This window comes from Actinia tenebrosa, unplaced genomic scaffold, assembly GCF_029948245.1.
Source record: "Actinia tenebrosa isolate PJP-AT-01 unplaced genomic scaffold, QUT_ActTen_1.0 PGA_scaffold6__47_contigs__length_16458017, whole genome shotgun sequence".
NCBI classification, from domain to species: Eukaryota; Metazoa; Cnidaria; class Anthozoa; order Actiniaria; family Actiniidae; genus Actinia; species Actinia tenebrosa.
In genome coordinates this window covers 14,992,574-15,413,378 of record NW_028292583.1, presented here as the reverse complement: position 1 = coordinate 15,413,378, position 420,805 = coordinate 14,992,574, and the positions used below count along the sequence as shown (strand labels likewise).

Below are 420,805 nucleotides of genomic sequence, written 5' to 3'. Positions count from 1 at the left end.
TCTTGCAATCGTCTTCGCTTGTGCAAAGTTCAGCCAGTACATCACACGGAGAGAGCTGATAACAGTAGAATCAGACCACAAACCTTTGCAAGCGATCTTCAAGAAATCCTTGTTAGCAGCACCCAGCAGGTTACAGAGGATGATATTACGCCTACAGCGATACAACCTGAACGTAACTTACAAGCCAGGACAACAAATGTACGTGGCAGATCACCTCTCACGAGCCTTCCTCGCAGACCAAGGAGAACCTGGAGACGAGTTCCAAGTGTTTGCGCTAGAACTAGAAGGAATCAACCCCCTCGACAATGTAAAGGTCACAAGTGAAAGGTTAGCGCAACTACAAAAAGCCACAGAGCAAGACCCTACAATGCAGTCACTTAAGAATACTATACTAATAGGATGGCCTGACGTACGTGACAAAGTACCAGTAGCTATCAGAGACTACTGGCATTTCCGAGAGGAACTGACACTCCACAACGGCATCTTATTCAAGAATCAACGCATCATCATACCTCGAGCCCTCAGATCTGAAGTAGTCGCAAGGTTACACTCAAGTCATCAAGGAATCGAGGCGTGTGCAAGGAAAGCACGAGATCGCGTTTACTGGCCAGCAATGAACCACGACATCGAAAATGCAGTAAAGGCTTGTCATGTGTGCTCAGAATATCAACCAAGTAACCCCAGCATGCCAATGCAGTCGCACGAAATACCCGACAGACCTTGGAGCAGACTAGGCACAGATCTTTTCACGCTGCAGAACAGAGACTATATAGTCTTGGTAGATTACTACTCAGACTACATAGAAATAAGTCCTCTGAAAGATACAACCTCAGCATCCATTACCAAGTTTCTGAAGGAACAGTTCAGTCGACATGGGATACCCGATGTGCTGGTATCCGACAACGGGCCTCAATACGTCAGCAACGAGTTTGCTGAATTCGCAAGAGACTGGGAGTTCAAACATGTCACCTCATCGCCATACCACCCAAAGTCAAATGGAAAGGCGGAATCAGCAGTGAAAGTAGCCAAGAGCCTGCTCAAGAAAGCCATGCAAGACCGTAAAGATCCGTGGTTAGCCTTGCTAGATTATCGGAATACCCCCACTCAAGGAATGCAGAGCAGCCCAGTACAGCGCTTGATGTCTAGGAGAACAAAGACACTAGTCCCCATAGCAACTAACCTTCTGTATCCCAAAGTAGCGGAAGGTGTGACAACCAAAATCCACCTTAAGCGCCAGAAAGCCAAAAGTCACTACGACAGACATGTAAAGGTCCTACCAGACCTAGAAATAGGCCAAGAGGTAAGAGTAGCGCCAAACCAGAGAGGCAAGCCCTGGGAAGTAGGGAACTGTAAAGAGAAACTCTCAGACAGGTCATACCTAGTTGAGTCGAACGGAGAGTTACTTCGCCGAAACAGACAGCTTTTAAAGCCCGTCGACGAAGCACCGAAGGAACCAGCTAGTGACACACAAGCATCACCAGAGGCAGACAGTGCAAGGACACCTCAAGTTCTACCTGCGTCAGAACCCACGGTCAATCCACCTGTACTGCGAAGAAGTCAGAGAGTGGTTAAGAAACCTGATCGGTTTACTTGACTACCGAACATTTATAGGACATTGATTTTGTTACAGTTGAACTTTAATATCCATATAATCATTTCGTAGTTTAGTCAGCCATTTTGTTTGGTCATTTATTTTTTAAATCTTTAAAATCTTTCTATATCATCCCAGCCATGTATTTCAAACATTATAAAAGGGGAGATGTTACAATATTAGCTTACGCAGTTGTAATTAGATACTTAGAGAAGTGATTGTTTGATTAAAGACGCATAACTATTTCCCCACCAACACGAACACGTCTTGAAACAATAGCCCATGGTTTTGATCGATTTTGGACCATTTTCACACCTTTTATAAAGATATGCATTATTCATGAAGGATGCAAAATAGCTCATTTTTAGCCATTTTTGAGCAAAAAGCATGGACTATAGTCCATGGTTTTAATCGATTTTGGACCATTTTCACACCTTTTATAAAGATATGCATTATTCATGAAGGATGCAAAATAGCTCATTTTTGGCCATTTTTGAGCAAAAAGCATGGACTATAGCCCATGGTTTTAATCGATTTTGGACCATTTTCACACCTTTTATAAAGATATGCATTAGTCATGAAGGATGCAAAATAGCTCATTTTTGGCCATTTTTGGCCAAAAAGCATGGACTATAGTCCATGGTTTTGATCGCTTTTAGACCATTTTCACACCTTTTCAAAAGATATGCATTATTCATGAAGGATGCAAAATAGGTCATTTTTAGCCATTTTTGAGCAAAAAGCATGGACTATAGTCCATCGTTTTGATTGATTTTGGACCATTTTCACACCTTTTATAAAGATATGCATTATTCATGAAGGATGCAAAATAGCTCATTTTTGGCCATTTTTGAGCAAAAAGCATGGACTATAGCCCATGGTTTTAATCGATTTTAGACCATTTTCACACCTTTTATAAAGATATGCATTATTCATGAAGGATGCAAAATAGCTCATTTTTAGCCATTTTTGAGCAAAAAGCATGGACTATAGTCCATGGTTTTGATCGATTTTGGACCATTTTCACACCTTTTCAAAAGATATGCATTATTCATGAAGGATGCAAAATAGGTCATTTTTAGCCATTTTTGAGCAAAAAGCATGGACTATAGCCCATGGTTTTAATCGATTTTGGACCATTTTCACACCTTTTATAAAGATATGCATTATTCATGAAGGATGCAAAATAGCTCATTTTTGGCCATTTTTGGCCAAAAAGCATGGACTATAGTCCATGGTTTTGATCGATTTTAGACCATTTTCACACCTTTTCAAAAGATATGCATTATTCATGAAGGATGCAAAATAGGTCATTTTTAGCCATTTTTGAGCAAAAAGCATGGACTATAGTCCATCGTTTTGATTGATTTTGGACCATTTTCACACCTTTTATAAAGATATGCATTATTCATGAAGGATGCAAAATAGCTCATTTTTGGCCATTTTTGAGCAAAAAGCATGGACTATAGCCCATGGTTTTAATCGATTTTGGACCATTTTCACACCTTTTCAAAAGATATGCATTATTCATGAAGGATGCAAAATAGGTCATTTTTAGCCATTTTTGAGCAAAAAGCATGGACTATAGCCTTGTAGTGTGAGCTGCGGTGTACCACAAGGCAGTAATTTAGGCCCACTTTTATTTCTCCTGTATATTAATGACTTACCAAATTGTTTGGCGCAAGCCATAACAAGAATGTTTGCTGATGATACCAGCATCAGCGTTCATGGTAAAAATGTAGGAGACTTGGAACCAAGCATCAACACTGAACTCACTAATATACATCAGTGGTTGTTAGCAAATAAGCTAAGCTTGAATGTAGCGAAAACGGAATTTATGATTATTGGGTCCCGCCAAAAGTTCACAGCGCAATGCGATTCCACTATTAATATTGCGATTAATGGAGCTAGCGTTAAACAAGTTGATCACACCAAATCTTTGGGTGTCACTATCGATAAAAACCTTAATTGGTCAGAACATGTTAACAACATTTCGAAGAAAATCTCTTCAAGTATAGGGGCTCTAAAACGTGTTCGCCCATTTATTTCGACCGATAGTGCCATCCAAATCTACGAAGCCTTAATTCTACCCAAACTGGACTATTGTAGTGCAGTTTGGGATGGATTAAGTGATAAACTATGCGTTCAACTACAAAAGCGTCAAAATCGAGCGGCTAGAGTTATCACAAGATCTAACTATGACATAAGATCTAGCCATCTCCTTGACCAATTAAACTGGGATACACTTGCAGTTCGTCGTAAAAAACTAAAAGCCCTACTAATGTTTAAGACGATGCAGGGACGTACACCAGTTTACTTACAAAACCTTTTCTCCGACTACCATACTAAATACAACCTTCGAAATCATGATCATAAACTGTCAATACCTAAGCCACACACTGAATATCTAAAACGATCATTCAGCTATAGTGGGGCAAAATTGTGGAATGACCTACCGTTAAATATAAAAGAGGTCAAGTCAGTACGAAAATTTAAAACGGAAATTGATAGTTTGTACAGTAAGAAAAGTTGTAACTAAGGGCTCCACGGCAAACATGTAAAACAGTAACTAGCTTTTTAATCGTAAATCTTTACTTTTAAATATTTTTAGGCAATCGACTGATGTTTTTACCGTGGCAAAATAAAGAAGCTTCCTTCCTTCCTTCCTTCCTTCCTTCCTTACCATGGTTTTGATCGATTTTGGACCATTTTCACACCTTTTCAAAATATATCCATTATTCATGAAGGATGCAAAATAGCTCATTTTTGGCCATTTTTTGCCAAAAAGCACTGACTATAGCCCATGGTTTTAATCGATTTTGGACCACTTTCACACCTTTTATAGAGATATGCATTATTCATGAAGAATGCAGAATACGTCATTTTTAGCCATTTTTGGCCAAAAAGGATGGACTATAGCCCATGGTTTTGATCGATTTTGGGCCATTTTCACGCCTTTTCAAAATATATCCATTATTCATGAAGGATGCAAAATAGGTCATTTTTGGCCATTTTTGAGCAAAAACCATGGACTATAGCCCATGGTTTTGATCGATTTTAGACCATTTTCACACCTTTTCAAAAGTTATGCATTTTTCATGAAGAATGCAAAATAGGCCATTTTTGAGCAAAAAGCATGGACTATAGCCCATGGTTTTGATCGATTTTGGACCATTTTCACACCTTTTCAAAAGTTATGCATTTTTCATGAAGAATGCAAAATAGGCCATTTTTGAGCAAAAAGCATGGACTATGGCCCATGGTTTTGATCGATTTTGGACCATTTTCATACCTTTTCAAAATATATTCATTATTTATGAAGGATACAAAATAGGTCATTTTTTGGCATTTTTGAGCAAAAAGCACTGACTATAGCCCATGGTTTTGATCGATTTTGGACCATTTTCACACCTTTTATAAAGATATGCATTATTCATGAAGGATGCAAAATAGCTCATTTTTGGCCATTTTTGAGCAAAAAGCATGGACTTATAGACCATGGTTTTGATCGATTTTGGACCATTTTCACACCTTTTATAAAGATATGCATTATTCATGAAGGATGCAAAATAGGTCATTTTTAGCCATTTTTGGCCAAAAAGGATGGACTGTAGCCCATGGTTTTGATCGCTTTTGGACCATTTTCACACCTTTTCAAAATATATCCATTATCCATGAAGGATGCAAAATAGGTCATTTTTGGCCATATTTGGACAAAAAGGATGGACTATAGCCCTTGGTTTTGATCGATTTTGGACCATTTTCACACCTTTTATAAAGATATGCATTATTCATGAAGGATGCAAAATAGGTCATTTTTAGCCATTTTTGAGCAAAAAGCATGGACTATAGCCCATGGTTTTGATCGATTTTGGACCATTTTCAAACCTTTTCAAAAGTTATGCATTATTCATGAAGGATGCAAAATACGTCATCATTAGCCATTTTTGGCCAAAAAGGATGGACTATAGCTCATGGTTTTGATCGATTTTGGACCATTTTCACACCTTTTCAAAATATATCCATTATTTATGAAGGATACCAAATAGGTCATTATGGCCATTTTGGCCATTTTTGGCCAAAAAGCACTGACTATAGCCCATGGTTTTGATCGATTTTGGACCACTTTCACACCTTTTCAAAAGATATGCATTATTCATGAAGGATGCAAAATAAGTCATTTTTGGCCATTTTCGAGCAAAAAGCACTGACTATAGCCCATGGTTTTGATCGATTTTGGACCATTTTCAAACCTTTTCAAAAGTTATGCATTATTCATGAAGGATGCAAAATAGGTCATTGTTAGCCATTTTTGGCCAAAAAGGATGGACTATAGCCCTTGGTTTTGATCGATTTTGTGCCATTTTCACACCTTTTCAAAATATTTCCATTAGTCATGAAGGATGCAAAATAGGTCATTTTTAGCCATTTTTGAGCAAAAAGCATGGACTATAGCCCATGGTTTTGATCGATTTTGGACCATTTTCACACCTTTTCAAAAGATATGCATTATTTATGAAGGATGCAAAATAGCTCATTTTTGGCCATTTTTGAGCAAAAAGGATGGACTATAGCTCATGGTTTTGATCGATTTTAGACCATTTTCACACCTTTTATAAAGATATGCATTATTCATGAAGGATGCAAAATAGGTCATTTTTAGCCATTTTTGAGGAAAAAGCATGGACTATAGCCCATGGTTTTGATCGATTTTGGACCATTTTCACACCTTTTCAAAAGATATGCATTATTCATGAAGGATGCAAAATAGCTCATTTTTGGACATTTTTGAGCAAAAAGGGATGGAGTATAGCCCATGGTTTTGATCGATTTTGGACCATTTTCACACCTTTTCAAAAGATATGCATTATTCATGAAGGATGCAAAATAGGTCATTTTTAGCCATTTTTGAGCAAAAAGCATGGACTATAGCCCATGGTTTTGATCGATTTTGGACCATTTTCACACCTTTTATAAAGATATGCATTATTCATGAAGGATGCAAAATAGGTCATTTTTGGCCATTTTTGAGCAAAAAGCATGGACTATAGCCCATGGTTTTAATCGATTTTGGACCATTTTCACACCTTTTATAAAGATATGCATTATTCATGAAGGATGCAAAATAGCTCATTTTTGGACATTTTTGAGCAAAAAGCACTTACTATAGCACATGGTTTTGATCGATTTTGGACCATTTTCACACCTTTTCAAAAGATATGCATTATTCATGAAGGATGCAAAATAGCTCATTTTTAGCCATTTTTGGCCAAAAGGGATGGAGTATAGCCCATGGTTTTGATCGATTTTTGGTCATTTTCACACCTTTTCAAAATATATCCATTATTCATGAAGGATGCAAAATAGTCAATTTTGGCCATTTTTGAGCAAAAAGCATGGACTATAGCCCATGGTTTTGATCGATTTTAGACCATTTTCACACCTTTTCAAAAGTTATGCATTTTTCATGAAGAATGCAAAATAGGCCATTTTTTGCCAAAAAGTATGGACTATAGCCCATGGTTTTGATCGATTTTGGACCATTTTCACACCTTTTATAAAGATATGCATTATTCATGAAGGATACAAAATAGGTCATTTTTGGCCATTTTTGAGCAAAAAGCACTGACTATAGCCCATGGTTTTAATCGATTTTGGACCATTTTCACACCTTTTATAAAGATATGCATTATTCATGAAGGATGCAAAATAGCTCATTTTTGGACATTTTTGAGCAAAAAGCACTTACTATAGCACATGGTTTTGATCGATTTTGGACCATTTTCACACCTTTTCAAAAGATATGCATTATTCATGAAGGATGCAAAATAGGCTCATTTTTAGCCATTTTTGGCCAAAAGGGATGGAGTATAGCCCATGGTTTTGATCGATTTTTGGTCATTTTCACACCTTTTCAAAAGTTATGCATTATTCATGAAGGATGCAAAATAGGTCATTTTTAGCCATTTTTGAGCAAAAAGCATGGACTATAGCCCATGGTTTTGATCGATTTTGGACCATTTTCACACCTTTTATAAAGATATGCATTATTCATGAAGGATGCAAAATAGCTCATTTTTGGCCATTTTTGAGCAAAAAGCACTGACTATAGCCCATGGTTTTAATCGATTTTGGACCATTTTCACACCTTTTATAAAGATATGCATTATTCATGAAGGATGCAAAATAGCTCATTTTTGGACATTTTTGAGCAAAAAGCACTTACTATAGCACATGGTTTTGATCGATTTTGGACCATTTTCACACCTTTTCAAAAGATATGCATTATTCATGAAGGATGCAAAATAGCTCATTTTTAGCCATTTTTGGCCAAAAGGGATGGAGTATAGCCCATGGTTTTGATCGATTTTTGGTCATTTTCACACCTTTTCAAAATATATCCATTATTCATGAAGGATGCAAAATAGTCAATTTTGGCCATTTTTGAGCAAAAAGCATGGACTATAGCCCATGGTTTTGATCGATTTTAGACCATTTTCACACCTTTTCAAAAGTTATGCATTTTTCATGAAGAATGCAAAATAGGCCATTTTTTGCCAAAAAGTATGGACTATAGCCCATGGTTTTGATCGATTTTGGACCATTTTCACACCTTTTCAAAATATATCCATTATTTATGAAGGATACAAAATAGGTCATCTTTGGCCATTTTTGAGCAAAAAGCACTGACTATAGCCCATGGTTTTTATCGATTTTAGACCATTTTCACACCTTTTATAAAGATATGCATTATTCATGAAGGATGCAAAATAGGTCATTTTTGGCCATTTTTGAGCAAAAAGGATGGACTATAGCCAATGGTTTTGATCGATTTTGGACCATTTTTACACCTTTTCAAAATATATCCATTATTTATGAAGGATACAAAATAGGTCATTTTTGGCCATTTTTGAGCAAAAAGCACTGACTATAGCCTATGGTTTTGATTTATTTTCAGTTATGATATGTTTAAGAGGGGAGAATAAATAGAGTCTGATGAAGTAGCTATTTGATATATTTTATTATACTGCAGAGATAAGTTGATAGGAAGCATGTATTCCATTAAAGTTTTTAAACTGAGAATAAGTTTTTGACAGACGATTTATACTACCTATGTGTTAATCTTGTTTTGGAAGCAAAGTTACTGGGCTATGAATAGAAGTGTTTAAGAAAGGAAACTGTAATGTAATAATGATTTGACTACATTTCTATGTAAAAATACGAGGTTGTCTTCGAAGAGAAAATATTGCTTGGCTGCTTAGCACCCGTATTCAAAGTGGTTTCTTAGAATCGAAGTCTGGCAACTGGAACGCCAAAATGGTTTTCAATAAAGTCACGATGAATTCTGTTGATTTTACTTGTGCTTGTTATTTATGACATGGACACTAGGAGTGCATTCAATATATTCGTGAAAACGTTGTACAAAGCCACACAAATTAGTAAGTTCAGTAGACCTCAGTAGATTGTATACCTTTAAAACTTTGCACTAATTTGTACGTAATTTTGTTAACTTTTTCACACGGATATATGGTTTGCAGTCTACCTGTACAGAGTAAAATTAACTATATTTTGATACATGCATAGATAGTCTTGCCATGTAGATGTAGAACTTCTCCACTGAGAACTGAAAAAATAAAATAATACATGGTTTTTAGGTAACTTTAATGGTTGGAAATTATGATGATCTTGGAGGCAAGTAGAGGAGATTTTTAGAATACAGCACATGATCTAACATCGGTAACGGCAATCTTATAGGGAAATAATAAACGTATAGGGAAATAACAAACGAGAAAAGAGGTGTAGAGAAGGAGATAAAGTGAAATCACTATATCTGTAACTGTGGATGGCAATGATGTATAAATAGGCTAACCTTCATCACATGCTGAAGAAGAGCACAGCGCTAGCTTCCTATCACGAAGCCCAAACACAGATTTAACCTGATTTAACAAAAAAGGTTGAATACCAAGTTGTTAAACGTCTATTAAGCAAAAGATAAAGTGCGAAACACATACGAATATACACTAACCTGATCAACTAACTGATGTTGAGTAAGAATAAACTCTCCCTTAGGATTCTCCAGTAGTATTGTAGCAATTTGTCCTTTGGCTCCACAAGCTGGTTTTGTCCCTACTAGCTGAACATTGACGTATCTACATACAGGGGTCACAAGAGGAGTTGTGTCTGCGGCCAGAGGAGTCTTGTCAACATCGTTTGCAATGCCATTTGTCTGAAAAAACGACACAAAGATAAAGCATAGGAAAACAATTTGAGAAACATTGCTCCATTTAATCTCTTTATTGGACGCCTGTAACCACTCCTTGTAAATGAATTAATGGCCATCACTAGACAGTGCCATTAAGGTAAAATCTTTTGTTTAAGACCCGCGTTACCTCGTCCTGAAACGCCTGACTGGGAAAACCTACAGCCGAATGCACGGCTTGGTGGGGAGAATCTATTGTTCAAGTCAACATAGTTGCTGCATGAATAAAGTTCATGTATCATTCATGAAGACTATTTTTCTTTCTACTTTTCTCAACTTACCAAACCTTCTTGAGTCGTGAACACTGTAATTGGTTTCCCAGGAGCTGAATCTTCTTGGATTTTTGCATCTGCTTCACTGGATGATTTGATTTCAACACGTGACAGCTGCAAGAAAGAAAACAAGAAGCACTTGGTGAATAACAAGTATGGAAAGCCCTGGTGGTAGTAGCAATATAAATCATTACTTACCCCTAGGGATTTTTCAAGGTATTGTTGATTATCAAGCAGAACTTGTTTCTCGTCAAATGGCAGAGTTGTGTCCATGGCTGACAATCCATCTTTTTCCACACTGCCCTAAAAAACACATGAAAGAAAGATGAAGTGAAGTGAAGTGGACTTGGTATCATTGGATTTGTTCTGAATAAATAAAAAACCAAGTAATTGTTCCCTATCTAATCACACGACAGTGCTACATTCAAGTTACATTATCAACTAAATCATTCTTTTCGAATTGGAAATTTAGAAGTTGATGATGAAGATGATGGTGATGATTACAAAAAATGTACGTATGAGGTTTAGCCTCGTTCACTTACCCTCACAAACTGCACAAAAGACATCAGCTTCTTCATGTATTTCTTAACCTCTGGTTTATCTTTCAGAGCGGTCATAATCTCTCGATTGTCTGGGAACGATCCATTGTTAGCATTGTACAGATTCTTCATGATCGTGAGTGTAGTGTGCTGCCAGGCAGGGAATGAACTAGCCACGTAGATGACACCATGGTTTGGCTTGGGTGGTGGTGAGCCTCCCTTGTGCTGTGAATAAGAAAACATGACATTAAAGGACTACTTCAACAATACGACGGCCATCTTGCCAGGAGGCAAAACAAAACAAAGATGACGGAAAATATCTAGAGTTTCGTGTGTTTGTCTTTCTTTTATGGTTAAAGCTGATCGATGTGTCGTCTTAATTCATCTTTTGTTGTATTCTCTTGTGGTGAGCTGTTAATACCAATCGACGTCATTACTGTAACAAAGCTTTATTATTATTAAGCTGTCAGCTAACGGAACATGTTCATTTTAAGCGCTGTTGGCCGGGTCATGTGATGTTTTACGATGCATGATTTGTCGGAGTGACATTCTAAAACTCCTTGCAACATCCATCAGAACTAACCCTGTTACCAATGACGCCACGCGCGGCAATTGCACAGTTTTCGCTGTGGAATACGAGATAGTATATATATTTTACCTTCTTGGCCTGTTGTGCTATTAAGTTCTTAATCCTCAGTCGCATATCGTGAGTAATATTCTCTAAGTATGCAGATGCTTGTAAGAGAACTTCGTCTTCTTTTCCGATAACAGGCCATGACGCGTCCACGATGCTTCCACTCTACAATACAACAAAACGAAGAACAGGTGTGAAGATTAGAGAAGTCGTTAAATATTAAAATATATACTAACCAGCACAACCTATCTAGGTTAAGCTGCATTGGTTTATCTGCAAGAATCCTAAAATTGATTCCAATAGTCCACTACCGAGATATGATTCGCATGTCAAGCACAAATGTTTAAATGCGAGGCATAATGCTAAGTGATTCATGAAAAATGAAAAAAAAAACAACTTAATTTCGTACGTAGCCTCGTACTAAAATCTTTTCTGTGTGACAAGCGTAGCATATATCGGAAGTGGACTATTGATTTACATGGATTTATAAATAAAAAGAAAGAGCAGAAGTAAGGATATTTTTAAATTTTCTAACAACCTAAAACTTTGATAAATTTTTTTTTATTCAAAGGTTATTTGAGGATAGGTTTTAAAACAAACTCGTGATGGCAGTAAAAAGCATGATCAACGCATCCAATCGAGCCGGTCATTGTATCAATACTTCTTACTCAGTCATCGCTTTTAAAATATATATATATTAAACTCACTTTGTCTATCTTTCGCCAGATGTGGTCACAAAGGTGGGGACAAATGGGAGAGAGCAGGAGTGTCTGGACCTGAATATCATGAAGAAACAACATCAGACTTACATACGTGAACCATCTGAGATTTCGTATCTATGTCAAACGGCACGGCACGTAATTGAAGGCATCCTTTGGACCAATGACAGTGCGATATCACTGCTTATCGAATCAGTTTACGCAAAACCAAAACTCTACATTTTATTTCTATGCCCTGACTTAAGGGAATCACAGGTAGTGTGCGTTGCTAATGCCCCACCTCTTAACGTTGTGATGGTACTGATCGTGACTTAAGGGAATCACAGGTAGTGTGCGTTGCTAATGCCCCACCTCTTAACGCTGTGATGGTACTGATCATGACTTAAGGGAATCATAGGTAGTGTGCGTTGCTAATGCCCCACCTCTTAACGTTGTGATGGTACTGATCGTGACTTAAGGGAATCACAGGTAGTGTGCGTTGCTAATGCGCCACCTCTTAACGCTGTGATGGTACTGATCGTGACTTAAGGGAATCACAGGTAGTGTGCGTTGCTAATGCCCCACCTTAACGCTGTGATGGTACTGATCGTGACTTAAGGGAATCATAGGTAGTGTGCGTTGCTAATGCCCCACCTCTTAACGTTGTGATGGTACTGATCATGACTTAAGGGAATCATAGGTAGTGTGCGTTGCTAATGCGCCACCTCTTAACGCTGTGATGGTACTGATCGCTTTCACATTTCAGTAAAGTACCTTGTTGGCTTTCTCTCGTAATTTGAGCGCATTTCTCCGGGTTCTCTGGCCATTTTCTAAATTCCAATTTGATAAGGGAATGAGGGCACAGGTTTGCTAGCCACTGGTTCCCTCGGAAATCAGGTCAACCCAGAGGTTGTTTCAGGATTCCATCTGTGAGTTTGCTATGCCCAGACTTAGATCAGCCCAGAGGCTGTTTCGGGGTTCGATCTGTGAGTTAGCGGTGCCCTGACTTCGGTATTCTAGTCCGATGTGTTAACCACTACACTACAAGGACCAACCACGCTGGTAACGCAGCCAGAATATGAAATGTAGGGTAATCGTGAGGATCCCAGAGCGATATTTTTTCTCTATAGATAAGTTGAACACCGTAAATATGTACGCAAAGATTAGACATAGTATAGTAGTAATAAGTTATGCGTTATAAGTTATTACGTGGGTTCGAATCCTGCCAAGGGCATTTGATATTTTTCTCTTATTCTCTCTACTTCATAATATACACACCGAACGCATAACTTATTACTACTATACGGTGCCCTGACTTAGATCTGTCCAGGGTTTTTAAGGATTTGATAACATTGAATTATTCTCAGTGAAAAAATAAGCAGGTGATTTTCTACCTCGATGAATCTGAACACAAGATCTCTGTGCATGCCTTTAGTGCACACTTCTCTGTACTTGTCACGTGCTGCTTGGAGCTCGTAAAACCCGGTCTTCAAGGCCTCACGGTACATCATGTTTTCGTAGTTCGCCTCCGTCATACGAATAGCTCGGTTGATTTCACTAAAAATATTATGTATGCTGTTAGATGTTTGAAAACTGTGATAAAAAGGGAGTGGCTTTAGTAAGAAGCATTTTTAAATATCATTGCCACCATCACCACCATCAACATCACCAACACCACCATCAGTACCACCACCATCAACATCACCAAGATAACCACCATCACCACCACCACCATCAACATCAACACCACCGCCATCATCACCACACTACCACCACCGCCAAGATCACCACCATCATCACCATCATTATCAACACCACCGCCATCATCACCACACTACCACCACCGCCAAGATCACCACCATCATCACCATCATTATCAACATTACCACCATCACCAGAATCAACTACAACTTCAGTAAATCATTTTCTTTATCATAGTTATCATCATCATTAGTGTCCCCGATCAGTGCTAGAAGACTGACACATTAAAACATTTATGTATGTATATATCACCATCACCTTCATTATCACAGGTGCCATCATTTTCATCGCCATCATCATCATGTTGTCAATAAAACAAATAACCGCAACACCCACAACAACCACGACACACCACCACCACCACTAACGAACGCGAACAACAAAATATACAGTTTTGGAGCACAATGTAATATTACCAATAATAAAGTTTCACAAGGAATGTGTGGTTTACACGATAACTGTGAGTGTTTTAATGATATTAATATGCAACATGTAAAACATGATTCTGTTTCACAAGGAATGTGTGGTATACACGTCAACTGTGAGTGTTTTAATTAATATGCAACGTGTAAATATGATTCTGTTTCACAAGGAATGTGTGGTTTACACGATAACTGTAAGTGTTTTAATGATATTAATATGCAACGTGTAAACGTGATTCTGTTTCACAAGGAATGTGTGGTTTACACGATAACTGTAAGTGTTTTAATGATATTAATATGCAACATGTAAAACGTGATTCTGTTTCACAAGGAATGTGTGGTATACACGTCAACTGTAAGTGTTTTAATGATATTAATATGCAACGTGTAAACGTGATTCTGTTTCACAAGGAATGTGTGGTTTACACGATAACTGTAAGTGTTTTAATGATATTATATGCAACGTGTGAAACGTGATTCTGTTTCACAAGGACCGTGTGGTTTACACGATAACTGTAAGTGTTTTAATGATATTATATGCAACATGTAAAACGTGATTCTGTTTCACAAGGAATGTGTGGTTTACACGTCAACTGTAAGTGTTTTAATTAATATGCAACGTGTGAACGTGATTCTGTTTCACAAGGAATGTGTGGTTTACACGATAACTGTAAGTGTTTAATGATATTATATGCAACGTGTGAAACGTGATTCTGTTTCACAAGGATCGTGTGGTTTACACGATAACTGTAAGTGTTTTAATGATATTATATGCAACATGTAAAACGTGATTCTGTTTCACAAGGACTGTGTGGTTTACACGATAACTGAAAGTATTTTAATGATATTAGTGTGCAACGTGTAAACGTGATTCTGTTTCACAAGGAATGTGTGGTTTACACGTGAACTGTAAGTGTTTTAATTAATATGCAACGTGTGAACGTGATTCTGTTTCACAAGGACTGTGTGGTTTACACGATAACTGTAATTATTTTAATGATATTATATGCAACATGTAAAACGTGATTCTGTTTCACAAGGAATGTGTGGTTTACACGTCAACTGTGAGTGTTTTAATTAATATGCAACGTGTGAAACGTGATTCTGTTTCACAAGGAATGTGTGGTTTACACGTCAACTGTGAGTGTTTTAATGATATTAATATGCAACGTGTGAAACGTGATTCTGTTTCACAAGGAATGTGTGGTTTACACGATAACTGTGAGTGTTTTAATGATATTAATATGCGACGTGTGAAACGTGATTCTGTTTCACAAGGAATGTGTGGTTTACACGTCAACTGTGAGTGTTTTAATTAATATGCAACGTGTGAAACGTGATTCTGTTTCACAAGGAATGTGTCGTTTACACGATCACTGAAAGTATTTTAATGATATTAGTGTGCAACGTGTGAACGTGATTCTGTTTCACAAGGAATGTGTGGTTTACACGATAACTGAAAGTATTTTAATGATATTAGTGTGCAACGTGTGAAACGTGATTCTGTTTCACAAGGAATATGTGGTTTACACGATAACTGAAAGTATTTTAATGATATTATATGCAACATGTAAAACGTGATTCTGTTTCACAAGGACTGTGTGGTTTACACGATAACTGAAAGTATTTTAATGATATTAGTGTGCAACGTGTAAACGTGATTCTGTTTCACAAGGAATGTGTGGTTTACACGTCAACTGTAAGTGTTTTAATTAATATGCAACGTGTGAACGTGATTCTGTTTCACAAGGAATGTGTGGTTTACACGATAACTGTAAGTGTTTTAATGATATTAATATGCAACGTGTGAAACGTGATTCTGTTTCACAAGGAATGTGTGGTTTACACGATAACTGTGAGTGTTTTAATGATATTAATATGCGACGTGTGAAACGTGATTCTGTTTCACAAGGAATGTGTGGTTTACACGTCAACTGTGAGTGTTTTAATTAATATGCAACGTGTGAAACGTGATTCTGTTTCACAAGGAATGTGTGGTTTACACGATCACTGAAAGTATTTTAATGATATTAGTGTCCAACGTGTGAACGTGATTCTGTTTCACAAGGAATGTGTGGTTTACACGATAACTGAAAGTATTTTAATGATATTAGTGTGCAACGTGTGAAACGTGATTCTGTTTCACAAGGAATGTGTGGTTTACACGATAACTGAAAGTATTTTAATGATATTATATGCAACATGTAAAACGTGATTCTGTTTCACAAGGACTGTGTGGTTTACACGATAACTGAAAGTATTTTAATGATATTAGTGTGCAACGTGTAAACGTGATTCTGTTTCACAAGGAATGTGTGGTTTACACGTCAACTGTAAGTGTTTTAATTAATATGCAACGTGTGAACGTGATTCTGTTTCACAAGGACTGTGTGGTTTACACGATAACTGTAATTATTTTAATGATATTATATGCAACATGTAAAACGTGATTCTGTTTCACAAGGAATGTGTGGTTTACACGTCAACTGTGAGTGTTTTAATTAATATGCAACGTGATTCTGTTTCACAAGGAATGTGTGGTTTACACGATAACTGTGAGTGTTTTAATGATATTAATATGCAACGTGTGAAACGTGATTCTGTTTCACAAGGAATGTGTGGTTTACACGATAACTGTGAGTGTTTTAATGATATTATATGCAACATGTAAAACGTGATTCTGTTTCACAAGGAATGTGTGGTTTACACGATAACTGTAAGTGTTTTAATTAATATGCAACGTGTGAACGTGATTCTGTTTCACAAGGAATGTGTGGTTTACACGATAACTGTAAGTGTTTTAATGATATTATATGCAACGTGTGAAACGTGATTCTGTTTCACAAGGACCGTGTGGTTTACACGATAACTGTAATTGTTTTAATGATATTATATGCAACATGTAAAACGTGATTCTGTTTCACAAGGAATGTGTGGTTTACACGTCAACTGTAAGTGTTTTAATTAATATGCAACGTGTGAACGTGATTCTGTTTCACAAGGAATGTGTGGTTTACACGTCAACTGTAAGTGTTTTAATTAATATGCAACGTGTGAACGTGATTCTGTTTCACAAGGAATGTGTGGTTTACACGATAACTGTAAGTGTTTTAATGATATTAGTATGCACCGGTGAAACGTGATTCTGTTTCACAAGGAATGTGTGGTTTACACGTCAACTGTGAGTGTTTTAATTAATATGCAACGTGTGAACGTGATTGTTAAATCATATGGGATCCATCATGTGTTGTTATTCCATTTGCCCTCGACCACCGACGACCATAAAAACACCCCATCTGATAGGCTCCAGGGATCTGCTATTTACCGATTCATTACCAGACGGCTCTTGGGGCCATTCGGATTGATTGTTCTTATAACATATCGGTAATTTGTTATTACAGATTCATCCGGGTAGTCGGTCGATGGCAGACGTAAAGTCTAAGGCAGCTGCACCAATTGCTTTCTATTTCAATCTTCGTTTTGAAATCTGCATTCCTGATTTATTGTCCGACTGAAAGTCCAGCGCTATGATCGTAAACAGACAAAAACAGACACGAACGAAGAACGATCACTCGTACCTATCAAACACGCGATCGTTGAATGAACTAGCATCTCCTGTCCGCAGGGAGTCTTTGGCCTCGAGGATTTCCTGCAAATATGCCAGAAAATCGTCAGATAATGTATGTTTTGAATGATCATAATCTCAGATCAATTAAAAGGAGAATCAGAGAATCAATCTCATCGTGTTGTTTGAATTTACGGCGACATTTAGGGACCACGTTTTCCGTTTTATCTGCTTGTATCCTGTAACGTTTTCTCACAATATAACATTCAAGTTCCTAAAGTTCAATTTAATTTGAAAACGTCGCCTTATGAATACTGAATAGCGACCGTGGTTCGTACTGTTATTGATCTTTAAAGACTCAAACCGGCTGCTTCCAAATTGGATGATTTGCGCTTGCGTGCGTTTTGATTGGTTTAAAATCGGAGCCATTGAAGAGTCTCAAACCAATCAGAAAGCTTGAATAAAACACAGGGTTCCCACGAAGTGTCAATCGAGGGAGGAAAATCACCTTAATCCACTCGTGGAAAGTATAGAGACGTAGAATTCCAGCGTCAGCCATTTTCTCAACAAAGTTTGCATCCTCAATTGTATCTCCGGCATCAGCGAGCGTCAGTCTCATGCCTGAAATGGCAAGATGTAGACAGAACTGTATTTTGCGCATGTTCAAAAAATTGAAAAATCATACTTAACTGCGCATGTCCAGAAAATTGGCGGGTAAATGGCAGACGCGTGGAGATACTTTAAGATTCAAGAGCGGTTTGATTCAGCATTTGTTTGTAGAAATAGAAATTAGTTTTATTCTTTTTTATTTAGTTTTAAGTTGAAGGTTTCAAATTAATTTCTTCACAGCGTTTGTATTTTTTGGGAGTTTTTCAGGTAGTGTCGACTCGGTAAGACACAGTTTTGTTTTCATAAAAAGATAAACTTTAAAAGCGCGGAGCCCAAGCTTCTTGTGTAGCTCGTTGTCTCCACGAATCATCTACCTACCATCAGCAGAGAACTTGTCGAGGGCTTGACGCAACGTCAGGAAATTCCCAGTAGATTTAGACATCTGTAAAATAAAAGATAAACTAAATCATATATTTAGACTTTGCTTCAAACGTACTTTATTCTGCGTATCTGTGTGTTTTTCTTAATAAAAGGTAACATCAAGAGTAAATAAACTAACAGAAGGAATCTCTGATATCCATTCTTGTAACCATCATAGGCGACGTTTGATGTTATTTTTAGAATCACATTTGCCATCGCTTGTTTTTGTGCACGCGCGCTACTGCGCGAGCTCTACGCTGTCTGCTCATGTTTTTTTGAAAGACAGAAAAGCATGAGCAAACAGGGTAGAGTGCGCGCAGTACACGCGTGCAGAAAAACAAACGATCAACTAAATGATTCTAAAAATAGCACCAAAGATTCTAAAAATAGCATCAAAGAGAGCTCATGATGGGGCGCGGGGATTCCTTCTCTTGGTTCATCATATTCTCTTGATAACATCTTTAACATCAAACGAACTTCATGAAATTCTCACAGTGAAGGGAAACCCGGCTCCTCATACTCAACTATCCCTTTCACTTCTCGTTACAAACTTGCCATTAACCTGGCAGGAAATCCATGTCAGTAAAGTACTGACGTCACTTTACCTTTTCTGAATTAAGCAGCAGATGTCCATTGGCGCGAACTCCTCTCGGCCACCTGAAGAAAAACAAGAAATGGACAGGCGAGTTTTATTTAACAGATATAGCAGGTACAATAATTCAATTCAATGGATAGGAACCCCTAAAAGGCTAGGTAAAATGATGTAAGCTAAGTTAAGTACGGATCTGGAGCTTATTTATTTGCGAGTTGGCGGCAATATAAGTACAGATACTCTAAAATTCAGCGGCGAAAAAAAATCCCCCAAATACTGTGTCGTCAAAGTGTCGTCACATTGGCGTTTGAGAGCACAATAAAATGACGTCACTCTAGCGAGAGTATGGGTTCTAGTCTCACGAATATAAATGACAACAACTTTTTATTCAATTCCCAGATGGAGCGAAGAAATATATAAAAGTGTTCTAACTAATCTCACTACAGCGTGGTAAGTAAAGAATTAAAATCTTCTTGCTTTAAGTTTTTTTTTTCATACTTAAAACTCTAGCCTTCTTTGCAACTAGCCTTCTTTGCAACTACTATTAGTAGGATCGACACTAAAAACGACTGAGACCAGCTATTTTTCTTGAAAATCTTACCATATGGTAAAAATTGCCAAAATTAATTTTACAGCGAGTATTTATAGAAGTAATTTTGTCTCTAGCGCTGAGTCAAATTATAACATCATATGACGAAAAGGTAAGCAAAATAATTCGGCTCGCATTTGATGCCGAACGATTTGGCGAAAAAAATTATTTATAAATATAAACAAAAGTATATTTTTTTATTGATTTAAGGAATGCGAGCCCCGCTGAGTTTAAGTCAAAAAGTAACCTTTTTACCAATAAATGTGTAATGTACATAGTATTCACGAAAATGTCAGTTTTTCTGCTGATCAAAATATCACCTCTCCCAAAGTACACGGCTCTATATCTCAAATACGCATTCAATAAATTTTGGTCGCATTTGATATTTTGCTATTTGGCTCCAAAAGAACTCGTTTCCAAAATATTGAGCTTAAATACGTAAAGCTGTCCTTATAGCAAAAAGGCCAAAAACCGTTTTTCTGCCCTGTCCTTACGAACAGATAAAGAAGATATTTGTGTCAGTTTTATCAAAGTTGTCACTGACTTTGGTAGGTTTAAAGTTTGTTTACTTTGATAGGTGAAGAAAGTAGGTGTTCGTAAATGTATCAGAGAATGAGTGCTTATTACCACCTGTGGTAAAATAACGAGGTGTCTCGCGAACGACTATTACAGCGGCCCACACAATATATATCTATTAACCAAACGTGATTCAAGCGCATTTGGAATGTAATTCTCAATTGAAAATAAGCAATTGATCTTAAAGTCAGTGGAAACAAAGATTGCATTAAATAAATAACATAAACGATTAGAACATTGACGAACTTTGTTTTGAGTAAACGAAGAATAGTTTCCAATGAAAGAAAAAAACAAATATAATTAAAAAATTTTTTTTATGAAAGAAAATATGAAGTTAAATGAATTAAGATGGATTACTGGTTAATGCCTTTGGGCGGGTTTGTTTGTATAAGCACCTGTTTATTTTATCACCATTCCTTACAAATATCTTATGCTAACCATCGAAATACCAGTAAAAAATAACTTGAAGTTTTCAGTATAATTCTAGTCTAGACCTAATTATAATCCAAAGAAAAACTCTATATGAAATAGTGTATGTTACAGCAGTAGAGTTAAATTTTGTTGTAAGAGGAAAACCAGAGAACCTTGAGAAAAACCCTCGAAGCACAGAAGAGAACCTATGATTTCTATCCTTCCTACATTTGCTTCCTATATTTTTTGTATCAATCTTTGCTCTTAAGTCCCTCTTAGTTTATTTTAGGGATTTGAATTTATCAATTCTGCACAGAAGAGAACCTATGATTTCTACAGCATCTTTGGCCTACATTTGCTTCCCATATTTTTTGTATCAATCTTTGCTCTTAAGTCCCTCTTAGTTTATTTTAGGGATTTGAATTTATCAATTCTGCACAGAAGAGAACCTATGATTTCTACAGCATCTTTGGCCTACATTTGCTTCCCATATTTTTTGTATCAATCTTTGCTCTTAAGTCCTTCACAGTTTATTTAAAGGGATTTGAATTTATCAATTCTGAGACACAATTAGCAGTGACTTCTGCACCAGGGTACGGTAGTTTCGTGTAGTAAAATGAGGGATTTTTAACGTTATGTTTTTAAAAAAGTCTCAAAACAGGACAGGATTTACAGTTTATCTACTATCTCTCATTAAGTTACCGAGTTTATCCTGTGAGGTAATCGGATTAGCAAATGTGCGGTGAGAATGGTAAGTGTAAGCGTAGAGGGATGGATTAGTAATGGAGATAATGATTTCCAGAAAATACCACCTCGTCGAACGAAAGAACAATCGTATAGAGAGAAAAAAGAGAAATATACAAAAATTGAAAGAATGGGAAAGGGGAAGGGGAAGAAAATAAAGCTGAGAATACAAGAAGACAAGAAAAAAGGAATGGAGTAAGTAAGGAAAGAGGATGCAAAGAAATGAAAGGAAATTGAGGGGGGGGGGGGGGGGGGGATGAAGCGAAGGAAAAGAAAATAAAGAAAAAAGAAACGAGAGGAAGTAAAAAATGGAATTTAAAATAAACCAGTCGGCTAGCTAAGAAAATTAATCGGCTTTTACTACCACTGTTGGCGAATGAACTAACTTTTTCAATACCAAAATATCACGGAGTCATTCTCCACGACACTCAATATAGACATTTTAGCCTTAAGCAATTCAACATTTTAAAAAGTGAATTCGACTTTTGAATCGACGGGCAATCAAAACGAAGCATTTATAATGGCTTAGCGACTGCCGAATATATGTCAATATCTAACACATTTCGGAAGCTCTTCGATACAGAAACGGTAAACAACTTTGTAGCGAAAAAGCCTCTCTCTTCTTCCACTCTCACATTCGCGTATTTATCGTAACATTTCATCTCTTTTAAGTGGTTTCCTGGCTTTTGGTGTACAGCTTTATATTATAACTGAGATAAGAAGATAGCAAATTGAAAAAGAACTTGAGATGAGACGGAAATCTAGATTAACGTAACATCTTCACTTCCCCAGCGAGTAAATTGGTAAAAAAAAAGATAAACGACAAGAAAGCCGGAACTTATTTCATAAACGTTCAAATTCCGGCTTAAAATTGATGGAAAAACGACGAATTGAAAATATTCCAGGAAATATTTTGTGTCGTTATCTTATATATATTCCGATATAGTTGACAGTGCCTGTGTAATTTTCCGGCTATTTTTCCGAGCATGCGCAGTAAGGTTTTAATCCGAAATGTGCCGTAATCAACAATCGCCACAGATGTGTACAGACATAGTCCTTTGAGGTTAAACAACAGCAATGTTACAGTAATGGTTAAATCGTTTTTAAAAGGCAAAAAGAGTTTTCCAGAATGTCTTTTTGTAGCAACAAATAAAAGTAAAACCAACCACCAAATGATTCTAAAAGTTTGACCGCTTAATTAGGATACCGAAACCGCAGGCACGACACAACGTGTTTTCAGTTCCCGGCAGAAGTATATATAAAAAAAGAAAACTATATAGATATATCGGCATTAGAAAAGAAAGCACCATAAAAAATACTTTAAAAGAAAAACAAAACAAAAATATTAAATAAGAAAAATTGAATAAAAAAAAAACCAGCTAAAAACTAACAAAACAAACAACAACGACAACAACAACAAAAAACAAACCAAAAACATATTTACATACAAAATTCGAAAGCTTATCAGAGTTGTTTGAGTTCATAAAAACTGTTGTGTGTAATGGTCTATTTTTAGCAGTAAAAGTATCGTATAGCGCAGACGACTAGTCGTATATTTTTAACCACAGCCTAACAGCCAGAACGATATGCCTAAGTTTTATTTGCTTTATCACCTGGTTCGATTGGCTTGACTCGAGTTTATCTTAGTTTATAGAAAAGTCTTTGAAAGTCTGTAAACACCGGCTGTTATGATGCACATGCGTAGTCAAAGCTTGCGGAAAATAGATGCGTGCTGTTAACCAATCAGAAAGAGAATGCGAGACAATATAAAGCAGAAAGTTAGAGTGGCCTGAGGAAAATTCGATAGCTTAAGTGAATGGTGTTCGTTTGAATTGTTCCAAGACCCAAGAATGTCACTTATTCTACCTAAGTACAAAGGTAATATACTATTCTTTTGGTGCCTCTGAGCGCTGTTCACTTTAAATCACCTCTTTGTAGTTACTGTCACAAGAGAGTTCATTTACATTCTGTAAGATTATCCATTATTTAAGCCACGAAGAAATGTTCATAGCATTAACACTGACTCATGTACTTGTAAGGTTTAAGCGGTACTTGCAAAAATATGGAGTTTTTAGAGACTTTAAGATTAGCATCACTTGGATAGGGTCGTTATTTCAGTGTGTTAATGAACTAGGATTATAATAAAATACGGTACTTAAATTAAGAAACACTTCGGAAATGAGGCATTGGCTTTCTATATCTAGACATGAAGATATATCAGGTTTAAGGATGCTTGAAAAATACAAAGTTTGGCACGACATCAAAAGCAGTAGTTATAAGTCTTACAATTTTCTTATACATGCGAACTCTGTGTCTGCGAGCTGTACGCTGAAACTTGGTTTTTCGCTGCCGTCAATCAAACCTAATCAGTCAGTACCTTTCATATTTTCGACTGGCGGCAGCGAAAAAATAAATTTCTGTATGCAGCTCGTAGACGCAGAGTTCGCACGTTTATGAAAATTGCCGTAAACTATGTACGAAAAAAGAAAGGAGAGTAAGAAGAAAGAAAGGAGAGAAAAATAAATAAAGGCGAGAAAGGACGAAAAAAAAAAAAAAGGAAAGGAAGGAAAGAAAGAAAGAAGAGCTTGCCAAATAACACATCCTTATAAAATACTTTATTATATGACCGTGAATCTTAGAGCCTGGACACTAGCAAATCGAGCAATCTGATTGGATAGATCGCATCGCGGACTGGTCTAGATTCTCCGGCATTAACCGGTCCGATCGCATATTAATCTTACGGCAAAACCATTTTGTCCTTTTCAATGAAAAGTGGTCATATAATAAAACTCTTATCAACTGAGCTTGGTCGGTCTGTACAGGATAATCTTGACCTCGGTCTGTACATTCCGACCTCGGTCAAGATTATCCCGTACAGACCTCCCGCTCGGTTAATAAGATCTAATTATTTCATATGTAATGTTATTTCTCCGATACTTGACATTCTGAGCTGAAAGTCCACCTTATTATCATTATTATTACAATTAATGCAAACATTATTATTATTATTATCATTATTATTATTATTATCTTATTGATATCGAGGTGTTCTTTTCATTTCTAGTGTTCATTTTGACACACTTCATCGATTTAAGGGACGGGGGCCTTTTAGTGCAAGTTGGTCCATTACTGCGCATTAGCGGAGAAGAGTTTCGTCTAAAAAATATGTTATCGTAGAGACCCTAGCAAGGGCCATAAAATTGTAACAGATAAAATAATGGTTCAAGAATTCACTCTCTATTGGAGCCCTGAGATTGCTTTACGATAAAAGATAGCAATCAATGATGCTCTGGGTGAGGCTACAACTATACTAGCAACATTATCAAGAGAATGACACGTGGTCTGAAATGAGAAAACATTATCCCCCCCCCCCCCCCCCTGTAAAAAAATGTGTATTTCAACGCATCACAGAAGAACGTAGATGTAAGGGAACTGAGAAAGATTCCAGGAAAAGATACGAGAATGCAAAGTGCTTGATTCTTGTCATTAAGAGATTATTTTGAAATCTATAAAATGGTTCGAATAGAGTGTAGTTACTACGATGAATTCAAATTCAAATCATCTTATCATTGGCCAATCATTTGTGAAAGAAACGAGTAGAGATTCAGTAACTAGGGCTTAAGCTCGTCTTACGATAACAAATGATAATTTTACTTATTGAAATGAAGACTAGAAAACATTTAACGAGAGATTCGAAAGTTTCGTTTTCACGTGACTGCTTTTTGTGCTACAATATTCTAGTCTATAAGGGCTATTCTTATCTTGGCAGATCTTGTAAAATGAATGAAGAAAGACAACGTTCGGAGACTTTGAGGCTGAAACGATAAACTTTTGAGACCCAGTATAACTTATCTTTGAAAGCAATTTATTGAGGTTTCAACTTAACTTGATCTTAATCAAAATTAGTGCATTCACGATGTGAATGCTAACTTAGAAGGAAACGATTAGTGAATAATCGGATAAGAAAACAGAAACGAAAACAGAAAGAAAGAAAGAAAGAAAGAAAGAAAGAAAGAAAGAAAGAAAGAAAGAAAGAAAGAAAGAAAGAAAGAAAGAAAGAAAGGAAGAAAGAAAGAAAGAAAGGAAGAAAGGAAGAAAGGAAGAAAGAAAGAAAGAAAGAAAGGAAGAAAGAAAGAAAGAAAGAAAGGAAGAAAGAAAGGAAGGAAGAAAGAAAGGAAGAGTGAGTGATACTTTATTTATACTCGAAAAAAAAATTCTATCAATATAAAACTTGCTTTACAAGAATGTCGAGTTAAATAAGAATACAATTTAGACAGCTAAAAAAGTTTATGAGAGTCCAACAGAAGAAAGCTTTCTTTTAAATTCCCTTATACTTCTAGCTGACTTAATATCTGAAGGCAAAGAGTTCCATGCTTTTGCACCTTCATAGGAGAACGCAAGAAAGAAAGAAAGAAAGAAAGAAAGAAAGAAAGAAAAACATAAACACTTTACAGCAGCGACCCCCTAAAGGGTCACCTCATATTTATAGGAAGATGTTTTTAAATCACGTAAGTTATAACATGAATACATTGTTCTCCCAATTAAATTACATTAGGGTTACTCTGGAGATACATAAGTGTGATTTTATCTAAAAATATGCTCAAAAGTGCCAAGATTTTCGGCTTTTGATTTTCAAATACGTGCCTTTTTAAAGGACGTATCAGAAGCCTCCACCCTTTATCAGCTGAAGTACATCAAACTATAAATAAGCTGTATGAAGAACTGAAGAATTCTGTGAATGCCTAATATTAGTATGGTTCTAAGGTTTAAGGAGTGAAGAGTAAATCTTATTACAAGCGACAAATATTAGCACATGTTATGACAGAATAGACAAGAGAAACAAGAATGTAATGGATTGATGTTGCTATCATTAAGGTAAGAGACAGCAAAAGACAGCAAAATATAGCGATGAATGCATTTAAGGGAGAGGTTTAAAATGTACCAAGAAGAACCAAAAACAAAACAAAAACAAAAACAAAAAAAAGAAAAAAGAAAAAACAAAACAAAAAACAAAAAACAAAAAAAAAGAAAAAAACAAAAGAAAGAAAGAAAGAAAGAAAGAAAGAAAGAAAGAAAGAAAAAAAAAAACCAACAAAAAAACAATCCGTGTGAATTATTTTAAGAGTTATGGCTTTGTTGATCATTATTCAACATCGTTATCATTCATGTAGGCGATAAAGACCACAGGCGAAAACTGTATATTAAGTAAGCAAAGTAAACATGTGGAGCAATTATTCCACCCATAGGCATACCATGGACGATTAAAGGTAACAAATTATAAATGGGAACATGAAAAACCAATTTCTCTTTATATTCAATAATTTTATCTTTAATTTATAACATTAGTAATCCTATTGTGTCGTAATTTTCTGGAATTATAGTATCTTAATCACTTGGAAAAGGTCCACGTAAACTCGCCAATTCAACTGACGCCTTTTTTCGAGTTTATTAAATTATCTAACACCTTGCTCGAAGGAACTGACACTTCGGCACTTTTTAATAACGAGACTTTCAATTACGGCTACTCACAGTTGGGAAATTTAATTTCTTGCCAACAAATTGGTTGTTTTTTTACCATTTGAAGTGTCTTAGACGGTTGATTGATTGGTTGGTAAGATAGGCAATATCTATATGTCAAGCCATAAGGCGTTTGACAAGAACATGTTGGGCAATAGAAAAGATTTTCGTACAAGCTGCATTTCACCTCAACCCACCAACTGATAGGATTCCTTTCTGCATGAGGTAAATCGATAATTTATGAATTATTTTTTTCTAAAGTTTCTATCATTAGTCTGTTTGCGGTTATTAGCACATCTTTGGGTTATAATTTAGAACGGTTTCAGCTAAGAATTTTTCCTCATTTCTTCGTTTATTCCCGTTTTAATTCGTTTCGATTTTCCCTGTTGAAAATCAACACGCGAACTCAGTAGGATATGCATGCATGTATAGAATAGTGAATATAGTAGTGTTAGAAATAGTGTTTACAAATCTTGCATGAGTCATAAAACTACGAGCTCCACATAATTAGCGTTAGCTCGTTTGTCCTTATATCCAGTCATTTACCCTCGTTTAATGCGTTTGCTAGTTTCGTTTTTATTGTTCCGTATTTCGCGTACGTTCGATGATTTCGTTCGTCCCTCGTCATTTTCTCGCCTGTTTTCGTCCTTTTTGCTCGTTTCGTTTGTTCGTTCGGTTCCACGTCCGTTCGCTAATTCCGTTCTCCGTCTGTCAGTACGTTTCCTACATTGATATATCGACATCCCTCGTTTTCTTGTCTGCTTTCTTAGTATGAGGACTACCCACTGTTTATACACACTACACTTTCGAGAAAAAAAACGAATATTTATATCGCGGCGTTCTAATATACATTAAGCAATTGAATCGACATCTAGATTTTTTATCAATTCTTCCGAGGTTTAACGTTTTCCGTACAATTCAATTTGTAATCATAAGGAATACAGGCGAATAAGAGACAATTTCTTTCGATTATTGTATTTAATAAAAGTGGGCTTCCTCACTGGCTTCCCATGATCCTCACTGGCCTCATTCTTGTACCTTTGCCGACATTTCTGTTTACTTTTTTTTTTTTTTTTAATCTTACTAAGGTTTCAATATAAACGCAAATTACTTCCGTAACTTGTCATGAACTTCGACTATTGCTTTGTTTAAAAATCATTCCAGGATATCTTGACCGATAGGACGATTATTCTTGTAAGATTCACACACAGCAAGTGACAACGCTAAGTGAACTCTCGTTTCAATTCCGAGAGCAAGTCTTCAAACTCAAAATATACTCTTATCCTCTTGGAGAATAAATCATACATTGTGTTATGACTTGAGTTAACTGACTGTAATCTTTATTCCGATTACATATATCTGCCGCTCTGCTCCAAGTAGTGTGCTGTATTGGCTGATGAACTTTGGACCCCAAAAAGAGAGGAGGACAGCTTAGAATTAAGTAAGCTAAAAATGATTTGGAAAATACTTGGTTTATTTTAAATAGTTTTGGTTGTAGTGTGTCGACTGGGAGGCGTGTTTGTGCATAAGGCGCGACCGAAATACATCAGTAGCGAGCTGTTTTTTTCCCTAAACGTCGATATGCAAACAATAGGCTCACTCAACAGCTAAAACCTAGAAAAATCAAAGTTAGTTATATATAGTACTGGTGGGTTATTCCTAGATAGATAAATGTGCAAATGTCTCAAGTTTATCTGTGGACTTCTTTTATGAATTTGAATTCTTGAGCTTTGCATTTATTACATGTTAAAGCAGCAGCTACCTTCACTGACTGACGTGTCTTAACTAACTACTAAACAAGAAAAGGTGTTCAGGCTTAAACATTTGGTTCAAGAAACGTTTCTTTTGGAACGAGTTGGGATTTAATCCCACATTTTCAGAACCTAGATAGCCAATTCAATCTATGCAAGGAACAAAACTTATTCTACTACAGAATTATCTATTCTGTCTGAGAAATTGAGAGAGTTTCAATAGATTTTTTTTGTCTGTAAAACGTGTTGTGTTTTCACGGTCAATGTAGGTTGTATATTTCCCTAATACCAAATGCAATAGCAAACGCAATAATGAAATAACGTGTCTAGAGGAAGCCCTCGGACCTGCAATTATTACGGCCATCATGAATAACCCCAGCTCAAAAGCCTCCCTTTTGAGTAGAGCGAAAGAAATCCATAAGAACATTACTTAAACTGCAGGTCACTCTCTAACTTTAATCTTAAAAACCCTTAACACCATCTTCTTACACCCCAAAATTCAGATCCTCAAATTCAATAACGATTCTTAGTCAAAATTGTGTAAAACAAAAAGCGAAAAAAGTTGGAAATATTTTGGTTTTTGTTCGAAATTGATGTGATAAAGAAAGGTGATTAAGATTATTTATTTCCCAAACAAAAATTCAATACGATATAATGAGACAATTGTTTCGGCTTTATCAGTCAATCTTTCTTGTTTTTTGTTTTCTTCTTCTTTTTTTTCTTTTAAAAAGGTATTAGAAAAAAAATTAGTGTGAACGGAAAGTAGACCATAATAATCTTTTATTTTCTTTGGAAATTTTGGACAGTTTACGTTATATAGTTTTTCATTTAAATAAGAGTCGAAAAATAGAAACCTCATGTCAGTAAACAAAATATTTTTGTTTAGGCAAATTTTAGGCTTTTCTCGGTGAAATGGTTTTAAATTCTGCTAGCTTCAGCTACTATTTTTAACCCGATTACTCTTTGGACGCGAAGGATTTGGAAAGAAATAGGATGTAAAATTCTTACCATTCTCCTCCCCCAAAAGCCTAGCTACCAAGTGAGCAGTTTTACATTACATAGTTCCCATGGTTACCAAAATCAATAGACTTACTTGTCTTTCTCATTGGACCAGACTGCAGTGTGGTTGTACAGGTAATAGGTCAGGTGATTAGGCACCAAGTCCTTGCCGGACACTCGGAGGTCAACTGGGTACCAGTATTGAAATTCTTGACGAAGTTTACTGTTTGAAAGAAAAAGAAGGAATAAAGAAAATAAATTAATAAAAAAAAAACATCTATCTTAGTTTATAGCAAATTGGTTGTCATCGAAATTTCTCTCTCCTTTTTTACCGTGTTTTTCAAACTAAAAAACCTTTTCACTGCTTTTCATAGCTTTTTCTATATCTTTATTTCCTCTAAATATCATTAATTTATAGTTTTTTATATGTTTTTTATCTTCAAGTCAAGAAAAGCACGAAAAATTATGTTAGCCGGAGAAAAAACAACTTCAATTAGATGCATTAGTTTTCGAATTATCAGAAATTAATGCAAAAATAAGGAACTAAAGCCATTATTCTGGTCTCATTTTAACGCTACTATTTTATTGATTAATCATAAAGATTTCTGATATATTGGTTAGGACAAAATTGCGGTTGTAATTTTCGTGCTTAATCATTAGACAGCAATTTTTCATTCAAATTTTGAACACTAAAACACTTTTTTTTACCCATGTGTGTGTGTTGTTAAGCGGTTGAAATTTTTTTTTTTTTTTTTCGATTTACTGGATTCTTGAAAGTCTATATTGTGGTATTTTCAGGTGTTTGTGATTCGAATTATTTTTTTAGACTTCGATGTTAGTCCGAACGTCTATCTAAATTACTTTCTGTAAAACCATTACTGAGGTGATTTATCAGTTGACCTAACAACTTAGACTAGATTTCCTGGACACCATGCTGTCTTCAAAAACCTAAAAGGAACAAATTACTACTAGGGAACCATTTTGAATGAGATTTTCAATGAGTAGTGTTAAGTGTCTTCCGCTTAATCCTTGGCATTAATGACCCAAGAAAGCACTAAAAACCATCATACTTTTTCTAGATAAAATATGAAGGGGAAATTGTTTTCAATAATGAGCAATAATGGCAAAAAGCGCCAAAAACTAGACTTTCGTATGAGTTTTGATCCCAATTTTCGTTTTGGGTTAACACTCAAAACCTTTTTTAAACAGTTAGAAACTGGTGTACTATGATAAAATGGCTGTTTGAAGCGGTATTTTCAATTGCACAAAGATGTTTTGTTGCATTTGTGTTAGAATGTTGCTTTGTTAGGCTGTTTTATAGAAAATATATGGGAAATAAGCAAATGAAGGCCTAAACCTCATTTTCGAATAAAACCCTTGCCTCGGGTTAACACTTTGATTCCACTTTCATCGGTCATCTCCACTTCCAAACAAGTTAATCTTTCTGAATAAAAAGATTTTAACCTTGTACAACAGCTTTTCTTCAAGAAAATAGTTTTTTGGCGCTCACTGCTTGAATACGAAAAGAATTCTCTCTTAATGTCAAACGACAATCCCTCGCATGCGCAGCAATAATAAGAACTTTTTTCTAAAGTACAAAATATAAGAAGTTGTTTTATTATATAATTACCAATGAAATATCTATTTTTCTCTATTTCGAAAAATTGATATCTTCACACGTGAAAATAACATGTTATTTTCACGTGTGAAGATAACACCATTGCGATGGCTATTCAAAAATAATCGGAAAGAATTGCCTGAAAAAGCCAAAACATACTTCATTGATAATTATATAATAAACAGAATATTACATGGGCGCTTGGAGATACGAAATTTATCTTCTCGTGTTGAAAATCTCTCACTCGTTCGCTGCGCTCACTCGTGAGAGATCTTTTCAACACTCGAAGATAAATTTCGTATCTCCAAGCGCCCATGTAATATCCTCTATATATTTAATCGTATACCTTGTTGTTTTGTCATTGGGTGATTTGGAAGCAAAACCATTTCAATGTTCCAAAATTCTCGTATCATGTACATAAGGATCTCTATTTTGATAGCCTAGTAAGTAGAATAACTAGCACATTTTTCGAGCAACAAACCTTCGCGTGTCTAATTTGAAAGAATTCATAAACTATTGCTTTTATTGATTCAATTAAATTATCAAGAAGGTACCAAGCTCAAAAAAAAAAAAAAAAAAGACGTGTAAAAACGTGCTTGAATGATTTTCGCAATTATTGTCTGATAAAAGTGTTGGGACGTGTTTTGAATTATTCATATGATTAGAGTTTGGTATTGCTAAGTTTAAAAAACGTTTTTCGGTCATTCATATATTTATATATATATTCTTTGCGCATAAATCTTGATTTCGTGTTTGGAAAGTGAAACAATTTAACGATTTTCTAAAAAATTAAACACATCAATAACTAATGATATATCAATCAAAGTAATAAAAAAACTTTCAAATCCAAAAGAGTGAGTCACTAATTTATCCTAGAAAATGGGAGTGAAAAGCTACGAACTGCGTTTCCCTGTTCGTTTTAATCTTATCCTCTCATTAATCCGAAATTTCAAATTTAGAAAACTAGTAAAAACCCTTAATATTTCGATAAATTCGACTTTCTTAAAAGAAAGTTCGTTACTATAAAATTACCCTAAAATTTTTTACTTGATTGGTATGGTAGTAAAGCTACAGAGATCTAAATTTATCGCAGGAAACCAATTTAGGATATAACTATTTAATTCTAATCCGAAGCTTTAAATCCAATTTAAGTTAGGAACAATCGGATGTTAATATTCTCTTGATTAACAATAGAATCTTTTTTGTTCTGTTTTTGATTGGTCAAGGTTATAGCATAATTTCTGAAACCATGCCAAAATGAATATTTCTTATATGAATGGTATAATCGTGCAACTTTCCAAAAAGTGTCTGTTCAAAGACCACTTCAGTAGTCTACGGAAATATATTTTTAAATATTTGGTAAGTCTTTAGTCCTATTTTCACTATATTTCAAAATATGTACGACTTTAGTTTTTCTTTCCGGAACATTTTAACAAATATTTTTTATCATTTTACAATTTTTTGTGTGTGCAATTTTAGTAAATTAGTATTATTTGTTTTGTCAATCGATTTAAAGAAAGAAAATCCTAAAACATTCATCTAAAAAAATGTATTCTTAAAATATCACTTTAGATTAACTGGTGTAAATCCTTCAAGATGGAAGGCACAAAAGGTTTTTAAGTATTTTTTTCTCATTTCTTGAATTTTAATTTGTATTTCTCGGGCAGAACGTTGTCCGTTTTGCGACTCAAACTCGCTACTTTTTTCTTTCCTAGCTATTTTTCGCGTTTTGAAGTATTGAATTTAAGGATTGCGGATTAAACGCGTAGATTTGATAAAACATGACATATATCAGCTATAACTAAGCATTCTCTATAATCCCTCAAGTAAATAAATGTTTTTTTCAAGGCCTGAAGGAGATATTTCAAACCAAATTTTCGTTAAAAAACGAGGCAAATAAGAGGCTTGTAAAGTTTTTTAATGAAATGATCTGGAATTTATCCACAATTCCTGGAAATTTGAGGACTTACCTAAAAGATTTAATCTTTCGAATAAATATGCATTAGTTTTGAAAATTCCAGTTTTATTCTAACAAGAAAAGTAAATCTAAATTTATAAAGATAATCCATCTAATAGTTACCAAGTTCGGCACGTTTTCCACGTTTCACTCAAGGCGTCGAACTTTCAACAAACAAAGCCTTTTTTATTTATACGATTCTTTTAGTCTGTAATTACCCCTTGTTATCCATAGTTGTTTTGTTTTTATCACTTTTTGAATATATTAGTATATATTCAGACGACGTTTAATAAAGATCTCCTTAGTAAAGTATTTCTCCACTGCAGTAACATTTGAAAACAATTTTGTTTTTGTATTTTTAACTAAACGGAACTTAGTTCTTTCTACCCTACACAGTTGTTTATTATAATTATTATCTTAATGTTGAAATTGTTGTCTTTGTTTTAAGAAAAGACGTGAAGAAGGAGAAAAAGAAAGAGACACACGACATACAAAATCCTGCTTTTAATGATTATGTTTACTCCTTTTGCAAGTGTTAGTTTTCCAACTCTTGTTTTGGTTTTAAAGAAATAACGACATAAAAACAAAAAGCACAGAATAAGTAATTTGGCTTATTGCATTTATTAACACATTGAATACAAAACAAGCGATAAATGTTTGGCGTGTGTAGGGACTCGAATGTGAAGTCAAAGTAACCAAGCGGTAGCTTCAAAAAGGCAATGTCCAAAGTCCAAAGAAAAAATATGATTCAAACCACTCAAAGGCTTACCGTATTTACTTCGTCACATCGTATAGATGTATGTTATTTACCGGCCAGAAGGTCCGGATAGAGAAAAACTGTACCCATTTATTTTTTCCCGTATTGTTTTTATACTTGTTTTTGTAATCTTTTTGTTTTGTTGTTTAGCGCGAAAGGATAACAGACCACGAGTGCGCGCGGGCAGATACCGCCCGCTCAAACAGCCAATCAGAAGGCACGATTTTTTAGAATACCGGACCGGAAAAAAATAAAAACTTTTATCTATCTTTGTTCTGTTCAATACGATAGACTTTATGCAATTTCTATGCTAGCTGTTGCATAATTACTTCTCAAATATCTTGTAAGAAAAGGAAAAACTGAATAAATCAAATCCGTAAATCTTTCTTTTTTCGATGAATATTTAGACATTGTACCAAGAATATTTTATAGATTTTTCGATTCATCTTTCTTTGAACTTATAGAAAAAAAAAATGTAAAAGGTTTTCGGGTTATTTTTGAACAAAAATCTTTGAGAAAAATCTCGAAGAAATAGGCTGATCACGTCTTTTAAATTTCGGTTTGTAAAATTATTATTATTATATTATATTAATATTATTATTATTATTAGTCGCACAATAGGCCTTTTCTGAGTTCGATAAAAAGGACTAATGCATATTGTTGTGTAGCTTTGGTACAAACATCATGATAAGCAAAAGATGTTGGTCCCGAAGCTAGACCAGAATGCACCATGTTCGCCATCTCAGAAAAGGTTTTTACAATTATTATTTTAAAATCTATCAGAAAAGGTGTTTTGAAAACCAGAGCCGCCATTGGTCAACGCACAATCGTGAACCTCTCTCTCTACATACAGCTATTTTTAAAAAGGTTGAATACGAATACTGCATACTGAATAGTGCATTCCAAGACGGAAGGGTTTTGTGGGTCATAGTGACATTGTCTAAAGAAGGATTAATAATAATTATTATTCTATTTTTAGTGTATTCCATCTGAGTTAATTGCTGTATAATTACTTTTTATTTCAAATAAACGAGACCTATGCAAAATGCCCTTTGGTCTAGGAATGCAATATTCAGAATTCAAATGCGCACCTACCAAGCAGATCGTTTATCTATGAGATCAAGAATAATAAAACAATCTGCAAATCAGTTCTCTAGCAGAAAAATGTAAAGTCGCAAACAGCTGTTGGCTCGGCCTATCCCAGTGTGAAAACATCGAATTGTTATGCAGATAATGCTAGAAAATTCAGACGTTATCAAGGCGCAGACAAGTGAAAGATGTCTAATGAATGTGGAAAGCCGATAGGAATATAATGAAGCGACACCACAGATCTTTGAAATTTAATTATTTTTATCTTAAAAAAACAACAACAGATAATCATGTTTCTAAAGCCTGATGTTCGACAAGCGTTCAGTCATCCTCCTCTTCCAAATTTGGCGCGTTTTTCCCCCTTCTTCTTGTTTTTAATATGATTATAAGTTAGATCCCTCTCCCTTTTCCCCGCTCATCTGAAATCCAAGAACGAAGAAGGTAACTCTTTAATACCTATCTATTGTAGCAAAATATGCTGCAAGTTTGATTTACGTGTAAAACATATGAAAATCTGAAAACGTCCTCGCGCTCCCGACCTAGCTTAATTACTAAATCAGTAATCTTTTTCGTCTACTAAACAAACTTTATTGTTCTATTTAGAGACTTCAAAATAGAAAAATATGAGCTAGGTATTCAACTTAATAAGATTTAATCTAGAAGAATAGATATATTAAACTTTAGAATCAGACGATTTAAATTATCGTATTCTTTTAACCCTTCATTAACTCGAGGACAAAAAGCAGATGAAGAAATAAGAAGAAAAGTTATAGTGAAGTACGATAAGAATGGCTTCAAAAGGGATAAAGAGAGCTACCCGTAATATATGATTAAAAAAATAGGGAGCTAAGTCAAAGAAAGAGAGGCTTTTTTAGATGCTTAATTAATCAAATGAATCATCTTCCAGCTGTTAGAAACAAGAGCCAAGTTTGCTTGCTAATGTATTACAAAGAATCCCATACTGAGGAAAATATAAACGGGGCACGAAAGGCATGAGAAAAGGTTGAATTGAATTTGAAGTAGTCAAAGAGTCCTTGAAAGCTCTTCCTCATAGCAAAAATAAAAAATATTAAAATTCAATTTAAAACTAAAAATTTGAAATTAATTTTGAAATGAAAGATAATTTTTTCCTTCGATTAACAAGGCCCACATTTGATAATAAAACGGTGTCAATATAGCTTAGTTTACACAACGATTAAAGCTCAAGCCAATATTTATTTACTCTTTCACTTTTTTCCTTCGTCAGGATTCACAGATTAACAAACAGTTGTTTGATTTTGCGGAAAAACGGCCAATCTGACAAGTGTTTTTTATAAATAGAACCAGTCTCATGGAGCGAGCGATTGATAATATCGTACGCAGGAAAAATTTTCCGCAAAAAGCGATAATACCACCCGTAGAAAAAGTCGAGGAGTGCTTCCGGCTTTATAAACCCAGAGAAAAAGAATATGAAAATAAATAAAAGTCGAGGAGTTACTGGCTTGTTCTTTGAGACACTCGAATTGAGCTGGGAAATTTTTAAAAAGTCTGATTAAACACAACCTAAACCGTAAGTAGATACTATATATTTTTTTTAAATCAAAAAATCACGATTATAACGAAGAGTTATTCCGCCAGAGGTGTTATGTTTGACCGAAGTGACAGAAACCATAAAACCGGGGGGAAAATTCAAAAAATAAAGGTAGCTTGCTTCGTTTGTTTTTCTTTTCAAAATTTTTTTTGTAGTAAGGAAACGATTAGGGAATTATTCGGATAACAAACAGAAATGAAAACAGAAAAGAGAAAGAAAAAAAGAGAAAGAAAGAAAAAAGAAGAAGAAAAGGGCAAAGGACAGAAAGAAAAACAGGAAAGAAAGAGAAAAAAATTAGAGAGGAAGTAGGAAGATTTGTTCACCTTCCGAAATTTTTCGCTCACTAATTTATACGAACGAGCAATATCATTCTCTGATTCAACACTTGAATGGCTTCGTTCCTCTCTGATTATATCTTGATTATATCTTGATTATATCTTGAAATATCTTGATTAGTGATACAGGCCGGGTTATGAAAGAAAGAGTGACGTCAGTAGGAGCTTATGCTTGGCTATTTGTAACGGATGATCTTATTAGAGTAGCTAGAGGATGGGCATCGGTGTCGCGCAGTCGAGTGGATGGCTTGTCTACAGCGACGAGAGGCTAGTATTTAAGCTTTATGTACACACTTACAGCAAGTAAGTCCAACTTTCTTTTAATTCTCTCAATAACTCTTAATAACCGTTAAAAGAAAACTTGCGCACTTATTCACCGAATACCGAATATCAGACATTTTCAATTCGTTATAATCTCCTTTGAATATAAAAAATAAAAGAATCGATCTAAGAATGCCGCCGTTAAGTTTAATGTTTTTGTGATCCAAAAAGAGCAAATATCAAGTTTTTATCTCGGCACTTTTATATTTCGGAACAAACGGCTATAATGAAGGTTAGATTAAACATTTGTGCTAAGAGTTACAATTGATTTAAATTTATAAATGATGGGTATAATTGATTATAGATGTCATAATGAAAACTGGTACGTTTCGAAATCACATACTGCGTCGTTTAAGGTCTTTTCTTTCTTTTCCATATTGGCTGACGCTGGTAACCATCAATGAAATCACCTTTTGTCAAAGAGTTTTCTTAATCGCCTTAGGAATATCTACAATCTTGAGTCAGGGTCGATAGGCTGCTATTCGTGCACACACAAGAGTCGTTCCTTTGTGATAGAAACGTCAGTCGGACGCTTTTAAAAATTCTTAAATCGAAAACTCTTTTTAGCGCTTTTAATCTCAAAAGATGGCTTTCCTGCTTCATACGTTGATTCGATAAATCTCAGCTATTGTGCATTTTATGGCGAGTTAAATCAAGGCCGCCAGCAAGATGGAAATAAAGCGAAGGGTGGATGATAAATTTGCAGCCGGTAAGATGCGCACTTACCGCGCCTATTACCAGCGCAAAACCATCCTCACTCCACTCCTACTTGAGTGGTTTTTGTTCGCATGAAACGAGCGATTCATCTGTATATAACTCTAGATTCAACTCCTGTTGATTTTCGTCATGAATGCATGCGCTTTTTAATGAGCAGCGAGGGGGGATACGACTGGGCATTCGAAGTCGTTTTCGAAAACATCTGTCCACAGATGCGCGCTTTCGCGAGGCTAAATATAAGCCATTTGTCTATTTACCTTCCTCAATCATTGCTTGATCTTAAGAACAACTGGAGCTGAATCTACAGATTATAGAAAAGCCGACCAAAATATTAAGCTGCGGGGAATCTATGATCTAAATTTTAACCTCCTGGGTTGCCATCAAACTTTTTATAAACAATTTACTTACCCCTAGCACCCCCCCCCCCCCCCCCTAACCACCTGCTATCAAGAGATTCAGTTTAGTTACTCGCTCATTCCCTCTTCGTTATTAGAAATTTTTCATCACTCAAAAATTCAAACATTTAACACCTGAGTAAATGATTAACATAAAGGAGCTTGCTTCGTTAAATTTACAGACCTACATATTGTAAATGATTTTCCATTTAACAAAAAATTCAGCATTTTAGTATCAACTTTGTTCATAAACACATATAGCTTAATTTTTTTTCTTGGGAATATAGAATGCAAGGGTGGCACTAATTTCGCCATTGTGGTCTCTATTTTAGTCGCAATGTCCTATATACGCTATTTTTTTTTAGCATGATCTATAAAAATACTTAATTGTAGACTTGGTAACATGATTTCTGCTATTGATTCTACAGAAGACTTCCTTAGATACTCCCTTTTCAAAATATTATCTTGTTATCTTCCTGTGCTTTCATTTCTCGTCAATTTATTATTTTTTAAGTATATTCAAAAGATCGTTCAATATTTGGTGTTTAACAAATGAATAATCATGTTTGCCTTATTTATTATTATTTATTTATTTTATTGTAGGATATCATTATAGCTCTTTTTTTCTTTATATATATATATATATACGTTTAACAAAACCCCCTAACACTATATATCGTTTTAAAGGTCGTATAACAAAGATTTCGAAAATAATATTCTTTGAAAGCGATTTTCTAATTTGAAACAATGCCGAGCCTTAAACACAAATCGGGCACGTTCCGTAGAGGTAAATTAATGGAAATAGCGTTATTGCGTATAGCCAGAAGAACTTCACTATGTGAAGAAGGAAAACATAATCTACAAAAGAGTGTGAGCGGTTTTTGATATTTTGAGTATTTTGTCTTTTATGCGTAAAACATCAACCGACATTGAAATTTTTCGAGGTTCCAATTTTGAAATTCAATAACTTTTTAAAGAAGCAAAATTTCAAAAAACGTTCACACTCTTTTGTTGTTTAATTTATCTTTTGCTTATTCACATAGTGAAAGTAATTACACTATTATTATTATACTATTATCAATTCATTTTCTTTAATTATTATTTGAATTTCTACGGCACTAAAACAATATGACTTTAAAGACATATATTTTTCAAGAGGTATAGTGTTAGGGACTCGAACGATAACGCAAAGCAAACAAACCACTTAAAGCGATAGACAAGGTGAAACCAAAAGTGCCGATTCTTATCCTACACTTGATGGCGACCGCGCTAAAAAAAAAATATGAAAAATCCAAAATTTCAAACATTTAGCGGAAAATCTAAATAAAGAAAACTCAAAGTTGGGGTTCCTGTGTCCTAGTACGTGATGAAAGACCAATTTTCCTACGCATGCTCAAGCTCTACTAATGAATGGTATTATTTTTTTGTTCCGAACAGGATGTTAGAGATAATAGTCATTGTGGTCTTTGAGACTTAAACGAAGAACTTGACCGCAGTTTCAGTGCTCCAAGAAAATCGAGGACCGGCCAAAAGTGTTTACATTAGCGCATCATTAGAACCGACGACTCAAGAGCCGAGTTTAAAAACGTCAGGGCTAGTACTAACACAGTAGTACTTCGGCCGGGTGAAAATCAAGTAGGCATTAAAAAACGATCAGCGAAGAGCAAGCAGTATCTATTCGATTGGTGCAGCTGTATTTTCGCGGCAAATTTTTTTTAGTCAAAGTGGTTTAGAAGGATGGAGAATAATACGAGCAAAATTGAAGAGACAGACGAAATGGAAGAAGACCATGACGAGTCTGCTAAAGGATTTGAGGCAGTTGTTGATACTTTTCCAATCATTCTTGCCGTCTTTATTATCATCGCTAACAGTTTGGGTCTAGTTTTGTTCGCGAGAAATCGACGGTTAAGAACCATCACCAACACATTCCTGGTGAGTTTGGCGATTTCCGACTTGCTGACGGGTTTGTTTGGCATCCCTTTTTATCTGATCTGCTCTGCCGTTACTCAGCAAGACTATTGCCGTACAGCTATGCTCTGTTGGCGATTTACAAGTACATCAACTGTGTTACACCTGTTAGCAGTGACGCTGGATCGTTACGCCGCCATTGTCCATGCAATACGGTACCATACGATAGTCACTCGCACCGTGGCCAAAACAACCATCTTGATGATCTGGCTTACTTCGTTCTTCGTCTCGCTTATTCAACTTTCCTGGCAGCCTAACGACGAAGAGCTTTCAGAGATGTCAGATGAAGAAATGGAACAAGCCTGGGAAACATATAAGCGCAAAACATCTATCTACCTCGTCAGCACGTTGCTAATATTCTTCCTTCTACCGCTGATGGTCATGGTATATTCGTACGTTCGTATTATAATCATCGTGCGATACCACGAAAAACAGATGAAGAAACACAACATGCCTTCTACACGTGGCGTCGGTGAACCACTGCAGAAAAAGAACAGCTCCTTCAACATTCAGGCCCAATGGAAATCAGCCATCGTTTTCTTGGTCATGATCTTGGTTTATGTTATTTGCTGGCTGCCATTTTTTCTTTATAGTCTGCGAGAACAACTAGATCTGTTCCGTTTGCCACACTGGGCTGAGTACGTCTTCTTCTACTACCCAAGATTTGTGACGTCCTTGTCCAATCCACTGTTCTATATCATTGGCAAGCACGACTTCCGAAAAGCTCTCTGCCCGAAGAAACAGAACCACAACGGGACACAGATGACATCTTTGATTGGTCGTGGGGAGCAAAGGTGATAAAAGATGCCCGCCTTTGGTTGTAATGATCCGTAATTCAACCCTAAAGTAATACACTAACAAAAACTGAAGACCGAAATATTTCTAGCTTATCCGCTAACCTTTATCTCGTGGAAATGAAGAAAATAATAGGAAAAAAGGGAAGAATAAAACATACAAGAGAGCAAAACATCGGAATAGATTAGATGGAACTAAAAGAAACAAAAATTACAATCGTACTTATACATATGTACTCAAATGTATGATCGAAATTAACTCGGTTATAGTCTTAGTAACACTCATCAATCGAAACAGGATACAAACGCTGAAAATTGTAAATAACATTTGGAATTAAAGTGAACATCAACACAAAACGGTTTTACACAAACTCGTTCACGCCAAAATATGTACATATAAAATTAGCGTTGTGTATACCACAACCACAGCAATGACTACAGCTTTGCGTTGTTTGAAAGGGAAAACGACAAAAGAATTTATTGTAGTTGATTAAAGTTATCATCGCTACTAAGAAACGATTTCACTGAAACTATACAAAAAAATGTAAATAAGATAAATGAATAAAGTCTCGAATAAAAAGGGCTAATAACCAGCTGACTGCTTGAAGCTATTTGACGCATTTATTATTCACATCAAAGTCTAGTTTTTTTAAGAATTTTGGATGCTTAACAACCGTGGTAAATAGTTAGACTATTTTTAACTTCAGCACAGCACTTATACATCACTTGAAGATTAAAGACCGCGTAAATTCGGAGACCGAAATTTGTTGCGCTCGTTAATTTGGTCGAATTTGAGGTGATTTTACTGCACGATAGCAACGACACTTGCAATTTAAAAATCGCATTATATTGTGTATTTATGATTAAAATAAAGAACTCTTGCTTGACGTCTATTGGTAGAGCGCTTTCTGTTTCCTCCGGGGTCAACGAGCCTAAATGGTGTGTTTTTATCCATGACTTAGTACTTAATAACAAAGCATCTTCTATCTTTGACGTAGATAAGAAAAAAGAGAATTTCATAAATCAAAAAATTTGAATCACGGACCAAAATCACCCCCCCTCGAGTTTTTTATGCCTACTAGAATTAAGACCAATTAAAGGGTTTTTTTAGGCGTATGCGGAGAAAATACTCAAAGATCGCGGACTTAAAGGGCAGTATAAATACCCAAATACATGCAAATACAAACCAAATAGAACTACAAAATGGTTTCCTTATTTTGAAATAATTTTGAACAAATGTTACATATTTTAACAAACATATTTTTTCTAAAAACCGGGATATTTTGGGCGAATATTTAAAGAAAATGCCAGTTGGCGAAAAAGGCGTAATTATCGTAGTCTAATGACTGTAATATTACAATTAAAATCAAGAAGAATTCATTTTACAGATATTTATACAAATACAATATATTTTTCGGAAGCCTATTCAATGTTGAATGAAAATATTTTCAACAACAACAAAAAAATTTCAATCGCTGATTTCTTCTGTAAAATCTGGGATTAAAAAGAAGTTGGAGTTTGAAGAAATGAATTATAGGTTATATGCAATATTTCCGATAAACGGCCGTCGGAAATACTAAATCATCATTGTAAGTGAAATGGTCCTCAAGAAATTTGAAACAACGATGGAAATCTTTAACAGATGGCCTAAATAAATAGGTAAAAAATTAATTATAGAAGTAGGAAAAATTGTCATTGCTAAAAATTTTACAAAAGAAGCTTGCAAAGATATTTTTAATCCTATAGAATCCCAGATGTTGCCAGCACAAGCCGGTTTATACTGCAGCAGCTGTTAGGCCATTTAAATTTTAGAGATCTCGTAGTTTTACAGTATAAAGGTCTTAAGACTAGAAATATATCCTGGCCTTTTATGTCTAATCATGGTAGAATGATGCAGCGTCCAACTTTGTGAGAAAGAACGTTATTAAAATTTAGATTCAACATTCTTGTTATTATATAATTTAAAGCTCGTTTATCTGTGTCAGTATACCTTGTGAATAAGTTTCAAAATACAGGTGCAAGAAAATTATTTAAATTAATGGCTCCCCTTTCAAGGGTTTTATTCTTTTTATTTACACTTTTTATATTCAAAAAAATATTTTTAAACTTTAAGACAAATACCATCATGATTTGACTGCGCTGTGTTAATTTCCTACTCAATTCTTGATTATTTTACGCTTTTTTCTTCTCTATTAAATGCTTTTCTGAATTAAATTATTGCTCTTGTTCTTAATTTCTTCATATTCTTTAATCTTCTTTATTGCTAAATTTTTTTGATTATTTTTCCTAACATTTTTCATCTTTCCTGTATTCCTTTTTTCTTCCCTAATTTCGTTTTTTTAATGTATATTTTCGACTCTTTGGAATAAATTTTTGTTCTCTTTTATTGTTACTCCTTTTTTCTACATTACTCATTTCCCTCGCCTTTTTTACATATATTTCTTATGATCATATTTTTTCTCTCTCATCTCCATCTTTACCCCAGTTTTTTTTTCTTTTTGCTTCTTTTACTTGACAGCCCCATTTATTTTCAAGCTTCTACAAAGAAATGAAAATCCCTATTGCGAAAACTGAAATGTATACTCATAGAAATACCTCTCCGACCCTCTGTGAGCAACATTAAATCAACGAATACATAGCTGGAGGTGAGATGCTTCCCTAAACATCGACATTAATCAAAAACTTGGAGAGTGTTAACGCTTCCATCTACATCAGTCAAAACACTGTGAAATTCCCACGCAAAAAAAAAGAAGTTGTTATTCTACCTACCTAAAGCAGAATTAAATACTATAGGGAAATGACAATGAGTTCTTAAAAACGGCTAAACATTTTCCTAAAATCCATTTTTGTTTGCCATATGTTATGTAATGAATTCTAGAGGTAAGCGTTGGCAATTCGTAATTAATTGACACATAAGGAAATTTTTTTTTTAAAACTTGAAAAGCACAACCGCTTACATTAGACGTCTAATGATGCTCCTCTCATTCACTAGGCAAAATTTAGCACGTATATTCAAAATTAGTGGAAAAAGTTGAAATAAAAACGAAAAAAACAAATATTTGACTTAGCACTCGAATGGTTTTCTGTTGACGATTTAATGGGTTCACACTTCAGTTTTGGCCCTTAAAATTAAATCACACCAAAGGCTTTAACTTGATTTGTGAATATCAAAGAAATGAATATAAAAAATATAATTTCTGACGAAACCGCAGCAAAACATTCTCGATAACAATTTTATCAACTGCATTAAAATGTCTTTTAGTGAAATAAACACAAGGCTAGGGAGGTTTGGGACAATTGTGCATATTGTTGGCTCCCCCCCCCCCCCCCCCAAAAGCAGTTAAATAGGCTTTCCGCATTTAATTCTAACAAAAATAAATAGCCTTATCGCCGCCAATCAATATTTACGTGGGTCACTTCTTTTGGATTATAGCCCCACACCTAACTTTATTAGCTTTCGATTTGAATAACAAAATCAACGTTAACTCTTTTTGGGGCGTTGGATAACCAATCACTGCAGTGCATGCTACTGCTCAAATTCCATTCATAAACTATAGCTTTGTATTCCTAACATTTGACTGGGTTTTGAACCAAAAACATGGCGAATAATACGCACTCTACTGCACTTTATAGGCTTTCCATTCATAGCCTGAACACTTTACTGGGTTGCGATTAAAAAACGCGCACTTTTTACTGGCTTTAGAATTTATTAAAAAGCTCTAGCAAAAAGGTCAAAGAAAATTTGATGTGTTGAAGGGTCGGGTGTTTTTTAATAATCTTAAGCATGTTTAATTACCGATATCTTGATGATTCCAGTTTAAAGGTCAATATTAAAAGCGGGAAAAACTGGCTTAAGACTGACCTCATTGAAATGGAAAATATTGTGTGTTACTCGACACAAGGAAAACGAGGAATCATTCTTGGAGAAAACACTGGTGTTTGACAACAGCAGCAAAAATAGTAGCAACAACAACAGTAAAACACCAGCAAAAACAACAATAACAGCAGCAACAATAACAACAATAACAGCAGCAACACTAGCAACAATAGCAGCAGCAACGACAGCAACAATAACAACAATAACAACAATAGCAGCAGGAACAACAACAACAGCAGCAACAATAACAACAATAACAGCAGCAACAATAACAACAATAACAGCAGCAACAATAACAACAATAACAGCATCAACAAAAACAGACAGCAGCAACAATAACAACAATAGCAGCAGCAACAACAATAACAGCAGCAACAATAACAACAATAACAGCAGCAACAATAACAACAATAACAGCAGCAACAATAACAACAATAACAGCAGGAACAACAACAACAGCAGCAACAATAACAACAATAACAGCAGCAACAATAACAACAATAACAGCAGCAACAATAACAACAATAGCAGCAGGAACAACAACAGCAGCAACAACAACAACAATAACAACAGCAACAAAAACAACAATAACAGCAGCAACAATAACAACAATATCACCAGGAACAACAACAACAGCAGCAACAATAACAACAATAACAGCAGCAACAATAACAACAATAGCCGCAGCAACAACAACAGCAGCAGCAACAATAACAACAATAGCAGCAGCAACAATAACAACAATAACAACAGCAACAATAACAACAATAACAGCAGCAACAATAACAACAATAACAGCAGCAACAATAACAACAATAACAGCAGGAACAACAACAACAGCAGCAACAATAACAACAATAACAGCAGCAACAATAACAACAATAGCAGCAGCAACAACAACAGCAGCAGCAACAATAACAACAATAGCAGCAGCAACAATAACAGCAGCAACAATAACAACAATAGCAGCAGGAACAACAACAACATCAGCAACAATAACAACAATAGCAGCAGCAACAACAACAACAGCAGCAACAATAACAACAATATCAGCAGCAACAATAACAACAATAACAGCAGCAACAATAACAACAATAACAGCAGCAACAATAACAACAATAGCAGCAGCAACAATAACAACAATAGCAGCAGCAACAATAACAGCAGCAACAATAACAGCAGCAGCAACAATAACAACAATAGCAGCAGGAACAACAACAACAGCAGCAACAATAACAACAATAGCAGCAGCAACAATAACAGCAGCAACAATAACAACAATAGCAGCAGGAACAACAACAACAGCAGCAACAATAGCAACAATAGAAGCAGCAACAATAACAGCAGCAACAATAGCAACAATAGCAGCAGGAACAACAACAACAGCAGCAACAATAGCAACAATAGCAGCAGCAACAATAACAGCAGCAACAATAGCAACAATAGCAGCAGGAACAACAACAACAGCAGCAACAATAGCAACAATAGAAGCAGCAACAATAACAGCAGCAACAATAGCAACAATAGCAGCAGGAACAACAACAACAGCAGCAACAATAACAACAATAGCAGCAGCAACAATAACAGCAGCAACAATAACAACAATAGCAGCAGGAACAACAACAACAGCAGCAACAATAGCAACAATAGAAGCAGCAACAATAACAGCAGCAACAATAGCAACAATAGCAGCAGGAACAACAACAACAGCAGCAACAATAGCAACAATAGCAGCAGGAACAACAATAACAGCAGCAACAATAACAACAATAGCAGCAGGAACAACAACAACAGCAGCAACAATAGCAACAATAGCAGCAGGAACAACAATAACAGCAGCAACAATAGCAACAATAGCAGCAGGAACAACAACAGCAGCAACAATAGCAACAATAGCAGCAGGAACAACAATAACAGCAGCAACAATAGCAACAATAGCAGCAGGAACAACAACAACAGCAGCAACAATAGCAACAATAGCAGCAGGAACAACAATAACAGCAGCAACACTAGCAACAATAGCAGCAGGAACAACAGCAACAGCAGAAACAGCAGCAGCAGCAACAACAATAATAACAATACAGCAACAACAACAGCAACAACAGCGACAACAACAGCAATAACGACAGCAGCTACAGCAATAACAATATTAACAGTGGTAACAACATTATCAGTAACAACAACTGCACTTACATGACAATATATTGATGATGATGATTGTGATCAGGATGATGCATGATATTGATGACGACGACAACGACGACGACCCAACGACCACGACAAAACCACAGCCACAATAAAATCGATTAAAAACAGCGATATATTTAAGAGAAGTCGTAGAAAATTGCCAAGAAACTCTTAAAACGTGATTAGAAATCCTTTTTTAAGCTTATAAGCCGAGTACCTTTCGGTGCGTTTGTCCTTCCGTTGAAACGTTCAATAATCCATATACACACAGGTAGAGCGATAAGAAATCAAGTTCCATTATATAGAGCAAGCATTCTTTGACGATGGATGAACAAAATGCCCCAAGATCGACGATTATCCTTACGATAAGGAAGAGCCTTGTATGCTCGCATGATTTCACTTTTAAGGTTTTTATTTTATGAAATAAGTAATAGGCAATATCATATATGTATATCTTATCAAATGTCTGCGTGATAATGGTTAAATCAGGAAATCTAAAGCTCGCCTTGTGGCGTCGATAGGCCTTTTGCCATTTCGATTACATATTTTTCTTTTAAGTTATTTTCTATTTTTTAATTTTTTTTTGGTTGAGGCTTGAATATTTTCGTATATGTAGACATAACATGACTCGCAAAGCAAATCGCCTTCTTTTCAGAAAGAGAAGAAAAGAAAAGAAATGGAAGGGAAGGGAAGGGAGGAGAAGGGAAGAGAAGGGAAAGAAAGAGAAGAGAAGGGAAAAGAAGAGAAGAGAAGAGAAGGGAAAGGAAGGGAAGAGAAGGGAGGAGAAGGGAAGAGAAGGGAAGAGAAGGGAAGGAAGGGAAGGGAAGGAAAGGGAAGGAGAAGGAAGGAAGAGAGGAGAGAGGAAGGAGGAGAGGAAGGAAGGAGAGGAGAGGAGAGGAGAGGAGAGGAAAGGAAAGCAAAAAATTTTGACTCGGTTAGACATGCAGAGAGAGAAAGCAGTCAAATCAAAGGGCTGTATTTGTCTGATCTACCGCGTTAAAATTCCAGAAATGAAATCTCATCTCGATCAACGACAAAAAAACTTAATTTCCAAATTCGCTTTTAGAAAGAAACAATTCCTTGCGATTTCAGAGTAAACAGAAAAGCACTTTTCCTATGTTTTCGTAAAACAAATGAACAAACGATAGATATATGTAATCTCTAATAATCTGCTTGTGATTTATGGCGCCCTTTTGGAGTTATCAGCATACTATGTAGCCAAAAGTGATCCGGAAAACGTAAGGGGGTATCTCTCTTCGTCTGATTGCATTGATAACGAAAGCATGCTAAAGTGAGTTCTAGATTTGATGTTTCGAAACAAACACGCCGAAATAGTGATTCTCCAACAAGCCAAGAAAGAACGTGGTCGAGAATGTGTAGTTGAAGACAAACATACATTAAAGCCGGCTAATCAGTAAATGGAAAGAAAGAACTCGACTTTTTTCATGTACAGAGAAAATAAATGCATGGCGATTCATTTTATTGACATTTTCGCCTTTTCTTCGTGCTTTTTTCAGAGATTTAATTCTAGAACAATTTCCTACAAACTTTTTAACTTCTTCAAAACTCAGTGTCTTAAAAGTTTTAATAATATAACGTTTTTGCGGACTTGGGCAGTTTTCCCGCCTTTTCTGTTTTCATGCGTTTTCCCGCTTTGAAAAAATCTCACGCGTTCTCCAGCGCTAAAAAAAACCCCGCGCTTTTCAATAATATTATAACTAACAAAACTAATATAAAAAGGCATCATAAATCAAACTCGTCAAAATATTAACCAATAATCTACAGATTTCTCAGTATCTTAATTCTATAGCTTCGAGCAGTGGAAAATTACTCTGGATTAAGTTGTTATTATTTTCCCCCAAAACACCAAAGAGAAACATCTTTCGCAATTTTCGAACATCTAAGAGACTCGTCTACTTAAAACATCAAACAACCAGGCATAAATCACAGTAATTTATCGGGTAGCGGCGGATCAATAAGCTCCAAACGGATATTCAAGCTCAACTAAAGGATAAACAACACGGGTATCAATGTCGGTTCTTCATCGCTTCTCGAACAAATGAGCTAACATTTTTTTTCTTTTATTTGGTTTTAAATGAGTCGTTTCGGATTTGCTGCAGGAAGTGGACGACTTCCGAAGCTATTTGGGTCATGCTTTTTAAGAGGCGTATTACAATGCCTTAACGTCCGCACGCGGGTGGCGGATGGTGTTCAGATTGATATTGAAAAATTCTTCATCGCTTCTTGAACAAATGAGATAACGTTTTTTTTCTTTTCCTTGGTTTTAAATCCGAGTTTTTGTAGAAAATATTTCCCGAGTATATTTTAAATCACAAGGTGCATTACAATGCTTTAACGTCCCCACGCGGATGGCGGATGGTGTTCAGATTGATGTTGAAAAATTAGGCGCATCTCGCGATCTTTCTGCTGCAATTATACCAATTCATCGGCAAAGTTAACCATCAGTGATTTCCACGACTATTAATTAAGACTGAACCATGCAAGCAAGAGAGAGAGAAAGAGAACGAGAGAGAGAGAAGCTAAAAAGAAGAAGCGCTTCAAAGATATTTCATATTTCAAAATGGGTGCAAACATTACTATAACCTGTATCGGAGGTTAAAGCTTCTTGCTCAGTAAAAATGTTGACTTTTTAAAAACTCTTTAGAGAAGATGAACCTTCTGTTCATTTATTATAACGCAACTCTTGACTGGGCTCTAAAGGGACCGGACTACAATGACCATCATGCTTCACGGTCGTTCGATAAATATATACATCTTTTTCAGCTTAATCGATAATTTTCACGCTCAATGTTTGCTGAAATAATGCGTTTTCCTCACCTAGCCTCGCATTCAAGCGATTCAGAACGAGGTTCCGCGGGTTTCATAAACAAAAGATCTTTTTTTCTCATAGGAAAAAACATGGCGCCGTAAGATCAAAGATCACAATCTACCATGATGCTCTGCGCTTACGATTCCGAACCACCTTGTCCTTGTGCGCATATTATTATTAGCTAATACTGATAACTAATAATAAAGTATTGTACTCACTCTAAGGCGTCTCTTTTGATGTCCGTCTTGGGGAATGGAGCGTCTTTAAAAAATACATAGTCCCAGACCTCCCGCGTCATTTGCTCGGCTCTAAAAATTTTTTAAAAATCTATATTTTAAAAATCCAACTAGTCTCCTTTTTGGTGTCAATTTATAGACCCTCCTTTCTTTGTACGCTCCCCCCTCCCAAGAAAATACGATAACTTCAATATTGCTATTGTTTATGTGGGTTGTGCTGAGGCACAGTAATCTCGAGAGGGTAGACCTCCTCGGCTCTGACGTAATGTTTTCCCAATTCAGACCACGTGTCATTCCCTAGAATATCATCTCTTTGTTTAACGGTTGCACATGAGAAGACACATGAATAAGATTACAACTCAAAAAAAGAATATTATTCTCAAGGGAATGACACGTGGTCTGAAATGGGACAACATTACGCTCGAGCGCTCCAGAGCCGAGGAGGTCTGTTGCGCAAAGGAAGACACTCCGCTCAACACCCAAATAATAGGTTTACAATCACGTGTTCCCCAATGCCCTGAAGGTTGGGTGACGCAAACTTACTCAAAGAAGAGTTGCGCAAAGGAATTTTCATTATACCAACCTTACAAGACAAAATAAACTACTAGAATTGTCTTTACCCCGCCATTTGTACTTCTTTACTGCGACCATAGTAAATAGTTAACTATGCTCCGTCGAAGAACTAGTTAAGCACATACCACTTGCAGCACATTCCCAATGCAGTTCAACTTGGAGGATAAAATAGAAGAATCCTACTCTCTTGAAAATTTAAATTTGTTGTTTGTCCTCTGAATTGAGCTGCTTTGGGAATTGCTGAAAGTGGTCTACACTCAATTGAAGAATCGTTGTCGGGTTCAGAAACATAGAACATAGAAGCTGAGACCGAAATGGCACATGGGAAATGACATAGTTATATTATAATTTATTCATTTACGCCATCCATGCAGTCGGTTTAGAATGCCAAACGTGTATTAAAAACAGTGGATGATGCCACGGGTCGCCAGTCACAGCATGCATCTAATTAACATACTTCACATTTGCCATTTCGGTCTCAGCTTCTATGTTCTATGTTTCTGAACCCGGCAACGATTCTTCAATTGAGTGTATACTATTTTAATAACATGCTGTTCAACTCCCTCATCACATTCCCATACCGATGCGGCTCATATTAGAATACTCGTTAGTTTTCTTTTGCGCAAATCATAAATCAATTCGTTAAACAAGGCTCACTTTATTCCCAACGGACTTCCAGCTGATCCATCAAAAACTCCTCCTTGTAGCAGATGAGCTACGGTGTAGTATGCGTTATAGATAGTAGAATCAGATAGGGATTCTACAAGGTATTGTTCATCCCAGGGCAAACGCGTTCCTATACAAACAAGTAACAAAGTGATCATTTCAAAACCAAGTCTCTAGTGGAAATCAAGGGGTCTGGGATTGGACTCTTGGACTTAACATCAAATCTGAGTAAAGTTTGTTAGGACTATCCCTTGGTTCGAGGGTTTTTCTCCGGGTTCTCCGATTTTCGTCCCTCTGCCAAACCTAGCCAGCTAAATTCCAATTCAGTCTGCGAGTTAGCAGTACCCTGACTTCGATCAGCCCAGATTGTTTCATGGTACCGATAAAATTTGTAGGCTTCTTTCTTAAGGTTTCGACTATTCCTAGAATTAAGACAGTAGCATATGAAAGGATGCTGGTATTTGGCAATCCATTTTTATTCAGTCAAGCTCTCTTACCTAGACCGTATGACCTTGAACACGCATGCTCGTGCAACCAGTCTAAGGTAGCGATGAAATTTTTGCGCGTGTCTTCAGAATACCTTGCGGAAGAATAAAAAAATCAATCCATGTCATTCGTTAATACATACATACTATAGAGAGCCGATTTCGTATGAGTAGGAAACATACGGTAGTGATTTACAGGACGTACACGGTACGACATGTCGTTACACTGAAATGGCTTCCCATAAGAATGGTTTTCGTATAAATGGGAAACATATGGTACTGACTTACAGCACGGACACTCTACGACATACTGGAACACTGAAATGGCTTTCCATAAGTTATACTATACGTTTTTAACATTTCTTTAACAAGGTGATTACTTATGCTTATGCGCAGTGTTTAAGGTAGCGGGCGTTTTTGGTCGACTAACAGTACTGGGGACATCCTTGCAAATACTGGCGCTGCTTTGCGCAACTTCATTGCACTTCTCAACTTACGTATTACAGTTGGACAAGGCCTCTGCTGTTTGCGCTTTCCATGACGGCTCGCCGTACTCTAGATACCTGGTAAAAGTAAATGAAAACAGACTCCTCAGCAACAGATAATAAGCAAGGATTGATGAAAAAGAGGCATCATTCTACTCACCATTGATCACAGAGAGAGACAACACATTCGTCTCCTGAACGAGAAATAACCAGTTTCTCTGGCTCCATGTAAATACGAGCATTGCCCTGTGTGGTCAACATTAAAAGTATTCAATGACTTGTAGAATTTTTATGAAGCTATGCAGACTATTCAAACTTGTAAATGCATACTGGAAGGTAGGGCAATAACAGCAACAGCAACAGCAACAACAGCAGCAAAACCAGCAACAGCAACAGCAACTACAACAGCAACAACAGCAACAACAGCAGCAGCAAAACCAGCAACAGCAACAGCAACAACAACAGCAACAACAACAGCAACAACAACAGCAACAACAACAACAGCAACAACAGCAACAACAACAGCAACAGCAACAACAACAGCAACAACAGCAACAACAACAGCAACAACAGCAACAACAACAGCAACAACAACAGCAGTAACAACAGCAACATCAACAACAACAACAACAACACCAGCAACAGCAACAGCAACAACAACAACAGCAACAACAACAGCAACAGCAACAACAGCAACAACAACAGCAACAACAACAACAACAACAACAGCAACAACAGCAACAACAACAGCAACAACAACAACAGCAGCAACAACAGCAGTAACAACAACAGCAACAACAACAGCAGTAACAACAACAGCAGCAACAACAGCAGTAACAACAACAGCAACAACAACAGCAGCAACAACAACAGCAGCAACAACAGCAGTAACAACAACAGCAACAACAACAGCAGTAACAACAACAGCAACAGCAACAGCAACAACAACAGCAGTAACAACAGCAGCAACAACAACAGCAACAACAACAGCAGTAACAACAGCAGTAACAACAACAGCAACAGCAACAGCAACAACAACAGCAGTAACAACAACAGCAACAGCAACAACAACAGCAGTAACAACAACAACAACAACAACAGCAACAACAACAGCAGTAACAACAGCAGCAACAACAGCAGCAACAACAACAAAAACAAAAATAGTAGCAATGTAACCAGAAACAGCAACAACAACAGCAACAGCAACGACAACATCAACAGCAAAACCAGCAACAACAACAGCAACAACAACAGCAACAGCAAAAACAAAAATAGTAGCAATGTAACCAGAAACAGCAACAACAACAGCAACAGCAAAACCAGCAACAACAACAGCAACAACAACAGCAACAGCAAAACCAGCAACAACAACAGCAACAGCAACAGCAACAGCAAAAACAAAAATAGCAGCAATGTAACCAGAAACAGCAACAAGAACAGCAAAAATCACTGAAAAATAAATAGAATCGCACACCTCATCCAGCATCTTCTTCTGCACAAGTTTCTTAACATCCTGGACCTTCTGCCCTTTGAAGTCACCCACAATCAAAGTCCCCTCGTAAAATCCTTTCTTGTAGGTAATCTCCTTGGCCTCCGTCAGCTGATCGCGGTCATTTTGACTCTTGATTTTAAGGTCATCACAGGCCTTGACTGCGCACAGGTTGCCATATCCTGGAACCTCAATGATCGGGATGGGATCATATGGAAGCACCATCTCATTCGTTATGCCAAACTTCTTGCGCAAATCCTGAAGGGCAAAATAGTCATGCGTTACGATATAACCTTCATATTTTATCAATACTCTCGTGGCTCGGATGACCACGTTAAATGACGGTGCCGTCTCCAATTTGGGGACGTGAAAGAACCACTGACGACGCAACAAACCCTGGGAATGACCACCCTCAGTGCCAGCGATGAGGTCGGATTAGCGCAGTGTTTCAAAGAGATTACTAGTGAATGAGACCTCCACACATTACCCACATTAATAACTACAGAAATATTTATCATAACCACAGCTAGTATACCAAAGGAATGTTGCCAGGTGTTGGATGGAAAACAAAAAATACCCTGAAACAACCTCTCGGCTGATCAAAGTCTGGGCACGAACGTAGCGCGTTATGTTTATTAAGAAGAACGAAGAACCTGGAGAAAAAATCCTCGAATCAAGGGAGAGACCTAACAAACTCTACTCACATGTGATGCTGAGTCTAGGAGTCAAACTCAATTTAGACCCAGGAGAAAAACCCTTGAATCAAGGGAGAGACCTAACAAACTCTACTAACATGTGATGCTGAGTCCAGAAATCAAACCCAATTTAGACCCAAGAGAAACCCACGAATCAAGGGAGAGACCTAACAAACTCTACTCACATGTAATACGGAGTACAAGAGTCAAACCCAAGGCCCTAAAGGTGAGAGGTGACACCGTGGGTTTCAAACCGACATTACCTCTTTCTTCTTCAAGTCACGAAGAGCTGCATAATCATCTGGAGCATCAGAAGGAACGGACGTTACAACACCAGTACCTGGAGAAGACGAGAAATTACTACGATGGGAAATATTTTACGACACGTGGCTGAAAAATATACGGCATATCTCGATTCTTGTTTAACTGTTTCTAGCACTTTATAAAAGACATACTTCTTTGTCACTGTCAATATTAATCGTGTGAGGACCTTTCAATAGAACATGCTTTTGGTGTTAGAGCTGCTTTCGCATGAGCGGGAAAAGATGTGGTAAATTCGTATTTGTACTGTAGCCATGCTTTACATCTTACCGTAGCCGTAACAACACGTTGTAATTGGATGGAGATTTCTGGGAAGCAATGGGAAGCCATTTTAATGTCATGGCATGTCGTACAATTAAGGAACGCTGTAAGTCAGTACCGTATGTTTCCCACTCATACGATAACCATTCTTATGGGAAGACATTTCAATGTTACGGCATGTCGTACCGTGTACGTGCTGTAAGTCAGTACCGTATGTTTCCCACTCATACGATAACCATTCTTATGGGAAGCCATTTCAATGTTACGGCATGTCGTACCGCGTACGTGCTGTAAGTCAGTACCGTATGTTTTTCAATCATACAAAAACCGGTTTATAATTGTAGATATGCGGCTTTGAGATGATGGCAAGCATTGGCGACGTTAGTCTCCTAAGCAGCCGCTATCAGTGTCATCACGCCACGCTCACTCCCCTAAATAGCTACTTAGGGGAGTGAGCGTGGCGTGACGACACTAATTGCGGCTGTGTAAGAGACTATGGCGACGTGTGCGTCGAACAGAAATACGTTTGCACCTTTATTGCTGAAGCCATCTCGTTCTTAGTTTATCTCAAATGATTGATCGATCGATCTTCTAGTCTTTCACATAAACATGGTTCTTACCCTTATCTTCTTTGATAGTCAGCATTGGTAGGGTGTAGATAACCTTATTAGATGTGAGAGGCGCATTGAGAGCCAGACCCATGATATCCTACGAAAGAGAACAATAGATGAAAAGAACTGACGCATACCATTTGAGAACTGCCCGCTCGGACTGATCGGTTAGACCTGACCCTTACGACAGCAGTGGCATAAATTCAAACTGGTTTGAATTCTTGTGTCTGATGGCCGTGCAACTTTGATCTCGTGTTTTATTTCTGTACGCGATTCATTGCTTCATGCAAACAAACCTAAAGAATCGACTTCTTCACAGGAATGAATATATCAATTATGCGAAGACTTACCTGGCCAGTAAACTCTACCAACACAACAACTTCGGTCTCTTTGGAAGTAAACCCTTGATATGACATGTTTCTTGCCGCACGATAAGAACAGATGTAGACCTCGTTTGGGATGTTTGTCTCAAATGCAATGTACTGGAAGTAAAGAACAAAATGTATTGTACTACGCTTTTCTATAACTCCAGCATTCTACAGTAGGTATCTGATGGACTTTGCTTGCTTATTCTATTGTTCGTTCGTTTTCTTGTTCGTTATTTCTTTGTTGTTGTTTTTTGTTTGTTTGCTTGCTTGTTTGTTTACCTATTTGCTTGCTTGCTTGCTTGCTTGCTTGCTTGCTTGCTTGCTTGCTTGCTTGCTTGCTTGCTTGCTTGCTTGCTTGCTTGCTTGCTTGCTCGTTTACCTATTTGCTTGTTTGTTTGTTCACTCGTTCGTTTGTTTTCTTGTTGGTTTGTTTAATTTCTCTTGTTCATTTACGTTACCCGGTTATATTACAGTACATACCTTCATGTTTGGTCTGACCCAACAGTTGGTCTGTCCATACATGGTCTCTGGACGAAGTGTTGCTGCCAAAAGATACACATTCTTGCCATTCAGCACACTGTAAACAAATATACAATAAATAAAAACTATATTATCCAATATGATAGATTTATTACCTGCAGAATAGTAAGTTGTACACTAACTTCAATTTTATCAATACCCTGAAACAACCTCTGAGCTGATCAAAATCAGCGCATGGATACCTCACGGATCGAAATGGAATTAAGCATGTAAGGTTTCGCGGAAGGACAACAACCAAATGACCATGAGAAAAACCCTCAAATCAAGAGAGAGTCCTAATAAGCTTTACTCACATGTGAGGCAGAGTCTAGGAATCACACTCAAGATTCCAGAGGTGAAAGACGAATGCACTACCGATACACCACTCTTGATTCACTATGAACATTTACAAACCTTAATTTGCCCTGGAGTGGCCCAGCAACTTTCATCTTGACAACAGTGTATTCCTGTGGTCCAACACCCTAAGGAAATACAGGAAGGTATGTTGTGTAGTTCCGGAAAATAACCATACTTCTCCCATAGAGGGGATAGGGGGGGGGGGGGGGGGGGAAGGTTGGAATTTCCAAGGGGTGGGGAGGGTCTGACTAGGGCATATTTAGTGGGTCTTTATGAAACTTTCCGTAGGGGTATGGAGTATGGCTAACATCTGGACTACATATTGTATGGGGGAAAAAAGGATTGAAGCTATGTGCTTATACCTCTCCACTTTGCCTGTCATGATCCATACATGGCTGTCCATCTTTAGGTGAGTATATAGTGTACCTAAACAAATAGATTCATCACATCTAGTGAGCTGATCATTTACTGGAAAAGACAAAACACTCAGGATAGACCAAGAATTAATGGGCAATGTCCATACACCTTTTCCAGATTCCCTTGAAAGACTATAAAACTATGGATAAATTTGAGGTTGAGCTAGGCATCTCAATTTGGAGCCTTTCTTTACGTCACACCTCTAACCTCTTTGTGCTCATTGCAAATAAGGCCTAAGAGCCTTTCCTTTAAGCCACTTGTAATTTGAGCTTCTGATCAGGTTATTGCTGGTTTTCACATGACGTCATCAAAACATCAAAATCTAAACTGTAGATCGTATAAAGACATTTCTCAAGTATGTTTTAGAAGTCAGTGTTATAAGACACAAGAAAAAATCTCGAGTCATTTCGATGTTTGGTTCCCGAGTTATGAAGGTTGAGTTTGTGTCACGCAATACCGTCACGTCTTTCTAAATAGCGATGAAAATATTAAAATAATTTACTTTAGTTGAAAGATTTTCCCTTAGACACGTTTAAAATATTTATTTAAAGTATGTGTAAGTGAAAAATAGTCAAACATATTAAATATTCCATCATTTTAAGCCTTTAGAATTTCGTCCGCCATGATAGTGTACCAACTTGGAACACCAAGATGGCCGCTCCATACATTTTAACCAAAAATTGCGTCATGTTTACTCGCCTATAGTTCCGCAACGAAATGCTTTACAGCCTTAAAATTTAACCAGTATATGTAGTTTGGAACGCTTTACAAGAATATAAGACTTTTATTTCATTGTAATGCGAATTTACGCTTTTGAAATTCATGATGACATAGGTGAAAACCAAGAATAGTGGTTGAGTTGACCCCATTGTTCATCTGGGCACAGTCACATCAATACTTTTAGCATAAAATTACTGTGCTCTGTTTGTCACTACCAACCTCTTTCCAAACTTGACCTTGCCTTTCTCCTTAAGAGTCCAAAAGTGCCATCTCACAAATGAATCATAATAGGGATTAACATCAGTTGTGATGAAAGAACGCCTCCAGTCAACCTACAATATTAAAAGAGGAAATTGCTTCAGTTGGTATCAATCTGATGAACACTATTCACAAGGGTGCAGGGTTCAAACACTGCACTTTATGCACAATCTTCAATGGACACTTCTACTCAATACTCTGCATTCAGCTGGTAAAATTTCCAAAAGAGAAAGGAAAAGATATCAACTGAGAGCAACCTCTCTGATTCAGCTCACACATACAGTAGTACTAACTGCTATTTAAAAAAAGCTCCTCTCACAATCATTATCCCACTATATAAAGGGGAAAACTAATATCCAGTTGTTGGTCTCAATACATGTGACATTCAAGACATCTAGCTCATGTTTACAATGTACCAATACAAGTAACTCTTGAAAGAAAAGACTGAAATATCTCTCTGCTAAAGGGTTTTTTACTTGAAAAGCTAGAAATGTTTTAGAGTAGAACATTTTTTGAGAGCTCTTACCTTCAAGCCCATAGACTGCAGGTCAGACTTTGCAAGTGGTGGAAAATACTCTAGCCAATGGTCTGTGTTAGCAAACCTAACAAAATAGAAAATACACTTGTGAGCAAGTTACTCAAGATGCTGCCTTTAGGGACATTTTCTGTTTGTAATTCAGGCTTTATTTTGATTTAAAATAGACTTAAAAATTAAAAACTTTGGTCAGAAAATTTAGGATTTTTAAGAACTGCACAATACAGTGATATCTCTATAAAGTGGACCCCCTATTTAATAGAAAGCTGCATGTGCCGAATTTTTTTTTCTTCACAATATTTTACAGTCTGTAAATCAAACCTCTATTCAGCATGCACCTCATTAATTAGACACCAGTCAAGGTCCTGAAGGTGTCCACTTAATACAGGTATTACGCTGTACAGTACTTGTGTGTGATGCATACTTAGGGATCTCACTGTCTGTTAGTCCAAGTGATTTCATGATTTGCCATTGATAAACAGCACCACCAGTCTTAGCAGCCACTTTACTCTTTAACTACAAAAAATAAATAACACAAGAATAATTATGTGAGATGGAATGATATGTATTGAATGTGCCTTCCACTAGAGTTCAGTCCATTCCCAAACTCATGCTGATGCTGTAAAAGCACCAGGTCATAAGTTCACTAGTCTGTCAATAACCTTTCAGACATAAGCTAACACACCTCTGGGAAACGCATCTTATGTTCATAGTGTTGTTTCTTAGAAAATGAGAAAATGAACTCATGACTTATTGTCACTGTACCTGTACAGAACTTGTTTCACTCTTGTCCACCTCAGGAAATTTAGGAGGGTTTCCAAATTCCTGTATTTCTCTCTTTAACTTGTCAGCACAAGCCTATGAGACACAATTAGGAAAATAATTCTTAGTCAACAATGGTGACAGCATATAACATAATGTGAGAGTCATATCATACCTTGATTGGCATTCCAGTACAGTGAAAAGCAAATGGAAACAAGGTCTTCTTTCCTTTCAACCCGTTGTAGCCAGATGCAAACTAAAAATGATAATAGCATTATTAATAGAGTCAGCACAAACATCTTTACTTGAAAAACAAAATCTTGTACAATAAAGAAACAAGATAGAAGACTCACCTCAGCCTAAATTGTGATTTATCATGTGGAGAAATGAAAGAAAACTTTATAATTACACAAATTAAATATATGTGGTAAATATTTATGGTAGACTTGCTAAAATGCTAAATCCATTCTATCCCATCCTATACCATACAAACCTATCTGTTCATGCAATCCCATCCCATTCATTCATTCATCACTTTATCTATCCTTTCAACTACCAAACAGCAATGCATTATTCCATCCATCTATTCATCCACCAACCAGACATCCATCTGATCAATTCATCCATTGTTTCCATCTGTTCATCCACTTACCACCCCATGCACCCATCCATCCATCCTATCCAATGATCCATCTATCCCATCTACTTACCTACCCATCCATTCATTCATCCCATCCATCTCACCCACCCCTCCATCCATCCCATCCAACAATCCATCTACTTACCCACCCACCCCTCCATCCATCCCATCCATTCCATCCAACAATCCATCTACTTACCCACCCACCACTCCATCCATTCCATCCAACAATCCATCTACTTACCTACCCACCCACCCCTCCATCCATCCCATCCAACAATCCATTCCCTCCATACACTTTCCATCCAACAGCTTCCACCCCACAATCTATACCACCCATCCATCAATCCACTAATCCAATGATCCATGTACCCCCTCAGTACTATTCTAAACATCTATTTCCTTCCATCAAGTCAATCAATTAAATTATCCTTAATCCTCAAAATATAACAGAATGATTGAACTTCATACACACCTTGGATAAGGAAAATGTATGACCAAGATGCAATTTTCCATTCATATATGGGTAAGGAAATGTGCAAAAGAACTTGTCTTTCCTAAACAAATATAATATATATCATTAAATTTACTCATAGTTAATATTAACTATGATTTACTGCACTGTTGAAGAAACAGAAAAACACACGTATTGGCTGCAGCTATTAAAGCATGCAGGTGTCGATGGCAGAACACGAGAAAAGTACTTTTGCAAAGAGCTTTATATGTGCACAGAACAGCAAGCAAACTCTTATTTAATTTATAAAATACCAATTTGAAAAGCTGTGTTCTTGATATAAAATTGCCTGCATTATTCATCCATACTGTACATGTAGTTAGACTCAGAAGCTAGAAGATAAGCTTGGAATCAGGACCTGGTTAAAAAAAAGGGTTCTAATGACCCTCCAAGCACAGCAAGGAGGTAACCATGGTAACCACTCACAGTCCACCATCTAGTACCACACTGATAAGACCCTCAGTGGTGAACTTACTGTGACCATTTACTAACGAGGAAGGAGATGATAGAGTGAGCAAACGCACGGCAAAGCAAGCACACAAGCATCAAGCATGGAGTAGATATTTACAACCACACCTCATTCATATGGCCCATTTATACTATAAATTGTCAAGTTCATTGGACAGCTGGCAACTCACTTTGCATCTGCTGAGCCAGGAGCAGGAGCATCATTTTCAAATGTTTTCTCTTCTTCCCATCTCTTTTGTACCTCAGCCTCAATGCCCTTCAAGAAGTCAACCTTGACAGTACTCTTCCTCTCAATCTAACAAAATATGACAAATGAATAACAGCACTGTAAACTACTAGAAACAAACAAATATATCAAAATATGAGTAGCCCCCTCCCCCCTCCCCCCCAACAAAAACGTCAGCCTACCACAGGGATCCCGCACATAACAAACTTTATGATACGTTGTAGTGTTTATTATTAAACCTTTGCCAATATCATTAGGATTTTAAAATCATACTAAGCGATTACAACAGCACCTTAGTATCTAACAGACAAAATATATCCTTAATATTTCAAAATAATCCAAATGATTGCATCATTCGACTTCAAGAAACAAAATTTGTACCGGCAAACTTTGATGAGTGATAAATAAAATAAATTTAACGATATGGTATCTTTTTTAAAGGCAAATCAACAAAGTGGCTCATCCTAATTCGTGGCAATTTGTGAGATTGAGGATCAAATGTTTCCATACGGAAGAATCAAGGAATATTGTAGAGGTCAGCTTAAAAACCTTGATTTCATTCACGATTCACTGAACAAAATGGTGGTCGAAACTAGATTATTAACGCTGCTCTCAAGCAGAGAATAGCACTTACCGACATGTTGTTAGTATCCTGACACAATCCTCTCAAAATCAAACAATTCTGGGAAAATCGAGAGGAAAAAATACGATATTTTTTTACAGAAAACCAAGTCACACGTGCGCTGACCAAGCGCATAACCCTGAGCCTGCGGTTGAACTTCTCAGCTGAGTATCAACAAAAGATACACGCCCGCGATACTGTGTCCAGTGGGTAATACCCATTAGAAGAGGCAAATATTGAAAGAGGATTAAAGGGAATGGCTGATCACTTTGATGAGAAAAGTGGAGTTGTTAAGTCTAGAACCCCTTGGGGAACTTGGGCACAGACAATAGAGGAGGTGTTTATTGAAGTAGAAGTTCCCCAAGGGACCAGAGGAAAAGACGTTCAATGCGATATCAAGACAAAAAGTATTTCATGTGTGGTGCATGGGAAGGAAATATTTAAAGTAGGCATTTTCCTTTCTTTTGATTGTACTGCAAAATCACCCACTCTGCAAAATTATTCAATTAGCTCTCTTGCCCCAAGTGGATATATTGCTTAGGTATTTTATATAGAAATGTTGAACTCCAGTCGAGCAATTAGTAACCACAGGTATCCCAATTATGCACAGATACTAAGCCTGTTAAGTCTGTTTTACTTGCCGCAGGGAGAACTCTATGGTAAAGTATTACAAGATGACAGTATTTGGACAGTAGGTAAGGAAGGAAAGATTATTTTGCAAAAAAAAAAAACATATTGTGTTAAATGTGGCTGGTTATGCTAGTAAGTATATATCTTTATCCCTGCATAAATCCGTTGCCATGGAGAAGGAGCATATATCATATAGCAGTAGGGACCAGTTATTAGAGAGGGGAGGGTTGGGTGTTAACTTTTCTAATCATGACATGTATACTGTATAATATCAAATGGATATACACACTAATATTTCTCAATTCTAAAATTTCTTATATTTTTGCCAGAGGACAAGAAGTTGGTTCATATCGTATTAGTCAAGTCTGAAAGAGATGCATCAAAAGGCTGGAAGTCACTCCTAAAAGATCAATACCTCACAGACCCACTGACTTACGATGAGATGGAGAAAAAACTAACACTAGAAAGATTTCAGAATGAGGTTTGTGTATCATACATACATGTCTGTCACAAACTGGGGTTCTAAGTTGTGAACCCCCCCCTCTCTTTCCCTCTTTTCGACGTTACTTCAACCATGAAATGGTAAATATGAACACCCCTTTTAAAGACTAATAATAGATAAAAGACTAGCGAAAGTCCTTGCAGTGTCACAGCTACATGCGGCCAAAAGTTCATACATTGCATAAGGATTTCTAAGGAATCAAAATGGTCTGAGATTAACCTGCGTATTACATATTGTAGCACTGGGGTTACCTCTATTGAAATTAAGGCATCATTTAGGACCTTGCCAGTGCCTGTTTAATGAAGGTTGTCCACTTAATCAAGGACCACAGAGCATAGCTTAAAATGGAGGGGCTAATCTTCAGGGGAATGCTCCATTCCCAAGACTCTGCATTTCATTTCGTATAATCACTTAAGTAAATATTATTCTTTTCTTCTTTGCAGAACCCTGGTTTTGATTTCAGTGGTGCAGAAGTGACAGGAAACTATACAGGTGGTGGTCCCAAACTACCATCTCAAAACTAAGAATAATACTTTTATATTTATGGAATATAAGCAAAGCTCAAATTAACAGCCAGCCAGTCACTAGTCATAATTACTGGCAAAAATACTTTTACCTCAGCCATACCTTGTTTCTGGAATGTTACTGGTTGACTGTTTAAGGATCACCAGCAAGGCAAAGTTTGACTGGACTAGTCCCTACTAATTTTTTAACTCTCACCATTATTTTAAGCCCTGATAAGAAGACATACAGGGTATGCTGTGCCAATAGAGTAGGTTTCATGCAAAATAGCATTGTTGCAGTATGAAATTCCCAACATCTATTGAACCAATCACATGCAGCAGACACAATCACTGCTCAGGCAATGAAAGTTCTTAGGCTGAAATGAATTCTATTTATGTCCTAATTTAGTTCATTTATGTGTGAACATCCATATATTTTGTATAAAATTAATTAGGCTTTTACTGAAAATTATATTACATGTTACAGAGACACCAGAAATAGATGTAATGATTAATGTTAAATTTTTCTAAGTAAATAAGTTTTCAAATATAAATCTCTGATATCTCATTACTGAGACATAAAAAGTTAACATATTTTACTGACCTTTTTAATGAAAAATAGATAAACTAGCTCTATAACTATGCCGTAATAGAGCTGGTAACTTTGGCCATAAATACTTTTCGCTAATATTTGAATCCTTTTACTAACAGTTCCACTTCACTGGTTTGGATATTTAAAAAGACTATATTTGAAGAATATAATCCTCCCAGTTAAATTTCCTAATAGACTAGTAATGTAAAATATAAAATTCTTATTCTGGGAAATAAAAAAAAACCTTGAAACCTTGAATAATGGACTGATTGAGAACTTCAGAACGGTTAGAAAAAAACAAATAACCATTTAAACATATTTCAAAAAGAGTTTATGTCGCTTATTTGACCATGTATCTTGAAATAGATATAATTATTTCATCAGCTCTTTAGGTCAATTTTAGTTGCCATCAGTGTAATTTTAGATGGAACCTATTAATACTTAGTGGCGTCAGTAATACTGTTTTCTCCAGTTTCAAAACCACATCTGCATAGTTTTACTAATTGAGTGTCATTCCACTTCACTGGTTAAAATATGTACAAAAGTGGTACATTTTTATTAAAATAAAACACATTCAAAAGGTGTACACTTTTGAATAAATTTGATGTGAAAAAAAAGTGTTCGCAAATTCTGAAAGGAAAAATACATCTAAAATGTTCCAAAGAACCCGCTCCCAAATAGCAATACATAACAAATATTAGGTGTTAAATAAGCTCCAGCATACCAGCACATTGGGCAACCTAGTGCACACTCCAAGAGCGTCTTGTTGCATTTTTTGCAAAATTTCTTAATAGAATCACTAGTTATTTATAATAAAATAAAAATCATAGGATAAAAGCTGCAAATTCGGCGTAAAAGAATGTCTACGTTCCGTACGATCCAGCCAACCAAAGTCCAGTCCATTCCATCTATGCACGGTTCCTAATTTTCCAAAATTAAAAAACAGTCAAAATTCGGGCATTTAGATGCGGAAAAAGAGTTTTAGAAGTTGGGCATGTTTTTGCTATACATTAAGAGTATCCATGGCCATTCAAAAGGTGAAAATTAAAAACTTTTTTGTGATTCAAGTTCCAGTCACTCTGAGGCCCAGTCACTTCCAATCCATTTCAGTCACAACCAATCCATTCCAGTCACATCCAAATAACTTCAATTTATCTTAATAGCATCTTAATGAAGGAAACTTAGTTGTAAAGCCTGTAAAGATCCACAGAGTCACCTATAGACACATGAATTATACAGTCCTTTGAAAACCCTTGGCCGCTGACCGTCTTCACAGGACTTCATCCAGTGCCACGACCCAAAGCATTTTTTAAAAATGCATTTTTTGTGTGCAAAATTTTGGATTAGAACCACTAGAAAAAGAAAAATACACCTAAAATGTTCCAACGTACCCGCTCCTCCCTAATAGCGGTACATAATAAAGATTAGGTGTTAAATAAGCTCCAGCATACCAGCACATTAGGCAACCCAGTGTACGCTCCAAGAGCTTCTTGTTTTTTGAAAGTGGTAAAGCTTTTTTTAAATCATAGGAAAATGAAAAGTCCTGAACTCAAAACATACATCGCAAAAAATTAAGCGAAAATACCAATGCATGATAATAGACATTTCTCTGTTTTAAGATTCGTCCCCTCCCTCGCTTCGTTTCCGGTATTTCCGGTTCTAAGGATCAATATATACAGTCACGTGGCTGACTTATCCAATCGATTGCTGATCTAGTCGATTACAAATAAGCTAAATATAGAACAATGAAGAACCTGGCATATAGTGAACATGCCGGCCGGTGGAGGTAAAGCAAAAGTTCCCTAAAATTTTGAGAAATTTGAAAGAAAATGTGGAGAACTCTTCGCAAAGGTAAGTACGGATCCTAACTTTGCTGAAATATGCAATCGCCGAAGAGAATTTTCGATTTTTTATGTTGTATTCCCATCATTGCATTTGCCGTTGTTCGCGCTCGTGCTCGACTCACAAGCCTTCTTCTTGGATTTTATCTTTACAGTCTTTTGGAACCGATCTGGAAATCCAGCAAACCTTCGTCTTGGACAAGTACAGGTCGCCGAGAAGAATGATGAAGTGAATCCACTTCCATTGAGTCTTGAAAAAGAACGAATACCTCGACATGGAAAAGCTCTGCTCCAAGAACACGACCTCGCACAGCTCGAGGAAGGTTTCAACCTTGTACGAAGCATTCTCATTCGTGCCAGGAGAGAAGAAAAGAGAAAAATAGCGAGGCTTATGTTTTTTGTTGGCGAAGAGAAAGAAGAAGAACAAGCTGGTTGTGGAACAATTATTGATGAAATTAAATTGGTAAGTGTTTCGTACATTCAAAACTAATATGTATAGAAGCTATTTCTCTTGGATATTCTCTATTTTCATCCTATTTCCCCCCTCCTCCCAAAAGAAGGCAAACAGCACTAGTTTTTTGTATATATTTTGCTTGTGAAGGTATATCAATTGTTTACCACGTGTTAAAAACAAAAATCCCGAAACACTTTGATTGTGTTGCGTCATTCTTGTCATCAGCTGTCCAGCCAGACTCGTATTAAAATATACAAATACCTATAGTCTGAATGTAGTTTTTATCGTTTTTCAGTGGTTTACAGGTGTCCTGGCACTGACTAGTATATTGAGCTGTCGACATTTTATTTTTGATGAAGACCACAAGATAGACATCAGAAGGATTCCCCAGGCATTATACTATTTAACCATTCACAACCCAAGGTCTGCTTTGGCTGTTCTACCAGTGGTACATAGTGATCAAGCATCTTTAGAAGATTCAAACAGCAAAAGCCTGTCATTAAATGAAGCTGCATCATCTTTTCAAACAACCTCTGATGAATGCACAGCACAATGCCAGAATAAACTAGGTGTCAAGTATGCTGCAAGACGACAATACCAAGAGGCATTTGCACTGTTTCAGCAAGCTAGTGTACATGGACATTCCCTTGCACAGTTTAACCTTGGTTTGTGCTATGAGAATGGCAAAGGAATAGACAGAGACCTTGAAAAAGCTGCTGAGTGCTACAAAAAGGCAGCAGCTCTTAACCACAGTGGGGCTCTTTATAACCTTGCTCTGTTTCACATGGACGGCATTGGCACATTACCCAAAGATCAAACCAGAGCATTGGAGCTATTAGAACTTGCAGCAAAAGCTGGCATGAAGAAAGCACAGTCCTATTTAGGTATTTACTATGCAAATGAATCATCCAAACATGTTGACTATGCAAAAGCTGTGTCCTACCTGGAAAAGGCTGCACATAAGAAAGATGCTGCAGCAGAATATCATTTAGGAATCTGCTACGAACGTGGTCTTGGGGTCGAACGAGATCTCAAAAAAGCTGGTCAGTTGTACGAATCTGCAGCAAATCACGGCAGTGTTTCAGCTCAACATAACCTTGGTGTGTTCTACCAGCATGGCTTGGGAGGTCTTCCAGTTGATCATAAAGAAGCACTAAGATATTACAGAATGGCGGCAGAGGCTGGTGATGAAGATGCTCATCATAACTGTCTACAGCTCATGGAAGAGACATCTTCAGAGAAAAGAGTGAACAGCTTGGTACCATTTGTTGGGAATGATATCTTATTAGCTTTTTTTCAACAAATGACATTCAAGCAAAATAATGAAGGAATTTTACGTTGTTCTTCTAGTCCTGAACTGATAGATCAACAAGTGAATTCACAAGACATTCAACCAAAAAAACATGACTCTGGAAGACATTTAGTTGCATTTTGATGTTTTCATATACCGTTTACTGTAGTAAAAACTCCAGTCCCACAGACATAAGGTTTTTTATTGTCAAATGTTTGTCAATTTATCTATCTTAATGAGTTAAAAGTAGTTTGATTGAAAGATTTATGGAGTCCCTGCCTAGCTCAACTCGTCACATAGTGTTACATTTATATAAAAAAGGTTTAAAAACATAAAAATTGAACTAATTTATTAAAATCATGAATATTTTTATTATATTTGTAAATAGGTTCTGTAACATTTTGAACAGAAATAAAATTAATTTGAATTTACAATTTTTAGTGTCATAATTACAACATTTCACTTGGCAATTTTTAGCTGGTGTGAATATTAACAGATGTTAGTGACAGTACAATGACATTGGTTTATCATATTTTTACAGTTTAGTAGGTAAAAAAATTATCTTTATGGTGTTGAATAAAAAACATGAGATTGAATGGCTGCTTCCAGTTTTCCTTCGAATATAACCTTCAAATATAAATGATGACAAAACAACAGTCCCAAACTGGTTGCACATCTTGGAACAAATTTGCATACACTTTACTGCATTTATCTAACAGGATTACACTAAATCCTTTCTTATGGAATTTCGTTTGCTGTAAGTCTAAAGCGCAACCACCCTATAGCTCTTAGACTTTTAACTGACAGCTTTGAATAAACAAAGCAAGTTGAGACAACAGTTGAAGTGCATGCCATATATCTGTGAAACAAAACTAAAGATGTATGGTCTAATTTCTATTTTGTATAAAATATACACTAGTAGATTTTACTGAATAGAGCAGAACATTGGATGCAAAAGCAAATACCTACATATATATACATGTGCTTTTGTTTAGTTCATACCTGGGTGACAGGGTCGTAACCAGGGTGGAGCACTGGGTGCACGTGCACCCCCCCATAAAAGCTTAAGGTCCGCTAATCCATCTCTCTTTTTTTTTTGGTTCTGCTTTCTTTTGGTTACCTTTTCCTTTTTTTTTTTTTTTCTTTTTTTTTGGTTACCCTTTTTTTAGGTTTTATTCGATGTGCACCCTCCCTGTACAAGTTCTGGTTACGGCCCTGGGTAAATTATTACTGTTAATTAGCAGCTAAATAGTGAGAACTAAATGCTTTTATGCTATACCTGTAGCTAGTAATTGCTTCACGGATATATGGAGTGCACTTTAAAATAACCCAAGTTTACATGATCAGTTTATAATAATATTAAATTTTGTTGTGAAATGTAATAATAATAATAATAATATTATTATTACATGATGTTCAAAATCACCATAAAATGTAAAACTTCCACCATCAAAAACTACTGAGGAATTGTTTCCTGCTATCCACTGCTTTCTGTCCTCTTTTGTCAACTATCTTCTTGATTGCCACAGCATCACCTGAACTGATTGCCAAGTCCTCTTCCCTTTTCCAGATCTCCTGCCCTACCATGTTCACAAAAAAATGATATTCTAAAATATATGTTTCATATAATTTGTATTATTTACATCAAGATTTGCAGAGCACCTTAAAAAGAGGGGAGCTTATGGTTAGAGTAGAGAATATGTAGCAGACTAGTCCAGAAGAGTGGTGAACACAGCGCACAAAGCATGGGTGGACAAAATGACCAGCCCCAAGCATTTTTGGAGCTTCCTCAAAGGGAATTTGTTTTTATTCTTCCTTTCCAAATTTCTGCTCCTTGTAGGCACTTATATTATATTTTAGTCAAAAGAAAACAGAAAGATATGCAAACGTTGGGCTACAGTAGCCCGGGAATGGGGGCCAGCGGCAAAACAGCTTAACGCGTTGTGATTGGCTGAAGCAAAATTCACAGCTCAGCTGGGTATGCATCTGTATGACTAAGAGTGGGAAGCACTGACCTAAATATATAGGTTTTCTCTTTCTACAGTCCCTGTCATTTCTTTGCATTCCAATAGTCAAGTAGATTAATATCAATATGATAGTACTGTAAATATGAAAATTTCTCTTACCATTCAGAAGCAAACCTGTCTGCAAGTAATGAGAAGCACATTTCAAGCAACCACAAGACACATACAATGCATGTAAAACCTGTACTGGGGTTGGAGTTTGCGTCTTACATGGTGACTTCTGACTGATCATCTGAAATAGCCCAAAATGATTCAAAGCATTGGGTGAGAAAACTTCTACTTTCAGCTGACAAAGGAGATTAGGGTCAAACTTTTAGGAGATGATTTCAAACCAGGGGAAAAAAACTACTTAAGCTATAGTACGTTTTGCTGCAACGATACCAACTACTTAAATACTAAATATAATACATATGCCAGCACATAGGTTGATGTCATGTATACGTCAGCCCCTAATATGTGGTGACTGCAGGGCTCAAACCATTGGACTCACAGTGGATGTAGGATGGCTTAGCAGCGTTACCACCCATGCTTTTCAGGAAATTTGTATAACTTACCTCTATTTGTTTAAAATTTTCAAAAAGCTGATGGCATCTCAAAACTGGAGAGCAATCATCAGTACTGTTCTCATTGTCATGGTTACAAAGCATATCGTACTGTGGTACATCGAAATGTTCTTTCCCAGATTCAACTTTACGACTTGAAATGTCTTTTGGCTGTGCCTTTAATTTTCTTATTTCACTGTTGCATGAATTTATAGTTCCTTCAATGCTGTTTCTTTTTGGGGAATTATTTTTCCTACATGTAGCACAGAATCCTGTGTCATCTGTTTGCAGCCTTTTATTGCAACATGCATTTGAAGACTTGTCCACAAATGAAGATGTACAAGTACATGTAACATGCAGATCTTCTGCTTCAACATCTTGAGATTCTGACTTATCCAGTGTGTTTACAACTTTGTTCTTTTGGATAGATGATGTTTTATATGTTTGTTGAATAATTTCATCACAATTACTTTCAAAACAAGTCTTTTGCTCTTTAGGCAAAGAAGCACGTACATTTTCTTTGTCTTTTCTCTTTTCATTCACTGTAACATCCTTTTGAAAGAAATGACAACTAGTTTTGATTTTCTTGTTAGGTAAAGCATTCTCAGCTGAGTTGTCATCTATTGTAATCTGGCTTTTTGAAATGTTCTTACTTTCTAGAAAAAAGAAATAGCAAAATCTTTATTAATTTCAATATCTTTCCCAGCAGCAAGATAACACCTTATACTACCAATAGCCTACCAACAACCTACCGACACCAAACTATGGACGACAATTTGAGGTTCATATTCAATGTTAAGGCATAAATGATACAAGTGATATAACTTGCCTATAAACTCCAGTTTTCCTTTATGGGAAGTTGAACAAGTACTCTGCCTCAAGAAAGATAAATAACGTGACCTCATTGACTGCCATCTACGACAAGTCACCTGAAACAATGTCAATATAAGTTACAAATGTGTCATAACTTCTGAAATTTAAAGGCTTACAGGTACATGCATGTGTATGCAAAGTAGGCTATTTTAGCAGCTGAGTATCAACTGATCAATAATGTGGTCAAGTTGTATTGATCATTACATCCAAACAAAAAAAATTGGATCATTCTTGACGGTAATCAATGCTAGAATCAATGCTTTCATGTATGATTGTCTACATGTGACAGTTTAATCAATTAAACTAAGATTATCAAGGTATACTGACACAAGTTATGCATTACAACTGTACATAACTTTATATACAGTACTGGTAGACTCCCAATGATCCATGCTTGAGTTGCAGGAGATTGACAAGTCATTAGAAGAGACTGAGCTACTAACAAAGGACAAGGATGGATGGAAGGCCCTGGTCTCGGCCCCATACATGACATTTCGGCATTATGGGAGGAAGATACTTGCTTTTTTATTTTCCATCTCTTGCCATATTTTGTTTCCTGAGAGTTTTACGTCTTGACCTTCAAACTTTCTGATATAATCAAGAATAGCTTGATCTTCTTCAGGGCTGTACTTCATTCTCCTGGAAAAACCAAATCTCTTTAGTATTCACTAGCAGACCATCCTAAAGTGGCAGAAGTAGTGTTTGCTGTCTCTCCACCCAGGTTCGATTCTCAAGCTTGTTGCCATAAGTGAGTACAGTAGAGTTGTTGATTGATTCCCCCCCGTGCTTTGAGAATTTTTCTCAAATTTTCCTTCCTCCACAAAAATCAACTTCTAATCGAATCTGGATTGAGTGCTTTAGTCATGAATCTCTGGCTTGGGTAACTGAGCAACCACTCCCTAATGTTTGATGTTTAAAAATAATAAATATTTTACATAATTATTAGATTGATCAAACTCCACAATTAAATTATAGCACCCATAATAGTAAAAATAATAATAATAATTTAAATAATAAGTGCTACTACGACGAAAATTGCTCAAACTTGGATTCAGCTGAAACTTCCTAAAAATACTCTTTAAAGGTCCAATAATCACTGTATGAAGTGTTTTCTCGATATTCAGTACGAAAGTATGATATTTTTACGATTATTTTTTAGTGTCTGTGACGTCATACACTCAACATCAAACATTGCTACATATATTTCTTTGTATATAAATCCTTAATTCATTTTATTCCTATGAAGCCCAAAGGGTGGGTAATGTGCTTATTTCACATTACTTGTGACTATAATTTATATTTTGGGGTGTTTGGGTATTTCTTTCTCCCTTTACTACTGATATTTTGATCATAAACTACAAAGAAATGTATGGAGCGATGTTTGATGTTGAGTGTATGACGTCACAGACTCCAAAAAATAATCGTAAAAATATCATACTTTCGTCCTGAATATCGAGAAAACACTTCATACAGTGATTATTGGACCTTTAAAGAGTATTCTTAGGAAGTTTCAGCTGAATCCAAGTTTGAGCGATTTTCGTCGTAGTAGCACTCTAATGAATTTCTATAGCGTTATACATTACTCTATAACACTTTACAATGAATTTTTTAATAGCCAACTACTGTAGCTAGCATCTTCTGACTAAAGGAATGATTATAATTATACTTTATAACTACTGCGTTATATAGTATATAAACAGTTCATGCACTATCCATCATATACCTACCCATTCTGTGCCGCTTCTGTTTTGACAGTAATATGAATCTTGCCAGGACTAGCTATGATATCTGGCTTTGTTTCTATCCTTTAGGGTAAAATTACAAAATGATTTATTACCAAAAACTTTACATTAAATGGAGCAAAATTAATATCTAAAAAAATTTTGTACTCAAAATTTTCAAAACTACAAGTCTAATGGATATGTATTCTCACCTGTAATCTTCAATATTGCATAATGTTCCACGTTTGTAGCTGTCAAAAACAAAGTCACTGGAAACTAACTGTTTCCCTGTTTTGTAATTGGGCTCAACCAATCTAATAGTTCAACAAAAAATAAAAGAATATGTTGTAGCCAATTGCTGGTTTTCAATAAATTATTCCCAAGGGAATGAAATAACAAAGACAGTTGGCAGCCATGCATTTTGGTTGATATAATGACTAAACGTCATGTGCAAACTAAGAATGATAGCCCTGCATAACACAGCTGTTGCAACATGCATGGGGTGAATATATATATACTAATAAACAATATCTTATACACCAAATGGAAATATGGTGACCAACTTAAATGACTATATCGTTTGGGAGTGACAAGCCTCTCATATGTAAATTTAAAATACTTTATTTTCCATTTACAACACGAAGCTAGTCAGTCCAGAACAATACTGTACTTATTCAAATTGGTTGTCATATTTTGATTTGGTGTAATATTTGGGTATTCATGTACTTTATTATAACCAGGCAACATGTGTTGGTTGATAGTCAGCTGACTTTCTTTTGTAAATACGAGAGAAAGTGAGCATTGGTGAAGTGTTGGTAATGTTTCAGCTAAGTGTTGATCAAGTGTCAACCCATGATTGTCCAACAGTCAGCCAACTGTCGATCAACACATGTCAGCTGGTCACAAAATGCACGATTACCAAGAATATGTATCATTATAATAATTTCCAAGATAAACATTAACACATTAACACACTTAAGGGATAACTGAGTTTGTATCAGCATGGTTTTTTTAACAGCAGTAAAATACAAAGAGTAAATGCTGATCATATTTTTGGTACCTAACATCCTTATTTATTCAAGATTACCTGATTGCTCCTGGTGTTTCTTTGCTGGTAATAACACCACCACCATTCTGGTAAAACATAGAATATACTTTCATGTAAGGCTGAAAAATACAGCAAGCGTACATGCATTGCAATGCATATCACATGCACAAATATTTAAATACTTGCAATGTCTATAATCAAACACTGGATCCTCATATTGCAAGTTTTGTTTTTGTGCAAAAAGCATTGGGCCTACTGGAGTAACTTGATATTTTGGCACTGATTATCATTTTGCAGATTGTAGAGGTTCCAAAATTTCAAGAACATTTTGGTGAGTGGTGGGGCTGGAGGGAGGGGAAGGAGGGGGGGGGGGGGGGTAAAAATTAGAAGTTAACCAATAATTTTTTTAGTCACTATCCACTTCGTAAGACATATGGTCCCTGATAATAACGAAATATTTACTGCTATATTTTTATTGAATTATGCAATCGAAAGAGATCACGATTACAATCCTCGTGTTGGAGGCTGATGCGCAGTCAGTCTCAGCACACACCCAAAAAAAATACTAAAAATATACGCCTCATTTCCAAAATAACACTACCCTCACCTCAACAACTGGCCGAAGTCTTTTTTTCGTATCTCCAGGTATAATGACAAACACCATAGGGCTTCCATCTTCATGGGTAAACAAGAACGAGTTAGATGCATTTTTTGCCGCCATTTTCAAACAAACAACAAACTCATGCATGCTGGGAACACAGGGAGCCCAATTTAGATAACGTGAAAAGTTCAAATAAAACTAATAAAAATACCCTTTATTATTTGTTTTTGTATTTGAGGCTAAGACAGATTTCCATAGCATAATTGAATAAAGAAACCAAGAAAAATAAAATACGATATTTCCTTTTTTTGCGCACAGAAATACTACTACATTGGGTTTCCTGTGACGGGGGAAAACTGGACAAGCCAAACAACACCTTTATTCTTCCGTGCGTCTATCTATTCCCAAGGGTTTGCTCTAATTTTCTTATTATTTTGTCCCCTTACAGTAAATTTACCTCGAGATGAGCGATTCTGGGGTAAATACTTAACTTATGGCATGAGTTTGTAAGACGCTAGAGCGTCGTGTAATCATACCTTAATTTATTTTCTGCAGGACTCAAAACCTCCCTCAACAAGCACAGAACATATCAACTTGAAAGTAGGAGGTCAGGTATGTGCTTTACGACATAATCAGTCATTGTGTTCTCCGTGGCTAGTTGTGTTTTGATATAATATGCACTTGCAGTCTTTAGTTATTTATTGAATTTGTGATTTCAAAGGATGGTGCGGTTGTACACTTCAAGATCAAGAAGAAAACTCCGCTTAGAAAACTAATGAATGCTTATTGTGATCGCCAGGTAAAAATTGAATGGGATTAAAAAATATTGAACGCTTCAAAAATCTCATTATTTACTTCCAATTTTCACGCAGGGGCTAGTGAAGGGCCAGTTGCGATTCCAGTTTGATGGGAATCCAATCAATGATGATGATACTCCAGAAACTGTAAGTACCCTTCCAATTCCTCTTTTACCTTTCCTTTCGCTAAAACTGCTAAGCTTATATGTTGGTGTGTAACGAGTCATGTTTCCCATTTACCATGTTATAGTAGAGCATAATAGAGAGTATCCAATAATATTTAGCATACTTGAGTGGTTTTAATTTCATTAGTAAATCATGGATGCATTGTGCATGGACACAAACACACACATGCATACAGCGCACACATGCATACAAGTGCACACATGCATACAGCGCACACATGCACACTCATGCGCACTTGACTTTTTGACTTTAATATGCTGTAATTTCCAATTTCATCTGCAACTTAGCCATTTCTAAGTTCCATGACTTTGATTAGCCAAGATGACAGTTGTTTCAGAGTTTGATCTGCATTTTGGCTTGTGGATTGAAGTACTGGGTTTCAGCATGTTGGTTGGCAAAGCTCCCTTCCATGCTATGGTCTGGCCCCAACTTAATTTTTCACACTTGTATAAATATACTCAACATTTTGATCTTATCCAATAGCTGATATCAGGTATATTCTCTTTGATAGCTTGAGATGGAAGAGGATGATTGCATTGATGTATTTCAGCAACAAACTGGAGGAGTATGGGTATTATGAAGATATTATATATGTACTCTATCACATTTGATTTTATAGTATCTTTATTCAAAAGACTCTAAAGAGGAAGACCATAGTACTATGGATATCAGTAGAGTGGTAAAACAGAGCCCACAAATCTGTGCCACATGATTGAATTTTTCTGTACCACGTGATCTGACATTTTTGAATGAAATGATTGGCCAGAAACCATTCTCATACCCAGAGCCTCCTCATAGCAAAAATCGGAAGCTCTGGCAAACCCTGAAATTCTATGGAATTTCATTGGCTGTTGAGAATACTATAGCAATGAACTCTGATTGGTCAAGGGTATAAACAAACAAACCAATGGAAACCAAACAAGACAAATCAACAAAAACGATTATACATTTTTGAACTTTCAATCAAATCAAATGAATCCTATATCCAATTTCAAACATAAACTTTTGCAAATAGAAAACTTAAACAAGCCGTCAGAAAAGTTGAGCTGGAATTTTAAAGTCAGCAATCCTGAGATAGAGCATGCACTCTGACGACCTGGTTGCGAGATTCTTGCTTCCGGTCAGTAGGGTTTCACAGAGCCTAAAATGTGGCTAATGAGTAGGGTCTGGGAACGAGAAAGTCCAGAAATGATCATGTGGTACAAAACTGAAAACATTCAAGTGCGAGGGAATTCTGAACAAAAATAATTACTACTCTAGGGGTTGCCATAGTAATCCTTAAACCAATTTTATTCTAGCATAAACAGGCTTTTTGGAACACATATACATAGAAGAAAAAGAGTTCTTATAGATATATATATAATAGTTTAGCTATTATATATACAGTGTAGCAGTGCACACTATAAAAATTTAGTCTTTAAAAAAATTAGATAGTCATAAAATATCAAACAACTTTACAAATACTAATCTTAGGATATATAATATCTAACATAAAAGCATTTTTACATTTATGAGATGCTAGTCTGTCCAGAACAATAGTTATTCAAATTATTTTAATTAGATATAATATAGAGTTCTGTAGTTGTTGTAATTACAGTAAGCTAGAATAAAAGAATTCAAAAATAAGTTTTATGTTTTTTAGAAAGGCTTAGCCAGGATTAATAAGAAATTTTAGAATAGTAACTTCATGACAAAATATGTTAATTTTTTGAAACAAATTGAATGCTTTTGAACTTAGTAATTATAAAATAAATTCCAATAATGACTTTGGTGTTATCATAGTGCTTCTTAGTTATGAGAAGGTCTTAGTAACATCTATTTGTTTTAGTTTTTTCATAGTTAATGGAGCGCAATGGTTTGGAAACTCCTTAGAACAAAGCTATTGTTTTGTGTTTGAGGTTGAACCGTACCATCATGTGATACTAACCGTGCACAGTGAACCTAAGAAAGTATGGCTGATTTCCTTATTATTTTCATGTATGAACATTTAGAAAGTGAAAACTTCCATTTGATGACCAAAAACCATGTGGATTAATATTTTTAGATGATAAATAAGAAAGCATGAAAAAAGACAATTTCCGTTTCAATAAACAATTAATATTTAAGGATAAGTAACAAATGATAAGCATTTTACAACGTTTTTTAAGGGGGGGGGGGGGGGACTTCTGTATTCTCTAATACTGTGAATAAACAGAACAACTTGTCCTTCTCTGTGCACGGTCAACCTTTTATAACAATGGATAAAGTTGAACAAAAACCTAGAACCTTTGGTTTACCAACCATTCCGCTCCATTAACTATGGTGTTTACTAAAAATTGTGATAATATCATCAAAAAGAATGAAATACAAGAGAACAAATTTATGCATTAGTCAGTGTAAGGTACAAAGGTTTTTTTTCCTCATTGTTATGAAGAATGCTCTCAAATTTACCTCAAGAGATAAAAAATCTTATCCTAAGAACATCGATATCACATGTAAATAATCATGTAAATAGGCTAGTTGTGGTCTGAAATGGAAAAGCATTTTACTCAAAGCAACTTTGTTCATTAATAATGAAATGTTCAGTGATGATACGGAGGATAGCCAGGATACGGGTAGCCAGGGGCACCAGGAGGTTGATGTCCGTGATGTGGAGGCCCAAAGGGTCTAGTCAGACCATCGACGGCAGCATGAGCAGCAGCATTGACCAAGCCAGCTGGACCTGTTGGTCCCATGGGGGGAGGTGCTCCTGGATAAGGAGAATACCCTGGCGCAGGAGGATAGTGTGGGTTGCATGGAGGTGGTACCTGACCAGCCGGGTAGTTTCCAGGGTATGGTGAATGATGTTGATGCGGCGGTTGTGGGTGGTGAGGATGAGGATGATGATGATGATGATGAGGTGGAGGAGCCCCCATTGGCTGACGAGCAAGAATGGCGTTCCTGGCTTTTTCACGATCAGAATTAAAAGTGATTGCTCTGTCCAGTTCATGGTGGTTGGCAGGATCGACAATGATATGTGCGATTGATTCAACCACCTTCACTTTACTCTTATCGAAGCTAAACGAACTAAGGAGCGGAACCACTTGCCCACAAGTCGCTTGTGACATTTTTGGAACACATATTTGCACCGCTTCAAGTTTCTCATCGTCAAAAGAAAATTCCCTCACTAGCTCGGCAACTTGGTCGGCGGAAATATAACCATACGAGATCGAAATACTGGATCTCAAGACATCAAATTTCTCGCTTTTAAAATGCTGTTGTTGTAATTCTCCCTTAATTCTATTGAACGTCATAGGATCCATCGTAAATCGAATTGGTTCGGTCACTTTTCGTTGAACGTTTCACGGCGTTTGATAACGGCTGGTCCGTAGCGAGCCAGAAGCAGGGAGACAATTATTTTCCGTTTCGGAATTGCTATGCTTTCGCAAGATTCACTTGTGTCAGCAGGTAATCTCGCTGTCGATGGATCGGATCACTGTGTGTCACACAACTGACCATATCACATGTACTCTTTGGTCACTTCCTGTTCTTATTTACTTGCCTTTTTCTTTTCTTTATTTTTCTTTTGTCACACTTTTTTATTAATTTTTTAGGGGAGACTTGATGCTAAAGGTTCCTTTGAGTACTGTATTATGCTTCATTAACTAGAATAGTTTCCTATTTTTCTCAACTCTTTTTCAATATCAATTTACCATAGTCATGAGTATGTGTAACTAGTTACAGCTTTGAATGAAAATATCACAGTGAATACTGATCGATCATGCATTGGATAATAAAAGAGATCAAGTATCGCTTTAAAATTCGTAAATTAAAAAACAATCGAAAAATAAAAGTAAAATTAAGCTAATAAATGTACGTGTGTGCAAGCTGTTCCAAAATGGCCCAGTCACGGATGACATTATTGGCCGTGCCCTTTGCTTGCTCAATAATCTATTTACGGACTTTAAATAAGGAATCTTGAACGTTAAGATTCCTGTTGCGTCAAGGAGAAAATAAAAGCATAATGCAAAGGTCAAAGTTACGAAATATTACTCGATGAAAACTACCGAAGATGATGAACATACTCTCTTGATGTTACAGTGGTAAACTATTGGCACTTACCAACCCATGTAACTGGAAGGGCTTCACTGTGAAACAGTATCAACTAAAGGTCCTTAAAGCGTGACTCACTTATTCTTTGGATAGTCAATCCAAACCCAAATATCGATGGGAAAACAAATCTGAACTCACGACATGCACTTGCATGACACCCTAGCCGCACAAGTTATTGCTTGTTGGCAGCCTGCCCGCTAGACTCCGACTGAACTATCTGCTTACCGATAGAAAAATAGCCAGGCCAAAAAAAAAAGGGTTTTTTAAAATAATTTTGTTTCTATATACTGATTTCCCACCGACATTGACAAAAAAGCATTAACTCATAAAAAAATGAAAATAAAACCTGTTATGACGAATAATATCATTGTATTCCCTGAAGATGGGCACTAATGCCCGAAAGCTCGGAAATAAATTGTTTTTGGTTAAAGAAACATCGATTTAACCATTATAAAATCAACTTACAAAACAACACTTGACATAGTTTCAGCCGTCATTCACTTTTTCAATTTCTTCAAATTAAAATTCGTTGTTAGCGCCAGTTGTGCTTAAGCTCGCTGAAAGATTAAATTAAAGCTGGTTGAAAATTAAGAACCTTAAAGAGCAATAGTTTTTCCTTCATCGATGAACACACAGTGCGAATAAATTCTCTCAACCAATCAAATCACTTCGTTTAAAACCAAATCTATTCGAAATTTTTTCTCGTGAGCACTAGTTTCCATGGTCTCTTCGTTCAGGAGGAAGACTCTGGAGTTTAAGCTACTGCTGTTTCGGAGCATTTTGAGCTTTGAATTTTGATAATTTCAATACTTAAGTACGGTACTTTGGTATGCTATTGTATAACGATTTGATTCAAAGATGTTAGAGTTCTTGGGCTTCGTTTTGGTCGCGTCCATCTCGGTCACTATTTCAGGTTTGTAACATAAGGTCTTTTTAATCTAGCATCTTTTAGTGTAAAAGAGTCAGTTGTCCAGTATTTACCGATTATATCAGAACGACTTCGTGTGGGAAATGAGAAAATATTTTCAAAAGGTTAGCTTATAATGTACCACAAAACCTCGAGAATTAAAGCATGGGTTATAATAACCTCTTTTTGAAAATTTGCTCGCAAGAACAATTTTTTGATGATTTGATGTCTGCGGCAAAAAGTGGTCTTTATCTTTGGGCCCGTTCCCCCAATTTAGGTCTATCTCCTTACAAAGCTTTAAAATCCTCTAGTCTTTATCACAGGGCATTGTCCTGATGCAACGCGTGTGCGCAGGTCATCAAATAACAAATCTTTCACTTCGATAGGACCTGTGTATTCAGATAATCCCATCAAACCAGGCTGCCTCGTTGAAGATAAATTCCACAATGTCGGGGATAACTTTACAGATCAATACTGCAGTGAACAATGCCAGTGTTTGGGATCTAATGGTCTTTACATGCCAGTATGTTGGCCGCTGTGTCTGATGTACCCTAGTGATTGTCCCGAGGGTCAGTTGGTTCGTGTAAATATTATACCCGTAGGACCACCGGGCAGCAAGTGTACGCGTAAAGAAGCCGAGTGTACGATGATTAATGGACGGGAGAGTATTCAATACTAATATTAACACTTTTGTAGAAAACACGAAGCTAATAACCAGCATAGGGGGGCGGGTTTACGTAGAACCGAACCGGAAGTAGAAAGATAGTTTATGAAAACCAGAAGTGAAAAGATTGCGTTACGGGAATGAAAGTGCATAGAAACTTTGCTAAAAAGTTGTAGTTGCAAATGGCCAATGAGAAAGCAATGACAACGAAAAACTGTGACTTTACAAAGCATCGAATTGTATTTCTTAAGGCTTTAATGCAGTTTATCATTTTCATGAGATAACAAATAAGTGCAACGAAAATAAATTGTAAGAGTTTGGTAGATGAAAATCAGTGTCAATTTAATGATGGATTTGTTTGATCAACACTAGTTATTTTAGCTAACCGCGTATGATCGCATCAGAAGCCATAGCTATAGAGAAATTGAGGTGAAACTGGATCGCTATGAAGATCCGCGACAAAATAACTAGAAATAACAGTTGGAAACAAGCAGAATTATACAAGACTGTCAAAACCGACCTAATCTGATTCAGAACACCGAGACGCACGTCAGCATCACAGACGCAATTTTTACCCGCCAATTTCTAAAATTTTTGCGCGACCTCTCCAGCTTGCTCACAAGGATGTATTTTACAATTTGAAATAAGGGAGCCGACAGCAACAACTGACCATATCTTGTCTGCGCATCGAACACTGTATTTCTTTTTTACTTCGTGTCTATAAAAACAGAACTAATTCCTGCGAGAACGCTAACGAAAGTAACCCCTGGTTCTGGAGAGCTTTCCGCTCTGACTTGCCGTTAGACATACCCTTAATAGAGCTTATTTGTTTTAACCAAGTGTTAAATGGTGTTAAATATTGGCAGTGATCTCCGAGACGTAGCTTGCGGTGAGATCTCTTAGCTCGGCCAACGCGCAGTCTTCTGGTAAGGGGAGTTTACTGATGTGTGGTACGATTACGTGGGATGGAAGAGGAGTTTCTTCTTCGAGCGACAGATCACCCTAATAGTATAGAAAATGATACCATTAAAATCCCAACAGTCGTAATTCTTTCGTGATTTATACCCACAGGAAACTAATCATTTTTGGGTCACTAGGGGTGAGTTTATGAAAGGGGAGGTTGTTCCAAATGTGCAATAAAAAGTAGAGAGAGTCTTGCCCCCCCCCCCCCCCCCCCCGGATGTGCTGACGGTCTCTCATCTACCATTTCGGAGATGGAAAGCGAAGTGCATTGTGGTTTTGCTTGGGTACAAACATCTTTTGTTCTCCGTGCTTTGTATGGCGTTGCTCGTACCTAAGCTAGACCAAAATGGATTCTGTATGTCTAAATCAGAAAAGGTATTATCCAAAGAGTTTTGCATCAGCTAACATAAAAAGGTATCTTTGATAATTATTAAGAAATTTGATGAATATTTCTTGCTGAAACAAGTGAGGTTACAAGAAGAGGATCTAAATGGTAGAATAACTGTGATATTCACCAGTTCGCTTGTAGCCACCTTCAGATAGTTAGCACACTGCTTGGCCAACTCATATTGGCACAATCTAGAAATAAAATATCAAAGTAAGCATTCATTCATTTATCACAAACCAAGCACTCTCGACTAACTAGCTCACCTGTCTTTAGCAGACGTTGATGGTAAGTGATTTATTCGAATGCAGAGTGATGACACTTGCATGTGGATCTCCTCGAAGTTATATTTTGTTGGTTCAAGAGAACCCTGTGAAACAGAAAGAAAGTAAAAAACATAAATAAAACCTTGTAACGTGACTCTAATATTACAATCTGAGAGAGTTCTCCTAGTAGTTATAAATAGGCGTACACGTCGTAATCCTCTTACCTCAGTAATTGCCTTGAATTTTTCTGTGACTTTCAGGAAATCTAAAAGTACCTTTAAAAAATGGTGAGATAAACTATAAGTCACCAAGGAATTGCTATCATACCTGAGGTATTCTAGCACCAGTACCCCAAGAGATGAGGACGAAAATCAATGACCGAGAAGCACGGGAGCGACATATCTTCTGAAGCTCAGAGTATTGCTATGTATAGTATATTAAAGGTTTGTTATGCATACCTGTCCTCCACTGGCCCAGTCCTTGACGGTGGAGCTTCTTTCTCTTGGTTCGAGTTCTGATAGAAGTGTGTGTAGGCTATCGAATTCCTCTATAAATGACGATGAATAATTTAATAAAAAACGGATGAAATAATAGAAAGGAAAAGTAAATAAATATGCATAGTGAGGTACCAGACATTGAGGAAAGAAAGGAAGAGAAGCAATAAATAATGGGAAGGAGAAAACTATGGAAGGGTGGTGGATTGTAAGAGGGATGGGTGGATAATGGGAAAATGGTTTGCAAAATGAAAAAAATCTGAAATAATAGAATGGAAAGAAGGTAAGTGACCATGATGAGATACCAAGCATTGAGGAAAGAAAGGGAAGAGAAGGAACGAAGGATGAAAGGGAGAAAACCGTGGATGGAAAGAAGGATTGGTGGAGAATGGGAAAACGGTTTGCAAAATGAAAATTGGATAAAATAACACAATGAAAAGGTAAGTGACCATGATGAGGTGCCTAGCAAAGGAGGGAAGGAAAGAAGGAATGAATGGGAAGAAAGGACGAATGGGAGGGAAAGGAGGAAGGAAGAAAAATATGGGAGATGAAAAGATGGATTGGTGGAAATTTGGAAAAGGGAATCATGAAGAAAAAGAAAAAGGAAAAAGGAAATCAGAATCAATGCATTATGGCCTGAAAGCCAAAGCAACTAACCATTAATGATTGCATCGCTTGCTATCTTGGTAAGAATCACTTGATGACCACGATTCCACTGCTGAGACTTGAGGAGATGAATAGCCTCTTCATGTGGAAGATCGAGATAAAATGCTCGAATAGCCTAGAACAATCACCACAGATACATGTTACTATTAAATACCAGTATTAATAGTGGTGTTGGGTCAGGAACGATAACGAAAGGGGGAGGGGGAGGGTATTAAAGAACAACGGGTGACGGTGGAGAGTGACAGTAGTTACCTTAGCCTCGTGTATCCACTCATCAGGGATGAGAAGTTTTTCTTTTAAAAACTGTTCCTTTCTCATGTAATCCTCTGTGGTTGATAACTGGCAGTGACGACACAGGAGCGAACGAACTGCATGCTCACGTCTATAGTCGATTTTAAAAAAAGGATGTTATTACATGGCCATGAGTTAGACATTATTCATTTTGGTGCAATAACAGTTGCTTAACAGTTGCGCAAAAGAAGACACATGAATATGTACATTAAAGTACATCATCCTTCTCTCTTGACTTAGTCAACTAGGAGACAGAGTGAACCGTTAATGGATGGCATCCTGTTGAACTCATGTTTGAACTGCGTCAGTCTCTCCGCTTGGTCAACTGACGTTCCAAGCAACTGTACAATCGTTACGCAACTTTACAAAAACATGTAAATCTGTAAGAGTAATCACTTACTTTAGCCTGTCTGCCATGTGGAGAAGCACAAAGGCAGCCCACTCCCACAGTCCAAGTGCTTCCAGCTGAGCAGCAAAACTACTGTGTAATACTCCGCCATGGTACGGGGACAGGTGTGAGTAACCAATTGATTCGAGGGCTTGAGACAGATGCCAGCTAAACGTAAAGAAAGGCATACTTCTAAAGAAAATATTTTTTGCTCTCTACAGATAGGCAAAGAGTAAACGACAATCTCGTCTACAGAGGGTAGATTCCTCTTTGTCAGAACCAAGGTCGTAAGGGGCTTAAAATACACAATCTCGTTCCCAGAGCCCTTATTTCTTACTGCGCATGCTTGACGAAATATGCGCAGTACGAAATAAGCGCAGTAAAAAATAAGCGCGCTCTGGAACAGCTCGTATACACCTGTTTTCAATTTTCGGTCGGAGATCTAACTAAAATACGAAAAATCGCAATTCTAAATCAAATGTTATGCTTCATATTCCAATCTAAAAGGAAACTACATTGCTCGGCTGTGAATATATTGCGATTTGCAGCATGCTACTCGGTCTCAGATTGCAGATTTCAGATCACTGACCGACAACACTCTTTGGAAATAGGTGTATTCACTTTTATTAACCACTCGCATGCAAGGTGAATTACTATCTCTTACCTCTGTCTGTAGTCTAGTTGATGAGATGTATAAGTAGCTGGTGCTATCGCTCGCTCCAGTCTGTGTGACCTTTTACAATATAGTTTTAGGAGATGATAGCACGTATCACGCACATTGCCTGCCTTTTCGTTATCCTCCTCATCGTCTTCTTCACGATAGGGAGGGTTAGGGGGTGCACCGTATTGACCGTAGCTTGTTCTTCCCTAGAATTAAATAAATATAAAGAGACAATCAAAAGTGTGTGCGATAATAACATATATATTACAAAAATATCCCACAAAAAATATTATACGACGATACGTTTCAAAACGACATTTTTGCTGACCAATTAATTGGCTGAACACCTAGCCAATTTACAGAGGTCTAAGATTGGAAATATAGAAGTAAATGAAGTCGCCGAAACATGGAAAGCACTCGAATAAATGTCTCGAGGGCACAAAGATATAGACCGACTTAAATCTGGCTAAAATACTCGCTTCACACCACACCAACCTTAAAGGAGTCCTCGTAGCTGGCCAGGACATCTGAAATTCTTGTAGTTGGCATGTTTTGATACCTGGAAAAATCAAACAAGTTTTAAATTAGTGCTACCAAGTTTACATGACTAAAATAGTATGAAGAATGCTTTCCTGAAAGAGACGAAACGCTTTCAAACCTTCGTTCTCGAAATCTTCCGAAACTTCCGCATGCAATTTTCCCGCCATTTTTTTCGAGTATTGGCAGAAGTATTAGAAGGAAGGCCTTTCATGTTTTTGAAACAAGTCTACCATTTTGCCGCCATTTTTTCGAGCATGCGCAGAAGTCTTAGAAACGCGTCTGCGGCCATTATCATTTTTGGTGCATGCGCAGTAGGTGTGCGCTAGTGCTGACTTACCACATATGAACAGCAAGGGTTCTCTTCCAGTCCAGTCCCTCACAGGCATTCACAGTCTCGCTCGATGTTCGCCATACCATACAACCGGCCAGTAATGCCAGTATTTTAATTCTCTGTTCTGCAATGTAATCATCAGCCTTCATTTGCTCCCAGACACTCAGTTGTTTCTGTAGCAGATACCTGACAGTTGCGTTACCAGTCGCTTGTGATAACAGTAACGCCAGTCTATGATCTCGATGCTGCTGTGCAACGTGACAAGCTTGGCTTATCTGTCGACCTGTCACGTGACTCCATATAGCAGCAAGATAATCGCTTTCCTAGTAATATACACCAAAACAATACTGTTAGCCGGCTTGACCCGTTATCACCTAGTGAATATATAAAAAATGAATATAACATATTTTCACGTAAGTCACTTTCCTCAACATTTTTACCTCAAAGTTTGCTCTATCCACTTCTGTTTTTACCCTGTCTTTAGCAGCATTGAACAGCCATCTTGACAAAGCTTCTCTTCGAGCCAAGTGATATTGATATGAGTCCCTATCTTCTGATACCTTCTCGTCTTTATCTTCATCGTCTTCTCTTAGGTGTCCCCACAGAGCGACAGCAAGATCCCAGACAAGGCTCATGTGCTGGGCAGACTCGTGGAGCGGACCAGAAGCTGTAAGGATAAGAATTAAATTCTAAAGTTTCAATCATTGTAGCTGTTGTTGTTGTTGTTTTCGTTGCTGTTGTTGTTATTGTTGTCGTTGCTGTTGTAATAGTTCGCTACTGATGCTGTTACTGAAGTTGGGATATCTCACTGTTACTGATGTTTTTGATTTATTTATTGTTGTTGTTGTTATAACGGTTAGCTACCGTTGTCGCTACTGCTGTTGTTTTATTTCCAGTGGCGCTTTTACTGCGGTAAGCTGTTGCTGCTGCTGTTAGTTTTGTTCCATGAGCTTTTGCCATTCTGTTGTATCTTTTGTCGTTGTTCCAGTTGTTTTTGTTGCTGTTGTTGCTGTTTCTGCCGTTGTTGTTGTTGCTGTCACTGTTGTCTTTGCTCCTTTTTTGTTGTCGCTCTTCAATAAGTAATCTCAAATGAACCATGTACTTTTAATAATGCAATTATCTTACCCAAAGATTCCGTGTTTTTTCTGGCAATTCTCGCATGATGATGAAGGGCCTTGGTACTCCCAGAAGGCTCAAAGAAAGGACATCCATCTTTACTTGTTGATGATTTGCTGTGTTCTAGTTCGACTTCTAGTGACGACACATGCTGTAACTATAAGACAAAGACATGTTATCACTTTTAATAGCCCTTTATAATTCATAAAGCATAGATTGGAGGTGTCACAAGTTTTCAAGTAATTTGAAAGGCGTGAATCATTGGTGTTTCGCATATTGTTCCAACTACCAGCAAATTTAATTTTTTTGAATGTTCTTTTTATAAAGTTCATAAGAAAAAGTTTCCATAAGAAAAGCATAAAATTATTTATAGGTTGTTCCAGGGAACACCAAAGATTGCCATAGTGACCTTACCAAAGCACTTTCATTATCCTGTCTCAAGTGTTCAGCAATGTTCAGTCTCTCAATGACCACTCCAAATGGAGAACGCCCTTCTTGTGCTTCTGACACCAATCTTGACTTAGAAAACAAAGTATCTCCAGTGTGAGATGACTGTACTAGAGCCGATGTCTTTTCAGTCTTCGACCCAAGAGGTTTCCCACTGTGGACTAGAGAAAAGCCAGGTCCCCATCCAACACGGAAGGATCTTCCCATTACCAGCCCGAAGTCTGCTAACTGCTCCTCTTTGCCATCTGTGACAGACATTTCTTTAGGGACCAAATCCCTTTGTTTAGCCCTGGCCCCTACTAGTTTGGTTCCTCTATCAAATGCACTTCCGATAGCACTTGGTAGCATTATCTTGGCTTGTGGGGTGTCTGATGCAACTGCATGTGGGATGGGGTACTTCTGTGATAAAAATCCTGAAGAAAAATAAATTTATCTCAGCTAACGACTAATGGTTTTAGTCCTGATTTCTGCACAAAAATTACCCTGTTTTTCTAGATCGTTATTTTCCCAAGTAACTCTGTATACTCCTATCTCAAAAAATGCTGGTCTGGGATCTGAGATGGGCGATCTGAGACTAAGCGGAATTTTTGTGCTTTTATCTTTTCTGGCTGAAATACGAAAAATCACTTTTCTAACTCAAGTTCATGTGTTTCATAAATTCCTGAGAATTCATTTAGCAATTGATAGCAAATTATTAGTCAAACCTAATTAAAGCTCCATAGTTCAACTCGTGCAAATATTAATACTATTTAAAAAAGTGAATGATACTAGGTCGAAGACTACAGTACCTATCTTTGGACTCCTAAACAGCACAGACGAAGACTGTAAAGTTTGTCCAGCAAGATCAGTATGCTTGGTAACCTTTGGTGACAACATTGGGCCAAGCGGAAGGGAACTTCTCTGACTTCTCTCGTCAAACGATCCACTTAATAAGGACTTGACCATGGATGTTTTCTCCTTAGGCAGTGGTGAGAGGACAGATGGTTCAGATTCACCAAAGAAGGAAGCTTTCATGACCTGCATTCGATGCGCGCTCACACCAAGTGCTGTGGCCAGTTGATGGCTGGCTGGTGATTCGTTCATGTCCTCATCATCCTCTAACACCTCATCTATAGAACACAACAATAGTTTATTCTCAAAAATTCTTGAAAAAATACAACCTACTTTACTCTGCTTACATTTGGTTGAGAGGAAAACATTTGAGGATACTTAAAATCAAAATATTTTGAAAACTTTTTAACGATGTACAAAAAAATGTAGACATCTGTAGAAACTGAATCTCGAGAGAATATTTTTATTTTTCAAGTAATTAATCTTAATACTTAATGAAATGTAACTTTAGGATATGTATGTACTTTAGGATACTACTTTTAAAAGCAGTCCGCCTTAAACCTGGATGCTGTTTATTTATACTTTTTCAAAAAGATATGATAATATTTCTATATTAATTATATTTTATCTCTGCTTGGTGAAACATGGCAATAACAATAATCAACTTTTTTATTTAAGCTAAGAAGATTTACCAGGAAAAGCCTGGTTTTCCAGATCATCTTCATCACTATCCTGGTCTTGCATGCTTTCTGCAGATCTCTCCTTCTCTTGTTCATATGCCTCTAGCTTGGCCTGCTGTTCTTTCAACTTCTGTAGCATGGCTAACTTTTCCTGGGCTATTGCCTCTTGAGATTCCTTCAGGACAAGACAAGAATTTCAAAACTGTTATTCCCAAACAACAAAGAATCAATCTAACAACACCCTACAAATAACTACCACATCTACAAGTACTAACAACTCAATATTATATTGTACCATTAAGGACCAAGCAGTGTGTTACCAATGTCCTGACAGTACTCATCACCTACCAACTACTCAATAATTATTCTACCACCAGACAACCAACCAATGCTCTACAACCATCCTATCTATAACGACCACCTACCAACAACTCAACATTCTACCAACATCCTACCAATAACAACCATCTACCAACAACTTGACATTCTACCACCAACAACCAATGCATTATGCTCTACCAACATGCTATCTATAACCACAATCTACCAACAACTCAACATTCTACCACCAACAACCAACCAATGTTCTACCAAAACCCTATCTATAACCACCATCTATCAACAACTCAACATTCTACCACCAACAACCAACCAATGCTCTACCAACATCCTACCAGTAACAACCATCTACCAACAACTTGACATTCTACCACCAACAACCAACCAATGCTCTACCAACATCCTACAGTAACAACCATCTGCCAACAACTTGACATTCTACCACCAACAACCAACCAATGCATTATGCCAACAGCCAATCAATGCTCTACCAACACCCTACCCCTAACTAACTACAATATCTGACTTGTAATGATATTGATTAATCCATACTTTAGTCTTGGTGGTTTCCATGTCAACAGGTGGTCTCTTTAGTTTCTTGATTGTGCTCTCGTCATCCAAGAATTCATGGATTCCATACTTAGTGAAATGTTCAACCTGTGGAGAAGATGAACCCATTCAACAAATGAATACAGCAGCACTGGAAAATAAACAATAGACAGACAGACAGACAGGCGGACAGACAGACAGAAACATGGACAGACATACAAACTATCATAAAGACAGATAACCATTCAAATATGGAGAAACAGACAGACAGGCAAGCAGAAAAACGAAGTCAATTAGACAGAAAGAAGGACAGCCAAAAATATGACAGACAGATGAACACATGTATAACAGATTGGCAGGCTGAGACACAGATGCTTGCACTGATGGACCGACAGGTAGACAGACAGACATATAGTCCTGACTAGTGCAAAATGGTGTATATATTTAAAAAAATATGTAAAAAATTTTTCAATCTACAAGTAAACCGACTCCAGAAATCGAAAGAGAATGTCTTATTTAGTAACTACTGAAAATTTGAAAGTAATATGTTTAATATTTTGGGAGTAAAATTTTTTAAAAACACTATAAATTACAAAGGAATGCATGGTTGAGTGGTAAGCCTTGCCACGCGACCATACATTTCTTTGTAAATCATACCGCTTTCAAAAAAAAGATATAGATCAGCCTATACATGTAGCATGTGCTGATGCTACTCCTTAACAATTGTATCTAAGCTCGGTGGTCTATTGAATACTTACAGTAAAGACCCAGGTACCAGACTCTGGTCTGTAGTCAACAAAACAAGCATCTAGTTTAGCTGTAGCAGCTTCAACTTTCTCCAGCCATCCTTGAAGTCTGAGTCTTTCTGGTGTCTAGGGGAAAATGGAAAGAGAAATTAATTCAAGGGGGAAAATTTACAAAAGAAGTCTGCTCTGACTGGAATCAGGGCTAAAACCAATTACCTTGATTGGCTGGTGTGTGGTCTTGTCATTTGGCCAAACTTTCAGTAAGGTGATTTCAGCTTTCTTGTTCAATTCCTGTCCAACAGGAGGTTTGTTTGGGTAGCTGTCTGGGTAGACTTCAATCTCTCGACGTCGGAAGAAAACTGAAAAACAAGCAGGAATAAGGAGTGAGGTTTGTTCTTTATGCCAGCTGCGATGAACATATGATCAATGAAAATATAATGAAAAACAAAAAAATGGATTAATAGGTAGATGGTGGCTGGATGGGATGGAAAGGATGGATGAACAACATCAGATAGACAGATGCATGGGGGGGAGGGGGGGGGGCAGATGAGTCAATGGACCAATCAGTTGGTGGATGGGACAGAACAGGATAGATGGATGGATGGACGGATGGATGGATGGATGGATGGATGGGATGAACGGATAGATGGAACGATGGATCGATGAATAGTTGGGCGGCAGAATAAGGTGAGAGAAAGAACATTATTAGATGCAATACTCACCTATCTCATCAAGGTTGAGATCAGCAACATTAGTTTTACCCAGAAACTTTACCTCTCCATAACCGTCCCGGCCCACAACAAAATCCGTCACCCATATTTCACCATTGTCATCAATCATTTCATTCAACTCAGGTATTGATGGCTTCGTGTAATACTCAGGCCTGTCAATGAAATCATCTATCATCAGTATTCATTTTATAATTATTGTTAACTCCAGTGTAATGTTTTCCCATTACAGACTATGTCACTTTCTTGGGAATAAGATTTTTTGTTTAAGTTATATCCACATTCATAAATCTAACTTTCCATGCACAACCATTAAACAAAACAACTATGACACTATAGAGAATGACAAATGGTCTGAAATGGGAAAACATTACACTCAATACATACAATATATGTCAAAGTTAGCCATTGTAAAGAGAGAGTAGCCCAAAAAGATGGGACGCAAATATTTTTTAACTCTATATCTTATCGAATGTTTGGGAGTAAAATTTCATGTTCTACCAAAAATTTTAAGCTTGAGTTTGACTGAGAAATTCCATGTTAAAGTTGAATGCCAAAGAGATTAATTCTCTATCTAGATAACAGAATACTACTGGGGTTACTGATTTCTAACATCAGTTTTTCCTGTAATTATAAATATAACATATCAAAATAATACCTTGTTAGTATAATACCACAGGGCTCCAGCCTTAGCCCATCATCTTCTCCTTCAATCTCATCTGTTTCTGTGTCCCTCTCGGTTACCGCAGAATGATTTTGCCTCACATTGAGATCATCAAGAGTATCGTCAAGTCTCTTCTCTCCAGCTCTAGAGAAACGGACACCCATAGGACTAGAACTGTCTTTGTTTGGGTCACTCATCATGGCTGAGCTAGCAGGTGTTTGTGGAGTGTCGGCAGAAAATGTTGACGGCCTTTGTGAGGAGAAGTGATAAGGTGATGCTGCTGATCTTATTTCTGATTCGTCGTTGTCTGAAGGGCGCAGCTGCAAACCACCTGAGGTAAGGGGAGAATCCTGTATAAAGAAAACAAAAGTTTTTTAGCCAAATTATCTTAAGAGGCCATTTATTGTACCAGAAGAGAATAAAACAAAATGGTAATGAGAAAGGGAAAGGAGGGGAAGTGAAAAAAGGAAAGAGATAATAAGAGGGAAAAGAAAGTAGAAAAAAGGAATAGGAAAGAAAGAGAAGGAGATGGGAAAGCAGGAAAAAATGAAAAGTGAAAGAAAGAGATGGTGAGGATAAACACTATCTTTTCTTACTTGTTCAAGACCATTTCTGTTTCTTATGACCAGTTTCTTAACGCTTTTTCGGGGAACAAAAGTATCAGGGCTGAGGCCCACTTCATCATCCAAACCCTCAAAGAGCTTCAGCTACAAGAATACAAAATATTTTGACATCAATCTGATTAATGTAATGACTTGTATGCAGTCCGAACTGATTCTTATACCCCATTCACACCTAAACATTTAGTTAAACTATGTTTTCATTAGGAAAAAATTGAGAAACTAGAAATCTACTGACAATATAATGAAACTTTCTAAAATATTATCAGAGCAAGACAAAGGATAGCTTACATGCATTATTTCACCAAATATTGTGCAGTGTTCGTAGATAGTTTTCGAAACCTTTTTAGTTAAACCACTTTAAAACATGTTTAAGCCTTGGTGTGAATGGGGTATCAAATTAAGTAATGAAAAAGGGCCAACCTTGTTCATAGTATGGCTGTTTATGGGTCTTGGCTTGATTTTAGCTGTAAGCTTAGAAGAAACCTTTGTAAGAAAATAAAGGAAAATCATTATGAAAAACAAGAAATTCATTCTGGATGGCTATGGATAATTTTCTAATTGCATGTTATGTCATCACAGCCATGTTAGTGGTATTTAACAAAAGATTGATTAAAAGCTTTCATTGGTAATACCAAGATGGCTGCCATGTGTTTGTCATCTGACTCAATCTCTTGGGAATACTTCTAATAATGTACCCATCAATTAAGAGAACGCAATGGTAGCACAAGAGTAGCTCAAAATGCTGCATGCCTGCACCATTATATAAAATATTCTTTTTCTTTCTTCCCATAATGCAGCCAATCATAGCATGTTAAATATAGCTATCCTATCAAATAAATATTCATAAGATAAACCATTACCTTATAATGTGAAGGGGATGAGACCTTTGATGAAGCTGTAGTATTTGTCACTGCCTTTTCACTTTTAGCTTTTTCCTTTAGAAAACAAATTGAGCAAAGAGCATCAGAAACTGGAGTATTCCAACACATGCCACATCCAGAAAGATTTCAAGTGCTTGTTGTACTTACTGTCAATGAATTTCTGAACAGCTTGGAGTCTCCAAAGGGAGAGTTGTTGAGCGCAAGAATCTGTTGGTGCATTTGTAACTGTTGCTGTTGTAGGAGAGCATTGTTCTGATTTCTAAAAGACAGAAATAAACTTTAGTATACATACATACACGTAAGTACTTGGATTCTGTACCGGGAACATTAACATTACCTTCCTTTTAACTCTGAAAAGTGGAAATACCCTAGCAGTGAACTGTTTCCTCCAAAGTTTAAGCCAGACCCTTGGCCTAATGCTGTGGAGCCAAAACCTGTCAAAAAAATGAACGTAAAATTTTATATTTTCCTTGGCTTGCCAATACCTCAAGAACCAATGATAGTGATAATTATATTTTTCTTGCACTTTGAGTTAAGTTTGTGATCATTAAAAACATGAAGAAAAACATGCAACAGATCAGCAAGATTTGCAGCCAAGATTCTAGGATAACATCATTTATATTTTAAGATTCCACAAGGGGGCAGTATGCATTTTGTGCATTAAAGTGTGGTACAAAGCACAAATAGCCGGATTCTTCCTACTTTTTCTTCACATATTTCAAACAGAGTTTGTAAAATATAATCCATGACTTACCTGTCTGTGCCAGTCCCCCAGTAAGTCCGGTACCCAGGCCTGTGGTCCCACTACCAAATAGTCCAGTACCTGTTGCACCAGTACCAAAGCCAGTACCTAGAGTACTAGTCGTACCAAATCCTGACTTCCCAAACAGGGATGTATCGGTAGCACCAGTACCAAATCCTGTGGTAGACCCAAGACCCCCAAATCCTGTTGCTGGCTTGTTTAGCTGATTAGCACCTCCAAAGAGACCACCACTCGTGGATGTGCCAAATCCTGTGCTTGTGGCACCAAGTTTACTGTTGAACAGTCCAGTCTTGAATGAAGATAATACAATATTCTGTGAGTATGATATATTACATCTCGTCACATTGTACAATAATTATTGTATACTCATATCACAACCATCACCATGTCATTGTTAACAATAATATCCAATCACAATGATTACTACCACCACCATGCAAATTCATTAACAATAAATAAATTCAATGGGTGGCGTAGTGGTTTACCTCTTGCCTCTCACAACTATGGTACAGGTTGGTTCCCCAGCATGAACTGAATCATATGTGATTTGAGTTTGTTTTAAGTGAAATTATCCTCTCACTTGCCACAATGGCCATCTTAGACATCTTTGAATACTTTCATACAAGGGTTTACAAATATGTCTGTCTAACAAACAAATTCCAATATGTGTGGAAAATGCATCTAGGTTTTGCAGCTTATGCCTCCTGGCTTAGTGCACAAAAGGTCAACTCTACCTACACCTATTTGTATACTGTGATATTATTGAAATTATCAAACAGTAAAAAAGAAAGCATGAACTACCTGTGCTGTGTTTCCAAATCCGGTTTGCCCAAAGAGACCAGTCGCGGCAGAAGAAGCAGGCTGGCCAAAACCAGTTGTCCCAGAACCAAACAGTCCACCAGACTGAGTTGTTGTGGTTGTACCAAACAACCCAGGCTAAAGATATATACATATAATTTATACTTATTGAAATACATCCATTAATACACTCCAAAGCTATAGTCAATAAATCTTTTTAGCTTGGATATACATAGAGTATAAGTAGAGAATAAGTTTCTTTGTTGAGGTATGTTATTATGTTTCTTTTCAAACATTACCACTAAACAATAGCGTTGCGCGCTGATTCTAAAAATAGCTTAAAGATTCGGACAAGCATTGCATTCTGTTTAACCGCTACGAGGATTAGACGAACCGATTTTATTATTTGTACTTAAAGTTACAATAATAACCCATGTAAACTAAGATCAACTGCGATGGGCTGTGAAAATTATCTGCTGAAAGTAAACTTGTAAGTTTGTTTGTCCAAATTTCGCCTTTGTCTTCGTTTTTATGACATCACGGCTGTGCTGCGCTATTGAATACTTCAAAGGTTTTCCTTCTTTCCTTCCTTCCATTTTTCTTCCCTTTTCCCCTCCATTCTCCACTCCCTTTTTTCTTCCTTCCTTCTATTTTTTTACTATAGTTAGCTTCCTAATACTTACAGTCTGTCCAGTACTGGATGTTTGTCCAAACAGGCTACCAGAAGCAGGGGTACCAAAAGCACCGGTACCAAACCCTGAAGTAGCAGTTGAGGTTGTATTTGTTCCAAATAGCCCTCCTCCTGACTTACTGCCAAACAACCCTCCTGTTGAAGTTTGGGCTTGTTGACCAAATAAACTTGTTCCTCCTAAAAAGGGTTGAACAGTAACAACAAGAAATACTCTATGGTCAATGGTTATGCAGTATAATTATTATCAATATGGCAGAACTGTAGAATGCAAACATCAAATTGGTAGAGGCAAAGAAAACAGCAGAGCACTCTGAGTGAGGTGGAGGACAATGATGAAGGGCCCATGTTCCCAAGGGAACCAACAGGACTATATTATTAATATCAATAATTTTGGATTCCCAGGGGAATGAACTTAACAAACCAACTACTGCAAATCAATGGATTCAAACTTGGTGGTAATTTACTCACCTCTCACCTCTCGGGTCTCAGGTTTGATTTCTGGACTCAAAATCACAAGTGCACATGTGAGTAGAGTTTGTTAGGTCTCACCCTTGACCCAAGTGTTTTTCTCCTGGGTCTAAATTGGGTTGGATTCCTGGACTCAGCATCACATGTGAGTAGAGTTTGTTAGGTCTCACTAAGTTCTCTGTTTTTCCCTTCATAAAACCCAACATGGGAAATTCCTCGGCCATTTCCTGACTTAGATATGCCAAGAGGTTGTTTCAGGGTTAGATAAGGTTACATTTCTTTACAGTTTATTACGTAACCAAATGACCCACACTTCCTTATCAAATTATCCTGATTCAGGATCAACCCACCTGTATTTCCAAATCCAGTTTTAGGCTGACCAAAAGCAGAGAAGTTGGTGGCACCTCCACCAAACAGTCCTCCAGAGGAAGCGGTTGTCGTTGTCGCTGTTGACCCTGGAAATAAGCCTCCCGTAGCACTGGCTCCTGTTTTGCGACCCAGAGAGTAATCTTCAAAACGCAGTTCCTGAAAGAAAAAATAAGGTAAATATTTCAGGAATATTCTAGTTTTCTTCTAGAAATCATTTTAATGTCATGTTTACTCAAGGTATTAATGGCAATCAAAATATTTCTATTTAACAAGCAGAATTAAATTTCTATTCTCAGTATTAAGAAATATGAATTTGAATCATGAATCATATCCCTATATCATCAAGACCTCAGCCGTCAGGGCTTTCAGAATATGCCAGCGGCCGGCAGAGCTCCAGCGATTGTTTTGAAGTTAACAACCTGCTATTTTCTTTTTCCTTTAAAATAGTTTCTGTTTCTTGTAGCAGATCACAGCCAGCTACTTTAGAATTGTTCTTAATTCTTAATTAGCTGGCTGTGATCATGATCACCTACTCCAAAACATTCTGAAAGCCCTGCAGCCTGTGACTTTGGCAAATAACATGTAATTTATGATATTCATAGTATATTTTTATTATTTTATTATCATTACCTCAAAACTCTTGCCTTCATACTCTTTCATAACAGTGATACTCTGATGTCTTGTGTTGACTGTAGTGGTGATACCATTTTTGACCATCTGATCTGTGCCATTTACAACCTATAGTGCAAGCGATAAAATTGCTATCAAATGGCGAACGACAATACAGAAAGGTGCAAACAAATTGCGAGCAGATTGCAAGAATTTGGTGTGATCAAAAATTGCAGTAATTGTACATGTTTCTGGGCTGTACTGTAACAACAAACAAGCCCAGTCACAATACAGAATACTAAATACTTGAAAACACAATTTTGGCTTTTCAATTACATGTCCCCCAGGACATTTCTATGTGTTGAAACATGTGGGCTATTGTTTTTGGATCATTAACCAATCATATTCTATCAACTGCTTTAATGTGTTATAAGGCCTCAATATCTACTAAGCATATGTTTTTCATTTTGATATTGAGAAATGAAAAACACCCTAATTATGTTCCAGGAAGAGCATGTGTTGGACCCTTTTAGCTTCTAGTAGTGAAAGGGATAACTTGATCATTGACATGTTGTGTAATATTATAAATCTTACATTAAACTTTAATGGTGTTCCTGCCTGGGCTGTTGATTGTGATCCAAACCCTAAAAGAAACAAGAAATCAAAGGTACTGTACATGTAAGGTACTGTTGATGCTATTGCTGTTATTCTCATTGCACTTGCAATATTATTATTGCAGTTTTACTGTTGTAGCTATTGATGATGCAGACGGTAATGATGATGATGATGTTATCATTGCTTTTGTTGTCAATAATATTGTTGCTGTTGTCAGTGTTGCATCTATCAATGAAGGTGTCATTGTTGTTGTTAACTCATTGTTGTTGTTGTGGTTATATACAATCAACCCTACCTGCACTTTGGAATCCAGTTGTTCCAGCACTAAAGAGAGAGCTCTGTTGTGTACCAGTAGTACCTCCCCCAAATAACCCACTTGTAGTGGTATTAGTAGATGGTGTACCAAATAGAGAACTACCTATTAAACAAAACAGCAGTAACAGTATTTATATTTATAAAACTCATGAATAATTCATGAGGAAGACACAATAGAAATCATTGTTCGTGGAGAAGGTTGTATATCTGATACAAAATTGTCCTGATTTGGATAAACTTTAACTTCAATTTTCTTAGTCAAATTCAATTTTATCTTTAAAATTATAGTAGAACATGAATGTATACACCTAGACGTTTCATAAATAATATACAATATAAGTGGCCGTGTTGTATCAGATATACAATCACTTGCCTTTGGCTTGTGGTTGATACAACAGGGCCACTCATACTGTATATATTACATATAACATGGATCAAACAACTGTCTGTTTCAGTGAAGGCAATTCATTAAATCCTTGTTCAATTCTGCCCTGAGTAGACATTCATATAGGAAATGGAACGGGTTTGAGTGCAGCTTGGAAAAAATATCCCGAGTGCAGTTTAAAATCAAGATTTTTAAACTGCACGAGCTAGAGGCAAGGACTGATATTTATAAAACTGCACTTTTAAAAAATATGAATAAAAAAATAAATTTAAGATCAATGCTTTAAGCGTTTTTTCCTACCTGTTCCTCCAAAACTGCCTGTGGTACCAGGACGCTGTCCAGCATTGAAGGTCGATGACTGGCCAAAAAGAGTTGAACCAGTTGAGGAGGGGTTGCCTCCAAAGAGACTCCCACTTGTCCCAGTAGTTCCAAAGCCTTTTTGAATAAATAAATAAATAAATGAATAAAAGAGTTTATCATCTGTGAAATAATGATCATTTACCTCACAGCTCAAAGACTCACATCCCGGTAAATATTCCTTGATATTCACTTCGCCTTCGAAAAATATTTGTGAATTACCATGTTTTTCAAAAGTGGTCAAGTTAATAGTCTTTGGAGTCAAATATTTTATCAGCAATTTCCCATTTTTGCTCGCCATCAGTGGCATATGAATTTACCTAGTGACAGGTCTATAAATACATAACCCATAACCTTCGAAAACTATTTTATCCATACTATACCTGTACTTGTGCCAGTTGGCTGCCCAAACAAACTTCCTGTCGTAGTTCCTCCTCCCCGGAAGAGGCTTGTTCCTGTACCGGTATTAGTACTGCCACCAAACAGTCCTGTGCCTGTTGGTTGTGTCTGTCCAAATGTTCCAAAGCCTGTCGTCTGGGTGTTGGAACTGCCGAATAGACCTCCTCCACTCGTTCCTGCGGCTGAAAAAAAAATTATATTTATATTTTCATACTGACATGGTTGGTACACACTTTTATCGCTGTATAGTTCAAGCCTGAGGTGGTGAGTCTGATTCTCAACTGAACTAATTATATCTTTTCCTCCGACGAAGGACTAGCGTCCGAAATGTCAGTAAGAAATTTCAGTTTTTTTCAGTAAATCTTTTCACAGTGTATAATTTACCCTTTTATCATTACTGTAATAATAATAATCTTTATTTCCGTTTCCATATTTCAAAATATTTACATATATATACATATATATATATATATATATTAGTGCATTTTTTCTTTCTGATTTATTTTTATTTCACATTATATCTTATGAAAAAAATGCTTTACATTCAAGGAAATGACTAGAGGCTAAAGGAACCGTAAGGTTTTCGAAGTTGGACCCTAGGCAATGTAAGTTATAATTTTATTCAGTAGCTTCAGACACACACACACACACAAATAGCAGCAGAAAAGCGAAGGTGACAACTGTTTCATTAGAAACACCAACACAGCTCACGCTAGTTTTTAGTTAGTTAGTCAGTTAGTTTAGTTATTTCTACTTATATCAAAGTTTCTTGTTCTTAAATCAAATTTCCAGCTCTCGGAGCTAGCATTTTTGTTGATCAACCATGTTTTTTTAGGAAATGAATCTGGCTAGATTGATACCTGAAGTTTGGCCAAAAGGCGATGCCGTTGCTTGAGGCCCAAATGCAGCTGGCAAAAGAGTATCACAGTAAAAGGAATTAATTTCAATATGTACAAAAATAAATTTAAAAATTGTTACATTACAGAATTTATCAAAACAGGTGAATGTGGGGAAATTTGTGTTGACTGCAACTACTTCCTGAAACCAATATTCAAAGCCTTATATTTGGTTTCACTTTCATTTTGACATCTGGTCGAATCTAAAATACATTTCCAATGTATGTACAATAGTTATAACAACTTCACATTACAAAAACTAAAATAACAAACACCTATATCAAGGACTTTTCTTGATTTTTACTTCATAATAAATACGAGAAAATCACAGATAAGTAAAGTATTTACGACAAGATTCGAGTATTTGAAGTTTTCTTGAGAAGTACAGTAAAAAGATTCGTTAGGATTTTCAACTTACTTGTTCCGGTACCAAACGTGGATCCTCCGCCAAATGGCGTCTTGGCAGTGCTTGCAAACATGACTTTACCTCAAAAACTTGCGATCAGTGAAAATCCATCATATGGGAGACAAATAATCGTAAAATAAATCGAGAAATAACGAATATAACTTCACTCAACACGTTAGGATCTATCTGCCAAACTTGAAGAAGATTTCACACCAATATTGCTTGAAATAACGCTTTTAAAGGCTTGTCAAACAAATCTTCGATAAAGTAGAGTCCACTCTAGTTTTTATTGTGCTTATAAAGGCCAATAGTAGGAATAAATAGAATATTACGTGATCAAATTGAACCACTTTCGACCAGTTTTATTCCAGTGCGCGCCATTAAAAAATACCTCTAATATTAGCACTACGCATGCCTCATGCTATAAAACCGCTGAACTCGACCCTTTAGTTTGATTAATTAAATATCGATTGAAAATTGCAGGTAATCCAAGGCTTGATTTAGGACATTAATTTCAAAATTAAAAGATCTAGAATTGCTAGATTCTCTAAGAATCATGTTTTAAATTATCAAAAAATCATATCGAATAAAAAAATAAGTCATGAATTAAATATCGATTAAATATACTCGTGCCCAGGACCTTACGGTTTGTCTGGGTTTCAACATGGCGGACAAACCAGATAAAAGTAAAGCAAAAGAAATAGCTTCACAGAAGAGACGGCGTCGAAAGGAGCTAAGACACAGGGCACAGAGCCTTATTGAAGGAGCAACAGATCCTTGGGAGAACACGGAAGAATACGAAACTGTGATTCCCGAGGAAGAAGATGTGGAATTCGTGGATGAAGAGACAGCTGAGCTCGCAGAGGATGTGATTCAGTATACCAATATGGGAAGGGAACTGCTATGTGAGACGATATTAGGTCAGTACTTTATCATGTATCTACAGTATGATATCGTACGTGAATTGAAGATATTAAGATCCTTGTCTGATGCGATGTTTTGGAATTTCGGTTTTAGTATAAAGCCACAGTCCTTTTATAATAATGTCAAAGTTCTCCAAAATGATATACCTTCATTGTAATCCAGTTATCTATTTTTTCACCTTCTTTTCTGCTGTCGAGTCAGAAATATCCCTGTAAATGCTGCTTCCTTGACCATTCTTTACCCCTTCCCCCCCCCCCCCCCCCCCCCCCCCCCCCCCCCCCCTCCCATCAGTAATTTATGTATTCTTGGCTGGGGTACAATCTTCTGGCTCAAAATTCATTGAGATGTGTAAATAACAATGAAATAGCCGGCATTTCGGCTGATCTAACAAAAGAAGCTAACAGGGAATGCTTTGTTGTTGTTAACCAACATGGCGGTTATGACGTAACATCCACATCAAGTATGGTCTATCAATTTTTTTCCTTTTTCCCACTGGACTAGGTTATCTTTGGTGGTCCTTAATCCATGGTATTGCACCCATGATTTGGTTTTATCCACTAAATGAGCTGGAAATATCAGGATATGAGGCCTTTGTCGCAACTATTTTATCACCTATTGTTACCGGCATTGGTTCTGTGATGGGGTTTTGCCAAAGTCTTCATGGATTAGCTGTACTTCGTTCTTTATCAATGATTGGTATTGCATCCTTCCAAGCCCCATCAACTCTTATTAGACTTATATTGCTTGCGTTTGGGTGTGGTGCGGCAATGCTGTGGTTCTGTGGAGTGATTTGGAATAAGAGCTCAAGTGAAAGGTACTGTATACTCCAGCTCAGAGTTAGCCCAGATTTTGCGTAGAATATTCACACATTACAGTGAGGGTCCATGGAATTCCAAAATGGTTGTATTGCTGAATTTGTGCATTCTTTACTTACCATCAGTGGGTCTAAACCTCAAAATCACACAAAGACTTATAAAGACTCAATAAAAAACCTACATTACATACCATTTTTTCAGAATTTAAAACTTTTTGACGAAAATTTTGTTTCAGATCACTGTCATTCTGGGGCTTAATTCTTGGTTTCTTTCTCATGCTGGCATCAAGAGCATGGTATGTCTCCATCAACCCTGTCTGGGCAGATCCAACCTCCAACAGGTGTCTCCTTCTTCTCGGTATCATAGCTCTTCTAGACAGGGTTTATACAGGTCATATAGCAAATGCTGAGTTGGATGGAAAGCCAGCATTACGAAAAAACAAAGACTCCAAGATTTCTGGTCCTGGTTGGGTTTTGGTTGCCCTCGGGTTTGGTGCTCTGATGTTCCTGACGCATGCAGTATTTGGTGAAGTGTCATTGGTGTGCCGATGGGCTGTTTCTCCTTATCCTGACACAGGGCCACCTCCAAATCCATGGGGGTAAGCCAGCAGTTACATTTACAGTGGAGTCCTGTTATGTCAAACTGGAGGCCACATCCTATAGATTTTCTTCACTACAACCTTACAATACTCTTATTTCAAACCTTTTGAATGGTACCTAGGGGGTTTGAGATAATGGGACTCCATTGCATTTCTTTCAAAAATATATTTGTATTGATTATTTTAAATTGTAATTGTTCTTTAGAGCTGCAGTAGCTATAGCCTTGGTAACTGGTGTCCTCCTGTCTCCCTTCAAATTTACCTCGTCAATTTTGTGGTGGATTGTGGGATCATCTGGAGCTGCTGCATTATACTATGCTCCTCGTTATGGTTCACTAGCTGGTGGGCTGGTACTTGCTGTGTATGTCATGTCAATTTGGCCATCCATGATAGACAGACTATTTTGTCGCCCTTCAGCCAGAACACTTACCCTAGCCAATGTAATATACATTGTTCTTACTCTTGGATCTGTCTGGGTGGTGGCCTTTAATTTTGTCCCTGGCGGTGAATACACCCGAGAGAGGACAGACATATTAGTAGGCATAACTATGGTGTTCATTGGTGAGTAAAGGCCCCGTTACACGTTGAATCTTTTACTTTGAACTTGTGCCAACTGCGTTGCGAGACAAGTTTCACGGGTCTTACATGGCACAATTTAGGCTTTGTGAAACTTTTGTCGTGAGAAAGTTTCATAAAAAAGTGGAACCGCTTTCTACTGTTCTTAAGGGTTTAATATTCCCAAGTTTTCCTCCCTAGAAAAATCCCAATATCTCAATATTTAAGTTCAATTTGTGAGTTAGCCCTGCCCTGACTCTAATCAGCCCAGAGGTTGTTTTGGAGTTGAAAAATAATAAAAAATAATGGCCAGTTTAGCTTGGCTTTGATGAATGGCTTTGACTTTACACAAACCTAAGCTAACTTTAAATATCACCTTTAACATGACTCTCTAGGTCTTGGCATGTTGACCCAAACTACCCCAGATACAAAGGAACTCTATGGGAAGGCAAAAAAAGAAGATGCGCCCTTGGAAGAGAAGCCATCTCAACAGTCTGAGTCTAGAAACCCTTTCGCATTTGATAATGTTGCCTTCCCCGAAGACAATGGTGACAAGTATCAATTCTTTAATACTCATGTTAAACCAGGTACAGCATGGCTGTTGTTAATTGCTTCCCATGACAATTACCACTGTTTAAATTGCTACACACTGATTGAGACAACAGGAAACAGGCTGTAGACTAACATCGATCGAATACATTTTTTCTTGCAGTTTTATGGCTTCTCTTAATGACAATCATAGGAATTATGCTCATAAGACATAGAAAGCTGAAATATCATACCCCAGTTAAGGTTAGTTATATAGCCGAGCCATCTTTTGGAAAACTTACTTGAAATGTTACCATCAAATTATTTGTTTCATTCTCTAAATGTTGCTTTTTTTAAATAAAAATTTTAGGAGGATCCTCAAGTATTTTCAGCCATGATATGGACTGTACACTTTGGATATGACAACAGGGGTTGGCCAAGCTTTGAAAGAGGTGCCCGACTCATCAACGACACAGGTATACGACAAGAATTGGTTCTTAGGGGGAGGGGTGGGGAGAGGTATGAGGTATGAATCTGTCCCACAGAAACACCAAATCAGATACTTCTCTTTATAACTTATAAGGTACAAACTAGTTTGTAGTGAAGTGTGATTGTCTGGGTGAGGATAGCCTTGAGAAAAACTGTTGTTGGTGGCGACTGACATTTTGGCAACCTGAGCGGAAGTCAGCTTCAGAGTCCAGTGAGGAAACAGTGGTACAAACTAACTTACCTATATTTACCTAATTATTTGTACAGGAGCTGATATCCTGGGTTTTCTAGAGAGTGACACTTCTAAACCATACCTTGGTAATCATGACTTAGCTGGATGGTTTGAAGAACGACTAGGAATGCATGCAGACTTTGGACCATCAACGAGAGATCATACATGGGGGTAAGTCTATCTTAACAGTCATATATATATAACTGATATTTTAGGGGCAGCGACAAGGAAGAGGGCTAGGGGTTGCCGCCCTCCCCTCAGCCATTGCTCTGGTTGAGGTAAAAATGGTGCCCACTAAATTCAAGATTGCAAAAAACTTATTTAATATCTTCTGGATTTGGTTTCAGAGCAACACTTTTTTCCAAGTATCCTTTTATCAAGTCACAGCACCATCTTTTACCATCACCAGAAGGTAAGCATATCTCTTAACAATACCTTGATGATCAGAAATATTACATATAGATCCTCTCTCTTTCCTTCCTTGATGATTTGTTCCTTGGTATGTGCTTGTGCTTGTGCTGGTGGGAGGAAAGGACAAAGGAGTCTACTTCCCCAATGAGAAGTTACAGTAGTTTTAAAGGATGGCGTAGTCTATTTTAAAAGACAATATTTAATTTCTCAAAACAAATAAACTACATGTACGCCTGGGGAATGGTTGAACAGTGGTACACCCCTACATGGATCCACCCCATTCTCCAACTCTGTCCCATGTTGTTTATCATCATTATTAAGTAATTGTGTCATTGTGACTTTAGGTGAGCTGGCTCCAGCTCTTAGTGCCACAGTCAACATATCTGGCAGTCTTGTTGATGTTATACTTGTTCACATGGGAAACGACAGGTAATTTTCTCATTCTCATAAACAGGACACTTATAGGAACCATCTCTAGTTCTACAACAACTACTCTTCTTTCTCAGGTTCCAATTTTTTAGAGTTTTTTTGGTAACATGTTGATTGGGTATAACATTATGATATATTTTCTACACTTAGGGATGATTTAGATCGAAAGCTACAAGCACAAGAACTAGCACGAATAGCAGATGAAAGGTACGACCTCTAACCTTTAACATATTCTCCTCTGCAGCTGAGGATCTGGGACTGAAACTGATGACAGCTGCAATGGAAACCATGTTTTACCTCAACCCTCGCTTCTAGTCTCGATACATCTACCCTCCTATTTACAATAAATATAATGACCCCCCCCCCCCCCCCATACCTGAATTGTGTCCCTTCCCCTTTTGACCATGTCCTTTTTTCATTCCCATTTTTCTTTCCGTCTTACTTCTAGTCTGAAAAATTGTCCCCTTTACCTACAACAGATACAATGACATCCCCTTATTTAATAGCCTGAATCCCTGCCCTTGACGATGTCTCTGATTACATGACTTCCCCCAACAATAAAACTGGAATGGTCCCTAATATTTGGAGCTTTTCTTTGATGTATAGTCCAAACCCAGTGGTGTTCCTTGGCTATGTAACGTCTGCACCAGGGAGCCGTGATTACTACACTTTGTTGAAAAAAGGACGAATGAAGGTACAAAAAAAGAAAAAAAAAACAAATAGAGCTTACATTTGTGAATTAATTTGTGTTTAGTGGCAATTAAAGAAGTTTAAACTTTCGAGTTGGGTGTACATGTAATGTCATTTTTTGAGAATAATTTCTTTGTTTTCTGGAAACACTTAAGAAGCTTTATTTTGAGAATTTATGCGTTTTTATAATTCATGTTTTGATATTTACGAAAGGACATAGACGAATCAGACAGTCAAAGATGGTGTGAGTACATCATGTACCGTGGTTTAACACGGCTCGGTTACGCGAGGATCTCACACGGAGGTCTGAGTGACACGGAAGTACAGATGGCAAAGTTTCGCATCCCTGCTGCAGGAGAAAAGTACAAAGATAATCCCACCCTCGTTACGTCGTCTGTAAAAGTACCAAAGCACTTACAGTTCACGGATAGGTAAGATACTCATACTCGTCAATATAGGACGTTTGCATGATGGCGTCATTGACCTCTACTACCAGACTCCCTTGCGCACTTTCTTTTGTTCAGTTAATTAGCACCAATTGTCTTACTCTTCTCATGAGGGAATACAAATTTGAATAAGAAAGAAAATTCGCGAAGCATTATGGTAGTGGGAGTCAAATGACGCCCGCACCTTTCTAACGTCATATTTCAATAATAAATTGTGATGTCAAAATACGTACATGTAAACGTGAAGTCACCTTACATTGTTTCAGACATACCTCTACGTTTTCCAATAAAACAAATATTGTGCGCTGGGGGGGAAAAATCTATATTGTTCCTGTCCAGTAATATTGAGGTCCAGTTGTGTGTCATAAACATCTAACATTGTTTTTACTGAAATAACTCTAAACTCTGCTGCAATCTTGACAGGTTTGGTTCATATTTCGTTGGACATTACACAGGAGAACACCACTATCACATGTCGACGCCTAAATACTTCCTACCATAGTAACAGTTGCCTTGGTAATGGAGATGTCGCCATAGCAACGCAGATCATTCTGGGAATTGACTAAAGGCAATCACCTAAAGTGGCTGGTATTTCTAAGTGAAGTGATGAAGAGACATAAATCCGAGGTCGAAAGAAGAAAGAGTGTTTTCGAAAAACGCCAAGCTCGACTGAGGAACAACGCTGTCATAACAGACTGATATCTTGGAAGAATATGCTGTCAATTCCATGGAAAAGAAAAAGGTTTTTCTTCGCGAAAACACTTAAGTCTCGTCCAGTAGTTTCTCCATTATTTTGTAGACATTATTACACGAGCAATATTCATAGTTTATAGTATTATATCTGCTTGCTTTTTTCTGATTAAAAATTAATAACGAAATAAAGCTTATTTTGATCAAGTGCTAGACATTCAGTTTTGTCCTTCCCCATCTAATGGCTGCTATAGATAAATTAGTGGGCGGTTAGCTCAACCTCATTCTTGGGGTACAAATAAACTATTTAGATAAAGAACAAGCCATCGTCTTCCTTTCAAGTTAGTTACCTTTAAATTTTCCAACCATGGCGGTTGTGACGTCATAAGACCTTATAGTGCGCAGCTTCAGTAAGAAAATTTTCCGATTTTTTTTTTTTTGGGGGGGGGGGGTTATTTTCGTGCTGAAGACAAATTAGAGTAGTTAGATTTTCTTCTAATTTGAAGTCTGCAAATGATAAGATTTATCTTAGCTGGATGGATCTTTTCATTACAAAAGGTCCCACATGGAAAGGACTGGCCACGTGCCCTAACTAATCAGTAACAGATACGACATATTAGGTTTGCTGGTCATAGCAAGGGGTTAATCATCTACGGTCTAGGGGCCGACTAACCTCTCCCTTAGGCTTTTGCCGAGCTTCCTGATCAGTCTGTAAGTCCTCCCGGGATAGCGGTGTCGGGGTCGAAATCTCTGGCGTAGCCGTAAATGCTTCGCGCTGCCATACGACGCTTCAGCATTCGGGTCTGGGAGTATGGTCTCCGGTTATTCGTAATGAATAATGATAATAAAAATCTCTTCCAGTTAGTGGACTAAATAAAAAACTTTTGGAAACTTTGTTTTCTGCAAATGTCATTGAAACACTGATTGAAGCTAGTAATTTCCTAGTGTGGATTTGTCCGAGAAAAGAAAAGATGTCGTTTCACGTTATCCCTGTTGAATGTCCTCAACAGTCAACTCACTTGGACTGACTTTTGATATTCTGCCAAGTGCCAACGGCTGCAGCTTTGACTGATGGGTTGGCGCACTATCTTGGCTACCTCGTCTGTTGTGGCCCACAAGAATGACAAACAAACTCATTAATAGCTCTAACATTCGTAAACTTGTTTGCGTTCCATACCACGACCAGCCATCAACCCTTCCTCCCATCTCACTGAGGACACCAAGCTGACTAGCAGCAATAAAAATATTGAGAGCAAAGTTAGAAGCACCGAGCAGTGATGCCGCTTGCATTAATAACCGCAGACGCGATAGTCGCTTTGTTTCCGCATCGAAAAATTGGTTGGTGGGATTGTTTGAAGCAATCAAGTTGCTGTGCATTCGTTTACAGGCTAGAACGTACCCGATGCACACTAAGAGACCCCAGGCAGCGGATGTTACTTGACAGATTAGTACCAGAACCTTTGCGGAGGGATAGAAAAGAACTACAGAATCTGACACGACCAGATACCCAATGTTGACCAAACCCACTGCTAGCAAAAATGGCAAGTTTTGGAATCGGGGAGGGGCGAGATTAATTCTTGTAGTTTCAAGAAATATCAACAGTATTATAGAGAAAGCTGATGTGAGGCAAGCTTTTGCGATGCCCCAAATTGAGACGCATGCAAAAACTAAAGGTTTGGAGTCATTACCACTAGAGAGATATGGTTCCCAAAATAGGATGATTCCTCGAAATGTTCCGAGAAGAAATAATAGGAAACTCGTTACTATAAAATGAGTTTTCTTCCTTTTACGACCACTGCGACGCCGGAAAAGAGCGATAATTGATGCCAAACTGCAAAGTGCTAAGACAAGAAACGAAGCTCCGAACCCATAAATGTGTGCATACCACATCCATTGCAGTTCTTGCAGCGTTTCAACCCAATTTGGTGATGGTTCGACCCAAGCTGGAGGAACTGAAGGCTTACTCGAGAAATTGGTTGTTTTTGACATCTGGCTCGAGTCTTCGTCTTCGACTGCCTCGTTTTCAACTCTGTCTCGGCTTTTTGGTCAAACTTGCCTCTGAAATAATGAGCTGTATTCAGTTGAAAATGTCTTGTTGAGCAGCTTTGTTTTTCTGTCTCTTAATTTTATATATCTTGTAATAATGTATTTAAACCTCTTTCTTTTCTTTTCTTTTCTTTTTTTTTTTTTTTTTTTTTTTTTTTTTTTTTTCTTTTCATTTTCATTTTATTATATCTCTTTTATTGTAGGGCATATATCTATTATTTATCATGGTAAAAGTTATTAAATAAATAAATAAATAAATCGGTTTGCAGCTGGCCGAAATGGTTTGTTCTAGCAATATCGTTTTATTTTGCCAACAAAATTTTGATTAAGTTTTCACAGCAAAACCTCGAAAATTCGACGTATTATTTCCGTTTCTTACTTCGGAGGTTTAGGTTTTGATGAACTGGAAAAAAATTAAGTAAATTTGTACTAATTTGAATATGAGTTGTTCCTGTAAACGTGCCGCAATAGATGCTATTATCGTCGATCGTAAATTGCAATTATTACGAAAAAATAAGTGAATCCTATTTTAAAAGAGTTCCTCGTACGTATGAAGATCATTAATTTAATAAAAAAATTTTTTGCTTCTCATTAAGCCATTTGAATTTTCACACTAGATGTAAACAAGGCCTTAGAACTTGAAGAGTGTTTAAAAAATACATACCGCTTCAACTGGTTTAAGATTTACCCAAAAAACTAAAAATGTCAGTTTCAAAAGATGCCCAGTTCCTTTGCCCAGATTTTTTTTCCGAAAGGAAACGAAAATACTAAGGCTTTTTTACAAAAACTCTAAGAATAAATGGGAACGAATTTTTCGATTTTTGATTTTGTCGGGTTTTTTTTCTTTTTTTTTTTCGTTTTGATTCAACTTTCATTTGCTACGTTTTCAACAGTTATTTTCTTGATATTCATTAGTTGGTTTAACGCCATAGCTCTAGCTAATAGCAGTTACTTTTGTTCATTAAAAAAACCCTCCTCAAATAAGGTTTTTTGTGTTTCTTTTGTTCTTGTTGTTATTGTTTTGTTTTTGAGTTCTTACCTTAATTTGATGTTATCGAAGAAGCATTCAGTTAAATGTAAAGTCAGATCAGGCGATTAGCTCTTGTCTGTGCCGAATGTCTGGTTTATAAATACTGTGCAGATGTTTGCCTCTACTGGTTGATTAAAATAATGTATTAATCTTACGACTCGCCACGAGAATGTATACCTCCAGCCCCCCACACACATCCTCCTAAATCAGCCAATAAAATGTAAGCAAAAATAAATTCATCACTGTCGACATAGTCACTCTTTCTAGAAAAAGATTTCATCCAATGAATAACTTTAAGGTGTAAAATATAATGTAATTTGAACCCACATACACCGATAGAAATTAAAGAAACTAAAGTTGAATTGCATTCACTGTGCCATACCCTTGAGACATCCGCAAAACGGAAGCTGAGGCGTCGTATGGACTTCAGTTGAGATCGATCAGTCCTTACTGTACTTTTGTTTACATTTTTTCTATATATGATGAATTATTTATAAGCTAGGAAGTAGTACATTTTTGTTTACTTGGGGTTTTTTTTTCTTTCTTTTTTTTTTAATAATTGAATTAGATATAAAACTAAATGTTTTTGCTCGCATTCACCATGGCGTAAGCGATTCCTGTCTCAACCCAAAAGCTTGGTCTTCAAGTGGGAGATTAGTATTCCCAATTGCTTTTGTCCAATTATAATGACTTTCTAAGTTTTGGGCTTATTGTTTCAAGCTTCGATATTCTAATATCCGGCAAAATTAACAAAAATAGATCATTCTGGCGCTGTGCCCGACTGTGAATTGTATACTGGCTTGTTATCAAGAGTCACTTAAGCTGTTAAAAATATCGAGTGTTTGGATGGCATTGTCACGGAAAAAGCTGGCAAGATGAAGTGCACTTCACACAAGTAAAGCCAGCAAGAAGTCCTATACCATACTTTTTAGCTCCACTTGAACAGTGTTATGCCATGCTCGTGCCCCGCCTTTCTTTCAGGCGAAAAAATGAAAATAGCCTGGGGACAAAAATGTACGATAGAATAGACCTATCCCGAATTCGCTTGGATGACCACGAAACAATGGTTTCAAGTCGAGACTGAACTTGATTCTTTTATTCATCAAGTAAGTCTATTGAAGCTAAAAATTGTAAATTGAGCCACTCGCATTAATTAAATGTCCTTTTTTGTTTTGAAATCCCAAAAACAACAACAACAACAAAAAAACAACAACAACAACAAAACAAAAAAACAAAAACAAAAACAAAAAAACAACAACAAAAAAACAAAACGAGAAACAAAACAAAACGAACAAAGAGAAAAACACAAAGAAGACACATTATTAATCTTATAATCCCTATATCATGTCGACTTCCGGTCACGAACAAATCAGCAGCACTTCCGGTTCATGAGCACTCGAATCCAATATGAAATTGTTTTAACATTATTCATCTATTCATCGACACGCTTGGATCAGACTCTGTTATTCCACAGTATTTTTTTCTATCATTGAAGCGTTTGCTTTCTTTAAAGGTTAGTGATTGTCAAGGTCAGTTTGTAAAGGTTTCATTTTTTGAAAAACATTTGTAATTTTATCAATTAATTTCCTGGTTACGAAGCAGACACTAATCATGACGTCATTAACACAAACGGAAAAAACATCTTTGCAAATTTTAAATTTGCTGAAAGTGACTGATATTGGTGCGTATGTCAAATCCTTTCTTAAATAATATAATTCTCAAGTGGTATATTTTTTTGCTTCCAATACTCTAGCCTAGACCAGAGGAGCCTAGACTTCCAAAATCGAAATGAAAAGGACTTTCACGAAGTTAAGACCACGACAGGCACGAAAGTGCATAGTATCGATCCTCGTTATTAGTGTGTTGATTATAGTCTTGGACTTGGTATTTTTTGCACTGACCATCGCAAGAAGCGCTTCTGACTTGAAACATGCCGATCTGCAGACGCTTTACTCTGTCTATTGGCTTGGTTTACCTGTAAGTAGTTGATGTTCTAATAATACAATTGGTTTAGTTCGGTTGAAATACGTTTTGTCAAATCTTTCATAAATAATTTAATTCCAAGCTTTCGGGTCTCTGACCCATTAATTCCAAAACCAAAGATATTGCGTTGATGAAACACATTTAAACCGAATAAAACCAACATACAACAATCATATCTCGTATTTGTTTAATATTATGCTACAGAAGTGGTATTTAAATTGATTATTTTGCATATTGGAACCAACGTTCAGAATATATTAATTTGTCTACGTGATCCAGACATCTAGGGAAAAACACGGGCGAAAATGGGGAAAAATTATTCACATTTGCATTGCTGTTTTCTATCCATGTGGACTTCAGTTTCCACTTCAAAAGACTTAATGATTTCAAAATGGCCGCCATATATGTCAGTGACGTCACTGCTTTCGGTCAAGACGCCTTGTTCTTTCTTACAAAAGCAGGAAGAATTTAGTCAAAGTGAGGTATGATTTCTTCGAATTTCCGGCAGGTGCTCTTCACAGCTATCATTGGAATCATCGCAGGAGTACGAAAACAAAAAGCTTTGGTAAGGTTCATCATTTTCATTGGAGACGTTAAGAACAACTGAGGACGTAATGAAACCCTGGCAGTGACCATCCTCAGTACCTACATCTCATTACTAACCACCTCTCAGTCATAGCTCATTGGAAAGCGCCTTTGATCACATCCATATGGAAAAGAGCGCTATATAAATATCATAAATTATAAACAATTTCCTACCATCATCATCACGGTCTTTATGCCAGAATGCGCGTTAGGTCGTCACATTGTTTACCAAACCCGTTCTGTTCTGAAGGGGTTGATCAAAGTCACATGACCAACTCACACATAGAATTGGAAACATGCTAAATTTTGCGGAGGGAGGAAAACCAGAGAACCCGGAGTAAGCCCTTCGAATCAAAAGAGAGACCTAACAAACTCTATTCACATGTGATGCCAATTCCAGGGATCGAACCGGAGACCCCAGAGGTGAGGACACCACCCCTACACCACCCCTCACCACCGCGGACTCTCTCTTTATCTCGAATCAGTCATGACACTTCAAAAATTTTCTACTTTCGAATAACTTTTCAGACTTTTTCAGAATATATAAAATCCCTAAATATTCGAATTTCATTTATAGGTGATAGGATACATGATTTTATCGATCATCACTTGTGTGCTGGCTGCTTCAATGGCAATTCTGTTCGTGTTGGTTGTGTATATCGTATGTGGATCATGTAAGTAATGATTGATAAAATACCAACTTCATATTAATGAATCGTATTTTACAACCGTTAATCCCTGTGTTCGCTGGTCGCTGGAGGTTCAAATAGCACCCAGCAAATACCATCAAGAAAATACCATTACATTCTCTATATATACAACTGAAATATTGTACAACACTCAACTCACATGTTGATTTTTACGGAGGAAGAAAAAGAACCGTAGAATAACTCTCATGGCAAGGGGAACAATACAACAAACAAACTCAACTCTCATATGTGGTTTAGTCAAGAATCGAAACCACACCGCGGTGAGAAGACACTACCCCAACATATCAGAGCACTTGTTCAGTGATTTGAAATTTTCAAGGTGTAAAATTTGTTAAAATATTGTTTTTCCAAATTTGCAGTTGGTGAAAATGAACGCGTAGGACGAGACGGCAAGTCATGTGGCTTAAAAGATCCAAACAGATTTATGTACATCACTATGGTAACCGATGCCGTATTGATTTTTATCTGCTGTCTGATTGGCTCGATATTTGCTTGCTGTCATACATGTTCGTGTTGTTCTCCAAGGGTAAGTATACTGGAATCGATTGTACTACTAGAGAAATTCAAATGATATATCATCCTAAATGCAAAGGAATTTGGTGAAGCTACTGCTTCTAATAACTTTACAGCGCTTCTCAATCACAGCGCGAAATCGTACAATTAGCCATGGTGACGAATGCGTTTCCATGACATTCCATAGGCACGTTCTCTTAAGGCCGTTTTAGACGGTACGATTTTCGCCTACAACTATCGTATACAACACGCTCGCGTCTGTCGTGGCGTGTTGTAGGCTTGATTTACACGCTACGACTCGAGTTGTAGGATGGCGTGAGCGTGTCGTATACGATAGCTGTAGGCGAAAATCGTACCGTCTAAACCGGCCTTTAAAAGCTTTGCGTTTTCCGACCATTTCCGAATAAATGCGCGCGCGTGGAAAAAATATTCTTACGCCGTGTCTGATGCTGATGACAACGAAATCCATGAATGTAATGGCGCTTGCGCGCATGAATCGAAAGTCCTACTCGTTTGCTGGCTGGTAGCCGTCAGGTGGCGGGCAGGTTTTATTGGTATAAATCTACTGATTGAAACACTATTTTGTTGCTTTACAGTCCAGAGATGAACCAGAAGTCATCACTCTTACTCCGCTCAAAACCAAACCTACAGATGATCCGTTCGTTTAAAACAGTAATTACTTAGCAGCACAGTTGTCTCGTCATCTCAACAACAAGATAACCCAGATTGAATTGCGTTTCTAATATGGTTCCAAAATATTTATAGCTATTTAAATTTACATATCCTTAATCACATCATACAAACGAGGCTGGTGGTGACAGCTTCGAGTCCTATTTAGTTTATAATGCCGATAGGGAACGATAAGTGATCGAGGAGGAAGCGGATTCCTAATCTCATCGAAGCGCCTCTTTGTTTCGTCGAATGACAGACTTTCGACTTCGTTACGGTACTTTTCATTGATAGAAGGTCTTAAATCATCCAGTACTCTCTTCCAGTTTGCATGCCAATGGATCTTTCTTGGGTAAGGTCGGTGGAGAGTTCCGTGTGCTGTTGTGAGTAAATTATAAAGAACCTGTCCCTGGAATTTGATATCCGTCTTCAAAATCAAATATTTCTGGCTCTCCTGCCAATTGACTGCTTCGTAGGTCACGTGATAGGGTAACAAATGTGGTATTGCATCGCGGTGGAAAGCGTTGAATGCGCCGTCGAAGTTTGAATACGAAATAAAAGGAAATGGAAAGGGTCCTTCCTTGCTGCAAAACGCTTCCCAGACGTCGGGGACATACTCTGAAATACAGTACTGTCGTTGCTCGAAGCAAAAGTTCAACAACCCAACCGCCGGCTCAAACTCCAGCAAAAACCTCTCGAACTCTCGATAAGGGTTGTCTTCTCTCTGCAACCGCTTCCCACGAAATTTCAAATACTTGTGAACCACATCGCGTGACAGCCTGTCGTTATGCAACGACGAATGACGATGAAAGACTTGATAGGGCTCGGTATGGTATAACATGACATCATCGTCCATGAATATATAATAGAGATATTTATCTACCTTCGGTAAAATATGCGAGAAAAGAAGATTTCTCCCTGTTGACCACGTGGTGTTGTACTCTGTAAAGATGTATTTTACATTCGGGTACATTCTGCCTGGATCTTCACAACGGTGTTTCCAGCTAAGGATCAAAATATCGAATGTGTGTCCCCGCTGTCCAAGTTGATCAGGGCGCAGAAAATGTGGTGGAAGACAGCTTTCTGTTTGCGTAACGTAGAGAAATTGTTTTCTCGTTGCTTCGCTCTGCTGTTCTTGGAGATTGCTTATTATGGATGCATCATACTGGTCATTTGAGATTGCATCCGGGAACTTTGATAAAAGATGCTCGTTTCCATGGCGATTGTTGTTTTCATACGGGATATCTGCTGCTTTATCACATAGTGAACACCAAAAAAGTTTGAGATTAAAAATGAAAAATAATGCTGTTGCAAAAAGGGTTATTGAACACAGAAACGCTCGATAAAGCATGGTGATATCTGGCCGTACTTTGAACTTCAAGCCATCTGAAATGAAATAGAAAAACATCAAATTATAGTAATAATAAATATCTATGCCATGTGCCGTGACTAACAAAGCGTTTCGTCCGATACATTGAAGTCGAGTTTTGGTGGACGTCAATCAAAGTTACACAACCAATAAAGATAAGCCTGCTGGTTCTGAATGACATCTAGGTCAAAACAGAGTTTAAACCAGTTAGATATTTAAAATCCAATGCAAGAGTCATATTATTATGACTTGTATATTAAATTTTAATAGCAATAGTCTTACTTTTTGTAACTTTGTTTGTAGTGAGGGCCGTATAAGTTAGTTAGATAACTCATTGGGTTATTACCCTACCCTCTTTAATATATGTCATTGTATTGTATTGTAGGAAAGTATTGGGAAGTAATAAGCAGGAAAAAATATATGAATAACCGCAGTAAGTTTATTTTGGCATAAAAAACGGAGGTTTCGTTGCCAGATATATCCAGCTCTCTCATAAAATGAATAAAAATTCTTTTCCCTCAGAAGTGGAAATAGAAATAGAAAGGCTTGAAATAAAGTAACGACTTAAGCTATGGTATAATTCGTACTAAATAGATTTAATGATTTTACTTACCGTCCCTTGTCTTAGTTCCTTTGTGCTTTCACGCTATGATAATATGATAATGAGCTGGTATACCACTTGATAGGTACCTGACTGGACATTGTGTGCGAACTAAAAGAACTGTCTACTACCGGTAGCTTTACCGTAAACACTGACAGTAGACACAGGGATCCCGAAAACGGGTTTTGTTTAAAAAAACTAAATTGAGGAAATTATTAATAATGGATCCAATCTTTTTTTTGTCAAGTACACAGACCTCTCAACCTTAGTCACATAATAAAGCTATCTACAGGGATCCCAAAACCGGGTTTTTAAAATAAGGTAGCTCTTCTTAATCGTTTCCTTGGCAACGCGTAAACACTTGTCCTATGAAGGTCTATCGAAAAACAAAATCAAATTTGGGCAAGATGCGTGAGGTTGTTTTATATAAAACCCTTCAAAATAACGCAAGAATCAAAGTTTTTTTTTTTTTTGAAGAATAAATGGCGTGACAACGTAGTTATTTGGTTATGGAATAATTGGGTTTGTTTACACTGTCAATATTGTAGTAAATAAAGCACTCGTTGAAAATTAGAAAAAATTAAGAATGACACAATACTGGCTAAAAAACTTTCAAAATCTAAAGGAACTCAAACAGATTTGTATCAGAATTCGAAGATATCAGGACTCCAAATATGCTCCTTAGTTATTTTAAACGCAAACATTGCATTCCAGTGGGGTTTTTACGATACTCGAGGCATTTTACAGAGTTTGTGCTTCGATAAACCTGTGAAAGGGTCTTTTCTTTGAAGAACAATTGTGAATTCCCTTGGGACGTAAAGAGAACCTATCAAAATTCATAATTGATTAGCTTAAGTGTCTGAAGTGTGCACGATTCTCCTATCATATTTCATCTCTGTTGGGAAGCTCTGTTGACGAGTTGCTGCGTAGATACTCTCCAGTTTTATTAATCACCGAATAACAAGGCCTTCGTCGCTTTTTTTGAGAATTAAGAAGTATAAAATACAGGCAAGATTTTTAGATCCTCGAAGGATTACTCTCAAAGCCCGGCATCCGACGTAAACTGAAGAATCTGTTTACGTTTCTTTGACAGAACGAGCAAGACAACGTCAAACCATATGAACAGTTAAGTCGTTCTCAATCATTTAATTGGTTCTGAACTGTCTAACTAAGATATTCCTGGAAGGGTCGACTCAAGGCTGATGAACTAATTATCGAAGTTAGGAGTGTCCTTTACAAGACGACGCAAAGAAATTGCAGCATCGGACGTAACCATGGCCTCCAGATGGAACCCGACACGAGATGCCGATGGTCTTAAGTATACTGTTTCAATCAATGATAAAAACTCCTAAATCCTTAACAGTAAAACCTTGGATTCTTACTCCGTAAAAGCTATTTGTTCCACTGTTGTTGTTGGGCTAACAAGTTCTAAGATTCTTCCATCGAACCGGTAGGTGTCTTTGTACTAATTAAAACGTGTCTTGGATAATTAATCATTAATATTAAAGATTATGAAGCCTTCATTAACGACTTGGGTTAGAAATCTTGGTGTATCAAACATGAATTTTTGTGTGATTTGTGATTTTAAGAATGTTTTCTTTGCGAGTGATTGGTTTGTGGTTGCGTATGGCCTTTCGTATAAAACCTTACTTGCCTCATCTCCAAATTCCATGATTTTCACCATTTCAAGTAACAGTCTTTCATACTGAAGTTTTCCACCATCGATCCTTATACCAGCTCTAAAAAATTCAATCTATTGAATCAGATAGCGTTACTGGTCTTCCACTGCACCTTTTTATTCAATGCTAGCAACAGTTTTCATATTTTACCATTAGGACTGTCACGTTCGCAGTTACGTGAAGGAATTTGATCAAGTTACCACTACATCTAGTAAGCACTACAGAAAATCATGGCGTACGAGAAGTCTGTTATAAATATCGATATCAACTTTGAAAATGAACCTTTCATGGCAAGTAAGCCTCAGAGACCAATAGTACAGAAAAAAGTCCCTAAAGATCGGATCACGGCTATACAGCCCAGTACTGATGCTGAGAGGACTTCTTATGAAATCGAGAAAAGAGTTTCTGAGGTGCAGAAGTTTCGGCGAGAGAGCCAGAGTGCTGTGTTGGCGCCTTTGTTGGTCAAGGCGTTGATCAAGAAGACTTACGACAGGCTTGATAGAATACAGGTAATATAACATGTTTTATCATTACCATAAGCATCATCATCATCATCATCATCATCATCATCATCACTATCGGTAACATTATCATCGCTGATCACCACCATACATCAACACCAGCAATAGCAGCAGCAGCATCAACGCCATTACAGTATCAGCCAACATCATCATCACTGATTATCACCATCAGCAGTAACAGCAGCATCAGCAGCAGCATTATTAAGGTGACATCACACCATCATCAGTATCGACAGTATCAATAAGGGGTTTTGGTGGACGTCAATCAATTTGTTTTCATTTTCAAGGGCACGTATACGGAAGGCCTAGTTTATTGACGTCCACAAAAACCTTCTGTTAAGGTTTCTGTACATGCAACAAGAAAGTAAGAAATTAAATGAAAATTTTATTGTTTTTGTAGGAACGAAGCGTAAGCGCTCTCGGGGTAAGTAAGTTGATAAAATCAGTAATCATTGATCGCTTTTCTAAGACAAAAAAAAGTTGCGGTCCGAGAATGAAACCTTGTGGCACACCTTGATTTTGTTTTCCTAGCAAAAAGAGAGATAGAGAGAAAGGAAACGATATAGGATTTACGAATTTCTTGTTAGGTTTCGATGTTGTTATCAAAAGGTTGTGGCCGGGTCTGAGAGTGGAACCTTGTGTGGCAATACCTTTTTAATTTATGCATGAAAAGAATAAAAACAATTACTAATTTTATTTGAAAAAGGAAAGTCATCTATCAGCTTCTGACGGACATCTAAACATTCATATATCATCAGCTTCGTCTTTGCCGATATTTCGTTAATTGACGTTGCGGTCCGAGAATGGAACTGTGTGGAACACCTCAGTCTTTTTAATGCAACTAGCATGAGAGGAAATACGAAATACGTTTAGTTAGTTAATTTCTGAAAGACAAAAAGTCTTCAGCATAAGCTTCTTCTTTGGAGATATTTGTTTTATCATAACGTTGTGGTCCGAAAGTGGAACCTTGGGGAACACCAAAAGATGATAACAAAAGAGATTGCGCTCAATTTCAGTACAGAAGTTTTACGAGATCCTAAGCATTGCTGTTTTTCACGTTATCAGTACCGCTTAATACTAAGTCTTAGATATTTCGTTGAATTAAGCATTCAGCTCACTTGTTATCAGTGCACACCATAACAAACAAGAACACCAGGTCATGAAGGCCGTCAGTGTCTCTGTCTTACATCTAGCTATATATTGATTCAGTAATGACTTCAAAGCAATAATTAAAAGGTATATATACTCGTGGCTATACTCTATGTACACTAAAGGTCTGATGCGTTTATATTAAAACGTTAATGTGACATCGGAACATCTCGCGTTCTAGTCCGGAAAGAAACGACAGCAAGCTAAAAGGCCAATGCATCATGTTCTGTTGTCTCGTCAACCAATCATCGTAAAGTTCCCAATCTATCTGTCAACAGTTCTAGCCTAAATGCCGTAGCGGTTTTACTTTGGGGTCGTCTTCGCAGACAGGTGAATGGCAAACGTTAATAATGTCGGTCGTTAGGCAATACTAACATGCACTAATGACTCTTAAAGACCTTAAATACTTTGCAAATCTGAAAAGCGATTCAATTTTTTCTCAGTTTCAAAAACATTTGATAGTTCTATGCTGAACTTGATAACGCAGTTGATATAAATGTTCTTTTGTTTGATAGTTCCTTTTCGAAAGAATTATCCAGAGTATCATTTCAAATTTAGGTTATCTGACTTTGAAAAGAAAAAAATAATACGAAATAGTTTCCATCCGGTCGAGTTAAACGTTCGTGATTGGAGACCTCATCATTTGTCACGTAGACCATTCTCCAATCTTCTAGCTATTAGGACTTTGAATTGAATATTTACAATGAGATTAAACGGGGTCTTAAAACCGACTGTAGTCAAGTAATCATTTAGAAAAAGATTGCTTGAAGAGCTAGTTTGACAAGAAATAATTTAGTCGATTGAAAGATGTACAGTGAACATGAAAATTATTTTCTACAAAGGCGGAAAGTTAGTCAGTTTGATTCAGTTAGGCGAGAAATGAGACAAAGAAGAAGAGCGGCTGTTTGCTTCGAGAAAAGTAAGATAAGATACAGAAAGGTAAGAATTTGAAAAAATATATGAAAGAATGATTTAAAATCTACTGATTACTAGAACTTATATATACTTTTTGGAGCTTTGCTCTTTTGTCGCAAAGATATATAGCCGGTTCATGAGTAGAAAAATCAAAATTATAAGTAGTAAAAGGATATCAATGTGCCTAGCTTGCAAAGCAATTTAAAACGTTCAAAATGTTGCTTCGTAAACTTTGATTTTTTTTCTTTCTAAACTTGAAACTTTTTCAAGAAATAAAATTGGAAGCCTATATTTTTGAGGAAAGAAATTTCTAAAAAACTTATACTGGTGAGTTAGTTGTCACTAACCGTGAATCGTGATTAGAAGTTTGACTTCTCTAACTCGTCTTTAATCCTTAAGAAAATATCGAGTGATATAGAGAACACGTTTGAGAAGCCATTTGTATGACAACATGAAAACTGACCCATGTTTGTTTGCGACTACGCGGTTTAGCTAAAACTTGTCGAAAATTTCGGTCATATTAACTACAATTTGTTATATAAAAAAGAAACCTTTTTGCCTTTTTTAGAAAGTTAAAATCAAAGGAGTGAAGGGATTCTTTACTTTTCAACATGTTTTTTTTAGAAAGCAAGAAAAATGCTATAAAGAGGGAAGTTTTTTATAGATTCTTGTCGAAAGTTCTAGAATTACTGTGGGAAGTTGCACAAGTTGTTCTACAATCCATTAGTTCACTTGTTTTTTTCAAGCAGCCGGAGACAGCCAGCGTTTTACCAACTAAGCTGAATCGCTAGTCATAGACCTCAATATATATACATGCTGTTCTGAATTCTGTTCATTAGTGAGACCTATTATCCTTCGCAGTCGGTGACTTTCTCTCTATTTCATTAAAGATTTTTTTCATTCATTTTCCTTGAGTTCAGCTGTGTAAACTTTAGCTCCTAAAAGTTATTTACTTTACAAAATTCATTTCTCAGTCAAAAACCAAGGTCGTTATCCAAGAAGATTTTTATCAACTTCAAAACGTCAAGACTCGACATTTTCTTGGCTTTTTTTCTGATGAAAATGACTTCACGACTCTGACTCCACCCAAGCTGCTAAAAGATAAAGAACTCAAAAACGAACTCCATGCAATAAAATAAGATAAAATATAAAATGTGTTAATTGTGTGTTTAAGTGTGAAAACTTCTAAAGCCCTTGAAATTTGGTGTGAAATTATTAAATCATTGCATAAATGAAATCTAATTTGTATTGTTTACTAATTACTATTCGATAATTATTGAGAAAATGCAAATTTTAACTGTGTAAAGCCCCACGACTCTTAGTGATTATTGTGTCATTTTTTGGCTTGTATATATATCCTGCCTCTAGTTTATTCTCTTGTCTGTTTAGTCAAATTACCCTGTTTCCAAGTTCTTTAGGAGATATTTTCTATGGACAAACGTTATTTAAAGAAAGCAAACTTTCGTTACATTTCTCGACAGCCTTATGAGAAGTTCCAGTGGGCAACAAAAGTCGTTCATGTTCTTGTTTCATCCTGCATGAGATGGCGAAGGTAAGAAAATTTTTAACATTTTCAATATATCCGGAAGCATACACTAATTTACTCAAAGATATTGTAACAAAAAACAAGATTCGTATTATTCTCATAAAATGCTTTCAATTTCCGGCAGTCCCGTGTATTTTTTGAGCCGTTTATTTGTCAGTAAAGTCTGGTCTTACAATCTCCGTACAAATATGTAAGGATATGTGATCCAGAATGCAGGAATATTTGACAAGGTTTTGATACTTTAAAGCTAAAATATATGGATAATATGGCAGTGGGGAATTATTTTCCCTTGATACGATTAACATTTTCGAGGCTTATCCAGAAATTTGGGTTTATTTTCATTGGCAAGAAGGCTCGAAAAGTAAACCCTATAGTCTTAAAAAAGACACTTTTGTACTGCTTTATATTTTATTAAGTAAACAGTTCAGCTAAATTGTCAAGTGTATTGATTCTCAGTTGATATTCGCGGTAGCAGAATAAACAGAAAGCGCTATGAACCAAAACCGATTTCTTTTTAAAAGAAAATAAAGAAAATGATATCGTATGATAAAATTATTGAAGAGTAATCTAAATACTGTAAAGTCGATAAAAAAAAGAGATGATGAAAAATTTCGAAATCTCCGGAAGGAAACATTAATTTACTCAAAGATATTGTAACGAAAAACAACTTTGTGTTTTTCGCCTGGAGCTCGGAATTTTTATCCGAGAAAAATATGCTTGGAGAAACACATCTTTAATAACTATACAAGCAGCGAAATAACACTTTTAAACTTTGTGTATCTCGCGAAAGGTAAGTCGTAGGAAAACTGCAAAAAAATATAAAGATAAACATGTTTTTGACGAAAAAGGAAATGGTTTCTGATTCCTAAATGAATATAATGTTATTTTCCGGAGTATTTTAAATGATAGGTTTTGTTATTACCATGGTAATGCGTAAAAAAATATGCGGTATTTTCAGAAACTGAAACTATATGAGATAATTAAGTGGAAATTACCTCGAGGGGGGAAATTAAGAAAATCATCTGGAAACAGCTTTATAATATGGATTATAATATGGATTATTCATTGTATGTTCAGTCTTCGGTTTATAGCAAACATTTGTTATTTAAGTTTTTTCCCGATATCTACAATTTTTAACAAAGTCCAGTACTTCTCAGTAAACCAACCACAGGGATCCCGTCCTGATCATGGCCCATATTTGTCTCAAATACGATTAAATAAAAAAATTTAAAAAAAGAAAGAAATCCATCTATGTAACCCAAGTAAAAAAAGACATAAATAAGAATAATACCTTGAAAAATTATGTAAAAAAGCTATAAAAGAGTGTTATCCCAGAACGGAGAGATTGCTACATCGGTCTTCCTGTGGTAAAGCTAGTAAATAAATTTTCTAACAGCAACGTTTAGTTTTGGGTTTTACAAACATGATTATAATGCTAAATTCAAAGCAAAACTAACTGTTAAAATACTACCGGCACTTGAAGAAAGGGTTATATTTTCTTTCTTCAGGTACAAGGCAACTGAGAATTCAAAGAAAAATCCAGAACGTGGAAGTCATGGCACCCCAAAGAGAAAACACAGTGGTATTGGCTTTGAATCCAAGACATTTAAAGAAAAAAGCAAGGTAGACTTAATAGTTATTCAATAATTTCATACCTGAAGACCAAGAACCTGATGTTGTCAATCGCAAACTTACAAATGTTCGGCGCCATTGGAGCTGTCGAGCTGTCGGCTGAACATAAAGTCTTCTGGACCGTTATCATGCAGGTTTTGTACCTTCGGAAGGCTTTATTATGCAGTAAAAAGTCTTCCTGATAAAGTCACCATAAAAATCCAACTTTGAATGAACCAAATCGTTGCAAAAGCAGGTTTTTCGATCAATGAAAAGACTAGCATTCGCGATTCTTGTTGTAACTATGTTCGACCAAGTTTTATTCCACAGGTATCTCATTTGGTGTTTGGATGGGATGGGATGTGCTGACAAAGGTGACCCAAATTCCTTTTTTTTTTTTTTTTTTTTTTTCCTTTTCTCTCTAATTTAAGATTTCCGAAGAACTGAGAGAAATTTTAACGTCAGTTCCAAGAGTACGATCCACGGAACAGCTCAAGAAGGTACGATTGAATGAAAAATGGAAGAAATCGATAGATGGACGGGGGAAAATCAGATTTTTCTCATGAGGTTTTTCTTTGTTCGTTTAGGTTCAAAGGCTATGCCGCAGTACTCGAGCCTTTATGATTTTCCCTCTAGAACGTGAAATGGATCTGGCACGCAATGTAGGATACGAAAGGTACTGACGTAAAACTCTTATCAGTCTTTTTTAGTGGCTTCGTCACTGAAACCCTATTTCCTAAGATTGTTTACTATTGATAACTGAACACTTTTTCACGTGACTATTGTGTTGCACGAATGCGCAGGTATGATAACGGTAGAGTCATCGCATGTCAAGGGCGTCCACCAGAACGGTTCTACTACGTGCTGTCTGGAAGAAGTAAGTCTATATACTCACTAGATACTTTTGACAAAAATAGTCTTGGGGGGGGGGGGGGGAGGGGTTAGGTTCTCCTCGTTATGTTGGGTCAGTTAGCATGGTAACATCCCATTCTCGATCCCTCACTAAATCAGAGTGTAACGACCACCTTATAGATGTCATTGGGAACCCTGTGACATTAGTACCGAGAGAAGTCTGGACTCGCACTCGTTCCAGGATCATCAGATGGAGGAAAAAGATATGCATTTTTTTACTTTTGTTTTTAGTATTCCTCTTTCCAAGCTACGTTTTTTCATGTTTTAAAGAGTAGTTCTTTTGCGTTTGCGCATTAAGGGTTTGTTTTGTTCTTTCTCGTGTCTTAGTCAGTAAGATATGCACGTACGAATTGGCAGCCGGAGTAACGAAGATGTCGTATGGCGAACTGATGCAAGGAACCACCACAGATGTAAGTATAAATATTGCACCCATATTATATAAACATGGTTATATTAAAGGTATTCTAAGGTATATGCTGTTATTAATCGTTGTATTGAAGGCTAGATTCATAGGTGACTCTCTTCTATCTCAACGTCATCTGCATCATCATCATCATCATCATCAACAACAACAACAACAACAACTTCTTCACCACCACATCATCACCATCATTATCAACATCACCACCGCCATCATCATCACCACCATCATCACTATCACCACCACCGTCACAATCACTACCATCATTATCATCATCATCATCATCGCCTTCATCATCACCATCACCACCATCATCACTATCACCACCACCGTCACAATCACCACCATCATTATCACCACAATCATCGTCATCATCACCAGCCACTCTCCTCTCGCTATATACAAATTACAGAGTCATCATCAAAAATCCACAGACTAGTAGTATTCAGTATCACAGTATTACCATGCCACGTGATACCATTTGAAACTGATCAACATTTATTTTCTCCCCCAGCCTCACGAGTTATATGAAGGCACCTTAAGGAATTACTCGTTGACGTGTAAAGGATCTGTAGAAGTCTTAGTCCTTGACAGAGAGGTAATTACCTTGACCTAAATTATTAGTAAACTATTATCAATAGTCATTAATAACGTCTAATAATAAATTCCAGGATTTTGTTGATCTCATGACCACCAATCCAGACCAGGGTCTTCCTATAGACTTCTTGAGGTAAGTTATCGTCAGACGAGGTAAAAATGAATTGTCTGGGGGGGGGGGGGGGGGGAGGGCTTAGGAGAGGGGTTGGGAGGGAAGGGTTGATTTTGGAAATCAAATACAGTACAACTTAGAAATGAGTCCTGATCTTGTGAAAGTAGTGAACGAATTTTTATAAACTGTCTGTTGCTCATCTGTTTAGAGATCAAAAATATATATTCTTTAATTTAAATTACACTTTTTCTTTTTAATTTACAGATCTATCGAGTTGTTTCGATCTTTTCCTGTAGAAAAATTCAAGGAAGATAAAGATTCCATAACAACAAAAGTACTTCGCGTAAGTAGTTATCTGCGTCACGTGATGTACTGCCCGTCAAGTGCGTTGCGCAAACCCTCCACATACAAAGTGTTATTGCTACAAACGGTTCGTTTTCTTTTTCTTCAGGCGAGATTCTGTAATTGTGAAGGACAGCAGTGAAAGCCCTTATTTTTACATTATAAAATCAGTAAGTGATTCCTAAAATACGAGTGTATTTTTTTATGTTTTTTATATGATGATGATACATGGTAATGTGGATGATGATGATGTTGATATTGATATTTAATGATGAGGTTGATCATGTGATGATGCATGATGCATGATGCTGGTGTCGTTGATGGGATTGATGATGGTGGTGATTAAGATTGATATGATTATTGTTGATTGAACAGGGTCGTTGTAAAGTGGTCCGACAGCAAGAAGTATTAGATGTAACGAAATCCTCCAAGTTACCGAGCATAATAAAAGTCATCAAACCACCGTCACGTAAGTCAAGTTTACCCTAAAACTCCCAAGATGATTGGTCACAGCACATCATTATTATCATTGTTTTCATTACTACGCGCTAGTCGAGATAGCATGAGTTGCGAAAGTGACTCAGCTGATGAAAATCTTTGAATCTCATTATTTGCTCCAAATGGTGCTCAAACACTGACCACCATTTGCTGTCAGCCAAAAAGAATTATATTGAAAACCTGTGATTCAGCTGATGAACATTCCGCACGAGACAGGAAATGACGTCAAGTGAAACCCAGTAATAGACTATTATTAGCGCAAAACAAACAAATTGTTCGACCCGTACTCTAACGTAGTCTCCTAAGCAGCCGCTATTAGTGTCGTCACGCAACGCTCACTCCCCTAAGGAAGTGAGCGTTGTGTGACGACACCAATAGCGGCTGTGTAGGAGACCAACTCTAACGGTGCTCTAAATAATCGCCTTCAAATTCCCCATCTCACCTGGTTTATTCTTTTTCATTTTACGACCATGCAATACAGGGACATCTCCAGGAAAGAATCCAACAAGCCTCTTAGAGGTTAGTACGGTTCATTTCAACAGATATTTGCAAATAATTCCTGATGATTAATATTAAAGTTTATTCGTCGTTTCTTTAGCTGACCAAAACCATATCTGGATCCAAGGATGCTATTCTCGAAGAAGCGAAGATGCGACAACGCAGTAAGTATTTTTATTTGGCTTCATTCAATCTTGTATTTCTTGCGTAATTCCAACATAAGGGACATGGTTTACCTTCAAATCTTATCGGATACCCTATGGGCTGATCCAGTCAAAGACAGGACACGGCTAACTTATAAATCGAACCCTGATACAATCTCTGGGCTGATCAAAGACAAGGCATGCTTACTCACAGATCGTAGGGCACGGCTAACTCAGTTACAATTTGAAATTAGCATGTTAGATTTTTCGGGGGGAGGAAAACCGGAGAACCTGGAGAAAAACCCTAGAATCAAGGGATAGAGACCTATACAAACTCTACTCACATGTATGATGCTGAGTCTAGGAATCGAATCTAAGAAACCAGAGGTGAGAGGCGAGTTCACTACTACAGCTACATTCAGTCTACCAATACAATAATGATTTCGTTCATTTTGAAAATCTCGCACTATTTGATTGCTATTATTTTTTCAGAAAAACGAAGCAAATCCCAACCAAGAGTAGACGAGGATGGAATAATTACAGAAAACGACGAACAGAAAATACACAGAAATCCAGACGATTACTACACGCAGCTACTCGGGCCAGCATGTGAGACAGATCTCTTCAAGAGAACTTCAGAATTGGATCTTATTAGACGAGCAGCGGAAAATGACAAGACTAAAATGACTAAATGTTCAGATCCGATGAATGTTACACCGACAAGAAGAGCGTTGTTACAGATCGCTGTCCTCAAACCTGGAGATTTGTTTGTAAGTATAGCTATTTCGAAAAAAATTGAAGGTTTCGTTGCATGTTGTATGTCGTGTTGCATAGCAAGCCCGAATTGCTCTATGGAAGATGTGAAAGCCATCAACCATGATTTGCCAGTCTATAGCTTAACACTTATCTACTCTCTGATTTTATTCCAGGGTCTGGAGTCAATGATGCCCAAAGTTGCAAACAAAATAAGTTCTGAGGTAAGGATACATTCAACTTATGGTCTGCAAAGCATTCCCAAGAGCGGTGATTTTGGTGATATTAACAATAGAAGCTGAGAAATATATTGTTAAATACCATCAATGGCTGCGGTGACGTAACGCGCAAACGAAGTATAGAACGAAAGAGAGGAGAGAGGGAATGAAGTTGCGCGCGCGAAGCAAAAACGTTTTTAAATGCAATCGAATTTGTTTTCGTTATAGATTATCCAAGAAAAAGCTGATCCTTCGGCAAAAAATATTATACTGGTATGTAGAATAGTCCAGTTATAATGGTATTCTGAGTAAATGTGTTTTGTTCATGTGTTTGAACGATTATTATGGCATCAAAACAGCGCTATATGCGGCTGGCACTCAATGTTGCCGCAGGCTTCCCATTTTTAAATTCTAAATCAACAAAGCACTGATTATAGCATAATATGGCTTGATATGGGGTTCCGCATTCAATGTCGCTGCAGATAGCCCGAGCACGCGCAGATGCAGTTTTTTTCATTTTTTTCCTTTCTCATTCCAGATAAGCGAAGGAGCTGAATGCGTGATGATTAACAAAAGGTTCTTTCTTCTGAACGCTAGCATTACGACTCTCGTCCAGCTAAAAGCATTGGTACGTAAGTTTACATGTATTGGATGGAGGGAAATAAAGGCACAATATCATAATGTTGCAGTTAAATTTAAGTGGACAAACTATTTCTCAAGGTTGCACACTTTGGGCACTTATTCAAGTTCATGCGTAATCCAGCAAATTTTGATGATTTTCATTGATATTGTTTTCATAGCGAGAAGAGTACATCTCAGTAGAGCAAGCCCGGCACCAAATTCAAAGTCAACAAGCATGGAACATGTACAAAACTGATATCATCAAAACTCTGGCTTACAAACCCAAGCGAGAAAGAAGATGACATTCAGCTTTCATTCTCTATATTCACGTCCAGGTAAGGAACTATACAATCTCCCTCCAGAGCCGTTACGTTATTTCTATATTGGACTCTATAATGATGCATACGAAAAATGCGCATGTGCACTTTGCCTTCTTATTGGGCAGCCTCACTCTCGAGCCCTACTGCGCATGCTCAACAAAGCAACATTTCTTTGAACATGCGCAGTAAAATGATAAGGCTCTGGGATTGAGGGCGGGGCAGCCTAGTTCAGAGCTCAAACCCACTTTTATCTCCAACGACGAAGGAAAAAATGTTTTCAGTTTTTTGACCAGTAATTTTCCACCGAAGCATTTCGCCTATACTTCTATTATCTTGAGTATGTTTTTATTCATCAAATGCAGCTTTGATCTACCTAAGTTGTTTTATTTAACATACATAATCGTCATGACAACATTGAGCTCCATTAAAGGTATCTTTTGTATTATATGATTTACTTTGGTTGGGCTTCCTGTGCCAGTTATTCTCCTACCACAGGGGGCCCACTCTCAAAAGGTCTTAACTCTTTAAAGATAAATGAGGTTACGATATTTTATACAAAATTGACAGTCGTCATAGTAACATCCATAGATCTATACCAAGGTACCTTTACTTTGTGGTGTACTCACGCTATCTGTGTTTGTTTCAACAGGCAGTTCCCGTCGGTTCTTTCGCTTGTATAACGTCCATACAACCACAAGAGCGACGAGAAGAACCACGCATACTACCGCGATACCAATAACCAGCGGGTTCACAAGACCCTGATTGTCTTTATTCAAAGAATCGTTCGTTTTGGCCAGGCGGCCCGTCGACTTCGTTTCGTCCATCGATTCGTAAATCAATCGTATCATCTTCATATTTGTTCCTGTTCCAACTCCTAACGAGGCACCATCGCTCTCTTGCCTGCGCACGCGCATACCTTTTCTATATGACTGATGACTACTACCAACGTGTTGCGCAGGCTCAGAACCATGGAGATCGAAATCCGTTTGATCAATCACGTGATAAGTAAGCGGGGAATCAAGAGTATCACGTGGGATTCTTTGTTTCTTGCGAGGATGAGAGCTGACTGAATACACCGCGTGCATGAACCACTTCTGTGGTCGTGGGACCTTGAAAATCAATAATTATCAATAAATAAGGTGGAAAGGAAGAAATATTCTTCAGTTGTTTCTGAGACGTTTTCTCGAGAGTTTTGAATACAAATTGGACCGTTTGAATAACGGAGGCCAAAACACTGAACTATTAGCCATATTCTGAGGTGGATGGAAAACTGGATCGAGTTGGCAGTGCAGTGCATTGCGGAGCTTTTTTAGAAGACATATTTCCAAGATGGCGTGTAACAGCCCCACAATGCACTGCAGTGCCGACTCGACCCAGTCTTACTCCTAATCTCAGAATGGCTAATAGTTTATTCAGACTAACGTTAAAAAAATGTTGGAAATTCTAAAAATACAAATACATTTTTTTTTTCAATAAAAGAAAACATTTTAACGAGAGATTTCCTAGTATTTTATATTTACCTCAAAGAGCGGAGCAGAATTCAATGTGAAGCCATCTGCATCTGATCGTTGTGCTAGTTCAATAGCTTCAGCATCGTCTGACACAAATTTGGCGTTAAAAGCTGCTTTACCGAGTTTACTGGACACTGAGCTTGGTGACTCTCTGTCCTGTAGGAATAAGAGAGAAATATACTGTAATCTGTAGGATAATGCGTTTTCAAGTGACGTCAAAGCGACCATGTCCGGGAATTAAATTTTTTATGCAAAAACTGTGCAGAAAGTTTTTATTGTTTGGTACACCAAATATATGACTGCCATGTCGCGTAATGAAAACGCTCTATTGATCAGACTCGTACCTAGTCTTCACTTAGGTTTTTTCCTTGTATCTGCAATGGATTATGGGAAGTCACTAAGACCTAGATATACGTACCAAGACTTTAATACGATGTACTAGATAATGTGAGTCTTCAAGGCACCCAAACTGTTTTTTCACCGGGTCGTAAGAAGGTGTGTATTCCCCCTCACTACTGCAGAGGAACACCTTCTCTGTGAAGACTTGATACCCAGACTCCACACCACTATTCCTTCTTCCTTGATCCAGCATGATACGACCATAGATCTTAGAGTCTTGAACAAAAAAATCTTTATTCAATCAACATGAAAGTCTTTATATTTAGGAAAGCCCCCAATAAATCCCATGATGCATCACATAACAGACAGTTATGACACCACTGAGCTGAAGCCCCCAATATATCCCATGATGCATCACATAACAGACAGTTATTATGACACTACTGAACGAACATTAAGATATGTATAGTAGATATATATACCTCGAGAGAAAGCAGTATCCAGTTCCCTCTCGCTGGCATTCAGTACTTTGCCGGTCAGCCATAAGCTTTTCTCACTCATCAGATCGAAGTTGACGGAGAGGGTGAAGCGCGCAGGGACTGGGTCGGGAATCTGCTGGAACCTGATTGGTAGATTGAAAGTGATTGGTTCCTTGGGATTGCAGACCAATGGCTTCGAGTAAACTGTGTCCTGTGAAAAGGGAAATGTTTACTAACCTAAACTACTTTGCCTCTCGATAATTGGTTAGATTTTAATACGTCACAGAACAATAACCAATATGACTTCACTTACTATGCTAGCAACGCATGGTATTAGTTTAATGTAGTATGACCCAGTGTAGTCCTTTGCAGAGTAGTCTGACGTAAACTGCCATCGCTGGACTGGGTTATCGTATGACTGCTGACTCGACAGAAGTGTGAGGGTAAAGGTCAGCTGGGGGTGATCACGTGATATGATCATGGCCGTGAAATCTACAAAAAAAGATTGAAAAATTAAAACTCATAAATTACAGCAACTTTAAATTAATTTTTTTATGAAACATGGAAATTCGTCTCACCTTCTTTCTGTAGTAAAAATGTTCCTCGGAATTTTGTTTTAGTCTTAAATTTCACTACCAAATTTTTATCAGATTCTCTTATCCCAATGCTCGTTGGCCAAAGACTTCCGCTTACGATCGAGCCTTCAGGAGTCTGCACACCATCTTTAAGAAGTACAGCGGTATCATACACCAAAGTCAGGCGCAAGAACATAGCATGGTCGTAGTGCAGCCAATCGGTGTGTGATGTTCGTGAGCGGTAAACGTAAGACACGTAGAGTGGAACTCGTAAAGACAGCTGTGACTGTGTTAAGCCTTTTACTTGACGGCCAGTGATTAGGCTTGCACCACACAGCTGAATCAATTCAGAAATGTCGAAAAAACTTTCAAAACTCCAAACACATGACTCAAGGTTGAGGTTCTTGTAAAATTGCACCGTGGTGTTCCCTCGCAGTTGTGAACTAAACTGGTAAGGTTCTGCTTCTGTGATGACCCCTGCATCTTTGATGCCGTTATGAAGAAAACCAAAGGAGGTGGTAATTTCATCCTTGTCAAGGACATTTGAGCACTTATGCTGCGCAACTCGTAGAGCCCCGGGGGAAATCATTTCCCGTATATCCGGCATTTGTGTCGATATGATAGGAATAAGCCCGTCAGTATGGGGGATTTGTATCTTGATATGCACCATGTTGTCTTTCCCATCATTCCTTGCGCCAGTGAATGCAATACTCGCTGTAAAAGGTTCAGATCCCACGTGACTCGAATCACGTGATTGACATAACCCTTTCTTTGTTTGTGCAGTAACTGCCACACTCGTAGATTCCAGCCCAGGCTCCCCATTTGCTGTCACCGCACGAGCAACGCATCGCACGCGAGATCCCGGTATCAAGTATATACTGTCCAGGGTGACTTGGTCAGTGTAGGTGAAGAAAGTGTCAGCGGTTACATCCATAAACGCATGCTCAGTTGACCTAGCGATCTGCCAACGGTATTGCGTTAACGTGTTGTCGATGTTCTGTGATGCGCACATCGACCCTGTCTCTGAGTAGCGAGAGAATTTCGGGTCACAAGCCTGAAAAACAAAAATGCTAACATGACTAAATGAAAATTCATTGCTTCATAGCGAGATCATCTATATAGCTCTCTTACCGTTACGCAAACCACAGGATACCCAAGCGGGATCTCTTCAACAAATCCATTAACTTTATCATAATGACGAAGCGACACGACTTTGGGCATCAAAGGGAAGGTAGCTGATGACGTCATGACTGTTTTGTCGATGAATACTATTGTCTTCTTTCGTCCCAGGCTGCTAGACCGTGTCAGGTCTGACGATATGTACACGTGGAAGGCACGGCGCATTTGGCGGTTTTTGTTGAACAGTATTTCTATTTGCTCTTCGTGGCTCGTTTCGTTACCAGAAAACGACAAAACCTGTAAGTACAAAATAAATTTCACTACCTTGGTGGTGTTGGGGGGAAGGGTTTGGAATGGGGGAGGGGTGGGGGACTGATAAATACAGAGCGTTCAAAACGTTAAAGAAATCATGAAGTGAGTGAAGGCTCAAATTACAAAACATTTCTATTGAACAACTTATTGATTGAGCCCCCAAAGGTGAGAAGTGAATGCACTTCCGCTGCCCTCTACCCGTGAGTTTCTACATCATTAAAATCTTGCACGTCCTGATGCCTACAAACTTGCCTTACCTTCGTAAATGGTTGATAATCTTGACCAGCTTTTCCTGTCCCGTCAACGGTGAAGATCCTTACGCGAGACCTTTGGCTCAGATCTCCTGTACGTTGCACAGCAACTGTCACGTGGGTATTCTGCCTCTTGCTCGCGGGCTCATCGACAAATATGCGGTCTTCTGTTAGCTGGATGAGTGGTTCTGTCAAATATGAGGATATCCACAAATAAGGTTAAGCACTCTTACACTCATGTACTTATCCACTTATATGGAGACCAATTAATTTATTATAAGATGGTCCATCATTGGGTAAAAAACAGATACGTGGCAAGTGGTAATGGGGTCCCACTCAGTTTCACAAGCGCAAAGGGATTTTATTGTTCTGCCATCTAACCACAGGCAGCCTAAGCAGTATTATGCGATAGGGCACATGATGGTGCGCAAAACCACTATTAGCTATAAACATTCAGTCACTCGAGTAACTCACCATCCTCAGGATCGTCAATAGTAATAATCGTAGTGTTCTTGCTTCCGACACGAGCATTGTGATTGGTCGATTCGACAACCAATCGGAATCGCTCCTCACCCTCATACACCAAGTCGTTAGTAACCATGACTTCACAATTCTTGGTGGCGTCCCCATGGTTAAACGTTACGAGGTAGAGATCTGTGTTAGTTCTTTCGGAGAAATCCTCGCCAGCTTTGGCGGTACCTTGTCGTGTATAGCATCTCACGCGAGAAGAGTACCTGAGGTCTCCAGTGCGAATCAACTCGACTTTCAACAGACCAACGTCTTCTTTAATTGAGACGCTTTGTTTTTTGAACTCTACAACTGGCACTGGAAAGACAAGATGGTAAAGTGTGAAAAGCCTTTCCCTCCTTAGGAATAAAATTTCAATACTCTAAATCTCTATCCCTACCCCACCTGCTACCGTAAACTTAAACTCCACCCTTCTTTAGGAACAAATCTCTATCTTTACCACACGTTTCAACGCAAACACTCAAACTCTCCCCCTCCCCCCCCCCCCCCCCCCCCCAACCTCCTCAGTAGGAATAAATCTCCATCCCTACTCAACCTCCACCATAAATACTAAAACTTCCTCATCCTACCCCCTTGGGAATAAATCTCTATTCCCACCCCACCCCCAACGGAAATTCCTCTTCAAATACTTACAGTCCGATAAAGTATCGTTAATCATAATAGTTGTTTTCTTTTTCTTTCCCAGTCTACCATTCACAGGGGTTCGTAAGACAAGCTGGAACTCTTCTATGCCTTCTACTATTGGGAGCCCTGTGTCGTCTTGGATTGTCACGTGGACTGTCTGTTTGTTGACGTAAGGCGCGAAGTAAACAATTTCGGCGATAGGAACGTAGTCTTTACCGGCTGTCACAACGAAGGAGTCGCAAGTTATTTTAAAGTTATTATGATAAATTTTACTTAAAACTCAACACTCATGTTGCTTTACCTTCAGCGGATACAGGATCCGTCTGCCTCGATCTGATGTAGACCGAGGAGGACTGCGACAAGTCTCTTCCAGTCCTCTTGATCGTGACTTGCACAGTCGAATCACTTTCATCAGTCGAGTACACAGCGTGTTCAAAACTGATTCTTGGCTCTAAATAAAAGAGAAGTTTGAGGGGAAAAAAGTTGCTAGAGAGGAAGTGAAGGAAATAAAAGATAAGATGTGGTGACCATGTTTCGTTACATGATGATGTTGATGATGTTGATGATAATGATGATGATGATGTTGATGATAATGATGATGATGATGATGATAATGACGTTGATGATGATGTTGATGATGTTGATGATAGATAATGATGATGATGATGACGATAATGACGTTGATGATGATGTTGATGATAATGATGATGTTGATGATAATGATGATGATGATGATAATGACGTTGATGATGATGTTGATGATGATGATGTTGATGATGATGATGATGATGATAAGCTTGATGATGATGATGATGATGATAAGGTTGATGATGATGATGATGAGGATGTTGATGAGGATGTTGATGATAATAATGTTGATGATGATGATGATGATGATGTTGATGATAATAATGTTGATGATGATGATGATGACGATGATGCTGATGATGATGTTGATGATGATGATGATGAGGATGTTGATGAGGATGTTGATGATAATAATGTTGATGATGGTGATGATGATGATGATGATTATGATGTTGATGATGATGTTGATGATGATGATGATTATTATTATTATTATTATTATTATCTTACCGTCTTGTCTATCAGGAGAGATAACCACTTCAGTAGTGTTATACTGACTGTTCACGTGACTACCCTTGTATGACATCAGCTCAACAATGAACTTTTCCTCTTCCTCGTATAACGTATCGTCTATGATCACAACCGGGCAGAGCTTTCGTACTTCTCCCTGTCAACATACAAAACATTCTAAGTTTACTTTGATTGATATGTTTGTGTCGGGTTTGGAAATCGCGTCTGCAAGTGGAGATGACTAGCAATACGCAGTAAAAAATGGTTCGTGGTCAAAGTCAGCCATTGTGTAAGCACGTACTCGTGGACGGAGGGCTGCGCTGTAACTGTGACGGTATTGTGTTGATGCTTATACCGGATTGGTTCAGTGGATGTGATCAGTTCCATACCGTGTCCATGTAATGCGTCTTAATATTTTCACAGTCGTAGGAGAACTACTCGTGTTTTTAAAAAAAAATCTATTGTACAATGAATATTGATTTACCTTTTCTAGAGTTATGAGACTGTCTTGTTCGTCTTCTCGGACGATGAAGTCAGAATAAGAAAGAACGCTGGTCGGGAAACTACCTATAGCCCAACCTAGAGAGAAATAAAACAGTTGAACTTAGTAAAAAGACCCCTATACCTTGGGTGTAATGTTTGCCCATTTCAGACCACGTGGCATTCTCTAGAGTATCTATTTTTAACGGTTGCGTAGGAGAAAACACATATTACTCTTCATCATATCATCTTATACTCAAGAGAATGACACGTGATCTGAAATAGGTAAACACTGCGCTAAAAGTAAATAGATCTATGAAATAATTTAGATTGGCTGCCTTCTGATATAAGCCTACCTGGTTCGTTCTTATAGCGAGTAACACACAAAACTTGAAGGCTTGTTGACGAGTCACCAGTCCTTCTCAACTCCACATTCATTCGTCCCACTCCTTCCTGGACCACGCGATGAGGAGTGACCATCTCAAGCATGGGTACTAAAATGAAATGAAACAGATGCAAATACATGGAACAGTCAGCCAAGGAAAGAGAAATAATAAAACAGAGAAAAGGAAATAAAGCAAGAGAAGGGAAGAGGAGAGGAAAGGAGAGGAGAGGAGAGGAGAGGAGAGAAATGAAGAGATAAACTTATTAAATATAACATAGTTATACTCACAGTCTTCAGGATCTTCTATAGTGACCAGTGTCGTATTCCTAGCTCCTATGACACATCCCCTTGGACTAGTAAGCTGCAAGCTTAGCGTCTCGTTAGCTTCATACTTCTTGTCGTCAATAATACGCAGCTTCCACATGACCTTATTTTGTCCCGGACTGAACTGCACATTCGTCGTCGAGGCAGAAAAATCTTCGCGCAGGTCAGCAGTGTTCCCTATCATTGCCATGCGCAAAAATGAGGAATCTCCGAGAAAGCCTTCGCGCTGTAAGGTGACAACGAGCGACTCTTCTGTCTCTTTGACTTTGTAGGAATCAATGGTGAAAGAAACTCGCGCCCAAACGATACTAAACTGTTGTCGTGGAAGAGTATTCCCGGCAGGGTCGATCACCGAAAATGTGAACACATCTGACGTGACGTTTAGGCACAAGACATATCTTATCCTCAAAGAATCAATATCGTGTTGAGTGAATGTATCTAAGCTTGTATTAGTCGAGAGCGAAGTAGTCAGGAATCCATTCAGAGGATGATCATCAATACTATAAATCAAAGCTGAATTGTTACTGTCGCGGTCCTCTGACTTTAAAATAGTGTTGTCCAAGACAAAACCCAGTGTACCTTGTTTAAGCACCTGTAGATCTGTGACGCCCCGGTTATGGATCAATAATGGCGGTCTATTATCCACTGCGGTGATTTCAATCTCCATTTCAAAGGGCTTACTGCGCGATAGCTTAGTATTTGGGGACAGGTAGAACTCTTTATGACTTCCATCGCTAAGAGACACAAAGAAACTATCCTTGGTAGTCTCAGTTCCATCGTGAAGATACGTGATAAATCCTTTATTCACGTCCGATTGTGAAAACTCCCTCACGCTAATACCACTTTTGTACAGTTTTCCGTGAAGTGGTACGCGCGTCACCGTGAAAACCAAAGACTCAGGTGTCGTGTCTCTATCCTCTGCGCGCAGTTCAAACGGACTAACAGCAACGCTGCTTCCTTCTTTGACTCTCAACGTATTACGAAATGCGACTGGTTTCTTGTTATTAACATCGATAATTGAAATCAAAAACCTTCTTGTTATGGTCGTACTAGATCCATCAGTGACTTCGAAATCAAAGCTGTCGCCAGCGCTCTCCTCATCACTGGTATGGACGTACAAGAGCTTGTTAGACGCGATGTCTTTCTGAGTAAACGACGTTACAGAGACTCCAGGTGCGTCGCTGAGCTCTAAATGCCCCTCCGAGGGAACTTTCGTCACCGTATAGCGCAACCGTGTGTTATCGCTCCCTATGTCATGCGCAGAAAGGAAATCTGTTGTTATGGTAACGCGAGTGCCTTGTCTTAGACGAGCTCCTTCGTTGATTACAGTCGGGGGTGTTCGATCATCGGCTTTGATGAAGACATAAAATACCTGATGAAGAAGATTATTCAGACCGTCAGTGACGTCGAAGTACATCTCATCTCTAGGAGTAGGTATGCCCTTAATATGCGTATAAATCACTAGACGTCTATTGATATCCAGTTGCGTGAAAACATCTCCTTGCGTCAGATTACGAATCGACCCATCTTCGCGCAACATCTGCAAGAACCCAGCTCCAGGAACAGCGCGCACGACAAAAGTAATATTTTCATCCGTAGAATCGATATCAGTGGCTTTTAGATTTTGTGAAGTGATGAGATAACTCTCCCCAACCGCCGCAAGTTGTAACCCCTTGTTCACCTCCAATCTCGGATGTTCATCATCAACTGGCACGATTTTTATCGGTACTGTCTGCGTCGTATTATGAACACCGTCCGACACAGCCAACGTCAAAGAATCCTCCAAAGTCTCGCTACCATCATGCTGGTAGACAACAGACGTCGATTTTCTTATTTGCGTCAGGGTGAACTTATCCACTGGAATGTTTCCTTCGATGCGCGTGTCTGTGATGATGCCATGTTTAGGAGCATTAATGACGTAGAACATGAGTTCATCGAGAGGTGCGTCGCCATCCATGGCGTTAAGTAACGTTACATCGATTACTAGTTCAGCACCTTCGTTGACTACGAAATCCCGGTAATATAGATGTGGAGCCTAGAATCGAAAACAGATTGATTGTAGGAGACGTTAGATGAGTAAAAAACTTGGCATTGAAATTTGTTTTTAAAAGCTGTGTGTTCGTTACCAAGATAGAGTGAAGTTATCAAACCCATGAAATAGATATTAGCCTAATACACTTTAGTAGACCCTAATTCCATTGTCTTCTTTTGTGTCTATTTGACTTTTACACGTTGACTAGTATTTTTTATTTCACGGGTTAAATACCTTCACTCCATCATTATGATTTTCTAAAATATCCTTTAAATTTTGAATAGAGAACATATTTTGATCTGTTAAGGAAATTAGTTTTTGAGTTTTTATAGATATTATTTAATGATTAAAAATAACCAGGGCCATACTTCCAGACATCGAGTGCTGAACCGTCGTATGGCATTACGGCTACGCCGGAGATTTCGACCCCGACACCGCAATCCCGGGAGGAATTACAGACTGACCAGGAAGTTTACGAATGTAAGAGCTATTAATGAGTTTGTTTGTCATTCTTGTGGGCCACAACAGACGAGGTAGCCAAGATAGTGCGCCACCCCATCAGTCAAACCTGCAGCCGTTGGGACTTATCAGAACATCAAAAGTCAGTCCAAGTTATCTGACTGTTGAGGACATTCAACAGGGATAACCTGAAACGACATCTTTTCTTTTCTTGGACAAATTACTAGCTTCAATCAGTGTTTCGATGATATTTGCAGAAAATAAAGTTTTCAAAAGTTTTTTATTTACTCCACTAACTGAAAGCGATTTTTATTATCATTATTTATTACAAATAACCGAAGACCATACTCCCAGACCCGAATGCTGAAGCGTCGTATGGCAGCGCGAAGCATTTACGGCTACGCCAGAGATTTCGACCCCGACACCGCTATCCCCGGGAGGACTTACAGACTGATCAGGAAGCTCAGCAAAAGCCTATGGGAGAGGTTAGTCGGCCTCTAGACCGTAAATGATGAACCCCTTGCTATGACCAGAATACCTAAACTGTACTTTGTGTCGCTGCTGACTATGTGCGCATGGTCACTTTATTCCATGTGGGATGCGTTTTGAACAAATAACTCAACATACCTCGTCATTCTTTGGTAAAATAATAATGTTCAACAGATATCGAGATGACGTGTTGTTGGTATCCATGCACGAGAACGCCATCCAATCAATACGTGGCTCGCTTCCCTCGTGTTTACTCTGTACATAATTAACATTCCCTTGCTTGATGTCTTGCGCAGTGAACGATGTTATTCTCTTACCAACGTTACTGATCTCAGACCCTGGTGACGGCAACACGTTCTCGAAAAACCCCGACGTTGGTTGCACATCAATCATACATATGACGTCAGTGTCACGTGTGTCGGCGTCGGTGATAGTCACGTGTTGTAGCGAGAGTCGTGTCTTTTCTCCTTCGCGTAACGTCATTGGTCGTTGGATTGTTACTTGTGGTGCCTGATTATCGACTGGGACGATCAGCGTCATCACCTCAAGTGCTGTGACCAGAAAATAAATAATAAATAAGCGTTAACCGTGTGTTGAAGCTCCAAGTCTCAAGTTGTTTTGACATGCGCGTTCAAAGTGTCTTTCTTCTGGGCAGCTGTACTCAAACAATTTACTCAATAATTATGATGTCAATACTCCAGTTTCGAGTCTCTAGTTGCTCAGGGTTAGCCTCGATTTTGCGCAGAATGTTAGGTATGTGTTCCAGAGAAAGTCCTTAGAATTTCAAAGTGTTCGTAAAGTGTTTGTTTTCTAAGTGCATTCTCTACTTTAGCGTTGGTATTTGTAATATTTAGAATCTGATACAAGTCTAAGCCTGAGTAATTGAGTCTGTAATCAAGGAACACAGCGGTAATTTGAAACTCAAAAATGGTCTATTACATACAAATGACGCTGAAATGTTTCTTAAGAAAACAGCGACTCAACAGCCAAGAGACGTATAATGAATAATTACTGACCTCGGTACAGCCTGCCTTCCATGACGAGCGACTTGTTAACAAAAGCAAGATCAAAATGATCCTCATCACCATCTATCCCAGTCTCCTGACCGATATGTTCATAGCTTACCAGTCCCTTCATCACATCCTGCACGCGAAATTCTTCACTTGTGACTTCATTGAGCAAAATCCTACCCACACGGGGAGGGTTGGTCACACGAAGTGACGAGTCGTTGTCCTTTGATGTGGCTACTTCTTCTAGACAGTGTGGAAGCTTGAGGATTTCTTTGGAACGCTCTTTGACTTTAATGGTGACATTCAGTACCACGGTGGACAGGTTTTGGGGTTTTGGGGTGATGACTAGGGAGCAAGAGAAAAAACTTTGGATTAGTTAAATATTAGGGGTTTTTTTACCGGAAAATAATAATAATAATAATAATAATAATAACAATAACAATAACAACAACAACAACAACAACAATAATAACAATAATAATAATAACAATAATAATAATAACAATAATAATAATAACAATAATAATAATAATAATAATTGGGTTTTTATATAGCGCATTTAGTAACGAACGCCTTCCGCATAGAACTCTGGGACGGTGAGGAGTTCGCAAGAGTAGTCTCTTGTGTGTGCCTAAGTTTTGCAATACAATTTGATGTAGGATAAATTTACCAAGATTCCTTTGAGTTTCGAAAATTGAAAATAAAATAGAATGGTGAACACTGGTCACCCCTGACCCGAGGGGGAAATAAGACCTTCCCCGAGGGGAGAAGAGTGTGGATATGTTAATAAGTCTACATCTCATAAATATTTAACGGAACAAGATTAAAACCGATTGTGTTTATAACTGGGCTTGGTATTGTTTTAAAACCACAATGAAAGAACACTCCAGCTAAGTCAAGTATGCAGCAAATTAAGTATACTATCTGATCCATACGTAACTGATACGCCAGTATCTTATCATTTCCCGCGCAGTTCTAAGAGAAAACCGCCTGATTTTATAAATTAATGACCAAAATTCTCTAAATTGGCAACATGGATAAAGGCAATGTTTTTTGCTTATCGAGATAGGATGCATTCAGACGTCATTTACTAAGATATGTTTGATTCAGTATCGTAATCTGTTGGCCTAATCCCAGACATGAATGCTAAATTATGTATAAGAATTCTGTAAGCATTTCTGGCGTACCGTATTTGAACGAAGCGGATACCATTCGATGCTGTGATTGGATGAAACAAAGTAGAATAACAGGAATCCATTTCAGTGCAACTGAATGCCGTGTATTACACATACTGAGTGTCAGTACTCGAATTATATAAACGATTCGTTTTGTACTTCGAGGTATGAAGAGATTGTATTTTCACCTCTCACACCAATCGACCCTTCGCTGGTGGTCAACATCACGCAGCAGAAAATAAAAGAACAAAAAGTATTTGTTTTGTAATCAATCAATTCTGGTTTTCGATCATTACCAAGAGAATGAAATAACAAAAGGTACGGCGGCCCATGTTGGATGTTGTTGTTGATATAACAAAAGAAACTAATGACCACTCTTTTGTTAAATTCATCCAACATGGCGGCTTTGAAGACCATCAACTTCAAGGGTTTAAAACTTAAAGTTACGCAATCTCGCATGCTGGAATGAGGCGCGCGCAGACATGGAAAGCAATTTCAGTGTTAGGATGGACTCCAATGAAGCCAGCTGAACTACGTATTAAGAACGGTCTTTCTTCTTTGTGCAGTAGTGAAGTGAAATTTTCTTCTCTGATACAGGTAAAGGTACGCAAAGGGCTTACTGATGACGCCCTTCATTGGTGGCCGCGTTAAATTATGATTTACTAGATTACCTTTGAGAAATTCCAAGTATTGGTGAATGGAATAGAGCGATTTTAAATTTCAAACAAGAGCCTTTCATTTTATAGCGCATGCTCAATGAAATGGCATTTTGGTGCCGGAGCATGCGTAGTAAGAATGTCAGGGCTCTGGAATATCTTGGTCGTGTAGAAATACAAATAAGTACGACTGTAGTGCACGTTTAACAAAGCCCACTTACCTATTTCTAGCACGGCCGCCTTCTTGTGGACCCCATCATCTACTAACAAACCAGCCTCATCGCTCACTTCGCCTGCTACAGTATGCTGATATGAGAGAGCTAACCCTCTGACGTCATCCATCGTGAACCAATCATGTCTCTTCATAGGAGTGAAGTCCCTTAGCAACACACCGTACCTTGGTAACACTGTCAAAGACATACGGATCTGCTCTATGGGCGTGTCTTGGTCCTTTAACATGAGTATTCCTTCATCGATAATGACTTCGTTCAGTTCCTGTACTCGTAGTTGATTGACAGTCACGCTCGGAACTTGGTTATTCACAGGGTTCAAAGTAATACTCACCACCTCTCCTGTAAGTTTATTACCCGCGGGATCCGATACGGAGAACTCGAACTGCGCATGTCTTGGAAGGACACCTATCTCAATATCAGGTGCGCGGTACCCAACCTTCCCATGATTCAATTCCATCTGGGTAAACTTGGATACTTCCACACCGCTGCCGACCAGGAAGAGACTCCCCGCTTTGAGAGTGGAGTTGGTTCGGTCGACAAAGTAGGGCGGCTTGGAAATGGTGTAAATCAGCTTGAAGTCATCAGAATCATTATCAGTGTACTGTATGACAGATTTGTTTAAAACTCTCCACCCATTCTCATTAACTGACATAACTAAAGTGCTACCGGGGATTAATCTAGGTGCCAGATCGTCAACCTTGGTGATAATGATGTTGAACGCCTGGATGGGAGAGATATTGGGTATTTTAGCGTCGTCAAAAACTACGAAGTTGATTTGGTCCTGAAACGCCTCTCCGCCAAGATGTCTATAGAACACTCGTCCTTCTATGAGATCCTCTTGAGTGAATAACGTGGTGTTTTTCTCGTAGAAACCATCTGCTTGAAGAACCCAGTCCCTTGTCTCACTACTCTCAAGAATTCTCCTTCGTAGGCAAAGCATACCAACCTGTTCATACGACTGGGTTGGCTTTGGGGTTGGTGACCGAGTTGAAACTGGTAACGACATGACCTTGAAACTTATCTTCATGTCATCAGAGTCGACGTCGATCGCGCTTAGCATATATTGGTCAATCCTTGCCATGTCTCCCTCGTCTAGCACTAGTCCAGTGTTGTATATCAACACCGGGGCTTGATCATCAACCGGAGCGATAGTGATTGGGAATACAAACTCCACAACATGTGTCTCATCTGTCATGCGAAAGATGACATTATCACTGTACGTTTCAGAGCCATCATGATGATACACAACATGATCCAAATCCGTCGCCATGAAAATAGTTATCCTAATACCCATAATCCTTAGGTCACCGTGCTTGCAGTCCCCCAACAACTTGGAGTCTCACGTCATTCATGTTGTCTTTATCAGCGATTTTAAGACTCTGCTGCGCTCGATAAAGGCCGTGATTGCCCCTCGAAGAGACTCAAGCCCGCATTCCTGGTAACAATCGGAGCGTTTATATCAGTCATCTTGACCATGATAAGAAGAAGGATGGGATCAGAGATCGCGCCCTCGCCATCTATGGCATTAAACACCACTTGAAACATGTGTGGCTTAGCGTCTTTGATCGCAGGTGGTCGATAAGCGATCTTGAAATCTCGAATATCTTTCTGGTAAAAAGCTGTGAGAGGACGATAAGGATCATCCAGACTTACCAACTCTCCTTCCTCTGCTCCTAGAGGCTTGCTTATATTCAGAATGATGTCAGTCTGGTCTTGTCTCCAGATCCACTGCCGCGAGAACACTGCTAGTGATCGCTCCAAGGTCGTGATCTTTGACTTCTAAGGTATTCGAGGCTTCGAAAGATGCAGTAGGCCTTTCAGTTAACGCGCGCACCAAGAATGCGGATAATAATTTGAAAGTACTCTCCTCTTGATTACTGATAAAGTTTTATCAGATATTTCCACAACCAGTGAAACATAGTCGCGGTTCGATGATTGAAGATTACGGTGATGGTAACGAATATCCGAGGTTAGAAAGTCGTTACACTCAAAACGATTCCTCGACGAACCGTCTGTCGTGACGTTCAGGAGATCCCCATATCTTGGAGCTGCTTGAACTACATGGAACCGAAGCAGTGAAACATGACAAATGTGACCCTCCGAAGCATAAACAAATCCAAGGACCTCATCATTGATAGCAGACGATACTCCACCGACTTCAGGAACCACGATGGGGAGATTTTTCTGCACTATTTCCATCGGAGTAAACTGTACAAAGATTTTCAGGACAAAAGGAACAATCTTTGTTCTTTCCTGGGTATCGACACGAGCTTGTAACTTGATGAAATCTCCTGTGTGAAATTTTGAACCCAGATGAGTATACCGTACATCTCCGAGCTTAAAATCACAAGGAAAGACATCAGGGAAGAGAAATCCATTACGTTGTGACAATGGATTATCCCTTAGAACTCTCACTCGACAGTGACCATTCGAGGGGTTCTTTATGACTAGTTTTGTGTTTGGGTTTATGAAGACAGATCGCCCATATGGCACTTGTATAGGTACGGTGTTGACTACGATCGTCTCATCAGCATATACAACACGTAAACATAACGCCAAAACCACAGTAGAAATTTTCACTGCTATCATTTCAGCTCCTGTCGAGTACTCACGCAAATCTCTGTGTACTCAATATCGTAGGGGAGTTATACAAACAGGTATTGGAACTTGAGTGACGCGGACGTCTTCTACGTTGGTACAAAGTGCCCGACTGACGACACGATTGCTTAAACACCAGTAACGCTGCAGTAGTTTATTATACTGCCCGGTATCTCCACATCAGCATACAATAGGTTCATTTACACCTCTATCGAGCCGAAGCTGGTTGACAGTACATTTCACACCAAATCTCAAAAACTTGTTTGACAAATATTATCATACGTCACCTTTGCACCTGGTCATTCAACATCAGCCAGAGCAACAGAGGACTGTATGGAAAAGAAAATTGGCCTTCAATTAAAATTGAATCTCACTGCCGGGGGTATCGGGTTTAAACAGTTGCTGAATGCTGTCATACATAAATACAAATGCTTCAGACGCCGCGCGCGCAAGTTGAGTACGACACGAATGGTTAGCATCAATCAATCTGCTAGTTGACTTGATGTGATTATAACGACAGATGACTTAAAAATCAAGACAGACGAAGTAATTTCACTAATTTGAGAAATTCTAGTTTATTTATTTTATCTGTTCGAATGGAATTTGACACAGTATCATAAAGGCCATGTAAACATTCTGCAAAGTTCAAGTCTTGGCCAGTCTTAACAGTTTTCTAGTGATAGAATCTACAAGATAATTTAGATAGTGAAGAAGTCACGAAAGCATACGTTTAGGCAAATATCGATCGCTTCTATCGTCGCTTCCACCGTCAGATTTCACACTTAATTTTGTACTTAGTTTAAAAATAAAATTTATAAACTCCACGTAATTATAATACAGTTTGCGTGAATTCCATCGTATCATACACGCCCATTCTAAGCTGTAAAATGAATCGTACAGGAAAGATAGAATGAATTGTTCATATACGATATGCCCGATTCTTGTTCTAGTCTATTCACAAGCGGAAAGGGCGAGACGGATAGGGAAAATAGATGCCGGATTAAAAACAAAAAGCGCCGAGCAAAAATAAGACCGCATAAACTAGAACAAAGAACATTTCTTTGTAATTAGAATAGGTAATAAAGCAATGTCCATTAGAATGTTTAAAAACACCAGATAATCTCGCAGCCAGCTGTCGCTTTGATGGTAGAACAATGGTTATGTAAATGCAAGATACCTGTACAATGACCACATGTTGGTATAAAAATTAAGCCATTTATTTCTCCTCGACAGACGATGTAAGCTGACGGCCGCCATTTAGACGCCTTGCTTATAATACTAAATCATAAATTTAGATTAAAATTTGCTGCATTTAGTACTCATTACCAGGTAATTTAGACATGTCATTGTAATTTCCCGTTGATTGATTACTCCTTTTAGGTGCGTACTTTAAACACTCAAATATTTAAGATAAACTTCTATGACAATGCTCTTTCTTCCGTCAGGGAAATTATTTGGAAGTTCCAGTGTAATGAGATATTTCAAGTATATGAAAAAGCCAGACATAAACTTCCTTATTTTGGCTTGAGTTTTGATGGTCGACTAGCACGCTATATGGCTAGGCTTGCGAGAAATCAAGAAGTTGGGCAAATAGAGGTCCAAGTTTCTACCCCTAGGGCTAATAGTCCGTGTATCCTAATTAGACCCATAGCACGCGCGCGCAAAAAAAGTGTTTTTAGCTAGGTTTTTTTAGTATTGAATGAGAAAGTCAAAATCTTTTTAAGCAAAATGCTTTAACTAAGAACGGCAACATCCATAGTAAAAAAAATCTCCAAAAAAGTTTTTTAAAAGGCGAGGAAAAAAAAGACATCTGGTAGATTTTCAGTGAGATTAAAATACCTTGACATTTTCTACCTAACTTTTCTACTTAATTTAACAAAATAGCAATAAAAATATGTTAAACTGAATCGGTGTTCTTCAGTAAAATTTGTTCAAGTTTAATTAATCCATATTAAATCAAAAAGGCTGTTGCAGTTAGGCATATAAATGAAAAATATAAAAATTCCAAACAGTGACAACTGTTATATATTTTTCATTAACTAGACATTGTTGTTTTTTTTTCAGTGCAGAGTGAAGGGTAAAGAACTCGAAATTTCAGGAACAAAGATGGTTAACTTTGTTAAGCCAAATGTCGTACAAAGGGCACAAAGGATGGCCACAGAAGTGTTTCTCAGACTATCATATTTCCGAAATATGTCCGTCAAAATAGATGTAAAAGATGTATGTAAAAGATGGCTAATGCTTTTTTTTTTTCAATTTCTTGACAGCAACAATTGAAAAATTGCAAACCGTGACAAATAGAAGAAAAACGAAGGCAAGAAGTAAAGAAAGAAAATAAAAGTGACGGAGGCAAGAAAGAAAACAAAACAAAAACAATGGAAATAAATGGACTTGAATGAATGAACTTGAAAAATGGAAGGAAAAGACAACAATATATATATATATATATATTTAAGCAATAGAAAACTTTTTCCGTGTTTACATAGCCTGATAGCAACACGAGGGGAGGTTGGGAGAATTCGAGACGGTTATACAAACCCGAGACGTAGTCGAGGGTTTGCATAACTGTCGAGAATTCTCCCAACCCCCCGAGTGTTGCTATCAGGCTATGTAAACACAGAGAAAAAAGTTTTCTATTGCTTTTATAAAATAAATACTAACGGAAAACATTACCACTTGCAAGAAAATAAATCTTTATTTGAATTTGATTCTCATTTCAAAATACAAATTCTCCATACATCACGAACTTCGATCGTTAGCCAATCAAATTTTGTGTAATAAACGACGAGGAGGCAAATGTGAAGCGAGAAAGAATCGCTAGCTATTTTAAACATTTATCATTCTAAAACTTTAAAACAAATACAAAGAAATGTCCAAAGATTGAATAGAAATCTTAATAAAAGATTTCAGAATTGATTATCTTTACGAAAGTGATCAAAAGTGGATAACAAGTGTCACTGTGAATGGAATTCTCGGTTGAAAGAAACGTGGTTTTGCTCAATTTGACAGCGAGAAAACATGGCAGCGAAGTTGATTGTTTCGTCTTGCCTCGAGAAGATATTTTGTGGAGCTGAAGAGCTATCGCTGGAAAACGTTTGAAGCTGCTGACTGTTTCCTTGAAATACTTGTATTCTTTATCGGGCGGTGCATTTAAATCATGAGAAAGCACGTCGCTGAACAACCGAAGCTGTCCTGACGGAGGACGTGTGTTGTAGCTCCTGAGGGAATTCTCTTTGCGGTGACCAACGAGAGATTGTCATGATATTACGATCAGAAAGACCTGCATGAGACCATAGGGTTATGCCTGTGGCCCTGACACAAGTCAAAATTTGGAACTTCGTCTTCAAAATACATTTTTGGGGGCGTTTTTTTCCTCGAAAGAAACTGTAAATTTTTAATTTTTGAACTTGTACCGGGAAAACACGAAAGTTGTGACGTCACAACTGTGTTTACATACCCTCATGCAAACATGGCTATCAACCAATCACAGCGTGCGTACTATTTAATTTATTTTATAAATATATATAATTAATATATCTAATTACATGCAGGGGTTTATTGACCATTTACATAGCTTCGCAATTAATGAATTCCTTAATTAAAGCTGAACTTGAAATGTTAAAGCTTACAGAATATTTTTCGGTATTTTATAAAGATGATTGATTGGCATGGAAGCATAAGGTGATATTTCAGCCATCCTTGTAGGTTAAACGATAAGGTTAATAGTACAGGTTGAAACGTGACAAGAAGATAGGTTTTTGCGAGTATAACTTCGCGCTTGATCGAGTGTTAAGCTGGTTAAATGGCACTGCAATTTAGCTGTTATTTTGCTATATGTAGTATTTTTTCGACATAGTAGACATAAGAAATGACGTGCAAGGGAGAAGCTACTCGTCATCTCAATAACTATGCTGAAAAACAATTTTTTTTCCACTCCAAAACCCCCAAACATCAATGCAGTCATCATGGCAGACAGCCTTTTTTGAGTAATCCTTGGAATTTTTTCTTTTATATACGTTTTCTTCTAATTTATCGTTCAAAGGAAGTCTTTTGTTTATGTGCTTTAGAAAAATGCATAGTTTGTATCTATTGCCTTAGGCTATGAATATATTACAGTATGGCAGGACTAAAAACAAGTTTAGATTTTTCAACATTTTTAATAAAAACTCTTTACAAATTTTTGAAATAAATACTTAACAATAACTTATTTTCTATAACTTCTTAAATCGACGTAACTTCTAGTGGTTTATCATGACTACTTCTACTGCAAATGAATCAATTTATGGGTGCACTGATAATGTTCTTGTGGTTTGCAAGGGAAGAAAAAAGAGGGCAATGAATAGGTAAAAAGGGGGGGTTTACATAATATCTTGGGATATATATGGATAAATAAATTATCAGTGCATCCATAATATTCCTAGCATTCCATTCATGTCAGAATGATTAAGACTATTACAATCAATCAACACTAGCTATCTTAGTAACAGAGAGTTGAGTATATAACACTCTGGGATACCTTGGCCACAACAGTTTCATGGACTAAATCCCTGATTTCAAACTGATGCTCCTAGTAATATTATAGGAGCAGAGGAAATCGAAGGGTAAGACCACTATGTTGCACCAAAGTAGGCTACCTGTTTAGCTACATAACTTATCATTGTGATATATTAACACTTGTTTTCAATGTCTTGTCTGAGCTAGTTTGTACATGTTTTCTGCGGATCTTACTAGTAACCTACAAACTACACGAATTACACTCTCTTTCTAGCAAATACCCTAGTTTTGTAGATAAACAATTTTTACAAGCAAATGTACAAGCTTGTTTACAAGAGACAGCCCTCTCCCCACAGCATCTATACATGTGTAAGAAAAGGATACCAGACTTGGAATCATTTGCCAATTGAAGTTTTTCTCTATTTTGTAAATGCTATGCAACACAGTGGACAACAGTCTTGTATACTTTTCTCCAAAATTATTTCAATTTTTTCAACTTTTTATTTTTGAGTATAAATATATAGCTATATATAATAATTATTACTATTTTTAGTTTCCAACTAATCCACTTAAATATTGTTTAAGCTTTGTCAAACGTTCTTCCTGTGTACCTGCATTATTTGCTGAGCGAAACGTTTGCAGAAGAAGCAAGTCTCTTCTCTGGATGAATACGCAAAGTTTCTGAAACAATAAAATAATAAAATAATATTATTACAATTTCAAGATTTTCATTATTGTATAGTTAGGATAGTACGTGCATGCTGATTGGTTGAAAACTGTGCTTTATTACTGAATGGAGCACAGTGCTGATGCTAGATCCAGGATGATAGATCCAGGAGCACTTTTTTTGTTAAATAATCTTAATCTTAACTTAATAACTACTACTGGTCAATATAAATAAAAAAATAAATAAACAAACAAACGAATAAATAATAAAAACAATAGAATTGCAATTATACTTGAAGTACAGTCTTACTCTTCTTAGCTTACCTTTATTTGTTCAGAGTTGAGTTCCCCATTTAACTGAAGCTTTTTTATTTGTACACAAAGCTTTTGCCAGTCTGCAATTAAAATGAAATACATTTAAGCACAATATTTTTAAGCTATTAGATTATTTTCCTGCAATGTTAGTACTCACCATTATCATCTGGTTGCTTTGATGCAACAGGTACGACAGTAGAAACAGGTGCCGGTGCGATAGGCTGGGCCATGGAAGAATTAAGAGTCTGTGGTGCTGTGATGGTTGTCCCTCCCTGGGTCTTGGTGTTAGTCCCTCCCAGAGTTGTAATGTTCTGTCCATTTGTTATAATAGAAGCCAATATCTCTTTGCGAGGTCTGTAAGTAAACTCTATGGGTTCACTGCACTTCCCACTCTTAACCTGATTTCCATTGACAATTTCAACATTGACTGTAACAGGTAAAAGGATATCCTGGTCGCAGTAAGGTGGTGTAATAATAACTGCGGCACCCTAAAAGAAAAGTTTAATTTGGTTAATTGTCAGCAGACTATACAGCTATCCTACATTCCTAGATGCCATTTTTCTTTCTTCTTCTTTCAAGTTGTTTTTTAATACTTTACCTCAAAAAAAACAATCTTATCCAAAGCATTAAAATTAAAACAAATTTTATAACATCTCATGACTCCTAGATAGTTCATATTTTCTTTAGTTCCAATCGCCCTCAATAGCTATATTACAGCTGAGCTTGCAATAAGATAATCTTTCATTTTAAGAATCATAGAAGTGAGGCTATCGGGGCAATACAATGCTCGTTGTCTTATTTGCATCTCATTTGCATGCATTCCATAATAGATAAATGTTTGAAAGTTTAACATACCTGATGGGATTTGCTCTTATCAACATCAGCAAATTTTTCCCATATTGCTCCTATAAGAAGTGAAATGCAAATACATTAGGCCACCACATTTCCGTGCATGCTAAAATACTACAGTAGTTTCCCATACCAAATGGCTCAACTTCCCGACAAAAACCCTCCCTTTAAGAGAATTGAGCCACTTGTGTGTGATCCAGACTAAAGCACATTACCTTTGATACTCTACGATAAAATCTGTCAGGGTAAAAGTGCAACAGCCAAGAATCACACACAATAGTTTCTAAATTGGGATGGCTACATATATAACGAGGTGTATGCAAGTAAGTACAAGTGATAAATTTTGGACCCATATATATGGAGATATGGGTGTAATTTTTATGTAGGTAAAACTTTTGATGTGACATCACAAACTGACAGACACATACTTTAAAGTAACACACTTGCACAACTTTCTCAACCACTTATGACTCACTAACAGGCTTAAAAATGATCAACCTCCTCAACTGTTTATTCTTTCTACCGAAAAAAAATTTGGTTGTCTATTAAAAAAACCATTCCATAATCTAAAAATTTGCTTTGGTTTAAAAATTCCAGCAACATGGCCTTCTTTGCCCAGCATATCAACATCTTTGCATTTTTAAAACGTTCAATAAACAATCCAATGCTCAACATAATGTTTCACATTAGGAATATAAAACGGTGCGCATGTCTGTATACTGTGATATAAACACGATGGGAGGTGTAGAGCAAGAGAGAAGTTGTAGAGAAACATGAGGCGTAGCTGAGTTTCTTTGATTTCTCGAGTGCTCTACAGCTCCCAGAGTGTTTATATCACAGTACATATACACAAGCAGACGTTTTATATCGCTTTTATAAAATATTTTTGAATTATTTCGCGCGAGCGTGTCTCTGTCCTCTGATATAAACACGGTAGCCAGCCAATCAGCACGCACGTTATATCTCAAATATTTTATAAAAACAATTGTGGGTTTTGCAAAGATGTCGTATGCCCTTACTTTGAAGGTTGATCATCATCTAATCTGTGGGGCTTAACGAAAGGTCACTCAACACCTGACAGCTCGTTTGATTATCATGCATGTTTATAAGTCACACTCCACTCCACTCCACTCCACTCTAAACAACAGACATTCAACGTGTGCCTAATGTTGATAGGTTAAATGACCAAGGGCATACTACATGAAAAGAAAACAGTACTTTGGTATGATTTGACTGATGATTTAAATGACAGTATGCCCTTGGTAGTCCATCCCAAGTTAGACAGCCCTCCCATCCTGCCCCCGTAACTTAACCCCCTTGCTCTCCCCATCCTCACTCAATTATAAATTCGAAACCTAAAATACAAGTACTGTATCAAAAAAAAAAAAAAAAAAAAAATCGGAATCATAGACATACATTCAACGAAAAAATTTCTCACATCCTCTGAACGTACAAGCAGTCTTTCTCACACCCATTAGTTATTAGTAAAAATATTTGCTCCATTACTTGTATTTTATTTTCAAAAGCTTAACAAATATTAGCATTAGCTAAGTAAATTCTTAGGTTGAGTGCCAAATAAACCAAGACTTGATAGGGAAAATTATACTTTTTTAAGTAATTTTTGACTAAGAAATTTACTTCAGCTCCCACTCAACAATTAGTATCAATGATGATAGCCTATTTAATAAAAAAATATGCAATACTTGCTGATCATCATTGACAAGTTGACATCTTAAAGTCTTAAATGGTAAGAACCTTGATAATGCCAGCACCAGACAGGAATTATATAAATACACTGAAAAACTCAAATTCTTATTATTGTATTTATGGGAGATGTCGTTCAATTTTTTCCAAAAATAATGTTATTGTTTTTTGAAAACATTTCAATGTTATTGACTTCCTTACTGTATGCTGACATTTTCACCGAGGTAAAAGCAAAAAAAGACAAAACTTTGTCTCACTGTTGTGATGTTAAAATTCATGCGGAATTTGCCTTCCACTGTAAAGAACTGTTGAATAATTTTCCTCAAGATGGCAGATAACCTCAAAGGGATTGCTCACACATTAAATCTTTTTTTATATAAATATGGTCTAGATTTTCAATAAAGCTTGCATTGTGTAGTTATTGGGTGAGTGGCATGATAATGCATTTGTGACATGTTTGATTGTTTGATTAAGACTGACTGATTTAGTGAATGTTTTTATTACTCTGTCAACGTTGTAAATGCAGCCTGCTTGAAAATATAAAACTGAAAAATACTAAATGAGAAAAAATATATTTAAAAATGGACTTTGCATTTTGCTAGCAATACTTTGATTTCTAAATTGCTTCATGATTATTGAAAAAGTTGGTATATGATTTAAGGACAATATGTCTAAAGCCTAAGCTCTTAGTTAATAAGAAATTCTTCGTACTGTTTGTTTTTCCTCTTATGCATCTAAGAACTAAAGCAGCAGAGACCTTGTCCTGACTGAAATTCAAATTCCTTCTCTGTTCTGACATTTTTTAATTTGTGAGCAATGTCCATTGTGGTCTCAATGCAGTGCCAACTCTGTAAGTGCAACTGCAAGGAATGTTAACAATTTGATCCCCCTCCCCCTCACCCACTCAATTAACTGTCTTCCAAAGCAAAACATCAAACATTACAGTCCCATCCAGATTGAAAGTGGTGCTTGAAGTCAAAATTCTCACTATTACACAGCAGCATTCAATAATGAAACAAATCATTTTATTAACGGTCATATAATGAATTTCTCACTCTCTTTTCTCTTGACATGTTTTGACAGCAAGCACCACTATTCCAAATGTTAAATAAACAATTCATTCAAACCAATATTTGTTCTAATATGCCTCAAACAATGGTCAAAATATTGGCAAGCCGAGCAAGCCGAAACTTTCGTTCTTCAGCCCAAACAGGAAAAAACAATTTTGTAACAATAGCTGTGACAGTACAAATCAAAATGTAATGTTATTTAACAAGATATTTTTATCTGATTGGCCAAAAGTTTGCTTTTTTATCTTTCTCAAATGAAAACATTTGCCTTATTATTTAAAATTTCAGACATCTCTGAATAAACATAATAATGGAAAGAATTTTTTAATGGTCAGAAATAACAAAACAACCTCTGACCTTCCTTTTGTCATCTGACGCTTTGTTTTTACTGATGAGATATGAGTTGAATACCTTTCAATTTTAGTTTTGCATGACTTTGCAAAATCCAATATTTGAAAAAAAAAACACTACTGAATGACAAATTTGGTTGAGGCATATTAGTGACAGTGTTAATGCATCAATTCCAAGCTTGAACCATAGCTAGAGAACCCATATTTTTTTCAAGTCTATCTCACTTTGTTCTGACATTCTTCAACACCACTCAAATTCCTCATGACAACTCAAGCACACACATGTTTAGCAATCATCCCATAGCACTCTGTTTTTCACTTACTACTTTTTAGTTCATGCTTTTCACCACTTCTTATCAGGCTCTCCCCACTCATCACACCATTACATATAAAGAAGCTATGGTTCTGCTTATACACAATAAAGCAAGTGTTTTATATGATTGGGTCCTTTCTCTCTCAACAATAGAAATTAGCCAAAAAAAAAATTACAAAAACTACAAAATTTACTTGTAGGGAATCCAAAAAGAAAGCACTTGGCTACTAATGTACTACTAAAAATAACTAGAGCTTTTGTTTGCTTTGAACATACGACCCAATCAGTAAAACAACTTTGACACAACACTGCATATTCATAGTATTATTTGAATCCATTAAAATCCAACTGAATATGGAAAACTCACCAGAAGGTAGATCCACTGAAAACCTTACTTTGCAGCCTATAAAAACAGAAGCAATCCATATAAGCAACAAGGATTAAAACTGCTTGATGTTTTCTAACTTATCAATAATTGTTACCATGGATTATCACTGAGGTGTGATCCACGAATTTTTGATGTCTCATTTGCCCACTAGCTTTTCAATGACCATCAAATAATTGCCATTTATAAAAACCACAATATCTTGAAGGAGAATTTAGACTGAATTAAAGATAATTTTTAATCCTCTTAAATCTCTAATTCAGCCTAAAATTTCCATCAAGATATTGTTTTTCAATTGCAGTTCTTTGATTAATGATCCTTGAAATGCTAGTCGGCATCGAGACTTTCAACTTCATAGGTCACACTGCAATGATAATAGTAGTAATGGGTACCTCTCTAACAGCAGGTTCAATTAAAAAACAATATTACCTGATGGAAACTTCTTTCCAATTAGGCCCATTTCTTCATTTCCTTCAACTGAACCCTCAGTTCTACTAGTCCACCAGATTTCAGGGTTGCCAGTCGGACCAGCTAAAACAAATTACAAAAAATATCTTAATTGATCATAAATTTCACAATATATATGATAATGCATGTACTTACATGAACTACACTGGAATATTCTGGACTTGCATGTTAGCTTAATTTCAGGTTGGCCATCACTTGCTGGGATTTCAGCCTGAAATAACAACCTTGCTTCTTTGCGTTCTCTTTTCCATGTTCTTGGGTCTATCCCTCTCTTTCGTAACTCTTTGTCTCCTTCCCAATTTCTGAGCCTTCTTATGCTCAACGAATCAAGTCTATGGGGATGAAAGCAAAGAAAATAAGCAAAGGTAATCATTAAAATTTGTCTAACCTAGGTGACTTTAATCTGTAAAGCAAGGACAGACGTTGTTACTTACACAGCAGTCATTTTAGAGTCAGGATCAACCAGCAACTGCACTGCTGGGATACCTCCTGGAAGCGTAACTTCTTTACAAGGGACCTTAGTTGACCCTGGTCCATGAATTGAATGGTAGTGTTGCTGACCTGAGCTTGTCACCAGATAAACTGTGATCCATACTGGCCCACTGTGACCAGTTACCTAATAATGAGATAAGAACAGTTCACATGATTGTGTTCTATGATTTGAAACTATTTTTAACACAATCCTTACCTTAATTGTTGGGTATGTGTTTTCACTTGAACCATGTATTGGTCCCCTGCACCCTTCACTTTCATATCGAGCTCTATAATTCTAAATATAATACCCAAGCATTAGCATCGTCATAATACAATAAAATTCTAAAACATTTACATATTTTAGGTAAAACAAAAAACAAACACACATATCAATACCTCTTCTGGCTCATCGAGGATTACAAGTTTAGGCTTTTCCCGTCCTTTTCTGGCTTTCTTGGTACACCTTGAAGCAGAGTTGGACTTGGCTTCTTCAAGAGAATTCAATGCACTTGTAAGATTCGCAGTATCTGCTATAGATGATACTATGTCTTGAATGGAGGGTTGAATAGTTGTACTTGAATTACAGCCAACTGTGGAGACGGGTGCATTTAGTATTCCAGAAATAGAGCTTGGGATGGACATGGGCATTGGTAGTGTTACTGGCAATGTTGTTGTTGTCAAGGTATTCCCTGTAGTCTCTGACATAATGGTTTTCAAGTCAGCAAAAGATGGAGAGGTCTGTGCTGATGATGAAGATGACACAAAAGTATAGAGGAGCTGTTTGAGCTCTTCACAAGCAGCTACCACACTCGTTTCTGACTTTTGCTGATCTGTTTGCACAGGCTGCATATTTATATCCATGGGAGTTGAAACTGGAACTTGGAATAAAGACTCTGTTGTTGTTGCAAGGAAATCAGTTGCATCTCTGGAAACATCCAGGCTCCCCATACTCTTTCCATCAAACTCCTCATCACCATCTTCAATGCCAGATTCAGAAGAAGGAGAATTTGAGAAATGAGATGAAAAAGGAGATGTTGCAAAACTCTCAAAGTCTGTGTCATTGGAAACTACAGTCTGCTCTTCACAAAACCCAGAATCTATGGACTGAAGCCTGTCATCATTTGGCAAGCTATCCATATTTATTGTATTGCCAAATAGTAAGCTGTCAAAATCCTCTTTGTCCATAGTCATCTCTGCAATAAAAGCAAATTCTAAATACAAAAGAGTATGAGGAAATAAAGAAAAGGGAAAACAGAAGTTAGTTTGTCTTTTCTTGCAAGCCTAGAGGCACAGTCTGCAAAAAACAGCAATATAGAAAACGGAAAAGTATAAAGAAAGCATTCAGAACTTAAGATAGGAATTTTCTAGTAAACTTCTTGCAAGACTTACCCTCATTTGTCAAAGGTGGTCCAAGGAGTGTCGCAAGGTTTGATTCATCACTTGTCATAATCGGCTCTGAACAAACAAATAAATAGTTTTTAAGTTTCCGTAATATGAAACCGGTCTACAGCCAAGCTACACCCTAAAATATTACAATAACTGTGGTCGATTTAAATGGCTATTGTTTTGTGAGCAATTTTATAATGGCTTGCATAATTTTAGTCATAAGATTTGTAACCGTGATCTTACTATTTGAATTCAAACAAATATATCAGTTCAAAGTACACGTCAAAATCTACAGAAATCACGCAAAGATATAGGCTATTTTAAATTCATAAATCTGATTTATCTATCTTGCTATAACACAATTCATTAATTCGCATCGAAACTACGCAAACTGCTTCAAGTATTAAAGCATACGATACAGATTGAAAGGTCTAAATTCTTTGTCGGCGATAGTTTGGAATTAGAAAGCAAACAAATGTCATTCCGGCTCGAGAAAGGACGTAATTTATGCAAGAGTTCGTCTACCAGGTGCCGTTTCAGCGACTGTGGTTTACGAATGCCTTACGAGAAAGTCTAACCTTAAACGCAAAAGAAAAACCTTAGCTTTAAGAGTAAACAACTGTAAAACATTTCTTTTTAATCAATTTTCTTGGTGAAGCACCATAAAATAGTTTAATTCAATTTGACCAAGCAACATGAAAGGCCGCCAAAACCTGCTGACACTCGAAGCACATACCTGAAAATTTCTGCATTTCGCTGTATTCCGTTGTCATTTTCAGTCAAAAGTACTGAATTCAATAATACAGTGTTGTATTTGCTTTACTTAAGCGAAAAACGTGTAATTCTAATGTCATAAATGAAAATTTTTGTCAAATTCTTTTGGGGTAAGACAATGACGAACGTAAGTTTACCCTACCAAAGTTGAAGGCTAACTGAATGACCGCGTGGCAACCCGGGATATTTCATACACACCCCCGCTCTTTGATTGGTCAGTTTTGACAGCTAGCTGTCATATATGCTAAATAAGGAAGAAATACCCAGAATTCATTTTTGTCTGTATTTACTTGCTGGGCCTGTTTTTGGAACACGTTAATGATTCATGGCATTCATTATGGACATAGATGTCAGGCCAAGACCTTTCAGATATTGATTTACTTGAAAAACGATCGTTTTTGTCGCTATATATGTCTTTGAGGTTGACATGCCATGCATTTTTTTAAAAAAAACAAGTAGCTTTTATACTGATAGATGGTCAAAAATATTGGTGAAAATAACATCTGTCGATGAGTCCGATGAAACAAAACCTGATAGTGACACGAGGCAACCGGTCAGTCTGGATGAGTAGGAGTGGAATTATTTACATCCTTTTTTGGTATCAAATTTAACACATTCCTCTCGTTTCCAAATTGATTTTAGTCACTTTCATTTCACGTTGCAAATTTTGTAATTTTTTATGTATTAGAAATTAGAATGCATTCTAGACGGCGGTAGACAACTGTCGTTTAAGTCCTTGACAGATGACTAAACAACTTAAATTAATTTTAAATGTCTTTTAGCTTAGCATATGGCATTATGAAAAACGTACAGGGCACATGCAAAACGAAAGATTTTAATGTAACTTGTACATCCCGAACAATCCAGTGGCATCCACCCATCAAAACACGTCTATTTATAGGCCAACTAACAGAAAACCATTATATATAAAAACCATTAAGAAAAATACGACATCAAGGATGCATCCCAGACTAATACATTGAAACCAAAATCGAAATATACATTAGACTGTGTCCATGACTAAAAGCCTGATAGAAATCAAAATATACAAAATATAATCTTCAGCATTATATTAATACATTGAAGAACTGATGAAAACATGGATCGAAACGCGAATTTAGTCAAGCAAATCATACTGTTTTTCAGTACGATCTGATCTCCAAGCTTCTGGAGACTGCTTCTGAGGTCAGGATTGACAAAAACCTTTGTCCAAAATCGCTATCGTGAAGCGGAAAGCTCGGCTCCAAACATTTATAACGACAAAGATAAAACAGTACTAAGCTATAATAGTCTAGAAGGTATTCCTTTTTTAATATCCCGGCGTAGAAAAATGACTAAAAAATAGACAATCGATTTAATCGATACTAACAAGAGAAAATTCTCTTGATACTAATTAATCGATTAGTATCGGAAATCGATGGCCAATCGATGCCACGAGCATCATTTTGTGACCTTCTATCAAATCTAATAACCAAATATCATATTGATCGATGATCAAACGATGATCGATATTCATCGATTGGCATTCCGTCTTGTGAGATATCGATTGGTCATCGATTGTCCGATACCAATCGATATCAATCAACTAATTATATCTATCGAGTCATCGATTGGGTTTTCGATGATCGATTTCCATCGATTGCCTACAAGGGGTAGTGCAGTTTTCGTATGACTGTGAAAAGCTCAGTGCCGTGCCGTGATAGTGATGTTTTCTAGAATTTTAATTGGCTGATTTTTTTCTCGCGCAAGTGCCGTGACTTTGGCATGACCGTGTCCGCGCCGTGTTTATGCCGTGTTCTGGGTATGTGATTGGATACTGGGAGAGTGAATTCTCGAGCAATGTGATTGGGCATATCCCTAGCCGTGTCAAGAACGTGTTTGTGTCGTGAGCTTTTCACAGTCATGCGAAAACTGCTCTTATAAATATCCGAGCTTTTGTGCAAGTAAAATTGACAGATGAAACGGCTCAAATAACACAGACAATATACAAGATTTTCAACGGCAGTTGTGTACACAACGAAAACATTCACATCCAAAATATAGTCAAACAAACCTTGGTAAAACGTGGAAAACATATTCTCGTCATTGTTAGTCATACTATCGTCCGTTCTGTTCGACCAGATAAACCAGTTTGACTGGTACTAGTACTCTTGATTCTTGTAGTCTCGAATGAACCTGACAAACTGGTTTCACGAGGCGTATATATAGACTCGACGCGCCACCGCAAAGCCCGACACTTTTGATTGGTCGATTATGATGTCATTTGACCTCATATTTATAATCTGACAAAATATCCCCTGTAAACTGTGACGTAAGAAATCAAAATATAGTTTTTAATTGACCTACGTATGCAAAAAGCGTACGTGCTCTTAATTTTCTATAGCACTCGATGCCTCTTAAACAACTTTTCGCCAAACTGAATGTATTTTTTAAACAATTTTCGCTTTTATTTTGCTTACCAAAAAAGGAGAAAACTGCAAAATATTAGGTTTTATGATTTTTGCAGAATTACTACCGTATGTGTACAAACTTCTCCACTACTTATAAAATGATGTATTTTATTTATCCACACAAATCCTGACCCCAAAAGGAATTTTATACCATACTCATTTTGTATTCAGTTTACAATCAAAGCGTACGTGCTCTTAATTTTCTATAACACTTGATGCCTTTTTTGAAACGTTTCGCTAATCTTAGGTAGTTTTAAATGATTTTCGCTAAAACTACAAAATATTATGGTTTTTGATTTTTTGCAGAATTACTATGTGTCACCTTCTCCACTCATATAAAATGATGTATTTTAATTTATCAACACGAATCCTGTCGACTGCAAAAGGAAATTTATACCATACTCAATACTCAATATTTGTATTCAATTCATAGTCAAAGCGTACGTGTTCTTAATTTTTTATAGCACTTCTTATAGTTATTTATAGTACTTGAAAAATAAAGAAATAAATGAATATCATATCGTCTTGAAAAGAAAAATATGTAATTCTGTCGTCAATATTCCAAAATAGAAAGACATATAGCAAACACTTGAGGCTGGCTTGTTATGATGTTGAATTCATTGCTGTCAAAAGTCTAAGGGATAACGGAAAAAGCTAAATTGAAACTCTAAAAATAACTCAGTGGCAGGCCAGGTGATTTTTCGAGCTAATACGATATTTTTCAGTTTCTAAGTAGCATGTTTTTTGTTTTGTTTCGTTTTGTTTTGCTGTTGTTTTTTTTTTTCTAGTTTTTTTTTTTTTTTTTTTTTTTTTTAATGGGGATAATTTAAAAACTATCATGGATAGCCTCGAATAAATTAAAATATTAATTCCTATGACTACATACCAGTTAATAATGAAGTCCCACAAAGCTAGTTCTGAGGTTTTTAGCCAGAAAATCATCGGGTTTTGAAAATGGCTGGGAGTCAGACTATAGACAATTTTCAGCATATTTTGCTCATTGATCTGCAGTTGACTGAAAAAATACCAATGTGCTTGTTTTGACTCATGCATCGAAACAATTAACAGGCGCATGCACCCAGAGGCTACCAATCTTCGATCGGCTCGTTCTAACAAGCGCCTCTGGAACCAGGGTATATCCAGAGGTTCGGCAACGGTAAATGCGCTCTTTCAAGCCTTATGTCATTAGTGCGCATTATATTATTGCAGATGTATTACATCTATTAGTTATATCTTCCATGTCTTGAAATTTGCCTATAATAGTAGTTACTTACTCAGTAACAGAAAACCCCTGTTAAAACATAAGATACTTCACCCCTTACATTGCTGACGTTCAACTGTGTTTGGTCAAGCTAATCGAGTTATTTCAGCCCTAACTAAGATGGTAAATCATAATAATCAAAATGCAGGGGGAATTACGTATGAGTCAATTCCAAAGGTTCCCACAGCCCCCCCCCCCCCCCCCCCGGGCAACCTTCCGGGCATTAAACTTTTTGAAAAAAAATTGGTCAAATTCCCCACCATGCGGGCTAACAAAATGATCAAATGCTCCACCATTCAGGCTCCACGAAGTGGTCGAATGCCCGCCCCTCCAGTCCGATGAATCTCTAATTTTGCCTAAAAAGTACAAAACTGAGCCTGTATACATCCAACAAGTTTCATGCTAAGTACCTGTTGAGATCGTTTTATCATTTATAGCTTTATAAGAATCTAGACTTGAAATCTTTGCTGACTTTGGAATTAGCGTAAACATATTTATTGTTTTGGACTCCAAAAACTTACGAAGTGTCTAAATGACCGGCAGCCGGTCACAGAACTCAAATGACTAAATGGCCGGCAGTCGAATTATTTAAAAAAAAATTAAGGTTATACAAACTAAATTCCAAACCTAATGCTCCTAGCTCGATAAAGAACCGTCAAGCGATTGCATTTCTGGTTCTAGAACGAAAAATTCGTGCTTATGGAGAAAAATATAGATATAAGTATATTTACAAAAGAATGGTAGAGGTTACCTAGAATAACTATGAGAGCTAAACGAGTTAGGTAACACGAATATCTGAAATTACAAAGAATAATGGGTGGAAAAGAAGACTAAAATATAAAGAATTATATATATATACTGTATTACTATTTACGTGATCTAAATCCTATGTATGCACACAAACACACACACGCATCATTAAAGAAAAGAAAAGAAAAACACACACTAAACATTCACATACAAAGAGAAAAAGATAATTAAACAGCTACAAATAAAAACTACGTTGCTTTGTATCTTCCATTCTTCACCCCCTCTGTACGATATCTATATCTGTGACGAAGACGAACGTTTTGTTTGTAAAGCATACTGCTGAGGCCATTGTTTTTGCCGGAGTAGCTAATCCTTATCGCCAAAGTCAGGTTTCGGTGAGGAGAAAGATGAAATGCCATAAACATTCCTACAAGTGAAATCGTCCATTACACTTGGTGTCCTTTCCATTTCTTGCTGCTTGCCCAGGATGGCATGTTGCTCACGTTTTGAATGATTTGACGTTTGTGGCACACAGTTTTTCACTGACAAGTTCGTTGGTCCATTTGGTATCATCGCTTGGGACATATCCATTCGATGAGATTGACATTTCTCAGGTCTATGGGACTCCTGATAGGGATGAATCCATTCTCTTTTCAATGATGCTGCTGCTGTTATGTCTGTTGGGGTGCTATTGAAGCTGTCTTGGATATGCGCGGTTTCTGTATGGATCATTTTCTTTGGGTTCTGTGGATACATGAAGAATTCCATGTTGCTGAAGTGAGGCTTTTACTGCTTGTTCTTGCTGCTTGTTCTTGCTGCTTGTTCTTGCTGCTTGTTCTTACTGCTTGTTCTTGCTGCTTGTTCTTGCTGCTTGTTCTTTCTGCTTGTTCTTTCTGCTTGTTCTTACTGCTTGTTCTTGCTGCTTGTTCTTGCTGCTTGTTCTTGCTGCTTGTTCTTGCTGCTTGTTCTTGCTGCTTGTTCTTGCTGCTTGTTCTTGCTGCTTGTTCTTGCTGCTTTTTCTTGCTGCTTGTTCTTGCTGCTTGTTCTTGCTGCTTTTTCTTGCTGCTTGTTCTTGCTTCTTGTTCTTGCTGCTTGTTCTTTCTGCTTGTTCTTGCTGCTTGTTCTTGCTGCTTGTTCTTGCTACTTGCTCTTGCTGTTTGTTCTTGCTGCTTGTTCTTGCTGCTTGTTCTTACTACTTGTTCTTGCTGCTTGTTCTTGCTGCCCGCAGAATTGCCGGATGACGTAAAACTCTTCAGGTTCGCTACGCAATTCAAATAGATCTTCTCGTGAAAATTTCTCGTATATGCGTCTTCTCTCATCTGCTGCTTCGTCCATGCCGTGAACGCTCCATTAATACAGTTGAATTACGTTAGATTACTAATTAACAAAACAGACTGTCTTCCGGTAAGTTTGTGAGAACGAAGGCCAATATCTCTTGCGGGTGGACTCATCATGCAGTGATGATGATAAAAATTTTAAATCATATATTAGGCAATTCAAAACAGATTTTCACGGATGTATTTCGATGAGATGTTTCAGAAAGAGATGAAGATTTTAGTTATTCTCTTAGCAGCAAACAGTAGCTATTTTTACAACATCAGGGTACGTTGCAACGCGTGCAACCGTTATTTCTATCTTTACTGACTCAGTATCAATATCGTCTCTGGTTAAGATTCCGATTCATAGCTATAATTTTATTGGCAGCTAAATAACTCAACAGCTGAGGTTGTTTTTTAGTGAAGAGTGCTAGGTCCTAAAGACAACTACGTCTCTAGTAGAACCAGTCTTCAGATTCCTTGTTAATCGGTTCCTAACCTGAGACAATGCAAATCGGTAGCGAGTTACAAAGTTCAAGCACAAAACAAACCAGATTTTTGTTTGCAGTCTTAGAATAGAAGTAGTATGCATGGAGTTTGGTTAACTGCGAATTGTCAAGTGGAGTAGCTGTAACTTTTAGGCCATGGAACTTATGTGTAAAGTTTTATGTATATCTATTACATTCCAATAAATAATCTCCCTGCTGTACGTGATATGAACCATTTTCAAGTTTTCACACACTTGTCACAGTTGTAAAAAGATATAACTAGCTAGAAACTAGTGTGAGCTGCGTCGGTGTTTCTAATGAAACAGTAATGATGAAAAGGTAAATTATACACCGTGAAAAGATGAAAAAACTTACTGACGTTTCGGACGCTAGTCCTTCGTCGGAGTAAAAGAGTCACAGTTGTAATCCACTGCCGCAATCCCGCACGCACGAATGACGGAACTGAAAAACGTACAGGATGTTTAAAGATATATGATATGGAGATCTTTTTTCCGCGTTGCTATATTCAGATATCAGACATGCATCGAACTTCATATATCTAATTATAATAACCAAGGGAGCATAAATAAGAGAGGGAAAGTTCTCAATAACGCGCGCGCCATGTTATTAAATTCACGGTTCGGCTGTTTTAAGTATCCGTGCGTCATCAACTTGCGCGCGTGCGCACTTTCGTTTTTGGTTTTTAGTGATCAAAACATAATTTTACCACAATTGTAAATTTTCTCGCGCGCTGATTGGTTAAAAAACGTCGTAAATAAGAGGCCATACCAACAAATGGCGTCATGCAAGATTTCGTGCAGTCTATTTCCTAGAGTTTTGTGAGTTTTGTAGTAAAAAACAAATTTACGATGGTTTAGCGTGGTATGTCCTCTTATTTACCACGATATGACGCCAAACGTTGGTCAAAATTAGTTATGGGCCCACTCGGCTTACGCCTCGTGAGTCCATAACATTTTGACCAACTTTTGACGTCATATCGTGTAAATAAGAGGACATACCACGCTCAACCATCGTAAATTTGTTAATTTTACAATAACTTACAAATTTCTCGCGCGCTGATTGGTTATTTTTTATCATCAATAAGAGGACAGACAGATAAAGCTGACGTCAACGAGCGCGCGCTCTTTCCGTTGGTTGTTTTGATCGCTAAAAATGAGAAGTTTTTATCGTTTTTGTTATTGTAAAAAACAAATAGACATCAGTTTTTTATGTGTCTGTCCTCTTATTGACGATAAATTTCGTCATCACGTTGTCAAAGTAGTATGCGGATCCACTCGGCTACGCCTCGTGAATCCACACTACTTTGACAATGTGATGACGCAATTTATCGTCAATAAGATGACAGACACATAAAAAACTGATGTCTATTTGTTAAACGGAAAATAGCCCAAGCAGAAACTCACGTGGCACGCGCGTTATTAAGAAGTTTCTCTCTCTTATTTATGCTCTCTTGAATTAACGCAGCTTTTGTCACTCCAACAGAAACATGGACTGATGCAGTCCTCTTTTATCAATGACTTTGAGCTATGCAAGCCTCATTATAGCTCAGCTATGCAGATAATATAGAACAACATAACTCGATGTTGAATGGTCGCTTGGTTTGCGCAATATTGGTTTATTTTTATTCATAAAATGCTGAGTACATTGCAACTAAAATTCCGATAGTTTAGTACTTCTGTAGTTTCCATCCAGTGGTAAACCAAAAAGATTAGGTCTTGGGGTCTGAGCTTGAAAATGAACGCATGAAACAGCTATTTTATGGGTATATTTTTTGCACCTATTCTCTTTTTAAGATGTGACGAAGATATATTAGAAGATAAACATCTATGCAGCGGAAGTCTTGTTTGGTGCAGCCATCTGGAAATTCAGTTACCAATGTCTGTTCAGTTTCCGTTGTTTTCTTCACACGGCTGGTAAATGTGCACGTATCTTTACTCTAAATATACATCAAGGACTAAAACTTGTATACCGACAATAATATGACACGACATAGCTCCAGCTTCATGAAATTGGCTGTTTAACTAACACAGCGTGCTTAGAGCTACAACATAGCTATTGTATAGACGAATAGCAAAAAGAAGAATCGGTATTTACTTCATTGCATGTTAGCTACTTAGTTATGTTATTAACAATATATATAAAAAATACATTCAAGATCTTTTTCACTTTCCAAATATTATATTGGCCTGGAATGCCACTCAAGAGAGTCTGTCATACTCTCTGTGGTGCTAACAATCCATGCGAAAAGTGCTATAAAAAGTGGCATATCGATGTGGGAATTTACTTTCCGCTCTAAAATTAACCTAGTTTTTATTAGATGTTTTTTAAGTCAAGGACGCAGGTTGTTTAGAAGATTAAGAGCAGCAAAACGGCTGGAGATACTTTAGTTCAGGAACGTGGTAGCGAGGAAAATGATGAAAGGGAATTAAGGAAATAGAGGGAACATAATGGAAAGACATACCTGATACAAGCCTTACAACAGTATCAAATGAAAAGAAGGTTTCTCATAAAGAAAAAATAAAATAAAATGAATAAATAAAATAAAAGCAAAAAAATAAAATCAGGAGACCTGGGCACTAGTGCCCATAAGCCCTTGCGCGCCCCAACCTTCTCTCTCTTTTACTTCTCGTCCAAGGTTTGTGTTAAGTCAAAATTATTATAGTTATAATCCAAGCCATCCAAGGCTTTTAATGAAATTTTCCTTCGATTTTATTTCGCAAAATGATAGCTTAGTTATTTATCTTTGTGTTTATCAGATGGTGAAGAAGACAGACAAAAAGAAGGGGCGCTCTGCCATCAACGAAGTCGTCACTCGTGAATACACAGTAAACATCCATAAGCGAATCCATGGAGTGTAAGTTTTGTTTCTAATTTCTGTTTTCCGCTTATAATAAGTTTGTTTTCTTATGATATAGTTAGATCAATGACAGATATGATGTCTATGATGTATAAAACCTTTGGAATAGACCTTAAGAGTTGGAAGATCGATGTAAAGTCTAGTGAACTGTTGTTTCAGGACTTTAGGTGGTTTCTATAATTCTACTACGATTTCTCGTATTTTTTGCCTCAAACTAATTATGCTTTTGATCAGAGAAGCCAGTCCAATCTGCTTTCTTAGATTAAGTAGTAATCTTAATCTTGCGAGGCTGTCATGGTTTAGTAACGATTAATGCAAGATATGTAGATTAACTATTAAAGTGTGTGTTTTTGTTACAGTGGTTTTAAGTACCGTGCCCCTCGTGCCATTAAGGAGATCCGCAAGTTTGCAGAAAAAATGATGGGCACCCCTGATGTTCGTATTGACACTCGATTGAACAAGCACGTCTGGTCTAAAGGAATCAAGTAAGTCTCAGCTGTTTTACCTCTTCCCTGCTAGCAGAGCCTATTTTCCTTTTGTTTTGGTTGAGAGAGATAAATAGACTCTGCCAATGTAGGACGTTATTTCTGTCGCGCATGCGTGGCGTAACTTAGCAACGCTGTCATGATTTTGACAGCCACTCTTGTCAAAAAATGTTTGGCGCAACGGTGTGTTACATTTGCTCATGCGCACTACATGTAATCGGTTAAAAACCGGTTTTAAAACTGGTTTTGTTCGTCCACAATCGTGGACGGCGGGTATCAAAGGAAACACTCTACATCGGCAGAGTCTCCTTCCTCTCCGCCTGAAAGAAGGGAGAGAAAGAGAAGAGAGACTCTGCTAGCAGGGAATTTTACCTCTAGATTAATTATAGCATTTAGAGGTAAACAGTGTGGTAGTTTACATGGCTATAATATAAAGACTAATTTCATAGAGTAGATCTCACATGACTATGAAATGGTACAACACCCTCTCACAGTGTTGAATTGATGTTACATGTATTGAATCAACGACAAGGTGTGAGAGCACTGCTTCTCCAACTAAAATACCCAGACATAATAGTAGTGTCATGGCACTACAATACCATTCTATGAGTATTTTATGCGGGCATGTATAATCTTCTATGAGATATATAGCAATGTTACGGCACACTTAACACTGTTCATTCCATTGTCTTATTCAGACTTTTCTTCTCTTTTCTTATCACTGTTGCTTGAGTTTTAAATACCTTAGGATGAAGACCAATGAAGTGATTAGTACCATTTACATGTCTGGCAGTGTTATATATAGTGATTATCACATGTTAAGAGCTTGATATTACTTTTATTCACCAGTTTCTATCTGATATTGCAAACAAGCGAGTCTGTGAGCAAGTGAGCGATATCATATGGAAAATAAGTGAATAAAAGCAATATCAGTCTCTTAGCAAGTAAAAATTTGTTTATTACACACTTAGGGTTGATAAAATGGCAAAAATTGCAATTTCCAGTTCACCGTGAAGTGATATCGTATCACTTCACTGATATGGTTTTTATTCACTACTTTATCACACTGATATTGACCCTAAATGTGTAATAAATAATCTAACTTGTCTTTGTATTTCATCAGGAATGTTCCATACCGAGTACGTGTTCGCTTAGCCCGCAAGAGAAATGAAGATGAGGATTCTGTTCATAAACTCTATACCCTAGTAACAGTAGTTCCTGTAACAGGCTTCAAAGGTAGGCATAAAGATCCTTTATAAAGCTTCAGTCAATCAAAACATTAATCAGACTGTTGCTAGAAGAGTCAAGCTAAACTGCTGTATTTTAGATTTATGGGATGAAAAAACAAACAAAAAATGTTTATACAATCTTGCTTTTGAAAATTAGGAAGGCTTGGATGATTTTAATCTGTAATATTGAAACTAAATATTGATTTTTCTTGCTTGTTTCAGGTCTTCAAACCCAAAAAGTTGAGAGCGAAGATTAATCTCCTTGATCTGTCAATAAAATATTTCCATCTGTATCTCATTTGTCTCATTTATTGGTTGTTTAATTCACTTTTAATTTTATTTTCCTTTTGAGGGGCATCTTGCTGTAATGAAAGGTTCATTTTTCTTTACTGCACATAGTTTAGTACAAAGAAAAAGGGAAAAAAAACATAGTTCATGCAATAAATGCCCCTCAAATTTGATGCTGATGCAAAAGCAAAACCTTTTTGAGATACAAATAAAATTTATTGGTTGACCACTTCATTAAAACTGGGAAATCAAAAGGCATGGTTTGTACGAGTTTGGCAAGAAAAAGTTCAAGGAAAATTTTATTGCAGTTTGATGCTATTCAAACTGGCCATTTAATCCCACAGGAGATGATTTAATGCTATGCAAAGTATATGACAAGTATCCTGCAACTAACCCATTGTTAGTTTCCCAAAACAGAGGATCGAGAATATCAAACCTGACAACTAACTGGTAGGGTGGGGGAGGGATCATGTATTGAGTAAGGAGAATAGAAAGAAGTTTTAAGGATCGGCCTATTTTTCTTTCCCCGCCCACCATTTCCCTTTTCCATCAAGTCTCACTAGTTCTGGCCTTTGTCTCTCCCATCTATTTCCATTGTTCTGCCACTGGAACAATGGATCTTCAACCTTCCCAATTCTTAGTCACTGATCTCTGGAACAATGATAAGTTTGGATATACTACTATAGATGTAGTTCATGTCTTACCCACTCTGGTTAATAAGTATGATCACATTTACACATTTTACTTGAACCTGTTATTACACTGCAGTGAAAAATTCGCCTAAAGTTTGGGACTAGAAACACTTGGGTATGCAGCCTCTGTAGAATGGAATTATTTATCAGATATTACTTCACTGCCCATTTTTATTAAGAACATTTAAAACTTACTTTTACAGAAAAGCCTTAAACTAGTATATGATTACTTTGCCATTTTATGCTAATTTGCACTTTATAAGTACACAATTATTATTGATCTGTGTTATGGCAGTCGCTTGATCTTTTAAATAGGCATTTACAATATTAAATCATAGCATAATGTTTATAAATCCATTGTAAGAAGATTTTTAAATCTGTAGTTCTTCGCGCAAATTATATTAAGGCTATTCATGTTAGATTACGTATACAAGAATTGCAAAATCATTGTTGGGTTAATAAAAGATAGAAGCTGAGTTCGAAATGATACATGGGGTGTACATTCATGTTTTTGCTTGTTCGAGCCATGCAGATGCCATATGAGAATTGAGATTCTTTGATGTTTTGTTCTCTCCCTAGCCTCCTTCGCAGCCGTTCTTAGGGTCGTCACGCAACGTTTGGAAACGTTGCGTGACGACCCTAAAAACGGCTGCGGAGGCTATTCTCTCCCTCACCATGAGGGTTTTTCTCTAGCTTCTTCAGTTTTCCTCCGTTTGTAAAAATCAACTTGCCACATACAGCAAAAGCTGCCAAAATAATCAGTCTGCTCTATCAACTGTCTCACAAATAAATATTTTTATTTATTTATTTATTCGGATATCAGAGGATAATATTATTTCATTTCCCCAGAATACCTTTCGGTCTCAGCTACTAGGTTTTGTCTTTTGGACAAGACAATTGTTTTGCAATTGTGTGTACAATTAATGAATAATTATTTTCATAGGCTGAGACATATCAATTCATGTTCCTGCCATACAATAATTTGGATAGTCTTTTAGATATTTTTTAGTTAGATATTCTACATATTTCTTAGAATGAAATGTGTCGAGTTTATAAACTTTCTTGGAATCTTTGTAATGATCAATCTGAATATAAACTCAACTATCAACATATATTATTTGGCTGTTTTCCTTCTCACAGGCTTCACCAATACATCAAAAATTTTCATTTAGTGCATTAAGACTGAGATAGCTATCAAATTGGGATGGGATAAAATATGAAGCAGTCTTGATGTACTACATTCATACAGAAATGAATAGCAACATATACCTTCTCTGAGATAAACAACATGGTGCATTGTGGTCTAGCTTGGGTAAACAAACTATTGTTCACTATGTCTTATAATTATTGTCATGGTGTATTTGCGCTGAAGCTAGAGCATAATGCATCCCGTTTATAAAATTCAGAAAAATGCCTATGATAAAGAAAATAAAATTTATTTTATGAATATAATACATTAACAGGAACTCTCCCACAATGCTACATGACTTGAAGCTGGAGGCTGACGAGAATCAATTCTTTATTTGGTAAGCATTCTGTTCTAATTAAAGAGGCATTGATATCTAATCAAGGCATATGTATAATATGTATATATAATGTTTATATATGAATCAGCTTTCAAGAAAGAATGCTGATACAGCAAATACCAAAAACACTACACCTCCAAGAATTGTAACTGCAATGAAAAAATATATAAATTAGTGAAATTACTTATAAGGGAATGGTCATAAAGTAAAAGGGGGTGGTGGGGTGGGGGAGGAGTGTTAAACTGGATTTGCAGGTTCTCTTTTTTTTTGGCTGGCTACAATACAATACAATACAATACAATTTTATTTGGCACCTTATACTAATAGTACATGAGTGTTTGATTCCAAATATATTATAGGTATATATATATATACTATGTATTAGATAATTTTCTTAATTCATTTTCACGTATCAGCATACATTGATGAATGTATGCTGATATGGCTCTTTGTAGAGACGCTGATTTTGAATTGATTAAGAACATAAAACGACTGTCAGCGCTCATATTGTTGAAATTAATGCTGGTGTTTTTTTCTATGAACTCTCTTAAGTCGTTTCTATGAGAGTTATATAGTGGACACCAAACTAGAAAGTGTTTTTCGTTTTCTACTCCCGACTTACACACTGGGCAAATCCTTTCATCGTAAATGAGATAAGGCCTCTTATACCTCCCCGTTTCTACTTCAAGCTTATGGTTACTAATTCTTAATTTTGTAAGCGCCACTCTGTGCTTAATATTGGTGACTTGACTTAAATATTCTTCAAAGTTATAATCCGTTTTGAACTGACGAAAGACTCTGAGTTTATTTTTATGTCTGTCGTCTTTCCTTTCATCATTGTGGAGATTACTCCATAAAATTTGCCTCTCAATGTCATGTATTCTTTGGGTTATTATTTTTCCATATTCATACCATCTTGGAGAAAGTTCATTTTGTTTCATCCAAATTATCCCCAATCCGAGTTGTTCTAAAGTAGTTTTAATTTTTATGCTCCAAAAGGCTTTTTTAGTTTCATTTTTAATATCTTGGTAGACTTCGGCTGAAAGTTTTTTTGGTTGTAGTTCCGACTTTATAATTTTATGCCAGAATTTAAAGCTTCTACTGCATGCTTTGCATTTTAGCGGAAACCTTCCTAACTCAGCTCTGCATGCAAGGTTACTAGCATTCTTTGTCACCTTGAGGAGCATTTTGCAAAATTTCAAATGAACAAGTTCCATGGGCTCTTGGTCTTTGGTGCTTAATGTTTCGATACCCCATATCTCACTTGCGTATAGAAGTATTGGTGTAACAAGCGAGTCAAACAGTTTTATAGTTAATTTGATATTGGATGTGAAAAATTCACCCATTTGTTTTTTCATCTGAAATAGTGCCTTTAATGCAGCTTTTTTTAATTCTTGTTTTGCAAACGTAAAGTTTCCAAAGGTTGTAAAATTTAATCCTAAATATTTATATGATTTAACGTTTTCTAGTTTAGATTTGTTCAAATAGAATTGGAAGTTATTCATTGTCTTCCCTGTATTATTGAAAACCATCACTTTTGTCTTTGTTATATTAACTGTTAAGCCTGATTGTTCACAAAATGCCTCTAGCTTGTCGAGATATTTCTGAAGCCCTTTAGCAGATTTAGAGAACAGAACCAGGTCATCTGCATATAAAAGAGTACTAATCGGTTTGCCATTCAACATTACATCATTGTTGTTACACGAATTTAATGAGTCAGGCAGATCGTGAAGATATAAATTAAATAACGTAGGGCTCAGCATACAGCCTTGTTTAACACCCATATAACATATGGCTATGAAATGATGTTGATAAATGATGCCCCCCCCCCCCCCCCCCAAGTTTCTATGCAGGAAATGAAAAATGACCCACCCCTAATGTACAGCTTTATATACAGCCCACCCTTTTTAAGAAGTTCAAAATTCTGTACCCTCACCCCCTACTTTATAGCCAGTCCCTATTACTGTATAATATACTTGGTTCTGATTAGAATTTTAAAAATGATTTGTTTTAAATGTATTTAAAGAGTTTAGAATGGAAATACTGAAAATTGGGCTTCTTCTTCAGGTACCAGACACAGTTTATGTAATTCAATAGAAACAACAAAAGACCCCAAGTTATACATCAGAATGATGCTAACAAAGATTACAATGGGTTTGCAGTCTATGTGTGTAATGTTAAAACAACAACTACAGTTCTTACCTGTTTTTACAGATATCTTTTGTGCAATCATTCTGCCACCAACTACAGCAAGTCCAGTGCATAAGGAATGCCCAATTGTTCCTCCAATAATAACACCTATAACATTCTAAAACAACAATGACAGTTCAGTAAGAAACCTCTAATGATAGTAATGGGGATGCAAAAACCACTTCAAACTGCTTCAACTGCAAACTTACTTCTCTTGAGCCAAGTAAGATTGTTGCCAGCTGAGATCTATCACCCCACTCTGCTAAGAATGTCAGAGTGAACGACTGTACTAAAATAGGAGATATAAATTTATACCACTTGTGCTGCTTTCCTCCTCGTATAATTCCTGTCTCTGGATCTTGAGTGACAGTTTCCTGCATTGAAAGCTGCCAAAAAGATATATGTACTTTTGTTAAGAAAAAATATATATATACATGTTCAATAGGAATCCTATACCATTACAGTCAAACTAGCTCATGCATTCCAAGTTTCAAAACAAACTTGAAATCATATTTCAAATGAACTGAATCTTCCAGCCTTGATAAGAAAGCATGAGCTGGTTTGACTGGAAATGTAACAGCTTACCTCTTCATCTTTCTTTTTTAATTCAGCTTGGACTTCCTCTAGCTCTTCTTGCCCTTCATTTGGGTCCATATCATATCCTTCTTTCAGCATTTTAAGACCAAAAAACAAAAACAGTCCACTGGAGATATAGAGTGTGATTTTTCTAGGAATGACAGTAGTTGCATAGCCAAGAACTGCTGATAAAATTGTCATGAGGCCCAATGCAAGCATTGCACCAGTAAAAATTACCAGCCTTGAATGGCGCATTGACATTATGGCAGCAATAAAGAAAGTTTTGTCTCCAAGTTCCGATACTACGATCACAGAAATTGAAGCAATGAATGCATGTACAAAGCCAAGTGAAGCTGAAAAAATTCCACCTTGATCTGTGGGTTGATCTCTTGATTGTGTCTTTCCTGCCTCAGTGTCACTCTTAAAAATCAAAATAAGCAGAAGTGGAGTCAACACTGTTTCATTGATAGGGTAAGAGGCAACTCTTACTCAAAGGGATATTTTTTAAATATGGGGACCCAATACTGTAGTCATTAAGGCATTTACATTACTTTTTGTTCCACATTTTATTGTCTAAACTTGCATGTTCCAAGGTAACTATCATACTATAAGTATCGTAAGTAATATATACAGTACGAGTGGCCGTGCTGTATCGGATATACAACCACGAGGTGTAGCCAAGCGATTGTATATCTGATACAACACGGACACGAATACTGTATATGACTTATCAAACGTCTAGGTTAGTTCCTTTGTGTTTCACTAAAATTTTCAAAATTAAAGTGAATTTGGCCAAGAAAATCAAACTTAAAGTTTATGCAGATGAACACAGTTTTGTATCAGATTTACAACACTCTTCACGGTCGTGATTTCTGTTGTGTTTTCCTCATGAATTATTAATGAGTTTGATATTTACAATTAATTATTCTGATTGACTGCTGCAATGTGTCTATCGAAACAAATTTAGCCAATCAGAGCCATTGTCATAGATAGTAAGCATGGCTGAGAAAGTGAATTTGAACTAATCAGAAACCAGGACAAATACAGTCTCAGCTAGTGGCCACAGCAGGACTCCAACTCAGCACCACCAGATTGCGAGACTGACGCTATGACCACTCGACCATGCTGCTGCTAGGTGATACATGAGATACTGAGTTTGTGTATGTTGATTCTGATACTAGTGTCAACCAGGCCTAAGTGATGTATTCAGGCTGAGACTTCCTCAGACCCTCCAATCTGCCTCCCTCCCCCCCCCCCCCCTATCGTCCCTCCCCCAAAAAAACAGCGGTTAAATTATTTAAAGCATTTCATTGAAGAGGATTATAACGTTAGTCTCATTCAATTATCAATCTATTTATCACAAGAAATCAAAAGAAAACATCTCTGAAAAAGTAATACAAAAATGAAAATAATTGGAAAGCGTGAAAGTGTTTCTGTAAGCTTAATTTTCAGGAAGGTATAAGCCTTATACATGTACGTGGAGTGAACTGTATTTGAAGTTTATATGTCAAGTTCCACGTACAGTTTTTTTAAATGGCTTCAAGCCTCCAAATTAACTGGTTTACTACTAACAAAAAATAAATACCTTTTCATCATTAAGAGGAAATATAAATGACTTGGACTGCGCGTTAGCAGAAGGCTGTCCAATTTCTTCGATTTTTTGTTGAGAAGCCAAAAGGAATCGACCAAGAAGCCCTTCACGTTCATCGGGAATCAAGGCGCAAGTCAACACTACTTGCACCATTAACGCGAATCCTACGACCCTCAGGACTCGAGCCATGTATCTTGAACATTTTGCCATTTTAAGAAGGTAATCTAGCTTTATATTTTATAATTAGAAGAGTTTTTCTCATGCCTGTTTAAAGCCTGAAAATCACATAAAAATGATCTTGAGCCCGCCGTGTTTATAATCAGCTGCTATTGACTTTCGCACATGCGTATGATGACTCATAGTTTGGGCTCCCTGACAGGGCCGATGCAAAGGGGGAGACAAAGACTAGATCCCTGCTGAGGTCTTCCTTTTCCTTTTCTTTTGCTGGCATTGGCGAGGAAAAAAGAAGCCTCTGCCAACAAGGAAAATCGTGGCGAATCTCTCGCACAAAGCATGATGGGAGACCAAGTAGTAATGTTTTTTTCAGCTCCTCTAAAAATCCCATCTGACAATTTTTCCTTCGACATTTTCTATCAAACTGTAAGTATTTCAACAGACCAAAGTAACAGAGTAATTTTTTCCTATGATTCTATTTATTTCCTTGTTCGTGGTCTAGTGAACCATGGCAAACTCACCCTTTTTTCGATCCCGATACTTATCTCATTTTGAAACTCATAAAGACTTTAAAAGCCATCAATGATTCCAGATCGAGTCAATATTGTTGATTGATAAAAAGCGCGCTTTGGGATCTTAATGAAAGGGATCGTATTTTCTTTGATCTTATTAGACTAAAACACCTGTTGTCGGACCGCTATGTACTGATACGAGACTTACTGCACGCACGGCACAGCGCGTGAACCATGCGTAAGAGATATGTAGAATACAAGTGAAGATCAATCATGTCAATAACAAGCACACTAAATACTGGGGTCACGAGTTGGTGACGTAAAAGGACACATTTATAAAGGTATTCATTTGGCAACCTTCATTTTCAAAAACAATTTATATACGTTACTGAAGTCTTGTAACGCGCGGAAAATTAATCTATCATTCCTATGAGTGAGAACAGAAAAGCAAGGCGCCGTGAACGTTTCCGAAGAGGTCGCTCGTGTCCACAGCCGTTCGATTTGGTGATACAATCCGTTTGCAATCAAGGGAGCTTGGAACATGAAGTACTCAAAGATGCGCAACGATTTATGTATCATATGCAGCAACAGGGCCATCCTATCGATCTTGATGCCATTACCGCATCGGGTATGACAGCATTGACGCAATGTGTGCTAGATGGAAGCCTTAGGAGTGTCAAAATCTTAGTCGAGCTTGGAGCAAATGTTAACAAGAAGGACGGCCGTGGTTGGACACCACTTCATTATGCGGCGAGTGAGGGGTATATAGAAATTGTGCGCTTTTTATTGAGATGCGAGGCTGATGTCCGAACCAAGAATAACGAGGGAGATTTGCCAGTTGATTTGGCTGAAGATGAAGCTGTCAAAGAGCTTCTGAGTCGAGTTACGCTGTTTTTGACTCCAACTGGTTCAGTGATAAGAAGACGACTTAGCCTCCCAACTGGCCATGGGTTTTAACATTATTTATAACTATCCCAAAAAAAAATTAGTCACAGCTAGAATAGCTTCATTGATCCTAGTAGCTTGTTTTACGTGGTCAAACATTTATTGACTATCATAAAAAAATTTAGTCACAGCTAGAATAGCTTCATTGATCCTAGTAGCTTGTTTTACGTGGTCAAACATTTATATTGACTCCACACTAAATCGTGATTGTTTTATCATTACTGATCTAAAAAGTCTCCTCGAAATCAATATTTTAAGTGCTAAAACAACACATTACTAATTGCGTTTGAAGAGTTTTAAAGCTCCATTCAAGGGAAAGACGTCATCATGTATGAGGCATCGTGCAGTGGACGATAGAACGATCGGAAACGCAAACTAGGTCTTAGATATTTAAGTGCTAAAACAACACATTTCTAATTGCTTTTGAAGAGTTTTAAAGTTCCATTCAAGGAAAAGACGTCATCATGTATGGGGCATCGTGCAGTGGACAATAGAACGATCGGAAACGCAAACTAGGTCTTTGAGTGGAAATTTAGTTTATCAGTACCCTGCGAGCAGAGGATTTTTTAAACCCTCTCCCAGGCTTCCAACGGTCGGGGAGAGGACCAGGGCTAGTTTATCAAATAATCGAGTGAACACGCATTACATCTCTTTTCGTTTATCCAAGCTTTGTGTATGTCACTGGCAGAATGTTTGTAAGGTCAAGTAAGTGGTTTTAGGAATTTTTGTTGGTATGGATTTGTCCTCTGATTTGACAGCAACCCTCGGAACTAACTCTTTAATTGTTGGTCAGATACCATGTCCAGCTTCGTGGATTAATACAACAGTAAAAACCCCGTGGTTTAAATCATATAAAGTGGTCCCTCTCAAGTGGGATGTCAAACAATGGGAGTCTCCAATATGTGACAGAAGCCAAGAAGCATCTGCAGAACGCATTAGGCGATGTCGTCTTGAAGTTATCTATAGCTAGATCTTCTTGAGTCCAAGCGATTAACTGACCTTTTATCTTGTTTATATATAAAAACCATATATACTACTCTCAAAATCCATGACTTATAGACATCAAAGTTTGACCACCTAAATTCTAGATGAAATAAAACTTAAAACTGACTATAACAAAAGATAACTAGTCGATTCGATAATCTCTTAATTAAGTACCGGAAAATGATCTTTCTCAGTGCAGCTATTTTGTACGAGATAGTGGAGTATCACTGGAACAGAAGTGGGAACAAAGGCAACTACTGACCTCTGCGTGTTTTTGTTTGGATCATGCCTAATCGAATTCGACAAATAAATTAATAGTTGTGATAACTAAATACCTTAACTAAGAAAGAGTGCATAACATGTATCTGTGAAAAAGTTAACTAACACAACTGTACAAATTAGTCCAACATTTTGAAGGTCTACTGAGTTTAATTACCAATTTGTGCAAATTGTGCAACTCCATACGAATGTTTTCACGTATATATGGTATGTACTCTACCTTTTAGCGCTACATAGGTCTAGCTAGTAAGTAATTTGTTTCACGGACGGACACATTGCGTGCACTCTATCAGACAGAAACTTACTTCAACCCACATTTGATTATGTTCATTGTTCAGGCTCGAACTTGTAAACTCTCAAATTATCACCAAGAGCTAGCTCGTATTGATTAATGAAAGAGTGAATGCCACAACAAGTATGCTGGTATTAATTGCGCAGTAACTTATGGGCAGGTAGGTGCCATACGGAAACGATAATAAATGCAGAGTTCTTAATATCAGCTGCGTATCAATTCTGATTGAAAAGGCTTTGCCTTATCGGTCGGACCCGCGGGCAATAAGAGGCGATTTATATGTACTAAATGACCTTTCATTCTAGTATGACATCTGTGTGAAATGGAACAGAGGACGTGATGGAAACACATCTAGCGGTTTGACTTCATTTCGACCTCATAGGGGGGCAGAAAATGCACCCTAGGACTGGATTCAGGATTACTTTAAGGAGGGGCTAGGTGCTAAAGAACTATGTAAAATGAGCCAGCTGTATTTATTTGGGTACACTTCTAAATGTGAATATATATAATATGACTGGTTATGGAAAGTGGGATATGCCATACGTACATGAGGAGGTTGGTCAGTACGTGTGTCGGAACTCGGTATTAGTCTTGACCCTAGCTTTCCATTCCTCTTTATGTTCATGTCAGAACCGAATGTCACGCATAAGAAATAGAGAGTTTTAGATTGACTTTTTTTTCTCCCCGCAAACGGCAAACGTGACCATGTTTTCATAGTTTTCCTTTATTTTACTTTACCTTTTACAAGCCTTCTCACCAAGCGCAAATACTCTTTTGTTTTTCTACTGCTTGGACTTTTTTGCGCTCCTTTTTTAGTAATTTAAAAGAATTTTTTACTGGTCAACTGACGTTTCACGTTTGCCGTGAACGTCAACTGCATGGTGAATAGATCCTATACAGGAAGGGCTAGACGGCGTTTTGGAAGAAATTACGAATGTACTTTTTAACATTTAATATGTAGATATCAGACAACTACCCCACCCTCTGTCCCAAGGGAGTGGTGTCCCCCCTCCGCTAACTTTTCCCCTAAGGACACGGATAACCTTTCGTTCAGATTAAGGAACATATTGAGGCTTTACTCAACACAAGCGGTTGTCTTTGTAACTGAATTGATATCGACAAAAACAATTGCATATATAAAACGCCAAACAACACGTGCACGAGGAAGCTATTTCGAAAATAATGATGGGATTCCTGTGTTAAAGCGTGTTGATGATATTGGGATGCCTGTGTTATTCATCACATGAAGCCATGACGTCACCACGAGGGATGCCTGAGTGGTTTTAGCGAGGGACGTCTGCTGTTTGGCGGGAAGTGTTTAATATGGCTGTATTTCTACCGATTTTAACCCCCAAAGAGAACAAGAAACGACAGATTTGTGATTGGCATTGAATCTTAAAGCCCTTGGCTGTCGTTCTGCTTGGATTTTAAGGATGGGTTTGAACTCTAAGAGTGGGAAAAGAAGCACTGATGTTTCGCTATTAGGTAAGACCTCGCCTCCACTTTGAATTGATTGTGATGGTTTTTGTGAGTGTAATTTATGCAAGAAGCGAAGAAGTGCTTGGGTAATAATTGCCCTCTCCTCTCGTTAAAGCTCACAATCATCGTATACGGTCAATATTATCTCATAGGACCTTTTCTAGACGTTGATATTTACCTTTTAGCGAGGTAAATAGTAATGTTTTTTGCGAGATGGCGCCGGTCGCTGGTCGCGAAGTGCGTGGAAAAACCGTAACGTAATACAACGATTTTTATGATTATCGTTCACGTTCAAGCTCCAAGACCTCCAAACCTCGACCTTTTGGTGCCAGAACACTTTATAATGTCTGATATTAGAATCCTATTATTAAAATAGGGGATAAATATTTTTTTCTAAGTATGAATGACACTGTTTCTAAGTGCTTCTTAAGCTGAATACTCGATGCATCGTGTTATGATCGATTTTCGAACCACATGATTTTAGTCGAATTAAACATTTATTATTGATAGAATACCGTCCACGCTCATCGAAAAGATTTATTCTCGCAAATTTAAAGTTTGCATTCTGTTTCTGTCATGTCGGACGATGAGATGTCGACTTTAATGGCGTTTGATATCCGAAAATAACCTAATTAGCATAATTTTGCATAATTTTGACTTTTAATATCGATCACGAATTGTTTATAAACAAATGATATATATCAGATAAAACCTGATCCATAAAGTACAGTCCTCTTAGATACCTTAGTTGTCATTCAAAGCCATTTTTCATGAAAATCATGGTTTATTCAATGCTTGAATGCTTCTTTAAGCATTCATTTGTCATATGATAAAGCATATCAGTTCAAAACAATCATTTTGTAAAAAAACGCTTTGTAGATATGTTCTACTTCAAAATAGATAGCCTCTCAATAAAGCTGATATACAAACTATATTTTAAAAAAATCAATATTTCTTATTGTACAGAAATATTGTACATAATTTACTTAATAACTTTTTGGCTTTCTGTTTTTTGTAGCATAAATTTGCATCATAATTATTTATGGAATATGTGAAAGTAGCATGTTGTTGATAATAGCTTTGCATTGTAATTATAAGATTTGAGGTTTCTTATGAGAGAAAAGTTTTGTTAAAAGTTCTAATCGTGAAATAATATTAGAGTATAATAGTGAAATTTTCAAAGATTTTTGCTTACATCTTTGTTTTGCTGTACTTATCTACATCACTGTTTTGTTTTGTTTTGTTTTGCTTAGAAGATGCAGAAAATGATGAAAGGCCGAGTAAGAGGTTGAAGCCAATGGATTGTAAGGGGTGAGTCTGCTATTTTTATATCTTTTGTTTAAAACTATACATTAAATTAAATTATATACCACATCCCTGTGCATAACAATAGTAGCTCTTTTCATTGGGGATAATAATTATATAATAATATAATCACTTTGCCAACATAATTCTGATATTGCGGAGTAATATTACAAGAGTAATATATATATATATAAAGAGAGTATTATTAAACTTATCAGCTAGAGTGACCAAGCATCATCCTTCCAGCCTGGGGGGCGTAAAGAGTAACAATCATTATTGTTTTGCTTCTCTGGAGTCTTGTATTCATTATCGCAGTCAGTAACCACTCATCCTAAACTTAAATTAAAGCGAAGCCAATGTGACTCTTGTTAAACTGTGGTTTTGAATTTCATATTTTTTGGGATACCTATGTGATGATGATTTAATAGTTACATAATTTATAGTTCATATTTCATAATAAGTAATGGCTGCTCAATAGCTAGAAAAGTTCACTTGTCAGTTCAGACAGATTAACATACCTGTATGTGTGCATGTCAAGAGGGCTGCCCTACAAGGCAATTGGTGACACATTATACATTGACCAGGCAGTATTTTTTAGCTCTGATTATCATTTTTTATTGTTATTATTTATATTTTGTTGTTTGTTTTTGTTATAGGGGGATAAATGCAATTATAGCTGATGAATGGAAATGTATGTATGAAAATCTGCTAATGTTCTTTATTTCATGTTTCCATAACAGATATTTTTGTGTATATTTGGTCTTTCATTGACACCCCAACAGAATATATATATATATATATATATTATAATTAATAATAACATTTAAAGGTGTTATATGATTTTGTGTTTGGAGGGAGGGTTCAAGGTAATCTTTATCAATTCATCTATTTACCTTTTATTATCAGATTTGCATAGTACACTCAAGTTAGAGTCATTGTGAATAATGCTGACATATTTGTCTAATTTGCATATATATCCTCTCTAGCTTCTTCAGGTCCACCTTCACCTGTTCCTTTCTTGTCTCCTGATGGCCGTATCACTAAGCCTGCTGAGGTAAGCAAAACATTTTGAAAATAAATCTAAATATATCTATATCTATATATCTATTTATATCTAAATATATCTTAACACAAAATACTTTTATCAAAAGTCCACCACAACATTCCACCCTGAATTGTTATGTTTATACCGATACAGGAAGATCCATTGCTGAAACATTAGTTGTGTTTTCTACCTTGAATAGTTCCATTAAATTCTTTCTGGGGAGTCAATTCTTATTAGCATCAAACAGGCTGATTTTATGATAGCTTTTCCTTTGAAATTAAAACCAAAAGAAGGCTGTTTTTTGTTGCTCAAAATTATAATGCCCATCAGAATAGATGTCTTACCTATGATAAAAGAAGATTGTTAATTTAAGTGACCCATAGCATAACCATTGCAGTTATTTTTATTTATTACATTTATATGATATCACTTCACAGCAGAGCATTGTTTTTATAAGGATGATAATAGAAGAAAAGATACTTGCTGTACTGATATCTTGATGTCTGTGCCTTTTGCTATATATAACAGAAGAGAATGATACTCGCTTGGTTGTCTAAGATATTGGAAATTACCAGAAACCAGCAAATGACCTTTGTCCCAATGGGAAAGAAAGCCTAGCCGGTATAAGTTTATTGCATTTTTTAAAAGCCATTTTGGTTAGGAGCAATTTATTTTCAAGATACGTCATAGATGATTATGATAAATTAGGTTTTCAAAACAAAATAATACATAGCTAGGTTTGCTGTTTTTTAAATAGATTTAAGAAACATTTATTGTCACATTTGATTGGGATCTTTATTTGATGACCTATAATTATTTATTAATGAAAAGCTAATAAAATATCCTTGAATCTCTAGAAAATGATCTTTATTATTCTATTGTAGGGCTTTTCGTACTAATCTTCTTTTTGTACTTTGATTTTGAACAATTGCAAAATATTTAAGACAAAAAATGAAAATTCTATCCTTTTGGCTTAAGGATATTTTAAAGTCTAATGCATGCTTTTGTTGCAAAAAATATTACAACTTTTGGCAGTATATTTTGCAAATAAATATTGTTAATAATTTTCAAATGATTATATATAAATTGCTGTAACAATTAACCACACCTCAGGATCAAAAGCTGTTTGCTCAAAATTCCATTTACGAATGTATGGCCTTGTGTCTCAGGTGTCAACACATAGCTAAGATCATTTGCATGTCTGGATCATAAGATCTAGACGGAATCCTAACCCAGTCATTTTACAAGAATACATTTATCACCATACAATCCAAGGGTTCACTGCAGAGATTATAAGGGAAGAAACTGGATGATATTTTTCTGATTATGGTAAAACCAAAATGTTTCTAGTCAATGTTATTTCTAGACATAAGTTTATGTGTGAACTGCATAAATCATTTTGGAAAGAAGTGAAAGTCATCATTTTGTAGCGTTCATCTTTAGACAGATAACACTTCCATACATATATTGGTCGTCTAAAATCTATTTTCTTAGTAAGGTGTTAAGTTTTATTGTCTAGATATATTCATTTTACTTATGTGCTAAGATTTTGCTGTATAAAGGAAGTATTTTTATGAGAATATATTGTAGACTTAGGCAGGTTTCTCTTTGGTGTGACTTCATATCTGCCTTAAACTTACTGTCAATGTATTTGAGTCTGATTTCAAAATTTAACGAAAGAATCCTTGCATTTAGCTTTCCATTTAAATTCTATTAAATGTTGTATTGTAGTCTTCACAAGTCATAAGGTGGATATAAGGAGAAAAGGGCTTGTGTGTCTATAGGTTAGTGTTTGTTAAAATGACAGAATAATGTACAAATTATTAAGTCAGTAATTTAAATAGGATTCATGAAGTGTTGTCAAATCATGCTTCCCTTTTGTCATCCAATACTTTCTTATTTGCTGACAAGAAAAGCAATGTAAAAGAATAGGTTTTTGGCAATGTAAAGCTGCTTAATATTTACTGCACATCTTCCTCTTATCTCACAATTATTTTAAACTTAATTTTTATTTACTTACAGAATATGGCATTGAACTTCATCAAAAATGAAATGTTATCTCCTTTATTATCTAATGAATTCATTTTTCAAATTTAATGATAAAATTTTGAGTTTATTTTATATATTTTTTCTTTGTCAATTTTCTAATATTCATTTCCTTTTACTTATATAACTCAAAACAAAGCTCCAAAATAAAATTTCATGTGATATTTTTAGTTGATGGTTTGAATCAAATCCCTTGTATTGTTTTGCTTGACTATTGTATTGTTCTTTCTAATAATTAAAATCTATGTTGATACTTAGAATTCACCTGGCATAAGTAACAACTAGGAACACAACACTGTGCCTTGTAGAATATTGTACATTTTATTCCATATCCTGTGTAGTACTGTGGTTTCAGTTATTCTTGCACCAATGTAACAAGTTACATTCTATGCTTTTCGTTTTATCCCTCATGATAATAATATTTATTCTCATATCATTAAATTTTTCTCAATAGATTTTTCGTACCGATCTAATCAGTGCAATGAAGCTACCGGACACTCAAATCTTAAATCCTGAAAACTACATGACAATTGTTGACCCTTGGCGACAAGAATGGGAACGAGGAGTACAGGTAAAATTTGAATAGAAGTGAAAATCTGAAAAATAAATTGTTGTTAAAAATTAAAAATAATTAACATTTAAGAATTGGATACTTGGGAATTATCCATGCGTGTGGGAGCGGAGTCTACTTTGGAAATTAATTTGAAAATAGCATAGTTTGCCTGAAGGGTAAGGAAGCAATCAGGAGTAACATTGAACAGGAAGAAAAATGGGAAATAGAATAAAAGAAAAAAGAAATTCCCATTTTTGAAGTTTTTTTTTCTGATATAAGATTAGAAACTCCATCAAACCTCTTTGTTAATTGTTTTATCTGCATAAATGTTTTTATTTCAAGTGAATACCTTTGTTGAAAACTTCCTCTGTTGAAAACTTCCTCTGTTGACTTTCAGATGCGGCAAGTAACATAATTGTATATAAAATGTGATGATGAATCTGATGTTTATTTATTCGATTCAGGTACCAGTTCATCCAGAGGGACTATCACAGCCATCTTTTAGGTAAATAGCAATCATATCTGTTTAATATGATTTTCTTCTGTTGTCTAAAAAAATCAATCATGAATTAACACCATTAATTTCTGCTACAATGACAGATATTGCAAATATTATACAAGTTTGACATGTTTCCCTGTTACTTTAATACTTCAAAGACAAATTTAGGAATACTTGACTGTTGGCAGCTATAATAACTGATGTATTTGTAAAACAGCCTTTTTAAACAAGTTGTACATGATTAGTATTTATAGAGACATTGTTTATGCTTGCTATTTTTGCTAATATACGTTTTTTTATATACACAGCTTTGTTGAAACTCCCAAGAAGACATCGATATTTAAACTGTAAGTATAAATTTATAAATACTGTAAAACCCTGGTCAGAGCGAAGGCATTTCACCCATGAAATAAAAAGTGTCAGTCAATGTGTAATAGTCAAATAGACACAAAAGAAAACAATGGACTTAGCATCTACAAATATGTATCATTCTAATATCTATTTTCACGAATTTCATGACCTCACTCTATAATCCTTGGGTATGCACTCTCAGCATTTTGAACTATTTCAAAGCAAGTCTTAAGTCATCTAGTCAACGACCTTTCCTTCTTGCTGCTTCATTAGGTAGAAAGGAATGTCCACAGATACATATCAATAAATGTGATTATGAATATGCTCTCTGCTCTCTTCACAGCTCAGGGAAGTTATTGAACTCTGAAGATAAAAGAAAAGGGAAATCCCCTTGTAATTATGATTTAAGTCGGATAGACGTAGAATGGTTATATAATCTCAACAAATCAAGAAGAAACAAAGGTAATTAAGCTACCCAATACACCTTTCCCGAATTCGCTTGGATGAACATGAATTTGATTCTTTTATTCATTGAGTCCAACCTGGTAGTGAAACCATTGTTTAGTCATCCAAGCAAATTCAGAAAAGGTCTACTTGATTGTAAAATAAATGTTCAGTATAATTAGTGGGATATGGTACAATTTGTTGTAATTGTTAATTAAATCACTAAACATAAATCTGTTGGACAGTTCAACAAAGCAAGGTGACAAAAACTATTGGTTGACACGTTAATATCATAGTCCAACATCGTCATTGTGTCACCTATTACAACAATTATTATAATACACTCAACAAAATTACTCGATTCCGATTGGACAAGAGGAGTACAATTAAATCCCAAATTGTACTCTGTAGCTTAGAGTCCCAATTTAATTCCTCAATTTTGCTGAGTGTATTGTAAACAAAAAATTACACAATTAGCTAAATGTTCTTGTACAATTTGGAATTTATAGATACTCCTGATGTTTTGAAAGTTCTCAAATTGGACTCACCTAAAAGGCTCATCCAATTTTGAAAACTTTCAAAACATCACTCGTACCTATAAATTCTGAATTGTACTCAAGATCGTGGGATTTCCTGTAATAATACCTCAAACAAACTCAGATCACATGGTGGACAAATTAGGGTTTAACCCTTGACCCAAGCTAGCAACCACAGCAGTGAGTTCTAAACCTCCAGCTCCACCCATAGTTCTTTCATAGCACACCATGTTGTGACCCTTCGTATGTCATACAAATTCTTTTCACTTGTTTTACCATGTAGGACATCTAGAGCTTGAAGAAGATGCCCTAGAAAAAGCAATATCATACTTGGAGGATAAGTGCTACGAGAACATGGGTCATGCTATAGCTACCCAGAAGGGGCTTAGTATTGAATATGATGAAAGCGTATGCTGTGAAGTCTGCCAGTCGGTGAGTATTTTTCCTTTATACAGAAACTTTTCCCTCAGAATCCTAGCCAATCACTAGAGGACACTGGGGTTAATACCCATCACAAGTTTAAGTCTATACACAGTAAAGATAGTTCCATTCAGTAGTTGGGATTATAAGAACCTTCAAGAACCTTTGTTGAAAAGCTGAATAATTCTAATTGTAATTTATCATTTTTTCCCCAGCCTGATAGCGAAGAGGGCAATGAGATGGTATTCTGCGATTCATGTGATATTTGTGTGCACCAAGCTTGTTATGGCATTCAACACATTCCGTCTGGTAGCTGGCTTTGTCGGCCTTGTAGGAGGGGTGTTAGTAAACCAGCTTGTAAGCTGTGTCCTAATCCTGGTGGTGCCATGAAACAAACAAAGTAAGTTGACTTGTAATAACTTGACTGCATTGTATAATGTACTGGTACTGAGGGGTGGTGTGGGGTTGGGTCATGTTGTAATCATGACTCAACCAGTATACTTTGTATATTGAATTTGACAGTGTTACTCAAGGGAGGGATGGGTGAGGCCATGTTTTCATCTTAAGATTATACATACCAGTATGTATGCAGTGTATCTAGACCCCTTGCAGCAAGTCAGGAATGCATTGGATGGTAATAACTACCTATTTGCCAATTCTCAAGAGGCTTTTGCACCATCACTTGCCGGCACCATAATACAGCTCGTACTGCCTGTGGTTAAATGGCAGAACAATAAATTCCCTTTGCGCTTGGGAATTGAATTCTTTCTCATGTAAAACGACTTGTATTGTTCCTGCCATCTAACATGACTGCCGTCACGTGAATGGTACAAAACCTCTATTGAGCAGCTTTGACTTTGATATCACATTCAAGCAGTCTATAAGTTGACAGTGTTACTCAAGGGAGGGAGGGAGAAATTGGGATAGGTAGGCATTTCATTGAAACGAAATATCATAATACAACACTTTTTTTTGATTGACAGGAAAGGAAAGAACTGGATTCACGTCAGCTGTGCTCTGTGGGTACCCGAAGTTGGCTTTGGTAGTGTCGAAAGGATGGAACCAATCATAAAACTTGAAAATATTCCTGTAAGTAAGAATAACCCAATGCTACTCATTTGAGTCCTATAACTAGAAGAGTGAAGTAAAAGGTAAAAAGGTTAAGCTATTTTTTTCCTTCAATGCTGCGGGAGTGGTTGCCCAATTCTCCCTAAAAGTAAAGTGTTCAAAGATACACTCTTTACCCCTTCAGAATGAAGCTACAGAACAGAGAGTAGAGATAACTAGCTAAAAACTAGAACAGAAAGTAGTTGAAACAGACGTGGAGATCCTCCGGATTGAACTGCGGACCTCTAGCTCTGAAGGCTGTACACTAATACTATTGAGCTACGCCTGCTCCCAAAAGTGAAGTCTTATGTGTGAATTTGTTTTCATTGCAGGCCAAGAGGTGGAATCTAGTGTGCTTCTTGTGTAGGGAGAAACATGGAGCTTGTATTCAGTGTACGGTATGTAGTCTCTTGTATGTCATCATGTCTATGATCAGTATGAAGTAAACAACAACAACATCTGCAACAAACAACAACAACAACAGCAGCAACAACAACAACTGCAGCAGCAGCAACAACAACAGCAGCAACAATAACAGCAGCAACAACTACAACAACAACAGCAACAACAGCAACTGCAGCAGCAACAGCAACAACAACAGCAGCAACAACTACAACAACAACAGCAGCAGCAACAGCAGCAGCAACAACAGCAGCAGCAACAACAGCAGCAACGACAACAGTAGCAACAACAACAGTAGCAACAGCAACAACATCTGCAGAAGGATATGGGTTGGCATTCAAGATAGGAAAAGATTACTTTGCACTAAATAGTTGATTGTGAAATATTCTATTTCAGGTAAAAACCTGTATGACTGCATTCCATGTGACCTGTGGATTCCAGCGTGGACTTGAAATGAAAACAATCCTGGATGACTCGGCTGTTGATGGTGTTCGACATCTAGTAAGTGGATTAGCACGCAAAACTCTATGTAGAGATTTTACTTGCTCCATTGATAAAATAGAAAAAGTGTGTGTATAGCAGAGAAATAATAGTAGAAGCATGACGTGTAGTGGAGTGCTTCTCGATACTTCTCTAGTGTTCTGCCAATTCTAGTGTTCAATCAGAACAGGAGATTTATAACAGTCGTTTTATAAAGCACAATGAGGCTACATTCTGGAAAAAGGACGTAAAGCTACAGTAATACAGTAATATTAAAGAACATTTTTTTTGCTTGTTTATAGTGTTATTGTGACAAACATGGGCACAAAAACAAGTCTCCACCACGATCTCCAGAGAAAGCCAAGCAAGATGCGGAAGAAGCTGAAAATCTTAGACAAAAACGGTATGATCTACCTTACTTATAATCTGCCCTGATTACCCTAAGTTCTGCTATGATATTACCTTTTTGAATAGGGCTTCAAAACGGACGAAGAGACACGTCTCAAATCGTTTGTTTTTATACATATTTTAAAGTACTTATACCATATAAACTATATTTTTCATACATGTATATATACCTTTTTTTAACATCCAGGTTAAAACAGATGGAGACAGAATTCTATAAATATGTCGATGTAGCGGAAGCTGCTAAGGACTTGAACATACCCAAGGAGCTAGCAGCACACATACATGCATTCTGGACCCTAAAGAGAAAGGTTAGTATTGGAAAGACATTGAATGAAGTTTGTATGTATTCCTCAACTAGGCTGTAAACATTGGTGTCCTCTACGAATCGATTCGGTCAGAGACCCCTTGCAGCACGTGGGAATGCAGCTCAATTATCCAATTCTAAGGAGACTGAAATTCTTTTGTTTTGCCCTCCAAATTGAGCTGCTTTGACCTCATATGCAAGGGGTCTATTGCGATGATTCTTGTATTCTTGTACTGTGTACTTCTGCTATCTATACTTGTGAACTCACAAATATTTGTTCTATCACAGGCTCGTGATGATCTTCCCCTGCTTCCTCCGTCGTTGGAACAGCAAGAAAAACTGTGCGGAAAACAGGTCAGTGTGATTCTTTGTGGAGCATGCGCGGTCAGGCATTCGCCAGTGGGATGGTAGCTAGTTTGGTCAGGAAGAGAGATACCAATGACTCATTCGTAATGTGAATCGTTATTTATATTTTAATTCCAGGGCATGGCCAGTCGTAGTCTACAGATACAAATCGAAGAACTTATGAAAATGCGCTGTGACCTTGAGAGGGTAAGTGATCTCGATTATAAAATCCAGCGCGTGATTTTCTCTTGTGATATGCTCACGTCGAGTAGCTTCACACCTCGCATCACTCAATGATATTTAACATCCATTCTTAAACCTTTTTTCTCTTTCCGCAGCTACGAAACCTCTGTTACATGGTCAGCAAACGAGAAAAGATGCGGCGTGAATTATTTCGTGTGAGGGAACAAGTATTCTGGAAAGCGCATGATGTAATGACCGACGATACTATCGATATAGATGAGAACGATCTCAGATGGATACGGGAATCCTGTGGCAAGAACTATACCGGTGATGGTAGCGAACCAGCTCGAGGTCCTGCCGCAGAGGGTGGCTTAGAATCAGTGTCATCTTCAAGTGCGCAGTCAAGTAACTACGGCCAGACGAGTGCTGAGGAAATTACCGCGGAATTGAATCAAAGCAAAGAACCGAGTGAATGCTCCGAGGGGGACGTAAGAGGTGGGTACGACTCGTCTGACTCTGAAGACTCACCTCAGATCAAAACGCGTCGTCGTTTGAGGGGATTTTCTGCGTACAAATCTAGGAAGGACATAATGAATAACCGTTTGAAGTCAGAGAACCAGGATTCTAGAGGAGTTAATAAATCAGGAGGTGCTAAAGAAGCAGTAGACCCTGAATCTAAAGCAGACGAAGAAGACGGCAGGAAGGAGGGGTGTGACACATCTAAAAGATCAACAAGGTCTCGAAGTCAAGGGGATATAACGTTTGAACAGAATATCGTGGTCGATTCTACTGATGAAAGCAAAGAAAAACTGAATGAAAGTGAATTACCGAAAGTCACGACGAGAAGCCATCAACGTTCTACATCCAAACAGGTTCCTGACGACAGTGGTTATGATGTTAAGGCGGAGGAGGCCAATAAGATAGGACTCACAAGACCACGAACCAAAGGACAAACATCCGACTCTACCTCTGAAGAGACAGAATCAACGAGAGAAGAGTTTGATTTGCCTCCAAGCCCTACGCGATCCTTGCGCAGTAGCAAACAACGTAAACAGGAATCATATGATGGTCAAGTTATAACGTCTGGTAGAACTAGATCAAAAAGTGCAGGGGATGTAGCTGATGGTATAACCTCTGATATACTACAACGGGAAACAAGAAGCACCAGGTCGAGAAGAGTATCAGCAAAAAGCGAAGAGGAAGAAGTTGGGACAACAGAAGACACAGAGCCTGAACAGGAAAGAGTTCCTAGTATAAATAACCCAAAAAGTCCCAAGTTATCCGACAAAGACGAGCCGCTCAAGGAAAATAAAGTTTTGAGGGAAAATTGCTTACGAAGATCAAGGAACAGAACGGTAACATTGAATGAAGGCAAGACAATGAATGACGTGTCACCGACCAAGAAACAAAAACTTGAAGTTCCAGGAAGCGAAGCCAGGAGAAATAAACGAGGAAGTCGAAGATCTTCGGACCTGGACTCTGATAACAACCAGGGTAAAACCACAGAATTCTTTTTTAAAGGCAGCCCCAGGAGAAAGGCTTCGACGAACTCCTCAAGACGCGAGATGCGAAATGGTTTTAAATCAAGGTCGGAATGTGAAAACTCGAAATCTGATGAAGAGAATGCGGACGACAGAGTGGAGCGGTTATCGTCTCTAAGGTCCTTTAGCACGGGTAAGGAGACGAACGCTCCTTCTTCTCCGTGTCCAAAATGTCAGATCCAACAAGAAAACAGCAATAAGAAAATATCGACAGACTCAACCGGAAGTCCTGAAAGAAAGAATAAAGAATTAAGACCGCGCAACATGCAGTCACCAAAGTCACGCAGTACCCACTCACCGAGGTCACGCAATATGCCGTCGCCGAGGTCACGCAGCCGGTTGTTAAGGTATTCTCCCACACGAAGCTGTAGTAGTATAATAGCGTCTGTCTGTCATGCTACGTCCGTTATTTAGGGTAACGCAACACTGGATAAGTTGAAAAGAACTGATCGAAGAGCTGTAGCATTGAGCTGCGCATGCTCGAGGGACAGTGGTTGAAATGTTGAGAACTTGTTTGGGAAATGAATTAACGGTTGTTGCGTTTCAAAGTTGCTGCCGTCCCACAGGCAGCCCAGGATGAAAGATCGCAGAACACGTCAATAGGTTATGAAAAATTGGTAGTTAGGCTATTAGGCATGGCTTCTTAGAAGTCCTAACGTATTAGCCTTTTTAAGGTTGAGGACGGGTCGAGTTGGTATAGACTTCCAAATTACCGCTGTGTTTCTTGATTACATTTGCACAGCAGGGTTAGCCTCGAGTTTGTGCAGAATATTCACGTGTTCCAGTCAAGGTCCGTCGAGTTTCAAAATGTTTGTATTGTTGAAGCTGTGCTTTCTTTACCGTTGGTATTTGTGAATATTTAAACACTGATTCGAGGCTAACCCTGTGCAAATGAGTCTGTAATCAAGGAACACAGCGGTAATTTGGAATTCGAAACTGGTCTGTTGCAGCGCATTGTGGCCTGTTTTTTGGGGACATATTTCTAAGATGGCGTACAGCCCCACAATGCACTGCAATGGCAACTCGACCCAGTATTTTTTCAACCTCAGAATGACTAATAAAGAAAGGGCCCTAACAAATGGCCTGACATTGGTTGGGTCAAATGATCAACGTTGGTATGTGCTTTTTGATGTTGGATGAATGTTGGCTCTCTTGTCATGCCGGTCTTTCGCGACACAACAAGGTGCCAACGCTCTGCCAACAAATATTAGGTCACTGAATGCTGGGCCGTTTAGAGTGATTTTCATAAACCCATGAAACAAAGTGTACTACTCCAGAGTGTAATAGTCGGATACACATTATAGAAAACAAAAGAATTAGAGTAAAGTAGCTACAATGCTAACTGATATGCTAAAGTGTATTTCACGGGTTTATAAAAAAAACCACATTAAACAGGGCCCTTACCATATCACTGTAATAGAAAGAGACCATTTTACCCAACCTCTAGTTATTAGTTGGTTTTTTTTTTGGTTAATAAGTGTATTTCCATATAACATATAACAAGATTTGCCCACAATTCTCAAAGAACGAGCTAGGAATGTCAAGGTTGATTAGGTTTGTGGATTACTAGGTTAGGAAGGTTTATTATGTGTTAATAAAGTAATGGTTTTTGTATTAATATTGTATTGCTTCTTTTTTGGGGCCTGAAAGTTTGGGGGGTTGGGGGGGGGGGTGGGGTGGGGTTGGGGGGGGTTGCGCTTCATAAATCATGCTTCACACTGTTTTTGCGTTAAGCAACTTATGCATGGGCAACGTTCGTAGCCTTTTTAGCTCTTCTAACGGGCGTGAGAAAAGACAGTGTTTTTTAGTTATTGACCAATAAAAGATGTCAAGATATGGTCAATTTCTCCGGTTGGTGTGAAAAAGATACAAGATTCCATTTTTCCTTGCAAATAAATTCTTTCGCACGCGTTAACAGTTGCAAACCACACCAGTCCGCATTGACAAAAACATCTTGTTTCCAAGAACAATACGTTAAACTTTTCTTGTTGGTATTTTTGTAGTAATCCGAGGGGTACACTAAAGTAGTTTCCAGGATCCGCATTAGTGAAATTCCTAAAAAAAAGTCCGCCTAGAAAAAAAGAATTTTAAAAGCCGCGTTCTTTGAATGGGACATTAAGTGATGCATATTCAAGAAAAGCAGGAATGAAAGTACTTGTCCTCACTCTTGATAAGTCACTCAAGTTTTACTCTGTATTACAGTTTTTACGACGTTCCTCATGTAATTCTGTGCACAGGAAAACTGGATCTCTATCTCCACGAGGTAATGATACTCGTTCTCGTTGAGAAAAGAGGGCTTGTTGGGGGGAGGGGTAACACTGTTTGCCACGGGTCAAACTAACGAACCAATCGGAATCCATATCGAATGCCTCGTCTGTCAAGAACCACTTAAAATACATAATCAAATAACGAACTCGGGTATCAAATTATGCTTAACAATGTTGATAGTTCACATGGTTCAGTGTCGCTTTGTAGTACAAGTTGAATTGTGGCGGCTATAAAGTTCTCTAGTATTCATTGTGCATGGCTTGTAACGCTTCTGTTCTCGATTCCTGTGGAGTAAACGGCATCTGTAGTAACCACACTGCTACAGGACCATCGTGTTTTTGTCTGAACGGCTTCATCTTACAAGATGGGATCTGTTCCAAACCACAACAACCATTGCCATACTCCGCTGTTGCTTCCTTCTGCTTTCTGTGCTTTCTGCTCATCCTTGGAAAGCTCTTGAGGTTGTACTGTTGGATTTTTCAGAAGCTTTACCTTCCTGCGTCAGTAATAGGTGGAATTCTTGGTCTGGTGACGATTCAACTGGTGGACCTCGATGTAAATGTGTCGACTTTTATCAAGCTCAACTTCACCCAAGGATGGTATGTATTGAATTGTCCTTATACTGTAAAGTTCTACAGAAATCTACCGTCACCTGTTTTTGCTACGTCCCTCTTCTTTTCAAATTTCAGAAATTATTATGATACTGATTTATATGATTGACGTTTTAATCTATATGGTTTATGCAAATGAACTCCTGTCTTGCCTTTTCTTGCTTTGCTTCAGTTTTAGCCCGTTTCAACAGTTGATGACAGTCATTTCCCCCATTTAGCCATCTCATGCGGTCTGTACAACGGGACGCCGTAAACATAGATTTTCCAAGAATTTTTGTTACGCTAAAAAAAAATATAACTGAAGCTCATTGATGAATTTTGATGGGTTTTCCAAGCGATCCGTATTGTTGCTTGGGTTTCGTTTTCTAGCATGTGGCATTCATTACTTAAGCTATACACACGTCTTCGCAAACATGATTATATACAGAGCCTGTAGACAACGTCGCGCGAGGATTATTCGCACGCAATTTCTATTTCTATTTACATTTTTTGATTCATCATTCTTAAATCATTTCATATACAGGAAAATCTTTAAAATGTTTAAGGTTGCAATATTTAAGTCGGCTTATTTTGTTTCATTTTCTTTGCGAAGGAACTTCGATTCCTTGAAAAAACCTTCGACCTCAGTATAAGAGGCCCTATAAGGTCAATATACTGCTCTTCCCAGTAGACCGAGGTAGTTGTGATTTTTTAATCGCCTTCGTAGCTTCTGTTCTTGTGATCCAGAAGTACATTTCAAATCGACCACGTGATGCCAATGTTGTACCACGTGGACATGTTTTTTTACACCAAAATTCAAAATTCAGTCAAGTCTATTGGGAAGAGTAGTATCGCGCTAATATGTTTTTCTCCATAGGAACTGACCTCTTACTATACTGGTCAATAACCTATATATTTTTCCAGGTATAGCCTCGCAGGTTTTCTGATTAACATTGTGTTTTCATCGCTGTTCCTTGGTACCAAGATCCCTAATGTTAAAGTTATTTGGAACCAAGCCGGTCCTCAGCTCATGTACGGTATGATAATAGCCTGGGGTCAATGGCTTGTGGCGTTGGTCGTCACTGGAGCTCTCCTGGTAGGTGACTGGTAATCCGATTATTGCATGTCAATATGGGCCTCTTTTTCCCTCTTTTTCGTATTTACACATTGTAAGCCTCTCTCTATGTAGGAATATCGCAGTCTAGAGCAGATTATGAGAGACTGAGAGAAAACTCGGGAGGTTCACTGGAGGCTGGTATAAATGACTAGATTGGATTTAACAGTGGCTTCTCTATAGAACAATTTACTACCACCAGTTTTACAGACTAAAATATATAATGATACAAATTACTGAAAACAAAACATTTGGTAGTAGCTAAGTGTGATAGCCGAGGACTAGACAAGACAGTTGGAATGTACAAGGTTGATTTTTGGAATGTTTGGAGAAAAACGCTCGAAGCACAGGAGAGAAGCAACTAGAAACTCATATGACACCGAATGCGGAAATCGAACCCGGATACCGGCACGTCAACCCCCACCCATGAATTGATAATATCCATCGAACCAATCACAGCAGGCGATACATCCACTTATCCAATTAGCATGCAGCACACCGGCTCCAACTAGGCTCTCCTCAGTCTATGCCCCAGAAGCACTTTTCTAACCCGTAGTTTTATATTCTTCTAGATTCCTGTGTTTGGAGTGAAGCCAATGTTTGCTTCAATTTTACCCGTTGGTTTTGCTGGTGGACACGGCACGGCTGGCGGCCTCACACCAACATACAAAAAGGTCTGTCTCACTTCTGTTGTATTGGCTTGACTCAATGGTCTTACACTTTGTCCTGATCAGTATCTTCAGGGCCGGAACCCGAGCAGAGGGGGACGCCACCCACAGGAAGCCCTGACTCGAACCACTGAAAATATCTTCAGTAGGAATTTAACCATAAACTCGTTGACTTGATTGCTTTATCTTGTAGCTCGGGTTTGAAAATGGTGGCGATTTTGGTCTGGCAAGCGCTACTCTCGGCTTGACGTTCTCGGTCATATTCGGTGTGATGTGGGTCAATATTGCTACTTACAAGGGGTGGGTGAAGAGAGAAAGGATTGACACTGCGCAGGAAGTTAAAATATCCATCAGGTATGTGGAAATTCTGGTGTGATTGACTTGCTGGTGATGAACTGTGTTAGGAATCGAGAAAGAAGGCCTCCTATTTGCACGTTCATAATCATGCATCATCAAACATCAAACATCATCGTCACAACTGTCTTCATCACCATCATGACTGACAACCCGACCACCAACAACACTTTCGTCATCATCCGTCACCTTAATAATCATTACCATCATTATTACCATCATCACCATATTATCATTGACAGCGTCAAGTGTGCAGCGTATACTTTAGATGTGTCATGATTGTTGTCAAACTGTAGGGTGTGTGACCACTGACGCAATCTTTAGAAATAGCGTGATTTAATAGACTTTTTTCTATTTCAGAGGCGTGTATGCCGTCGGTAGTCGACCACTGGCTGGTATTCAGACTGTTCGTGCAAGCTCAATCGATGTTCTTGCTTTGCACTTAGCAGTATTAGGCATCGCCATGCTGTTCGGTTATGGTGTCAAGCAAGGGATCATTGCTATCGAAAGCACGTCCAGTAAATTGAAAGAACTGAACTTTTTGTCTGGTATTCCTTTGTTTCCTTTCTGCATGGCTGGAGGAATCGTGATGCAGGTATGTTGCATTTGATGACATGGTGACGATGATGATGCATGATGATGAAGGTGATGGTAATGATGACGGTGGTAATGATGATGCATGATGATGGTGATTGTAAAGATGGTAATGATGATGCATGATGATGAAGGTGATGGTAATGATGATGGTGGTAATGATGATGCATGATGATTAAGGTGATGGTGATGATGACGGTGGTAATGATGATGCATGATGATGAAGGTGATGGTAATCATGATGATGGTAATGATTATGGTAATGATGATGCATGATGATGATGATGACGACGGTAATGGTAATGATGATGATTATAATGCCCATTGATAATGATGCACGATGACGCTGACGACAATCATGATTAAGATGACGGTAATTTTAAGGAAAATTTAATATAGTAAATGGCAAAGTAATAAGTTACTTTTACACCTAGTGAACCCGGCTTTTTCTTTAGTTAATCATCGAAAGGATAGACACTCTCAACGACCTGGTCGACGCATCAATGATGGAAAGAATCGCTTCATCATCCCTTGACTTCCTCATCACGTCAGCTGTAGCAACAGTGGACGTGGCTGCCGTAGCTGTTGACATCGGACCTCTCCTCATCCTCTGCACCAGTGGTTTTATATGGAACTTCATCATGCTTGGGGTATTTGCACGATTCTTATTGCCCAACCACTGGTAAATATTTCTTTGTAAAGAAGTGTTCTCGTCAATATACCTCTTTAGCTTGTATGGGTGTAATGTTCTCCCAATACAGACGACCACATGTCATTCTCTTGCGAATAAGATTCTTTATTTGAGTTGTATCCATATTCATGTGTCTTCTCATGCGCAGCCATTAAATAAAGAAATGATACTCTAGGGAATGACACGTGGTATGAAATGGGAAACGAATACGCCCCAAGAAGTCTATATAGTTATCTAACCTTCATTGCTGGCATCGGGAAGGAAGAGAAAAACTGGCAATGCATGGAAAACCTCCTCCCCTCCCCCTCCCCCCTCAAACCAGGTATCCACCCAGGCGAACTCTTATCTAAAGGAGTTGAAACAAGACTGACTTTAATCCGGCCCTGCCGTTTTTGATCGGTTTGAGGGGTAATGTTTTCCCATCTCGGATATTCCTAGTATGTCCAATACACCGTTCTCAAAATGGCTAAATCGTTTGTTTGTAGGTTCGAACGTGGTATCGCAGACTTTGGGATGAATACCGGAGTGATAGCTACAGGTCTTGTTCTATTGCGCATGGTCGATCCAGAGTCTCGTACTCCAGTACCAGCTGACTTTGCGTTCAAACAGTTGCTTCATTCACCGTTCATGGGTGGTGGCGTATGGACCTGCTTGGCCGTGCCTCTATTGAATATACTCAAGTATGTGCTTGGCTTGTTACTCTAAGATTATTCAATCCGTGTTTCTCTACTACAAAAAAATAAAAAATAAAAAAAAAATTCGTCATTGCTAATCACCACCACGATTACAGCAGTGGCGCAGCTCAACAGGGTCGAACTGAAAGCATGTCAAGGCGCCTCTGGCAGCCGCTATACAGTCCATGTATGACCTCGGAGCACAGCTCTAACCAGTTTGAACTAGTTAGGGTTGATTTTGAGAGAAAAGAAGTAAACTAAATCCCCCTTTTTATCCAACATATATATTCATCCTCTACATATACGCATTTCCTTGTCAGTAGTTGGTAATCTAAGTATTACACTCTTGCTAATGTCGATTGTTTTCCTCCATGTAGCATTTGGATAGTAGCGGTCATTGTTCTAGTCGTCTTTACTTTTTGGATTTTATCATTCTTGTAAGTATCTTAAGCCCTGTTATTGACACTTGTCACAACGTTTTTGTGTTTGTTATAGTACACTCAACAAAATTACTCGACTCTGATTGGTCGAGAGGAGTACAATTATAGCGTTAATTGTACTCCGTAGGAGTACCGAATTAAGTCGCTAAGGCAACACGGCCAAAACAATGTTAAAACAATTATTTTCTATCATTTTGTACTTAAGAAATATATAAATAAAATTTTAAAGCCATAAGAACTAATCTTTTTTATGCATTTCAGTTGCGCGGATGGACTGAAAATCGGCCGCCAAATAGACAAAGATGAACGACGTCGCTTCGCATTTTTTACTGAAATTTTGTCGAGTGAACTATAAACAAAAAATCGCACGATCTTCTCGTACAATTTGGAATTAATAGACACTCGTAATGTTTTGAAAGTTCTTTAATTGCACTCGCCTAAAGGCTCATGCAATTACAACAACTTTCAAAACATTACTCGTGACTATTAATTTCCAAATTGTACTCGAGTTCGTGCGATTTCCTATACAAATTGCTGTGTCGAATCCAATTTGAACCGGTAGAACCAGTTTCATTATTTGATCTTTTTCGATGGGAGAGGAGGCGAGGTATAGAGAGGAAGTTGAAACCATGTACTCTCCGGAACATCAAATATTGGATAATTGCGTAAACTGACGCAAAACAAATGACCTTTAAGAGATCTAGACAGTCAACAGCTCAGTGTAGGGTATGACCTCTTATAACCGACCACCTGCAAAATGCGACCAGCCATACATTGTTTTGCCACCTTTCTAATACGACCAACACCGTTTTGTCTTGACAGTTTTTATTTCCGCAAGCGCTATACGGGCATGTGTAGCTGCAGCCTTTGTGCGGTCGAGAAACCTCGATCCTACTCCAAGACTTCGGCATACCTCAACCTTACGGAACCACGACGACAACCGGTCGACGGAAACGAAGATGTTGAATCAAGCCATGATATGAGCAACACGGCTACGTCTTATGGTGCAACGAGCGCCGAGAACGAGGAAAAAGCACTTAAAGAATGACTCTAATTTGTTTGCCCACTTCGTTGTTGAACGCAATTCTCATATGGCCTCTGACTGCTAGGAATCAAGCAACCGTATTTGAAATTATATCGAGTCGATTTATGAATGAAAATTACTATTTTTGATGATACTCAGGGACCGGACATTTTTTATCGCCGGGGGGAGGGGGTTGGGGAATGCATGGGAGAATTTAGGGAGGGGTGTCACAAACTTTTCAGACAAATTAGAGGGGAACAGATCACCCCCTAGGCAATAAATAATGACCGGGCCCTTATTTTACTATAGCTGGCATTCAATCATTCCCAAAGAGAATGAAATAACAAAAGACACGGCGGCCAATGTTGGTTGATACAACAAAAGAATTCATTGACTATTCTTTTGTTAAATTCAACTAAGATGGCGGCTATGACGTCATATGCAAACGAAGAAATTGTTGCCAATAAAATGATAAACTAAAATAAAATAAATAAAACAAGGTATTTTCGAAAATAATATTGTTTCTTTCCGCGTCACCCCTATATCCCTCCGTCTATGTATTTGTCCTTGGGGCTGAAAATTTGACGAGTTACTATGACAACAAAAACGTGCAATCAAAAAGGTCTTTTTTTAGCAAAAATAAGCTGGAAATCACGGTGACAGACTTAATGCTTAAGCAAAGAAACTGAAGATCAGCTTTTTATTGTTCTGTTTGTTGTCAATCAAATTCAATTCCGTTTAAGCATGATTCATTAGTAGAACCATCACTTAAATCTCACTTCCGGTTTCATCCACGCCAAAGCGATTCTCTTCCGGTACAGCTAATTTTAGGGCATTTTCACTTTTTGGTTTTCATACGACTTTCAAGGTATTTTTTTACAGTCATTTAAAGTTGGTTCGGGAAAACAACATGGTGTAGTAAGTTATGAAACTCTTTTAAAGCCTTTTTCATTCGCTTCCTGTTGACATAAGTCTTACTCAATGATTTCACTTTCCTGTACGAACATGCAACAGCATGTTGGTGATTGGCAAATAGCTTACGCCTACACAATCCTGTTTTTCCGCTGTGTTTTGTTATATGAAATAATCATCTCGGCTCATTGTTCTACAGCAAGCGAAAGAAGCAATTTCTGTAGGCTTGTATCTGCTGCAAGCAAGGCTAAGGCAGTTGAAGGAAGGTAAGTATAAATGTTTTACAAAATTGGCCTCTTAAAACCACAAAAACTGAACAAGGTTTCTTCTACACCAATAAGGATAAAGCTTTTTCTTCTGGCCAGCTTTGGTTCGTAGTTTTTAGCTACCAGATTATTTTAGTTAGTGGATTGCATGGGAATATGTTACGCTTTTTGATATTATGAACTATGGAATATGTTACGGTTTTTAATATTATGAACTAAACAAAATTTAAGTTAAAACAAAGCAGAACCAATCTTGAAAATGAAATGTTTCAAATCTTAGGGCCTCAAATTGAAAGATTTTTGTGTCGAAAGCGAAAACATATTTTTCAAAATAGGCTTGAAATAAACAGTGAAATTTTAAGACTTTCTAGGAGTTCAAAATGAAAATGGGACATTCTGACTTCATAGTGTTCTTCATTGTTGACAGTAAAATGTTTTTTCTGTTTTTTACCGTTACTAAGAGATTAAAAACTCCTTGTATTCAATGACCAATGTTAACTGTTCTTAAATTGAAGTCCCCTGAATTAGCGAGTATCTGTTGTTCATCACTTAATCCTTTAGTAATGTTTGCGGAGTTTTAGCTTAAGATGGAGCGAAAGCTTTGTTTACCACTACTTAAGATGAAGTTTTGATTTTGAAATACGAATGAGTAACAAAAAGCATATTCTAAACTGTTCAGGAATATTTAGATACACATTACCAACGAGTAAAATCATTACGAATGCGCACTCCAAGACTTCCATAGAAGCTGAGGCGAAGTATATAATCTAATATGGCGGAATCATGTGCTAGAATTTCGGTCAAACGGCTTAGGCCCCGTCCGCACGTATCCGGATATTTTTGGAAATGGATTTAATATCTGGATGATATTATCCATAATGCACTTTCATGCATGTTATAACCTGTTTTGAAACAGCTACAGTCAACATCCGATAATATTTATTTTGGTCATGGCGTATTTTATTGAATTAGATGAATACGACGAACCCCTAAAAGAAACTCTGGACAGAAGAAGAAAACGTTTAAGCAAACGTTGTCAACCTTCGAGCCTTGGGCTTCAAAAGTACAACAGTTCTTATGGAATCAATAAATCCAGCTGAATAAATTCTACATAATGTAGTGTTACCAGCATAGTCTAGGCTGTCATTCTGTATTCAAACGTGTGGTCTCAGGCCTTTTTGTGTGTTCGATGTATTTGAATGAATAAACTTAACTTTAAAAAATCAGTACGGCACTTGGAGAATACCAAGCGTACAAAACATTACAGAGCCGTCGAGGTAACTTCTCCGGTCACCTTTTCTTTTTTTTACTATCTTTCGTACCTACGGTGATAAAATTATCTACTACGACACATTTGATTCAACTAAAAAACACCGACGCAGTCCAAACTAGTTCCAAAACTAGTCGTCATCAACTCTTTCTTTTTGCTAAAATTTAAACTTCTAAAATTCTACCATTCTCAATGAGTGAGAATGGCAGGCTTACTGTAAATAGTGGGGGGAAATTTTCCATTGGAGAAAGAGGCCTGCCTAAAGGTGTGTGTTTTCTTTTCAAAACCCGTAGCTCACACCAACAGATTCTTGAGAGTCTTAAATACAAGTGGCATCTCGTAGTTTTTCCGACAAGGTGAAATCATGTTATGCAGTTTAGCACTATCTAAGTACCAATTTTTTCTAATTTCAGCCAACATGGAGTACAAATTCTTGTTTTGGATCATCTGGGTAGGCCTAGTAGTGATCCAGGATTCATTATGCAACGAAGTTGGTAACATGTTCACGGAGTTCAAGGTTGAGCAAGGCCAAGCTAAGTACAAAGTGCCCGTGCCTACACCTAAAGGCTTTCCAAACCACCTACTGGAGATGGAGTTGGTCTATGATAGCGGAGGAGGTAATGGTCCTCTAGGTTTGGGTTGGACTATTGGTGGATTTTCTCAAATATCAAGGTAAGACCTTTTCTATATGTTTTATGAAATGTCAATGGCCTGCGCGCGGTGTCTATACATGGTGATAGAGGTAAAAACTCATGTTGCGAAGGTTTTGTGCCGTTACCGTAACGATGTGGTGCCCAAGCATTTTGATTGGATGAGCAGAAATTTTACGGGCTCTGATTGGTTCAAAGAATATCGTGAGTCTGTACCGTGACCGTGCCAAGTGCAACACAAATTTCAATCTAAAATTAGCAACACAAAGAGCCTTCAAAGAGATTTATATATGATGTTCCTTTGTTGTTTCAGATGTCCCCTGAACCACGCGCACGATGGTCAAAGCCGTGGCATCAAATACGACCTCGGTGATAGGTATTGTCTCGATGGATCCAGATTAGTTTTGACATCCGGGGTATATGGTAGGCATGGCTCTACATACGGTACTGAGGTAGACACCTTCTTGAGGGCATACGCTCAAGGTACCATGGGTGCTGGACCACAAAGTTTCCTTGTGAAGACCAAGAACAACCAAAAAAGATCGTTTGGGACTCGGGTTGATTCGCGAATGAAGACTCATGGCCAGACGAGTGTTCATGCTTGGAAACTGAATTCTATTAGTGATTATTCTAACAATGTGGTGAATATTGTGTATATGCACAACACTAACGGAGTGTTAATCTCGAGGATCACTTACTCAAACATGGTTATAGCCTTTGAGTACGAAACTCGCAAGGATATTTCTACACCATACTTCAATGGCGGGGTGCTTTACACCCAAAACAAACGCCTCATTTCGATCAAGACTTTGGTTAACGCCCAGCTTCACAGAGAAATAAGGATAACATACATCGAAGCAAAACTTCCCAAGATTAGTCTGGTTTCAAGTATTCAGCTGTGCACACGAGAGTCGAATTGCTACAAACCTGAGAAACTGGCTTTTCAAGGAACCGGAGATGAAGAGCGCACAAACTCACCCACGTACTGGATAAAAGCTTTTGGGACGTCCTCCGGGGGCTGGAAGGTTGGTACACATCCTCGATACGTTGTGGACATGAACGATGATGGGCTGCCTGATGTTGTCGGGTTTGCTAGTGGAGGTGTCATGGTCGCACTCAATCAGAATGGACACTTCAAACCAGCTAAGACCTGGGTAGCATCGTACGGAAGCAGCAGCGGAGGCTGGGGAAGTCAACACCCAAGATTTGTCATAGACGTGAACGGAGATCATCTTCCAGACATCGTAGGCTTCGCAAGTGGAGGTGTGTACGTCTCCCTTAACACCGGTTCGGAATCCTTCACGGCACCTAAACTTTGGCTTGCCCAGTTTGGATACACTGCAGGTGGATGGAGGGTTCAAAATCATCCAAGGTTTGTAAAAGACATGAATGGAGATGGGTTGCCTGATATCATTGGTTTCGCAAGTGGCGGAGTTTATGTGTCATTAGGAACAGGAACCACTTTCAAGCCCGCAACACGTTGGATAGCAGCATTTGGATACACAGCAGGAGGCTGGAGAGTTCAGAACCATCCACGATATCTTGAAGACGTTAACGGCGATGGTCTTCCTGATGTTGTTGGTATGGCAAGTTCTGGTGTGTACGTGGCAATCAACACCGGTTCGTCGTTTGCAGCGGCTTCCAACTGGGGTAAAGGACAGTTTGGGTACAACCAAGGCTGGAGAACCAGTTCACATCCAAGATACGTTGTTGATGTCAATGGCGATGGCTTAGCTGATGTTGTTGGGTTTTCATGCTGTGGAGTTGAAGTATCCCTCAGTACTGGCACCCGGTTACTACTGAGTAGAACGTGGATAGCTGCATTTGGGTACAATCATGGCTGGAGGATTAATTCTCACCCCCGGTATATACACGATATGAACGGAGACGGCTTACCTGACGTCGTGGGCTTTGCATCAGGAGGTGTCATGGTGTCATTAAATACTGGAACATCATTTGCACCTGCAAAGAGGTGGATAGCAAGTTATGGCACCAGTACAGGGGGCTGGTCTGTCTCACAACATCCTCGATTCCTTGTCGATGTTACGGGTGATGGAATGTCAGATATCGTTGGCTTTGCAAGTGGTGGAGTTTATATCTCGACGAACAAAAATAAAAGGACTCTGATGACATCGATCACCGATAGCTACGCCAACACTCACCGAATAACGTACTCTTCGTTAGCTGACAGAACCATCTATTCACGAGGAGCAAGCACTTCATATCCAGATCCTAAAGTCAACATCGCTCAAACTGTTGTAAAACAGTTTGTTCAAAACAACGGAATAGGAGGCTTCAATACTACAAAGTATACCTACAAAGGAATGCGTGTGAACTTAAAGGGAAGAGGCACTTTAGGATTCAGCGACGTCTCTGAACACCTACAGGAAAGCAAAGAAAGTACAACTTCAACCTATTTCCAGATATTTCCTCTCACGGCTTTGACACAATCTGTTACGAAAAAAGTTGGCAACAGAGTGGTTCTTCAGAGGAGTAAAGCATATAGGGTCACCGTTGGTCGTCAAATACAGATCCAGTTAACATCAGATGCAGTTCATACTTACGAGATCAATGGAAAGCATGTAAGATCGGAGAGGCTTTCTATCGATGCCGTGGACAACTATGGGAATATCCACGCGATGAAGAAGGTCACCTCTGGAAATGGCAAGAATTTTGAGCAGATAACGATGAACAATTACTCTAATAATCCCCATACATGGTATATTGGAGAGCTTGACTCGATTGCAGTGACTTATCGCATTGGAGGGGCATCAATAGTACGGAAGTCCACCTTTTATTACAACCGTAATACAAGAAAACTCATGTACGAATTGCGTGAACCAGATCATCACCTTGGCCTCAAAACATCCTACGTTTATGACAATTATGGCAATGTTATTGAAAAACACGAGGTACCGATATTTCCAAGACTTGCTTCAGATCCCTCGCCGACACCTCGCAAGGTGTTCATGAAGTATGATGCCCGAGGAATTCGATTGATGTCAACACGAAATGACCTTGGACATGTCGAGTCTTATTCCTATGACAATTTTGGAAACATGGTCACCTTTACAGGTATTAATGGCTTGGTAACAAAATACACGTACGATACATTTGATAGAAAGATTTCTGAGCTGCGACCTGATGGTACTTCTACTAGATGGGAGATAGATTTTTCTCAGAACGTTGGAGTCTACATTGAAAGGATGATTCGAACTGGCAAGCAAGATACTGTCACTGTCTATGATAGTCTTGACAGGCCTATTCGAGTAGTGTCTACTGGGTTTGGAGGTGAAGGAATTCACGAGAATATAGAGTACGATTCGCTTGGTCGTGTGCGAAGACAAAGCTTGCCTTACTTCTCCAAGGACCAAAAGCCTGCCTGGGTTAGCTATGAGTACGATGTGTTAGGACGAGAGATATCTGAAAAACGTCCTTATGAAAAAACAACGGCTACTACAAAGAGAACAATCTATAATGGACTCGTAAAAGAGATCACAGATGCAAATGGAAATACGAAAAGGGTTGAAAAAGATGCTCTTGGAAGAAATGTGAAAGTTACAGATGCTCTGGGTGGGACTGTGATCTATGATTATGACGTTGTTGGTAATCTTATCAAGACCACAGATCCAGCAGGACATGTAACAACAATGACTTATGATCAGCTGGGAAATAAGATATCCATCAATGATCCTGACATGGGATTATGGAAATACTCGTACAACGCCCATGGCCAAAAGGTATGGCAGAAGGACGCTGTCGGGAATGAGGTGTTTTTTGCCTATGATAAGCTTGGCAGGATGCTTGAGAGGAAGGGTTCTGAGGGTAAGACCAAATGGATCTACGATGTGAGTACAAATGGAAAAGGAAAACTTGCGAGAACTGTTTCACCAAGCGGTCATGTGATGGAATACACTTATGACAACAAAGGCAGAGAAACAAGAGTAAAACAGAATATTGGAAACGAAGTGTTCGATATTCACTCACAGTACAATAACATGGGACAACTCTCCAATCAGATACTTCCAGGTAATAAAATAGTTAACTACTGTTACGACAATCAAGGATTCATGACTGAAGTCACCCAGTCTCCTTGTGGACAAGGATTTTCAAGAAATGCCTACTGGAGAGCCTTGGAGTACGACCCATTTGGACACATAGCCAAAGAGCAATATGGTAACTCATTGTTAACCGAGTATCAATATGATGAGAGCAACCATATAAAATCAATCAAAACAAGGGATTCTTCCATGCGAGTCAAACGACATTGGGAATACAACTTCGATGCAGTCGGCAACATGTTGGAGAGAAAAGACCGGAGTGCGTCGTGGAACACGGTGGAAAGATTTTCCTACGACGGTTTGGACAGAATAACACGTGCAACCATCAGAAGTCTGAATCCACAAGACGAATCTGCATTCACAGAAGATTGGGAGTACGACAGCATTGGAAATATCCGTCGATATAGTGGTTTTGGAGGCTTGCATCATCAGTACAGTCACACACAGCCTCATGCAGTTGTCAAAGCTGGGCCAAATACATACGCTTATGATGCCAATGGTAATATGATACGAAAGAATAATCAACGAGTCACTTGGACGTCGTTTAATAAACCCAAAACTATAGCAAGAAAATCAGGAGGAACTGTTCAGTTTGAATATGACGCTCATCAAAATCGTTACAAGAAAACAAGCCCGGAGGAGACCAAAATTTACATCGGCAAGTTATACGAAAAGACGACCAGTGGTAAAAAGACCATGCATAAATATTTCATTTATGCATTAGGAAGGCTAGTGGCTATTGAGACAAAGACAGAAGAGAAGTCACCAGTATCATCAGTCAACTACATCCATGGCGATCATCTTGACTCAGTCGACACTGTGACGAACCAGGTAGGAGAGATTGTGGAATCGTTGCGTTACAACGCGTATGGACAGAGAAGAGCTGCCACTTGGGAAAGTTTTGACCGATGCACATCACATTCACAGCCTGGGTCTACTTACACTAAACGTGGCTTCACAGGCCACGAGCACCTGGAAGAGTTGGACCTGATCCACATGAATGGAAGAATATACGACCCAGTTGTTGGCAGATTTCTCAGCCCAGATCCTCACGTACAGGATCCTTACAATACACAAAGCTACAACCGTTACAGCTACACACTGAATAATCCACTAAAGCACAAAGATCCAACAGGGTACTTCTTTAAGTCCATTGGACGCTTTTTCAAGAAGTTCTGGAGGCCCATCGTGGGAATTGCAGCTGCTGTAGTCACGTTTGGGGCTGCAACCCCATTGGCTGCGGGGCTCGTTGCGTCAGCAGGGTTGTCAGGTGTGGCAGCAACCGTCGCTACTGGAGCCATTGCCGGAGCAGCTTCAGGATTCGTTGGTGGAACGATTTCATCAGGGTCGCTGAAGGGTGGTCTACAGGGGGCATTGGGTGGAGCCGTGTCTGGAGGTTTGGGAGGGTACTTTGGCAGCACGTGGAGCCTAGAGCGGGTAGCTACGCAGGCCATCGGCGGAGGTACTGCAACCGAGCTCAGTGGAGGAAGATTCAAAGATGGGTTCTTAATGGCGGGGATCACAGCTTCGGCCCAATACCTTTACAACTCGGTTGTAAATTACCGCGCAACATGGAAATCAGGAGGACCTGCTCAGCCGAAATCTTACTCCGAAATGCCCATAAAAGGGGCAAATAACATAGGAACGCAAGGTCCAGATCCCATAGATCCGTCAGGATGGTTCAACGAGGGGGGTAGGGTGAGCAGGTTTTTGAATAAAGTCCCAGGAGTCAATGCTGTAGCTGGGATGCACGATGTGTTCCAAGTCAAGTTGGATGGGATTGGTATTCCCTTCGCGAGAGATATATTCAACGTTCCCGGCATGCTTCCCGCTGCTGCTATCTCCTATGCCGCCCTCGTCGACGGACCAGCTTCGCAGGCACTACTCGTTGAAGAGAAAAAGCGTCGTTAATCAAATTGTCGTGGAAGAACAATTGATATTAGATCAATTTAGGACACACGGGATTAAAATCCATACTTGATCGATGTATGTCTTGAGGGATATCGATAGTGGAGTAGTATTATGCGTAGTATATCGTAGACCAATCAATAACGACTGATAACAGTAATAGACTGCAGACTAATTTAAAAAACATATAGTATACAAGATCGAACTCGTGTATCGATCATATATATTTTTCTTTCGACAGTAAGCCTATGTCACATAAGTGATTTACAATAGGGAACAAATAAATAAATAGTTCAATAAAGGCAAGGCAACCTGACGTCAGGTCGACCTTCAATTCAATTATTCTTCATTTATTTCAGTGTGTAGTGAAAAAATAGAATAAATTGCTCTGAAACTGCTCAGTTTTCGTTTTTGATTCTCATCTTTCTTTTTCATTTCTTTTTCCAAGCAGCAGTATTATTTACATGCGATTTAACCGTGGCCACTGTATGCTAACTATTTTGGAGAATTCACGAGAAAAAAATGAAAAATACAGCAAAGAAAATAGAGGGAAGAAAAAAGGGGGGGAGGGGAGGGTAGCTTTATACCGTCTTATGATATAGGCGCGGGCTTCCTGTGTGTTCAAAGTCTGATCTAAGATGGCGTCCAACAAGTCTGTTGGAAGGCTAGCTCGTATTTCAGACCATCTTTTACAACAAAATACAGATCAAACCAAGATTTATCCTGCTCCAACGTCTTATGCAGCACCTCGGCCGTACGATTCACATAATTATGTTCTTCAAAACACTCTTTTAAATCAAGAAGATGTCGACTTCTACAACAAGAACGGCTTCTTGGTCGTTCGCAACCTCGTTGACAAAATACATCTAGACAAATATTACGAGAGATTTAAGGATATCTGCACTGGTAAAGTTAGAGTACCAGGATTAATGGTCATGAAGGATATATCCTCGAAGAATTCGGAGTTTCTTCCTGGCGAGAGAAGTATCAACAAGATCCAAGATTATCAGTATGATGAAGTTTTGTTCGAGTACTGTCGTCTTCCTGGTATATTGAAGTACGTTGAGTGTTTTACTGGGCCAGATATCATGGCTGTTCATACTATGTTAATTAACAAGCCACCTGATCCGGGTACGAAGACATCGAGACATCCCCTGCATCAAGATCTACACTACTTTCCATTCAGACCTGCAGATAGGTACTTATTAAATTACGTACATACGTAATAATTTTGTACGATTTTTGTCTAGTAAAATACTTTTTTTTCAATTTCTTATCTAGCTTTACTTTATAAAATGAAAATACCAGTAATTTTTTGCTGTAAACAATGATTGCTAACACTCCTAAACCTGTCCCTCTCGCACATCAGCTGTGTTAGTTTGGAAAGTAAGAAGACAAGAAAACTAGCTTGTGGTATGATAGCCAAGTTGTAGTGTTATTAATATATTATTAATGTTAATAACGCTCGTATTATAATTTTTTTTAGCAGTGTTGTTCATTTTCTAGGATGGTTTGTTCCTGGACAGCAATGGAAAAAGTTACACGAAAGAACGGCTGTCTTGTAGTTATTCCAGGAACTCACACAAATAAAGAGCTGTTAAAGCATCGATATCCAGAATGGGAGGTACATATATATAAGTAATATGCAATAAGCGGTTTGATGATTAGTATGATCAACTATTTAGCGAGATCTTGTTATGTTGCAACAAAATATTGTTTATGATCACTTCAATAGACTGCTATAGCTTGGGCGTAAATAGTGTTTTCCCAATTCAAACCATGTCATTCTCTTGAGAAGGAAATTCTTTGTTTGAGTTGTATCCAAATTCAGGTGTCTTCTCATGCAAAAGCATTAAAAAAGGAAATGATACTCTAGGGAATGACACATCTAAAATAGGAGAAGATTATGCCAAAGGTAAAGAGGTCTATTCTAATAATTGTTAGGGTGGCGTAAACAAGATGTACCATGGCATAAAAGACTTTGACCCAAACGCTTCCATGGTGCACTTGGAAATGGATGCCGGAGATACAGTGTTTTTTCATCCATTGTTAATCCATGGCTCTGGCACAAATAGAACTAAGGGTTTCCGTAAGGTAAGAAAGGCTATCAAATGATGGAATAATTTGTTGCAGTAAATCATAGTTGTTAACAGTCTTTAACTTGCCTCTCATGGATATCAGCTGGATCAGTTCTGAAAATCTTCATAACATAGCTGTGCACAGTCATTTTGAAATTTGCTTTTAGGAATTCTACCTGGATTTCCCATTTCCTCCTTCAATAAACATTCTCAATCTGATAACTTTACTATTAAAGATATATTATGTATGAAGTTCACAAAATTTTCATTCACACGCAGGCAATATCCTGTCATTATGCCAGTTCACACTGCTATTACATTGACGTGAAGGGCACAGTACAGGAAGAGATAGCTGAGGAAGTTATTGGTGTTGCAAAACGCAAGCTCGGCAATGATGTAAATGTGACTTTTCAGGTAAGAGCTAAGAGGTTAGGTGACGTGAGATTGATTTAATGTACCTTTTGTTCTTCCTAAATCTTACCCAAATAAGCAGGTTGCCAACAAAAATCTTCAAAATCAGTGAATAATACAATACATGTATACCAGGTTCTTGAAGTCCAAAATTTGTTCCAGTTTTATGAATGCTTTTTTCTTTCGTAAATCTCACCTAAACATCAATTTGAAACTTTTTAAACTTACTAAATTGTATGTTTGTTTTTCAATTATTTACAGGATTTATGGAAATTGAGACAACGTCTTGTCCAAGGAAACGAAGGAACTCTCTAATATCGACACCAGATTTTTTAAATGTTCAGGCAGCAGTTTAATAAAATTATTGCACTAATACGTAGATTCATAAAATATTCTTACAAAAAAGAAAAAAAAATTTTGCGCACTGTGCTGCCCATTGATGAAAAATGTGTAAGCTTCTAGAAATTTGATCTTGTCTATGTATACTATCGAAACCCTACTATCCATACAAGTTTATTCCTATATTTAATTCTTCACCTCAGTTTAATATGAAAACAGGTTTACTATGTAACAAATAGAAAGAGTTCTAAATACAAAGTTTAGCCATGAACTTTAAATGTTAATTTATTCAATCTATCTATAATCTATAGGTTTTTTATACAAAGATAGGAATTGATTCTTCACTGGTATGGTATGGTAATGAATTTATATTAAAAAAATCACTGGTTGAGTAGTAGATTACCAGTTTATAATTTTTCTTAGTATTTGAACCAAAAAATGCAATATTTTAATGATGTTAACTAATGAATAAAAATCCTCTCACTAAAAAAAATTGTCAAGTATCATTAATATTGCCCAGCTCCTAAATAAGAAAGGGCTCTTTTACCTTTTTTATTTTTCAGACAGTCACTGAAAAATGTTAACATGACTAGGAGAAAGTCATAAGTCTCATTTAATTTTTTCTTAAATTGATATAAAAATGACTTTCTTTATATCAAAAATTCCAGTCTTGAAGCTATTAATCATCCTGGCAGGATTATCTACCATTTGGGAATCATTCCCATTCATCTTAATAAATCGTCCCTCCCCTCCCCCAAACACATGCAGGTTGTGAATAAACTGACAAGGGGGAGAGGGGTTACCAACATACAACTACTCCTGTATGGATATCCCCTTCTATGCCCCAGAGTGTTGTCACTCTGAGTCTGATTGATATTAATCAGATTGATAGTTATTAATAAGATACCTTGTTCCTTCTCTTTACGTATCCTTGCCCACATGAGTCAATTCACAGCTCACATTCCATAGTCTCTCCTGTATGTCCTCATTGTAAGATTCATCAATACTGCCTGTAGCTTCACAGTTACTGAGATATTTTCCTCCAATACCTTCCATGTCAGGAGAAAGGCAAGCAAACAAACTTGTTGAAGCTCCTTGCTCTGGGGTCTGGTAAAAAACAATAATAGATAATTAAATATAATTTTAGACATTGTGCTAGAATTTTTTATCTTTTCTTAGACTCTTGTGTCTAATTAAACCAAGGTCTATTTCCTAATTTTTAAAAATTATGGGTTGGGGAAGGGGGTAGAATCACAAACGAGGGAGACTCTGCTAGCAGGAAAGCTATGCTGATTCTCGGTTTTAAAATAACATTTTTTGTCAGCTTTGCCCCTTTACAAACTGGTAAATATTTTATTCCCTCCAGAATTGTAGAATATAATTGATTTAATAGTATTATTTTTAAAGTCCACCTACCTAAATATTTGATAACAAAATAGTGGTTCCCCCTCAAAATCCCACATGGCCTTCCCAACCCATGAATTATGAAGAGTCTTTATCTATGTGATCTGAACTTAAAGCTTGCAGTATCTTACCCAGAACACGAAATTTCCAATTAGATTTTTCACAGACTGTAATATCCATGGAATATAACGAAACAGTTCTGTATTTACGACACCAGGGTGTAATGCATTAGCTGTCACATAGCAACCCTCATTGGTCAACCTTCTTTGCAGTGCATACGTGAATAGAATATTTGCAAGTTTGCTTTGACTGTAGGCTTGATATTGACAGTAGCTTTTCCTATGTCACGAGGAGATAAAAATGGAAAAACAAATATTTTGAATAAGACTCTGGAATGACCACATGGACTGGACAGATTAGTTAACTACAAGATGTTAGGAATGACAAACTTCATAAACCTAATTCAGTCAACATTTGCCATGCGGATACCCCAACATTATGGACACCTCGCTATTACAGACAGAAGCATCCTCAGTGAAAAATAATGAAAAATAAAAGACTTTTTAACTCTCACTATTGTGGATGCTTGCTATTACGGACACCAAGTGATTGTCCTGAGGGTGTTCACTTTACAGAGAGTTCACAAAGAAAAGACTGCAATTAACTCTTGCTATTGCAAATGCTCGCTATTACAGACACCAAGTGCTTGTCCTGAGGTTCACTGTAGATCTTTTATCTTGGGCATAGTGTTTCCCTATTTGTGTCATTCCCCTTAGTATCATTTCTTTGTTTGACAGTTGTGCTTGAAAAAAAACATGAATATGGATATGACTGAAACACAGAATCTTACTCTCAAGAGAATGACACATGGTCTGAAATAGGAAAACATTATACCCAAAGTACGGGGGACTATCATAAACTATTCTTGCATCACTTGTATTAAGACTCCAACCACATTTTGTGTTCATAAAAGTAAAACTTACTGGCTCTGTAAATCTTGGAAGTTGATGGTCCCTGCTGCATGGGCACTGGATGACACTGTGACAATCCTTGCACAATTCCCCTCTAATCCAGACCTGTCAATCAAATGTTTGCAGTTAGTAAACAGACTGTTGTTTTCTTTCTCGCTTCATGGGTCATTAAACTGGTTGAGAACTACTTTCCCTCCCTCTCTCACATCCTTCTTTCCTTCCTTCCTATCTTAATCATGTTTTCCTTCCCTTCTTCCTCTTCTCCTCCTTTCTCCATGCATCCATACCGTACTCCCTCCCTCCTTTCTTCCCTACTTCTCTCCAATACTTTCCCCTATCTCTCTTCATTCCTTTCTTCCCTTCTTCTTTCCCTCCTCCTCCCTCCATCAATACCTTTGATTCATCCTTTCTTTATTTCATATTTCTTTCCCTTTTCCTCCAATGTTTCATAAAAACCAGCATCCATACATACTTTTTTCCCTTTCTTCCCTCTCTCCTTCCTTTCCTCCTATTCCATCAATCCCTTCCTCTCTCACTTGGAGCCCTATCCATCACTAGCCACTTAACCTACCCTCTGGATCTGCCCTTGAACTGCTACCTTTTAATCACATCCAGAACAAGTAAAGTCAAAGCAAAATGACCCAAATGATTGATTCCAAGCTGAAGTTCGAAGCCATCCTTGGTCTGTCCATAGGGTGGGTGCATTATACCAGCATTGTTTACCAGAATATGAAGATTACTTTCAGTCTCTTGGAACTTATTGGCAAAATCTTTAACAGATGAGAGACTTCCCAGGTCCAAATTCATATATCTCACTAAAATCAACAGGTATAACATATCTATATCAAAATACAAGGATCTACATGAAGACATGGTAGCAATATAAAGCTTTACTATATAGTTGGGATAGCACATGTGCCCTGATTGGTCAATAAAATGTGCTTTATTAGTGAATGGAGCACAGTGCTGATGCCATCCGCACACGTGAAGTGCTGCTAGATCCTGTGATCATCTTTCTTTTTGCCTAAATAAATTCAATACTGAAATAAAATCAACTACAATGAACTAAATTGTTCTTGTTGTAAAATGTTAGACATAAAATAATGTTGATGATTGTGATTGGGAAAATGACTGGACTATTCTCACACTTATATGTAATGGTCTATTCTGTTTCAATATATTACTAGCCATCATACCTTTAGCATTGGGTTGTTCATCCTTTAACAATTTGATGGCTTCATTTGCCTTTTCTTCTGATCTGCAAGCTAATTTTATTTAAAGTCAATTGCTTGGTTTTATATGACATCATTTCCTGTCTCATTTACTGTATCTGGAAGATTCATTAGATAAATCACAGGTTTTTTAATGGAAAATTGTTTTATTCTGCCCTATACAGGGTCATAAAGTGAAGACAGATACAGTATGGCCTACAGTTTTAAGTCCTTGTCCGAAAAGGTTTTGTTTTAAGACACTGAGTGTTTATCAAGCCACGACTTTAACCATAGCCTTTTGCAAAAAACACCAATCCTCTTAACTAACTGAAATAAATGGGCAGTGCATGGTGTAATTTCTTTGCAATTTCTACAGATACATTGCTTGGGCTTCCTGTGGTTTTCTTACCCATTATAACAGAGACGCCAGCTTTGCACAACCCTTTAACTGTCTCATATCCTATTCCTGCATTTCCACCAGTAACAATTGCAACCTTGTTTTCTTGTTTTGGAATTTCTATGAAAAAAATCGAGTAAACATATATCAAAGGGTCATTTGGGAAAATCAATGATTTACTTTATTAGTAGGCTAGGATGTCGAGGGAAGGAGAATACAGTTATGTAAGGAGGACAGACGTGAATATCCGTTTTAATTCATCCTTTCAACCAACTTTTGAAACTAGCTCTCTGGATACTTTCAAAACTTTTTCACTGCAAGTTTATCCCATTTCACATGCATCACATATGACTGCTTCCTTATTTCCTTTTACTACGTAATATATACTCCTATTTGTAAGACATACAGAGCTTTATGTCATTATTTAATTACGTGAATTTAAGGAAAATTGAACGTTATAAACCTGTGAGTGAAACACTAGATACCCGGGTAGATAGCACTGCTGTGGAAAGGGTTCAACGTGGTCACATATAAACGGCTGGCCAGCCAAATTACATTACGATAAGAATAAAGGTCATAAAATAATATTGCTAGGGCTATATAAAAGCACGTAGCATACCTGTTAATGGCCTGTGTTTGTAGGCAAGTTGAAGAAGCAAGGTTTTCATTCCATGCAAAAAGTTGGACAACATCTTGCTTGCTTTTCGCACCTTTTCTCGTGTGAGAAAAGGTATCCCACAGGTATCCCAAACTCCATCGACTCAAACCAGTTTTAAAATATCCCAAAAATATCCCTCAGAACCACTAAACCCATGCAAAATTTAAAACCCTAAGTAAATTTCATCTATGACAACTCTTATAATAGGTGCAAGTTATTTCTTATATCTTATTAATTTATTATTATTATTGTTTTAGATACTATATTGGGCTCCCTGTTGTATACATCCGGGAAGACAAACCGGAAGTAAACCTCACTCGGACCGGAAAAGAAAGGGATCCTGTAAACAAACTTTTGATTGGTTGCGATGGTGAATAGATCTGATCAATGTGGTTAAATTTTAACACGTACAAGAGTGTCGAATGATGCAAAACATTTCTTAAATGCATTGATCGGGGTCCTGGAAAATGTTTAAAAAAATTAGAAGAAACATTATTGCTTCAAAATGCCTCTTATAGTAAATGGAGATGGTAGTTTTGGAGCTTCGTACAGGGATGGTGATGTCCCAGAGCTCTACACTTCGCCAGAGCCCACAGAAACGACGCCATTAAACTCCAAAGCACGAAAACACGACTCGATCAACCAACGACGAAGAATCGAGATGAGACGCTTTTGCATTATTTGTTTAGTGCTGGCTGAATTATGTGAGCGATTCGCGTATTTTGGAATCATCATTAATCTCGTTTTATTTCTGGACAACTTTGGGTGGTCGATGTTTGCATCAGCTGCTGGAGTACTTGTGTATTCTGGGATAGCTTGGTTTATGTGTGCTTTAAATGGTCTTGTAGCAGATTCTCGCTTTGGAAGACACTCTATGATCGTAGCTGGTTTTATCTTTTACTTCTTAGGTGCGATATTACTAGTTTTTATATCAATTTGGATCGACAATCGTCAAAAGGATTTGAACCCTGATGACAATTTCCCGGTACTACCCTGGTTAGCAATTGTTTTGGTATCAATAGCTGCAGGCGAGGGTGCTGTCAAGGCCAATTTGTCCACCTTTAGTGCCGAGCAGCTGAGAGGTGAACCACCTAATGGAGCATCAAAAAATCTTTTTAATTGTTTTTATTGGATTGCTAATGTATTGGCACTCTTTGGGCTCGCTGGAGTGACCTACATTCAACAAACTAGATTACCTTGGAGTTCTGGCTTCACTTTAGGGTTTGCTATTCCTGTAATTTTTTTGACATTAGCCGTGGCTTCATTTCTGGCCAGCTCAAAGTACTTTGTCATCAATGGACCTCATGGAACAGGACTGAGAAATGTGCGATTAATTTATAAACAAGCATGGAGAAAGAGAAATGACAATATTGAGATTAGGTAATCAGTTAACCAAAAATCCTCTCATAATATTAGCTTTGTTGTTTAAGGAGATATCCATACTTGCCGAAAGATTTCTTCCAATCAACTTTTGCATGTTGGTATAGCTTCTATTTAAATCCTTATGAGAGGGTAAAAGGTCGGTCCAGTACAAATAGAAGCAGGGCAGAAAAAATGGGACAAGCAGTCTTGACAAAAGTGTGTCTGCAGGAAACCCACAGGAAACCCAGGCTATGTGTCATTATATTAAATTGGTTTAAAAAAGGATGATTACAGTTTCTACAGTTTTCTGACACAAAAACAAAGCATGGGTTTCCTGTGGTGCACCATCATCATCATTATAATGGACTTATGACATTGAGAGGGAATGATAGCCACTTTGGTTCTTCTATATATCTGTGACTCAATTTTTGTTTCTAAATTTTTGTCTTGTTAGGGAACTGTTGGCACGATCTTCAGTACCTAATGCAGACAAAATTAACTGGCTGGAGAAAACAACTGTTCAATTTGGTGGAACATTCCTGAAGTCAGAAGTCAGTGAAGCTAGGGCTCTGGGAAAAGCTTTTATATTTTCTTTTACTCTCATTCCTTACTGGATCATTTACTCACAGGTAATTGAATACTGATTGATATAGAGTAACTATAATGAAAAAAAAACTTCAAATGTTTTAGATACCCAGAAACAAATGTTTGAACCAGAGCACAGCAAACTGACAGGTTGAATTTGAATTTAGCTTTACCGGTATATTAGGTTTTGCGAAGGGATGAAGAAAACCAGAGAACCTGGGAAAACCCCTCAAAGCAAGGGAGACACCTATAGTTAACAAACTCTACTCACATGTGTTGCGGAGTCCAGGATCAAACCTGAGATCCCAGAGGTGAGATGCAAATGAGCTACCTCTAATCCATCCTTGATGTGCTTGATTCATTTTGTTTCAGTTGTATTCAACCTACATCCTTCAAGGTCTTCATTTGATGTCGATGTTAGACTCAGGCTCATTTATTGTGCCAGCTGCCTGGATGAGCTTGATAGAAACTGCTATAGTCTTACTGATGGTCCCATTAATGGAAAGATTAGTGTACCCAACATGTGCACAGTATAACATTTATGTGCCAAGGACATGGAGGGTTGCTTTTGGTATGTTACTGGCAGCATCATCTGCTGGGATGGGTAGGTATTGTACATGCTTTGAGTTGCTTTCAATGCATCAGGGGCGTATCTAGGGACCCATTTCGACCCATTTCCCATTGACATTTTTTATTTGTAAAATGCATGTGTTTTGGGAGGGGAGGGAGGGATGATTTGTTGAGGTTAGTGAGGGTAATTAATCCCCTCCTAAGTAATCCTTGATAAGCCCCTTGACTTCACCCCAGCAATGCCATTAACTATTTACTAATTTCATTTCAGCTGGTTATGTTGAGATTTCAAAAGCAGATCATTTCCTAGAGAATGACTTCCACTATGTCAACCAGACTACAAGCTGCAGGGTGTACAAAGCAGTTAAAGATCTTTCCATATTCCAACAAATTCCACAGTATACCCTCTTGGGAATCAGTGAGATATTTGCTAGCATGTCTGGTAAGCTAAGTAACCTTCTTTTAACACTAGCTTTACAGTCTATTTGAAAAATTGTTTTATTTTGAGATTGTTATGACAGCACGGTGGATTTGTCCAAAATGATGAAAAGAGGGTAAAAAGGAAAGAAAAGGAAAGGAAAGGAAAGAAGGAAAAAGAGGCAGCATGTTGGACTTACGCAATGCATATAATGTCCGTATGTGCCGTGATTGTGACCATGCCCCAGTACATGATTGGATGAATAGTATAATCTCAGACGGTTTGATTCAATGTCTGTTTTATGCCTTTTTTTACTAAGGATTTTTGTTACACTGACTTACTTTCCAGGTCTTGAGCTGATCTACGCCATGTGTCCTGCCACGCCCCAAAGTGTCACATCAGGCTTACATAACCTTATGATCAGCATTGGTAGTTTTCTAAGTCTCTTAATCTTGGGCGTTGTCTCTCTGTACGGCTGGTATCCCATGCATATCAAAGACGACACGGAATACCTCAAAAATCACAAAGTTGCGTATTACTACTGGTTGCTCAGTGGCATCATCTTGGTCAGTGCATTCTTCTTGATCCTGATCGGTTATTGCTTCGATATTGGTGTGCGCAGGATTCATCACTATCATCACCATGACCACCTGCATTGCGAAAACGGAGTTGGTTCTCCGACAGGGGATTCCTTCGCTGGTGATCCAATTTCGACAGCACATACTGAAATTCTTGTACAAACTTGACGCTTTAGTATGATATTATTGTGCTGCGTAAGACGCGGTCTTACGATATCGATGATTTTTTTTTGCGCGCGCGAGAAAAAAATAGCAAAAAGTTGATTAGGAACTACGAATGTTTCGACGCTTAATTGCTTACGGCAGCCAGCATTTCTGCCAGAATTAGTTGCGCGAAAAGTATATAATTTGACCATAATATATACTTACACTTTTATAAATTATTATTGTACAGCGTGGGTTAATATAGAAAGTAATGTCTTGTAAACAGGTTTATCAGTTTTCAAAACATATATTAATAAGATTTTTAGAATATGTAAATAAATTTTAATTTTTAATACACGATGGTTTGGTTTACTCTCAGTTGAGAAAGGAGTACGTAATGTAGGACATGCATGAGAACCAGCCAGATCGAAAGGCGCATGTGCACAGTTTGGACTCCTCTTGGACCTTCCAAATAGCGCAGCGCGCTGATTCTAAAAATAGCTTAAAGATTCGGACAAACATTGCATTCTGTTTAACCGCTACGAGGATTGTACGAACCAATTTTATTATTTTTACTTAAAATTACAATAATAACCCATGTAAACTAAGATCAACTGCGATCGGCTGCGAAAATTATCTGCTGAAAGTAAACTTGTAAGTTTGTTTGTCCGAATTTCGCCTTTGTCTTCGTTTTTATGACGTCACGGCTGCGCTGAGCTATTGCTTAAGGTGACTGCCTACTTTTGGAAATTGATTTAAGCTAATTTTAAAACTTCGATTTTCCGAATTGAAATTTAATGCTGATTCCAAATCTGAAAAGAAAAATAGGGTGTCCCGAGCTCGTTTTCGAGATAATCAGCATTTAATGGGAGCCTACGCACGAGCTTTTGGAGTAAAAATTGCGCCACCGGAAGTGATTAGAAAAAAAATTAAGATTCATAAGATAATAGTTATTTGCAGACTATATGATGGCACGAATAAAGGCTAGTCAATCATTCTACAATAATACATGGATATTTTCGACAAAAAGACAGAGAGATACATTGATTTGTCATATTTTGTAGTTTCGGTGCTCTTAAAAATTCTCATAAAGTCGAACAAAAATCTCTACAAAAATCTATTTTCTCACGTGTTCCTGATTTAAACTTTTCCTAAAATGTTGATATAACCTTCATTTTTAGGAGTTTTTTCGAATGAGCTATCAAAAAATATAGAGTCCCGTGCAAAATTTTTGGGAGGGTTTTGCCCTGTTGAAGCTCAAAACGCGTATGGTTCTTCAATAAAATCTTGTAGATTTTTCAGCGGTTTTTGAGCGCGCGCACATCGTGGTCTCAAATCGAACGTTCAAAAGTAGGCAGCCACCTTAAAAGCACTTCTACTAAGCAAAAACTGTTTTTTTTTTTTAATTCGTAAATTTATTAGCCAGGACCATGCTTCCAGACATCGAGTGCTGAACCGTCGTATGAACTTACAGCTACGCCGGAGATTTCGACCCCGACACCGCTATCCCGGGAGGAATTACAGACTGATCGGGAAGGTCAGCAAAAGCCCAAGGGAGAGGTTAGTCGGCCCCTAGACCATAACTGATGAACCCCTTGCTATGACCAGCATACCTGAAATGTAGATTGTGTCGCTGATGAGTATCTCCGTATGGTCACTCCTTAACATGTGGGATGTGTTTTGAAAAAGTAGCCGCATGCGCAAACTTGGAATAAAAATGTAAGTCGAATTATCTTGACACCTATCCGTTCCGGGATCTGATGCGATGATTTTTAAAATTATTTTTACTATGGTAACGCAAATTCAGCTAAAACATAAATCATTACAAACTAGTCCAAAATTAAATTAGAAAATATACGCGATTCTATTAGGAGAAGGACTAAAAAATTGCCGACATGAAAAATCAGAAATGTGGCTGGTCATGCAAACCTGAAAGGATCGATCAATGCGCACCACAGGTAACCCATTCTTTATGAGCCTGCGCCATCTAAAACCAGCTGATTCTCTGTTAGTTACACGTGAATCCAGGAACACATGATATTTTGCTTCAAATTTTATTTCTCTTCGACCACAAAAACTCCGTTTTAAAAAGATATCTTAAATAGTTTTCTGCATATTAGACAGCAAGTATGAAAGAGAGGAAAAGTAGCAAGATCCCTGATAACTTACCTCAGCTGCAAAACTTGATAAAAAGAGATCCTGAGTCGTACAAAGAAGAGGTTAGTGATTTGCAAAATGGTCTACTTTGAACCATTATTCCTTGTACTCTCTTGTTTTTGCTGTAATCCTCAACTCTAACTAACTTTATTGGTCGATGATTCTATGAGCTAATAGAAAGAGAGGTCAATACAATGGAAAAAGTCACGAAAAGTCTTACATATTAAATTCTGTCAAGTCAAAATAATGTTTTCTCACAGACAGTCATTATATTAAGAGCTTAATACTCATCGAAGGTTATTTTAATTTTTTGGGCGAAATAGTTCCTACAGCAGCACCGCCATTATCAGTCCAATTTACAGATTTTCCATTTAAATCCTTCAAGTTCAAATAAAACAATCCAAGAGCTGGTAATGTTCTTATGCCAAGTAAGTAATGTGTATAACATATTCAGTATTTCAGATGTCTTTGTAAAAATATTGCTATATGAAGTATGATTTAAGAGTAGATGATATGGTGATGAATATGCAGTGATTTCTTGTGTTGTGATCTTCTGTTAGGTTGCTCATTGTTATCCTGAAGAACTTGGTCAACTACCTCAGGATTTAAAGGACATATTACACAAACATCATAGTGTTATGGATGCAGAATTACGGATGGTAAGAAACATTAATAATTATTAGTTACGTGGATATGCTTCTAAACATCTTCTTTCAGATGTTCTCGTGTGAGTAGATCAGAGTTCGTTAACTGGTCTATCCCTTCATTCAGTGGTTTTTGTCTAGGTTCCTCCTTTCGCAAAACCTAACTCTAAATTCCAATTGGATACAGTATAATAACCGTGCCATAACTTTGATCAGCCCAGAGTTTGTTTCAGGATTTGATCAGTGAGTTAGTGGTGCCCTGACTTTTATCAGCCCAGAGGTTGTTTAACAGTTCAAAAATTTGTATTCAAGGTGTTAAAATATAGTATATATGAAGTGTTCATTTTGATTGATTGATTTACTCCTTTCATTCCAGACTTTATGCAAGGCACTTATACTATTAAGAAACAAAGATCTCTTATCACCAACAAGGTATTGTAGATATTGGTAATATTTGAGTTTATTATAAAAAGTGTTACGTTAGCTGTAAGATGTCCAGATTTGATTTTTAATTGTCGTGGTATATATCTTCTTAATTTATTATTTTCCCCTATTATTTTTAGTCTTTTAGAGCTGTTTTTCAAGTTATTCAGATGCACAGATAAGCTATTAAGACAAGTCCTGTATAACCATATTGTAACAGATATCAAAAACATCAATGCAAAACACAAGAACAATAAAGTGAACTTGGTAATTAATAACTGTTTAAATTACGATTATCCAGCCAAATTGAATAGAATATACTGTATATTTGTGATCCACTTTCATCACATCTACAACCACTACCACAATCATTATAGTCATCATCATCATCAACAACAGTGACAAGAACTGCCACTGTTATACAGTATCGTCATCATCACCATCATCATTGCTGTCATCATCATAATTTGTAATTTTTCAAAAACGTTTCCACCAACCCATCCTAACATAACTCGTTTTTCACAGACATTACAGAATTTCATGTATACCATGCTGAAGGACAGCAATGCCGTGGCTGCCAAGAAGTCCTTAGATGTAATAATAGAACTGTACAGAAAGAATATCTGGAATGATTCCAAGACAGTTAACGTAATCACTACTGCTTGCTTTTCTCCTGTTGCTAAGGTAAGAGTTCTAGTCTCTTGTTTTCAGATCCGTTACTTGAGTAAAAATTCTTACGTAGAAAGGTAACCAGATCCTGTTGCCATGAAATAATCTAGTTAATCTTTGACTTGACAACACAATATTATCATGTTCTGTTGCTATGTAAAGAAATGCATTTCTGTGACCTTCATGTAAGTACATGTATGATCAGCATTTCCTCAAATCTCAGTAACTACTTGACATACACAAATTCTGAATACAGCCTGTAACTTGCACCGGATTATACTAAACATATAAAAGAAAATTTTAAGACATGTATATATGGTAAATTTCTTCAACAGATTCTTGTTGCCGCTCTTAAATTCTTCTTGGGAAGTGATGAAAATGATCCTAAAGATGACAGTGATAGCGACAGTGAAGTAAGTCCTCATTTTGCAGTGGAAATTATTGAAGTTTCTCCTAACAAAATCCTAAATTCCTTGGGTATATGGGTACAGTGTACATAAACTGGCTAATATGACCAAAAAGCTTACATTATGAGGCCTGCTATTGTTTTCTATAATTTGCCAAAATACAATATATTTTTTTCCACAGCCTGAAAGACCCACTGCTAAACAACTACTCCTCTCTTCTGGTGTAAACAAGAAAAACTCCAAGAAAAAAAAGAAACTAGAAAAGGCTCTTTCAGTTCTGAGGGTAAGCAAATCAGGCCCATCACTGGGGCTTTGGAAAGGGGCTTTGTATTTGGAGTAACGTTGAAAAGAGGTAGGGAAAGAAGAGATTTGTTTACACCTTCAAACCACCCCTGATGACAGACAAACCAGAAAGTGACAGCCTAGTATCCTATCGTCAGTCACAACTTTTAATGAAGCTCCAGTTTTGTGTTGTAAAATGGCTATTATTAAGTGTATCATTGTGTTACATGATAATTTTTTTACTTTAGAAACACAAGAAGAAGCATAAAGTGACAACTGTAAACTTCTCAGCCTTGCATCTCATCAATGATCCTCAAGGTATGTTTAGTAGCATTACTATTAGTTAAGTAAATAACCTAATAATAGAGCATCTTCACATGACGTCACAGCGGCCATTATGGGGTACCAAAACAATACATTTTCTATCCTCCGGGAATTGAACTATATTTTTATGCAAATACTGTGCAGAAGTTTCTTTTGTTTGTGGCTGCCTTCTCATGTGTGTGAAAACACTCTATTTGTTAATTATTAATTATTATAAAGTGCACCCAACCCCTGATACAACACTTGCATTGAATTCTTTATACATGAAGTGAATAGTTGAATGGTGAAATATTTCTTCATTTCTTCAAGTTTTTTAGTGATGAAGTTTTACTGCCTAGTACGTTTCAATATTGACAAATCACATTATATTTTGCAGGTTTTGCAGAAAGGTTATTCAAACAATTAGAAGCTGCAACTTGTAGGTTTGAAGTACGGTTGATGATGATGAATCTTATCTCTCGGTTAATAGGAATACATCAGGTAATTTGTAAATAATTCTGTTAAAAAATTAGACAGAAGTTTGAACTGTAGAATGATTTCATGATCAGTTAGTTGTAAAAAATGTAAAGTCAAAGAAAAAATTTAGATGGACGTACAGGTTGGAAAGACAAGACTTGGTTCTCATCTTATTGTAATTTTCTTTTTAGCTGTTCCTGTTCAATTTTTATCCATTTTTACAGCGTTACTTGCAGCCTCACCAAAGAGGTAAATAATATTTTAAGAACTACTTTTTTTTAGCCATGTACAGACAATTTTTATTAAAACAAAAATATGATTATTAATTATGTGAATTATGTTTCTTCGAGCTGGGGGGAAAAAATCCAAGCTCCATCTTCTGTTTGCTAGTCAGATGCTCGCAGAATGTCACGGGATTGTATCCAGCCTGCATCTCAGAATTCTTTTCCAAGAAAAATTAGGTTGAAGAAACGAAATTCACATCTTTAATAATAATTATAAAATAATTGGGATACTACGCGCGCTATGATTGGTCGAAAGCCATGTTTGATCAGAGTATCAAAACACGCTATCGTCATTTTTAATCTATCGCGCGCGCTCATTGGTCAGTTTGAATAAGACGGCACGTAGGGAGAATTTACTTAGACTTTGCTTTTTTTCGATCTTTTGGCGCATTTGTTATTTTATAAAACAAATCAAAAACAGTTTTCTGTGTTTGATACTCTGATCAAAACACTTGGGATGTTAGGAGAACACTTGAGAAGCTGGAAACCACTCCACTACGTGTCGTGGTTTCCTACGCTCCTCTCGTGTTCTCCCAACATCCCGCATGTTTTGATCAGAGTATCAAACACGGAAAACTGTTTTTGATCTGTTAATCCAAGCAAAAAAACACCTTTAGTTACATAATAAAATAATATTGTTTTTTTCCAGAGGTTACAAAACTGCTGCTGTTCTTCTCACAAGCCTGCCACGAACTTGTTCCTCCTGAGGTGAATCAGCCATTCTTTTTATGCCTTTTTAAGCTGCGTTCATAATGTATGGCAGATGGGGGGGAGGGGGCAGATGAAATCTTTAAATGACAAAAAAATCCTTAGAAGACTCCCCCCCCCCCCTTGAAGTCCCCCCAAAAATAATCTCCCCGGGCAATCTCTCGTAGCTTCTTCTAAAAATTTTGCATCCCCCCAATTCTCTGAAAATGTTTTTCAAACCATCCCATTTTACTGGTGAAAATTTTTCCGACCCCCCTCATTTTCACCTGACCTCCCCCCCTGCCATACATTATGAATGCAGCCTTAGTGTTTTGTAACAAACAAACTAAAAGAATATATATACAATGTTATTTTTAAGGTTGTTGAATCTGGGGTCAAAACAATTGCAAATAATTTTGTGTCAGAAAGAAATTCCAGCGAAGTTATGGCTGTAGGGTATGTACTGTTGTCAAACCTCTAAATGAAAATTCATATGATATTATTTCATTTTACGGGATTCTGGAATTCTGTATATTTCAAGGGACTGTGGAGAGGAAGAGGCCTTTGGGTTATATCCTCTAAATTTCAGCACTTCCCTCACTTTTAGGCTTACGCACACATGCTGGTATCAGTATTCTAAATTTTCAAATCTAAGCCCTCCTCATCCTTAAGGGTGCTAAATAGTCCTTGTATTTAATACTTCTAGGTTGAATGCTATTCGTGAGGTTTGTACAAGATGTCCATTGGCCATGACAGACACCCTTCTACAAGACTTGGCACAGTACAAGAAATCAAAAGACAAAGGTATGACATTATCGTTGTTGTCGTTGGATTATTGTTGAAAGCATCATCAATAGCAAAGTGATTATTTATCATATATTTGCAGGTGTAATGATGGCATCTAAATCAATCATCCAGTTATTCAGAACCCTTAATCCAGACCTATTGCACAAGAAAGACAGGGTTAGTAATAAATAATAATAATAATAATCATTAATAATTATCAAGTAATTCTTCATTTTCATGTCTGTTCATCTCTGCCATGTTGGTAGGTATTTTTAAACGAGAATATTTTTCATTAGCTTCCTTTCTTAATAAAACCAACATGGCTGCCCAGGGTTAGCCTGCAGAGCAGGGCCCAGTTGTTCAAAGCCCGATTAGTGCTAATCCTGGGTTAACTCTTAATAAGACCTATAGAGTTAATCCTGGATTAGCGCTAATCCAGCTTTGAACAACCCGGCCCAGGCGTTCTTGTGGGTTTGAGGAAGAATCTAGGTTTTTTTGTTCCTGTTTCAACTACATACCCACGAGAAAAATGGGACCTAGCAAAAAAGTGACCTGGGTTTGTCCTTTGTCTTTCTTAGGAGTGCTTGTGCTCAAATTCAACCTCTCTCATCTCCTGCAAGTTTTTTATTAATGATTAATGATAATGATTTATGAATTTATATAGTGCCTTTTCTATATGAATATAATCAAAGGCGCTTTACATTGAGAAGTGAATGACAGATTGCTTTTATGCAATTTACAAGCATGAGAGATGGTTAGTATGAAGTGTAGGCACTGAGGGTGGTCACTGCCAGGGTTTCTTTACGTCGTCAGTGGTTCCTTTACGTCCCTCCTATGTTGGTTAGTAATGATGAGTGTGGAGAGACGGGACTGCCATTTAAAGTGGTCATCCGAGCCACTTGAAAGTCTAACCATTTGCAGATGTAATTACAAAGGCAGCACTTCATCCTCAGTTATTTTAAGACCCTGAGTGTTGGTCCGGCCGGGACTTGAACCACGACCTCCCGCACGAAAGTCCGATGCTCAACCAACTGAGCCAACCAGTTGGCGGTTATTCAAGCAAAGCGAGAGTAATTTTGTGCAGCGAGCCAGCAGCCTTTGCGAAAGTCTACAATTTTGTGTGCATGTCTCATAAGGAATTATATAAACAGATTAACCAACCAATGTGCACATTATTTTTCAATTATTTCATATTTAGCTTATATGCAAATGATTACCTATGCTATTGATACATATACAGGGAAAACCCACAGAGAGTACGACAGAGGTAAAGACCTTACAGTATGGTGCAGTGGATAGCAAGGATTATATCCCAGGAGCAGAGGTAGGGATAAAAATGATACATTTAATCTGCATTAAGTCAGCCATGCCCTGACTCAGACCAGCTTGTTGTTGTTTAAGGGTTCAATAATTATTGTCTTAAAAATGCTATGACATGTTGTATTCCAGATTCTTGATGAAGAACCAAATAATAACACCAATGATGACAACCAAGACAATGGTAAAACATTCATTTTGTATATCATCCCTCTTCCTTTCAATCCCACTTTACGATTTGCTGGGTAATTTTTTCTGAATTTCTTTGTTCATCCGTCCATCCATTCTTTCTTCCTTCCTTCCTTCCTTCCATCCTTCCTTCCTTCCTTCCTTCCTTCCTTCCTTCCTTTCTTCCTTCCTTCCTTCCTTCCTTCCTTCTTTCCATCCTTCCCTCCATCCCTCCATCCCTTCATCCCTCCCTCCCTTAAATTTATTCATTCATTTTTCCCCTAACAGAATGGGAAAGTGAAGAAGATGACAGCGATGGTGAATGGATTGATGTACAGCATTCCTCTGACGAAGAAGAAGAAGAAGAGGAAGAAGAAGAGGAAGAAGAAGAAGAGGAGGAGGTAATGCGATGAGTTAGATATAATTAAATTGTATAATATACAAATAAACTTCAATGAAGGAATTTTTCTTCCTATTGACCTGTTGTATTCGACACAACCACACAGTCCCAACTAATAACCACTAGTATTCTTATTAACTTGTTGAATTTGACACACTGTTGAGTCCCAACTAGTAACCTCTACTCATGAGTCAACTAACTACTGAATGACTACTGAGTGAATGTCAAAATTTTCTTAAAGAAATGTCTAAGTTTATAATCTTCAATGTCTTTGGTTAAAGGAGAATGATGATGATAGTGGTAGTGATGATGGTGGTGATGGTGATGAAGAGGGCGAAGACAATGATGAAAAGAAAGGTGGAGAGGAGGACATCCATTCCAAAGCAGCAAAGATAAGTCAAATAAGAGTAAGTAAGCCAATGCTTTATACATTTTCATTGCATTATCCCCGTACATGATTCTTGAAGTAACATTAAAAGTTTAGAAATGCAATTGTTTCGATTTTACACGCCACGTACAAAATTGATCTGAACAAGTAGAAATTGCTTTTGGCAAGTATTCTTTCTAGAACCCCTTGTAAAAATTGTTATTGATATATCTATTGATAGATTCTAACAGATGAAGACTTCCAAAAGATACAACTAAAACAGATGTCGAAAGAACTGCAACCAAAAGTAGGGAAGAAGAGAAAACGAGCTTCGACAGCAGAAACTCCTACACAACTCGGGGAAAGGTATTTTTGTATACATACAAATTATGCCATGACTGAGGTTATCATATGCAATGCGCTGGACCTCTCTTGTTTAGCGCAATTTATGGTTTTCACAGCTGCCATGTTGGATGAATTTAACAAAAGAATTGTCAATGAATTCTTTTGTTATATCATCCAACATGGCCGCCGTGCCTTTTGTTATTTCATCGTCTTGGGAATGATTGAAAACCAGCAATTTGCATATAAAAACTCCATAGCTCGTTGTATATGTCCAGTTCGCAGTTTATGCATCTGTGTGAAATTCTCTGCGCTATTTTTGATCCATAGTTAAAGCAACCTAGTGAATGACGAAGTTGCTGTTAGATCATAGACGTACTATTGATAAAACACATGCTAAAGCGCGCACTTTGTATGAAAGTCTCCCTCCCCCCTCCCCTGGGACCTGATACTCAGTTTAGTGTAGTAGCACACCGATCATACCGAGTGCGCAAGCTTGCGCAGTTAATTTACGACGCGACTTTATTATGTCTTTCAGGAGTGAACTTGTTTCTTTAGGAAACATAGAACAAATCTACAAGAAGAGAAAACACGATAAAGCATCAAGAATGGAAACTGTTATCGTAAGTTCAGTTATAATAATAGAGGTGTTACAAGATATTGTGTGCGATGGCAAATAAACAAATAGGCAGTCAAACAGAAAGGAAAGGAAGGAAGGAGGGAAGGAAGAAAGAAAGAAAGAAAGAAAGAGAACTAATTAAAAGAAAGAAAGCAAAAAGAAAACAAAAAAAAAGTCAGAAGGAAAACACGACGGACAAGAACCAACACCCTGATACCGAAAGGACTCGCCATCGTCCGCCCCCCCTCCTCCCCCCCTACCTTAAAGAGAGAAAAAAGAAAAGAAAGAAAATAAAAGACTGCTAAGTCCTACGCTAAAACATACAAAACTTGAACCAAATGACCTGCATCTTCGTGCAATCTATCGTCTAGCCCTGATGAAAGCGGTGCTTCAAACATATGCGTTTTCAAAACATTTACAGGAAATCATTTGATCGTTATTCTTTTGAGCTTATAAATAGGACTTAAAGAGTCACGTCCAAGCCATCACGTAATCCTCTACTGAAAATTCCTTAAATACTGACTGCAAAATATATTACGGCGCATGCGTTGAACTTATTAAATTCACTATTTTCCACCGTCTTTTAAGACTTCTCGAACCGAAGGGGAATGTTATTCTGTGGTTTTGGTTTCCTAGTGATTCAGTTAACCCAAAATAAGGAGTGATTTCAAGGGTCTTTGTAGGAGCCTAGTAATCTAAAGTCTAACCTTCAATTCCGGAAACCAAAACCCCTTCACGTGATGTTTGGCTGATCATTTATCCCGAAATGTCTCGGCTCTTACAGCGGGGCAAAGTAAATCTGGAAAAGCCGCATCTGCCGAACTTTGAAAAAAAATTTAAAAAATCCTTTGTTTTATTTTTGGAACTGTTGAGATGCTCTTCGGGTATCAACAAAAAAAGGCTTGATCTTGTTGAGTGACTGCAGACTGAAGTCAAAGTGCGCGGTATTTGAAAAACTTTCAGAAGAGTTTATCGGAGTGAAGTATAACAACTTGATGACTCTAACACATTACAGTCATGTTCGTCTGTTTATCTGACCTCAATCAGGTTAATCATGTTGTAATGTTATCGTTTGAGACGTGTTGCAGTTTCCTGCTGATAGCGAGTGGACATGAACGGATCATTGGAGGGATTTCCGGTATAACAAAGCTATCTTGTAACGCGTTATGATGCGTGACTGGGGAAAAAAATAAATGAGATTTTTTGAAATCTAGTTTTTTTAAAAAGTGTTTTTTTGGGGGTTTCAGGCTGGTCGACAAGATAGACCGAAATTTGGAAGCAAGACGAAGAAGAAGATGAACGAACATGCCAGCACAACCAATAAGGTGAGAATGGAAGGGAAAAGGAGGGATGGGATGGGAAAGGAAACAGATACCGGCAAGGGAAGAAAGGAATGGTGAATGAATGACAAGGAAGTAGGAGGTTGGGAGAAACAGGAAAAGGGGAGGGAAGGAAGGAAGGAATTCGAAAAAGCCCAAATTATCGATCATCATCGCTAAATCTCTTTATTCCTTTCTTTCCCAGGAGAAAAGAAGAAAACAGAACTTCATGATGATGCGTCATAATCGTGATGTTCGAGGCAAAGTGAAGCGTTCGTTTCGTGATAAACAGGTCAGTGCGATTCACTCATCGGCATAAAACGCACAGTGCGCAAGCTGGTTAGGGAGTATTCGTTTTGCGCACAGTTTCGCACCAAGTCGCACTCGCTAACTCTTTGGTGGTGGGGCGCAAATCCATGGCCCTCGGTGCGAGCGTGCTATGAGGGACTATGTATATTCAAATGAGGCTAAAGTTGCCCACTCATGGTGTTTATTTTCGTACTTTTAGTATTAATTAGATATAGGACGTGGCGAGTGGCGACAAACAAAATTCTTAGGCCCCTAAATGTTTTGTTTATTTTTCCTGCACGTACTGTATTTTCTTAGGGTAAAAAATGTTTTCTTTGTGAGGTGAATATAAGGTTTCTGCTCGGCGTGAATCCCCAAAACAGTCTTTCTAGTAATGACAAGCGTCGTCGTACGTGCTTTGTTTAATGTAACAATCGCTTACTTCAAAGGGTTCATTGTAGCGTATTCACGTCAGTGGGATTTCCTCAAGCGATACGGCTCTTTAGTAATGATAAATTGGTTGACGGGATTTTTCCGTAATGCATTAATATATCATTTGTTTTGAAATGATATTTTGGGGCTTTCACTAGAGAGACATGTTTTTAGCCAGTAGTTGTACTAAAAATTTATTTCATTCGTTCTTTTTTTCATTCGTTCGTTCATACATTCATTCCTTGCGCTCATCCATTCGTCCGTCCGTTCGTTCATTCGTTCGTTCTTTCGTTTATCCATTCATTCATTTATTCATTCCATCACCAAGGATACGTTTCGTGTGTATCCTTCCTAATTTTTGAAACAACATTTTTCTCTCTTAAAGCAACATTTTTCTCGTTTTTTCTCTGTCTTGAAGCCGAAAGCCTGAGGTGGGATAAAATCTTCGTCATTTGTATCAACCCCCAACTCGATTGCTCTAATGATCATCTCGTTAGAAACCTTTCATTTGTCATGACGTCTTCACCCTAAAGAGCTTGTAACAACTTCCTATTGGTCGTGTGTGTATTCGACGCTAACCCAAGGGTAGAAAATTCAAAAGCGAAGGCCTATCACTCGAATCCTCACTTAAAAATCACAGCAGATCCGGAAACAATCCTTTGGTGTTTAATAACGAATAGCAATTCCATTGGTCCGAATAAATGGCGTATTCAACTGTGTTTTGATAATATGGTTGTTAAGAATCTCTTAGGAAGGTTTTGTTGACGTTTGAGTGAGAAGAACGATGACGTTCATTCAGCTTTATTCGTTTGTAGAGGGCAACACATGCAAATACGTGCAGTTCGTAATCTAAGAGATTATTTATTTTTCAAAACGCATTTCCTATTTTTCTCGTATACCTTTTGTATTTCACCGAAACCCGAGGCACCATAATTACGTACCATATTTCATTAACTGACCACGAGGCGAAAGACAAAGGATGCTGTCGCCTAACTCCCAGTTTTTATGCGAAAAAAAATTCGCAAATACAGCTTGAATAAGAATTGATCAGTTTACCAACAAACTCTGACAATGTAAAGAATATTTTTCCCATCTTTGCTCTAAAATTTAGAAATTAAGGAAGAAGGCGCGGTGAAGATGTTTTGAAACAAGAGCTTGATCAAGTTCATGTTACAGGAAAGAGATCGACTCGTATCGAGTTGCTGCCATGTCTCAGCATTGCATTAGAAAGGAAGGGCGAGACTTTGTCAATCCCTGGGAAGGGTTCGTTACGTCTACTAAAATGAGGGCTGGGAAAAATATCCAAGAGGTTTGGAGCATTCCTGTCGTAATGCGCTTTGGGAGGCACTGTTGTCCTCTGCGAGACGGAAATTCTGAAGAAAAGATTCGAGAAATTTAATCCTCAAGTTTAATTTCTTTTTTTGTGGAGGTGTTGTGGCGCTCAAGTATGCACGTATCGTAAAATCTAGATCCAAATATCGTCATGACAACATGGTCAACATCAAGACCAACTGAAGATTCAAAACGTTTCTCATAGCGCTTCGTCATCTTTAACTTTCCCCCGTCATTGAGGGAAAAACCTCATTTCGCAGGTGCTACTGTTCTTATCGTATTAAATGCACCAAATCTAATCCAAACTTGATGACTAATGCTGAATGATTCACCGCTTCTTTACTTTTCTTTTTACTGTTGTTCCGATGAGTAATGCTTCATCATAAAATTCGCTATTTTTCTCAATGCCTCAGTCCTTATTAAAGATATTTTTTTAAGTTGAATTCAAGGCAAGTGAATTCTATCTGCTTTCAAATTTAATAGTTTGACCATGTGAGCATAGTTTGCACGTCTCTCATCGGCTTTGAGGATTTTTTCCAGTAGTTCTCCGGAATTCCTCTTCCCAAAACCTAGCTAATTGAGTCGAAAAATCCTCATCTCCCTCTGAATATATTTATATTTACGACCTTGTGAGAAGTTAGAAATATAAGGCTTTTGTTTTTCATTTTTACGAAGTTTACTTTTAGTGAAATATCGCGTGGATATTTTTAGAACTTCAAATAAGCTGAATCCAACTTCCTGATTAAATAGGATATATATTCGTTGCGAAGAGCCAGAGTCGCTTATTGAGATTTCAAAAAACCAAAATAAGCTAAACATAATGTTTATTTTATTATATTTTACTTGTCATTCGAGAATCACGTCTGATGAAGAAGCTCCGCTTTGAAAACGGTAAACTTTTACGTTTAACATTTCTTCACATTTTACTGGCTTATAAACAGAATAATAGGAAAATATTCTACAACATTATTTCATGCCTTCATTAGTATATCACTGTCAAGATTTTCCATTACAGAAAACCGCATAAAGTAGATGATTGAAGAAACAATTAGAACCGTTCTTAAGAAAAGGGTCAAACTGAACTACGTACTTCAGAATCAGATGTGTTTTTCCTTTGACGTAGATATCATTAGTTATGAATGCGAATCTTTTGAGAGTTACTACAGAACCCCCGCTTTACCATCTTCTCAAACATAACCAATTAGTACGTTTCCATGCCAACAAACACCTCAATGAACGTCATCTTCCAAAACCAATAAGATATCAGGACATCATTAGGCAAACCCCGAAAAGCAAATTTGTTCTGAAAAAAATGAGCCTTAAATCGTATTATTACGGATTTTGGTTTCTTAACTAGGGGTCGCATTGATTGAGCCTTCGAAAAAAAATTGTCGTAACTGAAGAACGCGCAAAACGAATTAAAAATCCTAGCAAATGATATTGAAGTAGACGATGTATGTATCTTCACCTGTTCGATTACGAAAAGTATTCCGCCGAGCTTTTTGTTCGTTTATTGTCACTTCTCTGACGTCAGTGCCGTCACAGTTACAAAGCGAGGATGAAGCTTTCGTACTTAAATGACGTCTGGTGGTGTTTTTGTTGGGAAAATAATATTATCGTTGCGTAGAAACGATTGGATGGTCATCTCAAGGCTTTGAATTCATTTTCCTTTCGTATTTTACATGATAAAATTGAGTCGTCGTTTCACTTTTTGTGGGGGAGGGGTGGGGCATGCAACTTGCATCCAACAATCAGCTTAATTACCATTAAACACTGCTCGTCAATGAAAAGAATCAATAGTATTTCCAATTGAAAAAATTCTATACAGATGCTGTATGATGAAGATGAAGATAAAAAAATTTGTTTGGATATTTTTTCATTAAAAAAATATCAAAATGATTAAAAGTAATACTGCTTTAAAATCACTCCGACGAAGGACTAGCGTCCGAAACGTCAGTAAGTTTTTTCATCTTTTCACGGTGTATAATTTACCTTTTCATCATTACTGTTTCATTAGAAACACCGACGCAGCTCACACTAGTTTTTAGCTAGTTATATCTTCTGTTTTAAAATTGGTTGTTCAAATCTTGGAACTTTGTGGCACTTCACACACATCTGCGCAGCAAGATATGTGCTTATTTTCATTGGTAAACCTCATATGAATGTATTAAGTACTCGAAGTTGCTGACTCGTTGATGAAGTGGTAGTGCGATTCGTAACGTAATACAGTTGACCGTCTGTCAGGGAAGTTTTCTCAGGGTCAAGAGGAGCTCGTACCAAAGCAGCGAATTTGTTCCGGTTCAATTCCACGTCATTACCGCATTTTTTTCACTCTCGTTTCAGATGGCACTAAAAGAAGCACTTCTAAAGAAGAGGAAAAAATAGAGTAACTTAGCTACGAGGTAACGCTGCAGTTCCAAGAGAAGCTCGTCACGTGACCTGACGTCAGAACCGGATACTGTTTGAGGGGCAGATCCTGAGGTCTTTCAATTCTTGTTGATATCAGATTGAAAGCAGGTTGCAGTTTAATGATATCGTTGTAAATCGCCATAGGCCTGACTTGTCAAATGGCTGCGCCTCTAGCAATTCAAACTTGTTACGACTTAAAATCACCATTTTTTAGTGCAATAACGTGCAATAACTGTGCAATAACGAAAAGTAAAACTTTCTATCTCAATTCCTTTGCACTAGTGAATTCGCTGACATTTTGCTGTAGTTTTCCTGGTATAGATATGTTTGATCTTAAAAGCCTCGTCTATTAAATGATTTGAGTTAAGTCGCGCGTGCATACGCTTGCATTACCTAAATCTATCTAAACCTATACGTATTATATATATCGAGTTACGCCAAATTAGTATTCGGAAATCGCGTTCCTAATCCTCAGCCCAGTTTACTGCTCTAAGTTCTAATAACTAGCATTCATCTTTTTCACTACGCATAGCTTGCAAAGCAAGCTCCTCAAAGACTTACATCACCTATCGAATTTTAGTTCTTATGGGTCCTTAGGTTTGATTGCCCACTGCAGCAGTGGTTGCCGGCTTTGCGTGTGTGCATTTTGACTGATGATATGATAACGATTAGGACTTTGTAAGTTTGCCTCAACTTTGACAGCTCCATTTATTCCATACTTTCTTTCTGTAGTCAAAAATTTTAAACATATGATTCCAAGTATTCATTGTTGCTTTATCGTGGAAAAATTATTATAAGGTTTATCATTGTTGGCAGAAAAAAGATTATAGTACGAAATTCTATCGGGATTTCTACAGCAACAGATAACCTTGTATATAGTGTCTTGCCACTTGCTCATAATGAAATGATTCTGTTGACTCTTCGAAACATGTTTGATTTGTACATCTCGCGCCAGTCGACTATAATCTTCCTCAGTCCATTGAAAGAAACCTCGGAGCTCGCTAACCCAAATTTAAACAATGGGATATTGATTTTAGAAGTCCGTCGCCCAGGCTGCTACCATGCAGAGATAATGAAAGAGATCGCATCGCCTTGGAAAGCTTATCTTCTATGCATGACCGGTGATGCTACAAAAATAAAACATATATTTGACATATTTAGGCTCAATTGGTGGGATTTCTAGACAGCTCAAGTTATAAACTGCATTTAATTACAGCCAAACTATGTTGTGGGCGCGACTGTGGTGAGAGGTTCATGTTCCTTCAAAGAGCTCGTAGTCAATAAATTGATGTTTTGGTTATTATGGCCGCTCCCTTAAAGCTGCAATAGGAAAGATCATATATTAGTCGGCAAAGCTGTGCAATCTTTGTGGTTTACTATTCTAAACTTTCCCAACAATATTTCGAATCATATCGCTATGAGACGCGGGACTTAGTTAACAAAAGCCCATCTAAGCCGTGGCTTTTTTTTTTTTCTTTTTTACCTAACAAACATAGTACGCCGGATTGCTTAAATTCTGCTGCTTTCGTTATAGGAACACGAGCATTTTGAATCACTTCTAAATGTGAAAGAATTTCTAGCTCAGTAGGAAGCAAAATTCTTTTTTGTGTGAAAGTCCTAAGGAAATGATAGCAGAAAGAACGGAATTCCTATATTTGAAGGCAGGAAACCCAACGGAGACCAACGTTGATCTTCGCTAGGCTCAGAAGAGGAACTCGAGTGGTGGTTCTCCTGATTTAATCAAATTATAAGTAGATGTACTTGGGACTGTCCATCGATTCCTCTTTGTGGTCAGTTCTCTATGTCATTATTTTGACTCTAAAATCAATAAGAATACATCGGGCTACTTTTCCTTTGACTTGAGCTTTTTGTTCAATTTAAGAGCAAGGGACTGGTGTTTGCGCTAGTGTTTGAAAGAATCGATCGATTTCATAAGGCAGAGCATATGCGAGCGCCTATATGTGATACCACAGTATTGACTTCATATATGACTAGAGATAAGAAAAATATTAAAATCTTGTTGTTTCCTCTGCAGATCTCCTAGTTTTCGTTAATTAGATTTAGCTAAAGGGTTTCCGTTAGTGGTCACCGTCTAGTGATATGGTCACACCCTAGTGATAGTTTAATTTATATGATAAAGCATCTAGTTACTAAAAACAGGAGTATATGTATATATAGATAATAATGATTAAGCATATAGTCCCCGTCTGCAGGCGATAAACAGAATTAGAAAATGAATGAATGACAAAAACAAATTGGCAGAAAGGAGAAAAGAATTAAGCTAAAAAAAACCGGAAGGAAAACCGCAATGGAAGCCGAAAGAATTCGAAGGAAGAAGAGGAGAAAGAGTTGAAGAAAGAAAAAGAAGAGTTGAAGGAAAGAAGAAAGGAAGGAAGAAAGGAAGAAAGAAATGAAGAAAGAAAGAAAGAGAGAAAGGCAGAAAGAAAGAAAGAATATAGAGAGAAATTATGAAAGGAATAACGTAACTAAGAAACTGAAGAAAACAAGTAAAGAAAGAAAAAGAAAATGAAGAGAAAGCGAGAAGGAAAAAAAGGACAAAATTTCGAAGCACGTAACCAGTTTCAGGAATGTTTTTGAAATACACTACAGCTAAAATTCCATAAAAAAAGCTAGATCGTAAGTGTTTGGGATTATTGAAAGTTGTGACGTCGGAAGCAAAGATCTTTAATTAATTATTAGAAAGTTAGCGTTTAGGCCGATCCAAATATAGAACAGGTTGCAAATTGATAGATAAAAATAGAAGATGGTTGCGAAATCAATTTATTTTGGTTGCAGGTAGCAGCTGAATCAAGGCTTTCTCAGAACGGACGTACATTAATTACACAGCTTCTTAAATAATCTCGAAAATTTCTATAAACTACTTTTAGCCTGAATTCGTATTTCAAGATAGGAACTGCATCTTTTTTGCTTTATAGAATACTAATATCGATAGAAATAACTTTAGTTTCAAGCTGATTTTAGTTTTTATACAGTATCATTGATTTTACAAATTTTGGTTCAAAAAATATGATTTACTTGAAACTGAGGAGAAAGAGCTGCCAAAAATTAAAATACTCATGGTAAAAAATATAAAAGAAACATTGGGAGAAGAAAAGAGTTTGCAGGTCCTACCGAGATTCGAACTCGGATTGTTGGATTCAGAGTCCAAAGTGCTAACCGTTACACCATAGGACCTCACATATTGTTAAACGACAAACTTATTGATGTCATTGGTTTACATGTGTTTCTCCGACTTCTTTTCGGGGGTATTTTCGGATACTTGTCGTGACCCGAAGATGACACGAGGTTTAGGCGTGCCGTGATCGGAACGCGAAAATTGCTAAAACGATCCAAAAAAGGGGTGATGACGACATAGCCCTATTATGTTCTCCATATATGGCCCGGACCATAACAAAAGATATATGTCCGTTGTCATAGATACCGAGATCCCTGGGCAATAAAAATGAGACCGGCTGATTTCAGCTCTATTATTAGGCATTGCATCGTCTCGTAATGATGACTGCGTACTAATGAAGTTATCAGGAAAAAATTTCGGGCCCATTTAACTGTACCAATTCTCGAAATTGTAAACTTAACTCAAAACACAGGTCTCAGTCGTGAAGTAGAGCAAAAATTTCAACCAAAGGTTGGATTTTTGTCGAGTTATTGGTCGCAAAGTGCAACCGACGCAAGCTGAACTTCTTTGTGCTCTAGTAGAGTAGAGCACGTATATAGTACAAGCTTCACGAGAAAGAAGGATGAATGAATCAGTTGTTATACGGTAAGCTAGTCGTGTGAAAGAGAATTCTTCTTTTCCTTGGATCCTAAGGAAATCTAGTGATGTGTGCATGTCTAAACAACTCTTGGCTTTATTCCATTCTTAGTGTCTTAATAGATGATGGAACGCCAAGACTACCCTTGCCTTTCCGTATTCAACTGTCTCTTACCGGTCTAAGATTTAAGCAAATGATAGAAGCACAAGAAGGCTTTGGAGTCAGCGAACAAGAATTATACTTCCAAAATATCCAGGTAAAATCGTTATTATCCGATGCATTATTGCATTCAAACGCTTTCAAGCCTTGATTGTATTCAAGTCATCATAGGGACATAGTTCAAAATCTGTCACGCGTTCGTATTCAAAATCTTATTCCGTTGTCGATGCGTAGGTTTTGATTTACGTTGCGCTAGGTTTTTTACGTTTATAAGAAATTTGGGGCTTCCTAAAGTACGCTTGATTTTCATTTACAGCGAAGTCGTTAGCATCAAAGAAACCATCGTCCAACGTGTTTCTTTGATGCATTCTTTACATGTCATTCCAACCACAAAGAGAAAAGGCCTGTATTGATTTTCCACCTCCTCCACGCTTACCTCCAAAAGAATTTAACGCAGTTACGCTACACAGCCGACACCAAATACACTATTACTCTCAATAAACATGCTTTTCTTTTACTAAATTTTCAAAATTTATCGCGGGGTGCCTTTGGAAGTCATAACGTGACCTGTATGAACATAATGCACGAATATTGCATTGTGTTATGTGTAGATTTCCTTTCATCTGCCTCAGTGTTTGAACCAACTTCCTGACAATTTATAACCCTTTTTAACCCCATGTTTTCTTTATAGCTCGTAGATAATCTCACACTTGGACAGCAAGGTGTATCTGATGAGAGCCATTTGGATTTGAGAGTGAATTTTCAAGGTAAGATTCTGGATTGTTGTAGATCTGCATAATAAATGAAGCTCGCGCGTGAATAATGCCTTTCAGGAAATTCGTTTCTCTACGCGAAATATTTCACGACGGAAGTCCAAAGAATCTAGGACGTCCTGAAAGGATAACCAACGTGTTTCATTACCTAGAGAAAAGGTTTTTCACTGAGTCAAAGGGAAATGGCATAACAGGAAAAAGTTGTAGGTTAACGCGGAATTTCGAGTTGGCTCAGAAGGCCAAGGTTCAAATCATCCTCCGCGTAGGTGGTGGATTGAGATTTGACACCTCGAATAGTTGATGGTCAAAGCACAATGCATTATAAAAAAGTTGGCTGTTTCCGTCATTACCCTAACCACTATTCAACTTAGCAATACGCCTACTGTAAGACGCATTTTACTGTCAGCGATTGTAATTATTTTCTTACTATCTCCAATGCGTGACTCTATATACGTAATACTATGATGCATGCACGTTCGAGAAAAATTAACGTGATCATATTCAAAAAAAATTTTTTTAAGAATAATAGATTCGATTTTAGTAAAAAAGAAAACTTTCAAAAACAGAGTTTTTAGTATTATATAGAAGCTCGTTTGAAGGAATTCAGGTCTCACATTCTATAAGGGTTTTTAATTGAATTTTCGCTTATCGATTTCAAGACTTCGTTAAAAAAAAATTCATGAAATCGTGGTGGAAGTAGGTTTATTTGTTTTTCATCAGATTTTTGTGCGTTGGCTGGTATTGAAGCGTTGAGTTGAAGTAGAAAGTGTGTTTGCTGACTGGGGGATGGATTAAATCTTTTTGTCAGAAGATCATGCACTGATGTGCCCCACAGCTGTATACTCTCTCTCGTAGTAGGTAACTATGTTGCCAATTTAAACCACGATTCAATAACATGTCAAATAGTGTGGGATGAAGTGTGCTGTAAACCAAACTTTCAAGCTAAAATTTCTGAAAACGTGGTGGGTGAGAGATAGTGGTTGTTCAGCTGATAGTATACGTAAATCACTCTAGATTAACTAGTCATAAGAAATTGTGAAAATGAAATTGCAGGAATTAATTGCATGCATTTCTTTTCTATTTTTGCATTCTTTAAATGTCTCATGATGTTCCTAATAATTGAAAAAAATAATGAAAATTTATTCAAGAATTTGGTTGTGCACACACCACAGATCAGAAAAATATCTACTATTTATCAATGCCAAAAAAAGATGTCCCAATGTTTAGAGAAAAATGGCATCAATCATTTTGGTATAATTTGTTTATATGATTTTTAAAGTTCTCCAGCTAGTACTGGCTTGTCTGGCATATTTCCCAAGTATTTTCCTATCTACTTCAAGATGTAAGCAGAATACAACAATATTGCTAGCACTTTGTTTTAGTACTTCATAGGCATAAACAAAGACTTGAGCTTTATAAAAAGTGTCTTAAATTTCAAAGGTATAAAGCTAAAGAATAGGTTTCAATGTTGATGTGGGTGTTTACAGAATAATCTTTTATATCTGCACATATCTCAAGGGATTTTCATCAACATATACCCTAAAATAACTTAGGAATCTAGCACATTCTCAATTATATTAGATTTTAATTGAAGAGAGGAGATTGGCCAATATCTTCCTTGGGCATAGATTTTAAAAAGATCAAAGACCAAGGCAATATGTGACAAAAAGCTGTCCAAGAAAACACCATTATGAAAAGCAGTGAGCTTGTTTAGTACCTAAAATATTTCATAGAGACTTGTAAGGTTACAATTATAGCTATATCATAATAGATGACTTAAGGAAATATACTGAATTTTTCAGCTAGTTTACACTATGGTACAAATAGATATCATCAGAATTTAATTGTCTCAACATAAATTTTACGAATAAAGACAAGAAAAGCCAAGATAAAAATTGAGAATATTTTAGTTTTTCACTAAACATGCAACAATTTTTACTTTTAAGTCTTCTCCTAATCTTGTTTTAAAAACATTTTGCATCAACATGTTTTTTCAACTTTATCTTTTAGAAATTCCCTCTCCAACAAGGAAGAAAGGAAGTACGTCAGAAACAGAGGACTGTGTTGTACCTGATATAGATGATGAAGATAATGTCTTCAATTTCGAACAGCCTCGTGTTCCTCCAGGTAAAATCATGATCATTTTTCCCCCAAAAAATATACTTTTTCTGGAAGTTGTACATTAGAATCTCAATAGACCTTATTCATGGTGTGACAATGTTTTCCCAATTGCATGACAAACCTCCAGGGGATTCATTTTCTTTTGTTTTTACTCTTCGAAAAATTCATGAGTATCCCAAAGGATACGAAAGGAATAACGATTATATCCCGACAAGTTTCAAAACAATAGCTCTTCATTCCCCCAGAGGTTTGTCACGCTGAATTGGTAAAAACATTGTCACACCGCGAATAAGGTCTGTTAGATATGCAAAAGAGGGAATCAAGGATGGCATATCAGCAGTGCATTAACCTGCATAAAATGCTTTAGATAGTGTTATAGGCCTTTGATCGCAAAGGTTTTTCCTGGGCTCTCAAGTATTCCTCAACCTAGCAAAGCCTAACATAAGCTAAATTCTAATTGATCAGCGAGTTAGCCGTGCCCTGATATTGATCATCCCAGAGGTTGTTTTGAGGGTATGGATAAGTAACTATGAAAAGATATTGAAATCTTCCACCATATTTTGTTTCATCTGTAGATCCTCGAATTTGGACAAAGTGGGAAGTTCTTGAATGGCTTAAGTGGGCAAGTGAAAGATATAATGTAAGAGATGTAACTGCCGATAAGTTCTTAATGAATGGCAAAGGAATGTGTATGCTTTCACTTGAAGGATTTATGTTCAGAGTACCTCGCGGCGGTGACGCATTGTATAAAGATTTTCATAGAAGACTGACTGCTGCCGTTGAACAGTCACGACACTTACAAAGTCTTATGAACAGATCTAGAGGACACAGCTCTCCTGGCCCGTCAAATTTTTATTACGTTTATTGAAGTAGGATTTAGTGGACATTATTTATTTTATGTACAAAAATATGGGAAAATATATAGTATACTAAAGACTACAGTGTACATTCAATGTATGCTATTTAAATGGAGGAAGAGTTACAGAAGAAGTTACATGTAAATATTATTGAACGTTTTTCACAAAAGTTAACTAGGACATGAATAAACAAGGTGGAAGGATAGTGTACAAATTATGCTGTCCAACGGAAAAACATTTTTGTATTTGAAGCTGAAGTTTCAACCAAAATTGTAACCAAACAAAAGCATTCAGCTGAATTGTTGAGTTTAATTTTCATGCAGCAAATATCAATGTTACAATGAATAATGTACAATGGCATTGACAATGCATCAACAAAATATCAGTTAAATCTGAAAAAATTCAAAACTCACAGCCAAGTTTGTTTTTTTAAAGTTATAGTTAAGTATTCAAGGTTTGTTTCTGTTGCTGATGAATTTACCAATTTTATTGCTTGTAGAATTCTCATTTTTCTTCCCTTCAATTTAACTTTATTCATGACTACGTGAGCTTATACAGTTTAACGGGGATCATAGTTATCTCTAGAATTATTTCATTTGCTTAAAAATAGAAATAAACAATTCAAGAATGAAAAAAAAGGAATGAGGTACTGTTATCTAAAAGTGTAAACTAATCGTCAAAGGGGAAAACAGGGAAAATGGAGGTAAAAATGGGACACATGGAAAAACTTTATCATATTTGTATCCCAATTTATTCGTATTCTTTTAACCATTTATGTTTATGAATGCTGTTATCTAAAAGTGTAAACTAATCGTCAAAGGGGAAAACAGGGAAAATGGAGGTAAAAATGGGATACATGGAAAAACTTTATCATATTTGTATCCCACTTTATTCGTATTCTTTTAACCATTTATGTTTATGAATTTTTTTTTTTTTTTTTTTTTTTTTTTTTTTTTGCAACTACTCAATTAAAAGATTTGATTTGAATCAAAGAACCAGGGAGTTAGGAGAAAGAACTTTTACAGATTTAGCGGAACGTATTTGTGTTACCAAAAAAGCATAAATGAAGTACATAACAGATTGATGGATTAAGGGATCATGATCACCAAACATGATCTGATGGATTGTTACTTCATTTTGAGTATAGGAAATTTATTCTTTCAATAGTTGGTTTGCTATGGTAATAGTCCCCTTCACATAGTGTTCCCTGTGCCAGCTTGAAAGGTAGCCGTGCCTTTGCATCGAAGCAAGACGAACGGTAAGCTTGCAATGATAGTGACGTGAATAATTGTCCAAAGTGTTAAAAAAGGTCTCTATTATTGCAAGCTCACCGTTCGTCTTGCTTCGATGCAAAGGCACGGCTACCTTTCAAGATGGCGCAGGGAACTGGGAAAGGGACTATTATGATGTACTAAGAAGAATTATGAGATATTATTAAGGCGGTAGGAACTTGTAGATAAATTGGATCACACCGTAAAAAGCTTTGTGAAACTGACGTTTCGGACGTTAGTCCTTCGTCGGAGTAAGTGTTAGGACTAAAGATTCTCTGTGAAGTGAAGGACTAAGGTCCAAAACGTCAGTTTCACAAAGCTTTTTACACTGTGATCCAATTTATCTACAAGTTCCTACTGTTTTATTGAGAAACACCGACGCAGTCCACGCTAGTCCTACTAGTTAACACCAGATATTGTTAAGGATTATTAGATTTTTATAAGATTATTTCTAGGCCTTACAAACAAACGTGTTTTTACTAAAGTAAATTACTTTATGTTATCGACCAAGATCTTTGGTGGACAAAGAAAAACTACTTTTAAACGGAGCGCTATCAAGATTCATATGAACTGACAGCCAGTTGAGTACAACAAGAACCACGTCTAAGTTTATACAGAGAGCGCAGTAGAGAAGCGATTCTTTAGCTTTTTATTCTATTACGTATCAATTATTTGGGTTTTTGTTGTAATTTAAAGCGAATAACTGAAGATTACATTGCGCATTGGCTGTTGTAAAGATGCGCAAAAAATCCATCACTTTTCTTCAACAGTTTCTCCGGTTTATCGAACTCGGTGATATGACCGTTATCAAGAACCATTACGCGGTCATAATCGATAACAGTGCTCAGCCTGTAAGGAATGGTAATAATAGTAGTATTCCTGAACTTGGATCGTATCAGCTCTTGGATTAGCCGGTCAGTTTTGTAGTCGACGCCAGCAGTGGCCTCGTCCATGACTAGTATCTTAGCGTTGTGAAGAAGTGCTCTTGCAATAGCAAAGAGCTGCTTCTCACTCGGTCCCAGCGTTGATAAGCACTCCCCCATGTCCTGGTACAGCTGTTTGGGTAGCGCCTCTACCCATGCTCGAATATGCGTCTTCTCAAGGACTTCCCAGATTTGTCGATCTGTGTGTTTGTTAAAAGGGTCGACGTTGGCGCGCACATTGCCACAAAAGATAATGGGATCTTTGGTTATGACGGAAATTCCCTGACGCATGCGCTGTAAGTTCATTCCCTTGACATCCACGTCGTCAATAATAATCTTGCCATCGATTTCCGGCATGCGGAACAAGGCGTGAATGATAGAAGACTTCCCCGTGCCATTTCTACCCACGATTCCTATTTTTTCGCGGGGGTAGATTGAGATGGTCAGATCCTTTAAAGCCTTCTTCCCACCTGTTTTATATGCTAGGCTAACATGATCGAAGTGTATTCGTCCCGCGCTCGGCCAAGGCTCGTGGGGACGGGTCCGGATGTTGTAGCCGGGTTCAGGTTTGATCTTGGCCAAGTCCATCACCTTTTGTACGCATGTCATGTAGCTGTCTACATCAGAGCAGCGCTTAACACCATATATGGACATCTCGCAGGCCATTTGTATGGTGTATACTAAAGATATGCCTGTTAGGGCTTAGAAAAGAAATATTGCTGCGTGTAAGTGACCAATTCAATGTTGGTAACATTTTACAAAGCAACGTATTTTGTCACAGCCCACCAATCAAAGTTAACCGAGTTTGATGCAAATTAGGTAGACCTACATAAAATATAATAAAGTTTGATTAACGCGCAAAGTTACATAGAATAACAGTTACTTACCTGCATCTAAGTTCATGAAATGCGCACCAAAAACAACGATAGACAGGAACACCATGGACAGCAAATCAATGCGCAAACCTATCCAAGCCTCACACGTAACTGCAGCACAACATGCTTGACTGTATGTGTCTTGGTACCTAAGCAAAGATAGAGAAGGTACTTAACATTATAGATACTAACTGCGCTTGTTTGCTAGAATCATTGATATTGATTTAGGGGGAGGTTTGGCGAGCCTCTTATAGCGTACGCAGCGCGCGCGCACTGCAATTGCACTCCGCCCGTAGAAGAATCACAAAAAGCTACTTATTTCTTTTCCAGGGTTTAAAGAGTGAAGTAGAATCTAGGGTGGACGAGAAGAAAAAAGAATTGACACGACCCTGAAGCGGGGTGCGGAGTAAATGGACGAAGTCTAATTTTGGATTTTAAGATATGCGTTACCTGAATACTTCCTCGGTAAATTCTTCCTGCACATCATAATGTCGAATAACCATAATTCCATTTAACATTTCAGTGAAGTGCTTAAACACCGGTAAACAATTATTAGTCCCAAGAATCTTAATCTGCCTCGATGCTTTCAGATAATAATTCCAATAGCAGATGAACAACAGCAACAGAGGAATCGCAAAAAGAAAGATAAATGGATTCAGAAAAGACGGCAGGAGGAGAGCAGACAAGTTGAATAGAGTGCCCTGCATGGCGTCCAGGAACACCCCAGGGAGAAGCTCATCCGTTGACGCCACGTCTTTGCAGAAACACTTAAGTATCGTGTGTTTAGAATTGTTATCAAAGTAGTCAGCTGGTCCTTTGAGTATCGCTTCTAACAGCTTATCGTGGAGTCGATCGGATGACCTGAGAGTGGTGGAGATGAAAGTCGCTGCGCGAATGATGACGAGGAAAAAAGACGTTGCGACAAGGGCTGCGTAGATGTACCATGTCTCATCGCTTGTCATCAGGTTGGTTGATGTATGACTGATGTACAGAAGCCATACGTCTGGCGCTGTTAGAGCAACTGTCAAAAAGAGGTTCAGAATGATTTAGAGTGCATACTAGAGGAGGATCCAGGGTTATCAAGTCATGCATTGCGTGTGAGGTATAACATATTCCATTTAAACCGCTATAAATGAATATTTTCGAGGTTGAAAGAACCAATTGTACTTAAGTAGAGTGTATGTAATACCTTTTATCGTTATCTATTTTTTAAATTCTTCGAGAAATTTAGAGATACTTGCGGAAATACTGGCGTACTTTCAGGTTCAGTACAGACCCTACAACTGACTACTTTTGTTTGCCAAATTAGTCGAACATAACTTCATTAAATACTAAAGAAATATCTAGTATTGTTTTGGTTATTAGTAGAATTATATTTACAAAAAAAGATGCACATTAACCAGTTGAAACCAAAGAAAACAATAATAAGCACGCAAAGGCGCTTGGGATAGCCCTGGATCCTCTTCTAATATTCGTTAAAACCTTAACTAACAAATTTGTACAAATTACTGTGCAAAGTTTTGTAAGGTGTACAGTCTACTGATGAGGTCTACTGAACTTACTAAGTTGTGCAAATCTGTGCAATATATATCCCTGACGAATGTTTTTACGGATATATGGTATGCACTCTAGTGTAGGTGTTACAATGCTAATTATCATTACTATTATCATTCTACTCCTGTTTCCTCGCTACAATTTACTCGTACTATCATCCCTACTGCCATCCTCAAAGTTTGTGCCCCACTAAGTTAAACGCTGGTATCCAGAGGGGACCTGTAGTTTAAGGGCTTGCGCTTCACAACGTAGCATTTTGATTGCCGCGTGAGACAACGTAAAACAAGACATATTATTCCTATGCTATTGTAATAATTCCTACCTTGCACACCAAGGAATATGAGACAGCACATTGGAATCAGTGGACTCCATAACCCGATCTTAAAGAAATCCCAGTAAGTCGTCCATGTTACGGTTTGTACAGCAGCGTCCACGACCTGTGCGTTCTGATGGTTGTCAGACGGAATCATAACCTCGGGTTCATCTCTCATCAATGAATCATTCACTCTCTCTTTAAAATCGTTCCCATATCCAACACCGTGCAGCTTTGCAGGTCTATAACCCATCATAGGTGACGTCACCTCGTTGATTATAGTCCCACCTCGCATGGTTAGGATTTGGTCGGCTCGTTCAACATACTGCAGTTGCCTACTGACCATAATGCGAAGTCTCTTAGATAAAAGTCCACAGATGCACTTATCAAATACTTTTTCAGCAGATTTAGTGTTGACAAGTCTGAGTGGATCGTCCAGAAGGTAAATATCCGCATCAGCAAATGCTGCGCGCGCAAGACATATGCGCGCCTTCTGGTCATCGGTCAGCTGTATTGCCTGTGAGCCTATGATCGTCAAATCTCCGTCGGGAAGTTTATCTAAAAGTTTCTGCAAGTTACAGGCATTGATAACAGCCTGGTACCGAAAGGGATTAAAACTTCGACCAAAGGTAATATTCTGTCTGAAAGACTGTGTGAAAATCACAGGGTTCTGTGGTACATAGGCGATCTTACCCTCGTGCGCAATGGTCCCTTCAATGGCAGGCAGTTCCTCCAAGACTGCAGCTAAAAGAGACGACTTCCCGCACCCTGGGGGCCCATTTATGAGCGTCAACTCTTTAGCATTTGCTTTGAATGTCAAATTTTGCAAGACAGGGGCTTTGTTTTCCCCATTCCAGTAACAAGTTAGGTTGCTCGAAGATACGAACCTCTCGGGAAAGTTTTCAGGATCTGAAGTCTCGGCAAACTCTTCGTTATACTTCGGAACCTCAAGAGCCGAAGTCTTCTTGATGTCAGAGTAAATCTTGTTGACGTCGTCTCGAGTAATGAACTCAGAGAGCTCATTCTTTGTCAAGTCGAGGAAAGATCTAGACTTAAGGGACCTTTTGAGCTTATTGTTCTTCGTTCCAAGTTGGGATGGTTCTTCAATTTGAAGAAACGCCTGGATGCGACTGACAGAGGCAGAGTATTCACTGATATAGCTTACTGCTGAAGCATACAACGACGATGAAGAAAGCCTAATCATTCGTATCAGCGCTACAGTCATGAAGATGTTATACACGTTGAGTTGCACGTTAGCCACGGCTAGTGTTGTCAAGGAAACGAACACTGCAATTGTTGTACTGGTGTAGAATAGAGTTGCGAAGGATGCCAAGATGGCGCTTTTTTGCACCAGCACTTGTGCTTCTTTTCTGCAACAACATATAATTCCAAAGTTAAAAAAACACAAAACGAAATAAAAGTAAGACAAAGTAGCGCGACGTTTCGGTGTCGGCACGATAACGAATTATTTTTTAAAATGCTCAAAACTTGGGGGAATAAATAGAATAGAACTTGTTATTTCACATAGCATGGTGAGTGTAAGGACTCTTTGTCTTTATTCCAAGTCTAAATCAAACAAAATCATAAAACCCTGTGCATGAATAATAGCAAATGACGGATAGGGCTTGGGTACCTGACATTGAAAGGCGATAATTGGATTCATGAGACTTATTCACGTGATTGATACTTATCAGTAGGTTGCTACGGAGATTACGGTCAATTGTTCAGCAGAAATCGCAATTTGAAGTACTTTTGAGGATTTTGCGTGCGATACGATTTTCGCGCGTAGAAATAATCATAAACATTTCTAGTCATATTTAGATTTATGCTGTAAGATTGCCTTCTGGTTGGCATTATCTGATTAACATTCCTACATGTAAGGAAATATATACAGAATCCCCACAAACCTTCTATATTTCAGCGCCTTCTCTTTGTATATCCCCTCCCAAGCATTCATCTTAACACACCGGAGATTGGACACAATGTTTTTAATGATGAACATGCGTCGATCCAGCCAGTGTCTTATTCTCGATCTCATCTTGATGCACACATCCCATACACCAATGTAGTAGCCAATCAGAAACACCACGAACACCATACCAGTCAATGCTGGGAGATCTATCAGTTGCCATAGAAACGCAGTGATGGCGACGATTTCCAAAGAGCCTTCCACCAGGAATCCTATTTTTAGAATAACCTGGTCAAAGCGCTGACAATCACGTGTTACCAGCTCGAGGACCGTTTCGTTGGATGTCTTCGTCATTTCCTTTTGTCTCATTCTCAGAGCCTACGGTTTGAAAAAAGTATTTAATCAAACAGGGTGATACTGGACGACAAAAGCTGGAACTTGCTTGAATTGACTGATCATGGATTTTTCACAGATATACTTGTACGAAGGACTAGTCATTGGATGTGAAAGAGATGAATTGGATGTGATTGGAATGGATGTGTTTGAAATGGATTGGATGTGACTGAGATGGATTGGATATATATCACTGGAAATGGATGTGATTGGAATGGAAATCTTGTATAATTTATAAGAATTACACATTGTTTGCAGTGCGCAGGCTGTGTATGCATATATTACTTCCATATGCATTGCGCAAACTCCATTCACATGGATTGTGCAGTCTACAAAGTGCGCACTGTCCACACCACAAATACATAAAATCTGCGTGCCTGTTTATGCAGTATACATGCTATTTTTCCGTACGTTGCGCAAACTTCGCATATGGTTTGCGCACTGTATATATGCAATACAGGGCTTGTAGAAAGGTGGCGCATAACTCATTATACATTGAACAATCAGTTAATGTGTATTGCGCACGCTGTACATGCAATATACGACATACTAACCGTCAAAACATATCAATAGACAATGTGCATTGCGCAATTGTAGTATTTATACCTTTTTATAAATAAGACCTGTTGTTGCCGACCTCCAGCGCATTCCCAGTAACTGTGCCTTAGCATGGAACTGATTGAGCACGACAGCTCTGAGCAGCGAGCTGAGACACAAACCAGCCGAGAACACATACACCAGCGGATCACCCCGTGCATTCTTGTTCCCTAGCAACGCGGACAGCAAGAGACCCAGTAGAAGAGGTTGAAGAATATTGCAAGCGACGCCAATGAACAATGAAAAACTCAATAAAGCAAATTCACTCCATTGTAAGATTCGTATCAAGGCTCTTGTCAACCTGGCTTCCCTGCCTTTAAGGTACGAATCTTGGATCTCTTGACTCCAGGACGTGTCGAGTTTTTCAGTCAATTCTTTGGATCTGTCTTCGTCGAGGAGGGGATAAAGGTCGCACGGATCAAGCGCGCGACGATTGCCTATCTTTATAATGCTGTTCATCCAGCAGAATGACAGCCTTGACATGACTCCTGCTCTTTCTTTGGGGTTCCTCATGAACAACGAATACTTCCATGTTTTGTCCAATCCTGCCATGCTCTCTAACCACTGAACTATAACTCCTATTTAAAAAATATTTGTAAAACTGTGTAAGATGGTGTATATGAAGAATTATGGTTGCGCTTTTATGCTCCTGAACTCTGGCACTCTCTTCCGTCTTCAATAAGAAACAATGCAAGCCTTTCGCTCTTCAAGTCATCTCTCATTTGTTTAAATTAGCATTCAATTTGCGATATTTCGTGTAATCTTTTTTCCTGAGCGCCTACAGCAGTTCTGGATACGCGCTTTACGAATGCTTATCATTATCTAAAAATTTAACATGCATTGTTTGTCTTTCGACTAAGTAGCCAATGGTCTTGGTAGATTTTGGGTGGTTTTTGTATCTAGTACGAATACTTTTTCGAACAAAAAATAGATGGCTATTCATCTTGCATGTACTACAACTCAGAGTTTTTGTAAGTTTTGGGTCATTTCTCTTACAGCTTTTGAATATTTTACCAAACATAACTAGCTGATACAGATAAATAAATCAAAAGCTTATGATCATGAATATTCATATTGCACTTAAAGAGGTGGCCATTTGAAGAAATCAAAGCTAAAACTATGAATTAATAAAGTCTATTTGTTCTATAAATATGCAGTTTGGAAAGAAAAGTCAGTCTGCATATGCATTTTACAATATCTTACATGTAATTGCAATGATTATCGGCAAAATAGCAAACCTTTTGAGAAGAATTTTAGATTCTTATTCGGAATCCGGGCCTTCACTTGTAAGATTTTCTTTAGATATCAATACATAATCTAGTTTTAATTCCAAGCAAGAAAACTGTTTAAACAATTAATTTTTTTTGTTTCTTCTTCTTTACTCAAAAGCAAAGTCTAGTGAACACAAAGAGAAAAAGAAGGAAAGTTTTAAACTCTTAAAGATTTCTTTGAGCACCTGAAAATCTGGAAAAACATCTCTTCAAATTAGTTTCCACTTTTCAAGCATCAGAAGCTGAAGAATTTGAAGAAAAATTAATGAATAAGCGGCAAAATATTTGTAGACGATAACTACAGAATGACTTCCTAATTCCTTGAAATTTGAAAGCTCGATTCCAAAATAAAACGTACAATTGTGGAACATGGTGTTTCTGTAATGAGACCAGTTTATTAGTTCGAATGAAGTGTATGACAAAATATTGCATATTTTTTTATAATAACTTCATAATTCCTACTTTACTTCGCCTAATATAGGTGCAATATATATTATAGTTACCTTGGTATACAATTTTTACCGGGCTTTCATCACCGTCTTCTTGTCCTGAACCGTCTCATGAAGTATTTCTCAACGAATTTTATTCCTGACCCAAATCTTCACGTAACGCCTTTCGAGCGCACTTGTGGTTTTATCCAAAAAAGTTCCACAACAGAATGAACTCCAAAACCGTTAGAATGTCCACAGTTTTGAAATCTCTTTGATTCTACCAACCATTATGATGTGGTTGTGGTGTTTCAGTATATTTTCAAGCATTTACCTTCGAAATAGAAGCTTCACATCTAGTATGATTGCAAGGAATGGCCGATACGTGGGAATTAATCATAACTTGAACAGAAAAGGTGTTAAAATGATAACATGATAACAAACAATAATCAACACCTATAAGATAACGAATTCGAGCCATTTCAAGCAATTTCAAGCCATCAACAAAACATTTTTTCCTGTAAATCAGATGATTTCATTCTATTATTCGCATGATTTTCATATACTTTGAAAACTTGTTACATTTTTTTCAGCAGACTCAAGGAAGTTCAATGTATCGCACACAGATGGTCTGGTCAAAGGCCGACACATCTCAAAATACCGCAATTTTTAAATTAAGGGGTTTTGGAAACAAAACCTACCATTTTTGATGTATTTTTAATGAAAAAGCGAGGCGAAACATACTGTTGGTTTGGATAATTTTCCACTTTTACTCAATAAAAAAACTATTTTTTAAAGTTTTAAACCATGGCAAACAAAAATTAGCACTCAGTTTTGAAGATTATTACGTTTGGAAAAAGAAATTTGACAATAAAAGAACTTTATTCTTGCAAATGGATTGACTTAACGGAATCTCATAAATGGTTTTTCAGTAATATGTTGTTACTAATAAAATACTAAAACTACAAACAAACGAAAATCCACAGAGTTTTTCTCAGAGCTAAAAGTTTTTTCTATCATTTTTCGATCGAGTTCTATGTGTAATGGGCTTGATGTCTAGTGTGTTTCGATTGTCATGATAACAGTTTTACTTGATCTGATTGGATGAAACAAAGGTGTAATTTGCGTATTATAAAACAAATAGCACGCACACCGCTAGCTAGGAATCAAAAAAATTAGTTTCTGCGGGGGGGGGGAAAAATTCCTTTGCCTCGCCGGCTTGTCCAAGTTTTTTTTAAGGTCTTAGAGATAAAAATTACTTTTACTGTCCGCTTGTTGTGATAAAGGTGTAGTTATCATAGACCTAAAGCTTGATGACGTTTCATACCTACATTTCCAGAATCCCTTTCGGTAGTTTTTTTGTTATGCTAATTTTCACTATTGTCTTGATATGAAGAAAGATCTTGAAAAAGAATGTGGTCAGTTTTGGTAAGAAACCTATTTAGGGTTAAACTCTTTTAGGAACATTTCTTCTTGTGCAAAATTAAATAGCCTTTGGATTTAATTTGGAGAAGCTGTCGCTAGGCGACACCATTTGCATTCACGAGCCACCTTAACTTTGATTCCATAGATTGCCGTGGAAGAATGGTAACCACAACATGTGTCTAGATCCTAGGCCTACACGGTCATTAATGGTTCTGGAATCGAATATCGATCCTAAAAATTGTGGAGAAATTTAACATATTTTATACACCGTTAAAACGTATGATCAGCGATGGATAAACCTAAGAGAAGCAATCGAGTAAAATCAGAGAGCAGTGAAGACGAAGACGATTTCGAAAGTGCCGATGAAGGCGAAGAAAGTCGACAAAATCCTCGACCGCCATCTTTAGCCACGTCAGCTGACGATGGGAAAAATTCCACGTCAAAAAGTCAAGTAACTAAGGAGAAAACAGGACAAAAAACACAAGAAATGGCTGCTCCAGAAACTTTTTCTTCTTTACCTTCAGATAAATCGGAGGAAATTGAGAAAACGGAAGGGGATACCTCGAATAGTAGTGAATCTTGTCCGACGGGTGTTGATCAAGGGGTTGACATGAGGAGCTCGAAGTCTGCAGACTTGGAAGGAGATCTATCTCATTCTGACCTTCAAGAACAAAAACCAGAAGGAAACGAAGATTCAAAGCCTTCTGGAGATGGCTCCGTTGCGCAAGATGTGAGTGATGATGATGAAATACAGTTTAAAATCGACTCAGAGAAGCCAAATGTGGACACTAGTGAGTTAGAGAAGACACAGGTAGACAAGACACTCGAAGTACACAAAGAAAGTACTCATCAAGAAGACGACAATGAAGACTTTCAAAATATTAAAGTAGAAGAAGAAAAGGGAAGTTCCATTGAAAAGAAAGAAGATAGTAACGCTGAAGAAAAGTCGAAAGAAAATGCCCCAGATGAAAGGCAAGCTAATGTTGAGGATTCTGCTAAAGTTGACAAAATTTCGTCGGAGAAGTCTGCAGAAGCAGTTGGTGAAAGGTTAGTAGGGATCGTTAATTATTTATCGGGGAGGCGGGGGGGGAGTGTAGTAATGGGGAACTTGAAATTTTAGTGATTTTGAATGATAAATTTTGCTCCGGTTTTTGCTATTTTCTCACTCTATCCCCCCTATTTTTGCAAACTATTTTATATCCATTAAACTGGTCAGGTTCAAATATAGATATTAATATTATTTTCTATTTTTTTAACATTTTTTAGTGTCAAGCCTCCACCAAAAGAGGGTGCTGAACCTCATTGTGAAGATGTATGGGGGTGGGGTGGTTGGGGAACCATGTTGTCCTCAGTGTCATCAGGATTGTCTTCTGTCATTGAGAAGGTAGAGACATCACTTGGGATCCCTGAACCAGAGGTAATGGCTAAAAAAATAACTGAAGATGAGAAGCAGGCCAAAGAAAACCAGCCAGAAAAGGTTATTGAAACTGAACCAACAACAGAATCTCCACCAGAGGGACCAACACCAGAGAGTATTGAACAAGCTAGAGGTAGGGATTTTTTACTGTACAGGAATAAAGTGCACTGGATCATAAGTGAGTTGAGTTTGTTTGATGTGTTGTTCTCTCCCTTGCCACAAAAGTTTTCTCTGGGATCTCCGGTTTCCTCCCTCCGTAAAAAGCAACATGTAAGTTGAGTGTTGTATGTTGTAAATATAGAATGTAGTGGTAGTGCGTGTGGAGGGAACCTGAAGGAATAGCCCCGTTTGAGGGGTGGTGGTTGTAAAATATATTACTAGGCAAAATGTAGTTAGACTAAAGCCCCACCCCCTTCCATTATTCCCTTCCTCTCTATGGTACCTGCCTTGATTACGAGTTGATAGATTAAGTCTAGTGCTAGAAAAAAGTCAGTTATTTCTTTTGTAATGGAAAATCAGAATAATGCTGCCACAAAAATGGTGTCCAAGTTCCCAAAGAAACAGGCTTTAGTAAGCAAATACAAACAGCCGTTCTTTTTCTCTCTCTAGGTGAGGAGGAAGATAGCTCGTATTTTGCAGGGTTTGGTGTGCGAGGTCTGACTGATGTTGTTTCTGAAGGCCTTGGTGCATTGGAGTACATCGGCAAGAAGACCATGGATGTGATATCAGAGGGAGACCCCGGTCTGAGGAGCAGGAGAGAAGTTCTAATGCCTAAAGAACCAACTTTATCCCAGGTATTGGACATTATTATTGAAAATACTTTTGACCCTTTCTTTGGCTCAAAGACCTCTTTACCTTGTGATATCTGTTTTTCCATTTTAGACCACGTCATTTCCTAGAGTATAGTTTCTTTGTTTAACACTTATACATGAGAAGACACATGAATATGGATACCACTCAAACAGAATCTTATATTCAGAGAATGATCTGAAATAGGAAAACATTACATTAAAAGTAAATAGGTCTAATTTCAGAAAGTCTACAATACTCAACCAATGAAGGACATTTTCGAAAGGGTGGGGAGGGTCTAATGAGGACTAGTGGTATTGTCACTGATTCAATGTCTAAAACGTTTGTATTCTTTTGCAGATGCTTCGTGAAGCAAAGGAAGAAGCAGAATACAAAGCCTCCCATCCCGACCACAAGGAAGCCATAGTTAATTTCAGTACAGAATTTGATAAGTTCCAGGGACTAGCACATCTAGAAGCACTGGAGATCCTGTCCAAGGATAGTCTTTCCAAGGTAATTCTAGCTAGTTTGGTTCTGTTTTCCAAGTTGTTGTAGAGCTATAGACCGAGGAATATTTGCAGTAGGATACTCTAAAGGCGTTGGTATGCGCGGCACATATCTTGAAATGCAATGTTACGAGCAATTTTGCCGGTTGTGTGCTCTTCAATCTCCTGCTTTGCAAACGAATAACGAGCAACTTTGAAATTGTTTTTGAGCAGCATTCTCTTATCTTTCAGGTTGAGGCGCACTTTATCGATTTGTCAAGCGAAGATTTAAAGTCTGTAAAACCTTTGCTGCGAACAATTCAAGAGGTCGTAAAATTTACTGAGGATGAAGAAGAAAATGACGACGACGAAGAACAAGACTTTGAGAGTGAACTTTCGGAGTTCCTCAAGGATCTTAACCTGACCCACATACCGAACAAGACAAAAGATGTTGACAAGAGAGTTAGAGAATGGATTGATGCATGCATCACTGAGCAAAACGACGATCCTCTAAGTAAAGACCACTTAGAAATATTTACTGCGGGCATTTCTGCGCTAGCTGAGCTTACAGCCACCACAATCGAACAGTTCCACAAGATTGCTGAAGTGCTGCTTCTGTTAGCAGAAAACACGGACACTTCTGCGCTTGTTCGCGCTCAAAGTCTTAAGAAGTTAACAGTGTGTGTAAGTAGAGAGATATCGAACCTCTCCAGTAAGTTCGCAGGTTGTTTGAGTACCGTGTCGAAGGAATCCCAAGATCCTGAAGCTATTGAATCTTTGATCACGACTCTGTATCTGGAATCAAGTGATAGCAGTCGTTATCTACAGCATGCTCTAAAACTGTTATGTCCTGTCCTTCAGCATTCATCTCTAACAGAGAATACAAGTGCAGGGAAAGTTTAAGATAGTTAAGTTTAATATAAAGATATAGATTACGTTAGATGTTTAGTATGTGTAATAGGACTACATGCTGTCCAATTTGGAAATAATTGAATGAAAAAAATTCCGAGGACTGACAAAATTGGAAGAGGTTGATAATCCGAGTCCAATTTGGCAGTCACAGGAATTTTTGAATTCAATTACTTTTAAATTGGAGAGACATGTAGTTCTATTGCAGATTAATTATATCATCCCAAACTATACTAGACTGATTCCCTAAGTCATAGTTTTCCTCGAAAGAATGCGAATGGAAACGATCCAAAATAATCTTTAATTTGGACAGGAAAGAGAATTTGAAAATAATACAATAGTTGCTTATATGGGATTATAGAGTGATGATACAATTACAGTGAGCACTAATATAAGCATTGTTTCAGTAATGCGTCGTATATATACTTTTTGTATTATCATTTTCTACGTGAAAAAGCTTAAGAACTTATAGAAATAAAATGCGTTTCAGTTACATCAGTGCCTATAAATATAACTGAATTCCCCCTCCCCTTCGCTCAGGACATTAGGATTTTTATCAGCAGATAGGTTGCAAGCATCTAAGTGGGTTCAGCTTCGAAATCTTCGCACAGAATGTTTCTGGACCCCTTTCGAAATCTGACAAATGTCAAGTAACCCCCCCTTACTTTAACCCGGATCTGTGTTGAATGGGGCATCATCGTACCTCATGGCCTTAAGATAGGACTACTGATAGCCAGGACGTACTTGTAAGCTCTCCCTCCTATAGAGTCCAAGACAAAGTATTTAATATTGATGACTTTTCATTTTCGGAATAGTATAGATCCCATTTACTTTTATAGTTTACAGTCACTGAGGTTGAATGAAATATCCTCACCTAACATTTGTATCCTGCTTCCAAATAAGTAGATATTCAGTAATTAACTTAACTCTAGAATGATTGATGGAAACTGTCCTTGTGTTACACCTGTACCATTCCTGGACTTTGTGGATGGAAGATATTGAATCACCAAATCCTCACACTGAACGCTTTCTTTACCATTATCGCCACGGTAAGATCTCGGTCCTTGTATTTTAGCTGCTATAGTGTACCTGACTCCAGGGTCTAAAGGAACAGGCTTGTCAAGGGTAACGGTAAACCCATGGTATTGGTCATCTATCAATTTGTCCTCAGTTTGAAAACTTGATGAACTAAATGCAAGAACCGTGTCAATTTGGTAAATCGTTAATTCCACATTATAACTATTGCCTTGGCTTCCATTTAGACGTACACCAACGAGAGAGACTGCTTTATTGACTGTAAGGTCAATGGCATCGATATTACCGCTATAATTCCATATGTCTCCCGAAAAATCATTGAATCGACTACTGAAAACACTAGCTTTAATCCTACTTTTTTCGTTAAACATTTTTGTTGATGGAGCTAAAGAACTAAACATCTGTACCAACTCCGTTATCTCGTCAGTACTAAGAATTTTACTTGGAAGGACGTTCCCTGCGAATTCCTTCAGTGACATGAGTGGAAACCTTATGAGACGAATGCCTTCTTCACCAAGAATGGATCTCTTTATCTTCTTCTTGTTTTCTATTCCTTTTTCCTTTATTCTCTTCAAAACCCACTTATCTACTGCTTGGAATAAGTCAACTTCTCTGATCTTCAGCCTGTCTCTACCGAGAACTTGGCACAACACTTCATGAGGGACATCAAGAAATGGTTCAGATGAAACAGCTCGTTCAGTCTCTCTATCAACCATATCCCAACAGTGTTGTTCGAGCTTGTCATCTCTCAGGTGTTTCACTTGAGGCAATACTACAAACACATCTTCTGGTTTGAGTTCTTCTTCAAGATATTCTCTGCATTTCTGTTCCAAGAACGGCAACATGTATTTTTTAGCCAGGTACAGAACTTGCATGACGTTACTTCCGTTTAAGCTGACCTCGTCTGAATACATATGATGAAGCATTTCTTGTAATCCTTCCTTGGTGCAGTCTGGTAAATCGATAGTTGGACCAGTCTCTGCCAATTCCCCGTAGAACATGGCCTCAAAGACAGGACTACTGATAGCCAGAACGTACTTGTGAGCTTGAAGAGTGACTCGTCCTCCATTGGAGTCCAAGACAGAGAACTTTACATCACAGAACAAGGACTTGTTGAACGCGTACAGATTACGTTCTCTGACAGTAGACAACTTGTTTTGCCAGCTTGAAGCCTCCATTCTTGATCAGTCACTGTATTGAGTGTAAGAAGTCGAAGAATAACTAGTACGGAAAGAAACAGTGGCCAATCCTAAATGTTTACAGACTTTGGAATTTCTCGGAAATGCCGGAAGAGACTAGTTTCGTAGGAGACTGGAACTACAGTATTTTATTGGGCTCCCTGTGGAGTCCAGGAACAAGAGGATTTTACACGATGTTGTACCCGAAATATTTATGATATGGACTGAATTTTTCGTTGATTTTTCTGATGCAATATCAGTGCTTTCCCTTTGATTTCCTCTCTGGGGCGAATCCAGGGGTGGTAAGGAGAGCTGGCTAGTCATCCCCTCACCCTCCCCTACAGAAATTTATAAGTGTTTTTGTAATTAAAAAAAATTCATTTTTTGCTGGGTTCTCTTCAAGGCCTCAATTTTTTTGAGACAATTTCCCAAGTTTTATGGGTTTCCTGTGGTATCGACTCAAGGTACGCTCGTACCCTGCAACATTCACTTCATTTTGAGATCCTAGCTCCGCCTCTGCCTTTCCCTCTTCATGCTCAGCATATAGAGAAATTTTTTAGAAGTATTTTTATGAGTAGAGCAATACGTTGAGGAGTTTCTAGGTGGCATGGAAAAGCATTGGACTAAACTTTTAATTAATGCTACTGCAGGTGAAACCCTAGTGGGGGTCAGGTAAGTGTATGTAGAAACCTACCACCTCCCAGTTGGTTGGGCATAAACTATTGTGCGGGAATGAATGGTTCAAGCCCTTGCCATAACCATACCTCAGGGTCTTAAAATAACTTTGTAGAAGGTTCTGCCTTTGGTCAGAAATAACCTTCGCCATACCTCAGATGACCACATAAAATGGCGGTACCATCACCTTATTCAGAGAAGTTAAAAATAGAGGGCTTAATTCAAGTTTATCAGTTATGACTGTCATATGTCATCCTCTAAATTAAGCTGATGCATTTATTTTAATCTTAAATGAACACAACAGGCAATAGGGTCTTCAAAGTGCTTTATTTGTCCAACTCTTCATGTCTTGAAAACATACAATTTCATTGGTTGAAACAACTAATTATCTTAACATAAATCACACTGTCCTTGAAAAATATTGTATACAGTATTCAAGAACCTGAATTGGTAAATTGTTTCTCCCATGATAAATGCAATAACCAAAATGGAATTAGCCTAATAAAAGCAGATGCACCCTGAAATTATTAGACCAATTTTAAATCTAAATCTTTTTATAATAATGTATAGATATAAGCATACTTGTATACATATTTAACAAAGAGCAAAAACTGCTAGCTATTACAAACAAATAAAATGTACTGGCTTTGAAGCTGCCGAAGAATGGATAATCTTGAGTGAAGAACTCTTAAAACAATATTCAGAAACAATTTACATTGATCAACAATTCCCCTTAAAATACTACAATTACAAAATTAATAAATACTATAGACACAACCCTCACAAAGTGGTTGTTGAAGATAATCTTTATTGAATCTTCTTCTGTACAGGGTAAAGTACAAGTATGGTAAGGATAGGAGATAATAGCAATATGAGTGATGTGAGTAAATCTCAAGGGGGAATGTGAATGGGGGATTGTGTATGCATTTAGGTATATCTGGAATTCACAGGTACCAATGATCCGTCTTCAAAACAATTACAATCCACAAACAAGTTTGGTCCTACAACAATTTACATAATTTTCACAATTCTCAAGAAATTTTTTTCATTTTTTCATGTTCCATTTTTTCTAGCACTCATTTCCTTGTTAATTCAAACTTCTGAAGGTTGTAGGCAATTTCCAGTGGTGTGAATGGGATCATTTTTCACTGACAGGGGTTGTTTCATCTTTAACACTGATACTTCCAGTATCATCAATATCTTTATTAACTTTCACTTCTTTTATTTCCTCAGCACTCTTTTCAGTGCTCTGTTTACTTGGATCTTCAACCTTTTCTCCCTCTTCTACAACATTTTCTTTACTTAACACATTTCCCTTATCTGAAACCTCATCTTCCTTAGATACACTACCCTCTTTTATCGTTTCATCCTCACCCATTTTGGACTCCTGTTTAATTTCAACTGAGCTTTGACTTTCTTTGGTATCAGGTTTTGCTGTCTTGTCCCTATCTGTGTCTTCTTTCTCAGCCTTTGGAAATTCTTCTATAGCATCTTTGCTTGTGTTTGTCTCTGGTTCTGGATCTGTTTCTTCCATATGTGTTGACTGTGCAGTTAACACAATGAGTAAAGAAACAATGCAAGGCAAGGAGATGTACCGAAATAAGAGGGAAAGAAAAATACATTCCTTGTTAGGCAAACTACCTTTTTTTATTACCATAATTTTTTTCAAACTACCTTTATAAACTGTAAGTTTACAAAAAAAAGCTACGAGACTTCAATGTGCGCTCTTTAAATCTTTAAATCAAAATTTTATCTCCTTATGAAAATAATGGATTGTAAGAGTGATAATTTGAATTTAAAAAATTGGGAGTCAGTTTACATTTCAAGTAAAGACTTATGAAACCTGTAATGTTACAAACAGGTTTTTTTAAAATACAGCCTGTATCAGCATAAAAGTTATAAAAAAGTTGAGTCAAAAACACATTAAGGTAGCAAGAGTATAGTAATGAATAGTAAACACTCAAGGAGTCAGAAGCCTTTATTTGAAAAACAAAACACACTAGTAACATTACTACAAGGAAACCATGCAATGATTGGAATTTTTCCCCAGTAGAGTGGGGTTGTGGAGAGGGGAGATTGATTATTACATTTTGGGGTGATACATGGGTGATGGGAGTGTATTTTTCTGAGTTTTTTAAATATAAATTGTGGACTGTGCATAGTTTTCCAAGTTTTTGATTGAAATTACAAAACCACTTTTTGAAGATCAGTGGTGCATTCAATAAAGATATTAAAATTTTTTTATCTGTGATGGCAGATAGAATATCTTTCTTTTTACACATCCAATTTATTTGTCTTTAAAAAATTTCTTACCAGGTAGACAACAACATCAGTCATGGATGGAGATATAAGTACATTTTTTCATTTATAGACTATTTTAATATCAGTTATAACAAGACTAAAATATATATGGCACTAAAGTGTGATGGAATGATGGTAAAGAATACATGCATAAAGACAACACATCTTACCATGAAGACAACACCATAAGACATAAATCAAAGTATGCAGTCAATAGGTAGTTTAAATGTCAAGTGTAATCGGGGGGAGGGGGTATGCAAAAGACATGTACACTTGATGAAAAGAATATATTGATTGACATTGATCCATCTGAACATTTACATTGGGATAATCAATGATGGTACACAAAATACATTACCACTGCGCATTGTGTGCACACATAGAGGGGTACCACACAGAAGAAAATGTACAAATGAATGGAAATAAAAGAAAAATAAATAGGAAAACAAATAAATGGAAAGGGATGAAATGAAACATACCTTAGCATCTTGATAACACAAATCATGGTATGTCTGTAAAAGGTAAAATCATAAGCAATCAGATATCATCAAATAATTTTTGATGCATCCAAGATCAAACAGTTTATTTTGATTTGCTTCTTAAATGTTAAGATAAGTAGAATAAAAGCCACATTAGACGGTATTTGCAGTAGCTCGTGACCACCAGTATTACAGCTGTTGTCTTTTTATGCACAGTACTTCATCTTGAAATTTCTTTCACCAGCAATTTCTTGAAATTTGGGGTAAAAAGACACAATAGCAAAGCTTTCATTGTGAATATTGAATGGATAGAACTGTGGTGAAATAATGGTAGATGTGTTGATCATCACAGTGAATGAGCGATCTAAGCGAACGCTGTAAAGAAAGACTTGAAAAAATGATTTCAAGCTTCAAAAGCTTCAGCTTTTTTGGGGTGGTGAGGCTAATGGGGAGGGGGGGGGGGGGCAAAAACTGGATGTGATCAGGGGGGTTAAGAAATTTTTCGCTAATCAAAGAGGTGTAGTGGGTAATATCTTTTACCTCAAAATTTTTCTATTATAAGAATTAGTGAATATAACTACTTGCCTTTCCAGCAATTCTAACAGCATCTTTGTAGCGCCATTCCTCATTAGCTTCATCCCAAAATAAATCAAATTTTTCCTGACAAACATCACATTTCTGGAATAAAAATAAATTGTAAATTCACAGGCAGCAGAGAAAAAGTAGTGTAAAGCATTAATGATAAACAAAGAAATGATACTCAAGGTAATGGCACATGATTTGAAATGGGACACAGTGAACATGTTGTCTTACTGTTTCAGTTTCTTTATCACCAGGTAAAACAGGACAACTGCCATCAGCCTCTACATTATTAGTTTCATTAGTATCACTCTCATGTTTTTCGGAGTCAAAAAAGGAACTGTGAGCTAGGAGTGAAAAAAAATGTATAATGTTAAATGCATTTCAAAACTTCATTAATGAGATAAAAATATTTCAGTACTAGGAGAAAAAAAACCAGAAATTTCAAAATAATGAACTACGGTACCTTTTTCTTCGGGGTCGGTAATTTCTTCATAATCAAGCCAATCCTGTCACAAACAGATGTAACAATGCAAATAAATAATAATAGGAGAAAACAATAGGAGACAGGTCATTCCAAAATCCAAGAATAGTTGGAATGACTTGTGTTTGTGTTTCTGCTTCTATCTCATTCTCGTCAAGAACATGGACCTTAGTGTTGAGACCAGATGGATTCAATGTTCTTTGTATTCAACGAAACCATTTCGATGTTGGAATGACCTAACGCCTATTGCCTTTGGCGATGACAACGTTTATTGAAATTGATGTATATAGGCGTTTCATATGATGATATGCAGGCGACAATTTTAGATGGCAGAACAATAGAACCCCTTTACTTCTCTATTACTCCAGGCGCATGCCTGCTATTAAGTAAAGTCTCTATTGCTTTATGGCTGTGTATATAAGATTGCTGCATGTTATGCTGCTGTTATCACCTTAAGAGGAATGTACCACTGTTTGTGGGCAATCCTCCTTCCATCTTTTTCTCTTCGATTTCTTCTAAAGTGCCAATCCAAATGTTCTCTGTAGAATGCTGCAGCTTCACCAGCAAATCGTAGGCCACATGATGAACACTGTGTTCCTTCATAGAGCATGTTGATGATACCAATATGACGCCTGTTATGAGAAGATATAATTATATATATAATATTATTAGAGATATTATATAATATTATAATATCTCTTTTCTTTTTTGGTGTGTGTGTGGGGGGGGGGGGGGGGGGGGGGGGCTTTATGTACTCAAATCTCCACTACAGCAAAAATATACTTACTTTCTTAAGTCATCTAGATTTTTCAGACCAATTTGTGGTATTTTTGTAGCAGCCTCTTTGGATTTTTCAATCATCTCTTGCAGTAAGTTTAAGCTGGATGTTGCTGCTTGTGAAACAACTGGAACTGCTTGACTAGGTAATGATGGTACCACAACTTTACTGGATGGAATTATTGGCTGAGCAACTGGAAGTGGTTGCTGTTGTATAGGAAGATGTATAGGAGGAATATGTCCTGGTTGTGATACAGGGATGGGCTGTGCTGGGAGGATGGGTTGAATGGGTATAGAAATGGGCGGGGTTCCTATTCTTGGTGGAGTATCAGCTATTCTTTCTTCAGTTACTTTAATAATACCAGCATGGACTAATCTGGAGAAGAGATCATCTACAGTTTTCTTTTCCATTCTGGAAGGAGTTGGTGGGTCAGCTAGAGGTGGAGGGGTTCCAGTACCTAATAAACACAAAAACAACATTGTTAATAATCAATTAAAAGTTTTACTATCCTCTATTTCTTAATTACTATAGATAGAATAATCATCACAATATCTTATTGATGATGTCATGTCAATCTTGTTGAGACATGGCATACCTCTTACACCCTTCACTTCACAATTAAATACAAGCTATTAGTTTATTGTATGAGGAAACTTACCTTGTCTAAGAGGAGAGCCAGCCATTTGGATAGGTTGTAATGGTGGTTCATGAGGAGGCCCATGGTGACCAGGGCCCATTGGAAGTCCTTGAAAGTGTTCCACTGGTCTGCCGTGTCCAATTGGTATCATGTCAGGGGGGTGGTGAGGCTCTCCACCAAATGGCTCTTCAAAGGGTCTTGGAGGCCCACCGTGAAAGTCATCAATTGGAGGTGGCCCTCTGAAATCCCTTGCATCCCTGCCTTGAGGTAAAAATGGACCTGGACGTCCCTCATCCATTGGATGAGGCCCTTCTGGAAACCTGTGGTGATTAGGAGGTCCCAGATCATGAAGAGGAGGTACTCTGTCATGGTCTACAGTCCTCCAAGGCCCATTTTCATTAGGAGGCCCTGGTAAGTCCATGAGTGGTGACCCTTCTCTTCGTGGATGGTCCCTTCTCATATGATGTGGATCCAAGTGTGGTTCTTCAATTCTCATTCTTCTACCTGGTATTGGAGGGCCCTCAAAAGAATCAGGTCCATCCCTTCCCTCCATTCTCATTGGAGGTGGTCTATTCATCATTCCTGGCCCTCCTCTCATTCCAGGTCCTTCTCTCCTCCACGGCTCTTCCATCCTAGGTCCTCTCCTTAATGGACCATCTTTCTGAGAATGTCTGGGACCTTCCATCCGTGGTCCATTAGTCCTAGCAGGTCCAATTCTTCCTCTTCCTCTAATGCTTTCATTTCTTTGATGTTCAAACTCTGGGGGTCTATGCTCATCTGGTAACTGCTGAGGCTCCCTTTCATTTAGTTGAACATCAGTAAACTGTTGGGCACCTTCCAGTTCTTGTTTCCTTTGTAACTCATAAAACTCTGCTAATTTGTCTATCAGTTCAATGTATTGGTCCTGTGATATAAGCCCTAAGTCAAGGCGCCGTTTTGCCTATGAAAGATAAAATACAATTACCATTTAGAAAAAAAGTCATTTCTATTGAATCGGCAAAACACCACCATCAATCACATAAATCCTTAGAGTATGTAAAGGTACATGGGAATTATTTGTGCCTTTTGTCTCTATCAGGTCATATAAACTGATTTCATTAAACCAAAGAAATCTAGCACATAAAAAGTTTGAGCCAAGTCTGTGTATGAAGCATTAATGATGGATATAAAATAAATTGTATAAAATAGAAATTGAAGTCTGATAGATATCAGTAGACATCGATTCACAAGTCAAATGGAATCACTGTGAGTCAGGGCTTTCATTAAGTTTTTAAATAAGGCTGCGTTCATAAAGTATGGCAGAGGGGGAGGGGGGCAGGTGAAAATTTGAAATGTCCAGAATAATTCTCAAGACCCCCCTTAAAGTCATGCAAAAAAATATGATCTCCCCTAAGCAAGGCTTGTAGCTTCTTCCAACAATTGTGAATCCCCCCATTTTTCTGATACAAATTTGCCCATCCCCCCTTTTTCCTACCAATTTTTTTCCGATCCCCGCTCAATTTCACCTGCCCCCCCCCCCCCCCCCCTGCCATACAATGTGAACATAGCCTAATAAGAGATTGGTAGTTAAATGTTGCTCAGTTACAGCAGCATTCTTGGATCTCTAAAAAAATGCTTAAAGGTCTTGACATACCTCTTCCAATATGACACCCTTGTGTTCCAATGTAAGTTCCTGTGGTACTGTAGCAAGTTCAGCATCATTACTAGGCACTCCTTCAGGTTCTTTAACTTTTGTAAAAACAAGATTATCATCAGTTGGCATGGGCTTTGGTTCCTGATGAGAATGAAGATCACCTTGTGGCACTTCCTTTGCATGTCTAGGTCCATGTTCACCAGCTTTTTCACCAGGATAACGTTGATTACATTGCTCTCCCTCAAGAGGTTGGCGTCGTTTGAATCGAAGTTTTGGTTTCTCATCTCTTCCTCTTCCACCTCTTCCTTCAAAATCTCGAGCATTTCTTTCAAAACCAAGTTTGGATTCCCTTTCTGATCTTCCATTTAACCCCCTTCCTCTTCCACCATATCCTCTTCCCCTGAAATTTCTATTTTCTGGTCCTTGTCTATCGCTCCTCTCTCTCTTGAAGTCACTGATTTTATCCTCTTCCAAACTACGCCTTCTTTTTGTTCTGATATCCTCTCTTGGTCTTGAAATTCTATCAGAGTCTGGTCTTGTATCTCTATCAGAACGTTGGTACTTCTTTTCTCTCCCTTCAAGAGGTGATTGACTTCTACTTCTTCTCTTAATCCCATGAGGTTCTTCACTTGACCGATTAATTCTCTGATCACGACCTCTTCCTGCACCTCTATAGATGTCTATTTCCTTGTGTACAGGTTCAGCAGGCTTGGACTTGTCCACATTACGTTCATTTCTAAAATTTGGTCTCGATTGTTGTGGTTTGTTATTATTATTATGTGAAGGAGTCTGATCTTTATGCCGTAGCCTTGGATCTCTATTGATGGTTGTGGCTTGACTGGATTGTGTGGTTTCAGCTTTAGTTAGGACAGGTTGAATTCCAGTGCTACTTGAAGACTTTGGCTAAGAAAATAGATGAAAATTTATCAAAGAAAATTTCTATGATAGGCCTTTTTGGTTTGGGAGTAATATTTTCCCATTTCAGACCTTGTGTCATTTCCTAGAGTATCATATCTTTGTTTAATGGTTGTGCATGTGAAGACCCACTAATATGGATACAACTCGAACAAAGAATCCAGTGAATCTTATTATCAAGGGAATGATGGAAAAAAAACATCTATAGATGCTTTGCACCGGTTTCTTTGCACCATCATGTATAGGAATCTGAATTCTTACCCATAAAAGGTTTATTCACAATATTTAAACAAAGTAATAGATATGGTCTACTGCTTGAATCATATCCACAACCCAGGTTGAGCATCTTGTTAAGATCTTGTCAGATCTTGCCAGATCTTGCAAGATCTGGTAAGATCTTGTGTAAACCCAAGATTTTGGCAAGATTTTGATAAGATCTTGCCAAGACCCTTTCAAGATCTTTTTATTTCTTAAAAAGAGATTTAACATACTAAAACTGCAAGATCTTGACAAGATCATGCCAAGATCCTGGCAAGTCCTTAACAAGATCTTATTAAAGATCTTATCAAGATCTTAACCAGATCTTCCCAAGATCTTGTAATGATCTTGCAAGTTGATTTGAAAATATATCCAAAGATCTTAACAAGATCTTCCAAAGACAGTATCAAGATCTTGGCAGGATCATGCCATGATCTTATCAAGTTCTTAACAAGATCTTAGTCAAGATCTCATAAAGATTTTAACAAGATCTTGCAATGATCTTGCAGACAATTTGAAAATCTTCAAAAGATCTTAACAAGATCTTCCAAAGATAGTATCAAGATCTTGGCAAGATCATGCATTGATCTTATCAAGTTATTAACAATATCTTAAGCAAGATCTTTTTGAGATCTTAATAAGATCTTCCTAAGATCTTGTAATAATCTTGCAAGATATTTGAAAATATATCCAAAGATTCTTACAAAATCTTTACAAGACTCTTGCCAAGATCATGGCATGATCTTATCAAGAAGCTTTTACGAGATTAGTTGTGATCTTTAAATGAACTTAATTGAATTTTCTCTAGAATTTAATTGTCATAATCTTTGCAAGACATTTAAAAATATTTTAAGAATCTAAGACAGCAACTTCAGCCAGTTTTATTTACTCCTTATAATATTTAATAATGATCCTCAGACTAATATCTTACTATCAGAGTATATGTTACATGACCACACTACTGTTGTGAAAATTACTGCTGAGGAAAGTAAACAAACAAGAATATAATATAGTCATTGTCACTTTAAAATAATATTACTTCATCTATTTTGCAAAAAAAACAGTTCACATTTTAAGTTGAGAGCATTATATATTATTTACAATTGAAGTCTGTTACTGGTGTAACATAGGCAAAAATGAAAGGCTCATTCACTTTGACTAATATACATTTACATGTGATACTTGTACATTTGATAGCAAAGAGCTCTGGTTCAAGAGGACCAGACATAGGTATATGGTTACTTCCTAGTAGCTTAGCACTTGCATATGCCAAAACTGATGGATCTGATGGTGGTGTGATATTGACAGAGCAAATAGAAGTTACTACTTGACTATAAAGCTTGACTATTGCAATAGGTAATGATTTTACTCTTATATAAGTTTGTACCTCCCCATAAAAATATTCAGACTGGTCTAAAGAACGTAGCTGAACAATAGAACTACATGACTTCCCAGCCCTTTTGTAGGATCGTGAATGAAAAACGTTCCCATTCATCTCTATTCTCTCTGCATAGTTGTATTTTTCATTTATATCTACATGTACTGGGGAAAGGTTGCAAACAGCAAGTAATGCATTGACAGCATTAACTTCCTCGGCACTCATAGATTTAAGTTGGGTAGGCTCAGCAAAAGATACTGCACTCCTTTCCTGTTGACTCCATTTGAGCCTGTAGTGTTGAAAATTGAAAACAACATGCATTAGATTGTTAAAATTGCTTTAACTAGTCAACTTAGACCAAGTTCAGATGGCGTACTTTCCATGAGCTGTACTAAAAGTGGAATTTGGGTTGGCCCAAATTATGTTAGTACAGCTGTTTTATTCAAACACTATGCTTATTCAGCCATGTCAAATTTTCTGCGATTTAAAGTGATGTTACAAAAGTTTATCAAGTGATTTAATATATTAGGCTTGTACTTCTCAGGGTAAACTCTTTACTCTATAGCTACAAAATGTTTATTTACCTGGGCTTTGACAATGACAAGCTCTTGGAAAAATGCTTAACTTCCTCCCTGGCATCAGATTCTTGAAGCTGGTGGGTAAGAGGATAGATCTGTCTCTCCACCAAATAGTTGTTAGCCATCTAATCAAATAGAAGAGTACACATTAAAAAAATCAACACAAATTTGTATATAAAATTGCATAATTTATGAATTAAATTAAGCTTGTTGGATACTTTTTTTAAATTTTAATAATAGCTGTTTAGCTACCTGGTCTGCAACTCCTCTTGTCCCTTTGAAAGCAGTTAGCAGATGGGCAATCATAGCTTCAAATGCAAATGATGAATGTGTCCACAGTGGACCCATAATATGAACTTGTTGTTCCAAATGAGATAGACTGTGGGCATTGATTGTTTCACTTCTTACACCTTGAATGTAATCATTGACAAGCAAACAAACAAAAAGCTTAGAACTACAAGCACCCATACTTGGCTTTCATCACACAGTGGCCATGTTTATTCTCATGAGTGTAAACCGTTTTTGTTGAATGCTGTGAGAAGTCTCTAAAAATTGAGGCCTATAGGGGACCCAGGGGATTCAAGACCTATAGTTTCAACCTATATGGCCACCATGTGATAAAAGACTAGAATCCATCTTATTTAGGACTAACACTGATCCTCTAGGACTTTCGCTCTAGCATATCTTATTAATGAAAATAATTTTTATAATAATTATTGTTACTGGTAGTTAAAAGTTTGAAAGTTTGATATACCATAGTACTGTTTCATGAGGCGACAAAATGATTTAATAACAATTCCAGCAAATTCAATTTCATCTCTTGTTATTTCGTTCTTCAAGAATATCCATAGAGCAGAGGAGAGTAAAGCCAAATGATGGAAGTATTCTGGATTTAATACTCCTTTCAGGACAGGAAGACCAAAGTACAACAAGAAATGTTGAATCTCAGTAGCTGTGTTATGAAAAAGAAAAGCAATCATGTCTTTAATTAGTACCTATATACTGTATGCTAATTAATACTTCACCAAATTAAAAGAACATATTTTTAATTTTAACCTTTCCATCTTTTCAAGTTATCCAGAGTTCTAGGTTTTCTTTCCATGTCATGAGGCACTGCAATTGACTCTATACTTGTATTTACTTTCCTCTGTGAAGCCGGAGACAGGTAGAAAGGCTTATCCTTATTACTTGAATTTATCATTGCTGTTAGAATCCATTTACCAGTACCTAGAGTAGTGAATATTTATGGCACACGTATTAGTGATACCTTATTCTAATCAGTTAATTATAATAATTAATGATTATGTTCATGCATGTGTTATACTTTTGCATTATTGTGCACGTGTGTACATTTACCTTGAAGAATGCAATGCATGTAATCAATCGGACAACCATCAGGAATGCTCATATGATTCAGAAGTATAGAAAAACCTTTCAACCCAAATACCTGTTTTAAAATGAACATGTTGGTAATCAAAAGCCTTATGTGCAAAGAATATTGAATATTAAGTGATGATGCATATTAAAAAGTTTTCCAAATTATTGTGAAAGTGCAAGAATTAATTATTGACTTTACACTACTTAATAATTTAAAAGATCTGTCATTTTTTATTTCAGCTAGAATTTATTTAATCATTGTAATAATTTAATTTTTACTCACACTAGCACCACTAGCCTCAGCTACTAAAGCATGAAACCGAGTTTCTCTTGCTGTTCTTCTCGTATACTTTGCTGAGAAAGGGTAAACCCTTACATTCCCTCTTATTGGTAACCTCAATCCTGGGTGAAAACAAATCTGCACAAGAGTTATAGTATTAATATTGTCCAAACAGCTAGACATGGCTACATTTTGATCTTTCAAAAAATGTATTGTCAATTATATTACATTGTAATGTATTTATATTTACTTGACTTACTGAGCAACCAAACTTTCCATTAAAAAGCTTATGAAGAAGTATAAGGGCCTTTCCAGGAAGGTCACGAATACAGCAGTGTAAATGCACCTTGAATGTCAAGAAATCTCCTCCGGCAGTGCACTCCAGACCTCAAAATGAATGTTGAAATAATAACTTAAGTTTATCATAACTCATTCTTACATAAATGTTCCATATCTATTCTTGCAGCTATTTTCATTGAAGTAAATACTGCATGTTAGTCATAGGAACAAAGTATGAAAACATACCATCTTCTGCTAACTTTGAAATTGTTGTTAAAGTAGTCTGTAGGAAGGCATTAATGTCAGGTTTCTGGGGTCCATACCAAAGGCCAAGTAGAAGTACATTCTTGATAGAATATCTAAAACCAAATTTACCAAATTTTAAGGAGAGATTAGACTCCAGACAAAGGGAAGACATCAAGACTATACTCATATATACTCTCATACCTCTTATTTGGTGGAATCTCCAAAATTACAACATATAAGGGCCATATTGAAGAGTTAGTAGATTTGAAAACTGGGGCTCCATCAGTACTTAACATCAAACTGATATGGTGGCTGGTTCCCTCTGGATCTTCATCATGAATTGTTTTATAAAAGTCTTTATACGAAGAGCCATCTGTTATGTCTTTGTATGTTGCTGATTCTTTAGAACATTCCAACCGTTGTCTTTCGCATGAAGCCAGTATATCTGAAGTATTTTCTGTAGAATACGAAAGAAAAAATGCATCCACATTAAAGTACACTTACTAGTTAATTAGAAACCCCTCTCCCACATGATGAGGATAATGGGAAACTCTATGCCTGCTTCAACATTTTTTTAACAAATCTTTCTAAAACGATAAAATAAGATGTTACTTTACCTTCGATAAGGATCTTTAGCTGAGGTTCTAGAGGTATGTTGATAAAAAAAGCCTCATCCTTCGTGGGATTCCTATTTGCAACACGATGTCCTTTCTGGCACGCCACAGCATTATCTTCTAATGTTTCCTTACAGACCCGACAAAGTCGGGTTTTCTTTAAAGTAGAAATTCCAGGCAATGTCCGTTTTAAAAGCTCCTTATATGTCTTGGGAATTACATCTTTGACGTCATCTGGGCAATGCAACCTTATAAGTGTGAGTAAATCATTCTGTGCTTTGCGTGAAAGTTTGTATTTCCGTGAGAACTGTAGGATTAGGACGTAACTTGCGCCACGAGTTAAATTCGAATTCTCACAGATTATGTCGTCGAAAATATTCTTACTATTTTCATCCCTAGATGCATCTAGAACATCATCAGATCTCGATTCATCACTAGAACTTTGCTCATCACTTGAACTGCAGGTTCCAGATTCAACATTTGATTCAGAACACTGCGAGGAGGATTGGCCATCAACATGATGTTCAATATCAAGCTGGATTTCTTGATCGGAATCATAGATGGATGACGAGCAGACAACACTTTCATCATCTTGGTACTGTTGCTGATGTACTTCTATTTCATTTAACATACTATTCTCATCTTCATCAGTGGATGTATCCAGTAAATAAGAGTTGTGTAATAGCTTTCTCGGGCTTCTCTTTCTTTTTTTGTAACTAAACAATTCATCTTCACTACTCGTACCACTGTCGTCATCGTGGTGATTCAGATATTTCTTTTTTTTTAACACGCCTATAGAATGACCTTCGTCATCACTGGAAAATAATGGATATCTGGTAGTTCTTTTCTTTCTCTGGCAGCCTATTCCATCCTTGTTTTTCAATGGAGTATTTTTCAATGGAGTGTTTTTTAATGGAGTGGTATCAACACTAGTTTCATCATCAGAAACATCGTACTCGTTATCAGTCCCACTGTCAAGATTTGCACGGCTGGAATCGCTCGATTCTTTATCTGAATCCGAGTTCATGCTTTTTTGGGTGAGTATTGTGCTAATTCAAAGTCATCTTTACATCTAATATTACTTTCTATAAGAAAATGGATAAACTTCGCTTTCGATTTATGTAATCTTTCGTGTCAACCAATATTTATCGTTCCCCTCGCAAATAATCTACTGTAAATAGCGGGGGAAATGTCGCACAATCATTGGTGCGTTTTAGCCAATGAAACGCGACGTCATACAAGAAACAATTTCATTGGTTATCCAATGAAACGAGAAGCCATCACGTGCTCAACTCTAATATAGGACGTCAAAAATTACGCACACGTGCTTTCATCGACGGAAAAAACTTCTCGCATTACAAAACTGCTTCGACCATTTATCCACTTCAACATGACTTCAAGAACTGTTATGAAAGAAACAAGCAAAAGTAACAGATTTTCAAAAGCGTTGAATGCAGTGATCTTCTTTCTTAAGAATGCCGTGCTGATGCCTAGCCGTTTAAGATTTTCAAAAGCGTTGCATACAGCGATCTTCTTCCTTAAGAATGCCGCGCTGATGCCTAGAAGTTTTCAAAAGCGTTGATTAGGATCTGTCTGAGTAGAAATAATTTAAAATAACAGATTGTATTGCGGTTAATTGTAGTAGATATTAAAACTATGATTCTATCAATTACAGTTAATGAAGACCGGTATTATCTGATAGTGTTCGATGATAATACCTATTCGGTGGCAGACAGAAAGCAAGTGCTCTGTCCGGACATAGACTTGACGATTGGGACTAAAGTAAAAGTAAAGAGCGGCACGCGAACGCATATTGGAAATTTAACAAATATTGGTAAGAATATTCCCATTGCTGATTTATGAAAAGTTAATAATTGGAGACTCAATGTGAGGCATTGACTAAGACATACTTGCATGCATTTTAAACCCACAATTTTTAAACGATTTGTAAAGTTCTTTATGATCCTTGTTTTTTCTTTGCATTGTAGGTCCAAAACGTGATCTAGATAGAGTGGCTGCTCTACAATTTGGCAAACAATTACCAGGTAAAAAACTCTTTCTTTTATCCATTGTTGATCGAGCCAACAATATTTGTTGTGAAAGGAAATTTGGGCAATACACATGAACAATCAGAGTACAGTGTATGTCACCACGTACGCACAGCAGTAAACTGCCTTGGTTTCCCTGCTTAAAGTGGATATTAACAGAGGTTAATATGAATCTAAATCTGTAGGCGGGCCAGGATGGGAACAGGAAGTTGAATTTAATTAATCTATTGATCCATCATATGGCGTTTTAGCACATCAATGTAATATGCAAACATAATAAGTAAGGACGCTAATACTTAATTAGTGCGTTTAATTAGCTGAAGCACTTTCACTTAGCTTGCGATAGGAATAACACACCGAACTACCGCTTTATAGAATTTGTCCTGCCCACCACTCCACTATAGAGGTAGTCAAAAGTTAATTGTGTAAATAAATTTTTATTTTTTTTCTCTAAAAATATATAGTCTTTAATCAATAATTAATAATAACAATAATCTCTAATCAATAATTAATAATTTTTAAATATTTATACATTTTTTCAAGATTGTAAAAAACGAATAGAATTTGTCCATTATTTAAATATGAATATGTTAATATATAATACTTACAAAGAAGAAGGAATTATAAGATGAAAAAACTGACTAATAAGGAAAATTGAAATATATATTAAATATATAACTGTGTATCTTTATCTAAAAATCTACGTTAATAAGCTAAAAATCTAAATTTATAAAATGGCGCTTCAAAGTTAATTGTGTAATATTTTTGTTTTCTCGATGTTGACTTATTATTCAGGGGAATAATAGTAAATACGTTTCTAACAATATAGACTTAGGATTTAAATATATGTATATATAATGTTTTTTATCTGTATATTCATAGTATTGAGTTTTATGTTAATAAAGACTACCTGAACCCATTCCAGAGTCTAGTGTGATTTAGAACTGAGAACTAGTCTTAAAAACAAGTTATAGAGTGTTTTTTTTAATTATTGTAGCAAATGAGAAGACTATCAAGAGATTAAATAAGAAACCGGAGGTTAGAGAAGATGGTAAGAATAATAACTTATTTTTAAGTCTTCTAAGATCACAATTGTTGTGTTTGCATTGTATTTTTATATGCTTTTGTTTAAAATAAACAATCTAACTGAAATCTTTCCTTTGATATCAAAATAAAAAAGGAGACATGTCCACCATATCATTTGATGCATTTTTTTCCGTTACAGCACCTAAACCAAAAAGGAAACTTATTGAAGTGGAAACAGAAAACGAAGAGTCAGATAGTGATGATGAAGAGATTGATGAAGCAGAGAAGGAAAGAGAAAGGCTGTATTCGCTAGTTTCGAATTTGGAGGATGCGGTAATTGCAGAAGCTTTATACACCTATTTCAAAAATCATTGTCACAGCCAAATAACAGTGCAAAGTCCTTTAAGACTGTTAATTTTCCTGTTCTTTCTTTTGGATTTGGCATAAAGCAACAAAATGTTCTAATTTTATTTCCTATTTTCACTTGATCCAATTCCTGACCTCATTAATTTTTGACAATTTTCTGAAAATACTTTATTTTGTTGAACTTGCAGCCCATTGCCAACATTCCTAAACCTGGCTGTGAGTGCAAGGTGCACATTGCAAAGCTCATGAAGGAAATGTCAAGTCTGAATCAAAGGATGACTGACTTAGAGAAGGCTTTGAAGACAAAATTAACCAAGGCAAGTACATATCCAATTGTTACAACCAAATGAAAGAGGATCTCAACAAGAAAACGCATCTAAAATCAGGCTACAATATTAACATAAAAACTTGGGTTTTTTTTAAAATTTTAAACTTAGAATGAGGGAACTCCAGATAGGTCAAGATCTAGTGCTTTACCTCCAAGCCCTTCAACACCAATGGGATCATTAAAGGACCTATCAGATGCCTCTGCTCTTCAAAACATTGTAAGTTTCTAACATAATAATTTTTCCCTTATTTATATGAGTAGTATGTACCTGTTGAATCAATAGGTCACTTTAGAAACGAGCAGGCGGGATTGTGGCAAGTTTGAAATTTGAACCTAATTAGCCAAAACTCTAAAGTTCGGATGGCTTTAAATGTTTGTATCTCTTGTTCCTCCTATGATTCAAGCATTAATTCCAATGTGCTAAAATTTAGGAAATATAGGAAACTAGAATCATATTAATATATATATTGTTTATTTTTACAGGAACACAATGGCATAAATCTGCTTACATTGAAGGCACCTGCAAGAGAGCCTCACAAAAATGCCCTGAGGTTAATGGACAAACTTTTTTCAGTGGAAGAAATGAGTCAGGGGATTCTGTTTGCCTCAAAGAGGTCATCAAAGAAAGAATTAGACCAAGAGAGAATTGGAAAAATGTTAGGTGAGTACCTTGAAAATGTAAAGCAAAAACATTTTTGTTCACAAATAAAATACTGAAATGGTGTTTCTCCAACATTTTTGCCATCCAAATAAAAAATCAAAATGGGACTTAAAGAAGTGAAAATATATATTTTATTATATCTAACAAAATAATTTTTATTTTTCTTTGTTCTCTTTTTTAAGAGGTGCTGTATGCAAATTATGGAAAAGAAAAGATCCAGAAAATGCATCAGCATGTTGTTGATGTCTGTAATCAGAAATGCAGAGATTGTGCACGCAAACTACAGATGAATCAGAAAGTGGTAGAAAGCAATGATGAATAGTTCTCTGATTTTTATTATATTCCTGAATCGAAACAAAGCAAATAGAGGGGAATGGTTATGAAACCTGTTGTAATTGGTTATTGTTCACTTTTTCCAAGCGTGACCCTGCACAATCCTTTGTTTTACCATTGTTGGCAATGGCTGAGTGAACATTAGACCAAAATCTTTCTTTTGGCTGCTAGTTCAAAATAATTAAAGATTTATAAGAGATATTTGAATATTCCTTTCGACAATCCCATCAACAAAGTTTATGTTTTCTTATTTCGGATGAGCATAAATCAAACATTGTGCATGGTCAAGAACTGTTCAACATCAAAATTAAGCGAACAAAGGCCACCCTATGACAATAGTTTCATAACCATTCCGGTCCCCTCTATTAACTATGATTGAAATATTGCCTAGCTGCAATAATCAAGTTTTGAAAATATTTTTACTTTGAGTTTTCTATTTTTTTTTTTTTTTAATAAGAAATATTATCGTAATTAGCTACATTAGTCCTCTGGGAAATTAAGGTTTTCTTCAAAAATAATTATGCAATGTGGTTTTTGCTGTTCCTGACCAACACAAATCACAGATAATTTCTTTAAGTGGTACATTATATGCATACTCATGTAAATTTTTGATCTTAATAATATTCCAATTTCTTAAATCATGCTTGAAGAAGATGTATTTTCTTATAGCAATATAAATAGAAAGAATGCAATTATGTACTATTTTAGACAGCAACAAAATTGTGTAATTTATCTATTATTCTTGATTCTGAATTTTTTTCAATTAAAGTTATTCTCGATCAAGACCTCTAATAAGTTTTATCCTTACTTAGACAACTCGTTTACAGGATATTTTAATTTAAGTGCTACAAATCAATCTTTGAAAGATCTAATTGGCATGATCCTAAAGCCTTATGGTGTAAGTCCCAATACCAGGGACTCTGAAAGATCTTACCAAATCCTGGAAGATCTTGCCAAGACCCTAAAACATCTTACAATACCCAGGAAGATCTTGTCAAGGCATTGAAAAAACATGTACATTTCTTGCAAGATACAGCATAAACTTGCCAAGATCCAGTAAGATCAGGTCTTATTTTGGCATGATCTTACCGAGATCCTGCAAGATACTGCATAAACTTGCCAAGACCCTGTAAGATCAGGTCTTATCTTGGCATGATCTTACCAAGATCCTGCAAGATACTGCATAAACTTGCCAAGATCTTAAGTAAGATCAGGTCTTATCTTGGCATGATCTTACCAAGATCCTGCAAGATACTGCATAAACTTGCCAAGATCCTGTAAGATCAGGCAAGATCCTGCCTGATCTTACAGGATCTTTGCATGATCTTGGCAAGTTTATGCAGTATCTTGCAGGATCTTACAGGATCTTGGTACAAGATCTTGCCTGATCTTGCTTAAGATCTTTGTTAAGATCTTGTAAGATTTTTATAAGATCTTGCAAGAATCTTGGCAAGATGTTCAACCTGGGAATGCATTATCTCAAAAATGGTCAACAAAAACAAAAAAAGAGAGAGAGAGAATAATAATAATAATAATCACTCTATCCTTATTTAGCGCCATTTCCATTTCTGTCCAATGGCGCTTTACAAATTACAATTAAAGATTAAAAACAAGTGGTAAAATAATTAAGAATTATATCAAGATGTTAAAATATATATACATTAAAAATTATTTTACTAGTTAGACCCAGCCTTTACACCGAGCCCCACATCTTCAAATTCAACGCAAACGAGCAACGAAAAGAACTTTTAAAACGAAAACAACCATAACTTACCATGCTAATCTCTTCTGTTTCTCCAACATTATTTCCCAGTCTTAATGTCAATAGTAACTGCTGTTGTTGAGTTATAAAGGCTTTTCTTTCTTGTTCCTGTTTTTTCAGAATCAAATCTCTTTTCATCTGGTGTTCTTGTATTTCTTGTTCAGTGAGGCGAAGCTGTTCCTCCTGTAATCGCTGAAGCTCTTGTAATCTCTTTTGCTGTTCCAGTAGTATTACTTTTTCATTATCATCTATGACTATTTCTGGTACAGAATCTTGTGGAACACTTACTTCTGCCTGGAATATCAAGAAGTGCCTTTTCAAAACCTGTTTCTTTAATTATTTATTTAAGCTTTGAAGTTTAAAATCAATTATATATCGACATTATAAAACAACCTCTGGGCTTCCAAATGGCTAACTCACAGATCAAATTTTGCAATTTAGGTTCTGGGGAGGGAGAAAAACTAGGAGAAACATCCTCAATCCAAGGGAGAGACCTAAAAAATTCTACTCAAATCCAATACCCCTGAAATTATAGGTGAGTAAATCCGTGCCATGCTACCTTAGCCTTGATTCCCAAATTTAATATCATTTAAGCTATTCCTGTGACTTCAAAAAATATCTAAAATTACCTATTCATATCAGTGTTCATTGGATATCATCATGTAGTAGAAGCAAAAAAAAGTACCAAAACAAACCTTTTTGAGAAACTTTGGATTGACATGGATTGATGGTGATGGAGGTGGAATAGCAGTGATAGGCCACCCATTATCTATCTGATTTATGTTAACATCAACTTCATGTAGTACTTTAGCAGGAAAATACTGAGGCCAGGTGTGCCGTAACTTGTATAAGTCTTTCCTCACTTTTTCATCCCCCTAAACAACCATTAAAAAAAAACAGTATGAAGGACAGTATTTCCAATACTAATGTAAAACAAAATAATTATAAATATTTCTTTTGGAGAGCAAATGTCTACCAATAAATATGTGCTAGAAGTATCTAGATTATAACAGAGGTAAGGGAAGGTATGTTTTTTATTGGAGAGAGGTCTGTAGCTTCAGAGGGGAGGTTCATCAGTGAAAATTTGAAGTTTTGTGGAGGCTCAAAGGTTTTTATTTTGATGAAAGCTAGTTTCTTGAATGACTTAAAAGGACAGTCATAAATTTCTTACTAAGTAAAAGGCAGAAGGCTATAAACATGTTTAAAAGATTACTGCAAATCCCCCAGCCCTTACCCCAATAAAAATTGTATCTTCCCTTATCATATATACCTTTTCAAAGACAGCAACAAATACTTTCACAAGTACTTGTGCTATCAAATTTAGATAATCACCACCAACGTTCTTTATAATGGAATCCAAAAGATACAGAGAGGGGAGTTTGTGTTGTTGTGGAACCTGAAAACAATTAACATTTTAAATAGCAGTCAATTGGGTGCAAGAAAATTTGAACTCCAGACTTTGAATGCAATATAGCTGAAGCCAAACATAAGTGTGTTTCCTGTTGCATGAGAAAAATAATAGGGGTCGGTAGGTCGGATTTTTTTTTGGACTGACACAACAGTTGAAAAGAGCCTACTGGGAACCCTGTGGTGCATTTAGGAATGGAGAAAATATTAGGGTCGGCAAAAATCAGCAAGAAAATCTCGCCAGAGACCTTTGACAAAAGTAAAATCTTAAACGAAGGAAATGACCAAAATTTACAAGGGACTATGACCAGAAGGGCAAATGTTTGACTAAAAATGCCATATTTTGGCCAGCATTGTCTAACAGCTGTCTTAAACTTTATATAAGATATTACACATACAATGAAAAAATGTCTTCTATGGTCACTGAGCGATTCTTTGATTACGAAACACTCTAACAATATTAATGATCTAACTTGAAAAATAAGTAAAATCAATGTAAGCTTATAGCAATGAGTATAAGCTTACATTTAGAGCAAGATCAAGTTTCCAAATACGTGCAAGACCAAAGTGGTGTTATCCTAATATATAAATATAATACTATTTAAAGACACTCATAATATCAATAGGTTATGATAACCAGAATAAAACAAGCAACAAACTATCTAGGTTGTTTATCTTTTTACAAACTGGCTTTAAGCTTAGATATTTAGCTTCGTCACCTTATGGTGCAATGATATTTAAAACATATTACGAAATAGTTCCATTGACTTTAAATTACCAGAATAAAATTACATGGCAATTTCATTAGGTTCAATATAGTTTAAGACAAACTTATAAACCAAAAACTAACCTTATAAATGCGTTCCTCGATGAGTTTTGTAATACTTGAGGCAAACTTGCTATTCTCCTCGGCTAACATTGTTAACACATTTATCAGAGGTTTGGAGTTGAAAGTTAGGTCTTCTAAAGAAGAACCGTATTCTTCTATAATAGCAGTCTCTTCTGCGTCCATCTTTACGGATTATTAAGGAAGGAAAGATGAAAAATATTAAGGGAAAGATGGGGAAAGTCAGACAACAGAATAAAAGAAAATTCAAAATGGAGGACGGCTTGGAAACAGCCTCGTTGCCATGAACCTCGTGCCTTGGGCTCGCAAAGACTCCTGGGATACATGGTCAAAGAACACGCGCGCGAAATAGCTGCCACAGGTAACCCAAGAGCAGGATTTAACTTCATGCTTCTGGAGCCGAAAAGAGTTTCAATAAAAAGAAAAAATATCTTCAATATCCTTTTGTTCAAGTTTGAATGCTTTTGTTAGTCGACGTTGATAGAGGATTTCCGCTTTTATTTCTACTGATTTTGTTTAGGTCTGCTTGAGTACTTACTCGGAACTGACGTCCAGTGTGAGAATCAAATGGCTTTTTTTCCAATAGCAAATCAAAGCACTATTATGTATTCTGATAAATCATGAAGATTTTCGTAAACGGGCAGTTGAAAGGTTTGGCCAGCAAATATTTTAAGCGACCGTAGCTTTTGAAGCGCTATTGCAGACATCAGCTGAGTAAACTTTGATTCCTATGCCCAATAAAGTGAGTAAACATCGCTAACTTATAAAGTTTCTTTGCTGTTTTTATTAATTGCGCGAAACAAATGAACCATTGAGATAAATTCGAATGCTGGAATAGGCGGCAAGGGAAAAATGGGGAACTGAATGAAAAAGGCTACAGTTGGCATACAAGACACTGAGGAAAGTAGGAAGACTAAGAAAGAAGACAAGTAGAAGGCGGGATTCGCAGGGAGAGACTGAACGAAGGCAATGGATGGATGGCCAAAGTCAAGACTGGAAGGAAGGAAGGAAGGAAGGAAGGAAGGAAGGAAGGGAATGAAAGATATGGACATGTGGTACTGACAAAAGTCGGCACTAGGTTGTTGGAAGATTCCTCAATTATCTTTGCCTATGCTCCCAAAGTATAACTAACAATGTTACAGTGATTATGATATGACATCAAGTCGAATGACGTAGCTTCGAATAAACTTTACATTTTTTACATGTGATGTGGGTAATGGCAATGCTAGGGTTGCTGTGGATACCTTTGGGCAGATAAATGCAATATATCGTAAACAAACAATTGAAACTCGTCGCAACACACATTCCGCAATCCCTCCAATCGTCTTGCACGTCTTCATAAAGATATTCTTCAAAGTGTAAATATTAGTATAGATGTTTTTGATCAATCATCAGGTTGAGGGCTCCTCTGAAGTCTTACCAATCCATTCACTTAATAAGAGTCATTCGTGACTTGGAATCGAAACCATCAAGTTCGTCCCAGTGAGACAACGTGTTTCCCGCCGGAAACGCTCTAATTTTATCTATAACTGTTCTTGCAACTACGATTGTCTTGGCGGTGAAATCCAACCGAACAACTGGAAATTAATTTTAAGTCAACAAATAGAAGGTAAGCGAAAACACAGGTATTTTTCTTACGGAAAAAGCTAGGTTTAAACCCAGATAGCTTCTCATGTGTAAATGCGCTGTCTTTTCTAGAAAAGTTGGAGTACATTTTAATTCTCCATGGCATAACACTTAGCAACGCATGGGGGATGAAGTTTGTGAATTTTTGCCAAGATAACCGTGCGGTGTTTATACGGGAATCGCTAAAGCTATCATTTGGAACAATAAAAGGATTCCTTTCCACGCTAGCTAGTGCATGCTTTGTCATGTCAACCGCATAATGCGATCGAAGTGCCTAGCTTGCTAGACTATGCCATTAAAATGCCATTACAGTGAATTTTGTATGAAGAGGTCAATCAATCTTTGAACTATATTTTCAGGCCGTCTAACTTTACTTTCGATTAATTACATTTAAAACGATAATTCCCCAATCAAAATATATAAAATTGTCAAAATTGTCACCTAATCATGCTTGAGAATTTAATGTATTTTCAAAAAACAATCACTTACATGACGTAAGCTGGCGTAATTCGTCCAATATTTTGATCATAAACGTCACTAGATTACTTGGCAGACCTTGAACTTTATTTTACAAATAGAGAAAGAGTAATGACAAACATGCAAATAACTGGATAGTTTGGATAGATAATGCGCAATTGTTTGCTTTTGAACTTGGAAGAGAGCGAGCAGTAACGTAAACAAAGACCTGCGTATTTTGTCTCTCCTCTTATCCAAGTATTTCGTAAATTTTGAGTATCCTGAAAGCAAAAAAATATTTTGCAAAAACAGATAGGTCTGTCACACGATATCGTTCTCTTGGAAGTGAAGAACCTTTGGCGACGTGACTCTTCCCTCTAAGCCAATCAAAACCCGCGAAATTACCCTTCATCCAATCACGATGCAGACTGAGCCGTTTTATATCCGGCATTGTAGGCCTCCCCCACAAGGGTTTTACTTCAGGGTTGCTTCTTGGCAACCATTATGTTATATCAAAGAGAAAAAGAAAAGAGAAACAAACCAGAAGCATTTTGTGGTTTTATTGATTGACTTGTGACCCTTAACTGGTTTAATCAAGATAATACTCTTAATTTTTTATAAAGTCATCCAATGTGTACAACGACACGTGCGGTATAACGCGCTGAGCATAAGTATAATATAACACATCGCGGCCACTCATTCAGAAGTTTGGTCGAAAACTTTCAAATATTAATGTCGATTGCGAAGTGCGTATTTGAAGTTTCATCAGTTTTACCACCGTTTTCATTGCCATTGCTACGCCTTGGTCACTCTCGTGATAGGACAATAAACTATATGAAAATAAGATGCAATATAATTACCACTTAGAAAAATATCATTTCCATTGAATCATTAATCACATAAATCCTTAGAGCACGTAAAGGTACATGGGAATGACTAATTTGATTGAATTGAAAATGTCTATGCCTGTCGCGACTTCTGTCTCGATTAGCGCGTTGCAATAAAAACAGTTGTAAGCAAATCTTCCACAGTTACTTTGTTGCCTTAACTATTAGTACTTTTTGTTCTATACAGAACAAAATCACAATGAACTGGCCAACGTTCCTATCAATGATGATCCTATCTCTTCTTGTCTGTGTTTTCCTCTCTGTTCACGGGACGACGTACAACACATGTAACCAATCTTTGGGAAACTTAACCTGTATTCAGAAATGTAACGGAAGCGACACTTGTAACTCTAGCTGCCCTACTCAACAAGGCTATAGGTAAGCACTACTAGATTATCCTTGATAATTGAACGTATTTATAAAAACAGAAGTTAGTCACGTCTATGAGTTAGCTATACAGAAGTATGCCAGTTCATTTACGAGTTATTGAATAACTTGTCGTGCGTTTGCATGCTTTAATTAGCACTATACTGGGTACTGCGTTGCCGCTATTGCTGAAGAAATCTCGAAGTATATCAATGATTCGTTATAATGCAAAGGTCCAATATGCTCAAACCATTAACATCTCTGATTAGTACTGAAAGCGCAGACAAAAATCCGAAAGCATTGATACAGATCTGACATGAGCATCTCAAAAAGTGGTTTGATGGATAGCGCCCATGAAAATCTGACACCGCCGTTGCGGAGAGTCGTTTACTTATAAAATGAGTAAGTGTGGAGCGTGTCGTATACATATAACAAGAGTTTTTGGTTAAGGAGATCTGACAAAGTGTCCCCATATCACAACAACGTAAAATAAAAATGTTATATATATAGTATCAGTGTTGATTATGACTCTTCTGTTATCAGACGCTGTCTACAACAATGCAGTAATGGTGCGGGGTGCCCAGGGAACTACCGGTGTCTCGTTCCAAGCTTCTGCAGCCAAGAATGCTACGACGGAAGCTGCTACTGCAATACAGAGAACTGCACTCAAACATGTTCGACGTCGTATTGCAAGAATACTGCCATGACGTGCCATTCAGAAACTTGCAAGCAGACATGTTCTGGGGAATGCAACTTGGAGTGCACCAGGAATGCAAGTGGTGTCTGTCAACAGGATTGCACTGGGACTTGTAGGAACACAATATGTGACCAGAGAAAGTGCATACAGAAGACGAATTGCAGAAACCCTCCATGTACATTGCAGTGCACAAGCAACGTGGACGACTGTCAACAGACATGCTTATATGGAAATTGCAAATTTGAATGCAATGCAAGAAAATGCAAGTCGAAATGCAACAGTGGGATCTGCACGTACGAAGGTAATCCTCAAGTGAATACCAACAAGGACTGTGACAAAATTGACACATTATCCAAGCAATGCTTCCAGGAAGGTTGTGGATGGCCAAACTGTTCACTGGACTGCGCTAATGGTATTCCTGGACTGGTGACTGGTTGCTCTCAAAGCTGCATGGAGCCGATGTCCCTTTGTCCAAAATCTATGGCCTGTAGCTATAAGAATTGTATGCAAAATTGTTTTGGAAAATGCCAAAGAATCGTTTGTAACAGAAATTCCGAGAGTTGTGGTCAACTGTGCGAAGGAAGGTGCGACGTTTTGCAATGCAATGCAACGACGCATTGCTTGCAGCATTGTGGAGGTGATTGCAATACGATCGAGTGCTTCTCTGCAGCATGTCTGCAATCGTGCAAAAGTAAAAACTGTACAATGAAGTGCGACGAGAATGTTGCTAACTGCAGTCAATCCTGTACCACAGAAGGACCAACTTCTTGTTTCATGGATAGCAAAGCACTTAACGTTGAACATCAATTCTGCAACAAGAATTGCACGTCAATGAAATGTGGGGAAAATTCATCAAACTGTACGCAAATCTGTGGCGAGGGTTGCAAAAGAGTGATCTGCTCGTCGGCGTTCTGTGAACAAGAGTGTACCAATGGTGGCTGTTCACTTGAATGTACCTCATCAGTGAAGTACTGTAAGCAAACCTGCAGTACTGGTAACTGTACTTTGAACTGCTCTGCGAAGTATTGCGAGAACTGTACATCATCTGAATGTCTTCCAACGCCAACGACAAGTATAGCCAGTAAGTTTCTAAGGAAAAATAGCATCAATCAATTTTTCTATGTTCTGACATTAACCTGTAGACTTGCTCCAACTCCCCCTCGCTAATTTTTCCCCTTGCAAGCTTGGATTCAAATAGTGCCCTTCCGGTTACCATGGCGGAAAGCAGTCGAAACCGGAAGTTCATTATTGGAATTCAATTTAGCAACGGAAAGCACTTAGCGAGCGAGACTTGTAACAAGTCTAACCTTAATCGGTCCATTTGATAATAGAAGCTCGTTTCACATGTTATCACATCGGCTTACTGGTCAAACACAAAGCGCTCGAGCGAGGCGCCAAGGTACTTTCAAAGGATTATTCGAATTTGAACCTTGCAACCTCGACTGAATGCTTTGTGTTTGACTAGTGAACCGATGTATAGAAAATGGTGAATATATGCTACTGTTTCACTGCATTCAACTGAAAACGCTTATATCAATGACTAACTGACTGTGTTTGAAATATCTAGGCCCTTCACCTTTAGCAACAAGTTGGCCGACGTCAAGTTGGCCCATTTCCACAGCACCAACCACACCAGGTTTGTTTTGTCTAACTTTAAATGTAGTAACACTTCAACTATCCACTATCTTTAAAGGATGAATAAGGTAGGACAGGTTGATCATGATTTACGGAAAGGCTAATAAGGGACATGCAGCAAGTCAGACGAGTTACTGCAAATAAGAAAGAATATTTATATTATGAGAGAATGAGATGTTCTCCGCTGAAATGTGAAACCATTAAGCCCTGGCTAGGTAAACGGGTTTATTTTGATTGATGTTGACTACTGAAAAATTGTTTTATATTGTTTAGAATATTCAACGACAACACGTACTCCAACAATACATCCTCCTACATCAACAACAACGATAAAATCACCAACAACAACAACGCCTGCTCCAACGACAACGTCTGCTCCAACGACAACAACAACAATATCAGCAACAACAACAGCAACAACACCTGCGACAACGATGCATCCCACCGAACCGACCACTGCCGTCGGTTGTGGAGGAGAAACAAGTGCACAAAGAAAAATAGAAAACCTCAGTAAGTATGCCTTGTATGAATGATACGTGATAAATAATACATTAAATGTTTATATTCTATAGAAAAAAAATCAAAGTCAGGGCATTAACTCACAGATGATCGAACCCTGGAACGACCTCTGGGTTGATCAAATAAGCTAGACCAAGGTTAACTATAACAGATCGAATTGGAATTTAGCATTTTTTAGGTTTTCAGTTTTTGGAGGCGGTAAAAAACCGTAAAAAACCGGAGAAATTTCCTAACAACTAACAACTCTGCTGACATGTGGAGCCAAGTTCTGGAATCAAACCCAAGTGCACCACACTGCTACGCCACAATGATTCCTCCTCTTTAACTGTTTACCCGATACATTTAGTGTTATTAAACCCTTGACCTAATCTCCCCTTGCCGTACCCCCTCCCGTACCCCTTTGCCGTACCACTTGAATGGCTCCGGTGGGAGAGTCGTGAACGGATATATATTTTCTGTGTTCCTAATAATTCTGCCTTTTTACTTCCAGTTAAGACCAAAGATGACAACCTTATGCTTCTATTATGCATTGCTATTGGGATCATGGCACTTCTTGTTCTGGTCGTACTTGTCGGCTTTATCTGCGTTCTGACAAAGTAGGTTAAAGATTACAAACACGAACTCTCAAAAATATTATTACTATTATTACTATCGTTTATAGTTTTATCGTCGTTGCAGCCGTCATACAGTGTTGTTCGCTGCTGCTGTTGAATCATTGTGGTTGCCATTGTGGTTGTTGTTGCTGTTGTTGCTGCTGTTGTCGTCGTCGTCTTCGTTTGCCGTTGACTTTTGTTGCTGTATTAACAGGTTTTTGTTTTTGTCATTCGTCGTTGTCTTAATTCGTCGTTAACCTCAATGCCTCTAGTGCCTCTTTTGCTTAGCGCGCGTTGCCTTGCTAAATAAAAGCTCTGTTGCCTATCTAGCTTATCCAAGTTGTTCCCCAACCGGGTCATTCAACCTTTCTGTAACATATCTCTATCTGAATTATTCTTTCTTTCTTTTTCAGGCTCAGAGCATTGCAGAAGACCAGTGAATCCCAACTTAATAATATCGAAGGAAAATCTGTGCAGGGATTTGACAACACCGCATTTTGAAAACAGCTTTATCGATTCTAACTTTATACTTTGTAAATAAAATATAAACGGCAGGCGATTCTTTCTCATTAAACGAACTCAGTTTTACTTTATGCAATATCGTGTGAAAATAACTGCATTTTTTTCAACAAGGGCACGTACGTCCAAGAACTCGAGTAGCTTCAAGTGTGTATATCGATGGATCGTATTGATATCCGATAATTTGATTAAATATATGAGTCATAAGAAAATAGTAAAAAGTATGAAACTTGTGAGTTTTTGCTGGGTCAAAAAAATGCGTTGCGTGTCTCCGTATTGTCCTACATCAGAAAATGCTAAAATTGCGCAATAGTACCAAGAGGTCTTTATGACACTACCCAAGAGTCCTTTGCGGACAAACTGTCTGATTTATATTCAAGTGACAGTTGCCGATCGATGACTAATTTATCAAAGTGATTGATTGGGGGTGTGGCTGCGAATCAAGTGTACTTCAAGTTTCACTATTCTATATTCTATTATTTTAAAAAGAAAAAAAAGAAAAAAGGAGCAAAAGCGTGAGTATGTATAATGTTTAGGTCACCCATCCAAGTGCTAACCCTCCTCAGACGAGCTTGACTCAGTATCTTGAACGACAACGATTTATCCACTGGACCACAGTTTCAGGTAAATCAGCATAACAATAGCCGTGAAAACAATGCACCGAATAGACTAAACTTTTTTAACATTTTGATTTCAACCGATTCCGTGCGTGGCAGAGATGCAAGGGATTAGCCGATATGGTCTGGGGGCCGGCTGGTCTCTCCCCTGATGCTTCGGCTAGAACATTTTCTTGCGTAATTCGTACACCCAAGGGCAGAAGGATTTAATCGCCGTCAGGTCCGAAGTCCATACGCCGCCTCAGCTCTGCGGATGTCTCGGGGGTATGGCAAAGTGGAGTCGTTTTTTTGTATTTTATTTTTGGCTTTGGTTCAAATCTCATGTCATCGACATAACATATTTATCCTTTTTTTAATCCATTTTTATTAGATTTAACGATAAGGCAATCTTTTTAGTGGCAATGAAAATGAACAGCCACCCTAGTAAATAATATAACAAAGGATGGTAAAAAAAATAAGAAAATTAATTATTGATTCTGACTGAGAACATTGGGGGATATTTGGTCTTGTTGTGTCATGGCGCAAGATCAAATTCACATGTGACATGCATAACGCAAAACGTTTTATTTTGTAGCCTAAAAAAGGGCAGAACCTGCAATTATCGTAATATTATGTAGAGAAGACCTTAAAGGAGAAGATCGTATTAGATGAGTTAAACGAAATCATTGTTTTCTTTGTGAAACATTTCATTATCTTTTGGCAAACATTGCAAACTTCCTCAGAGCTGTACTAGGTCTCTGTGCATGAAACAGGCAACCCAGTGAACGCCTATAGGTTGTCTTGTTACATCAGTACTTGAAACTTCATGAAAAACATGATGAACAATCGCTTGTTGTGTTAGAAAAAACTATTCATCGTTCACTTTCAAAAATTATTTCAAAGCAAATGAAATAAAATATCTTACCTCGAGTTGTCGAAGAACAGGTATGGTGCTGTCAGCCTGGTTCCCTGAAATCAGCATACAAGAAAACTATATATAAGAACTAACCAAATCAGGTCAACTTTGCTGGTTTCTTGCAAATAATAATTTTTGTGCAAGTTCCATGAGCCTCTATATAAGCATTTAAGCATAGGTCTACTTTTCGCGGATCGATATTGCTCATATGAATAATAAAATATAACGTCTGATCGAATTTATACAGGCTTATAAGCAACCTAGTTTTAAAAGATCACAACAGTCAAAAGGACACTAAAGTAAGCTTATTTTAGAAATTACAGAAAGCGTCCCTCTGAAGCGTGTGAAGGAGTAGTAGGTAGCGAGGTTTGCGAAGTTCACAGATTTCAATAGGACACTTATTACAGCGGGCAACCCATGAAAAAAGGCATTTCACCCCGGCTGGACTGCCACAGGCAACCCAGTAATTACCTTGAACTGAAATAATTCAGTGAATTATTTACGAGAAACATATATTTATAATCATTAAACATGACTTTATTAATTCATCAATAACAAAAATTGGCATACAAGCAAGCGTTTGTCGTTAAACCATATAAAACAGGTTTTGTTCGAAACGACGTGCACTTGATTTTCTCCCGGAAGGAGATAGCCAGAGAGAAGTTTTAAAGAAAGACAGCGTCGTTCTGAACACGACCTTTATGGTGTAATTTTTCGGCTCAGCTGGCAAGTTAGTTCAACTTCACTTATTTCTTGTCCTTAGAACACCATTTATGTCTGAGTTGTACTCTCTTTATAAGTTTCGTTTGCAAAGTTCTGCTAAAGTCATATTTTCCCGCCATAAATTGAATACTTCTTAGCATGTGCTGTATTTTTTTTTCGACAACAACAAACGGTTTACTTCCTTCCTGGATCGTAAAGTCACCTTTTCTTGTACCTCTAAGCTCACAGCTATCTCTTTTATAACCTTGACAAGTCTTTCTATCTTTTTTTCAGCTCTAGATTTTCTCGTTTTTGCTAATTCCAAGTATCTCCGAAGTTGAATCAAAACTTGAGCTCTCGAAGTTTGTCTCTGGTTTTCCAACTCTCGTTTCATTTTCTCAATCTCCAAAACTTCAGAAAAATTCATAAGTCTCTTCTCTAAAATCTTGACGCATTCGTTCTTACTTGCAATTCTTTTTTCGACTTCATCTAGACGTTTAATTATCGTATCTCTTTTATCTAATAAAACTCTAACATCGCTTTTGTATTCCCATTCAAGTTGCTCTACTTTTGAAATATCCTTTTCAAGCTTCTCGACGCATACTCTGTCTTCTTTCCCATCGCATTCGTTTTGCTTCTCTTGACTCTTATATCTGCAAATTTCCAAGTTCAAAAATGTTCGTTCTATTCTTATACCATAGATGAATAACTTATCTGTGAGAGCGTCCAACTTGTGACGTAAATAAAAGGATTTTTTCTCAGCATTTTTAGTTCTCTCAAGTGCATTATTCGCCTTCTTTCTAGCGGCCATTTCTCTTCCGCGAGCCTTTTCTATCAACATCAAAACGTATTTAAATTTTTCTCGTAATCCATCGACTACGTTGGTGGACATTTTCGCAGTCTTCTTCACAGAATTACTCTCTATCCGTTCGAAGAATAAAAATACAAAATACGTCCTTTCATTAGCACAATGCCAGAGAGGTTGTGTTTCATCAAATAAGTCAAGGATTAAAATATATTCTGGCCAAGTGTTTGTACAGCGCTCAGTTCTTTTGTGGTCGTTAATCTTCAAGTAAACAAAACGTTACCAAATCCATATGCGGTATTCTCTCGGAGCCATCCTAAAAGCTAATCGCTCGACTACCAACCGTTGGATAAAAGGTTCGGCAGCTTTCAAGATATTTGTGTAGAGACTTGGTGATTTTGACTCTCACATGAACAAAAATAACCTCTTTTTCTTTTAAGGAAGGATTACTTACGATACCAAGTTTTTCTCTTGATAAAACATTATATCAGTCAGTGATAAAATTAAAAATACGAGCGAAGACGAATGATGACTGGAGAATTCACAAATGATAATTTTTTTGAACACTTTACTTGAAAGGCTTTAACTTCTAAGCCATTAATTTAAATAATAATGAAATGAAAAAGATTGTTTCCATGTTAACAGAAACACCCATCTTAATTAGTTTAGTTCAAGATTATTTTATTCTAGTCAGTGTATGTTGTTGTATAATGCTTTATCATTACGCGAATTTGTGTCAAAATGTTTTTTGTTTACAGCGAGGTAACATTGAAATGGATTTACTTTCAACACTGAAATGGTTTCCTATGCTGTGACAGAACCACCAAATGGCTTCGCACCCACAGGAAGCACCGAAATGGCTTCCCATGGTTGAACTGATGGAATCCAATAGCGATCAATGAAATGCTGGATTCGATCAGTCAAAAAATCTATTCTGTACTATATATATGACAACAATTAATGGCTTCCCACCCACAGTCAGCACTGAAATGGTTTCCCGAAATGCTGGTTTTGATTAGTCACAAAATCTATTCTCTACTATATGTCAGCAATTAAATGGCTTCCCACCCACAGTCAGCACTGAAATGGCTTCCTACCGTGGTACACGGGTTCCAACAGCGATCAATGAAATGGCTTCCATCATCTTAAAACAAAATTAATTCTCCACTGAAGACAACAATCAAAAGGCTTGGTACCCACTGAAAGAGTTTCCTAACGTTGAAATAGTTCCAGCAATGTTCTACTAATCCATTTTCTATCGCAATGATGGATTTTAATTTATTGGACAAGCATAGCATAAACAACTTGTATTTTCCATTAATTAAAAATAATACTCAGCTATTTAATGAATGCTACAAACTAGGCTGTACGGAAATTAAAACTAAAATCTAAATACACCAGGTAATTTTGGAAATTCCTCAGGTACGCTGGCAATAATTCACCTTTAATTTATATGAATATTTTTAACATATATTCAGAAGACAGGATATTTTGTCGTAAGCTTTCTATTTAGTATCCTTCAAGACCATAAGCACAAGTGATGGGCATATAGTCTCCAAGGATGTTTTTTTATCTAAATTATGGTTAATATTATTAGGTTTTTGGAGTGCGCATGGAACAAGGGATGAGGAGTTTCAATGTAGCATTCTGAATACCTTATCATTTGCTTGCAGTCGCATTCACTATGTTTCTCACTCGCTCTGTTAGTCATCATTCCCTCATTTTTAATTGAATTATATAATAATATTAAAATCAAAAGAAGTAGAAAGCGGTAGATAATAAGTTGTTGGGGTTGATTTCATAGGTAGTTTACGGCAGTAAGTTTGCAAGGGTAGTTCTAGGTAGGTCAGCTCCTTTTAGTCTCATAAGTAAAATAAAGATTATTATCAATTATAACTGCCAAATCTAAAGATCTACACTCTGGCCATCTTTCTATATACCAAATCCTTCTGTGTTTATTCAAGTCGATATCTTGATGTCCCCATTCTCGTTTAACAGTTTTTTCTAGTAGTTTTGTCCCTCCTCCCATTACTGTTGAGCTCATTTCTGAACAGGTAGACCCCAGTAATGTGGGAATCTCCTACATCCACGCCTGACTAACAACTTGATATGGAGGTATGCAAGGGTAGCTCTGATAAACAGTAACCAGCCTGAAATAATACAAGCATACAGTAAAACACACCAATTTTGTTGGTAAGGTAATTCTACTTTGAGTAAGAATGCACCTTACAACAGAATAAAATGGACTGCAATGTCACTCCACACCCCTCCCCCTACAGAAAGTTCTCCTAGGAGGAGGGTAGGGATACTGTATTCAACGAGGGTATCAATTGAGCAATCCCCATCCCTTCTCTCCCAGTATCTGGTGTTGCTTCTTCAGGCTACTCCATATTATTATATTCTCTAGAAGATAATTGGGATTCCTGTGTTGAAGTATATGGCAGAGTAGAACTTCCTTCCACACCCCCTCTCTCAAAGTAGGTTAATAATAGTAATAATAATAATAGGGTAAAGGGTATTCATAATAATAACAACAAAAATGATTTTAAAAAATTAAAAGATCACATTGAATTGCATATAAAGATAAAAGCAAAAGTTGTGTTTACCAAGGGCAAAGAAAATCCACCATATCCAGTCCTGACCATATATTATTTCTTCTCTAGATTTTGCTGCCTCCTGATAAAACAATACAGATTGAAAGATAGTGAAACAACTGGCAACACACGTCCCAACATAAGCAGAATCTCTCACAGTTGTCACAAAAGACAATGCCAACTGATGGTTTTCACAGCAGCCATGTTGGATGAATTTAACAAAAGATTTGTCATAAGTCGCTTTTGTTACATCATCCAACATGGCTCATGTGTTTTTTTGTTATTTCATCATCTTGGGAATGATTGCAAAACCAGCCATACCTTAAATATCCACACCCATTTAACCATTGAAAGACCAAACCCAGCAATGGCTCCATAACGTGATGCAACAGTCCTTGTTAAACAGTATGCAGCAAAGAATCCAAGCCAGTTGAACAGGAAAGCCACTGAAAAGTAGATGGATAACATAAGATACCACAATTATTACTACTGTTCCCAATAAGCCAGAAGCGAGATGACGTTTTACCCCCGTCTCTAGACCATAATCCTTTTCACACTACTTTTGTTCTTTGATTATGACTATTGTTCCTGTATTCTCTAAGGAATCAAAAATTTTAATATGAAAGAATTTTAAAAACTATTATGGTATAGAGTCGAGGGTAAAACGTCATCTCGCTTCAGGCTTATTAGAGTAGTTTTGGTAGAGTATACAGCTCATGGAATGTTAACATGTTCAGATGTGATTTCTGCTGGCAGTCACCTCAGTGACTACGCTCGAGTGTGTGTAGTGCTCAAGGTAACTCAATGCATGTAGTCAACGAGTATGAGTGCATTTTCTTATTGTTATACATTTTTTTGTTCTTTGCCTTTTTAGATAAGAAGATGATTTCTATTATATTAGACATCTTTTTTATCAACTTACTTGCAAAGCACAACACAAAGAGCCAGTCTGTCCCTAATGCTACTTCTAAAACAATAAGAATAAGAAGACAGAAAAGATTCAAGTAAATATAATACATAAATAATAGACCCCATTAACATTGCCGTAGCGTTTTCTAATTCCATACCATGGGTCATTCCATAGAATATAATTTCTTAGTTTAATGGTTGCGCATGAGAAGATGCACAAATATGGATACAACTGAAACAAAGACTCTTATTTGCAAGAGAGTGACGTGGTCTGGAATGGGAAAATATTAGATCTAAGGTAAAAAGTCTAAGCAGAGTCCCTTGTTTTAAGAGATATCAGTGTGAGCTCACCTTGTCCTCCATCAACAAGTAAAGCATTTCTCTGTTCCTATATTAAAACAGTGTACGAGTTAGTTAAGTCGTTGACTGTGCATTTAAGATATATATTCCTATGTAAGTGCTTATGCTCCACTCAATATTCATACTACATAGATTTTAGCTTTGCTTTGGTTAAATGTGGACCCAGAACTACATTAATGAAAAGCAGTCCAACTGAACTGAAAGAAAACAGAGTCAATCAGAATTGAGAAAATTTGCAAAACTGAGGTGGCTCTCTTCCTCTTGATCATAGAGTTTCTAGGCCACCAAATGAAAAAATAACGATAGCGATTGTGATGGCGGACATGTTCTTATTTTTTGCTGGTCAATTTTCGCAGGCTTCGTGACACCTCAGTTTTGCAGTTACGCCATTTCTATGTCACTATCTATGTATCTATCTATCTATCGCCGTCTATGTCAGATCAGCTGGGCAAAGCTCCAGAAAATTTCCACACACAGCACCATGAAGTAATATAATATATTAATGTACCCTCCTTTGACCCTTCCCACCACTTAATTTCATATCCTCCCCCCCTGGAACTATTTATCCTGATTATTTTTCCATGTGCTGCAGTATTTAACTTTCAATTTATCAACTAACCAGGTCTTCATTTATTTCTCTCACTCCCTCGGCTTCTTCGTAAGTGGGTAGTTTGGAAGCAACTTCGTAAGCTGGGGGACTGATGTTATTTTCTGAAACATAAAATATTGATTTAAATATATATATGTACATATATAAATATACAAAAAAACATATATATATATATAATGTTATGATGTCATAAGCACATAAGCAACTAATCGATAAAACTCTAGCTGTTCCAAGCTTGACCAAAAAGCACACTAAGTGATATGGCATGCTATACTTTACATGTGCAATATATGTATTATTCTGTACCATACTTTAAGTCTTCTACTCATAAGAAAATGACTTGAATGCAAAGCCATAACATACCATCGTTGGGTTCATCAATGTCGTACGATACATAAGGTGGAGGAGGGACATCAGGAGGTATTTCTACATATGCTGCTTGGTTTACAGTACGATTATCCTCTGTTGTATCCTGTGTTGGTGTGAGATGAACTGGTTGAGGTGGGGTTGCAACTACTGATAGAACAGCAGGTTGGGAATCTGGTGCTGTTTCCTCACTGGTCGCAATCTGAAACAAATTAGTTAATTAAGTTCAGGTTGTAGGTGCAAAGCACTTGCCTCTGACCAATGCTAATGATTCCTGAACTTGAGGTTGTATGGGAGTTGGTGCTTTCCTATGCTTGGGGGTTTTCTCTAGGCTTTTCCTCCTAAATTCCAATTTGATCATGGAATTAGGGTCACAGGTTTTTTAGCAACTGCCTATTGTTATTTTCTCTCCTGATGATAAAAAACGAAATTTGCACATAATATTATGCAATGCTATAAATACCTAGTTTCTCATTAAAAAACACAGCTGTTCAATAAATCACTTCTAATCTTTTCACACATTATTCAAACCTCTAAAATACAGAGAATATGGAAAATAAATGAACAGCAAAGGAATAAAGTCTTGAAAAATATAAACAAAACCCTTAGAAAACCATTAAAGCGAGAAAAATAAATTTAAAATAAGGGGGAGATTTAGAACTTTTTGCCCCTCAGAGATAATTTTTCTTTTCTATTTGCATATTAACTCCAATGTTTTAAAGCAAAGATGTAAAATCTAATAAAAGATTTGCACCACTCATAAATATTTTGATGAAAATGCCATAAAGACGAAACACTTATTACAAATAAGTTTATTGATTCTGTTTTATTATGTCTTTAACGCTGTGAACTTATTGCTCATTTAACAGTGCAAAAAATATACCAATGAATCTAAAATACCTAACAAGCAAATAAGCGAAGTTGTGGTTCTACTGAGGGTTTTGTTTGTAAAATATTCATGAATTTTTCGACCGATATTATGATAAAAACTTTAAATTTTGATGTTTATACACGACACAAACAACAAAATATTACAATTATTCGAACATGAGTAGCCTTTTTTCAGACACATATATCTATGTATTACGTTCAAGAAATGTTAGAAAATATAGGAAAATGGTAAAAGATAGGATGTAAACTGTCTTGTAGTCGTGTTCCTTTTAGCTTTTGTCGTGGCATTTGAAGAAAAATATTCGAAAATCTAACAGCGGAAACCAGTTGGGCTTAGGCGTTCCTCGAATTATTCGCCTTTTCTTTCGGTAAAATATTCACTTACCGGCACATATCGTTGGTTGCCTGCCATCTAGGCTTTTTCACAAGCCTTCTGGAAGGGTTGAAGTGGTTTTTCACTCCAAAATATTTGTTATTTTAAGAGAAAAGGGTCATTTAGTTTAAATCCTGTTAAATCCAAAATGGCTGCTCGAAGGGATGCTAATGTTATTTTACCTCGACATCGTGTTATTATTGCGTCATAGCTAAACTGGGGAGGGGTGGGGAAATATTGTCAACCCAAATAAAACTTAAGGGCGCTCAACATCACATTTTTGTTGGGAAAAAAATTGAGTTTTCCTTAGATTAAATAAATATAAATCTTATGAACGCTATTTTTTATGTCGATGTTTGTGGCTCCTATTAGTGTGAGGGACTATGTTGGCTAATATTCACTATATTATATAAGGGAAAAAAAGGTTCAGCTATATTGTCTGATACTCAAATTAAATATTTCAATTTACCATTACCTTCCAGAACAAAAAAGAAAGAAAAAAGAAAAGAAAATCGCATTTACGTACGCGTTGGGCAGTGTTCAGGAAACACGAAAACAACGTCATCCAACATGTCGCGCCAACCCATTCATTTAGGAATGATTATAAATTTCCATACCTCAAATACATATTTTTTTGTCTTTTTCAAAGAGAGATAGCATTCATGACAATTTTGATCTTCAATTAGCACCTTTTGGAGTAGGATTTCAGTTGCAAAAGTTTACTGTGAAAAATTATAATAGAACATGGCTGTCGACATTTGACATGTAGCTTCAACAGTCTTTACACTAGACGGCCAAATTAATATTCTTCTCAATAAGTCATTAAGTGTCAAAAAAAATATCCGACAAGCGACTAAGGGAGTTAATTAAATCCCACCTGGCAGAAGATTAGAAATCCAATCTGGTCCTTCATAATTTGTCAAGTAAATATTCGTTAACACTGATGACGTCATCAATACAAATGGGAGGTCCGAGTGGTATTAAATCAGGCTGATAACCGTTACGAGGGCAGACTTTTGTCATATCCTCAGAGTGCAATTTCTGGCCATTTGACAACCATTTCAAACTGAGTCTTTGCTTGCGCATCTCTTAAATCTTGACAAGCTACATACTCCAAGTTGCCAAAAATTTGATATCTTATAAAATATGGGAAAATCATTATATTGGGAAAAAATCACCTTGGCATGTGGCTTGCCCGGCAGCCGGTCGTTGCGTAGGTTTCGCATATTTTAGACAAGTGCGCATTTCAATTCCATTTCCATTCCCATTAGAATATCCAATAAATTTGTCCACTGGATAAGAATCTATCCGTCGGATATCGCTATATCACCCTTCCGTACAACCGGGCCCAGTTTATCCAGGGTCGAATATCTTATCAAGCCGAGTGTGCCCCCGCCCCAAGAGAGCGTGGGCTACCTGTATCCAGCAACCAGCTGTCAAAAAGGATATAAACCAGAGCTACTTTCATTTAGACTGTGATTAGATCTAAAACAAACTCTCAGATAAAACTTTGGATGTACCTGCAATCCAAATCAGAGAGGTGTTGAAGTCTAGGAATACCCAGTAATGGTGCCGACAGTCGAACAAAAAAGACCGGCAAATATCTCCTGAAGACCTCTGAGACCTTGCGTGAGATGAAGTGAACGATACTGTTTCACTTTCAGGTTGTAGTTGAAGCTGTATACTATTGTTCTGGAACGGGTCGTCAGAACCTATTGAAAAATGCTGCTAGGCTTAATTGGTTGAACAAAAGGAGTTCTGTTCTTTGGACCCAACTTCGCGACCTTCCTAATGTTCATCGCCTTAACTTGACTTTAGCTTAACTTGACTTTAGAAAATTTTTATGAAAAACAAAGCTGTATAAATAACTAACGTTGCTCATTTTAATGTTTATAAGGAAAATGGTACGAGATAAGATAACAAAGCTATCAGTAAGATTGTTGCGCTTTTGCCACAAGCCTGGAATGAGCTGACGGTCTGTGTGTTAATTCTAGAAGACAAGAGGTGGTTTCCACTCAAAACGTTCTCCAACTGACACCAGCTCAATTGAAAAACGCTTTCTTCGTGTGACAGAAAAGCGTGGGAGGGAAACAGAACCCGTACTTATCAGCTCAATCAATCTAGGTCCAACTCTTGAAAACTAATCTTTTACAAATTGAGTCATTAGTTCAATCAGAGAATAAATAATCAAAAAACGTCATAATTTTGTAAATAATTATGTAATTTATAAGTATGATTGAAATTCCATCAGATTTTTAAGTAGTTAAAATATAGTAGAGATGAATGTGAGCAAGAATAAGAAGTTTTATAGGATGAGACATGTCAAGTGAAGGCGCTGAAAGAAGTGATTCTACTAATGTGCGATGACACCGATAAGCATGATGCGCAAAATGAAGTCAGATGCTGGGCACCAAGACAATTCACGTTGGTGTTCTCGAAGTTGTGTAGTTTGAAAATACATTTGTGAGATAACAGTTGGTACGGCATTTGGTGAGACTGCGACCAGTATGATGAACACCTTATCAAGTCGCGCGCGTATTTAACATCAAATATTTTTAAAAACAATCCTCAAAATCCACTTTGTACTGTTAGTAAACAAATAAGGCATAGCGCAAAAGAGTTAGCTCAAACATAGACACAAAAATGCCTTCCTAAAAACATATGCGCATAACGTACGAGCTCATAATGTTATTCTGTAAGACACCGGTCTTCCCTACTCAAGATAGCCTCATGGCCTTTGAGCTTTTGGTTAGGGATTAGGTTTATGACACGTGCGCAATCACCAATTAAAGTCTGCCTAGATATTACTTCAGCGGTGGGCTACATTACACATATATTGCGTTCATGACTGAGAGAAATAAGACCCTACAAAAATACCGTACCCGTCAACATTGAGCTTACGATCGGCGCGCAAACAAAAGAGCCGCTCGACTCTAGTTTCTTAAAATTCAACAAGCTTAGATATTCAGTTCAGTTGAAAGAAGGTCCAGATTGGCGACGTTGTGCATCGGACGATCTAAGAACACAGATACTTCAGGTTGGAAGGTATGTAGCGAAACCATTTACGCCTCGCACAAAGTGGTTATACAAAACTACTGATCCTGCTACTCTGCGCTGTAGAATAGCGCCCTGGTTTGAATGCAGAGGTGCAAATGTGAGAATTATCAACTTCTCGGGTCGAGAAAACCGCTTAAAGCGAGGAAATTTCTGCCACAGATTTGAGCATGTGAGAGAGCTTCATGTCAGAAGGTTTTGCGCAGAGAGGCGAGGGCTTGAAAGAGTGAGGACAACAACCTTATCTTCTAATGGAGAAGTTAAACTATGTTGCATAGCAAGATGTATCTGGGGTGTGTCTCATTTTACTGAGGTCCCATTTTGTCCTGGTAGGGCGCTGGTTGCAGTACTAGTTCTATTCTGCACGCATCAGTCATTCTCCTGCGCGATTATGGAGTACCAGCAATAGGTTTTTGGAGTTTTCTCCCGTAAAGTTTATCACGAAGATGATGATCTATGTAATTAATACTCTCGATTGGTGCAAAGTATGGTCGCAGAATGCGGCGATAGAATAAGATGCATTGGTACACAAGACGCGCGAGGATATCTTTTTCAAACAATGGTGGTTTTCGTATAAAGATTGAACTAAGCGTAAATTGAGCCGTTTTTACTAATCAAATAATACTTTCCTTTATTCTTTCGCTCTTGACAAACAATCTTTTTATATTTAGTCCACTTAACCTTTAAATCCGTAAAACTTTCACCTGAAATACACACACGTATACAAAACAATTTTGATTTTGGCCTGAATATTATCAAACAGAAAAATCCCTAAAACAATCCTGTATCCTGCAGAGATTTTCACGCATTTGCTATCAATGTAATTGTGGTTGAAATCAAATCCATGAAGTGAGCTTAATTGTGCCAAAAGAAAATTACTGATAAAAAATCAATCTTCCTACAAGTGTGCTTTTCCGGCGAAAAATCGTGAGGAATTCCGAAAGTAAATATTGTTTGATCAGCGCTGACAAGTATTGTTCATTTGGCTTGTGATGTATTGAGCCGTGAATCGTGTTATAAACTTAGCACATTATTAGTGACTTTCCCTAGCAAATTACACAATCAACACCCTCTTAACACATACTTCCAAGAAACAAATTAGGGATTTTATTAGTTTTGCAAAATAAGAATATTTATGATAAAAAGACGCTTCTTTTGCATCACATAGAAAACTTTGTATGGGGTGGGATTTCGTGGATTAGCCTTAAACACTCGTGGGAAACATGATTATCGAGGTTAAAAATATGTTTATGATAGATAGAGGAGGACCTTGCTTACTTACAAGGCTGTAATCGAAAAAAATCTAGTCGATAGGCTACTTAGCAGCTGAATTAACGCTGTAAAGATATGATGATGCAGTTTAGCTACGAATATGATTGATTACTGTTCCAAAACCGCCCCGTAACACTGTGCAGACTTAATAGAGTTGACAGTAACGGCTCTGCTATCGGAAACTGAGACTATTTTTTGGGATTGAAGTGACCTTTGTGCCTTCTGTTTAATGCGCGACTTCACTTGAGATTTTTTTTTTTTTTTTTTTTTTTTTGCCTTTTTGCACGGAGTTCAATGTCCAATTTCCGCAAAAAGGAACGGGTTGAAAGATGTCTTTGTGCCATCAATCACTGATTTGGAAAAGCAGACTATAACTTTTTATACTTTTTCGGTCCAAGTGACGAAAGGCGGGAAGCTGGATTATACGGAATGTACCGCTGTATCTTACATAATCCAGACTATGGTCGTCAGAGAGTAAGCTGAGCTGAGCTGAGCTTGCGGGGTTAAGACGCTGAGGCCTTGTGGAATCACCTTTTTTGCAGCATGGAATAACTTGACAAGCTATGACCAAACCTGTCTGTCTTCAACAGTTTATCAAATACGCCGCTCGTAAAAGCGACCGCTTTGAGCCATCTACTCGCCCTAACCCTTCGTAGACGGATTAGCCGATGCCCTTTGACAGTTTTTACCGTCTACGGAAGCATATATATTTTATGATGTACAAAATGTTGTTAGTATCCAATGCCCAACGGATATTAACAAGGCTTGCCTTGGTCGGAAAATTTGCATTAATTTTTCTACCTTTTTTTCATCCTATAGGTCACAGGATGAAACTATATATATTATCGGTAAAAACCTGTAGGCTATTTGTCATCTGTTCAATATTTGAAATTAACAGTCTAAATATGGCCTTAAAAAAAATTGGAATACTCGTATGGTATGGTTTCCAATGTTTTTCTCCTATTTCTAGCTTGAACTGCGATACGGTATTGTACACGTTATCGATTATACGTGGCAGAGTGATATGTCATACGAGTTTCTATACGTGGGCGTACGATGACGTCATTTGTTTTGATCAAGAACATGAAATTCTTGCAAATTCAAGCAATAAACAAACAAACATCAAAAGTGGCAAGATCCTATCGCTTTGGAAGATATCTGAGAATTTGAGGACAAATCTCTTGATGGTTTTCAAGTTAACGTTGTGAAATTTGAATTGAATTGAATTGAATTGAATTTGAATTGAACTAACTTTATTTATCCACGGTAAACGACTCAGTTAAACTGCTTTTCAGGCGTGCCAGTTATGTTGGTTGGCAAGATGTTGCCAAACAACCTACATTTACTGCAAAATTTAGCAACTTTAATTTATTATATCTCCTGAAATAATGAAGCAACTGATCTCAAATTGATAAATATTATCAACAGTTATGACTTCTTTATATTTCTTAAGTTCAATCGTTTTATGGCTCAAAAGTTGATTTTTGAAAATGTAAACAGTACGCCCACCTATAGTGGTACGCGAGAGTGATGCTTCTGGATGAGTCTTTCTCCTAGGTTTATTCTTGTTCAAAAAAATGACAAATGAGATGACATAAGGGAGTAAAAATTTAAGGGAATTAAGAAAAATTAGGCCATGAAAGTAAGTACACACGAAAGGCATGCAATTTCTTTGCGTTTTACTTCAGTTTGAACGTGTTAAAACCAGAACAAATATGTCTACGCCGAGGAAAACATCATTGTATTGTATTAAGGAATGAGAGATGAAGGAGAAGAAGAAAAACGAAGCCGAGGAAGAACAATTTGAAGAAGAACAAGAAGATTTAACACGAAGAAGCTAGAGCAAGAAACAGAACATTACAAGAAGAAGAACAAGAAATTAAGAACGAGAAGAACGAGAAAAAGACGCGGGAAAGATACGAGAGAAAAACTATTATAAGTTAAGTTGTCTAGACAAATATCTTGGTGTTTTAAGTATATTAGTGATTGATGTAACCTTAGGCATTTGACCAATAGTATAAATCGAGAGCATTAGAAAACCAGTACATCACTAACACTAGATAGGTCAAAGGTCAAGTTCAAAGGTCATCAGCTTGTTCTGCAAACACACTTCTCCGAATCTCCAGAGCCTCATTTGTTCGAACATTTTTCAGTTGGCTATAATGCTAGACGTTTCACGCGAAGTTTCGAAACTAGCTACTAGCTACAAGCTAAAAATAACATCTCGTAAGAAGAATTGAAGGTAACAGCCATAGAGTCTGAGTGAGAGCAGCAAAAGTTGCCCTAGATTTACCCCCCTTAGTGGGTTTTAGTGATGATTCCGCTACTAATGGACATTTCTCAAAGTATTTGATGCTAAATCTTTCGTCAAAGTGATTCGCGTGTCCAGGCAGGCGACCCCAGTCAGCGTCAGAACACTGAGGTGATCCAAGTCTAAATATTGCGTTACTTTCCTTATCGAACCAAAAACAGTTGATCTGTTGCGTGACGGCGTCACGCAGCAACACATTGTTACCAAACTTCCATGCCTTCCCAATACAGGAGAATGTTACTTCTTTCTCTTTGCAGCTTGGGGGATAGGAAATGTTAAGGAAAGTCATTTTTTGCCTTGCTTCTTGGCATCCAAAATGCATCAAAGATGACTTGCCAGTACAAGAAGTAGACTCTACACCTGCGACCACAGACAACAGAGAATGCCTGCTGTTCAACACCAGAGAGCATTTTGACATGGGTTGAGCAGGAAGTAGCTCTCTATGAATGACCTTCTCAACATTCCTCCCCCAGTGAGGAAAAGGATCCCGCTCATATAAATAAGGCATTCCACAAAACCGTTTCAAAATTTCATGCCTGTAAAAATCGTCCGGAGATCTACCATCCTCGACTAAAGGCTCACTCTGCGAGAGTCGATATATCAAGACGTGTTTGTTGATAGTACTTGTGAGTCCCAGTCTGGTAATTCTTGGCCTGCAGCCATTTTCAAATTGGCTCAGAAGCGCATAATCATCGTAATAAAACCTCACCCGTCCTTGGCCGAGCCAGCGGTCGCCTTCTGGTACAAAACCACAAACAGAAGGGTGTCCTTGACTTATGGTAAAACGTTCTTTACACTCGAAAGATCCATAGGGACTAACACTAATATTACCACCATTTATTACAATCTTTTTACTGCCTTGATGTGCAGATTGCTCCATCCATGTGCCCTGTATCTCATTCGGAAAATCACACCTTCCACTAAGATGATATTTCGAGTTGTAAGGCCTCTTCCTTCGTCTAATACGCAGCGAATACATGTCATCATTTCTTCCCACTCGTTCTCCATTATCAATAATCCCTTTACAAATTGGGTCGTTAAATATAGTTAATGTGAGTTCATCCTCGAGATCAGGGGTCATCTTGATCCTAGCGCATTGTAAAGTCGTTTTTTCATAATCAGAAACCCAACGATCGCGTCGAGCTGTCACAAAATATGTAAAAAGGCCATCTTTCCATTTGCTTATGCACCGTAGATTGAGCTCTAAAGGAAATAGGTGGCCAATATCAGGATTGGTACAGTTATGACCTTTTCCAAAGTCTATATAAAGACCATCTTTGCTCAGACAATCCGATTCTAAAACGCCAAACGAGCCCTTAGCGTAAGTGCAAGTTCTTTGTTCCTTGGCGTCATAAATATGCCATATTTCATGAGCGCCTCCTAATTCCAAAGGGCAGTCTACGAGACCATGGGAATGATCTGATATAAGTAGGTCCTCTTGTAACACCAGTTCATTGTCTTGACAGGCGACATCTTTCAGTCTCCTACTCCAACTTCCTAACTCATATTGAATAACAGTTTCACTTCTTTTTAGAAAACGAACACAAGAAAACGTCTTGTTTGTATCCTGTTTTCCCCCTAATATTTCCTTCTTGAATATAATAAAAGTGTTATTAGCTAAACCTCTGTTGGCAATGCATTCGAAAACACTATGAGTTATTCTGCTAAGTGGCTGAAAATTTTTCGCGATGATAGACTGCTTTATTGTGATTGTAGAGTTAACTACCGTCCACGTCCATTCTGAGGTCCCTTGAAGTGCTCGAAACTTAGACGGTGGTGAAAGATTATGCCACTGAGGTAAAGCTATTCTCTTGCCAAGATTCCATTCGCAGACCTTAGCCAAACCTGTACAGTCTGTTTGAAGAAAGTTTGGGAACACACAGGACGAAGTATCTTTTAGCAACGGGGGAGTAGAAGAAACGGTTATGTTTGTAACGTTCAATGATGTGTTGTTCGAGGCAGCGACGACTGCCAGTAGAAACCAAACTAGGAAATACCAGAAAGTTTCTGCGATGTTCACATCTTTAAACCCCATTGTAGGCTGCATATGCTCGCGTGAACCAGGCTGTTGGCATTATCGAGGAAATAACAACGTAATCACTATCCGTACAGCACTTTGTTCAGTTGTGCGTGCATATGCAATTAGGATAATGGCGTTAAATTAGAATTTCAAATCCGAACACTTGAAAGACCCCAACGATAATTTATGATGTCACACAACTACTACAGAGGTGGCGGAGCTATCGTGACTGACATTCGTCAGCGAACCAATAGTACATCTCCATGATATTTAACCGTACAATGTAAACAGTGTTACGGTTTGTCCACAAACTTGCCCCTATTTAGACTTACAAAGAAAGCGAGGTCTTTGTTGATGTTTTATTTAGTTAATCTATTCAAACTTTCAGGTGTTTGCAGTGTTCCATAACAATAGACGCTAACCGCCTTCTTTATACAATAGTTCATGACGATGTCAAATTCAGGTCAGGTGGAAAAAAGATATCAACTTTGACAACTTTGAAACCAAAAAAGACTCAGTAACTTTAACGTCAAATATATCACGTTATTATTAATATTTGATGCTAATGATAAATGAAGGATTTATGACACAGGTACTTTACAGAATTCTAAGACTTTTTTATCACCTAGTTGAAAAGACAACGTAAGGATGTTTACTTTTCTGCCGTAGCTCGCGATAGTACAACTTCCGGATACCGCTTATTGGGTCAGTTATATTCAAATGTCGACTAAATCATTAATTTTTAAATAAGAAAGGGTTGATTATTCAGTGGAAGCCAAGTTGTCTGTGTGCCAATATATTGCGGTATAGGCTAATAGTAATATAACCGATCTAACTTGGTGCTATTCCAATTACCAGACTTATCTATATTGATTATATTTTAGCACAAATTATGAATAGGCTCTGAATTTAGGCAATCCCTAAAAATTCTATGGAAATACGTTTTCTTAATATAAATTTTTCTTATATTAACCTTTTTAATATCGATAGAAGCATGATTGAAGAGGATGACAAGCCAAATAAAATTAGAATATCACTCGATATCAAAAAAGTGGCATGTGGCCGATAGGTCGAGCATGGATTCTTTCTCTTGCGTGTTTTTCCAGAAGTAGACTCGTTGAAACTGAATTGTTCAAACTATTTCTAATAAAAGCCACAGAAATGCAAAAGAAAAAAGAAAAAAAAGAGCTTGGGGCATAAAATCCAATATAAATGGCCAGAGGGGGGTAAATATAAACCTCGAAAGAACCCCCCGTCGAGCTCTACTTGCAGGCGATATCAGGTCGATTAAAAAAGATCTTTATGACTTTCGTAAAACCTGCTTCGTTGTATATACAAGCCAATCAAAAACCTATGCTTTGGTTTTCAAAAGCTGACAAATTAAGCTTGTAATTATATCCTGAATGAAAACAGAGTCGGTTGGACTTTGTGGTCTAAGAAATCCAATTATTTACCACTCCTTCATTGCTAGCGCTGATCGAGACAACATTTGCGACAGGGAATTTGGGCAATACACTTCCGTCAATAATAAATAAATAAATACATTGGTCGGTACCTTTACATTCTCTGATTGGCGGCAGTGTATTGCCATATTTCCCTGTTACAACTGCTGTCGCGATCAGCGCGTAGCAGTAAAAAGAGTGGTAAGTCCAATTATATGTGCTTAATTTGTTTTATTCTTAAGCAATTTTAAATTTGAAGCTATTGAATTATGCTAAATACTTTGAACGGCCGAGTGTTTTTCTATTGACAGATCTTCTCTTCAATAATGGCCGATATCATCTATATTATTTTTCACTTTATAAAGAGCGCAAGACAATTTATCACATGTCAAGATTTACCAATTGTGGTTAATAAATGATCGATGACTAATAATATTGTCGTATGATAATTATATAGCTTAGGGAACCAATGTAGAACGTACCGTACGCGTACATAACCAAATACTTTTGAGTTGAGTAAGGCAGCATTCGTTTCTTTTCATTTATTTTCCTTACCTATCTCTTTCAGTGCGCCCCCCTCCCCCCCCCCCCGTTCTTAAAGAGCAGTTGATTATCAAGCCATAATATTACATAACTTTAGATTTCACTAAAATAAGAGACGAAAAATATATGAAGGAATGTTTCGTTTTGAATTTGCCCTTTTCGAGCTATAGTAAGAGTCCTAGATTTTTATTTAGGGTGTTGTCTAACTCATAGTATGTTATCCCAATGGTGCGCAATTTCCCTCCTACATAACTAATATGGATATCCCAGTCAAGCAATAGACCTTAGTCGTCTTGGTGCAATGTTTTCCCAATACGACCCCAGACATCCACGTGTCATTCCCTTGAAAAAAGGTTCGTCTAAGTTGCACCCATATTCATGTGTCTTCTCATGCGCAACTTTTAGAGAAAGAAATGATATTCTAGGGAATGACACGTGGCATGAAATTGGAAAACATATATATTTCACCAAGACGAATAAGGTCTAGAGCAGTTCATTGGATCACAGACAGGGCACAGACAGAACAAACTCAATAATTACTACCTTGTGTAAAAAAAAATATTATAAAACCTGACCTAAATTTAACTCCTGTTTTATCAAGGTCATTCCGTGAGTAGAGATGGTTTAAGTCCAGAACAGGTATTCATACGTATTTGAATAACAATACTGAAGCTATAAGTGTTTATGAACTGGTAACAATGCACCATTAATAGGACCCCAATATAACAACAATGATCACCCGCGGGTACAATATTATGCATAGATTATCTGTAGTGTTTCGTGCGCGACAGACTGTAAGCGGGAATATATTTCACGATGTGCTGATTCAGGGCATATTGTGGTGAAACCGTTGAGAGTACGTGTAATTCCTGGGACTACTTCTTGATTTCTTATCGTTTTGATGCGCGGCGAGGAAGAAAACATTGCACTATGTGTTAACCGTACTAAAAGCAATTCAGATCAACGTTCTGAGCCTCTCTATACTACTTCCCACCCATCCAATATTCGCCATCACTAAACCTCCTTAGCTTGGGTATGATATTTTGTCATCTCATACCACGTTCCATTCCCTTGCGTATTATTTCTTTGGATGTTATGAAGTAAAAAAATAGCGTCAAAAGTTCAAAAGTCAAAAAACAAAATTTGCGTAGCAGATGGAGAAACGTAAGGTGAAAGCTAGACTAGCTACTCGTTCGACGTTCGATTTTAACTCAAGACCGTGAACGCGCTATCGAAATTACGCTGAATTAACTACCATGGCAACACTTTTGATATCGCTTACAGTGAATCGCTTATTTTTTTAAATGCGTACTTCAATCTCAAGCACTTTTTCAAGAACTTTTCATTCTTCTATTAAAGCAACTTGTCCTTAACTAGATATGCCTCTTAATCAAAAGCCATCGAACAATATCAGAAATAGTTCGTATATAAATTTGCGTAATTCATTGGTAGGCATAGCAATTCAATAGCTACAAGCAAAGCACCTACTGAAGTGTCAGGGCATCGTTTCTAACTGCCACTTTCTGCACTGCCACCACATCATATTTCAGTTTGAAGCGCTTTGCACTGCATTCGTGAAGAAGATTTTCCTACTCGAATTCAAAGCTTGAATTTCCATCGACCCAAGAGGTAACATTCGTCTGAATTCTAAAGATAGCACATTTGCTGCTTTCCTTTCAAGGGTTCTTACTAATCAGTCAGGACAATAATTTTTTAAGTTCCTTCGAAGCTATCATTATTGCCTACTGTCAAAAGGCGAAAAAACTTTTATCTGAAAATTGACCCTTTAATTCAGTTTTTCCATCCATTTTTCAGTTTTGATTGTCAAAATGAACCTCAAGATTATATTGCTGCTGCAGTTATTTGTTCTCGTGGCGACAGCGACTCGTGAGTCCAATCCCGAAAATCCTGAAAATTCTGAGAACGAGGGAGAAATTGCGGGTCAAGAGGAAAGGCAAGAAGACCAACGCGAAGAGCTCGAGGAAAACGAACTGATCCTTCCGCAGCTTGATCCTTCTGATTGTCAGTTCCAAGTTATCAAGAGCTGTAATCAAAAGTTCAAGAGTTCGTTTGAAAGGAAGCCAGGTGGACCTGCGAGGAATCGTATGGAACTGTACTGCAAGGGAATCCAGGTAAGTTGAGAGTATTAATTGTCACCTCGAGTTCTATTCCTGTACCCGGCATAACGTTTGTGTAGAATTTGGTAGGTCTCTCCCTTGATTTAAGGCGGGTCTTTCTCAGGGGTTCTCTAGTTTTCCTTTCGCACAAAACGCAGCTCCCTTCCAATTCGATATGTGCACGTGCTTGAGTTTCCCTGACTAGTATCAGCGCAGAGGTTGATTCAGATTTCGATAAAGTTTGAAGGCTTCAAGGCTATTTTGGACGTGCAAAACTCATTGAAAAAATCCCGTGCATGTATGCCATATTCGATTTATCATTATCTCCACAAGAACGTCAACCTCTCTAGTTTATGACTATCTTCCATGGAGGAACCATAATTACTCTCCTAAGGGAAAAACAAGAAGTATAACGGCTTTGATAAATACCAAATTTTGTCTTAATCAGTCGTTTATGAAGTGCTTGGAAGCTTCGACCTGCAGGGGACCGTTCGTTGACAACTATAGATACGTGGTTCTTCAGCATGGTATGATGGACAAGAAACTGAACTTGTGCCCCAATCACGTCTATACGACACTCAGGACTAAGGTCCAAGGTAAGCACGCTTCACGATTAATCATTTTGTAAAATCTTTTTTGGCAAGGGTATGTTCTCGGGTTTGACTCCTGGGCTTTTCATCATATGTGAGCAGAGTTTATAAGGTCTCTCCCCTGATTTTAGGGTTTGTCTTCCGGTTTTCCGGGTTTTATGACGGGTAATATTCCGCAAAGGCTATAAGCTGGCTTATCTGTGGGCTGGCTGTGTCCTGACTTTAATGATTCAATCAAACCAAAGGTTGTTTTAGGGATAGCGATAAAATTTAGAATAGGACGTTTTGATTGACAATTGGTGCTAATTAACTGTACAAAAGAAAGTGTGCAAGGGAGTCTGGTAGTAGAGGTCAATGACGCTATCATGCAAACGTCCTATTGAAGACGTTTTTCAGAGGCATCAGGCCTGATGACATGCGCACTAATACATTTTGAATTTCTTTTCGACAGCTATCACCATGAAACATCTTTTCATCGACGACATTGGTGAGTTTTCGCTTCGTTTTCTTGTTCAAATCGATAGAAGAATTTGCTTTTAAAATCTAATGTAACGAAATGTCGCGCGGAAATATTTCGCAGACTAGGAGTCGTTCTTCTGGGATCGCGCTCCTAATTTCGTGTGTCCAGCCACACTTTATGTGTGCCAGTCCATAAAAGCATCAAGTTTGATGCTAAAAATATACACTCTCTTTTAGATAAACGTAGAAGTGAATGAAATATTAGTTTAGTAAAATATGCATGGATTTACTATTCACCACAGGGGCGGACAGTTCTACCCAATGCTCCGTCGAAGTTCACAAAAAGTGTGTTAAAACATTCACAAAAAACATGGAGACGAACTCCAACATGTGCCAAGATGTTCAGTCATTCTTGATCTGTTACAAGAAGGAATCTCCCAAATGCATGACCAAGATTACGCAACACTTTACTCATCTGTGCAACCAGCTTGGTGAACAGATGCTGAAAGCGAACGAGAAGCATAGAGGAATGATGTGCTGAGATGTGAACATCAAAACAAACTGTGCAGAAGTATAGTGTACTTAATATATAGCTTGGTATGCAATGAATATATAGCTGAAATATTTGAGTTAATTAGAAGAGGAAAAGAAAAGAAAAAGAGAAGAAAAAGAAGGGAAAAAAGAGAGAAGGATTTGTAGCAGGAATACCATTTTTGTCGCTTTTTGGTTCTCCCAAGAATGAGAGAAAATACATGTACAGACTAAGCACTGAATTTTGTTTGCAATAAGCAACAACAATAAAGATATTAAAAAATTCGAATAATATTAGAGCTTTAACTAGTAAACAAATCTACGGGTAACGTGAAAAAGGGTTAGAGTGAGAGAATGTGAGGTTGGACATATATTTGTCTGATGATCGTGAGCTAGGAAAACGCGTTAGGGTAATTACGTAGCCAAGTATCATGTATGGAAAGAATTACGACGTAGAAGATGCAAATAAAATGTAAACAAACTGATCAAACTTCTGACTCCATTATATAGGCAGAGTGATAGAGTTTTGATTGAAGGGGGGAGGGGGGGAGGGGCAGAGGGAGGGGCAGAGGGAGGGGAGAGAAGAAAAGTACTGAGAAGATATACTCTCGAAAAGCGTTAAGGAAGGAAGCAGCGGCTAATGTCAGGATGTCTGCAACAAGAACTATAGTAAACTCTTCTACATGTGTCCGCTGTGCGATAAGAATTGCAGTTTCTGGTCTTTAACGACGAATTGCAAGTACGCGCGCTATTCCCACGCGTTTGATTATCAGGGAACGGTTGTCTTTGATGTCTTCATATCGTTTTGGTGTGTGGTATTTTTGGAAATTTGGAAGAGAAAAGAGGTAAGCAAACAAATAGTCAGCATGTGCGTAGCCCGACTTGAATTCGTCTTAACCAGAGGAGTTTGCAAGCAGTTTAATATAGTATTTTTGAATCCGTTTCACCTAGAGATATAAGAGAACCTGGATTTCTCAATCTATCGGTAGACCTTATTTTGTCTTGGTGCAATACGAACGTCCACGTGTCATTCGCTTGAGAATAAGATTCTTTGTTTGTGTTAAATCCATATTCATGTCAGTGTCTTCTCATGCGCAACTTTTAGAGAAAGAAATTGAAAAAATTGCACCAAGAAGAATAAGGTCTAGAGGTGGCCATTGGATCAAAGACAGGACAGACTCACTTACTACCACCTCATATAGAAAATGCACAAAATAAATAAACCTGGCCTAAGGTTACCATCTGTTTTCTCAAGGTCATTCCGTGACGGGAGCTGGTTTAAGTCCAGAGTATGGCCTTCATACTACTTGGATAACAATACCGAAGCTATAAGTGTTTAAGGGCTGATAACAACCAGGTGATCTGAGGCCATGGAAAAACGATTAACCAATCAAATCGCGAATCGTGTTTTTGGAGAAAAAATCCATTTGATCCTTGATGCGCAGGGGGGGATGGCAAAATGGCGGGCAAGTAAAATGCAAGTAGAAATGTTATTTAGCCGCGATTTTAAGGCCTATCTAAAACTTTTTTCGCTTTAAATCATATGTTGTCCAGATGAGACTAGGGATTTACCTTCATCGTTCAGGTTATTTTTCTTCTATTTTATCAAAGAATGAACCCGTAATCGGTCTTAAAGGAGCTTGCGAAAGACAGCGATTTCTTATTAGGATTTAACTACGAGAACCACATCTTTTGCTGCCCATGGGTCCTTGACAATCAGCAGGATGCTTGACTTAAGTAAAGCCTCATATCTGTTATTGATAGTGTTTCGTTTTCAACAAGAAAAGATTTGTTTGCGAGAAATCAGCCAGGAAACGCAAGTGAATTGAGCGTGCGGTTGTTGATGGGATTGATCCTTTTTCAATCACGGAAATCCTGCTTTGCGCGCCTAGTCAGATTACCTGGAAAACCCCAATATAACAACAATGATCACCCGCAGGTACAATATTATGCATAGGTTATCTGTTAGTGTTTCGTGCGCGACAGACTGCAAGCGGAAAGATATCGTCACGAGATGGTGATTCAAGGCATATTGTGGTGAAACCGTTGGGATATGATTTCTCCTTGAGTGTACATTCCCTGGGCTACCCCTTATTTTCTCATCCTTTTGGTGCTTGGAGAAGAAAAAAACATTGCACTAGGTGCCAACTGTACTAAAATCCATTCTTATCAAATTCTGCGCATCTCTTTACTCCTTCGCACTATATCCGTTATCGCTTGAGTGGTATAACATTTTCTCTTCTCAGACCACTTATAATTCCCTTGAGTACAATCTATTTGGATGTCACGAATGTTAACTTGAACATCGTACGTATGGTTTAAAAAGTCAAGAAATAGCTTATTTTTGTATGTTTAGCAGATAGACAAACTTAAGGTGACAGCCTACTCATTGAACGTTCGATTTTAGCCTACAAACGTGCGCGCTTTCAACGAAATTAATTACCAGCTGAATTAACTGAACACGTTTCCGTGATCGCAAAATTCAAATAAAGGCATGGCTAGACGTTTTGAACTTCGAGGGGGGAAAACCCTCAAATAATCCACGGGACTGGCTCTAACGACCTTTAGTGTTCGGGTTATATCTTTTGATCGTCAATGAATCACTTGAGGCTTGACTTAATCGCTCAAAGATATTTTCATCCTCTTCTAATTTCTTGTAGCGACTCGTTCTTTTCTAGATGTGGCGGCCTGTTATTCAATAGCAATCGAACAATATCAGAAATAGTTTGTATATAAACGTGCGTAGTACGTTGGTATAAGGCAAATAGCAGTTCAGCTACATGGAGACCACCTAGGCTACTAAATAGTGTCAAGGCATTGTTTCTAGCAACGCTAAAGTTTGAATTTCCATCGATCCAAAAGGTAACATTCATCTGATTTCTGAAGACAGGAGTTTTGCTGCTTGCCTTAAGGTTTCTCACTAACTGAATCAGTCAGGAAAAACTTTTTGCCTTTACATCGATTACGAAGCTATCATTATCAGCTATCCACTGCCAAAAATAAGTGAAAAATCTTTGATCTGAAAATTGTTCCTTTCCCATATTTTCATTCAGTTTTTCCATCCATTTTTCAGTTTTAATTGTCAAAATGAAACAAAAGATTATATTGCTGCTCCAGTTATTTGTTCTCGTGGCTACAGCGACCCTCGAGGAAGAAATTGCAGGTCAAGAGGAGAGCGAACTGGCTCTTCGTCAGATCGAACCTTCGGATTGTCAGTTCCAAGTTATCAAGAGCTGTAATCATCAATTCAAGAGTTTGTTTGAAAAGAGCGCAGGCGAACCTGATTTGGAAGTGTACTGCAATGGAATGCAGGTAGGTTGAGAGTATTAATTTTCGCCTCTGGGGTCTGGTCTCGGAATCACATGTGAGAAGAGTTGTTAGTTCTCTCTCTTGATTTTAGATTTTCCCCTAGTTTTTCTCAATTCGCAAAACCTAACTCACTAAAATCCAATTCGATCTGTGCACGTGAGTTAGCCGTGCCCTGACTTAGATCAGACCAGAGGTTATTTCAGAGTTCGATAAAGTTTGAAGGCTTCAAGGCTATTTTTGACGTGCAAGCGTCATAGATAATAGAAAACATGCCGCCACATTTGATTGATCATTTTAATTCATCCACAAGAACGCCAACTCTCTAGTTCATGACTACATGTATTATCCACGTTTGTGGAGGAACAAAAGTTACTCCCTTAAGAGAATAACAAGAAGTATAACGTTTTTGATTCGATACCAAATTTGTTTTACTCAGTCGTTTATGACGTGCCTGGAAACTTCGAGCTGTAGTGGACCGTTCCTTGACGACTATAGATACGTGGTTCTTCAGCATGGTATGATGGACAAGAAACTGAACTTGTGTCCCGACCACGAGTATACGACACTCAGGACTGAGGTCCAAGGTAAGCACACTGTTTCACCACATGCATATGAGAGTAGAGTTTGTTGGTTTTTTCCTTTATTCAGGGTTTTTCTTCGAGTTGTCCGATTTATTTTCATCCATCCACAAACACTAATAAGTTTAATTCCAATTCTATCTGTGAGTTAGCCGTGCCGTGACTTTGATCAGCCCAGCCAGATCACTAGAAGTTGTTTCAGGGTACCGCCCTGACATTCGCACTAATACATTTTGAACTTCTTTCCAACAGCCACTACGAAACATCGTGCCATTGATATTGGTGAGTTTTCGCTTCGTTTTCTTGTTCAAATTGATAAAAGAATTTGCTTTAAGTTTAATGCAACGAAATATCACGGATTAGGAGTCGTTCTTCTGTATGGGATCGCTTTCCCTCGTGACTTGTCCAGGCACACACTTTATGTGGACCTTTCCATAACAACATCGTGATACATATTTTATCTGATACTAAAAAATACACTATCCTTTAGATAAACGTGAAAGTGAATGAAAAATTAGCTATAATTCCTTTATATTTTTTCCCTCGAATATTTTTTCCTTCAAAATAAGCATAGATTTACTATTCACCACAGGTGCGGACAGCTCAGCCGAATGCTCAGTGTTAGTTCACAAAAAGTGCGTTCTGATATTCACAAAAAGTATGGAGACGAACTCCAACATGTGCCAAGATGTTCAGTCATTCTTGGACTGTTACAAGAAGGAATCTCCCACATGCAAGGCAGAGATTACGCAAGATTTTGCTCAGCTATGCAACCAGCTTGGTGAAGAGATGCTGAAAGCGAGCGAAAAGCATAGAGGAATGATGTGCTGAGATGTGAAAATCAAACTAAACTGTGTGGAATGAGAGAAATTACACGCACAGACAACGCACTGTGAATTTTGTTTGCAATGCATGAACAACAAAAATTTAAAAAAGTTAAAACATTGTCGAATAGTATGAGAGCTTTGAGTAAATGAAACTATAATCAATATGGAAAATGAATAATAGGTGAGAGATAGATGAATGGGAGAGTAACCACAAGGAACGTATTACGAATGGAAAGAATTATGACGTAAAAGACGCAAATAAAATTTGAACAAACTGATCAATGATCCTGACTCCATAATATAGGTAGAGTGATAGCGGTTTCGATGGAGGGAGGGGGTGGGGGTTGAAGGTAAAGTCTTGAAAAACGTTGAGGCAACGCAGAGAACGACTAGGAACGCAGAGATAATCCCTTCGCGAGCACTTCTTCCTCCTTCCCACCCCCTCAGTATAATTCTCTCTCACCCCCACCCCCTCAGTATATTAAAACAACAATGAATGACTTTTAGAGGGGCTTGGGAGCTTTAAATATCTACGAACATAATCAGGATTAGGACACAGAAAATTTGATATTCTTCTTCTCGTTGAAAATAGAAAAGATTTAAAAATTGCTTGAACAACGAGCAAGGCGCCATTGAGACTCGTCATTTATAATTAGCATTTTCCCGCCAAAAACGCGCCCTTCTGCAGTCAACTTCCCGCCTAAATTTTCTAATCATATATCAGTTTCTTAGCAATAAAAACGAGCTTAAATGAAATGTGATTATTTCAACACGCTTATATATAAACATTATATTCTATGAGAAAACTTGATTCTTGTTACATTGCTTATCTGCACGTTCAAGGATAAATGGATAAATAATTCAGAAATATCGAAATCCGATTAATTCATACAATGAGTGCTGGAGCATGGTAGTTGTGTTCATGTTTGCATTCAAGCAAAACGAATTATTACTGGAGAATTATCTAAAAGAGCTACAATGCCCTACGCTGTAGGTGCTCTAAGACACTCGAAAAAACAAGGTAAGTAATTCTATATTCTGAAAACTTTATTCACATACGAAGAAGTTTATTTTAACTCACTTTTGAAGTAATATCTGAGAGCAAAATTCCTAGACTTTGCTCTTCTCTAAAATAAACAATAGATTTTGTTTCAGAGGCTAATAACAAGCGTATAATTAGGAGCCAATGCATCTTACGCTTAAGAAAACGTTCCGAAGCAAGGTTCTATGAGAGTTTTTAAGTTTATAGGATGAAAATATTTATGCACTATTATATAGGTAATGTTTTCATGATCAGTTCATTCGTGATAAACTTGTGTTCAAAGTTTTCCAAGTTGTATATTCATGGGCATGCAAATTTTGTATTCTTGCAAAAAAATATTTGAATATACAGCACAGAACTTACTATCAGGGTTAGTTTTTAAAAAAATATACAGCAGCATGGTCATATATCCTAGAGAGAGTCTTAAATGGAAGAAGTATGGAGTAGTGTGGGCAGGCTCACTTTGATTTATGAGTCATACCTTTAAGAGCATTTATTGGAAAATGGAGGCTGTTTGAAAATACTGTAAGCCATGGACTTGAACCGTTATTTGTTCTTACTTAAGCTCGGTTTTCATTGTTCTTCTGGGTTGAATATCTCGCAAAACCCCTGTCCCAATTTCCAAGTGTCTTTAAAGCCAGGGGTGGCTTTTAAATCTTCCAGGGAAGAAATTTTTTCATCTACTTTTTTTATTTGTACGTTGTCTTTTCTTAACGGCTGCTGGAAATTCATCTGCGCAAACATATTCAAACAAACTAGTCTGCCACATTAAGCATTGCCACCACTGTGGCACAGAGTGTAAAGGAAGCATAGTTTATAATTATGTTATTCAGAAAACCTCCCCGATGTAAGAACAAACCAGTTATCGGCCGTGTGATACATCAGGCTACGCCATCGGTGAATATCACATAACCCCTCACTTCAGGCCGATCACTTGATATTCTATTGAAAGATTTCTGTTTGTTCACGCATCACTTCAGACCGATCACTTGATATTCTATTGAAAGATTTCTGTTTGTTCACGGAGGAAGAAACGCCCAGGGGAAAAATGATAAAAGTGAGAAAAATAGGATGAAACATTTGGTGGAGTGATATTTCAATGTCTGTTTCTTTCCGCTGTGTAATACTCTGATCAACCATAATTAGAAACCCTGCCTGATGATGATATTCTTTAATGGACACAAATAAAGAAATGTTTTATTATACGCAGTGACTAAATGTCCGGCAGGCGGACACGGTCTTCAAATAACATCAATAAACGTCCGGCAATTTCCCATATTTCCTTTTGAAATCGGCCATTTTTTTTTTAAACCGTTTATCTTTATTTAGGATCCCCAAGCGCTTCCAAAAAACCAAAAAATCCGGGCTTTCTCTTTTTAGCCAGCCCTGTACATAGAGTACGAGCGATGCAAGTGTGACACTTAGAAAATGTTACTCTGACGCATATCAGAGCTCGGATTTTTTGGTTTTTTAGAAGCGCTTTATTGACGTTATTTGAAGACCATGTCCGGCAGCGTCAGAGAAACAAGTGTCACACTTGCATCGCTCGTACTCTATGTACAGGGCTGGCTAAAAAGAGAAAGCTCGGATTTTTTGGTTTTTTGGAAGCGCTTGTGGATTCTAAATAAAGATAAACGGTTTCAAAAAATGAAAAAAAAAGAAAAAAAAAATTGGCCGATTTCAAAGAGAAATATGGGAAATTTTCGGACTGCCGGACGTTTAGTTATTTGAAGACCGTGTCCGGCTGCATGACGTTTAGTGACTTTGTTTACCATAACTCTCGCGCCCAATCGTTTGGAAATGCTTCCCCTTATGAACATTGAATAGTTTTTGTTTGATTCGCCGTAAGTGTACTAAATAATTATTTTGTTTCATTGCAGTCTGGTAAAAGATCATGAACAAACTCAAGAATTTTCTGAATGATAAAGTTTCAAAAATATTATCCGACACAGTCGAAAGTTATAAAGAAGAATTGTTGGAGAAGGTGGACTTACCAGATGCACTCGAATCTGCACTGAATCTGCAATCTGACGATGATGAAGATGGAGAATCCACGAATGAAAAAGCTAAAACCATTCCTCTTCAAGAAGACGACTTCCTGAGTGAAGGGAAGAGAGTAGACTTCGTTTTGGTAGCATTAAAAGGTTCTGGTAAGGACGAGGAAGAAGAAGAAGAGAATGAGAGAAAGAGAAGATGTTTTGAGAAGAATCTTCACGATAGTGGGCTGTTGCTGCAACATGTCCTGCCGACAATGCCTAACGAGGTATGGGGAAAATTTTCCTTGTGAAAAAGTTTTCAATTCTAAGAAAATTATACCCTTATAGCTGCTATACTTTGCTTGGAAAATGCATATAACTATGGCATTTTACGCTAAAAAGAACTTCTAATGGCTGGTTTTCAATCTTTCCCAAGAGATTGAACAGAGCGACCATGTTGGTATAATGGTATGATATAACAAAAGAGACTATTGACGAATCTTTTGTTAAAGTCATCCAACATGCTGGCTGCTGTAAAAAAACATTAATTCAAACATTATCGCGATATCTTAATACTTTAATAGCGTTAAAAACTAAATATATTATTGGTAAATCATATTGTATATTATATTATAATTATATCAATATATACAATAGCAATAAAATGAAATGGTTACAACGACATAAAAACGGTTTAGCAAATAACGTCCCTCGAAGGATGCGTTGTTAGAACACACAGGAAATCCTGCTTCAAAACTAAACTTTATTTCGTAAAATAACTACAACACATAAACAATTATTTTTTTCTGTTCTGTTTTTCCAGCAAGAGTGGGCGGGATATGTAGAGAGTCTTGGAGGCTCCATTTATAAGGCAGCGAAAGAAAGAAACATCAAAGCACTTGGGAGTGGTCTTCTAGAAATGTTGGGCAAAGCTACCAAACGTTTAAGAAATGTGTTTACTAAAAGGGTGGAAGAGGCGACAGGGTTTGACAACCAATTACAGATGGAGGACGATGAGGAAGAGAAAAAATCCATGGTGACGTGATTAATAATTGCAAACTAATTTGTAGATTAGACTGGATTTTTTCACCAATTGTATTGTGTGGTTTTATTAAAACTGAAGAACCAGGAGAAAAACCCTCGAGGCAAAGGAGAGAACAACACATCAAACGAATTTTCGTTGGACCGCTTACACAGCGATGGCGATGGGCATCTTTATACTGCTGAGTAGTTTTCTTACTCTGTTGAAGCAAAGAAAAATACTTATTCTTTTTATGCTTACCGTTTTCTTTTTCCAGGGACCCCAGCTGACCTACACTTTGATTCACGCTCCATTCGAAACGTTAGCCAAGTGTGCAGAAACGATGATGCTCCGAGTGCCTATACGAGAACCCGTCGAAGACACGAAACCGTCACGAAATCGTAGTCCAGTTGTCAAATCATGGAACGTGTTCAGGATTGGCAACCCTTCGGTGCGAGAGGAGAAACGTTACATAAATGCTTTCTTTAAACAAGACAAACTCGACATGTACTTGTGTAAAGACAAGGAAAGAATGTTTGACGGAGTTGACCGCAGTCGTATGGTTTTCCGACTTCTTAAATCGGCATACTTCCACACGGAGCCAGAAGACTTCGGTATTAGACGATTACTTCACGAGAACATTTACGACGACGCCTACAGCCTCCACGACGGGGATGTCGATATCTTATCGTTTGCCGACGATCCTCCGAAGAATGATCGACAAAGACTCGTACGGGATTGGGCTTCCTTTAGACGTTGGCATAAGTATCAACCGCTGAATGCTATCAAGAGTTACTTCGGGACAAGAGTAGCGATGTATTTTGCGTGGCTAGGGACATACACGATGATGTTAGTAAGCGCTTCTATCGTAGGTACAATCTGCTTTCTCGGTGGATTGATTACAATCAATGACTTCATTCCCGCACAGGATGTCTGCAACAAGAACTATAGTAAACTCTTCTACATGTGTCCGCTGTGCGATAAGAATTGCAGTTTCTGGTCATTGACGACGAGTTGCAAGTACGCGCGCTATTCCCACGCGTTTGATTATCAGGGAACAGTTTTCTTTGCTGTCTTCATGTCGTTTTGGTGTGTGGTATTTTTGGAAATTTGGAAGAGAAAACAGGTAAGTAACAGATAGTTAGCTTGTCCGCGGCTCGACTTCGTTTTACTCCGTCCTAACCAGACGAGTTAAAGTTGGTTCACACGCGTGTTAGGTAATAGTAGAAATGGAATAACTTTTCACGTTACTACTAAGGTGCTTACAGGTTTTTACAGCGTGAGGATGCAAGGTACTTGGGCCCCTTGGCCCCCTGTCTGCGCTCTTTTTCGTAGGCGTGAGGTGTTGCTCTCTGAATCCTTTTTTTTTTTTTCTTTTTCGGTACAGATCAGTCTAGCCTATGAATGGGACATGATGCACTTTGAAGAGGATTTCGAGCCACCAAGACCAGCGTTCATCGCGACCGTCAAAGAAAAGCGTCCCAACCCAGTGACTGGTATAATGGAGCCGTACATATCACGAATGGTCAGGACAGGGCGATACGTAGTAGCAACGGTTGCTATCACTATGATGATCTTGCTGGCGCTTGCTTCTGTGTTTGGCGTGGTGTTGTACAGAGGGATCGTAATCGCGGTCATGGCAGCAAGTCCTAGTAAGAATCTACAAGGCAGTGGACGAATCTATACTTCCTTGACATCTGCACTGTTGAATTTACTGTCTATTAATGTGTTAAGCAAGGTAAAAACTTCGTTTTCTCGTCTCATCTCGTCTCGTGTATTCTCCTTTTATCTCTTTTCCTATTTACTCCTCTCTGGTATCGTTTCATTTCGTCCCCTTTCTTTCACTTTCATTCCTCTCCTTTCCTTTTCCCCATTTACGCCTGTAAGCAAGGTGTTATTGCTTTGCTAGTTCAAAGAAGCTTCCATTTGAATTTTAAGGCTACCTTGGGCAAATAGGAATCTTTGATTTAACTAAATAGGTTATCATATATCCCTCCTGCCCGTCCCCCACGATTCTTCTTCTGCTTAATCGATTATTGGTGTATATGTTACACTTACAGCTTTACACTAAACTGGCTTTCGCGCTGACCAACTGGGAAAACCCCCGCACAAGAACAGAATACAATAACATCCTAACAGTCAAGATGTTCCTCTTCCAAGCCGTCAACATGTACTCTTCATTTTTCTACATCGCTTTCTTCAAAAGCAACTTCGTGACAGGAATCCCTGGTCACTTCCATAGAATAGCTGGAGTGAGGATGGAAGGATGTGACCCGTCGGGCTGTTTTATGGAGCTCTGTATTCAACTGGCTATTTTACTCGGTGGAAACCAGTTAAAAAGTCAAATCCACGAAATTTTAATCCCGTGAGTCTTTCCGTCTTGTTGGCGACGCGAAAAAGCTTTATATGCTGTAATAAGATTGCAAGTCCACAAAACAGTGCGCTGATGTAACAGAACTTGCTTGCGCCTCTCCATCTTTGTTGCGAGACACGATAAACCCATATATGTTGTTATAAGATTGCAAGTCCACAAAACAGTACGCTGATGTAACAGAACTTGCTTGCGCCTCTCCGTCTTATCTCGAGCATTTGTGCGTCCTATTTTGGACCTTCCGCTAGGTAATATGACAGAAGTCAGCATAATAGCACGACAAATACATTTCATTTTGTTTTGCGCACATCACTGTTGCTTTGAAACAAAGGTTATACATATTCATCTTGCACGCGTTGCCGGAAAGGCATATTAAAACAAACAACGTATTTGCGCGAAAGCGTACTATCGTTTCACATCAGCTGATTCCTGTATTCTGTTTCAGTCTGCTAATTGGGTCGATCTGTTGTCCTTTTATTCTAGTACCGTGAAGCGTTTATGGAACAAGAAATCTCGAAGCAAGATGGCCGACTTGGTATCAACAGACAGCGGCTCTGCTTATCCTCAGTGGGAAAGAGATTATCTTCTATCAGAGGAACCTGATTTTAGAATGTTCGAGGAGTATCTGGAAATGGGTAAGCAGACATCACGTAATTAAAGACCTTTTTTCTTTAGATTAAATGATATCGCAAACAGAAAAAATAGGAGAAACATTCCAGTTTGAATTCAATCTCGTGTCAGGTCTGTCAACAAAATCGCTGCAATGAATTCTGAAATTATCACACATGCATACCTTCCCCCCCCCCCCCCCCCCCCAATAAAAAACATCGCAGGATGACGAGGCGTCGTATGGACTTTAGATCTGACAAGAAACTAGGGACTCTCTTTCCTATTGGTGGAATAAGAATAGAGCCATCGTTCAGCTATCATATGTGCGTGATAGAATAGGTCTTTTGTCTAGCTTATAATTCTGCAAAATTGTGCAATTTCCTACTATTCACTCTATAAAGAACCTTTTGCGCTAACATGTTCTCTTCTAGTTCTTCAGTTTGGTTTTGTTACCATGTTCGTGGCCGCTTTCCCATTGGCTCCTCTGTTAGCGTTCTTCAACAACATACTGGAAATACGATCAGATGCGATCAACTTTACGGTAAACTACCGCCGACCGACTGCACAGCGGGCTCAGGATATTGGAGCGTGGTTCGATGTTCTCAGTTCTATCGCTACAGCAGCTGTTATTTTGAATTCGTTTCTTATTGCGTTTACCTCGGAGTTTATACCAAGGTGCGGTTCAAGGGGATCTCTAGGTTTTCATTTAATATCGCTTGTTTCTTTTTATAAATTGATGAAATGATGTCTTCAAGGAGAAAAGGGATGGAAGAGGAGAAAGGAGTGAAGAAAGGGAAGGAGAGGCGAAGGAAGGGAGAAAAAATAAGAATGGAGGGAAGAAAGGAAGAAAGGAAGGAAGGAAGGAAGGAAGGAAGGAAAGAAAAATAGGAATGGAATAAAAGAGAAAGAAGAGAGCGAGATGGTAGGGAAATAAAGAAAATGATGCAAAGGAAAGAAAGATAGCGAAACAGACGAAGAAAAAAAACTAAACATTGTCAACCCATTAGGTTAACCATATATCCGCGTTTTTATCTTAATGATTTTGACATGAACTAAACTTTGCTAGCTATTGGTTTAGTGATTACTAACTTAATGATATTATATATTTCAGGGAGGTGTACAAATACGTGTTTAGTCCAGACGGTAGTTTACGGGGTTACGTGAACAACAGTCTGTCATACTTCAATGTCAAAGACCTCGAGATCCAACCTTCCGATCCATTTAGGAACCTACCCTACAACAGGACACATTGCAGGTAAAGACACTGAAATATCTTTTAAATTATGTTAAAAATATACTGAGAAAGATAGATGAGGAGCTCAGTGCTAGTGGGTTGGAAGGCAAGTCCTAGTGTGTTGGAAGGCAAGTCCTAGTGGGTTGGAAGGCAAGTCCTCAGTGCTAGTGTGTTGGAAGGCAAGTCCTAGTGTGTTGGAGGGCAAGTCCTAGTGGGTTGGAAGGCAAATCTTCGCAGTGCTAGTGGGTTGGAAGGCAAGTCCTAGTGCTGGGGAATAAGGAATATTTTGGGAGAAGTAGATGAAGATATTTTCGAGTTTCGGTTGCGGCAAATGAGGTGGAGGGGGAAACAACTAACAACAAAAAAATTTGTTGTGTGTCAGAAACAAATTAAAGTATATCAGATTGGGTAAACACGTAATTGGCTGTGTTGTGGCGTTCAACCCTTTTCCAAATCGATTTTCGTACGATGTCAGATCATAGCCGCCATGTTGTGAAAGTAGGCCATTTATGGCGTTATTTTACTAACACTACCAAAACGCTTTACGATTTTTCTTTCTTATTCAATTTTGATTTCCCTCATGAGAAAAGTAATTAAGACAACTGCTGCTAATAAACTGAACAAAAGAAAGTGTGCAAGGTATTCTGGTAGTGGTAGTAAACGACGCCATAATGCAAGTGTTCTATTTGACAAAACGTTTTTATTGAATCTCCATCCAACATGGCGGTAATGCCTTTTGTTATTCAAATCTCTTAGAAATGCCTACAATCACTCCGTGTCAATCGCTGTAGCATTTTTTTTTCAGATTCAAAGACTATTTTTCTCCACATCCGCCTTATGATTACACTCTCCAGTACTACTATGTGTTAGCGGCTCGTCTGGCTTTTGTCGTAGTGTTTAATGGAGTTGTCTTCTTCGTCGTCAAAGTTTTAGCTTGGCTTATCCCGGATGTACCATATTTACTCGATATCAAGATAAAGAGAGAAGAATATCTGGCACGAGAGAGCCTGGTGAGGAGTGAAATGAAAGACTCCGCTGACCAACCAAACATGGCGGTTTGAAATAATGATTTAAATAAACGTTGAAGAAGAGCATTTAAGTTTAAGTTTACTAAACTAAATTAAAGAAAAATATAAGAGACAAATACAGGTAATATCAGTAAATTATAGATATGATAGGTAATTATGGTATATACACTGGGACTCTTATTCTATATGGGCAGTGAAATCAATTATTAGTTAAACTGTGTTATTAAAATAATAATAACAGTAATAGTAATAAAAACAGTTATTATTATTGTTATTAATTGAATACTTTAAAACGTAAAAATCATAAAAGAACTTAAGAAACTAATAATTTTAAGGATTTCTATAAGTACGAATCTGAATATTACGTTTGAAATAGTTTGATTTTAAACCCCAAACGTTAGAGTAATCGAAATATAAAATAATAGAGGTTTCGCACCATCACGTGACGGCAGCCATGTTAAGTGGCAGGAACGATACAATCGTTTTACATAAGAAAGAATTCAAATCCCGAGAGCTCACAGGGATTTTATTGTTCTGCCCGGCATCCAACCACAGTTAGCCCAAGCTGTATATGATTTGCGTGGCATATGATGGTGCAAATCATCTATTGTCGGTCAGTATCTGTCAAAGCACTAATAGGAACCTTTGTTTGCTAGTATAACTACCACAAAAACTAAAATGACTGACGAATTTATCATATTTCAATATTTCATCAATACTTTTTACTGAAGAATACTGAAGTGCGGTGTAGTGCGCCAAGTGTGAATATAAACCCGACTTAGCCAAAGAAAGCAGACATTTCTCTGATGTACCAATCAGGTAGAAGAACGAAATTAGACATGCGCACCTCTTCACGGGAGTAACCAATAGATGGCGAAAATTTTCCCCATTCTAGTACATACTGCACCGCACGACCTCCATCCAATCCATAGCTATCCTCAACCACTACTCCTTTCAACCACTGCAAGAAGTCATCTACGAATCCTACACTCGCCATTGGATTCCAACTTCTGAGGGCTGATTGAATCGCGGGTGGACATAACATTCTAGGATTCTTCACTTGGTACGGGATCTCGCTCTGCGTGACCCGAGACACTTGCTTCAACGTCGGGCCATCCCGGATGCCGTATATGACCTGTTTCATATCCCCGGCAAACATATGATACCACCAATCACGGAGCTTATACATTGGGAACTTCCATTCATCTCGGCCCGTGTACTCGAGGCAAAGCTTGCACTCCCTGTATTCGCCCTGTTGGGCAAGTTATTTTTATATCACTATAATTAGTATTAATAACTAGTTGTATTGGCAATCATTAAAAAAAATTAAGAAGCTTTTGTTATCAAAATACTTACATTTTCAACAAAATCCACTTCAGCTCTGGTCAGCACAAGATGGCGGCCACCAATTCTGCCTCTTCTAACGCTATAGAATCCTTGTCTTCCGTCGACTTTTCGATCAGCCCGCTTGCCTTGCGATTCACAGGGCTCTGATATCAACTTTTCAAACTTTGGTCCCATGTAGCTAATCTTCTTCATTTCTTCAACTCGGTCACGACAGAACAGTTTAGGTTCTCGTGGGGGTCCTACCGCCTCGATTATGTTCTCCTTGTTACTGATGTAGATTGTACCGTTGTACTTGATAGCGTACATTTTCCATGGCTGTTTATAGCTTCCAGTGTTAAACACAGTGGCAAGAAGCAGTTTCATTGTTGCTCGAGTGAAAACAAACTCGGCATCCAATCTAGAAAATATTAGTTAATTAATAAATGAACAATGTATTGATTAAATATCAAATACCTTATATAGAAGTTTTAATTTAATATTTGATATCTATTATCTAGAAATCTGAAATAAGTAATACCTAATTAATATTTATTATTATCTAGTAATCTTAATCAATTAATGTTTAATTAATATTTTTTACAGGGGCGGCGGAAGCTAAAATCTTTGGGGGGGCACTGAAGATTATATTTAACGCTATGTGATAATGACAATGTTTTGTTTGATTTGTTAGAGTGAAGTCATTTAACCTTGAAATCTTGAAAGCGCATTGTATAAATGCCTAATATAAGAACCTCCCATTATTATTATCATTATTATTATTACCCGATTATTATTATTATCCATTATTACTGAAATAGATATTAGACTAATACACATTAGTAGACTCTAATTCAATTGCTTTCTTTTGTGTCTATTTGACTATTGATGGTTTTCACGGCGGCCATGTTGGAGGAACTTAACAAAAGAATTGTCGATGATTTCTTTCGTTATATCCTCCAACATGGCCGCCCTGTCTTTTGTTATTTAATTCTCTTGGGAATGGTCAAAAACCATCAATTATGAGTTGAGTAGGTTTTTTTTTTCCACGGGTAAATGCCTTTGCTCTAACTGATTCATAACCAACAAGTCAACGAGTATCAGTTATGTGTTATGTAGATGTGTTATTTATTTTCTAAATAACTGATTAAATTTTGGAGTTGGATACCGATCAAATTTAATAAATAATCATTGATTAAAACCATTTTTAATTACAATTAGTTGATTAATTACGAATAAATTAGAAAGTCAGATATCATTAGATATTTAGATTGCTTTAATAATAAATAGTATTAAGGATTCTTATTCATAAAAAATATATATTGAACGAAACTTAAAATATGGGGGTTTATCGTGCTCCATAAAATTTGTTATTTTAAAATTCAAAACCACAGAGCATGGATGTTATGTCTGGCTTTTTAAGTGAAATTCTATCTTCTACTCTTATATATATCTTACTCAGAAGCGAAAGAATAGTCCTTATTCGTGGTGTGGCTCACTACGATTGAACTCTCTGTCTCCGAGTTGCACGCTGAAATTAGGGTTTTCGCTGCCGCCAGTCAAAAATATGAAAGGTACCGACTGATTAGTTTTGATTGACGGCAGCGAAAAACCAAATTTCAGCGCGCGTGCAGCTTCATTGCAATTTCAAAACGTTATCAACCCCGAAAAATCAGAGATATACCCTTAGTATTATAAAACTGGCTATCTGAAAAAACTTACTTTTTCGCTTGACCCCTGCCTTGTCTTTCACTTGATATCTTATCCTTGTTTAAAAGAATCCAAAGCAGGAAAGAATCAAGCGGTCTATCGAGATTACTATGACTTAGTTGGAGCGATGGATCGAAACCAACTGTCAGATCACTGCCGTATTTGCTATAGTAGTTAGGAATCAAACTATGCAGTTCTCTTTTGTCGTTGTTGTAGAAGTTCCCTTGAGCATCGATCGAATATGATCCTAACTCTGAGCACGAAAACTCGTGGTTGAGGGTGTTAAGGTAACTCTCAGGCGAGCGGACACTGTAATTATTGTTCTGATTGCAGTATGTCATGGTATTTAGTTAGCAAAATATTGTGCCTAGCTCTAACAACGAAATAATCAGTCAAAACGAAGCGTACTACTCAAACTGAATGTATATATATATATATATGTAAATGATTCTTGGAATTTGCTGTATATTATTATGACGTCACATGAACACTTTGGCTTTAACGCTAAGAATCATGGTCGTTGGAAAACAGCAAAAACGCAAAGAAAACTGCGAAAATTTATATTTTTAAGAACTTAGAAAGGGAATGGTGAGACCCATGAGAAATTGAATGATTCTAAAAATAGCATCAAAGAGTGCTCATGAGGGGGCGTGGGGATTTCTTCTCTTAGTTCATTTTCTCTTGCCGGACCCTTTTCAAATAAAATTGTCTTGGATGCGAGGCTAACATGGAAATACAAAAGAAATGCCTCAAATTCCATCGAGAAAAAGTGTGTTATTTCTATTTTCATGTACTCCTCGCATCCGATCCAATATTTTTTTAAAAGGGTCCAACCTATACCTAATACCTAATATAAAAGAAAATTATAGTTTAAAAAAAAAAAGAAAAAGAAAAGAAAAGAAAAAAAAAAAAAAAAAAAAAAAAAAAAAAAAAAAGAAAAAGAAAAGAAAAGAAAAAGAAAAAAAAAATTATAGTGAGATTTCCCAAGGCTTAGGGATTGAAATAACGAAAGACTCCGCGGCCATGTTGGTTGATATAACAAAAGAATTCATTGACAATTCTTTTGTTAAATTCATCCAAGATGGCGGCGCTATGACGAATGTGTCGTTCTGTTAACTTTTCTTGACTTGAAATTAATTGGAAGAACTGATACTTTGGTTAGCGTTAGTAAGGTTTGAGCAATTTACGATTTGGAGGTCATTTCATAAAATCATCGGCAAGTGTTGAGAACAAAATGTTTTCCACCTTCCTTCTCTTCAGTTTGTCCTCAGCTCTTAGGGACCGCGGAGTGTAATTCTGATTGGGGGGCTAATGCCCCTAGCACGCTTCTAAAGTAATAGCGTAGCAAATGAATCTAATGAAATCAGCATCAAAACCTTTAGGACTCTTAGCTTCATGTGTAAATCTTCACATTCTTAAATCAGAGCACTGATAGGAGAGAGGGGGTAAAGTGGGCACCGTCGGCTCCCTGGGACTACATACACACACACACACACACACACACACACACACACACACACACACACACACACACACACACACACACACACACACTTTTAATTATTGAGTCTCCCTTGACTGAGCTTTTCAGCTACAATATAAATAGACAATATATGATATAGAATTATGTACAGCACTGATTCTAAAATTAAGTTTATAATAACGAAATAATTATGTAATGAATAATTTATAATAAAATTAATACTTATTCCCTACAGCTACTAGCTGAAGGAACTACCAACGTTAAATATAGTTACTTTTTTTACACCTTTACTTAATAGATGTGTAATATTAATGAACCATTAATGAGGGTTATAAATGTTCATGTGGTTTATTCAAAAGCAAACAGCTTAATTCGTCTGCTGATTTCAAAATATCTTGTTATATTAGAGCGAATTCGTATATCACACTTTAGTAGTATAGGGAATGGGGGTTCCAGCGCAATCTCAACACGGGCAAGACCCGTGTCAAAAATCCACCTACGGACAATCCCCACTCCAAGTGTGGTTGGGGGCAACAGCGCAAATATGTTAGTCTATATATGGAGTGCGAAGAATGTAAAGAGTTTGTTTATGATTTCTGTGTAAAGTGCTTGAAACCCAAGTTTGTACCTACTAAACCAAATAAGTATATTTGTTGTGGTAAGAAAATGCAAATAGAAGACGACACGTCAGCACAGTGTTACGAGTGCGGTAAAAATATTCGTAATGCCGTGCCTTGTGCTACCAGGGAACAATATTATTCCAACGGAGGCCGTAAGAAGACGCCATACAAAAGAATAAAATACTTCAGAGACTGGATGAGTCACATTCAAGGTCAACGGCCGGTATATTTAGACGACGAAGTAATGGAAAGAATTATAAACCACTTAGAAGAGCCAACGCCACAAAGCCTACGGAAAACGCTGAAAAAATTAAAGCTAGGGAAATATTACAAAGCTATTCCCTATCTTTTGTCTGAAATTACCGGTAAGTCTATTCCTGAGGTTTCTGATATGACAAAAGCCGAGTGGATGTTTTGTCGGCTGGATAAGGATATTCCTTATTACCCTGACGTAATCTACGAAATATTTCACGAAATCGACCCCAACCACCCCCTCTTAGGATGGATTCCAAGAAGATAGTGAATCTTATGGCATAAGATGAGAAATTACGCGTAATAATTCGCCAAATAAGGTCATGTAAATAATTTATATTACGCGTAATAATTCGCTAAATAATTTATATTACGCGTAATTTCTCATCTTATGTCATAAGATTACGCGTAATTTCCAGACTGTCGTTCGATATGTAAACGAAATCCTGTCACGCTCTTTTCAAAGCAGATGTTTACTGAGCAAGCTTTCTTTGAAGCTCTTCTTTCGCTTCTTGGTAGATCTTTTTGCGAGATTCCTCGGAAAGATCTTTTACGACTGTTTTTTTATTCCTTATGCCCGACTTTAATTTCTCGTACTTTTCCTCTTCGGCTAAGATAAGCGAGAATTCTACGTCGTCTATCTTTCTGTCACGCAAAGCCTTTGAGACAAGGTCAATGATCGTATTTACTTTAGCCCTTGACAGAGCTATTGTCGTGTCATGCTTGGATATTTTGCTTGACAAATGTTTCATAACGCCTGTTGTAACAGCCGAAATAATACCGCAGACGGCGCCGACGCTAGCCAAAGGAACACCGACGACTATTCCAGGTCCGGTGAGCGAGGTAGCAACGCCAGTGCCTGTTAACGCCACGGACATGGACCCGGAAGTTATCGCGATTTTATGTAGTATGCTTCGGGCTCTGGCGTACTTTTTCCTGACCTCTTCGTAGTGTTTCGCTTGCCCTTCCAAGTAAGCCAGGATTAAGTTTGCTTTGTTGAGCCTAAAGTTTTCAGCGTTTAATTCGTTAGGTCCCTCCCTAGGTAAATCAGGATAAAGTGGAGGTGCTGAAGGTATAACATCCATTATATATACTAATGTACGACGCTTTTGGGAATGATATTGAGGAGTGGCCTCATGGCGACAAACGTAACTATGCTAACTGGAGAGCCTTTAGGAAGATGTTTCCGCATGCAGACCCTAGTAAGTTCGAAAGAAGACCCAATGGGATTTACTATAACGGCGAAAGAATGTACAGCAATACGGACTTGGAGCCGCATGAGGAGAGGAAAAAGGCACAGCATTTGCCAATAACGAAGGAGGCACCCGTACATAAAGCGCCCAGTTTTCCTAGAAACTTATTGTTAACCACGGAAGATTACCCATTTTACGATGCTGAAGGTGGTGTAAACGACTTTGAAACGATGGTAACGTTCCTGAAGATTTCAGTGGGTAGGCAATCATTTGATGTAGTAGTAAGGAATATCTATGGGGATACGATGTTAAAGCATACGTCGGGTAAAGAGGTCAGGGAATGGTTAGCAGGGTCCAATATGCGATATTGGCCGCAGCAGTTAAACTTTGCTGTCTGGGCCGCCACTAAAGGTTGTGGCGTTGCCGCGGACATGTTCCACATTTCATTTATGCGGTTTCACGTTGCCTTTACGGTTAGGAGGCTGTTGAAGGAGCTTAATGTACCTTTACCGGGAGATAAGGCATTTGATCCAATGAATAACCGATATGACGCCGCTGCCCTGGAAAGGTTAATTAATGAGTTCAAACCACAGCAAAAAGATTTTCGTTACAAAGAGGGTAAGACGCATGGACTAGGCATAGTTTATGTTTGGGGTGTCAATGGTGAGAAGCCAGCCGACTACGGGCATCAGGAATATCCAAGTGATGAGTTGGAGTTTAGCGATATGGGTGGTGATAAGGGCAATAATTCATTAATTACTAGAATTCAAACAAACTACCCCGGCACTTGGGATCCGTTCGTGTTAATGAAAGGAAAAGGTCTAAGAAACCTAGCCAGGATTAACCGTAGCATAGAAGCATTCGTGTACTGCATCCTGGGAGCGCAGGTAAATACCCGCAACCCCATTGTTGGATCCCAAGGCGCTTCACAGGAAACGCAACAAGAATTCCTAACTTTATTTGAGTCTGCAATAATAGAAAATGACATATCTAAATCGGTGCAGAGATATCAATTAGCGGTGCAGCAGTCTAAAGTGCGACTGGATTACGCTTTGTCGCCTGGTTGTTGGTTAATGCCAAGTAATTTGGTTATTAACACCAATTTCGTTGTGGGTTATAACAACAAGCTGCAGCGAGCTACTAAGGATATGAAGTTTGGGGTGAATGACGTGAACTCTGACACTCTTAGGAACATTCCTCACTTCGTAGAGAAGCCAAAGAAGTCACACGAAGCGAAGCTACCCGTAGTTAAGAAACCATCGAAGAAGGTCCATGTTATGCCTACGATACCCGAGGAATACGACCATAACTTACTAAAAGCCGGCTTAGCAGCCGCGGGTGTTGGTCTGAGTTATTATATATGGCGATGAACAACCCCTACGTAGCTGGAGTAGATTGTGTTTATACGACTTACACAGGTGAGAAAAAATACACCCAAGCATCTTGGGTTGATGTCACGGGCATGTCCGTGAATTTGAACTACTCAGGAAAGAAGTTGATAATATGCAGTATTTGCATTGGTACGGCGAGTGATGCAAACGTAGGATTTCGTTTCTGCGACGACAATGGAGTATTACAGCCCATGCGCGCGAAGACAAACAACAGAGAGCCTACACATTTCTCGGTAGAGCCGCCCGACACCAGCACCGAAAATCTCTCGGTTTGGACTTTTCACATGGTTGCTGATTGCCATGGGAAGGTAAAGATGCAAATACGCGTAGATGACACGGCGTCGGCGTGCATAAATAGCATAGAAGATCAAAGAGATCGACCTTATAATCACGCGACCATCAGCACTCTTACAGTGTTAAGCCTGTGAGAATCTGTGATTCTTAAATTATATGAATCCGCATTTAAGTGAAACGCATTACGTTCACTACTTAGACGTAAAGGAGTACGCAAGGCATGAGTGGTTTGATATGGGAATGTGGGTTGAAGTTGGAGGTCCTGCGTTAGTCATTTGCACCATTAGCATTAACACGGGAATGAGCGCGAATGTGGGGTTTAGGCTTGTCGATGAGAATGACGAGCCTTTGCCCCCCTATCGAACTTCCCCGAACAGCAGAAGAGCGACCCACTTTTCGATGGAGCCAAACAAATTTAGCGGAGAAGATCTGACGCCGGTCACGTTTCATATGGTAATTAATTGTAAATATGCTAAGTTACAAATATTTCCTGATGACGGTAGCAACGATGGGTCGACGCCGGGCAGCGCAAGGATAAACAGCATTGGCGTGGGTAGCAATATTATCGATGCGGTTTGGAGTCATAAACCCATTTCCACTATGAGCGTGCTGCCGCTAGCCCCAAATTATCAGGGCGGCGCAAATACTATCTTTCATCATCCTCAATCAAGGACGCGGAAAGAGCGCAGCAATTCTAAGGACAGGAAATCCAAGGTCCCTTCATCGACCTAGCTTCTTCAGGAGTACCACCCCAATAGCGACAACCAAGATCCAAATGTTATTCCCCACGAACTTCAACAGTTCTCCGCCGGCCCTAAGTGCCAAGGAAACAACCGAACCCAGCAGCCCAGGCAAGCCGGCTGCCATCTTTTTTCCCAAGTCCGTTAGTCCATTGCCTAATTTCTTTACGCCCGCGCCTGTAGCCTTAAGCGCGTTAAGGATTACCCCTACTACGCTCGAAATAGCGACCGCGAATGCCAGCGGAAGACCATACTTCAAAAGGGCTCTTTTTACCTTTTCCTTGGTGGTAAGCCCCAGCTCCTTTTCCAGGTTTTCCTTTTGCGCTTGTAATTCCGCAAGGTGTACCTGAAGGGTTTCTGATTCCCTTTGAGCTGCTTCCCTTTCTTCCTCGGTACGAGTTTGGTCCTCGATTACTTCTTGCTGCCGCTCTATTTGCCTCTCCAGGTCTTCGATGGCCTGATCTCTTTGCCGGATTTGCTCCTCTTTAGTGTTAATTTCGGCAACCAACTGCCGCCGTTCCTCCAAAGAGCCGGATATGGTGATATGCAAGTTTTTAGCTTCCTCTTTTGTCAGGTCTAACTCCTGTAAGGTGAGGTCGAAAGCCCTTTGGGCTTGGTCTCTATCGCGTAGGGCATTGTCTCTTTGTCCTCTAATTTCTATTATTCTTTGGGTTTTGTCATCAACTTCTCTCTTTTGAGCATCGAGAAGTAGTCGGTTTTGCCTCATGTAATCTGCCTCCCTTTCTTCCAACGTTTCTTGCAGTTCCTCGACGCGTTTTTCTAACGCAACCTTTTCATTCAAGGCTGCCAACCTTTCTAACGCGCTTCGGGTAGCTAGTTGAAAGCCTTTTAATCTTGCCACGTCACCCCTAACTTCACCATTGTCGTCGAAAAGGGGCTGCGGTTTCGTCCAGCGGTCTTTGTCAGGAAATCTCAAGTCTTGGACGCTTATGAGTACTTTGTTTCCGCGTTCTGTGAGCCTTACGTCGTCGGCCTCGAAGTGGGAATAGCGCTGCGTTAGCTCTTGCGTTGCCCACTCTACAGTTTCCCGCGCGGCTGCCTCAGGCTGCTCTATGTTTTGAAGCTCCAAGTACTCAGGGACGGGGCTGCCGTGGTTTTTTGATTGCCACATGCGATTCAAGGCGGCCTTGAAGCTTTTCCATCTATTACCATACTTGTTTTCTAGAGCCATGTCGTAGATTAGGGGGTCGGTTTCCGCGCCTTTAGTCCATGCGTCGTATTCTTCGTCGTTAATGTCGACTTGACCTTCTTCGGTAAGGGGATCAGAATCACCTTCTACTTCCATTATATATGATAAGCTCAAAGTTAAACCCCAACGTATTACCTAAGCAGGTTGGCGGACTGAAAGCAGAACGCACCTTTCACCGGGTTACATTCACGCCTTCTAGCGCTAAGCCAGGGGAAACCCTGTACGTAGGCGTGCCCCGCCTAACGGATAACCTAGTATTGGTTCCTGGTACCCTGGCGTTAAGGTTTGACCTAGCAATACAACCAAGCACTGCGGACGCGCGTTACGTTGTCAACGACCTTGGCCGCAACATTGTCTCAAAGATGCGGGTGAAGTTCGCGGGGGAATCCCTCTTGGACTTAAACAGGTATGATTTGTATACCACGTACAAAGACTTATGGTTGACTGCATTTGACCGCGCGCAAAGGATAGAGCAGGGAATCGCCAGTGAAGCCATACGCAAGGTAAGAAGCGCAACCTCTGGCGCCTCAGGAGAAGACGAAATAAAGACGGCTTATGGCACTAAATATGTCGTTCCATTAGATTTCGAAGTTATCACGAACCACGGCGCATACTACCCAAGGCAGCTAAGCGAACTACAGTTCGAAGTAACCCTAGCAGACACTACGAACATCCTACAGGGAAAGGACGTAAGTTCCTCAGCCGTCCACCCATACTCCGTTACTAACTTAGAGCTGCAGTATGAAACGGTATACAGCGAAGACTTAGCACGTAGCGCCGGTATGGAATACAGCTCCGGGAAGGCTTTCCTTTACGATCACGTCGTGATGTACAAGACGTTCAGCTTTACAAATAACGTCGAAGAGGTCATCAACCAAAGCATTAACCTTCCCAGGCGCAGCCTTACAGGGATAATGTTGCTGTTCGCAAAGACATACACGGCAGGATTGCGCGACTCCGAGGCGTTCTTTAATCCTAACATCACTAACGTAGGCGTTAGCATTAACGGAGTGCCTAATAAGGTTTACTCACAAGGGATAAAGCCTGAGGACATGTACCGGGAAGTCGCGCGTAAGTTTGGTGACCAAATTGGCCCAAAGGAATTCTTTAGGGATAAGTATGCGCTGTGGATCGACATGCGCACGACGAACGACGAAGACCTACATGGACAGGGTTTACGCCTGATAAATACCCAGGACGGCATTACGTTGGAGATCAAGCGCACCAAAGACGCCAGCGATACTACTAAGATAAATGCATACATTTTCGTAGTCTCAGACGCGCAGCTAAGCGTGGAAATGAATCAGCTAAAAAGCGTTGCGTACTAGGATGACTGAGGATAAAAATATCCCTTACGTATAATATGCTCCGCGTATTCGAAAACAACGAAACTAAACTGCAATGCCTAGTGCAAAGCGACAAGCTGTACTTTAAGGCGAAAGAGGTAGCAAAGGCATTAGGTTACGCAGACACCAAAGATGCTATTAAAGTCCACGTGCGGGATAAGCATAAGAAGAGGCTTAGTGAATTTAGAATAGAGGTGAATCGCCTCCCTTCTGGTTCACACCCACAATCCCTGTACGTGACGGAATCTGGTTTGTATCAATTGATATTCAGCTCCAAACTGCCAACGGCAGAGTCGTTCCAAGATTGGGTCTTCGAGGATGTCCTACCTACGTTAAGGAAGACGGGGAAGTACTCGTTGGATGGTTCAAATAAGTTGGTCTTCAAGATCGAGAATGAGTTTGACTTACATAAGAAGGTCATCGATTACATACGCCGGTTTCACCCTACGCTGTTATTAGCACCTGGACTCGGGGAATTGCAAGATACCACCAGTAAAAGGATAACGTGCTGGCAAAAGGGCTACCAGGCAGGTCAACCCGACATCCTAATTCTTAACTCCCATAAAAAGTACAATGGGTTATGTCTGGAGCTGAAGACGCCAAAGGGTAACGGCGTATTGTCCGACAAACAAAAAGCGGTATTGACGCAATATGAAATGAATGGTTATCTTACGATGGTTTGCAACGATTACGATCTGATCTGCAGGGAAATCGACCGTTACGTCGACGGCATTCGCATACCTTGTCCTGGCTGCGTTAAGGCTTTCAAGTCACAGGAGACGCTACAAACGCACCGAAAGATATTTCATAAATATAATGATAGTTGAACAAACTCACTGGCGCGAATTAATACAAGGCATTTCATACAAAATAAAAAATTACGTCGTCTTCGAGGACATTAACCGTTTAAGGTTGGTCCTCTTAGACGGCGGCCAAGAGTACAGTTTATGGGCTCCTGACTGCGTACGGTACGTACTGCAAGGCGAAGAGTACACTCACGTACGTAGCTATGGTAAAGTCAACGGTCGATGGAAGTTCGACGTTGAAAGAAAGGCGGAGGCTAATCCATTGTGTGATTAGTCGTCCTCATGGGCTTCTAGGTATTGGTCTGCTACGTCGGACCTCATTTTTTCCGACATGAAATCAATCGATATCGTAATCAAGGCTCCTCCTGCGAACGCTGCGACGTAAGGTAACATCATATATTAGACCATTCTTTTCGTATTGCAAGGTAATGGTCTAAAGGCTTGGGACCTTCGTACAGGCAACACCAAATATGTTGTTCGCTACGTTGACAGCCACATTTGTCACAGATGCCGTCCCAGTGTTCTCGGTTCTCCCATCTTACGCCTTCATAGTCGTCAAAGCAGACAAAATCTTGGTCTATTTCTTTCTTACGCTGCACTAAAGCCCGGCTGGTTTCAAGGGGGCAACATCGCTCTGCTAAATCGCCGTGGGTTTCACAGACGACTTCTTCGAGGTGGTAACGTCGGCAGCGGTATTTATGCCAGTTCTCTTCAAAGAGAGGTTCATCGCATCGGTGGCAATGGTCTTTAAGGCAGACTCTATGCTCGCGGTGATATCGTAGGGTTTGTATGGTGGACAGTTCCTTACCGCAGTCACCGCAAACAGTGCTGATCGTCTTCTGACAGACTTTCTTGGAAAGATGGTATTGCAGTCGCTGCTTACTGCTGAAAGATTTATTACATCGCATGCACTCCATTATATACACCTTATTTTTTATTGTTATTTTGTTAAATGCTGCAAAGAGGTCTCAAGTAAGGGTCTATTTTTTATTGTTATTTTGTTAAGCCCCCATTAAAAGATGAGGTATCATTCTTTCTCATTGTTGAAACCAGCAAAAAGATAATCATGTTAACCATTCTTCGATCGTGATGATTTAACAAAATAACAATAAAAAATAGACCCTTACTTGAGACCTCTTTGCAGCATTTAACAAAATAACAATAAAAAAGAAAGACCTATGCTAATTCCTCTTGCTGGGGCTTAGTAAGATCTTCTTTGCGACCTCTTACTCTTCTCGAACGTCGTCTAAAGTCCTTTGTGCTTTAGTATCCGCGGGACACCAATGTCCAACGAAGTCTTCTTCAGAGAATACCTTATTACAGTGACAGCAGCTGTGTTTCTTACGAGGCGTCGGAGGGGTAACGATGATGCAGTCAGCAGGTAGTTCGCACGTAATGCAGTCCATATATCTATGGGGGATATCGAATGAAGTCCTTAATGGACTCCTTAGCCCAGCCCGCCATTGTCAAAAGCGCGCCAAACCGTTCTGCACGCTTCAGACTGCACATTTCATCGTACAATTCCTGTACGCGCTCTTTTAACCGGTCTATCTCTTCCCTTTGCATTTCTATGGTGTCTCTTTTATCTTTTGCGTCGGCGACAATTCTTTGCACTGCTTCCACTGGCTCCATCGTATATATAATGGATCCGAACCATATTCCTTGTAACGCTCTGATAGTAGGACCCACCGGCTGCGGAAAGACCCAGTTCATCGTGGAGCAGCTATTAGGATCCTTTAGATACCGCTTTGACTATATCGTGCTGCTTTGTCCCACCTACGTGAATAACCGCACCTGGACGGGCATAGGAGTGAAAGATGACGACTTCTTCGTAGATATTTTAGACCCTAACGAGTTATCCAGTCATTTGAAGTTCTGGCACAAGCAATTCCCTAAAGATACACAGACTTTACTCATACTGGATGACATTGCCTGCGGGGACGACGTAAAAAAGCGCACCTCCGAATTAGTGAAGCTCGCTTTCAGCGGCAGACACGACAATATCAGCGTTTGGTTGCTTTCCCAGCAGCTTACCAGTGTCTCTAAACCCTTTAGGGAAAACATAGGCTCTCTCGTAGTATTTTATACACCCAGTAAGTCTGACCTGGAAACCATTTTAAGCGACTACGGCGGTGAGATATCCAAGGAACAGCTGCACGAATACATGCGGCATTTAAAAACGCACCAACATTCCAAAATGATCTTCTCTTTGAGGTTTCCGTATGACGTTAACATATATGGACATTGAGCAGCTCATAGATGAAGTCCCCACACAGTTAGATGAAAGTAACCTCAAGGAACAACTTAACATCCTTGTGTCTTCTGGGAAGTGCAAAGAAATGATAGGCAAGGAACTTACCCATGAGCAGGTTAATAAGCTGTCGGAAGAGGAAGTCAAAAAGTTCCATAAGAGGTACGAGGCTGCCCTCGCAAGTAAGACCACAGACGCCGTCGCAGACTCCGCTATCCGACTTGCAACTAAATTGCTTGGACTTGCACTGCCTATAGACGACGTGGAGCAACTGCGGAAGGACATAAGAGATGACTATGTCATATCCCAAGAACTTAAGATAACCTGTGGGTGGTTGTCTTTGAAGTGCGGTAAGTTAATGGCAGTCGCCTCTGCGGCACTTCACGTAGCTCAGCACGTCGACTTGAAGGAGGTACTAGGTTCCTTTGGAACATCTTGGAAGGACTTCAAGAAGGACAGAGAAGTCGAAAAGGTCTTCCAGGCAGCACTTGCTGAGGTACCTGATCAAGTCGCCTCAAGTACTTAGTCAACTCGTTGTCAAGTCGTTGTCAAGTCACCTCAAGTACTTAGTCAAGTCGTTGTCAAGTCATTGTCAAGTCGTTGTCAAGTCGTTGTCAAGTCCTTCAAGTCCCTTAATATAAGATGAGTGGCACCGAAGAACAACCACCCGTAGAAGATACCAAGATTACCAAGGCTAAATCTCCGGGCAGAGTCGCTGCCGGAAAGAAGCTCGCGGAGATGAACAGGAAGAACAAAGCAAAGAAAGAGGAAAAGGTGGAGGAAAAAGAAGAGGAATCCTTTATTAATCCGGGATACGTCATCGGCGCGTTAGGAGTTGCTATAGCAGCAGGCAGCCTTTACTTACAATGGCGGGCTACGAAGCCAAAAGTAAAGTGGGAGGCCGCAACATATCACGCGCCTGTGGAGGTTAGAAAAAGTAAGATCCCTGAAATGGAGTAATAACCTTCTCGCTTTGTAATATAATGTCGACCGCGTTGTTGAAAACTGTTGAAGAAGCAGCTATCATTACTTCTATTGTTGCGGGTATTGGTTGGGTAGGTAAGAAAGTGCTCAAAGAAGACTTTACTGAAGACCCAAGCAAGAGCTTCGCTAATTTCGCTAAAATGACCGCTGCCGTAGGCGGGGCTATCATGGTAAAGGATTACCTACGGAAGGAAAAGTACCTACCTAATGTATAATGGTTAGCTTAGTCGCAGGTGGAGTCATTGCAGCTTTAGCATTTACAGGGGCTAATTATGGTGGTCAATATTTGGATAGATTAGTTAGAGGTGATCGCAGCGGAAATCTGGCCGCCGAAAGAAAGAGACACGACTTAGCGCTGGAGAAATATCAAAGGGACGTTGCAGCTTGGAATGAAAAAAGACAAGCTTACAGGGATTGGTTGGATAAGAATTACCAAGACAAAATGCAGGCAGACAAGAACTTCGAAAACACAGACTACGCCTTTAAACTTTATGCGCAAGCGCACCCCGCGACATTAACGGGGTTAAGAAAGCCTCAGTTCAAGAATTACTACCAGCCTTCTAAGAAACAAAAAGACAATGAATTGGTCTTTGTAGGAGTCGCAGGGCTGGCCGGAGGCGTGGCTTTGGCGTATCTAATATAATGATCGTCTTTTTGGAAAGCGACAAGAATAACTTTACTACTTATTTGAATCCCCCCATCAAAGCCTGTAAGGTTCGGTTGGTTAGTTGCTCTTTGTACAATTCTTGGTATAATTTAATTAATGGCTTTGTCATCGGAACTTCCGGCACCAAACCAAAAATACCAGATTCCCATTACACCCCCATAACACTGGCTAAGGAGCTAGCAAAGCATGGATATACTCTTACCACAGGATTACCCCATGAAATGAAATTCAAGAAAAATAGTGGAAGCGCCAATCTAAAGGACAGTTCATTGGTAGAACTCCTAGGTCTTACTAGTACCACGATAAATAGCGGCAGTACATATGATGTGAAATGGAAAGTCGCATCCTCTTACGAAGTCTATTGCGATTTGGTTCATAGTTACAACAATGGAGAAAAGTCTTCTCTTATGTCCAAGTTTCTACCCAAAGGTAATCCATTTGACCCAGTAGAATACACTCCCATTTCTTTGAGCTATGACTTATCTAATTTGGTAGAAAGCATAAACATTACCATTAAAGTGGACGGAAAGACGGTGGATTTTAATGGACGTAAGATCAATCTTGTTTTGGAATTCATATAATGGGCCGCGTAGAGGACAAACTTAAAAGGATTTACTATGGGCCGGAAGGCTATTGGAGAGGAGCGTCAGCTATCAAGAAACTCGCGACCGCGGCCAGGGTATCAGACGAAACGGCTAAGAACTGGTTGAAAAAACAAACCCTCTGGCAGGTTTATCTTCCCGTGCCTAAGTACATTCCCAGGCCCAGCTTCACCGTAAATACCCCCAATGAAGTTCATCAGGCGGATTTGCTTTTCTTGCCGCACGACAAAGTGAGAAAGAAGACCTATAGGTACGCTTTGACCGTAGTTGATATCGCAAGCAGATATAAGGACGCCGAACCCATAACCAGCAAGGATTCTGGGGAAGTCGCAGAAGCCCTAGGTAGGATTTATAAGCGCGTCTTGAAATGGCCTAAGCTGCTGCAAGTGGATGCGGGAACAGAGTTTATGGGCGTGGTTACTAAGACCCTGAAAGACCACAGCACTAAGATTAGGAGAGCTAAAGCAGAGTACCACAGGGGTCAGAGCATCGTCGAAAGATTCAATAAGACCTTGGCCGAGCGCCTCTTTGGGTACCAGTATTGGAAAGAGCTGGAAGATCCCTCCAAACGCAACAGGGAATGGACCCAGAGGCTCCCCCAGGTCGTCGCGGCTTTGAACAACGAGGCGGCCAGGGCTACAGGAATAAAACCCAGAGATGCCATAAAAAAGAAACACGTGGAACACAAGTCCTACGTCAGAAGTTCGAGGGCGGTCTTCCCCCATGAAAAGAAATTAGGTAATGTCACGGTTCGATATCTCTATGAGCCGGGTGAATTAGAAGGAGGATCCAAAAGAGCTACGGATCCTAATTGGTCTTTGGAAACTTACCAGATCCGAAGTGCGATAGCTAAGAAGGGTCAGCCCATCTTGTATTATCTTCATGATGGTCCCACGCGTGGGTTCGTCAAAGAAGAACTGCTTATCGTGTGATGTCCGAATGCTATCGTATGCACTCCGTCATCACACATCCATCGCTTACCGTCAAATGCAGACAGTGACACCTTCTCCTGCGTGACGTTATGTATCTGATGACCATAGCTGCGCAGGCTGTTCATCTTATGCCGCTGTTCCTTGCGTGTTCGTAATACGTTGAGGTAGGACTCGTGCGTAATGTCCTTCTTAACCACATACTTTTTTACGCCTTTAGCTTTCTTTTCTACGCCGTCTAACTTTAGCACGCTGTACATCTTTGGTTTCAGACCCACGTATTCCACGATGGGTTTTCCTAACATTTCGTCTTTCATCTTCCCAATTACCTTCTTATTCTTCGCAGAGTAAAGGAAGTGCTCCTTCGGGTAACCGCTGGTGTCGTACTCGTCTATGTCGGGGAGGCAGTCTTTGTAAACGTCTTCCGTTTGCACTTCTAGAATTAGGGAGTCGGTGTCTGTGTACAGGAGGCGACAGCGGTCTCCGTACTTTGGCTTAAGCTTATCGTAGTAGAACTCGTACATAAGCAGCTTCGATAGATCCAGCACCGTAAAGCCTGTGTAAACGGGCTTGTTTAGTAAGAGGTTTGCCTTTTTCATGTGAATCACGTAGAAGTTCAGCATTTCTACGTATCTAACGAAGCCTGGCTGTGACACGTATGCTTCTGCTTCCTCTTTGGTGCTGACTATTTTTACGCTTACGCGCTTGCGGATGTTCTCCATTGTCTTTCCGAACACGCTGTTGTTCATCAGTTTGAAGAGGTTTTTCTCGAAGTCATTTTTCGCTGCGGTACGCTTTTGCGTGTTAAAGTCAATGTAGGGGCGCATCCAGGGTTCCTGCGTGAATTTTAGGACTCTGTGGATCTTCTCTACGCGCATTCCGTGTCGCACGTAGAACTGCAGGTTGCGGTAATGTACCACATACTTCTTCTTATCCATCAGGTTCATAGTTAGTTTCCTGTACGGTTTGTAACCAGGGCACATTTGCTTTTGCAGCGGACTTAGCTGCTTAAATGGTATCTCTATCGCTTCTGGTGCTAAGGGGAACTCATTGTGTTCGTCGTGCAGGCGCTCTGGGTACTCCAGATCCACTTCTAAGACGTAACCCTTGTCTTCCTCCTTTCCTACCTGCATGTAGAAGTCTATCGGCTTCACTGGATCCCATTCGAAGTCTCTCACAGGTAGGTACTGTGACATTGCCCAACCATAAAGGTTATTCGCATCCAGGTAGTAAATGTATGTGGTTGGTTTCTCTGGGTCGTGCTCTACTAAGGGGTTGTTTGCGCGGGCGTAACGTCGGCTGGGTCCGCATACGCCGCCACGAATACCGTCTTCCATAAACCGATACATGTCGTACTCCGTTAGGAGATCCAACTGCGCATTTGTCTTCTTTAACAAAGCACTCCAGCTGAGCCCAGGAGCCGTGTAGAAATTAGCGGGATCCAATCCGTAATATTCCATAGCCATCTTTCTGAAGCTTTGGAAAACATCTGCAAGCAGCACTACGTCAGACCTTAGGTAGATGTCGTGGTAGTCCCCCATGTTCTCACAAGAGTACTTTTCCCACACGTCTAACGCATGCTGGTACTCCTCATCCTTTATACCAGACTCGTTTAGGGTGCTGTAGAAGCGATCTTTGGGTGGTAGGGGTTCTTTGAATCGATCCCAGGAGTCCATGTATTCGTATGGGTAGACTCCTTTCCTTTCCGCGCCGTATTGACTGGAAATGGGAAAGTTGGTGTTATACTTTACGAGGTTTGCTAAGGAGTCCGCCATAAACTGCTGCGAATCTAAGAACTTTAGCTTACCCACAGTTACGGACATGTAGCGCTCTTTGTTGTTGGGTATGCATTTGACGTCGGAGCCGTCTGTTCCTTGTAGTAGCAAATGGGAGTCGTAACCGCGGAGGTTGTGAAAGAACACCGGAATCTCCATGTCTGGATTTACTTTGAAGTTTATATTGCATTTCCAATGAGCCGCTCCTCTGTATTTACCCGTGATGTGGCAGTGATCCCTAACCTTATCCACATAGAAATCCTCAACAAATGCTTTGTGGCAGTGAATGCAGTGCGTGGAGGGCTTTCCCGGCTTCTCACCTTTCTTAGCATACTTCCCGCATTTAAAATGAGCTTCTCCTAGATACTTTCCATCTTCATCCCACGCTTTCTTGGCTCGTCTTCCAAACTGAAGAAGCGTATGTTGACAAATGTGGCATTTTTTTGCCTTGTTAAAAGCCTCCTGGTTCTCTTTGGTAAATTCCATCTTCTTTGGACGTCTTAATTGTTCTCTAATCTCCCCCTCCTCTTCTCGCAATGCTTCTAGAAACTCATTAGCTGCGTTCTTACCTCGGTAAATCACAGGAGGGTTTGCTTTACCGTCTGATCTGACTACTATGTAACCAAAGGAGCAGATCTCGTGTAATCCTACCTTATTCGTGGTGCCACGTTTCTGCTCTTCCTTAGTTATCAACGCTTCGAAGTCTGCATATATCACGTAAGGCACTTGCATCTGCTTTTGATGGTCTGCGTATGAAAGCTCTTTGTTGGTGGGCATCTGGATCCGTTGCGCCACTTCTTCGACTCCGCGGCAGATCTCATCGTGTTTCTTTAGGGTATTTAAGGATGTAAATGACAGCAAGCAGCAGTCACAGAAGTACTTTTTGCCTTTGTGCTTAGTATGTCTGTAGAATAGTCTGCTAATGTGTTTAACCCATGAGTAGTGTCCGCCGTGGTAGAATAAATGTACGCGCTCTCCTTTACTTTTTGACAGAACTAACGGTACTATCGTCTGCTCTCTGACTCCGTAAACGTTAATTGCTAGATCGTTTATTTCCTCAAATATGGGGATGTCTATCAACTGCATGGGAAATTCCACACCGTCCCACTCTAAATCATCTGTGGGATACTTACTTGTCCTACAGGGATCCTTCTCTGCTGGATACAGTGCAGACCTGATTGCCCACATAAAGCATCGATTGTCTTCATTCTTCACGTTTACAATAGCCTTCTTCCTTTCTACCCACGTTGGTAGCGGTACGTAACTCCCCCCTCGTATGGGTACGTACCTGGCTATACTTATCTCTATTCCTTCAACCTCCTCTACTGTCCAACCCGATCCTTCTTTCGTGTAGTTAGACAGCGACTCCATTATTGCTTCTAAGGCTTCACTGAGTGACCTATCCAGATTCGTGGATTCTAATATCACTAACGACTTTGATCGCAACATTGCTGTCGTCATTACCTCGTCTTTTGACAAACTTACTTCTACCATTATGCTCGCTTTCAGGGCTCCTAATTCTTCTATACCTTTTCGGAGAGTCCTTTTAACCTTCCTTTCTGACTGACGCCAAAACTGTCTAACGTCAATCTCACCGTTACCGGGTATTGACACCGTGCTGAAGTTGCTTTGGGATTCCATCTATATAATAGGAAATATTTTATACCTAATACCAAGCACTTTTTAAGTCGTCGTAGTCGTACTCACAGTCCTGACAATGCCAAAACAATTTAACCTTAGTCTCAAACTTCTTACCACATCCACAATCATAACTGCTCATACACTTCGTCTTCATTTTCAAATGCTTTTTCAAATCCGCTTCTTTCTTAAAAGTTCTCTTACATTCTTCGCACTCCATATATAGACTAACATATTTGCGTTGTTGCCCCCAACCACACTTGGAGTGGGGATTGTCCGTAGGTGGATTTTTGACACGGGTCTTGCCCGTGTTGAGATTGCGCTGGAACCCCCATTCCCTATACTACTCACTTTAGCATGCTAATGAGGTCTGCTAATATTCAAATACAAAAACAATAATTAAAAAAGACACGAATTGGAAACACTGCACAACTGTTTGACGTTATAGGGAAATTAGAGCATTTTATATCCATTATTTTATTAACAAAACATGAAAGTTTCAATTCATTCAAATAAATCATTCTACATTTCTTCGACGAATTTCTACAGTTTTTACTTGAAAAGTCTCTCTGTTTAGGGTTTTGTTCCGTTCTGATCACTGATGTATTTGTCTACTTTCAGCAAAAGCTGATTAACATTCTCCATCGTGCTCATAGCTTTTTCGCACATCTTTGCATGTGCGAGGTTAGCCTCTTTCGTTGTGTCTAGCTTCCTCTTCTTCTTAGCAGAAGGTTCGATACTCTCGTCTTCGCTAGGAGATGAATCAGCAAAATTCTGATCCAGCTTTACCTTGAGGGCTTCAGCCCTTCTCTCATCTGGTTGCATTTTTCTTGAATATCTTGTTTGATTTGAAACTAGAAGTTGTTTCTCCGTTCCAATCTCTCCTGACTCGGGGGCATAGGGCTGCTGCATAGCACTTTTTATTATGTTTTGCATGCGTCTGGTCAGAGACTCGTCTGTTTGGGTTAAATACAGGTTAACTATGTGTTGTGGCATGCTTGCTGCTATCTCTCCAATCTTCTGTCGTGCTGTCAAGACAACCTCTTTCCATCCTTTGCTGTTAAGAGTGTCGTAACATTCGAGAACAACACTTTTTTCTTTCTCTCCAATTCCGACCCGACTTTTCTTGGAGGGACCTAAAATTCGTAATAAATAACAAACTAAGTATGGTTGAGGGTTGATATCGAAAGTACCAACACAAAAGTTATATGTTTAGATACTGACCTGGCACGTTTGCTGAACAATTCATTTATTAGAAATTCGAAAGTCGTCAGCTGAGTGTAAATATGAATCCTCTCGCTCCGTACACAGCAAGTGCAATATGCAAATTTTTAGCGCACGCATGATGATTCACGTGCGAATGGCATGAAAAATGCCGTGTTTTATGTTGGAATGCGCATCTTCGCTCAGCAGTTCATGCAGCATGGATGCGCAGCAAGTCCGAGTAGTTCTTTTAAATATAGTCGCCTGGATATTGCTGTTTGTCGCCTTTATTAGGCCACCACCTCAACAAAATCTGTCTCCCTTACAACATCGTCTTTTTGAGAATTTTCACGGGGAAATATTTCGTGGTAGAGATGTGTTTTCTCTTATATCAAGGTAAGCGCACCTCTTCTGGCGGAACACTGGCGAAACTCCTGTGTCGTTTCTCAAACTTGCGAACGATATCCTCCCAACCTTGCAGAACTTAAGATTAGACGGGCAACCCCGTGTACGCCAGAGGAGACTGAAAATAAACGTAGTTAACCAAGTTCTGCTTGTGATGATGTGGTTACGTAAATATTCTCATATAGACACTTTAGCACTGTGGTTTGATATAGACCCTACGTCCGTTATCCGCATTATTTACAGGACGTTACCAGTAATGTGGAGATATTTTCAAAATCAAATCACCTGGCCGAACCTCGCGGAGTGGAGAAATCTAATGGGCAGCTGGCCAGAGTTACCAAATGCCGTCGGTGCTATAGATGCAACCCCGCATGAGATTTATTGCCCTCTGGCGGAGCCTCAGCGACCATTTTACAGTGGCCATAGGCACTATCACTGCCTAAATACTCAATTGGTAATGGATAATGAGGGCCATATTCGGTTTCTTCAGGCTGGCTTCTTGGGTAGCACACATGATGCGACTGCTTATAGGTTAATGCAGCCTATAGGGCCCGGTTTAGTCCTAGATTTACCGCCAGGTGTTAAACTGTTGGGCGACAAAGGTTATCCTGATGGAGGAGCTCTACTAACACCTGTTCGTGCAGGTCAGATGCCTCTGTTAAACCAAAGAGGGAGGAGACGTGCCAGAAAGTTCAACCGAGCTCTATCGAAAAGAAGAGTCAAAATAGAGCATGTGTTTAAAGAGATAAAAACTTTTAAAGCGGTATCTCAGATATGGAGACACCCACGTTGGTTGCTGCCTATCTGTGTTGAATTAACAACATTTTTGGCTGAAAGACGCATACGGTTGTTCCAAAGACTGCACTGAGAACTGCCCATATCCTCTGCACGGTAAAAGTGAAACAAAAGTGTTGATGATAGTGAAAGGAAACTTGAATCGTTGCAGCAAACTTTGGTCTACTCAACAACCACGTAGTTTAAAACGGGTTGACTTTAATTTGCTTAGTAAATGTTTGAAGGACAAACAACGCCTGTTATGTTTCTATTGTACTGAGCTGAAGTTCAGCACAGAGATTGTGTTCATTTGAAAATATCTAAAGAGATTATTTAACAAATCGATAATTAAAACACTTATTTGGTTAGCATACATTTATATAATGTTTGGGGTTTGGAATGGTTAAGTTTTGTGGGAGTATTTGCAAGGCTATATTTAGTTCGAAAACAGCTCATTTGAATATTAGCAAAATTCATTAGCATGTAAAAGTGCGATATACGAATTCGCTCTATTGCAAAGATTATCGCACATATAAGTAATATATACAGTATGAGTGGCCGTATTGTATCAGATATATATCTGATACAACACGGACACGAATACTGTATTTGACTTATCGAACGTCTAGGTTAGTTTCTTTGTGTTTCACTAAAATTTTCAACGTTAAAGTGAATATGGCCAAGAAAATCCAACTTAAAGTTTATGCAAATGAACACAGTTTTGTATCAGATTTACAACACTCTTCACGGTCGTGATTTCTGTTGTGTTTTCCTCATGAATTATTCATGAGTTTGATAAATATATTAATTTCCTACAGGGACCTTCAAAATGGAAATATATTTTTATATATTCGATTGTCAATATGGTAAAGCTGATTCACAAAAATGTGCATCATCGCAAACTGCATGGTGACAAGGCGGAGTTACAGTCGAACTTCAACTTAAGGTAAGTCTCGTTCAACTTTTTTAAATTTTACAAAAATTTGATTTGAAAATCAGAAAGATCGCGAACGAACTATGGTAAGTTTGGCTATTGAGAGTTTTTGGAAAAATAATGACCAATTGAGGGTGCCAATGGGGTTAGTAGTTAACTGGCACCCTCCTCATCACCCTCATCAATGAGGCAAATTGTTACCATAGTGAATTCGAAATATTTAATTTTCCACGTTGGTCACGCCATCTATTTAATTAACTTTATCAGTACATAGAATTCTAAATTACTAGCCTAAAGCACTCACCTTTGAGTGTATTTGAAAAAAAAAATTTTTCTCATAGCATACTGCTGTTATATTCATAGAAAGAGTATTGGTAATGGTAAGCGGAAACTGAAACTGTTAAAGGCATAAAAAATGTTTTTCAGTAGGATAAATCAGTTATTTTTCAGTAGGATATTTACTGAAATAATGCAAGAAATGGTCTGATAATATAAACCAGAACGCTCATCAAATATTTGAGTTGCTTGAGAATGACGACAAACCGTTTTCATGCAAAGTAATATAAAAAGCTCTTGAATATGGAATGGATAAAATTATGATAGTTGAAATATAGCAAATATCGGCAAGTTGATCCCCTCCGGTGAGCATCATTAATTAATTGTTCTATTTTATATCTATTTTTCTCGTTTTCTTTGTTCGTAATAATAAAAGCAAAGAAAACAAGAAAAAACTCGTAACGAAAACTTCCGCTTTCACCATTCGTTCAAATAAGCAAACTCGATGAACAGGCGACCAGTGTGTGATGGCAATGGCAATGAGTTCTCTATCTGTTGTGGCTTTCGTTTTCTTTTTAGGAAACTTTATGTTTCCTCTAGATTCAGTCCAAGGTTTGAACCATTTCTTTAGTATTACCATGTATTTTAATGTTAAGCTACTATTTTATTTATTTATTTTTTGCGATTCATTTTCAGTCTAATACTTAAACGAGTTAGGCTTTGTGCGGGAGAAAAACCCTCGAATTACGAACGGAGAGATCCACAAACTCGACTCACAAATTCATAATAGCTCGAACGCGCAAGAAAAATCATATGGTTTCGCTCATTCTCAAATTTTAGCGTTCTTTTAAGGGCTGAATCAACCTTTTTTCTCATTCCCAATTTTGCTTTCATTCTAAGCTACTCCATTCAAGCACCTTGGTTGTTACAAGGACTCTTGGAAAGCAAGAGCGCTTCCTGATTTCCTAGGAAAGTTTCCCAAACACCTGGCAACGAAGAAGTGTGCCGCTCTTGCAAAGAAGGGAGGTTATACAACCTTTGCTGTCCAAAGTGGCGGATTTTGCTTCTCTGGTATTTCTGCTGACCACACGTACAGCATGTATGGACGAGCGAACAACTGCCAGGGCGGAGTTGGAGGAAGATGGGCCAATGACGTCTACCAGTTTCCTCGTAAGTTTGGAAAATTGTTCTTATATTATGGAAATGAACATTTCTTATCATTTAATGTCCCCAATATATTTGTTAAGTATTATTCAATTAGTTAATTTGAAATAAATATAAACATTTATCTTTGTCTATACACTCGTTCAATAGTTATCTTAGCGATAGTAAACTCATGTCTGGTTGATTTGGCATTACATGCGAGTAGAGTTTTTATTTTAGTAATTTGTAAAACCTAACAAAATTCTGAGTAATTTTTAATTTTATTTGTGAGTTAATTGTGCTCTGGTTTTACCAACCTAGAGGTGGTTTCTGAGTCACCATTAGAGAGTTTAAAATTCTCATTTACGGCAAACTTGAAAAGTCAGTTGACCATTAAAAAATTCTTTAAAATTAGTGAAAAGGAATCGCAAAAATCTCCAAGTAGTCGATAAACAAAAGAATACTTGCCTTTGTCAAGAAGGTTTGAAAAATGTAAAGTGAAATGTAGGGAAACGATGAAAACGTGGTCACGTTTGCCGTTTGCGGGAAGGAAAAACGGGAATCTTAATCTGCCTATTATTAAGAAGGGTCCGCAGCCGACTAGTGATAAGAATTAAATGATGACGCTATTTTCTCTCGTTAGTTTACATTCTCCTTAAGAAGCTGAGAGACAATTATACGAACCTGCGGACTAAAACCAACTTGCAAGACAGAAAACTTGGAAATCTGCGACAACAATATCAGGTATTTTTATAATTAAAAGATGAAATATCACAAAAAATTAGTCTGGCTCAAAACCATTTTTTTTCAGTTCCTGTTTTCGCCTTAGTTGGTGTTTAATGAGCTTTTGTAAAAGAAGAAATATTCTATAGAAAAAAGGGCGATGAAATGCAAAACCTAAAAAGAAATATTAAGGACTGAAAGCGAGAATTCCAGAACATAGGACAAATATGTCAAGATATTATATTAGTAGAAAAAAGAAAATTTTAAAAGCTGAAGACGAAGAAAGAACAAGAATGAACACGATTAAACAGGATTTTGTTGAATATTTATTAGCTGGGTGCGGTCGTCAACAACTGACGCCAGATGTTTACGCCGATCATGTACAAAGAACACTTATTTCTTACAGTGCGCATACTCATCTTCGATCATGTAATAACAGAAAATAACGTATTTAAACCAGCGATTATATTAGGCCCTTAAAGATGATTTCAGTAAAGTTTCAGCTGATTGTTACAAGATAATTTCGTTTTTCCTTAGTCACTTTCAAGCAGGGAACGGTCATTACATCATCGCCTTTCTGCCTTAAACAAACGAGTGAGCCGTGCCCGTGTCGTTTGCTACAACAGAGCAACCAGTTGGCAGCCCTATTCGAACGCCCGAATCAAATACCTTGACAGACACCAAGTCACTTGTCCTTATGGCCAGTTCGTGGCAAGTTTCTATCTCACAAGAACAGCTGACAGGGACAACGCCCCTGTTCGGTATATCTACCGATGCTGCAAGTTTGTTCTCTGATGAACTATCAGAGTTTCAAGTTTCAATTGATTAAGCATTTGAGATGCATACTATGGCTAAAATTGTATTAAACTAAAAAAGTGAAAAGAAAAGCCATTCTGGGAAACTACTTGTTTGAACTTAAAATAAGGTGAAAGAATAATAAATACTAACTTTGGTGTTGGTTTGTTCAGCGTTTTTTTTCCTTTAGTGAATCAAAATAAATTGATCAGTAGTTGAAATGCAAAACTTAAGTCGTCGATGAACTAAATTCCTCGTCCTTTTAAAGGGATGGTTTGTAACACAGTGGCATTGTTCCTTTTTCTTAAGTGGCAGTTTAAATACCGGTTTGCAAAGGGAAAAACCTGTAATTGTAGGAAAAACTTTAAATAAAAAATTTAATTTGGAATTCAAGAGGAATTCAATTTACTAAACTGTTTTTTACTCCGTTCATATGGTTAAAGGTGCAGTGAGTAAGTCGTTTTCGATTTTCAGTCCTTGTGAAAGTAAAAGTAAAGAATATTTTGTTTTTATCTCAAAACTGACTAAATTACACAGGAAACTCCTGCAAAGAGTCCAAAGAATAATCTGAACACTGAGAGAGGGAATGTGCTTTCCAACAGAGTGCCGCCTCCTAGTCTGGAAAAAGGAATGCGCTATAACCTTGTTGACAACTGTGTTTGGCAATTTAACTAAATTTTTATTCTGTAAAGTAAAAGAATTACATCGCATTTCGCTCGAAAAATATTTAACTTATGCGCATAAGTTTAATGTCACGACTTTCTTAAGAAAAATTAAATTGTATTAAAATATATATATATCGGCTATGTTACTGTATATAAGATACTGTCATGACATTCGGTGAACGAGGTCAGTAAAGAATTAATTAAGATCTGGAGGATCGTTATTTCAATGACACATGTGTAGCCAAGGTTTCTGTTCCGAGAAACAAAATTAAAGAATGGAAAGAAACGTATAGATAAAGGGAAGAAAGAAAAAATGGATGGAAGGGATTGAAGGTAGGAAGGAAGAGATGGACTGAGGATCGCAGGAAGGAAGCAAGCAAGCCTGAAGGAAGGAAGGAAGGAAGGAAGGAAGGAAGGAAGGAAGAAAGAAAGGAAGAAAGAAAGGAAGAAAGAAAGAAAGAAAGAAAGAAAGAAAGAAAAAAGAAAGAAAGAAAGAAAGAAAGAAAGAAAGAAAGAAAGAAAGAAAGAAAGAAAGAAAGAAAGAAAGAAAGAAAGAAAGAAAGAATATCCCAATTCTATGCCAAACTGTTTGCAATTTCAATCATAAATTTAGAATGGTACGTCTAATTTACTATTTACTATAATCCAAGACCGCCCCTTTTCCGTTCGTGAGTCCAGAGCCGAGAAAAGGGAAGCCAAAAACAAGGTCATGGTCAAACCTTGACTGTGCCAAAGTTATTGATGTTGCAGGTAACCAAGCAACCAGTAACTTTCCCCCTCGCTATCGTGGAGAGAAAAAGTGACCGTTCACTCGTGTCACTGTAATACATGGCCGGCGCTAACCTTAGAACCGAAAGACCGAACTAAAACCCTAGGCGCAGTTTAAGTTTGTGTGTGAGTAAAAAAAAAAAACCAAAACCGGACAGCATTGCATAAAAAACAAATAACAAATCCTCCATTTTAAATCAAGCAAGACGCATTTTATTAGATTTGTTGATCCAGGTCATCTCCAGCTCGTCTCCAGTGATGTCCAGCGTTGCCAATTGGAAAAACTAACCCTAGATTTGGCCAATTGACCCTGGCAAATGCCAGTCAAAAACACTAAACCCACCTACATTTAAACGTGGTAGCTTCTCCTATACATCTGTTAGTGCTTTGCATGCTCAAAGCTCCTCTAATCCTAGACCTAAGCTAGTGTTATTTTGACTTGCAATAGACGCAGAACCAAATTGTAAATGATATATTTTAGAAATGCTCATTGCAGGTCAATTATTTCTTATTGTTCCATATTCGATTTAGGAACAACCAAACAACCCCTTAATATTAAACAAGACATTGATAACTCGAGCAAGTAAAGCGTGAAAGATAAATTCAAACCAAAAGCGGTGCCAACAATGAAATGGTTTTTGGGAAACAATTTTTAGAACTTGCTCAAGGATCGTGTGTTAATATGAATTACTCTGTTCAGTAGTTGACCAGACCAAGCTACACTTTCATGGATCTTGCTTGAGGCCATGTACCTGGAAATGAGAGAGAAAACGTGTTTATGTTACGGTGGTTCAAATACTGGAGATAAAAACTTCGGTTATCTGTTCACTACCGCAAGTACAACAGTGCCACAGCTCAACGGGTTCGAACTGAAGCCCTGATAGAGCTAAGGGCCTCTTACAGCCGCAATATAGTCCATGTATGATAGGACAAGTTTCCTTAAGCAGTAAAAAATCAGAAATAATAATCGTTCTTAGAACGATGTTATCAAAACATTTAGTACTACTTTCTGCCTATGATTAACAACGAATTTTTCACCCTAAAAGAATATTTCAGTAACCTGAACAATTTATTTTCGAGAACTACAAGAGTATAACGCTTCTGATATATTATACCTAGACAGAAGTTCATAACTACACAATTCAAGTCAAGTGGCATGAACTTTAACAGGTTTGTAAACGACTTTGCGTTGCAATTCCATACATATTTAGAGATGAACGTTAAAAATCTTTAGGTAAAATTATAACATATATTCCTCCTAGAATTTTAGTTTTTGAGCTTACTATTCACTAAATGTTCGTAAATGTTCTCAACTGGAAGGTTTTTACTCGCAAACTTACCTTTTTTCACCCAACTTTTCTATCTGAGCTCGTTCTGTGAATAGAATGAATGCAAAGGCAAGCGAAGGTTATCAAAACTACCTTGATCACCTCATATTTTTCTGTCAATCATCCCATTTCCTCCAATTATAATGGTACCATGTATGGTGCACGTGGAATACTGTATTTTGATTGGTTTAGAATGTAGCTATAAGTGAGAAGTCATGCTGGAATGCAATCTTGTCTTGTAACTCCTTGCAGCTGAAAGTTTCACGACATTTCCTGTGTTGACGAAATGTTATCAGCTGATTTACAAGTTTTCAAAAGAATTCTTTCTGGTTCACAGCACATAATGCTCACTGTTTTAACAACCTTTAAGCAGATAATGAGATGCAATAACTTTTATCAGCTGATTGAGAAACAGCAATATAAGTTGATCCAAAAAAATAATATCTTCCCAGTTCAGTTTTTTCAAGCGTTTCACGGTAGCTATATGTAGGGAAGTTTCCAAAGCTGGTTAGTTCGACGAAGGCCTAATCGCCAAATAGAGAATCCAACCAAGAAAACTATAAACAAGTTCGGCCAAAGAAAGACAGAGAAAAAAGTGAAAGATATAAAGGTGAAGAGAAAATATATACCATATGACAAACTTTTTTATCTCGTCCTTTTAAATGATAGAAAAAAGTTAATTCGTTTCTACTTTTGCAGTCTTCGCAACGATAGTGTCTCAGTTGCACCGTGTAAAAACTCTTGCACCTTGTGTCGCAACACGGTTGCGAGTTCACGACTTCGTGTATACACCTAATTCAAAAACGTTGTCATCGCCAAAGGCGATAGGCAATAGGCGAAAAGCGATAGGATATATGTCATTCCAAGATCCAAGACTAGCTGGAAGGACTTGTGTTTCTGCTTCTTACCCTCGTCAAGAGTATGGACCTTAGTGCTGAGACTGATTCGATGTTCTTTGTATTCAACGAAACCATTTCCATGTCGGATTGACCTATCGCCTATCGCCTTTGGCGATGACGTTTTTTTTCAATTAGGCCGTGTTTGGATATGGATACGCGCCACAACTTTAAAGTTTAGATCGCAAACTGGATGTCGATCAGTTAAATTCGAACGAATATAATAATGGACGAATATTGTTTAGGTTTTGGTTAGTAAACGTCCAGTTGTACCCAATTCGTTGGGGGAGTGGAAGGTGTGAGTAATGGCTTATACAAGTGGCTTACAGTCTGATAAATTTGATGCTCGTATATAACGTTGACTTTTTTTACGACAAAACTAAAACAGATCACACCATTGATACCTATTTCAGTTGCTCTTTAAGAATTTGGTAGATTTAGCTTAAAATTCCAAAATTGTGGAAAATCCGAATCTGGATCTAATCATTTGGATTGGACTCTTTTTAGGTGGAGTGTCGGATCGAGACATAAAATACTTTAGTATTTTAACTTAAAATCAATGCAAAAAATGTAATATTACTTTAAGAACTCCATTGGTGCAGTTATTTTTAGAAATTAATGAAAAACAACTTTTTTGAGAGGAAAGCAGTTAAGAGAATCTGTAAATTAATTTTACTTATTTTGCTATTCATCTTTATCAAGAAATAGATCAAAAAGACGATCGAAACCCCCTCACTTGTAGGCACACCAGATTCACATGCTGAAATAGAAAAAGAGAGCAGTTGTGCAGTTACCATAAATATCGTAAAGGGTAAAACGTAAGCTTTTTTCTCCAAAACGGATGGTTATTCTGTACGGTATCACCGCGTATCAATGCTATTCAAGTGGAAATAGAAAAGGCGAGTAATATTTTATGTGTATGTTCAATACATATGTATATATATGATGTATGTGTTTATCATAGACTATTCAATTTATGTAAGGACTGCCTGTGGCGCAACAAAGGTCAATATACCACAGGGAGTAAAACCCCTCAGTTATATACAATTGTTCTGATTCGGCTGAGAAAGCAGTTCATCTTGTGAGTTAAAAAATGATTTGAGTACGTCTGTAGACTGGCCTATTTATACATTCTCAAATAAATGCATCAATGGTTTTGGCTTGCAACAAGTTCACATCCAGTGAAAGGTCCTTTGAAGTTTATAATCATCCGGCGAAACTATATTCGTCCATTATGTTTTGTTTTCAGTAATGATGAAAAGGTAAATTATACACCGTGAAAAGATGAAAAAACTTACTGACGTTTCGGACGCTAGTCCTTCGTCGGAGTCCTTTGACTTTGTTTCATTAGAAACACCGACGCAGCTCACACTAGTTTTTAGCTAGTTATATCTTTTTATGTTTTGTTTTGTTTTTTAATCTATTTTATTTAATATCTTTAACTTTTCGATAATGAAAAAAGAAAAACGAAGAAATGAAATTTAAAGATTTCCTTTCGTTTTCTTTTTAGACAAAAAGAAATTTAATGTAGGAATATGATTCAGTAGCAGCTTCAAAAGTCCTTTTACTGGATGTGAACTCCATTAGACCATGATTATTTCACATCCAGTGAAAGGACCTTTTTCAAAATCGAAATGTTATGTAATGTTTTTTGTCAAGGAAAATTAAAAATACACAACACATGAATAAAAGAGATAAAAATAAACTTAATGGACAAATAAGGTTTTTTTGTTTTCCTCGCAAAAGGCGGTCCAGTCGTAGTACGCAATTCCTTGGGGAATGGAAAGGTGTGGGCAATGGGAGAATTATGCAAAATAGGTCATTTTCGACCATTTTTTGATAAAAAGTATGATGGACAAGGGAATATGAACTAAGAGAAGGAATCCCTGCGCCCCATCATGAGCACTCTTTCGTGCAATTCTAATTATGCTATTTTTAGAATCATTTATTTTGTCGTTTGTCTTTCTGCACGCCCAGACAGCGTAAGGTTCGCGCAGTAGTGCGCGTGCAGGGAAAAAAAAAAAAAAAAAAAAAAAAAAACTACGGCAAATGTGATCATAAAAATAGCATCACACAGTGCCTATGATGATTACAAGCATGAATACTAGAGATTCCTTGTCTTAGTTCATTTTCTCTCGGCATGGACTATAGTCCATGAATTTGTTCGATTTCGGCCTGCTGCCGCCCATATAGGCCGGCCATTTAGTCATTCCTATTGCTTGATTTATCATTATCTGCTCCAAATGGTGGTCAAACACTGACCACCATGTGCTTTCAACCATTTATTCAGCTCATTAACATTCTCCACTAGACAGGAAATTAAGTGTAGTGAAACCCAGCATTATGAAAATAGTAAGTGACCGATAGCCGGCCATTTAATCATTCCTAAACCATACCATACCTACCTGATACGGCGCTTCAGCATTCGTGTCTGGGAGATGGTCGACTCCGGTTTTTTTATTCATAACTAAAGAAAAAAATAGAATAACTAACCACGGTAGGACTTATGCTTGCGATAAACGTCTTCTTTTGGATCGTAATTTTCCATACCCTAGCTATATCATCCCTTGACAGAAGGCATTTTTTTGCAAAGATTGGCGTAAAGCGCATGAGAACTTTTCGTAGTCTCAGCTACGTAGTTTCGTAGAATCAGTTTCAGTTTCAGTTTCAGTTTCAAGAATCATAGCTTGAGTTGTTCTGGGAAATATTTAGTTGCTAGAACTCTTGTTTTAAGTAACCGGAAATACGATGGCTGCGGGGAATCACGACCAAAAATACTTTGTAAAACGGCCTGAAAGCTACGTTCAAAATAAATTGAAGAACGATTTTTCGTGGTCTGATCCAAGAGGATCATATTCGATCGATGCTCAAGGGAACTTCTACAACAACGACGAAAGAGAACTGCGTAGTTTGATTCCTAACTACAATAGCAAATACGGCAGTGATCTGACAGCTGGTTTCGATCCATCGGAGAAAGATGGTCGACCGCTTGATTCCTTGCTGTATTGGATTGTTTTAAACAAAAATACAATATCAAAAACTAGCAGTGGTCCAGGGAAACGGTAAGTTATTTTAAATAGCCATAATAGAAACGGCCGAAGTCGATCAGAGTGGGAACACTTTCGCTGACAGCGCGTTTTCTGTTATTACGAATAAAAATAATCACTATTACGCCAAATATATTTTCAGAGATCCACTGCTTTCTTTTTTTCTTAAATCTATACACATATTTATTGAAGTAAAAATAAAAATTTATCTAGTCTCCGCACAGATTGTTTCATAGGAGATATTGCCCTAGTTCACTATGACGTCATTGCTTGTTTATGCACTGCTTTAATCGCCAAATCCAATAGAAAATTCAACAAAATTTGCTCCTAGCGAAACAGTTTAATCTAAAATGGCCTGGTTTTCAGATATAATATGTGTTAATTCGTACTAAAAAATATTCTGAGAGTTTGCTGGCTATTCTACTTCTCTTCGTGGGTTTTACAGGTTTTAGAACAATTTTCGGTGAATTTTGCGTTGATTTGACCAAGGCACTAGGACACCGAATGTGGTTGGATTTCTATAGGTTTTTTTCCCTTTCGATTATTTGAATTAAATTAACGTTATACTTGTTTACTTATCTTGTGTCCGTGTTCCTTCGTCCGCTGTTGTAATGCAGACGTTTTCATTCCAAAAGTCAAACGGTTTGAATAGCCTATGAGCGTTGAAGCATAAGAGATGATAGATGTGTTGATCATCAAAGTGAATGAGAGATCTAAGCGAATGCTGTAAAGAAAGGCTTGAAAAAATGATTTCAAGCTTCAACGAGAATCGAACCCATGACCTCCGCGATGCCGGTGCGATGCTCTACCAACTGCTATGAAGCCAATCTTGTTGGCGAGCGGTCATTTTTGTTGGGTTCATCAAGCCACTTTATGCAATAAGTGTGAATATTGAATGTGATGATCAACACATCTATCATTATTTCACCAAAGTTCTACCCATTCAATATTCACACTTATCGCGAAGGTCATGGGTTCGATCCCCGTTGAAGCTTGAAATCATTTTTTCAAGTCTTTCTTTACAGCGTTCGCTTAGATCGCTCATTCACTGTGATGATCAACACATCTATCATTATTTCACCACAGTTCTACCCATTCAATATTCACAAAAGCATAAGAACCGACCATCCAATCACGACGCAGATGGTCAGAGCGTTATATATAAGAGACACTGCACCATCCAGTTTACACCATCGCCTGTTGAAGACTAGCAGTTTGCAGTCCAAACGTCGTGGTCCTCTTCAAATGACTCTCAAGCATGAGACGAATGAATAATTATCATTTATTAAGTAAAATTCCAAAAAAAATTCGACATCACGATACTTTATTCAATGGAATAAGATCTCTAGATAATAAATATTAATGTATTATGTAACTGATTTTTTTAGATTGGATGCAGAGTTTGTTTTCACAGTAGGAGCAATGAGAAGGCTTCTTGCAACTCTGTTTGACACTGATGGAAACTATAAACAGCCATGGAAAATGTACGCTATCAAGTACAACGGTACAATCTACATCAGTAGCGTGAAGGACTTTACTGAGACGGTAGGACCCCCACAAGAACCTAAACTAGGCTGTCAAAACCGAGATGAAGAGTTGAAGATGATTAGTTTCATGGGATTAAAGTTTGAAGAGTTGATATCAAAGCTAGAGCCCGGTAAATCGCAAGGCAAGCCGGCTGATCGAAAAGTCGACGGAAGACAAGGATTCTATAGTGTTAGAAGAGGCAAATTTGGTGGCCGCCATCTTGTGCTAACCAGAGCTCAAGTTGATTTTGCTGAAAATGTAAGCGTTATATATGATGACAAAAGCTTTTTATACGATTGAATTCCCTGTTAGAATAAAACATATAGTTAAGCTTAATTAAAGTACGTCCAGTGTCACTTTCACTCGCTTTTTCGGCGACCATTTGGCCCGGTTTCGACAGCTCGTCGCGGCAGAGTTCGGAAAATCTTTGGGGGTACTTCGGGGGACCACGAAGACCAATTTCCCTAAAATCCTTGCTTTATTAGATCATTTAGACTCTTTTCTTGATCACTTTCCCACTTTGCAATGTGATTCTTTGACAACCCTCCCTTTTCTACTGCTCTCAATGTTAGCCAATATTGCATTTCCAGGCAAGCAGACAAAGGGCGAAGACCGTATTGAGAGATTTGCTATGTTTTCCAGTTAATTCCCTCAACTCCGCCGAAAACAGCGAAAAAGCCGACCCCCCGACCCCCCCTCCCCCCATATCAAATAAACCACTTTCAACTAAGCCGGTCACAGGCTAGTCTAAGTTATGTTATTGATAGTTATATGAAATCATTTCTAACCAATAGGACGAGTACGTGGAGTGCAAGCTTTGCCCCGACTTTTACACGGGCCAAGATGAATGGAAGTTCTCAATGTACAAGCTCCGTAATTGGTGGTATCATATGTATGCCGCGAACATGAAACAGGTCATATACGGCATCCGGGATGGCCCGACGTTGAAGCAAGTGTCTCGGGTCACGCAGAACGAGATCCCGTACCAAGTGAAGAATCCTAGAATGTTATGTCCACCCGCGATTCAATCAGCCCTCAGAAGTTGGAATCCAATGGCGAGTGTAGGATTCGTAGATGACTTCTTGCAGTGGTTGAAAGGAGTAGTGGTTGAGGATAGCTATGGATTGGATGGAGGTCGTGCGGTGCAGTATGTACTAGAATGGGGAATACGTTCGTCATTCATTGGTTACTCCCGTGAAGAAGTGCGCATGTCTAATTTCGTTCTTCTACCTGATTGGTACATCACAGAAATGTCTGCTTTCTTTGGCTAAGTCGGGTTTATATTCACGCTTGGAACATTGCACCGCACTTCAGTATTCTTCAGTAAGAAGAATTGACAATTTCAATAAATTTTTTGTGGTCGGTTTTTACTATGCACTACACCTAAGCCCTATTTTATTGAGAGGGGGTCGTTCTGGGGTAACCAAAGCCAATTTGAAAGGGTCATAAATGACTCTGATTTTTACAGTACTAATAATTTACTTAGGACAGGGAAAAACGTTTAGAATCTAGTAGAAATTCTTAAATCTTAGATAAATTTGATAATTGGATATTAAATGTTTTGGAGCAGATGTAAGGTAGCTTGTCTTTAACCAATTTCCCCCAGTTTTCCGTGGTATGTCCGCTTATTTACCACGACTTTCGTCACCTAGCGAGGCGTAGCCGAGGGAATCCACAACATTTTGATGGCTAGATGACGAAAAAAGTGGTAGATAAGAGGACATACCAAGAAAACTGGAGGATTTTTTTTTTTTTTTTTTTTTGCACAAAAAATTAAAACTTTTACTACAAAAACAAGGGTAAAACTGGAATGAAAAACGGGGTTTAGAAAGCGCGCGTGATGGATTCGTTGATGTAATTAATTTAACGATGTAACCTCCTATTTCCCCCGGCTCTAGACCAATCGGAAAGCGAGAAAATTCCAAATAGTGGTAAAAGTTTAGATAACGTTCATAATTACTTAAAAGTATTATTGATTCTGGTCATTTCTGTGGCCGGATATACTAGTAAACATTGTGCAAGCGATGTTTTTTATTTGTTAAAGCATCTTTATTTGCACTCTTTGTATAACTTACACACACTTTATACACTATATTTTCTATATTCAGATTACTAATAGTTGGGGTTTATGAAACCTTTTTGACATGCATTCACGAATTAAATAGAGCAATTTGTATAATTTGCCTATCAATCGCAAAATAAAGCAATAAATTTCAATTGATAAATATGAAGTTATTTTTTTCTAATGGTTAAAACTATTGGGTGATTATTGTTTTTTCGTAGGGTTATACTAATAATCTGCTTTTTAGTTGATAAGTTTTGATCTCTAAAGTAGCATTATTTTTTACTTCGTAATTTCATGAAGCAAAGCTGCCCGTCACTTAGTCCAACAAAGATGCGTCCTTCAGCACTGCAAGCGATCACCTGTGCACTATGCTCCAAGTAGAACTCACTCAAACATTGCCCGCTGTCTACCATCCATAACTTGAGCATCTTGTCTCGAGTCCCCGTGACCAAAAGACTCCTATCACACGTAACTGCTAGAGCAGTAACTTCATTCGAATGCTGATATTCCGCCAACGGTTCCGGCAGTTCGTACCAACACGTGCCTTGTTCAGTACTCCAGCGTTTCAGCGTATAGTGAAAACCATCTGTGATGGCTTGGTTACTCAGCGGAAGTGTCACGTGGTATCGCCCATAATGCCCTTGGCTTCGAAATAACAAGTTTCCAGTCTCCAGAGACCAGGTTATTGCAGAACAATCATCAAAACAAGCGATCACCCTGTCTTTGATGCTAGACACATAGTTAATGCCAAAGCTCTGGGCCTCAAATGTCTTCAAAATATTTGTATTTTTCACGTCCCACAGCCTAACAACGTTATCATCGGAGCCAGTAAGGAGCGATGCACAGTTTGAGAGAAAGTGAACTGTTCTTATGTTGTGACCCGAACAACTGATTTGACGATCGCAATTTAATGCACAACCATGCTGACTCACACTCCAAATTTTCAAAGTTCCCAATGCGGCTGTAGCGAGATATCGAGTGCTGTTTTCTGAGGGAATGCCACGTGATGTAATAGCTGTTACAGCGGTGTCGTGAGCAAGAATGGAGAGATTTGGGCCAACGCTCGATACAACGTGAAGATACCCGTTCTCGTCAGCAGCAGCAAAACTGTCCTCCTTTAAAAAACAAACGCCACTGATTCTCAGCTGGCAGGATTTGAGAAGTTTTCCTTCAACATTTTCAACATTCCAAAGCAACAGTTTTCCGTCAGAGTTTCCTGAGAGGAAGAATTTTCCATCTTCTGATGTGGCAAGCCCCGTAACAGATGCGTTCTCGGAGAATCCAGAAACTTGTTTCTGTTCATACGTTTGTAAAATCTCTTTCGAATCTAGTTCGATTCTTATGATGTTCCCTTGATCTGTACCAACAAGCACTTCCTTTTCATTAGTGCACATAGCAAGAGCGGTGACGAGCGTTTTCCCATTTTTATCAATCTGGAGACCACTGTCTATTCCTGTTTCAACATCTAAGAAACGCAATGGCATAGTGCTCATGACACTTCCAAGCAAGAGCCGCGTTCCATCTCTAATCAACAGGGTAGGATGACTTCTACTGTCGGGTCCAATGGACACCGAAGACGTGAACAATGAACAAAAAGATGGAACACATCTATTTGGAATTTCTCTTTTTGTTCCTTGTAAGGGGTCTCCAACAAAAGAGCCATTTTCTTCCTCGCATCGCTTTCTTTCTTTTATCATTTTCAGCAAATCGATATCTCCAAGCTTCATGATCTTTGCGGCCTTTTCTTGGTCAACCGCATATTCCCAAACAGCGTGTCGATTGTTACCCACCAGGAGGCAGTGAGTGTTCATAGTTATGTGGGTAATATCAAATATAGGAGCCTTCAGCCAGGCATGGATACTCTTACTGGCCCAATCCCACACGCCAATCGTGTTATCTCTACCTCCTGTTACAAAAGCACTCCCATCTTCATTAAAAGATACCACTTGGACTGGATGTTGGTGACCTCTGAGGCAATTTGTTTCATGGAAACCTTCAACACTCCATATTCTAATGGTGCAGTCATTCCCTCCGGATACTGCAAAAGGGTAATTAGGGTGTAGTGTGACAGCGAGGACGCCTCCTTCGTGACCAGATAGAGCACAAACCTCTTTGAACTCTTCACAATTCCACACCTTTAGTAATGAGTCTTCTGATGCTGTGACGCAGAGACGTCCATCCCGTGACACATCCAAGCTATTTATTCCTTGTTTATGACCAATAAAAGCCGGAACATCTTGTAGCGAGCTTAAATTCCATATCTTATAGGTGCGGTCTTCTGACCCTGAAACGATTGCAGCTCCATTCGGTGTAACAGTAGCAACCCTGATGGATTCACTATGCCCTCTTAAGGTCGCAAGCTCCTCGCCAGTAGCAAAAGACCACACCTTTACTGTCTTGTCATCTCCAGCAGAAATGACATTCTTCCCATTTTGTGTCATACATACAGTAAAAAGGTCGCTGGTATGCCCAATCATACTTCTGATCTCGGTTCCTTCGTCGATATCCCAAACTTTTACCAAGGTGTCCCCTGATGCAGAAACCACATACTTGCCATTGGGACTTATAGATACTGCATACACTGTATCAGAGTGCCCACGTAATGTCGTTTCAAGTTCAAAAGAAACAAGGTTCCAGATCTTTATTGTTTTGTCTTGTGACGCGGATGCTAAACGCCGTTCATCTGGAGTCATTGCGATGCCTCTGACATTACCTTCATGTCCTGTGAAGGTGTGAAGAGCTTGATTAAGGTCCCATAATATGATCGTACTATCATAAGAAGATGAAATGATTTTTATCGTGGACGAGGTGATCAGAACACCGCTTATCCAGTCAGAGTGTCCAGTTAAAGTACTTTTTTCCTGCAAGCTGTCGGTGTCCCAGACTTTTACCGTGTTGTCAAAAGATCCCGAGACAAGTAAGTTGTTCCTATACGACAAAGACAAAGCATACACCATGCTTTTATGGCCTGTAATTTTGTCAAGTTCCTTCCCCGTTTCGTAGTCCCAAAATCGAATCGTTGCATCTGCACCTCCAGTTATGACTCGTTTCATATCTGGAGTGACGATTATAGCAAGGATAGTACTGCTTCTGCCATTGGTTGTATGCATCAAGGGTCCTCCTGGAGGGGTCAGACACCATCTCGAGGGCAATATAGCCGTTGTGTTTTTATTCTTGTTTTCACTTACTTGGGCCAGTAACGCCTTTATCTTCTCGTTGTCAGTGTAGCACATCAGCCTGCCAAGAAGCTGTACACCCAATTGGTTCTTACACGATGAAATAACGTTCGAAGAAAGCAATAAGGAGGATTTTAACAGTCTTAACTCTTCCTTGCTATTGGTGCTCTCGTTAAGGTGCCCAAAATCGGCCAATAACGATGCCAAGTCCGTTACTTCAAGCTTGACCTCGAGCCAGGCAAAGTCGAGAAGCTCTTCTCCAAGTTCTTCTTCTTTTGCAGCTCCGATCAAATGGAAAGCCAAGTAGCGAAAGAAGTATTTATCGTCACGTGGCCCGTTACTCCATTTTCCATCACCGCATTTTTTCCTGTATTTCTCTAATAAAAACCGGTGTGCCTTTTCCAAGGCCAATTCATCACTTTTCTCGAGCTTCAAACGACCTCTAATGTAATCCAACAGCATGTCATGGACTATGTAACAGTTTTTCGTCGTTCCGTTTTGAATGAGTGAGCGACGTTCTAAAAACTCTAAAATACTTCTTGTTTTCCTTCCTGGGATGTTCCACAACATTTCCAAGACGTAGGAAGGAATTTCACTGTCTTCAGGAAAAATGGCAAAATCAAGAAACTTTTCTCTGTAGTTATAGAGTTCGCCAGATCCCACACTTGGAAGCGCTCGGAAGCTTACTTCAATAGCAGCGAGGAGGTTCTTGTATGGATACGACTCCATCGGAAAACATGAACGGATCTCTTCCAAATCAGCTTCTTTGAGACCTTCCAAGCGATCTTGCCAGTCTGCGACACTGTCAAGTGAAGCATCGACAAGACTTGATCCAACCAACGCAAGAGCTAGAGGTAATCCATCACACTCTTCCAATATATCCTCTACTAACACACACACGTCTTCAGACAAAGAGCCCAAGTCCTTTTGAGCGCATTTCAGAAGCAATTCTCTTGCTTGCTTTTTTCCTAAAAGCCCGAGTCTATGAAGATGAGAGCCTCGTAAACCTCTTACGACGTCTGAAACCCTGGTGGTAATGAGCAGTTGGCACGATCCTTCGAGAATATCCAAGGCATTGGCATGGTTCACGTCCCACACATCATCCAAGACGACCAGAGTGTCCATCTCGGAGCTTTTACTTCGAATCCAATTTTGCGCTGAAGCAACGTCGCTAAGAGCAACTGGTTGGCCTTCCCAAACATTAGCTAAGGTATTCAGAAGCGATAAAATGTCGGGGGTTTGGCCGACTGTTAACCAGACCACTTGCCTTTGTTTCTTGATTTGCCAACAAACTGCTTGTGCAAGTACAGTCTTTCCAATACCTCCCATGCCTTTGATTCCGACTACTTCGCGTCCTCGTATTCCTGTTGAAGGGCGATTCTTTTTGGCGTCTACTACGCCAATTGATGTCTTACCGGAATTTAAAAGCTTGATTACTTCTTCGACGTCGTCTTGACGATGCACATAATCCGCAGGTAGATTACGTAGGCCATACGACTGTGGAACTGGATAAAAAAAATTTAAGTTTACATTAAATCATTATTATTACTGCAAGTATAAACAACCAAAATATATTCGAACCTTGTTCTATAATCTAGCTGAATGACACAAAAACTGCATCACATTAGAACATATTTAGCTATAGCTTTTGAAAAGGTGTACAAATAAGTTTACATAGTGACAAACCTTTGGGCTTGGATCGAACAGAATCGAATCTATTCAGATTTTCCATCAAGTCTTTTCTGGGTATCTTCTCCAACAGCATCTTCAGTGCAGTCAAATCTTTTTCACTCAATTTTCCACGGTGTTCCAGAGTTTCAAAGAATTCCAATGCTGTAGTATTAGATTCACGAGTACCATCAGGAATGACATCAGCAAGGAGGAATTTCATAGCTTCCAAATTATCATCGTTAAGTTTTAAATCCAAATGGACAAGAAGCTGTCTATAGGGGTTCACAAATAGTTTTTGGTCTGACAATGAAGAATGGTAAAGGAATTTAAAGAATGCAATCGTAATAAAGATACACTGAGATTCAAAATCCAAAAACAAACTTGTTACTTGGAAGAATATCTCAGAATTCTTTTCACTAATAGAATTATAGTGGAGCTCCCGGTATAGAAATGTGGTAAACTATCCAACTCAGTTTTCGTGGTCATCGCATGGGAACCATGCGCGTAACGCTAAAAGTGTCGCACGCCCGGTGTGCCTCGCGTTTCTGATTGGTCGAGCTTTCAAATCACACTGTGACATTCCTATGCGGGTGCCCCGCTATAAGATAATTTTGATAACTTACGACATTACGATGTTAGAGTCGTATGATAGTGGACAATATTTTTTTTAGCATTTTCTGAAAATATATATTTTTCGGTTGATGAACTGTTGCAATTATTCAGGTGTTTTTTCTTACCGTTGTATGACTGTTTCACTCTTCGTGCAAGTGGATTAGATTTCCTTGATATGCAAATATTTATTACAGTTACAGGACATGACGCGTGCCCAGCTAGACTGCATTATTCAATTCATAAAAAGATTTTTGGTCGTTCTTATCTTCCGAGAATGAAATCAAATTCAAATCCAAACTTGGAAATTTGATTGGATTACTTTTGTACAAGTTTGTAACTGATAGAAAAAACGTTAATCTGTTTGAGCTGATGACACACAATTCTATTGCTTGTCGATAAAATAGATAATTCCGTTACGTTATTTCATTAAATCTCAAATGGTTAAAAAGACTTAAAAACCGTTATACAGTTGCTGATCAATGCTAGGAATGCGAGCTTGTGACGTTGTTAGGATTACGACGTAAAAATAGCCAGTTTCCCAGAAAACAAGCAGGGCGGGAGGAGGGAGGGTGTTGAAACGGGCATACATCTATTGGCCGATCCGTGATGCGGAGAGGAGGACTGGGCACTACTCTGACTGTCAACAATGGCGGACCGTTCGTAGAGGAAGTTCGGCTGACAAGAAGATCTTTCAAAGGTAAATTTAGGCTTGTTTATCTATGTTTTTAGCCAATAAAACAATTTTATTGGTGTTAGAGAATACCCAAAACATAAAAAGAGTTTTTTATTACGAAGAGTTCGCCGGTTTTTGTAGTCAAAGAACCATTTTAATAAGCGACTGCCTATGGTTTTTATGCTAGATTTTATATAGCAAATGCGGGCGCAGGGCATTTTTGGCTTTGTTACAATGTTTTCCAAAACCTAGTTTATATTTTTTTGAAATGTTCATATAGTGTTCTACTTATGTGAAAAAAATCAGACTGAGCAAATTTGAGCAAGATTGATTTTTTTACATCTCAAATTTAGACTAGCGAAATTTACATACAATATTGCTTCTGCCATCCTTTCCCGCCAGTATCAACAATAGTATCGGTGAGTTTGTGATTCTATAAGATGGCAGAAGCTGTGCTAGAGGATTTAGAATTCCTTGCGCTTGACTTGACGGATGATTTAGCAGAGGATAATCTTGAAGAATTTGTGAATATTGAGGAAGATTCGACTGAACTTTGTGAAGAGCGTTTCGATCAGGTCTCTTTAGCCGAATTAGTTGATATATGTTCTCGACTATCGGATGAAAAATCGAACATTTCTCGTGAATTATTTGTTGCTGAGAAAGTATTGAACTTTATCAAAAATGCAGGACCTCATCCTACAGTGTCTTCGCTGCTTGAGAGCATTAGGTCAGCTTTTACATCTTTTTATGGTGTCCAGCTTAAGAAAAAACAGGAACGTTCTGTAAGGATCGAACGAAACTTTTTGAAAAGTGACTCACCAGAAAGGGCAGACGTTGAACAAAAATGGAACGAAATAATCGGAAATTGTGGCATTTCTCCAGACAAACACACACACACTGTTCTTCAGCACATTCTTTTTCACTTTTGGACCGTTAAAGGTAAAACATCTAACAATCCTGATAATTACTACAACGTCCGGTGCAACTGATGAAAGTGAATTGCAGGCAATTCGTTACCACGGAGGGTGGGCTGTGAAGAGAGCAAGAGACCTCGTCAAATCTTCTTGTAACCTAGTTTTGAAGCAAAGTAATAATGACAGTACAGAAGTATATGTTGAACCACAAAAAGCTTTAGAGTTAATCAAGACTCTTGGAACTGATGAAAAAGTAGGAGATGAATACCATTTTGTTATTAACAATGAGGTCATTCCTTTCTTTGTTCTTTTACATGATTTTACTGAGAACTTTTTCTCTGTGTCAGCAATTAATGACCAAAGCATTATCGATTGTTTAAAGAACATGTCTGAAAATAAGACCTTGAGAGATGCTTGGGGGAAGATTTGCAAAAATGATTACCCAGCGGCAGTGCAAGTGTCTGTCATGCAAAGAGTTTGTTCAATGTTTGTCAAGTCGAAACAGCAGATTGTACGAGAGAAGATGAATTTAAAACCCCAGAAAGGAAGTGTGGCATTAAGGCAAGAAATCAAGAAGCCAAAAGGAAATAAATCTGGAAAATGCAAACAAAAAGAAGCATGTGCAGCTGACAAAACTACCGAAATAATTATCAAATTAAGAGAAGGTTTCAGTAACCCTGACACTGTGTCACATTGTTTGGAAGAAATTGGCAAATCTGCTGATCCACATAAGCTGCTTAACAATTTGACTGGGAAACAATTGTCAAAACTTTTGAAAGCATTAGGAAAACCTGCATTTGATGGAAAAGGGAAAGAGAAAAAAATTTCTGTGCTGTTACCAGTGATAAGGTAGACTTTTCCTTTAAACATTCCATATCCAGAGAAGGTATATATATTTGTTGTGCATTGTTGTACTAGAGCTGCTAAATGAAATAAGGGTAGAGAGACACAGGGACCCAACATTATTTAAAAAGGAATTCAGGAGAGATTAGTTGAACAGCTTTTATTTTCTAAGACATGATTTTCAAAATGATTTTCTAAAAGGTATAGTGTCAGTCCATGGTATAAGGTTATTCTCTGCTTGTCACTATTATTATGAGCATTTGTATAGGAAATCGCATGATCTTCCCGTACAATTTGGAAATTAATAGACACTCGTAATGTTTTGAAAGTTCTTTAATACACGAGCCTTTAGGCGATATTTCGTTTATAGTTCACTCAACAAAATTTCAGTAAAAAATGCGAAGCGACGCCGTTCATCTTTGTCTATTTGGGGGCCGATTTTCAGTCCATGGCACAACTGAAATGCATAAAAAAGATTGGTTGTTATTAGTTTTTACAGCTTTTTTTGCTGCTGTTGACATTAGTTTGGCCGTGTTTCCATAGCGACTTAATTCGGTACTCCTACGGAGTACAATTAACGCTATAATTGTACTCCTCTTGACAAATAAGAGTTGAGTAATTTTGTTGAGTGTACTATAAGTTATGTTATTAACTATCTGGTCTTAAATGCAATATTGTATGTTTTAAAACTGTACTAAACTAAATAACTTTTTACTGTCAACTGGTGAATCTGAATGCCCATCCAATCAATACATAACAATAAATAGCATCTTCTGATAAGCTAAATTTAGGCATATTGGCATGTCACACTCTTTGTTTTTCGTATTAAGTAAAGATTTGAATGGTCAATAATTACAGATTTCAATGTTTCATATAGTTTCTCTTCACATCTGTTAGTTTCATCCATCTAGTATCACTGCTTTTTATATGAAAACATCAGTGTTTCCTTTTTTTTCAGCTTTAAACTGAAGCTGAGTGCCTGGGAGTGATGATTACATGTACAAACATCAGGTTAATGTAACAGGCCACACAATCTTGCTGAAAATACTTTCACCCATCTGACGTTTAGGCAAGGTGCCTGAATTGGCTGCAACGTTCATACATTCTTCTACTTCAAAGACATTGGTTTGCTTTCTTGACACTAACTTTGACCCTGTGAAGGAGATATTGCCTGCCAGGTTGTAACCATAAGTGTACGCTGTCATATTATGAGAACCACCACACATTTGACGTTGGACAGAGAAGAATGACTCAACACAATCTTGATTTAATCTTTTTAAAATTAGATAAAGGTCATTTCCAAATTCATCTTTAAATGCAGCACTGTTGATATATTGAAGAAGATCTTTAAGTGCATTAATGGTTACCTGTAAAAAGAAAATGAAAAAAAGAAAATGAAACTGGAATTTTTCTACTTGTAATAAAAGTACTATTTCTACAAATGAAGTGCATAAGTATGTGACATCAAGGATTTATGATAACCGTATATTTGACATATTTACATGTAGTTTTGAAAATGTAATTATAAGTTAAATAGATCAAGAAGGCATAGTTGCATGTTAAAAGTTGTGAAGATAATTAGTGTTTAAGTCTAAAATAACATGTTTCCCCTTTACCACTGAGTAAATGTTTTTGCAAGTATGATTCAGTGCTAAAACAAACTGACAATTTTACATTTACTTGCTTACATGTTATTAAGTCCAGTTTCAATGTTATATTTTTACCCAATTTCTTATTTCAAGAAGACATATTAAAATTATTCAAAAATTCCACAAAAACATCCATCACTTCAGTACTTTAGAGTGCAAACAATATATTAAATCGTGGAACTTTCTTTAGCAATACTAAATAGCACAATTTCATGCAAATTCCATTGTTTTCTATTGTTTAATTAGTACTATTTTCAACTATTTCGTAATTAGTGTTTCATGGATTAACTGTTTGTACTATTACCAAAGCAAAGATTGTCAATGTTTTTGTGTTTGCTTTTCTTCTAATCTCCTGTTAATTATATTTTACACAACTGAAGAACATTGTTGATCTACCTGTAAATCAAACATTGTCTGCCAAGTTATAAAATGACTAGAAACTTCAGATCTGGTGGGAAACACTTGTTGTAGACTGGCTTTCCAGTTATCAAAGAAGGATAAAATATTGTCTAATCTAGTAATTCGATTGTCATGAATAGATGCAAGTGGTTGCCTACTATCAAATACTTCCCAGAGATCATGGCATATGGATATATATTCCTGTGTTGATCCTGTTGCATTATTTTCATGAGCTCTCATTTCCTCAGCAACCTTTTTAGATAGTGTGTTAACAGCCAGTTTTACTCTCATTTTACTCCAGTTGTCAAGCTGAACATGAGCCCTTCTCAATGGTGTTGCATAAAGACGCCTTCTTTTTTCTCGTTCATATACTGAATATATGTGGTCCCATAAAATATATTTGTTGTTCAGTTTGAGTGTTCTTGAATACCGTGTGTGATTTTCTTTAAATCCACTATTGAAAATATTGTTCCTTAGCTTTTTTATGAGATGTGGTGGGTCAGAGAAGAAAAATATAGGCCTGCCTGAAAAGGGATTACAGCCTTGACTCTTTGTAGCATTGTTCCCATTCATTGCTATAAATGCTCTGTTTTCAGAAGCTCCATCACAAATTGAAAGCAAAATAGTGAAATCAAAACCATGTAGCAAGCTTACACCTTGCCAGAAAACCCTATTGAGCTTCTGGGCAGTGATTGATTTTGTTAAAAAATAGCTCAGAGGAAACTCAAACTTTGCAAATAAACTCTTGAAATAAAATTGTAAAACATGTGTTGCAAGTCTTTCTTCTGGCTGGCTATTTGGGGGACGTTCATTGTCAATAGCATCATCTGTATCAAGGTTAGTGAATCCAATCAGCTCCCATGTGGAGGGGTCAAATACCAGCCCTTCTTTAATTTTCACTTCGTCGAATATTAGTGCACCAATCCTAGCAGACTTCTTTAGTTTGAGTTTTTCAATCTTATCTTTCATTGCAGCAATATTACCTGTACTCCACCCAGATTGAGGGGAACAAAAATTCTTGTAATCACTTAAAGTTCTGCCACTTGGTAATTTGATGAATCCAGATTCTCTAATATCATCATACAAAGCATGTGATTTACTATACATTCTCAAACACCACTTGATTACCAAAGGATGCCAGCGCATTTGTTTTGATGGCATTGTCAGTGATTTTGCTTGATCCTTTAACAAAATTTCAAAAAACTGATCATGTGCACTGCCTGTATGGTCTCGAATATGATTTAATAGAAGCTTTTTCTTTGAAAATTTTTTTTGGCATTCTTTCCACAAACAAGTATATACACGATCAATGGGAGCAATGGTGCTGTCAGTCTCAGGAATATGTTCCTTTACATGGCTATATAAGCATTCTACATCTGAAAACTCTTTACTAGAACATCCTTCCCATTGACACACCGGATTGTTTAGTTTCTCTCTTTTTGAAATTAAACATTTGTTAAGATTGTTAAACATAAATTTTAGGTCATTGTCAGTCTTTTCTCCAACGCCACTCATCTTTTCTCTATATTTTTCAAGTTGTAGCACTTGTTTATGAAGTTTTCTTAGCTCTGCTGCCTGCTTTCTAGTAACACTAAGTAATTCCTCTTTATTCATGTAAACGAAGTTAAGATGTGAACTTTGAGGTGAGACATTCTCTTTGTCTTCCTTTTTATTAAGCCTGGATTTTTTTGTCCTTAAATAATGCTCTGTTTTCATACACAAATCACATACACTGTTGCAAACTACTTCATCTGCTCCAGGGAGAAATATAACACAACCTGTTGATCTGATTACTTTTTGATGAAATTGAGAGAGATTTGTTTCAACATATGCTGCAGCTTCTTTACTTTTTGTGTAAAAAATTGGTTGATTGATGTCCTTTGGTATAGTTCCTTCAAAAGGCTCAAATGGACAACCTCTACAAACTTTTGAAGTTTTTGAAGTTCAGTAACATTGGTGATATAATTTGAGACATCAGCCCATTCTAAGTTTGCTGTGTACTTAATTTTGCCTTCTATTGCTATAAGCCAGGTTAGACTTCTGTTAATAATTACTTCAACTTTAGCATAACCATCATTTCCAGAAAAAAAGAACAGATGACATGTCTTTTTGTCATGACTGTAGTTTGCTTTCCACTTAGGAAAATGTTCAAAGATGTGCAGTTCAGGAATTTCTTCAACTGTAAATACATTTTGAGACATTTCCAGAGAGGTATCATGATCACCCTTACAAATATCTTCATTTTTCGACTGATCAGTATTCAATATTTGCAAACACTCCATTTCCAAAAACTTTTTAAATTCATCAATGCTATTGTGTGTGCCAACATTGTCAGACAAAAGACTTTTTAGAAGGGGATTGAATTTTTCAACAGTTCTTGATATTGTTTCTTTGAAAAAGACCCATCTAAGAATTCCTTTCATTTTTCCAAAGTTTTTCACCAGATTATGATAGGCACGATGAAAATAATTCCTTAAATCGTGATTCTTGAACTGCACCTGATAAATTCTATCGATGACTTGAATGATGGGGTCATATTTTTCTGCAGATTTAGCTTTAAAATTGAAAGCATTTTCGGGAAAGCTTACATTGACAAGTGCATAAAGTAGCAACTCTACTTCAAGCAATGGACTTCCATTCCTAAAATCATGCACCGAGGCAGAAACATCTAAATTAGGCAGTGTGCTAGTAGTATTTGTAGTTCCAACATCTATCGGTTTGACCTGTTCGTGTATTCGTTCTTCATCACAAACTGTTACAGTATCCACTAAGCTTGACGCTTCACCACATGTTTTTGATGTTGAATTATAATTTGCAATCTTAAAACTTTCGTTTTGGCTTCCAAGAAGCTGTAATTCCTTCAATTTTTGTTTTATTTTCACAGGCGTGCTAAAATACGCTCCTTTCTTGGATGGTGGTTTTCTAGGAGTCGAGAGGGGTCTTTTATTTGATTCTTTATTGAAACTCATCTTGAAGCTTAAAACTCACCGTTACGAACCCAAAATCAAACTCAAGCTCACTGTAATTATGGCGGGAAAGCATGATAGACACAAATTGTATGTCGATTTCAGGTCAATTTTGGAAGGTGTACATACTATATAAATTCTCTAGCGCTTTGCTGATCAAAATTTGAGACGTAAAAAAATCAATCTTGCTCAAATTTGCTCAGTCTGATTTTTTTCACATGAGTAGAACACTATATGAACATTTCAAAAAAATATAAACTAGGTTTTGGAAAACATTGTAACAAAGCCAAAAATGCCCTGCGCCCGCATTTGCTATATAAAATCTAGCATAAAAACCATAGGCAGTCGCTTATTAAAATGGTTCTTTGACTACGAAAACCGGCGAATTCTTCGTAATAAAAAACTCTTTTTATGTTTTGGGTATTCTCTAACACCAATAAAATTGTTTTATTGGCTAAAAACATAGATAAACAAGCCTAAATTTACCTTTGAAAGATCTTCTTGTCAGCCGAACTTCCTCTACGAACGGTCCGCCATTGTTGACAGTCAGAGTAGTGCCCAGTCCTCCTCTCCGCATCACGGATCGGCCAATAGATGTATGCCCGTTTCAACACCCTCCCTCCTCCCGCCCTGGCGATACGCTATAGACGCTTCGATTCAAATTAACGCTCTACCTGTTTACTTAGACTTTTTTACTCGCTCAAAAGTTTATTTGATCAATTAAACCGACGAAAAAGGTGCTGAAAAGGACAAAAATCCATGTTAATTGATGTAAAGATTATGAACAGAGCAAAACAGAACGCAAATGCTGGTATTTGAGTGTCATTGAGTGGTTTCTATTTGTTGGCAAATATTTCTTACGTCAAAAAGCAAAGAATTCCCTAAAGCCTGTGATAAGCCAATGCAATCAGATTTCAAGATTTCATTTGATTTTTGAAAATAATTACGGAATATTAGAAAACGAAGAATGATGTTAAAAATCGAATACTGAACTGCATAATGCATTCTAGATGCATGGGCACGCTTCATGTCCTCTGACTGTAAAAAAACTTACCATTTGGACATTCCACGCAGCAGTCAAAAGCGTTCAATTCAAAGTCTCTTCCGTTCACGATACCCAAAAGCCATTCTATAACTCTCTGTTCATCGCCATGTTTTACACAACACGATTGTTCGAGCTGAAGAAGTAATTCCAAGTCCGACTTTACTTCAGAAGTCAGGACATGTTTCAGAAGAAAACACACGCGTTTGAGATCTCTGTTTGTCAATCTCTTTGTTTTTGAGTCGTCTTTCAGGAATCTGTCATTAACTTTATCCAGAACACTACCGTTCGTCGACATCTTTACATTTCAAATGCGTGAATGACTCTAAATATCTTTGTTTCTAGAATAAGTGATGTAGGTTTGTTATTCAGATTCCTCTACTCTGGATGACGAAGTAGTTTTACTTTTCTCAGAAAGGCAGGTAGTGTGCGACACGGTTCACGTGACTTCAAGCATCCAATCAGATTCAATTTTCAGCATGTTTACAATTTCAATAATAATAATAAATAATAATTTATTTATATAGCGCTTATTCCTTAGAGTCCATAAGCGCTTTACAAATTTAAAAATATCTACACTAGCTAAAATATACACATTCAAAATAAAGAGAAAAAAATCAATACAAGAAAACTCTGAAACCAGTGCTAAAAATTTATCAAAATTACGAAATACAAACCGAAACAAAATATGTGTTCAAAAATTATTAATAAGCCTTTCTAAAAAGATATGTTTTCAGGGCCTTTTTAAATCTTACAACAGACTCGCATTCCTTCAGCTCTAGTGGTAATGCATCCCATGACCGAGGGGCGCACTACACAGAAAATGCCCTATAACCATAAGACTTCAACTTATATGGCCGAGTTTTCGAAAGCTTATTGTTTCCTGACCTAAGACTGCGAGTTGGTTTAAAAAGTTCTAAATGGTTCTTTGAGGTAAGACGGAGCAATGTCATTAACTACTTTAAAGACATATAATAAAATTTTAAATTCTACCCTTTGCTCAATGGGCAGCCATTGAAGCTCTATTAAAACGGGAGATATATGATCATGCTTCCCAGACAATTTCACTAATCTAGCGTTAGAATTCAATACATACTGCAATCGCTGGATCTGATTTTTTGGGAGACCGTACGTACAAAATCGCGTTGCAATTATCTAACTTAGAGGTTACAAGCGCATGTATTAAAGACTTAGCAGTTTCCAATTTTCACCGAAAGCGCATTGATTCAAGTTTTTAGGTGACCAACTATATAGGAAAGAGTGATTTTTAAACGCTTGAGAGTTAAAAAGCTAGTTTAAAGTTTAACCATGTTTAGTAAAGATTTTGTGTTCAACTATAGGTTGATATCTTTAAACTTGAGGGTAAGTAGGAATTTATTAATATTATTATTACTCGATAACTTCTACACTTGTCAACCGATATGTTTGTTTTACGACGTTTAACTCTTTCCGAAAGTTGCAAAACTCGTTTCTTTATAGAGAGAAATTCCTTCAACTCCACTGTAAAACAGCGAAAAAGCCGACCCTCAAAAAATAAAAATGAAACACTTTCAACTAAGCCGGTCACCGGCTACTCTAAATTATGTTATTGAAAGTTATATGAAATCATTTCTAACACCAATAGGGCGAGTAGGTGGTGCAAACTTTGCCTCGAGTACACGGGCGAAGATGAATGGAATTTCCCAATGTACAAGCTCCGTGATTGGTGGTATGATATGTTTGCCGGGGACATGAAACAGGTCATATACCGCATCGGGGATGGCCCGACGTTGAAGCAAGTGTCTCGGGTCAAGTAGAGCGAGATCCCGTACCAAGTGAATTCTAGAATGTCATGTCCACCCGCGATTCAATCAGCCCTCACAAGTTGGAATCCACTGGCGAGTGTAGGATTCGTAGATGACTTCTTGCAGTGGTTGAAGGAAGTAGTGGTTGAGGATAGCTATGGAATGGATGGAGGTCGTGCGGTGCAGTATGTACTAGAATGGAAGAAAGACGAGTCATTCATTGGCTCCTCCCGTGAAGAGGCGAGCATGTCTAATGTTCTACCTGTTTGGTACATCACAAAAATGTCTGCTTTCTTCCAATAAGTACGGGTTTATTTATATTCACATCTGGTGCACTGCACTGCACCTCAGTATTCTCCAGTAAGACTGAAATATTGATTAATTAATTAATTTCTTAATGGTTGGATTTACTAGCACTGCACCTCAGTCCTTTATTGCAATTATTTTATCGGATACGATTTATGCTCATATTTATCCCAAGAGCAGATGCTCACAGTCGAAGGGTCTATATTGTGACCGCAGAACGACCCAACGTGGAGCAATTTTTCAAAATGATTCTTTTCGAGGGGTCAACCTGGGGTCGCTCAGTCTGGGGTCGACCTGGGGTCGTTCTGGGGTCACAAAACCGACTCCTTACAGTGATAATAATTTACTTATGACGCCAGAGAAAAAACTTATAGAATATACTGAGTAGAAATTGTTGAACGGCAATAAATAAGATTTAATTTTTCGGCTGCAGATAAATTTATGGAACCGTTTTTTCTTATTAGATCAGTATATTTGACCAAGTATTAAAATTTGTGCAGCAGAGGTAAGGTAGCTTTTTTTCTCCACATCAAAACCATATATAATTGAATAACTTGAAAGTATTGATGATGGCTTTAGATCAGTTTTTGGTCATTTCTCGTGGCCGGATAATACTAGTGAACACTGTGCACTGAACAGATTTTTGTTTAAGCATCTTTATCTGCACTCTTTGCATAACTTACACAGTCACTTTATAAATTTTCTATATTCAGATTACTAATAGTTGGGATTTATAAATGAAACTTTTTTTAACCATTCACGAATTAAATAGAGCAATTTGTATAATTTGCCAATCAGTCGCAAAATGAAACAGAATAAATTTCAAAAAATAAATATTAAGTAATTCTTATCTAATGGTTAAAGCTATAGGGTAATTATTGATATTTCGTAAGGTTATTTTTATAATCTGCTTCTTAGTTGGTAAGTTTTGATTTCCGAAGCAGCATTATTTTCCACTTCGTAATTTCATGAAGCAAAGCTGCCCGTCACTTAGTCCAACAAAGATGCGTCCTTCAGCACTGCAAGCGATCACCTGTGCACTATGCTCCAAGTAGAACTCACTCAAACATTCTCCGCTGTCTACCATCCATAACTTGAGCATCTTGTCTCGAGTCCCCGTGACCAAAAGACTCCTATCACACGTAACTGCTAGAGCAGTAACTTCATTCGAATGCTGATATTCCGCCAACGGTTCCGGCAGTTCGTACCAACACGTGCCTTGTTCAGTACTCCAGCGTTTCAGCGTATAGTGAAAACCATCTGTGATGGCTTGGTTACTCAGCGGAAGTGTCCTGATCACGTGGTATCGCCCATGATGCCCTTGACTTCGACCTAACAAGTTTCCAGTCTCCAGCGACCAGGTTATTGCAGAACTATCATCAAAACAAGCGATCACCCTGTCTTTGATGCTAGACACATAGTTAATGCCAAAGCTCTGGGCCTCAAATGTCTTCAAAATATTTGTATTTTTCACGTCCCACAGCCTAACAACGTTATCATCGGAGCCAGTAAGGAGCGATGTACAGTTTGGGAGAAAGTGAACTGTTCTTATGTTAAGACCAGAACAACTAATTTGACGATCGCAATGTAGTGCACAACCATGCTGACTCACACTCCAAATTTTCAAAGTTCCCAATGCGGCTGTAGCGAGATATCGAGTGCTGTTTTCTGAGGGAATGCCACGCGATGTAATAGTTGTTACAGCGGTGTCGTGAGCAAGAATGGAGAGATTTGGGCCATCTTTCGATACAACGTGAAGATACCCGTTCTCGTCAGCAGCAGCAAAACTGTCCTCCTTTAAAAAACAAACGCCACTGATTCTCAGCAGGCAGGATTTGAGAAGTTTTCCTTCAACTTTTTCAACATCCCAAAGCAACAGTTCTCCGTCAGAGTTTCCTGAGAGGAAGAATTTTCCATCTTCTGATGTGGCAAGCCCCGTAACAGATGCGTTCTTGGAGAATCCAGGAACTTGCTTTTGTTCATACGTTTGTAAAATCTCATTCGATTCTAGTTCAATTCTTATGATGTTCCCTTGATCTGTACCAACAAGCACCTCCTTTTCGTCACTGTGCGTAGCAAGAGCGGTAACGAGCGTTTTCCCATTTTTGTCAATCTGGAGACCACTATCCATTCCTGTTTCAACATCTAAGAAACGCAATGGCATAGTGCTCATGACACTACCAAACAAGAGCCGCGTTCCATCTCTAATCAACAGGGTAGGATGACTTCTGCTGTCGGGTCCAATGGACACCGAAGACGTGAACAATGAACAAAAGGATGGAACACATCCATTTGGAATTTCTCTTTTTGTTCCTTGTAAGGGGTCTCCAACAAAAGAGCCATTTTCTTCCTCGCATCGCTTTCTTTCTTTCACCATTTTCAGGAAATCGATATCTCCAAGCTTCATGATCTTTGCGGCCTTTTCTTTGTCAACTGCATATTTCCAAACAGAGTGTCGATTGTTACCCACCAGGAGGCAGTGAGTGTTCATAGTTATGTGGGTAATATCAAATATAGGAGCCTTCAGCCAGGCATGGATACTCTTACTGGCCCAATCCCACACGCCAATCGTGTTATCTCTACCTCCTGTTACAAAAGCACTCCCATCTTCATTAAAAGATACCACTTGGACTGGATGTTGGTGACCTCTGAGGCAATTTGTTTCATGGAAACCTTCAACACTCCATATTCTAATGGTGCAGTCATTCCCTCCGGATACTGCAAAAGGGTAATTAGGGTGTAGTGTGACAGCGAGGACGCCTCCTTCGTGACCAGATAGAGCACAAACCTCTTTGAACTCTTCACAATTCCACACCTTTAGCAATGAGTCTTCTGATGCTGTGACGCAGAGACGTCCATCCCGTGACACATCCAAGCTATTTATTCCTTGTTTATGACCAATAAAAGCCGGAACATCTTGTAGCGAGCTTAAATTCCATATCTTATAGGTGCGGTCTTCTGACCCTGAAACGATTGCAGCTCCATTCGGTGTAACAGTAGCAACCCTGATGGATTCACTATGCCCTCTTAAGGTCGCAAGCTCCTCGCCAGTAGCAAGAGACCACACCTTTACTGTCTTGTCATCTCCAGCAGAAATGACATTCTTCCCATCGTGTGTCATACATACAGTAAAAAGGTCGCTGGTATGCCCAATCATACTTCTGATCTCGGTTCCTTCGTCGATATCCCAAACTTTTACCATGGTGTCTCCTGATGAAGACACCACATACTTGCCATTGGGACTTATAGATACTGCATACACTGTATCAGAGTGCCCACGTAATGTCGTTTCAAGTTCAAAAGTAACAAGGTTCCAGATCTTTATTGTTTTGTCTTGTGACGCGGATGCAAAACGCCGTTCATCTGGAGTCACTGCGATGCCTCTGACATTACCTTCGTGTCCTGTGAAAGTGTTAAGAGCTTGTTTAAGGTCCCATAATATGATCGTTCTATCATAAGAAGATGAAATGATTTTTCTCGTAGACGAGGTGATCAGAACACCGCTTATCCAGTCAGAGTGTCCAGTTAAAGTACTTATTTCCTGCAAGCTGTCGGTGTCCCAGACTTTAACGGTGTTGTCAAAAGATCCCGAGACAAGTAAGTGGGTCCTAAACGACAAAGACAGAGCATACACCATGCTTTTATGGCCTGTAATCTTGTCAAGTTCCTTCCCCGTTTCGTAGTCCCAAAATCGAATCGTTGCATCTGCACCTCCAGTTATGATTCGTTTCATATCTGGAGTGACGATTATAGCAAGGATAGTACGGCTTCTGCCATTGGTTGTACGCATTAAGGGTCCTCCTGGAGGGGTGAGACACCATCTCGAGGGCAATATAGCTGTTGTATTTTTATTCTTGTTTTCACTTACTTGGGCCAGTAACGCCTTTATCTTCTCGTTGTCAGTGTAGCCCTTCAGCCTGCCAAGAAGCTGTCCACCCAATTGGTTCTTACACGATGAAATAACGTTCGAAGAAAGCAATAAGGAGGATTTTAACAGTCTTAACTCTTCCTTGCTATTGGTGCTCTCGTTAAGGTGCCCAAAATCGGCCAATAACGATGCCAAGTCCGTTACTTCAAGCTTGACCTCGAGCCAGGCAAAGTCGAGAAGCTCTTCTCCAAGTTCTTCTTCTTTTGCAGCTCCGATCAAATGGAAAGCCAAGTAGCGAAAGAAGTATTTATCGTCACGTGGCCCGTTACTCCATTTTCCATCACCGCATTTTTTCCTGTATTTCTCTAATAAAAACCGGTGTGCCTTTTCCAAGGCCAATTCATCACTTTTCTCGAGCTTCAAACGACCTCTAATGTAATCCAACAGCATGTCATGGACTATGTAACAGTTTTTCGTCGTTCCGTTTTGAATGAGTGAGCGACGTTCTAAAAACTCTAAAATACTTCTTGTTTTCCTTCCTGGGATGTTCCACAACATTTCCAAGACGTAGGAAGGAATTTCACTGTCTTCAGGAAAAATGGCAAAATCAAGAAACTTTTCTCTGTAGTTATAGAGTTCGCCAGATCCCACACTTGGAAGCGCTCGGAAGCTTACTTCAATAGCAGCGAGGAGGTTCTTGTATGGATACGACTCCATCGGAAAACATGAACGGATCTCTTCCAAATCAGCTTCTTTGAGACCTTCCAAGCGATCTTGCCAGTCTGCGACACTGTCAAGTGAAGCATCGACAAGACTTGATCCAACCAACGCAAGAGCTAGAGGTAATCCATCACACTCTTCCAATATATCCTCTACTAACACACACACGTCTTCAGACAAAGAGCCCAAGTCCTTTTGAGCGCATTTCAGAAGCAATTCTCTTGCTTGCTTTTTTCCTAAAAGCCCGAGTCTATGAAGATGAGAGCCTCGTAAACCTCTTACGACGTCTGAAACCCTGGTGGTAATGAGCAGTTGGCACGATCCTTCGAGAATATCCAAGGCATTGGCATGGTTCACGTCCCACACATCATCCAAGACGACCAGAGTGTCCATCTCGGAGCTTTTACTTCGAATCCAATTTTGCGCTGAAGCAACGTCGCTAAGAGCAACTGGTTGGCCTTCCCAAACATTAGCTAAGGTATTCAGAAGCGATAAAATGTCGGGGGTTTGGCCGACTGTTAACCAGACCACTTGCCTTTGTTTCTTGATTTGCCAACAAACTGCTTGTGCAAGTACAGTCTTTCCAATACCTCCCATGCCTTTGATTCCGACTACTTCGCGTCCTCGTATTCCTGTTGAAGGGCGATTCTTTTTGGCGTCTACTACGCCAATTGATGTCTTACCGGAATTTAAAAGCTTGATTACTTCTTCGACGTCGTCTTGACGATGCACATAATCCGCAGGTAGATTACGTAGGCCATACGACTGTGGAACTGGATAAAAAAAATTTAAGTTTACATTAAATCATTATTATTACTGCAAGTATAAACAACCAAAATATATTCGAACCTTGTTCTATAATCTAGCTGAATGACACAAAAACTGCATCACATTAGAACATATTTAGCTATAGCTTTTGAAAAGGTGTACAAATAAGTTTACATAGTGACAAACCTTTGGGCTTGGATCGAACAGAATCGAATCTATTCAGATTTTCCATCAAGTCTTTTCTGGGTATCTTCTCCAACAGCATCTTCAGTGCAGTCAAATCTTTTTCACTCAATTTTCCACGGTGTTCCAGAGTTTCAAAGAATTCCAATGCTGTAGTATTAGATTCACGAGTACCATCAGGAATGACATCAGCAAGGAGGAATTTCATAGCTTCCAAATTATCATCGTTAAGTTTTAAATCCAAATGGACAAGAAGCTGTCTGTAGGGGTTCACAAATAGTTTTTGGTCTGACAATGAAGAGTGGTAAAAGAATTTAAAGAATGCAATCGTAAAAAAGGTACACTGAGATTCAAAATCCCAATACAAACTTGTTCCTTGGAAAAATATCTCAGAATTCTTTCCCATAATAGACTTATAACTATTTTCATACACAACGCGGACTTTGGTTACAGCAAATAGGTATCAATAAACAAACTGTAGAAAGTGAAAGAATTTAACCTCAAACAAAAATAGTTGCGCAAAATAGAGGAATTTGCCAAATCTCTTTCTCCAGGCTAATCCATATGTTTAATATTCAAATCACTGAAAGTGAAAGGTTTAAACAGAAGGAAAGAAAACGATTTACTCACAAAATTTCTGCTGTTTTTACAGCAAGGATAACAACTTTAAACATGTAAAATAATTTTGATAACTTGCGATATAAATATTCTAGAGTCGTATGACAGTGGACAACATTTTTCAGCATTTATTTTGAAAATATTTATTTGGCGGTTGACGAATTGTTGCAAATATTGAGGTATTTTTTCTTGCGTTGAATAACTGTTTCACTCTTCGTGCACGTGGATTAGATTTCCTTGACATGCAAATATTTATTCCTAGTCTATATTTTGGGTATTTTTCGCATGTGTTTGTTTAACAAAACTCTGAACGTACCCTAATTAAAGAACTTACCATTTGGACATTCCACGCAGCAGTCAAAAGCATTCAATTGAAAGTCTTTTCCGTTCACGATACCCAAAAGCCATTCTATAACTCTCTGTTCATCGCCATGTTTTACACAACACGATTGTTCGAGCTGAAGAAGTAATTCCAAGTCCGACTTTACTTCAGAAGTCAGGACGTCTTTCAGAAGAAAACACACGCGTTTGAGATCTCTGTTTGTCAGGAGACCTAGGGGTACAAATCTCTTTGTTGAGTCATCTTTCAGGAATCTGTCATTAACTTTATCCAGAACACTACGGTTCGTCGACATCTTTACATTTCAAATGCGTGAATGACTCTAAATATATCTGTTTCTAGAATAAATGGTGTACGTTTGTCATCCAGTGAAGGTATTCCATTACTAATGACTAAGCAGTTTTAGTTTTCTTAGAAAGCAAGTTAATCATTATATCATCTCATTCTATTTTTGGGAATTTTCCCTAGAATACCGACTTTTACCAGGCGTTCCACTTCCTCACAGGGCAAGACTAGGAACTAACAAATGAGAATCCGCTGGACCTAAGAATCGTCGTCATCTATATTTAGTTAATTTTTCAAAATGCAGTCTTTGTTTAATAGATTATCAGTGCAAAGATATGGTATTAGTAATAACCTCCAACGAAGAAACCGGTGGTCAGGACCTAATTATTCCAAAGGTGTGCTTTTGATATCCTTGTCAGCTGTTCTTGGTGCATTAGGAGCGTCGGTGAGTCTGAATTATCTCTTTTTTTTATAAGTGTACCTCAGATTTTTTGGGCAATGGTATTAAATACCCTATAATAAGCTTACTTGAAGTTGTTAATCGACAGGGAAATTTCCAAGGTCTGGCCCTTGGGGATCTATAATTCTAACCTTGAAGGATTTTCTCAACCTCTGTTCTGTTCAAATCAATAAAATATTTCAATCTTAATTTTAATTAATTCAGGGGCAGTTTTGGAGTTTTTATTCACCGGACATTGCAGTCTTTCAATGCAATGGTGTATTGCTGGTTTTTAATCATTCCTAGGGGAGTGAAATGACATGGTGGCCATGATGGATGATAATAACAGTGGTGGATCCAGGAGTGGTTCCATGGAAACCCCATTTTGTGAGATCTTGTGAAGCCAATCATGCTCCATAGGATGACATTGGATTCCCCCTTTTTGTGAAGCCAATCTTACCAGCTTAACAGTGCGGCAGCCATTTTGGAACCCATACTTTTTAAATTCCTTGATCTGCCAATGTAATATAACAAAAGAATTCATTGACAAGTCTTTTGTTAAATTCATCCAAGATGGTGGCTATGATATCATGTGCAAATGAAGAATAGGCATAGTTATAAACTATGGTACGCATAAAGAGCTAAGCTAAAAAGTCAGATATGTCAATAAAAGGTTATGCTTTTCTTTATACAGATGTTTAGGAAGTATTGGCAGATTGAGTATGAAATAGAGCCAAATTCAAGAACTTCAGCTGATAAAAAGTAGGATCCATCATCTTCGATGAAGAGGCAATGGTTGCAATTAAGATGGTTTAAAAAAAGAGACAAATTCCTGTTATGTACATAAATGGCAACGAACACCATTTGCTTTATGTTCACATGAGAAAGCTTCTTTGATGTAACCTAGGTGTAACAGTATTTGCAGAAGGAAGACGGACTCATGGTTAAGTCAGACAGTGAGACAGTTTCTGATCCTTTGTTGTTTAATGCTGTTAAATATATTACAATCTCATGTTTTTCCATATGAAAAAGAAAAAAAAGGATTTTTAAAGTATTGCAGAAAGTGTGTAAGAATGCACCGGGCATGTTGATAGATTGCAAGAAAAAATTCTAACCTTTTGTTACAATAATTATATTTTGTTGTAGAAAATGTAAATTTTTCCAAAAATATCTTTCACAAAAGGGGATGGAAAATCTTTCTTAAGAATGAGTAATAATATCTTGTCATTAATAAATTTGTTAGGAAAAAGGGGGGGATAGCCAAATTTTTATCAGAAAAATGGGGGGGGGGATGCACAAATGTTGGAAGAAGCTACAAGCCTTGCTTCAGGGGGATCATGTTTTTTGCATGACTTTAATGGGGGTGTTAAGAATTATTCTTGGAATTTCAAATTTTCACCTGCCCCCCCTCTGCCATAGATTATGAACGCAGCCTAATACCCCATGTTTTATTTACGTGTATGTCACGCAATCGCTACCTCCACTTTCCAAAGGATTTAGTACTTAAAATATTAAGATGGTTTAAGAAACATCGGAAAAAGCCGGAAAATAAATGATAAATTTCAGCTATAATTCTTTATCGTAAGATTTTCCACATAATTAAGTTCAACGTACAATAATATATTGCGTGACGTGTTTGTGTTATCACAGACAGAAGTACTAGTAAGCCATTTCAATGTCGCGATGATTTCCATGAAAACATGGAAATGGCTTTCTTTCTTTTTCAAAGTATTTTTTTGGTATTCTAATATACTTGGTTTAGATTATAAATTTTAATTCGAAAACAATATATTTTTATTATAATGGTTGAGTTATTTGTAAAAACATTCATTGACGACAAGTGTAAATAAAGGGGCGGAACTTAGACCAGGTTGATTGTCAGACTAGAGAATCGTGCAGTTCGACACGCACTCTGTTGTCGCCTTTTACACAAGAGGAAACAGTGAATATCGCCAAAAATAAGCCGCTTTACTTCCGTTTTTTGCACTTTAGATAAACTATGTCTCTTGGAGCAGCTACGAGACTTTCTTTGAATAACCTAACGAGGTTAATTTTGGCGAAAAACGCTCCCAGTCGCCTCACTACGAGGACAATCTTCTACACTCAACGGAAACGGCCATCAACTCCTGAAGAAAACTTTACCCTCGTGGTTGGTGTTGGAGCTCTGGCTTCTGCTATAGCCTTGGTACGTATTTGTATGTATTTATAGTATTTTAAAAATACGTCAAAAAGAGGGGGAAATGAAGAAGTAAACTGATCCAATCATTTCAACAATGTAGCCCTCGTTAACACAGTTTCGTTTTGAAGAACGAAATCGAGCGTAATTGACACATTTAAATATCTATCTTATAAGAAACATTATTAATCTACTTTAAGCTTATCAGAAATATCAATTATATATATATTAGTAAAAAACATTTGGCACTCAGTTGTTTATTCGATTCCTAAACTTCGCTTTGCGTGTTTTCCAAGTGCGGTCTGACAACTTGGTCATTGATTGGCTGGTCGTTTTTTTTACCCTAGACAGTCGGCTTGATGCCAAGTGAACAGAACAACGCTCACAGTTTGTTTTGGTTTATAAATAGCTCCCTTGATCATTCTTCTGTGACCTAAGGTGCTTGAACTTGGAGCATGATTATAGTGCTTAGCAGGCTTGAGCAAATTAGATCGTCAATTGTTCGAAGGATTTGGTTTTGAGACAATTCTATCACCAAACCAAAACCAGGAAGTCAGAATTTGCTTCCTGTGTTGAGTTTATTCATTTCATTTTCATTCTCCAACAGAGTGTAAACTTTGGAGTTTATAAATTTGATTACTGTCGCGAGAAGAAATGAGCTAGTGTTCCATTCAGTGTAAGGTATGTATCCGCTTTGTGTTAAAATAGTTGCTACAAAAATTGCTTTGATGTCTGAGATCCTGGAAGATCCCTGATTACGCTCTGAAAAAGGCTGCAGAGTCTTTTGTTTTTCAAGTTCGGGGGAGGGAGTGTGTATCGCGTTACTCCTGCCCAAAAAATAGCAAACAAATCAGTTTCTTAAGGGTGCAATACCCCCCCAGCAAGTTACTTCATAAAGCTTCATCTTTACAACCATTTTGTTTTGTTTTGTTTTGTTTTGCAGGGACTCAACTTGGCGAGCTTCCAATCTCCACATGAGATCAAGACTACATGAGTGTGATAACTTTTTTTGTATAGTTAAATAAATTATTCGGAATATATTGTACATTGTTGAATTTGTGTAGTGTATTTCATTTTTCTAATCACTCTCCTTGGTGAAATTCTTTGCCATAAAGGAACTTTACAATTTTCACAGGATAGCCACGCCTAGGGGTGGTTATGAAGAAAATTGATGGGGCGTGGCCGCCTGTCCAGTGATTCTATCCGGCCATTCTACCAGACAGCTATCATACTGGCCACCTGATACTAGAATTTCGATTCCCGTTCACATGAAACATCAATTCGAGAGTCTGTATTAACGATAACAACTTGGAACTATAGATAAAGCAGGTTTTTCAGTTTGAAAATTAATTCAAACTTGGTTTGTTTGATTTCAATCAGCTTTGGGAGGCCGGAAAAACTTTTCATCACTTGCATCGCTGAGATATGTCAAGCCCCGATTACGCACGGTCAAATCATTGCATATTCATATTTTAATGTCCGCGGTTTCCGACAAAAATAATATATCCGAGTTTTCTGAGAATTCATATTATCTGTCACAAACTAAAGCCTCCGAATATAAAAGGGAAAGTAATACATTTACAAAACCTTTTATTTTCATTTTCATTTCTTTACTATGTAAATAGAATAACGACACTTAAAAGATTATTGTGTATCAACTATATTTATCTTGCTGTAAATAGATTTAATTTTTATGATATTTATGGTAGTTTACGTCACGCAAGGTTGAAGTCATCAGGCTTTGTTCACGCGATGACAATTATAGCTATACTGCGTTAGTTCTGAGGACGTGAAAAAGCGCACGTTTCAATTGAATTACCTCTTTGTATGTCAAAGTAGGTCTCGAACTGCAGTCTACTTTCTGTTCCTTTTCCTTCTCGTTTTTACATCGCTCAAAAGCCGTGAACTTTCTCAAAAACAGTTCAAAAACAACAGTCAGAAACACCATTGTACAAGTGCAATGGCTCTACAAGCAACGACTCGAGTTGTGCGCTTGGCAATGAAAACAAGACCTGTTCTGAGTATTCCTGCTTGTCAGCGAACTGCAACTAGAAGTCTCTTCTACACACAGCGAAAACGACCTTCCACCACAGAAGAGAACATTATTTTTCTTACTGGAATTGGGTCCCTGGCTGCCATGATTGGCTTTGTATGTATGATATATATATTTATACATATTCCAGGCAGGGATTTGTGTGTGTGAGAATCTAGTTTCATATCATATAATACCATATTATAAGCGACAATTAAGTTACATCTAATTATTAATCGAACCACTGAAAGAGATTCTGCTCTCAATATATACCGAACAGAGCTGGTGTTTTATTTTCTGTGTTAATATTGATGTAGTTTCACCAAGTAAAAACCAATAGAATTAAAAAATATAAAACGACGACAAGAAAGAACAGGCTCTTGAATATAAATCATATGGAAAGAACTCAGACTTCCGCATTTTCCAAATAATTCACAACACGCCTAGGTGTCACGTGACGGGTGATCTGAACTGAAAGGCAGCGGTAAAAAATTAGGATGTAAATTAAAACCGCAGACACGGAGAATGAAATTTAAATACAAATTTAAGCATATAGTAGTAACTCAAAGGGGATGAGAATTATGCAATGGTGACAAGAAAAACTAAACCCTGCGCAAAATCTACGTTCTCCTCTCAGTTCTGCCCCTTCCCGTCAATTAATTAATAGCAGCAATAACAACAACAAAACAAAACAAAAATAAGTAAGAGAGAGACAGCAATTTGGAGGGTGGGGAGAATAATAAATTAGTTAATAATAAAAACAAAACATAACCATAAAAACGACAATAAACCCCCAAACACCCGAGTTTCAAATGACTGCAAAATTTAATATTTGTTTTACGCTATTTATTCAACAGGGTCTGAATTTAGGAGTTTTCAGCATCAAGTTTAACGTTAAAGATCCATGAAACAACGAAGTTGAAACTGAACAGTTTGCCATTCCGAAAAAATCCTGGGTAGAGTTGGCATTGCAGTGCATTGTGGGCTGTTTTAGGGGACATTGGCATCTATTTTGTTTCGATGCCTAAAACAGCCCCAAAATACACTGCGATGCCAGCTCAACCCACTCCACATCCCCCCTCCCCCCCCACCCCTTCACCACTCAACCTAGGAATGGCCACTTGAAGAAAGAATATAGACGAATATAATGATTCAGTTATTTACAATTGTTGATGTAAAGACTAGTTTTGTACTTATTTAATGATGTTACATTTGTTAAAACAAGATATATGTTTGACATACAGATTTGTAATTATTTTAGATTAGAGTAAAATTTCCCTATCATCATTGCGGTGGTTGGACACATATTTACGTAAATCTTGTGGTAAATAAATAGAAAAGTTTTGTTAAAGAAAAATATAAATAAATAAATGAAGACAACATATGACTGGTCTATAATAATTAGAATAATTAGTTTACCACACTAAAAATAAAGTGATTTTTCTCAGTACTCTTTCCCACCAGTTAACATGTGGGCTCCCTGTGTAAACGGCCAGCATGCTTCGCCAATCTACGCATGTCCGATTTTCCCCGGATTCTTTTTCACGTGGAAAATAAACTCTTCATATTTTTACCAAACTAACCAAGATGTCTCTAGTTTCCTGCAGCCGATTTCTACGTCCTTCAATAGCAAGGCTAAGGTCTGCACTCTCTTTCCAAAGACACTGCAGATTGCGTAATTTCAGCAGTATTCATAGTAAAAATGATCAAGGGAAAGATAGTATGTTTGTAGTGATGGGTCTTGGGTTATTAGGAGCTACAACTGCAATTGTAAGTATTATGTAACCGGTAAAAGTCTTAAAAGATATTCTGTATTAAATAACTGGTATAATAAATAAGAAGAGATAACTAGCTAAAAACTAGTGTGAGCTGCGTCGGTGTTTCTAATGAAACAGTGATGATAAAAAGGTAAATTATACACCGTGAAAAGATGAAAAAACTTATTAGAAGTAAGTAGTAAGTTTTTTTATCTTTTCACGGTGTAAAATTTACCTTTTTATCATTACTGTATAATAGATAACTTAATTTAAGACTTTGGATCACTAAGGGCCACATGTTCCCCTCTTGAAATAAGTTTAAAGACTGAAATATTATTACTAGGTCTAATTTAAAGCTTTTATTATTTGGTTTGTAAGCTTAAGTTTACTTCATGTCAGTGGGTGGGAGCAGATAAAGCAATAATTCACCTCAGGCTAAGTGATTATCTGTGAATATTTACCTCACCTGCACTCAAAGATTTCTTGCTTTGTAAATAATCACTTTGCCTTCATTGAATAATTGTAAGTTGTTAATCAAGATCAAATAAAATAGATATTGATGATGTTAGTGTTGTAATTCCTTGTTGTTTTTATAGAGTTTATACTCAGGTCTCTACAACCCACGTCGACTTCCAAACCAAAAAGATGAAAAGGTATAATACTGTAACTATCGTATATAAAGTAAGAGAAAAGAATCCTTACATGCAATAGACCTCTTCAGCTCTGACGTAAAGTTTTTTCCCATTTCAGACCACATGTCATTCCCTAGATTATTATTTCTTTGTTTAAGGTTTGCACTCGGTTGCACATGAGAAGACACATGAATATGGATACTGCTCAAACAAAGAATCTTATTCTCAAGGGAATGACACATGGTCTGAAATGGGAAAACGTTACCCCAAGCCGAAGAGGTCTATTGTGTCTAGATGTAGCATCATGCAGTCAAAGACCAGTTTAGAGAGTATCTCTGGTGTACTTCAGCTTGGTTTCTTATACTAGAAATTTCTAACCTGTTACCCTGTAGCTGAGTTGGTAGAGCATTGGACTTAAATGTGCAAGGTCCTGGGTTCAAGACCCTGGCCAGACCAACACTCAGAGTATCAAAATAACCGAGGAGAAGGTGTTGCATCTTTGATTCGAATCCCAAGGAGCCCACAGTATATATTCATTTCCCTTTAGCTTTTGAGTGAGTCATTAATATATAATTTTTTTAAATTCTAGGTCGTAGTGTCTGAAGATGCTGTAGAGAAAGAAGACAAGGTAGCTGAAGAAGAGACAGACTCTGCTCCTGAAGTAGAAACAACTGGAACAGCAACAGAAAACAATGACGATACAGCATCAGTGGAAAAAAATGAAGGAAGTTCTCAGCTGTCATCATATGGTAAGACTAACAAAGTCATTGCATCAAATTGAGCTAAAGTCATTGCTACAATACTCCAGTTTCGAGTTTTCTGTCGCTCATTGTTACTCATTGACAGTCTGTGGAATTTCACAGTTTTTGTATTGTTGAAGTTGTGCATTCTTTACTTTACCAATGGTATTTGTGAATATTTAGACACTGATACGAGGCTAACCCTGAGTAAATGAGTCTGTAATCCACACAAATTGCACATATTCGAATAAATCTTGGAGTCCTGTGTAGTATATTATCCACAGGGAGCCCATAATATCTTACAATTTTTTCACTTTATAAGAATGTGAAATGCCACATTGATGAATGTTTCTAAAGTGCCTGGGTGAGCTCTATAATGAAATAAGAATTTTTTGCCGTCATTAGAAACTTTTTTTACCCTTCTGTTGCAGTGGAAGTAGAGCTGCCTCCTTTGCCTGAGATCCCTGAAAGTGTGCCCTACATTTTGGTTGGCGGAGGAACAGCTTCATTTGCAGCTTATCGAGCAATCAGGAAGGGTGATCCAAAAGCACAGGTAGAATAAGCAATGTACCTGACAATATGCTCAATGTTAAAGATTGGAAAATGCTTGAACCCAGCAAGTTAAATTGCCTATGACCCTTCTGACAATATTCTTGGTGTCGATCCTACATGGGGTGCAGTCGTTGAATGACCCCAAAAAATTCAGTTTGAGTGCGGCTTCTTGATGTTATAAAGGCTTTTCCATGCCGTTCATCCATTTGTTTTTTTATTCATTTCTTCGTCATGTGGCCATTACCGATACCTGTCAGTTCATTATTTTCATTTTTTATTTTAAGGTTTTGATAATTGGTGATGAAGAGCACCCTCCATACATGAGACCACCACTTTCCAAAGAATTCTGGTACAGTGACGATGATGAGGCTGTTGCTAAGTTACGATTCAAACAATGGAATGGCAAAGAAAGAAGGTACAGAGTACTTTACGCCTTATCATAACAACTTGTTTACACATGTTATTGCTATGTATGTAAATATAATCCCCACCACAAGTACAGCATTGGCACAGCTCAACAGGGTTGAACTGATGTTGCAATGGGAAGGCTAGGGGGTCTCTGGCCGGCAGCCACTATACAGTCCATGTATGACCCTGGAAAACAGCTCCACCAGTTTGAATATTTAAGATAAGGTTCAGTTTCAGAGGAGGGAGAAAAACCCAGAGAGAACAGAATGAGAACCAACCAACTCAGCTCACATGTTAACATAACAGTGCTAAAAATTACCTTACTCAATGGCTGGACATCATGACTGGTTGCATCATACTAATAAACTTGTGACAAGTCAATGTGACCAGTCAAGAAGACTAGCTTAAGAGGCATTTAGCCAGACAAGTGCCAGTTTTGGCCAGCAATTGTCCATTATTTTTAGCCTTGCTAAATACATTACAATAAATAAAATAAATAAATAAATTACAATAAATTATCGAAACATAAAATATGCCAATTTTAGTATATGGTATTGAACTCTGAAATGAGTAACAATCATGACTTAACAATTATTAATGACTTTTGTGGTATTTTCTTTTCTTTCTTTCTTTTTTTGTTTTTGTCTTTAGCATATTATTTGAACCAGAATCTTCCTACTGTTCACCTCAAGAACTTCCAACCATGGAAAATGGTGGCGTGGCTTTTTTGAAACAGAAAAAGGTAAGAAGTTGAACATAATCTGCCATCAGCCAGACAGTGTACACTGTGTTATTACAAGCCATTCCAAAGAATCGTATATTCCTTGATGAGGGTCGGAAGAACTGGTGAGGAAGGTTTGGGGCTCTAATATTACTTCCTATCTTTAGGAAGGTACATGTATAGAATAACATAGATGCTTTATTATCATATTAGTCCAAAAATGCGTAATATTGTTAATTTTGATTATGTTAAAAGGTTGTTGCAGTTAATCCAAAAGAAAAGAAAGTAACTCTCGAAGATGGAAAAGAAATAACATACGGAAAGCTACTTCTAGCAACTGGTATGTTATACTTCCTGCTTTGCGGTTCTCTTTTAGAGTGTGGACAATCATACTAACTTGGACAACTTGAACTTAGCCAATCAGGATAGAGCTACATCAGAATCTTATTGATCTAAACCAATGACAATCACTCATTCCCAGGGTTGCCAATAACATCTCATTTTTTCCAGGCATATAATAAGATTGGTATGGGTTTCATTGCTTGCTTCTGATTGTTCAATTGACTCTATGTTGTGATTGGTTGACTTTGTTCAAGTGGTCCTGTCAGTATAATAATATCTACACAGTAATGCTTTTTGCAACTCCGCCCAATATTATACTGAATATATTTTCTCCCAACTAGCAGTCAATATTTCGTGGTATTGTCATCTCAAAATTGTAATTAGTTTTTTATCGTGATTCTAAAGAATTTAACACATAAAAAAGGAAAAAAAACCTGACCGATTTTTGTCGCGCGTTAGCCAATCAGAAACCTTAATTTTGAAACGACAATACCACGAAATATTGTCATCTCAAAAATATAAGAGACTATTTAGTGAATCGCGATACTAGTGTGAAGTTCTTACATATTAATCAAAATTTCCTATTCTTTATTATCCTCATTTTGTAGGTGGTGCTCCAAAAAATATTCCAGTCTTTGAAAACGCTAGCGAAGATATAAAGAACAAAGTTACCTTATTCAGAAAAGTATGCCAATGAATTTCTTCTTAAAAGCAGTATTTTTGTGAAGAAGAGGGAAGAAGGATAAGATTGTTTTATAGCCATAATTAAGTCAAGTTATGGACAATAAACTCTGTCTTAATAAAAACTTAGTCCCCCTTACATGTAATCCTAATCTTAATCCCTTAATCTCTGAAGTTGTTTTTTCCTTTAAATTTAATAAGTTTCATTAATCATATTTATTTATTATTATTCTTAAAGATAATTGATTTCCAAGAACTGGAAAAGATAACCAAAAATGCCAAATCCGTTGTTATAGTTGGTGGAGGATTTTTAGGCAGTGAGTTGGCTTGTGCTCTTGGACATAAAGGTAAAACAACTTAGTATTGATCATCCTCAGTAACCCAGGGGTAAAATTCTGTCACTCGTTTCTCGCTTCCAGAAAATTTTTTTTCTGGAAGTGAGAAACAAGTGACAAAATTTTAACCCTGAGGATGAGCAATTGTTTATCCAAAATCCTTTGAATATTTTTTATTATCAAAATGTCTCAATAAATATTTCATAATTCAACAGCAAAGACGAGTGACATGGGTGTTACCCAGATATACCCAGAAAAAGGTATAGACTGTGTTTGTATTTTGTAATAAGAATATCACCTTACGTATCTGTGTAATGTAATTACACAATTAAATGTAATTGTGCATGTAATGCTAAATATGTTATCAAACCTTCTTTCCCCAGGAAACATGGCCAAAGTTTTGCCCAAATACTTGAGTGAGTGGACTACAAACAAAGTTCGAAATGGTAAGAAATTCAAGAGCCAACCTCAAATTCATAATCTCGTAGTTAAAATTTTTTTTCTGATTTCCTTTCATATCAATGATTACCCCATTCGCACCAATTAACCTTGTTTAGTTATTAATTTATGTATTCTGCATTCTTCTTTGTTTGGCCGCCATTTTTAAACAAGATTGAAACCTCCCTGAGAAAGGTTTGAAACTGGTTTACTTAGCCGTGCATACGGTGTTAACAGTCACTGCTTAAACTAAACAACTTTTAAACATGTTTAAAGTTGTGGTGTGAAAGGGTATACCTGTATGTTTATTGTATTGCAGAAGGGGTATTTGTTGTACCAGAAGTGAAAATAAAGAACGTATCTTCAAAAGATGGACAGGTTGAACTGGCACTGGACAATGGAGATAAGGTAACAATTTCTTTGAACGTGAAAAAAGAACATAACATAAGTAAAACGCATATTTAGGGGAAACTAAGGTGACCTACAAATGGCTTTCCAGTTCTATGGGTTTCATTTTTTTGATTGGCGCACAATGGAAGCCATTTAACTGTCTTGACCAACACAAATGCTCTTTCAATTTAATAATGAATTTAAACTTCTGGAATTACGATAGCTCAACAATAAAATGATTTAAATAATTTTTTCCAGGTAGCTGCTGATCACGTGATAGTTGCTGTTGGACTGAGCCCCAACGTCGAACTTGCGAAGACCGCTGGCCTAGAAGTCGACAGGGAGCTTGGTGGATTCCACGTCAACTCAGAATTAGAAGCGCGTTCAAATATATGGGTGGTGAGTAATTCCTGGCTTTCATGGCTGCAATGTTAGATGAATATAACAAAAAAGAATTATTGGTGCTTTTTGTTGCTACGTCTTTTATAATCCCTTTTTCTAGGGAACGTTTGCAGGATAGATCGCTTTAGCTTGGGCGTAATATATTTTTTCATTTCGGACCACGTGTCCTTCTCTAAAGAATAAGATGCTTTGTTTGAGTTATATCTATATTAATTTGTCTTGTCATGCGCAATCTTTAAACAAAGAAATGATACTCTAGGGAATGACACATGTTCTGAATTGCCGGGGGAAAGATATCCACAATACAAAGCTAAAATGATCGATTGAAAGTTTGGAAATCTATTTGTGAATTCTGCTCTTACATTATGGATTTTTCTTATCTTAACAGGCCGGAGATGCCGCCTGCTTCTATGATCCAAATCTTGGGCGTAGGAGGGTTGAGCATCACGATCATGCAGTGGTCAGCGGTAGACTTGCCGGGGAGAACATGACAGGCGCGGGTAAACATTACTGGCATCAATCCATGTTCTGGTTAGTGTGTAATTTGTTTTACATTGCTTGGAATAACTTGTTTAGTCTGCAAACAGAGCTCATGTATAATGGTGTTCTTCAAGGAACGGTTATGGGTCCTCTACTTTTATCGTGGCAACTCATCAACGTGGAACCTATTTACTTATTTACTTATTTACTTATTTACTTATTTACTTATTTACTTATTTACTTATTCACCCACGTGGAACTTATTTACTCGGCCTACTACTGGAGTTTCTCAAGAGGCAGCTATCGGTCCACTAAGGTGATGAAAAATTTAGGTTTAGGCCTAAAAGTAGGATTCTTATCCATTGGTTAAGTTGAATCAGTTGGAGTTATACAAGGGGAAGTTAGTTTTTGATGGGTATTTGCGAAGATTTCTGAATTTTATCACGTTCTTTAATCATAACAGGAGTGATTTAGGCCCAGAAGTGGGATACGAAGCCATTGGTTTAGTTGACTCTGGTCTGCCAACTGTAGGAGTCTGGGCGAAAGCTACAAAGGCAGACACACCCAAAGCTGTTGTAGAAGCTACTGGTGAAGGCGTCCGCTCAGAGACTGAAAAGGTAACTACAGTATTGAATCAGCGCACGGTAGACGAATAATAATAATGGTGCGAGAGAAGGTGAAAATGATAACCAATAGAGCTTTTGCACGACTACTTGACGGCAGCCATGTTAGATGGCAGGAACAATGCAATCGTTTTACATGAGAAAGAATTCAATTCCCAAAGCAAAGGGATTTTATTGTTTTGCCATCTAACCGCAGGCAGTCCAAGTTGTATTATGGGATGGGCACGTGATGGTGCAAAACCTCTATTTCAATTTTTGTTGTGAAATGTGATCGTCCGGGGGAGTGAAGTCTTGAGAAAGACTGTTGCTGGTGCTGAATGACGTTTCGACAACCTGAGAAAACGAGAATAGAAAAAGGCCAGCGACTAACAAACCTGTGGCTTCATTCCATCGTCAAATTAAAATTGAAAAGATTCTGTGGGAGAAAAACAAATGAATAAAAAATGTAAAATTATCTATTGTCAGGCTGCCGAAACACAAACAACACAAAAGAAATATAAAGAAGTGACAATCCCAAAAGCAGAACCAACAGAAAAGGAAAAAGAAGAGTTTACCAAAGGAGTGGTGTTCTACATGCAAGACAAGAAGGTTGTTGGTGTGGTCCTGTGGAATGTGTTCAATAAAATGTCAATCGCTAGAAAGGTAAGGAATTCAAGCACACTGTGTCAACAAAATAGCTATACATAATATGTTTTGTTTACAAATCGATAAATTTATAAATCAAGATATAAAGTAGCTTTCAGTATTTTTGCATACATTTTGCGCGGAAAACGCGTGTCTGTATATGAACGTGCGCTGGCGACGCTTTGTAACCAATCAGAATCAAGGAGAAAGCGCGCGAAAAATCACATTGATTTTTTTAGCTTTGTCTCGTGATTTCTTATATCATTTTATTGTTTTTAATTTCAATGTCTTTTTTAAAGGTTATCAAAGAAGGAAAGGCCTGGGGTGATTTGAATGAGTTGGCAAAGTTATTCGACATCCATGGCAAGAATGAATAAAATGAGGTGCAAAATGTCTAGGTAAAATCTATTTAAAAAAACCCACAAATTTCAAAGAAATAATAATATTTTACAATAACGTCAGGAACAACTAACATATTGAAGTATTTTGATTTGGTTTGCCACTATCTTTATGGCGTTCAGTTTCCATGCGTGTTTTTTTCTTTAATGTTTTGAAGTTTTTTGGTCTTTGACTTCAAATATCGATGAACTAAAATCTTCTGTACACTCACCCTCCATTCATAATGGCTGCAAGAAAAAGGAGCCAGTGTTTTCTCAAGCTCAGCTGCAGCAAAACGCTAGGTCAGAGTTGGTCGAAACGATCTTAAGTAGCGAGTCAAATATGGTGATTTTTGCGTATCTTACTGCAGTTTTCAATATTCTACAAACTCGGTAATTACAAGCTGCACGGTGAAATTTGGTTTTTCGCTGCTGTCAATCAAAAATAATCAGTCGGTACCCTTTATGATCTTGACTGGCCGGGCAGTGATAAACCCATGTCACAATAAGCCGTTAAAATGTCTGAGCTCGCAGAATATGGAAAATCGCAGTAAATTACCGTGAGAAAAGAAACCATTGCTTAGCAAAATGAAATGAAGTTGTATAAAGGTTTTTGACACTTCGTATTAAGCTACATGGGGTGCTCATAGTTTGACAGACGATTAAAATTGTTGATTGAGGAGAGAATTCAATCCGTCTGCTGGTTAAATGTAGTTGATAGATAGAAAAAAGAGAGAGAAGTGACGTTGTGGCATTTTGATTTTCCATGCCATGTAAATTATTTCGTACTTATTAAAGAAACTCTGTTAAACATGGTGAGCGAAGGTATGTTATGAAGGTATATTACTATTCTTAGTGTTATACGAGAAAAATCGAGATTAAAAGATCAAATGTTTTGAGAAATGATTGTTGATGGTTGGGTATATATTGGTGCTGCATACAGTATCTTCACTCCTGATGGGGCAGACTGATGGATGGAGCATCATCGAATGTATCTTCAGTATTTTTTCAGAAAAATCAGCAACATAAGGAATAGAAACACTTTCTTTTAGAAATGCTACTGAGACCATTTCCATTCGTCTTGAGCAACGAAATACTCGTGCAACTTATATTTCTTTTCTTTCTACCTATGCTTGCGCATAGCTCCTTGCTAGATCATTTTCCTTTTTATGTATTCCTTTCATTTTTATCTTATTTATCTTATGTTATTTGTGTTACTGTGTTTCAAAGGCTAGGTTGACTAAGGTGTTAGTCTTTCGCGATGAAATTTGTTTTTTTAAAACCTTAGTTTTCGAGTCTTCAGTCATCACAGAAAATCCGTTGTATTATAGAGATAGCATACATACAAGAAAAAGGATATCTAAGATAGGATAAAGGTGGATGACAAAGAATGCAGGTGAATGAAACAATTCATCACACTTGCTGTTTCTCATTTTATCCTCGTCCAGTTTATGAGCATGCGCATGCGCAAGACTGGTGGCTAGGTATTTATCTTGACGCTTTTAGAGAATAACCTTTGTCATAAGTGTCAGACACGAGTACAGTACAAAAAAACACAAGCAGAGTATTATGGTAATCACAGATTCAAAAAGAATACACTAATAACGAACAGCCTGTCATTAAGAACATAAGGGCCTCTCATTTGAACCTCACAGTGCTATCTAATTATACACAAAAACATTTGCAAGACAAGGGAAAGAAAGCCATACCGGAGACAAAATTCCATCGCACAAATGTCCAGCACAAGTTTTTTGGGTTATCTCAGCAGTCTCATAACGAGTGGAGACTTGAAATCACTCCATGGTCGCCTGGTAACTTTATTTGACGAAAGCTACCGCTACACATGTGAAGAAACAATGTCGATTTGTTGTGAGCTTCTTGAAGAGAACGCTCGTGTTCAAACAAAGTTGTTTCGCCTAATGTACCTCTGTAGTGAGGATGGTGGCCTGTACGGAGGGATTGAACCACTGAAGAAGAAGCTTCTGCCATGGCTGGGTTCTAGTGGGTTCCTGAGCAAAGATTCGCAGGAGGAAGTGAAGTTGGTGAGAGAAAGATATGAACGGACCGTGTCGAGGTTGGAGGAAGACCTGAAAGCAGCTCAAAGGGAGGCTGGTGAACTACGACTGAAGTAAGTATTTTTTCTCTTGAATTTCAAAACATAACGGTTTATTCAATCATGTCTATCTCCAGCACTTATACTTAGTTTGCCAATCAGAAAGACCTTTGTTTCACTCCGTTAGACACTGATTTTTCTCACTGATTAATTCTGATCCCAAGTAAGAATTTTTATTGCATATATTTCAAAGCAACCCCATATTTTTTCACTATGTCAAAGATGGTTTCTATGGACGCTTCTTGTCATATTAAAGCTCCGAAAAACAAACATCTTTCATCTCTGACTGCGCGTTGCCCAGAACGTCAATTTTCCATTTCCATATACATTTCGTTAATTTACATTGCACTGACACTTTTATTGCCTCGTACGAATTGATCTTTATATTGAATTCCCAGCCATTTATAAAGATATTTCTTTATGTCAATATCGAATATTAGGAGAATTTTTTATATAATTTGTGATGACAATGCAGCTGAATATAAAGATGTCAACTTCAGTTTTCCCTTCCTTTTCTAAATGAAACTTTACCTTCTTATAATAAAGATCCTAAATCATTTCATCTAGATTGTCTGAAAGCGAACAAGATTTAAAGAGACTTACTATTAAAGTGACAGACAATGCGAAGAACGATCGCTTATATAGCGAGCTGGAAAAAAGGTATGACTGAATATGAAGAAATAAACTAGTTGTAATTCATGCCAAACCGTTTTCAAAATTCTGTAAAAAAGAGTGGTGCAAAAGTTGGCCTTAATTGCGTAAAATTAGAAGAAGAATATTTAAGTAAAAGAATGACATTTGGATTAATATTTTTATTTATATCCTGTGATGCACAAACAAAATAAAGAATTTCATTAATACGATAAAGAAGAAGGCCTTTCTATTCATAAACACGATGGCTTTTGTTCTGTCAAAATCCATCAAAAATCCAACTTCAGGACATTATCGTCTCAGATTTTCTTAGCTTAGACCTCTGATGTTATTTGTGATTTAATCTTTAAGCAAACAAAATAAATAACATGTCAGCGCTGTAAATTGTGACATTCCTGTACTTATTTTTCAACTACGATTCGTAATTCAGGTTAGCAAATACAACTTTAGATTTGGCTGCGAAGGAAAACGAAATTCGACAAGTCAAAGATGAGACCGACCAGTTAAAACGCGAGAACTCCAATCTTCACTCGCGGTAAGTGGATAACGGACGGTGTGTTTTGACAGCTTAGACTTAAGAAAAGCATTGGTCTTAGATTGTGTTTGATTTGCGAGGGAGTTGAGTGGTTTCTTGTCAAAGGCATTGTCTGTGCTGAGCTTAGCGTAACCAAGGGAGATTTGTTAATGGAACTTTTGAATTGTTTTGTGTGCTAATTAGCACCTGTGGCTAGAAATTACGCAGTGTGGGTTAGGAATTCAAAATGGTAAAATTAGAAAGGAGTATTCAAAGGAGTTTTTTCCTTTTGGGAAGTAAATGTGTCTGTCTGTTGCTCGGTGGTGATGACGTACACAGCTATTACTATCGTCTAACCCGTTCAAACAAATAAACAAAACTGACAAAACATTCAGGCAACTAACGTGCGAAACAAGAACCTGAAATTAAAGAGTGATAAAAACTAACAAGCAAACGAACGAAAACGAATGAACAAACAAGCAAACAAACAAGCAAACAAAGCGAAAGCAAAGCAAGGAAACGAACAAATCAAGCAAACAAACAACAAAGAAGCAAATAGCAGGAACACGAAAGCAAACTTGCTCTTCTCGAGCTAACGAATGTCCCCCCCCCCCCCTCCCCCATATTTTCAGCTTACAGAAGCATATCTTAGATGCCGAACCAGAACCCATTCCTGTCATCACCAAGCCATTCACCGATGGCATTCTTCCACATGAACGTACCTTGAAGTTATTAGAGAGATTTGCAGAACTGTATGGCAGCGAACGCCTTGAAGTAATGGACGCTTTACGAGGACTCGCAAATAGAGACACAAATGAGCGCTTGATCTTCTGTATCATAGAGGTAAGTGAAGGACTTTCTTCGTGTTTGTGCAACCTCTTTATCAATAACTTTTGTCCAAATTGTTATCGTTAGAGCTCGCATTTACCCCTAAATGTTTATGGACAAACTCTTTTAGCTTGTATATTAGTGAGGTTTGTTATCGCATGGCATGAGCAAACGAATGACTAACATTTTCTGGCTGTATATAGGAATGTTTTATGGTGTGCAAGTCAGAACAGCGTCGAATGCGCAAGAAAGTGCAGCAAGCACTGCAACCGACACATGGCAGTCTAATGAACACTCAGCAAACCAATGATATTATCGAAAGCTACATGTTGAGGAATGGAGACAACTACGATGTGGAAACATTGATTCCGGTAAGTTCCTTCCTTTCTCTGCTTGCTCCACACTTCCTATTTTATTTTCGCTTTCTTTCTTGCTCTCTGATTCCTTGCTTCCTTATTTCTTTGTTTCCTTTCTTCTCTCCTTCCTTATTTCTTTGCTTCCTTTCTTCTTTCCTTCCTCTCTTCTTTCCTTCCTTCCTTCCCTCCCCCTCCTTGCTTGCTTTCTCCTGCTTGCTAGTTCTTTCAGTTCCTCCTCGCTAGCTTTTATCCTTCCTTTCTATGCCAGCTTTGGATATAAAATACCTTAAATTGCACAAAATTACAAACATAATTGCAGGAAGTCATCAAATGTCTTCATCGCAACCCTTCTATCAACCAACATATCCCGTACAACGAGAAGCTATACGTGCCATTCCTACGCCAATGTCTTCGTGTCGTGTGGTCCTTGACTTTTCTAAAGCCTCCAGTAGACATTGCGATTGCACTCGAAGGAGACATGATAAACGAGATGCGATACAGACGAGCGTATAACTCCGAGTTCAGCGCCACATCAGTTCATCACTTCGTGTGGCCAGCTCTGATGAGAGAATCAAAGGTTGTTGCAAAAGGAGAAGTGGTGACGAGAAGAATAAAGGCCATCAAGTCAAGAAAGGTAGGCTTCCCTGGCTCTTTAACATGGGCCATGTATGAGGATGGAGGGGGGGGGGGGGGGGGGGACTTGCAACACTGATTTTTGCACATATAGATGAACCCCACTCATGACATTTCGTACTCCCCAGGAATCGCCAAGTAACTCACGTCCTCAGAGTGCCGAGCCATTGTCTAGTACATTGAGCTACGACCTTGGGATTGGTTCCTTATCATCATCTTGGAGTGGTAAGAAAATTTGATTATACCTTCTTTATTGTGAAAGATGGCCATTCTTGCTTCCAATTAAAATCCCAAGTGTTTTAGAATATTACAAAGGAAGTGCCCAATGCTACTGTAACACTGGATACCGATTTATCTTACAGAAACGTCTGCCTATAAGCGTTACTCTCCTTAGAAGATTACAGAGAAGACAAACAAACCTTCAGTCTGTCATCCTTCCACAATGCTGAAGTGTTAAACACATATACATACATATACAGAAACAGTCACCTGTTAGTTTTTATTTACCAGGATTTCATTGTGTGGATAAAAATAAAGCTTCACCTTTATGTGGGAATAATCATCTAAATGTTACCATCCATTCAATTAATGCTAATTACTGCAATTTTCATAAACATGCAAACTCTGTGTCTCCGACTTGCACGCTGAATTTTTTTTGCTGCCACCAGTCAAAAGTACGAAAGGTACCGACTGATAGGGTTTGATAGACGGCAGGAAAAAACAAATATTTCAGAGTGCAGCTTGCAGACATAGAGTTTACATGTTTATGAAAATTGGCGTTAGGTCGTACACGCATGCCATCCATTGCCCATAATTTTGGTACTATGCAATTATCTTCGATTGGCTTATTAAATGATGAGAATTTTTTTATTAAATAATGAAAATTTTTGGGATACTTACTATTACTTACTATTACTTACTTATTATTATTATTATTTTTTTAATTTTAAAAAAGCTTTAATAGGTATTTATTTATCAAAACCTTTGATATTTTTGTACATATTCAAAAGTTTAAGTTAGATAATTTGAAACTTCAATCAAATTTCCATCTGGGTCCCTAAAATAGATGGACAATATGGGTCCTTTTGCTCCTGTTCTTTTGACTGGCCCTTCTTCAACAGCAACCCCACAGCTTTTAACATGTTTCTGTACTTCAGCTATAGGTGTTGAAGTAATGAGACAAATATCTATAGCACCAGGAGTTGGTTCTCTTGCTTTTGGTTCAAATTCTTTGCCTTTTTGATGCAAGTTGAATTTCTGGTTTCCAAAGGCAAGTGCGCTTCTACCCAAGCCAAAAGATATTTCTTCCATTCCGAGCAACTTGCTGTAGAATTGCACTGTTTCTGGGATGCTTTGGACTGTTAGCACAAGATGATCCATGTGAGATATCTTAAAAGGGCAAGACATTTCTTTCCTTTCACCCATGAAAAGTTTTCTGTAAGATTAGAAAAATTACAATGTGCAAGTCATTAGCTTTAAGGTTGTAGTTTAATATTTCTGTTTTTGTTCGCACTCTCTAGAAAGAAATGCAAACTTTGTCTCTATATTAATGCATAACCATACAATAGGATTATTAATACATTAATGAAAAAACTATATATATATATATACACACATTAGAAATGCACTGGAATAAATAATGAGGTGAAATTGAGGACAAAACTGTAATACACACATACATGCATATTATATGTATACGCATATACACTTCAAACCATATATATATATACATATTCATGCATAGACCTAGCAATAAAATGTATATAAACCATAAAAGAATAATCAAAGTAAAATAGAATCTCATGATTGTCAAGGACAACTATGATAACCTTATTTTCCAACAAAAATGTCTTAAGATTGGGTTACCTGTGGTTTAATGTGATTCTTGATATTCCAACCGCATAAACTTTGAAGCAATTTTTAAACATTACCTTGTTTGAAATCCGATTTTAGACGTGTCTCTTTATAACAGCATTTTTGAAGAGAGAAAAAAAAACTTCTTCAAAACCAAGCAAAGAAAATCCAAAATGAGCCAACAATTTCAATGATCGGCGGAATATCAAAACAGTACATGCGCACTAAACTTGACCCAGTCCTCCTCTTTTTTAGAGACGCCATTTTGTTTTACCATCAAGTTGTAAAAATTCGAATATACTGTGAAAATATATATTTAAAATCCTTAAACGAAGCAAGCATCGACCAAAGAAGAAATATCTTATCATGGAAGGTGTTATTGATAATATTATGTTGGTGTTATTGGTGTTAATCATTCAAATCAGCTTTATTTCGGCGGAGGAACGAGTTGAACGATATAAAATTGAAGGCAAAGTTACCATTCAAGGATATAAAAACTCGGGTAAGTTTTACCAAGATTTTAACAGTTTTATTCAATAAAAATCCTTTGATATAAGTTATAGATTAGATAAATATCACATAAATCTATCAATTGAACCCTGATACTATGTTGCGCACATATCCTGAAAGAATATATTGTTTTCCTGTAGTTCAGCTACAGTATTTTTGTAAAGTAAGCCTTTGTCTTAAACTTTATCAAGCTCAAGTGTCCCTTTATTGTAAAGGTTCACTTCTACAATTGATTTCCAAGACTTCTCTTTTTTCTGTTAAACTATGTCTAAGGTTTATCAGAGTGGCTTTCTATTGAAAGAAGCTTGTTTTACAATAATTTCAATCTGCATAATGATGACTTAGCACAAAACAGTTCAGTTACAACTTACTAAAAAATCATACCTGAGCCTCAAATCTAGCATTGGGATAGTCTAAAGCCTAGGGCAAACGTAGAACTTTCCATGCACCGAACTTAATTACATCAAAGAATGTCGCCTCATTATCACCTGATATCCATTGTTTTTAATGAGTTCGGTACATGGAAAGTTCGACGTTTGCCCTAGGCCTTATTTTAATAACAGAAACTGAAAATGGACATGTGAAGATACTAAACGATTTGATGAATTTTATACGCCAATCATACATTATCTCTGACTTTGCCCTTACTTACAATACACTACTACCTCTCAGCATAGAAACCTAGGCCCTGATTCATTATTATTAATGGTCGATTGTTCACGTATCTGCTTCTAGTTATATTTTGATTACTTCCTTATTGGCCCAACTCTTACACCTGGTACAAACCTATCATCACTGTTTGGCATTCAATTGATGATTTGCTCTTCTAAGTCATCAGTATAGAAACCTAGGCCCTGATTCATTATTATTAATGGAGCATTGTTCACTTATCTGCTTCTAGTTATATTTTGATTACTTCCTTATTGGCCCAACTCTTACACCTGGTACAAACCTATCATCATTTTTTGGCATTCAATTGATGATTTCCTCTTCTTAAGGTGACTGCCTACTTTTGGAAATTGATTTAAACTTTTTTTAAAACTTCGATTTTCTGAATTGAAATTTAATGCTGATTCCAAATCTGGAAAGAAAAAAAGGGTGTCCCGAGCTCGTTTTCGAGATAATCAGCATTTTAATGGAAGACTACGCACGAGCTTTTGGAGTAAAAATTGCACCACCGGAAGTGATTAGAAAAAAATTAAGATTCATAAGATAATAGCTATTTGCAGACTCTATGATTGCATGAATGAAGGCTAGTCAATCATTCTACAATAATACATGGATATTTTCGACATAAAAACAAAAAAATACATTGATTTGTCATATTTTGTAGTTTCGGTGCTCTTAAAAAATCTCATAAAGTCGAACAAAAATCCCTACAAAAATCTAATTTTTTATGTGTTACTGATTTAAACTTTTTCTAAAATGTTGATATAACCTAGATTTTTTGGAGTTTTTTCTAATGAGCTATTGAAAAATAGAGAGTCCCGTGCAAAATTTGAGGGTTTTGTCCTGTTGAAGCTCAAAACGCGTATGGTTCTTCAATAAAATCTTGTAGATTTTTCAGCGGTTTTTGAGCGCGCGCTCATCGTGGGCTCAATTCGAACGTTCAAAAGTAGGCAGCCACCTTAAGTCATCACTTAGACCTTAATTTTTGCTTTTGTACTGTATTTCCACTTCTAAACTGAGTGAGAATCATGTCGTTTTTTCCTTATTGTTCCCTAACATCACATCTGCAAAGTTCATTATCCAATGCTTCTGCTCCCTGTTATCATCTTGAAGCTTATTTTTTGCTATTGCTGTTATTTTACTGTTAGACTGGGTATCAGAAACAAAAGTCCTAGTAGACGGTGGTCTATATATTGGTTTCTTACGGCATGACGGTGGCTTTACTATAAGAGATGTACCAGCTGGTTCATACATAGTGGAAGCTGTGTCACCTAATTATATGTTTGAACCAGTAAGAGTGGATATAAGTGGGCGAGCCAAAGGTAAAAGCAGAGCTCGTAAAGTGAACTTTTTACAGAACTCTGCTGTAGAACAAGTAGCTTATCCCTTGAAGTTCAAGGCCAAGGCTCCGGCACCTTTCTTTGAGAAAAGAGAAAAATGGAATATTAAAGATATGTTATTCAACCCTATGGTAAGTAAATGTAGCTTTTATCTACCTTTCCAACACTTTTATTATCTAGTGACCCATACTTGCCTAGCTCGTGTCATTCCATTTATTTTGTAATAGGTAGGTGTTGGTGTTTCTTCAGTACACTTGTATTGTAAAGTGTACGTATTGTCTTATTCCATAATTATGTTCCTTCTCTCCCTGAGGATGACAGCATCAGTTCTAGTTTAGTTGTTTTCAGTATCATTGTCCATACTCTTATGAGTGATGGCTGGTAGCCAATAGAAAAAGAATGGTAGCAAATTTAAAAAAATGTTTGCTCCACATATATTTCTTTCATATGCCTACATCAATGTAAAATTCCAGTTTCCCTCCATGAAAGTTATGGATATTTTCACAACTATACAGTCTTATCTATGTATAATAAGCTTTGGTTTTGAAATCTTTGTTGTTCATTAATAAACAAAGAGACCTTATTGATAAGCCTGATACTAATGCCACATTGTTATATCCAGATAATTATGATGGTGCTGCCACTAGTGTTGCTGCTTATTTTGCCCCGGCTTATTTCTTCTGCGGATCCAGAAACACAGAAAGTAAGTACACTTCATTCTAAAGCTTAATTTATATTTCTATAAACTAGACTACAACAAGGTACAGTATTTCTTGGGACCTTGGCTTTAAAATCTTCACTTGTCTCTTCATCAAAAATCACAACAGATCAATCATCAGTATACCATCATCAATTTAAAAATTGTTAAAGTATGGAAAGGTACAATGCATATGGAAATGGTACTCTTAAAATATACATGTGATTGATTAAGATGTCGCAATTGACATTATATACAGTAGCAATGAAAGCAGTGGTTAATGTAGTAACCATCCGACATCGCATATTATGTCAAAGTGTGATAATTACTAGTGATTCTGAAATATAATATTTTGCTCCTAAAAGTATTTCTTTTCTGCTTCATAGGAAATGCAGTCTTCAATGAACATGTTTAACCAGTCCAAGGACTTACCTGACATATCAGACTGGTTTGCTAAAAACTTATCTGGTTTCACCAAGAAGAAACCAACCTCTAAGACCCCTGCTAAGAAGGCCCTACCTGGTAGAAGGCGGTAGGGGAAAATATTTTGCCAATGCTACAGTGTAAATCAAGACAGTGTGTTCTTCAGTGTTCTTCCGGAAATTTATATCACAATAGAAGAAATCCATATAATTTTGATTTTAGAACGACTCGCAATAACAAGAAAATAGGCCAATGTAATACTGTCATGATATTTTGCAAACCAATTTTGTTTAGGACAAATCAATTTAATACAGGAAAATGGTATTCCCTGAACCCTTAGCCTACCTACTGCCTCCTTCAGGCCCCATTTATCTTCAGTTTGGTGGACAAAGCCACAATGCTGCCCTCTTATATGACAGTTGAAGACCGTTCTTTTCTAAGAGTATTTTATTTCTTTGCACTTAATGCCATTTTGAGGTAAATTGGGAATTGAGTGGGGGGGGGGGGGGGGGGGGGTCGATATCTTGATGCCTTTATCACTATACAGTACCACTGTTATTTAGAGAATCAATCAGAATACATACATTCACCAAAGTAATTGTAAAGACTGGCAATACTTTTGCTTGTATGTTCTCAGTTTTATTCACTTGTGAAGAACTGAAAACTGTTAGCAAACAATTATGATGATATATAATATTAGTGTACAGTTTTTAGCATCCATTTCTTTTGTCGTTATAAAACTTATACTTTCTCCTGGAGAAGCTTTAATGCCGTTATAAAATTCTGGTTTATTCAATAAAAGAAATATCCAACATTGTTTTTAACCGGTAAAATTTGCAGTAAATTTTAAATCTTTTCTTCAGGCTTCGTAATTCTTACCTTCAAAACAAATTGAGGTCCCAATATCTTACTCTGTGGCACCCCCTTTTTCCTTTGTCTTCTTGGCCCTTAAGGAGGTAATAAACCCGCACCCCTTCCTCGCAAAAGGATTTTTCAAGATCGATCTGTCACAATTTAATGGTTGGGATCGAAAAGAAACAAACAATATTGGTCCCAATATCTTACCTGTGGCATCCCTTTCTTTTCATTCTATTGGCCCATAATGGGCCGTTAAACCCCTTCTTCAAAGAATGATTTTGATCAACATGATTGAAGCCAATTACATTTACAGTACATTTAACGTGTAGTTAATCATCAACTTGGTTTGTAGCAGGGTTTACTCCTGGATGAAGCCGATGCAGTGGCTGCCAATTCGTCATCTGAATCTTCATCCGAGCTCACCTCATCATGCAGGTTATCGAAACGATTAATGAATTCTTCCTCCTCCGGTGGCTCTTCCTCTTCCTCCTCATCTTCTTCCTTCTTCGGTGAGAAAAGCTCGTTTTTAATCAACTTCCAAGTTAAACGATTCTCCGATTTGTTTTTTAACCATTTTGGTAGCTTAAATGTCGGTTCTTCTGATTCTTTCTTCATTATGTACACAAATTCTGCCACGACTTCCATGAGGAAAGCCGTCTGGTCACTTTCTACCTCGATCCATTCAAACCTCATCTCGTCTGTAAAGAAAATCTCGAAATGGACGCTGTTTCCTTGTACTTGGGACCAGCGACGAATTTTCCTCCAAGGAGCGAAGAATACCAATTTTTCTATGTATATGAAAAGATAAAAATGAATAAGACAGCTAATCTGTGCCACCCATCCACCCCATTCCATCGATCCACCCACCAACCCATACTTTCATTCTTATCCCGTCCATCCAACCGGTTGGCTCAGTTGGCTGAGCATCGGACATTCGTGCGGGAGGTTGTGGTTCGAGTTCCGGCCGGACCAACACTCAGGGTCTTAAATAACTGAGGAGGAAGTGCTGCCTTTGTAATTACATCTGCAAATGGTTAGACTTTCAAGTGGCTTGGATGACCACTTTAAATAGCGGTCCCGTCTCTCCACACTCATCATTACTAACCAACCGACATCGGAGGGACGTAAAAGATCCACTGAGGACGTAAAGAAACCCTGGCAGTGACCACCCTCAGTGCCTACACTTCATACTAACCATCTCTCATGCTTGTAAATTGCATAAAAGCAATCTGTCATTCACAACTCAACGTAAAGCGCCTTTGATTATATCCACATAGAAAAGGCGCTATATAAATCATAAATCATCATCTATCCATCCAGCTATCTAGATTATTTTACTGATATTGAAATTAGTAAGCGATGTACCTGTTTTGAATATGAGGCCCTTTGGGTTTGCAATGAGGGTCAAACTGGACCCCTCTCTCAGTTTAAGCTCCTTAACAGATAAATCGTTCTGTACCGTGCAGTTGGTAAAATGCACCGACGCATACCCATACAACGTCTGGCACTTCTTAACAAACTGCTTCTCACAAGGAAACTGTGGGTTTAAATATTCCTGGAGTACTGGAATATCTTCGGGTTTTGGTTTAATCCGCCCAGCCTTGATATCAGCTTTGCACTGCAAGGCAAACAGACGATTCGCACCAGCGTCTGTCTTTAGGAGCTTTTTCTCCCTAGCAACATCAAAGGACCATCTCTGTATCGAGATTATGTCTTTACAAGGTAAATAAATCATCTCGTTGTTGCCGTATTTTCGTAGCGGACGTTCGATTCCTTTGAAAAGACTAAAAAACTGAAGGCTGCATTCGAATATTCCTAAAGTTTTCGCCGCTATTCGGATCAAATTATCTGCTCTTATCTTTCCTTCTTCGACTAGTACTCTTACGGCTGGCGTAGAACCCTCGGGGAATGTCCAAACACAGATATGTCGCTTAGCTGGGACGGATTTTGTCACTACTGCCATCGCACTCCTTTTCTGATTCCACTGAGGCAAAATAAATCTTCGAAACTTGAAATCAATTTACTTGTGGAGAAGATTTGCAAGATTAGCCTTATATAATATGTGTCGTTAAGAATACTTTACTTTGATTGCTTTAACTATGGTTATAGTAATTAAGGCACCTGCTTGTTGTATTCTTTGGGTCTCAAAGTTTCTTGGGATTCGGACAGTTTTATTGGTTAAATATGTGATAATATACTTCTCAACTTGCTTTTATCGTCTTATCACAAAGAAATAGCCGTCCTATCGCAGCAGATCTAGATCTAGACACCTTGCATGTGGTCAAACTCTTTTTTTGACCAAAGGGATGGTAATTGTACAACATTGTGTAGGATCTATGCTTTCATTACTTCTGTTTCATAACTTTTATCGTTTCTAACCGGGAGGGAATCACTTTATGGAATACTGAAATGTAGTCTTTTGGTCATGGGGGATGAGAAACTCCTTTCATTTTTTTAGGTTGTTTTCTCGGCCTCCATTGGTACAAATTAACCTTAACAGTGGCTTTGATTAAGTTAAATGTACAGACCAAACAGTTGCAGTGTGTTTTCTGAACGGACTGTTTTAGTTAATTAATAAACAGACAAACCTCTACGCGTATCGCCTTTGTTGTTATGACAACAGGACTAAGAACACAATGACGTAACTTCAAGCATTTGAATGAAAATTAATGATCAGAGTTGAAAATCTCCTGTTCTCTTTTTCTCATTAGACACTCCGAGGTTGAGGAAAAAACTGGGTCGAGTTGGCACTGCAGTGCATTTTGGGGCTGTTTTACGGGACGAAATCGCCGCCATCTTGGAAATATGTCTCTGGCAGAAACGAGTGGAGTTGGGTGCTTATTTTTTACCCGGGGACTGGGCAGTACTTTTGGGTAAACAGTGGTTACAGTGACATGTAAACAGAAAACATGACAAGATTTAGCGAAAAAATGCTGAGAAAGTCAGAAGCAAATGGAAGAAAAGCTCTTGTCAGTAAATTTTTTATGGCAGTTTTTTATACCAGGAAAGCACAGCTTCACTATAATGCCTATCGAACCTAAGCCGCGACAAGAAATTAGTTTTTTTTTACAAGGTTCCAAGCGTTAGAGCTTTGAATACAAGGAACGATTTTAAAGACAGGTCCCTTAGAATTTTCCGTTTTGAAATTTGTCTTATCCGCTAAGTAACGCTTTTGATATTTCAGTTAGATCTTTCCACAACTGAAGCAGGAATACTGTGAATACAGTATTACTGATAATAAACTGTGAAGCGGCTTATCAGAACTCGAAAGATTACCGTTAAATCACGCAAATCTCAGTAATGGGTTTCTAATATTTTAATCGACTTAAAAATATCAGACTTAAAGGCAGGAAAAAGAGAGGAGAGTAGATAATGTAGTCCTCAATATTTCATTCTACGTTAAAAACTCTAAATTTAACATTACCAAAGTCTTGTGTAAATTTTCTCCAGCCATTTTCATTGTGAAAAAAACCGTCTAAAAT

At 37.7% G+C, this 420,805-nt stretch overlaps 49 protein-coding genes, 3 long non-coding RNA genes and 1 other non-coding gene across 67 annotated transcripts; 30 read left to right on the top strand and 23 right to left on the bottom strand.

Annotated features, from left to right (window-relative positions):
• Positions 1-8,588: 8,588 nt before the first annotated feature.
• LOC116308801 (leucine--tRNA ligase, cytoplasmic) lies at positions 8,589-62,738 on the bottom strand. Its single transcript, XM_089038806.1, has 35 exons — positions 62,606-62,738; positions 61,916-62,040; positions 61,239-61,320; positions 60,477-60,482; positions 60,299-60,379; positions 60,127-60,219; positions 59,786-59,877; positions 59,353-59,428; positions 58,788-58,900; positions 57,794-57,857; positions 57,489-57,556; positions 57,036-57,132; positions 56,538-56,669; positions 56,197-56,284; positions 55,258-55,334; positions 54,285-54,557; positions 52,971-53,056; positions 52,823-52,888; positions 52,338-52,420; positions 51,832-51,970; positions 50,584-50,673; positions 30,045-30,173; positions 19,377-19,428; positions 18,730-18,793; positions 18,251-18,363; positions 17,756-17,826; positions 13,389-13,551; positions 12,004-12,072; positions 11,321-11,461; positions 10,666-10,887; positions 10,322-10,426; positions 10,133-10,237; positions 9,618-9,818; positions 9,462-9,528; positions 8,589-9,215 (listed from the first exon to the last, which is right to left on the bottom strand). The coding sequence occupies exons 1-35, from the start codon at positions 62,726-62,728 to the stop codon at positions 9,154-9,156; spliced, it is 3,618 nt and encodes a 1,205-aa protein (XP_088894932.1). The 5' UTR covers positions 62,729-62,738; the 3' UTR covers positions 8,589-9,153.
• LOC116308802 (beta-1 adrenergic receptor) lies at positions 19,165-42,066 on the top strand. Of its 5 annotated transcripts, XM_089038804.1 has the most exons (3): positions 19,165-19,480; positions 19,763-19,813; positions 40,147-42,066. In XM_089038804.1, exon 3 carries the CDS (start codon positions 40,447-40,449, stop codon positions 41,473-41,475), a length of 1,029 nt encoding a protein of 342 aa, XP_088894930.1. In that variant the 5' UTR covers positions 19,165-19,480; positions 19,763-19,813; positions 40,147-40,446; the 3' UTR covers positions 41,476-42,066. The 5 variants fall into 5 exon arrangements, with proteins under 5 accessions (XP_088894930.1, XP_088894931.1, XP_031575154.1 ...); XM_089038805.1 differs by lacking the exons at positions 19,165-19,480; positions 19,763-19,813 and adding an exon at positions 23,151-23,561; XM_031719294.2 differs by lacking the exons at positions 19,165-19,480; positions 19,763-19,813 and adding an exon at positions 26,796-27,425.
• Positions 62,739-62,815: 77 nt separating the features above from the next.
• LOC116308779 (nudC domain-containing protein 2) lies at positions 62,816-66,054 on the top strand. Its single transcript, XM_031719267.2, has 4 exons — positions 62,816-63,038; positions 63,240-63,288; positions 63,553-63,704; positions 64,169-66,054. The coding sequence occupies exons 1-4, from the start codon at positions 62,850-62,852 to the stop codon at positions 64,247-64,249; spliced, it is 471 nt and encodes a 156-aa protein (XP_031575127.2). The 5' UTR covers positions 62,816-62,849; the 3' UTR covers positions 64,250-66,054.
• Positions 66,055-66,566: 512 nt separating this feature from the next.
• On the top strand, positions 66,567-68,840 carry LOC116308817 (uncharacterized). The gene is made up of 3 exons (XM_031719316.1): positions 66,567-66,671; positions 66,817-67,124; positions 67,411-68,840. Exons 1-3 carry the CDS (start codon positions 66,650-66,652, stop codon positions 68,548-68,550), a joined length of 1,470 nt encoding a protein of 489 aa, XP_031575176.1. The 5' UTR covers positions 66,567-66,649; the 3' UTR covers positions 68,551-68,840.
• Positions 68,591-75,348, bottom strand: LOC116308809 (telomeric repeat-binding factor 2-interacting protein 1). Its single transcript, XM_031719304.2, has 9 exons — positions 75,222-75,348; positions 74,654-74,700; positions 73,779-73,880; positions 73,573-73,650; positions 72,367-72,484; positions 71,802-71,901; positions 70,985-71,628; positions 70,533-70,662; positions 68,591-69,986 (listed from the first exon to the last, which is right to left on the bottom strand). The coding sequence occupies exons 1-9, from the start codon at positions 75,333-75,335 to the stop codon at positions 69,856-69,858; spliced, it is 1,464 nt and encodes a 487-aa protein (XP_031575164.1). The 5' UTR covers positions 75,336-75,348; the 3' UTR covers positions 68,591-69,855.
• A 225-nt stretch (positions 75,349-75,573) lies between these two features.
• LOC116308816 (small ubiquitin-related modifier 3) lies at positions 75,574-77,965 on the top strand. Its single transcript, XM_031719315.2, has 5 exons — positions 75,574-75,693; positions 75,771-75,827; positions 75,937-76,014; positions 76,088-76,159; positions 76,710-77,965. Exons 1-5 carry the CDS (start codon positions 75,679-75,681, stop codon positions 76,776-76,778), a joined length of 291 nt encoding a protein of 96 aa, XP_031575175.1. The 5' UTR covers positions 75,574-75,678; the 3' UTR covers positions 76,779-77,965.
• Positions 77,966-78,574: 609 nt separating this feature from the next.
• Positions 78,575-79,656, bottom strand: LOC116308812 (uncharacterized). The gene has a single exon (XM_031719308.2). It carries the CDS (start codon positions 79,477-79,479, stop codon positions 78,760-78,762), a length of 720 nt encoding a protein of 239 aa, XP_031575168.2. The 5' UTR covers positions 79,480-79,656; the 3' UTR covers positions 78,575-78,759.
• A 1,244-nt stretch (positions 79,657-80,900) lies between these two features.
• On the top strand, positions 80,901-82,186 carry LOC116308815 (uncharacterized). Its single transcript, XM_031719314.2, has 2 exons — positions 80,901-81,182; positions 81,563-82,186. The coding sequence occupies exons 1-2, from the start codon at positions 81,128-81,130 to the stop codon at positions 81,853-81,855; spliced, it is 348 nt and encodes a 115-aa protein (XP_031575174.2). The 5' UTR covers positions 80,901-81,127; the 3' UTR covers positions 81,856-82,186.
• On the bottom strand, positions 82,078-101,892 carry LOC116308780 (nuclear pore complex protein Nup98-Nup96). The gene is made up of 37 exons (XM_089039500.1): positions 101,513-101,892; positions 101,059-101,106; positions 100,183-100,380; positions 99,743-99,877; positions 99,038-99,160; positions 98,722-98,771; positions 98,149-98,256; positions 97,500-97,674; positions 96,674-96,858; positions 95,994-96,128; positions 95,184-95,481; positions 94,767-94,863; positions 94,577-94,688; positions 94,409-94,483; positions 93,969-94,031; positions 93,522-93,632; positions 92,920-93,275; positions 92,256-92,416; positions 91,750-91,892; positions 91,546-91,659; positions 90,791-90,895; positions 89,912-90,074; positions 89,177-89,497; positions 88,356-88,801; positions 87,951-88,098; positions 87,266-87,492; positions 86,832-87,148; positions 86,450-86,513; positions 85,958-86,160; positions 85,306-85,461; positions 84,867-84,996; positions 84,606-84,729; positions 83,913-84,001; positions 83,679-83,729; positions 83,455-83,558; positions 83,319-83,382; positions 82,078-82,842 (listed from the first exon to the last, which is right to left on the bottom strand). Exons 1-37 carry the CDS (start codon positions 101,571-101,573, stop codon positions 82,693-82,695), a joined length of 5,610 nt encoding a protein of 1,869 aa, XP_088895626.1. The 5' UTR covers positions 101,574-101,892; the 3' UTR covers positions 82,078-82,692.
• Positions 100,379-101,145, top strand: LOC148906184 (uncharacterized). The gene is made up of 3 exons (XR_016121610.1): positions 100,379-100,462; positions 100,748-100,803; positions 101,034-101,145. It is a non-coding gene; the product is annotated as an uncharacterized LOC148906184 (long non-coding RNA).
• Positions 101,893-102,137: 245 nt separating the features above from the next.
• On the top strand, positions 102,138-108,514 carry LOC116308807 (PGAP2-interacting protein). Its single transcript, XM_031719301.2, has 14 exons — positions 102,138-102,420; positions 102,926-103,238; positions 103,475-103,837; positions 104,043-104,398; positions 104,788-104,979; positions 105,105-105,184; positions 105,291-105,396; positions 105,677-105,812; positions 105,989-106,053; positions 106,397-106,481; positions 106,632-106,688; positions 107,088-107,175; positions 107,385-107,602; positions 108,041-108,514. The coding sequence occupies exons 1-14, from the start codon at positions 102,165-102,167 to the stop codon at positions 108,117-108,119; spliced, it is 2,394 nt and encodes a 797-aa protein (XP_031575161.2). The 5' UTR covers positions 102,138-102,164; the 3' UTR covers positions 108,120-108,514.
• A 306-nt stretch (positions 108,515-108,820) lies between these two features.
• LOC116308811 (proline-rich transmembrane protein 3) lies at positions 108,821-110,455 on the bottom strand. The gene has a single exon (XM_089039238.1). The coding sequence runs from the start codon at positions 110,294-110,296 to the stop codon at positions 109,292-109,294; it is 1,005 nt and encodes a 334-aa protein (XP_088895364.1). The 5' UTR covers positions 110,297-110,455; the 3' UTR covers positions 108,821-109,291.
• Positions 110,456-112,240: 1,785 nt separating this feature from the next.
• On the top strand, positions 112,241-118,311 carry LOC116308814 (uncharacterized). 4 transcript variants are annotated; one of them, XM_089038900.1, is made up of 6 exons: positions 112,241-112,489; positions 113,137-113,360; positions 113,875-113,931; positions 114,529-114,625; positions 115,021-115,187; positions 115,771-118,311. In XM_089038900.1, exons 2-6 carry the CDS (start codon positions 113,172-113,174, stop codon positions 115,840-115,842), a joined length of 582 nt encoding a protein of 193 aa, XP_088895026.1. In that variant the 5' UTR covers positions 112,241-112,489; positions 113,137-113,171; the 3' UTR covers positions 115,843-118,311. The 4 variants fall into 4 exon arrangements, with proteins under 4 accessions (XP_088895026.1, XP_031575171.2, XP_031575170.2 ...); XM_031719311.2 differs by lacking the exon at positions 112,241-112,489 and adding an exon at positions 112,703-112,912; XM_031719310.2 differs by lacking the exon at positions 112,241-112,489 and adding an exon at positions 112,706-112,896.
• LOC116308810 (uncharacterized) lies at positions 115,687-117,251 on the bottom strand. The gene has a single exon (XM_031719306.2). It carries the CDS (start codon positions 117,249-117,251, stop codon positions 115,950-115,952), a length of 1,302 nt encoding a protein of 433 aa, XP_031575166.2. The 3' UTR covers positions 115,687-115,949.
• A 409-nt stretch (positions 118,312-118,720) lies between the features above and the next one.
• On the top strand, positions 118,721-132,165 carry LOC116308808 (uncharacterized). Its single transcript, XM_089038899.1, has 22 exons — positions 118,721-119,263; positions 119,649-120,001; positions 120,414-120,437; positions 123,559-123,629; positions 125,132-125,246; positions 125,666-125,734; positions 125,822-125,910; positions 126,038-126,111; positions 126,474-126,556; positions 127,082-127,165; positions 127,239-127,297; positions 127,541-127,610; positions 127,720-127,788; positions 127,994-128,087; positions 128,598-128,635; positions 128,715-128,778; positions 129,250-129,527; positions 129,687-129,734; positions 129,957-130,001; positions 130,267-130,356; positions 130,529-130,684; positions 131,319-132,165. Exons 2-21 carry the CDS (start codon positions 119,723-119,725, stop codon positions 130,649-130,651), a joined length of 1,866 nt encoding a protein of 621 aa, XP_088895025.1. The 5' UTR covers positions 118,721-119,263; positions 119,649-119,722; the 3' UTR covers positions 130,652-130,684; positions 131,319-132,165.
• LOC116308789 (FRAS1-related extracellular matrix protein 2) lies at positions 131,032-147,752 on the bottom strand. The gene is given in 23 exon segments (XM_089038898.1): positions 131,032-131,778; positions 132,190-132,336; positions 132,599-132,795; positions 133,002-133,209; positions 133,312-133,490; positions 133,577-134,627; positions 134,705-134,989; positions 135,262-135,443; positions 135,730-136,080; positions 136,417-136,626; positions 136,709-136,858; positions 137,506-137,662; positions 137,990-138,084; positions 138,342-138,479; positions 138,659-140,729; positions 141,813-142,225; positions 142,691-143,029; positions 144,737-146,063; positions 146,065-146,136; positions 146,138-146,452; positions 146,454-146,567; positions 146,569-146,613; positions 146,615-147,752. Coding segments are annotated over 23 exon segments (9,288 nt in total). The 5' UTR covers positions 147,338-147,752; the 3' UTR covers positions 131,032-131,259.
• A 3,731-nt stretch (positions 147,753-151,483) lies between these two features.
• On the bottom strand, positions 151,484-162,795 carry LOC116308799 (uncharacterized). Of its 2 annotated transcripts, none has more exons than XM_031719289.2 (12): positions 162,648-162,795; positions 159,824-159,889; positions 158,831-159,627; positions 158,649-158,729; positions 158,395-158,576; positions 158,096-158,292; positions 157,922-158,023; positions 157,475-157,510; positions 153,677-153,726; positions 152,979-153,309; positions 152,831-152,901; positions 151,484-152,521 (listed from the first exon to the last, which is right to left on the bottom strand). In XM_031719289.2, the coding sequence occupies exons 1-12, from the start codon at positions 162,688-162,690 to the stop codon at positions 152,390-152,392; spliced, it is 2,088 nt and encodes a 695-aa protein (XP_031575149.2). In that variant the 5' UTR covers positions 162,691-162,795; the 3' UTR covers positions 151,484-152,389. The 2 variants fall into 2 exon arrangements, with proteins under 2 accessions (XP_031575149.2, XP_031575150.2); XM_031719290.2 differs by lacking the exon at positions 162,648-162,795 and adding an exon at positions 160,557-160,755.
• Positions 162,796-169,577: 6,782 nt separating this feature from the next.
• On the top strand, positions 169,578-171,744 carry LOC116308784 (large ribosomal subunit protein eL31). The gene is made up of 4 exons (XM_031719272.2): positions 169,578-169,734; positions 170,097-170,222; positions 171,346-171,458; positions 171,674-171,744. The coding sequence occupies exons 1-4, from the start codon at positions 169,637-169,639 to the stop codon at positions 171,706-171,708; spliced, it is 372 nt and encodes a 123-aa protein (XP_031575132.1). The 5' UTR covers positions 169,578-169,636; the 3' UTR covers positions 171,709-171,744.
• An 840-nt stretch (positions 171,745-172,584) lies between these two features.
• Positions 172,585-178,633, bottom strand: LOC116308783 (putative divalent cation/proton antiporter TMEM165). Its single transcript, XM_031719271.2, has 5 exons — positions 178,309-178,633; positions 176,733-177,143; positions 176,357-176,533; positions 176,160-176,265; positions 172,585-174,106 (listed from the first exon to the last, which is right to left on the bottom strand). Exons 1-5 carry the CDS (start codon positions 178,522-178,524, stop codon positions 174,042-174,044), a joined length of 975 nt encoding a protein of 324 aa, XP_031575131.2. The 5' UTR covers positions 178,525-178,633; the 3' UTR covers positions 172,585-174,041.
• A 718-nt stretch (positions 178,634-179,351) lies between these two features.
• On the top strand, positions 179,352-181,704 carry LOC116308785 (uncharacterized). Its single transcript, XM_031719274.2, has one exon. The coding sequence runs from the start codon at positions 179,430-179,432 to the stop codon at positions 179,955-179,957; it is 528 nt and encodes a 175-aa protein (XP_031575134.2). The 5' UTR covers positions 179,352-179,429; the 3' UTR covers positions 179,958-181,704.
• A 1,070-nt stretch (positions 181,705-182,774) lies between these two features.
• LOC116308775 (uncharacterized) lies at positions 182,775-196,566 on the top strand. The gene is made up of 18 exons (XM_031719261.2): positions 182,775-182,985; positions 184,233-184,290; positions 184,941-184,975; positions 185,271-185,338; positions 187,830-187,946; positions 188,393-188,433; positions 188,736-188,774; positions 189,122-189,240; positions 190,042-190,190; positions 190,394-190,578; positions 191,162-191,267; positions 191,618-191,683; positions 192,084-192,188; positions 192,470-192,570; positions 192,763-192,883; positions 193,168-193,233; positions 193,363-193,431; positions 193,563-196,566. Exons 1-18 carry the CDS (start codon positions 182,934-182,936, stop codon positions 195,360-195,362), a joined length of 3,297 nt encoding a protein of 1,098 aa, XP_031575121.2. The 5' UTR covers positions 182,775-182,933; the 3' UTR covers positions 195,363-196,566.
• Positions 185,165-219,991, bottom strand: LOC116308778 (polyprenol dehydrogenase). Of its 4 annotated transcripts, XR_004198542.2 has the most exons (12): positions 219,863-219,991; positions 219,256-219,363; positions 218,832-218,900; positions 218,234-218,450; positions 217,648-217,740; positions 216,796-217,003; positions 216,168-216,367; positions 189,868-190,067; positions 188,278-189,141; positions 187,841-187,971; positions 185,520-185,673; positions 185,165-185,333 (listed from the first exon to the last, which is right to left on the bottom strand). XR_004198542.2 is itself a non-coding variant. In XM_031719265.2 (8 exons), exons 1-7 carry the CDS (start codon positions 219,933-219,935, stop codon positions 216,182-216,184), a joined length of 954 nt encoding a protein of 317 aa, XP_031575125.1. In that variant the 5' UTR covers positions 219,936-219,991; the 3' UTR covers positions 201,825-201,956; positions 216,168-216,181. The 4 variants fall into 4 exon arrangements, 2 of the variants coding, with proteins under 2 accessions (XP_031575125.1, XP_088895689.1); XR_004198541.2 differs by lacking the exons at positions 185,165-185,333; positions 185,520-185,673 and having other exon boundaries at positions 187,843-187,971; positions 188,278-188,477; positions 188,953-189,141; XM_031719265.2 differs by lacking the exons at positions 185,165-185,333; positions 185,520-185,673; positions 187,841-187,971; positions 188,278-189,141; positions 189,868-190,067 and adding an exon at positions 201,825-201,956.
• On the top strand, positions 197,340-203,881 carry LOC116308776 (uncharacterized). Its single transcript, XM_089039562.1, has 9 exons — positions 197,340-197,815; positions 198,731-198,902; positions 199,493-199,594; positions 199,782-199,942; positions 200,303-200,537; positions 200,992-201,218; positions 201,713-201,907; positions 202,279-202,338; positions 203,164-203,881. The coding sequence occupies exons 1-9, from the start codon at positions 197,472-197,474 to the stop codon at positions 203,387-203,389; spliced, it is 1,722 nt and encodes a 573-aa protein (XP_088895688.1). The 5' UTR covers positions 197,340-197,471; the 3' UTR covers positions 203,390-203,881.
• Positions 204,265-212,829, top strand: LOC116308774 (uncharacterized). The gene is made up of 4 exons (XM_031719260.2): positions 204,265-204,283; positions 204,477-204,543; positions 206,227-206,485; positions 206,777-212,829. Exons 3-4 carry the CDS (start codon positions 206,232-206,234, stop codon positions 212,433-212,435), a joined length of 5,913 nt encoding a protein of 1,970 aa, XP_031575120.2. The 5' UTR covers positions 204,265-204,283; positions 204,477-204,543; positions 206,227-206,231; the 3' UTR covers positions 212,436-212,829.
• Positions 213,062-215,753, top strand: LOC116308777 (phytanoyl-CoA dioxygenase, peroxisomal). The gene is made up of 5 exons (XM_031719264.2): positions 213,062-213,630; positions 213,939-214,056; positions 214,377-214,526; positions 214,790-214,924; positions 215,183-215,753. The coding sequence occupies exons 1-5, from the start codon at positions 213,071-213,073 to the stop codon at positions 215,234-215,236; spliced, it is 1,017 nt and encodes a 338-aa protein (XP_031575124.2). The 5' UTR covers positions 213,062-213,070; the 3' UTR covers positions 215,237-215,753.
• A 305-nt stretch (positions 219,992-220,296) lies between the features above and the next one.
• On the top strand, positions 220,297-223,913 carry LOC116308806 (solute carrier family 15 member 4). Its single transcript, XM_031719299.2, has 5 exons — positions 220,297-221,281; positions 221,718-221,892; positions 222,221-222,452; positions 222,690-222,860; positions 223,185-223,913. The coding sequence occupies exons 1-5, from the start codon at positions 220,407-220,409 to the stop codon at positions 223,580-223,582; spliced, it is 1,851 nt and encodes a 616-aa protein (XP_031575159.2). The 5' UTR covers positions 220,297-220,406; the 3' UTR covers positions 223,583-223,913.
• A 1,583-nt stretch (positions 223,914-225,496) lies between these two features.
• On the top strand, positions 225,497-239,938 carry LOC116308800 (protein SDA1 homolog). The gene is made up of 24 exons (XM_031719291.2): positions 225,497-225,777; positions 226,039-226,143; positions 226,276-226,374; positions 226,736-226,791; positions 226,923-227,049; positions 227,308-227,466; positions 227,787-227,864; positions 228,040-228,141; positions 228,389-228,458; positions 228,841-228,944; positions 229,112-229,169; positions 229,854-229,912; positions 230,271-230,347; positions 230,598-230,695; positions 230,778-230,854; positions 231,918-232,001; positions 232,127-232,178; positions 232,451-232,563; positions 232,844-232,969; positions 233,171-233,295; positions 233,810-233,894; positions 235,138-235,215; positions 235,415-235,501; positions 239,605-239,938. The coding sequence occupies exons 1-24, from the start codon at positions 225,688-225,690 to the stop codon at positions 239,644-239,646; spliced, it is 2,151 nt and encodes a 716-aa protein (XP_031575151.2). The 5' UTR covers positions 225,497-225,687; the 3' UTR covers positions 239,647-239,938.
• Positions 239,939-242,793: 2,855 nt separating this feature from the next.
• Positions 242,794-242,865, bottom strand: Trnaq-cug (transfer RNA glutamine (anticodon CUG)). The gene has a single exon. It is a non-coding gene; the product is annotated as a tRNA-Gln (tRNA).
• Positions 242,866-243,151: 286 nt separating this feature from the next.
• Positions 243,152-247,556, top strand: LOC116308798 (protein c-ets-2-B). Its single transcript, XM_031719287.2, has 5 exons — positions 243,152-243,451; positions 243,555-243,699; positions 244,294-244,369; positions 246,386-246,502; positions 247,072-247,556. Exons 1-5 carry the CDS (start codon positions 243,429-243,431, stop codon positions 247,362-247,364), a joined length of 654 nt encoding a protein of 217 aa, XP_031575147.1. The 5' UTR covers positions 243,152-243,428; the 3' UTR covers positions 247,365-247,556.
• A 749-nt stretch (positions 247,557-248,305) lies between these two features.
• On the bottom strand, positions 248,306-257,197 carry LOC116308797 (ATP-binding cassette sub-family C member 4). Its single transcript, XM_031719286.2, has 7 exons — positions 256,963-257,197; positions 255,198-255,766; positions 254,197-254,576; positions 252,299-253,659; positions 250,873-251,443; positions 250,435-250,571; positions 248,306-250,248 (listed from the first exon to the last, which is right to left on the bottom strand). Exons 2-7 carry the CDS (start codon positions 255,738-255,740, stop codon positions 249,335-249,337), a joined length of 3,906 nt encoding a protein of 1,301 aa, XP_031575146.2. The 5' UTR covers positions 255,741-255,766; positions 256,963-257,197; the 3' UTR covers positions 248,306-249,334.
• Positions 257,198-258,498: 1,301 nt separating this feature from the next.
• On the top strand, positions 258,499-262,405 carry LOC116308794 (protein FAM114A2-like). Its single transcript, XM_031719284.2, has 5 exons — positions 258,499-259,359; positions 259,579-259,862; positions 260,339-260,523; positions 260,879-261,031; positions 261,256-262,405. The coding sequence occupies exons 1-5, from the start codon at positions 258,602-258,604 to the stop codon at positions 261,904-261,906; spliced, it is 2,031 nt and encodes a 676-aa protein (XP_031575144.1). The 5' UTR covers positions 258,499-258,601; the 3' UTR covers positions 261,907-262,405.
• On the bottom strand, positions 262,195-264,267 carry LOC116308796 (BTB/POZ domain-containing protein 6-B). Its single transcript, XM_031719285.2, has 2 exons — positions 262,787-264,267; positions 262,195-262,672 (listed from the first exon to the last, which is right to left on the bottom strand). Exon 1 carries the CDS (start codon positions 264,123-264,125, stop codon positions 262,830-262,832), a length of 1,296 nt encoding a protein of 431 aa, XP_031575145.1. The 5' UTR covers positions 264,126-264,267; the 3' UTR covers positions 262,195-262,672; positions 262,787-262,829.
• A 1,321-nt stretch (positions 264,268-265,588) lies between these two features.
• LOC116308781 (uncharacterized) lies at positions 265,589-286,664 on the bottom strand. Its single transcript, XM_031719269.2, has 13 exons — positions 286,398-286,664; positions 285,411-285,536; positions 284,836-285,015; positions 284,153-284,434; positions 271,692-272,594; positions 270,080-270,998; positions 269,431-269,878; positions 269,095-269,275; positions 268,626-268,668; positions 268,394-268,506; positions 268,166-268,258; positions 267,581-267,613; positions 265,589-266,343 (listed from the first exon to the last, which is right to left on the bottom strand). Exons 1-13 carry the CDS (start codon positions 286,557-286,559, stop codon positions 265,939-265,941), a joined length of 3,888 nt encoding a protein of 1,295 aa, XP_031575129.2. The 5' UTR covers positions 286,560-286,664; the 3' UTR covers positions 265,589-265,938.
• LOC148906183 (uncharacterized) lies at positions 273,744-278,643 on the bottom strand. Of its 2 annotated transcripts, none has more exons than XM_089039245.1 (11): positions 277,620-278,643; positions 277,204-277,459; positions 277,003-277,115; positions 276,728-276,864; positions 276,481-276,615; positions 276,177-276,267; positions 275,877-276,047; positions 275,575-275,772; positions 275,073-275,230; positions 274,827-274,945; positions 273,744-274,531 (listed from the first exon to the last, which is right to left on the bottom strand). In XM_089039245.1, exons 1-11 carry the CDS (start codon positions 278,641-278,643, stop codon positions 273,958-273,960), a joined length of 2,976 nt encoding a protein of 991 aa, XP_088895371.1. In that variant the 3' UTR covers positions 273,744-273,957. The 2 variants fall into 2 exon arrangements, with proteins under 2 accessions (XP_088895371.1, XP_088895372.1); XM_089039246.1 differs by having other exon boundaries at positions 276,737-276,864.
• On the top strand, positions 279,292-282,701 carry LOC148906182 (uncharacterized). The gene is made up of 8 exons (XM_089039247.1): positions 279,292-279,450; positions 279,605-279,661; positions 280,662-280,715; positions 280,890-281,023; positions 281,245-281,373; positions 281,494-281,601; positions 281,868-282,045; positions 282,228-282,701. Exons 5-8 carry the CDS (start codon positions 281,302-281,304, stop codon positions 282,365-282,367), a joined length of 498 nt encoding a protein of 165 aa, XP_088895373.1. The 5' UTR covers positions 279,292-279,450; positions 279,605-279,661; positions 280,662-280,715; positions 280,890-281,023; positions 281,245-281,301; the 3' UTR covers positions 282,368-282,701.
• A 1,046-nt stretch (positions 286,665-287,710) lies between the features above and the next one.
• Positions 287,711-293,766, top strand: LOC116308818 (uncharacterized). The gene is made up of 7 exons (XM_031719317.2): positions 287,711-288,003; positions 289,551-289,741; positions 290,273-291,507; positions 291,994-292,062; positions 292,335-292,571; positions 293,071-293,176; positions 293,587-293,766. The coding sequence occupies exons 2-7, from the start codon at positions 289,563-289,565 to the stop codon at positions 293,672-293,674; spliced, it is 1,914 nt and encodes a 637-aa protein (XP_031575177.2). The 5' UTR covers positions 287,711-288,003; positions 289,551-289,562; the 3' UTR covers positions 293,675-293,766.
• A 4,368-nt stretch (positions 293,767-298,134) lies between these two features.
• Positions 298,135-302,998, bottom strand: LOC116308803 (NEDD4 family-interacting protein 1-like). Its single transcript, XM_031719296.2, has 8 exons — positions 302,827-302,998; positions 301,548-301,752; positions 301,194-301,285; positions 300,566-300,602; positions 300,228-300,272; positions 299,627-299,751; positions 299,318-299,387; positions 298,135-298,861 (listed from the first exon to the last, which is right to left on the bottom strand). Exons 1-8 carry the CDS (start codon positions 302,851-302,853, stop codon positions 298,752-298,754), a joined length of 711 nt encoding a protein of 236 aa, XP_031575156.2. The 5' UTR covers positions 302,854-302,998; the 3' UTR covers positions 298,135-298,751.
• Positions 302,999-305,647: 2,649 nt separating this feature from the next.
• LOC116308791 (uncharacterized) lies at positions 305,648-317,643 on the top strand. Of its 2 annotated transcripts, none has more exons than XM_031719279.2 (5): positions 305,648-305,859; positions 315,272-315,588; positions 316,022-316,169; positions 316,615-316,650; positions 316,925-317,643. In XM_031719279.2, exons 2-5 carry the CDS (start codon positions 315,286-315,288, stop codon positions 317,161-317,163), a joined length of 726 nt encoding a protein of 241 aa, XP_031575139.1. In that variant the 5' UTR covers positions 305,648-305,859; positions 315,272-315,285; the 3' UTR covers positions 317,164-317,643. The 2 variants fall into 2 exon arrangements, with proteins under 2 accessions (XP_031575139.1, XP_031575141.1); XM_031719281.2 differs by lacking the exon at positions 305,648-305,859 and adding an exon at positions 314,981-315,085.
• LOC116308790 (uncharacterized) lies at positions 308,377-311,668 on the bottom strand. Its single transcript, XM_031719278.2, has one exon. It carries the CDS (start codon positions 311,496-311,498, stop codon positions 309,351-309,353), a length of 2,148 nt encoding a protein of 715 aa, XP_031575138.2. The 5' UTR covers positions 311,499-311,668; the 3' UTR covers positions 308,377-309,350.
• Positions 317,644-319,832: 2,189 nt separating the features above from the next.
• LOC116308805 (uncharacterized) lies at positions 319,833-322,145 on the top strand. The gene is made up of 5 exons (XM_031719297.2): positions 319,833-320,015; positions 320,227-320,465; positions 320,899-321,046; positions 321,293-321,322; positions 321,633-322,145. The coding sequence occupies exons 2-5, from the start codon at positions 320,241-320,243 to the stop codon at positions 321,869-321,871; spliced, it is 642 nt and encodes a 213-aa protein (XP_031575157.2). The 5' UTR covers positions 319,833-320,015; positions 320,227-320,240; the 3' UTR covers positions 321,872-322,145.
• A 561-nt stretch (positions 322,146-322,706) lies between these two features.
• LOC116308792 (anoctamin-7) lies at positions 322,707-331,181 on the top strand. Its single transcript, XM_031719282.2, has 10 exons — positions 322,707-322,888; positions 324,790-325,172; positions 325,709-325,921; positions 326,184-327,032; positions 327,294-327,644; positions 327,967-328,271; positions 328,761-328,912; positions 329,318-329,561; positions 329,998-330,141; positions 330,926-331,181. The coding sequence occupies exons 2-10, from the start codon at positions 324,804-324,806 to the stop codon at positions 331,179-331,181; spliced, it is 2,883 nt and encodes a 960-aa protein (XP_031575142.2). The 5' UTR covers positions 322,707-322,888; positions 324,790-324,803.
• A 29-nt stretch (positions 331,182-331,210) lies between these two features.
• On the bottom strand, positions 331,211-334,620 carry LOC116308793 (decapping and exoribonuclease protein). The gene is made up of 3 exons (XM_031719283.2): positions 334,194-334,620; positions 332,505-332,892; positions 331,211-332,400 (listed from the first exon to the last, which is right to left on the bottom strand). The coding sequence occupies exons 1-3, from the start codon at positions 334,520-334,522 to the stop codon at positions 331,927-331,929; spliced, it is 1,191 nt and encodes a 396-aa protein (XP_031575143.2). The 5' UTR covers positions 334,523-334,620; the 3' UTR covers positions 331,211-331,926.
• Positions 334,621-356,442: 21,822 nt separating this feature from the next.
• LOC116308819 (uncharacterized) lies at positions 356,443-359,003 on the top strand. The gene is made up of 4 exons (XM_031719318.2): positions 356,443-356,566; positions 356,855-357,124; positions 357,741-357,841; positions 358,358-359,003. Exons 1-4 carry the CDS (start codon positions 356,482-356,484, stop codon positions 358,613-358,615), a joined length of 714 nt encoding a protein of 237 aa, XP_031575178.2. The 5' UTR covers positions 356,443-356,481; the 3' UTR covers positions 358,616-359,003.
• A 1,235-nt stretch (positions 359,004-360,238) lies between these two features.
• LOC116308788 (uncharacterized) lies at positions 360,239-364,915 on the bottom strand. The gene is made up of 4 exons (XR_004198543.2): positions 364,823-364,915; positions 364,678-364,739; positions 361,389-361,649; positions 360,239-360,800 (listed from the first exon to the last, which is right to left on the bottom strand). It is a non-coding gene; the product is annotated as an uncharacterized LOC116308788 (long non-coding RNA).
• Positions 364,916-365,007: 92 nt separating this feature from the next.
• LOC116308786 (decapping and exoribonuclease protein) lies at positions 365,008-369,071 on the top strand. Its single transcript, XM_089039313.1, has 3 exons — positions 365,008-365,334; positions 366,708-367,104; positions 367,641-369,071. The coding sequence occupies exons 1-3, from the start codon at positions 365,021-365,023 to the stop codon at positions 368,115-368,117; spliced, it is 1,188 nt and encodes a 395-aa protein (XP_088895439.1). The 5' UTR covers positions 365,008-365,020; the 3' UTR covers positions 368,118-369,071.
• Positions 368,626-383,339, bottom strand: LOC148906181 (uncharacterized). Its single transcript, XM_089039312.1, has 3 exons — positions 382,869-383,339; positions 373,774-374,058; positions 368,626-373,592 (listed from the first exon to the last, which is right to left on the bottom strand). The coding sequence occupies exons 1-3, from the start codon at positions 383,152-383,154 to the stop codon at positions 369,184-369,186; spliced, it is 4,980 nt and encodes a 1,659-aa protein (XP_088895438.1). The 5' UTR covers positions 383,155-383,339; the 3' UTR covers positions 368,626-369,183.
• Positions 383,340-384,930: 1,591 nt separating this feature from the next.
• Positions 384,931-391,837, bottom strand: LOC116299881 (uncharacterized). The gene is made up of 3 exons (XM_089039311.1): positions 391,438-391,837; positions 390,489-390,773; positions 384,931-390,307 (listed from the first exon to the last, which is right to left on the bottom strand). The coding sequence occupies exons 1-3, from the start codon at positions 391,736-391,738 to the stop codon at positions 385,893-385,895; spliced, it is 5,001 nt and encodes a 1,666-aa protein (XP_088895437.1). The 5' UTR covers positions 391,739-391,837; the 3' UTR covers positions 384,931-385,892.
• A 167-nt stretch (positions 391,838-392,004) lies between these two features.
• Positions 392,005-395,398, top strand: LOC116299884 (uncharacterized). Of its 2 annotated transcripts, XR_016121607.1 has the most exons (4): positions 392,005-392,173; positions 392,862-394,352; positions 394,951-395,024; positions 395,287-395,398. It is a non-coding gene; the product is annotated as an uncharacterized LOC116299884 (long non-coding RNA). The 2 variants fall into 2 exon arrangements; XR_004197532.2 differs by lacking the exon at positions 392,005-392,173 and having other exon boundaries at positions 394,044-394,352.
• Positions 395,399-396,081: 683 nt separating this feature from the next.
• LOC116299883 (apoptosis-inducing factor 1, mitochondrial) lies at positions 396,082-406,780 on the top strand. Its single transcript, XM_031708599.2, has 18 exons — positions 396,082-396,492; positions 397,233-398,145; positions 398,729-398,785; positions 399,354-399,513; positions 399,936-400,057; positions 400,341-400,471; positions 401,116-401,206; positions 401,441-401,525; positions 402,136-402,212; positions 402,447-402,555; positions 402,759-402,803; positions 402,927-402,989; positions 403,301-403,389; positions 403,630-403,770; positions 404,162-404,304; positions 404,717-404,870; positions 405,342-405,518; positions 405,800-406,780. The coding sequence occupies exons 2-18, from the start codon at positions 397,963-397,965 to the stop codon at positions 405,875-405,877; spliced, it is 1,905 nt and encodes a 634-aa protein (XP_031564459.2). The 5' UTR covers positions 396,082-396,492; positions 397,233-397,962; the 3' UTR covers positions 405,878-406,780.
• Positions 406,781-407,137: 357 nt separating this feature from the next.
• LOC116299892 (mitochondria-eating protein) lies at positions 407,138-411,540 on the top strand. Its single transcript, XM_031708609.2, has 8 exons — positions 407,138-408,005; positions 408,558-408,650; positions 409,072-409,176; positions 409,788-409,998; positions 410,187-410,354; positions 410,659-410,973; positions 411,101-411,197; positions 411,335-411,540. Exons 1-8 carry the CDS (start codon positions 407,611-407,613, stop codon positions 411,364-411,366), a joined length of 1,416 nt encoding a protein of 471 aa, XP_031564469.2. The 5' UTR covers positions 407,138-407,610; the 3' UTR covers positions 411,367-411,540.
• On the bottom strand, positions 411,453-412,992 carry LOC116299894 (glyoxalase domain-containing protein 5). Its single transcript, XM_031708611.2, has 2 exons — positions 412,839-412,992; positions 411,453-412,407 (listed from the first exon to the last, which is right to left on the bottom strand). The coding sequence occupies exons 1-2, from the start codon at positions 412,898-412,900 to the stop codon at positions 411,984-411,986; spliced, it is 486 nt and encodes a 161-aa protein (XP_031564471.2). The 5' UTR covers positions 412,901-412,992; the 3' UTR covers positions 411,453-411,983.
• A 102-nt stretch (positions 412,993-413,094) lies between these two features.
• LOC116299893 (endoplasmic reticulum membrane protein complex subunit 7) lies at positions 413,095-416,965 on the top strand. Its single transcript, XM_031708610.2, has 4 exons — positions 413,095-413,328; positions 415,154-415,476; positions 415,968-416,048; positions 416,429-416,965. The coding sequence occupies exons 1-4, from the start codon at positions 413,193-413,195 to the stop codon at positions 416,576-416,578; spliced, it is 690 nt and encodes a 229-aa protein (XP_031564470.1). The 5' UTR covers positions 413,095-413,192; the 3' UTR covers positions 416,579-416,965.
• Positions 416,966-417,154: 189 nt separating this feature from the next.
• On the bottom strand, positions 417,155-419,341 carry LOC116299895 (uncharacterized). Its single transcript, XM_031708612.2, has 2 exons — positions 418,689-419,341; positions 417,155-418,111 (listed from the first exon to the last, which is right to left on the bottom strand). Exons 1-2 carry the CDS (start codon positions 419,284-419,286, stop codon positions 417,660-417,662), a joined length of 1,050 nt encoding a protein of 349 aa, XP_031564472.2. The 5' UTR covers positions 419,287-419,341; the 3' UTR covers positions 417,155-417,659.
• Between the last annotated feature and the right edge of the window lie 1,464 nt (positions 419,342-420,805).

Excerpts from the sequence above, each read along its gene's own strand:
- LOC116308809 (XM_031719304.2), bottom strand. The coding sequence starts at position 75,335 with ATGGCGGCAAAAAATGCATCTAACTCGTTCTTGTTTACCCATGAAGAT. Across the intron at positions 74,701-75,221 it reads GACTTCGGCCAGTTGTTGAG|AATGGTGGTGGTGTTATTAC; the intron begins GTGAGGGTAGTG and ends ATGTTTTACCAG. Across the intron at positions 69,987-70,532 it reads GACAGGTTTGCTTCTGAATG|GGCAGGAGATCTGGAAAAGG; the intron begins GTAAGAGAAATT and ends TGAACATGGTAG.
- LOC116308786 (XM_089039313.1), top strand. The coding sequence starts at position 365,021 with ATGGCTGCGGGGAATCACGACCAAAAATACTTTGTAAAACGGCCTGAA. Across the intron at positions 365,335-366,707 it reads AGCAGTGGTCCAGGGAAACG|ATTGGATGCAGAGTTTGTTT; the intron begins GTAAGTTATTTT and ends TGATTTTTTTAG. Across the intron at positions 367,105-367,640 it reads AAGTTGATTTTGCTGAAAAT|GACGAGTACGTGGAGTGCAA; the intron begins GTAAGCGTTATA and ends TCTAACCAATAG.
- LOC148906183 (XM_089039245.1), bottom strand. The coding sequence starts at position 278,643 with ATGAACTCGGATTCAGATAAAGAATCGAGCGATTCCAGCCGTGCAAAT. Across the intron at positions 276,048-276,176 it reads CATGCATTGCATTCTTCAAG|GTACTGGTAAATGGATTCTA; the intron begins GTAAATGTACAC and ends TCACTACTCTAG. Across the intron at positions 275,773-275,876 it reads TAACTTGAAAAGATGGAAAG|CTACTGAGATTCAACATTTC; the intron begins GTTAAAATTAAA and ends TTCATAACACAG.
- LOC116299893 (XM_031708610.2), top strand. The coding sequence starts at position 413,193 with ATGGAAGGTGTTATTGATAATATTATGTTGGTGTTATTGGTGTTAATC. Across the intron at positions 413,329-415,153 it reads TCAAGGATATAAAAACTCGG|ACTGGGTATCAGAAACAAAA; the intron begins GTAAGTTTTACC and ends TTTTACTGTTAG. Across the intron at positions 415,477-415,967 it reads ATATGTTATTCAACCCTATG|ATAATTATGATGGTGCTGCC; the intron begins GTAAGTAAATGT and ends TGTTATATCCAG.
- LOC116308794 (XM_031719284.2), top strand. The coding sequence starts at position 258,602 with ATGGATAAACCTAAGAGAAGCAATCGAGTAAAATCAGAGAGCAGTGAA. Across the intron at positions 259,863-260,338 it reads GAGTATTGAACAAGCTAGAG|GTGAGGAGGAAGATAGCTCG; the intron begins GTAGGGATTTTT and ends TTCTCTCTCTAG. Across the intron at positions 260,524-260,878 it reads AAGAACCAACTTTATCCCAG|ATGCTTCGTGAAGCAAAGGA; the intron begins GTATTGGACATT and ends ATTCTTTTGCAG.
- LOC116308815 (XM_031719314.2), top strand. The coding sequence starts at position 81,128 with ATGTTAGAGTTCTTGGGCTTCGTTTTGGTCGCGTCCATCTCGGTCACT. Across the intron at positions 81,183-81,562 it reads CATCTCGGTCACTATTTCAG|GACCTGTGTATTCAGATAAT; the intron begins GTTTGTAACATA and ends TCACTTCGATAG.
- LOC116308790 (XM_031719278.2), bottom strand. The coding sequence starts at position 311,498 with ATGCAGCCTACAATGGGGTTTAAAGATGTGAACATCGCAGAAACTTTC.
- LOC116308803 (XM_031719296.2), bottom strand. The coding sequence starts at position 302,853 with ATGGCAGGCAACCAACGATATGTGCCG. Across the intron at positions 301,753-302,826 it reads GCAACCAACGATATGTGCCG|ATTGCGACCAGTGAGGAAAC; the intron begins GTAAGTGAATAT and ends AATTTGTTTCAG. Across the intron at positions 298,862-299,317 it reads GTGGATTTTCTTTGCCCTTG|GCTGGTTACTGTTTATCAGA; the intron begins GTAAACACAACT and ends GTATTATTTCAG.
- LOC116308801 (XM_089038806.1), bottom strand. The coding sequence starts at position 62,728 with ATGCGCTTGGTCAGCGCACGTGTGACTTGGTTTTCTGTAAAAAAATAT. Across the intron at positions 57,858-58,787 it reads AAGGTCAAGTTTGGAAAGAG|GTACACTATATACTCACCTA; the intron begins GTTGGTAGTGAC and ends CTATTTGTTTAG. Across the intron at positions 56,285-56,537 it reads TGGTAGAGTTTACTGGCCAG|GATATCATGGGTCTGGCTCT; the intron begins GTAAGTCTTCGC and ends TCTCTTTCGTAG.
- LOC116308778 (XM_031719265.2), bottom strand. The coding sequence starts at position 219,935 with ATGTTGTCCAACTTTTTGCATGGAATGAAAACCTTGCTTCTTCAACTT. Across the intron at positions 219,364-219,862 it reads CAAACACAGGCCATTAACAG|AAATTCCAAAACAAGAAAAC; the intron begins GTATGCTACGTG and ends TTTTTTTCATAG. Across the intron at positions 217,741-218,233 it reads GTTCTGGATGTGATTAAAAG|GTCTGGATTAGAGGGGAATT; the intron begins GTAGCAGTTCAA and ends TTTGATTGACAG.
- LOC116308814 (XM_089038900.1), top strand. The coding sequence starts at position 113,172 with ATGAAAAGGACTTTCACGAAGTTAAGACCACGACAGGCACGAAAGTGC. Across the intron at positions 113,932-114,528 it reads TACGAAAACAAAAAGCTTTG|GTGATAGGATACATGATTTT; the intron begins GTAAGGTTCATC and ends TTTCATTTATAG. Across the intron at positions 114,626-115,020 it reads GTATATCGTATGTGGATCAT|TTGGTGAAAATGAACGCGTA; the intron begins GTAAGTAATGAT and ends CCAAATTTGCAG.
- LOC116299883 (XM_031708599.2), top strand. The coding sequence starts at position 397,963 with ATGTCTCTAGTTTCCTGCAGCCGATTTCTACGTCCTTCAATAGCAAGG. Across the intron at positions 401,207-401,440 it reads CTTTTTTGAAACAGAAAAAG|GTTGTTGCAGTTAATCCAAA; the intron begins GTAAGAAGTTGA and ends TTATGTTAAAAG. Across the intron at positions 402,804-402,926 it reads CCAGATATACCCAGAAAAAG|GAAACATGGCCAAAGTTTTG; the intron begins GTATAGACTGTG and ends TTCTTTCCCCAG.
- LOC116299892 (XM_031708609.2), top strand. The coding sequence starts at position 407,611 with ATGTCCAGCACAAGTTTTTTGGGTTATCTCAGCAGTCTCATAACGAGT. Across the intron at positions 409,177-409,787 it reads AACTCCAATCTTCACTCGCG|CTTACAGAAGCATATCTTAG; the intron begins GTAAGTGGATAA and ends CCATATTTTCAG. Across the intron at positions 409,999-410,186 it reads TGATCTTCTGTATCATAGAG|GAATGTTTTATGGTGTGCAA; the intron begins GTAAGTGAAGGA and ends GGCTGTATATAG.
- LOC116308817 (XM_031719316.1), top strand. The coding sequence starts at position 66,650 with ATGTGGAGAACTCTTCGCAAAG. Across the intron at positions 66,672-66,816 it reads GTGGAGAACTCTTCGCAAAG|TCTTTTGGAACCGATCTGGA; the intron begins GTAAGTACGGAT and ends TTATCTTTACAG. Across the intron at positions 67,125-67,410 it reads TTATTGATGAAATTAAATTG|TGGTTTACAGGTGTCCTGGC; the intron begins GTAAGTGTTTCG and ends ATCGTTTTTCAG.
- LOC116308777 (XM_031719264.2), top strand. The coding sequence starts at position 213,071 with ATGGCGTCCAACAAGTCTGTTGGAAGGCTAGCTCGTATTTCAGACCAT. Across the intron at positions 214,057-214,376 it reads ATCGATATCCAGAATGGGAG|GGTGGCGTAAACAAGATGTA; the intron begins GTACATATATAT and ends AATAATTGTTAG. Across the intron at positions 214,925-215,182 it reads ATGTAAATGTGACTTTTCAG|GATTTATGGAAATTGAGACA; the intron begins GTAAGAGCTAAG and ends AATTATTTACAG.
- LOC116308781 (XM_031719269.2), bottom strand. The coding sequence starts at position 286,559 with ATGGACGCAGAAGAGACTGCTATTATAGAAGAATACGGTTCTTCTTTA. Across the intron at positions 268,669-269,094 it reads AGTGGTACATTCCTCTTAAG|GATTGGCTTGATTATGAAGA; the intron begins GTGATAACAGCA and ends TGTTTGTGACAG. Across the intron at positions 268,259-268,393 it reads GTGATAAAGAAACTGAAACA|AAATGTGATGTTTGTCAGGA; the intron begins GTAAGACAACAT and ends TTTTTATTCCAG.
- LOC116308796 (XM_031719285.2), bottom strand. The coding sequence starts at position 264,125 with ATGGAGGCTTCAAGCTGGCAAAACAAGTTGTCTACTGTCAGAGAACGT.
- LOC116308811 (XM_089039238.1), bottom strand. The coding sequence starts at position 110,296 with ATGTCAAAAACAACCAATTTCTCGAGTAAGCCTTCAGTTCCTCCAGCT.
- LOC116308776 (XM_089039562.1), top strand. The coding sequence starts at position 197,472 with ATGGCTTGTAACGCTTCTGTTCTCGATTCCTGTGGAGTAAACGGCATC. Across the intron at positions 199,943-200,302 it reads GAAGTTAAAATATCCATCAG|AGGCGTGTATGCCGTCGGTA; the intron begins GTATGTGGAAAT and ends TTTCTATTTCAG. Across the intron at positions 202,339-203,163 it reads TTTTGGATTTTATCATTCTT|TTTTTATTTCCGCAAGCGCT; the intron begins GTAAGTATCTTA and ends TTGTCTTGACAG.
- LOC116308798 (XM_031719287.2), top strand. The coding sequence starts at position 243,429 with ATGAATGAATCAGTTGTTATACG. Across the intron at positions 243,452-243,554 it reads AATGAATCAGTTGTTATACG|TGTCTTAATAGATGATGGAA; the intron begins GTAAGCTAGTCG and ends TTCCATTCTTAG. Across the intron at positions 244,370-246,385 it reads TTTGAGAGTGAATTTTCAAG|AAATTCCCTCTCCAACAAGG; the intron begins GTAAGATTCTGG and ends TTTATCTTTTAG.
- LOC116308780 (XM_089039500.1), bottom strand. The coding sequence starts at position 101,573 with ATGTTTGCAAGCACTGCCAAGACGCCATTTGGCGGAGGATCCACGTTT. Across the intron at positions 100,381-101,058 it reads GCCTTTTGGCCAAACTTCAG|CCGCAGGAACGAGTGGAGGA; the intron begins GTATCAATCTAG and ends TTTTTTTTTCAG. Across the intron at positions 94,864-95,183 it reads TGGGGGACTGGCACAGACAG|GTTTTGGCTCCACAGCATTA; the intron begins GTAAGTCATGGA and ends TTTTTTTGACAG.
- LOC116299881 (XM_089039311.1), bottom strand. The coding sequence starts at position 391,738 with ATGTCGACGAACCGTAGTGTTCTGGATAAAGTTAATGACAGATTCCTG. Across the intron at positions 390,774-391,437 it reads CTGCGTGGAATGTCCAAATG|ACCAAAAACTATTTGTGAAC; the intron begins GTAAGTTCTTTA and ends CTTCATTGTCAG. Across the intron at positions 390,308-390,488 it reads TGTTCGATCCAAGCCCAAAG|TTCCACAGTCGTATGGCCTA; the intron begins GTTTGTCACTAT and ends TTTTTTATCCAG.
- LOC116308793 (XM_031719283.2), bottom strand. The coding sequence starts at position 334,522 with ATGACATACTGCAATCAGAACAATAATTACAGTGTCCGCTCGCCTGAG. Across the intron at positions 332,893-334,193 it reads GGCAGGGGTCAAGCGAAAAA|ATTGGATGCCGAGTTTGTTT; the intron begins GTAAGTTTTTTC and ends AATATTTTCTAG. Across the intron at positions 332,401-332,504 it reads AAGTGGATTTTGTTGAAAAT|GGCGAATACAGGGAGTGCAA; the intron begins GTAAGTATTTTG and ends CTTGCCCAACAG.
- LOC116308812 (XM_031719308.2), bottom strand. The coding sequence starts at position 79,479 with ATGGATCCTATGACGTTCAATAGAATTAAGGGAGAATTACAACAACAG.
- LOC116308810 (XM_031719306.2), bottom strand. The coding sequence starts at position 117,251 with ATGTTTTTCTATTTCATTTCAGATGGCTTGAAGTTCAAAGTACGGCCA.
- LOC116308808 (XM_089038899.1), top strand. The coding sequence starts at position 119,723 with ATGGCGTACGAGAAGTCTGTTATAAATATCGATATCAACTTTGAAAAT. Across the intron at positions 123,630-125,131 it reads TCCTGCATGAGATGGCGAAG|GTACAAGGCAACTGAGAATT; the intron begins GTAAGAAAATTT and ends TTCTTTCTTCAG. Across the intron at positions 127,166-127,238 it reads TCTTAGTCCTTGACAGAGAG|GATTTTGTTGATCTCATGAC; the intron begins GTAATTACCTTG and ends AATAAATTCCAG.
- LOC116308800 (XM_031719291.2), top strand. The coding sequence starts at position 225,688 with ATGAAAGAGAGGAAAAGTAGCAAGATCCCTGATAACTTACCTCAGCTG. Across the intron at positions 226,375-226,735 it reads TGGATGCAGAATTACGGATG|ACTTTATGCAAGGCACTTAT; the intron begins GTAAGAAACATT and ends CTTTCATTCCAG. Across the intron at positions 227,467-227,786 it reads GCTTTTCTCCTGTTGCTAAG|ATTCTTGTTGCCGCTCTTAA; the intron begins GTAAGAGTTCTA and ends TTTCTTCAACAG.
- LOC116308779 (XM_031719267.2), top strand. The coding sequence starts at position 62,850 with ATGGCTGATCACTTTGATGAGAAAAGTGGAGTTGTTAAGTCTAGAACC. Across the intron at positions 63,039-63,239 it reads ATGGGAAGGAAATATTTAAA|GGAGAACTCTATGGTAAAGT; the intron begins GTAGGCATTTTC and ends TACTTGCCGCAG. Across the intron at positions 63,705-64,168 it reads TAGAAAGATTTCAGAATGAG|AACCCTGGTTTTGATTTCAG; the intron begins GTTTGTGTATCA and ends TCTTCTTTGCAG.
- LOC116308774 (XM_031719260.2), top strand. The coding sequence starts at position 206,232 with ATGGAGTACAAATTCTTGTTTTGGATCATCTGGGTAGGCCTAGTAGTG. Across the intron at positions 206,486-206,776 it reads GGATTTTCTCAAATATCAAG|ATGTCCCCTGAACCACGCGC; the intron begins GTAAGACCTTTT and ends TTGTTGTTTCAG.
- LOC116308784 (XM_031719272.2), top strand. The coding sequence starts at position 169,637 with ATGGTGAAGAAGACAGACAAAAAGAAGGGGCGCTCTGCCATCAACGAA. Across the intron at positions 170,223-171,345 it reads GTCTGGTCTAAAGGAATCAA|GAATGTTCCATACCGAGTAC; the intron begins GTAAGTCTCAGC and ends GTATTTCATCAG. Across the intron at positions 171,459-171,673 it reads TCCTGTAACAGGCTTCAAAG|GTCTTCAAACCCAAAAAGTT; the intron begins GTAGGCATAAAG and ends TGCTTGTTTCAG.
- LOC116308818 (XM_031719317.2), top strand. The coding sequence starts at position 289,563 with ATGAACTGGCCAACGTTCCTATCAATGATGATCCTATCTCTTCTTGTC. Across the intron at positions 292,063-292,334 it reads CACAGCACCAACCACACCAG|AATATTCAACGACAACACGT; the intron begins GTTTGTTTTGTC and ends TATATTGTTTAG. Across the intron at positions 292,572-293,070 it reads AAGAAAAATAGAAAACCTCA|TTAAGACCAAAGATGACAAC; the intron begins GTAAGTATGCCT and ends TTTTACTTCCAG.
- LOC116308805 (XM_031719297.2), top strand. The coding sequence starts at position 320,241 with ATGAAACAAAAGATTATATTGCTGCTCCAGTTATTTGTTCTCGTGGCT. Across the intron at positions 320,466-320,898 it reads TGTACTGCAATGGAATGCAG|TCGTTTATGACGTGCCTGGA; the intron begins GTAGGTTGAGAG and ends TGTTTTACTCAG. Across the intron at positions 321,047-321,292 it reads ACTCAGGACTGAGGTCCAAG|CCACTACGAAACATCGTGCC; the intron begins GTAAGCACACTG and ends TCTTTCCAACAG.
- LOC116308806 (XM_031719299.2), top strand. The coding sequence starts at position 220,407 with ATGCCTCTTATAGTAAATGGAGATGGTAGTTTTGGAGCTTCGTACAGG. Across the intron at positions 221,893-222,220 it reads ACTGGATCATTTACTCACAG|TTGTATTCAACCTACATCCT; the intron begins GTAATTGAATAC and ends ATTTTGTTTCAG. Across the intron at positions 222,861-223,184 it reads GATATTTGCTAGCATGTCTG|GTCTTGAGCTGATCTACGCC; the intron begins GTAAGCTAAGTA and ends CTTACTTTCCAG.
- LOC116308807 (XM_031719301.2), top strand. The coding sequence starts at position 102,165 with ATGGCGGACAAACCAGATAAAAGTAAAGCAAAAGAAATAGCTTCACAG. Across the intron at positions 103,239-103,474 it reads AATAAGAGCTCAAGTGAAAG|ATCACTGTCATTCTGGGGCT; the intron begins GTACTGTATACT and ends ATTTTGTTTCAG. Across the intron at positions 106,482-106,631 it reads GTTCACATGGGAAACGACAG|GGATGATTTAGATCGAAAGC; the intron begins GTAATTTTCTCA and ends TTCTACACTTAG.
- LOC148906181 (XM_089039312.1), bottom strand. The coding sequence starts at position 383,154 with ATGTCGACGAACGGTAGTGTTCTGGATAAAGTTAATGACAGATTCCTG. Across the intron at positions 374,059-382,868 it reads CTGCGTGGAATGTCCAAATG|ACCAAAAACTATTTGTGAAC; the intron begins GTAAGTTTTTTT and ends CTTCATTGTCAG. Across the intron at positions 373,593-373,773 it reads TGTTCGATCCAAGCCCAAAG|TTCCACAGTCGTATGGCCTA; the intron begins GTTTGTCACTAT and ends TTTTTTATCCAG.
- LOC116308797 (XM_031719286.2), bottom strand. The coding sequence starts at position 255,740 with ATGGCAGGATTGGACAAAACATGGAAGTATTCGTTGTTCATGAGGAAC. Across the intron at positions 251,444-252,298 it reads CATATTCCTTGGTGTGCAAG|TTGCTCTAACAGCGCCAGAC; the intron begins GTAGGAATTATT and ends TCTTTTTGACAG. Across the intron at positions 250,572-250,872 it reads TTTACCGAGGAAGTATTCAG|GTACCAAGACACATACAGTC; the intron begins GTAACGCATATC and ends ATCTTTGCTTAG.
- LOC116308816 (XM_031719315.2), top strand. Across the intron at positions 75,828-75,936 it reads ACTTGAAAGTAGGAGGTCAG|GATGGTGCGGTTGTACACTT; the intron begins GTATGTGCTTTA and ends GTGATTTCAAAG. Across the intron at positions 76,015-76,087 it reads ATGCTTATTGTGATCGCCAG|GGGCTAGTGAAGGGCCAGTT; the intron begins GTAAAAATTGAA and ends ATTTTCACGCAG.
- LOC116308792 (XM_031719282.2), top strand. The coding sequence starts at position 324,804 with ATGAACAAACTCAAGAATTTTCTGAATGATAAAGTTTCAAAAATATTA. Across the intron at positions 325,922-326,183 it reads AGGAAGAGAAAAAATCCATG|GGACCCCAGCTGACCTACAC; the intron begins GTGACGTGATTA and ends TTCTTTTTCCAG. Across the intron at positions 328,272-328,760 it reads ATCCACGAAATTTTAATCCC|TACCGTGAAGCGTTTATGGA; the intron begins GTGAGTCTTTCC and ends CTTTTATTCTAG.
- LOC116308783 (XM_031719271.2), bottom strand. The coding sequence starts at position 178,524 with ATGGCAAAATGTTCAAGATACATGGCTCGAGTCCTGAGGGTCGTAGGA. Across the intron at positions 176,534-176,732 it reads TAAAAAAGAAAGATGAAGAG|CTTTCAATGCAGGAAACTGT; the intron begins GTAAGCTGTTAC and ends TCTTTTTGGCAG. Across the intron at positions 174,107-176,159 it reads AAAGATATCTGTAAAAACAG|TTACAATTCTTGGAGGTGTA; the intron begins GTAAGAACTGTA and ends TTTTCATTGCAG.
- LOC116308791 (XM_031719279.2), top strand. The coding sequence starts at position 315,286 with ATGAACCTCAAGATTATATTGCTGCTGCAGTTATTTGTTCTCGTGGCG. Across the intron at positions 315,589-316,021 it reads TGTACTGCAAGGGAATCCAG|TCGTTTATGAAGTGCTTGGA; the intron begins GTAAGTTGAGAG and ends TGTCTTAATCAG. Across the intron at positions 316,651-316,924 it reads TCTTTTCATCGACGACATTG|GGGCGGACAGTTCTACCCAA; the intron begins GTGAGTTTTCGC and ends TATTCACCACAG.
- LOC116308785 (XM_031719274.2), top strand. The coding sequence starts at position 179,430 with ATGAGTGAGAACAGAAAAGCAAGGCGCCGTGAACGTTTCCGAAGAGGT.
- LOC116308799 (XM_031719289.2), bottom strand. The coding sequence starts at position 162,690 with ATGACTAACAATGACGAGAATATGTTTTCCACGTTTTACCAAG. Across the intron at positions 158,577-158,648 it reads ACACATACCCAACAATTAAG|GTAACTGGTCACAGTGGGCC; the intron begins GTAAGGATTGTG and ends TCTCATTATTAG. Across the intron at positions 158,293-158,394 it reads GACTCTAAAATGACTGCTGT|ACTTGATTCGTTGAGCATAA; the intron begins GTAAGTAACAAC and ends TCATCCCCATAG.
- LOC116308819 (XM_031719318.2), top strand. The coding sequence starts at position 356,482 with ATGGCAATGGCAATGAGTTCTCTATCTGTTGTGGCTTTCGTTTTCTTT. Across the intron at positions 356,567-356,854 it reads TCCTCTAGATTCAGTCCAAG|CTACTCCATTCAAGCACCTT; the intron begins GTTTGAACCATT and ends TTTCATTCTAAG. Across the intron at positions 357,125-357,740 it reads TGACGTCTACCAGTTTCCTC|TTTACATTCTCCTTAAGAAG; the intron begins GTAAGTTTGGAA and ends TTCTCTCGTTAG.
- LOC116299894 (XM_031708611.2), bottom strand. The coding sequence starts at position 412,900 with ATGTTTAAAAATTGCTTCAAAGTTTATGCGGTTGGAATATCAAGAATC. Across the intron at positions 412,408-412,838 it reads AGAATCACATTAAACCACAG|AAAACTTTTCATGGGTGAAA; the intron begins GTAACCCAATCT and ends CTAATCTTACAG.
- LOC116299895 (XM_031708612.2), bottom strand. The coding sequence starts at position 419,286 with ATGGCAGTAGTGACAAAATCCGTCCCAGCTAAGCGACATATCTGTGTT. Across the intron at positions 418,112-418,688 it reads GGGCCTCATATTCAAAACAG|AAAAATTGGTATTCTTCGCT; the intron begins GTACATCGCTTA and ends TCATATACATAG.
- LOC116308775 (XM_031719261.2), top strand. The coding sequence starts at position 182,934 with ATGGGTTTGAACTCTAAGAGTGGGAAAAGAAGCACTGATGTTTCGCTA. Across the intron at positions 187,947-188,392 it reads AATGGGAACGAGGAGTACAG|GTACCAGTTCATCCAGAGGG; the intron begins GTAAAATTTGAA and ends TATTCGATTCAG. Across the intron at positions 188,775-189,121 it reads AAGACATCGATATTTAAACT|CTCAGGGAAGTTATTGAACT; the intron begins GTAAGTATAAAT and ends CTCTCTTCACAG.
- LOC116308802 (XM_089038804.1), top strand. The coding sequence starts at position 40,447 with ATGGAGAATAATACGAGCAAAATTGAAGAGACAGACGAAATGGAAGAA.
- LOC148906182 (XM_089039247.1), top strand. The coding sequence starts at position 281,302 with ATGAAGGAAATGTCAAGTCTGAATCAAAGGATGACTGACTTAGAGAAG. Across the intron at positions 281,374-281,493 it reads TGAAGACAAAATTAACCAAG|AATGAGGGAACTCCAGATAG; the intron begins GCAAGTACATAT and ends TTTTAAACTTAG. Across the intron at positions 281,602-281,867 it reads CCTCTGCTCTTCAAAACATT|GAACACAATGGCATAAATCT; the intron begins GTAAGTTTCTAA and ends TTATTTTTACAG.